At 47.2% G+C, this 576716-nt stretch overlaps 2 protein-coding genes across 2 annotated transcripts; both read left to right on the plus strand.

The window, feature by feature from the left end:
- Positions 1-58456: 58456 nt before the first annotated feature.
- On the plus strand, positions 58457-345109 carry LOC147737259 (uncharacterized). Its single transcript, XM_086922902.1, has 6 exons — positions 58457-59002; positions 175121-175316; positions 203000-203069; positions 314037-317870; positions 324665-326812; positions 332427-345109. The coding sequence occupies exon 4, from the start codon at positions 315434-315436 to the stop codon at positions 317387-317389; it is 1956 nt and encodes a 651-aa protein (XP_086779028.1). The 5' UTR covers positions 58457-59002; positions 175121-175316; positions 203000-203069; positions 314037-315433; the 3' UTR covers positions 317390-317870; positions 324665-326812; positions 332427-345109.
- Positions 345110-465067: 119958 nt separating this feature from the next.
- Positions 465068-491998, plus strand: LOC147737260 (uncharacterized). The gene is made up of 4 exons (XM_086923133.1): positions 465068-465197; positions 471193-471263; positions 472006-472059; positions 486163-491998. Exon 4 carries the CDS (start codon positions 487250-487252, stop codon positions 488393-488395), a length of 1146 nt encoding a protein of 381 aa, XP_086779259.1. The 5' UTR covers positions 465068-465197; positions 471193-471263; positions 472006-472059; positions 486163-487249; the 3' UTR covers positions 488396-491998.
- The last annotated feature ends 84718 nt before the right edge of the window (positions 491999-576716 follow it).

The raw sequence follows: 576716 nt of genomic DNA on the forward strand, positions 1-576716 counted from the left end.
TTTAATGAAATAGAAGAGGATTTGAAAAGTCACTCAAAATGTGCCCTAATTTTTCTTTCTGCAGCACTAATAATACCTTTTATTGCATAATATACCCCCTCATTTTGTTCCTTTTTAAATTAAATGTCTTAAGAGTTACCACTTTATTCCCATCACGATGGCTCCAGGTGTGCTATACCTTTGTAATAAGTAGGACTGTTAGCGCTCTAGTTGTTCTTTAGAACACTCTGGGACATTCTGTCATTGGGCTATACTTGGGCTACATCTGGGTGATATTTGGGCTACATTTGGGCTCTTTTGTCTCTGGTGGCCATTTTGGGAGACTGCATGTCAGAATGTTTTAATGAAATAGAAAAGGATTTGAGAAGTCACTCAAAATGTGCCCTAATTTTTCATTCTGCAGCACTAATCATACTTTCTATGGCAAAATATACCCCCTCATGTTGTTTCTTTTTAAATTAAATGTTTTAAGAGTTACCACTTTATTCCAATCAAGATGGCTTCAGGTGTGCCATACCTTTGTAATAAGTAGGACTGTTAGCGCTCTAGTTGTTCTTTAGAACACTCTGGGACATTCTGTCATTGGGCTATACTTGGGCTACATCTGGGTGATATTTGGGCTACATTTGGGCTCTTTTGTCTCTGGTGGCCATTTTGGGAGACTGCATGTCAGAATGTTTTAATGAAATAGAAAAGGATTTGAGAAGTCACTCAAAATGTGCCCTAATTTTTCTTTCTGCAGCACTAATCATACTTTCTATGGCAAAATATACCCCCTCATGTTGTTTCTTTTTAAATTAAATGTTTTAAGAGTTACCACTTTATTCCAATCAAGATGGCTTCAGGTGTGCCATACCTTTGTAATAAGTAGGACTGTTAGCGCTCTAGTTGTTCTTTAGAACACTCTAGGAGGCTGCAGTAGAACACAAAGGAATCAACTGACAGTCTCTGTCCTTGTTGGATGTACATGTTTTACTGAGAATGTCAGACTTCATTTTCACATGACTGAGAAAGATAATGTGAATTTACAGAAAATATGCTTTCAGTTTAGCTTATAGATCCCCTTCCAAACCACTGTGGGAAAATCATGAGATATTAGTTTTCTTTCAAACAATATTCATGATATCACAGCAGAAGGTTTTTTCACATGGTAAAATCACCTTAGAACCCACCACAATTCCTAAAGCGAGTATGGTACCATCAACAAATGATTTATAATGTAACTAAAGTCCTAAAACCCTCTATTAACTACAATGCTTTTTAATGAGGTGCTATCATGTATATTGGTCCCAAGATGGCTGCCAACACTTCTTGGATGAAGTGCTGACAGCCAATCAGATCAGATGTGTGGTTAGGCTCCGCCCAGATATATATATTTTTTTGAACCTAAATTACTCAAAATCCACTGGAGCACATATATTGAGACCTAGCAAAGGCACATCAGGCTAACAGTCCCTACAATTTTGCCAAGTTTCGTGCAAATCCATTCAGCCGTTCGAGCTAAAAGTGAGGCCAACCGCCCTATGGAAATTAACATGGGAAAAATGCGTTTTGGGACCCCCCTTTTTTCTCGGCCCCCCCTTGATGAAACCCCCCCAAATTCTCAGGGGCTGCTCAGAAACAAAATGTTCCATTTTCCTGAAAATTTCAGCCAATTGCGTCCACAAACGCCAAAGTTATTAGACATAGAATTTTCAAAAATCCCATAGAGAAAAAATCCTAACTATATATACCTACTGGCGACCGCCAGTAGGTAATATATATATATATATATATATATATATATATATATATATATATATATATATATATATATATATATATATATATATATATATATATATATATATATGAATGAAGAAAACGCCATTCATTTCGGTAAGTTGACCAGAAATAACGAGAGTGAGCCCAGATTTTGTGCTAAATTATCGGTGATTTATTTAGTAATCACACCAGCCATCCGCCATAACGCGTTTCACCTTCCAAACGAGGCTTGATCACATGACGATCACGGTGGCGGTCGCCAGTAGGTATATATAGTTAGGATTTTTTTGAATAGGGATTTCTGAAAATTCTATGTTGAATAACTTTGGCGTTGATGGATGGAATTGGCTGAAATTTTCAGGAAAATGGCACATTTTGTTTCCGAGCGTCCCCTGAAAGTTTGGGGGGGTTTCGTCAAGCGGGGGCCGAGAAAAAAGGGGGGTCCCAAAACGTGTTTTTAACATTGAGTTTTCCATAGGGCGGTTGGACTCACTTTTAGCTCAAACGGCTGAATGGATTTCCACAAAACTTTGCAAAATTGTAGGGACTGGTAGCCCGATGTGCCTTTGCTATGTCTCAAGATATATGCTCCAGTGGTTTTTACGAAAATTAACTTTGAAAAATATATATTGGGCTACATTGGGCTATATATATGTTAGAGCCCAAATGTAGCCCAATGTAGCCCAATGTAGCCCAAAGATGGCCACCAGAGACAAAAAAAACAAATGTAGCCCAAATATCAGCCAGATGTAGCCCAACTATAGCCCAGTGACAGAATGTCCCAGAGTGTTCTAAAGAACAACTAGAGCGCTAACAGTCTTACTTATGACAAAAGTATGGCACACCTGAAGTCATCTTGATTGGAATAAAGTGTTAACACTTAAAACATTTAATTTGCAAAGGAACAAAATGAGGGGGTTCATTTTGCCATAGAAATTATGATTAGTGCTGAAGAAAGAAAAATTAGGGCACATTTTGAGTGACTTCTCAAATCCTCCTATATTTCATTAAAAAAATTCTGATATGCAGTCTCCCAAGATGGCCACCAGAGACAAAAGAGCCCAAATGTAGCCCAAATATCAGCCAGATGTAGCCCAACTATAGCCCAATGACAGAATGTCCCTGAGTGTTCTAAAGAACAACTAGAACGCTAACAGTCTTACTTATGACAAAAGTATGGCACACCTGAAGTCATCTTGATTGGAATAAAGTGGTAACACTTAATACATTTAATTTGAAAAGGAACAAAATGAGGGGTTTCATTTTGCCATAGAAATGTTATATATTACCTACTGGCGGTCGCCAGTAGGTATATATAGTTAGGATTTCTTTTAATAGGGATTTCTGAAAATTCTATGTTGAATAACTTTGGCGTTGATGGACGGAATTGGCTACGATTGTCAGGAAAATGGCATATTTTGTTTCTGAGCGTCCCCTGAAAGTTTGGGGGGGTTTCGTTAAGCGGGGGCCGAGAAAAAAGGGGGGTCCCAAAACGTGTTTTTAACATTGAGTTTTCCATAGGGCGGTTGGACTCACTTTTAGCTCGAACGGCTGAAATGGATTTCCACAAAACTTGGCAAAATTGTAGGGACTGGTAGCCCGATGTGCCTTTGCTAGGTCTCAAGATATGTGCTCCAGTGGATTTTGAGAAATTAACGCTAAAAAAAATATACAACTAGAGCGCTAACAGTCTTACTTATGACAAAAGTATGGCACACCTGAAGTCATCTTGATTGGAATAAAGTGTTAACACTTAAAACATTTAATTTGCAAAGGAACAAAATGAGGGGTTTCATTTTGCCATAGAAATGTTATATATATATATATATATATATATATATATATATATATATATATATATATATATATATATTTATATATATATATATATATATATATATATATATTACCTACTGGCGTATATATATATTACCTACTGGCGGTCGCCAGTAGGTATATATAGTTAAGATTTTTTTGAATAGGGATTTCTGAAAATTCTATGTTGAATAACTTTGGCGTTGATGGACGGAATTGGCTGAAATGTTCAGGAAAATGGCACATTTTGTTTCTGAGCGTCCCCTGAAAGTTTGGGGGGTTTCGTCAAGCGGGGGCCGAGAAAAAAGGGGGTCCCAAAACGTGTTTTTAACATTGAGTTTTCCATAGGGCGGTTGGACTCACTTTTAGCTCGAACGGCTGGAATGGATTTCTACAAAACTTGGCAAAATTGTAGGGACTGGTAGCCCGATGTGCCTTTGCTAGGTCTCAAGATATGTGCTCCAGTGGATTTTGAGAAATTAACGCTAAAAAAAATATATATATCTGTGACAGCGTCCCGGTTAGCGCCCCGGTTCGCGTACCAGACGCGTAACGGAACTTCGCGAGGAGAAGCGGATTGGCTCTCCGGTGACTCTCAACATTCTAAACAGTCCGGAGCGGCCGCCATCTTGTCTCTCGGTAGGATCGAGAGACAAGAGGTGGAAATAAACGAAGGGGGAAATGAATGAAAGGGGCAAGGTAGACCCCTCCTGACCCCCTAGGATTGATGTGGGGGCTATTAAAGGGCCCCGCGGGGCAAAAAAAATAAATTCGATTTTTCGCGGTGGAAGCGCTACCCGGTACGCGAACCAGGTAGCTCACCGGTAGCGTAACGGGAGTCCGCCATCTTGTGTTTCGGATGAATTTAGTCACAAGATGGAGGATAAACAATGTTGGGAATGGGTATAAGGGGGCACGGGAGACATATCCTGACCCCCTAGGTTTTCTGAGGGTGGCTGAGGAGGCCCATATATGTAAAAAAAACAACCCTTTTTTTCAAATTTTCGCACGGTTAGCGCCCGGTCCGCGCACCGGGTAGCGTTCCGGAAAGCGTAACAAGGGGAAAACCAAGGGAAATAGCAAAATAATATTTTGGAGTGCTTTGAGGTAGGGTAGCTCTGTATAGAGCTGTTGTGTTGTGTGGGTGATGTAAGTACCAACATGTAGGTACCAATGAAGAGTCTAAAATTCAATGTACACCGTCTCCTCTGTAGATATTTTGTATGTTCTAATATGGGTTATTTAAATGTAAATGTGTGGAAAAGCACTTCATGCTTTAAAGCAATTGTATTTTTGAACTGATTGTTCTTTCCTCTTAGTCCTCCTCTTTGTTTTTTTTCCCCCACACTCTTCTTCAGCATGATAGTTGATACATTTGTTCCCTCAAAAAATGTATATACATAAAAAAATATATTAAATACATATAAAATATATTTTTCCTTTAAAAGAAGAATACATTTTACAGCTTTTGATATTTGCTATTAAAAAACCATTGAAATTCACTGAAAAAACCATAGGAGGTAGACCTTATATAGTTAGGAATTAGCATTTACAAAACCTTGAAAATTCACTGAAAAAACCATAGGTTATACACCATATATAGTTAGGAATTAGCATTTACAAAACCTTATTTTACTCACAAAAAACCATTGAAATTTGCATATATAGTTAGTTGCACTAACTATATATGGCGCACCCGCAATCCACTGCTGATCATGTCACATATTACATCATTCATGACATGGTCAGTGACATCACTGATGACATCTCAAATGACATCACTGATGACATCACTGATGACAACATCCAGTGACTGTATGTTTCTGTAAAGTTAAAATATGTCTTACATATTGAAGAATGAGTGGATGTAGAAGTGTCTGGATGAAGGATTTAGTAGGTGCGTGACTGACTGTATGAGTGAGTGATTAAATGTGTCTCACTGAGTGCATGGGTTAGTGACTAAACTGTCTTAATTTCTGCATCATTATGTCTGTTCTGTAAACTGCTGCATGTGTTGATCAGTAGCTATATGAGTAACTATATGGGTTATTGATTGATTGTCGAAGTATTTGTATGGGAGACTGAGTGTGTGTGTGGGTGGCTGGGAGGTGTATGACTCTGTGCATAGATGTGTGAGCAGTTGATTCACTTGGTGTATGGGTTCAAGAGTGCATGTGGAAACAGCTGTATGGGCGGTTGACTGTGTGCATGAGTGTATTGGTGAGTGAATGGATATCTCAGTGCTACATGTCAAAGTAAGTACATATGTAAAACACAGTCCATGTGAGAGTTCACATATATAAATAACTGAACATAAGAGCCAGTGAATGTGTGAGTGGCTGTATGGATCATTGTGAACTTAGATCAGAAATGGTATAAGAGAGTAAATATGTGTTAGTACATGTTTGAATAAGTAAAGTTTGTATAACTGTATAGTTGAGGAAATGGAGGTGTGATTGATTCTTTGCATGACTGACTAGGTGTGTGAGTAACTCCATGGATGTGTGACAGTCTGTGAGTGTCTGTTTACACTGATTGTATCTAAGGTTATATTAGAGTCTAAAGAGGTTCATCGTATTATCACATGAATGATATCATCAGTGATGTGTTCAGTAATGTCAAATGAGATGTCATCAGTGATGTCATCAGTGATGTCATTTGAGATGTCATCAGTGATGTCATCAGTGATGTCACTGACCATGTCATGAATGATGTAATGTGTGACATCATCAGCAGTGGATTGCGGGTGCGCGATATATAGTTAGTGCAACTAACTATATATGGAATTTCAATGGTTTTATGCGAGTAAAATAAGGTTTTGTAAATGCTAATTCCTAACTATATATGGTCTATAACCTATGGTTTTTTCAGTGAATATATATATAGATAGATAGATATAGATATAGATATAGGTATACTATATCTAAGTAAGGGGTGATTACACCACCTTACCCAGGCTGTGTGAACAGACCTGTGATGTCAGTTTGGAAGGCTGTCCAGTGGTGGCATAATACATGCTGCAGTCCCTGGTAGGCCTAGGGTGCACCTATGCCCTGGGTACCTATGGTACACTGTACAGGGGCTCACAAGGGTGACCCAGTAACCAATCTGGTATGTACCTAAAGTGCATGGTATCAATTTTGAGAGAGGATAACTTGGCTGTGGACCTAATTAGCAGGGCCACAGCCAGTCTAAAGTCGAAAAACCAGTGAAGCACAGCAAAAAGTGGGGGTAACCATTGGAAGCAGACCCTTCTCTCCTACAGTCAACGAATGGGCAGATAAGTAGTCCTTTTATAAATTTGAAATCAGGAACCGTTGACCACACAATCTAATTTTGGCAGGTGCTTGACCACAGAATATAACAAAAGTTTGAACTATTTTATCAAAAACACTTTGTGTCACCTCTCGTAAGCTTTAAGGCGGGAGCTCCTTGGCTATTGTTTATTTTAAGCCCTGTCGCTATTTTAATTTCCAAAGCTGCGGAAAGTACCAGTTGGCCGCACCCCTACTCTTAGCCCATCTTGTTCTTCATGATGACAGATGCATCCTGTTATTGCTACAACTTCTTGATGCACACACGGAGGAAAGGGGCTCGAAGGCACTGAGCTGAGGTTATTGACCATCATAGGAGAAATACATCTGAGGTCACAGGAGGGCATGCGGCCCACTGCCTCTGTAGACGCTCAAGGCAGTGTGGACAGTTCTAGCACAGCCATGTCTATGAGCTGGCAGGGACAATTGACACTCTCATGCTTCAGATGTGAACCACTATATGGTAAAACTGACTCCGTGGGTGGGGTGTGGGGTGGGTCGTGAGCCAGCCCTCGGGGAGTGGCTGGTACAGTTGAAAGACTAAAACAGTGACCAGCAGGTCACTATAATTGCATAACTGGGTATGGACACATTTCTAAAGCATAGAAATGTGCTAATTTCTAGAGGAGCTTTGAAAGAGTTGGGATGCTAGAGATAGGGCAGACGTTATTTAGATCAGTGTGTTCTGCTGTGGGTTTTTTAAGAATGGAGGTTATCTGTCCAGACTTGAGGCAGTCTGGTATGCTGCCTTGAATTAATGAATCATTTACTATTTAAGGTCCAGAGTGGGAGAAGAGGGGTTTAATCTCAATGAAGAGATTTGAAGGAAGCGGATCGCTGAAGGGGTTTGAAGGTTTAAGTGTTGACAGGATTTGTGGTATGGTCATTTCATCAAAGGATTTGAATGAACACGACGGGGCAATATTTTTGGGAGGGTGCAGGATGCTCAGGCCACACGGGCGGGTGAGTGCTGTTGTGTGAAGGCGTCAGGACGAGATCCAATGCAGTCTTTAAGTCACTTTCAATGTTTTCGTCTTTCCCAGGAAGAAGGCGGCAAGTTCTTTGCGGTTAGGCTGCAGATTAGACCCAGAAAGTAGGTTGTCTTTCCTGTTAGATTGCAATTTAACGAGTTCAAACTGTTTTTTAGGTCGAGTCCTGGCATTGTTTAGCTGTTTCCTAAAGACGTTTCCTTTTGAGCTGTGTATGTGTTTGTTGTAAATGATTCTTAGAGATCTCAGGTGTTGGAGGTGTTCGAAAGAGGGGGAGAATCTCCATGACCATTCACTCAATCTTAGATTGTAGAGTGTATGAAGTTTAGAGTCTAGTGATCTTCGAGAAAGGGATTCCATGGCTAAGAGCACCAAATTTCCAGAGTGGAAAGAGGGGAGGGACGAGTGGAAAGAGGGGAGGGACCAGGGTACTGAATGCTCACGTGGAGGGAAGCTGATGGGAGTTGGGGAGAAGGGGGTATGGTCAGATGAAGGAAGGAAGGGATGGGGTAAATCACGGGGTGGCTGGAGGAAAATTTCATGACTCCTTTCTACAAAGGCAGCCCATTAAACAGCAGAATCATGACAGCAGATGTCCAGAGAGAAGACGGTACTCTTTCTGCTTTTGTGGCTTATATGCATGCGATTACTATGTGGAAATCAGCAAATCTTGAAGGGAGGGCCCAGCTTCGAATATAAAAAATGAAAGTTGAAATATATTAGGTCAAACTAGATTATGCAATTAGAAAGGTAGAATCCAGATTAGAGGGATAGGGGCGATGGGGTGAACAGTAGCCTAGGATGAGGGGTTGAGAGGTGAGTAGAGATTTATTTATTTATTTATTTATTTACAAGCTTATATAGCGCTGGAATCGACTCCATCAGGAGTATCTCTGGGCTTTTGGGCCAGTCAACAAATACAGAAAAGAACACCAATCGGGATTAGATCTCATTTTTAAATAAGACAGTTTTGAGGAGTTTTCTAAACTGTATGTGAGAGGTGCAGAGCCTGAGATTTAAGGGGAGTCGATTCCATAGAATGGGTCCTGCTACGGACAGTGCTCTGCCTCCGTGTCTGGTCTTTTTGACATGAGGGACTACCAGTTGGTGGCTTGTGCTGGATCTAAGTGACCCAGACGGGATGTAGGGAATACATTTCTGTTGCAGGTAGGTAGGGCCCTGTCCATTTATGTTTTTATGTATTATACAACAGATTTTAAATTTTACTCGCTGTCGTATGGAGAGCCAATGGAGTTTTTGTAAAAGAGGTTTGGATGCTGTTCTAAACTCTCTCCATCAGGACCTGCATACGGCTGGCGAGTGAAAACTGAGCACTCTCTCACAAACCCAACCTATTCTAGACTCTCTCCAGCAGGACCTGCAGACGGCTGGCGAGTGAACACTAAGCACTCTCTCACAAACCCAACCTGTTCTAAACTCTCTCCAGCAGGACCTGCAGACGGCTGGTGAGTGAACACCAAGCACTCTCTCACAAACCCAACCTATTCTAGTCTCTACAGCAGAAACCTGCAGACTGCTGGCGAGTGAACACTAAGCACTCTCTCACAAACCCAAACTATTCTAGACTCTCCCCAGCAGGACCTGCAGACGGCTGGTGAGTGAACACTAGGCACTCTCTCACAAACCCAAACCTATTGTAGACTCTCTCCAGCAGGCCCTGCAGACGGCTAGCGAGTGAACACTAAGTACTCTCCCACAAACCCAACCTATTCTTAACTCTCTCCAGCAGGACCTGCAGACGGCTGGCGAGTGAATACTAAGCACTCCCTTCACAAACCCAACCTATTCTAGACTCTCTCCAGCAGGACCTGCAGACGGCTGACGAGTAAACACTAAGCACTCCCTTCACAAACCCAACCTATTCTAGACTCTCTCCAGCAGGACCTGCAGACGGCTGGCGAGTGAACACTAAGCACTCTCCCACAAACCCAACCTATTCTTAACTCTCTCCCGCAGGACCTGCAGATGGCTGGTGAGTGAACACTAAGCACTCTCTCACAATCCCCAACCTATTCTAGACTCTCTCCAGCAGGACTTGCACACGGCTAGCGAGTGAACACTAAGCACTCTCTCACAAACCCAAACCTATTGTAGACTCTCTCCAGCAGGAGTTGCACACGGCTAGCGAGTGAACACTAAGCACTCCCTTCACAAACCCAACCTATTCTAGACTCTACAGCAGTACCTGTAGAAGACGTGTAAGCGAACAACAGACACTCCCTCTGTCATCTCCACCCTATTCCAACCCTTTTCAACAACACCTGGAGAAGACGGGTGGGTGAACACTTCATGCAAATGCAACAAAACTAGGGCTGCTGATTGACCCCGATTGCAGGCCCAGAGCGGCTGATCCACAAAGGCTAGTTCGATCCCATGTGTGGGCAGAAACTTCACAGTTTTTTGTCCAGAAATGATTAGTGTTCATAGGAGACAGGCAGCCCTTGTTCTGGAAGAGCATGTGTGTTGAGTGCTTATGACCCTTGGCCCTCTTACAGTTATTTATTGATAGTACACGTATCACTAGTACAGCGGCTGGTGTCAAACTCTTGAAGGGGGAAGAGTCACGTTCCCTAAACCACTGCAGTTAGAGCTGACGCTAGGAAACCAACCAACCTTCCGCTGGTTCTTTTGGTATGGCACCGCCATATTTTGTACATTGTGTTTTTATATAAAATATTTTATCAATGTAAAAAAATATTTATAAAATATTTTATACAATTTACATCAAAATATTAGCACCCAAAAATAGACCTTCCAAAGTTTAAAACATGTTAGAATTCAAATTTTATTTTTGAAAAAAATATTTGTTTCTATAATTGTTTTATTAAACTGTATTTTTAACGAACATTCTGCTCCTAATTTTTTACATAAAATTCAAAAATGTAAAAAAAATGGAATAAATATTTTTAAATTACCCCCACCCTTATCCCCCATTAACCAAACATCCTGCTCTTAAGATTTTACATACATTTGTAATTGCCAATGTTATATGGCCATGAATTAACCATTCTGTGGACGGTGACTCTGCCACAGTGAAAGGTAATTGGTCTAATTTCTCAATGTGCAGCATTGTATATTTTGCATCTCTTTGTGCCATTCTCATTTGTCTCTGTGATAGATTATATGCGGAGATTAAAGACGTACTGTTAATATATTGCCAGGGCACATGACCAGAACGCAAAGATTGCAGCGTCCAGTTTAATAATAGAATGGATCATAACTGTCCTTGTTGTAAGATGGACAGATCCTGTTCCATTATATCTATAGCAGAAGATACAATGCTGCCCAGGGAATAAATCCTGGATGTCGGTGTGGTCAAACCATTGACAACCACAGACTAAGCCTTTCCTAAGTTAACTCTGTCAATTTCACGCAATCGCTCTGCAGCTTCTTGTTGAGAGATTTTCCAAATTTCATTATAGATAGCGTATAATAAGCGTTTCTGACGTGGCCTTCGGGGACGCGGATGTATTGCTGGACCCGTTAAAGGCCTACGTAGTGCAGTGTCCTCAGCCTATTCCCATGTTGATGTCGGCACGGGATGCTTTAGCTCCAGTTGGATTGGATACCGGCTCTACTACAGGCACACAGGCTTTGGATGTTTCGAATACTTCTCTTGCATTGGTTGTCGGAACTGAAGAAAATCATCTTTGCTGAATCGACCTGATCTGTGAGGTGTTACAGGGACCATCGTCTGCGAACGCAAGCAGCAGTGATATTAGTTAAACAGTCGGTGGTTGGCAATAGGCAAAGATGGTGCTCTAATGTCTATCACGAGTACAAATCAGTTAAAGCAGGTAATCTGGCACGGTGCATAACGTAGGGAAAAAAAACACCAGATCCCTTCGTTTGTGCCGAGCAGACCACTATTTAAGGCTATATATACAAATCATCTGCACATGTTCAAAAGTAAGTCCATAAAGGTACATTAAATATCACAATGATCCTTGTCTTTATATTTTTAGATGTCTTTAATTCAAGATCTTTAAGCCTTCTTAGCCATTACCTATATTTGATCTGTCAGTTGCTCCTTCTGATCCTGAGAAGGCAGCTACCATCTATACGAAGTGGATTTTGGATGCTTTCAATACGGCGGAAGGTCCACCAATAGGGCTATGCTGTCTGCCCCTTGGTTCAATACAACCCTCAGGCTTGAAAAACAAATTTGTAGACGCCAAGAGCGTAGATGGCGATTAGATTACGATCCCGCTCAAAAATCATATTACAAACAGGCTCTGTCCAAATATAAACAACTTCTGATTATAGAAAAAAGTAAATTCTCTTGTAATCAAATAGAATCAGCACAAGACTCAGTGAAACATGTTTATCAGGTGGTTACTCGGTTATCTGGACAAGGTCCTTCCATCTCTATAGCTGCCACTCAAAATCTTTACAACTCATTGACAACTTAAAAAAATTGTTGTGGAGTGTTTCACCAGGTGGGTGCAGATTAGTGCTGGCCATCTCTGGACACGTGTTTCTAGATTATTATCTGTCATCAGCAGAGATTAGGCATTATTTGGACCACTCTAAAGAGTTTGCAAGTGTACTCGCTAGTCGGACTGCATCTACCATGATGCTTAGGGGTGACCCTGCTGGGAGGTGAAGCAGTGTGCTCCCACACCAATTTTCTACTTGAAGACTCCCTCGAGCTGCTGTGGGCTGACGAGCTCGCGCAGAGGCACCTGCGCGCCTGGAAAAATACTACGTTCCAAGGATACGGCAGCCTGCTCAGCAACCCCAAATAATGCCTAATCTCTGCTGATGACAGATAGTACATATTCCGAATCACCTCTCGGACCACTCCGCAGTCCAGATCACTTTTCAACTAAAAGATAGTATCGAAGGTTCAAGATGGACTATAGATCGCACAATCCTCTCTGACCCTCAGATTGACGATCAGCTCAAAGAAGAGACAGGGTTCTACTTCGAGGATAATAAGGAAGGCGCCTCAGTGCAGACCACCTGGGACACGTATAAAGCAGTAATTAGGGGGAAAATCCTTAGTCTGACAGCATATAAAACAAAAGGAATTAAACAAATGATTTACGATCTGGAAAATAATATCAAGTCTCTCCATCTACAGATAGCTGCGGAAACATCCTCCTCCAGCAGAGAAAGTTTGGAGGTCGATAGACTGAAGTACAAAGAAAAATAACAGAAATATTGGAAGAAAGAGTTAGGGAGAAATGGGAAGCTAGTAAGCTTGCCCATTACGAGTATGGGGAAGGTTGTGGAAAGATGCTGGCATGGAAAACCAAGACCGATCAGTCCAGGAATAAAATTGCTAGCATTGACCCTCGTGATGCCACATACATAGGTACATATACATCAAGTTTAGAATTAAGTAAGTTGTACTGAACTTAGAGTTGTGTGTCAAGGGTCTAGCACACCCTTTCTACAACTCAAGAGAGAGTTTAGTAGTCCCACTAGAGTAGGTAGGTGCAGACACCACACCACACTAGTATGTCTTCAAGGGCTGAGGCCAGTGGCCCCAGAGTAACTAATTATGACCATGTCCCATTTACAGAATTGAGGACCATGTGTACATCTAGCAAATTGAAGACAGGGAGACATGCAGGCACCCAATGCCTCATAGAGGTATTGCTATTCGATGATCTCAGAAAGACTCCTAGGTCTGATGAGACAGGCAGGTTGGGTGGGGCAGCAGAAGAGGAAAGCCTAGGAGGTGAAAACCTCCAGGAGCTGGACCTTGATGCTGACCAGGGGGATCAAGATGATTCTAACCTGGACAACCAAGTTCTACCTGTGGATGAAGAAGGGGTCCCCAGGGGTCCCCTATCCCCCATTCCAGCGGGACTCACAGTGTAGCTAGAAGGTCTAGAACTCCCTCAGTGGTATCCCACCATTCTGGTTGAACTGTAGGGACCTCTGTATCTCATAGGACCTCAACCTCCAACGGTGAGAGTCCTCCTCTGAGAGAGAGAGGGCAGACTGCTTGCTTTGGAGAATAAGAAACGCAGGAGCAGAAGAGCACAGTTGGCTCTAGACAGGGAATCCCTGGAGCTCCAGAGAGCTTCTAGAAAGTTGGGACTAGAGCCCCATGGTGGCAGCATCAGTGTCCCTAGAGTTAGAGAACATACTCATGACCATAGGAACATGAACAGGATTGTCCCTCCCTACCAGAGTGGGGATGACATCCACAAATGGAGAACTGCACTGGAGAGGGCCTGTAAAGTACAGAGGGTCCCTCAGGAGCAGTGGGCAGCAATCTTGTGGCTCTCCTTTGCAGACAAAGGAAGAGACTAGCTCCTCACTGTAAGAGAAGAGGATGCTGATAATTACAAAGTCCTGGAGAGTGCTCAGATTGAAGGGCTTGTTCTAACAACTGAACAATACAGGTTAAAGTTCAGAGACACCCAAAAGGCACAGACTCAGGACGGGGTTGACTTTGTTGATTGTGCTACTAAGGCTCTGGAGGGCTAGTGACTTGGCAGTAAGGTGTGTTATTTAAAAGGATTGTACAACTTAATTATGAGGGACAGATCCTTAATAATTGTAAAAACCAGCTTTTACACCAGTACCTGGCAGACTCTGATCTGACCTCTCCCAAGAATTGGGAAAGAAGGCAGACAAATGGGTCAGAAGCAGGGTAAGGCCTAAGAATCAAGGTGGTGACCAGAAGAAAGATTCTACCAAGTCCCAACAGAAAGGTGGGGATAAACCAAAAGAAAAGTCCCCTACAGGGCCCCAAAAATCCCCTTCTGGGGGTGGGTCCCAAACTCCTTCCTCTCCTGAAAAGAAACCATATTGCCATGCTCAATGCTCTCTGTTGTGCCCGGTGACGGATTACGCTGCCTGCCTGCCCTGCCTGCGTTGAGCCGATCGTCCCGTAGTACCGCCCTCCCCCCGCCTGACGTCAGACGCAGGAAACAGAGCGGAGGGTGAGGGAGAGGGAACAAGTCACTGCCGTGGCCGCCGTGAGTGCCGCGAAATACCGGGAATTACCCGGAATTACCGGGAAGTGCCGCGAGCAGACTCCCGAGTCAATCAGGAAGGAAGCAGGAGAAGCAGAAGCACGCCCTGTGCTCACCGAAAGGAGGAAAGAAGCCTACTGACAGCCTGTAGGGGGCCTCCTGGTTCCCAACATAATCACCGGACGCGGGGCACGGCATGGCTTAAAGTTTAAATCCCACAGGCACACAGAGTTAAGTGTGGAAACGGCGAGGCAGTGAAAGCGTGGAACTTAACACCACATTGTACCCTGTTTACCCTGACTTTGGCTTACCCTGACCTGGAGAGCAGTTTGAATAAATGAATAATATAGGGTGATTGGACTGTTGCAAACCCTCCAGTAAAGACATTCTACAGGGCAGATCTTCTGGCCCAGCAGGCACTTGTAAATATCCTGCAGACTTCACCCCAATCAGAGACCTAGCCTCAGCAAACCACAATAGTGTTGGGATAAAGCTAAAAATAGCTACGAAAAAAATGAAAAAACAGATGGAACACAATTTGAGATCAAGACTTAATGCTGCAAATACCACAAATGCAACTAGTGCAGGCTATTTGGAAGAGAGCAGTGAGTGCGTTGAAATAACTCAAAAAGCCTAGCGGTCACAAGAACATCTATGGCCATCTTAGGTTTCGCTAAAAGGCTGGGCCATAGACCTATGAAGGCCATCATCCAGGTTTATAATAGCAAGTCCCTTCCCGTGGCTTTGTATGGTGCCTCCCTATGGGGTTATGTACGCCTAGACAAAATCCAGGTAGCCGAGAACAGTTTTTTACGTTCAGTCCTGTCCCTCCCCCAATCCGCCTCGGTTTTTTCCATTCATACAGAACTTGGCATGGATCATATACAGGACAAACTTAGACTGGCTCCATTAACATATTGGCTTAAGACCTGGTGTTATGGCTGGATTTTCTGAGTAGGTGGGATCAGCCCCTAAGGGCCCCTCCAACCCAGCCAGAACGTAATCACATCCCTCCTCAGGACCAACTATCCAGGCACCTGGGTACCTACCTGAGGATGGGGAACTCGCAATATACAAGCTCATATTATTAGAAACACCACTAAATCTATAGGGATACTAAGAATACTCACTGATTACTAAGGACATCTATGCCCTACACCACACTCATACATCAGTTAGTCTCGCGGCCACTCAGACCCAGACTGATCTACCCTAGGGCAGATATTGCGCACAATCCGGTGCGACTACACATGGGCCTGCAGAACCCAATGCTCCCCTTTCCAAACGATCAACAATCCTGTCGACCTCCACGCCAGTCTCCTCCCTGACGCTCTCACTTATTCAAGCCACAATCCTGTGGGTATACACGCTGGTCTCCTACCCAACGTTCTCACTAACGCCGCATATCAACGACGACCACATTCCTATGAACACCTATATATATATATATATATTGGGAAGTCTCTCTATCTATTCACTAAGGGCTTGCTACTACAATAATATTATGGGAGGGTGTACTAACTTAGTCCCTTAACTGCAAGTCTCCTCTCTCCCTCACTATTACTTACCTGATCAGGGGTAGCATCTGTTCAAACAGCAATACCTACCAGGAAAGATTACCCTCACTGTATGGGGACAAAGATATACACACTATGTGATTGAGTTATTTCTTGATTTAAGCGCTCCTACTCCCCTTTGATCCATCAGTGGCTCAACAGCAACTGGCTAGAAACCAGGATAACTTTATCATAAAAGAACTCATGCACACTAATTCACTAATTAATGGGGTCATTTATTATTAGTACAATATAACTGACAAAGACTATAGGTAGAACACACCGCTGAAAGAAAAGATTAAACATAACAGGAACACTCCGCTGAAAGGGAAAAGATTAACAATGCAAAAGCCTAGGGAATAAAGATAAGATTAAGATGTAAGTGTGATTGGTTCAGACTACCTCACCTATTAGAAGGAAGATTTCTCTCTCTCTGCCTCTGGTGGGATCAGGGCTCTCTCTCTGCCTCTGGTGGGATTAGGGCTCTCTCTGTCTCTCCCTCCTTCACCACATCACCACGCCTCTGGTTCAGTTGCTCCAGCTGACAGCCTTCTTTGATGCTCTCTGCACTGCTTTCTCTCTCCTCATCTTCAGCAATCGTCTGCCTTCTTTCTCCATTTAAGAACTGCACTCTATTCTGCAGCTCCAGCAGACATCCTCTCTCTCTCTGCAAGCTGTTCTGAGCTCCAAGCTGAACTGAGCTCCCAGCTGTTCTGAGCACCACGCTGAACTGCACTCCAAACTGAACTGAACTGCACACAAGCTGGAATGAACACTCCTCCTCTCCTGTAGCTCGCTAATATGGAAGCTTGTCCTTTCATGGAAAGTTACGGCCAGTAACCTGCCGCCCACCAAATTCTTGTACCTCCCCATACCAAGGACACGTTCCCAGCTGGCCAGCCTGAAGTTGTGTCTTCGGAGTGGAGAAAAATACATTCCTTCGATAAGGGCCAGCCTGAACCGGTTCTCTCCAAGCGAACAACAGCCTTAACTATAAACTTTGCCTTTGCCCTGAAAAGCCTCTCAGCTTCATCAAGATGGAGTCCCTCTAGCTCTAGGCCTGTAGGCCTGAAAGGGGTGAAATGCTCCTTAGCTCTGTCAGAATACCTACATAAACCATACCAATGTGTCTAATATGTCAAAGCCAATAGGCAATAGACAGGTTAAAGTCAAGAATAAAGGCATATTAAGCAGCTATCCTCTTCTAGGTCTGGAAAAAGGGCTTAAAAGGGCCAACACAGGCTAAGAATACCTATACTAGATGCGAGCAAGATTAATGATCTATATCACTGCTAAATAAAGCCAAAAACTCTGCCATAACACCTGGTTAAACCCTGAATTATCGTTAAACCACATGATCATGAGGGATGTGATGAGTTTGGAGTACAGTCACACGATACCATGGCTGGCGTATTTGCACAAATATTTTAATGAACTAGGACGCCCAGATTTATTCACCTCTCCCTCGTGTATCACAAAGCAGGATGTGAGTTTCATAAAAAAACAGTTTATGTCTAGGGCATACATGTTGCGAGAAGAAGTTGAATTATCAAAACCATCTGTCCGAATGCATTACTTGTCACTCCAGTCACTTGCAATTGAGCCTTATTTATGTTTTGTCACAAATCCCTTCCACAGATTTTTGTTAACAAGGTTCAGATTTAACATTATTCATTTTTATTTGGGCAATTTTAATACCTGGACGAAACCTGAGTTAGCACCCCCTTGCACCTGTGACAATTTTTCTGTTCAAGACAGTTTACATTTTGTTATGTTTTGTGATTTCTTCTCCGCCCAAAGGAAAAAATACCTGCTACCTGTCCTAAGAGAAGCGGGCTTCTCCCAGGTGAGACCAGCCATGCTATATTTAAAATCATTGGGCAACATTTGTATCACTTTCACAATGGCCAATTTCCTTGTGGCAGCAACTAGAGCCAGAAGGAGCATGAATTTGGAAAACTGATGTACATAACGCGTTTTTTAAATATTTTAATGCATCCATTTTGCCAAATTAACTTGTTTACAAATGAAATTGTTTAATTCTTTTTTAATTGTAAATAATACTGTTTTTATGTACTTTGTATGATTTTACCTAATCGAATAAAGTTAATTTGACTGACTGACTGAACTCCGAAAGCTAAAAAGAAAGGAGCCAAAAAACCAAAGGCGACGGCCAAAACCCCGGGCAGTGCAGCGTCAAACTCAATAAAGGAGTTTATGGGGAAGCACTTTAAAAAGGTGTTTACACCGGTAAAAGACAAAGACACTACAACAAGTAAAGTGGCATCCCTGAATGCTAGCCTAGAGGGGAAGAAGAGTGCAGGTGCCTCCCTTCCCTTGGAGAGACATGTGTCCAACTCTTTCAATTTGGCTAATCAATCGCTACAGCTTCTACTAGATCAGGGGGGCCTAACCTCGCCTCTACTGTCATCATCACCACGTCTATCCTTCTCCTATGAAGTAGAGGGAGGATCTTTGGACAGCCCGGTCCCATTAAAGAGTCCAAACCCTGGGGTCGGAACGAAGAAAGGAACAGAAACACCCCAGAGTAAAAAGTCAAGTCAGAATAGGAGTCAAAATTAACGCCCAGTGGAAACTGGAAACATCAGTTCAAGACACTGTGCCGAATTGGATAAAACATCTGAACTAAACCATGAACCTAACCGTGATCTGTCATCTTTGACAGCTACTTCAATGCTGGACTTAATGTTAATGCTGCAAAGAACCTTGCAAGGCCTCTTAGAGGTCACTTTGTCAAATAACTCTATACTAAAAACTCAGAAAACATATCTAGCTAGTATAGAAGGGGAGCTGCGGGGGATTAAATCACATATGCCAAACATAATAAGACAAACCCCTGATCCGGAACCCCTAGAACAGGCACAGAGTGAAACCATAAAAAATCCCAAGGGAATTGGGCACACACCTTCTATGGCAGGTAAAATCCCTAACCATGATCCTGCGCCAAGGAGTGAGGTCCCGCCCCAAACTGATATGCAACCCCAAACTGATATGCAACCCAATGAGGGCACCAGATATATATCTCAAAGTGGCCAATGAGGATAATAAGAAGGGCTCACAAGACAAGACGTGGGCCAAGAAATAGAGTAAGAGGCGCAGGAACTAAACCAGCAAGGATGGTGTGTCCCGCCTTTGAGGAAGTAGTGATGACGGAAGAGGCAGAAAGGATTACAGGAAAGGAAATAAAGGGTCCTCACCGTCAGATGAGTATCCCAAAATGGAATAAAACAAAGTTCCAGGGGAAAAGTGTAGGCCCACACAACACTCCCAAACCCCAGAAGAACACAGTTGATAACAAACCCATAGGCCAGCCTAAGGGGGGGGGGAGAAGAAACTGGGAGGAAATCTAGAAGCATGGGTAACACGGGAGGTGAGAGTAAACAGACCCAAAATCCAGCCAGAAAAGGCAGAATCGAATGAACCCTCTGTTCCCAGCAGGGCAAGGAAAGTTGAAAAAGAAAATATGAATCTTTACCTTGAACAGATCCCGCTAAGGCTAGGGGGAAAAAAGGTAGGAAAAAGGCGGCCCCTAAATAGGTCTCAACTCCTGCAAGGCTTCTCCAAATGCCAGAAGCTGAAAGTGATAGGAACGAGCGACATTAGGGGAGTGGGCTTTATACAAAATAGAGAAGGAAAAGAGATTACTAGAATCACACTATACTCAAACCTGGTAAAAGACACGATTGAAAAGGCAGTAAACGAGCTACAGAAAGAAGGAATCCGCCTACTAAATGAGAATGAAGTCTTAGTAGAAGTAGAAGGAAAGGGACGACGGGGAAACAACTATCTAAAATGCCACGCAAGGCTAGGAAAGAGACAGGTTAGGATTTGCGATCAGGAGGATGAAGAGGAAATGCCGCTAGGAAACATAAAAATAGTTGTAAACAACTCGGAGATGGCACATGAATGGGGAAACTGGAGTAAGGTGTCCGACCAGGCAGGACCCTCATCGAAACATACTAACGATTACAGGGAGGAAGGCTGGTTAGATGATACCGAATAGGGAAAAGGTAGGCCACATAGCATAAGGGTAATCTCCTGGAATATAAATGGCCTAGGAAATAACCTGAAACAAAATAATATAAGGGAACTGGGGGAAAATACAGAAATTATGTGTATCCAGGAGACTTGGCTATGTGGCAAGACCCCGATTTTTTATGGCTTCTACTAGCTAAACCGACCTGCAAAGAAATGTAGATTCGGGCACCCTGCTGGTGGAATCATGACTCTGGTATCGACTAAGATCATGAAGAAAGTAACTGAAATAAATGTGAAATGCAAATGGTTGTTGGCATGTAGAATAATACTTTCAGGATGTATAAAAACGGATACAATTTTAATGATAAATGTGTACATGCAATGGAATACCTTAGCGCAATATGAAAAGGAAATGGCTCGGGGGGCGTGGCTTAGCACGCGAAGCAAATGGTCGCCTGCGGGTAGAGCTCCGTGCCGAGTTCCCCTTCCCGGCGCTGTTCTCCGGGACAGTTCTGCCCTGAGACTGCCGAAAACCACCGGCGAGTGCCCCACTAGACCCGATGCGGCGCCTGTCCAACTTTGGCGCGGATCGGTTTCACGGACCCGCACCGGGAGGCACCGGCCGCCCGCGGCCGCGAAAGCTGCCACCAGCCCGGGCACGGACCCAGGACACCCCGGGGATCCAGCAGTCACGGTAGGCCCGAAAACGAGGCCGACACCAAACGCCAGCGGACCACGCACTACAGCACCGGAGGCCGCCTACCCCCCACGACGGTGAGGAACTGGGGTGAGATGACCGCATACACCTAGCTGGGCATCCCGCGCACGCACTAGGCCACCGGGCCTGGACGCGTCTCCCCCGCATCGGGAGCCACGCGGGCCCAACAGCATAGCGGTGCGGAGAGGTGAGCGGCTGGGCCTCGGACGCCCGGGGAGCTGGAGGGCAGGGGAGGCTGGAGCACGCAACTCGGCACCCGCCAGCAACCACGCGCACTACGACCCACGGGACCCCGGTCACAGGCAGCACCCACTGGCTCCACAACGCAGCGCGGCCTGCGACCCACTGGCGCTACCCCAGACACACACTGAGGGAGCAGTGACGGCCTGTGGGGACGAAGGCTTACACCACTCACGACCCGAGTGGCTGCCACACGGGTGGAACCAGTCACCACGCCTGCACAGCACACAGCCCGTATGGATCCACACAGACCCTGAGCCCCTTTCCACAAGCAGGCTCGCGACTCACAGGGGATACATCGCGGAACCGCGCCATACATCCGGCGACGCCCAGATACCCCACGCAGCGCCGAGGTGCGAGGCGCCCAGCAGTTGCCCACCCTCCTAGGAGCGAACAGGTGCCACGCAAACACCGCGCAGCCAGAGCCTGCCGATACCAGCAGTCGAGCCCCAACCGGCAGCCGACAGCCTTCATCCGCCTACCCGCCATTAGCCAGGCCAGACTGAACCGAACCGGGACAAAGAAAGCGGACCCCCCATCGGACGCCGATGTCTGGCGGGACCAGGGCGCGGACCGGCACTGGGGACGCGAGGCCTAAAGGCGAAATGAACAAAACTGGCAAAACCACGGACCAGGACCAGACGGCAGCGAAGCTCGACGTCATGCTAGCAGCCATGGAGCGGCTAGAAGAATCAATCCAGCTCACACGCACATCCCTAGCCACTAAGATCGACAGTGTGGCCATAGACCTCACGCATCTCCGTGAAGACCACAAAAAGCTTGCCGACCGCACCTCGATGCTGGAGGGAACCGTGAAAGAACTCCAACCCCAAGCCAGCCAGACGCATACCCAAATGCAGGACTTGCTGAACCGAGTGGAGTTCCTTGAAGACCGGGCCGAGGATGCAGAAGGCAGGGCGCGGAGGAACAACGTACGCTTGGTCGGCGTTCCGGAGAAATGGGAAGGGAGAAAACCGGAGGAACACATGGAAAAATGGCTGACATCCATCCTGCCTGAGGGCTCCCTCTCGCCTCAATTTGTGGTGGAGCGCGCTCATAGAGTCCCGACTGCGCCCCTGGCTACGGGCTCCAACCCAAGACCCATGCTCCTCCGCATCTTGAATTATAGGGACCGGGACTCCATACTGAGAGAAACGCGCAAACTTGAGGAGGTGAGAATCGAAAACACCAAAGTAATGTTCTTCCCGGACTACACCATACATGTACAGAGGCAGAGACAATCCTTCCTAGCGGCGAAGAAACGCCTGCGCCAGCAGGGCCTACAGTACTCCTTACTATTCCCCGCGAAACTCAGAGTGATAGCCGGGGAGAAAACCCATTTCTTCACAGACCCAGATGAAGTGGAAGCATGGCTGGACAGCGGCACGGACACAGCCCCCAGGACCCCGGCAGCCCACGCGAATGGACACCAACCCGGCGGGAACAGGAGACGACGGCGCCCGAGGCAGCGGGCGCAGGGACGCACGAACGGGCCAAGGAAGATATCTCCCCCTGCCGACGCTACACAGCAGGAAAAACAAGAAGCCCTCCGCCTTGTGCGGGAACTCAGCAACTCCCCAACGCCTAGCGGCCCAACTGGCAGCGGCACACAGGACCCCCCAAGCGACGACGAAGCAATCTACGGAATGTCGGACTCCCCTGTGACAGATCCTGGACCAGATGTTACCCCCCAAACCTCGGAATATATCGGCTAACTGTCTCTCAGAGCATATCCACCAAGTCCCCCACGAGAACACTCGAAGGGCCATCCACGTGGAGATCGCGGACATGGACAGAGTATGCCTGGCCCGGCGAGACCTCCGGAAAGCTGAGAACCACGTTTTTGCCCTGGTGATGACCCAGCGGACGCTGAGCGGCCGGCCCCCCCACTCCTGTGGCCAGCCATCCTGCTGCACACTAATCAAGACACGTAATGTATGGCATTAAATGTTGGTTTGCACCTATGACTTTCACAGTTGAGGCTGACTCGGGCCCTCACATACCCCCCGGGAAGGGGAACAACCCCTATATGATGACTCTACCAACACTTGGCCAGCTGCAACTGCTAGCACAGCACGGCCCCCCCCCAGAACTGAACTAGACTTTGTTACTCTCCTTGAGAGCATGGACGGGAGCACGTTTGCCCACCGACCTTTTGGTATTTCGCATGTTTGCGATGTTCATTGGCTATCTGTTCTATTGGCCACGTTAACTGCCTGTTTTCCCCCTTCACAATACTGCAATGGCGTGCGGGCCGAACAACATACCTTACGAACTGCGGGCGGGCGGGGGGTGGGACGGGGAGGCCACTCTGGGGAGACCGTTAATACAAAGCAATGTCTGTGATCAATGTATGCACATGGAATGTGAGAGGGATGCACACACCGTCTAGACGGTATCAAATATTCTCATACCTCAAACGCCATAATGTACATATTGCTCTCTTACAGGAGACGCACCTCTGTGCAAGGGAAGTCACCACCTTACGCCGTAGATGGCGCGGCCACCTATATGCCACGCATCACTCTTCCTACGCTAAGGGGGCGCTGGTATGGATACGTCCGGGCACCCCATGGATAATGCAGGACGCCTTGGTGGACCCCGGGGGGAGGCATGTAGCGGTCAGGGGCAGGATAGACGGGAACCCGATGGTACTAGCCTCAATATATGCACCCAACACAGGGACACAGGATTTCTTAACGCAACTGTCCAACACCCTGGCGCCATGGCATGGCATACAGTGGATACTGGGCGGGGACTATAACTGCACACTGGACCCTTCCCTAGACCGCTCCCGTCCCCCACTCCCTAATTCCCCAGCTCTTCACGCAGCGCGAGCCCTCATAGATTGGTCCGTGCAATGGGACCTGCTAGACGCATGGCGCAGCCATAACCCAGACACTAGGGCCTACTCTTTCCACTCAGGGGCACACAATCTGCATGTACGCCTAGATAGGTACATGGTATCTAGAGACCTGCTACCGATGATACGAGACACGCAATACATGGGCCGCACGCACTCGGACCATAATCCACACTTCCTGACGCTCACCTGGGAACAGCCGCAACCACCAATCCCCACCTGGCGACTACAGCCAGACCTTTTGCTTGACGGCACGTTCAGAACCTCGATAGGGGCACAAACGGCACAACACTTCGAAGATAACAATAACACTGCCTCCACACCCCAGATAGAGTGGGACACGTTCAAAGTGGTCCTGAGGGGGCTATGCCTCGGAACCCAGGCACACACCCGCCGACAGCTGGAAGCAGACCTGAAACGGCTAGAAAGGGTACTGCTGCACAAAGAACAAGAGGCGACGGGAGGGGATGACACAGAACTACTTGAGGCTAGGTCGGAACACGACAGACTGATAGGCAGGCTAAAACAAGTCAATTTCACTGCACACTCAGCACGCACACACCGCTACGGCGACAAACCGGGCAAATTACTGGCCTGGCTGATAAGGCGAGAAGACCGCTCCACCCCAGTAACGGCCATAAGCCCTACTTTGGACACCGTGGTATACACCCAGGCGGGCATACATGCAGCCTTCGTGGCGCATTACAAGATGCTATACCAGTCGCAAATGGCTAATCCGCAGCCGGACATCCAGGCATACCTGGAGGAACTCACACTTCCCGCCCCGACTGATGACCAACGAGATGAGCTCGGAGCCCCGTTGGTAGCAGAGGAATTACGTGAGGCCATATTCGCCCTCTCTAATGGGAAGACCCCCGGTCCGGACGGACTGCCTGCAGAATACTACAAAGCATATTATGACATCCTGATTCCCGAGCTGCTCAGAACATACTCGGCAGCTCTAGACGACTCATCCCTACCAACATCCATGAATGAAGCCACACTGGTATCGCTTCTCAAACCAAACAGGGACGGGATGCTCCTCGGGTCATATAGGCCGTTAGCCCTGCTCAATACGGACTACAAAATCCTGGCATCAGCACTGGCTCGTAGACTAGCCGCCTTGGTACCGGCCCTGGTACACAAGGACCAGAACGGGTTTGTCCCAACGAGATGCACCTCCCAGAACATCCGGAGACTGTTCCGAGTGCAGGAATACGCAGCCCGGACGTGGCCAAGATCGGGTTGCCTGGTGTTAGACCTGGAGAAGGCGTTCGACTCTGTCGAGTGGCCCTATTTATCGGCAGTGCTACGTAAGTTTGACCTGGGTGATGACTTTCTGGAACTGGTCGGCCTGCTATATGGGAAACCTGAGGTGAGGGTACGCACTGGCAAGCTGGTCTCAGAGTCCATAAAGGTTAGAAGAGGCACCAGACAAGGTTGCCCACTTTCCCCATTACTATTCGCCCTGGCGATTGAACCACTGGCCGAACGGCTGCACACCTGCGGAGTACGATGGGGTATCCCGCTAGCAGATGGCACGCATACAGTGTCACTATACGCAGACGACTTACTCTTATATATCAAAGACCTTGAGAACGTGCCGTCGGAACTGTCGGACATTTTCCGCACGTTCGAATTGATGTCCGGCCTCAAAGTTCACTGGGCCAAGTCGGGGGCATATTCGTTCACCCCCGACGTTCCGGACCCGGCACTCCACGTTAATAATGAACGACTGCCGTGGTACCAAACCACGTTTAAGTACCTGGGCATTCATATATACAGGACGCCCCCAGACATTTTAGACGGCAACCTGACACGGGCCATAACGTCTGTACGAACACAGGTCGCCTTCTGGAAAACTCTCCCCATCAATGTACCAAGCAGGGTAACCTTAACGAAAATGATAATACTCCCCAGGCTCCTGTACTACTTTGCCAACCTCCCACTCTATATCCCGGTCCGCATATTCAGGGAACTGGAATCCATGCTCAGAGATCTGATCTGGAACACAGGCAGGCCAAGAGTTGCACTGACAAAACTCTACAACCCAGTCACTGAGGGCGGCGCAGCGGTCCCGAACCTAGAGCTCTATTACCTTGCAGCACAAGTGCAATGGGTGGTAGCCTGGATTTCGGGCAGGAATCTCGAGGACACGGCTACAGCCACAGACGTCCTCTCCCAACTGCAGGCACTCACCCTATTTCACCCGCTGACGAGCCCTAGGAAGCACCCGCAACTACATGTGGCTGTGGCCACGAAATGTTACGACAGATGCTTACGCCTCACTAGAACCACCATACCGTATGCGCCAGCGTTACCGCTCCTGGGCACTCCCAAGGCCACGTCGGTCGTGACAGAGGCGGCACTGGCACAGTGGACCCACGCAGGCATAGAAACCATGGCAGATCTGTACGCAGATGGCGCTTTACTTTCCTTCGAGGCACTGACTGCTGACACGGGACTGCCCGCGGGGCAATTCCTGCAACATGCCACAATACTGCGGACACTCACGCGGAAATGGGGGAACATCGCTGACGAACCGCCCACACACCAGCTAGTACAGTGCATTCACGTGATGGGCAACGGGACGCATGTGGTGCACTGGCTGACACAGGCGCTACTCTCGCACACCCAACACACATTGCAACCTCTCCGGGACAAATGGGCGGTGGACAGAGGGAAGGCATGGACGGACAAGGAGTGGGCGGCGATACTCTCAGGCCCCCGCAACGTTCCCCGTAATGCACGTTTCAAACAGATCCAATTCTATGTTCTACACCGCGCATATCTATCCCCGGACAAGATAAACTTGTACTTCCCGGGCACGGGAGCCAAATGCCCGAGGTGCGGCACGGAGGGAGCGGATCTCCTCCACATGCTGTGGCACTGTCCCCAGCTTCAGGCATACTGGCAATCGTTACACACGCTACTGAAACGATGCACGGCAATGCCGATCCCGTTCTCGTGGGAGGCATGCCTCCTGGGCCTCTTCCATAGGACCAAACTGAACAGGGTGCCTTCCCGATTCTGGGACCTTGGCCTCATCACAGCCAAAAGACTCATTACGAAGCATTGGAAACGGGCGGCACCACCAGCGGCGGAACACTGGCGCGCTTCACTAGATAACTGGGCGAAAGCGGAAGGCATATCACTACATAATGAGGAGACGGCGGGATTGCGTAAGTACCCCATAGCGGCGCTCTGGGACGATATGATCCGCTCCTTCCACAATGGACCCCAGGCACCAGACACCCCTGAGAGACAGACCCCCCCGGATGAGGAACATAGCGATGACCAACACACTCCAGGTGCCGCAGACGACAGACACAACGCCCATACACCGGACCCCTAGGTACCCCCCCCCTCTTCTCTCCCCCCCCCCCCGGCTCAGCTGACACGCCAGGACGGCCGACGCCCTCCTGCGTCGCCAACATACTTCCCACACATACGAGATCAGACACGAACCTGCTGAAACACTACTACCGGACCCTCCCCCCCCTCTCTCCTCGCCCCCCCCAACCGTAGGCCCCACTAGCTGTTACACCGCACGCCCCACGACCCCAAGTTTGACACCCCTAACCCGTTACGCTTTTCTTGAAGTTGCTTGAATGGCAGGATACAATGACTAAGACAGCATGATCGCACACTGTTAGAACGCTGACATTCTCGGCGAAATGTTGTAGTATACTCTGCGGACTACTCCATGATCTATGTATGCATTACCTTGACTATTGAATCTCCATACATTGAGACTCTGTATGGAATATGCTTGTATTCTTTTTTTTTTTCTCCTTTGCACTGAATAAAAGATATATTTAAAAAAAAAAATGAAAAGGAAATGGCTCTCTTCAAGGAGGACATAGACTACCTTGGTGAAAAATACGGTGGGGATATGCTTATTCTCATGGGCGACTTTAATCACAAACTTCACCCCGAGAAGGTAGATTATTGGTTTCTAGATATACTGGAGGCCTATGAAATACCTCAAGCGAGCTTCCCCGAATGTATATTTGGTGCTAAAGATATACAGTTGGGAAATCTCCTGGGAACTCAAAACCTGTTTTGTTTGAAAGGAAGATGCGAGTTAGACTGCCCCACCAAAAAAACATTTAAACCAGGCTCCCAATTCTGTCCCATAGACTATGCCTTTACCACACCTTGGAACTTTAGACTAATCTCGGAATTCAGAATTGTGAATAGAGAGGGAAGTGACCATAACATGGTAACCATGGAGATCCCGGATACGCACTTTGAATCTAGCCAAAAGGTAATGGAACAAGAGGTGGATTACCCTAGACGCCGGACAACTAGGCTTACGGAAGAATATGTTGCCAGATTAATAAAATTACAACAGAACCTAGACCTAAAGACAGCAAAGGGTCGAAACCTCGATTGGTATGTACAAAAAATAGAAGAGGTGGTCCAAACCCTTAGTATAGGTCTAAAAAATATAAATAGAGGCAAATATAAAAATAAGGTAAAAAAACAGAAAATAGAGAAATCCACCGGCTGGTTCACAAGGGAATGCCAGGAGAAAAAAAGGAAAGTTAGGAGAATGACCCGCCACATTCAGAAAAAGAGAGACCAAGATAGTGTAAACACCCTAGAGGGCATAAAAAGAGAATATAGCATGCTTATCAGAAGGGCAAAAAGGGAATTTAAAGAGGGATGCTGTCAAAAATTACTCGAGGCAATCGAAACTAAGAATATACGCAATTTTTGGAAGTTAGTACACGCAGCAGCAGACCACCAGACAGGGAAAATGAACTGCATAGTAGAAGAGTCTGAATGGGAGGAGTATTTACAGGACCTGTATTGTCCTCGGAAAGACCGGGAAGAAATTCTGTACACAGACTGGAGTGGTCTGGTAGCAGATATAAAACCTGCTTTTTCCGCTCAAGAGGTTAAAAAAACGATAAAGAGTTTGAACCTCACAAGAGCGGCATGCCCAGATAACCTCCCGGCTCAAATAATTGAAACCCATGTAGATTGGTGGACGGAATTCTTTGCAAATATGTTTGAAGTCATTTTAGATACTGGGAAATTCCCCGATAACTGGAATGGGGCTATAATTAGGCCAATTCACAAGAAAGGGGAAATGAGCAACCCGAAAAACTATAGATTAATCAATCTATTGGACATCGGGGAGAAAATATTTGCAAAGATAGTGCTTGGCAAACTAAAGGACTGGGTGGAAGAGAAATTAATTATCCCAGTGGAACAGGGGGGCTTTAAAGAAGGGCACTCCACCATGGATCACTGCTATGCCTTGTGGGCTCTTGCCCGGAAGTCGATAGAACAAAAGGGGAACCTGTTTTGTTGTTTCGTCGACTTCCGGGCAGCCTTTGATTTGGTGGACAGGGCAAAACTATGGGAGTGCCTGATCAAATATGAAATCCCGGTGTGCTTACTAGAAATCTTGAAAGAATTACATAAAGGGAACTGGGCCCAAGTCATTAAAGACACACAAGGGGCGCTGACAAAAAGAATTGGAATAGGAAACGGGCTGAGACAGGGCTGCGTCCTAGCTCCGCTCCTTTTTTCAATATTTCTAGCGGATCTGCCAGCAGCGCTGGAGGTGGAAAGAAGCTCGAGCCCAAGAATAAATAGTAGAAAGGTCTCATGTTTGCTATACGCAGACGACCTTGTGATTACTGACTTGACAGAACTCGGGCTACAAAGAAAACTAAATGCATTCCATGATTACTGTAAGGATAAATTGCTTCCAATGAACATGGAAAAAACAAAAATCATGTGCTTCGGCAAAAGGACCAAGAATTTTAGTTGGTACCTAGATAGAACAAAACTAGAAACGGTAAAAGAATATAAATATCTAGGCCTTTGGTTTGAATCCTCCTTAAAATGGGACGTACATCTGGGACACCAAAACGCAAAAGCATCTTCCTCTATCTGTGGCCTGAAAAAGTTCAATAAAAACTATGGGGACATGTCACACAAACCGCTATTAAAAGCATATGAGGCCATGATACTGTAGTGTAGTTCCTATTTTCCCAATAGGCCCTGCGCATTGGAATAACATAAACAGTTGTATCGACGTAGAAGTGCGGGTCTTCCAGGCCTCTACTGACTATGCTAAACTTAATTGGGTTTGTTACCAACTAGCTCAGAGGTCACTGGAAACTTTCTTAACTGAATAGGAAGTGATCAGCTTCCCTGGCACAGACAAGAAGGGATTCAGTTTTCCAACAACCGTGCAACATGACAACTTTGCTCCTCAGATCAAGAGTCGATCTCCAGGGTCGTGTGAAACAATAGACAGTTATTTTACTCAGTCAGGTTGGTGCAGATTACTTTCACAATATGTAGAGAATAGAGAGACGGGCGTTTGTCAATAAAGGGTAACATTTATTGAACAGTCTTTCTTCTCGTACAAGAGAAATGAATTGCCACAATTGCAAGACTTGTTATTATAAAAAGTACGTACAGTAAGATAAGTATTGCGAAATAATACTGTAAAAGCATTGATATGGTTTCTTAGCCAAACAATGGTTTAAAATGAATAAAACATATATACAGTCATATATACATTAGGCTAAAATACTCAACTGGTATTTCTAACTACACCTACCCCAGTGTGCCTGACCTAAGCCTAACACGTGGAAGGGAGGTAAGTAAGTAGTTTAAGTTAAGTTGGTTTTGCAAAGGTTTGCTTCAAGAATTCTCTCTAAGGGTTTATTCAACACCATACCTCTCTGGAATAGAATGATGGAGGTCTGGTATCTCCTTCAGGGAAACTCGATATCCCAGTCACTCGCAAGAGTGGCTTGGAAACGCCGGAGCTGGATTTCTCTGCAGGAGAAAGCCAGCGTCTCTTCTCAGCGCGTCGAGGAGGAGGAGGAGGGGCAGCGTCCACGGGCAGCTTGCATCTGCTGGGCTTCTTTGCAGGGGACGGCTGTGCAGCTCCTAGGTTCACCACACCATTGTTCGCTAGTAAGCAGCAATAGCAGTAGCGATAGCAGCTATGGTATCATCAGCATGATAGCTTCTTCAGCAGCAGCGAGATAGCTGGCAGCTTGCAGCTAACAACGGCATACGACAGCATACAACAGCAGACAGCGTTTGCTTAACGCAATGTTGGTAGTATTTATACCTGAAAGGTGCCTTGTTTGACGTAAGTTGCTGGACATAAGACGTCAATAAAGATGTCACTAGGAAGTGATCGTCTATCAGTGCTCATTAGAGTTCTATTACTAATCAAAACATAGCAAGCGGGGATTTCCCTGGTTGCTGAGTTTTTATCTTGTTGAAGAACTCAGAGTGTTAATCTAGGAATCTCAGATAGTAACTTCTGCTATGTCATTGCACTAATTGGCTGCAAAGGAAGTGGCAGAGAAAACTATTCTGAAATGTGGCTCTGTTCGTGTGAGGCCAGAGACGAGTTTCTGAATATTACATTTGAACGGTTATGCCAATATAGGGAATAAATGGATTTATAGCCGAATAGGGGCATAAGGTCACAGTATCAATCAGGATCCTAGATTAGAACGCTACACCCACTCCACGAATTCATGTCCATCAAATTACTAAAACTAGAGCAATAAGATGCATGTGTAATATTGCCCACCCCAAAATACATATATGCATTTGAAATAGGCGTATTTAAAATACGTGAAAATTTAGGTACTGTACGTTTTTAAAGCATAGAAATCATTCAAAAATTATAGCATATGAAATCAATGAACGATTATGCAAAAGAATTACACATGAAATATCTCTGAAACAGAAGAAGGGCGAGATAATTTCATCACATATAAATGTATTGCAAAAAATGTGCTAGAGGCTGGTGTAAAGTTATTATGTCTCTAGATGTATATAGAAATAGAAGTTGAAGCTTCTGTTCTCCATGAATAGTTTTACTTTAAGCAAAGAATTTTTCGTGCCAAAAAGGGGTGAATATTAAAAAGTGTTCAATTCAAAAGAATTATTGCTTGAACGGGGAAAATAGAGTTTCCAACGCTTTTAGCAGTTTTTGTTGTTCAAAACTGAAGGCCGAATTCAGAGTTCATGGGAACGCTGTGTGTCGGAATGCTTCTCTAAAGTTATTGTTTCTGTTTGGGTGAGAACATCATATCAGACAGGCTCTCAAAGAATTGGTCTACAAAATCAGGTGACAGTTCGACCAAGTCCGATAGTGCTGTAACTTGGCAGGTGTGAGAGTGATTGCTGTCATCAAGTTCTGGGTCAGCAATGCTCACAGATGGTCGTACCTGGATGATGTTGCTTTTGCCACTCGCTCCACTGTTACCACCTAGTCGTAGTGCAGGATTCTCAACGAATGCCGTCATCAGGATTGGTAGCCGCTGGGAACAACACAATGCGTGAGCCGTTATTGGACTGAGCAAAGTATCGACATCCATTGGTACTGCTGATGGGAGTGCAAGACAGATGTCCAACACGCATTCATCATCGCATAGCATACATCGTAGCACAGGTAAGATGCAGGATTGCCATATAGGTCTGAATGAAAGGAACCAGGTCATGTTTAGATCTCTCAGCCTGGCCAATCCAAGGACTCTAGTTATTCTGTCCCGGTAGCGAAGTGCTAGGATTGTTTCTTCCATCCCCATAGGAGTCATGTCTGAGCTGTGGCTTGCCATAACGAAGCAGGAGGGTCAAAAACAAAATCCCTGCTACGAGTCCCAAAAATAGGGGTATGCCGCCAAAAACAGAGTGGACAAAATTTGGAACGATTCCCAGAATTGCTTGAAATGGTGTTAGCCGTCCCGTAAAAATCGTCTTAAATATGCCTGGGATGCCTGTGGCACTAGACATGTTAAGGAGTTGGCTCAACATTTCTACGAAATGCACGGGGCAATTTGTTGATAAAAGGTCATGTACCTCCGTAGTTGTCCTTGCAACTAGGAGATCATACTTCTCTTTTGATGACGTGATGGGCACTGTTGTCTGTAAAAGCACAGATTTCATTTTGCTTAAAGTATCAATTCGTATAGAAGAGAAATTCAAACGAGGCCATATGGGAGTCAGTGTCTCCAGGGCCGCTCGGGAACAATGCTTGCATACAGCATTTGACCATGGAAGTGACTCTTAGGAGATAACTTTTCCCTGGCAAAAGGCCACAACATCTGTGATCCGTTCTTAGAATGTAACTCCCATTTGCGAGTTGCATAAAGAAAGGCTCTATCTGTGTTGCAGGTGTGACAAGCTGGTGGCATGAAAGGTTGTTAGTATTACCTTCACAGGCTCCATGTAAATTAATACCCTGGCACAAAAGTATACCGCTTAGTGAACGTTTACAGTTTTCACCACTAAGAAATACATTTTTGTCGCTGTCACTATAGCATGAATGTGTGTATGGTAATTTCCATGCTAACTTAACATAACCTTTACCCAATTGTTCATACTGGCCAGTAGGTATGTATTCAAGGCAATTTTTAAATCGGAAAGTTGTTATCGGAATTGTGATAATCCCGTGTATTATCCATTCAATGACAGGACTCTCTGACATTGTCAATGGTAATCTCTCAAGTTTTTCGATGCTCAGGATTGTATAGTCTGCTCCTTTCTGTGCCAAGCTGATTTGTTTATCAGTAAGGTTAAAAATGAAAATAATGACGTTGTGTTGATTAAACGCCAAGGCACATAGCCTGAACGAAGATTTTGCAGCGTCCAGCCTAATTGTACAATAGAACGTAATTGCGACTGGCCATGCTGTAACATTAGCAAGTCTTTGTCTATTATGTCAAACGCAGAAGATACAATATTGTCCAACGAATATATTCTGGAGGACAGAGTCATTAACCCATTGTCCACTACAGAAAGTGATTTTTACAAATTAATACGATCAATTTCTCGTATTTTTTCAGCTGTTTCAATTTGTGTGACTTTCCAAGCCTCACTGTATGCAGCATATATACTGGTCGCTATGAAACGCTTTTGACGCTGTTTACGTGGTCCAAGAATGAAATCGCGCAAATCAGCACCATCTTTTAGTAAAGACAAGTGTTGCTTAATTTCAGCCAGTGTGGATGATGTTAGCCATTCAAGGCAGAGTTTCCCTACACTGTATGTTGTTACTATCCCTGGATGTTGTCTCTGGGAGTATCTAGGGTCTTGTCTGGTCATTGTTAACCCCTGTGTTTTATTCAGGAATCTATCTTGACAGTTGTTTGTGTCAGTAGGCCAGATTAACCACTTTTTCCAATCAGGATGTGTTCTGTTAAAATGTAAAATTTTAGTTACGTCTATCTCAATATCTGTTGTTGCATTTTCAGGTATTGGCTTCGGAATAGACGGTTTGTTAAGGTCTTTGATCTTAGCTAGGCCAAGACAGGATGTTTGGTGAATTGTGTCATTTAAAAACATCATTTGTTCTGGGATTATGCAGGCTCGAAACAGTGCTTCTAGGCCTTGTACCTGCCAATCTTTTGTACCCCAAATCGTTTTTGTTTCAATGTTATTTTTCCAATAACCAATACTAAATGTCATCATTTTTTCATAAAATGCTTCTGAATATATCAATTCAGTGTTTGTCAGCATTGTTTTCATTCCTGTTTTATCTAACAGTTTGTAATAAAACGTTTCTGCATCACTGGTGTTAAACCCTGAGAAGTACTTGAATTTCTCAAAGAATGTTTTAGAACTGCTTTTAGGTGGTGTAGCACAATGTTCCCATTGATTATACTTAAAAACATTTCTAGGCTGTGCAGACTTATGCAAATAATGATCGCCATAATGTGTAAAACAGAACATTTGTTCATAACTAGACGAACCTTGTAAATAATCATGATCTGTGAATCTAGCTGACATTACTAAATCAGACATCATATTATTAATACTTTCAAAGTCCCAATCATCAGAGAATGTACTAGGTTTTACAAAGTCACTTAAGGAAACCTTCAGTTGATGAGGATACTTCAGGATCTCAACCGGACCATAGATCTCATAGTCAGTTTTCTCCCATACTACCCCACCGGGTATCGGAATGGCTGTGACATTTACTGTTGACAGTTCTCTTTTCTTCACGTGGGATGATCTGTGTGGTTTGAGGACTAAGTTGATGTTCTGACTTGCTGTGTCCATTGTACTATATTTTCCCTCAATGAATTTTCCCAAACAAAGTACCATGATGAGCCAAAGCAGGAGGAAAAATACACCTAGACCGAACCAGAACTCTAACCATGGGGAAACAAGGTAGATTTCCTTCAGTTGATGAAAGAGTTCCGTTGCTTTTTCTTTAAAAGTCTTTTTTGTTTCTGGCATCACTTCGGGGTCGCTTTGATCTTCAGAGAAGTTGTCGAAGTTGATGAAATAACCAGAGGCAGTTCTGTCAATTGTTGGAATTGTTTTCTCCATTGGTCTTTCGGTAGCAGATTCTGATGCCACATCATTGTAGACAGGTGTTTCTTGACGAACTGTTTCAATCTGTGTTTCAAGAGGCACGAGTTCCATGGCATTATTGCATAGTCCTTCTTTGTGCACTGCAGGTTGATCGAATGTGATTAGTCTTTCAGTTTGAACCTCTTGGATTGTTGCAAATTTGGGTATTCTGTTGTTTCTTGGGAGTCCACTGGGCCTACTGTTGATGATAGGCCACATGCTTGTGGTTTTACCAGGTCGATTGATACAACTCTGTTCTCCTTTTTACCAGCAAGGGGCGGTAGTACTACTGATCTTGTTCCGGTGGCTGCCAAGACAGGTACTGCTTTTCTGTAAGAAGGCCCAAATTCCTTCTTCACCGCGATTTTTTCTCTGACTAGATCCCCAATCTTTGGAATCCAGACAGGCCTTGCTGGGGCTGTTGCTTGTGGTCCCTCGTCAGTGGTAGTTGGCTGTTGCTTTAACTTTATGTTGCTTAAGGATTTTCTTGTTTCATTCAGTTCCTGTAAAACAGCCAAACGATCTTTGATATCAAAGTCTGTTTTATTATCTTGTACCACTGATACCTGACTATCGAGGTCCTGAATTTTTATTCTAATTCCGAACAATAGTTCGTATGGGCTGAAACCTTTTAGAGAATTTCTTGGCAAGTTATTAAGACTGATCTGGACACTTATTAAATGTTTGACCCACCCAGCACCTGAACCTAATACCTTCGCTGTTATAGATCGCTTTATGTCCCGGTTTTTTCTTTCTACCACACTATTCCCTTCGGGGTGTGACGGACAAGAATACCGCAACCCAACTCCCAAGCTGGCCATGGCCTCCTTATAAGCTCGAGAGCTAAAAGCAGGACCTTGGTCAGAATGGAACATGGCAATTGCGTATGTGCCGATAAAGACTCGCAGATCTTTTATAACCGTTCTGGCATCAGCCGAGCGCTGGGGCCACATCTTTTAAGTGAATGTAGTCTTAAAATCAATTAATAGGACGCTGGATGGCATTTAGACAGCATTATGCCTACCATGGCATTAATGCGCTTGACTCATTGCTGCGATCTCTGTCGCAGTCCGGGCAGTTCTTTATATATTTATAGTGGTGCAGGCTCATTCCTGGCCACCAGTACTCTGATTGCAATTCATTCAGAGATTCTTTCATCTGTATGTGCCTTGGACCTTCACCCATGTGTGCGTCTGCTATTAATAACTTTCTCCGATTCGTGTTTGGAATTACCCTATCCGCCACTCCAGGGATTCGAGCAAAAGGAACGGAGTTTGCATCGATTACGTATGCATAATTGATTGGATAGTTCACGGGTAATGCTGCACAGTCGCCTTTTACGGACGTTTTTACTGCCAGCATGGTTTCCCCGTCAATGTATTTTACTGAACGCTTTTTTGTGGCTACGAAAGCCGGTTTAGTTGCTTCCGCTATGGCTGTATTAGCCAATGAATTCCCTGCAACGTGAACGCCATCACGTTGAAGACTCTGTGCGTGTATCACGTGAGTCTTTTGTAGTTCTTTCTGTAAAAGAGCTACCTGGTTCCAGAGCAATTTATGCTTTATTGTGGCACCTGTGTCATCTTTGTAATCGTTTTCCATCCAGCTCTGCAATTTATTATTGTAAGAGTTGACGCAAAAATGAGAATCGCACACGATTAGTGTCGGGAATTCACGTTCTGCATTTTCAAGCGCCATCTTTAAAGATCTGATTTCAGTTCTCTGAACCAAACAGTTTCTTACTGATTCAGTTTTTGTTACTTTCGGTCTGAATTTACCGCACAGCCAACGACCTTTAATGATCGCACATGCTGCATTGTAGGATTTGCTCTCTACGTTAAAATGCTGTTCAAAACTATCTGTATAGATTATACAAGCGTACTGTGGGAGAGGCAGAAGTTCGATTGGCAGAGGATATTCTTCTTCATATTCTAAATCATTCAGTTCTTCGAATTGCGGGGCGAAATAGTATTTCACATCTTCCGCTCCAAGAGAATCTACATACTGTATCCATTTCGGATCCAGTGACACTGTAGGCAGGTTTACTGGGCTGAATAGCGCCTCGAAGGCGGATTCCGCTGTGAGGATATTAATCCTTTTACCATGTGCTAATTCTCGTTCATTTGCTAATGCAATTTGCACTGCTTTCACAGTTCTTTCTGTGTGACCGAATGATTTTTCTGGTTGTGTGTACAAGTGAGATTTAATTGAAATTGGTACCTTTTCTCCCTCATTACAGGTCAGGTACGTGAATCCGCATCTTCCTGGGATGACTCGGATTACAAGATCGCGTGTGTTGTCACGTGTATCTAATTTTGTTTTTGCTAACATGTCTGTTTGCAGTGATCTCAAAATTTCTGTGTGTTTTTGAGTCCAGGTGATTTGTTTAAAATCAGGTTTAATTAGTTCGTAGAGAGGTTTAACCCTCTCTGCGTAATTTATAATGTAAGTTCTTCCGAAATTCAGAAAACCTAGTATGGATTGTAGATTTTTCAGCGTTTTTGGAGCTTGGAGTACAGCGCACTTCTCTAAGAAGTTGTCCGCTAGGCTTTTTCCTTCACTTGATAATTCGTACCCTAAGAATAGTACTGTCAGATGGGCAATTCGAGACTTTTTAAAGTTGAATTTGGAACCCTCTGCTGCGAACCCAAGTATTATGGTGTTCACTCTTTTCAAGTGAGTATCCAAGTCGTCGTCTATGAGATAGATATCATCTACGTAAGATAATGCCTCATCATCATATATTTGTAGTAACTCTGTTACTCTAGCTGAGAATAATCCTGGGCTGTTCTTGAACCCCTGTGGAAGCCTACAGAAATTTTTCTGTGACCCCATTACTGAGAAAGCGGTCAAATACCTGCTTTCTGGTGCAATGTTTTGACAAAAGAAACCATTAGAAATGTCTAATGTCGTTTTATATTTTTTCCTAACTATATTATTCATTAGGGCTGCACTATGCGAATTTTGTACTTCAAATGTTTTGCAACATGAGTTTAGATGTCTGTAGTCCAAAACTAGACGATATGAATTGTCTGGTTTGGAGACAGGAAACAAAGGATTGTTCATTTGAGAGGTGCATGTTTCATTCACCCCCTGGTATTCAAGTTGATCTAAGATCTCCCTGACTTGTTTTTTAGCTTCTTGCTTAATGGGATACTGCCGTTGGGCAGTTGGTTCACTTTTTAACTGGATTTTGTGAGGAGGTGAGTCCTCATCCCATCCTACATGATTTTTATATAATGCCGGTGCCTGGGCTACTGCCCATTTCCTTGCATAAGTATATTTTTTGTGAATCGGAATGTGATTCGAGAAGGCAGGCATAATCATTTCTTCACCACGAGGGCACTCCCTGACAAACTCTGGGGGCCAATATTTTTCAGCTAACAGAATATCATAGCCTTTTGAGAGTTTATCCCAAAATAGACCCTTTATTTTCCTAGTCTTATCACCCTCTATACGCAATGTTATTTCGTATATTTTATGGGGTTCGCTAAGTCTGGTGTCGGCAGTTTCAACCTGAATGTATTCATTTGTGTCCACTGTCTCCAGATGACTCATCAGGATCTTGCAGGCTATACTGATTTCTGCTGCACTGTCTAACATTGTCTGTGCCCACTCCCCGTTTTTCAACTGTGTCCTCAGTATTCTCGGCATGTTCGATTACTCTAATACTGGCTACCTTCTTTTTTGGAAATTTTAACTTTTTACTTTGAGCAGGTTCCTTGTCTTTGGACTTGGTGTGCTCTCCTGGGTCTGACCGTCCTCTTCTTTCCGATTTCTGCGAAAAAGATCGAGAGTGACGTGTATCAATACTTTGATATCTATCAGGTTTTTTCAAATTATCCCTATTTCTAAGGTTATATCTTTTCTCAGAGGGCTCCCTCTGGGGAAACTGGTGTTCTCGAGTCGGAGTTCTTTCTCTCTGTCGAGGAGACCTTCCTCTGGACTGGAAAACTTTTTCCTTGGGAGTGGATTGTTTATTTCCATCCCAGCTCTTTTTAGGAGTATTTAAATTATTTTTAATAAATAATTTTTCAGGATTTTCGAGCAGTTGGGGCTTAACTGGTTTTCCACCCAAGCTGTCTCTACCTAGTTCTTCATAGCATTTCTCTATGATTCTGGCAAGCTCAATTGGCTGATCTGTTATATCTGTTTCCTTCAACTTCTGGCGGATCGCCACAGATGCTGCTTCTCCTTTTATATTGGCTAATAATATAGCCGAGACCTGCTTGAAGTCTTTCAGTAATTTCATACCAAGAGTTAAAGCAGGTTCTGGACCGTATTCATTCTGAATCTGTTTTAGCACTTCTGGTATTACCGCCATAGACGGAACACCATGTGTTTTTGTGTAAATGGAAGCAAAGACTGTACCCCAAGTGTCACAGTCCTCCACGTGTGGTGCGATTCCCATAGGAAGGCAGATTGTCAAAATTCTGTGTTTCTCAATAGGGGTAGTATCCGGAAATACTGCCTCTATTTGAGTGATTTTCAGTGCTAACCAGAAAGGAATTTGTTCCTGTTTTACGGGTGTTTTACCAAGACATGATTGTATGTTCTGTGGTGTGATTTTATTAGTGTTCCCCTGATGAGGGGTCAGCTGTGGTACATTAAAAGCTGGTTGGACTGTTGCAGTCCGCATTACATATTGGACTAATTGCCTATGTATTTTAATAAGTGTTTTTAGCTGTACTAACAGCTCTTCTCTAGACATTTTTACAATGTCCGGATGTGGTGTGTAGCTGGCTAGGACCGGCCACGTTGCTCCTGGTCTACCTAGTGGACCGAGCCTGGTAATATGATCATTGTGTTTTAAGGCGCCTTTAAACCAAAGTAAATGTTTGTGGTATTTTAATGGGATTTCGATCTCCTCGAAAGGAACGTACTCTTCCGGTGGTTTCTCTATTTTGTAATAGTGAAACTCTTTTGTTCTAGCGTTTGCCGCTGGAAAGTTTATCCATGAATAGAATACCTCTGTCTGCCGATATTCGTGTGCATCTATCACGAAGATGACTGTACCACCTTGTGGTGTCAGTCCGTTTTCTATAAGTTTTAACGTTATAGATTTTCTCAAATGTGCCGGGATGATTATTGCACCCGGTTCAATATTAGTGTCGGGACCCTGCTGAGTCGCATTTACTGAGGCATCAGCGGTACCGTTTTCTCCTGGCATTGTATAAAATGCAAGGTTTTGCAGAGCAGGTCTCCAAGGAGACAAAGATTAGGTGCACAATATTTTGGAACACTGTATCCTCGTTGAATACACCAGAGCTTAACATAGGAATCTCTTCCTACTGAGTTTGGGCGGATTTTAACCTTTCACCCACTCCAGACGTCTATTGGAGTATTTACGGGAGAAAGGAGTCTGTGTGAAATATGCACGACTGAGTTACTCTAACGTCTTGCGTTAGTTTATCGCCTTACCAAACGTTTGGGCGCCATGTAGTGTAGTTCCTATTTTCCCAATAGGCCCTGCGCATTTTAATAACATAAACAGTAGTATCGACGTAGAAGTGCGGGTCTTCCAGGCCTCTACTGACTATGCTAAACTTAATTGGGTTTGTTACCAACTAGCTCAGAGGTCACTGGAAACTTTCTTGACTGAATAGGAAGTGATCAGCTTCCCTGGCACAGACAAGAAGGGATTCAGTTTTCCAACAACCGTGCAACATGACAACTTTGCTCCTCAGATCAAGAGTCGATCTCTAGGGTCGTGTGAAACAATAGACAGTTATTTTACTTAGTCAGGTTGGTGCAGATTACTTTCACAATATGTAGAGAATAGAGAGACGGGCGTTTGTCAATAAAGGGTAACATTTATTGAACAGTCTTTCTTCTCGTACAAGAGAAATGAATTGCCACAATTGCAAGACTTGTTATTATAAAAAGTACGTACAGTAAGATAAGTATTGCGAAATAATACTGTAAAAGCATTGATATGGTTTCTTAGCCATACAATGGTTTAAAATGAATAAAACATATATACAGTCATATATACATTAGGCTAAAATACTCAACTGGTGTTTCTAACTACGCCTACCCCAGTGTGCCTGACCTAAGCCTAACACGTGGAAGGGAGGTAAGTAAGTATTTTAAGTTAAGTTGGTTTTGCCAAGGTTTGCTCAAGAATTCTCTCTAAGGGTTTAGTCAACACCATACCTCTGGAATAGAATGATGGAGGTCTGGTATCTCCTTCAGGGAAACTCGATATCCCAGTCACTCGCAAGAGTGGCTTGGAAACGCCGGAGCTGAATTTCTCTGCAGGAGAAAGACAGCGTCTCTTCTCAGCGCGTCAAGGAGGAGGAGGAGGGGCAGCGTCCACGGGCAGCTTGCATCTGCTGGGCTTCTTTGCAGGGGACGGCTGTGCAGCTCCTAGGTTCACCACACCATTGTTCGCTAGTTAGCAGCGATAGCAGTAGCGATAGCAGCTATGGTCATAGAACAACGGTTAGGGAACTTGGAACAGGCTATTTTAAATAGACCGACCAATCAGAAGGTCCCCATAACACCTAGCATAGTTCAGACTGTAGGCAGTTCACTTAACAGTTCAAAACCTTGCACTTCCAAGATGCTCTATTCAACATCTAACAACCTAGCCAAGGAGGCCAATACGATTGTTACTGCCACCACAACAGCCTCATTCCCCTTGCCTAACCCTCCTATTAAAACATTGTCCCACATTCCTCAAGGCATTGTAACCTCCGCCACTCCTTCTATAGTTGCCATTAATAAGAATGGTACCAACCCACAGGGTGGAAGCAGTATTGCCGCAAGATCAAGCCAACTGGTGGGAGAGAGGGCACCATCTACCAACGCACCTAAACGCAGGATTCCCCAGGTTGAACTTCCTCCAGAATCACTACCCTATGTAGTGGTCCTTACGGGCGTGCCCATTCTAGACCCAGACAAGCGAGAAGGCCCAGAGCAACTTAAAAACAAAACTATGTACTGGTTGTCCAAAAATAGACCTCTCCCGGTGAATGTTAATGGAGACATAGTGCATGTGCGCCGACTCTCCTGGTTAGGGGGACGGGAGAAAGATATTGAGGGCGATTTGATTGTGATTAACTTCAGGGACCCTGAAGCTGTTAGGCACATTCTGAGTTGGATGCCGGGGAACCTAGGCAAATCAATTATGCCGTGTGACCTCACTTATTTCTATCCCAGAGCCCTAGTAGCTCCTCTCTCATGCCCATGGCCCCCCATGCCCCCGATAGGGATTAATGGCCCAAAACAAACTAACCATTACCTCCCCTCACACCCAGGTTCCATGATCCCAAAGAATGTTCTTGGGTGGGAACATGTTCCACCAAGGGGCTATGGAACTCATTACAGGAGTATGGAACATTTTTCTCATTCGGGGGGGATGGACCATTTGCTTCCATTTACACCTTTGGAAGTTAACAACAGATTTGAAGCTCTTTCAGGCTTGAACTCTTGTGATTGACGCCTGGGGTGCCCTCTTGGATGCTCAGCCGATGAAAGAGTGTCAAATGGACTGAATGAAAATTCCCACGCCCCCGGTGCCAATTCCCTCTGCCAATTGTCAGTAGACCCTCATGGTACGATCCCTAGCCTTCCAGTCACATCTAACTATAGTCTACCCTCCTTACAAGGGGTTCCCATCCCAAAAGTCTGCAGTGGTAGAAACACTTCAGGGGGGCTTGGACCAATCCTGCACACTCCCTCTAGTGTCCTGCGGGTACTATCTTGGAATGTTGCAGGTATTTCCAATAAAATTCACACGGATGAATGGGATTCCCTCATAACAAATAGTGATATCTGCCTCTTTCAAGAGACATGGGCGAGGGTGCCGGTTCTCAAAACTGGCTATGCCATATTTGAGATCCATGCCACCTGGAACGGCAAGGGGAGGCCCTCGGGTGGTTTGGCGGTGTGGATAGCTTCGCATATTGGCTGCAAAGCGGAATCCTTACCTACGTCTTCCCAAGACATCCAGTGTGTCCTTCTAAAATGGAAGGGGGCTCCAACGTTAGCAATTATAAATGTTTATTCCCGCCCAGTAGGACCAACGGCAGAGTCCACCACACTTGAAGATCTTGTGTCCTTTATGGGCCAGCTGCCGGCAGACTTCAAGGTGGTAATGGGCGGTGACTTTAATTGCCACTTCGAGCCCCTAGAGGGCTTGAGGGAAGGGGCCCTTACTGCAGAAGACGATTTCTGGGGCATACCAGTGTGCCACTCGCCGCATCCTAAATCCTGGTCCCCACTTGCGGTCCAAATTATGTCTTTAACTCTTAATTTCGCCTTAAGAGCTTGTAATGGACGGACTCCCTCAGATACCCCTTCAAAGTGCACTTTCAATAGACTTAATCATGAGTCACGACTGGACTATGTTTTTGTTGACATCAGCCTCTGGCCCAAGGTGGAGGACTTCTATGTAATTCATCGCACTGATAGTGACCATAATGCCCTCCTCCTCTCCCTGGCCTACCTCCCCGAACCTATAGGACCCTCTCGCCCAGAGGAAAGAGATGAAAGGGGAAATTTGGTATTAACTTCAAATAGGCGTAGGGTGAGGTGGCAGAATTTCTCCAAATCGGAAGAAAATATGGGGAAAATTTATAATTTGGTCCTGCCCAAATTTGAGGCCTTGGAAGAACTAATTAGTCTATCCAGCACCCAGGCCCTGCAGGAATCCTTACCTTCTATTCACGAAGAGTTAGTGGCTGCATTGGGAGAGGTCCTCTACCCAGAGGTGCCGAAGTCCAAGCCCAAGACCAGAACATCTACTTGGTATAACTCTGAGTGTAGAAAGGTTAAAGCTGACCTTATCACTGCAGTCAAAGAGGGGGAATCCCGGACCAGGGTGTCCGCTTTGCGGCGACAGTACAAAGATATAATGGCTCGTGTGAGGTCAGACTGGGACTGGGATAGATGGCAGGATCTGTCTGCAGCTCTAATAGCCAAGGACTCAAGAAGATTTTGGTCCTTGGTTACTACTGGCTCAGGGGAACCAAAAGCCGCAGTAGAACCCAATATAGCAGCACACATATGGGAAGATCACTTCGGGAAACTCTATGCAGACGTCCATGAAAATACTGATGCCACTGTTGCAACACTCCTCTCCCTTCCTGGTGACACTCTGGAGTTTACGTTAGGGGAAGTGGCCAGTGGAATTGATGGCTTAGCACTGGGTAAGGCACCTGGCCTTGATAAATTGCCGGGTGACCTTTTTAGGTCCCATTCAGAGATCTGGGCGCCTTACCTTCACATCCTCTTTAACTCGCTTGCACGTGGTATGGCGATCCCCTGTACTTGGCTGGGGGCAGAGATAGTCCCTATCTTCAAGAAGGGCTGTCCTCTGCTCCCATCCAACTACAGGCCGATCAGCCTGATAGATGTCCCCCAGAAGATCTACTCGCGAATCCTACTAGACCATCTGTTGGTCTGGATGGAGGATAATGAAATCCTAAGTCCTCTCCAGGCTGGCTTCAGGAAAAATACGTCCACCATGGACCAAATCTTCCGCCTAGTTCTCCTCTTTTGGAAAACGGTGACCATCGAGGGCGGGAGATTGTACATGGTGTTCGTGGACCTGAAGTCAGCGTTCGATCTGGTACCGCGAGGAAAACTCTGGGAGGTCCTGAAGGAGTTAGGAGTGCCCACTAACTTACTCCAGGCTATAATTAGATTGCACCAGGGCAACTTTGCTCAGGTACGCTGCGGACGGGGCGGAGCACTGACAAATAGGTTTCCTGTCTCCAGGGGGGTTAGGCAGGGCTGTGTCCTTGCCCCTACTCTTTTCTGTTTATATGTGAACAGCGTCATCTCACATTTAGCTAATGTTGAGGATAATGACGCCCCAGTCTTGGCAGGCAGGAGGGTACCAGCGATTATGTTTGCTGATGATACCCTCCTGCTTTCCAAATCGCCCATGGGAATTCAGAGAATCCTTGATGGCTTTGATCTTTTCTGTAGGCAGCATGGCCTTGAAATAAATGCAGGGAAGACCAAATACATGATTTTTAACCCCTCCTCTACAACTAGACCCAACCCAACCTTAAATTCTACGGTCTTAGAGAGGGTCAAAACCTTTCAGTATTTGGGTGTAACCCTGCAGGAGAACCTCTCATGGCACCCACAGATTGCAAGCTCGCGATTGAGGCTATCCCAACTGTCTGGGGCTATCTTAAAGGTTACCAACACCTCAACCTATAAACCTATAGCTCCTGCAGTTGAGATGTATAAAGTGCAAGCGAAACCAGCCGCACTCTATGGAAGCGAGCTATGGGGGCACCAAGCGGCAATAGAGCTGGTTGGGGTAGAAAATAACTTTATGAGGCGTCTCCTGGCCCTCCCAACTGCAACTCCCCTACTTCCCATACGTCTGGATCTGGGTCTACCTTCCATCAGAGAGGATCTCAATTCCAAACCCATTAGATTTTGGCATAGACTGTGGTCAACGAAGGAGCTTAGCCATTACAGGCAAGATCTGGTAAATGTCATGAACCTGAACCACAATGGCAAGATACCCTGGCTAGCCTTCGTAAAAAAAGAATTGTATAGGCTTGGTTTTAGCGAGCTTTGGGTGACTCCAGAATTAGGATGTAGCAAGGTACCCCGGAAAAGACTTGTGGAAGTGTACAAGGAACAAAAACTCACATCTCACATGACTGCACTTAGTACCGGCACCCTTACTCACTGTTTTACTCAATCCAAAAATTCATATAAGTTTGAAACCTTCTTGGATTTTATATACCCAACCTTGGCAAGGAAGTTGTTTTTACAGTGGCGGTATGGCTCCCTGCCAATCAAATCCTTTACTAGTAAATGGACCAATGGGGGGGATAAGTTATGCCCTGGTTGTCAACTGTGCGATGAGGACGAAATCCATGTTCTGTTTTTCTGCCCCACATATAAATCCTCAAGGAAATATTGGTTGGTGCCCTTATGCAGAAACATGGCTATAAGGAACTGTCTGTCATCTTACAGAATACTGAAATCTGACTCTTCCCCCCATATTGTATTTGCAGTTTCCAAATTTCTCCTTGCCATGTGGCGTAAGAGGTCCAAGCTGATTAAGGATAATCTAACATAGATTGAATTTCCTGCCACTGTCTTATTGTTTTTACGGCTTCCGTTGCTAACGTCCTTACCATTATGTCAATTTTACTCCCATGTAATGAATTGAGCTGTTCCCCTTTTTTTATGTATTTTATCTATTCGATTTTAAAGACGGATAAGAATGTCTCGTTATTTGTATTTTTGTACATTCCAATGATGTTTTTATACTGTTGTATGTATCTGTATGCTTCTTTTATGGCCTAAAAGGCCGAAATAAAGATTTTTGGATTGGATTGGAGTATTTACGGGAGAAAGGAGTCTGTGTGAAATATGCACGACTGAGTTACTCTAACGTCTTGCGTTAGTTTATCGCCTTACCAAACGTTTGGGCGCCATGTAGTGTAGTTCCTATTTTCCCAATAGGCCCTGCGCATTTTAATAACATAAACAGTAGTATCGACGTAGAAGTGCGGGTCTTCCAGGCCTCTACTGACTATGCTAAACTTAATTGGGTTTGTTACCAACTAGCTCAGAGGTCACTGGAAACTTTCTTGACTGAATAGGAAGTGATCAGCTTCCCTGGCACAGACAAGAAGGGATTCAGTTTTCCAACAACCGTGCAACATGACAACTTTGCTCCTCAGATCAAGAGTCGATCTCTAGGGTCGTGTGAAACAATAGACAGTTATTTTACTTAGTCAGGTTGGTGCAGATTACTTTCACAATATGTAGAGAATAGAGAGACGGGCGTTTGTCAATAAAGGGTAACATTTATTGAACAGTCTTTCTTCTCGTACAAGAGAAATGAATTGCCACAATTGCAAGACTTGTTATTATAAAAAGTACGTACAGTAAGATAAGTATTGCGAAATAATACTGTAAAAGCATTGATATGGTTTCTTAGCCATACAATGGTTTAAAATGAATAAAACATATATACAGTCATATATACATTAGGCTAAAATACTCAACTGGTGTTTCTAACTACGCCTACCCCAGTGTGCCTGACCTAAGCCTAACACGTGGAAGGGAGGTAAGTAAGTATTTTAAGTTAAGTTGGTTTTGCCAAGGTTTGCTCAAGAATTCTCTCTAAGGGTTTAGTCAACACCATACCTCTGGAATAGAATGATGGAGGTCTGGTATCTCCTTCAGGGAAACTCGATATCCCAGTCACTCGCAAGAGTGGCTTGGAAACGCCGGAGCTGAATTTCTCTGCAGGAGAAAGACAGCGTCTCTTCTCAGCGCGTCAAGGAGGAGGAGGAGGGGCAGCGTCCACGGGCAGCTTGCATCTGCTGGGCTTCTTTGCAGGGGACGGCTGTGCAGCTCCTAGGTTCACCACACCATTGTTCGCTAGTTAGCAGCGATAGCAGTAGCGATAGCAGCTATGGTATCATCAGCATGATAGCTTATTCAGCAGCAGCGAGATAGCTGGCAGCTTGCAGCTAACAACGGCATACGACAGCATACAACAGAAGACAGCGTTTGCTTAAGGCAACGTTGGTAGTATTTATACCTGAAAGGTGCCTTGTTTGACGTAAGTTGCTGGACATAAGACGTCAATAAAGATGTCACTAGGAAGTGATCGTCTATCAGTGCTCATTAGAGTTCTATTACTAATCAAAACATAGCAAGCGGGGATTTCCCTGGTTGCTGAGTTTTTAGCTTGTTGAAGAACTCAGAGTATTAATCTAGGAATCTCAGATAGTAACTTCTGCTATGTCATTGCACTAATTGGCTGCAAAGGAAGTGGCAGAAAAACTATTCTTAAATGTGTCTCTGTTCGTGTGAGGCCAGAGACGAGTTTCTGAATATTACATTTGAACGGTTATGCCAATATAGGGAATAAATGGATTTATAGCCGAATAGGGGCATAAGGTCACAGTATCGATCAGGATCCTAGATTAGAACGCTACAATACCACCCCAAGTACTGTATGGTGCAGAAGTGCTCCTTCTAAGCGGAAAGAGAGGCTGGGATCGGGAGGAATGTAGGGCCCTGAAAAAATTATTGTCACTGCCAAAGTCATCAATGATACAGGCTGTTAGACTGGAAACAGATATGATTGGATGGAATACCTTGGCCAAAATGGCAATGATAAGATTCTGGAAACGCCAATCACAGGGGCTAGGGGAAAAGGTCTCACTTTGATGTAGTGTGGAAATCCGCCACAGTAACCTAAGATAGGCATTAGATGCTAAAAGAAAAATAAAGGAAATAATTGGGAACCTAAAAGTGGGAGTAAACCAAAATTCCCTAGATGTGGAGTTCACGAAGAGTGCATTTAGAGCACAAGGAAGGGAGTACTCCAGAAGCCAGGATATAGGATTTCTAAGAAACAAAAAATCTGTGGTAAATATGATAGAAGCATGGGAATACGAGACGGGGTACCCATATCTCGAAACCTTGCCAAATTACGCTTTTAGGTGGGAGATACTAAAAATTCGAATTGGCATCATCCCTTGGCAAATGGAGGGGAAAGCTAAGGCAGAAATGTTATACCCAGATGGTATATGTAAATGTGGCTTGGGTGCCAAGTGTGAAATGTTACATATACTTCTTGATTGCTTGACATGTCTAAAAGTGAGACAACGGTTCCTACGTCCTTTATTTATAAAACGTGGCATAAGACAACGTGTACAAGCAACGAACTTGTTGATAGGAATGGAAAATCTGGAAATAGCAATTGCTCTTGGTAACTACCTGAAAGAGATAAATCGCTTAGCGCAGGAAGCTAAAAATTAAAGTATGAGCGATTGCAAGCCCATAAGACATCAGATAGTACTGTAATGAGCAACATATCAAAATCGTCTATTTTAAATGTAATAATCTCCAATTTTATTATGTATAGCATGTGTTTTAATTCTTTTTTAACGATTTTATAAACTTTAAAATTGTGTACAGTTTTGTTTGTTTATTGATGTGACGCAACTCTACTTTCGATCTCATTGTTTAAAGACTACGGTCTAAATAAACAGAGTTTCTCTCTCTCTCTCATATTGCCATGTTTGTAAAAAGCCTGGCCCCTGGAAAACTGATCCCAGCTGCCCCAGGATTGGCAATAAAGAAAATGTTCTTCCAACTAACACTAACACTCCTCCTGGTACTACTAGTAGTAATCCCCCAGGCGGTAGTGTTGCACCCAAAAAGTTAGGTGCATTGTCATAGGGAACAGAGGTGAGCCCTGTTTAGACAGGTCCGCCTCACAAGCCTCCTTAGTCTATGATGGTGGCATGAGATTTGCCACTTATACCATGGGTCCCAATGCTTTGGGCAGGTACAGACTGGAGCCCCTAATCAATGGTCAGAAAGCTGTGGCATTCATGGCCACAGGGGCTGTTGTCACCGTGGTAACAGGGAAACTAGTCCACCCTCAACAGCTTTTAACCTGAGTTTTAATTATAGGTGACCAATATTGATGGTGTCAGAACAGATCACCCCATGGCCATAGTCAATCTCAGCTGGGGAGGGGTCACAGGCCCAAAAAGAGTGACATTGTTCCCAAACTTGCCTGTAGACTACCTACTGGGCAATGATCTGGAGATTTCAGCCTGGACTGAAGTTGAACACCAAGCTCATCTGAGAATGCTGGGCGTCCCTGAGAGAGTTAGTGGGGCTGTGAGGGCAACAGCCCAACCCCAGGGACATTTTGGAGTGATGGAGCCTGAAAGAATGGCCCACTCTCCTCCACAAGAGAGCACAAGGGATGAAGAACAGTCTTTTTTCCCCCGACTATAGGTAAAGGTCAGCCTCCTCAGGGAACTGACCCTACCCCTAGAGAAGGAATTACCCCAAAGGTAGACAGGCCTGTCCTGGCAACCCCTCTGATGTCAGTGGACCCTTCCAAGGTGGTACCCAGTCTGGAGCAGGTAACCTGCCCCTCTCTACCCTGCCTCATTCAGCCCAGGGCTGCAGAGGTGAGGGTGGTCAGTGGACCCCACAGGGCTCCCTGTCCAGAGGACCCCCTCATCAGCAGATTAGGGGCATCCAGTCTAGTAGCCCTAGCCAGGTAAAAAATCCTCAACCCCCTGAGGGAACCCTTTTGACATTGAATAGGGACCACCCCCAGATGGATTCTGTTGGGCAAAGGCAAACCTGGGACCCAGTGGTCCCAAACCTACCATGCCCCTCCAGTGTCCCAACCAAAGGGATCCAAACCCAAGCTGTAGGCAGCCAAAGGTTGACCCTTAGAGCGAAGTATAACTCAGCCATGGAAAGAAAGGCATCCATGGTGACCAGAGATCTGAGGAAGCTGAGACCAACCCTTTTAGGACTTCACTTCCCCACTCAGACACCTCACCAGCCTTTTACTTTACCAAAACACATCTCGGGTAGTAATGCCCCATGGTGAAGACCCTCTCATACCCTTTCGTGAGGAATTGCTTAGTGGACCATAAGACAGGGGGTAACCATGCTAGTGCAGGTACTTCCTTATATTGCCACTTAGTCAATAAAGGCTCAACTGGGCAAGGTTAGCCTCATCTCCTTTCGTTTGGGGAGGTTATGTAGGAAGGCGGAATCTGACTGCATGGTTGACGCCACTTTTTTTCTGGTGTTTTGATGGTTTTTTACTTAGTTTGGCTGGGATCCTGCTATTCAGGGCCCCAGCCTATAGGCTTTCCTCTCTAAAATTATTGCATGTACTTTAGGTACACTCCAGATTGGTAACTGGGTTACCCTTGTGAGTCCCTAGTATATGGTACCTTATGTACTATGGGCATAGGTACTCCAGAGGCCTATCAGGGGCTGAAGCATGTATTATGCCACCCCTAGGAAGCCTTCCAAAATGGCACTACAGGACTGCTGCTGCAGCTTGGGTAAGGTGATGCATGCACCCCTAACTAAGATATAGGTTACCTATATCTACCTTTAATCACTGACCCATATAAACCTATCAGTCACTCCTATGGCAGTCCTCATCAATCCTGAGGGCAGAGTGCTTGGTTTTGTGTGAAAGGGTGCCCTTGCAGGAGCAGGACCCCTCTGCAGCTTTCAGAATCTATTCTCTGAGGCTGTTCTGTGATGCAGCCAGACCATATACTCTTAAGTGAATTATAACCTTGCAGTAAATTCTAACTTTGGAATGGCTGCATGGAAACATGTTGTGTTTGGTGTGAAACACTTTGGAATCCTACTCCCCTACCCCACCAGTCCTGGCCGGGGGGGTAGATTCCACCCTTCTAGAGGGAAAGACATCTATGCACCCGGCTTCCCTGGGTGAGGTAACTCGAGTACTGTGGTGCTACCGTGGGTGTTAGCTCTAGAACCCCCTAGTTCTAAAGGGGTTTGCTCCAAGTCCTCTTCCAAGTGTCCTTAATCTGTAATTTTCCAACCGCGACTTTCCCCATAGAAGTTAATGGTGATTTGCGGCTGTGTTTAGACACTGCATGCGTCCCCCGTGGGTCGCCTGTGTCACTGCCTTGGGTGGTTCCTGGTGGCCCCAGCGGCTCTAAAGGCTCTAGGCCTTGTATCTATGCAAGTCATGGTTTCTATACCACTTTCCTAGTATATGGTTTGGTACGCCCCTGGGCTCAACGTATATTGTGCTAATTTACTGTGTGTTAAGTGTAACTTATGTGCTTTGACCTCTAGCCTCATAAAGAGACTAGAGGGATGTGTTTAGAATAAATAAATATATTTTATATATATTCCTGGTGTGGTTCTCTCATTGGGTCATTCACGAGATTATAGACTGGTAAACCAAGCTGCTTTACATTCCTCCAAGACTTAGCCTGAAGGCTGCTCTCCACAGCTACCACAAGGATAGCTTTCTATAAAGGTTGTCTTTAAACCTACCATCAATAAGGGTTGTTTGGACTGGTGCAAGGTGCCCACTAGAATAGTGGACAGCATATACCAGGCTTACTTCTCACAGCACTGTCTGAAATACGACCTCTGGACCGCACGTGCACACACTGTCATAAGAATGACCTCTGATCGCACGTGCACACACTGTCATAAGTACGACCTCTGGTCTGCACGTGCACACACTGTCATAAGTACGACCTCTGGTCCGCACGTGCCAACACTGTCATAAGTACGACCTCTGGTCTGCACGTGCACACAATGTCATAAGTACGACCTCTGGTCTGCACGTGCACACACTGTCATAAGTACGAGCTCTAGTCCGCACGTGCAAACACTGCCATAAGTACGACCTCTGGTCCCATTGTGCACACACTATCATAAGTACGACCTCTGGTTCACGTGACCACACTGTCATAAGTACGACCTCTGGCCCGCACGTGCACACACTGTCATAAGTACGACCTCTGGTCTGCACGTGCACACACTGTCATAAGTACGACCTCTGGTCCGCACGTGCAAACACTGTCATAAGTACGACCTCTGGTCTGCAGGTGCACACAATGTCATAAGTACGACCTCTGGTCTGCACGTGCACACACTGTCATAAGTACGACCTCTGGTCCGCACGTGCAAACACTGCCATAAGTACGACCTCTGGTCCCATTGTGCACACACTATCATAAGTACGACCTCTGGTTCACGTGACCACACTGTCATAAGTACGACCTCTGGTCCGCACGTGCACACACTATCATAAGTACGACCTCTGGTCCGCACATGCGGACACTGTCATAAGTACGACCTCTGGTCCACACATGCACACACTGTCATAAGTATGACCTCTGGTCGGCATGTGCACACACTGTCATAAGTAAGACCTCTGGTCCGCACGTGCACACACTGTCATAAGTACGACCTCTGGTTCACACATGCACACACTGTCATAGGTATGACCTCTGGTCCGCACGTGCACACACTGTCATAAGTACGACCTCTGGTCCACACATGCACACACTGTTATAAGTATGACCTCTGGTTCACGTGCACACACTGTCAAAAGTACGACCTCTGGTCTGCACGTGCACACACTGCCTTATGTACGTCCTCTGATACACACGTGCACACACTGTCATAAGTGTGACCTCTGGTCGCACGTGCACACACTGTCATAAGTACGACCTCTGGTCTGCACCTGCACACACTGTCATAAGTACGACCTCTGGTCCGCACGTGCACACACTGTCATAAGTACGACCTCTGGTCCACACGTGCAAACACTGCCATAAGTACGACCTCTGGTCCCATTGTGCACACACTATCATAAGTAAGACCTCTGGTTCACGTGACCACACTGTCATAAGTACGACCTCTGGTCCGCACGTGCACACACTATCATAAGTACGACCTCTGGTCCGCACATGCGGACACTGTCATAAGTACGACCTCTGGTCCACACATGCACACACTGTCATAAGTATGACCTCTGGTCGGCACGTGCAAACACTGTCATAAGTACGACCTTTGGTCTGCACGTGCACACACTGTCATAAGTAAGACCTCTGGTCTGCATGTGCACACACTGTCATAAGTACGACCTCTGGTTCACACATGCACACACTGTCATAGGTATGACCTCTGGTCCGCACGTGCACACACTGTTATAAGTATGACCTCTGGTTCACATGCACACACTGTCAAAAGTACGACCTCTGGTCTGCACGTGCAAACACTGCCATAAGTACGACCTCTGGTCCCATTGTGCACACACTATCATAAGTAAGACCTCTGGTTCACGTGACCACACTGTCATAAGTACGACCTCTGGTCCGCACGTGCACACACTATCATAAGTACGACCTCTGGTCCGCACATGCGGACACTGTCATAAGTACGACCTCTGGTCCACACATGCACACACTGTCATAAGTATGACCTCTGGTCGGCACGTGCAAACACTGTCATAAGTACGACCTTTGGTCTGCACGTGCACACACTGTCATAAGTAAGACCTCTGGTCTGCATGTGCACACACTGTCATAAGTACGACCTCTGGTTCACACATGCACACACTGTCATAGGTATGACCTCTGGTCCGCACGTGCACACACTGTCATAAGTACGACCTCTGGTCCACACATGCACACACTGTTATAAGTATGACCTCTGGTTCACATGCACACACTGTCAAAAGTACGACCTCTGGTCTGCACGTGCACACACTGTCTTATGTACGACCTCTGGTACACACGCGCACACACTGTCATAAGTACGACCTCTGGTTCGCACACGCGCACACACTGTCATAAGTATGACCTCTGGTCCGCACGTGCACACACTGTCATAAGTACGACCTCTGGTTCACGTGCACACACTGTCATAAGTACGACCTCTGGTTCACGTACACACACTGTCATAAGTACGACCTCTGGTCCGCACGCGCACACACTGTCATTAGTAAGCCCTCTGGTGCATACATGCACACACTGTCATAAGTACGACCTCTGGTCCGCACGTGAACACACTGTTATAAGTACGACCTCTGGTCTGCACGTGCCCACACTGTCATAAGTATGAACTCTGGTCCGCACGCGCACACACTGTCATAAGTACGACCTCTGTTCCGCACATGCAAACACTGTCATAAGTACGACCTCTGGTCTGCACATGCACACACTGTCATAAGTGTGAACTCTGGTCGGCACGCGCACACACTGTCATAAGTACGACCTCTGGTTCGCACATGCGCACACACTGTCATAAGTACGACCTCTGGTTCACGTGCACACACTGTCATAAGTACGACCTCTGGTTCACGTACACACACTGTCATAAGTACGACCTCTGGTCCGCACATGCAAACACTGTCATAAGTACGACCTCTGGTCTGCACGTGCACACACTGTCATAAGTGTGAACTCTGGTCGGCACGCGCACACACTGTCATAAGTACGACCTCTGGTTCGCACATGCGCACACACTGTCATAAGTACGACCTCTGGTCCGCACGTGCACACACTGTCATAAGTACGACCTCTGGTTCACGTGCACACACTGTCATAAGTACGACCTCTGGTTCACGTACACACACTGTCATAAGTACGACCTCTGGTCCGCACGCGCACACACTGTCATTAGTAAGCCCTCTGGTGCATACATGCACACACTGTCATAAGTACGACCTCTGGTCCGCACGTGAACACACTGTTATAAGTACGACCTCTGGTCTGCACGTGCCCACACTGTCATAAGTATGAACTCTGGTCCGCACGCGCACACACTGTCATAAGTACGACCTCTGGTCCGCACATGCAAACACTGTCATAAGTACGACCTCTGGTCTGCACGTGCACACACTGTCATAAGTGTGAACTCTGGTCGGCACGCGCACACACTGTCATAAGTACGACCTCTGGTTCGCACATGCGCACACACTGTCATAAGTACGACCTCTGGTCCGCACGTGCACACACTGTCATAAGTACGACCTCTGGTTCACGTGCACACACTGTCATAAGTACGACCTCTGGTTCACGTACACACACTGTCATAAGTACGACCTCTGGTCCGCATGCGCACACACTGCCATTAGTAAGCCCTCTGGTTCATACATGCACACACTGTCATAAGTACGACCTCTGGTCCGCACGTGCACACACTGTCATAAGTGCGACCTCTGGTCTGCACGTGCCCACACTGTCATAAGTACGACCTCTGGTCCGCACGTGCAAACACTGTCATAAGTACGACCTCTGGTCTGCACGTACACACACTCTCATAAGTACGACCTCTGGTCTGCACGTGCACACACTGTCATAAGTACGTCCTCTGGTCCACACGTTCAAACACTGTCATAAGTACGACCTCTGGTTCACGTGAACACACTGTCATAAGTACGACCTCTGGTCCACACGTGCACACACTATCATAAGTACGATCTCTGGTCCGCACATGCGGACACTGTCATAAGTACGACCTCTGGTCCACATGTGCACACACTGTCATAAGTACGACCTCTGGCCCGCACGTGCACACACTGCCATAAGTACGACCTCTGGTCCGCACGTGCACACACTGTCATAAGTACGACCTCTGGTCCAACATGCACACACTGTTATAAGTATGACCTCTGGTCGGCACGTGCAAACACTGTCAAAAGTACGACCTCTGGTCTGCACGTGCACACACTGTCTTATGTACGACCTCTGGTACACACGTGCACACACTGTCATAAGTGTGACCTCTGGTCCGCACGTGCCCACTAGAATAGTGAACAGCATATTCCAGGCCAACTTCTCACAGCACTGTCTGAAATACGACCTCTGGTCCGCACGTGCACACACTGTCATAAGTACGACCTCTGGTTCACACGTGCACACACTGTCATAAGTATGACCTCTGGTCCGCACGTGCACACACTGTCATAAGTACGACCTCTGGTTGGCACGTGCAGACACTGTCTGAAATACGACCTCTGGTCTGCACGTGCACACACTGTCATAAGTACGACCTCTGGTCCGCACGTGCACACACTGTCATAAGTACGACCTCTGGTCCGCACGTGCACACACTGTCATAAGTACGACCTCTGGTCCAACATGCACACACTGTTATAAGTATGACCTCTGGTCGGCACGTGCAAACACTGTCAAAAGTACGACCTCTGGTCTGCACGTGCACACACTGTCTTATGTACGACCTCTGGTACACACGTGCACACACTGTCATAAGTGTGACCTCTGGTCCGCACGTGCCCACTAGAATAGTGAACAGCATATTCCAGGCCAACTTCTCACAGCACTGTCTGAAATACGACCTCTGGTCCGCACGTGCACACACTGTCATAAGTACGACCTCTGGTTCACACGTGCACACACTGTCATAAGTATGACCTCTGGTCCGCACGTGCACACACTGTCATAAGTACGACCTCTGGTTGGCACGTGCAGACACTGTCTGAAATACGACCTCTGGTCTGCACGTGCACACACTGTCATAAGTACAAACTCGGTTGCCGATGCACTCAAGACGGTGTATACACTGTTAAGTAACAATATACAAACAAAGATAGTAACAAAATGACAGCAGTATCAAAACAAAAACTCTCATGAAGAGTAAATCTTGGAGTCTTTAATGTAGCAAACAGCCAGCCGACACGTGTTTCATCGCACTCGCGATTCCTCAGGGCTAGATGGCTGTGTTCAGGTCAGGAAGGTCGCTCAGCTGGTGATAATTCCAACCCAGCCGGGCCCTTGACCGCAGATACTTCGTATGAGTCTACGATGAGAAGTCAATTATTTACTGGTTTGTTTTCATAGTTTCAGGCTTGAAGATCATAATGTGTTATATTTTCCAATTGTTGCCCACGGGAACAAACAGGAACACTGCCTTTGGGTCCGGACGCGCTACAGGCCGCTTCTATGCTTTACCAAGATAGAAGCGCCATACACATCTGAGCCATACCCGGCATCAGAAAGATATCGTCTACAAATAGAATAATACCCTGTTCGCCGTGGGCAACAATTGGAAAATATACTACCAAAGAGATAAGTATTTTTAAATCTTGCTGTCAGGGCCGCAACAAACCCGCGCTTTCTGCTCCTCCAGCCTGCACTAAAGCGCCTAGTGCGGGTTCTTTAGCGCCAGGAGCTGAGAGCTATAATGACTCTTCTTTCTCAGCGCTACACATGGTCCTTTATAGGAGACAAGTGCCCGGGGGTGAGGCCTCGATACAGGGGGGTCTCATCCTGCTGGAGGTAGCCCCTGGTTGTGTTTCCTCTGCTTTGCTGTGTGAAGCGCTGGTTCGCTTTTACACACTGAAAACAAAACTAGAATAAATGAGCATAGAAACAAGCATTGGCATAGCCAATAGGTCTTGCCTTTGGGACCTTATAAGTGTTTACTCATGCAACAGTTGATGTTGTTGCGCCATGGATATTGTGCTGCATAACTAAACACGTATAAGGTCCCAGAGGCGAGACCTATTGGCTATGCCAATGCTTGTTGAGCTTGCTGCTCTCCCACACAACACTCTGCCTGTATCAGTCCTGGGAGCAGTTGTTGCTTCCGGTCTGCACTCTGCACTTTGGTCAGGCCAGCAGTTGTTTGCTCCACACCCCTCCCTCTTCGAGGCCTCTCTGCGGTTCGGACGTGAGGCTGGCGCAGCATGCACTGATGGAGGGTGTTGTCTTTCCAGTGCTTGTTGTTTCTTCAAAGCTCTGAGCAGGTGTTGCTTCCGGTCTGCACTCTGCACTTTGGTCAGGCTTGCAGTTGTTTGCTCCACACCCCTCCCTCTTCGAGGCCTCTCTGCGGTTCGGACGTGAGGCTGGCGCAGCATGCACTGATGGAGGGTGTTGTCTTTCCAGTGCTTGTTGTTTCTTCAAAGCTCTGAGCAGGTGTTGCTTCCGGTCTGCACTCTGCACTTTGGTCAGGCCAGCAGGTGTTTGCTCCACACCCCTCCCTCTTCGAGGCCTCTCTGCGGTTCGGACGTGAGGCCTGGCGCTGATGGAAGGGGGGTCTTTTCAGTGCTCTGAGCAGTTCTCGGCACCGGGAGGTTCCACAGTTGCTGCTCGAGACCGACAGACATCGGACCTGCTCGTAAGTAGAGCACCCCCCCCCCCCCCCCCCCCCCCGTGTGCGGTGGCGCAGGGCGGGACCGGTTGAAGTGAGTGCTGGATCGATACACGTAATATTGTCATGATTACCTGCCAGGGTTCCCTTTCCCGAGACTCAATCTCTCTTCGGGTTCCATTATTAATTCGGGATAATAAAGCAAATATATCGATTGGCGAAATCTCTGCCTCCATTTCTGGGTGATTGGGGAAGAACAGACCAAACCCCATGAAACACACATGACAGAGCCTCTGTGATATGACCACCCATGTGTCCGCGCGAGGCCAGGCCACACCTGATTCTGAAGGACAATGTGTCGGGTCCGAAGCTTTCTGCAATCAAATGTGGCGCAGACTGGGACCTTTGACCTCCGAAGGGTCTATCTTTTCGGATCTGTTCCTTCCCATCCATCTCTGCCGCAGGCTCCTCTCCGAGAGCGGCGCGGGGCTATCATCGGTGGCCCCGGGGGCATGAACCCCACGACCATGCCCCTCGGAGGGCACCCCCTCCCTTCTTACCCCCCTCCCCCCTTGACTGTTCTCCTGCTCGTGGCAGACTCGAGACTTCTCTGGTGCAATCGTTACAACAGACACCCAAACACCCCCTTCTCAGTTTACATTTCCATGGCTTCTTTCCTGCGTGAGCTGTGGCAACCGGTGCTGTGGCTTGGGGTCCCTGTCTTGTCTTATTTTGGCTTCTGTTTCATTCTGGTCTCACCTTCAATAATCCGCATCTTTAGTCTGAAGGAGAGGCCAGTCTGGGGCTCAGGATGGTTCCAGAGGAGGCTCAGGGAGTGCCCGAAGGAGGAGGCGTTTGGAGCGGGGGGGGGGGGGGGGGGGGGGGGAAATGGGGGGACCGCCTGCGTCCGTCAGTCCTGAGCATGGACGGCCCTGAGGATGAGGCGTTTGGAGCTGGGGGGACCTGGGAGGGCCGCCTGCGTCCGTCAGTCCTGAGCATGGACGGCCCTGAGGATGAGGCGTTTGGAGCTGGGGGGACCTGGGAGGGCCGCCTGCGTCCTTCAGTCCTGAGCATGGACGGCCCTGAGGATGAGGCGTTTGGAGCTGGGGGGACCTGGGTGGACCGCCTGCGTCCGTCAGTCCTGAGCATGGACGGTCCTGAGGATGAGGCGTTTGAAGCTGGGGGGACCTGGGGGGACCGCCTGCGTCCGTCAGTCCTGAGCATGGACGGTCCTGAGGATGAGGCGTTTGAAGCTGGGGGGACCTGGGGGGACCGCCTGCGTCCGTCAGTCCTGAGCATGGACGGCCCTGAGGATGAGGCGTTTGGAGCTGGGGGGACCTGGGGGGACCGCCTGCGTCCGTCAGTCCTGAGCATGGACGGCCCTGAGGATGAGGCGTTTGGAGCTGGGGGGACCTGGGTGGACCGCCTGCGTCCGTCAGTCCTGAGCATGGACGGTCCTGAGGATGAGGCGTTTGAAGCTGGGGGGACCTGGGGGGACCGCCTGCGTCCGTCAGTCCTGAGCATGGACGGTCCTGAGGATGAGGCGTTTGAAGCTGGGGGGACCTGGGGGGACCGCCTGCGTCCGTCAGTCCTGAGCATGGACGGTCCTGAGGATGAGGCGTTTGGAGCTGGGGGGACCTGGGTGGACCGCCTGCGTCCTTCAGTCCTGAGCATGGACGGCCCTGAGGATGAGGCGTTTGGAGCTGGGGGGACCTGGGTGGACCGCCTGCGTCCGTCAGTCCTGAGCATGGACGGCCCTGAGGATGAGGCGTTTGGAGCTGGGGGGACCTGGGGGGACCGCCTGCGTCCGTCAGTCCTGAGCATGGACGGCCCTGAGGATGAGGCGTTTGGAGCTGGGGGGACCTGGGTGGACCGCCTGCGTCCGTCAGTCCTGAGCATGGACGGTCCTGAGGATGAGGCGTTTGAAGCTGGGGGGACCGCCTGCGTCCGTCAGTCCTGAGCATGGACGGTCCTGAGGATGAGGCGTTTGAAGCTGGGGGGACCTGGGGGGACCGCCTGTGTCCGTCAGTCCTGAGCATGGACGGCCCTGAGGATGAGGCGTTTGGAGCTGGGGGGACCTGGGTGGACCGCCTGCGTCCGTCAGTCCTGAGCATGGACGGTCCTGAGGATGAGGCGTTTGAAGCTGGGGGGACCTGGGGGGACCGCCTGCGTCCGTCAGTCCTGAGCATGGACGGTCCTGAGGATGAGGCGTTTGAAGCTGGGGGGACCTGGGGGGACCGCCTGCGTCCGTCAGTCCTGAGCATGGACGGCCCGAAGGATGAGGCGTTTGGAGCTGGGGGGGGGCCTGGGTGGACCCCCTGCGTCCGTCAGTCCTGAGCATGGACGGCCCGAAGGATGAGGCGTTTGGAGCTGGGGGGACCTGGGGGGACCTGGGGGGGCCGCCTGCGTCCGTCAGTCCTGAGCATGGACGGCCCCGAGGATGAGGCGTTTGGAGCGGGGGGGGGATAAGACCTGGGGGGACCTGGGGGGGCCGCCTGCGTCCGTCAGTCCTGAGCATGGACGGCCCACAGGATGAGGTGTTTGGAGCGGGGGGGGGACCTGGGGGGACCGCCTGCGTCCTGAGCATGGTCGGCCCTGAGGAGGGGGTGACAGATACGGCTCTGCTGCATCCTTTCTGAAGCTGCAGGGCTGGAGGGGGTAGGGGGGACTTCAAGGGGGCGCTCCTGCCCCAGCCTGCCCCCCCTGCTTCAAATGTTGGTGACTGACACTTTACCTGTAGTGAAGGATCGCACGTTTACATTAAGCAAGCCCTCACCCAAAGGAAAACAAGCATTTGCAATGCAATACGTCTCGGGTTAATTAAGTTTGAGCTATTGGCATTGCTAAATATTGCAACACCAGTTGCAACAAAAGTCTATAAATTGTAGGCCAAAAAAATGTGTATTTATTTTTGTAGCAACGGTGGCATGCTGCGCTTTAGATGAATATGTTTAAAAGTAAAGTGCGCCATACTGCGATTGCTACAATAGTTAATTGTGGATGTGTTAACAAATGATGTGTGCACGGATGGCTGGCGGTGTGTGTGCCTGTTGGAAGTGTGCACTGCCGGCTGGTGGTGTGTGTGCCTGGTGAAAGCGTGCACTGACGGCTGGTGGAGTGTGTGCTTCGTGGAAGCGTGTACTGACGGCTGGTGGTGTGTGTGCCTGGTGAAAGCGTGCACTGCCGGCTGGTGGTGTGTGTGCTTGGTGGAAACGTGCACTGCCGGCTGGTGGTGTGTGTGCCTGGTGGAAGCGTGCACTGACGGCTGGTGGTGTGTGTGCCTGGTGAAAGCGTGCACTGACGGCTGGTGATGTGTATGCCCGGTGGAAGCGTGCACCTACGGCTGGTGGTGTGTGTGCCTGGTGAAAGCGTGCACTGACGGCTGGTGGTGTGTGTGCTTGGTGGAAGCGTGCACTGATGGCTGGTGGTGTGTGTGCCTGGTGAAAGCGTGCACTGACGGCTGGTGGTGTGTGTGCTTGGTGGAAGCGTGCACTGATGGCTGGTGGTGTGTGTGCCTGGTGAAAGCGTGCACTGCCGGCTGGTGGTGTGTGTGCCTGGTGAAAGCGTGCACTGACGGCTGGTGGTGTGTGTGCCTGGTGAAAGCGTACACTGACGGCTGGTGGAGTGTGTGCTTGGTGGAAGTGTGCACTGCCGGCTGGAGGTGTGTGAGCCTGGTGGAAGCATGCACTGACGGCTGGTGGTGTGTGTGCTTGGTGAAAGCGTGCACTGACGGCTGGTGGTGTGTGTGCCTGTTGGAAGTGTGCACTGCCAGCTGGTGGTGTGTGTGCCTGGTGAAAGCGTGCACTGACGGCTGGTGGAGTGTGTGCTTCGTGGAAGCGTACACTGACGGCTGGTGGTGTGTGTGCCTGGTGAAAGCGTGCACTGATGGCTGGTGGAGTGTGTGCTTCGTGGAAGCGTGCACTGACGGCTGGTGGTGTGTGTGCCTGGTGAAAGCGTGCACTGCCGGCTGGTGGTGTGTGTGCTTGGTGGAAGCGTGCACTGATGGCTGGTGGTGTGTGTGCCTGTTGGAAGTGTGCACTGCCGGCTGGTGGTGTGTGTGCCTGGTGGAAGCGTGCACTGATGGCTGGTGGTGTGTGTGCCTGGTGAAAGCGTGCACTGACGGCTGGTGGTGTGTATGCCCGGTCGAAGCGTGCACTGACGGCTGGTGGTGTGTGTGCCTGGTGAAAGCGTGCACTGACGGCTGGTGGTGTGTGTGCTTGGTGGAAGCGTGCACTGATGGCTGGTGGTGTGTGTGCCTGGTGAAAGCGTGCACTGACGGCTGGTGGTGTGTGTGCTTGGTAGAAGCGTGCACTGATGGCTGGTGGTGTGTGTGCCTGGTGAAAGCGTGCACTGCCGGCTGGTGGTGTGTGTGCTTGGTGGAAGCGTGCACTGATGGCTGGTGGTTTGTGTGCCTGGTGAAAGCGTGCACTGCCGGCTGGTGGTGTGTGTGCCTGGTGAAAGCGTGCACTGACGGCTGGTGGTGTGTGTGCCTGGTGAAAGCGTGCACTGACGGCTGGTGGAGTGTGTGCTTGGTGGAAGTGTGCACTGCCGGCTGGAGGTGTGTGTGCCTGGTGGAAGCATGCACTGACGGCTGGTGGTGTGTGTGCTTGGTGAAAGCGTGCACTGACGGCTGGTGGTGTGTGTGCCTGTTGGAAGTGTGCACTGCCAGCTGGTGGTGTGTGTGCCTGGTGAAAGCGTGCACTGACAGCTGGTGGAGTGTGTCCTTCGTGGAAGCGTGCACTGGCGGCTGGTGGTGTGTGTGCCTGGTGAAAGCGTGCACTGACGGCTGGTGGAGTGTGTGCTTCGTGGAAGCGTGCACTGACGGCTGGTGGTGTGTGTGCCTGGTGAAAGCGTGCACTGCCGGCTGGTGGTGTGTGTGCTTGGTGGAAGCGTGCACTGATGGCTGGTGGTGTGTGTGCCTGTTGGAAGTGTGCACTGCCTGCTGGTGGTGTGTGTGCCTGGTGGAAGCGTGCACTGACGGCTGGTGGTGTGTGTGCCTGGTGAAAGCGTGCACTGACGGCTGGTGGTGTGTATGCCCGGTGGAAGTGTGCACTGACGGCTGGTGGTGTGTGTGCCTGGTGAAAGCGTGCCCTGCCGGCTGGTGGTGTGTGTGCTTGGTGGAAGCTTGCACTGATGGCTGGTGGTGTGTGTGCCTGGTGAAAGCCTGCACTGACGGCTGGTGGTGTGTGTGCTTGGTGGAAGCGTGCACTGATGGCTGGTGGTGTGTGTGCCTGGTGAAAGCGTGCACTGCCGGCTGGTGGTGTGTGTGCTTGGTGGAAGCGTGCACTGATGGCTGGTGGTGTGTGTGCCTGGTGAAAGTGTGCACTGCCGGCTGGTGGTGTGTGTGCCTGGTGAAAGCGTGCACTGACGGCTGGTGGTGTGTGTGCCTGGTGAAAGCGTGCACTGATGGCTGGTGGAGTGTGTGCTTGGTGGAAGTGTGCACTGCCGCCTGGAGGTGTGTGTGCCTGGTGGAAGCATGCACTGACGGCTGGTGGTGGGTGTGCTTGGTGAAAGCGTGCACTGACGGCTGGTGGTGTGTGTGCCTGTTGGAAGTGTGCACTGCCAGCTGGTGATGTGTGTGCCTGGTGAAAGCGTGCACTGCCGGCTGGTGGTGTGTGTGCCTGGTGAAAGCGCGCACTGACGGCTGCTAGTGTGTGTGCCTGGTGAAAGCGTGCACTGACGGCTGGTGGTGTGTGTGCCTGGTGAAAGCGTGCACTGATAGCTGGTGGTGTGTGTGGATGGGGTAGCAAAGGTCCAGGGATTTTAAGGCTTTGAACAACACTTGAATAAGTAGTATTGATAGGTGGGTGGAGACACACTCGAAGCTCTGGACCTCTTGGGCTTCAAAATAAGGAGACAGTTTTGAGAAGTGGTAAGTGTGATCTCCACATAGAATTACATCAGTTTTCCAAGATTAATATCCATTCTTTCCAGATCGTGATATGGAGGACAGAGACATTTTTGTTTACAGTGTCCCAAATACGGAAATATAATTCTTCAAAGGTAAAACATTTTCATCATAGTAGTAGCAGACCTTCATCTTGGTGCCCCCTTGACTGTACGCCATGAAGCCCCGTGCTGCTGGTGCGGCTGCTGTGAGCTGGTACCGGCGGCCGAAGGAGGAGGGGTCGGTACCAGCTCACAGCAGCCGCACCAGCAGCACGGGGCTTCATGGCGTACAGTCAAGGGGGCACCAAGAAGAAGGTCTGCTACTACTATGATGAAATTGTTTTACCTTTGAAGAATTATATAAATATTTGGAAACGACAACTGTCTACGTGATTTAACCTACTTAGCCTTGAGAAAGCCCCGGCGCAAATCGCCAAGAGAGGGCGAAACACGTGTCGGCTGTCCTTGTTCTATGAATAAAAATAAAGAAACTTCACTGCAAACAAAAATGTCTCTGTCCTCCATATCACGATCTGGAAAGAATGGATATTAATCTTGGAAAACTGATGTAATTCTATGTGGAGATCACACTTACCACTTCTCAAAGCTGGTGGTGTGTGTGCCTGTTGCAAGTGTGCACTGCCGGCTGGTGCTGTGTGTGCCTGGTGAAAGCGTGCACAGCCAGCTGGTGGTGTGTCTGCCTGGTGAAAGCGTGCACTGACGGCTGGTGGTGTGTGTGCCTGGTGAAAGCGTGCACTGACGGCTGGTGGAGTGTGTGCTTGGTGGAAGCGTGCACTGCCGGCTGGAGGTGTGTGTGCCTGGTGGAAGCGTGCACTGACGGCTGGTGGTGTGTGTGCTTGGTGGAAGCGTGCACTGACGGCTGGTGGTGTGTGTGCCTGGTGAAAGTGTGCACTGACGGCTAGTGGTGTGTGTGTGCCTGGTGAAAACATGCACTGATGACTGGTGGTGTGTGTCTGCCTGGTGAAGGCGTGCACTGACGGCTGGTGGAGTGTGTCTGCCTGGTAAAAGCGTGCACTGACGACTGATGGTGTCTGTGCCTGTTAAAAGTGTGCACTGATGGTGTGGCTGTGTGTGTGGTTGTGTGTGTGGTTGTGTGTGTGTGTGGTTGTGTGTGTGGTTGTATGTGTGTTTGTGGTTGTGTGTTTTTGTGGTTGTGTGTGTGGTTGTGCTTGTGTGTGTGGTTGTGTGTGTGTGGTTGTGTGTGTGTGGTTGTGTGTGTGTGGTTGTGTGTGTGTGTGTGGTTGTGTGTGTGTGGGTGTGTGTGTGGTTGTGTGTGTGGTTGTGTGTGTGGTTGTGTGTGTGGCTGTGTTTGTGTGGTATGTGTGTGTGCGGTTGTGTGTGTGGTTGTGGTTATGTGTGGTGTGGTTGTGTGTGTGTGTGGGGGGGTTGTATGTGGGTGTGGGGTTGTATGTGGGCGTGGTTGTGGTTATGTGTGTGGTTGTGTGGGGTTGTGTGTTTGGGTGTGTGGTTGTGAGTGTGGTTGTTTGTGTGGTTGTGTGTGTGTGGTTGTGTGTGTGTGGTTGTGTGTGTGGCTGTGTGTGTGTCGTGTGTGTGGTTGTGTGTGTGACAGTAATACTAAAAACATCTCAAAATAAAGGAACACAAACGTCGAGTTTGTGGAAAGAGAAAGCACATTGTAAATCAAACGGGCGCAGCAAAGCATTAACACAACAACATGTTCTTTGATGTTTGATGTTCTTTGAACGGATGGATGGATGGATGGGTGGGTGGATGGATGGATGTTTATTTTCTGCTTTCTCTAAGAATTTGACAAGGTGGCTTGCTAAATGAATGATTTTTCCATCGAAGCAAGCCTTGACCGCTTGCCGGCATGTTCTTATACCCAGCTTATTAAGGGGCAATTTTAAGTGAGATCTGCGCTCTTTGTCCAGACCTTTACAGGTGCATATTAGGTGCAGGATATCTTTGTAGGAGAGTAGGGTCTGCAATCCTATGATCACCCAGATTTTTTTGCTTTTGTTTCACTGGTTTACGACTTTCTCTGGCTGTGGGCCTGCCAATCAGACCCACAGCCTGGCTGTTCTCTTTCTAAATTACTTCATGTACCCTAGGTGCATCTACCAATTGGTACTGGGCCACCTTATCAGACCCTGTAACTCAGGGCATAGGTGTACCCAGGGCTACCAGGGGCTGCAGCATGTATTATGCCACCCCTGGCTGGCCTCCTAAATTTGACACAACTGGCTGCATGACAGCTGGGGCAAAGTCGTGTAATCACCCTTTGCTGTAGGTGTAGTATACCTATACCTAACCCTAAAATGGACACACAGATTCCTATCAGTCACTCCTATGGCAGGCCTTGACAATCCTGAAGGCAGAGTGCTTGGAATCGTGTGAGATGGTGCTCTGGCATGAGCTGAGCCTGTCTGCAGCTTGCGGAATCAAGTCCTAATAGCTGTTCCATGATATCGCATACCATATACTCTTAAGTGCATTATAATCCTCGCGGTTAAATGCTATCTTTGGTATTGCTTTATCAAAACATGTCGAGTAAGGTGTCATACGAATTGGAATACTAACCCCTCGCCAATTCTGGCGACGGGGTTAGCATTCCACCCTTCTAGAGGGACACGACATGTATGTAACTGTGAACCCCGGTTAAAGTTAACTGAAGCCTCAGCTCCACAAAATGGATGCTGCCACCACAGACACGAGTCTGACCCCCTGCAGCTGGGAGCCCTTCCAGCGAGGGGAGCCTGGACAAAGGGTTTCCTGTCAGGGGCGGTGCTAGCACCGTCCCAGACATGGTTTTGTGTATCCTGGGTAGGCAGGGCTTTACAGGAAGGTGACTGCTGAGTGGCACCCCGGTGCTCACTACGCATAGGCCGGTCTGAACCAGTTCCAGGGGCACACCAGCCCCTGGCCTGGGGAAGTCCAGCATGGCTGAGGGGTGTAACCACCCCCCACCTAGTCCCACCCATAGGCAGGACCTAGTCACCGGGTCAGCCCCCTTTTTTAGTATAAAGATGGGAGCGGGCCCCCTGTTAAAATTAGATCATCTTTGGAATCAAGATACCACTTTCTTCGAAAGGACTTCACGATTTCTTCTTCAAGATTCTCCCTTGTGGCTAAGGAGTAGTCACCCTGCATCCGCAGGCACCATCCTAACGAACACTGCGGCCCGCTGCAAGTCCTTCATCACGAATCCGACGACCCAGCACGACGAGACCCGGCTTCCCTGGCACCTCTGACCTCTACTCACCTCTACAGCAAAGCTGAGAACCGTGAGTGCGACGAGACCTCAAGGGACCGACGATCGCCAAGACTGCACGACATCTTTATTGCAAGCCCACCGAGTCTTCCACTGGTGAGTGCTTTGGGGTCCGAGAAGCCCCAACCCTGCGCAGCTCCAGCACCCAAGATCAGCCTCCCTGCATCTCCACGATCGGCGTGGGGCCCTTCTGCTGTTTGCTGTGCACCGCGTTGTTTGGCTACTAGCCGGCTGGCTTGTGGCCTTCTGAACGACGCCCGACGACAACTCTTCTGCTGGTCTGGTTGCTCCAGGCTGGCCCTTGCTTCCTTCTTCAAGAGAGGCACCCCGGACCCTCCTGGTCCACTCCAGACGCCATTTTAGGTCCACCGCGTGGGCTTGAATTTGCCAAGGCTTTGTTGCCCAATCCTGGGTCCAGCGACGCCGACAGCTTCTATCTTCGTGGGACAGCTCGATCCTCCATCCTGGTCGCCGACAACGCCTCCTGGTCCGTGAGATCTTCGAGTCAAGCGTCACCCACTCACCTAGTCGAGGTGGCTACCATCCGGTGCCCTCCTGGTGCCCACTGACTACTGGCTAGTAGTCTCGAACTTGGTCCCCTCTGCTTTCAGGTGTCATCTATCTTCAAGATCCAGGCTTGGATCCGACTGAACTTTCTTCACTGGTCACCGGCCAGCATCTTTTCTTCCGGCTCCTGGTCCGTCTACGAGGATTCCCGACGTCTTTTCAGACCTATGCAGCTGCAGCCCCTGGGCTAGGTAACTTCGGCATTTCGGTGCCCCAGCATAGCCTCACTATCCAAGGGTCAGAATCTACTTTCGTTTTCTCCCTACCAGGTCGGGTTCGCCCGAGAACACTAACTTTCTAATTCCTAGCTACCATAGACTTTTGTCCCGCATCTCGCGTGAGAGTGCACACACTGCACCCGAGTCCCCTAGGCCTCCTAGAAGTAATCTAACGATTCCCTAGTCAAGTCCTAGCGATTCCAAAAGCTATTAGTACTGTACTCACCTGCTAGGAATTTCGCATTCCACTTTCAGAGTATATGGTTTTCCGTGCCCCTCGGGCATTTGTATATACTGTGCTAACTTAAGTATTTTTGTAAGAGTTTCGGTTTGTGCTTAGTACCCTGTCCTCATAAAGAGTACAGGGCTGTTGTGATCTTTAAATAAATACCTGTTTATTTTCATAACACTTGTGTGGTGTCCTTTCACTTGGTATTCAAGGGGTATATGTGTGGTAAACAGCTGGCTTAACGCGCCCTCTCGAGTCTTTAGCCTTAGACTGCTCGTATCCACGCTACTAGGATAGCTGGTCTATAAGGTTGACTTACAACCAATCATCAATAAGGGTTGCTGGACTGATACATAGTGTTCACTAGAATAGTGAGCACTGCATATCAGGCCACCTTCTCACATTGGTGAGCAGCGGTTGGGATTTGAGCTTGCTGTTGTTTTACCACACGTATCCTAAGAATATCTTGTTGAAAGATCACATAAGTACTGTTAGGTACACATAACTAAAGCTTAGAATACTCTGAGTTCTACTGAACCAGCTGTTGTAGCTCCTCAAGGCTTAGCACACCTTGGCTGCAACTCTTAGCAAGGGATCAGTAGGTAAACACATAGTGTAGGTAGGTGCATCACTTACACCACACTAGAAACAGTATGTCGGACAAAGGAGGAAACACTGAGGTTCCCCTTGTGTCAGTTGACCCTCCACAGGTCATCTCTTCAAGATATACTGCGCTTAGCTTCCATGAGTTACGACAAGTGTGTACCTCTAGGAAGATTAAGCAGGGGTCTAACCCCACAACTGCCTTTCTGATTGGTCTCTTAGAGACTCATGATGCAAGGAGGGCTGGTAACCCAGACCCTTCTAATTCAGATGGCAACATGCCCTCCTTACAGGGTCCCTTTGATGCCCAGGACCATCCTCTTCAGGAAGCAGATGATGCTGATGATGAGGATGATGATTTGGTATCAGGGGATGAGGCAGAAAAGGAACAGGTAGAAGTCAACAGACTAACCAGGTCCAACTTAAGCAGACATGAGATGGGCACTAGGGGACCCTTGGGGCCACTCTCAGGTCAGCTTAACATTGGGAATGGACGAGATAGATCTCTATCAAGAGGCTCTATCAGATCCCTTCATACCAATGGCTCTCAACGTTCCTCTCAAAGGGGAATGACATCTCCCCAGAGGAGAATGTATGAAGCTAAGGAAAAGGCAGCCAACCTGAGGATTGAAAGGGAAGAACTTGCCCTGGCCAAAGAGAGGCTTGCCTTTGCTAGAGAGCAACAATTGAGTGGGACAGTCCCCACTGGTGGCAGCATTGTACCTAGCAATAGGGAAAGGAGTTTTGATACAAAACACCTTGGTAAGATAGTGCCCCCCTTTAAACAAGGGGATGACATCCACAAATGGATTACTGCTTTGGAGAGGGCCTGCACTGTGCAAGGTGTTCCCCCAAGTCAGTGGGCAGCTATCTTGTGGCTCTCCTTTGAGGGTAAAGGAAGAGACAAGCTCCTCACCACAAGGGTGGAGGATGCTAATGATTACCAAGTCTTGAAAAATGCACTGGTTGATGGGTTTGGCCTAACCACTGAGCAGTACAGGGTGCTGTTCAGGGATACCCAGAAAACTCAGTCTCAAGATTGGGCTGACTTTGTAGATTGTGCCACTAAGGCTTTTGAGGGCTGGTTGCTGGGCAGTAAGGTTACTGATTATAAAGGATTGTACAATTTGATGATGAGAGAGCAAATTTTAAACAATTGTCAGAACCAGTTGTTGCATCAGCATCTTGTTGACTCAGATCTGACCTCTCCCCAAGAATTGGGAAAGAAGGCAGACAGATGGGTTAGAACAAGAGTTAAACAGAACCAGGGCCAGAATCAAGGTGGTCAGAAGAAAGCAGACCAGAAGGGTAAAGATTCTAAGGGGGAACAAAATGACCAGAAGTCTTCGACAGGTCCCCAACAACCCAAAGAGGGTGGGGGTCAGGCTCCCCAAAAGAAGAAAGAAGGCCAATCTAAAAGGTGGTGCCAATACTGCAAAAGTAAAACTCACTGGTTTAGTGAGTGCACCAAGAAAGGAGGAGGGCAGACTCCTGCCACTGCAGCCCCTAAGGCACCTGTGCCCCCTAGTACAGCCAGCAGTGGTAGTGCACCTCCCAAGGGTTTAGTAGGGTTAACCCTGGGTTCTGAGGGGTGTGACAACTTAGTTGGTACACTCACTCAGGCTGTCCTTGTTTGTACAGGGGATGTGGATATGTCCCCTGACATAAGTCCCAATACTTTGGGCAAATACAGACAGACACCTTTTATTAATGGAAAAATGGCTCAGGCCTATAGGGACACTTGTGCCAGTGTCACAATGGTGACACCTAGCTTTGTGGACCCTGGACAGATCATGCCAGGTACAGAATTCCTGGTGACCAATGCAAGCAATGTCACTACCAATCATAGTATGGCAATTGTAGCTTTCTCCTGGGGAGGGGTAACTGGCCAAAAGAAGGTTGTAGTTAGTTCAGACCTCCCAGTGGATTGTTTGTTGGGCAATGATTTGGAGTCATCACAATGGTCAGAAGTGGAGCAGAGGACTCATCTGGAAATGTTAGGTTTGCCAGCACATGTGTTTGCTGTGACTAGGTCACAGGCCAGAAGATGCCCCACTGAACAGGTGCTGGATCCTGGAACAATGGACCAGACACCTTCCAAGAAAAAGAGCAGTAGGGTTAAGGCTGTGCCTTCCCCCTTGCCCCAGGTTGTGGATCAAGTCTCAGAGGAGGCTGACCTGCAGGAATTGAGGGAAACTGAGCCTAGAGAGTTTGAACTTGATCAAGTTGAATTCTTGGGTTCAGGGGGACCCTCAAGGGAAGACCTGGGGAAGGACCAGTTAGGCTGCCCTTCTCTTGAACCCCTCAGACAGCAGGCTGCTGCTGAGGCTGCTGGGAACGCCACAGGTACCCACAAGGTATACTGGGAAGATGGACTCCTGTACACTGAGTCAAGAGACCCCAAGCCTGGCATGACCAGGAGGCTGGTTGTACCCTTGTCTCAGAGAGGTTTCCTACTTACCTTGGCCCATGAGATTCCCTTAGCAGGACACTTAGGCCAGACAAAGACTTGGGACAGGCTTGTCTCACACTTTCACTGGCCTCACATGAATGAGGATACCAAGGAGTTTTGTCGCTCCTGTGTCACTTGCCAAGCCAGTGGTAAGTCAGGTGGCACAACAAAGGCCCCCCTTATACCAATGCCTGTGGTGGGGGTGCCCTTTGAAAGAGTGGGGATTGACATTGTTGGTCCAATGGAACCCCAGACAGCATCAGGGCACAAGTTTATACTGGTGGTAGTGGATCATGCCACCAGGTATCCTGAAGCTATTCCACTTAGGACCACCACAGCCCCTGTGGTGGCAAGGGCCCTAGTTGGAGTGTTCTCCAGAGTGGGCTTCCCTAAGGAGGTTGTCTCTGACAGAGGTGCAAACTTCATGTCAAGCTATTTAACTGCTATGTGGAAGGAGTGTGGTGTCAATTACAAATTCACTACACCCTATCACCCACAATGCAATGGGCTTGTTGAAAGGTTCAACAGGACCCTAAAAGGGATGATTCATGGACTACCTGAAACACTCAGGCGTAGATGGGATGTCCTGATGCCCTGCCTTCTGTTTGCTTACAGAGAGGTCCCACAAAAGGGGGTTGGCTACAGCCCTTTTGAACTTTTGTATGGGCATCCTGTGAGAGGCCCCTTGTGTTTGGTGAAGGAAGGATGGGAGAGACCTCTCAAAAAGCCTGCAACCAACATAATGGACTATGTACTTGGTCTCCGCTCCAGGATGGCTGAGTATATGGAGAAGGCATCAGAAAACCTTAAGGCCAGTCAAGAACTTCAAAAAGCTTGGCATGACCAAAAGGCTGTCCTGACTGTTTATCAGCCTGGACAGAAGGTGTGGGTGTTGGAGCCAGTGGCCCCAGCAGCACTCAAAGACAAATGGTCTGGGCCCCACACAATTCTTGAGCAAAAGGGAGAGGTCACCTACCTGGTGGACCTTGGAACTCCCAGGAGTCCCCACAGGGTACTCCATGTCAACAGGCTCAAAGCATATGTCGACAGGAAGGACATGAGCTTGCTCATGGCCATAGATGAGGGACAGGAGGAAGAGAGTGACCCTCTCCCAGACCTGCTCACTCAGAATCCTGATGATGGGTCAGTAGATGGTGTTGTCTTTTGTGGCAGCCTCTCTGAACATCAGCAGAAAGACTGTAAACAGGTTCTTCAGTCTTTCAGACATATGTTCTCTCTGACACCCAGTCAGACCAATTGGTGTACCCATGAGGTTGACACTGGTGACAGCCTGCCAGTCAAGAGTAAAATCTACAGGCAGCCTGATCATGTTAGAGACTGCATAAAAACTGAAGTGCAGAAAATGTTGGAATTGGGAGTCATTGAACCCTCAGATAGCCCTTGGGCTAGTCCAGTAGTTCTAGTGCCAAAGCCTCACACCCAAGATGGTAAGAGAGAGATGAGGTTTTGCGTAGACTACAGGGGTCTCAATGCAGTCACTAAGACTGATGCCCATCCAATACCAAGGGCAGATGAACTTATAGATAGATTGGCTTCTGCCAACTACTTAAGTACATTTGACTTAACAGCTGGGTATTGGCAGATCAGGCTAGCTGAGGATGCCAAACCCAAAACAGCATTTTCAACCCCTGGTGGGCATTATCAATTTGTGGTAATGCCCTTTGGTCTGAAAAATGCACCTGCCACCTTCCAAAGGTTGGTGAATCAAGTCCTTACTGGGCTGGATGACTACTGTGCAGCATATCTAGATGATATTGCTGTCTTTAGCTCCACCTGGGAGGATCACCTGGTCCACCTGAGGAAAGTGTTAGAGGCTCTGCAAGCAGCAGGCCTCACTATCAAGGCCACCAAGTGCCAGATAGGGCAGACACAGGTTGTATACCTGGGCCACCTTGTAGGTGGAGGCCAGGTTCAGCCACTGGAGAGCAAAATACAGTCAATCAGGGACTGGGCTCCTCCAACCACCCAGACTCAGGTTCGAGCTTTCTTGGGCCTGACTGGATACTACAGAAAATTTGTCAGGAACTATGGTTCCATTGTGACACCATTAAATGAACTGACAAGTAAAAAAATGCCAAAAAAGGTTCAGTGGACAGCAGGCTGTCAAAAAGCATTCGATGACCTAAAGCAGGCCATGTGCACAGCACCTATCCTTAAGAGTCCAGACTACTCCAAACCATTCATTGTCCAAACAGATGCTTCTGAGTTGGGTGTGGGAGCTGTTCTTTCTCAACTGAATTTTGATGGTCAGGATCAGCCCATTGCTTTTATAAGCAGAAGGCTGACCCCCAGAGAGAAGAATTGGTCAGCTATTGAGAGGGAGGCCTTTGCTGTGGTTTGGGCCCTGAAGAAGCTGAGGCCATACTTGTTTGGCACTCACTTCAAGATTCAGACCGACCATAAGCCCCTCTTGTGGCTAAATCAGATGAAGGGTGAAAACCCCAAACTGCTTAGGTGGTCCATTTCCCTACAGGGGATGGACTTTACAGTGGAACATAGACCTGGTACTGATCATGGCAATGCCGATGGGCTCTCCAGATATTTCCACTTAGAACAAGAAGACTCACCTGGTCAAGGTTAGCTTATTGTCCCAAAGTTTGGGGGGGGGTCATGTAGGAGAGTAGGGTCTGCAATCCTATGATCACCCAGATTTTTTTGCTTTTGTTTCACTGGTTTACGACTTTCTCTGGCTGTGGGCCTGCCAATCAGACCCACAGCCTGGCTGTTCTCTTTCTAAATTACTTCATGTACCCTAGGTGCATCTACCAATTGGTACTGGGCCACCTTATCAGACCCTGTAACTCAGGGCATAGGTGTACCCAGGGCTACCAGGGGCTGCAGCATGTATTATGCCACCCCTGGCTGGCCTCCTAAATTTGACACAACTGGCTGCATGACAGCTGGGGCAAAGTCGTGTAATCACCCTTTGCTGTAGGTGTAGTATACCTATACCTAACCCTAAAATGGACACACAGATTCCTATCAGTCACTCCTATGGCAGGCCTTGACAATCCTGAAGGCAGAGTGCTTGGAATCGTGTGAGATGGTGCTCTGGCATGAGCTGAGCCTGTCTGCAGCTTGCGGAATCAAGTCCTAATAGCTGTTCCATGATATCGCATACCATATACTCTTAAGTGCATTATAATCCTCGCGGTTAAATGCTATCTTTGGTATTGCTTTATCAAAACATGTCGAGTAAGGTGTCATACGAATTGGAATACTAACCCCTCGCCAATTCTGGCGACGGGGTTAGCATTCCACCCTTCTAGAGGGACACGACATGTATGTAACTGTGAACCCCGGTTAAAGTTAACTGAAGCCTCAGCTCCACAAAATGGATGCTGCCACCACAGACACGAGTCTGACCCCCTGCAGCTGGGAGCCCTTCCAGCGAGGGGAGCCTGGACAAAGGGTTTCCTGTCAGGGGCGGTGCTAGCACCGTCCCAGACATGGTTTTGTGTATCCTGGGTAGGCAGGGCTTTACAGGAAGGTGACTGCTGAGTGGCACCCCGGTGCTCACTACGCATAGGCCGGTCTGAACCAGTTCCAGGGGCACACCAGCCCCTGGCCTGGGGAAGTCCAGCATGGCTGAGGGGTGTAACCACCCCCCACCTAGTCCCACCCATAGGCAGGACCTAGTCACCGGGTCAGCCCCCTTTTTTAGTATAAAGATGGGAGCGGGCCCCCTGTTAAAATTAGATCATCTTTGGAATCAAGATACCACTTTCTTCGAAAGGACTTCACGATTTCTTCTTCAAGATTCTCCCTTGTGGCTAAGGAGTAGTCACCCTGCATCCGCAGGCACCATCCTAACGAACACTGCGGCCCGCTGCAAGTCCTTCATCACGAATCCGACGACCCAGCACGACGAGACCCGGCTTCCCTGGCACCTCTGACCTCTACTCACCTCTACAGCAAAGCTGAGAACCGTGAGTGCGACGAGACCTCAAGGGACCGACGATCGCCAAGACTGCACGACATCTTTATTGCAAGCCCACCGAGTCTTCCACTGGTGAGTGCTTTGGGGTCCGAGAAGCCCCAACCCTGCGCAGCTCCAGCACCCAAGATCAGCCTCCCTGCATCTCCACGATCGGCGTGGGGCCCTTCTGCTGTTTGCTGTGCACCGCGTTGTTTGGCTACTAGCCGGCTGGCTTGTGGCCTTCTGAACGACGCCCGACGACAACTCTTCTGCTGGTCTGGTTGCTCCAGGCTGGCCCTTGCTTCCTTCTTCAAGAGAGGCACCCCGGACCCTCCTGGTCCACTCCAGACGCCATTTTAGGTCCACCGCGTGGGCTTGAATTTGCCAAGGCTTTGTTGCCCAATCCTGGGTCCAGCGACGCCGACAGCTTCTATCTTCGTGGGACAGCTCGATCCTCCATCCTGGTCGCCGACAACGCCTCCTGGTCCGTGAGATCTTCGAGTCAAGCGTCACCCACTCACCTAGTCGAGGTGGCTACCATCCGGTGCCCTCCTGGTGCCCACTGACTACTGGCTAGTAGTCTCGAACTTGGTCCCCTCTGCTTTCAGGTGTCATCTATCTTCAAGATCCAGGCTTGGATCCGACTGAACTTTCTTCACTGGTCACCGGCCAGCATCTTTTCTTCCGGCTCCTGGTCCGTCTACGAGGATTCCCGACGTCTTTTCAGACCTATGCAGCTGCAGCCCCTGGGCTAGGTAACTTCGGCATTTCGGTGCCCCAGCATAGCCTCACTATCCAAGGGTCAGAATCTACTTTCGTTTTCTCCCTACCAGGTCGGGTTCGCCCGAGAACACTAACTTTCTAATTCCTAGCTACCATAGACTTTTGTCCCGCATCTCGCGTGAGAGTGCACACACTGCACCCGAGTCCCCTAGGCCTCCTAGAAGTAATCTAACGATTCCCTAGTCAAGTCCTAGCGATTCCAAAAGCTATTAGTACTGTACTCACCTGCTAGGAATTTCGCATTCCACTTTCAGAGTATATGGTTTTCCGTGCCCCTCGGGCATTTGTATATACTGTGCTAACTTAAGTATTTTTGTAAGAGTTTCGGTTTGTGCTTAGTACCCTGTCCTCATAAAGAGTACAGGGCTGTTGTGATCTTTAAATAAATACCTGTTTATTTTCATAACACTTGTGTGGTGTCCTTTCACTTGGTATTCAAGGGGTATATGTGTGGTAAACAGCTGGCTTAACGCGCCCTCTCGAGTCTTTAGCCTTAGACTGCTCGTATCCACGCTACTAGGATAGCTGGTCTATAAGGTTGACTTACAACCAATCATCAATAAGGGTTGCTGGACTGATACATAGTGTTCACTAGAATAGTGAGCACTGCATATCAGGCCACCTTCTCACAATCTTCTTTTGCGTTCCCACATATTCGCCAGTTCATTGTTGCTTGGGGCCTTTTCCATGGGGGAGATGATTTTGTGATGAAAGTAGGCCCAGCCGTAAGCTCCTCCGAGCCCTCCAGCAGCGTTGCTTCCTGTTCCCGGGCCTCTTCCTGCTTCTCGGCCTTTAGGGCCAATCAGGGACCGCTTTCCGGGGGGGTGGTGGGCAGGCCAATCGTTGCGAGGCATGGGCGGGGCGCGGCCAATGACGCGGCCGGGCACCCCCGTCACGTGAGCTGGATGGGAGGGCTTCTTGGGCCTAGCGCGGCCCTCCCTTGGCTCCGGGGGCCGCCGCAACGAGGGCACGAACAGCGGATTCCTCGGTATGCAGGCGACAGTCCGCGGCGGGCGCCCAGAAGGCTTCCGGGCGGCGCGAGGCCGCAGCGGTGATGAAGGCAGTGCCCACAGGAATCCCGGGCTGTTGGGGGCCCCAGAGATGTTTCTGTTTGCCTAGGATGACTACCTCCGTCTTGTCCCCGTTCAATTACAGGAGATTAGATCTCATCCATTCCGCAACTCTGCTGAGCCTGTAGGAAGGTGGATATCTGACTATGGTTGCCCCCAATGTTTTGCCTGGTGTTTTGCTGGTTTTTTGACTTAGTTGACCTGGGGCCCTGCTATTCAGGACCCCAGGCCCACTGCTCTCTCTGTAAAATGGATTCCATGTACCTTAGGTGCATTTACCAATTGATACTGGGCCACCTTATCAGTCCCTGTACAGCATACCTTAGGTATCCAGGGCATAGGTGTACCCAGGGCCTACCAGGGGCTGCAGCATGTATTATGCCACCCCTGGCTGGCCACCCAAATCTGACACAACTGGCTGCACGACAGCTGGGGCAAGGTGGTGTAATCACCCTTTGCTTTAGATATAGTATTCCTATATCTAACCCTAAAATGGACATGTATATTCCTATCAGTCACTCCTATGGCAGGCCTTTTCAATCCTGAAGGCAGAGTGCTTGGAATTATGTGAGATGGTGCTCTGGCATGAGCTGAGCCCGTTTGCAGCTTGCGGAACCAAGTCCTAATAGCTGTTCCATGATAACGCTATACCATATACTCTTAAGTGCATTATGAACCTTGCGGTCAAATGCTAACTTTGGCATAGCATTATCAAAACATGTTGAGTAAGGTGTCATACAAATTGGAATACTAACCCCTCGCCAATTCTGGCGACGGGGTTAGCATTCCACCCTTCTAGAGGGACACGACATGGTAGTGACTGTGAACCCCAGTTAAAGTTAACTCAAGCCTCAGCATCACAAAATGGATGCTGCCACCACAGACACAAGCCTGACCTCCTGGTGCTGGGAGTCCTTCCAGCGAGGGAGGTTTAGACAAAGGGTTTCCTGCTTTGGGAGCTGCGAGCACCACCCCAGACAAGATTTTGTGTATTAGGTAGGACAGGGCTCAAAGGAATGAGACATGCCTGGGGCACACAAGGTGCCCTGTGCATACACCGGTCAGAACCAGTTCCTGGGTTCCTGGGGCACTCCAGCCCCAGAGCTGGCGCAAGACCGGACAAAGGAAAGCGGGTGTAACCACCCCCCTTCCTGGTCCCACCCAGAGGAGGGACCTAGTCGTAGTGCAGCCCCCTTTAGCCGGATAAAGGTAGGAGCTGGTCCCATTCCAAATCAGATTACTCTTGACAACTTCCACGAAGAACTCTTGACCTTCGACGTTCTGCTCCCCAGAAGACTGAAGAAATCTCCCTTGCAGGCAAGGAGTGTCCACCCTGCACAAGCAGGCACCATCAGCGTCCAGCGGCTTCCCTCTGTCGTCTTCCTGCAAGGATCCAGACTTCAGAGCCCGACGAGACCAGGACTCCCAGACCTCTCCGACCTCTACCCACATCTCCAGCAGAGCTGAGACCCGTGGGTGCGACGAGACACATGGGACTGGCCATCTTGAAAGAAGCAGCACTTCGCTCCAGCACGACTTCAGAGGTATCCTCGTCCAAGTGCTTTGGGGACTGAGAAGCCCCGACCCTGAGCAGCTCCTGCATCGAAGATCAGCCCTCCAGCATCCACGAGATCTGCGTGGGGCCCTTCTGCCTGTTTGCTGCTCGACACGTTGTCTGGTCACTTGCCGGCTGGCTTGTGACCTCCTAGACGACGAACACCGACAACTTTGCTGCTGGTCTGGTTGCTCCAGACTGGCCCTTGCTCCCTTCCAAAAGAGGAGCACCCCGGACCCTCCTGGTCCACTCCAGACGCCGTTTCCACTCACCGCGTGGGTTGCCTTTGCCAAGGCCTGTTGAACCCGAATCCGGAGACGACACCGCCGACAGCGAGAGCCTGCGTGGGACAGCTCGTGCCTCCATCCTGGTCGTCGAAGACACTACCTGGTCCACGTGGTTGCAGAGACAAGCGTACACCTTCACCTGATCGCGACGACGACATCTAGTTCCACTCCTGGTTCCACTCCAGCCATGGGCTAGTGACTTTGAACATTGTCCCCTCTGCTTTCAGGTTCCTCTCTTCACCAATCCACCCTTGGATTGCACCGGACATCTTCCTCCTGACCGCCTGCAGCATCTTTTCCTCCAGGCTCCATAGACTCCAACGCCGGAACCCGACACGACTTGGCACCTATGCACCCGCAGCCTGTGGGTGAGGTAACACGAGCATTTCGGTGCTCAGGGGTAGCTTCACTATCCTAGTGTCCAGTTCAATTGTCGTTTCAGTTCTACCTAGTCAGGGACGTCCCTACTCACCTTTTCTTTAAACTGTACTGTCCATAGACGATTGTACGCATCTCGCGTGTGAGTTCTCACTCTGCACACGCGTTCCGTGGGCCTCCTATTACTTACCTCCAGTTAGTATAGGGTGGTCCCTGCGATCCTACAACCTCTGGACAGCTCCATTCCTTTAATTGACTTTCGCATTCCATTTATCTAGTATATGGTTTGTTACGCCCCTCAGGCGTTCTTGTAAATACTGTGCGAACTCGTATTTCCTTCCAAGTTTTGTCATGTGCTTAGCCCTCTGACCTCATAAAGAGTTCAGAGGTGTATGTTAGTTAATAAATATCTGTTTATTTTCATAACAACATGTGTGGTGTCCTTTCACTTGGTATTCAAGGGGTTATATGTGGTAAAACAGCTGGCTTCACATGCCATTCAGAGTTTAGCCTTAAAGACTGCTTTTGTCTACGCTACTAGGATAGCTGGTCTATAAAGTTGACTTACAACCAATCACCATAAGGGTTGTTTGGACTGATACAAGGTGATCACTAGAACTAGTGAGCATCATATATCAGTCCAACTTCTCACAAGCCCTTGTTTGAGAGCAGATGGGGCGCAAGTTTTGGCAGAGGAAAGAGAAAAAATGATTCGAGTATCGTCTGCGTATGAGTAAAGGGAAAGGCCAGAGTCTTCCACGATGGTGGCCAGGGGTCTCACGTAGATGTTAAATAGCATTGGGCTAAGTGAGGACCCCTGGGGCACCCCATGCTCAGACGAGCGCACAGAAGAAGCAGAATTGGAGGAAAAGACTTGGAAAGAACGATCACTGAGGTAGGAGGAGAGCCAGGCCAGTGCAGGTCCGGTGACTCCAGCCGCCTCCAATGCCTTCAGAAGGACAGGGTGCGAGACTGTGTCAAATGCGGCGCTTAAATCTAAAAGAATAAGAGCCGAGGTTTCGCCCTGATCGAGGCGGAGACGTAAGTTCTCAGTGACTCCTAGAAGAGTGGTCTCTGTAGAAAAGTGGGTACGAAACCCCGATTGGGATGGATGTAGGAAGCCTGTTGCCTCAATATGGGAGGTAAGGTGAGTATTGACATGTCTTTCTAAATTTTTTGAAAATATAGGCAGCAGGGAAATGGGGCGGTAGTTAGAGTAAGTCTCAGGGTCAGCGCCAGGTTTTTTTAAGAGAGGAATCACCATTGCTCTTTTCCATTCCTCCGGGACTATGGATTCTCGTAAGGAAGAGTTAAGGAGATCTTGAACAACTAGAAGTAGGTCTGGGGAAAGCTGACGGAGAGTATGGATGGGGATTGGGTCAAGAGGAGAGCCAGAATTGACCTTGGCCATACAATCACGAAGCGAGTTTTGCTGGAACTGGGGCCATTCTAAAATGTGTGACGACAGAGGGGGGGAATCTGAAAGGTTTACCACTAGGCGGGTGGTTTGCTGGTTGTCGGCTGATCGACTTGGCCCATGCTCCTGGTATTGCTCCTGGATGCTTCTAGTGGTTGCGCACACTGGACTTGTTGTACTCTTCTTATTTTTCCCCTCTGTGGTCCTCTGCCTCTCCCTAAAAAAGGTTGGGTTTGTTGTTCCTATGCTTGTGCTGGATCCCAGAAACTATTGGGTTGTTGTTGGTATGCTTGTTGAAAACCAGGGGTCCATAGAAAAAATGAGGGGGTGTGGGTGGGACCCCGTAAGTTGTTGGTCCGTAATAACCTGGCCAGTTGGGGTTGTGTCCACCTCTGTTCCTAAAGCGTCCTCCTCTAGGGCGTCTGGTTCTGTTACGGGTGTAATTTTCACCGCTGTTTGAATTGCCTGAACCTGTGTCAGAGTTGTCTGAGTCTGTATTGTATCCCGGATTCCTGTTAGAGGGGATATAGTCTGCTTTAGTGTACAGGTAAACTTTTTCGTGTGAAAAGTTTTTCAGATCTTTTTTGAATTTTGTGAACTTAGTTTCCTTGAGACTTATTTCGTAGTCTGTCATCTGTTTGTTAAGCTCATCCAAGCATTTTTTAAGGTCCGTTGTATTCTGGAAGCTTTTTAGCTGTACTTCAATTTTGAGTCATAAAATTGAAGGAGGACCCCGCACAGACTTATAGGGGACTGGGGGGAAGAAAGTATTTTGAAAGACGTGAAAATGTCTCCACTAAAAAAAGGACAAATCTAAGATGTCCAATTGCGAGGAGTCATTTACTCAGTTAGGATTACTTATCCAAAAAACAGCAAGCCCTAAATTAGGCGGGAAAGGCAAAGGTACAAAATATACCCTACATTTCTAATACGAGGCTAGGAGTTAAATTAGACACCCCTTGCACATTGTGTTCATAGTTCTTACTGTGGTATGACATTACATTAAAACATAACATTTTGAAATTAAAAACCTTTCACAGAAAACCATACATGAGTTCAAAGAAGAGAGATGTATTCACGCTTTGCGTTTTGTAAAAAACTCTGTTACACTTTATTATATTACACTAGTTTCTCGTTATCACAATAGTTTTAAAAGCACATGCTATACATTTTATTATAAAAAAAGATTAAAAAACAAAGAATCAAACAGTCGACGCGGCGTTTCGGTATTTTTTGATAGTAGACCTTCTTCAGGACTGATTCTAAATGAATTTAAAAAACACAGAGTTACCATTCTTTTTTTAGTACAAATGCAATATACATCTCTCTTCTGTTTGCAGGCTAGCTTCTTGTCTCACATCACATTTCATACTATGTTTCTGCCTTTTATAGTTGTGTCATGTGTTCTGTCTTAATAAAACATGCTACTGTACATTATGTGTCTACTTCTTCTAGTCTCTATTCCACATGGTGTTAGTTAAATCTATATATCTCTCTGTTCCCACATTCCTACACTCGTCACAAAACTAATAAGGTTTACCTTTCCCTTGGACTTTTTGTCCATTGCTGTAACCAACTTATCTGGCTATTATGCAAGCCTGTCTGTTCACAAGTTGCAACTTGTAATGTGTCAGGATCTTATGTACCTTATTTATAGTAGTTGTTGTTTCTCCAGTTAAAAATAAAGTTCTCTTCCCATGTTTGCACTATGGGCTTCGGAATGATGGACCGGTCAAGAATTATTCAAATTGCGATGTCACTGTATAGGATAAATATTTATTAATAAAGTTGCTTATTTGCAATTCTATGCCTTATTTTATTTAATATATTCGGTATTTATAACCTGATCGATATACCTTATTGGTTGAAGTGATATTTTCAATAGTTCATTGGGTTGTCGGGATTTATTTGTTCATTCTTCTGCATATCACCTTTCTTTCTGTTGTGTGGGGCAAAATATATAGAGAGTAGTTTGTACTGCTTTCAATTCACTTAATGTTTGATGTTTTATATAGTAATCTATAAAAATACCTGTTTATGTTGCATAGGTTTGCAGTATATTTGACCACCAGGAGGAGCCACCGTTTTTTAGATTTTTCTGGCTGCCGTCTCTTTCCCTGTTTAATTGGGGTGTCGGATATGGTTGCCAAAAACTGGTCCTTTTTTTAAATTCGGTCCGTTCTGTATTGTTGGTGGTGAAAGAAAAAAACGAGTATTTTGTTTTTTTCTGATTATTGGTTTTCTACATAGTGATAGTAATTATCCCCTTATTTATTCAAAAAGCACCGTTTTAGAGAGTTAGAGTATTACATTCCCCACCCTCTCTTTTGCCTCACTATTGAGGGAAAACGGTCCTGGGCCAGTCATTACATCGACACGCTGCCTATAGTAACGAGCCGATTTCAAAATGTCATTTCGCTTACCCTTAATCTTTCTGTCGGCCTCCCTGCTCCTATTTCTCCTGGTGGTTAGTCAGTGTCTCCAGTCATCGGGTTATCTCGAACTGGAAGGAAACACTGACTATCCGATTGTTTGCGTTTTTAAGCCAACCCCTCTCTGATTGGCTCCTCGTGTTCTGGTCATTCATTGGTTAAGATATGGCCAATCGCTTGCGTGTTCCTATGGTGATAGAACGCGTTTTTCTTTACTTCCGCGATGTTTTACCATTCGTTCTTTCGCTACTGACCCTTGTTTATTATTGGTGCTTGCTAACACGCGTTGCCATGGAGATCTAATTTAGTCATTGTTACCATACTGTGCGGGAACGAGTGCATAAACGGGGCCACCGTAGCTATTTGTTGTTTATAATGTTCCGAATTGCGCATTTTATTGTACTTTGTGGTGAGTTGTAAAGGAGATTTAATTACTGTTCTAACATTAGTGTGCGGAAACTAGTACATAAACGGGGAAACCGTGGTTATTTATTATTTATGGTGTTCCAAGTTCCGCATATTTTTGCGCATTTTTAGTTATTTTGAATCCTTATTCCTTGGGACCACTACCATAACGGGACATGGACATAGAATAGTATCATCGCCACCTATTCAGTAATGGTGTCTCACTCTCCCGTGTTGTCATGGATATTCAGATATTATTTAAATCTTATTTCAATCTTATTTAAATCTGTTATTGCTGGGACCCACCAATAAAACGGTAGCGGCTTACATCAATCCACTGGTCCTACTCCTCATACTACACACTATGTGTTGGGTATGCCAATTAATTTGTTGGGCTACAATTTACTTTTTCCAACTGAGTGAATGTCTATCTACACTGTAAAATTTAAATATTAAATGGGTCCCCAGCTTGTTATTTGTGGAATGAATCAGTTTATTCATCACCAATTAATGTTAAATTACCCCCACCTGTGACACTCTGTTCTTGTTTCATCTTTGAGTGTCTATAGTTGTGGGTGTTTTTGGACTCTAGGTTGGGTGTGCTTCATCTAATAATTTTTTCCCAATCCTCTCTAGAGTTTAGGCCACACCTCACACTATTCAGAGTAGACATATAATATTGCTCCCTACGTTTCCTTTTGTTGCCTGATTACCACCTCTTATGCTACCTGTTATTTTCTCCAGACCACACCATTTTAGATCATTAATCGTATGGTTGGCTGCCCTCCAATGTTCGGTAAGTCAAGTCAAGTCAAGTCAAAGCATTTATATAGCGCACTACATACCCAGAGGGTTTCAAGGCGCTTAGGAAGGGGAGGTGGATTATTTGTCAAATATCCACGTTTTAAGCTGCTTTCTGAACGCTAGGTGATTCTGGGTGAGGCGAAGGTAAGCGGGGAGTGAGTTCCATGTTTTGGCAGCCAGGTATGAGAAGGATCTGCCTCCCATGGTGGTCTTGTTGATGCGAGGTACAGTGGCGAAGGCTTGGCTGGAAGAGCGAAGTTGGCGGGAGGGGATGTAGAAGGACAGTCGAGAGTTGAGGCAATCTGGTCCGATGTCGTAGAGTGATTTGTGTGCGTGGGTAAGCAGTCGGAAAGTGATCCTCTTATTGACGGGTAGCCAGTGGAGGTCTTTGAGGTGACCAGAGATGTGTTCGTTGCGTGGGATGTCTAATATGAGCCTGGCTGAGGCGTTTTGGATTCGTTGTAGTTTCTTCTGGAGTTTAGCGGTGGTACCTGCGTAGAGGGTGTTTCCGTAGTCCAGTCGGCTCGTGACTAGAGCGTGGGTGACTGTTTTCCTTGTTTCGGAGGGGATCCAGCGAAATGTTTTTCTGAGCATGCGAAGGATGTTAAAGCAGGAAGAGGATACAGCGCTGACTTGTCTGTTCATTGAGAGTGAAGAATCCAGGATGACGCCAAGGTTCCGTGCGTGGTCTGTCGGGGTGGGTGCATTTCCGAGGGCTTCCGGCCACCAGGAGTCGTCCCATGCAGAGGGGGATTTACCTAAGATGAGGACTTCTGTTTTGTCTGAGTTCAGTTTCAGACGGCTTTGTTTCATCCAATCGGCGACTTCTTTCATTCCTTCGTGCAGGTTAGTTTTAGCGGTGCTGGGGTCCTTGGTGAGAGATAGGATCAGTTGAGTGTCATCTGCGTAGGAGATGATGTTGAGGTTGTGTTGGCGGGCGATGGCCGCGAGGGGGCTCATGTATACGTTGAAGAGGGTGGGACTGAGTGAGGATCCTTGTGGTACGCCGCAGATGATTTCAGAGGCCTCGGACTTGAATGGTGGGAGACGGACTCTCTGGGTTCTTCCGGTGAGGAACGAGGTGATCCATTCCAGTGTCTTTCCTTGGATTCCGATGTTTTTGAGGCGTTGTAAAAGGGTGCTGTGGCAGACTGTGTCGAAGGCTGCAGAGAGGTCGAGGAGGATGAGGGCGACAGTGTCTCCATTGTCCAGTAGAGTTCGAATGTCGTCTGTTGCTGCGATGAGGGCGGTCTCAGTGCTGTGTTTGGCTCGGAAGCCAGATTGTGAGGGGTCGAGTGATTTGTTGGCTTCGAGGAAGGCGGCGAGCTGGTTGTTGACAGCTTTCTCGATGACTTTGGCCGGGAATGGAAGAAGCGAGATAGGGCGGTAGTTTTTGAGTTCGGTGGGGTCTGCTGTTGGTTTTTTCAGAAGGGCGGTGAGTTCAGCGTGTTTCCAATCTTCTGGGAAGGTAGCGGAGTTGAGGGAGCAGTTGATGACGTCTCGGAGGTGTGGAGCTATGACGGAGTCAGCTTTGTTGAAGATGTGGTGGGGGCATGGGTCTGTGGGGGATCCAGAGTGGATGGAATTCATCAGGCGGATGGTGTCCTCCGTGGATATTGGGTTCCAGGCGTTAAGGGTGTTAACGGGGGGAAGATGGTCAGTTGATGGTAGGGTGAGTTGGTCTCCGGGTTGGTTGTCAAAGCTGTTGTGGATGTCAGCAATCTTATTGTGGAAAAAAGAGGCTAGAGAATCGCAGAGGGTTTGAGAGGGGGTGATGTCGTTGGAGTTGGCCGGGGGGTTGGAAAATTCCTTGACGATGATGAAAAGTTCTTTGCTGTTGTGGGCGTTGTTGTCAAGTCGATCTTTGAATGCTGTTTTCTTGGCTTTTCGGATCAGTTGGTGGTGAGTACGGATGGCGCTTTTGAAGGCGTCCTTGTTGCTGGTGGATGGGTCTTTTTTCCAGGTCTTTTCAAGGGAGCGGCACAGTTTCTTGGATTTCTTGAGGTCGTCGTTGAACCATGAGGCCTTCTTGATGCCAAGTTTGTGTTGACGTTTTTTCAGTGGTGCTAAGGTGTCGGCGGTGTTGGATAACCAAAGGGTGAGGCTGGAGGCGGCTTCGTTGGCGTTAGAAGAAAGGGTTGGGGAGGTTTGAAGGAGTGATGTGGAGATCTGCTCCGTGGTGATTTTGTTCCAGTTTCTTTGTAGAGTTGGTTGGAGGTGGATGATGGGTTTCGGCTTGTTGTAGGTGAAGTGAACGCAGCTGTGGTCAGTCCAGAGGAGACCTGTAGTGTGGCTGTAGGAGACATGGTTGCTGGAGGTGAAGATGGGGTCGAGAGTGTGACCTGCGATGTGGGTGGGGGAAGTGACCAGTTGTTTAAGTCCGAGGTTGGCGAGGTTGTCTAAGAGGGTGGCGGTGTTGCGGTCGTTGATCTTTTCAAGGTGGAAGTTGAGGTCTCCCAGAAGGATGTAGTCTTTGGAGGGGAGCGCGTGTGGAGTGATGAAGTCCGTGATGTCTTCACTGAATTTTGCGCGGGGTCCTGGTGGTCTGTAGAGGAGGGTGCCTCTGAGTGTGGTCTTGGGGTCGATGTGGATCTGGAAGTGAAGGTGTTCGGAGTTGGCGAGGTTGGCATCAGAGCTGGTTGAGATGCGGATTGTTTTCTTATGGACGATAGCGATTCCGCCTCCTGTATGGTCGGTGCGGTCCTTGCGTGTGATCTTATAGTCATCGGGGATAGCGATGGCGATGTCAGGAGCAGAGGAAGCGTTCATCCATGTTTCCGTTAGGAAGGCAACGTCAGGAGAGATGGTGTCTAGTAGGTTCCAAAGGTCAATGGCGTGTTTGTGGACCGAGCGGGTGTTGAGAAGGATGCATTCTAGGTGGTTGGGGTCGGGAATCTGTGGTGTGGTCGTAGCGGGGATGTTGACAGTGCCGATGAATTTGCAGGAGTGGCATGAGAAAGGTCCGTGGGTGTGTCCAGGAGCGGCTTGGACGCAGTTGGGGGCGCGACCGGGGTTAAGGGCTAGGAGGGTGGCGGCATCGTAGGTAACGCGGGGGGGCTGGGTAGCGCGAGGGGCAGGGGGTCTGGCGCTGGGCGCGGTCCAGGCGCGGACGGGCGTAGACGGGCTTACCTTTGGCGCACCTTCGGCGCGGGTTGGGCGTGGTCGCTGCGCGTGGACGCTGCGCGCGGGAACTCCTGTCATATATGGATGGAGGAGGGGGAGGGGCGAGGGCGTCTCAGCTGGGAGGCGGGGCGGGCTCGGGATGACCAAAAAACAACAACAATCCGACAAAATAGAGGCGGAGGGGGGAGCCCAGTGTAAATGCGCGTAGACAGGAAAAGCGGCGCGTTCAATAAATGACCAAAATGCAGATACAATACAGCGTCTAGCAGGCAGACAGGAGAAGGGGCGCTTTCAGTAAATAAATAAAATGCAGATACAATACAGCGTCTAGCAGGCAGACAGGAGAAGCGGCGCTTTCAGTAAATAAATAAAATGCAGTTACTATACAGCGCCTAGCAGGCAGACAGGAGAAGCGGCGCTTTCAGTAAATAAATAAAATGCAGTTACTATACAGCGCCTAGCAGGCAGACAGGAGAAGCGGCGCTTTCAGTAAATAAATAAAATGCAGATACAATACAGCGTCTAGCAGGCAGACAGGAGAAGCGGCGCTTTCAGTAAATAAATAAAATGCAGTTACTATACCGTTCTTTGTTCTGCAATTCATGAAATTCTTAATATGTATGGTTCTCTCGTTGACTGTAATTTTATCGCCTTTGATTATACTGGCGCAGTTGGCACATCCCATGCATGGGTGGGTCCCTGTTGGTAAGGGATTGCCGTCAATAGTTGTCTGGAGGTTTTTTGGGGGCTCTCGGTAAGTATGTACCAAGGAATTTCGTATTGTCCTATTCCTCCTAAATGAGAACATAGGTTTTGGGATTGGGACTAAGGTTTTGTCAGAAATAAGGTTCCAATTTCTATTAATGATATTCTTTACTTTATAGCTTACTTGAGAAAAATTAGTTACGAACATGATAGGCTGGGGACTATTCTGATTATGGCGTTCAGGGTTGAAAATACACTCTCTGTTAAAATATTTGGCCCGTTTATAGGCATGTTTTATCATCCTTTTCGGGTATCCCCTTTCTGCAAATTTAGTTTTTAGATTAGAGGCATGTATTTCACAGTCCTGCATTGACGTGCAATTTCTTCTGAGTCGAAGAAATTGCCGAAAGGGATATTATTTTTCTGTGAGGCCGGATGGTTGCTCTCATAGTGTAACATACTGTTCCTTTCGGATGGTTTAGTGTACAGTTCTACTGATAGATAACCATCTGTGTGCTTAATGGTGATATCTAAAAATTCTACTGAGTGTTTGCTCGTGTGCGATGTGAATTTCAAATTCACATCACCCAGGTTAAGCCAGAGTAGAAAGTCATTGAGAGTCTCAACTCCGCCTGTCCATATGAAGAAAATATCGTCTATATAGCGACCCCATTCCGAGATGTTTTCGTGAAATGGGGCCGCTATATTGTAAATATGTCTGTCCTCGAATCTGGACACATACAAACATGCCAGGCTGGGGGCACATGTGGCCCCCATACTGGTCCCCTTGATCTGTCTATAGAAGTTGTTGTTGTACAGAAAAATATTATTTTTGAGGATCACAGTAATACAGTCTATGAGGAAGGTCTGATGGTCAGTAAGTTCTAATTCATTACCTCTCAGGATCTCCTCATGATCTCGATGGTGTTGTCCTGGGGAATGTTGGTATATAGTGCTTCAATATCCAGAGTCACTAATACCTGTGTCTCTGGATCAAAGCTTAAACCCTCTATTTTGTTAATCATAAATGCAGTGTCCTTTACGTATGCTTTTTGTTGTTGTACTAATGGCTGTAAAAAAACTTCCACGTACTTACTTAATGGTTCAGTCAGGGAACCAATGCACGACACTATGGGCCTCATAGGGGGGTCAGAGATATCTTTATGCACTTTTGGCAAACCATATGGTGCTGGAATTAGGGGATCTGTGTTCTGCATGAAATCGAGTTCCTCATCGCATATGATATCCTCATCCTTTGCTAATGTTAACATTCTTTCTATATTGTTCTTCAGGGTGTGCCACTCTTCCCTGTTGGATTATTTATAATGTTCAGTGTTGTTCAAGAGTTTTAGCATTCTGTTGTTATAGTCTTGGCTATCCATTAACACTACACTACCGCCCTTGTCTGCTGGCTTTACTATTAGAGTATTATCATGTTCCAGGAGTTCTAATGCTTTTTTCTCTTCTCTTGTCAGGTTAAAGGGAGTCCAGTTTTTTTGTTTTAAAAGGTTATCCACACTTTTGTCCACAGATCTTTCAAAGGCTTCTACATCCTTGTGTATCATATTTAAAGAGGGAGTCCATGTTGATTTGTTCTTTAACCCTGATTTATTTTGTCTCTGGTGTTTTTCTTTCCCATCAAAGAAAATTTGAAGCCTAACTTTTCTAAAGAAATTTTGCAAGTCTCTCTCTAGAGCATATCAATCTACTGGAGAGCTAATCGCGTACCCTAACCCCCTTTCAAAGAGTTTGATTTCTATTGGGTTTAATTGGTGGCTTGAAAGGCTGATAACTGCTGCTTTTTTAGTTCTAGTTAATCCCACTGTTTCTGGCTCCTGGTACGAGGACGTTGAGGGTTTTGGGCTTGTGCATACTGTGTCTGATGGTTGTAGTTGTTTCGACCTCTCCCTCTCCCTCGGGGTGGGCTGAACATCTGATTGCGTTTGTCTAAAAAAGCAAAGCCCTCTTTTGATGTTGTTTGATGTTGTTTATTGGTCTCCCCATTTTTATGTTGTTGTTTATCATTTGCTAGTTCTCCCTCTGAGTGTGTGCTACTATACGAGGAGTCAAAAAACCTCACTCTTCTCTTCGATTGATTTCTGGGTTGGTTTTGCCACTGTCTACGGGGTTGGAAGTGTTCCTTTGGGCGTTCGTAAAAGTCTTTCTGTAGGTAGGGATAAACAATTTCAGGGTTATAATTATCTATATCTTTTTTTAAAATGTATTGCTTTTCTTTTTTATAAGGTATTCATTATATCCTTCCACATCATTTTGAATTTCTTTTAGCTTTGCTATAGCATCATCCAGTGCTGTGCTATCCCTAAGTTGACTTTCTAGTTCCTCTATCTCTTTTTTCTCAATGACTCAATAATGAGCAAGATCCAATCTCTACTACACCTGTTTGCCACAAGTGTCCATTTGTCTAAGAATCTTTTGTCTGTTATAAAAATGCCCAGCTCATTAGTCACCTGTAGGCCTTTAGGAATAACACAGTTTTTACAGTATTCCACCAGGAACTCTGCATGCAGTTCCGCTCTTACAACCTTTTTCTTTAGGTTCCAGAGCTTCTCCCATTGTTCCTCATCAGTTTTGTCTAGTCTTACTGTACTGGTATTACGTGATCTACCATTAATTAATTTGTTGAATTGATCTTCAGAGAAGGGATATGTTTTTATACCTTCCATTGTTGTATGTTATTTGTTATATTCTCAATTGTTATTTGGGTATTTTGAAATGTTACCCTACTGCTCATATGCAGGTATATATTCAGAAAAGGCCTCCTCAGCTAAAAAGCCGAGTTTAACGTCATAAAATTGAAGGAGGACCCCGCACAGACTTATAGGGGACTGGGGGGAAGAAAGTATTTTGAAAGACGTGAAAATGTCCCCACTAGAAATGGACAAATCTAAGATGTCCAATTGCGAGGAGTCATTTACTCAGTTAGGATTACTTATCCAAAAAACAGCAAGCCCTAAAGTAGGCGGGAAAGGCAAAGGTACAAAATATACCCTAAATTTCTAATACGAGGCTAGGAGTTAAACTAGACACCCCCTGCACATTGCCTCTACTTTCATTTCTTTACATAGTCTCCCTGCTGTTTTGATGATCAGCACGAGCCAGTCTCTGGTAAAATGCCAAGATATTAGCGACCAATCAGTTTTGAATTGTTTATCATGTTGGAAAATGAAGGGTTCAGTTTTTTACTATTAGCCCTCGTGGGGCTGCATTTGCTTCTAGATATTGTGCCATCATGACACCATGTATCAGGGTCTTCACTTGATTCTTTTTCAGTTCAGATAGTTCATCCCAACACTGGTTAAAACCATCTGAGTCCTTGTGTGTGGTGTCCGTTAACGGGATCATGGATGCTATAATTCTCTCTACTTCTTCTTCTGAAAAAGTGATGCCTGTGATCTCTGCCATGATGTTTATGACACTTGGCAATAAAAACGGGGTCTGTGTAGGAAAAAATGGAAAAAAATAGAAAAAAATACTCCATCAGCTTCACGCTGTAAATCACGAAATTCAAATATAAGGGTGTAGGTAGAGGAATGACAGCTACGTTCGCTCTCCACAGCTAAAGTATAAGTCAACAAAATCCGAAATATCGGATAAAGAACCTAGCCCTAATGATGAGTTTAGTTTTAGTTTAGTTTAAAGGAGTTTGTAGAGCGCCTGGTAAACGCCTCCCGGCGTGTCCCCGCTCTGTGGAGAAAGAGTGCAACAGTAGAGAAATAACCCATCACACAGTAAAGAGGCAGGTTTTCAATTTCTTCCTAAACATGATTTCATTACTCTCCATCCTGATATCCAAAGGCAGGAGGTTCCATTGCTTGGCAGCTAAGGTGCGGAATGATCTGCCACCCATTCTAGCTTTTTTGGGGCAGGTAGTTCTAAGCAAACCCATTCCTTTGGATCTAAGAGATCTGTTAGGTTCATACACAGATGCCAAATCCGACATATAAGCCGGTGCTCTGTGATGAATTATCTTATGGCACCAGAGCATAGCTTTAAAGACAATCCTCTTGCTGATCGGTAGCCAGTGGAGGGCTGCTAGAGAGGGGCGTGAAGGGGCTCGGCGGGTAAGCCTTAACACCAGGCGAGCTGCCGAATTTTGTAGAACCTGTAGCTTTTTAATGTTTTTCTCTGATGTCCCCATGAGCAGCACATTTCCGTAATCAATACGGGACGTTATCAGTGCTTGCGTCATGGTACGCCTGGAGTTGATGGGTAGCAGGTCAAGGGTGCGATTGAGAGTTTTCACTGTCTACACTGGATGTGGCTCATAAAAAAGGGAAGGAAAAAAGACAAAGGGGAGAATAACCTTTTTCTTAAGTCCCCTCACTCACTGGAGTTTCCTCACGGTGACATGCTTCATCATAGGGGCATCCCAACCCGCTGTGGGTTGAGGCGTGCTGCGACTTGCGAACTACGTAGGAGCACTTTTATAGAGAACTATTTGTGGTGCAGTGTGAAAAGGGAAGTGAGTAGAGTGGTGTGACTTAAAAATATCTTACTAGTGGGCGGAAATAACTTTATTCGTGCTCCAAGTAGATATATTAAAAGTGGGGTGGTTCTCTAGTTGAACTGGTTCTGCGACTTTAGGACTTCACAGGGTCCAGCCCTGTGATTACCAGTCCAAAAAATGGATAGTATGCCTAACAATAAGCATATACATATAAATATACGTATACATACGACTCTTCTGTAATTCAGTGGTGTATCTGTTGGGAAAAAGAACAGTGTTAAAGTGCAGACCCTTGCCATCTGCCAGGTCTCCTCTCATTTATACAAAGTAGTAGTGGAAATGACAGATAAATGAGCGGTAAATGAGCCTACTCGCTCCTTCATATGGCGTTCTTAAGCATGAGCGTGATGTCCCTGAAAAGAATGTAGTTAAAAACACTGTATTTACATGGATATCCTCTTGCACAGCATAACCATCGTGCTTCGTAGAATGAGGAACTCGAGTGCGGAAACTTAAAATCCTAAGAAATCCTAAGAAATATATACACACAGACCCGGAATCAGTGCAGTGCCAAGTGGTAATACACACACGTAAGACAGACATACAACAGGGGTTCAACATACATTTTTAAGGCTCTAGTAAGCCTCTGGGTTCTACAAGGGATAAAGGAAGTCCGCTGGAACCATCTGTAATGTTAAATGGTGAATTGTTAGTCGTCGCGGTTATTATCGGTCCAGCACGGGCGCACCGGGTGTATCAAACGCAGTCACCACTTGGATCCATGGTGCCTGCAGAAAAACGGAAGGGTCTTACTTGTTACGGAGCTCTTCCTAGCTTGTAAACCTACTCGGAGTCCCTCGAGACCGGCGGGTGCCATCTCAGTCTCGAGCGCCGGATAAGAAGGTTTCGGAGTTGCTGCCCTGCTTACTTGGGAAGCCTAGACCGCGGCTATGTTCAAAGATGGCCGCCCTGTTCGGGACAACGTGGTGGTCATCTTGGAAAACTCAATGTGTACTACATCGCTGATATGTTCTACACTTGGTGAACACAAACTAATAACAAGACCCCATAAAACAACACACCATGAACACAGTGGGACAAATATAGATTTATTGGCAATATGCTAGATGATTAGTACATCCTATTAATTAATTACAAGAAAGGGGGGGGCGAAGGTTTTTACACTGTTATGGTATTAGTTTTCAATGTTGATCTAATGTAAAAGGGAAGTAGTATTGGCAATAACTTCCCGGGGAGATCTTCCAGGGAATAATTATTAATTGAGATGTGAGAGGTTTTTGCTGATGGTAATTCATGATTAGGTTATTACTGCTACTGGTAAATCATGATTGTTTAGCCAATAGTGCCCATAGAATTGTATCATTTAATCCATTGGTATCAGTCTTGAGTTTATACACCCAGCGTTGTTCTTTTTCCAGTAGGCGTTGTTCTAGGTTGTCCTGTCCACTGAGGTGTTCCAGGATCACCCACTTCATATCATTTGGTGTGTGGTGTTTTTCAATGAAATGTGATGTCATCTTGGTAGTGTTCTTTTTGCACCTTATATTGCTTCAGTGCTCTACTATCCTCGTGCTGGCCTTTCTTGTGGTCATGCCAATATAATGTAGATTACAGATGCACGTTATCATGTATACTACGCCTGTAGTATTACAATTAGTGAAATTTCTGATTTCCCACGTCATTTTGTTGTTAAATTCAATTTTCTTTGTCGCACTTGTCAGGTGACAGACACTGCAATTACTGCATGGGTAGTGTCCTGAGGGTACCGTAGTGATTGTTCTTTGTTTGTTGTTCCTTTTCTCCATTTTTGGACGTGTATGGACTAGGTAGTCTCTTAGATTTTTGCCTTTCTTGTGACTGAACATGGGTGTTGGAATAACAAGATTCCCACAGTTCAGAGTGCGCCAATGTTTTTTAATGATTTTGGTCACTCTGTCGGATGCAATGTTATATGTGGTAATGCAGATGGGTCTTTTCTCTCCTGATGTGTCTTTGATCACTTTCGGTTCAAGTAGTGCCTCTCTGTTGTTATTAGCCGCTCTCTTGTTTTGCTTTTTTTGACCAGGTTCTCTGGGTACTGTCTATCAATGAGTTTTTTTGTGAGATCATTCGTTGGTTGGTAGAATGCTTCCTTTGTGCTGCAGTTGCGCCTTAATCTTAAAAACTGTCTAAACTGTAAGTTCTCTTTTAGTTGTCTGGGGTGAAAACTATCAAAGATTAAGAGGCAGTTCCTTGCAGTGGGTTTAAAATGGGTAGTGGTACTTAAGGAATCGCCTGTTGCCATGATGTTCAAATCTAAGAACACTAAGTGTGACCTGCTCATAGTATGTGTAAATTTGAGGAAAGGATCCTGTTGGTTGAGCCATACTAGAAAATCTAGTGCCTCTGTCTCTGAACCTTTCCAAATGAGTAGGACATCGTCGATGTACCTTTTCCACATACTCAAATGCTGTCTGTGTGATACATTTTATCTTGAGGTTGCTGGTTTGATAGGCTCTCATGGGTTTTCAGGCTCATACAACATGAACACTGACAATATGATTTAGGTAGTAAACACAGTAGCAAGTTGCACACAGAGGATTCGCTGTTTTTAACGCATAAAGGTAGCACCTGATTCCTTATTTTTGTTATTTTCTGATACAATGTTTTTTTTCTGGATAGGAGAGATTTTTCCGTCCTACACATTAACAGGGGCGTATTTGGATGGGGTTCGTTAACATGGGATTTCGTTGTTTATTGCCGGCTGAGGTAGAGTAACATTTAGCTGAGAGGTTCGAGCACAATGTACATCGGCTTCGTTACAATAAAGCTTAAGTTGGCGGCCATATTGAAGTGAGTGGGTCAGATCAGCAACACAGTCCTTCTTCAGTGTTTAGCGTAGGAGATCAAGAGGAATCGAGAACGTGCGGGCGTATTATACGCTTCCGGTGGATGAGAGGAGGCAGCGTTTGAGGAATTGGACGACTTTGTGTTTACGAGCACAGGTATTAGAGTGTAGTCGCTGGAGTTTTCTCAAAACGCTAGTTGTTTTTAAAGAGAGTCACGTACGGCGTAGACAGTAGAGATTAAAGTTGCACACTTTTTTGACAGATTCTGGTTTTGGAGTAAGAAAGGACAGAGAAGTTGGATTAGTATTTTGAAGTAAGGGGCTCACACAGTCAGTATACAGATAAGGTCAGCTCTGAGGTAAATTGATGGCATTGATTTAATATGTGTGAAGATTGGTAGCAACTTGTTTGCTTTTGGTTTTAGCACGCGTAATAATTTATCTGGCGACATTGGATGACGAGAGGTGAGGTATTTGTGTAGTATGGGTGTCTGTTACATCACGGGTCTTTCAGTTGTCCTTTAGCATAGGTGTTTCTTACACAGTAGGGGACCTTTGATGGTTCTTTTGAAACACAAAATCAAGAAATATGGCTTTTTGATTCGCTTAGTCAAGCACAACACGTTATATAAATACACAGGGTAAATCAGGTTCATGTTTTATGAGCATGTCAATTGCATGACAGCACTATAAGGTGGACTGGTGTGGTCTATTCCTTGATTTATGTTAATTCAGTTTCAGTTTACATACTGTAGAATTGTAATTACTAGCAATTGTTTTTGTAAATTTATAGCATTTCCCCTGATGAAGGTTTATGCCGAAATGCATTGGGTGTTGGGTGAATTCCACTTTATGGCAATTGAATGGATTTTTGTTGCCTGAAATTATTGACCAGTACAACAAAATTATATGGATTGAGAAGAAGTAAAATCAAGAAAATGAAGACTTATTAATGCGTTGTCATTTTGTGTATTACATGAATTGATATATATTTTTTCAAAAAGATTTGTGTTTTCACTATGTATAAACTGTGTTACAACATATGAATACGTGATTACAATTTTGAATAAGCTTTATGGGCACTTTGTGAACAGTGCGTCCCGACCAACAGGTTCTGTTGTTTCTCCATTATCATTTACCCCACGTTCCTAATGTTCCTTGTTGTAAAACTTGCATTCCAGCCCACTGATTACACTTCATTCGGCCCGAGCCAGAGAGTACAGCTTTAGCCGGAGAGTAGAGCCTTGGGTGCAGATAGTATGGCCAAAGTCAGAGATTCCGGCCCAACTGCAGATGAAAAGATACTACTTGTAAATTACCTCTGTGAATACCAAAAGTCGTAAAGTTAGACTTTTGTCTCAGATTACCTTTGTGAATCTGGCCCCTTGGTCGAAACACTACATTAACTATAACTCATGCCTTCTCCATAAACTACTTCTACTGTTTTATATTATCTCCCTTATACTGTCTAAAATAATAATATTTACAAGAACAGTAATAACATCGCAGATCAAATCAAAATTTTGTGAGAACAGAGTGCATGGTAGAGTTCCAAGTTATAGTTAGTGTAGTTTGGCTACTGAATACACTCTGTGTGGAGGTGCATGAGTTATAATAATTTGTTAATTGTGTTTATAATAAAGTTCTTTAATTAAGGTTAGTTTTACCCAGATATAAGTCCCCTGCTCAACTAACCATGACGGTGTCTTATGCTTTTTAGGTCTAGCTGGATGGCTCTGGTTTGTGCACACCTGTTCAGCCGCGGGCTGTGCCGGTAACAGCGGTGGGGAGGTGGGGCTTGGTTGAGGGGGGTTTGGAGGGACAATGCTGAGGGAAAATTAGTTATTTATTTAAGTTTCCCTCAGCATCATTCCTCGAAATCCCCCCCCAACCTGGCCTCACCGCCCCACCGTTGTTACCTGCACGGTCCGCGTCTGCACCTGTTGTTATCAAGTTGTGCATTGAGTGAGCTTTGTCTCCAACCAAAGGAGAATATCCTACTCACCTCATGCTATTGACTCTTTAGTTTTATTATTCCTCCTCTTATGTAATATTTCCTTTGCAATGGATGGCGGATTATTTCACGATCTGAAAAGTATATTTAATTATTAAACTATTTTTTTAAAATCTCATAAATACATTGTGTACTGAAAGCAATCATTTTTATTTAGTTTTTTTTCACTCCAGCAGGCTTTTCTTTAATTTGTGAGCCAGGACACAAAATGCAAGCATGACCGGTCAGCGTTGCCAAAGCCTGTTGTGATTTGGTGTAAATTTGTTGGGTAATTTTGATATCGGGACATTTGATTTTGGTGGGAATCCTGATCTACTGGGAATTTTACAAAAGTATTCTAATTGGCTGAGATAACTTTTTTTTCTTGTTGGTCAACTTGAGACTGGTCCCGTGGAAGTGAGTGATGTGACTGGCTGGCTGCAACATCAAGACAAATGTTGCGGCTGCCCTTACAGGACATAGAGACTCGGTTCATGTGGCCTGCATGTCACCAAATAAATAGTAAAGAAGGGGGCAGGGTAGGAATACCCTAATCTAATTCCCCCGCCTGACGCAAAGTTCATAAAAAAGAAATGTGGGTCCGTTATTGTAGATGTCATCAATGATGTAATTTAACGTGTCATAAGTGATATAATATGGGCGGTCTTCAGCAGTGAATGGTGGGAGCAACAGTTAGAGATAGCTCAGTAAACTATACCTGGTGATTTTCGGTGATTTCTAAGTTTCAAATGTAACATTATAACTGACATTATCATCTATTAATTTTATCTATGGTTTTTGCACAGTGAATTTCCTAGAAACAACTACAAGGTGTACCAATGCGTTCACTAGTCAGGTAATAGAAACATAAGTTAAAAAAAGACCCGAAATGTGCCACAACAAACAGGTTCTTTCTCATCAAGAACAAAAAGACACTCCAAAAGTGTACAACACCTAACACGCTCCACCCCGCTACAAGAGAGGGGACAGGCGTTGTGTATGCATCCCAACCCCCAATAATAACCATGTGCTATGGAACAAGAAACAGAACAGTTAACTGCAACATTATCATCAATATGCATTACCGGTTGCCCCAGTTCCCGACCCCATCGGCCCGGAGGCCCCCCCCCACCCCCGCTCATTTAACTCGTGCGGCTCCACATCAGGCAGTGCCCCACCGCTGTGTCACTCAGTGCACCGAGGCATGCATTTGGTATGGCAGTTTCTGCGCCCTCGTCCCTGCCATCAGTGTCGTCAGCCTAGTGTCCCGCCGCCCCCGCTACTGTGGTGTCCCCCATCTCCAGTAGAGTGTTTAGCATGAGTTTCCACCTTTCTGCCATAGGCTCCTTGCGAATCCCCATAGTTTCCTCCCGTTGGATGGCTGTTCACTCTGTGCGCGCCCAGGACGAGAACGAGAGGACCCACGCCCCAGTGCTGGGCGAGTCCCTTGCCTTCCATTTCCTATTCAGAAGTCGTACTGCCGTCACCATCCCCAGGTCGAGGAATCGGGACGACACTTTGTCCTTGGGTGGCCGCTTGTAGTGGTGTAGAATATACTCGGGCCAGTTACAGGGGATGACTCGACCGGTGCTTCGTGTGAGTAACGCATGAATATCACTCCAATAGGTGCCAAGGCCTGGGCATCGCCACAGGGTATGAAGGAGGTCCGCGTTTCCTTCCCCACATCGGAGGCAAGATGCGTCCGTTCTGTGAAAATATTTATTTATGAGGTCTGGGGTTAGATAGGCTCTGTGTACTATGTATACTTGGATTTGCCAGAACCTCATGTTTCTAGGGATGCGTACCGGGCTTTTTAGGACCTTTTCCCACTCTTTGTCTGCCAACTCTCGCCCCATGTCCCTCTCCCATTTCGCCCGCAGCGGGGTTAAGTCCAGCTCCGTATGTGTCCGTAGGGATGTGGCGAACCACTTGATTAAGTGTCTGCCCCTGCGCATAATGTGTAGGTATTGCACCGTCAGATGCTGTGTTGGTTCTTCCGCCATTTCGCCCCATTTAGCCACCATGTGTGCCGTTAGGGACCTGTGCATTAGGAAGGCCCCTGGGGAAAGACCAGCATCCGCAACCAGCGTCTCATAGGGTATCAATGCTCCATCTTGATACAGGTCGCCCAACGTGTGGACATCCATCTCGTGCCACTGCTCTAGCATGGAACGTGTGAGTGTCCCCCCAACCCCTGGCGAGCCCTCCAAGGGTACCGCAGGTGCATAAGGGTGCACTCTTCTCGTGAGGTACAATGCTCTGCGGAAGCATTTAAAAGCCACCGCCAGCAGTAATGGAGTGGGGCGCGCCGGCACTGCTAGTGGGCGGAATAATGTGGTGATCCGCTCCAGCGTGTACTCAGGTGCCGCCGTGGCAGTGTCCTCTCGCCCTCTGTCTGCCAGCCAGCGGGCGACCCATTGGAGTTGCGCCGCCAAGTAGTAGTGCTCGAAGCAGAGGGCGGCTAGCCTGCCCCTGTCTGTGGGCAGAAACAGCTTCCCACGTGCCAGGCGGTGTCTAGACGCGCCCCAGATAAAATCGCGCAGGATCTTGTTGAGACTGGTGAAGAAGGACGCGGGCAGGAAGAGCGGTAGGTTCGCAAAATAATAAAGGAGTCGTGGGAGCATCACCATCTTAGCAAGGGCCACTCTGCCTGTGGGCGAGAGCAGAAGCGTGTCACGAAGGCCAGGAACCACAGAAGTCGACGTTGGTCCCAACGCCCCACCACCTCAAGGGCCACCCGAAAGATATTCAAGGTAACCCCTGAAGCAGGGGGGAAAGGGGAAGTGGATAAGAGAGAGAGCCCGCCCTAGACAGCGGGTGACAACCTTCTGTGCTTCGTCGTCGTCACCTTGGTTCTTGCGGGCATGGTAGTTAACACCTTCAGACAAACAGAACATGTAACCACAGTTCCACCATATACTCTGTTACTTTAACCTTAATTTTAGAAATCTCTTACCCTTTGAACCTGGGCTATAGCTTCTCCCTCGTTGTATTGTTTGTAAATTAATTTGTCTGAACCTGTGTAATACTATATCATTAAGACACCATCCAACAGCTTATAATGGACTCTTAAGCACAATATGTATCTCTTGTTACCTTTTGACTGACAGGCGATAGCTGGAATGAAATTCAACTGTTGGGAAATATTTCTCTTGGACTCCAGATTTCTGTACACCTAACTATGTGTAAACTAAAGAGGCTTGACTGAACACGGAAAGTTACTCCACCACAGAGTTCTCCAAGAACAATTATTTAGTCTCTGAACAAGAGTGCGAGACGCACCAAAAGTCACACAAATTTCACAACCGGTGCGTTTAGCAGCCGCTAAACTGAACACCGGAATACCTCACTTGCTTCTCCCTCGTTGCGCATGCGTTTATTCTTCACGGCAAGAGTCTAGAACAAGAATTTTCAGCTTGACTGAAGTCGTCAGGAAAAACGTGGCGCTCGCTGGAACTTGACAGTTGAAGTACGCAGTTCGTTAATTGAACGTACGCTTTGTTTCTGCCACTGTGAGCTTGGGCAAAAAGACTAGACCGGCTTTTCGTTTCTGGACCATCTTTGACAGCCATTATTCAATGTCAGACCACTCATCTCAGTCATACATCTTTTGACAAACAACAAAGTGACTCGATGGTTTCTCCGCCACTGCGGATATTTGGACTTGATTCTGAAATGTCGATCTCTCTTGTTTGATTTCCTGACTGAGCTCACAATGGAGACAGAGGTCTTAACAAAGCGTGGACCAGAAACTTATTTGGGCCCTGAGTGCCGACACCGTTCTTCCCAGGTTCCCCTTCCAATAAGTCCGTTTGTTGGCGATATATCTAGATCCCCAGATATTTGAAGGTGTCCGCCTGCCAGGTGACCCTCGTGCCATGAAGACTGTACTCTGGATCCGTAACTCCACCTCCAAACGCATAGAGGTACGACTTGCCTGCGTTGACACAGAGCCCCGAGAGACCAGCAAAGCGGCTCAGCAGTGGGGCCAGACGCTCCGACATATGACTCACGTCTCGGACGAAGACCAGTAAGTCATCAGCGTACAGTGACACCTGATGAACCCCGTCGCCCAGCAGTATACCGTCTGCCAGGTGTTGTCTCAGAGCCGCTGCCAAGGGCTCCATGGCCAACGTAAAAAACAACGGTGACAAGGAGCAACCTTGCCGAGTGCCTCTACCGATCGCCACTGCCTCCGAAACATATGGTCCCAGCCGGACTCGGACCACTGGATTATTGTATAGGAGTCCCACCATCTGTATGAAGTCGTCGTCTATCCCATACTCCTCCAGCACTGCCAACAGGTATCCCCACTCCAGGCAATCAAAAGCCTTTTCTAGATCAAGCACCAGGCATCCCGCCCTGGGCCAGACCGACGTTGCCTCCGGTGCTACTCGGAAGAACCTCCTGAGAATCAGGGATGTGGACCTCGCCGGCACGAAGCCATTTTGATCTGAATGCACTAGGTGTGGAACCACTGGCGCCAGCCGCTCCGCTAGGAACTTGGCAAAGATCTTATAGTCGGTGTTCAGCATTGCCAACGGGCGGTAGGAGCCCAAGGATATGGGGTCTCTGTCGGGTTTGGGTAGGGACACTAGAAAAGCTTACCTCAGAGAGGGCGGGAGCCGGCCAGCGTCCACCGATGCCTCGTACATCCGGAGGAGCTCATGCGGCAGGATGTAGCTGTTCGCCTTATAATATTCAGCCAGCAGACCATCTTGTCCCGGCGCCTTCCCAGATGCTAGTGCTCGAATTGCGTCCCCCACTTCCTCCAGTGTCAGAGGAGCACTGAGCTCCCCGTTCTGATTTTCCGTGACTGTAGGTAGCATAACCCATTCAAGAAACACTGTCAGCAGGTGCGGGTGGCCAGCGCCTCGCGACCTGTAAAGTTCCCGGAAGTGGTCTGTCAGTGTCCTGTGGATTTCACGCTGCGTGTACACCACCGTCCCATCTTGGGAACGGATGGCGCCGATCGGGGTCATGCGCTCTGTCCTGCGGATTAACCAGGCTAGTAAGCGGCCAGCCCTATCTGCCTTTGAGTGTGTCCTGGACATGTTTGCCACATAGTTATGGCACCGTAGGCGTTCAAGTAGGACTCCATGTTCGTCACTGAGTTCCCCCAGTTTACATGCGTGTACTCCCATGCCTTCCCCTTCTCTCTCATATTGCAGTAGCGCAGACTCTATGCGAGCCAGAGAGCCGGACACCTGTGCGCGGATATTCCACGTGGCACCTATGCAGTGCCCACGGATTGTCACCTTGTGGGCGTCCCATTTCGCTCTTGAGTCGCTCACCGTGCCCTCGTTTTCTTCAAAGTATGAGAGGATGGCTGTGCCCAAAGAAGACCGAAAAGTAGTGATTGGGAGCCTAGTATACGGTCTAAGCGGACGTGGAGGTCGTGCACAGCTGAGTAGTACGAGTATATCTTATCCGCAGGAAGTTGCATGCGCCAGAGATCGTGTATGTCCCAGTGTTGTAACCAATTACTAAAGGCCTGCGCTGCTGATGTCGCTGCCACTACGCGCAGAGGTGGGAAGGAGCGGTCCAGGCGCTTGTCCAGGTCCATATTAAAGTCGCCGCCTAGCAGCCAGGGGAGGCCCGCGTGCCGCTGGAGTGTGGGGTTTAAGGACGCCAGGAAAGCAGGCTGGTCGGTGTTGGGGGCATAGATGGAACCCAATAGTATCTCCTGCCCATTAAGCCTTCCCCTAACAAAGGAGTACCTCCCTTCAGTGTATATTTGAACGTCTGTGCAGGTAAAGGGGACGCCAGCTCTCACCCATTTCAGGGCGCCGCGCACGTGCGTAGAGTAAGTTGTGCCATGTATCTGCCCTCTCCAGCGCCTACGAAGCCGTTCCAGCTCTACCTGGGACATGTGCGTTTCCTGGAGAAACGCGATCCCCACCTTGTGTATCTGAGTATAGGTGAAGACCGAGTATCTACGCGACGGGGTGTGCATGCAGTGGATGTTCCATGTCATGATAGTGGTGGTCGCCATATTGTGTGTTGTAGTATAGTACCTGGGGCCTAGGGGGGGTGCCCCTCTAGGCCGGTGGCCGGGCTGTCACAGAATGCTTGCTGGATGTCGCTTTTGTAAGGCGTAAATTAACAGTAACATTGCAACTTGGTGGGTGATTTCCCAACGGGGGAAGCGTCCAAACTTAGTGAGGCAGTTATTCCTCAAGTTAACGTGTTCACAATTTGAGTGTGCGTGGGGAAGCGCGCAGTCAGTAGCGTATCGTGGTTTACCCTCTGTCAGGGCCCTTAAGGTTGTGGAGGTGTTTATGGAGCATCCAATCATTGATGCTCGCCAGATTAACATGTGTGAGTCACCAAGGTGACGCGCTTATTGATCACCCCACCACACCGGGCACGGTTATGTGTCTGCAATGTGTTATGCGCGAGGCGCCAGAGCCCGCCACCCGCAACAGTAATACAGTGGTAACCAAGGAAAGGATACAGTATGCAGCATATTCAGTTCAGATAGTCTATCAGAATGTTCCAAGTCTGCCTCTTGTTACATTATGAAGTCCGCTGTTTGGGGTGTAACCACCGGCATGACAATGTCATCTGACAGCTCCGTGAATGGAGATGATGGTCCGCTGGCTTGTGCTTCGCCCCGCTGGCTGTGTCCCAGGTCTTCACTAATATTTGCCGCGCCTATCGTTGCAACCGCCTCCAGGGCCTCCTGTCTTTCCTGCCGCATTCTCTCCAGGCCCGGAGCGGCTTGTCCTGGACCTGTGTTCTGCCGGGTCCCCCTCTTCCTCCTTCGCCTCCTGGAGCGTTGCTCCTGCCATCCGCCGTCTTCCGGGCTCGTTGGTCTCGGCCCGACCATCTCCCTGTTTCCTTCAGCCAGCCCCAGACTTCCGTCGGGGCCTCGAAGAAGTGTGCGCCTTCTTTGGTGGCAACTCTCAAACGTGAGGGGAAGAGTAGGGAATAGGGCAGCTCCAGTTCTCTCAGTTGTTTCTTCACTGTCTGCCAGGTACGAGCCACGTCGCTGTATAGTCCGGGAAGAACATGACCTGGTTATTGCCCACTCGGAGTTTCGCGGAGTACCGCATCCCGGTCCCTATAGTTGAGAAGTTTGAAGAGGAATGGGCGGGGTCGAGTTCCAGCCCTCTCTACCACGAAGTGTGGCAACAATGTTCCAACTGGTAGGAGCGTCCGCAGCCAGTCCTCCATGTATTGCTCGGGGTTCCTCCCTTCTTCTCCTTCGGGCAGGCCCACTAACCGGACGTTGCTGCTCCGGGAGCTCCCTTCCGCATCCTCCGCGTGATCCTCTAGTGCGTGTACCCTGTCAATTAGGTCCTGCAAAGCAGAGGCGTGACTATGTACCACCGGCTGCAGTTCCTGCACTGTCTGGCGCTGCGCAGCGACCGATTCTGATAATTTGCGATGATCCGCATGTAACAGCGTAAAGTCGGAGGTGACTTTGTCAAGTCTTGGTTTGTGCTAAGGCAGTCCCAATACGCTCCACAGCCGCCAAGACAGTGTCCATTTTGGCCACTAGGGTTGATGCAGAGTCCATATGAGTCCTCCTCTGATCTTGCGACGTGCATGGGCCACCCGGTCCCGGCTGCTTCAGCTGTGATTTTTCTCTCAGCCTGCCCATTGCGAGTTGCTGCGCCAAGGGCATCAACTCTCCCTGCGCCGGATTAGCAGTTGCGGCAGCGGGGTCCCCGAGTCACCAGGCCCATCACTTTTGTTAGGAGGGTCAATGGTGTGTGTCTATCAGTGACCCACAGGCTCAGGTGCGCCGTCCTCAGCGGATCCGGTCCCGCAGTGTGCATCCCTTTCCCGGGAGTTTTGTAGATGTGGGCCGCAGAGTCCCCTTCACCCGGGTCTTCACCACCTATTCGGCTACTGTGTCTGGGGTACCAGTAAGCGGCTCACACAGCTGATGAGTGAGTCTGATGGACAGGCGGCTGAGGGCGTGTACCGAGGGAGTGCAGGCTGGGACTCAGGAGCCCGCCCTATGCAGCTCAACTCTTGCTGCTGCTGAGCCTGAGTGAGTGAGCAATTGATGGCCGGCGGCTGGGGGCGTGTACTGAGTGAGTGCAGGCCGGGACTCAGGAGCCTGCACTGTGCAGTTCAGCTCTTCCTTTTGCTGAGCCTGAGTGAGTGAGTCTGATGGCCAGGAGGATGAGGGCATGTACTGAGGGAGTGCAGGCCGGGACTCAGGAGCCCGCCTTGTGCAGCTCTGCTCTTCCTCCTGCTGAGTGAGTGAGTGAGTGATGGCCGGCGGCTGAGGGCGTATACCGAGGGAGTGCAGGCTGAGACTCAGGAGCTCACCTTGTGCAGCTCTGCTTTTCCTCCAGCTGAGGTTGAATGAGTCAGTGCTGGCCAGCGGCGGGTGGACGTTCACAGAGGGAGTGCAGGCTGGTACTCAGGAGCCCGCCCTGTGCAACTCTTCTCTTTCTCCTGCTGAGCCTGAGTGAGTGGGTGATGGCTGGTGGCTGAGGGCATGTACCGAGGGAGTGTAGGCCGGGACTCAGGGACTTGCCTTGTGCAGCTCAGCTCTTCCTGCTACTGAGCCTGAGCGAGTGAGTGAGTGAGTGATGGCTGGCGGCTGAGGGCGTATGCCGAGGGAGTGCAGGCCGGGACTCAGGATCCTGCCCTGTGCAGCTCAGCTCTCCCTCCTGCTGAGCCTGAGTGAGTGAGTGATGGCCGGGGGCTGAGGGCGTGTACTGAGGGAGTGCTGGCCGGGACTCAGGAGCCCGCCCTGTGCAGCTCTGCTCCTCCTCCTGCTGGGTGAGTGAGTGACGGCTGGCGGCTGAAGGCGTGTGCCGAGGGAGTGTAGGCCGGGACTCGGGGGCCTGCCCTGTGCAGCTCAGCTCTTCCTACTACTGAGCCTGAGTGAGTGAGTGAGTGATGGCTGGCGGCTGAGGGCGTGTGCCGAGGGAGTGCAGGCCAGGAGTCAGGAGCCTGCCCTGTGCAGCTCAGCTCTTCCTGCTGCTGAGCCTGAGTGAGTGAGTGATGGCCGGCGGCTGAGGGCATGTACTGAGGGAGTGCAGGCCGGGACTCAGGAGCCTGCCCTGTGCAGCTCTGCTCCTCCTCCTGCTGGGTGAGTGAGTGATGGCCGGCGGCTGAGGGCGTGTACTGAGGGAGTGCTGGCCGGGACTCAGGAGCCCGCCCTGTGCAGCTCTGCTCCTCCTCCTGCTGGGTGAGTGAGTGATGGCTGGTGGCTGAAGGCGTGTACTGAGGGAGTGCTGGCCGGGACTCAGGAGCCCGCCCTGTGCAGCTCTGCTCCTCCTCCTGCTGGGTGAGTGAGTGATGGCTGGCGGCTGAAGGCGTGTGCCGAGGGAGTGCAGGCCGGGACTCAGGAGCCTGCCCTGTGCAGCTCAGCTCTTCCTGTTGCTGAGCCTGAGTGCGTGAGTGATGGGCGGGCGGCAGTGGGACGTTTACCGAGGGAGTGCAGGCCGGGACTCAGGAGCCTGCCCTGTGCAGCTCTGCTCCTCCTCCTGCTGGGTGAGTGAGTGATGGCTGGCGGCTGAAGGCGTGTGCCGAGGGAGTGCAGGCCGGGACTCAGGAGCCTGCCCTGTGCAGCTCAGCTCTTCCTGTTGCTGAGCCTGAGTGCGTGAGTGATGGGCGGGCGGCAGTGGGACGTTTACCGAGGGAGTGCAGGCCGGGACTCAGGAGCCTGCCCTGTGCAGCTCTGCTCCTCCTCCTGCTGGGTGAGTGAGTGATGGCTGGCGGCTGAAGGCGTGTGCCGAGGGAGTGCAGGCCGGGACTCAGGAGCCTGCCCTGTGCAGCTCAGCTCTTCCTGTTGCTGAGCCTGAGTGCGTGAGTGATGGGCGGGCGGCAGTGGGACGTTTACCGAGGGAGTGCAGGGCCGGGACTCAGGAGCCTGCCCTGTGCAGCTCTGCTCCTCCTCCTGCTGGGTGAGTGAGTGATGGCTGGCGGCTGAAGGCGTGTGCCGAGGGAGTGCAGGCCGGGACTCAGGAGCCTGCCCTGTGCAGCTCTGCTCCTCCTCCTGCTGGGTGAGTGAGTGATGGCTGGCGGCTGAAGGCATGTGCCGAGGGAGTGCAGGCCGGGACTCAGGAGCCTGCCCTGTGCAGCTCAGCTCTTCCTGTTGCTGAGCCTGAGTGCGTGAGTGATGGGCGGGTGGCAGTGGGACGTTTACCGAGGGAGTGCAGGCCGGGACTCAGGAGCCTGCCCTGTGCAGCTCTGCTCCTCCTCCTGCTGGGTGAGTGAGTGATGGCTGGCGGCTGAAGGCGTGTGCCGAGGGAGTGCAGGCCGGGACTCAGGAGCCTGCCCTGTGCAGCTCAGCTCTTCCTGTTGCTGAGCCTGAGTGCGTGAGTGATGGGCGGGCGGCAGTGGGACGTTTACCGAGGGAGTGCAGGGCCGGGACTCAGGAGCCTGCCCTGTGCAGCTCTGCTCTTCCTGCTGCTGAGCCTGAGTGAGTGAGTGATGGCCGGCGGCTGAGGGCATGTACCGAGGGAGTGCAGGCCGGGACTCAGGAAGCGGGCAGCCAGTAAACCAGAAGTGTCAGTGAGACAGTGACAGACTCTGCACTGAAATGTTCATCTCATTTGCTTTTCAATACGTGCTCAGCGCGGTCACTATTGCTGCTTAGTGCAGTTTTGCTCTTGTCCTTGAGCACACAGGCCTGGCTTCGGCGCTGCAGTTCTTCTCTTATATCCTGCCAACAGATCTCTAGTGCAGTTAAATGGCACTGCTTTGCTAAAACCGCCCTCCCCATGCTTGATGGCACTTCTCGGGGCATAGGTGTGCATTTCCTCAGGGCGGACAAACCAATCAAGATGTGCGAAAAAGGGGATCCTCCTTGACGGAACTAGAGTCCTTACACAGCAAGCTAGGTGTCATGCTTCATCATATGGACCTGCTCCTCGTCGAGTTGGTGCTGCAATACCAGACGGGCACCCGTAAAGGGGCTCTTTAGCGGAGATCTTTTGTTCCTTGCTGTATTGTACTATGGTTGTTAGGGGGTCTAGGTGGTGTAGTTGCGGTGAAAATGAATGGTATTAAAAAAGGTTGGATAGTCCAAATAAGACTTTTACAATGATGTTGTGGTCTTATTCCTTAACCGTGTGACACCACACTTTCTCCCTCTTACTATCACTTCCATAGGTCACTACTTGAAACAGCTGGACACTTTGCTCGCATTCATGATACTTGGTAAGTAGGAATTTTTACCAACCACTTCGTGTAGATAGTACACCCACTAGGTCCTGAAGAAATGCCATGGATCACCTCCGATCATTGTGCATGAAACATGTCGACCACGAGAGTAGAGCCTAGCTCAACTGGACCATAAAGTCAGAGAGCGGCCACTCTAACTGTTTTTAAAAAGGTGGATAGCCAAACTGAATAAAAATCTTATTTGGACTATCCAACCTTTTTAAATACCATTCATTTTCACCGCATCTACACCACCTAGACCCCTCACACCCTCAGCACCATACGGCAAGGAACAAAATACCTCAGCTAAAGAGCCCCTTTACGGGTGCCCGTCTGGTATTGCAGCACCAACTCGACGAGGAGCAGGTCCATATGATGAAGCATGACACCCAGCTTGCTGTGTAAGGACTCTAGTTTCTAAAACTGAGCATCTAAAATTCTGATTTTAGTTTCTGACAAGTTATGCTTTGTCGTTTTTTCTTAGATTTTTTTTATCTTTGGTCTCCATTCTTCGTTCTTTTGAGTTTATTTGAATAATGAGCTTAATTTCAAAGCTCACGTCTCAAAGCTTACCTCCTCTCGTCACTAGGAGCTATGCCTGCTCTACTGGATCAAACCTCCTCTTTACTGTCATTATCCCCTCAAACGCTGATTATTTAGACACAGAACTGGTGCGCATGTCCATGTAGACAACATGCATAATTAGTCAAAGTTAAGCTGATCAGAGGTGCAGAATGAAAGACGTCAGTGCTCTGTTCTGAAAGCATTATGTCCAAGCCCTGCCCACTGATGTAGTACATTTTGGAAGTCCTAATCTGTTATCATCTGAGGTGCTGCATATTTTGTTTCCTCTTTTAGTAAATTAGTCCAATAGTCTGACACATGATGCGTGGTACTTGGCAAGGCAGCTGTGACTTTTAAGCGTGTGCCTCAGCTGCCTGTCAGGCTGTCCTGCCCAAATTCAATGCCTGGTTGTGCGCTGTGCCACATCTAACTTGCATCATGGACGGTCAGGTGTTAGCGCTGACTCAGCGTCTCCCTTTCACCCCAAGGTGAGCTGCTCCCGCTCATGCCCCCCCTATAATGTTTAGCATATTATTTCTGCTAGCGGGATGTAGTGTTTAAGAATGGAAATATTGGTATTTTGCAACCTAAAATGCCTTTTTAATGGAGTAAAAAATATCAAGTTGTAAAGGATCTAAGACAGATCTAATCTGTCAGTGGAAAGGGCCACAAAACCTCCGTAATTTGCCAGCTAGATCTCCACGCCATGCTAACAGGGGTTCCAAGAACCCAGGCTTTCCCCCCACAGCCACACTCTTTACTTCCCTCTCAGTCCATGGATGTTCTGCAGTGATCATAGCGCTGTCATAATTCCTCAAACTCTGCTCTCCCCCCCAGACTCTGGTCTTTCTTTTGTGTCTGATGGTAGTGCTTAGAAGCAGGCACTCCAGGTCATGTGCATTGTCCATGCTGCTCAGTCTTTCCACCAGGGAGGTCGAATGCTTCTTTTCCACTGTGCATGCCCCTTGCCACCACTTTACTGCTTAAGTGCCCTGCTGTTTCTGCTGCTTTACAGCACTTTTAGGATCTTCTTATAGTTTCTCGTTGCTCAAATGGCTGTAATTTCTGATATTTATATGTTTCCCCTTATTCATTGCTTCATTTTTCTCGCTCTGTCTATGATCATGTGTGTAGCATAGGTGGTTGTGATGAGTGCTGTTTCCATGCTGTGCTTGGGCATGGATCCGGACTTGGTGGGCTTGAGGAGCTGGTGGTTGATGAGGTAGTTAGTCAGACGCCTGTTGATGGTTTTCTCTAAGACTTTGGCCGTGTATGGTAGGAAAGAGATCTGTCAGTAGTTGTAAAGTTTGGTGAGTTCCATGGAGGGTTTATTCGGCAGGGCTGTACCAGCTGCCTCTTTCAAGGCTCCTGGGAAGAGGGCTGCATTGATGGAATCGATCAGGAGGGGTGGGAGGACTTCACTAATAGTGTTTAGGCCTTTTTTAAAGTGTGGTGGGTGGGTCTGATGGGGCACCGGCATGGATGGTCTTCATGGTTGTGGTTTGTGGTAATGACGTTTAACATAGCCAAGGTCGATTCTTTGGCTGAAATTGGAAGACTGGCTGTGAGGTTGATGAGGTCAGGTGGAGGGTTGAAGTTGTCGTATATGGATGTGATCTTGTACCAAAAGAAGTTACATAGATTGTTGCAGGGGTCTTGTAATGGGGGGATGTTGCTGGTAGTGGCTGCGGGCACCATGAATTCTCTAATTGTGAAGATTTTGTTGCTGTTGTTGTTGGCTTAGATGCAGTCGGCATGGGGTGTTCATTTGGCATTTCAGACTTGCTGTTGGAAGCATCTGCAAAAAGAACAATTGATGGACAGAATGCAGAACAATGTCATACATTGACCCCAGTACAGAGATCTGGGCCTAAATCCATCTTTTTATTGCTCACCATGCCATTCCAGTTTGGACCCATCCATATGCAAATCAGTCTTGACCCTGCGCCCAATGGGATCAGTCCAGCCTGAACTGCCAGGCCAGGTCCTCCCTGGACTGGAAACAAGCATCCTAGGACCGGTTTCGGGGTTTCAGCCCTTATCATTTAGGATAGCTTGACTCCAGTGGCATGGAGAGCATGGAACTCACGTCTGAACATACCCGTCCAACTCGGGGTGACAAATGCAAAAAGAACAATTGATGGACAGAATGCAGAACAATGTCATATATTCACCCCAGTACAGAGATCTGGGCCTAAATCCATCTTTTTTTGCACTCCACACCACCCCAGTTCAGACATGGCCATATGCAAATCAGCCTTGACCCAGTGCCTCATGAGAACAGTCCAGCCCGAACTGCCGAGCCATGACTTTCCTGGACCGGAATCAAGCATCCTAGGACCGGTTTCTGGCATTTCAGCCGTCTTCAGCCAGGATAGCTTGACTCCAGTGGTGTGGAGAGCATGGGACTCACGTCTGAGCATACCCATCCCACTCAGGGTGACAAATTCAAAAACAACAGTTGATGGACAGAATGCAGAACAATGTCATACATTCACTCCAGTACAGAGATCTGGGCCTAAATCCATCGTTTTTTTGCACTCCACACCACCCCAGTTCAGACATGGCCACTGGAATCAAGCTATCCGGGCTGAAGAGGGGTAAAACCCTGAAACCAGTCCTAGGATGCTTGTTTCCGGTCCAGGGAGGACCTGGCTTGGCAGTTCGGGCTGGACTGTTCCCATGAGGCACAGGGTCAAGACTGATTTGCATATGGCCAGGTCTAAACTGGGGTGGCATTGTGAGAAAAATAATGATGGATTTAACCCAGATCTCTTGACTGGGGGTGAATGCTCTGCATTCCGTCCATCAATTGTGTGTCGGAAGCATCTCAATGCAGATTTGAAGGCTTGCTTGTTTGCGATGTCTTGGTTCATTCACCACTTGCTTTCCAGTTGCTTACCGTGCTGAATCGCCATCATGACTTCTTCTGTGTGCCTTATAAATCGTAAATCATACGTTCTTATATAGCGCCTTTCACCGTAAGGTCTCAAGGCGCTTGCTTTGGGAACCCGTCCTGGCTTTTCCCTGCGGGATAACCCCTACTGGGCATCCCCAAGCTGAAAGCCAGGCATCCCATCGCGGTGGGGCCGTAGTGGAGATTAAGCAAGCTATTGCCCAGAGTTGCAGAGTGTGAACCCATGATTCGAGTAGGCACCGAGGCGAGAATTGTCGAGTCCGTGGACATTTTGAGCTCAAGACCCTGCCGCATTGGGGATTGAACCCTGGTCCCAGGTCTGACCTCTGCGTCCGGGTCTGCCTCCTCTAACCGGTGAGCCACACTTCTCCTTATGACTTGTGTTTGTGATTTTGAATAGTTTTTCTATGCTTGAGAGGGTCCAGGGTGTCGGTGCAGGCGGTGATCCATTCATTGTAGTTCTTGATGTCTTCCGTTAGGTTGCTGCTGTGCTTCAGGGGGGCTATGGTGTCGGTGCAGGTGGTGATCCATTCATTGAAGTTCTTGATGTCTTCCGTTAGGTTGCTGCTGCTGTGCTTGAGGGGGTCCAGGGTGTTGGTACATGTGGTGGTCCAGTCATTGTAGTTCTTGATGTCTTCCGTTAGGTTGCTGCTGTGCTTCAGGGGGGCTATGGTGTCGGTGCAGGTGGTGATCCATTCATTTCAGTTCTTGATGTCTTCCGATCGGTTGCTGCTGTGGTTGAGGGGGTCCAGGGTGTCGGTGCAGGTGGTGATCCAATCATTGCAGTTCTTGATGTCTTCCATTAGGTTGCTGCTGTGCTTGATGGGGTCCAAGGTGTCGGTGCAGGTGGTGATCCAATCATTGCAGTTCTTGATGTCTTCCGTTAGGTTGCTGCTGTGCTTGGGGGGGTCCAGAGAGATGCTGCAGGTGGTGATACATTCATTGCAGTTCTTGATGTCTTCTGTTAGGTTGCTGCTGTGGTTGAGGGGGTCGAGGGTGTTGGTGCAGGTGGTGATCCAATCATTTCAGTTCTTGATGGTTTCCGATAGGTTGCTGCTGTACTTGATTGGGTCCAGGGTGTCGGTGCAGGTGGTGATCCATTAATTTCAGTTCTTGATGTCTTCCGTTAGGTTGCTGCTGTGCTTGGGGGGGTCCAGAGAGATGCTGCAGGTCGTGATACATTCATTGCAGTTCTTGATGTCTTCCGTTAGGTTGCTGCTGTGGTTGAGGGGGTCGAGGGTGTTGGTGCAGGTGGTGATCCAATCATTTCAGTTCTTGATGGTTTCCGATAGGTTGCTGCTGTACTTGATTGGCTCCAGGGTGTCGGTGCAGGTGGTGATCCATTAATTTCAGTTCTTGATGTCTTCCGTTAGGTTGCTGCTGTGCTTGGGGGGGTCCAGAGAGATGCTGCAGGTCGTGATACATTCATTGCAGTTCTTGATGTCTTACGTTAGGTTTCTGCTGTGCGTGAGGGGGTCCAGGGTGTCGGTGCAGGTGGTGATCCATTCATTACAGTTCTTGATGTCTTCCATTAGGTTGCTGCTGTGATTGAGGGGGTCCAGGGTGTCGGTGCAGGTGGTGATCTATTCATTGCAGTTCTTGATGTCTTCCATTAGGTTGCTGCTGTGATTGAGGGGGTCCAGGGAGTTGGTGCAAGTGCTGATCCATTCATTGCAGTACTCGGTGTCTTCCGTTAGGTTTATGCTATGAAGGGGCATTTGTACAGCGCGTGGCAAAACTAGCCGGAAACCTCCCAGCGCTAGGCAAAACTACTAAGTTAGTGAACAGAGCAGGATGATATATTACGGGAATCAAAGGGTTTTCAGCTGTTTCCTGAAGGCGCAGTGACTAAGTTAGTTTTGGAGATGGAGAGGAAGGGCGTTCCACAGTCTGCCTGCGTTCAGGGAAAACAGTCTGCCGCCGCTTCCAGATCGTTTGATTTTAGGAGAAGCGATGAGGTGAAGTTCATCCGAGCGCAGTTTTCTCCTGGCTTTGTATGGTTGTATTATGGCTGAGAGCAGGGGCGGACCTTTACCCTGAAGAGCTTTATGGAAGATGCAGAGTGACTTGGAACTGATTCTCTCTTTCACAGGCAGCCAGTGAAGGAGGCGCAGGGCGGGGTTTGCAGAAAACAGTTTGGGGGTTCCTGTCAGCAGTCTGGCTGCGTAGTTCTGGATGACCTGTAATCGGTTGAAGACCGAAGTGGGGGCTCCCAGAGAGAGCGCGTTTCCATAGTCCAGTCTGGAGAGCAGGATGGACTGGACCATGGTTTTCTTGGCTTGGGGGGAGCCAGGGGAGGACTTTCCTTGCTGTTCTGATCAGGCCGAAGCAGGTTGCCACTGTCTTGTTGGCTTGCACTTGGAACGCCAGTTTATTGTCTAGCCACGCGCCCAGGCTCTTTATTGCTGGCTTAGGAATTCGGACTGGACCCATACATACTGGTCAGATGGTTCTAAGTGCCGTATTATCAAAATTGCCCAGGGTCATGACCTCAGTCTTTCCTCCATTTAATTTACAACTTCCGTGAGACAGGCTTTCAAGGTTGTGGAGTGAGGGGAGGATTGGTTTAGGGCTACGACCATTTGGGTGTCATCGGCGAAGGTAACCATGTGGATCCCAAAAGGGGCCACAATGGATGCCAGTGGGACCATATACCTGTTGAAGAGCGTCGGGCTGAGCGATGAACCCTGTGCAACACCGCACTGGAGAGGCTGGGGTTTAGAGCTCATGCCACCTTCAAAGACCTGAAACGTACAACCTTCCAAGAAGGAGCGCAGCCAACTCAGGGCGGTACCGGCAACTCCCAGCTCACTCAGGCGGTGAATCAGAACTTGATGATTCACCGTATCGAAGGCTGCACTCAGGTCTAAAAGAATGATGGCTGCCACTCCCCCTGCATGTTATGTTATGTTATATAGATTTGTAGAGCACTACTGTTACCCTAAGATATCCTGGCGCTATCGATGTGTGGAGCCTGAGTTGAGCAGTTAGGATGTTGGTTGGTGGATTATTGACTGAAACGCAAGGTTTTCAGAGCCTTCCTGAATTTGAGGTGGTCCGGAGTAGATCTGAGCCCAATGGGGAGATCATTCCAGAGACTGGTGGCCGAGACAGTAAAACGTTTGTCACCCCATGTAGCCTTCCTGGTAAAGGGAAAGAAAGCCAGTTTGGCGTCCGAGGATCGTAGCAATCGGGATGGAATATACCAGCTAATGTTGTTTTGAAGAGAGGACCCGATTTGTGTAATCATTTATGCAGCATGCATAACGCTTTGAAGTGGACCTTTTTTCTGATGGGAAGCCAATGTAGCTCTCTGATTTTCTCCGAAATGGGAGAGAATTTTGGTGTGCCCGTGAGAAGTCTAGCCGCTGCATTCTGAAGCAGCTGTAGCTTCCTGAGGGGTCCTTCCTGCATATTAAGGTACAGCCCATTACAATCGTCCAGCTTGGCCATGACAAGGGAGGTAATCACAGTTAGATAGCAAGGTTTGGGAAGATATGCAAGCAGTTTTTTACAGGATCTTAAGGTGTAGGAGGCCGAAGAAACAACCGCGTTCACCTGGTCTTTGAACGTCAGTTTGCTGTCTATAAGTACTCCTAGGTTTTTAACCTTGGTGGTAGGAATGGGGAGAGAACCCATGTTATCTGGCCACCACGCGGGATTCCAAAACACAGGGTTATTGCCAAACAGGATGACTTTAGTCTTGTTTGTGTTACGTTTTAGACTGTTTTGCCCCATCCAGGAGCTAACAGCCGTGATACAGTCCCTGAAACGGGTAGGTGCAGTTTTGGAGTCCTGAGGGGCCAACGAGACGACGACTTGCGTGTCGTCCACATAAGATGTTAGGTTAAACCCAAAGGATTCAATGAGGGGGGCCAGGCTAGAAACATAAATGTTGAATAGGGTTGGACTAATAGAGGAACCCAGAGGAACTCCACAGGGAAGTCGAAAAGGTTTTGAATCAAAGTTCCCTAGGGCGACAGAGTTGACTCTCTCAGAGAGGAAAGACGCTAACAGCTTAAGGGCTGTGCCTTCGACGCCTATTTTATGCAACCTTGTGATAAGAAGGGAGTGGTGGACGGTGTCGAAGGCAGCGGAGAGATCAAGCATGCCCTCCTTGATCCAGGGTAATTTTTATTTCTTCCCTGGACTTAATGAGGGCTGTTTCCGTGTGTGAGAGCTCCGGAAGCCATATTGAGTGGGATCTAGCAGATTGTTATTGACCAGGAATAAGCTCAGCTGAGTGTTTAAAACCTTCTCTTGGATCTTGGCTGGAAGCGGAAGTCTCGATATTGGATGGAAGTTGTTAGTGTCATTTGGATCAAGTGAGGGTTTCTTAAGAAGAGGGACGATAGACGCCTTCTTCCAGGATATGGGAAAGACACCTGTCTGCAGGATGTTGTTAAAGATGATGGTAAGAACGTGGGCAATGAAGGAAATGGGACAGGGGTCTAGGGTAGAGCCAGATCTCAAAGCAGAGATTCATTTAAAAGTTGTAAGGGAAGTGAAGTGCGAAAGCTGCTGAGATTTGGCAACTGGGGGGGTTAAAGTCGGAAGGAAGGTGTCTGGGGGAGTAGATATGCTGTTGGGGTGTGTAAAGGATGCACAGATATTATCAACCTTTTTAAAAAAGAAATCTGTGATCTTATCACATAGGTCCTGACTATGAGCAATGGGAGCAGGGGGCGGGCGGAAAGTGATGTGACTATTTTGAAGAGTTCCTTGGATGAATTACTGGCAAGCATGATTTTGTTAGCAAAATATTGTTGTTTAGTAGATATCAGAAGCAGTTTGTATTGAGCGATGATAAGTTTGTAACTAGTCTTATCCTCTGCTCTGTAACGTTTCCTCCATGTACGTTCAAAGTTTTTACATTCAAGTTTTTTGTTTTTTGAGTTCATTATTGTACCAGGGGGCCAAAGGGGTTCTTCTGTTGCTTTGAACCCTAGTTGGAGGGGCAAGTTTTTCACCAGTCTTCATGATCCATGAGTTGTAGGTGTCAGTAGCAATATTAGGATCCATGGGTATAGGAGGAGAGGAGCGAAGAAGCTTCTACTTTATTGATTTTATTCCATCTTCTGATGGTGGAGTGTTTCGGGACATTCTTAGGTGAAGAGGAAGTGGGGATTAGAAGTTTAAAGCAGACCGCCTGGTGATCTGACCATATCACTGGCAGGAGTTGTGAGAAAGTAAGATTGGTATTGTTGGAAAAGATGCCATCCAATGTGTGGTCAGCGGTATGCGTTGGTCCACTGACTAATTGGGCGATTTCTGCGCAACCCATGAGGTTTACGAGATGGACAGTGTCAGGGTCCGTAGTAGATTCTATATGGAAGTTAAAGTCTCCCAGGTAGGAACTTGGTCCTCGGCCCGGGGGGTCTGTAAAGTAATGTACCTTTGAACGAGAATTTGTGTGTAATGAGAACTAAGAAATCGAGTGCATCATGTTCTATCGTAGAGGCATCAGTGAAAGTAATTTTCAAAGAGTCTCAGTAGATCACCGCTAGGCCTCTTACCCTTTTGAGAGGGCGGTTCAGGGTGTAAGAAATGTAACCCATTGGCATCGCTCTAGCAAGGTCTGGGCCAGATGCCGCATCCGTCCAAGATTCTGTTATGAAGGCTATGTCGATGTTGTATTGCTCTATGAGTACTGAGCATTCGACACAGTGTTTGACTAGAGATCTTGCATTCAGCAGAAGGCAGTTCAGGTTGTCTTGGTTGGATGGGAGTTTACAGCCATGTGCGGGTCTAAAAGTCTCCTGCTTTCCTCCACAACTGCCAGCAGAGCAGTCTCCGTGCTGTATCCATGGCGAAAGCCTGTTTGTGAAGGATGTAACAGGTTGGAGGTTTCCAGGAACTCGGACAGGATGTGGTTTACATATTTCCCAGCGATATGGACGCATGTGAAGAAGTAAAACCCAAAAGGATAATCCATAAGCTGCGCTCAAGGTAGCCAGAGGCAGAGCTCCATAATAACTAAGCATCCGGTTGCGAAGCAACAACAATCGGGACGGGTTGTCGTGTGGCGCAGGATGTGCATCCATTTTTAAACAATCAAATAATGAGAAGCACACTGCCGACTAATGCGAGCAATAATGGAAAGCCACCAAAGAGGCTACAAAAAATCGAGTGAAAAAAGGCTGGGAACACACCAAATATAGTGTGGAAAGAAGTCACAAGGCCACCACTGGCAACTTTAGGTGTTAGGTGATCAGGTGTAGTAGTGCAGTCTTCTCTTTACCCTCCCTCAAACATCTATATGTAAACGGTAGGGACCGAGCTTCATGAAGATAAACACTGTCCAAAGGTTCATACCTGCCTTTAGCATAATACTTCATGCAATTTTCAAATTTGAAAAGCGGGAAGGGGAGCGTTATCAATCCATGGATAAGCCACACAGCTGAATTAAGTTCGGCCACTGAAAAAGGTAAAGGTTCTAACTTTTCAATATGTAACATAGAAAATGTTGCATCCTTCATTGACATAAATTGCTGTTTTTCAGTCAAATTAAATGGTGCAAACAAGGAGGACGTATTCATGTAATCCCAAAGCACGCGACCAGCCTTAAGCGTTTGCAAAGTCCACTCAAACTGCATGATGGAACGCAGCTGATTTTGACCATGAAACAGTACAGAAACATTTTTTTTTTAAAAAATTTTTTTATTTAATCAGCATACAGAAAGAAAAACACAGCACAGAGAAAATATAAGCAATCAAAAATACATCATAATTAGTTACGCTTTACAAATAGCCAGAATGAGAAAAAAAAATTAGCACAGAATACAATTAAAAAAAGAAAAAAAGAAAGCCATTTAGCATTTGGGCCTACCAGAGCCTAATGAGTTATAACCAATTAGCAATTGGAGACCATAATTTCAACCCCAAAGCTTTTCTTCTCCTACCCTTAGATTTATAAACTGCAATCTCCAGATGATAGATGGATAATACTCTGGATTGCCAATTCAGAAAAGTTGGGGATTCAGCGTCGAGCCATTGAGAGGTAATACATAAGCGAAAAATGACCATACAAATAAAAATAAATCCTTCCTCCGCTGATGTTAAAACGTTAGTTTTGTTTGCTTGAAGGACAAAAATAACCAACTCGGCCGATAATTGTTGTTGAATGCCCAAAGAATTTAAATAAAAAAACTCTATTTCCTTAAACTTACCTGTGAGCAGCTTCGGGACGCCGCCACCGCCGAGAGTCACTGGGGGCCATAGAGAGCAGAACCCACGCCGCCACCACCGAGAGTCAGCTGTTCCAATCTCCGCGCCGCCGCTCCGGGACCACAACTCCCGGCAGGCTTTGCGGCGGCGCGCACTGCTGACGACGCACCAGGAGGTGCACAAAACCGGCGCAGAGGCCGGCGGAGAGGGTGCAAACTTACCTGTGAGCAGCTTCGGGACGCCGCCACCGCCGAGAGTCACTGGGGGCCATAGAGAGCAGAACCCATGCCGCCACCGCCGAGAGTCAGCTGTTCCAATCTCCGCGCCGCCGCTCCGGGACCACAACTCCCGGCAGGCTTCGCGGCGGCGCGCACCGCTGACGACGCACCAGGAGGTGCATAAAACTGGCGCAGAGGCCCGCTTCGCGGGACGCCGGGCGAAGCCTGGGCAAAGGGTGGGCCCTCCATGGCCCTCAAAGGCCAGAAGAGGCTGGGCTGGGCCACCCCCCTGACGTTTACTTACTTACAACCGAGCAGGTACTCTTTTTTCATTTGCTCCTCACTTCCCTTTCTCCACGTGAGTGGGCTACTTTTGGATTCTACTGCGCTTTTCTTACTTAGTGCTGTATATCTTCCAAGATGCGTCATACAATGAAGAAGGTTCCTAAAACTGTCAGAATGCCTACTTTACGTTCGAACTCCAAACAAAAGGAGCCCGAGTCCCAACCTGTTCCCACCCTTACAGCAATTGACATCATGCTGCAACAGGCCATAGGGGTGGTATCCACTGCCATAGCCAATACAGAAAGGAGGCTTTCTCTACCTCCGACAACATTTGCGCATGTTTCTCAGGATGCTGCAGTTGATCCCTTGGTTACTACTTTAGATGCCACTGATGAGCTAGATCTAAGTCTTGGAGTCACTGCCTCCTTTGCTGAGCTCCCGTGTGCCCAGCGTTCTATTGAGGCTACAGTGCATTCAGTAAATTCTGAGTCTGACTTAAATCCTGCAAGGGATGGCGGGACGGAGAACCAAATTAATTTAGGGACACCTTGAACTGCCTAACTGCTGCCGAGGGAGGGGCTGCCAGCGGGTCCCTACAAACGCCGCCACTGACCTGACCTGTGAGTTGGAGGAGCCTGCCCTTGCCCGGATCGGGATCCACCGTGCTGTTGCTGCTGAAATTACGACTTGCAGCACCCGCTCCGCGGGTGCCGCTGCACAGCTCACGGTGAGGGGCGGCTGCCAGCTGACTTCCAGTCGGACGCCCGGAGGAGGAGGAGGAGGTACTTCGAGTCGTCAGAGGGAGCGTGCCAGCAGGGACTCTTAAGACCAGGAGTCCCTGCTCTGCACAGGTGTGCACGGCCGTGCCCCCTGACAGACACGCCCACCCGCCTGGCCATTCTCAAATGCTGGCCTCCTGTTACAGAGTGTGGGACACCTTGAACTGCCTAACTGCTGCCGAGGGAGGTGCTGCCAGCGGGTCCCTACAAACGCCGCCACTGACCTGACCTGTGAGTTGGAGGAGCCTGCCCTTGCCCGGATCGGGATCCACCGTGCTGTTGCTGCTGAAAGTACGACTTGCAGCACCCGCTCTGCGGGTGCCGCTGCGCAGCTCACGGTGAGGGGCGGCTGCCAGCTGACTTCCAGTCGGACGCCCGGAGGAGGAGGAGGAGATACTTCGAGTCGTCAGAGGGAGCGCGCCAGCAGGGACTCGTAAGACCAGGAGTCCCTGCTCTGCACAGGTGTGCACGGCCGTGCCCCCTGACAGACACGCCCACCCGCCTGGCCATTCTCAAAAGCCGGCCTCCTGTTACAGAGTGTGGGACACCTTGAACTGCCTAACTGCTGCCGAGGGAGGTGCTGCCAGCGGGTCCCTACAAACGCCGCCACTGACCTGACCTGTGAGTTGGAGGAGCCTGCCCTTGCCCGGATCGGGATCCACCGTGCTGTTGCTGCTGAAATTACGACTTGCAGCACCCGCTCCGCGGGTGCCGCTGCGCAGCTCACGGTGAGGGGCGGCTGCCAGCTGACTTCCAGTCGGAGGCCCGGAGGAGGAGGAGGAGGTACTTCGAGTCGTCAGAGGGAGCGCGCCAGCAGGGACTCGTAAGACCAGGAGTCCCTGCTCTGCACAGGTGTGCACGGCCGTGCCCCCTGACAGACACGCCCACCCGCCTGGCCATTCTCAAAAGCCGGCCTCCTGTTACAGAGTGTGGGACACCTTGAACTACCTAACTGCTGCCGAGGGAGGTGCTGCCAGCGGGTCCCTACAAACGCCGCCACTGACCTGACCTGTGAGTTGGAGGAGCCTGCCCTTGCCCGGATCGGGATCCACCGTGCTGTTGCTGCTGAAATTACGACTTGCAGCACCCGCTCTGCGGGTGCCGCTGCGCAGCTCACGGTGAGGGGCGGCTGCCAGCTGACTTCCAGTCGGAGGCCCGGAGGAGGAGGAGGAGGTACTTCGAGTCGTCAGAGGGAGCGCGCCAGCAGGAACTCGTAAGACCAGGAGTCCCTGCTCTGCACAGGTGTGCACGGCCGTGCCCCCTGACTGACACGCCCACCCGCCTGCAACGCCCCTTATTAACAACGCGCAGGACGCCAAGCAGGACGCTAGCGGGACGCCGAGCGAAGCCCGAGCAAAGGGCGGGCAGTCGGGGGCTGTCAAGGCTGGGCCGGGCCGCGTCCCTTTCCGCCAGCGTGCTGATAGTGTGACTATTGAGACCATACTTGAGGTAAACAACCCTGTGATGTCTACCAGGTCAGGGAAGTCTCTGAGGAGTGAGGGAGGTGGTGCTGGTCCTACCGCGCCTACCATGATCGGCACCATGGACCGTTTCATTACCAGAGTAGCGGCGGTAATTGAAAAAGAAATAGTGATGAAAGAAAAACGCCTTTCTGATGTATATCTCCCCATTAGGCGCTCTTCCCTAGGGGCCGTGGCCCTAGCAATGTCTCGGTCTCCTAATAACGTTCCATCTCCCCCAACAGCGGGTAATCTTCAGAAGTCTCGGATCTCAACAATAGGGGACAGTGTTGATAGGCTTGAGAAACTGGCAGTGTTACTGCTGGGGCCGGAGGTCTATGAGGCTGAGGAGGTTTTCGAGGAGTCCGGGGCCTAGCCCCCAAATGAAACGCAGCCTCCGACGACCAGCTTTGTACCCTCTCCAATTAACCAGGATATCGTGGAAGAAGTAGTTGAGCCCGCTAGACCTTTGGTCCTGCCCGCACACGATAAGGGGAAGAGGGGTGGCTGCTGTCGGAAGGGGAAGTACGTCACTCTTTCTAAACGCTCCAAGAAGCAAGAACGCAGAGGGCTGGGGCCAAGATCACATTCCCTTCCAACCACCGCCATAGAGGAAGTACCAACAGAGGGGAATCCCCCAAGGCCAACATCAGAAGAGGGGTGCTGCTTCCCAAACCTTAATAGTAATACACCGAGCATGGCAGTCCCTGACTACTCCAACATTATTATTAATAAGCTCACTAGCCTTTTAGCCCCCCTGTTAAATATAGTCGAAGGATTGGGCACAAGATTGGATAAGCTAGAGCAAACAACACTTGATAATTTTTGCTTGCTCAAAAAACTGATTAAATTGCAGACTAGAGTGAGCGAGAATAATATGGTGGGGGAGGTAGGGAAATCACTCCCTGTAGCCCAGGTCCAGACGTTGGCTCCATCCATTGCACTCTCAGAGGGGGGGAAAACAGCTGCATCCTTAACTGCAGTTCCTTCTGTGCCCTCAGTAGGATGCCATCCAAAATCTAAACAAAAATCCCCTGACCTTTCTAAAACCCAACCCCAAAAGCCATCCCAGCCCAAGGCAGTAGACAAAGTGGATCCGTCTAAGGCCAACCAAGCCGTGGAGGGGGCAGAGAAAGTAAAGGGCATTAGCCCTAGCCCTGCACCTATCCCCGACAAGAACAAGACAACTCTTGCGCCACTTGTAGTCGGTCCCCAGAGGCCGCCACAAAGGAGGCAGTCGGCAAACCTTCCCCCGGACTGTCACCCTTATGTGGCTGTTTTGGTAAAAGTTCCCCCATTGAAGGAAAATCAAACAGAAACACACCAGATGTTAAAAAACAAGTGTATTCACTGGCTAATGTCAAAAAACCCTTACCCCCCGGTGTGGACGGGCTGATATTAGCCGTCCGTAGAGTGGATTGGGTGGGTCAAGGTAAGAAGCATCTGGAGGGGGACTGCATTATTGTCAACTTTCAGGACCCTAGGGTGGCAGGATTAATTTGTGCCTCGGTCCAAGAGGGAGCTAGCGAGGGTATACAAGCAGTAGATTTGTCCTATTTTTACCCCAGGGCCGTGTCTAAATCACAAAAATTGGGTGTGAGTGTTAATCCTCTTTGTCAAAGCATGGGCGTATGTTGGCCAGCGGAACCTCTGTCTTACCCCCAGGTCGGCTGGATTGTTCCCCATTGGAATCTTGGGGGGTGTTGACCTGAGGGAGCTGATGGATTGTTAGGGGAGGAACTGAACAGTGTAACTATCGACCCGAAACTGACGCCCAATTCCTCTTCCTTGGAGGAATTACCGCTAATATCAAATGACATAGCGGGAGCTAGTAGGCCCCAAACCTCCAGCCTTTATCTGGGATCTGATGGCCCTCTGGCGGGCTTGCCCCCCTGTCCTGTTCCTGCGAGCAGCTGTGCTGCGGTTGTAGTGGACCCCGATTTCAGGGTCTCCAGCTGGAATGTGGCTGGAATTACTAGGAAGCTACAATTGCCAGATTGGAATGCTTTGGTAGAGGATTATGCCATATGCATCTTCCAGGAGACCTGGAGCATGGATCCTGTGAACAGAGCAGGTTACGCAACCAGCTCTGTCCCGGCTATATGCTCGTCTTCTAAGAAAGGACGCCCTTCGGGTGGTCTGTTAATCTGGGTGTCAGCGTCTTTCAACTGTAGGATAGTGGAGTGTCAAACGGGTTGCCCTGACATTCAAAACATCATCTTGAAAGACTCCCGGAATCGAGCCGTGCTGAATATTTTCAATATTTATGCACGTAGCACCAAAGGGGGTAGCCAGTCACCAACTATTAAAATACTGGAGGGTCTTCTAAAAGCAACTCCCCACAAATCTTGCACTATGGTCGCAGGTGACATTAACTGTACATTCGAGCCCTTGGGCTCGGATGTTTCCTTGCACCAGGAAGAGCTGGATAGTGTTAGAGGGATTCCGGCCTTAGAGATACAACCAATCAGAGGGTGGTCGCAGGTGGCCCTCCAAGTATACTCCCTTTCTATTGAGTTCGAGCTACGGGCGGTGAATGGCAGGACCAAATCAGACAAGGGGGGGGCTCACACATATAATAGACCAAACCACACATCGCGGATTGATTATATCATGCTCGATGTGGGCTTATGGAGTGAGTTAAAAGATATGGTCGTGGTCCCCACCATAGAGAGTGACCATAATCTACTCTCTCTCACATTGGGGTGCTGGTGGGCATCAGGAAGGGAGGGTGCATCCACCTCTCGTCTGGTAGGTCTCGGCGAATCGCAAGTTGCCCCCTGCGGGAGGCGACTAAAGTGGGAAAAAATTTCACTTTCCAAGGAGAGAGTTGAACAGGTAATGCTTGTCCTATCTAAAGCCCAACAAAGTTTAGATTCATCCCTGGGGGGAGTGGGAGCAGCTTGTGGGGAGTTTCGAATCTTGACAGAGACTCTAACAAATTTATTTACTGTCCCATCAAGTAGCTGGGAGGGAAAATCAAAGCAAACCCAAGCAAAGGGATTGTATACCCACACATGTAGAGTGTTAAAAACAAGGCTGGTAGAAGCGCTAAAATCCAATTCCCCATCCAGAGTGAAAGAGGCAAGGAGAATGTACTCTAGGTCAATCTCTCTTGCAAAGAGGGAATGGGAGAAAAAATTTTGGGAGGACCTGCTAGTAGCTAGTAGAAACAAAGACTCAAGAGGGTTCTGGCTACTTGTGGGGAAGCGTAGCAAGCCCGATGACACCCTAAGGACTTGTAATATCACCTCCCAGAGTTGGGCCAATCATTTTGGGGCACTTTATGCCCTTGGAGAAGGGGCTCCCTTTGAAATTGTTCCTCTAGCACCCTCCCCTGAGCCAGCTATCCTAGACCTGTTTACCCCTCAGGAGGTTGAGAATGTCATTCAGTGGGTGGCACCCCGGAAGGCGGCAGGACCGGACGGCCTGCCTGGAGACTTGTTGAAGGCTTACCCAACGGAGTGGGGGAAAAGAATATCGGCAGTACTTAACGATATTATGAAGGGTGGGCCGGTCCCCGATTCCTGGAAAGGGGCAGTGGTAGCCCCCATCTTTAAAAAAGGTTGCAGGAATTGCCCTGGGAACTACAGGCCCATTAGTCTTATTGACTCTTCGCAGAAAGTAGCGGGAAAGGTGCTCCTGGGGCGTATTCTGCATTGGGTCTATGAAAATAGAATACTCTCCGATTATCAAGCTGGGTTTCGTACAGGAACAGGAACCGTGGAGCAGGCGTTTAGGTTGGCCCTTATTAACTGGAAGGTGGTGGAACTGGGCAAGGGCAGTCTTTACCTAGCCTTTATTGACTTGAAGACTGCCTTTGACCTAGTACCACGGAGGCGGTTGTGGGAGGTTTTACACAACTTGGGGATGCCTCCCTATATGTTATCCCTGCTTATCAAGCTGCATGAAGGTAACTTTGCCCAGGTACGGTGGGGGAGCAACGGCGAGACCACGGAGAAGATCCCAGTGTTAAGGGGTGTGAGACAAGGGTGTGTGTTGGCCCCCACCCTGTTTTCGTTGTATGTTAATGGGGTGGTTGATCATCTCCAGAAGGAACCGGCTGACGCCCCTTGTTTGGGGGGTGTACGAGTGCCGACTCTGCTTTTTGCGGACGTCACTCTTCTAATTTCGAAAAAACCCCAAGGATTGCAGAAACTACTCAACCGCTTCCAGAACTTTTGTGACGCTCGAGGTCTTGTCATTAATGTAGACAAAACATAGTACCTAATTCTACATCCCCCGAGGAAGCTCGGAAGCCCTCCTGTTCTCAACTCTATACACCTGGAGAGAGTTTCCCAATTTGATTATCTGGGCCTTCGTTTAACAGATAGCATGAGCTGGTCCACGCACATAGATAAAATGCTTCTAAGTCACAAGAGAGTGGGTGGCGCCCTGTTGAGAGAATTTCGGGAGTCACCCAGACATAGAATAGCGCCAGTTCTCGAAATATACAAGGCAAAAGGTGTTTCGTCGGCCCTATACAGGGCGGAGATATGGGGACATGAAAACCTGGACTCTTTGGAAAAAGCTGAGAATAGGTTTCTGAAGGACCTCCTTTGTCTCCCCTTAAGTACACCAACAGTTCCTGTACTATTAGATACGGGCTGTAAGAGCATTAAAAACCAAGCACGTTTACGCCCGCTCTTATTGTGGTCCCGGATCTGAAGGGTGGAGGAACTGAAATCCTATGCAAACGGTTTAACTGAGATAATGAATATGGCCGGCTGGGCCAAAATCAAATGGCTGAGGGACACCAAGAAACTGTTATATGACCTTAGCCTTGGTGAACATTGGAGCGCAAAAACGTCACCCCCAAAAGATGTCTTGAAGAAACTCTACTGGGATTGGGCTGCGGGTCAGCTAATCATGAACTCTTCCCATTGTAATTCCACGAGATCTTTTTTGCTCCTAAAGGACATGACAAGATACGAATCCTATTTTGATTTTATCACCTTCCCAGCCGACAGGGCACTGTATTTTAAATTTAGAGTGGGCATTCTCCCAATCGGAGCTTTTATATCGAAATGGAAATCTGGTGCTCCCCTGTCTCCGTTTTGTGCCCATTGTCCCACTAGACCTGAAACGGTGGCTCACATTATGTTTGAGTGCCCGGACAACCTAAGACCAAGGAAGTACTGGCTCAAGTCCCTTTTTTCCAACATGGGAACACGTAGTCACCTGGTTGCCCTTCGCATTTTAATGTCAGATACCTCCCCCGTTATTGTTTGTGGTGTCTCCACATTTTTTAAACAATTCTGGCTGATTCGTTCCAAGAGGCTGTCAATTTCTGTTTAATTGTACTCTTAATTAATTTATTCGGGAGCATACCCGGTTCTTAACTTTTTAATGATGTATGTCCTGACTAGCTGCATGTCTTGAAAGGTTTTTATTGTATGTAATTTGCTTTCAAGATATTTGTATATCGAATAAAAAAGCTTACAACAACAATTTAGGGCTAGATAATGGCAGTCCAAGTAGTGAACCTAAGAAGAAAAAGGCCAAACGTAATAAACTAAATCATAACTTAGTGGCCCCAACCACCAATTCGTCATCAGGTATACCTTGCTGGGTAGTAAATACGGTGGCTGACCTCAAGGCAGACCTTGAGGATACGATCATTGCCCACATAAAGCCACTCATGTCTAAAATTGACAGATTGACATCCCTCATAAATACCAAAGGGATAGGTCCCAACAAGCATGGGGGTAATGAGGGCATATTATCTCAAGGGGGTTCCAAAGGGGGGCCAAAGGGGGGAATCACCAGTAACCCACCAAAAGTCAACCCCACTCACTCTAACCCGCCCCTAGCTAATAAATCTAATAAATCTATGCAACATCCGCCCGAAATAGGGAAGAAAGCTGCCGAAGTCCCGACCCCTAATACTGCCAGTACCATTCTGCAGGCCCAACAGGTTTCAGGAAATGGAAATCCCCCTAACCCAGCAGATAAGGACGGCCAAAGCACTAGAAAAAGCACAAGTACAGCCGCTTCCCAAATAAAAATACAAGGGGCAATGGTAAGACCGACACGATTTAAGTCAATTAATTTACCGCCTGAAGCCTCGCCCTTTGTGGTTATATTGACAGGAGTGCCTCCCTTGAAGGAGGGTAAAAGGGAAACCCAAGTTGAATTAAGAAATAAATGTGCTCAATGGCTTCAGTTAAATAGACCTCTACCCCCTAACATCTCTGGGGAAATCTTTGCGGTTAGAAGAGGGGAGTGGATAGGTAGAAACATAAAAACAATAGCAGGGGATATTATAACCATCAACTTTAGAGATCCAGCGGTAGTGAATTATATATGCAATGCACCGCCCAGTGGAGTCAATACACAAATCCACCCTTTTCATCTTTCATATTTCTACCCGCCTATACCTCAACGACAAACCCTGAGAAACAGAATACCCATTAGCAGGGCTTACCAACAAGTACCCCAGCAGAGTTTCCACCAATGACAATCACCCTGGCAAGGCACCCTTGAGATTGATCCCTTTGTATCGCAGTTTGCACACTGGAATAGGTTTTGTGCTCTGGAGGAGGTTGATTGACTCTTACCTGAGAGTCCATCATCCCGCCTTTGGATCCGAGACGGGGGGAGGAGGAACGCATGCTGAAGGAAACCCCATTTTTGCGCCCTCACTCTGCCTCCGTTGTAGAGCCCACATTAACCCTGTCAACATTCTCAACCATTAATATGCCACTAGCTGAGTGTTTGGGCCCCCTAAATATCATTAATAATAATAATAATAATGGACAGGACACTAAGGGTTCACTCAAGATCCTTAGCTGGAACCTTGCAGGTATCCTTAGGAAATTGGGCTCACCTGAGTGGAATGATCTAGTGGAGGCGCACAAAATCTGTCTGTTCCAGGAAACCTGGAGCCTTGAACCTCTCCACCGGGTGGGATATGTTACATACATTGTGCCTGCTGTAAAAGCTAAAAATGGGAAGGGATGCCCCTCGGGGGGCCTGCTTATCTAGGTAAGCATCTCCCTTAACTGCTGTATAACACCGAAGCAGGTTGATAGCCTAGATATTCTAGGAATATCCTTGAGAGGTCCCAGCAGGGGGCTAACCCTTGTCTTGTATAACATCTACGTCAGAGGTACCAAGTGTCCCAGGTAGTAACCACCTTAGAAGCAGAACTTAGAGAAAATGCTGAAGGAGTTCAAATTTTGGTAGCGGGTGATTTTAATTGCACTTACGAGCCGCTCCCTATGGATGACATCTCAGACCTAGGTGAGGATGATGCTAGATGGGGTATTCCAGCTTTAATCATTCCACCGATAAAAAGATGGACTCGTAGTGCAATTCAAGTAAACGCCTTGACACTGGAGTTTGGCTTAAGAGCCACAAATGGCCGTACACCCTCAGATCGCCTGGGTGCTGCCACTTTCAACATAGTTAATCATACTTCAAGGATTGATTATATTCTGTTGGATTTTAATCTATGGGGACTAGTGCAGGATATGGTAGTAGCACCCCTCAAACAAGCTCACAAAATTTCTGTTTCCTCCTGTGGAAGGCGCCTGAAGTGGAATAAAATTTCCACAGATGTCGCAAAACTTAATATTATTAATTAACTACTTACGGCCTCACAAACGGAACTGGATAGTTCCAATTTGGCTTCATTAATTGAAAAGGCAACACCCATTTTTGAGGCAACACTTAGGACTATAGGGGATGTATTTTTGAAAAAGGGGTGTGCAGGGAGGAATACGGCACCACAGAACCCCAAGGGTAAGCACGATTGGTATACACCTACTTGCAGACAGGCAAAGTCGCTCTTGATAAAGGCTGTCAAAGGTAAATCCCAAACTCAGATCCAGACAGCCAGGAAAGAGCATAAGCGAATATTAGCATGTGCAAAAAAAGAATGGGAATAAGAGTACCGGCGTACTTTAAAAGAGGCTAGCTTAAAAAAAAGACCCAAAGTGCTTCTGGGACACAATTAGAGCCAGACATAGACCAGAGAAGTGACCTTATCACATGTAACATCTCCAGTCAGGCGTGGGTTAATCATTTCTCAAAGTTATATACTCGCCAACTAGGCCCCAATACCACCGATGCATCTAATGCTGATCAGGGTTAGGAGTCGGCCCTAACTTCGATCCAAATGGATTGGGAGGTCCTTTCTGAAGAGTCTGATTTTACAATAAAAGAAGTGGAGTATGCCATAAGTACCATCATGCCCCAAAAAGCGACTGGCCCGGACGGCATTCCCGGGGATCTACTGCGGTCAGACATTCCAAAATGGGGGAAATTCATTCACTGCCTGCTTATTGCCATCTGCAGGGGTGCTTCGATTCCGGCATCTTGGAAAGGGGCGGAGGTCGTCCCTATTTTTAAAAAAGGTGTTAGGGATGACCCGTCCAATTACAGGGCTGTTTCCGTGTGTGAGAGCTCCGGAAGCCATATTGAGTGGGATCTAGCAGATTGTTATTGACCAGGAATAAGCTCAGCTGAGTGTTTAAAACCTTCTCTTGGATCTTGGCTGGAAGCGGAAGTCTCGATATTGGATGGAAGTTGTTAGTGTCATTTGGATCAAGTGAGGGTTTCTTAAGAAGAGGGACGATAGACGCCTTCTTCCAGGATATGGGAAAGACACCTGTCTGCAGGATGTTGTTAAAGATGATGGTAAGAACGTGGGCAATGAAGGAAATGGGACAGGGGTCTAGGGTAGAGCCAGATCTCAAAGCAGAGATTCATTTAAAAGTTGTAAGGGAAGTGAAGTGCGAAAGCTGCTGAGATTTGGCAACTGGGGGGGTTAAAGTCGGAAGGAAGGTGTCTGGGGGAGTAGATATGCTGTTGGGGTGTGTAAAGGATGCACAGATATTATCAACCTTTTTAAAAAAGAAATCTGTGATCTTATCACATAGGTCCTGACTATGAGCAATGGGAGCAGGGGGCGGGCGGAAAGTGATGTGACTATTTTGAAGAGTTCCTTGGATGAATTACTGGCAAGCATGATTTTGTTAGCAAAATATTGTTGTTTAGTAGATATCAGAAGCAGTTTGTATTGAGCGATGATAAGTTTGTAACTAGTCTTATCCTCTGCTCTGTAACGTTTCCTCCATGTACGTTCAAAGTTTTTACATTCAAGTTTTTTGTTTTTTGAGTTCATTATTGTACCAGGGGGCCAAAGGGGTTCTTCTGTTGCTTTGAACCCTAGTTGGAGGGGCAAGTTTTTCACCAGTCTTCATGATCCATGAGTTGTAGGTGTCAGTAGCAAGATTAGGATCCATGGGTATAGGAGGAGAGGAGCGAAGAAGCTTCTACTTTATTGATTTTATTCCATCTTCTGATGGTGGAGTGTTTCGGGACATTCTTAGGTGAAGAGGAAGTGGGGATTAGAAGTTTAAAGCAGACCGCCTGGTGATCTGACCATATCACTGGCAGGAGTTGTGAGAAAGTAAGATTGGTATTGTTGAAAAAGATGCCATCCAATGTGTGGTCAGCGGTATGCGTTGGTCCACTAACTAATTGGGCGAGTTCTGCGCAACCCATGAGGTTTACGAGATGGACAGTGTCAGGGTCCGTAGTAGATTCTATATGGAAGTTAAAGTCTCCCAGGTAGGAACTTGGTCCTCGGCCCGGGGGGTCTGTAAAGTAATGTACCTTTGAACGAGAATTTGTGTGTAATGAGAACTAAGAAATCGAGTGCATCATGTTCTATCGTAGAGGCATCAGTGAAAGTAATTTTCAAAGAGTCTCAGTAGATCACCGCTAGGCCTCTTACCCTTTTGAGAGGGCGGTTCAGGGTGTAAGAAATGTAACCCATTGGCATCGCTCTAGCAAGGTCTGGGCCAGATGCCGCATCCGTCCAAGATTCTGTTATGAAGGCTATGTCGATGTTGTATTGCTCTATGAGTACTGAGCATTCGACACAGTGTTTGACTAGAGATCTTGCATTCAGCAGAAGGCAGTTCAGGTTGTCTTGGTTGGATGGGAGTTTACAGCCATGTGCGGGTCTAAAAGTCTCCTGCTTTCCTCCACAACTGCCAGCAGAGCAGTCTCCGTGCTGTATCCATGGCGAAAGCCTGTTTGTGAAGGATGTAACAGGTTGGAGGTTTCCAGGAACTCGGACAGGATGTGGTTTACATATTTCCCAGCGATATGGACGCATGTGAAGAAGTAAAACCCAAAAGGATAATCCATAAGCTGCGCTCAAGGTAGCCAGAGGCAGAGCTCCATAATAACTAAGCATCCGGTTGCGAAGCAACAACAATCGGGACGGGTTGTCGTGTGGCGCAGGATGTGCATCCATTTTTAAACAATCAAATAATGAGAAGCACACTGCCGACTAATGCGAGCAATAATGGAAAGCCACCAAAGAGGCTACAAAAAATCGAGTGAAAAAAGGCTGGGAACACACCAAATATAGTGTGGAAAGAAGTCACAAGGCCACCACTGGCAACTTTAGGTGTTAGGTGATCAGGTGTAGTAGTGCAGTCTTCTCTTTACCCTCCCTCAAACATCTATATGTAAACGGTAGGGACCGAGCTTCATGAAGATAAACACTGTCCAAAGGTTCATACCTGCCTTTAGCATAATACTTCATGCAATTTTCAAATTTGAAAAGCGGGAAGGGGAGCGTTATCAATCCATGGATAAGCCACACAGCTGAATTAAGTTCGGCCACTGAAAAAGGTAAAGGTTCTAACTTTTCAATATGTAACATAGAAAATGTTGCATCCTTCATTGACATAAATTGCTGTTTTTCAGTCAAATTAAATGGTGCAAACAAGGAGGACGTATTCATGTAATCCCAAAGCACGCGACCAGCCTTAAGCGTTTGCAAAGTCCACTCAAACTGCATGATGGAACGCAGCTGATTTTGACCATGAAACAGTACAGAAACATTTTTTTTTTAAAAATTTTTTTTATTTAATCAGCATACAGAAAGAAAAACACAGCACAGAGAAAATATAAGCAATCAAAAATACATCATAATTAGTTACGCTTTACAAATAGCCAGAATGAGAAAAAAAAATTAGCACAGAATACAATTAAAAAAAGAAAAAAAGAAAGCCATTTAGCATTTGGGCCTACCAGAGCCTAATGAGTTATAACCAATTAGCAATTGGAGACCATAATTTCAACCCCAAAGCTTTTCTTCTCCTACCCTTAGATTTATAAACTGCAATCTCCAGATGATAGATGGATAATACTCTGGATTGCCAATTCAGAAAAGTTGGGGATTCAGCGTCGAGCCATTGAGAGGTAATACATAAGCGAAAAATGACCATACAAATAAAAATAAATCCTTCCTCCGCTGATGTTAAAACGTTAGTTTTGTTTGCTTGAAGGACAAAAATAACCAACTCGGCCGATAATTGTTGTTGAATGCCCAAAGAATTTAAATAAAAAAACTCTATTTCCTTAAACTTACCTGTGAGCAGCTTCGGGACGCCGCCACCGCCGAGAGTCACTGGGGGCCATAGAGAGCAGAACCCACGCCGCCACCACCGAGAGTCAGCTGTTCCAATCTCCGCGCCGCCGCTCCGGGACCACAACTCCCGGCAGGCTTTGCGGCGGCGCGCACTGCTGACGACGCACCAGGAGGTGCACAAAACCGGCGCAGAGGCCGGCGGAGAGGGTGCAAACTTACCTGTGAGCAGCTTCGGGACGCCGCCACCGCCGAGAGTCACTGGGGGCCATAGAGAGCAGAACCCATGCCGCCACCGCCGAGAGTCAGCTGTTCCAATCTCCGCGCCGCCGCTCCGGGACCACAACTCCCGGCAGGCTTCGCGGCGGCGCGCACCGCTGACGACGCACCAGGAGGTGCATAAAACTGGCGCAGAGGCCCGCTTCGCGGGACGCCGGGCGAAGCCTGGGCAAAGGGTGGGCCCTCCATGGCCCTCAAAGGCCAGAAGAGGCTGGGCTGGGCCACCCCCCTGACGTTTACTTACTTACAACCGAGCAGGTACTCTTTTTTCATTTGCTCCTCACTTCCCTTTCTCCACGTGAGTGGGCTACTTTTGGATTCTACTGCGCTTTTCTTACTTAGTGCTGTATATCTTCCAAGATGCGTCATACAATGAAGAAGGTTCCTAAAACTGTCAGAATGCCTACTTTACGTTCGAACTCCAAACAAAAGGAGCCCGAGTCCCAACCTGTTCCCACCCTTACAGCAATTGACATCATGCTGCAACAGGCCATAGGGGTGGTATCCACTGCCATAGCCAATACAGAAAGGAGGCTTTCTCTACCTCCGACAACATTTGCGCATGTTTCTCAGGATGCTGCAGTTGATCCCTTGGTTACTACTTTAGATGCCACTGATGAGCTAGATCTAAGTCTTGGAGTCACTGCCTCCTTTGCTGAGCTCCCGTGTGCCCAGCGTTCTATTGAGGCTACAGTGCATTCAGTAAATTCTGAGTCTGACTTAAATCCTGCAAGGGATGGCGGGACGGAGAACCAAATTAATTTAGGGACACCTTGAACTGCCTAACTGCTGCCGAGGGAGGGGCTGCCAGCGGGTCCCTACAAACGCCGCCACTGACCTGACCTGTGAGTTGGAGGAGCCTGCCCTTGCCCGGATCGGGATCCACCGTGCTGTTGCTGCTGAAATTACGACTTGCAGCACCCGCTCCGCGGGTGCCGCTGCACAGCTCACGGTGAGGGGCGGCTGCCAGCTGACTTCCAGTCGGACGCCCGGAGGAGGAGGAGGAGGTACTTCGAGTCGTCAGAGGGAGCGTGCCAGCAGGGACTCTTAAGACCAGGAGTCCCTGCTCTGCACAGGTGTGCACGGCCGTGCCCCCTGACAGACACGCCCACCCGCCTGGCCATTCTCAAATGCTGGCCTCCTGTTACAGAGTGTGGGACACCTTGAACTGCCTAACTGCTGCCGAGGGAGGTGCTGCCAGCGGGTCCCTACAAACGCCGCCACTGACCTGACCTGTGAGTTGGAGGAGCCTGCCCTTGCCCGGATCGGGATCCACCGTGCTGTTGCTGCTGAAAGTACGACTTGCAGCACCCGCTCTGCGGGTGCCGCTGCGCAGCTCACGGTGAGGGGCGGCTGCCAGCTGACTTCCAGTCGGACGCCCGGAGGAGGAGGAGGAGATACTTCGAGTCGTCAGAGGGAGCGCGCCAGCAGGGACTCGTAAGACCAGGAGTCCCTGCTCTGCACAGGTGTGCACGGCCGTGCCCCCTGACAGACACGCCCACCCGCCTGGCCATTCTCAAAAGCCGGCCTCCTGTTACAGAGTGTGGGACACCTTGAACTGCCTAACTGCTGCCGAGGGAGGTGCTGCCAGCGGGTCCCTACAAACGCCGCCACTGACCTGACCTGTGAGTTGGAGGAGCCTGCCCTTGCCCGGATCGGGATCCACCGTGCTGTTGCTGCTGAAATTACGACTTGCAGCACCCGCTCCGCGGGTGCCGCTGCGCAGCTCACGGTGAGGGGCGGCTGCCAGCTGACTTCCAGTCGGAGGCCCGGAGGAGGAGGAGGAGGTACTTCGAGTCGTCAGAGGGAGCGCGCCAGCAGGGACTCGTAAGACCAGGAGTCCCTGCTCTGCACAGGTGTGCACGGCCGTGCCCCCTGACAGACACGCCCACCCGCCTGGCCATTCTCAAAAGCCGGCCTCCTGTTACAGAGTGTGGGACACCTTGAACTACCTAACTGCTGCCGAGGGAGGTGCTGCCAGCGGGTCCCTACAAACGCCGCCACTGACCTGACCTGTGAGTTGGAGGAGCCTGCCCTTGCCCGGATCGGGATCCACCGTGCTGTTGCTGCTGAAATTACGACTTGCAGCACCCGCTCTGCGGGTGCCGCTGCGCAGCTCACGGTGAGGGGCGGCTGCCAGCTGACTTCCAGTCGGAGGCCCGGAGGAGGAGGAGGAGGTACTTCGAGTCGTCAGAGGGAGCGCGCCAGCAGGAACTCGTAAGACCAGGAGTCCCTGCTCTGCACAGGTGTGCACGGCCGTGCCCCCTGACTGACACGCCCACCCGCCTGCAACGCCCCTTATTAACAACGCGCAGGACGCCAAGCAGGACGCTAGCGGGACGCCGAGCGAAGCCCGAGCAAAGGGCGGGCAGTCGGGGGCTGTCAAGGCTGGGCCGGGCCGCGTCCCTTTCCGCCAGCGTGCTGATAGTGTGACTATTGAGACCATACTTGAGGTAAACAACCCTGTGATGTCTACCAGGTCAGGGAAGTCTCTGAGGAGTGAGGGAGGTGGTGCTGGTCCTACCGCGCCTACCATGATCGGCACCATGGACCGTTTCATTACCAGAGTAGCGGCGGTAATTGAAAAAGAAATAGTGATGAAAGAAAAACGCCTTTCTGATGTATATCTCCCCATTAGGCGCTCTTCCCTAGGGGCCGTGGCCCTAGCAATGTCTCGGTCTCCTAATAACGTTCCATCTCCCCCAACAGCGGGTAATCTTCAGAAGTCTCGGATCTCAACAATAGGGGACAGTGTTGATAGGCTTGAGAAACTGGCAGTGTTACTGCTGGGGCCGGAGGTCTATGAGGCTGAGGAGGTTTTCGAGGAGTCCGGGGCCTAGCCCCCAAATGAAACGCAGCCTCCGACGACCAGCTTTGTACCCTCTCCAATTAACCAGGATATCGTGGAAGAAGTAGTTGAGCCCGCTAGACCTTTGGTCCTGCCCGCACACGATAAGGGGAAGAGGGGTGGCTGCTGTCGGAAGGGGAAGTACGTCACTCTTTCTAAACGCTCCAAGAAGCAAGAACGCAGAGGGCTGGGGCCAAGATCACATTCCCTTCCAACCACCGCCATAGAGGAAGTACCAACAGAGGGGAATCCCCCAAGGCCAACATCAGAAGAGGGGTGCTGCTTCCCAAACCTTAATAGTAATACACCGAGCATGGCAGTCCCTGACTACTCCAACATTATTATTAATAAGCTCACTAGCCTTTTAGCCCCCCTGTTAAATATAGTCGAAGGATTGGGCACAAGATTGGATAAGCTAGAGCAAACAACACTTGATAATTTTTGCTTGCTCAAAAAACTGATTAAATTGCAGACTAGAGTGAGCGAGAATAATATGGTGGGGGAGGTAGGGAAATCACTCCCTGTAGCCCGGGTCCAGACGTTGGCTCCATCCATTGCACTCTCAGAGGGGGGGAAAACAGCTGCATCCTTAACTGCAGTTCCTTCTGTGCCCTCAGTAGGATGCCATCCAAAATCTAAACAAAAATCCCCTGACCTTTCTAAAACCCAACCCCAAAAGCCATCCCAGCCCAAGGCAGTAGACAAAGTGGATCCGTCTAAGGCCAACCAAGCCGTGGAGGGGGCAGAGAAAGTAAAGGGCATTAGCCCTAGCCCTGCACCTATCCCCGACAAGAACAAGACAACTCTTGCGCCACTTGTAGTCGGTCCCCAGAGGCCGCCACAAAGGAGGCAGTCGGCAAACCTTCCCCCGGACTGTCACCCTTATGTGGCTGTTTTGGTAAAAGTTCCCCCATTGAAGGAAAATCAAACAGAAACACACCAGATGTTAAAAAACAAGTGTATTCACTGGCTAATGTCAAAAAACCCTTACCCCCCGGTGTGGACGGGCTGATATTAGCCGTCCGTAGAGTGGATTGGGTGGGTCAAGGTAAGAAGCATCTGGAGGGGGACTGCATTATTGTCAACTTTCAGGACCCTAGGGTGGCAGGATTAATTTGTGCCTCGGTCCAAGAGGGAGCTAGCGAGGGTATACAAGCAGTAGATTTGTCCTATTTTTACCCCAGGCCCGTGTCTAAATCACAAAAATTGGGTGTGAGTGTTAATCCTCTTTGTCAAAGCATGGGCGTATGTTGGCCAGCGGAACCTCTGTCTTACCCCCAGGTCGGCTGGATTGTTCCCCATTGGAATCTTGGGGGGTGTTGACCTGAGGGAGCTGATGGATTGTTAGGGGAGGAACTGAACAGTGTAACTATCGACCCGAAACTGACGCCCAATTCCTCTTCCTTGGAGGAATTACCGCTAATATCAAATGACATAGCGGGAGCTAGTAGGCCCCAAACCTCCAGCCTTTATCTGGGATCTGATGGCCCTCTGGCGGGCTTGCCCCCCTGTCCTGTTCCTGCGAGCAGCTGTGCTGCGGTTGTAGTGGACCCCGATTTCAGGGTCTCCAGCTGGAATGTGGCTGGAATTACTAGGAAGCTACAATTGCCAGATTGGAATGCTTTGGTAGAGGATTATGCCATATGCATCTTCCAGGAGACCTGGAGCATGGATCCTGTGAACAGAGCAGGTTACGCAACCAGCTCTGTCCCGGCTATATGCTCGTCTTCTAAGAAAGGACGCCCTTCGGGTGGTCTGTTAATCTGGGTGTCAGCGTCTTTCAACTGTAGGATAGTGGAGTGTCAAACGGGTTGCCCTGACATTCAAAACATCATCTTGAAAGACTCCCGGAATCGAGCCGTGCTGAATATTTTCAATATTTATGCACGTAGCACCAAAGGGGGTAGCCAGTCACCAACTATTAAAATACTGGAGGGTCTTCTAAAAGCAACTCCCCACAAATCTTGCACTATGGTCGCAGGTGACATTAACTGTACATTCGAGCCCTTGGGCTCGGATGTTTCCTTGCACCAGGAAGAGCTGGATAGTGTTAGAGGGATTCCGGCCTTAGAGATACAACCAATCAGAGGGTGGTCGCAGGTGGCCCTCCAAGTATACTCCCTTTCTATTGAGTTCGAGCTACGGGCGGTGAATGGCAGGACCAAATCAGACAAGGGGGGGGCTCACACATATAATAGACCAAACCACACATCGCGGATTGATTATATCATGCTCGATGTGGGCTTATGGAGTGAGTTAAAAGATATGGTCGTGGTCCCCACCATAGAGAGTGACCATAATCTACTCTCTCTCACATTGGGGTGCTGGTGGGCATCAGGAAGGGAGGGTGCATCCACCTCTCGTCTGGTAGGTCTCGGCGAATCGCAAGTTGCCCCCTGCGGGAGGCGACTAAAGTGGGAAAAAATTTCACTTTCCAAGGAGAGAGTTGAACAGGTAATGCTTGTCCTATCTAAAGCCCAACAAAGTTTAGATTCATCCCTGGGGGGAGTGGGAGCAGCTTGTGGGGAGTTTCGAATCTTGACAGAGACTCTAACAAATTTATTTACTGTCCCATCAAGTAGCTGGGAGGGAAAATCAAAGCAAACCCAAGCAAAGGGATTGTATACCCACACATGTAGAGTGTTAAAAACAAGGCTGGTAGAAGCGCTAAAATCCAATTCCCCATCCAGAGTGAAAGAGGCAAGGAGAATGTACTCTAGGTCAATCTCTCTTGCAAAGAGGGAATGGGAGAAAAAATTTTGGGAGGACCTGCTAGTAGCTAGTAGAAACAAAGACTCAAGAGGGTTCTGGCTACTTGTGGGGAAGCGTAGCAAGCCCGATGACACCCTAAGGACTTGTAATATCACCTCCCAGAGTTGGGCCAATCATTTTGGGGCACTTTATGCCCTTGGAGAAGGGGCTCCCTTTGAAATTGTTCCTCTAGCACCCTCCCCTGAGCCAGCTATCCTAGACCTGTTTACCCCTCAGGAGGTTGAGAATGTCATTCAGTGGGTGGCACCCCGGAAGGCGGCAGGACCGGACGGCCTGCCTGGAGACTTGTTGAAGGCTTACCCAACGGAGTGGGGGAAAAGAATATCGGCAGTACTTAACGATATTATGAAGGGTGGGCCGGTCCCCGATTCCTGGAAAGGGGCAGTGGTAGCCCCCATCTTTAAAAAAGGTTGCAGGAATTGCCCTGGGAACTACAGGCCCATTAGTCTTATTGACTCTTCGCAGAAAGTAGCGGGAAAGGTGCTCCTGGGGCGTATTCTGCATTGGGTCTATGAAAATAGAATACTCTCCGATTATCAAGCTGGGTTTCGTACAGGAACAGGAACCGTGGAGCAGGCGTTTAGGTTGGCCCTTATTAACTGGAAGGTGGTGGAACTGGGCAAGGGCAGTCTTTACCTAGCCTTTATTGACTTGAAGACTGCCTTTGACCTAGTACCACGGAGGCGGTTGTGGGAGGTTTTACACAACTTGGGGATGCCTCCCTATATGTTATCCCTGCTTATCAAGCTGCATGAAGGTAACTTTGCCCAGGTACGGTGGGGGAGCAACGGCGAGACCACGGAGAAGATCCCAGTGTTAAGGGGTGTGAGACAAGGGTGTGTGTTGGCCCCCACCCTGTTTTCGTTGTATGTTAATGGGGTGGTTGATCATCTCCAGAAGGAACCGGCTGACGCCCCTTGTTTGGGGGGTGTACGAGTGCCGACTCTGCTTTTTGCGGACGTCACTCTTCTAATTTCGAAAAAACCCCAAGGATTGCAGAAACTACTCAACCGCTTCCAGAACTTTTGTGACGCTCGAGGTCTTGTCATTAATGTAGACAAAACATAGTACCTAATTCTACATCCCCCGAGGAAGCTCGGAAGCCCTCCTGTTCTCAACTCTATACACCTGGAGAGAGTTTCCCAATTTGATTATCTGGGCCTTCGTTTAACAGATAGCATGAGCTGGTCCACGCACATAGATAAAATGCTTCTAAGTCACAAGAGAGTGGGTGGCGCCCTGTTGAGAGAATTTCGGGAGTCACCCAGACATAGAATAGCGCCAGTTCTCGAAATATACAAGGCAAAAGGTGTTTCGTCGGCCCTATACAGGGCGGAGATATGGGGACATGAAAACCTGGACTCTTTGGAAAAAGCTGAGAATAGGTTTCTGAAGGACCTCCTTTGTCTCCCCTTAAGTACACCAACAGTTCCTGTACTATTAGATACGGGCTGTAAGAGCATTAAAAACCAAGCACGTTTACGCCCGCTCTTATTGTGGTCCCGGATCTGAAGGGTGGAGGAACTGAAATCCTATGCAAACGGTTTAACTGAGATAATGAATATGGCCGGCTGGGCCAAAATCAAATGGCTGAGGGACACCAAGAAACTGTTATATGACCTTAGCCTTGGTGAACATTGGAGCGCAAAAACGTCACCCCCAAAAGATGTCTTGAAGAAACTCTACTGGGATTGGGCTGCGGGTCAGCTAATCATGAACTCTTCCCATTGTAATTCCACGAGATCTTTTTTGCTCCTAAAGGACATGACAAGATACGAATCCTATTTTGATTTTATCACCTTCCCAGCCGACAGGGCACTGTATTTTAAATTTAGAGTGGGCATTCTCCCAATCGGAGCTTTTATATCGAAATGGAAATCTGGTGCTCCCCTGTCTCCGTTTTGTGCCCATTGTCCCACTAGACCTGAAACGGTGGCTCACATTATGTTTGAGTGCCCGGACAACCTAAGACCAAGGAAGTACTGGCTCAAGTCCCTTTTTTCCAACATGGGAACACGTAGTCACCTGGTTGCCCTTCGCATTTTAATGTCAGATACCTCCCCCGTTATTGTTTGTGGTGTCTCCACATTTTTTAAACAATTCTGGCTGATTCGTTCCAAGAGGCTGTCAATTTCTGTTTAATTGTACTCTTAATTAATTTATTCGGGAGCATACCCGGTTCTTAACTTTTTAATGATGTATGTCCTGACTAGCTGCATGTCTTGAAAGGTTTTTATTGTATGTAATTTGCTTTCAAGATATTTGTATATCGAATAAAAAAGCTTACAACAACAATTTAGGGCTAGATAATGGCAGTCCAAGTAGTGAACCTAAGAAGAAAAAGGCCAAACGTAATAAACTAAATCATAACTTAGTGGCCCCAACCACCAATTCGTCATCAGGTATACCTTGCTGGGTAGTAAATACGGTGGCTGACCTCAAGGCAGACCTTGAGGATACGATCATTGCCCACATAAAGCCACTCATGTCTAAAATTGACAGATTGACATCCCTCATAAATACCAAAGGGATAGGTCCCAACAAGCATGGGGGTAATGAGGGCATATTATCTCAAGGGGGTTCCAAAGGGGGGCCAAAGGGGGGAATCACCAGTAACCCACCAAAAGTCAACCCCACTCACTCTAACCCGCCCCTAGCTAATAAATCTAATAAATCTATGCAACATCCGCCCGAAATAGGGAAGAAAGCTGCCGAAGTCCCGACCCCTAATACTGCCAGTACCATTCTGCAGGCCCAACAGGTTTCAGGAAATGGAAATCCCCCTAACCCAGCAGATAAGGACGGCCAAAGCACTAGAAAAAGCACAAGTACAGCCGCTTCCCAAATAAAAATACAAGGGGCAATGGTAAGACCGACACGATTTAAGTCAATTAATTTACCGCCTGAAGCCTCGCCCTTTGTGGTTATATTGACAGGAGTGCCTCCCTTGAAGGAGGGTAAAAGGGAAACCCAAGTTGAATTAAGAAATAAATGTGCTCAATGGCTTCAGTTAAATAGACCTCTACCCCCTAACATCTCTGGGGAAATCTTTGCGGTTAGAAGAGGGGAGTGGATAGGTAGAAACATAAAAACAATAGCAGGGGATATTATAACCATCAACTTTAGAGACCCAGCGGTAGTGAATTATATATGCAATGCACCGCCCAGTGGAGTCAATACACAAATCCACCCTTTTCATCTTTCATATTTCTACCCGCCTATACCTCAACGACAAACCCTGAGAAACAGAATACCCATTAGCAGGGCTTACCAACAAGTACCCCAGCAGAGTTTCCACCAATGACAATCACCCTGGCAAGGCACCCTTGAGATTGATCCCTTTGTATCGCAGTTTGCACACTGGAATAGGTTTTGTGCTCTGGAGGAGGTTGATTGACTCTTACCTGAGAGTCCATCATCCCGCCTTTGGATCCGAGACGGGGGGAGGAGGAACGCATGCTGAAGGAAACCCCATTTTTGCGCCCTCACTCTGCCTCCGTTGTAGAGCCCACATTAACCCTGTCAACATTCTCAACCATTAATATGCCACTAGCTGAGTGTTTGGGCCCCCTAAATATCATTAATAATAATAATAATAATGGACAGGACACTAAGGGTTCACTCAAGATCCTTAGCTGGAACCTTGCAGGTATCCTTAGGAAATTGGGCTCACCTGAGTGGAATGATCTAGTGGAGGCGCACAAAATCTGTCTGTTCCAGGAAACCTGGAGCCTTGAACCTCTCCACCGGGTGGGATATGTTACATACATTGTGCCTGCTGTAAAAGCTAAAAATGGGAAGGGATGCCCCTCGGGGGGCCTGCTTATCTAGGTAAGCATCTCCCTTAACTGCTGTATAACACCGAAGCAGGTTGATAGCCTAGATATTCTAGGAATATCCTTGAGAGGTCCCAGCAGGGGGCTAACCCTTGTCTTGTATAACATCTACGTCAGAGGTACCAAGTGTCCCAGGTAGTAACCACCTTAGAAGCAGAACTTAGAGAAAATGCTGAAGGAGTTCAAATTTTGGTAGCGGGTGATTTTAATTGCACTTACGAGCCGCTCCCTATGGATGACATCTCAGACCTAGGTGAGGATGATGCTAGATGGGGTATTCCAGCTTTAATCATTCCACCGATAAAAAGATGGACTCGTAGTGCAATTCAAGTAAACGCCTTGACACTGGAGTTTGGCTTAAGAGCCACAAATGGCCGTACACCCTCAGATCGCCTGGGTGCTGCCACTTTCAACATAGTTAATCATACTTCAAGGATTGATTATATTCTGTTGGATTTTAATCTATGGGGACTAGTGCAGGATATGGTAGTAGCACCCCTCAAACAAGCTCACAAAATTTCTGTTTCCTCCTGTGGAAGGCGCCTGAAGTGGAATAAAATTTCCACAGATGTCGCAAAACTTAATATTATTAATTAACTACTTACGGCCTCACAAACGGAACTGGATAGTTCCAATTTGGCTTCATTAATTGAAAAGGCAACACCCATTTTTGAGGCAACACTTAGGACTATAGGGGATGTATTTTTGAAAAAGGGGTGTGCAGGGAGGAATACGGCACCACAGAACCCCAAGGGTAAGCACGATTGGTATACACCTACTTGCAGACAGGCAAAGTCGCTCTTGATAAAGGCTGTCAAAGGTAAATCCCAAACTCAGATCCAGACAGCCAGGAAAGAGCATAAGCGAATATTAGCATGTGCAAAAAAAGAATGGGAATAAGAGTACCGGCGTACTTTAAAAGAGGCTAGCTTAAAAAAAAGACCCAAAGTGCTTCTGGGACACAATTAGAGCCAGACATAGACCAGAGAAGTGACCTTATCACATGTAACATCTCCAGTCAGGCGTGGGTTAATCATTTCTCAAAGTTATATACTCGCCAACTAGGCCCCAATACCACCGATGCATCTAATGCTGATCAGGGTTAGGAGTCGGCCCTAACTTCGATCCAAATGGATTGGGAGGTCCTTTCTGAAGAGTCTGATTTTACAATAAAAGAAGTGGAGTATGCCATAAGTACCATCATGCCCCAAAAAGCGACTGGCCCGGACGGCATTCCCGGGGATCTACTGCGGTCAGACATTCCAAAATGGGGGAAATTCATTCACTGCCTGCTTATTGCCATCTGCAGGGGTGCTTCGATTCCGGCATCTTGGAAAGGGGCGGAGGTCGTCCCTATTTTTAAAAAAGGTGTTAGGGATGACCCGTCCAATTACAGACCCATAAGTTTGCTGGACATCAGCCAAAACGTAGTCGGCAAGGTCTTACTGGTAAGAATATTGGACTGGATTAGCGATAATAATATCCTCTCTGATTATCAGGCAGGGTTTAGAGCAGGCACTGGCACAATCGAACAAGCCTTCAGATTGATGCTGGTGTACTGGAAGGTAGTGGTCATAGGCAAGGGCAGTCTTTATCTCGCTTTTATCGATTTAAAGACTGCCTTTGACCTTGTACCTAGGGAGAGCCTTTGGAGGGTCCTTGCTGACATGGAGATGCCAAACTACATCCTTTCGCTACTCATAAGGCTCCATGAAAACAGCTTTGCACAGATAAGATGGGGCACAGAAGGCGAAAAAAACAGCAGTATCCCGGTCGAGAGAGGGGTCCGCCAGGATTGTGTTTTAGCTCCCACCCTTTTCTCTCTATATATATCAACGGAGTGGTTGAGCACCTTCGGAAAGACCCTTCAGATGAACCATCCCTGGCGGGAGAGCGTATACCCACCCTTCTCTTTGCCGATGATACGCTTTTGATATCCAAAACCCCAATGGGCCTCCAAAAACTTCTTAATAACTTTCAGTCCTTTTGTGCAGATCGGGGCCTGGTAATTAATACCGACAAGATGAAATACCTTGTGATGAATCCCCCCAAAAAAGCTGTATGCCCCCCATACCTTTGGGGAGGGTAGAAGTATTCGACTATTTAGGGTTTCGTCTGTCACATAACATGCAATGGGCCCCTCATTTAGACAAAATGCTGCTAACCCACAAGAGGGTAACAGGAGCTCTTCTGAAAGAACAGCGCTCCTGTGTAATTAGACCTATAGCCCCTGTCATTGAGATCTACACAGCAAAGGGGGTTAGCTCGGCTCTTTATGGGGCAGAATTGTGGGGCCCATGTATCACCAATGAACTGCCAAGATCTGAGAGGAAGTTCTGCAGGGCTATTATGTCACTTTCTCAAGGCACTCCCATTGTCCTATTAATGCTCGATTTAGGATGCCGCCCCATTGAAGATCTAGCCAAATTTCGGCCCCTTCTGTTATGGGCGCGCTTGTGGCGAGTTCCTGAGCTCGCCAAATACGCACAAGGGCTTTCTGAAATTATGGCATTACCAGGGTGGCATAGAATCAACTGGCTAAGAGACATGAAAGCTCTTTTGTTTAACTTGGGCCTAAGTGAAGCCTGGACAAATAGATCTTCTCCCCCAAAGGCTACGCTTAAGAACCTTTACTGGAACTGGATACTGACCCAACGGAGTACCAACTGCTCATTGGGCAGACTCACGGAGGATTTCCTGAAATTCAAGGACCTACCAATTCGGGAACTCTATTTAGACATCATTGAGAAACCATTTGATAGGGTCCTGTACTTTAAATTTAGAACATGAACTCTTCCTCTGAGTGCCTTTACATCCCGGTGGAAACCACCAGCTCAAACCACAGAGTTCTGCCCAGTGTGCATATCCAGACCAGAGTCAGTGGCACACTTTTTGTTTGAATGCCGGGAGTATGCCCTACCAAGAAGGAAATGGCTCAAGCACTTGTGCCGCCAGCTGGGGACCAGGCGCCACGAGGAGGCTTTACGCATTCTAATGTCAGACTGTCGCACCTTGTATGTTTGCACTCTTGCTAAGTTCCGTTCATGAGCTTGGATTATTAGAACTAAAAGGCTTAAAGCAATTGTTTAATTCCTTTTTAACTAACTATTAATGAAATGCTTCTTTTATATGAAAACTGAAACTTTTTAAACTAATTGTATTTAAATGGATGTACTCCCCTTCCCCCTTTTCTCCCTTTTTATTCAAATGAACCTATGTATTTTAGTGTGTAGCTTTTATGATAACTTTTTTATCGAAATAAAGCCTTTTTGACTTTTTTTTTTACTTGACTATTTCCTTAATAAACTGGGAAAGCTTTAGGCAAAAAAAAAACATGAGATGCATCCGCAGCTATTAACCCACACCGGTTACATTTATTCCCCCTTGTAGAATTCCATTTAGCTCATTTTCCCGGTGTAAAATATAAGTCAAATATTAATTAAAATAAAAGTGCTGAATCTGTAAAGGAAACAGTTAGGGGTGTGTGTGAGGAGCACTCCAATTTAAACAAATATTTTCACTCTAATCTAATTGTGCAGCAACTATTCAGGTTTGTCACGCCTGTGGTAAAATCACTGGTTATGATGGGATCAACTCTCATCTAGTTGCGCACTGTGCACATGGTGTTGTCCTACACCTTCATTAATTAAACTCTTTCAACTTTGTTTGCAATTGTCAATCAGTTATTTAATATCATAATCTGATTATCATCAATCAATCGGCATTTTATAACCAATCATGATTTTTGACAGGTGTAATCACACCAGTAGAACTGAACGCGAGCACCCAATTTAGAACAGCGACGGCAGTAACTACAGGAAGAGAATATTCACTCAACAGGTCGTTATAATCAATCAAGATAAGAACATCAAGTCCCAGAAATCATTGGCTGACTGATTACGCAAATTACATAGAGAGATTTGCCCCTGATGAAGGCACTATTTAGTGCTGAAATGCATTGGGCAGGAATTGATAAAATGTGAAATGTCAAAAATCATGATTGGTTATAAAATGTTATTACAGTGAACATTGTATAATGTATTGAACAATACTGTGGAAATTTAATGATTACAATTGTATAAAAATTATGGAATGTAACATTAGTTGATTGATTGATGATAATCAGATTATGATATTAAATAACTGAATGACAATTGCAAACAAAGTTGAAAGAGTTTATTTAATGAAGGTGTAGGACAACACCATGTGCACAGTGCGCAACTAGATGAGAGTTGATCCCATCATAACCAGTGAATCTGTAAAGGGCCATTAAAGAAAACCTTCATGGCTGACTCAATAATTCTCTCAAATGTAATACCCTCAATCCCTAATTTGTTTTGCCATTTTACCTCCAAACCCTCAAGGTCGTCCTCCTCCATTTCAATAAGAATCTGATATAAAGGCCCCATTTTGGATCTTCCAAAGTACAAAGTAATTTATTGTGATGATTATTTAAAATCTTACAACATTACACATCTAAAAGAAACAAAATTTGAACATTTTGGATCTTCCTTTAATTGCTTCCATAATTTCTATTCTTTTTAGTAAAATCTGGTTTTGAACAATTTTTTGTTAAAAAAAACTACGCATCTGGAGATATTTGAAAAAATCTATCCGGGCTAGCTTATAATTCATCTGCAAATATTCAAAAGAAACAAACTGTTCTCTCTGAAACAAATCTTCAATTTTACAAATACCAGCAACATACCACCTACCCATAACCTGATCTCTAAATATATCCGGAAGTAAGAAACAATTTTTAAGTGGGGTTTCCAAATTCAGGTTAGGGACTATACGAAGTTTCTTTTTAGCTTTTCTCCAAATTTCAAATGCAGTCACGACCACTTTGAATTTGTTTTTTTTATAATAGCTCGGTTCAATTATACGATTTAAGCATTGCCTCGCCTCAGCTCCCAATAACATCTCATAAATGGACGGTGCAGCGAAATCTTCCGTAGGATCGTCCTGCAAAATTAGCACCCCCATGTGTTGTAATATAGTGATCCAGTGATATAAACGGAAGTTGGGAACACCCCAGCCTCGTCTCGCTCTGGGTAGCATGCACCATTTAATAACTCTCCTGGAGCAGCAATAGCTCCACAAAAACCTCCCACACATTCTTTCAATACCGGAAAAAAGCCTAGCTGATATAAGTAAAGGCATAGTCCGAAATATATACAACCATTTGGGAAAAATAAGCATCTTTAGGACATTTCTACGTCCATAAAGAGACAGATGTAGCTTATTAATCCTCTCAAGTGTTTTATTTGAAGAAGTAACTACTGGATCCAAGTTCAAGGGGATAATATCCTCAACTTTTGGAGAGATCTTAATGCCTAAGTAAGTTGCCTCAGACTCGAAATTAATATCAGGTTGCCGACCCGCAGTTGAGTGAATCAATTGCGTCTTAGAGACATTTAGTTTGAAACCCGAAGACTCTTCAAATACTTCAGCTGCTTCAATAATCATCGGTGAGGCATTACTTACATCAGACGTAGCCACGGCAATATCATCCGCGTAAGCGAAAACTTTATAAGACACATTATTCATAAAAACAGGTTTTATCGCGACATTAGTCTCCAGGGTAGATATAAATGGATCTATATACAAAGCGAATACCAGGGGGGAACAAGGACACCCTTCCCTTGTCCCCCTTGCTATTGCTATATCCCCAGACTTATAGCCGCTGTTGGATGGCCCGACCTACTCCCTTTTCGCAGGAAACTGAAAACCATACTATTTAGGAAGCCCTCTTAGTTCCTCCTGTGCTCCGTCTCAGCTCTGTCTAATCTTAGCGCTTGGACGCCCCTGGGCAGCAACCGCGCTTAACAAATCGAAAAATAATAATAATAATAAAAATGCCCGGATGGCTACAATGATTTCTTTCAGAAACCCCTTCCATGCTAGGACTGACCACAGGAACCTCCATGAGACCCTGTGGGATGCTTTTTCAGCATCCAACAGAGCCACCCCAACAGGGAAGTTAGTACCATGTGCCCAGTCCAGCATGGAAATGATCCTTTTGACGTGATCTGTAGTGTCTCTCCTTTGAATAAATCCATGTTGTCTTTGAGACACCAACCCTGGCATCAGATCACTCAGCCTGTTAGCTATCAAATTTGAGTACACTATGCTATTTAAGTTTAGTAACGAGATGGGCCTTTAAGACCCCATTTCTGTGTCTTTTTTTCCTTTCTTTTTAAAAACCACAATTATTGCTTTGGACCAGGAATCAGGCACATTGCCTAGAAAGGCCTGTTGACAGGCTTCTATCAGCTCCTTTTTCAAGATATTCTGAAAAGTTCGATAAAACTCAAGCGGTAAATTATCAGGGCCCATAGCCTTACCCTGTGCTAAACCTAGTAAAGCCTCCTCTACTTCCTCCCATGACAAGGGAGCAGATAGTATTGTTTTTTGCATATCTGACAGTACCTCAGATACCAACTCTTGCAAATATGCTTCTTCATGGCCTTCCTGTGATTCTGCCTCCAATGCACTATACAAAGATTGATAAAACCCTTGAAATGCTCCGAGGGTGCCATCCTTTGTTTCTTGCGGAGCACCATTTATATCAATGACTTTAGTGATCTCATTATAAGCAGCTTTCTCCCTTAACCTCTTAGCCAAGAATCTACCGGTTTTCTCACTAAATTCATAGGCTTCCTCCCTATATTGTGTACATTTTCCCACTATTTGATCGGCTAGGTTAGCATATGCATTGGCTCTTTTAATACTAAGATATTTTTGAGCATCAGAGGAATCTAAACCCAACCTAATCATATCAGCTAACTTCCGTTCTGCCATTATAACTAAATCAGCATTCTTTTTATGTTTAGCCAGGGTTTTTCTATGTTTGTAATTTGCAAAACTACGAGTCTCTCCTCTGACTATAGATTTGAAAGTATCCCATACTACTTTCTGTTAAGCCATTCCTTTATTAATTTCGAAAAATTCCAGAGTTACTTTATTCATATAGTTGCAGTACTCCTCGTCCAACATTAATTTTCTCTCGAACGACCAGGCCGATTTCACTTCTCTTAACTCAGGACCTACAACAAGCTCTAATATTACCGGGTTATGATCCGATAAAAATTTGGGCTGTAACTCAATACTAATTTTTCCTAACAGTATAAAAGAAACAACAAAATAATCTAATTGAACACATTTGGAATGAGGGGAAGAAAAGAAAGTGAAGCCAGGATCATCAGGGTATAGCCTGTTCCAAACGTCGTGAAGCCCATGCTCTAAAACCAAGCGCCTCAATGATGTAAATACCTGCTTTATTCTACCTGTTTATACATTTCCCCCTCTTATATTCATCTGAGCTTCCAAATGTATATTAAAATCAACGCACATAACAACAGGTTGCGTCCACTGAGCAAGTTCCATATTCAAATAATTCAGAAGTTCATCATCATCCAAGTTGGACCCATAAACAGTGCAAAAAGTAAATCTGCTTTGGTTAATCAAAATTTCAGCAATTGCCCAACGTCCCCATTTATCTGCTGCAGATTTTATACAAACACCAAGCCCTCGTTTCATGAGTATTGCCACCCCTCTCTTAACCCCAGTTTGTTTAGAGCATACTATTACTTCCAACCCTAGATTTTTCAGATGTCCCCTATCAGCCCAAGGTATATGCATTTCCTGCAAGCAAAGTAGGTCAATGCGTAGCACCTGCAAAATTTTAGCCAAAACCTGCCTCTTCTTAGGATTGTTAAGTCCACATATATTTAAAGAGCAAATCTTAATTTTCCAATCCATTATCCCAAACAGAAGTTACATACACCATTACATAAAGAAAATTGCAGATAAATTGATACCAGAAGGCATTAACATATTGCGTTTCATATTTCAGATCATTAAAAAACATCTTTCGAACATAAACAGTCAATTTGAGCTGTGTCTTAACTGCAGCTGATTTTTCACCCCCCACACACCTACACCCTACTCCCGCCACCTTACCCTTTGTTCCCCACCCTTCACCCTTAACCCTTCCCTCCCTACCCACCCAACCCTCCCGTCCCAACATATGAGGCCCAGGGTCTTTCAGTCCCTGTGATATATGGAGTGCTGTGCCCCCCTCCAAGGGTAGGAGAATAGAACAGAATACTATTATTTAACATAGGCAGACCCCAAATTAAAAAGGTAATAACTGTAATATACGGGGAAGGTGACCCTTTTCCTTATTACTTTTAGCAACACTGTAACGACTCCTTTCTATGGTGTTCTATAATGTCCCCAAAAATTCTTTAGCCTCTATCTCTGAGAAAAAAAATCTGCTCTGACCCTTAATGGTGACTTTAAGCTTTGCAGGATTCTGCAAAAAGACAGTGGCCCCTTTATTCTGGAAGCCAGGTATGAGTTGATGAAGATGCCAGTGCTTCGATACTGTTGCCTGGCAAAAATCTGGCCTAACAAAAAAATTACAACCTTTGGCCACCCCCTTTTGATCAGGCAGAGCAAGTAAAAATATAGCTTCTCTTGCTAAGAAATTATTAAAGGAGACTAGAATTGCTCTTGGGTAACTTTCCTCCCCTTGTCTCTGCTTCCTCACTGTAAACGGGAACCTATGTGCTCTTTGCACTTCCCTAGACCAATCCCACAAAGTTAATTCTGGAAAAGCATCCGTAAGAAGTTAGATCACAAAATTACGGACATCAGACCCCTCTTTCTTCTCCGGGATACCCAGGAGGCGCAAGTTGCTCCTCCGTGCCTGATTCTTGAGCTCAGATAATTTATAGCTAATATCATCCCGATGCGCTTTTATAGCGTCCAGCTCCACTTTCTGAGTCGCTAATTCATCCTCAAGAGTCGCAATTCTAGTCTCTGCTTCCGTGACTCTTACAGTAGTGTCAGAACAGATTTTGATCACACGCCGGACAGCGTTCTTAACTTTGCTGCATGTTGCCTGTGTACGCTTATTCTCAGCCTTACTTTCAGATCTATGATCCATCATAGTGTTATAGATGGTGGATAATGTAATCTCTAGGGGCAGATTCACCTCGATTGAGTTTTTCTCTTGACTTTGCCTTGTTTCTTCCAATGGTGTAGTCTCCACCATAATTACCCCCTCAGTATTCCCCAGAGTTAGCTCTACTCTTTTAGATTTCTTACGTTGAGCCCCTTTCTTCTTCACCCTTTTAACAGTAGAAGCACTAACATTAGGGGAAGCCAGGTCAGATGTCATTTTGTTCTCTGAACTGCTACCTTCAGCATAATCAATCCAATCTTTGCTTAAATTCGTACTCTCATCCGAGGAGGGATCAGAAAGTGAGTAAAAGTTATCAACGGCTTCCTGCGACCCAGTCAAATCCTGCAAGGAAACACCATCAGTTAATACTAAAGAGTCTATCTCCAATGCAAGGTTGCTCAAACTGCCAGTCATTACTTCCTTGGAGGTACAGGGCTGAACTCCATCTCCCACAATGCCTCTCTCCACTCCTGAAACCTTTGAAGCTGTACTCTCCTGTATTGACAATCGCTGATTACTAACAACAGCAATTCCACCCGTAGAGTCCACCTCTATTTCTACTTCTTCATTTATTTGGGCAGGCGAATTCAGGCCATTTTGAGCACCACCTGAGACAGCATTATGTAAGGCAGGTTCACACCCCAATTCATGTAGGCCTGTGAGCTGTACAACCGCACCTTTTAAAATTTGCCTTTCAAATAATGCTGGTAAAGTGTTCACTCCCTGTTTTGACATACGACCTGCCACCTTATCCACAGGGTCACCTCCTTTTTTCGACTTCGGGGTCACAGTTAAATTTTTTGTTTGCTCACCTCCTAGCTTCGGTTCCTCCGTGCCTCCGGCAGACTTTACTGACTTCTCAGCCGGTGGTTGCTCCTTTGATTTGCCACTACGCGTTCCAATCTTCGGCGGCATTTTCCTCTGTACAGCCACCTGTGAGCCTCCACGCCCTCGAACCACGCCGAGCTGGAACGCACGAAAAAAGTGCGGGAAGCTGCCAAAATCGAGCTCCACGCCGAAATAGGAGAAAGCCGGCCGTCATCCGGACAGGACAGTCAGAGCCGTAATCACCAGGTGTGTGCAAGCGGAGCGACGAGTGATTCACACGGGTTTTAAGCGCAAGTGAATTAAGCGACATGCAAAAAGTTTTGTATGCGCAATGTTCACAGTTATTGACAAACGGTATCAGGCTTATACTCTTTTTTCTCGCCTTTGCTCGCTCCTCGTTGGATTCGCTCCCGTATCGCTGCCATATTCAGGATCTGCCGGTATAATCTCGCCCCCTACTACCCGGAGTTAGGACTGAGCTGCTCACACAGCCCACGCCACGGCCGCCATCTTGCCTCGCCTGACAGAAACATCTTCTTGTACAATATCAGCAAAAGATTAAACAATATTGTCTAAGGTATAAATGCGGGAACAAAGCGTGTTAATGCTATTGTCTACTACTGCAATCACCTTTTCTAAATTAGCTTGATCTATAGCCCTCAGCCGTGAAGCAGCCTCAATCTGGGACAGTTTCCAAACCTCATTGTAGACAGCATATATCCAACCTTTAGATCTGCCAGTGGGCCCTTTAACAAAATCATTCAGGTCAACATCATCAGTCAATTTAGATAAATGAAGCTTAACTGACGCAAAGGTGGAGTGTTTGAGCCAACTCTGACATAACTTGCCTACTGAATAGGTAGTGACAGAATGATCACTCTCAAAACGGGGATCCACCCTAACCTGTTTATAGCCACGGGCCAAACCCAGAACACGATGTTGGCAAGAATCTGCACTTTTGTGCCACAATAACCAATCCTCAGGATCCGAACTGGAAATGTTGAAAGAAGAATTTAGCATCAAGGCCTATGGTATATACATGTGATGGCAGGCTGAACACTGTGAGTAAACGAACAAGAAAACATAAACAGTGCACCCAAATATCCTAGGGATGTCTACACCCACCAGTCAGTGTATGGGTGTGGGCCTCACAAGGGAGGAAGGATAAGCTTACTGGCAGCTACCGCTCTATGTCCTCTGCTAGAAGGCAAGAACAAACACACACACACTTATTTCACATGGAACTTCTTTGCCATTAAAAATAAAAGCCTTTAAACAGTGTTGACACGTAGTACATACTGCAACCACCCCAAGGACTGCACCATGTAGTTGATATAAAGGAATATACTACCTGGTATAAAATACCAGACAAAATGTTCAGGTTTGTCCAAGGATTGTTAGACCTCAAAAACGGGTGAACTCCAATTGTCACTGCGTGAGTTTAAATAAAGTTTTTTCAGAACATGCAGGTTCATGAAAATGCTAGCACTCGCTAGCGCGAACAAAGTTAGAACCAAAATTGACTCTTGGCGGTGTCACTGACACCCTTACCCCACCGGGATAGGAAAGTAGCCTCAAACTTCTTCAGTATGCGCCTCGCAGCAAAGCCGGAAAAATCGGCGAGTTTCCTTCCTCCGGCTCCGGCTTACGTAGCCGGCCGGAAGCTCCTTGACGCGTCACTTCCTGTGTGTGCTTGTCTTCACCCGCACAGGGTACTGGGTATTGTGGATCGGGAGCTCCAGACACCCAGAGCTCCTGCATTTCGCGGAGAAGGACGGCGGTCCTCTCCCATAGATACGGGTCCTCCGTCGGGTCCGGAAGATGTGCAGCGGTCAAGGCTGTGCACGCAACTGCCAGATCCATATTTATAGGAAAACTCGAACTGACAATACATGCTAATTCAAAAGAACTTTCTGTAGAGTTTGTGATAATTAACAAGAGACTGGCTACTAAAAGACTGTAATTTCAACTTCAGAAGAGTGATTTCAGGCACAGTCATTTTCTTTCGCTCAGCTATCAGAATTTATTGCGCCAACAGTTCTTCCAGTGAATTAGATATACTTAACTCTGAAATAGGCAAAACTGTATGGAGAGTAGCTAGCTTCGACCTTAACACTGGTAAGACCCATTCTGGAGTCTGAGTGTAGTAGAGTGTAGAAGGTATTCTTAAGACTAGGGAGAATAATTCTTATGCTTTATCTTCCAGAGTTTCCAAAAGAATTCCTGAAGTAGGAGCCAGTGTCCAGAAGCGTGTCTCTCTTGTTTTGTCTTCCACTTCCCCTTCCCCCAAACTAAGTGCAGAGACAGTGAATTCTGGGTAGTCTCTGACCTTGGTTGGTGGAAGCTGGGGTAAGATCATATGTATCTGAGGGGGCCGCATTAGTGTGTATCCTTTTTCTGACAGCCTTTTGGAATTGTGTTTATCTATATTATTGACTTCTATAACCTTAAGGATATCCAAACACCCAAAAAAAATGCAAAATTGACCAAACAACCAATCCCCAGAAGCATGCTGGAAAGGTTGGGGATCGACAGCGAAACATATAGAGTTCGGCTACGACAAATGAAAGGAGGGCTCCACGAACCTCCTCGGGCCCTATACTATAGGGCTAAAGGCATGACCAACAGATGGCTCTGTCTGGAGTTGTCCACAAAAAAAGAAATCATGAAAAAGATATACTTAGAGCAGTTCTTGTTATCTTTCCATCCTCCCATACAGTAGTGGGTAAGACAACATAGCAGCGTTACCCTTTCAACAGCAGTAGTAATCGTTAGTGCCTATAGTCGTGCTCAAGACCTCCCCAAAGGGAAAGAAGCGAGTGGCAGGAGGGGCAAGACACCATGTGAGAAGGTGGCCTGATATGCAGTGCTCACTATTCTAGTGATCACTATGTATCAGTCCAACAACCCTTATTGATGATTGGTTGTAAGTCAACCTTATAGACCAGCTATCCTAGTAGCATGGATACGAGCAGTCTAAGGCTAAGACTCTAGAGGGCGTGTTAAGCCAGCTGTTTACCACACATATACCCCTTGAACACCAAGTGAAAGGACACCACACAAGTGTTATGAAAATAAACAGTGTATTTATTAGAATCACAACAGCCCTGTACTCTTTATGAGGACCGGGTACTAAGTACAAAACAAAACTCTTACGAAAATACTTAAGTTAGCACAATATACACAAATGCCCGAGGGGCACGGAAAACCATATACTATGGAAGTGGAATGCGAAATTACTAGCAGGTAAGTACTGGACTAATAGGCTTTGGAATCGCTAGGACTTGACTATAGAATCATTAGATTACGAATAGGAGGCCTAGGGGACTCGGGTGCAGAGGGTGCACTCTCACGCGTGATGCGGGACAAAGTCTATGGTAGCTAGTAAAAGCAAAGTTAGTGTTCTCGGGCGAACCCGGCCTGGTAGGGAGAAAAATGACAGTGGATCCTGACCCTTGGATAGTGAGGCTATGCTGGGGCACCGAAATGCCGAAGTTACCTAGCCCAGGGGCTGCAGCTGCATAGGTCTCAAAAGACGTCGGGAATCCTCGTTGCCGGACCAGGAGCCTGAAGAAAGAAGTTGCTGGCAGGCGACCAGTGAAGATAGTTCGAGTTGATCCAAGCCTGGATCGAAGATGGATGACACCTGAAAGCAGAGGGGACCAAGTTTGTGACTACTAGCCAGTAGTCAGGTGGCACCAGGAGGGCACCGGATGGTAGTCACCTCGACTAGGTGAGTGGGCGACGCTGTGCTCTGCAGATCTCACGGACCAGGAGGCGTTGTCGGCGACCAGGATGGAGGTGCGAGCTGTCCCACGATGGATGAAGCTGTCGGCGTCGCTGGACCCAGGATTGGGCAACAAAGCCTTGGCAAATTCAAGCCCACGCGGTGGACTCAAAATGGCGTCTGGAGTGGACCAGGAGGGTCCGGGGTGCTCCTCTTTTGGAAGGGAGCAAGGGCCAGTCTGGAGCAACCAGACCAGCAGCAGTGATGTCGTCGGGCATCGTTAAGAAGGCCACAAGCCAGCGGGCTAGTAGCCAAACAACGCGGTGAGCAGCAAAAAGCAGAAGGGCCCCACGCAGATCGTGGAGATGCTGGGAGGCTGTACTTCGGTGCTGGAGCTGCTCAGGGTCGGGGCTTCTCGGACCCCAAAGCACTCACCAGAGGATCCCTCGGCGGTCGTGCTGGAAAGAAGTTGTGCAGTCTTGAAGATGGCCGGTCCCTCGAGGTCTTGTCGCACCCACGGGTCTCAGCTTAGCTGTAGAGGTGGGTAGAGGTCAGAGGTGCCAGGGAAGCCGGTTCTCGTCGAGCTGGGCAGTCGGATTCCGGAGGAAGGACTTGCAGCAGACCGCAGTGTTCTTAAGATGGTGCCTGCGGATGCAGGGGGACTACTCCTTAGTCACAAGGGAGAATCTTGAAGAAGAAATCTTGAAGTCCTTTCGTAGAAAGTCGTGTCTTGATTCCAAAGATGATCTAATTTGGAAGGGGGCCCGCTCCTAACTTTATACTAGGAAAAGGGGCTGACCCGGTGACTAGGTCCTGCCTATGGGTGGGACTAGGAGGGGGGTGGTCACACCCCTCTCCCATGCCGGACTTTCCCCAGGCCAGGGGCTGGTGTGCCCCTGAAACTGGTTCTGGCCGGCCTATGCGTAGTGAGCACCGGGGTGCCACTCAGCAGTCACCTTCCTGTAAAGCCCTGCCTACCCAGGATACACAAAACCCTGTCTGGGATGGTGCTAGCACCGCCCCTGACAGGAAACCCTTTGTCCAGGCTCTCCTCGCTGGAAGGACTCCCAGCAGCAGGAGGTCAGACTCGTGTCTGTGGTGGCAGCATCCATTTTGTGGAGCTGAGGCTTCAGTTAACTTTAACCGGGGTTCACAGTTACATACATGTCGTGTTCCTCTAGAAGGGTGGAATGCTAACCCCGTCGCCAGAATTGGCGAGGGGTTAGTATTCCAATTCGTATGACACCTTACTCGACATGTTTTGATAAAGCAATACCAGAGATAGCGAGGATTATAATGCACTTAAGAGTATATGGTATGCGTTATCATGGAACAGCTATTAGGACTTGGTTCCGCAAGCTGCAAACGGGCTCAGCTCATGCCAGAGCACCATCTCACACGATTCCATGCACTCTGCCTTCAGGATTGTCAAGGCCTGCCATAGGAGTGACTGATAGGAATCTGTGTGTCCATTTTTAGGGTTAGATATAGGTATCTATATCTACAGCAAAGGGTGATTACACGACTTTGCCCCAGCTGTCATGCAGCCAGTTGTGTCAAATTTAGGAGGCCAGCCAGGGGTGGCATAATACATGCTTCAGCCCCTGGTAGGCCCTGGGTACACCTATGCCCTGAGTTACAGGGTCTGATAAGGTGGCCCAGTACCAATTGGTAAATGCACCTAAGGTACATGTCGTAATTTAGTGAGAGAACAGCTAGGCTGTGGGTCTGATTGGCAGGCCCACAGCCAGAGAAAGTCGTAAACCAGTGAAACAAAAGCAAAAAATCTGGGTGATCATAGGATTGCAGACCCTACTCTCCTACATGACCCCCCCCCCCCAAACTTTGGACAATAAGCTAACCTTGACCAGGTGAGTCTTCTTGTTCTAAGTGGAAATGTCTGGAGAGCCCATCGGCATTGCCATGATCAGTACCAGGTCTATGTTCCACTGTAAAGTCCATCCCCTGTAAGGAAATGGACCACCTAAGCAGTTTGGGGTTTTCACCCTTCATCTGATTTAGCCACAAGAGGGGCTTATGGTCGGTCTGAATCTTGAAGTGAGTGCCAAACAAGTATGGCCTCAGCTTCTTCAGGGCCCAAACTACAGCAAAGGCCTCCCTCTCAATAGCTGACCATTTTTTCTCTCTGGGGGTCAGCCTTCTGCTTATAAAAGCAATGGGCTGGTCTTGACCATCAAAATTCAGTTGAGATAGAACAGCTCCCACACCCAACTCAGAAGCATCTGTTTGGACAATGAATGGTTTGGAGTAGTCTGGACTCTTGAGGATAGGTGCTGTGCACATGGCCTGCTTTAGGTCATCGAATGCTTTTTGACAGCCTGCTGTCCACTGAACCTTTTTTGGCATTTTCTTACTCGTCAGTTCATTTAATGGAGTCACAATTGATCCATAGTTCCTGACAAACTTTCTGTAGTAACCAGTCAGGCCCAAGAAAGCTCGAACCTGAGTCTGGGTGGTTGGAGGAGCCCAGTCCCTGATTGACTGTATTTTGCTCTCCAGTGGTTGAACTTGGCCTCCACCTACAAGGTGGCCCAAGTACACAACCTGTGTCTGCCCTATCTTGCACTTTGTGGCCTTGATAGTGAGACCTGCTGCTTGCAGTGCCTCTAACACTTTCCTCAGGTGGACCAGGTGATCCTCCCAGTTGGAGCTAAAGACAGCTATATCATCTAGATATGCTGCACAGAAGTCATCCAGCCCAGTGAGAACATGATTCACCAACCTTTGGAAGGTGGCAGGTGCATTTTTCAGACCAAAGGGCATTACCACAAATTGATAATGCCCACCAGGGGTTGAAAATGCTGTCTTGGGCTTGGCATCCTCAGCTAACCTGATTTGCCAATACCCAGCTGTCAGGTCAAATGTGCTTAAGTAGTTGGCAGAAGCCAATCTATCTATAAGCTCATCTGCCCTTGGTATTGGGTGGGCATCAGTCTTAGTGACTGCATTGAGACCCCTGTAGTCTACGCAGAACCTCATCTCTTTCTTACCACCCTGGGTGTGAGGTTTTGGCACTAGAACTACTGGGCTAGCCCAAGGGCTATCTGAGGGTTCAATGACTCCCAACTCCAACATTTTCTGCACTTCAGTTTTGATGCAGTCTCTAACATGATCAGGCTGCCTGTAGATTTTACTCTTAACTGGCAAGCTGTCCCCAGTGTCAACCTCATGGGTACACCAATTGGTTTGGCTGGGTGTTAGAGAAAACATATGTCTGAAAGACTGAAGAACCTGTTTACAGTCTTTCTGTTGATGCCCAGAGAGGCTGCCACAAAAGACAACACCATCTACTGACCCATCATCAGGATTCTGAGTGAGCAGGTCTGGGAGAGGGCCACTCTCTTCCTCCTGTCCCTCATCTATGGCCATGAGCAAGCTCATGTCCTTCCTGTCGACATATGCTTTGAGCCTGTTGACGTGGAGCACCCTGTGGGGGCTCCTGGGAGTTCCAGGGTCCACCAGGTAGGTGACCTCTCCCTTCTGCTCAAGAATTGTGTGGGGCCCAGACCATTTGTCTTTGAGTGCTGCTGGGGCCACTGGCTCCAACACCCACACCTTCTGTCCAGGCTGATAAACAGTCAGGACAGCCTTTTGGTCATGCCAAGCTTTTTGGAGTTCTTGACTGGCCTTAAGGTTTTCAGATGCCTTCTCCATATACTCAGCCATCCTGGAGCGGAGACCAAGTACATAGTCCACTATGCTGGTTGCAGGCTTTTTGAGAGGTCTCTCCCATCCTTCCTTCACCAAGCACAGGGGTCCTCTTACAGGATGCCCATACAAAAGTTCAAAAGGGCTGAAGCCAACCCCCTTCTGTGGGACCTCTCTGTAAGCAAACAGAAGGCAGGGAATCAGGACATCCCATCTACGCCTGAGCTTTTCAGGTAGTCCATGAATCATCCCTTTTAGGGTCCTGTTGAACCTTTCAACAAGCCCATTGCGCTGTGGGTGATAGGGTGTGGTGAACTTGTAGTTGACACCACATTCCTTCCACATAGCAGTTAAGTAGCTTGACATGAAGTTTGCACCTCTGTCAGAGACAACCTCCTTAGGGAAGCCCACTCTGGAGAACACTCCAACTAGGGCCCTTGCCACTACAGGTGCTGTAGTGGTCCTAAGTGGAATAGCTTCAGGATACCTGGTGGCATAATCCACTACCACCAGTATAAACTTGTGCCCTAATGCTGTCTGGGGTTCCATTGGACCAACAATGTCAATCCCCACTCTTTCAAAGGGCACCCCCACCATAGGCATTGGTATAAGGGGGGCCTTTGTTGTGCCACCTGACTTACCACTGGCTTGGCAAGTGACACAGGAGCGACAAAACTCCTTGGTATCCTCATTCATGTGAGGCCAGTGAAAGTGTGAGACAAGCCTGTCCTAAGTCTTTGTCTGGCCTAAGTGACCTGCTAAGGGAATCTCATGGGCCAAGGTAAGGAGGAAACCTCTCTGAGACAAGGGGATAACCAGCCTCCTGGCCATGCCAGGCTTGGGGTCTCTTGCCTCAGTGTACAGGAGTCCATCTTCCCAGTATACCTTGTGGGTACCTGTGGCGTCCCAGCAGCCTCAGCAGCAGCCTGCTGTCTGAGGGGTTCAAGGGAAGGGCAGTCTAACTGGTCCTTCCCCAGGTCTTCCCTTGAGGGGCCACCTGAACCCAGAAATTCAACTTGATCAAGTTCGAACTCTTTAGGCTCAGTTTCCCTCAATTCCTGTAGGTCAGCCTCCTCTGAGACTTGATCCACAACCTGGGGCAAGGGGGAAGGCAATGCCTTAACCCTACTGCTCTTCTTCTTGGAAGGTGGCTGGTCCATTGTTCCAGGATCCAGCACCTGTTCAGTGGGGCATCTTCTGGCCTGTGACCTAGTCACAGCAAGCACATGTGCTGGCAAGCCTAACATCTCCATGTGAGTCCTATGCTCCACTTCTGACCATTGTGATGACTCCAAATCATTGCCCAACAAACAATCCACTGGGAGGTCTGAACTAACAACAACCTTCTTTTGGCCATTTACCCCTCCCCAGGAGAAAGCAACAATTGCCATACTATGACTGGTAGTGACATTGCTTGCATTGGTCACCAGGAAATCTGTACCTGGCATGATCTGTCCAGGGTCCACAAAGTTAGGTGTCACCGTGGTGACACTGGCACAAGTGTCCCTATAGGCCTGAGCCATTTTTCCATTTATCAAAGGTGTCTGCCTGTATTTGCCCAAAGTATTGGGACTTATATCAGGGGATATATCCACATCCCCTGTACAGACAAGGACAGCCTGAGTGAGTGTGCCAACTAAGTTGTCATACCCCTCAGAACCCAAGGTTAACCCAACTAAACCCTTGGGAGGTGCACTACCACTGCTGACTGTACGAGGGGGCACAGGTGGCTTAGGGGCTGCAGTGGCAGGAGTCTGCCCTCCTCCTTTCTTGGTGCACTCACTAAACCAGTGAGTTTTACTCTTACAGTACTGGCACCACCTTTTTGACGGGCCTTCTTGAGTCTTCTTCTTCTGGGAAGCCTGACCCCCACCCTCTTTGGATTGTTGGGGACCTGTCGAAGACTTCTGGTCATTTTCACCTTTAGTATCTTTACCCTTCTGGTCTGCTTTCTTCTGACCACCCTGGTTCTGGCCCTGGTTCTGCTTAACTCTTGTTCTGACCCATCTGTCTGCCTTCTTTCCCAATTCTTGGGGAGAGGTCAGATCTGAGTCAACAAGATGCTGATGCAACAACTGGTTCTGACAATTGTTTAAAATCTGTTCTCTCATGATCAAATTGTACAATCCTGTATAATCAGTAACCTTACTGCCCAGCAACCAGCCCTCCAAAGCCTTAGTGGCACAATCTACAAAATCAGACCAATCCTGAGACTGAATTTTCTGGGTATCCCTGAACAGCAACCTGTACTGCTCAGTGGTTAGGCCAAACCCATCTATCAGTGTATTTTTCAGGACTTGGTAATTGTTTGCATCCTCAGCTCTTGTAGTGAGGAGCTTGTCTCTACCTTTACCTTCAAAGGAGAGCCACAAGATAGCTGACCACTGACTTTGGGGAACACCCTGCACAATGCAGGCCCTCTCCAAAGCAGTTATCCATTTGTGGATGTCATCCCCTTCTTTAAAGGGGGGCACTATCTTACTCAGGTGTCTTGTATCAAAACTCCTGTCCCTATTACTAGGTATAATGCTGCCACCAGTGGGTTTTGACCCACTCAATTCTTGCTCTCTTGCAAAGGCAAGTCTCTCTTTGGCCAGGGCAAGTTCTTCCCTTTCAATCCTCAGATTGACCTCCCTCACTTTAGCTTCATACACTCTCCTCTGAGGGGATGTCATCCCTCTGTGAGCAGAAGTTTGAGAGCCATTGGTTCGAATGGATCTGTTAGAGCCTCTGGATAGAGACCTAACTCGTCCACTCCCAATGTTAAGCTGGCCTGAGAGTGGGCCTAGGGGTCCCCCAAATCCATTCTCATGCCTACTTAAGTTGGACCTGCTCAGTCTAACGACCTCTACCTGTCCCTTGTCTGCCTCATCCCCAGATACATCCTCATCCTCATCCCCCTCTTCAGTCTCAGCTGAGAGGTGGATTAGGTCAGGATCACCTTGTGTTCCCTCTAGGGGGGGCATGCTCCCATCTGGATTAGAAGGGTCTGGGTTACCAGCCCTCCTGGCATCATAAGTCTCTAAGAGACCAATCAGAAAGGGAGTTGTAGGGTTAGACCCTTGTCTTAGCTTCCTGGAGGTACACAGTTGTCTCATCTCCTGGAAGCTAAGAGCAGCATATCTGGAAGTGACCAGTGGAAGGTCAACTGACACAAGGGGAGACTCAGTGTTTCCTCCTTTGTCTGACATGCTGATTCTAGTGTGGTGTAAGTGATGCACCTACCTACACTATATGTTTGCCTACTGATCCCTTGCTAAGAGTTGTAGCCAAGGTGTGCTAAGCCTTGCGGAGCTACAACAGCTGGTTCAGTAGAACTCAGAGTATTCTAAGCTAAGTTATATGTACCTGAAGTACTTATGTGATCTTTCAACCAGATATTCTTAGGATACGTGTGGTAAAACAACAGCAAGCTCAAATCCCACCGCTGCCACCAATGTGAGAAGGTGGCCTGATATGCAGTGCTCAATATTCTAGTGATCACTATGTATCAGTCCAACAACCCTTATTGATGATTGGTTGTAAGTCAACCTTATAGACCAGCTATCCTAGTAGCATGGATATGAGCAGTCTAAGGCTAAGACTCTAGAGGGCGTGTTAAGCCAGCTGTTTACCACACATATACCCATTGAACACCAAGTGAAAGGACACCACACAAGTGTTATGACAATAAACAGTGTATTTATTAGAATCACAACAGCCCTGTACTCTTTATGAGGACAGGGTACTAAGCACAAAACAAAACTCTTACGAAAATACTTAAGTTAGCACAATATACACAAATGCCCGAGGGGCACGGAAAACCATATACTATGGAAGTGGAATGCGAAATTACTAGCAGGTAAGTACTGGACTAATAGGCTTTGGAATCGCTAGGACTTGACTATAGAATCGTTAGATTACGAATAGGAGGCCTAGGGGACTCGGGTGCAGAGGGTGCACTCTCACGCGTGATGCGGGACAAAGTCTATGGTAGCTAGTAAAAGCAAAGTTAGTGTTCTCGGGCGAACCCGACCTGGTAGGGAGAAAACGACAGTGGATCCTGACCCTTGGATAGTGAGGCTATGCTGGGGCACCAAAATGCCGAAGTTACCTAGCCCAGGGGCTGCAGCTGCATAGGTCTCAAAAGACGTCGGGAATCCTCGTTGCCGGACCAGGAGCCTGAAGAAAGAAGTTGCTGGCAGGCGACCAGTGAAGATAGTTCGAGTTGATCCAAGCCTGGATCGAAGATGGATGACACCTGAAAGCAGAGGGGACCAAGTTCGTGACTACTAGCCAGTAGTCAGGTGGCACCAGGAGGGCACCGGATGGTAGTCACCTCGACTAGGTGAGTGGGCGACGCTGTGCTCTACAGATCTCACGGACCAGGAGGCGTTGTCGGCGACCAGGATGGAGGTGCGAGCTGTCCCACGATGGATGAAGCTGTCGGCGTCACTGGACCCAGGATTGGGCAACAAAGCCTTGGCAAATTCAAGCCCACGCGGTGGACTCAAAATGGCGTCTGGAGTGGACCAGGAGGGTCCGGGGTGCTCCTCTTTTGGAAGGGAGCAAGGGCCAGTCTGGAGCAACCAGACCAGCAGCAGTGATGTCGTCGGGCGTCGTTAAGAAGGCCACAAGCCAGCGGGCTAGTAGCCAAACAACGCGGTGAGCAGCAAAAAGCAGAAGGGCCCCACGCAGATCGTGGAGATGCTGGTAGGCTGTACTTCGGTGCTGGAGCTGCTCAGGGTCGGGGCTTCTCGGACCCCAAAGCACTCACCAGAGGATCCCTCGGCGGTCGTGCTGGAAAGAAGTCGTGCAGTCTTGAAGATGGCCGGTCCCTCGAGGTCTCGTCGCACCCACGGGTCTCAGCTTAGCTGTAGAGGTGGGTAGAGGTCAGAGGTGCCAGGGAAGCCGGTTCTCGTCGAGCTGGGCAGTCGGATTCCGGAGGAAGGACTTGCAGCAGACCGCAGTGTTCTTAAGATGGTGCCTGCAGATGCAGGGTGACTACTCCTTAGTCACAAGGGAGAATCTTGAAGAAGAAATCTTGAAGTCCTTTCGTAGAAAGTCGTGTCTTGATTCCAAAGATGATCTAATTTGGAAGGGGACCCGCGCCTAACTTTATACTAGGAAAAGGGGCTGACCCGGTGATTAGGTCCTGCCTATGGGTGGGACTAGGAGGGGGGTGGTCACACCCCTCTCCCATGCTGGACTTTCCCCAGGCCAGGGGCTGGTGTGCCCCTGAAACTGGTTCTGGCCGGCCTATGCGTAGTGAGCACCGGGGTGCCACTCAGCTGTCACCTTCCTGTAAAGCCCTGCCTACCCAGGATACACAAAACCCTGTCTGGGATGGTGCTAGCACCGCCCCTGACAGGAAACCCTTTGTCCAGGCTCTCCTCGCTGGAAGGACTCCCAGCAGCAGGAGGTCAGACTCGTGTCTGTGGTGGCAGCATCCATTTTGTGGAGCTGAGGCTTCAGTTAACTTTAACCGGGGTTCACAGTTACATACATGTCGTGTTCCTCTAGAAGGGTGGAATGCTAACTCCGTCGCCAGAATTGGCGAGGGGTTAGTATTCCAATTCGTATGACACCTTACTCGACATGTTTTGATAAAGCAATACCAGAGATAGCATATAACCGCGAGGATTATAATGCACTTAAGAATATATGGTATGCGTTATCATGGAACAGCTATTAGGACTTGGTTCCGCAAGCTGCAAACGGGCTCAGCTCATGCCAGAGCACCATCTCACACGATTCCATGCACTCTGCCTTCAGGATTGTCAAGGCCTGCCATAGGAGTGACTGATAGGAATCTGTGTGTCCATTTTTAGGGTTAGATATAGGTATCTATATCTACAGCAAAGGGGGATTACACGACTTTACCCCAGCTGTCATGCAGCCAGTTGTGTTAAATTTAGGAGGCCAGCCAGGGGTGGCATAATACATGCTTCAGCCCCTGGTAGGCCCTGGGTACACCTATGCCCTGAGTTACAGGGTCTGATAAGGTGGCCCAGTACCAATTGGTAAATGCACCTAAGGTACATGTCGTAATTTAGTGAGAGAACAGCTAGGCTGTGGGTCTGATTGGCAGGCCCACAGCCAGAGAAAGTCGTAAACCAGTGAAACAAAAGCAAAAAAATCTGTGTGATCATAGGATTGCAGACCCTACTCTCCTACAACCAGGACCTGTGAAGCTTAGTGTGACCGGTCAGAGAAACTCACGGGAACCCGGATTGGATTTAAAGACGGTTTTATTGATTTCAACACTCGTCTTTGTCTTAGGGTGCTCCTATAGTAAGGGAGAGGGCTTTCGTGGTCCTTCTTCTCCGGGGTACTACTTTTGCGTCTCTCGGGGCTCTTTCTTCTCCACTCCAGCTTGACCGGTTTCCTCGATTATTTTCGGTATCGTCAGCGAAGGAAAAGAAGACAGGGCAGTATCAGTTGAGGTGTTCTATATTTACAGTGTTCAAGGATCCAAATTCCGCCCAGTTAAAGAAACAGTGCTCGTTTTCCTCCTCCGGCACGAACACGCTTGTCTTTGTCTTGTCCCAATACTCGGGGCTGTATTGGAAGATAGGAAAGGGTTGAACTCCTGTCTTCCTCCTCTGTCGTGACCTGCCTCACCCCGTCACACTTAGCAAACCCCAAGGTCCCTGAAAACCAGAAACCACAGCATGGACCTCAGGGTTTCTATTGCAGTGGGATGGAACATCAGCCTGGTGCCATGTTCATATTACACCAGCACCTCAATGTAATTCCCAGCCCCACAGCCAGGCCAGCAGACTTAGGACTGGTGATTGGTTCCTAAGCTCCAAGCAAACCATGTCTATTAAGGCTTTGCAGGGTACACCCCACATCATTCTTCTCCATCTTGTGAGTTTCAGCCTACCTGTGCCCCATATTGCAGTGAGAAGAGTCCAGGAAGTGGTAAGGAGGCAGACGTGTGATGTTTCTTTCCTAAAAAAGTTAAACAACGATTTTCCCTACCTATTATTGCATCATCTCATCTATTTCTTTTAAAATGTCTTTAACTGTCTTTGCCTGAGGTAGTTACAGTTTAAAATTGTAGTTTTAAAATCAGACAGAATAGTTCAGTCTCGATACATTGAGAGAAAAGAGAAGGGGAGACATGAATAGAGGAAGGTGAGAGAGGGAGGATAAGGGAAGAGACAACAAGGAGAGACGAGAGGAAGTCTGTCTAAGGCCCGACTGGGTAGGTGACGACCAAAGGAGGGAATCCACGGCCCATCTCCACTATAGCTAAACCAGGTAGCTCCATCGGGCATCAGACAGAATAGTTCAGTCTCGATACATTGAGAGAGAAGAGAAGGAGAGACATAAATAGAGGGAGGATGCGGGAGGAGATGACAGGAGAGACAAAAGGAAGTGCAACAATGTGGTTCAGCAATATAACAGAAAAAGATCGAAAATTACACATTATATCAAACAATCAGCAAAACAATAGGAGAGGAGAGAAAGGAGAGAGAGAAGTAGTGGGGGGGGGGTGTAGGGGAGGTGAGAAAGTGAGGATAAGGGAAGAGACTATAGTAGAGACGAAAGGAAGTCTGTCTAAGGACCAACTGGGTAGGTGACGACCAAAGGAGGTAATCCACGGCCCATATCCCCTATAGCTAAACCAGGTAGCTCCACTGGGCATCAGACAGAATAGGTCAGTCTCAATACATTGAGAGAGGAGGGAAGGAGATCAATAAAAAGAGGGAGGAAGCGGGAGGAGACGACAAGAGAGATGAAGGGAAGTCTGTCAAAAGACCGACTGGGTAGGTAACGTCCACGGAGAGAATCCCAGGCATGTCTCCCCTATAGCTAAACCAGGTAGCTCTATGGGGCATCGGACAAAATAGCTAGATCTCAAATGACGAGGGAAATATTCACAGATAGAACTGGAGGGGACTAAAGGGCCAGGTCAGGTGAGGGCAAAAGGTAAAACGCAGGAAAGTGGAGAAGAGTAGAGCGGGGAGGGGTAGGGGGTAGAGGGAGATAAGGTCAGAAGAGACTCAGGAGGGATTGTTGCGGCCGTCGTTTTAGGCAGGTAGAAGCAGTATTTACATGAGGATCAAAGTTACAGGTTATAAGTTACATTTGTTCCAAGAGCGAAATAAATATAGGAATTAGGAGTGTGACAGGGGGAGGGAGGAAAAAGAAGGCGGAAGAGACAAAGGGAAGAAATATACAGTTCCCGAATGAGCTATTCTCACAAATGAACGGGGTGTTATGGAGATTAAATAACACCTTGAGGCCAGGTTATATGCACAAAGTGTTTGCAAATAAGTGGTTGCATTGCTGGGGCACAGGGTGACACATTGCATCCACCTCCTTTAGTCTAGGACTAAGGCGAGTGGAGTCCCCTTTCTAAAAATAGTGTGGGGAAGCCTGGTGCAGCTATGTCCACCCCGACTTGTGCCTAGTCTTCCCCCTACTGAGTGCGTGCATGACATTTTTTTTTCACTGCAGCAGGCTTTTTTTTATATTTTACCCAAGACTCAAAATGCAAGCCAGGCCTATCGGCTTTGCCAATGCTAGGGTTCTGCTGCAAATGCAAAGCAACGTTGTGACTTCCACTCAACACAAATCGTATTATACAGCTGAACCAGATTACCCTCTTTAACTAAAGTTACCATAAATCTGGTTGATTGTCAAGAATCTATTGGCGAAATTAAACTACCTGTAAAACAGAAATAAAAGGAGCTGGAATACCAGATAACCACCAAATAAACAAAGAAATGTGGGTAGAATGCATGCATAAAGTGCAAATTCCAAATGTGAAGTCTTTGGCCACCTCCTGTCCTGAATCCAGAGCTCTCAGCTGGATTCTTTGCTGCTTGGGCTGGCTTTTGTCCCCTGCCTGGATGAAGCGCCACCACCCCTCGCTCTCTCACTATTGCGCGCGGCCTCTTTGAAATAGTTCGTCAGCGCGGTCTTTACGCGCATGAACCCAGCATCTTTCACTGGGGAGGCCCACACTATTTTAAGAGAAAAAGGTTTTGTACAGGTTCAACCTGGTTTAATTTATCTCCAAATGTTGATTGATCCATGGGAGATTTTTAATATTGCAAGCTTCTTAGTACGAGCCGTTCGTCTCAGACAAAAAAGGTACCCTATGATAAACGCTACATAAGCATCGACTGTATACATATGATCATTGTTTTCCTTTTTTGCTGCCTGTCTTGAAAATACCCCTAATGTGGTAGTCCTTTGTCTATATATGTGCTATTGGCTATCGGGGTTTTTATGTGCCTATGAAATTGATTTTGTAACATCGATTCTTTTTTTTTTTTTGCTCACAAATTGTATTTTACATGATTTTATTGTGTACTGGGTTATTAGAACTTTATTAGAACTTTACTTGTGTGGTTTTAATGAACTGAAGAATAAAGTGGTTTGACTGACTGACAGTCACATTACCCTTCTCTGCTACTTCATGATGAGGGAAAACTGCCACTAGACAAAACGCTGATCTCGCTCCAGCAGAAATCTTATTCACAGGAGGCGTCTTTACATTTTTATTGTTGCCTGAGAACTCTTGGACACACAAGGAATTTGGCAGCAGGTGGTTTTAACACCTTCAGCGCGGCGCGAATTTTCGCGCTGTGCTGAAGGTTCGAAAAACGGGCGTGGTCGTGACGGAACGGTTCGGTCATAAGCATCGAAGGGGTTAAACCCATGTTATTTCTGAACACACAGCACCTGAGCCTCCACTCCCTCGATTAGTGCTAGGTGTTGTAGTGCACCAGACGTTGCACAAGTACCAAAAGGATATATATGACAAAACCAGTAACTCATTGCTATAATCCTAAAATACAGTCATATTTGTGATAAAAGCCTGATACGCATTCTTTGGAGCAGGATAATTAACCCTCAGAGCTACTAGCCATGCTGGTCAGTCAAAAGTGCCACTAGACAACAAAACTCCAACCTCTCCGCAGGAACATTAGACTCCCGACCACTCTGCTGCCGGGGTCGTGCATTTATGCGCAACGTGTTCCCACTGCATGGTCGGCGCCCGGGTGAAGCTTAGGTCAAAGCAGACCTGACCACGCCTGGAAGAGGCTGGGTGGAGGGACTGTAGCCACGCTTGATGCATTCTTAACTAGGGCAACGAGTGCACTCGTGCACGAAACTGAATTAACTGAGCAGTGTTTATCACTGGAGCCTCTTGTCTCCCAGATGCAGTCCTCCTCAGGGGACACAAGTGTCGATAATATTACCACTCAGCCCTTGCAAGTACTTCCAACTGAGAACCTGGTACCAAGCCTCTTGAAATTCTTCCCGTTAAACTTGCCCTCAACGAAACACCTATTAGGGAGCTCGACCTTTGTACCCACCCTGATCTTAATAATGAACCGCAGTTAAGAGGTGAAGGGGTGGAGGGGTTCAGAAGTCAAAGTCAAAGGAATTAGTACACCTCATTCAACACTTGACTTTCCCCACTTTGACCACAACTCCTGTGCCAGGGTTAACTGATGACTTCTTGGGGAAAAGTGTAGAAAAAATTATGGCTACCTTACTGGACCCTATTCTACAAAAATGAACACAGATTGAAGAGAGGCTCTCTCGTCTAGAGGCTCAGGGTGAAATAACTGAGTGACTGTAGTGATCCCCCACCTGAGAACAATGAAACAGGCTATATAAGCCAGCTCCCGGGCTTAGATTAAGAAAAGGCGACAGGGACTACAGTTCCCAGCAGGCAGTAGGCGAGGTCGAGGGAGGCCGAGGGCAGGCCGTTTATAGTTTCCTCCTCCGCCTGAGGCGGGTGCTTGACTCGTTTGGATTTTGAGTCTAGATGGCGGATGGTGGTCCCCGCCGGACTCCGGCGTGAAGCCTTTTCAGCGTCGGTCCTGAATCAGCTGAGGACCGCTTTTCATCCCGTTTGCAGTGCCCGCTCTCCGGATTTCCCCGCAGAGGGTTATTGGCGGTACAGGTAACTCCGGGAAGAAGCCAGTGCGCTTCCTTTCTGTGTTGTCCATTCCTTGTTTTCTGTGCACCAGAGCCGCTTTTCAAGCAAAGGAAACGCCGGAGCATTCCTTGCTGCCGCGGCTCACGGTTCATTCCTTGCTGCCGCGGCTCACGGTTCATTCCTTGCTGCCGCGGCTCCCGGTTCATTCCTTGCTGCCGCGGCTCACGGTTCATTCCTTGCTGCGGCGGCTCATGGCTCATTCCTTGCTGCCACGGCTCACGGTTCATTCCTTGCTGCTGCGGCTCACGGTTCATTCATGGCTGCCGCGGCTCATGGTTCATTACTTGCTGCCGCGGCTCACGGTTCATTCCTTGCTGCCGCGGCTCACGGTTCATTCCTTGCTGCCGCGGCTCACGGTTCATTCCTTGCTGCCGCGGCTCACGGTTCATTCCTTGCTGCCGCGGCTCACGGTTCATTCCTTGCTGCTGCGGCTCACGGTTCATTCATGGCTGCCGCGGCTCATGGTTCATTCATGGCTGCCGCAGCTCCCGGTTCATTCCTTGCTGCCGCGGCTCACGGTTCATTCCTTGCTGCCGCGGCTCACGGTTCATTCATGGCTGCCGCAGCTCCCGGTTCATTCCTTGCTGCTGTGGCTCACGGTTCATTCCTTGCTGCCGCGGCTCCCGGTTCATTCCTTGCTGCCGCGGCTCACGGTTCATTCCTTGCTGCCGCGGCTCCCGGTTCATTCCTTGCTGCCGCGGCTCACGGTTCATTCCTTGCTGCCGCGGCTCACGGTTCATTCATGGCTGCCGCAGCTCCCGGTTCATTCCTTGCTGCCGTGGCTCACGGTTCATTCCTTGCTGCCGCGGCTCACGGTTCATTCCTTGCTGCCGCGGCTCACGGTTCATTCATGGCTGGCGCAGCTCCTGGTTCATTCATTGCTGCTGCGGCTCATGGTTCATTCTTGGCTGCCGCGGCTCCCGGTTCATTCCTTGCTGCCGCGGCTCACGGTTCATTCCTTGCTGCCGCGGCTCACGGTTCATTCATGGCTGCCGCAGCTCCCGGTTCATTCCTTGCTGCCGTGGCTCACGGTTCATTCCTTGCTGCCGCGGCTCCCGGTTCATTCCTTGCTGCCGTGGCTCACGGTTCATTCCTTGCTGCCGCGGCTCCCGGTTCATTCCTTGCTGCCGCGGCTCACGGTTCATTCCTTGCTGCCGCGGCTCACGGTTCATTCATGGCTGCCGCAGCTCCCGGTTCATTCCTTGCTGCCGTGGCTCACGGTTCATTCCTTGCTGCCGCGGCTCACGGTTCATTCCTTGCTGCCGCGGCTCACAGTTCATTCATGGCTGGCGCAGCTCCTGGTTCATTCATTGCTGCTGCGGCTCATGGTTCATTCTTGGCTGCCACGGCTCCCGGTTCATTCCTTGCTGCCGTGGCTCACGGTTCATTCCTTGCTGCCGCGGCTCACGGTTCATTCCTTGCTGCCGCGGCTCACGGTTCATTCTTGGCTGCCACGGCTTCCGGTTCATTCATGGCTGCCACGGCTCACGGTTCATTCATGGCTGCCTTACCCTGCTCGTACAGAGGACACACCGGAGCGTGCTTTTCGCAGCTCCGCAACATTTGGCTGTACTTGTTCGTTTGTGCTTTTGCCTGCCCCTGACTTCCTAATTATTAAAGAGCAGAGGGCAGAACAATATTTCATGCACGCATTACCGGCTGGTGGTGCAAATTATTGTACACTTTGATTAGCCCTTATTTTTGATAACGAACATTCTATTTCATCACAGAAGAGCAGTGTGTAGCTGTGTAGTTGTGGTTAAAACGTATAGTGTTACTTGACACTCTCATGCCATGAATGAAGAAATACACTTGTGAAGGGACAATATGCACATTTAATACATTCAATGCTGTTCGTATTTTTATTTTTCACCGCGAACATGTGATCGCAATCTAAGCCAATCAGAGCGCGTATTTAAGTTCCAGGGCTCTAGGGCCAGTAAGCTGAGCATCTATTGGTTAACGAACCCGACACGTTGGAATTTTGCATTTTCGTAAGTAAAATGTACTCGCGTTAACTTGATTGTTAGTGTTATGTGCCAAAAACCCAGCGCGCTGCAATCATGCTTCTTTACATGAGCAAAATGTTAGCTTTTTTTGAATTAAGCAACAGAGTGTAGACACTAGAGTTGGTATTCACAAGTGTCAGAGTGATTCGTACTGGACAGTCATTTGTAACCTCAGCAACTTAACATAGCGTCATGCAAAAACGAATGATCTTTTACATTTAAGTTTTTCGCTCAACCATGAGTTTTATAGCACTGGTCATGTTTGATTCATGTTTTAATCATTGGGTAGAGATCTCAGTTGGCCATGAATGTGAGATATCACGTTTATAGTTACATCAGTTTTGTATCAGCAGTAGTATTGGGTTGAGTATGTTAATAATTTAAATGCAACGCACCTTGTGGTATATTACCAGACCGGACGGCTCATAATATTTCCTTGTTTGTTTTCATTTAGACCCCTGAGGAAGGGTCCATTATGACCCGAAATGCATTGGGTGGATATAAAATGTTAATCATGATGTGAGAATCAGAAAACAAATGTTTCGAAGAATGAAAAGAGATAAAATCAATAAATAAATACTATGGTTTGAAACTACTTCAATTTGGAGAAATCTTTATTGAAAAAGAACAAAATGGAGTAAGACCTCCAGGGTCTATGTATTATAGTGCACACCACCTTTGAAAGCGGTAACACCGCTTTCCCCTAACTAAAGTATTGGTAGTTTCACCACATTGATTGGAGAAGGACATCCTTCTTGTTCCTGGTTCCTTTACAGTGGTGGTTTGTTTTATATCCTAGCTGCCTGAGTTTCTTGTGAGTGGGTATAGAGGTTATTAATTACAATTGTCGAACATTAGCGAGAGCTCCCATATATCTGTTGTGTTTTTCTTTCTCCTGTCCTGCAGGGTCAAATCCATACGGGTACTATACAATCTCCTAGACCAGACCCCGAAGAGACCAGAACGGTTGCAGCAAGTTTGTTATATTTTTCCCCTGGAAACGATCACACGCAGCAGGATTCTTTTCCTCTGCTGGGGGTTGCGTTCAAGGGAATTAGGGGAATCATCGACTATCATCGTCTCTGCTGGTCACAAGAGAAAGGTTAGTGGCGTTCTTTATATTCTTGTGCTGCTGACAGCCTGACAGTGTCCCACAGAGCGTCCATGCCCTGGGCCTGCCAGACCAGCCGTGGAACTCAACCAACTCTTCCCACACCCTACTTCTGGCGTGGCCCCACCTTCTAATCTTTGTACTGCACCTGGAACTCCTACACGATCACGTATGGTGCTTCCGCAAGTTAATGTACACTCTCTAAGACGATAGCGGAAGAAACAACCTCACCATTATCTGTGACAAGTATTTCGAATCGTTTGGCGGTTCCGTTGACTGGGGGAGAGGGCTGATCCTCGGTTGTTAGCAAGATCAGATAGACCTAAGGTGTGACTACATCATTATCCACATCATGTCCTCCACCTTCCACCACAGAAATAAAAGGAGCTGGAATACCAGATAACCAAAAAATAAACAAAAAAATGTGGGTAGAATACATGCATAAAGTGCAAATTCCAAATGTGAAGTCTTTGGCCACCTCCTGTCCTGAATCCAGAGCTCTCAGCTGGATTCTTTGCTGCTTGGGCTGGCTTTTGTCCCCTGCCTGGATAAAGCGCCACCACCCCTCGCTCTCTCACTATTGCGCGCGGCCTCTTTGAAATAGTTCGTCAGCGCGGTCTTTACGCGCAGGAACCCAGCATCTTTCACCGAGGAGGCCCACACTATTTTAAGAGAAAAAGGTTTTGTACAGGTTCAACCTGGTTTAATTTATCTCCAAATGTTGATTGACCCATGGGAGATTTCTAATATTGCAAGCTTCTTAGTAGCAGCCGTTCGTCTCAGACAAAAAAGGTACCCTATGATAAATGCTGCATAAGCATCGACTGTATACATATGATCATTGTTTTCCTTTTTTGCTGCCTGTCTTGAAAATACCCCTAATGTAGTAGTCCCTTTGTCTATATATGTGCTATTGGCTATCGGGGTTTTTATGTGCCTATGAAATTGATTTTGTAACATTGATTCTTTTTTCTTTTGCTCACAAATTGTATTTTAAATGATTTTATTGTGCACTGGGTTATTAGAACTTTATTAGAACTTTACTTGTGTGGTTTTAATGAACTGAAGAATAAAGTGGTTTGACTGACTGACAGTCACATTACCCTTCTCTGCTACTTCATGATGAGGGAAAACTGCCTCTAGACAAAACGCTGATCTCGCTCCAGCAGAAATCTTATTCACAGGAGGCGTCTTTACATTTTTATTGTTGCCTGAGAACTCTTGGACACACAAGGAATTTGGCAGCAGGTGGTTTTAACACCTTCAGCGCGGCGGGAATTTTCACGCTGTGCTGAAGGTTCGAAAAACGGGCGTGGTCATGACGGAACGGTTCCGTCATAAGCATCGAAGGGGTTAAACCCATGTTATTTCTGAACACACAGCACCTGAGCCTCCACTCCCCCGATTAGTGCTAGGTGTTGTAGTGCACCAGACGTTGCACAAGTACCAAAAGGATATATATGACAAAACCAGTAACTCATTGCTATAATCCTAAAATACAGTCATATTTGTGATAAAAGCCTGGTACGCATTCTTTGGAGCAGGATAATTAACCCTCAGAGCTACTAGCCATGCTGGTCAGTCAAAAGTGCCACTAGACAACAAAACTCCAACCTCTCCGCAGGAACATTAGACTCCCGACCACTCTGCTGCCGGGGTCGTGCATTTATGCGCAACGTGTTTCCACTGCATGGTCGGCGCCCGGGTGAAGCTTAGGTCAAAGCAGACCTGACCACGCCTGGAAGAGGCTGGGTGGAGGGACTGTAGCCATGCTTGATGCATTCTTAACTAGGACAGCAAGTGTACTCGTGCACGAAACTGAATTAACTGAGCAGTGTTTATCACTGGAGCCTCTTGTCTCCCAGATGCAGTCCTCCTCAGGGGACACAAGTGTCGATAATATTACCACTCAGCCCTTGCAAGTACTTCCAACTCAATTTTTAGGTGATTGTTGGGGGAGGGATGCACGCACAAGATGGTCCTTTATATTTTTAGCTCTTTTAAAAGCAAATAAAGGGCGTTCGAGGTTCAGTAGGACAGCGTTGAGTACAGGCCAATGTCTTAGCACACTTTTCCTAATGGCGTTGGAAGCTGGAAAGAACGTCGTGACACAGATTAGTTTATCCTGGTCTATTTTGGGTTTTGGTTCCAAGAGAGTTTCTCTGGGGCAATACCACGCCCGTTTTAAGGAGCGTCACACCGGTTTGCGCGGGTATCCCCTACTTCTGAGTTTATGGCTTAGGATTTTGGCCTCGGTAAAATAGTCTTCTTTAAAGTAGCAGTTTCTCCTAATGCGTAAAAACTGCGAGAAGGGAAGGGAGTCTCTTAATGCCCGTGGGTGGTGGCTACTGTAGGTAAGCAAAGTTTTTCTCTCGGTGGGTTTGCGGTGTAAGCAAGTTGTGAGACGGCCTTCAGTGTGTTTTATGTCAAGATCTAAGAAAGGAAAAGAATGGACTCCAAAATTGCATCTCCCGCATATCCTGGCGCCCGCTCTCCCGAGCGTTTGTAATACTTCTACAGGTAACAATCCTTCCCACCACCAGCTTTTTTAACCGTTCTCGCACTTCGGACAGTAAGTCCCACTGGCCGTTTTTATCGCCTATCGCTCCTCAGTGCCTTCAGCTAATATGAACGTATGTGAGGCCCTGTAGTATATGTGTCTCCATTCTGTAGATCACAGCTTTCCAAACTTTTCATGTTGGTGACACGCCAGTCTGGAAAATAAAATTTTGGGACACGGTAACGCGAGCGAGCGAGCCCGAACCACCAAAGGCGCTTGCCAAGGCCGAGCCTACTGAGTTTGTCAATGCTTTCAATCAAGATAGATTGCTGTTGTTTGGCACAAAACCATTTATTTTTCAGCACATGAGTAGGAAGAAACTGAAAATACCCCCACGTCGCACCAAAAACTCTTATGGCACCAAGCAAATGAAGCAAATCATCATGACCCTCCTTAGAAGATATCTCTTGTCTCTTCTACAGATCTATCCATTCATCCTACCATTTACCTGCTGATGTCCACCCTTTAATCTTTACATTTTGTTGTCTATTCTGTCTTTCATCCATCATTCCGTTTTTCACCATTCCGTCTGTCCACCTTTCATATACAGACCTATCCATCCAACTCAAAACCTATTCATTTATCCTTTCACTCATCCATCTCTTTATCCACCCTTTGGCTCATTCATCAATCCTTTCGCTCATCTGTTCATCAACCCTTTCACTCCTTTATTCCATCCGCCCTTTCATTACATCACCCTTTCACTCAATCCCTCATTTCACTCATTCATCCTCCATCCCTTTCATTCATCCTCCCTCTTATTCATCCATCCAATCTTTCATGTATCCACCCATCATCCGCCCTTTTATCCAATCATCCACCCTCTTTCACCCAGCAATCCATACTTTCACCCATCCATCCATCTATACATCCACCCTTGCTCACTCATCCATCCACACACTCACCCACTGAAAATACCCCCACTTCGACCCAAAGCTCTTATTGCACAATGTAAATTAAGCAAATCATCAGGACCCTACCCAGAAGATAGCTTGTCTCTTCCATAGTTCTACCCATTCATTCTTTCATCCTACCATTTACCTGCTGATGGCCACCATTTAACCTTTACATTGTGTCGTCTGCTCAGTCTTTCATCCATCTTTCAGTTTTCACCATTCTGTCTGTCTATCCTTCATATCCAAACCATCCATCCATCTCCAAACCTATCCATTCATCCTTTCACTCATCCATCTCTTTATCCACTCTTTTGCTCATCTATCCATCAACCCTTTCACTCCTTTATTCCATCCACCCTTTCATTCCATCCACCCTTTCACTCATCCATCATCCACCCTTTCATCCACCCACCCTCCCTTTCATTCATCCATTCAATGTTTCACTTATCCACCCACCATCCGCCCTTTTATCCAATCATCCACCCCCTTTCGCCCAGCCATCCATGCTTTCACTCATCCATCCATCTATTCATTCATCCACCCATCCATACACCCTTGTTCACTCATCCATCCATAACATTTACACTATCAATACAACTTTCACTGCCTCATCAGGTTCTACATGAAAGTTGTGACTTGTATCATGCCCTTTTTTTGACTACTCCCTCGGAAACCTCTATCATCTGACACTTGTTGGCACAAATGCGCAGGATAGTGTGAATGTGATGATACCACAGGGCCTGGCCGGACCCTGCTCTGTCAAGCACAGCGTGGTGTGAGCACCCGGCAATTATTCCAATGAGCCCGGCTGAATGGCTCAGCTGGGGCTCAGATCAGGGCTGCGAAGCGGCGCCTTGTCTGGCAGACACACATTCCACTCCGGCTCACCAGCAGAGCCAATGGGCTTGAGTTGCGATTAGGTCTGTGCAATCTCTTCTCGGGAGGTGAGCAATGCTTCCCTTATCTGTCTAATGAATCTCTTTACGAATGCAGCGGGGAGGGGCAGAGAGGTGTCTGTTGGTGACTAGGAATGTGGGAGGCTGTCTGCAGTGCAAATATCGCTCATTCTCCTCATAAATCTGCCCTCATAAATCTGATAGCGCGACACACCTACGCATGGGGCGCGACACAGTAATGTGTCGCGCCACACAGTTTGGAAAGCTGTGCTGTAGATGTTAGTGTTCTACCGAGTTCAGCCTCCCAACGTTTCTGACCCGCTGTTTTACCTGTGGAGGGTGGGGGCGTAAGCATTTTGTATGTATCTGAGATGAGACGCCCATCCGTCTCTTTTGTCAGCAGCCATTTCTCGAAGGTTGTCAATGGGCGGCCCACTAGGGCGTTGATGGCTGGGTCGGTGAGCCAGTGTCGGAGTTGGAAATATTGGAAAAGGTGTGGGTCAGTGATCTCGTAGCCCTGTCTAATGTCCGAGATGGGAAGAAAGCCCTGTGTGTCAAAGAGGTCACCGGCACATCGGCAGTCGGAGCCTCGCAACTGCAAGAAGGCATGAGGGTCATTTCCCGGCGGGAAGTCCGGGTTGTCCAAGATTGGGGTGAATGGGGAAGGGAAGGTGGTCAGGCCTTTTTTGACGGCGACCATGTCCCATACCTTCGTAACGGTGCGGGTGATAGGTGAGTTGGACATGTATCGTGGCCGGTGCTTTCGGGAGAGGAAAGGATTTCTCCAGAGGGATGTCTGAGCCATAGCCCTATCTTGGAAGAGCGATCTTTTTTCGGATTCTGGCCGATACCATTCCACCAGATAGCGGAGTTGAGCAGCCTGAAAGTATTGCAGTAGATTGGGGACTCCGAGGCCCCCCTCATCCATGCTCCTGTGCGACAGCTGTTTATGTAAGCGTGCTCGTTTCCCTTCCCAGATGAAATGATGGAGGGCAACCTGTAAGTCCGATATGGTGCCTGCAGGAGGTGTAACTGGGAGGGTCTGAAAAAGATATAACATTTCTGGTAGGATCAACATTTTTATTGCAGCAACTCTTCCTAAAAGGGAGAGGGGTTGCTTAGACCAGCGCGCCAGGTCCGCCCGGATTTGGGCTGTAAGGGTCTTGTAGTTAAGAGCTATCGTCGACTCCGTCGACGAGGTAAGGGGGATCCCCAAGTACTGGAGTTGTGCAGCCAACTGGAGATCACTCCCAAAGGTAGAGGCAGGTCTGCTGGGGTGGGCGTTTTCGCCCAGGGGTAATATCAAGGATTCCCCCCGTTAATTCGGAAGCCCAAAACAGCCAGCTCCTCCAAAAAGGCGGGCACCGATAGGTCCGGGCGGTCGAGAGCGACTATGATGTCGTCAGCATAGAGGCTGATTGTGTGTGGTTCTCGGCCGAAGGTGATACCTTGGATGTCAGGGTTATCCCGGATCTTTTGCGCCAAGGGCTCTATGTAAAGAGCAAATAGAAGGGGGGACAGGGGACACCCTTGTCGCGTGCCCCGTTGGATTTCAAACGGGTCAGACCGAAGACCACCCAAACGAACGCGAGCTTGGGGGGGATGGTAACAGCCGGCAATCCAGGACTGGAAGCGGCTTCCTATTCCAAACCGTGACAGGACTTGCTGGAGGTAGGACCAATCGACACGGTTGAGCGCCTTCTCGGCGTCAATGGCCACCAGTGCGGCATCTGAGTCCTGGAAATGGGCCTTATCTATCAGGTGGAGCACTCTCTTGGTGTTATCACTGCATTGCTGATTAGGCACAAAGCCCGACTGATCAGGCTCCAGAATCCCAGGTAGGCATGGGCCCAGGCGCGCGGCTAAGATTCCGGTGAAGAGTTTCAGGTCTAAATTCAGCAGAGAGATTGGACGGAATTCCGAGCAATGTGTGGGCTTCTTGCCCGGATAAGGTAGCACCACCACTTCGGCCGCCAGTATATCGGGGGGGATGGAGCCCGGGCCCTCCAAGGAATTGAAGAGCTGGGTGAGGACAGGAGCCAGCAGTTGACTGAAGGTTTTGTAAAAGCCGGCCGAGAAGCCGTCCGGTCCCGGCGATTGAAGCGGGCGTAGGCGGGAAATAGCCGCCATCACCTCCTCCAGGCGGATGGGGGCATCTAGAGCCTCTGCACTAGCCCGAGACAGCTTGGTGATCGCCGCCGAATTCAAATAGGTATCGACCCCTCTGAGAGGTACCTCCTCGGCCCTATATAGTGAAGCATAGTACGATCTGAAGGCTTCCGCATTCTGAGTTTCCTCAGCGAGGACGGTGCCAGATTCGTCGGCGAGGCCTGAGATTTTTGAGCGTTGGGTTTTTGACTTCAAAGCGCTGGCAATCAAGCGGCCTGTCCTGTTACCCCCAACATAGTACGTGTGTTGGAGACGGAGCGCAGCGAATTCCGCCCTGTCCGTGTCCAGGCTTACCAGTTGGGCCCTGGCCGCTTTCAACTGTTTCCAGACCCGTGGAGCAGAAGAGCGGCTATGTACCCTCTCCAATTCAGCAACTTGAGCAGTGAGATCGTCTTTTTGTTCTTCGGTCTTTGGCCTCTGCAGCGGCGATTGCTATGAGTTTGCCGCGGGCCACTGATTTCAGGGCCCCCCATATAGCTGACAGTGATATCTTTGGCGTGTCATTGATAGTCAAGTAGTCGACAATACATTTGTGGAGCTAGGTGACCTCCGGTCTCTGCAAGAGGGTTTCACGGAGGCGCCAGGAACCGCGGGGACAGGAAGACGCAGGAATGCCGAGCGATAGCTCGACTGCATCATGGTCTGAAAGCGCTGCAGGCACTATACTGACTTCTTTAAGGGTAGTCAGTAATTCGGAGGAACCTAAGTAGTGATCTAGCCTGGCATAGGTATGGTGTACATGAGAGTAGAAGGTAAAGTGCGTTGCAGTAGGGTGTGTGACTCTCCATAGGTCCACCAAGCCCCTCTCCCGCAGCCATTCTATTCCAGCCGCCGTAATAGTGCCTGTATCCCCATAACGATGCCCTGACCTATCTATGTTCGTATCCATGACCAAGTTGAGGTCCCCTCTGATGAGCAAGAGTGTGTTAGATGCCTGAAGGGTCTCCGAAACTGCGCTTTTCAGAAAAGCCTCCTGTCCTGTGTTCGGGGCGTAAATGGAGCCTATTGTCAGATTTCTGTCGCCTGTCTGAAAAGTGTGTGCCAAAAGGCGACCCTTGACTTCTCCTGCCAGAACCCCTGCCCCTTTTATCTCCAATGATAGAAATAATAAAACACATATTAGGTATACGACCAGTGACCTACTTGCCCTCCGCCCCGATGTTGATGATAGCTGTCGACAAACCATGTTAATGGACTCCCCAAGGCCACATTGTGAGACCTGCCGCTATTCCACTGGTGGGGGAAGGAAGGATGAGTTCATGCTGATAAATATGAAGCTGACATTATTAAATTGTAGATCCCTCAAAAAGCACAAATTAGAGATATATGATTTGGTGGTAGAGGGTGATCTCGATGTGCTCTTCCTCACAGAGACATGGTTAGATGAAGCCTCAACTCCCGAAACTCTGGAAGCTGTCCCCGCAGGATACAGCCTGCTCAGAATTGACAGAGAAAGGTAGAAAGGTGGGGGATTGGCAATGATCTATAAAAGCGACCTACATTGTACCTTAGAGAAGACTAGGTTGCCCAATTGTGAAGGTGGTTTTTTTATGATAAAAGCCAACCCCAAAAATATTATTAATGGACTCCTCTTATACCGGCCTCCAGGCAAGACTTCACAGTTCTGCAATCAACTGACAGAGCTGATAACTGAGCATGCACTGCTGTATAAGAAATTTCTCGTTTTAGGAGACCTCAATCTCCACTTTGAGAATCTTAATTGTATGGAGGCACAGGCTGTGGTAGATGCTCTGAAATCCCGGTCACTCAAACTACAATCCACTTCCCCGTCGCATCAACTGGGCCACCTCTTAGACCCCGTTTTTGCCAACTGGGAAGGTATTAAAATTGCCACACCATTACAAATTATATGGTCAGATCATTTCGTTATTCCATTCGAAGTTGAAATTGGCCCCCATGATTGCAGTGTGACCAAAGCTAGGCCTCTGAAACGTAGAGACAGGAAGAGGTTCACGCAGGAAAACTTCAGATCCGCCCTATTTAAAGAATCCCCTCCTCCCAACGAACCCTGCTTAAGGCATGGGATGGCTACGAAAAATGGGTGTCTAGGGCCTTGGACACAGTTGCACCATGGACACTCAAGCCCCCTGCCAGGAAAACTAAAACTGCTCCCTGGTTCTACAAAGAACTTAAAGAAGCTAAAGCTAAATGTAAAAAGACTGAACGGGGCTGGAGGAAAAATTATAATCCAGAGGATAAGCTGAACTATATAAGAGAATTAAAAATGTATCACAAACTTGTAAGAGCAGCCAAAGGCGCTCATTTTAAAGAATGTATAGAATTTGCTAAAACCCTACCAAGGAACTCTTTTCGATTTATAAAGAGCTCACGGTTCCAACCAGGCTTGAGGCCCAAGATACCTACTCTGATGAACTATGCGATGACATCGCAGACTTTTTCGTAAAAAAAGTGGATTTAATACATGCCACCTTTACAGGTAGCATGCTGACTAAACACTCGGTAGTGAGAAGTGACACTGCTACCAAGTCCCATCTGACTCGCTTTACAGTTCCTGAGAGATCAGACCTCCTTACCATCGTGAACGGTATCCAGTCCGGCTCTCCCCTTGATGTGATCTCCCCCTATCGTTGTAAAGGAGTCTTTGACTGTATGATTGAGCAGATTGAACACCTGATCACCTTATCTTTTCAGGAATGCCACGTGCCTGACGTATGGAAAATGGCACAAGTTATACCCCTGAAAAGCCAATATACATATTTCCCAGATACAAAATCTCCACCCTATCTCTCTCCTCCCCTTCTGTGGGAAAGTAGTGGAGAAGATAGTAAACAGCCAATCATGAAATTTGTTGAGGAGAACTCTCTTCTCCATTCCACACAATCCGGTTTTAGAGCAGGTCACTCTACAGAGTCGGCGGTCCTCTTCTTCACAGAATGTCTGAGACAACTTGCAGATGAGGGGCAGACGGCAGCGTTGGTTTTATTAGATCTCAGTGCAGCTTTTGACACCGTGCTGCACTCAACGCTGCTGTCTCGCCTCTCAGACCTGGGAGTAGAAGGACCAGCCCTGGAATGGATAGAATCCTTTCTAGAAAACAGGAGTTTTCAGGTACACTGCCCTCCTCACAAATCGTCTCTTCGCAAACTGAGACATGGGGTTCCACATGGCTCAAGTTTGAGCCCCACGCTGTTTAATCTTTACATGGAGCCCCTAGCCCATATTGTGGAAGCTTTTGGTGTGGATATTGTCACATATGCTGACGATACCCAACTTGAGGAAATATAATTTTATGGTCAAGAAATGTTCCCTAGCGTGTACCCCACCGTCTCCATGTATCAGCCTAAAAGTGCATGTAACTTCCCTCCTGTGCCAGTTCCGAAGACGCAAATACATTTGCGTCCAACGTTAACATGTCCTCTTTCAGATCCGCCATGAATGGATCAATAATTCAGTTCCTAAGTATGTCTTGCCAACGTCTTTTATGGTGCATGTATGATCAAATTGCACCCATCTCGAAGGCTCCACAAGGCCTAGATGCAAGTCCAGGCCTCAAGCCTCCTGAAACGCTCCGAAGCTATAGCCCCCACCTGTATCTCTGAACTCTGCCTTACTCCCTGCGCGGCTAACAACGCGTAGGCCAGCCTGCTGCCTGCCAAGACTGTATTCAACCTTCGAATTATCTGGTCCGCTCCTCGAAAATGCATTCCTGCCTACTAGTTTAAGTAAACATTCTCCCAGCTGCAGAGCAAAGGGCCCGGCCGCACTGTCATGTTCAAGTAATTCATAGACTCTGTTACCATGGAAGGCCCATGCCCCTCGCATCTCATGCAGACACAAAGACGCCTACACACACACTCATAGTCAGTATAGAATAGCCTCTGTCCCAGAGACCCTTTCCTCTCTAGATAGTATGGTTCCCAAACATCAGATATCAGATATGATCTAGGTACGAGTTGATCCGACATGCCAGACTAATGTCTCTTTCCGTTTGTGTAAATGTCAAAGTTCCCTGTCACTCTCAGTTACACGTCATGCAGCTGCGCGCGCATCCAAGTCTCCGATTTCTGCTGACATTGCACAATTCTGCCAAGTACCCACCTACTTGTTACACCTATCTGTGACGTTTTCAAATACTCACGCCTATGTTCACGCCTAGTTTACGCCTTCTGCTTACGTATTCCTACCACGTGTATACTGTTATCTTGTTTCTCTCAGCTGTTACGCCTACTGTATTGGTTTACTGTATAAGTTTTAAGTATATAAGCTATGTATTGTCAATAAAATATTGCTCTATCCCCTTCCTGAACCCCTGTGGTTGCAGGAACATGATATCCAGGTCTTGACCATTCCTTTTATAGGAATAAAACCCCTTAGAACTCTAACACCACGGACTCTGTTTCCTTCTTTCCGATTGAGTTATTATTGATTAAGTACTTACTTGCATAGAAATTCCGACAGTAAATTATATATTTACATCATTTTGGCGCCCGAATAGGGACCCTCCCCCACCTTACGCGCCGGTTGGTGCGTTGCATACTCTGTCCCCTGCCATCAGTTAGAAGGAACCTACGCGTACTGGCAGGATTTCCAGTATCTCCCTCTGGCCCACGGAGGTGACGAAGACTGCGATCAGCACCCAGACGAGGCGGTAAGGAGTGCGGAGGATCCCGACCAGAGCCTAGCCGAAGGAAGCAAGGTCCGAGGTGTCAAGAGGCCCACCAGTTTTCCGAAGTATCGCGTGCCGAGTCCAGTCCGAATCCGAGTCCAGTCCGGTCCGAGTTTTCCGAGGCCTTCCGTTTTCCGTGCTTCCCGGTGAGTACCATTGCTGGGTCGTATCTAGACGGGTGCATTATTATGTATCCGGTAAAGACGTGTTTGGGTACACAAATGCGGTCTGCATTGTTTTAGACAGTGTATCTGTGCTGTTTAGCAGCATATCAGTTAGCAAGGGTAGAGATATGTTCTAAATGTTGTTATGGGATTAATGTTGTGGTATGAATGATTGTTTAAAGTACGTTATTGTGTTCTATTGTGCTTTGTTGTAGCAAATTGTGTTCCGTATCAAGTATTCAGTATTAAGCAACAAGATGCCGTTCTTCGATAAGCTAAAGCAGATAGGAACTAGGAAAGGGATACTAGAGGAAGAAATTCCTATCCCCCCTAGGGACACGCCTGGAAATTTTATGTACCACAAGCATGGCATAGACGCCATATTGTATCTAGATTTATGGGCCGACTATACGAAACATTTAGATGAAAAATACAGATGGCCAGCTACTGGAACATGGGATGCCGAGTGCATCATGAAGGTAGAAGAAGTATTATGGAAAAAGAAAGCCAGACAATCCCAGAAAGACGCCATAGAATTCTGGCGTAAAGAATCACATAAGCGTGCTGAGAAAGCACTCCGTAAAGAAGACAGACTTAAAGAGTCAGATAGAGCCCGAGAAAATGAATTAGTTAACGAAGGAATTCGAGTAAAAGCAGAACAAGTAGACCGTGCGCGAAACAATCTTGTAAATGGTATGTATTTTGTGGCCGAGGGTTCGTCTAAAGCCACATCCGAAATACCGAAGAATCTGCCGTCACCATTAGTTCCGACTAAAATAAATCACAGGACTACTAAAGACATATTCCTGAATTCCTATCTAGAAGGTGAAGCTCCTGCTTACACAAATCCACGTGTCCGTGTCCTGCCCACTGACGGTGCTGGAGGTGGCAACCTGCCTCCAGACCCTACCCCGCTATTGCCGCAATTAGATCTCCTCACTCAAAAGTCCGCCGTTCCTCCACCTCCACCACTTCCTGTACCGAAAAGAGACATGCCGAAACCGCTTTTACCTGACCCTGCTAAAAGACAAATTCAAGTACACATGCAGACTCCACAAAGAAGTAATGCTCAAGCATCCGTTTCTGAAGGGGCGGTAGGGGGTTTCCGGACCCCGCCACCAACACATAGATTACAGTTTAGGGATAGGCAGAACTCTATTACGCTCCAATCCCCCCATTTCGATGTACTCAAAGAACCACTTACAGTTTGCAGATATGATCCAGTGCCCGGCAAAGATGATAGGATGTTGATAGCATCATTACGTTTGCGCAATGCTACAGATTACTTGCTGACATTCCCAGGAATGAAAGACCATTTAGACAGAATATATCGTTTTATCCAGACAGGTAAAGATCCCGAAAGTATTAAGGAGGCATATCAGAAGGTTGACACTCAAGCACACATATTACGTTTTTTCATAAATTGTTTAATAAGAGAACGAGACAGGCCCGGAACAGATAAGGAAGAAATGGAAGCACTAAGCAAGTGGGGTCAAAATATATCCGATGGAAAGCATGATAAAGGGGGTTGTATAACCAGTATGTACAAGAAAATCAGGAGAGCCGTGATAGACATGCACGAAAAAGACAAAGAACAAGCATCCTCTGAGGAGGAAGAAGAACGCGAAGAACCAGAAACAGCTACAGAAACAATAGCGTATGTAGGTAAGGGAGCCTACCTTAGGAAAGGCATCCGTCCAGAAAGCAAGAGAGTTTTTCTCTCTGGCATAACTAAACCGAACTCTCCGGAACACCAGTTCCAGGAGACTGATAGAAGACTTCGAGAACGAATGGGGTACCATGTACTCAATTCCATGGATGAACAAGAACTAGCCCGGTCAGCAGTCTTATGGGCTGACAATCCCAATGTATATAAAGATGATATCGTAGCACAGACTTTTCTGAATCTGTCCCCAGAGGAACAGAAATTAGCAGGTGTATACATGATCCAGCACCTCCTCACGTTATTCAGATACCAACATTCTGATCCAGGTCCCTTACACGATACATTAGAAGCATTACTTATGGACAGATGGAGAGGTCTAAATACCAAGTTAATACAAATAATTCTAGAACAGCGACACAGATATAACACTTTCTTGAATACCGAATATGTTCCCCATTCTGTTTCTGCTCCGCTCCCAGAAAGGAAAATGTATCATATGGAGTATCAACATGGCATCGAAAGTCAGAACCCCTTACGGGAAGTACACCCAGTCATGGGTACCAATAATACCTTGGAACGTGTGTATGTTTACACACCTTTAACGAAGTTGGAATTACTAGAAATGAAGAAACTGTTACCTTGTCATGATAAAGACCCTACAGGTTTTCACCGTGAACTAAAAGACATGTTACTGATGGGAGATTATACGTACACTGATATTATGAAACTGTTAAAGGTACTGCTGCCTACTGGCATCTATGAGAAATTAAAGGAAAAAGAGTGGGAGGTGGGAGATAAAAAGATTATATGGACTGAAATAGAAGATGAGGAGAAAGGTCGTACACCAGGGCTAGGCCTTGGGGTCAAAGAAAAAGCATTACCAGGTTTAATAGTACAAGTTTTACCAAGATTACTAACAACGAAAAAGGAAGACTGGGACGCGATCTCAGCCTGTAAACAGAAACATGATGAAGATACTAGTGACTTCTATTCGAGATTTGAGAAATGTTTTATTATTAATAGTGGCCTGAAACCGGGTAGCGAGTCATACCCGCACCTTTTTGTATCTAAGTTAGTTGAAAATTCCCTGACTGCAGTCAAGAACCGGGTATATAAAGTTGAAAGTACATGGCAAGCAAATACGCCATCCCAGATGCTACAAATGTTACAGTATCATCAGAACAGAATTAGAGAAGAACAGGATCACGAACAGAAACGCATGAAAGACACGAAACTGAAAATGTTAGTGGCCCAGTCGGTTCCAACCGAGGGCCAGAGAAAAGGTACGACACAGACAGGAAATTCAGCAGCTCCCGTTAAAGGGACATGCAATTATTGCAAGAAACCAGGTCACTACGTACATGAATGCCCAGTCCTACAGTATAATATAGCAACTGGTAAAACTAAGGAAAGACCGCATCCACCTAGACAAGATCAGGTTCAACAACAGACTTCACAGCATCCCCGAACTATGTCACAGAATTCCCAGCCTGCGCATGCGCTACATACAGCCCAGACCGTAGCGGCATCACAGCCACAGCCCATAGCCGCAACACAGCAGGTTTCACGACAGATGAGCCAGTATGCTCAACCCGATTATCCCGATTATCAGCGATACGCATGAAACAGCCTAGAGAGGGAAGTTGGTTTGCCTCTTATTGAGATTCCTGTAGATCAAGAAGGTCCTTATGTACACAGTCAAGTATTGGGAAAAGACAGAAAATTTTTAATTGACACAGGGGCAAGCCGCACAACAATTAGCCATGACGAAGTCCCAGGGGCACCCCTCTCCGGCTCACAGAATGTTTCCCTTGGTTTTTCAGGACAGCCTATTGTAAATGAAGTATCAGCACCAGTCCCGCTAGCAGTAGGTCCATTGTCACGTGTTACAGACTTGTTGCTTACGAAATCATGTCCAGAAAATTTGTTGGGAATAAAGACATTAAAGGCACTAGGTGCAGTGATATGCTGTTCTCCAGAAGGAGTTAGACTCTTTTTGCGAGATTTTAAAGGTCACTATGTTTTACGTGAATTAGATGTCAGATTGAAAAATGTACCGAACCACCTGTGGGCACAAGGCCCAACCGATGTAGGCTGCATGCATATTACACCATACCGTGTTACGCTCAGACAAGGAGTTGTTTTACCACGAATCAGACAATACAAGTTACCACCTGATGCTGTAGTGGCTTTACTGGAAATCATTGAAGAGCTCATTGCCCAAGGAGTGGTCGTAGAGACCGACTCCAACATCTGTAATTCCCCTATCATTCCGATTCTTAAACGTACTGATCCCAATGCACCGCCAGTATATCGGCTGGTGATTGATTTGCGAGAACTGAATAAATGCATAGTTCCGCAGTTTCCTGTGGTTCCCGATATCTCATCCTTATTGACTGCTATTGATTCAGAAGCTACGTTCTTTACTGTAATTGATCTCAAGAACGCCTTTTTCAGTGTCCCCATTGACCCAGAGAGCCAATACCTCTTCGGATTCAGTTTAAATGGCCGAAGTTTCAAATTTTCACGCGCACCTCAAGGATTCACAGAAAGCCCCAGCATCTATAGTCAAGCGCTGAAAAGACAGCTCGATTGTATTCAAATGCCAGTTGATACTGCCCTGTTACAGTACGTCGATGATCTACTGATCACCGCACGAAGTGAGCCCGAATGTGAACAAGCATCACTGACAGTTCTGCATTTTCTGGCCGACAAGGGGCACAAGGTGTCCCCTTCGAAGCTACAATTCTGTGTTCAGCAAGTTGTGTACTTGGGTCACTTGCTGTCCAAAGTGGGGAGACAGCTCACTCCTGATCGCATCCAGTTAATTGTAAATATGTCACAACCTCAGACACAAAAGGAAGTGCGGGCCTTTATAGGCCTCACCTCGTACTGCAGACAATGGATTCCTCAGTATGCATTTCTAGCTAAACCACTCATTCAGTTAACAACACAGGAAGCAGCGACTTCAACCGTCCTTCCTTGGACTCAGGAACATACACAAGCCTTTGAAGAATTAAAGAAAGCTTTATGTCAAGCACCAGTTCTAGCGACACCATGTTACAGCAAACCTTTTACACTTTTTGTTACAGAACGTGACGGTACAGCACTGTCTGTCCTCACTCAAGATCAAGCAGGTTCACATAAGCCTTGCGCTTATTTTTCAAGTACATTGGATTCAGTAGCTCAGGCACTCCCTGCGTGCTTGAAGTCAGTAGCTGCGACAGCCCTAGCAATCAGACAGAGTGATTCAATTGTTTTAGGACATCAATTAACAGTACAAGTTCCACATTCTGTAGAGGTTCTTTTAAATCGAACCCAAACTCAACATTTGACTATAGCACGATTGACAGGTTATGAATTAACACTATTCCAGCCACACATAAAAATCAGACGCTGTAGTACCCTGAATCCCGCAACATTGTTACCTTCAATTTTGACAGATCCAGCCCCGCATGATTGTATAGAAATAGTTAATGCAGTAACAAAACCCAGACAAGATTTAACTGATGTTCCATTGACAAACCCAGACCTGACACTTTATGTGGATGGTTCATGTATGAGAACAGATACAGGAGAGTTAGTGGCCGCCTATGCAGTGACCACTGAAACCGAAGTAAAGGAAACATACCGTATTGATATACTGTCCGCTCAAGCAGCAGAGCTCGTCGCTTTGACCCGAGCCTGCGTACTAGCCAAGAACAGAAATGTTAACATATACACAGATTCACGTTATGCCTTCGGAGTCGTACACGACTTCGGAATGTTATGGCAGGAACGAGGTTTCCTGACCTCTCACGGGGCCAAGATTCAGCATGGTCCCCTCATTCAAGCACTGTTAGACGCAATACATTTGCCTTCCGGCATATCCATCATGAAATGTAAAGCTCATACCAAGGTTACCGATTCCGTTTCCCAGGGTAACGACCTGGCAGACCAAACAGCAAAACATACGGCATTAACCCATACTCAAACAACAGACATGACAAAGACAACAGTACTGACACATTGTATGACAGTTAGGGATCCCACACTGGACGTGATTGATATTCAGACACATGCTACTCCAGAGGAAATCAAGAAATGGAACGAACTAGGAGGGATCCAGACAGATCAAGGTTGGATGACGAAGGGAAAATCTATATGGTTTCTCCCCGACTCTATGGTTCAAGTCATAATAAATACAGCACATAGTCCAGCACATCTAGGAGAAAAAGCGATGTTAGACAGTTTACAGAATCTCTGGTACAACAAACACTTACGAGCAGCCGCAAAACAGAAAGTGCGTACTTGCATGATCTGTTGTCAGTTCAATCCAGGAAAAAGCGTCCCCGTAGAGCAAGGTGGATTCCACCCCCCTGATCACCCTTTTGAAGTCCTCCAGATGGATTATATCCAGATGGACCGTTGTCGAGGATTCAAGTATGTCCTCGTAGTTGTTTGTGCACTTTCCCGTTGGACCGAAGCATACCCAGTCTCAGATTACACTGCTCCGACCACTGCCAAGCAGCTGGTTCGTGAATTCTTCCCACGGTACGGCTTGCCTCGTATCGTGTACTCAGATAACGGACAGCCATTCTCGTCCGAGCTAATGAAGCAGGTTTCACTTCTGCTAGGATATCAGTGGAAATTCCACTGTGTCAGACACCCTGAAGCCGCTGGCCTTGTAGAGAGGCATAACCAGACACTGAAAACACGCCTTGCTAAAGTTTGTAAAGAGAAAGGGGTCGACTGGATAGTCGCTCTGCCAGTTGCATTATTCTATATGCGGATGGTCCCCCATTCGAGATCAGGACTGTCCCCGTATGAAGTGGTCTTTGGCAGGCCACCAAATATGTGGGGAACCCCTATGCCGAGAAAAATAACTGATGTTGATAGTAATATGCTGACCGATTACCTTGCCTCCTTGATGTCTGCACTCCAATCATGTCGTTCACAGGTTGCTGCCGCTTTCCCTGACAACACTGATGTAAAGCCGCATGATGTCCGTCCTGGAGACATAGTCCTGGTGAGGAACTTCGACAGGAAAAGTCGGCTGGAGCCCCGCTGGAAAGAACCCAAGATCGTCCTACTCACGACGAGGACAGCAGTCAAGTTAGAAGGCCGCAAAGGATGGGTTCACTCGAGCCACATTAAAAAATGTTCCGAACTGTTATTAAAGACTGACTCGCTTACCCCCTCCAAAGACTGCCTTGATACAAGTGACTCTAACATTCCAAAACAAGAAATAACTCCCCAAGAAGAGTATCGCATGAAACTTCGATCTAGCAAGTCAGACAGTTTAATTGTTTAAGTCCTTCCCTAGGTGAATCGGTTAAATAGTTTCTGATATGTATCCCCTAGATCGAGATAGAGAGAGAGAGAGACAACTGAGGAAAAGTACATATTGTAAATCACTGCGTAGTCACTGTATTGTGACACTACTGATTATGTTTTTTCTAAGTCTTTTGATTATTGTTGCAAGTGTACTGCTTTCCATATACTACCCTATCTTCAAACGTGAACAATCTGTTTACAATGTTACTGCTGAACATACTTTTAGTGAGTTACCCCCTCATGAGTTATCTTACAGACTGGCGCTGCGCAACAATACATTCATTAACATGTTACATCATTCCCATCAGACCAGCAATGCTACAAACTGTTGGATATGTGGCCGACTCCCTCCCTATCAGAAGTCCAAGGGAGTTCTGCCTCTCTTTCCGTACCCGTTCACTCACAATGGCTCCTGTGGAGCATGGTTTAGAATAATTAACTCCCTATATTCTGATATTGCTGTTTTCCGAGGAAATTGGGTTTGGGGAAACCTGAACTTAGTTTTACTTAACGTCTGTTATCCTGACAAGAAGGGACTTCCCATAAGAATAGGAACTGATCTAGAAAATGAAGTTTATGGATTAGGTAATTACACAGTTAACCTTATGATTCTTACTGTTGAATCTGAAGCTACACCAGTCCTTTCTGCTATGTCAGTATTACCAGTCACAGGTGATTTATGTATCAGAAAGAAAGGTTCAGTACACTTAGGTCATAGCAAGTGCACTACTGTGATCGAATTCAGTGATCAAGGTAAATCTTCCTTCAGAGCAACTCGTCATTCTTATTTTGTTTGTGGTTCTACCGCATACATAAGTCTGCCCCCGGATTGGGATGGTACCTGTTACATTGCATTCCTTCTGCCACCTGTTTTCCTAGCTCCCCCTGATTATCACAGAAATACAAACCTAGTAAAGAATAGACTCCGAAGAGATCTCCCGATTGTCGACTATACTGAAACGACATGGGAGCAATACACAGATTTCAATAAAGGTTTCTTCCCCTTCTTAGGTACCGTCTCCAATAGTAAGCTGATACGTAAATTAACTAGAACTCTCGAAGCAGTCGTTAATGAAGCTACTGCCGCTTTAGGTAACTTAACAGAGGAGCAGGCCTCCATGCGGGTTGTTGTTCTACAGAATCGTCTTGTTATTGACGTCATCTTGGCAGATAGAGGTGGAGCCTGTAAGGTCATCGGGTCAAGTTGCTGTGTTTTCATTCCAGAAAACGCGCCTTCAGTATATAAAGCTATTACTCGTCTTCACAAGATTGCAAGTCTGATACACCAGAATCCAGGCACCTGGACTTGGTCCGGTTGGTTCTGGAGCGTGTTATCGGCCTGGGGATGGAAGATCCTATCCTTCCTAGGTATTGCCCTTGTCATAGTATTCAGTTGCTGCCTGTGCCTACAGTGTGGGCCAGCGATTTGTGGACTGTGTGCCACATCGTGCATTGAACATTCCAGTATTCTCTCAAAACATAAAAAGAAGAAAGAAGAGCAAATGATGTTACAAGAACAGACCGATCGGTTTATGAGAATCGATATATCATGAAGGGTCCGCAGGGAACAAGGAGGGAATGAGGAAATATAATTTTATGGTCAAGAAATGTTCCCTAGCGTGTACCCCACCGTCTCCATGTATCAGCCTAAAAGTGCATGTAACTTCCCTCCTGTGCCAGTTCCGAAGACGCAAATACATTTGCGTCCAACGTTAACATGTCCTCTTTCAGATCCGCCATGAATGGATCAATAATTCAGTTCCTAAGTATGTCTTGCCAACGTCTTTTATGGTGCATGTATGATCAAATTGCACCCATCTCGAAGGCTCCACAAGGCCCAGATGCAAGTCCAGGCCTCAAGCCTCCTGAAACGCTCCGAAGCTATAGCCCCCACCTGTATCTCTGAACTCTGCCTTACTCCCTGCGCGGCTAACAACGCGTAGGCCAGCCTGCTGCCTGCCAAGACTGTATTCAACCTTCGAATTATCTGGTCCGCTCCTCGAAAATGCATTCCTGCCTACTAGTTTAAGTAAACATTCTCCCAGCTGCAGAGCAAAGGGCCCGGCCGCACTGTCATGTTCAAGTAATTCATAGACTCTGTTACCATGGAAGGCCCATGCCCCTCGCATCTCATGCAGACACAAAGACGCCTACACACACACTCATAGTCAGTATAGAATAGCCTCTGTCCCAGAGACCCTTTCCTCTCTAGATAGTATGGTTCCCAAACATCAGATATCAGATATGATCTAGGTACGAGTTGATTCGACATGCCAGACTTCTGTCTCTTTCCGTTTGTGTAAATGTCAAAGTTCCCTGTCACTCTCAGTTACACGTCATGCAGCTGCGCGCGCATCCAAGTCTCCGATTTCTGCTGACATTGCACAATTCTGCCAAGTACCCACCTACTTGTTACACCTATCTGTGACGTTTTCAAATACTCACGCCTATGTTCACGCCTAGTTTACGCCTTCTGCTTACGTATTCCTACCACGTGTATACTGTTATCTTGTTTCTCTCAGCTGTTACGCCTACTGTATTGGTTTACTGTATAAGTTTTAAGTATATAAGCTATGTATTGTCAATAAAATATTGCTCTATCCCCTTCCTGAACCCCTGTGGTTGCAGGAACATGATATCCAGGTCTTGACCATTCCTTTTATAGGAATAAAACCCCTTAGAACTCTAACACCACGGACTCTGTTTCCTTCTTTCCGATTGAGTTATTATTGATTAAGTACTTACTTGCATAGAAATTCCGACAGTAAATTATATATTTACATCAAACTAATAATTAAACTTACCCCCAATCAGGCAGAGGATGCCACTAACTTTTCCAACTGCATGCGGTCTGTGGCAGGGTGGATGAACAACAATTGCCTTCGCCTTAATGGCGATAAAACAGAACTGTTGGTGGTTGGAAAGCCCCCCTCTGCCTGGTTGCAGGCCTGGTGGCCAACAGAATTAGGTGCAATCCCCCTTCCGGCGGACTCCGTCAAAAATCAGGAATTTGGCTGGATGCGGAGCTTTCTTTCAAACAACAGATTAGCAAAATTACGGGAAAATGTTTCGGAATATTAAAAACACTCCGTAAAGTCCTAGATCTGCTCCCCATCAGTGCCAGGAAAACTCTTATTCATGCCCTAGTCACTCCTCATTTGGACTACGGCAACGCCCTTCTCCTAGGCCTAAGCAGAAAAGGCTTACACCAATTGCTCCTGTCCCTCAGGCTGAGTGGTCGCTCCCCAGTGTCCCCTCGTGACACTCGGTATCGTTGTGCTGCTGTTACCGTGATCTCTACCTAATTGCATTTGCCAGCTGTGTGCCTGCCTGCCGAGCTGCTGTACTAGTTAATTAATTAATTAATCGTGCCGCTTTCACCGCACCCGGTAGCGCTGTACCGCTTTTGCCATTGTTTTCTGCCTAATTGCATTAGCCTGCTGTGTGCCTGCCTGCCGAGTTGCTCTCTTAGCTATTTAAATAATTAATAGTGCCGCTTTTCACTATATTTGCGCGCTCTGACTAGCGCGACGCTGTGCTCCCCCCTCCGCCTCCATTTTGTTGTTGTTGTTGTTGATCCCTGGAGCCCGCCCCGCCTCCCAGCTGAGCAACCCTCCCACAGACCTGATTAGCGCTGCAGAACCTTAGAGCGCCGTGACTCGCTCCTGTCCCTCAGGCTGAGTGGTCGCTCCCCAGTGTCCCCTCGTGACACTCGGTATCGTTGTGCTGCTGTTACCGTGATCTCTACCTAATTGCATTTGCCTGCTGTGTGCCTGCCTGCCGAGCTGCTGTACTAGTTAATTAATTAATTAATCGTGCCGCTTTCACCGCACCCGGTAGCGCTGTACCGCTTTTGCCATTGTTTTCTGCCTAATTGCATTAGCCTGCTGTGTGCCTGCCTGCCGAGTTGCTCTCTTAGCTATTTAAATAATTAATAGTGCCGCTTTTCACTATATTTGCGCGCTCTGACTAGCGCGACGCTGTGCTCCCCCCTCCGCCTCCATTTTGTTGTTGTTGTTGTTGATCCCTGGAGCCCGCCCCGCCTCCCAGCTGAGCAACCCTCGCCCCTCCCCCTCCACTATCCATATATGACAGTAGTTCGCGCGAGCAGCGTTCACGCGCAGCGACCGCGCCCAATCCGCGCCGAAGGTGCGCCAAAGGTAAGCCCGTCTACGCCCGTCCGCGCCTGGACCGCGCCCAGCGCCAGACCCCCTGCCCCTCGCGCTGCCCAGCCCCCCCGCATTACCTACGATGCCGCCACCCTCCTGGCCCTTAACACCGGTCGCGCCCCCAACTGCGTCCTAGCCGCCCCTGGACACACCCATGGACCTTTCTCCTGCTACTCCTGCAAATTCAGCGGCACCGACAACATCTCCGCCACGACCACACCACAGATTCCCGACCCCAACCACCTACAATGCATCCTTCTCAACACCCGATCGGTGCACAGGCACGCCATTGACCTATGGAACCTACTAGACACCTTCTCTCCAGACGTCGCCTTCCTCACGGAAACATGGATGAATGCTTCCTCCGCTCCAGACATCACCATTGCCATCCCTGAAGACTACAAGATCACTCGCAAAGACCGCACCGACCACACAGGAGGAGGAATCGCTATCGTCCATAAGAAATCAATCCGCATCTCAACCAGCTCTGACACCAACCTCGCCAACTCCGAACACCTTCACTTCCAGATCCACATCGACCCCAAGACCACACTCAGAGGCACCCTCCTCTACAGACCACCAGGATCCCGCGCTAAATTCAGTGAAGACATCACGGACTTCATCACTCCACTTGCGCTCCCCTCCAAAGACTACATCCTTCTGGGAGACCTCAACTTTCACCTTGAGAAGATCAACGACCGCAACACCGCCACCCTCGTGGACAACCTCGCCAACCTCGGACTTAAACAACTAGTCACTTCCCCCACCCACAACGCAGGTCACACACTCGACCCCATCTTCACTTCCAGCAATCATGTCTCCTTCAGCCACACTACGGATCTCCTATGGACCGACCACAGCTGCGTCCACTTCACCTACAACAAGCCGAAACCCATCAACCACTCCCAACCTACCCTGCAAAGAAACTGGAACAAAATCACCACGGACCAAATCTCCGCTTCACTCCTTCGAAACCCCCAGCCCTCTCCTCTAACGCCAACGAAGCCGCCGCCAACCTCACCCTATGGTTATCCAACACCGCCGACACCTTAGCACCACTGAAAAAACGTCAAAGCAAACCTGGCAGCAAGAAGGCCTCATGGTTCAACGATGATCTTAAGAAATCCAAGAAACTCTGCCGCTCCCTTGAAAAAGCCTGGAAAAAAGACCCAACCACCAGCACCAAGGACGCCTTCAAAAGCGCCACCCGCACTCACCACCAACTGATCCGTAAAGCCAAGAAAACAGCATTCAAAGATCGACTTGACAACAACGCCCACAACAGCAAGGAACTTTTCAACATCGTCAAGGTATTTTCCAACCCCTCGGCCAACTCCAACGACATCACCCCCTCTCAAACCCTCTGCGACTCCCTAGCCTCTTTTTTCCACAACAAGATTGCAGACATCCACAACAGCTTTGACAACCAACCCGGAAACCAACCCACCCTACCAGCTGCTGACCATCTTCCCCCCGTAAACACCCTTAACGCCTGGAACCCAATCTCCACTGAAGACACCATCCGCCTGATGAATTCCATCCACTCTGGATCCCCCACAGACCCATGCCCTCACCACATCTTCAACAAAGCAGACTCCGTCATAGCACCTCACCTCCGAAACGTCATCAACTGCTCCTTCAACTCCGCTACCTTCCCAGAAGACTGGAAACACGCTGAACTCACCGCCCTTCTGAAAAAACCAACAGCGGACCCCACCGAACTCAAAAATTACCGCCCCATCTCGCTTCTCCCATTCCCGGCAAAAGTCATCGAGAAAGCCGTCAACAACCAGCTCGCCGCCTTCCTCGAAGCCAACAAATCCCTCGACCCCTCACAATCTGGCTTCCGAGCAAAACACAGCACTGAGACCGCCCTCATCGCAGCAACAGACGACATTCGAACTCTGCTGGACAATGGAGACACAGTCGCCCTCATCCTCCTCGACCTCTCCGCAGCATTCGACACAGTCTGCCACAGCACCCTTCTACAACGCCTCAATAACATCGGAATCCAAGGAAAAGCACTTGAATGGATCACCTCGTTCCTCACCGGAAGAACCCAAAGAGTCCGCCTTCCTCCGTTCAAGTCCGAGGCCTCTGAAGTCATCTGCGGCGTACCTCAAGGATCCTCACTCAGTCCCACCCTCTTCAACGTATACATGAGCCCCCTCGCGGCCATCGCCCGCCAACACAACCTCAACATCATCTCTTACGCGGATGACACTCAACTGATCCTTTCTCTCACCAAGGACCCCTGCACCGCCAAAACTAACCTACACGAAGGAATGAAAAAAGTCGCCGAATGGATGAAACAAAGCCGTCTGAAACTGAACTCAGACAAAACAGAAGTCCTCATCTTAGGTACATCCCCCTCTGCCTGGGACGACTCCTGGTGGCCGGAAGCCCTCGGAAAAGCACCCATCCCGACAGACCACGCACGGAACCTTGGCGTCATCCTGGATTCTTCACTCTCAATGAACAGACAAGTCAGCGCCGTATCCTCTTCCTGCTTCAACATTCTTCGCATGCTCAGAAAAACATTCCGCTGGATCCCCTCCGAAACAAGGAAAACAGTCACCCACGCTCTGGTCACGAGCCGACTGGACTACGGAAACACCCTATACGCAGGCGCCACCGCTAAACTCCAGAAGAAACTCCAACGAATCCAAAACGCCTCAGCCAGGCTCATATTAGACATCCCACGTAACGAACACATCTCTGGTCACCTTAAAGACCTCCACTGGCTACCCGTCAATAAGAGGATCACTTTCCGACTGCTTACCCACGCACACAAATCACTCTACGACATCGGACCAGATTGCCTCAACTCTCGACTGTCCTTCTACACCCCCTCCCGCCAACTACGTTCTTCCAGCCAAGCCTTCGCCACTGTACCTCGCATCAACAAGACCACCATGGGAGGCAGATCCTTTTCATACCTGGCTGCTAAAACATGGAACTCACTCCCCGCTTACCTTCGCCTCACCCAGAACCACCTAGCGTTCAGAAAGCAGCTTAAAACGTGGATATTTGACAAATAATCCTCCTCCCCTTCCTAAGCGCCTTGAAACCCTCTGGGTATGTAGTGCGCTATACAAATTATTTGACTTGACTTGACTTGAATTGCAGTGCGTCCAAAATGCTGCTGCCCGCTTGGTACTCAACCTTCCACGCAGGGCATCGGGAAAGACGGCATTACGAAAACTTCACTGGCTCCCTATTGAGGAGCGCATCAAGTTCAAAGCTCTTTGTTTTGCCCATCGCATTGCCCAGGGAAAAGGTCCAGGTTACCTGAGAAACCTTCTCACTATCCATCGCCCCACCCGGAACCTTAGATCTGCTGGAGCGATGCTGTTTCAGCTTCCTCGCGTACGCAAGACTAGGATGGGAGGTAGCTCCTTCCGCTTTCTTGTGAGTAAGCACTGGAACAATCTCCCTCTTGACTTGCGCATGGAGCCCTCAGAAATGAGATTCAGACTAAAATTAAAAACTTACCTTTTCCCAAGCCAATAAGTGTCTCTTTGTAGCCTAGGACGCAGACCGGTTCCGGACCTCGGCCTCTTCAGGGAGCAGTAGCATTTCTATGCGCGGGGACACACTGTCTTGAGTGTAACCAGGCGCTCTAAAAGTGGTTTTATTATTATTATTATTATTATTATTATTATAATGCAAAGTACTCTATATAGAGGAGCCTCTCTCTCGTCCTCACTTTAGTGATGAGCCTCAGCAAGGCCTCCCACTGCAAGGGGTTTGCCCTTCTCTGCACAAAGTCCTCAGACCATAAAAAGAAGTTGGCACAGAAACTGGAAATAGAAAAACAATATTTATTACACCTCATGAGGCGGTACTACGGTCCAAACAACACCCTCCAGTATTGTATGAAGTAGCACCCCGAACAAAGAAAGCATGGTCCTTTTATACCCACGCAGGGGTTTCAAAAGGAGGCGGTACAAAACACAAGAGCAAGTTTTATGTACATATAAGGGCATATTGGAAGGCACAATCGATGAGTGGGCGGAGTTAACAGTTTTCAGAAACTAGGAAACACATTCCTATCTGGAAGTAATTACTAACAGCTGCAGACCCTACTGGGCATGCCTGGGCATGCGTGAAAGTGGGGGATGCTAAATATAGCCTGTTGCTGGGCAGATTTCAGGCGCAGTTAACAAGAAGGTAGGACAAAGCACATGGTAAGCACATGGCAACATGTGGCAGACAAAATGGCTGCCACAAATACAAAATGGAGTCTGCACGATGTTACAATAGTTGGTGAATACAGCATATCTTCTGCTAATGCCGCTGCCAAATTACAACATCACCCTCAAAGGTGCTGTAGAGGAGACTTCTGGATCACATTCAAAACAGTGCATATATTCTTTCAGCATAACACATGAAACCCCTTACATGGAAAAGTACCACTTCTCGTGAAGCCAAAAAGGAAAGCCCATATAAGGCACAGTTGATTAGTTAAAAACTCAGCTAAGCTATTATGGGGGCAGGTCAGAGAAGGTGACTCCCTTTCGTTCTGGCGCACGGCGCCTATAGGAATGTGCCTATCTGACTTAAAAGGCAGATGCGACCTTGAGTTCCCAGGAACAGAAGTAATGGTTCATTCTTAGCCTAGGCTAACTGCTCAGTTTCTATCCTAAAGGGTGTCACATGCTTTCGGAACTAAACTAAGTGAGGACGGGGAACGAAACCAAGATGGCGCCTATTCGGCCAATGCCCGATTTTCCCATGTCTCTAGTATGAGCGTATTTACAAGGGGTTTCGTTGCAAAGTAATATTGCGTATATTGGATATATTACGCCAATATCATATATAAGTCGGATTTTATCTCTTCAGAACTGCAATGGTAATAGAAGCAGATAAAAGTAGTTAGCAAAATAGGCACATTGAACAGAATAAATAGTTCCACCATCTTTCTAAAACAATGTACATGTGCAAGCATATAAAAACTGTATATAGCATTTTCCTACTATGCTTTCCCGTGTGTGTGTGTGTGCGTGTCTGTTGGTCTCTGTGTGTCTGTCTCCCATTCCCTGTAGGGAAAGTATGTAGCTCCTCATGTAGAAGAGTCGGTTAAGAAGGAGCACACTGCATTGAATAATTTCTTGGTATGCACTTTTTATTAGTATTGCAGGAAATCACAATGATTGATTGTCTCTGTTATATTCTTCTTTCCCACAGGGTCTTTCTCTTCAGTCCCTTTGGTGTGCCTCGGTCGCCGTCGTCCCTCAGACAGAAGGAAAAGACTCAAGTAAGTGTTTTTGCTTTATGGTTTAGTCAAGGGAGGATGTGAGGGATAAATAATAGCTATGCATAAATGTGGAGGGAGGGTGTAGAGGTTGGAGCAACCTAAAGAAAGAGTAGCCGATGATTTCTGCTCTTGTCTTTGTTTCCGTCTCACTTATTTCCTTTTCCCTGGGTCCCTTTTACCCCTCAGCCTCCCCTCCCGTCCCTCTCTGACTCATCCCCTTTCCAAAAGTCCCGTAGACGCCCACGCACCTGTAAGAGCCACATCACTCCGGGGCCGTGGCGTGGTGACTCCGCGTCCTTCAGTGAGGACTGGTCTTCTGCTTCGGTTTTCCCTCCTCCGCTAGGTTAGGGTGTTCTGCTCGGCAACAAGCTGTGACCTCCCCTGGGCTCCGGTTCTCTCTCTCGTAAGGCTGTTAGTCCTTCTCTGTCTTTCCGGTCTTTCCCCGCTGGTTTCTCCGCCTCGCGTTCCCATGCCACGTGTAGCTGGACCAAATACTGACCAACCTGACATGCTCGCCGCCCCCGCCTTCTTCAAGTGTGTATCCTCTGATGTCCATCCTTAGCTCCGGCTTAAAGGGGCCGCCTGCCGATTCCCCTCTCTCCGCTTCTTGATAACAGCAAAGTGGACAACTGGTAAAAGGGTACTGTAAATATATGAGGGGAGAAATATATGAAGCGATGGCATGGCACTCCTTATCCTCTATCCCATCGTCTACCACAGGGGCTACCTGACACACCCCTCCCCCAGACACACCCAAAAAAAGCTTATCCTAAAAACCCCCCTCCCAAAAACAAGATACCAAACAAAAGGAAAATCTTAGGAGCTTCAGGTGATGTCCCTAGGGTCTGATTACTGGTGTTTGTTTAGGTTTACAGGAGTCCAGATGTTACATAGCAGACCTTGTCTATGCATGCCGTGTATTTTTCATTCATTATTGTCGTATTTATGAAATCCACTCATTGCGTGCCAGAAAGTAGAAGTATTTGGCTACATTTGTTTATATAGCCCAGATTAGATCTGGTCTGTGTCTCCTGCTCCACAGCTTGTACCCGTAAAAGTGCATCAATGTCTCCTTCCCTTGGAAGCAAATCCACTTGTATTCCAGTTTAAGCATATTTATTCTCATAGAATCACTTTCAAAATCCACTGTTCCTCAAGTGAATTCAAATTCATTTTGGGGGTACTCCCTTCATCAGGGGATGCATGTGAGGAATCTATGTTGTATGTTGTGTGTGGAAAATAGTGACATAAGAATCGAAATTTGCCTAGCATTGTGATGGTAAGTTTCAATTCTATTAAGGACACGGAGGCGAGGATTATGTTTTTCTTTCTCCGCTTTAATCCAACATCATAAACACAGCAGCCAGAAAAGCAATAAAATGATTTTTCTTGTAACATACAGAGAAAAAACGTCATTTGCTCTTATAGGAAAAAGTAAAACTCAGCCTGCCACGTAGTCCTTCCTCACTGTCTCCAACTCCTAGAAAGCTCCACCATCTTACGCAGACCTCCTCTTTCTTTGCGCGAGTCACGTCTGCATTGATCTCGCTTGGCTCCATCATGTCATGAAACATAACGACAGCCCGTGAGCGTACTTGAAACCATCCTCACAGAGTCAACACCACAACTGTGAAGAACATCAAAATGCACGCAACAAGCCTTTCCTCGCAAAGATAAAAATAGTTTACTTACATAAGTACGGGAGGGTTCGCACCTAGTGTGCAACGGGGGGATAGTCCTCGCCTCCATGTCCTTAATAGAATTGAACATTACTGTCACAATGCTAGGCAAATTTGGATTCTATGTCCGGACCGGAGGCCCTGATTATGCTAGTTCAAAGCTTACTTACCACTAACTGAGCAACCTCCACCACTGGCTTAAACCTCTTAAAGGTGGAGTCAGAAGACCAATCTGCCACCCGCATAAGGTCTTCTAACCGAGCTCCTAAGGAAAAAGCCTGCTGTAGTAGGGGATCTCTGTGTATAGTCATAATCTAGTGAATAGTCCCGCTCATGTGCGTGGACCCCGGAGCAATCAAAAATAATCTCTTAGGGTGTCGAAAAAATGCAGAACTGCAGAGACACTTAAGAGAGAATTTAAAGACAGATAATGCAGCCCTTATAACAGGCTACACTGTCCAGTACTTCAACTAGAATTTCCACCAAAAATCCACAAACAGCAAAGTCTGTCCAGATCTCCCTTGCTTCAGCAGCAAAAACCCTCTGGAATGATAGAGACGAAGACATGGACAGACAAGCCCCATAGGCTGCGATTATGTGGCTCAAAACAGGATACTGTGCCTTTAAGAGAACTTTCCAGAACTTCACAGTATCCCAAAATGCACTGCAGGTCCCTTTTACTTTCAGTTCTTTTTTCCGGCTCCTGCAAGCAGGACCCTGGAGCATTGAGCTCTCCCTTTTCAAGGGTTTATTGGTGATTTTTCAATTTTGTTTCAAGTGAGTGCTTTCTAAAGTACTTTTGTGCTTTTCTTCTTGGTTTTTGCAACCTTTTGATGTCAAATATGCCTGCATTATTTGACAAACGTCCGGAGTGCTCCAGGAAGAAGGTCAAATCGGATCCCCATGAGGTGTGTATCCTCTGCTTTCCCTCTTCCCATGTCCCAGAGGAGTGTGTGATTTGTCAGGGCTTCTCTGGCAGGACCCTGAAGGACAGAAAGAAGATCAGGCTTCAGGGCCTTGAGGAAAGAAGGCTGAAGGCGCAAGGTGGGTCTGGAGGGGCTTCCTCTGCCCGTTTCCGGGGGCCTCTGGGGGGCTCCCCAGGGGCAGGAAGACCAGCAAGTGTTCCCATGCTCCGTCTGGGTCTTTTGCACAGACTACGGCGTCGAGAGGGATGACTACAGTCTGTTCCTCGTCGTCTGGAGCAAAGCGACGTCGACGCTCGGCGTCGAAGGAACTGAACAGACCGCCGTCAAAGTCTCCTGTGAAGATTTCGTCGTCGTCCTCGTCGAAGTCATCGTCGAGTGATCGACGTCGAAAGGCCCGGCGTCGGCGGTCGCCGTCGAGGCGACACCGCTGTTCGCCGTCGGTGAAAAGGAGAAGATCGTCATCTAGGAGATCCTCGTCGTCGAGGCGCAGATCGCCGTCGAGGCGCAGAAGGTCGCCGTCGAGGCGCAGACGGTCGCCGTCGAGGCGCAGACGGTCACCGTCAAGGCGCAGACGGTCACTGTCGAGGCGCAGATGGTCGCCGTCGAGGCGCAAGAGGTCGTCGTCGAGGCGAAGGCACTCGCCGTCGAGGGAGAGACGGTCGACGCCGAGGAAAAGACGCTCGACGTCGAGGGACCGACGGTCGCCGTTCTTCGACGCCGAAGAGACGTGGAAGAAGGTCTGCCGTCATGGGAGGTTCGCCAACGTCCCAGGCTGGAAAAGAAGGCGGATCACCGGGCTCTGTGTACTCCGAGGTGTATACCCCGTCACAGAGACCGGTTACACCCCCGCCTCCATTGCCGAGGGGTCTCCCTTCGAGGGCCCCTACTCCTCCTCCTTTACCACCACTTCTGCAACCTGTACCTCAAACTCAGTTGCCAGAAAAGCCACCTCCGATCCCTCCGAGGTCGATCTCGCTGCCCAGGCTTCCGACCCCTCCCAGGGGGACTCCTAAGCCGAAGGCCCGGGCCAAACCAAAGGCGCCCGCTCTGGTGGAACCGGCCGATCAACCGAAGCCAAGTAAGTCGCGATCACGCTCCGAGAGGGAAATCGAGGAGTCGACGTAGATCCTCCACCAGGTCAAGACGTCGTCATAGGAGGCGGAGATCTAGGTCCCGCACGGACTCCTCCAGGTCCAGGACCAGGACCTATTCACCGACCTTGTCGGAATCCCCAGGGACAAGGGTGTCTCCGGTGGACGAAATCAGCACGTTCCAGGATGTTCCAACAGGATCAAGGCCGCCGTTTGACCTGCATCCACAAATTGCCTGATGGGTTCAGTGGCAAGAAGCAGCGCGGATTCTGTCGAGTACCCAGCTCGAAAGCCAGACACGGTCCCAGCTCTACTGGCCTGTCTGCATCCCTGGATGATCCTGAACCAAAAGTCAACTCGGCTTGCAGCCCAGCGACCTCCAGAACCTTGGGAGGACTGCCTGCCTTCGATCAAGACCAAGGTCTCCAGAGAAAAGCAGACCTATTCACAAAGCAACCCTCTTCAAAGTAAAGACTCTGTGACCTGAAGAACTGCGCAGCCTGCCCCCCGGTTTTACCTCTGCTCCCGATGTCACCAGCCCAAGGCCAAGTTTCCCTGCTCTCAAGAGCCCACTTCCACCATGAGCTGACCTCTCCTGGACTCCTAGAAGTTGCCTGCAGCTTCTGCAAGAAGACCCCTCAACCGCGACGTGCACTGGTTAGCCATTTCTGACACCAAAAGGCACCCCTTCACCCGTCCATCCTGGGCCTTGGTGAAGAGGACAAAAGGTGTTCCTACGTCCCTGAGCATCATAACTTACCTCAATGGCTGTTGGTTTCCTTCGATCGGCCTCCTGGCTGGAGCCTGCAGCCCTTTTTAGATTTGGCCTGCCTCCATTGCTTTTCATTGGGCACCCGATGCTGCGTTGGCACCCTGCATCCAGCCGCCCCTGTGCCGCTGGCGTAGAAGTGAAATCTGTAATATAAGGAACAATAAATGATAGAAAGATAACACGACCACAGCTCTTTGTCAGCTCAGAAGATGGTAGATTTATTACAACAATAAAACACCAAAACACGTGTGACACGGAGACAATCAGCATAGAAGCCTGAATGTCCAAAGAGTTGATGTGTCCGGCATCCTTTATAGACATAAACCACAAAACCACCCATATGACACGTAGCATGAAGTATTACACGTAGCACAGTCCACCATGATTCTTATGGCCAATGGACAAAGATCTCTAACAAGAAATGTCCTTGTAAGGTCTGATACATACATACTGTTGCTAACCATGTGATCTAAATGGGCAGTATTGGGGTCAATCAATCAAATGTAGGCTGCCATGGCTTGGTAATCTCCATCCTAAAGTGACAGCCTCGTGACGTGTGTGCAGTTACTTTTGCCCACAAATATTTGGTTCACTTTCCTTGGTCCCATTATTCTCCTTATTTTGTTTATCCTGTCCTCACATGCCAACAGTCCTTGTTTTCCCTGTAGTAATTCCTGTAACACACAAGTGTGCGGTATGCATGACTGCTGTGTGGAGCAGTTTTGTACTGTAGCTATGTCTGAAGGTAAATCAGGTTCTCTGTCCCGCTGTATCCTCTCATCATATAGGATACAGGTTAAAGCTAAGGACAGCTATTGCACTCTAAACCTTGGTATATCACCTTCCTTGTTTCTGCTCTGCTTATCGTCATCCTCCTCAGCCCTGTTTCTGGATCTCCCGTCAAATGTGCTAAGCATCTCAGTGTCTGACCCAGTAGGGTGCATATTTCTGCATGGTGCCCATTTTTTCTTAGGCTCCCTGGCACCCTGTCTGATACCTGCTATATTGAAAACATGCAGTGTTGGTGCTGCTGTGATGCCAGTGCTTGGTGGTGCCACTAATACTGACATATTGTGTTCAGTGGAGAGTAACTCGTGCATCAGAATACAACCCGTGTATTTAGAAACTGGTAGTACAATGTAGCTCATGCTGTGCTGTGTATCTGTTGGTAGGTGTGTGCAAACATAGCATCCTGAAATGTTCATGATCTGTACATATAATTTCAGCATTTCAACATATTTATTGTTATATTCTTCCCACAATTCTCTTTCTCCTCCTTCTTCTCCAACAGAATTTGGTCTGGCACAACTATGTTGGTCTCCCCATTTTGTATATCTGTACTATTCTCGTACCCCATTCTGCCATGAAGAAATGGGATGTCAAAATGGTCTGCAAACACTAAAAATATAATGGTCACAATTATCCCAGGTACTGGTGATCGTGCGGCCGCCAGTACATATGGCCATCTTCGCTCACTTGTCCTTGGCCTAGGCATTATTATGTGTTTATGGGACTAGTAGTAAGCCGTTGTTCTCGCCCCAATTGACATCTGTGACAATATGCAACCCACTGTTTTCTATGGCAGCTATAATACTCTGTAAAACCTCAGTACGTGCTGCTGTTATCTCCTGGGCTGATGGCAGGAAGCCAACTACTGGGAATGAAAGGTCATTCAGTATAAGTGTCTGCAGCCCGCTCAATATTGGGGGATATGGCACTGCTACTATCTGGACAGTTGTTACCTCTACTCCTGTTGACCTTATCGTTATGTACAACACCCTTTCACCCACCACCCGTATTGTTATACACCTGTGTACTGCATGTGGTGCAACCTGCATTTCTTATCTTTATTAACAATTAATAAAGTGTCCATACAATATCCATTATTGCCCCCCAGCCAATATGTTGTAGGCCAGATATCACGCTGTCCAAGATGGCAAGGCGTGTGTTTGCCAGTTCATGGGCCGGTGCTAGGCTTCCAAATGTGGGGAAGGAGAGCTGTTGCAATATCAAGTCCACTACCTTGCTCAGCAGTGGTGGTTTTGGTACAATCAGTTGTAAATTTCCCTTCCTCTCCACTCCTGGCCACAATAATTTTATAATTATCACCAATTCTGACTCTTGCACTTCTATTGTCATTCGCCTCAGTCTTCCACTCCTCGGTGTGATCCAGATGCTGTGGCAGTCATGTAGCTGAAGAAGTTTTCACAGTTCAATGTACTTTTGGTGCTTCACTATTCCGTGTTATGCTTTCAGCTTTAGATGTCTAACTAGCAGGGTCTTGTATCTCTATATTTGATACGGACACCAGCACCATTTGCAATAAAAACACGTTGGCGCCTTTGCTGGGTCTGTCAGAGGTTACTAGCACATGACAGACGTTTACGCACTTAAAGGAGACAGGTGTCTCTATGATGACATCAGGAGGCCGTGTCTGCTGGGCCCAGCTGAGGGTTGCCTGTGGGGCGTCTATCTGTCTGTTGGAGGGATGGTCTGCAGCCAGCAGGAGATCTCTTCTTCCTTATCCCCTGTCGTGCTGGTTGGGCTAGTCCTTCTTGGTGGATCGGAGGCTGTACCTATGGTCCGCCTCAGGTGCTGCTGGTGATGCTGCTGGAGCTTGCCGCCCATCGTCCTGGTCCACTGTCAGCTTGACTGAGAACTGTGGATCCACGAAGTCAATCCCTTGCACTTCACGGCGGTCGCTGTCGTCAGGAGGACGGTGTAGGGGCCGTTCCACCTAGGCTGGAGGCAGTACCGTCAGGTGTGGGCCTTGATCCAGATCCGGTCCCCAGGCTGCAGGTCATGTGGTGGCGGAGTTGCTGCTTCTGGAAGAGCCTGCAGGACCTGGCGGTGAAGATAACGTAATTTATCCAGTATTAGGGTATCTTTCATAGATTCACATGCCTGAATCATTCCCCGTCGTCGAGGCGGGAGTCCCACGGTAAATTATATACAATAGCAGTGCCTAAAAATTTCTTGTAGTAGGCTGGAAAAGCCCAAAGGCCTAACTAGGCCTCAAAACTTAGCAGCCTATCTACATCATTATGTAAAAAGACCTGAAATAGTAGCCTTAGCCAATCAGCTGTCCTCACCTTCTAGAACCTTCCCAGCTTAGGCAGTTCTCCTCAGATTTTCACCGCACTTCGTGTGTAAGGGAGTCTCCCTGAGTGCCTACTCAGTTTTTTGATCTTTATTCCTTAAAATGTCTGAAAAGAAGGCTCTTTTCAAAGCTTGTGGGACCTGCTACAAGAAGAGAGTCCATGTGGATGACCAGCACTCTGAATGTATTTATTGCCTGCACCCTTCACATATTGTGAAGGACTGTAGAATTTGTCGTACCTTCCCTCAGAAAACTATCAGGGATAGGGAGGCAAGGGTTCTTTTGTGGTTGAAGTCTTCTTCCACTGATGATGAGGACAAAGCCTCTACCTCCAGCAAGAGAGCTAGATCCAAAGAAAGTGCTTCTCCTGAGAGAAAGAAAAAACTTAAAACCTCTCAGAAAGCTTCAGAACCCTCTAAGAGTGCATCGGCTTCTTCAACTGTGAGTACAACCCAGGCTAAGACTGTTTCTCTGGTGTCTGTACCTACTACTACTTTGACTTCTGCCTCCTCATCTACTTCTACGGTTACCACTTCAGCTATTACCTCACCGTTGATGTCTGTTAAACCATTGCTGACTAAAACCAAGTTGCCATCGTCGACGTCTCCGTCGACAAAGTCTCCGTCGACTAAATCTTCTGCTCCGTCGACGACAACGAAGCCGACTTCATCGTCGACAAAGACATCGTCGACTAAAGACTTGTCGACGAAGATCGACGGTCTCGTCGACTAAAGACTCGTCGACGAAGACATCATCGACGGTCTCGTCGACGAAGAACTCGTCGACGAAGACACAACGACGGACCCGTCGACGAAGGGCTCGTCGACGAAGACACCATCGACGGTCCCGACGACGAGGGACTCGTCGACGAAGATGCTATCGACAGTCCCGACGACGAAAGGTTCGTCGACGAAGACACCATTGACGACCTCGTCGACGGCAAGATCTTTGTCATTGACAGGACCGTCGACGGAGATCCCTGTAACAGTGGCTTCCGCACTGACATCTGCTCATCTGTTGCACGGTTCACCTCCAGCAAAGATACAATACACTCATTTTCAGATGAAAACGTATCAAAGGCAGGATTATTCACATATTTCTCCACTCTTGCCATCGCACATTTTGGAGACATACATGGAAGAGGAGTCAGATGAAGGGGAAGAGGATGACGGTCCTTTTGGGATTGCCCGTCACCCTTCTCAATTAAATATTAAATATCAGGAGGATGATGAGGAGGAAGTCCATGATCATTATACACATGACGTTTATTCCACGCCATATCAGTCACCTCATACTAGACCTTCTCGGTCTGAGGACACTGAACATTTACCAACTTCCTTAATACAGGATTTGCAGGCTATGTTGGCGGATTATCGCCAGAGATTTCCATCAAATCAGGTTGCACCCGTTGGGTCACCTGTTCCAGTTGACGTGCCAAGACCTCCGTCACCAAGGGCTTCATTGTCGCCACAGCAAAATACTGCTCCAGTTCCTCAAAATGATACGGACACTTCTTCCAATGATGATGAAGAAAGCAGGGAAGAGGGAGAGTTGCCGGATAAAACACCTGTGGATCCTTGGGAGGATTATGTCATTCCTATGCCTTCTCCACCTGCGCCCCGTCCTTCAGATTCTCCACCTGAAGATATTGGCGGTTTCCACAATATTATGCAGAGAGCTGCTAATAGATTTGAATTGGCTGTCACAGTTGAGCAGTCGGACTGCTTTTTACATGACTTTAAAGAGGGATATCGCAGAGTGACCAGGGCTATTCCTATTATTGATTATATATGGAAGGAAGGCCTCAACATAATGAAAACTCCCGCTTCCATTCCTGCAGTCCTTCCAAGGATAGAGAAAAAGTATCGAGCACCATCTGATACTCCAGCTTGTTTAATAGGTCACCCTCGACCCGATTCTGTCATATCCCAGGCTGCGCAGCAAAAATCCAAAAATCCTTCTGCTCCCATTTCAGCACCACCTGACAAGGAGGGCAGAAGACTTGATGCAATTGGAAAGAAGTTTTCAGCAAATGCAGCAGCCTTCATTAAAGCTGCTAATTCATTAGCTATCCTGGCTCGTTATGATAGACAAATGTGGTCCGAGCTCACGGAATATCTTGAGTTGATCCCTGAGGATCATCAGATGGAGGTGCGCAGAATTGTACAAGAGGGTGAAAGGGCGGCCTCAGAAATTATTGATTGCGCCCTAGACATTTCAAACACCAATTTTAGACAATTGGCTGGAGCAGCTGTGCTTCGGCGTCAAGGTTGGCTCAGGGCTACCACCTTCAGGCCTGAGGTCCAAACCAAAATCTTGGACATGGCATTCGATGGCGAATCATTGTTTAGAAAGCACATTGATGACGCTTTACTGGCTATTAAAACTGATACTGATACAGCTAAATATCTTGGTACCCTGCAATACAAGAGGGGATCCTTTAGAGGAGCAAGAGGCCGTGGTTACTCCTCCAGAGGCAATTATTCCAACCAACAAGCCTTACTATCAATCTTCTTACAGGCAGCCTGCCTCTGGTTCTTTCTCTCGGCAAGGAGGGAAACGACGCTCAGGCAATCAAGAGCGAGATTCCAACAAGCGCCAGTGAGCTTTGCCGGATGTCAGCCACTCACCTTTCCCTTCCCGTGGGCGCCAAAATCTCCACCTTTTACCACCAATGGCGGAAGATAACTTCAGGTCAGTGGGTCCTGGATTTGGTCAGCAAGGGACACACTCTGGAGTTTTTGCAGAAGCCACCAACAACGCCGCCCAGGGGTCCCCCTCCCCCTCGTCTTCACTTACTCTTCAAAGAAGCCTTAAAGATGCAACACAAGAATGCGATAGAACGAGTCCCTCCTTCTCAGAAAGGGAGGGGGTTTTATTCTCACTTCTTCCTCGTGGAGAAAAATTCAACAAATATCTAAAGAAACAGAGTTTCCGCATGGTAACGTTGAAGGACATTCTGAATTGTCTCAACGAAAGGGACTTTATGGCTTCTCTGGATCTACAAGACGCCTACTTCCACATCCCTATTCACCCGAACCACCGCAAATTCCTAAGGTTTCAAGTGGCTGGCGTCCATTTCCAGTTCAAAGTGCTTCCATTCGGCCTAAAATCGGCCCCCAGAATCTTTACCAAATGCCTGGCTCCAGTGGCAGCAATGTTGAGGTCCCAGGGAATGCAAGTTTTCCCATACCTCGACGACTGGCTGTTAAAAGGTCCAACCAGAAACTCAACAATGGAAGCGGTCAGGAGTACGCTTTCTCTCTTCTCGAATCTAGGACTGACCCTCAATTCGAGGAAATCTCAACTCCAACCTCGTCAAGAATTGACATTTCTGGGTGCAATCTTGAACACATGCCAGTGCAAAGCATACCTGACACAAGAGCGACAAAACAAACTCGTAAAACTAGCAAGACAGATATTCGCAAGAAGGTCACTTTCAGTTCGGATATACGCTTCCCTACTAGGGATGTGTTCATCTGCGATCAGCCTCATTCCTATGGCGAGACTCAGAATGAGACCGTTGCAAGAAGAGTTACTTCGTCAGTGGAAGCAAGTCGAGGGATCATTCGACGACCGCATCAAAGTAACTGCCAAAATGAAACACGCTCTTCTTTGGTGGTCAAAGGCACACAACTTGTCGCCGGGCCTCACCTTTCTCCAAGAAATTCCGGAGTTCACCCTGACTACGGACGCATCCATGGAAGGTTGGGGAGGTCACCTTCAGGACCTTCAGATCCAGGGAAGATGGTCTCGTCAGTACCAACAGAAGCACATCAACAGTTTGGAACTAAGGGCCATTTTTCTCTCCCTACAAGCCTTCCTGCCAAGGATTGTGAATTCGTCCGTGCTGGTGCGTATGGACAATGCCACCAGCATGTTCTACATAAACAAACAGGGAGAAACGAAATCTCTCACCCTGTCACTGGAAGCTCAGGAGATGTGGGAATGGGCCCTGCGTCACGGCATATCCCTCAGAGCAGAGCATGTACAAGGAGTTCGGAACTCTCTAGCAGACAGTCTCAGCAGAACGTTCACAGGCTGTCACGAATGGGAGCTCGAACAACATCAAGTAGAGATGATCTTTCGGCTTTGGGCGACGCAGACGCTGGAGTTGTTTGCCACGCAACAAAACAGCAAATGCCTGTTTTATGCCAGCAGGTTCCCAGAACGGGGGTCAAGAGGAAATGCCCTCCTGATGAGATGGACCGGAATGTTTGCGTACGCCTATCCTCCGATTCCGCTCATTCCGAAGGTGCTGCAAAAGATGAAGAGGGAATACTGCACTCTCATCCTCATTGCTCCCCGTTGGCCAAGGCAATTTTGGTTTCAGGAGCTCCTTCTGCTCTCTCAACAACCTCCGTTTCGTCTCAAACCGACAGTGTTATGTTAATGTTAATTTGTGACTTTTATAGCGCTCGGCTACTCAGATGAGTGTCCCGGCGCTTTATTTGACAGTCTGACAGCACTAACACAACAAACAGCTAAAAACAGGTCCGGAGGGCAGAGATCTAAGAGGCAAAGAGCCAGGTTTTCAGGCCCTTCCTAAAAGTGAGCAGATTAGAGGTACTTCGAAGAGTTAGGGGCAGAGAGTTCCAGAGTTGAGGAGCCCGAAGCTTAAAAGAGCGCCCTCCCATGCGTGTCTTCCTCACACGGGGAACAGTGGCCAAGAACAAAGATTCCGACCTCAGTGATCGGAGAGGGCAGTAAGCAAAAAACCTCTTCTGCAGATATTTCGCCCCTGTTGCATAGAAGGCCTTGTGGGCGAGCGTTAAGGCTTTAAAAACTATCCTCTGGCGAATAGGCAGCCAGTGGAGTGATTGTAATAGGCCAGAGACTCTAGTTCGCCTAGGCAGGCCAAAAATGGCACTTGCTGCCGCATTCTGTACCGCCTGCATACGTTGCAGGAGATATTCTGGCAGGCCAAGATATAAGACGTTTGAATAATCCAGACGTGACCCAATCAAGGCCTGTACCGTCACCTTCCTGTGATCCTCGGATAGCAGAGGGAAAAACTTCCGAAGCATGCGGCGCAGACCACAACAGGTGCCAGTGAGGGCCATGACCTGTGATCTGAGGGTCAAACCGTTGTCTATCTTAATCCCCAGGTTCTTGGCAAGTTGAGACGATCGCCCGGGAGGCGACATATCAGCTGGCCACCATACCCGCCAGTCAGGATCGGATTGACAGCCGAAGAAAAGCACCTCTGATTTCTCAGAGTTGCACCTGAGGCTGTTCCGTTGGAGCCAGTTAAAAACAGCACTCAGGCACTCACGAATGCTCTCTCCGTCAAACACCTCTCCTTTCCGGCAGGTAAAAAGCAGCTGAGTGTCATCTGCGTAGGATGCGATCTGGGCCCCGAAAGACTCGGCCAGAGCCGCCAGAGGGGTCATAAAGATGTTAAAAAGAGTCGGACTCAGTACCGAGCCCTGAGGGACTCCGACTCCCAATGGCGGCATCTCAGCAGAGCTGGAGGAGGCCCAGACCGTTTGTCGATGGCCAGCCAGGAAGGATGTAAACCAGCTAAGCACCGTCCCCCTCAGACCGATCTCATAAAGTCTGACCAATAGATCTTCATGGGGGACGGTGTCGAAAGCCGCCGACAAGTCCAGCATGATGAGCATAGCTCTGCCACCCGCGTCCAGTGTCTCCTTGATAACCTCGGAGACCTCCAGGAGCGCCGTCTCCGTGCTAAGATTGGGGCGAAACCCCGACTGGCTAGGATGTAACAGGTCATGTGATTCCAGAAAATTGGAGAGAACACTGTGCACATGCTTCTCCAGGGTCTTAGCCAACGCAGGAAGCAAAGAAATAGGTCTGTAGTTGGCCAAGACCTCGGGGGCCAGACCAGGCTTCTTAATAAGAGGAATCACCATGGCCTGTTTCCATACCGATGGGACCTCACCCTGACTCAGGGAGAGATTAAGGAGGGGATTAACCAACGGATTTACCACTTCCGCCATTTTTGCCAAGAATTTAGCCGGAAATGGATCTGGTGGCGAACCAGATTTCAGACTGGCCAGAAGCGACAGTGACGAGGCAGTTGAAAGAGGCGGAAAGTCAGAAAGGACTGGACCTGAAAGCACCGATGAGGCAGGACTATCCTCAGAACCCAGAGAGGCGCGGGTCAGCCGAGGAGGAAAAGAGTCCTGAATTAACTTGATCTTTGTAGTAAAGAAAAGTGCCAGATCCGATGCCCAGGTCTTAGTAGGGGGAGCTTGGCTTACATTGGACCGAGGGACAGTAAATTCCCTGACAATTGTGAAGATCTCTTTGCTGGAGTTGAAAGCATCGTCGATCCTCCTCGCAAAGTAGTTTTTCTTCTCAAGGAGAATATCTCGATGATAGGTTTTAACCAAGGCTTTGTATTCAAGTCTAGCAGCAGGGTCATACTTAGCGCGCCAGGCCCTTTCCGCCACCTTGCACTGCCTGCGAGAAGCAAGCAGCGCTCCAGTAAACCAAGGAGCAGACACCCGCCTTGGAGCAGCCCGAAGAGCCCTCGCAGGGGCCAGATCGTTCAGCCTGTCTACAAACCAGGACTGTAGAGACTCCAAGTCTCTCTCCAAAACCCCCGTCAAAAGGCAAGGATGATCACACAGTGCCTGAGATAACATTTCTGGAGTCACCTTATGAAATGCCCGAGACATAGATCCCAGCTGTCTTGGAGACAGTAATGTTCGGTAAAAGTGTGTACACTTTTCCAAGTAGCAGCTCGGCAAATGTTGACAAGGGAGGGAGGTCAAATCCATCATCCGGATCCTCAATCGCTGCACTTGCACGCTTGGCTCCTGACTTCCTGGAGTTCAAGGACCTAAACATCTCCTCGGACTGCAGGGCGATATTGTCGCAAGCACGTGCGCAGAGTACCATCAAAACATATTGTTTCAAATGGAAGAGATTCTGCTCATGGTGTGGAGACAATGAGGTTCATCCACTTCAGGCTCCTCCTGAAGCCATCCTTCCATACCTACTGTCGTTGGCTAAGGCTGGTCTAGCTTTTTCTTCTATTAAAGTGCATCTGGCAGCAATATCCAGATTCAGGAAGAGTTCCAACAAACCATCCTTATGTTCATCCTCTTTGATCAAACAATTCCTTAAGGGGCTATTCCGAGCTTTTCCGCGAGTTCGCCCTCCTCCTCCTGAGTGGGATCTTAATATTGTTCTTTCTCAGCTTCTAAAAAGGCCTTTTGAACCGATTCATAAAACAGAACTAAAGTTTCTGACTTGGAAAGTGGCAATCTTGTTGGCTCTTACTTCCGCTCGCAGAGTTAGTGAAATACAGGCCTTCACTATTACTCACCCTTTTCTGCAATTCTCTAAAGACTTTGTTACGCTTAGAACCAATCCAAAATTCATTCCTAAAGTACCAACTCAGTTCCACATTAATCAACCGGTCAAACTCAGAACCTTTTTCCCGGATCCGAAAACTCCTGCGGAGAAGGTCTTACATTCTCTGGATGTGAAAAGGTGTCTGAAGTTTTATCTTCAGAAGACAAAGGACATCCGCAAATCTAAACAACTTTTTGTTGCTTATGGCAAAGCCACCTTGGGTCAAGCTGTCACAAAAGCAACTATTGCCAGGTGGTTGACTTCTACAATTACTTTCTGTCATGACAAGGCCAACAGACCTTTACCAAGGAAGGTCAAAGCGCATTCCACAAGAACAATGTCGGCGTCTACGGCCCTTTTCGCTGGTGTGACGCTGGAGAACATTTGCCGAGCTGCTACTTGGAAAAGTGTACACACTTTTACCGAACATTACTGTCTGCAGTCGGCGGTTCATGATGACACAGCTGTTGGTGATGCGGTGCTGCAGCATCTTCTTCACTAAGGTTGGATAGCTTATGCTCTTTTTTATTCTTCTTTTAAAGTTTAAGTATTTATAATGCTGTCCTATCAGTGATGTTTTATGAAGGTTTTGATGCATGTGTTATGTTAACAAGTTTGTACTCTATTACCTTCCTGGTTGAGTGGGGATAGATATATGTTTTCTTTGTCTCCCAACTTCCTCTATCGACAGACATGATGTTACTGCTTGCTATTCTGATTCAGGCATGTGAATCTATGAAAGATACCCTAATACTGGATAAGAAAACAAGTTACTTACCTGTAACTACGGTTATCCAGTATTGGTATCTTTCATAGATTCACATGCACCCACCCTCCTCCCCGGTAGGGCAGTTCTTTCTATGGATACTCATTCTCACTTGTGCTGGGAAAATCTGAGGAGAACTGCCTGAGCTGGGAAGGTTCTAGAGGGTGAGGACAGCTGATTGGCTAAGGCTACTATTTCAGGTCTTTTTACATAATGATGTAGATAGGCTGCTAAGCTTTGAGGCCTAGTTAGGCCTTTGGGCTTTTCCAGCCTACTACAAGAAATTTTTAGGCACTGCTATTGTATATAATTTACCGTGGGACTCCCGCCTCGACGATGGGGAATGATTCAGGCATGTGAATCTATGAAAGATACCAATACTGGATAACCGTAGTTACAGGTAAGTAACTCGTTTTCGTCTCTGTTAGTTTTTTACAGTAACACAAAAGTAGATCATCTACTATTGGCAGAGGCGCAGTGGACATGTGACCCGCAATGTTCAAGGGTGGCCCAAACAAAATTTCATGCGCACTCAATTTTGTTACCCTGTCAGGCGTACTTCTCATTGCCAGCAGGGCTATTGGCAGTGCATCCACCCATGACAGCTCTGTAGAAGCGCAGATTTTCCCTATCTTATTCTTCAAGACCCCATTTTCCTCTCGACTGCACCTGCTGCTGGTGGGTGGTAAGCACAATGTAGTTTCTGTGTGACCCCCAGACCTTTGCATAGGCTCCTTATTACCTGGGAAATGAACGCAGGCCCATTGTCTGAGGCCAGAAGGGTTGGGATCCCAAATCTTGGTATCAGTTCTTGCAGGAGACACTTAGCAACTGTTGATGCATCACAGTTCTTTGTGGGGTATGTCTCTGTCCATTTACTGAACATACACACTAGCACCAAGACATGCCTGAACTTGTGGGTAGGGGGCATGTCATTGAAATCCATTTGTAGGCTTTGAAACGGTCCATGGTGTGGAGGGAAGTGACCGGGTGCAGTGTGGGTACCCTTTCCAGTGTTATACTATGCACAGATAGTGCACTGCCTGCAAAGTCTCTCAGCTGTTTGATTAAACTTGCCATGATACCAGCACTGTGAAAATAAACGAATCATGCCGTCTCTCCCCACATGTGAGGGGCCATGGAAGAGACGTGCCATTGAAGGAAGCATTGATGAAGGCAGGCAGATTTTCCCATTGGGCCCAGTCCATAATCCCTCCTCTGTTTTCACACACCCTCCTTTTGCCCACTCGGCTATCTCCTCAATGTCAACTTGTTTCTGGATGTGGATTGGGTCAAAGTGCAATGAGTCTTGTTTAGCGTCCACCATTTTGCTGCTGCTCTCTATCTGTACCATCGCTAGCTGGCAGCCTGTCAGTGCTATCCTCTTTGCTTCTCCATCAATGAATGCATTGCCCTTTGACACATAGTCTCTAGATGATGTGTGTGCAGCACATTTTATGATGGCTACCTTGGATGGGAGCAGCATCGCCTGGAGGAGGTCGCAGATCAACTGCGCATGCTGTATCTGTTGCCCCGCTGATGTGAGGAACCCCCTCATCGACCACAACTGACCGAAGTCGTGCACTACACCAAATGCATACTGGCTGTCGGTATATATGTTCACCTTTTTGCCCTCAGCCAGAATGCATGCTCTTGTCAATTCCACAAGTTCAGCCGCCTGTGCACTCCTGGCAGCTGTCAGTCTCCCTCCCTCCAGTAGTCTTTTCGCGGTGCCCACCGCATAAGATGTCTGTAAATCCCCTCTTACATCTCTCAGGCATGACCCATCTACAAACAGGTCCCCTTGAGCATCTAATAATGGGGTGTCCATTAGGTCTGGGTGTATCTTAGTATGCATGTCTATAGCTAGGGTGCAGTCATGAAAGGCATCATCTGAGCAAAAATCCTCCAAAGCATGCTCCGTTGGTAAGAGGCATGGAGGATTCAAGGTGGTGCACCTTTTGATAGCAATGTGTGGGGCACAACAATACTAGCTTAACTTTGTTAAGTGCTGTGTCCTGGTGGAGGTAAGCAGAATGTCTACAGCATGGGGGACGTGTAAAACAAGGGTATGGGCCAATACAATGTTCTCTGACTGTTCCACCGCTAGTGCTGCAGCGGCCACCGCTCGGAGGCACAGTGGTAACCCAGAAGCTACTGGGTCAAGCGTGGCAGAGTAGTAAGCCACAGGACGGTAGTAGGAACCATGTTTCTGGCTTAACACCCCTAATGAGCATCCTCCCTTTTCATGGCAGAACAAATGGAATTCCTTACTGTAATCTGGCAAGCCAAGTGCTGGGGCACCACTTAATTCACTTTTCAGTGTTGTGAATGCTAATTCACAGTCTGGGGACCATGACACCTTTTCAGGAACCTCTTTGTGTGTCAATGCTTGCAGTGGATTGGCAATCAGGGAAAAGTTTGGTATCCAGTGCCTACAGTATCCCGCCACCCCCAGGAATGCCCTGACCTCTTTCTGTGTACGTGGACGGGGAAAACCAGTGATGGTGGAAATTCTATCAGGCAACAGTTTTCTCGCCCCCTCTGACAATTCATGCCCAATATACTTCACTGCAGTGAGGCAGAACTGTAATTTCTTTGGGGACTCCATGTATCCTTTCAGTGCCAGATGACAGAGGACTGCAATAGTGTCCTCCTCGCAGGCCTCCTGTGATGGAGAGGCCAAAAGCAAATCATCAATGTATTGGATGAGAGTGGAGCCTCCCTTAAGTACCAGGGAGTCTAAGTCTGTTTTCAATACATTTGTGAAAATGGAGGGGGACTCGGTATACCCTTGCACTAACCTGCACCATGTAAACCTCCTGGAATGGAACACAAAACTGAATAGGTACTGGCTGTCTTGGTGCAGTGGTATTGTAAAGAAAGCGGAGCTAAGATCCATCACTGCAAAGTGTGTAGCCGTTACAGGTATATTAGATAGTATGGTTGCAGGATTTGGAACCACTGGGAAGGAGGGCTCCACTATCTTGTTTCATTCGCTCAGGTCCTGAGTAAAGCGGTACACAGGGGCCCCATCTGGGCCCTTGGATGCCTTCTTCACCGGAGGTATGGGTATGTTACATGGACTGGAACGTATTTCCCTGATTATAGCCTGCTTCAGGAGATCTTGAATGACAGGTGCTACACCCTCCTCCCCTTCTTTGAAAATCTTGTACTGTGGTACTCTTGGGAGACGGGCTCCGGGCTTCTATTTTATTTGTACCGGTGGGTAGTCTAACACTTGTCCTACATCTTTAGCACTTGTGGCCCATACCTTAAGTGGCACAGTGCCACGCAGCTTAGAGGGTATAGCAGAGTTTGGGCATGTCATGTAAGCTTGTAACATCAGACCATTTGGTGAACAGTGTGTGCTGCATTGGAGTTTGCAGAGCAAATCCCTACCTAGTAAATTAACCGGACAGAATCTGCTGAAGATGAACTGATTGGTAACAGTTATGTTGCCCACTACTAATTTTAGTGGCTGAGTCAGATACTCCTCTATTGGTTGTCCCGACATCTCGACTGCAGTGGTTACTGTCCCAGAAAGTGGTGCCATAGACATCCCAGATGCCTTTAGCATTGATCTTTGAGCTCCTGTATCAATCAAAAATGGTATAGTTTGGCCCAGAATCGATCCCTCTACATATGGGCCGGATTGATCCACTGCAATTGCTGGAGCTATCAGGCAGTCTTCCACTTTCAGGCACCCCTAGTATGAACTCCTTGGCCGTGGCGGTGGTGGGAAATCAGTCTCTCTCTGTACCCACCCATCTGCCCCTGTCCAGTCCTGGTGACCTTGGTGATCTGATTGCACCTGTCTGTGCTGGTCACTGTCCCTATGCTCTTGGCACTGGAAGTTTTGCTGATAACTTTTCTGACCCTGTCCCCTGTTCTGTGAGGCTGTGTCATCCCCGTATCTCTTTTTAAGCAGTGGGCAATCAGACCTCCAATGACTAGGGTCCTTGCAATTAAAACAAGCTGTGCCTGGTGGGGGTAGAGAAGCTGAACCTTTGTGGCGTCCACCCCCCCCTACCTCTTAGCCGATCTCTTCCTCTCCCTTGCTGCCCAGTGTAAAATCTTTCCTGCGCCACCATCAACCTAACCTTCTCTTTTTTTCAGTTTCTCAGCTTCCATTGTCTGTGCATTTGCCTAGTAATCATAACAGTACTTAGCCGCAGACAGAACTTTCTCAATCGATTCCTGCTGCCAGCAAACAAATGAGCGCTGTAGATGCTCTTTTATTGGTGGGCTTCACCCCTGAACAAATGTTTTTACAAATGCTGGCATTGCATCTCCCATATGGTTCTTTAACCCACTATTCTGCTGATATACCTGTAACAGACGGTCAAATAATGTGTTTCCACTCATCTTTTTCTTGCCTTGTATGGGTAATTTTATTCCAATCTACCTTGTCTTCCGGTACATTTTCCCTTAAATATTTAATTACTGCGTCATATCTCTCCTGTACTTCATCCCCTGGAGCTCCGCCCTTTTCTCTCTGTGGCTCTGCTTTTGGCCAGTTCACTTTCCCCTTGCATTCCTCCCACAGGTCCTTCGGTACTATGATGTTAAACAGGGTATCAAAGTCACGCCATAAAAGTCCCCCTAACACAGCCATCTTATCCACTTCTGTGTACCATTTCTGTGGTTCTTCCCTGAGCTTCGGGAAGTCCTTAGTGAAACTCATGATATCTTGCCTGGACCATGGTACAAATACATATGCATTATCCCTGCTTCCTGGTGGAGGGGGTATTTCCCGCAAGGGCATAATCAGTGCTTGCGGTGCCTGGGGGTGAAGGATCTCCACCACATCAAATACTGCAAATGTGTGCACCAGCTGCTTCCATTGCCGACGCTTGTCAATTGCATATTGTAATCTATCCTTCAACTCTGCCTCGGGCCATGATTGCAGGTCTGCGTCTACAAAGCTAAACTTTATGTCCTATTCATATTGCAGAGGCAGAGGTGGTGGCGGTTCTGTTGCACCTGACCCACCTGCCTTTGCCTGTTGTATGTATGCATTATGTGCCTCGGCACCTTCTTCTAAGAGCTTTGCTCGTGCTATGGATAATGTTTTTTCTAGGTATGCTCTCCCCTTCCCTGCCGTGAACTTGTCTATTGTTAGCTTCTCATCCATCATTTAGCGCAGACCTTCCTGACACTTCTCTGTATCAGTTCTAAGCAGCATTGTTTTCGGCGCTGCTGGGGAGCCCTGTCGAGACACAGTAGTCAGGGCGGGACAGAGTAGAGTCCATAGGCAAGCTGGTCCGCCTCTGAAAATGTACCTGCTTGTCAGTCTCACTAATTGCCCTTGCCAGAATAGAAATATCGTGGTTCGTTTTTAATACATATGTACATACAGTCCATATCAGGTTGTGTCATTTAGATGTGGTGTCTGCAAAATTGTCATCTAGTGATTTGTCAGTGAAACACTGCATCCACAGGCTGTTAAGCAGGTTGGGAGGTAGTATATTATTCTGTGTGCAGCAAGCTAATAATAGGTCCTTCCTCTTACACTGCTTATCTGCAACTGCAACTGCTTCCTTTCTTATTAGCTGAAGCACTGCGATGTCTTGGATTCCTTCCAAATCTACACGCTTTGATGTCTCATCCAAAAGGCCACGCGTTAAACATACGGCTTCCTTCTTCTGTTCTTCGCTAGGCAGCTCAGCGGGCTGGTCTGCTACAGCTGAGATACCCAATCTACCCATTAAAATGTCCTCCAAAAGTGGATCTTCCAGTCCCGCATCCTGTTCTAACTCCACAGCAAGGCTTGGATACACTCCCACTGTCTCTAATTGTGTCCGCCTCCAATCCTCATTAATTTTATTCGTAGCTATGTCATGCAGTACTTTATTCCTAACATGGATCAGTTCTCTATGTACTTTGGATTTGATGTCATTAGTAGCACGTAAATCCTTTACAAATCCATGCCAACTATAGTATACCTCCCATTCAGCAGGTCGAATCTTCTTACCCTTTAACCTCAGCATCTGCTTCAAATACGCCAGTTTATTCAAGTCATATGTCCCCTGACATGGGAACTGTAAGTCCGGTCTTTTTTCTGTCAAGTCATGCCATTTGTTAATAAACAAAATGGAACTCAGTCCTAGGCGTACAGCCACCACGTGTGCTGGTGATCCTTTCGGTGGTGCTGGCTGGCAACTATCCAAGCTATATTTAGTTAAAGGATTTCCCATTATTAAAATGAGCAGGGAGTGTGTATGGTGTGTGTGATATGTACTGTGGACGCAGCGCAATGCCTGGCCCGTGAACAATTTATTACCACAAAAGTAAACAATGCATTCGTACCAGACAAAGGAAGGGGTAGGGTGCGCGTTACACAGTGGACACACACAAGATGGTCACAGACAATTGCACGTGCTTATTCAGCCAGCCTGTCAGCTATACTAATTCACAGAGGAAGCCAAAGGAAGCCGTTCGCCATGCACACAGACAAATCAGCCGAGTCCACCACAACCTTCACTGAGTTCTGAAAAGAGTATATCAAGTCTTGGGTGCTATGATATCTGGCGTCCCATTGCCTGAAAAGAAGGAGACAGAAAAGGGTGGTGAAGGAAGAACAGTTACTCTCTGTTCCCTTGCGTTTCTCCTTGACCCCAAAAACTGGGAGAAGAGGACGGCTGAACAGAGAGATTTTGAAAACACTCAGAACATATGCGAATTTTCATGCACATGTCAATCATACAAAGAAGATAGAGATGGTGAACTCTCTTTCGCCGTCCAGATATTCACAAAGAACAGATAAACAGATAACAATTTAGGGTCCTCCACAGCAGCGCCGCAAAATGTGCATGTGTGGTGAGTGTGTGTAGCACCTGTAGGGCCCTAAAAGTGGGGTGGGGACGGCACCAAATACGTGTACCGGGTAAGTAATCTCTCCGCCACCTGACGATAACAGAGCAGGCAAGCGGTTAATACATTGTCATGCTATTTGTACTAAGGCAGCCAGCCAGCACATGTGGTTAAGTCGGAGTGCCAGGAACAGCCACAGTTAAGTCAATCACTAAGCGTATTGCACCAGAATCCTAAGTAAGGCACGTATCAATTCATACACAGAAATGTAATGAACTCAAAAAGCACAGACAATCAAGGATACCCCCCAGTATGTGCCGAGGGCCACCCCCAAGGCACAGACACAGAACAGCTGCGGCTGAGGGAAAAGAGACCCAGATCACAACTAGAGCACCGGAAAAGAAGGGAAGGAAATATGATCAAAACAACAGAACTATATCAACGCACCCGTGCAGCAATGCCAGGCGCCATCATAATCCGGGGAGCAATCGGCTACAACCCACTATGGGAGCAATTACAGGAAACCCCACCAAAGAAGAAGGGCCCCCGCCCCCGCTCAACCAAGATCAGAGGACAAAAATCCTCAAACAAACACTCACCTCCTGCACACGAAGTCCGCCAAACCCACTGACCTCTGCTCCAGACAATCCGCGGCAGTAGTGGAGGCTGTCCACCCCCAACCTGGACCCTCACCGGCAAGACAGGGGACTGCAGTAGTTCTCCTTCCCTCGGACCGCGACCAGCCAACTCGCATGGGCGTCAGGGAGTCACTGCGTGGATGGGACGTGCGTGAAGTATGCCGTCACTGGTGGGGGTGGAGAGCCAACACTAGGAGGTAACGCAAAAACAGCATATCAGAAAGGAGCACAGAGGCATGAAAACAACGCCAGAGGCCACGAACCGGGGAGGAGGGAAAACGGAAAGAGCCAAGACTAAACAGAAGGAACAGAGATACAATCCTCAACTGAATGGTGAAAAAGGAGAAAATTAATAACAAGAGCCACGAGAAAGGCGCAGAGGATGGTAATAAAGAACACCGTCAACCAAGACATTCCACCAGGTAGTCAGAGAGGCAGAAGAAGAGAAAGTCCAAGCAGAGGAGGACAAAAACAATCAAGGACGCAATAACCACAGAACTGAGCTGAGAAAGAGATCAGACAAACAGAGCAGGAACCAGAAATATGGAGACAAGGCAGCTCACGGCCAAGCAGACCACTGGCATCCAATGGAGCAAAGCAGAGACAAGGACAGAACAAACCTCAGATCCGCACTCCAAAGGAAACTCGGCGCCAGCAGCCGAGGCTAGCGATGTCACCACGAAGTCCGGGGCTGCATTCTCCACCAAAATGTAGAAGTGAAATCTGTAATATAAGGAACAATAAATTATAGAAAGATAACACGACCCCAGCTCTTTGTCAGCTCAGAAGATGGTAGATTTATTACAACAATAAAAAACCCAAATACGTGTGAGAAGGAGACAATCAGCATAGAAGCCTGAATGTCCAAAGAGTTGATGAGTTTGGCATCCTTTATAGGCATAAACCACAAAACCACCCATATGACACGTAGCAAGAAGTATTACACTTAGCACAGTCCACCATGATTCTTATGGCCAATAGACAAAGATCTCTATCAAGAAATCTCCTTGTAAGGTCTGATACATGCATACTGTAGCTAACCATGTGATCTAAATGGGCAGTATTGGGGTCAGTCAATCAAATGTAGGCTGCCATGGCTTGGTAAATCTCCATCCTAAAATGCAATTTAAGCAAGGTGACGAATGTTATTGCGAAATCTGTTATTGCTAAAAGACTATTGTGCAAGCGGTGTGTCATGTATCTCGTCTGGGCCTAGAGAAATGCAAGAGCAGCATTTCTCTGATGATCTGTGAAAGGGCAGAGCTACCTAAGATAGAAAATATTAGATATAGGCTAAGCTAACAGGGCCTGAAGCTAATACATTTGGTATCAAGAAAAAGATGGCTTCTACACTAGTGTTGTAGTATTGGTGCTGCCTTGGCCCCTGCTCAGTGTTAGCCTCAGCCATGGAGACTGTTCCTCCAAGCTACTGCTTCTTAGCTGTAAGCAGCCTCTGTCCGATTGCCCCAGTCCCCTTTAATTTGTATTCAGTGACTGACCTTGAACTTTCACCATGTACCCGCCCACCCCTTTGTCGCTTGTGGTGCACTGTTGGTGCTGAACTGAACCTTGCCCTGTACTGACCTTTACTTCCGAAGACTGGACTTTTAAGTGAATGTTCCGTATACGTATGTTTAATGTTTTTTTCCTCCCATTGCTTAACATTGTAAAGTCTGAAAATTGCAGTGTGTCCACTTTTTATATTGAAAATGTATTTCTATTGCGAAAAGTATTTACCTAAGAAAAGTTCTGCAAAATAAATCCAACCAAGTGTCATTTTTATGAATTGGTCCCAGATTTAATCATTGAGTGTCAAGTCAAGTCAAGTCAAGTCAAGTCAAGTCAAGTCAGAATTTATATAGCGCACTACATACCCAGAGGGTCTCAAGGCGCTTGAGGAAGGGGGGGGGGGGTTTACTTATCGAATATCCAGGTTTTAAGCTGTTTTCTGAAGGCTAGGTGGTTTTGAGTAATGCGGAGGTGGATGGGGGAAGGGAATTCCAGGTTTTGGCCGCTAAGTAGGAGAAGGATCTTCCTCCCATGGTGGCTTTGTGGATACGCGGAACAGCGGCGAGGGCTTGGTTGGACGAGCGCAGCTGGCGGGTGGGGGTGTAAAAGGAAAGGCGCGTGTTGAGGCAGTCAGGTCCAAGTTTGTATAGGGCTTTGTGTGCGTGGGTGAGGAGACGGAACGTTATCCTCTTGTTGACGGGGAGCCAGTGAAGGTCTTTCAAGTGAACGGAAATGTGGTCTGTGCGGGGGATGTCAAGTATGAGTCTGGCTGAAGCATTTTGGATGCGTTGGAGTTTTTTCTGCAGTTTTGCGGAGGTACCGGCGTAAAGGGTGTTTCCGTAGCCCAGACGGCTTGTAACCAGTGCGTGGGTGACCGTTTTTCTTGTTTCGGTGGGGATCCAGCGAAATGTTTTTTTGAGCATGCGTAGGATGTTGAAGCATGATGATGAGACGGCGTTGACTTGTCTGGTCATCGAGAGTGAGGAGTCCAGGATGATGCCCAGGTTCCGTGCATGGTCCGTAGGTATGGGGGCTTTTCCTAGGGCCGTTGGCCACCAAGATTCGTCCCAGGCGGAAGGGGATGCACCTAAGATGAGGACTTCCGTTTTGTCCGAGTTCAGTTTCAGACGGCTGTGCTTCATCCACTCGGCTACTTCTTTCATCCCTTCATGTAGGTTGGTTTTGGCGGTGATTGGGTCTTTGGTGAGTGAGAGGATCAGCTGAGTGTCATCAGCGTAGGAGATGATGTTGAGGCTGTGTTGGCGTGCGATGGTTGCGAGGGGGCTCATGTAGACGTTGAAGAGGGTGGGGATGAGTGATGATCCTTGCGGGACGCCGCAGATGACTTCGGTGGCATCTGACTTAAGAGGGGGGAGGCGGACTCTCTGAGTTCTTCCAGCGAGGAACGAGATGATCCAGTCCAATGCTTTTCCTTGAATTCCGATGTTTCTGAGGCGTTGTATCAGGGTGCTATGGCAGACTGTGTCGAAGGCTGCAGAGAGGTCAAGGAGGATGAGGGCGACTGTGTCTCCGTTGTCCAGTAGTGTTCGAATGTCGTCTGTTGCTGCGATGAGGGCGGTTTCGGTGCTGTGTTTGGCTCGGAAGCCAGACTGTGAGAAGTCGAGTGATTTGTTTGTTTCGAGGAAGGCGGCGAGCTGATTGTTGATGGTTTTCTCAATGACTTTGGCCGGGAATGGGAGGAGCGAGATGGGGCGGTAGTTTTTGAGTTCGGTGGGGTCAGTTGTGGGTTTCTTCAGAAGGGCGCTGAGTTCGGCGTGTTTCCAGCTTTCTGGGAAAGTGGCGGAGTTGAGGGAGCAGTTGATGACGTCTCGGAGATGGGGTGCGATGATGGAGTCTGCTTTGTTGAAGATGTGATGGGGGCAAGGGTCTGTAGGGGATCCTGAGTGGATGGAGTTCATCAGGAGAATGGTGTCTTCTGTAGTGATTGGGTTCCAGTGGAAAAGGTTATTCGGAGGAGGTACAGGTTCGGAGATGAGTGGGGTGGACTGGTTTGCGGGTTGGTTGTCAAAGCTGTTATGAATGTTGGCAATTTTGTCATGGAAAAATGAGGCGAGGGAGTCGCAGAGGGCTTGAGAGGGGGTGATGTCGTTTGAGCTGGCGGTGGGGTTGGTGAATTCTTTGATGATGTTGAAAAGTTCCTTGCTGTTGTGGGCATTGTTGTCTAGTCAGTCTTTGAGTGCTGATTTCTTGGCTGTCTGGATTAGTTGATGGTGTTTGCGGGTGGCGTTTTTGAAGGCGGCGTGGGTGATAGTGTTTGCGTCTTTTTTCCAAGTTTTCTCAAGGGAACGACAGAACTTCTTGGATTTCTTAAGGTCATCGTTGAACCAGGGGGCGTTCTTGCTTCCTTACTTGATTTGATGATTTTTCAAGGGTGCTAGTTTGTCGGCGGTTTGGGTTAACCATTGTGTGAGGTTGATGGCGGCTTGGTTAGGGTTCGTTGAGTAGGCAGGGGGTTTATGAAGAAGCGATGTGGAGATCTGGTCGATGGTGATTTTGTTCCAATTTCTTCGCAGAGTTGGTTGAGGGTGGTTGTGGATCGTGGTCTTATTGTAAATGAAGTGGATGCAACTGTGGTCCGTCCAGTGGAGGGCTGTGGTGTGAGTGAAGGAGATATGCTTGCTGGAAGTGAAGATAGGGTCGAGTGTGTGTCCTGCATAGTGTGTGGGGGTGTTAACAAGTTGTTTGAGTCCGAGATTGGCGAGATTATCCAGAAGGGTGGTAGTGTTACTGTTGTTGCTCTTTTCCAGATGGAAATTGAGGTCTCCCAGTAGAATGTATTCTTCCGAGGGGAGGGCGTATGGGGTGATGAAGTCCGTGATGTCTTTGCTGAATTTTGTACTGGGTCCTGGTGGCCTGTAGAGGAGGGTGACTCTGAGTGTGGTCTTGGGGTCGGTGTGGATCTGGAAGTGAAGGTGTTCGGCGATAGCGAGGTTGACTTCTGAGCTGGTTGAGACGCGGATGGTGTTCTTGTGGACGATGGCGATGCCTCCTCCTGTTTGGATGGTGCGGTCCTTATGGATGATCTTGTAGCCGTCCGGGATGGCTATGGTGATGTCTGGAGCTGAAGAGGCATTCATCCAGGTTTCTGTTAGGAAGGCGATGTCCGGAGAAATGGTGTAGAGTAGATTCCAAAGGTCGATGGCATGTTTGTGGATCGAGCGGGTGTTGAGAAGGATGCATTTAAGGTGGTTGGTGTTGGAACTCTGTTTGGTGTTTGTGGGTTTGGTGTGGGTCTTGATGCAGGTGAATTTGCAGGAGTGGCAGGTGAAGGGTCCATGGGTGTGTCCTGGTGCTGCTTGGGCGCAGTTAGGGAGTCGGCCAGGGTTAAGTGCTAAGAGGGTGGAGGCGTCGTATGTAATGCGGGGGGGTGGGTGATGCGGGGACCAGGGGGTCTGGCGCTAGGCACGGTCCAGGCGCCTGACGGGCGTAGACGGGCTTACCTTTGGCGCACCTTCGGCGCGGCCGCAGCGCGTGGACGCTGCGCGTTGGTTCATCTGCCTTAAATGGAGAGTGGAGGGGGGCGGAGCGTGGGAGGGGCAGCTGGGAGGCGGGAGCTGGGAGGAGACACGGGCTCACACAAGTAAACACACAACAAAATGTGTGTGTACAACAAATGCTTACGACTACCCTCGGATAAGCCTAACTGCTCTTTCACACTACTACAAAAGGGAGCATTAGTATTATCTACTTGAGTCTCTGTAAAGCCTTTGGGGATCCACTGGACTCTCTACACACTCTACCTCTTTTTGGTATAGTATATAGAGAGCCAGCTTCCTACACTGGTGGCGCAGCGGTGGGGTACACGACACACTCTACCTCTTTTTGGTATAGTATATAGAGAGCCAGCTTCCTACACTGGTGGTGCAGCGGTGGGGTACACGACACACTCTACCTCTTTTTGGTATAGTTTATAGAGAGCCAGCTTCCTACACTGGTGGCACAGCGGTGGGGTACACGACACACTCTACCTCTTTTTGGTATAGTATACAGAGAGCCAGCTTCCTACACTGGTGGTGCAGCGGTAGGGTACACGACACACTCTACCTCTTTTTGGTATAGTATTTAGAGAGCCAGCTTCCTACACTGGTGGCGCAGCGGTGGGGTACACGACACACTCTACCTCTTTTTGGTATAGTATATAGAGAGCCAGCTTCCTACACTGGTGGCGCAGCGGTAGGGTACACGACTTTGCGTTTGCTGGACCACTCTGACAATAAGTGACAACAAGATTCAATCCAGAAATTGCCTTTCATTAAGTTGTAGTTTTACAAATTGACTATATATCCAAATTTTTAAATATGTCAGGGCCCTGGTTCGGTCCCCTTGAGTACAGCTGTTTCAAAAGTCAAACTCTTGCTGTAGTTAGGAAACCAGTATTAGGGATTTTTCCTTTCCAAAAAGGTTCGCATCTTTGTAAAGACAATGAGTGATAGAAGTAGTCACTCAGAAGAGCTGATACAGGTGGAGGAAATCAACCTCACACCTTATGTCTTTAAATATAAAATAGCTCAGAGGCTTGGGTAAAACCTATAGGCTCAGGACTGGGTCAAACCCTACCAAAGCAAAGCTCCAGGATCTTTTGGCAGAATATGACAAAGAGCATCCAGAGGATGACTCTGATCTTACAGATCAAAATACTGACACTAGGAGTTACAGTGTGACACCCCAAGACAAAGCGGTTAGCGCTCTAGCTCTACACCAGGAGGGGCTATTTAGCCCTCTCGTCGCTCTGAGCGCGCAGCGGTCGCGTGCAGGGGAGCGCCTAAGGACGCGCCTAAGACAAGCCAAAGAGGCCCGTCTGTGCCCGTCCGCGACCAGACGGGGCCAGGGGCTATGGCTTATACATCTGCTGACCCAGGCTGTCCTTTTATCCCGTGGGTGAGTTACTCTTCACATGCACTTTTAGGTTTGAGGACACCCTCTCCGTTGGGCTGCATTAGGGAGGTGGAATCTCTCACGGAGGGGCCTTTTTCTTGTTGATATTGTCATTTCCAGGCTTTATCTGACAAGCAAGCCTGTTATCAGCAGGCACCAATAAGGGAGGTGAGCCCTAATATACAATCAAGAACTTGCTGTGCAATATTAGATCATTGCCCAAGCATCACATAGAGGTTTGGGACTTAATTGGATCGCGGAAACCAGAATTATGTTTCTTAACAGAAACCTAGTTGAAACCTCACTCGGTCCAATCTATCACCCTAGGGATCCTGATTGGTTATAAAATAGCCAGATTAGACCGTCCCGTTAAAACAGGGGGTGGTATAGCTATTGTCTATAGGAGGGATATAGCTATCTCCATACTGGATGAATGCTGTACCCCGGATCTGGAATTGCTGATCTTTAAGATCAATATTTCCCCTAAGGTCTGCCGAAAAGGGGCACTGGTTTATCGTCCCACTGGCCCTTGTGCAAATTTTTCTATCTCGCTTGTGGGAGCATTGGCCCCGTATGTTAATTCAGACAGTGATTTCATACTTCTTGGGGATTTTAATGTGCATACTGAACTAAAAGAGTGCGGGGAGGCGCAGTCTTTATTGTCTGTTCTTTCATTATTGGGCTTAACGCAGGCTAACATTGGCCCCACACATCAGGCAGGGCATACCCTGGACTTGATTTTTTCTACCTCCCCCACCATTAACTGTTTACCTCCTACACAGGTCAACTGGGCAGACCATTATATTCTGGAATTCTATACACCTGATATGTATAAAGTACCCTCCCAACCATTGGTTCTGCCTAGTAGTCGGAGACAATGGCATAAAGTGACCCAAGAAGCCTTCAATGAGAGGTTTGTAGAGCCCCTCATTGCCCCTTTGGCCTCCTACGTAAAGTGTTTCCCCTGCTTCCCGATTCCACGAGAAAGACCTTGGTGCAGGCTCTTGTACTTAGTCGTTTAGACTATTGTAATGGGCTACTGTTATCAGCCAATGGTGGAGTATTAGCTAAACTCCAAGTTGTGCAAAATACTGCTGCCAGGTTGGTTCTGAACCCCCCACCCCCCTAAGATCCCCGTCTAAACCCCTTTTGGACAATTTACACTGGCTCTCAGTCCGCCTAAGGGTAAAGTTCAAGACCTGTTGTCTGATTCATAAGAGCCTAAATGGATTCGGACCCTTATATCTGACTGACAAATTCACACCATATAATCCTGTTCGCTCCCTTAGGTCTAGCAATCAGCTTCTTTTGGGAGTTCCATCTATAAAGAAGGTCAGGCAGGGAGGTAAAGCTCTGTCAGTGGTCGGCCCCACTTTATGGAACATGCTCCCGTTGACACTCAGACAATGTCCAGAACATTTAACATTCAGGAAAAGGTTGAAAACCTTTTTGTTTCAAAATCAAACGTTCTTTCAAATGATGACTTTCTCCTTATTGTGCTTCTGGTGTTTTTGGGCGCAGAGATACTCCTCCGGGAGTCGATTCAAGCGCGATATAAACCCGCAAATAAATAAATAAATAAATAAAGAAGCCTCTTCAGACGAAGAGCTTGCTCTGCTAAGACTAGCCAGGAGGGAGCTGCTTTAGAAGCCCAACTCCTAGCTACAGAAGAGAGAGAAAGGAGATTGGCCTAAGACCCATCTTTGGTGGCCTCACAATCATAATTAAGGAGAAAGTAGATTCCTTTGACCCTAAAAAACCCAAAAGGATTATTTATGTGATGATATCACCAAGTGGTTCATTGCTTTTGAGCGGGCCTGTCTTAGCAGGCAGGTCCACAGGAAGCCGTGGAGTGCTATCCTGTGGGAAATGTTCTCAGAAAAGTGCAGGGATAGACTCCTGACACTCGGTGAGAAAGAGGCTGAATCCTATGACCTCATGAAGGGTACCCTAAGTGAGGGCTTTGGATTCAGTACGGAGTATAGCGCCAGTTTCAGGGAGGCTTGAAAAACCCAAAGCCAGGCCTGGGTAGGTTTTGTAGACTACTCACTGAAATCAGTAGGAGGTTGGTTTGTAGGTAAGAATGTGCATGCCTTTGAAGGGCTTTATCATTTGGTAATGAAGGAGCATCTGTTAAGTAATTGTTACCAAGGGAAGCTACATCAATTCCTGGTGGACCTTGGTCCACTTTCTCCTCAAGAGTTGGGGAAGAAGGCAGACCACTGGGTCAAAACAAGGGTGAGCAAGACTCCTGCTGGTGGGGGAGACCAAAAGAAAGAGGTCAGAAAGCGACCCTAGGGAAATGGGGTAACCCGAAAAACCTGTTCAAGAGAGTGGGCCCAGAGACTCTTGACAGCCAAAGGGTGGGTACCTGGGTAAGAACTGGGATCCTAAGATGGGCTTGGTGCCATGGCTGTAGGTCACTTGGGCCCTTTCCTTGAGACTCTAGCTGTAAAAACAAGAAATATACCCCTGGTCCACCTGCAGTACCTGCAGCTGCCAATCTCCAGATGGGATCTCAGGAGAGCAATGGCCAGGCCAATGAGCTCTCTTAGGCGACTCGAGTAGGGGAAGTGGCCTTAGCCACCTTAGCTGCCTGGCCCACTAACATGCACATGGGGTTAGGGTGGAGGCTTTGAGAGACACTGGCGCCAGCATCGCCATGGTGACTGAGCAGATAGTTTCCTTAGAACAGCATCTGCCTGGAAGGAACTTTCCAGTCGTCAATGTTGAAAATGTGACAAAAACCCATCCCGCAGGCGAGGGTGTCTTTTGATTTGGGAGGAGTTGCTGGCAACCAAGAGGTAGCAGTGTCTTCATACATACTAGTTGATTGTTTTCTTGGCAATGATTTGGAACCCTTAGCCTGGGTTGAGGCAGAACTGAGGATCCATGCAGAAATGCTTGGAATCTCACACTGGGTGTGTGTGTGAAAACCATAGCACAGAGCAGAGCTCGGGTGTAAAAGAGGTGCTGAAGTCTGGAATAATGCCCAGTCCTCCAAGAGAAAAGGCAGGAAAACTGGAGAACCAGCTGCTTCTAGTCAGACACCAGACCGTTCTCCTCAGGAGGAAGAAGGGTCAGCCCCAGAGACAACTGAGCCTCAGGAGCTGAAGTTTTACCAGGATGAGCTTTTTGCCCTGGGGCGACCCTCTAGGGAAGATCTGTGCCAGGGACAGAAAACCTGTCACACTCTTGAAAACCTGTGACTGCAAGCTGCAACACAGGAAGGAGGTGATGACAGTGGTGCCCACAGGACATATTGGGAGGAGGAAATCCTTTACACTGAGGCCAAAGACCCCAAACCTTGTGCCACTAGGAGAGTGGTAGAGCCTCTGGCATTTGGGGGAGTTCCTGCGCCTCCATTTGTGCATTATAAGCAGCCACATATACGACTTATTCTGTCCAGACTCTTTGAGATTATCAAAGAACGGACTGTTCTTCTCTGCTTTCCATGATAGAACTTCGGGTCAGAGTTGTAAATGACGTATTGTTTGGCGTCTGTGCATCCACATCTTCTTTAAGATCAGTGAAAGCAGCCACGAAGCATATCTGGATGAGAGTCTTGAAGGTAAGTAACTCTCAGAAGCTCCTGTTAAGCAATCTTCCCTTCAGTGGGGCAAACTTGTTTGTATCTTTCCTAGAGGACCTGGTTGCGGCATCCCCGTAGCTGGACACCATGACCAGACCAGAACTAAAGGCCAGGGATGCACCAGAAGGTGAAGGATATTTGTAACTCCTGGCCCATCTGTCAAGCCAGTGGCACAACAGGTGGGCACCCAAAGGCCCTCTTAATCCCGCTCCCAGTTGTTGGCGTTCCATTTGAAAAGGCAATGATTGACATTGTTGGTACCCTTGAACCTCCTACAGCATCAGGGAACAGTTCTGCTGGTAGTAGATCATGCCTCCAGGTATTCTGAAGCTATTCCCCTCTGGACTACCACTGCCCCTGCAGTGGCTAGGGCCCTCATTAGCATCTTTACCAGGGCGGGCTTCCCTAAGGAAGTGGTGTCATACAGAGGTACCAACTTCATGTCTGGCTACTTGAAACACATGTCGAAGGAGTGTGGCGTGAATTACCGGTTCACTACCCTCTACCACCCACCATGTAATGGCTTTGTTTTTTTTTTTTAGACCTTTATTTTAATTTTGTCAACATACATCCTGGCAGTCAGAGTATACATAGGCATATCATACCAATATGTTCTACGTAAGTAGGTTAATCAAGAAGCAATCAATAATTGCACATGCACTAATCTGCTTTCCGATTCTCCAGGTGATCAATAAGTGTCCCATTCCCCTAATTGGGAATGTACCTTATAATTATCATGTGGAGACACCTCCTTGCTCATCCCCAGTGTCGTAGTGTTTTGCCTCGTCAGTTTCAGAGCCAGAGTCTGTGTCTGTTGTCACTCAGGAAGCAGGAGCTAGGAGTTATCTGTATGAGCACGGCAAGTGTTTAGTGTATCCTCAAATATGTCATCCTTTCTGCTAAGGCGCATATGTGTCTCCTCAGCTAGGGCCCAGTCGAGCGCATCTCTACGCCAGAGTGCAATCAATTGGGCATGCTGGGAGAGCCATGTGATTGCATTAGTACGTCATGCCAGTACCATAGGCGACTGACCAAATTGAAAGGTTATCTTGCGGCCTTCTGGCATCTAATGAGGCTTAATAATCAGCATTTCGGTGTCGGATCAACACTTAGTTGTGTGGCATGTACTATTTCTTCGACAGCTTGTTGCCAGAAGGAGTGTATTGCATCGCAGGGCCATCGTTGATGTAAGATATCAGCCCCCACAGTGTTGCAGCGCAGGCATATTTCTGGGCAAGACATGACTATTTGATAAAGGTCTTGTGGCGTTAAGTAGGTTCATCACAGAAAATTATAATGTATCATTCGAAAATGGGCATTACTAGAAACCATGTATGTTAGTTCACAGGACCGCTGCCAGTCTTTGGAATGTCAAAGTCTAAATTCCAGGCCTCTTTGGTCCGTGTGTAGTGTGAAGTGTCTACTGTACAGTTAAAAATGCGGCCATTTGGGGGTGTGAGGGGTCATGCCTCCTCCTCTTCCTTTTGAGGATGTTACAACCAATATCAGCAGTACCATCCCTATCCAGGCCAACCGCGTTACTCCTCCTCCCTGCAACAGCAGTCGTTTCGACAGCCGCATGCTCCCTCTTACAAGCAGTACAGAGGGAAATCCTCCTGCTGAGGTAGAGATTCCTCAAAAAAGCACTGACAACTGCCAACTGTCAACCGCTCTTCCCATCAATCCGACCAAAGTTGGAGGGCGGATCTCCCATTTCTTCTCCAATTGGTCCGTAATAACTACAGATCAATGGGTTTTGGACATAGTGTCCAGAGACTACACTCTGGAATTTGTGAAATTTCCTCAAAAATCTCCCCCCAGGGGTCCTCCTCCTGCCCGTCTGCTGGAACTTTTATGCCAAATTAATCTCATGTTAAGGAAAGGAGCGATCAAAGTGTACCGAATCGTCAAAGGGATGCAGGCTTCTAGTCAAGATTCTTCCAAATCAAGGAAAAATCAGGGAAGTGGCACCTCATTCTGGACCTTCGTTCTCTCAAAAAGATTCTCAAGAAGCAAACTTTCCAGGTGTCTCTCCTAGAAGTGCTTCAATTACTGCCTCAAGGGGATTACAAGCCAACGCTGGACCTTCAAGATGCCTATTTTCATGTCCCTATCCTACCCAGAAAGAGAAACCTCCTGCGCTTTAGAGTGGCTGGCAGAGATTTCCCATTCCAAGTCCTTCCATCTGGCTTTCGCTCTGCACCCGAATGCTCACCAAAGTCTTGGCACCGGTGGCAGCATATCTTGGTCAAGCTGATGTCCAAATATTTTGCTACCTCGACGACTGCCTTATAAAATCACAGTCGTTCGCAGTCGCAAGCAGGCACACTCAATCATGCCTGTCTCTGTGTCTTTCCATCACTCTGGAGAGGTCTCAGTTCACCCCCTCTCAAGTGAGGACCTTCTTGGGGGCCATCATAGACACACAGCAAACAAGGGCTTTTGTCTCCAATGAAAGACAACAGCAGAATTCCAAACTGGCAACTCCTGTGCACATAAAAGTATGTTTCTGTTCGACAGTTCAAATCGCTTCTCGGGATGCTGTTTTCCAGTATTCCCCTAATTCCCAACTGTCGCCTGAAAATAGGACTCGACTGGAGAACTCGACAATCAATTGCAACAAGTCTCAGGGTCCTTCGACGATGTCATCAACATCACGTCTCAGATATGAAGAGCATTGCTATGGTGGACTCGCATACCAAACATCTCTGCAGTTCGTTTGGAGTGGACACTCCAAGTTTCATCCTCACGACAGATGCCTCCCTCGAATGGTGGGAAGGTCATCTTCAAGCCCTCACAGTCAAGGGGAAATGGGACACCCACCTATGAACTTGGCACATAAACCTTTTGGAGTTACTGGCGATATTCCCGGCTCTGAAGTCCTTTTGCACCCTCATTCAAGGAGCTTCAGTGTTGATCCGAATGGACAACACAACAACCTGACCCCAGGCCACCCCTCACGCCGCACGGCTCCTCCGCTGTGACCGCGTCTCTAGCCCCGGCGCCGCAGGTTCGCCCCTGACCTCGGTGTCCCCCTGCTGCTACCTTTCCTTCTTTCTGCTCCTGCCCTCACTTGTGACTTGTGAATTGCACTTTTTTTTCTGGACTTCTGCATTTTTCTGTATTTTTCGTAGTTGCTGTTATTCCTGCCCTCTGTGTGTGCTCCCCGCTTCCCGCCGCTGCTCCCTCGCGGCCTTGCCCCTTTTCTTTTGTACCCCCTGCCCATTGGCCGCCCCGCTCCCGCCTCCCAGCTGCTCCTCCTTCCCACTTGGCCTCATATGGAGGCTGCACGGCGCAGGTGAGTGTGACCTGTGAAGAACCGGGCCTTATGGGCCTGGCGGCGCAGGGCACGCCTTATTCTCCGAGTTCACCTGTCTTGTTGCACAGAGACACGGAACACTCTGTTGTCGTAGGAAACCAAATTTATTAGCTGCAGCTATGCACAGTTGTCCTAGAAGTACACCAAGTATGTTCTCAGGAGACTGCCACTTTACTCCGTGGCTCACAAGCTTTTATAGTAAAAATGCAGTTGTACAAACATCTACGCAATGCACGAAGTTACAGCCAGTCAGAAGAGTTTAAAAACAAAGTGTTGTGCAACCGGAATGTTCTCTGCTTACGTGTTTGTGTGTTATTCGGCCCCTCAAGTTAATCAGTCTGGAATGAAAAGACATGTCTTGTATGCTTCAAAGGAAAGGTTGTAAAATAGGAAAACAAGAGGCGAGAATAGCGAAAGGCCGATAGATAAGATACGGCAAGAGGAGAATGCTAAAGGCTTAACAGATAGTTGGTACAAGGATTAGTTAGGCCGAGCGTTGTCTGGGCTTGGTTTCGGACAAGGACAGAGGGGGTCTTGCGACACGTTGCAGTGAAAAGGGCAGAGACAATTCGTTTGTCGAGCGGCCTGTGTAGAGGCAACACAAAATGGCAGATGAATGTAAGATGGAGTTGAATTTAGAGAACCTCAGACCCTCCTTTTGCCATTACACAGGCAATACACAATGATTCACGTTAGTCTGGGTCGATGTTGATGATCATGAGGTCGTCAAGCTGTTGTTGCAACATCATCTTCATGTTCTCTGTCCTTTGTGACATACGTTTGGGAACACACATAGTGGCACAAAGACCACAAATTGCGGGACCACATTGCAAACAAAGGCAGCATGAAAAGATGATAGCCAAAACTATTCCAATGAAAGTTAATACCTTCCATCCCCATGTGGACAGCAGTCCCCATAACCATCCCGTTAATGACCAGACCCTTTCATCCTGGTGAATAGATTTAGAGATTAGGTGTAATCTGGAGATCGCCTGGTATACTGTAGGGGCGTTGTCTGGTATGTAAATACAACAGCTAGACCCAATCAATTTGCATACTCCGCCTCTATCTGCAAGAATAACATCCAACACCATTCTGTTCAGTAAAGTTGCGAGATGTTCCGCCTGAAGCTCAGCGGTGAGGTTACTCAATGCCCCCACCGTATTGTTTACTGTAGCCTCGACAACGCGAATAAGGTGTCTGATGTCTCTGCTATTGGCCATAGGGTCCCAAAATTGGAGGAGTCCTTTGATAAAGTCCCGTCCCTCTTGTCCTGCCGTATCACCTGAAGCGATAACCCCTCTCCCGTACCTAGTCTTATGATGTCCCGAAGGGGCAGTATATGTTGGAGGAAGGAGGAAAGCCACATAACACGATCCCGAAAAATTTGGTCAGCAACCAAGTGTAGGCTCTATCATGACAGACAAAATATGTACCTTGAGCTGGTATTAACAGAGGATACGTCTGAGATGAAAAAGTATAAGTATGGGTACAAGTGCGCTTTCCTAATTGGACTTTGGCATTCAGACCATTCCCTTGCAAACAGTAATGGCCTCAACGGGGTAGAGTCCAAACGGGCGGAGATCTTTTTCGTCCAGCCCTATCTGTAAGGCTATTTTTGTATCTGGTCAAGTTCCAACCATCATATGCTTGTTTCTCGTCAGGTGGGATCTTCCCACCTTCACCAGTATTCCTTGTCATGGCTACTATTCCCTTCATCAAGGGATCGTGACCAACATCAGTATTAACAGGGTATCAAGGTTGGTGCTCATTTGCATTGGAAAACATGGCTTGAAACGCCCAGGAGGATCCATCATAAGAAAACGGCAAGACTATATATGGCATCCCCTTATCCGTGCTGTGAGGCATGAGCCCACAGACCCAACAATCGGTGGTGTTCGTGACCAGTTGATGCTGATGCAACAACTGTATGAATGAATTGTTAAAGTATTCCGTTTTCCTGGTCTGTTTATGTTCAGAGAGGGTATGTAGCTGGTGCGGGGAGACAGTAGTGTGAACAGATATAGGGTGAGAGGTGGGTGTAGGTACAGATATTGGCTTCAAAGTGTGAGTAACCCAACCCACACAACTAATAAAACACATAGAAAAATCAAAACACATAATACTATGCCACATCTACTAAACAATAATTTACAATATTTCTTTTTCATTTCTGCTCTTTTATCATTTTCTGATTCACCAGGATTCATCCTCTAAAGTGTTGCTCGTGGCAATCTTCCTATTTCACTCAGTTGTGGTTATTAGCCGTCCTATGACACTGCAGGTCCTGCAGGCCTATTGCCACTACTCAGATCACAAACCAAGTCTCCTACCACGACCCTGCAACTTAAATTGGATGACTCCAGTATCACACAGGAAAGGAGAGAAAAAAATATATATGCAATTCAAAATTTGAAATGTATGTTCAGAAAAAGGAAAAGTTTTCAAATGTCTCTTGTCTTTCTAGGCATTAGATTGTATTTGTTTTTGTTCAGCACAGTCTGGTCCTGAAAAAGTGTCTCTGAATCAGTTGTATCTATTCTGAGATACAATGGTACAGCTTCTTGCAAAACATCATCGTCTTCCTTCTCAGTCCGAGTCCATTCTAGGTGTGCATCGCCAAAAGGTACAAACCTGGGGACCCTTTCTCCTTCAAAATCACCTATACCTTTGCGGACCCACTGGTCAAACGGCAAATGCAAGGGTACCTTTTTGTAGTGCACACCATGAATCCAGTTCTTTTTCCCAACAACCTTCACAGCTGTACGTGTCGTCAGCAGGACCTGTCTTGGCGGTCCCCAGCGGGGCTCCAGATTCTTTTTTCTTTGGAAATTCTTCAGATTGGATTGTGTGCCCGGGATCCGAAGAGGCCTGAGGCAAAAGCGTCTTGTAGCTGCTGATGGAGAACACGCAATTTAGTGGTGAGGTCATGCAAATAATCAACCAACATTGGATACTCTATATCCGAGTACTTTTTGGGCCTAGGGACACCCCAGACATTAGCCAGGCGTCCGAACACAATTTCATATGGGCTAAGTCCCACACGAGAATGAAAAGTAAAGCATCGGCCCAGGCAAGACCCGTGCTGGCCTGTATCTTTGCAAGTTTAAGCTTGAGAGTGCCATTATAGCACTCTGCCAAACCCGCTGACTGAGGGTGATTTGCCTCATGGAATTTCTGCTTAATACCAAGACCTGTACATACTTTCTGCATGATTTGGCCCACAAATTCACTTCCATTGTCACTCCAGACTATTCGAGGTAAACCAAACCTCGGGAAGTATTCCTTCAGAAGGACCTTGGCTGTAGACAAAGCAGTATTATCCTTTAGGGGGTAGGTCTCTATCCATCTAGAAAAGGCACACACCACCACAAGGACATACTTTAGGTTATTGCATCTCTCCATATGAATGTAGTCTATCTGCAACACCTCAAAAGGATACGTTGGGGGAGCAAAATGGCCTGCTGGAGTTGGTGTCCCTCTTCCTGGGTTATGCATTAAACAAACAATGCAATGCTTAACTAGATAATCTGCACATTTAGGGATTCCCGCATTCTGCCATACAGCCAAAAGCTTGCATATTCCTTTCGCACTGATGTGGGCTGGACCATGCGCCATAGTCACTAGTGGAAGTACATAGGTGTCTGGTAGCAGCCAACGCTGATGATCTGACAATTCTATCCAACACCCCGTAACATCTAACATTCCTGTACCATCTTTCCACTTACTCAATTCTTTCTCTGTAGCCTCTTCCTGAATCATTTTCACACTTTCTATTGTGTCCTCACACATTCCTCCTTGACTGACCCATCTGGCAGGTCCAGCAACATACATACAACTTGTCACATCTCTAGATGTCTCTTTTGCTATCTGATCCGCGAAAGCATTTCCTTCACCTATGTCATCAGTGATCCTCTTATGTGCACTACACTTCACAATCGCTATCTGAGTGGGCAAGGCAAGTGATTCTAAGAGGTCATTTACTAGCTGGCCATGCTGTATTTTAGTACTGTGTGACGTAAAGAATCCTCTTTCCTTCCAGAGGTGGCCAAAACTATGGGCCACCCCAAATGCGTATTGGCTTTCGGTGAACACATTCACTCTTTTTCCTTTAGCCAATACACAAGCTCTAGTCAGAACTATCAATTCAGCTGCTTGGGCTGAATTCTGCCTAATGCGTGCTGTTTCTACAATTGTATGCAAGGTGGTAACAGCATAGTCTGCAGTCGTTTCACCATTGGGAAGCTTAAAACAAGAACCATTCACCCATAGGATCCCATCCGGGTCCAGGAGTGGCGGATCCTTCAAATTCGATTCTACCTTTCGTCTCTTCACCGTACGCAGAATACAATCATGTTGTTCTGGAATGCCTTTCTCTACTGGAATCGGCAACAGTGTAGCCGGATTCAGGGTATTACATCGTTTGATGTGTACATGACTAGCCAGGAGCGTCCGCTCATACCTAGATAGGCTCGCGCTCGTAAGGTGCTGAGTTTTTGTCCTACTTAGGAGAGTATCCACTGCATGTGGTACCATGCCAATAAGTGTATTGTCTAGCACCAATCCAGCAGATTGGCGAATGGAAACTGCTGCTGCTGCTGTAGCTCTCAGACAACTAGGTAATGCTTTAGCCACGGGATCTAACGTAGCTGAAAAATAAGCACATGGACGTTGCTTGTCCCCAAATTGCTGTGTCAAGACTGACAACGCGCAACCTTCTCTCTCATGTACATAAAGTGTGAAAGGTTTACTGTAATCCCGAGTACCCAACACAGGAGCAGAACATAAGGAAGTGCGCAAATCAGAAAAACATTCCTGGCATTCCTCAGTCCAAGGGAGAGGTTGGTATGTATCTTTAAGGGTAAGTGCTAACAAAGGTTTCACTAATAAAGAAAAATTAGGAATCCACTGTCTGCAATAAGAGGTAATGCCCAAAAAGGCACGCACCTCTCTCTGTGTACATGGTACAGACATTTGCGCAATTGCTTGGATTCGTTCTGGGGTCAATCGCCGTCCCTCCTTCGACAAGAGATGACCTAAATAGGTAACCTCTTGGCGACAATATTGTAATTTAGAGGGCGAAACCTTGTGATGAAAGTCAGACAAGTGACATAACAGAGAAATAGTAACTTGTTTACAAATTTCTTCAGAATCAGCAGCAACTAATAGATCATGTAAGTATTGAATAAGGGTGGCACCTGGAGGCAAAGTAAAAGCGTCAAGCTGAGTTTTCAAAGGCTGACTATAAATGGATGGACTTTCACAATAGCCTTGAGGTGCTGGCTTGAATCGAAAGCTTCGACCTCCTAAAGAGAAACCAAAAATATCCATACTTTCCTTAGCAATGGGAATGCTAAAGAAAGCTTTCTTAAGGTCAATGACCGAAAACCAGGCAGACGAAGCAGGTATCATCATCAATAAAGCAGTGATATCTGGGACGACAGGAAACTGTGGTACAACAATCTTATTGACCATAAAACGATAAACAGGTGGCTGGGAAGAGTCAGTATGTTTAAGAACAGGCAAGACCAGGACTATTGCATACATTTCCCCTAGTCTTTTCAACCACACCTTTCTCAACTAGATCATAAATAATAGCCAACAATGCTCTCTCACCATCACTCGAAATCTTATACTTGGGAATGCGAGGCAGCTTAACATTAGACTTGAGGGTGACAATGTAGGGTGGGATCTGCAAGAGACCAACATCATTGGGACCTGTAGCCCAAAGATCAGCGGGCAAGGAACATAATTCAGAAGGGAGTTGGTCTCTAGACAAATATGTCGGGGAGATCAATCTCTTACCTAAAGTAAGATGCACGCCAGAAGGGGAACAATGTAGTGTCGCATACAGTCTTTTCAACAAGTCCAAACCCAAAAGATTCTCACCACAACCAGTCGTCAAAATAAGTGGAGCCTCTAAGTCATAAGGACCTATCAAAATGGGCAAAGGACAAGAAACTGGGTTGCGAACTGGGGCGCCAGAAAATCCTACAGAAACATTTGTTAAGCCAGACAAAGGTGCGCCAGGGATTTGTTACCACCCCCTGAGCACAAAGATACAATAGCCAGTATTTATCTCAACTGTATCTATAGTTGCACAAAAGATTAACTGGCAAGCCACAGTGTATCAAAATGATTCAAGTCCATTCATCAAGTGATTGTGGTCACTTTAAATCTTCAAAAGTTTATTCCGGTCAGATTTATCTGTATATTCGGTACATCAGTCTCTGTGTATAGATGGTACATCAGCCAACACGTGTTTCGTCGTGCATTAATACAACACATAGACTTCCTCCGGGCTGCAACCAAATAAACAATGCCCATAATTAAAATAAATTCTCTATATGGCAAGAAAGGAAGAGAAATTATAGTACCCTTCACCTATAAAAGATATCGTGCAGAACATATTATCGTGGAGGCACTTCCTGTGAGAAAGAAAGTAAATTTATAACCCAATTAGGGTTTAAAGGTTGCACTCAAAGTATATGTGGATACCTTATAACCCAGTATAAATCAACGTAGAATTAGTAAGGTATATTCACCTCGGAATATATAATTTATCCTGGATATTAACTTCCACGTCTTGTTACCAGGTAATTCGTCTAAATAACAAAATGAGTGCAAACAATTGTCACCAAACACGGCTTCTGTGTATCAATCACCACAATATCACAATAGCCTCCAAGATTCTTATCAGAAGTCTAGTACAACTATAGTAAAACCCTTTTATAAAATTGCGTGATTCTATCTTCTTTGAAAAGATTATCCTGTACCTGTCATTAACTCATGACAACAATATCTCTGTCAATATTATGTAAATAAATACCCTCGTTTTTGCCAAACCAAGTTGGTGCGCACGCTTGCAACTGTTATCCATAGTATAGTGTATGGAATAGCACTCACCCAAATTATCAAAAACAGACAAATTCAATATTCTTCACAAATAATCCAATCCCTTCTTGGTCCTTCCTAAAAAGACCAGAGCAACGTATATATCCTATACCTTATTTATAGCTGTAGTCCATTTAGCCAATAATACATTCAAATACTTGCTCATCTTATTATAATAGTCACATAAAGTATAGTTTCCTTTGGTCAAGTAAGATCCCAATTCCTGTAATTTCTAAAAACGCATTATATACATTAACATCTTATCTCTTATACACAGCAATATTACGAAAATCGATGCGTGCCATAACTCACCCACACTAACTAACATCAAATACGATTTGAGGACGTGCGCGGTAAAATAAAGAAGTAAAGTCACCATCTAAACAGTAAATCACGTGTTCGCCTATCTAATCTACTATCCTGTATCTTACCCTGTCTGTATAGCACTCTCCTTTCGTCCTCAATCAACTCGTCTGCTCACAATAAGGCGTTGTGTGTCCCTGTTTAATCGTAATAGATCAAAACAAAGTCGGAGGACTATAATCGCCAAGAGTCACTGTAACAACCAAAACATATAATCACTGTCATGCTTCTTCATCCTAAATCTTATAAACTTGTTACCTTCCCCTGGCTTACCCTATATATGTGTTCGCAAGGATTTCTGCCAGTTCGCGAGGGTTTCGTACCAGTTCGCAATTGCGGAGTTACATTTCGGCGCGCAACGGTCGCGAATTATGTTGTTTCTACGTCTGGTTCATCATCACAGGTTCCCAGCACCCTCTGTTTCACCACTGCAACCCTCTGTTACATCAATGCCACCCTCTGGTTCATCATTACTGTAGATTATGGGGGGGAAAAGCAAGCACACCAGCCCTGCTTCAACTGAGATGAATTAATTTGGGGTTAGTTTATTAATGTGTCACTGTTTTAAAATTCCAGTCTGGCACCTGCTTCCTTATCTGTAATTTTGCTTTCTGTTGCAGTGCATTTTTTTTCCCCAGGACCTTTGTGGCCTACTTGTAGCTATTCTATGAGCCTGCTGTGAGGGTCAGAGCAGGGTCATACAATTGTTGCAACTAGCAACTGAATTCTGGAGGGGCCCCAGTCAGGAAGCACTACCGGGAATTGTTACTAATGATGAGTTTGAACTCTTGCCCCTGCCGAGTGCTTTCAGTTTTGAAAAACTCGTTTTTCTGCAATTTCGCGGGGTTCGCGGGGCGCGAACACGCGCGAGATCGGATTCGGAAGCCGCAAATTCGTGCGAATATGCAATTTGTTTTTTTGTGGCGTGTTAGTTGGCAAGGTTTTTTGCGTTTTTGCGAGCCGCTCGTAGCGCAAGGCGCGAAGTTACCCTCGCGGTCGTTCAAGGGCGCAGCCATCTTGTTTGCCTGACGTATTTCCGTTTCCGGGCGCGAAGTGTAATCTCGCAAAGTCCGCGGCTTGCCAGTACAGTTTCGCGCGTGTTCGCAAGGAAAATCTCGCGCGAACTTACCCGCGCGGTCGTGAACGGGCGCGGCCATCTTGTTTCTCATTCATTGCTATGGTTCTGGGCATGGTCTTTGTATCCTCTGTCAATCTCTGCCATCCTTTGCTTGTTTGAAGTTTTTTTTTATCTATTTTATTTATTATCTATCCCTCTATTTTTCTAGCCCTATATTTTTGTGTTTACTGCTACTTTTGGTTAATTTTAAACTACTTTTGTAAACTCTTTTCTTTTCTTCACTTCCCTATTCTATTTTCTTTATTCCTTTCCGCCCAGACCATGATGAAGGGAGCCGGGAAGCATCCCGAGAAGGGGAAGGGTCCCGCACCTCGTGTCCGGCTCCCGTGCGGACGTTTGAGGGGAGAGCTAGTGATGCCACGGGAGATCTTTACCCCGGAGGAGGTGGCCCAACTCGTTTTTTATGTTCAGCGCCGCCTCCCCAGGACCATCATGGGAGGCGGCAAGATCAGTGCTGGGTACGGGGCCCGGGAGCGCCGGAAGCGGTGGGAGAAGGTGTGCCAGGCCATTTACCACCACTCTCGGGTCTGACGCACCTACAACCAGGCCACCCACCGCTGGACGGATGTCCTGACCCGTGAGCGAGATCTGCTCGACCTCCTTGGCCTTGAGATCCCCGGGCTTGGTGAGTAGTAGTAGCTATGTCTTTACTACTATGTTTTCTCCTGCTGTGTTATTATATTGCAAATTTTTGTTTTTTACCAAGAGCAATAATGCTGCTCATTACATTGTAGGTAAATTTTATTTCAAAATCTTCTGTGCATTTCAGGTACACTGCTCTCCTTCTTCTCAGTAGTGTTGCTACTATGCTTATTTGTTTTAGATTTTGTGTTCATTTCATTGGCCTGTGAAATTATGTATGAGTGTAGTTGAAAGAACTGCGTAATGCTACACACTAAGGTTCAGATTTTTAATTACCGGCGCATCCCTGCAAAGTTGCAGGGATGCGCCAGTAATTGTGCGTCACCCCACCATCACCCATGGTGCGCCGTATTTACAATGCGGCGCGCCATGGGCCCAAAACGTCACCAAAGCGTTACGCATCTGTGCCGTAAAGGCGGCGCATTGCTGGAGTTGCGTCGCAACGATGGTGCAGCTCCATCAATGCTCTGGGGTGCCCTATCTCCCCAATGCTGCGTCAAGCCATATGTCTGCTTCAAGCAGGCGCAGGGTTTGAGTCACGCATCATTGTCCTCAAAGTGACTGATTGAAATCTTGTAGATTTACCTCAGCCACTTTTAGGATGCGTTCCTGCGCAGGAACGCCCTCCCTTGCGCCGGAACGCCCCCTATTGGCGCAGGGCTTTACAACGTGATGCATCTCCCATATGCGTCACGTTGTTAATATACGCCGCACCATTGCGCCTCTTTTGTGCTGTCGCTGCGTCACAAAAGTCACACAACAATGGAGCAAAAGAGCCGCAAGGGCCTTCTAAATCAGCCCCTACAGACTCAAGTCCAGTCCTTCCTTTGTACACATGACGATAAGAAGAAATAGTGGTGGTGGATTAATAGTTTGAGTATTTTAATGACTGGTTAATGTAGTAGGAAACTTTAGTGTTGTCGCTGATCTTCAATCACGATGGACTTTGGCTGTCACTTTGCGTGCTGCGGACTGCTGCCTGCCAATCCTAGGCAAACCTTTTTAGTACTTTGTTTAGTGAGTTACATAGGGTAGTTTCCAATTCGACGGTCCGCAAATCAAGCAATACTAAAGTAATGACGTAGTCGACCACATGAGATTGGTCAATAATATATCCTGTGGAGTCATTCCCTATTTGCTATTTCGCAAAAATATTTTGTTACTTTGTTAGTTCTTTTGAAATGTTTGATTTGGTTGAGAAATATCATCCATGTTTTCTGTTTTTCTTTCTTTCATGTTGTACATCAGCTTCCCCCAGGGGCAAGAGGAGGACACAGGAGGAGGAGGAGGAGGAGGGTGCTGTTCAGGATGCAGGCCAGGACCGGGCAGGCGAGGGCTCCTTTGCTGGCCCCAGTAAGTTTTAATTTTAATATAGAGTACTTATTTTTTCCTAGCGTTCCTCATTCGATTTTTTCTAAATCGTCTTTGATCTTCTTGTAGACTGGATCTAAATTCTTATCCTGCCTCGACTATGACTCCGTGTGGTATTACTAGATTATTCTTATTAGTCTGTCTGTGTAGCTAACTAAGATTGCACATTTGGCATTTCCATTGGACTGCCTTTCTAGTCAGCAATAGCTCTATGCACTGAGTGCAGTCCTCTGGGATTGTCCATAATGTCTTTTCAAGTATTCAAAATGTTTATGCTTTGACCATTGCCAACAATAAAAAGGTGAATGACCACCACCAAGAAAGAATAAGATACTACTTTACTTTTGGTTTGGATAGGAGGACAATCCATTCTACTACTGTTGCAGGGACAAATCTGCACAAACAGAACTATGGACACTAAATAATGCATCGCTTAGCTTATCAATTATAATAGGTGCTGTAACTGTTAGACTTTCCACATACCTCAGTGATAACAGACTTTGTAGTTGAACCCCCAATCTCCTTACTGACTAGATAGTGTGGCAGAGTCATTTAGCTCCCAAAGTCACCGATGGCAGAGGCACGGACTCATGCTTGCAAAAATTCGAAAACCTTTAGCTCATCCACTCTAGTCTGGAGGACCAAAAACCACAGAGTCTATTTAAGTTTAAAAGCTTTATTAAAAGTAAACACATTTATTAAATTCAAGTTTGTCATAAAAGTGAACGTGTAACTGAAAATGGAAAAGTGCTTAGTGCTGACGATTAATTGGACACATTTCTTGTGGTCGAGCCGAGCTCTCACCTGGTTTGAACTTGATCCTCCTTGTGTTCTTAGAAGTCAAGGTTCTGTCTGTTAGGAGAAAAAGTGGTGCGTGTTAAAAAGTAAAAAGCAAACATTCATCAGTTGTGCCAAAAAGTGCAGCAAGACAACAGCCTTCCCTGGAAAAAGGGACATTTTTACTCTAGAGTACACAGTCATAAATTATTAAATTGTACACTGTTTTTTTCACATTTCTTTCTTCCTCCTAGACCAAATATTATATAGTAGTGAGTGGTGTATTCTAACATTATTAAATGTACTTTGTAGGTGGAACATCTGGAGACGGGGCCAGCGCGGAGGTGGTGGTGGCATTGGACGAGGAGGACAACTCTGGGGAGGAGGTGGTGCAAGTGCCGGACAAGGACATGCCTGTGAGGGTTCACACGGTGGTGGCGGGCAGAGGTAAGCTATACATTCCTTAGTCATTGAGATTGAAGACTGCAGAGAGTGCTTTCTGCACGGGTGTATTATAAAAAAAGCAGGTAGTAGCCTCCTCTAAATGTACTTTGACTTAGCTGTGAAGTTTTTGGCGAGAAGAATCCCAATCAGATCTGAGGTGAACTTGATGGATGGGATGAACGAAAAGCGAAAGAAGGGTGTAAGTAAGTGTGAAAGCACGAGAAATGTGATGACTGGCAAAGAAGAATGATATGTGTTTGCTTGGTCCCCGAGGTGGCTGGGAAGGTAAGAAAATGGTATGGTGCATGGCTGGGTGAATGATGAAGCAAGGATGGGTGGAAGGAGAACAGCCTGGGTGGGTGAGACAGAAACTGTATGTGTGCAATATACTTTGAATGGATGGATGCCTGGATCATTCATGGTACTATCTGACTCTTAGATAGCATATGTGTATCTAGAGAGAGTAGACGGTCACTGGATGAACTAAGTGTTACTTTGAAGAGCATGTAACACCGCACCCGCACGTCCGTTCCAGTGTAGGAAAGGCAAGGAAAAGAAGTTGTAACGTTGTCCAAATACTACCATGAATAGTAGCAGTAGTTTGTATTGCAACTGCAAGCACAGCATATATCCGGTTATTACGGTGGACACTCCCTACCTCCCTTAATAACTTTAGTTTAGTAGTAGTACGTCATTCATGTGTGGGGGTATCACTGTTCACTCAATATTAAGCAAAGCACCTAAAGTCATCCCATATGTCATCAAATACATCCCATGTGAAGTGATAGATAATCAGATAATTTAGCTTCTTCATTTTCCTTTTCTAATACTCATTTGCACTGTAGGGTGAAAGCTAAATTAATTAAGCAGTAGCCCTTTTAACAGAGTATTCTCAGTGCCACCCGTAATAGAAAAGTAAGAGCTTCACCACCTGCATGTACTGGACCGGTACAGTAACGCAAGTCTGTCTCACTCCCCATGGTGTGCGTCTGTTTTTCTCGGGTGCAAGTTCACTGCGCTGGCATTATGCCGGCTTGCATAAGATAACGTACCAATTTTCCTAAACAAGAGAGAAGAAGAAGAATAAGAGTGGTGTACTGTCATAGTCGACTGTAATGGAAGTCCATAGTGCTCGTAGAATTTGTTCCTGAAACTCCCACTAATGTTAGAGCAAGGATGAAGAAGTCGGAGGTTACATAGATACTGTCCTCAATAGTTATGTACTGTGCTTTCAATTTGCTACTTGTACTGTGACAACTTTCTGCTCAATCATTTTGTGTTAATCTTAAGGAGCATTGGTTACAGACTATGTCTTTCTTTTTTCATGTAGTTGCTCCTTCCAAATCCAAGACACCATCAAGGAGGAAGGAGCTGGCTCGAATGGCCCGGCAACGGAGGCTGGATGCCACTGTCGCTGAATATCGGCAGCTGGTGGCCCTGGAGGAGGAGGAGACGCAGTCTGGTACAACAACAAGGTCCACTGGGACAGCTGCATCCTCCTCCGTGCGGGCTGCCAGCCAGTGCAGTGCTCCAGCGGTACGGAGCCGGGCTACCAAAGTCAAACGCCACCGCCCAGCAGCAAAGAAAGCAGCTGCCCCTCACAGGATTTGCAAGGCACACCGGCGCCGCTTATCCCTCAGACTGTCCTACCTGGAGCAGGAGGTCCATAACTATAAGAACGTGGTGGAGGGCCTCCGCTTCGAACTTGCCACCCTCCGCAAGGAGCATGATGCCCTGGCTGCTAATTCCAACAGCACCCTGCCATAGTGTCCCTTGCCCCTTTTTTAGAGACTTTTGGGGGGTGGGAATTGGGAGTTGGGATTTTTGGGGACTTTTGAAGGACAATCGTTGGGGTTAGGGAGGGTCTTGCGGGAGATTCTTTTGTTAGGGCTATAAAAATATACTTTTTGAAACTTTATCTGACCTTACCTGTTTTTTACTGCTTTTGAGTCTGGTGGGTGGGGGTTTAACAGTAAGTTTGTTTTCCGGAATAGTCCTAGGACTTTAGTAGTACTAAAGTCAATCCAATCTCTCGTCTCTCCTAATACTCCATTACCTCCTCGTTAGTCTTCCTCGCCACATGACTTACAAAGTGAGCATCAGCTCCACGACAGAACCCTCCAAAGTAAAAAAAGCCTCCCACCCCCTCCCAACATGGCCGACCAGTCACACCTGACCTCTATAAGAGGCGGGCCGGCCCAACCAACAGCCTGTTTTTTTTGTTCTGCGCGATTCTCTCCAGAGGCGCTGTGCAGATAAGATGGGCCGGCGTTAGCTGGCCCTTGGGTTTTTGGGTTGAGGATCCTGCTTTAGCGGTCCCTGGTGCCTTTAAACTACGAACCCCCCCCCCCTCTTCCTTCCCCCGGTCCTGTGGGGCCGGTTAGGTGCTGCTATAGCGTGCCAGAGGTTTACAGGGGGGGGGGGGCGGCAGGGGATATAGGGTGTTTGGACATCCCCGTGTATCCCCAGGTCGTTACTGAAGGGCCCTGGCCGCTGTGTGGGCTTTTGGGGTCCAGCGCTCCGTTTTGCTTTTATGCGCCTATGCGTGTGCTTGCATGACTCTGAGGTGAAGCAGTTTGAATGTTACGCCCATCGTGTGGCTGGGCTGCCCGATGGGAATCGTGTTTTCCCGGGTTGACCGCCTGGGAATGCCAGGGCTGTAGGCTTTAGCACTGCGTGGGGCTCACACTTCAGGTTCTGTTGCTGGAGTGTTTGGGCCGCTGGATCAGCTTTCAGGTTGTTTCTGCCTGACATTCCGCTTTGAATTCATGCACCTCGGATTGTAATCAGGTGCTCTGGCTTCACATTGTGCCCTTACGTGGGGCAGCGTTTTACTTTTTTCAGGTCCGCGGCGCTTCTGCACGACGTTGATCTGATTTGCAGTAACGTCTTTGTTGCTGCGTGTGTCTATGTTGTTTCTGCTCTCAAGCAGTTTAAAGTGACACAGAAGGTCTGTGGTGACCACTGCGTAGACAAGCGGCATTATATGAAGCGCTGGCGCGGTGCCTGGCCGTGTGTTTGTAGTCGGCACTTACTCGGCGAGGGCAGGCTCGGTCCTCCCTCGATTGTCCGCGGGTCCTCGGGGGCTCTGCTGACCGGGTCCGGGTGCTCCCCTCAGACCGGCCTGGGTCTCGGTAGCACGGCGCCGGCGTTGGTGAGGTTTTTTTTTTTTTCCTCCCCCAACGGCCCGCGGCTGCTTGCCGCGCTGGGGTTGGCTCCGGCTGGCTCCCGCCTCTTGTGGGCGGGGTTGGGTTTTCCGACAGGTGCGGCCGGTGATTGCCTTGGTCAGCCGTGCACACCAGGGTTCCCCTGCGGGCACAGCGGCTTGTACTGCCTTCTTAGGGCAGCGGACAATGCGTCAGGCTCGTAGTCTGAGGGTCCTGTGTTCGATCCTCAGTGTGGGCATTTCTTTACATGGAAACTCTCCGTACGGCTTGATTTGTGTGGTCATCCTGGGGTTTAGTCGCACTTCGCGTGATGACTGATGACATATATTTTAAAAATGTCTTGGTTGTCTGTTGGTGCGCGGAAAGTCTGTTCCCGCTTCTGACTTTCCTTTCCGGGTTCCATGTGGCCCAATGGTTTGAGCGGCGGACCTTATGCTGCGATCTAGCCCGAGTCCAGGGTGCACTTCCCCGCCTCGGCGGGTGTTGGGATCAGTTCCCTCGGCTCTGATGCTTCTGTGCTGTGTTGTCGGTACTGGGCTCGCCCTGACCCGTCAGGTTGGCGAGGTTCTTGGGCGCCGGACTCGAGTGCAGTGTGCTCTTCTGTGCTGCGGAGCCTTCTGGTCTCCTCAGGGTGGCGGGGGTTCAGTCCCCTCTTCTGTCACCGTCTGCGGGGTCTCCTGGTTTTACTGCCCTGCCCACTCCTCGCCTCGTCACCCTCTCGGTGGCCCCAGGGGGGGTGTGTGGCCCGATGCATAATAGTCCACGGTCCTGGTGATTCCCGCCTCGGTGCCTATTCCGTTCATGGAGTCCCATTCGGCTGCTCTGGGCGTTAGCCTGCTTTTTCTCCATAGGATGCTTGGCCTCCACCTTGGGGGTGTCCAGGAGTGGTCGCCTCGGGGGGAATGCCGGGATGGGTTCCACGGCGGCATTCGTACGAGCGCCTTGAGACCCTTGCGGGTGTGTGGTGCGCTATTCTGGTATCAATTTACGCTAGGGAGTGGTTTAGCACTGGGTGGTCACGCAAATGCGTGTTCCGTTCCATGTTATTTTTCACGGGGGCGTACTCTACGCATGTCTCCGGACTCCCTCCCTGCGTCGGTTGTGATGGACGTTGTGGAGGTGGGTTGGTCACCATTTCCCGCTCTGGTGGCCGCGAGGCTGGCTCGGCCGTCAGGTCTGGCTGCGTCCTTGTCGGCCTGTTCTTTTTCATTTGGGGCCCGCTCCCCTGGGAGCGGTCTACCTTCGGTCTCCTCATCCGCCTGTGAGTGTGGGCGTCCCGCCCTTGCATGGGTGGGGTCCTGCGGCCATTCCTCCCTGATACAGGGTGTCGGTCTTCACAAGGTGCGTTCAGGTTTGGCTTCCGGGCCCCTGTTTCGGCTATTCCCAGTCTGGTACTGGTGCTGCCGCTCCCTTTTCGACCCGTGCTCCTGGCTTCGGCCATCTCGCTCCAGGGGGTTCCCTGGGGGGGGGGGGGCTGTCGCCTCCATTACGTCCCGTCTTGGGCCGTGGCTGTCACGGTTCTTGGGCTCTTCGGGCTTGCTGGCCGGTGTCTGGTCTTGCTGGTCTTGCGGACTTTCCGCGAAGTCCCTCCTTCTCGACGGGTTTGGGTACCTACTCCTTCCCTTGTCTACACTGAAGGGTTTTCTGGGACCAGGGGTTGGCCTGTGAGGCCGGCCTGCGAGTGGGGGTTCCCACTCTCGGTTGCGGGTACTTCCGTTGGGTTTGCCTTCTGGCCCGTGGGGCCTAGGGCAATACCACCCTGCCAGCACCTGATCTCGTCTGATTTCAGTTAATATGCAGGGTCGGGCCTGGTTAGTACCTGGATGGGAGACTGCCTGGGGATACCAGGTGCTGCAGGCTATGGGTACTGTGCACCTGGCCCGCCTGGTGGATCTTCTTCGCCGGGCGGGGTTCTTGGTGTTCCCCGTCGGGACGTGTGATACATCTTGGCCTCGTCTTGTTCATGGGTGAGGCTTCACGTCAGGCGGTGTCTCCCCCCCGTCGGCTCCCTGCTCTATGTGCGGTGGTCCCTTCGGTTCCCGTCTCGGGCTTGTCCTCCTTCGGGGGTCGTGTGCCTGGACCCGGTCCTCCCCTCTGGTTCGTTCAGGGGGGGGCGTCCTTTGGCGCCGGGTTGTTTGGGGGTCGTTGGGATCTCCTGCAGTCGCGCAGCTCCTCGTGCGTCGGGAGTTGCTGGCGGTCCTCCTGGCCTGCCGTCTTTTGCACCTGTCCTTCAAGGTCTTGGTCGGGTCAGTCGACCTGGTGGGGAGTCGCCGGTCCTGGCCCTTCGGGCTGTCTTTTCCACAGGGTCCGACTAGGTGGAGGCGGATCGACTGAGTCGGATCTTTCCTTCGTTGCCTTGTCTCGCCCTGACCCCGGTGGTGTTTCGGCGCCTGGTGCCTCGACTCGGTCTGCCTCCGGTGGATCTGTTCGCGGACGGGGACTCGGCCCTCCTGCCCAGGTTCTATTCTCTCCTCCCGGGTCCGGGTGGATGCCCTGTCATTCGCTTGACCTTTTCGGTCTGCTGTACGCGTTTCCCCTGTTCCCACTGATACCACGGGTCCTCTGCTGACTTCGCTTGGGCTGGGCCGGGGTGCTTCTGGTGGCTGGGTCCGCCGCCCCTGGTACCCTCTCCTTTGCGGGCTGGCGGTCCAGGACTACTGGCCGATCCCGGATCGGCCCTTTCCGTTGAGGGGCCCCCCGCTCCCGGAGTCGGTGTTGCGCCGGCTCCATCTGCAGGCCTGGCTCTTGAGCGGGTGTCCCTGCTTGCTCTGGATTGTTCTTCTGGGGTTGTGGATTGGCTGCAAGGCTTCCGCAGGTCTTCCGCCTTATCTTCCTATGCCCGGCACTGGGCTTCTTTCTCGCATTGGTGCGGTCGGCTGGGTGCTGACCCCACCTCCGTGGATCCCTTGCGGGTCTTGGATTTCCTGGCTGAGGGGTTTTCCTTGGGCTTAGCCCCTTCTTCCCTGAGGGCCCTGTGGGCAGCCTTGCGGGCCTTCCACAGTCCGGATTTCGACGGGCTGGATTCCCTGGTGGCTCGTTTGCTCCGGGGTTGTTTTCTCCCTCGCCCTCGGTCCCTCTTGGGTTCTCCCTCTCGCTCTACGAGCTCTTCAGGTTCCTCCCTTTGAACCCCTGGCCTCGGTGGCTTTGCGGTTCCTCGCCTTTATGGTGGTTTTCCTGGTGGCAGTGGTGTCTGCTGGGCGATTGGGCGTGCGGGGGTCGTTCCTCCGCTCCCCTCCCTTCTTGCGGGTTTTGCCGGACCAGTGGTTTCTCCGGCATGTACCCCGTTTGCTTCCCGGGGTTCCTTCCCTGATGTTCGGGTCTCGGGAGGTGTCATTACCGTCTTTTCCTCCCGTCACGGATCCTTCCGTGTCCTTGCTGGTTGTCCGGCGTGCTGTTTTGGCTTCTCTTGAGCGCACGTCTTCCCTTTCCCGGTGGGATTGCCTGTTTGTGTTTTTTCGGTCCAGTTCAATCGGGCCACATGCCCTCTCTTTCCGCCTTGAGTCGCTGGCTTACACAGGCTTTCATCCTTTCCTATGCTTCGCTGGGTTCTGTGGTTCCGGCGGGGGTCCAGGGTCGGTCCACGGGGAGTGGCTCTGTGTCCTGGGCCCCCTTCATGGGTGTCTCCTCTGTGGAAATTTGTCGGGCGCCGACGTGGTCGTCCCCCACCTTGTTCATGGAACACTATCGCAAGGGGTGCTGTCCCTGGGGACTTCGCTAGGGCCGTTCGCAGTGCAGGAGCTGCGGCTCCTGGTTGGCCTACTTTTCCTTTATGTCTTGATTTCAGGTTTCCTGTGATCCCTGTTTTCTTTTCATTTATTCTAATTCAACCTTGTGTTGGTTTCTCTGCATCACCGTGTGGTGTTGTTCTTCTGGTGGTCAATGAAGCCTTGTTGGCTTGGGTATTTGCTCACTTTGTAAGTCATGTGGCGAGGAAGACTAACGAGGAGGTAATGCCCCGGTTACTTACCGGTAATCTTCATTACTCCGAGTATAGTCTTCATCGCCACATGAGTTCCCTCCCCCCCTCCCTGTCTGGCTATCGGCTTCATTGTTTGCTTGGTAGTTCAGGCTGTTGGTTGGGCCGGCCCGCCTCTTATAGAGGTCAGGTGTGACTGGTCGGCCATGTTGGGAGGGGGTGGGAGGCTTTTTTTGCTTTGGAGGGTTCTGTCGTGGAGCTGATGCTCACTTTGTAAGTCATGTGGCGAGGAAGACTATTCTCGGAGTAATGAAGATTACCGGTAAGTAACCGGGGCATTATACTACCTCCAACCAAACGCCTATCTTACCTGTAATTTCTGTTTGCAAGTAGGGCTAGGCCCAGGGCTGGCTCCACGGGAAACAGCAAATAAGGTTGGCAATCCTGGGCGGATAAAATTTCCTCATAGCGGTGGTACTAGTGGTGTGACACAGTGGCAGTTGCATGCCTATGAAAAAAAAGAAAATGAAATCTGGTTTGTCCTCCTGAGCAATACAACGGTACAATAGAGAATATAGCAGGTGACAGAAGTACACTAGAACAGTGCCACATTGTAGCCTGACAAATGTTAAAGTATAACTAATTCGGTTGAAGTTCTTTGACATTAGCCATGGGTCTTCGTCAAGCAGAGTAAGAATATGTTCGAGGCATATGGGCTGCAGATGGTACATTATGAATAGATCGCCATCTGGTGTTGGGCTCGGATGATTGCACTTTGTTTTTCTCTTGGAGAGTCTTTTGTATCTTGGTGACTCCTCCCTTGGTTGGTAGTGCGCATGGGCATCGGCTCCATCCTTAGATTGTTTTTTTTCCGCCATCGGGTTCGGATGAGGATCGAGACGCTCCAGATAAACTTCAGAAGAAAGTGATTTATCGGCGCGTATTCCCTTTCCAATTCGACGGTATTGTTATCGAACGCGTTCATTTCCATTCCGACGCGTTGCAAATTCAAAATCGAAGAGAAAAACTTGGATCTACGTCGAAGAACAGGAGGCCTTTCTCGACGCAGTCAATCCCGGAGTCCATGGAAAGGACTCCATTCAAAAAATGTCCAACGTGTGGTGCTAAGTTCCCACACAAGGACCTACACGAGGTGTGCAACCTCTGTCTATCGCCTGAACACGAATCCAGGGACTGCGAAGCCTGTGCAGCATTCTCCTCCAAGCTAACGATTAGAAATCGTCGAGCTCGAAGACACGAGGTTTCCAGAATGCAGGCGGAAGCGATCCCGGAGCTGTTCGGAGACGAACAAATCGAGGAGGAAGAGGACCAGTCGGGGTTGGAAGGGGACCAGTCGGAGGTTGAAGAACTCATCGAGCAACAAACCGTGAGTGACGATGTCCCCTTACCGAAAAACCGACCCCGTGCGGTAACGACCCCGCCCTCGGGCCCGGTCAAACCGCTGAAAAAAGTTTCCGACGCCCCGCCCTCGGGCCCGGCAACGAAACCGAAACTGAAACCGAAACACTCGGACTCCCACCATGTCGGATCCGAGAAAAGGGCGACATCGACTTCGGCACCGAGGCTACATACAAAGGAGAGCTCGGTATCGAAACATTCCATGCCGAAACATAAATATGACTTATCGCCCAAGATACACTCGATACCCAGAAAGTCGGAATCGAGCAGACATTCGGTGTCGAAAACAACAAGATCTGACGATCGAAAACAAAAGCACCTCTCGGAACCAGGACCTTCGGTACCGATTCAGGAGCAACAGACAGATCCCAAACAAAAGATCTTGTTTATTGATCCACAAACTGGGAAAGTGGTCACGAAGAAGAGAAAGAGTGAACAGTCAGAAGATAAACCTCTTCCTTCAAAAAAGAGAACAATGGGGACGAATATAACTCCTCCTGCTTCTCCTCGTCCTAGAGTCACACCCTCTTCTCCTATTCCTCACAATAGGCCAAATATTCCTACACCTTCCACACCAAGACCAGCTACACCTCAGTCAGATGTAGACAGTGATCTAGGGGAGGGAGAACCTCAAGAGGATGACGAAACTATCCCAGATGAGGAGGACCCATGGGAAAATTATGATGTAGGGTCAGATGAGGACAACGACCCAGAGCTATATCCCTCAAAGCCTTCACCACCTGATGATAACACAGGTTTTGTGCAGCTCATTAATAGGGCAGCAAAATATCACAAACTAGATATGCATACAGAACCTCAAATAGAGGATTTCTTGTTAGAGACTCTACCTAATGCACAGAGAACATCAGGTACTCTTCCTATGTTGAAGGGTCTTCTTAGTCACACAGAGGAAATATTCGAAAACCCAGTGAGAGCCAGGGTGTTAAACCCAAGAATTGATAAAAAATACAAAGCGGCTCCAAAGGACCCAATATTTATTAGAGGGCATGTACCTCTAGACTCGCTGGTGGTCTCAAACGCTCGTAAAAGAGCAAACTCATTATCTACAGGAGAGGCTCCTCCACCAGATAAAGAGTCGAAGTTAATAGATGCATCAGGCAAAAGAGTAGCATCACAGGCAGCGAATAGCTGGCGTATAGCCAATACACAAGCACTACTCGCACGTTACGACAGGGCACATTATGATGAGTTAGAAAAACTTCTCACACATCTCCCAAAAGAACATCAGAAAAAGGCAGATCAATTAATACAGGAAGGTAAAATAATAACCAATACTTCCATTAAGTGTGCATTAGACGCAGCAGACACTGCAGCAAGGTCTATTAACACCAGTGTCATGCTAAGAAGGCATGCATGGCTTAGAATCTCAGGATTCAAACAAGAAGTACAAACAGCCCTACTGAACAAACCATTTGATCAGAAGACATTGTTTGGTTCAAGCACAGACGAGACATTAGAAAAAATGAAGAAAGATACGGAAACGGCTAAGTCAATGGGAGCATTGCAACAGCCAACACACAGAGGTTCCTTTCGTAGATCCACCTATAGAGGGGGCTCAAAGAACACAGGAACGAATCAGCAATCCACATCTTTCACACCAACATCACCCAGAGGTAATTCAAGAGGCAGTTACAGAGGTAACAACAATAAGGGTAGAGGCCGCGGAAATAATAACAACCGCAACGCCTCAACACCAAAACAGTGACTTCATAGAGCTCCCCCCAGACCACATAACACCGGTCGGGGGACGTCTATCACAGTTCCTACCTGTCTGGGAAAACATCACGTCAGACAGGTGGGTGAGACAAATTATCCAACATGGTTATTGCCTAGAACTCACAGCTACCCCACCAAACATCCCCCCCAAACAGCGTCCAATGAGTCAAGATCATCTGACATTGTTAAGAGAAGAAGTTCTAGCACTTCTACAAAAGCATGCAATAGAGAAGGTTCCAAAAGATCAACAAGGAACAGGAGTATACTCTCTATACTTCCTGATCCCCAAAAAGGACGGGTCCCTAAGACCAATATTAGACCTCAGACCTCTCAATGCTTACATAAATTCGGAGCATTTCCACATAGTCACGCTCCAACAAGTACTCCCTTTACTGAAGAAAGGGGACTTTCTTTCTACACTGGATCTAAAAGACGCTTACTTTCATATCCCAATTCACAAAGCCCACAGGAAATACCTAAGGTTTGTGTTAGAAGGACAACACTATCAGTTCAAAGTCCTTCCGTTCGGTGTCACAACAGCACCAAGAGTTTTCACAAAATGTCTAGCTGTGGTGGCAGCACACCTAAGAAGACAACAAATACATGTCTTCCCATACTTGGACGATTGGCTAATAAAGGCCAAGTCAAAGGAAGAATGTCTTCACAACACACAGAAGACAATTCAATTGCTGCACCACCTAGGGTTCACGGTGAACTACAAAAAATCACACCTGCAACCAAACCAGATTCAGCAATACCTGGGGGCTACAGTAGACACAGAAAAGGCAATAGCATACCCCAACCCAATCAGAGTACAGACAATGGTCGGATTAATACAAAGATTTCAACCACAACACTCACTACCAGCACGAGTGTTTATGCAACTATTAGGCATGATGTCCTCCTGCATACTGCTAATACCACATGCCAGACTACAAATGCGCCCACTACAAGAGTGTCTACCGACACAGTGGAATCAGGCTCAAGGTCAGATTACAGATCTGGTGTTGGTAAACGACCGGACGTATCGCTCTCTGAAGTGGTGGAACACAGAAAACATTTCCAAGGGACGGTCGTTCCTAGAGCCAATTCCACAAGTGATAATAACAGCGGACGCATCGCTCTCCGGATGGGGAGCGCATATGGACAGATACACAGTGCAGGGGAAGTGGAGTGTGCAGCAAAAGAAACTGCACATCAACTACCTAGAGCTATTAGCAATATTTCTAGCACTAAAAGCTTTCCAAATGCAAATAACAGGCAAAGCAGTCCTGATCAGAACAGACAACATGACTGCAATGTATTATATTCAAAAACAGGGGGGGACACACTCTCTCCAACTGTCCAGACTAGCACAGGACATATGGAGATGGGCCATTCCTCAAAAGATCTACCTGTTAGCGGAACACCTACCAGGAGTTCAAAATCAAATAGCAGACATCCTAAGCAGACAGTCAGAACAAATACACGAATGGGAGCTGCACGACCAAATACTACAGCCATTCTTCAAAAAATGAGGGCAACCAGAGATAGATCTGTTTGCCAATCATCAGAACGCAAAATGCAAAGAATTCGCATCCAGGTACCCACACCAACGGTCCCAGGGCAATGCACTGTGGATAAATTGGTCCAACAAATTTGCTTACGCGTTCCCTCCTCTACCACTAATTCCATTACTGGTTCGGAAACTGCAGCAACACTCAATGACAATGATACTAGTGGCACCCACGTGGGCAAGACAGCCGTGGTTCACCACGCTGCTACAACTCTCACAAGTACCACATCAAAGGCTAAGGTTATTACCCATGCATCTTACACAGAACCATGGAGAAATAATGCACCCAGATCCCAAACAACTGAACCTAGCGATCTGGCTCCTGGGGTCATAGAGTTTGGGTATTTAGATTTACCACCAGAATGCATGGAAATCATTAAACAAGCAAGACGTCCTACCACCAGAGCATGCTATGCAGCAAAATGGAAGAGGTTTGCTATACACTGTAACAGTAAGCACATCAACCCTCTGGACGCATCCACTAAACAAATCATTTGCTATTTATTACACTTACAGCAATGTAACCTAGCATATACCTCTATCAGAGTTCATCTCGCAGCCATAGCGGCGTAGCTACAAAACAGGCAACATCTGTCACTGTTTAAAGTACCAGCAATTAAAGCTTTCATGGAAGGACTCAAAAGAGTCATTCCACCAAGAAGACCACCTTCCCCAGTCTGGAATCTCAACATAGTGCTTACCAGACTAATGGGGCCACCCTTTGAACCTATGCATAGGTGTGAAATACAATTCCTCACATGGAAGGTGGCCTTCCTCATAGCTATCATGTCACTTAGAAGAGTAAGTGAACTGCAGGCTTTTACGATTCAAGAACCATTTATGCAGCTACACCAAAATAAAGTGGTTCTTAGAACAAACCCAAAATTCTTACCGAAGGTTATTTCAGCATTCCACATCAATCAGTCAGTGGAATTACCGGTTTTCTTTCCAAAACCACAAACAGTAGCTGAAAGAGCCCTACATACAGTGGATGTTAAAAGGGCCATATTGTACTATATAGAAAGAACACAAACTTTCAGAAAGACAAAACAGCTATTTGTTGCGTTTTCTCCTACACATAAAGGCAATCCCATCTCCAAAGCGGGCATTGCCAGATGGATTGTAAAATGCATTCAAATATGCTACTTAAAGGCAAAGAGAACATTAACTGTTCCTCCTAGAGCTCACTCTACACGTAAACTAGGAGCATCTATGGCATTTCTGGGAAACATTCCACTAGATGACATATGCAAAGCGGCTACCTGGGTTACACCGCACACCTTCACAAAACACTATTGTGTAGATGTGCACACAACACAACAAGCTAGAGTGGGACAAGCAGTATTAAAAACATTGTTTCAGACAGTTGCAACAGACACGGGCGACCACCGCTAGGGAGAGAACTGCTGTATAGTCTATTCATAATGTACCATCTGCAGCCCATATGCCTCGAACGGAATATGCTACTTACCAGTATGCATCTGTTCTTGGCATAGAGGGCTGCAGAGTGGTACATGCCCTCCCAGCCTCCCCGGAAACCTGTGTCTGTTCCAACATTATCTTATTTAGATACACTTACATGGGCACTCTTATCTGTATTCTACTATACTACTCCATCTAACCCTACTATGGCAAAACAATCTAAGGATGGAGCCGATGCCCATGTGCACTACCAACCAAGGGAGGAGTCACCAAGATACAAAAGACTCTCCAAGAGAAAAACAAAGTGCAATCATCCGAGCCCAACACCAGATGGCGATCTATTCATAATGTACCACTCTGCAGCCCTCTATGCCAAGAACAGATGCATACTGGTAAGTAGCATATTCCATCCTCGGATTTCTTCACCAGCCTGTTGCTATCACCTTATCCTTCCCAGCAAGTGTGTGGATTTATTGCTGTAATTTAGTCACACATCAATCAAAACCACACAGCCCGGGGGAAGAGGGTTAGAGTTTGAAAAATGGATGGGTACGGGGGTTTTTGGGAAAGGTTTTGGGAGACAAGAAAAAATAGCACAGCATGGACAAATAATTGTGAACATAAACAAATCTTTGGGTACAAACCTATCCATCAATCTTTGAAAGTGCATGCACTACTGCATGCATGTCAGTGGAAAGTAAGTAGTACTTTCGACAACTGTGGAAGAAAGAATGCGACAGTACAGGGCGTGGGTGCAAATATTGATAACTATATGCAACATAAGGTCTCTGTAGCCAGATACCTGAGAGCCTTGCTGGTCACTCTAAATCCATTCACAACACTCAATGGGGTTGGTCTGGAAGGTATAGTAGATAGAAAAGGAGAAATTGCTTTTTTTCTAGGTGTCCCCTCACTCACCAGGGTTGCCCCTTGGTGACATACTTCATCATTGGGGCCATCCCAGTCCTCTACGGGCTGGGGCGTGCTGCGACTTGCGAATTACGTAGGAGCACTTACAAATGACTATGTGTGGTGCAGATGTGATAGTGGAGTGGACTAAGTGATGTGTTAAGGGATCAATTTAGAAGCAGAGAGAGATCCAAGAAATGCAGTCACAGTCAGAGAAAAAGGCAAGGGATACTGTATCTATGTTGTTGTAGTTGTCCTGTTGGAAGTGGTAAGTAAGTTGCCTGCAGAAAAAAAATCCTCTTATTAGCGGCACTCCTCCATTGCAGCCGACGCTTCGTCCATCGATGTTGGTCACCAGAAGACACCCTGTCCACTGCCTGCCTGATGCTGAATTGTGGCTCGCTAATGTGAAGCCTGACTCCATCCTTTTTTCCCGATTGCAGAGACTGAAACCCGGCCTGTAATTATTCAACGAAAAACAGGAAGTGATATAATATTACAACACCACTGATAAATAAATATAAGGTATGTAGGCTGTGGAGTGCAAAAAGTCACAATTTGATTTTCCTAGTAGACAGTACAATATTTTTGAAAGTGCGTACTCTGTCTGAGTCACCTTTTGAAGGATAAATAAGTAGGTCCAAACGCGCTGCGTAGCTTGGCCATAAGTCGGGGTTGCCACCACGGATTTCCTGAAAAGCAAATGCAATCAAGATTAGAGTGTCCCAGCAGTGCTCCCAGACCCCGAAACTCACCCACAAACAGACGGAACCCCCCTTAAAAGCACCTCAAAGGCAAGCAAGTCATCAAAAACACAAACAAATTTCTGCCTGGGATTTGGTCCAAACCACTTTTATCCGGTATTAGAGCTTCCCAGCAATGGCCCCAGAGCCGTCAACCCAGGAGAAAACGAGTAGAAGACCCCCAAACAGCCAAAGAGCAAAAGTACAAAAATGGGGACTTTGTCAGTTTTTCCCAAATTTCCCAAATCACTCCGCGCGCGCTCTGCAGCTAGGCCCTAACTCCCCTCTGCCACCATGGATTTGCTTCAAACCTCTTGCAAAGTAAAGTATATATAGCCAGCAGTGCGCCCAGACCCCGAAACCCACCCACAAACACCAGGAAGCCCCCCAAACAGGCCCCCGAAAACGCTACATTGAGCAAAATGTCAGAAATAGCCAAACAAAAATCGGCCTGGATTTTGTCCCAACCACTTCTACCCGGTATTAGACCTTCCCAGGAATGCCCCAAGACCCGCCAACCCACCCGCCAAGAAGCATAACACCCCCAAACAGGCCAAAAGCAAAATCTCATACTTGCAATATTTCTCGGCCTTCGGTCCAAACGCGCTGCGTAGCTAGGCCATAAGTCGGGGTTGCCACCACGGATTTCCTGAAAAGCAAATGCAATCAAGATTAGAGTGTCCCAGCAGTGCTCCCAGACCCCGAAACTCACCCACAAACAGACGGAACCCCCCTAAAAGCACCTCAAAGGCAAGCAAGTCATCAAAAACACAAAAAAAATTCCGCCTGGGATTTGGTCCAAACCACTTTTATCCGGTATTAGAGCTTCCCAGCAATGGCCCCAGAGCCGTCAACCCAGGAGAAAACGAGTAGAAGACCCCCAAACAGCCAAAGAGCAAAAGTACAAAAATGGGGACTTAGTCAGTTTTTCCCAAATTTCCCAAATCACTCCGCGCGCGCTCTGCAGCTAGGCCCTAACTCCCCTCTGCCACCATGGATTTGTTTCAAACCTCTTGCAAAGTAAAGTATATATAGCCAGCAGTGCGCCCAGACCCCGAAACCCACCCACAAACACCAGGAAGCCCCCCAAACAGGCCCCCGAAAACGCTATATTGAGCAAAATGTCAGAAATAGCCAAAAAATAATCGGCCTGGATTTTGTCCCAACCACTTCTACCCGGTATTAGACCTTCCCAGGAATGCCCCAAGACCCGCCAACCCACCCGCCAAGAAGCATAACACCCCCAAACAGGCCAAAAGCATAATCTCATACTTGCAATATTTCTCGGCCTTCGGTCCAAACGCGCTGCGTAGCTAGGCCATAAGTCGGGGTTGCCACCACGGATTTCCTGAAAAGCAAATGCAATCAAGATTAGAGTGTCCCAGCAGTGCTCCCAGACCCCGAAACTCACCCACAAACAGACGGAACCCCCCCTAAAAGCACCTCAAAGGCAAGCAAGTCATCAAAAACACAAAAAAAATTCCGCCTGGGATTTGGTCCAAACCACTTTTATCCGGTATTAGAGCTTCCCAGCAATGGCCCCTGAGCCGTAAACCCAGGAGAAAACGAGTAGAAGACCCCCAAACAGCCAAAGAGCAAAAGTACAAAAATGGGGACTTTGTCAGTTTTTCCCAAATTTCCCAAATCACTCCGCGCACGCTCTGCAGCTAGGCCCTAACTCCCCTCTGCCACCATGGATTTGCTTCAAACCTCTTGCAAAGTAAAGTATATATAGCCAGCAGGTGCGCCCAGACCCCGAAACCCACCCACAAACACCAGGAAGCCTCCCAAACGGCCCCCGAAAACGCTACATTGAGCAAAATGTCAGAAATAGCCCCAAAAAAAATCGGCCTGGATTTTGTCCCAACCACTTCTACCGGGTATTAGACCTTCCCAGGAATGCCCCAAGACCCGCCAACCCACCCGCCAAGAAGCATAACACCCCCAAACAGGCCAAAAGCATAATCTCATACTTGCAATATTTCTCGGCCTTCGGTCCAAACGCGCTGCATAGCTAGGCCATAAGTCGGGGTTGCCACCACGGATTTCCTGAAAAGCAAATGCAATCAAGATTAGAGTGTCCCAGCAGTGCTCCCAGATCCTGAAACTCACCCACAAACAGACGGAATACCCCCTAAGAGCACCTCAAAGGCAAGCAAGTCAGCAAAAACACTAAAAAATTTGCGCCTGGGATTTGGTCCAAACCACTTTTATCCGGTATTAGAGCTTCCCAACATTGGTCCCAGAGCCGTCAACTCACCTGCAAAGAGGTAGAACAACACCCCCACAAGTGCTGAGTCTTTCTTCATTGGGCGTAAACCAGCCCTCTGGTTTGATGGAAATAGGAGTCTTGAAGAGGAGGATAGAGGAGCATGTTCTTCTGAACTTGTGAACCTGAGGAATGCAGACTGCGGCAACTTCAAACCAATTAGCAAACCAGTGAAGACAGTTCTGCTGATGGGCTTGTTTTTGTGATTAAAGTTTGAAATATATTAACTGTGCACAACAAAGAAAGACAGACACACAGGAATAAAAGTGAATAAGGACGAAAAAGAAAGTTATTGATTCGTTGTCTCATTTTCAGGGCTCGGTATCACGGTCCAGGAATGAGAATAAGGCTTCGTCATCATACTCTGCGAATTCAGGCAGGGTGAGCTCAGTGTCACCTGACAGAGTAGAAATTCCCTCATCTATGTTGCTGGCCACCTCGTCTTCATCCGGCGCGCTTTCTCGTACTCTGAAATCTGGTGGTATGAGGTGCTGATTCATCTTGATCATTGTTAACCTCTCCACATTTTTGGGCGAGAGGCGGCTTCGTTTGGGAGTTACAATGCCACCAGCAGCACTGAAAACCCGTTCAGAAGACACGCTTGCGAGTGGGCAAGGCAAGTAGTTTAAAGCCAGGTTGGTGAGCTGTGGCCACAATTCTTTTTTCCCATGCCAATACGCCAATGGGTCAGAATTAACATAGACCTCTGTTGAGTCATTCAGATAGTCCTTTACCATCGACTCAAGGTCCTCATCCAAGGTTCCTCCACTTTGCTTAGCTCTTGCTGTGCCTCTGACCTTTTGAGAACCAAACCCACGCAGAGCTAGCCAATCCTCTTCAGCCTCCAATGTTTCTGTTGTGTCTGGTGCAGATGATCCGGTTGCCGGTGTCTTTAACGGCTGAGAGGTCACTTGTGCCACAGCCACAGGTGCAGAAGTGGATTGTTTTGACTGGGGATGGCCTGCTGATGTACTGCCATTTCCTTCAATTTCCAGCCGTTCTCTTTCAAACCTCTTGGCTGACAAGGCTAGCCAATGTTTGTACTTTGGAACATGTTCATCATCAAAAGGAAAGAATGCTTGGCCTGCCAGCGCCTTTTTGTAGCGTGGATCCAGAATAGTAGCACAAATGTAATGCTGTTCTGAGTGGATCATTTTAAGACGTTCATCACCTTGCAGGAGCTCTAATAAATTCTCAGCCAGAAGAAAAGAGTCTTGGTTTTTTACATCTTTTTCAAACACAGAACACACCTCCTTCAGTTGGTCCTCCAGCATGTACAACAATGGGATAGCTTTTCCCAAATTACAGTCCTCCTTGCTGACTGCACGCGTGAAGAACTCAAAAGGACGAAGCATGCGTGTCAGGCTTTGAACTATGTTCCATTGCGCCGCACCCATCCTCAGCTCCTCTGTACCCTCTGTAAGGAAATATTGATCGAGTTCATACTCATACAGACGCTCAAGCATGTAGAAGGTTGAGTTCCAACGTGTTACCACCTCCTGGATGAGTGCTTTCACTGGCATTTTACGTTGATATAGCAGGCTCCTCAGCTGCTTCCGGGCCTTAAAAGAATGGCTGAAATGCTTGCACATTTTTCGGCAGGTGTCCAATATGCTGTACGCTGCACTGCCTTTATTACCCAAGAATTTTTGGACAACCAGGTTTATACAGTGCGCCAAACACGGCACTCTGAAATAGTTACCGTCCCTCATGGCCTTAACTATATTGGCGCCATTGTCCGTGGAAACATAACCAACCTGGCGTTTTAGTGGGGACAGCCAGTTAAGGACCTTTGTGTTAAAGACATCCAAAATGTTTTCTGCTGTGTGACGTTTCTCCAAACCAAACATGGCTAGTGTTGCATGTTTCCGAGCAGCTTTAAAAACAATGTCCGTGTCAACACCTGTGTTTAGCTTTGCTTTAGCCCCTGAAAAAGAGACCCAGTGTGCAGTGATGCACATGTAATCAGCGCCTGCGCCACTGGTCCACATGTCTGTTGTCATATGTATAGTGTGAACAGCACTCTTCTGCAAAGCTGCCCCAATCACCTTCAGAACATCTTCATGTAGTGCTGGAACCGCAACTCGGGCAAAATAGAACCGGCTAGGAACCTTCCATTTAGGGCAGAGCGCTGCCACTAATTCTAGAAAACCAACCCCTTCTACAAAAGAAAAAGGGAGAAGGTCCAGAGCTAGCATTTTAGCCAGCTTAGTGTTATACAGACGCGTCAGTGGGTGGTTGCGTTCATATTGCGCTTCTGTAAACAACATCTTTTTAATGTTGCCCTGGACCAAGGATTTACGGGATGATGATGATATCTTCGACCCAGTTACGCTCGCTGATGAACTTTTCCGCATTGATGTCTCACTCTCTCCCACACTCTTAGTGTGCCTCACATGGGGTGTGCTGCTGACAGGGGTACTGGGTGTAAGTGAAGTGTTTGAATCGTCTTCTTCCTCCTCGTCATCATCAGATGAAAAATCAACGTTTTCATTACGTGCAATTCCGGCTTCCTTGAACGCCTCTAGGTGCGGAAACCATTGGACAGGGTGCACTCTCTTAAGATGACCTCTCTGGCCTCTGGTACCATAGTTAGAACCAAGCTTACCACGACTAACTCGAAGCTTACAAATGCTACAAATGGCTACGTTTTCCATTTTTGGGCAAACACTAAAGAAGTCCCAAACTGGAGACTTGAAATGTCTTTGGGGGCCGGAGGAGGCGGCGATACTGGTGGTGGTGGTCCTGCTGCTAATGCCAGATGAAGTGGAGGATGTGGATTGCCGAACTTCAGTACGTTTTGCACTTTCACCACCACAAATATTGGTGGTCATATCCTAGACCCTTTTTTTACTTCTCTTACATCGGTCAAAGTCCTGCTTCCCAGACCTATGGCTTGGACTGACCACCACCTAATTGAATGTCATCTCTCACTTGAAGATCCTCCTGCAGCTGCCCCTACTCCTATTATTTCCAGGCGCCCGTGGAAAAAGTTGAAACTCAATGATTTCCATCTTTTAGCCGAAGCCCCTCTGGCCCCTTTCACCGATGTGGAGTCCAGCTATAATCTATACTGTCGCTGGCTCATTAATGCGTTGGACAAGCTTATTCCACATGCCCTGACTAAACAACAGCGCAGCCATTCCAGTCCCTGGTATGATGATGCTCTTCGACTTTTAAAAAAATCTTGCAAACAAGCCGAAAGAGCCTGGCGCAAGTCTTATGACCCAGCCAGGAAAGCTTTGTGCCTCGCCACCATCAAGACATATCATAGAGCCATCTGCAGGGCCAGGGCATCTTACTTCTCACGTGAATTCAGTGCTAGTTCCAACCCTAGTAAACTTATCTTTAAAGCACTGAAAGATCTTACTGCCTGTAGAGCCTCTACTGCTGAGATCTGCTCTGCCTCCCACTGTGAGGACTTGGCCGCTTTTTTTATCAATAAAGTGGAAGGAATTTATCGAGCCTTTCCCAGCTCTACAGGTTCCCGGCAGCTTATCACAGCCACTTCTAAAACTACTTTTTCGCTATCCTATCTTCCGGAGCTTTCTACGGAGGAGTTTGACAAACTCGCGATTAGGGTGAAATCAGGTTCCCCGAAAGATCCCCTGCGGCCCTCACAATTTAGAGAATCCTCCGTTTGCCTTCCCCCGCTCTGTAAACTTATCAATCTATCACTGTCCTCGGGCTCTGTACCAGCTGCCTGGAAACAGGCGCAGGTAATTCCTATCTTGAAAAAACCTGCTTTGGACCCTAAAAAAGCTGAAAACTATCGCCCCATTTCTCTCCTCCCGTGGGCTGCTAAGCTGACTGAGGCCCATGTTAATACTATTCTAGCAAAACATCTCCATTCTGCGAATATTTTAGATCCCTCGCAGAATGGGTTCAGGCCCGGCCATAGCACCGAGACGGCGCTCCTGTATATGGCTGAACATCTCCGCTTGTTGAAGGATTCAGGTCACACGGCGGCACTTGTGCTCCTCGATCTAAGTGCCGCCTTCGACACTGTCTCCCATGACATTCTACTCCAACGTCTGGTTGAGGCAGGGGTGGATAAGCTGGCCCTTGAATGGTTCAGATCTTTTCTATCTGATCGCTCCTTCAGGGTCATCACTCCCCCCTTTGAATCCAACCCTCATGCGATTGCCCAGGGCGTCCCCCAGGGATCGGCCTTAAGCCCCACTCTTTTTAACCTTTATGTCCAGCCGCTGGCTGATGTCGCCATGCGTGGGAACCTCTCCATCGTGTCCTACGCAGACGACACGCAGCTTGCGGTTGCGATTAGTGGGGCTTCTGATCTCGAGGCAGCCAAGTTCCGTGAGGGACTCATATCTGTGGCCCACTGGATGAATGATAATTTCCTACATTGAATGCTAAAAAAACCGAGGTGCTCATTGTGGGGAAACAAATTCATCTGTGGGGCGACAGCTGGTGGCCACGTGAGCTCGGTCCTACCCCTACCCCTGTTACTGAAGTCAAAAACCTCGGGGTGTGGTTTGACTCCCAACTGAGCTTTTCCACTCACACTAAAAAGACCGCTGCATCTTGCTTTGGAATTTTGCGTCAGCTTCGGTCCACCTTTAAATACTTTGACGCTCCTACACGTCAACTCATTGTGCAAGCTTTGATTCTGTCTAAATTAGACTATGCCAGCTCTCTTTTTCTTGGAGTCAATCAGGCTGAGCTCTCTCGTTTCCAACGCGTCCAGAACGCTGCCGCCAGGGCTCTGGTTGGTTTGCCTAAATTCTGTTCAGCTAGGAGAACTATCTTTAATCTCCATTGGCTCCCGGTGGCACAGAGAATAAAGTTTAAATCTTTGATTTTGACATTTAAAATCCTTAAGCTTTCTTCTCCTCAGATTCTGCAGCAACTCATTTCTCCTTATGTTCCAGCTCGCTCTCTGCGGTCTTCTGTTCTCCACCTTGCCACTGTTCCCCGTTTCAAGAGATCCAGGATTGGCGGCCGCTCCTTTCGAGTCCTTGCCGCCAAACTGTGGAATTCCTTGCCCGTCCACATCCATGCCATTGATGAGCTCCTTGCTTTTAGGAAGGCGGTTAAAACTTTTCTTTTCCCCGTAGCCCCTTAGTTCTGTTGCCGTTGTGTTGTGTTTTCCACCTCCTGTCCGGTTTTTTGTTCTGCACTAGCGCCAGGACGCCCCTTTGCTGGGGCATCTGTGCGCTCAATAAATCAGGATAACATAACATAACATAACGAATTGAGGTGGAGGTGGGTACCTTCTTGCGAGGAAGAAATATGGAAGTGGTAGGTGTTGGTGTACTAGTTAACTCCAAATCTAATGATTGTGTGTTTCCATTTCCATTGCCTCCTCGTCGACATCATCATCACGCTCAGCAGCTTCTCGGGATAGGGTCAAAATGTCTCTTTGCTGCATGCCCGCTGGGGCTGCAGTGACCTTTGTGATGACTGGCTCGTCGTCATCGTGAGAGGCTTCATCACCAGCATTATCTGTCACTTCTTGTTGAGCCTCATCACACTCCATAGCTATGAGTTTTTCGACGACCTTCCTTTTACGCTTAGGTACCTTTGTCAGATCATGGTGTGCCTCACTCTTAGACCGCAGTGGTGGTTCCCAAGCTTGATCCGTATCATCAGAAGGAGGTGGGCTTGAAGAAGATGTAGACACCCCCCTTGATCTTTTCCTTGCTAGGGATGTGGAAGACAATGAATGATCATCAGGAGGAGTGGCTTCCAATGATACCTCGGCTTCATTGTCGATTTCCTGATGTGCCCCTACTTCGGGAGGAACAACTATTGTGAGCACTTGTGACCCTCCATGCACCTCTGCTTGCGCATCTCCTTTTGCTGCCTCTCCTTCCACATGTACTTGGGCGTGTACTTGCACATGGTGTTGTTGTTGCGGCTGTGGTTGTTCAACAGTTATCAGATTAGTTACAACAACCTGTGTTGATTCAGGGACATTGCTGCTACTTTCTTGCGATGAGCCAACATCACTGGTCGATGGTGATTGGAGAAGTACACTGACTGCCTCTGAAGCACTCAAGGGCTTTGACTTAAGTTGGCGTGGTGGTGGAGGCACTGAACCCAATGGAGCAGGGGTGCTGCTCCCAGCTTGGTCCTCAGCAGATCCTGCTGCTGCTGCAGGCGTACTTTTTTTTTTGCTCCCAAAAAACGTGGCGGTTGGCACACCAGCCTCCTTGGTAACTTGCTTCTTCTGCTCCTTACTAGCAACTTTCTTGCTAGAGGAGCTACGGAGAACTTTTTTTGGGGCCATCTTCTTCAGAGCAGGTCAGACAGCAGGCTGCAGTTGCATGAATTGTAGAGTTGTCTGAGGCCAGACGTGACGTCGCGTGACGTTATGCTGCACACACACACCGCTGCAGGACTTCTTCCTGGCACTGGTGGTTCTCTTGAGTCTTGTGCACCAAAAAACAATGGAAGACAGAGGAACATCAGTTCAGTTATACACCCCAAAAAAATCTGAAAAAAAAACAGAAAAATCAGCACAATCCCATTCCATCCATGCCCTCCATGATGTTTAAGTTCAAGACACCCCACAGAAAGACTAGGCCCATGCTAGACTCAAATACCCCTGGTAAAAAGGCCACAAGTACAGCCCCAAAAAATGAAAATCACTGAAAAATCAGCACAATCCCAATCCATCCATGCCCTCCATGATGTTTAAATTCAAGACAACCCACAGAAAGACTAGGCCCATGCTAGACTCAAATACCCCTGGTGAAAAGGCCACAAGTACAGCCCCAAAAAACGAAAATCACTGAAAAATCAGCACAATCCCAATCCATCCATGCCCTCCATGATGTTTAAATTCAAGACAACCCACAGAAAGACTAGGCCCATGCAAGACTCACTACCCCTGGGCATAAAGGTTGAAAAGTAGGCAAAATGGTTGCAGGCCTAACAACAATGCCTGCATTCAAAATGGCCACTTGCCTTCCAGCACATGGCCAGTGCCTGTAGCAGCACTCAAAATGGCCCCCAGCCACATGGCCTGTCCCTCCCCATGAACACCCCCAAAAATCGAAAAACACTGCAAAATCAGCACAATCCCATTCCATCCATGCCCTCCATGATGTTTAAGTTCAAGACAGCCCACAGAAAGACTAGGCCCATGCTAGACTCAAATAGCCCTGGTGAAAAGGCCACAAGTACAGCCCCAAAAAACGAAAATCACTGAAAAATCAGCACAATCCCAATCCATACATGCCCTCCATGATGTTTAAATTCAAGACAACCCACAGAAAGACTAGGCCCATGCTAGACTCAAATACCCCTGGTGAAAAGGCCACAAGTACAGCCCCAAAAAACGAAAATCACTGAACAATCAGCACAATCCCAATCCATCCATGCCCTCCATGATGTTTAAATTCAAGACAACCCACAGAAAGACTAGGCCCATGCAAGACTCACTACCCCTGAGCATAAAGGTTGAAAAGTAGGCAAAATGGTTGCAGGCCTAACAACAAAGCCTGCATTCAAAATGGCCACTTGCCTCCCAGCACATGGCCAGTGCCTGTAGCAGCACTCAAAATGGCCACCAGCCACATGGCCTGTCCCTCCCCATGAACACCCCCAAAAATCGAAAAACACTGCAAAATCAGCACAATCCCATTCCATCCATGCCCTCCATGATGTTTAAGTTCAAGACAGCCCACAGAAAGACTAGGCCCATGCTAGACTCAAATACCCCTGGTGAAAAGGCCACAAGTACAGCCCCAAAAAACGAAAATCACTGAAAAATCAGCACAATCCCATTCCATCCATGCCCTCCATGATGTTTAAGTTCAAGACAGCCCACAGAAAGACTAGGCCCATGCTAGACTCAAATACCCCTGGTGAAAAGGCCACAAGTACAGCCCCAAAAAACGAAAATCACTGAAAAATCAGCACAATCCCAATCCATCCATGCCCTCCATGATGTTTAAATTCAAGACAACCCACAGAAGGACTAGGCCCATGCAAGACTCACTACCCCTGGGCATAAAGGTTGAAAAGTAGGCAAAATGGTTGCAGGCCTAACAACAAAGCCTGCATTCAAAATGGCCACTTGCCTCCCAGCACATGGCCAGTGCCTGTAGCAGCCCTCAAAATGGCCACCAGCCACATGGCCTGTCCCTCCCCATGAACACCCCCAAAAATCGAAAAACACTGCAAAATCAGCACAATCCCATTCCATCCATGCCCTCCATGATGTTTAAGTTCAAGACAGCCCACGGAAAGACTAGGCCCATGCAAGACTCACTACCCCTGGGCATAAAGGTTGAAAAGTAGGCAAAATGGTTGCAGGCCTAACAACAAAGCCTGCATTCAAAATGGCCACTTGCCTCCCAGCACATGGCCAGTGCCTATAGCAGCACTCAAAATGGCCACCAGCCACATGGCCTGTCCCTCCCCATGAACACCCCCAAAAATCGAAAAACACTGCAAAATCAGCACAATCCCATTCCATCCATGCCCTCCATGATGTTTAAGTTCAAGACAGCCCACAGAAAGACTAGGCCCATGCTAGACTCAAATACCCCTGGTGAAAAGGCCACGAGTAAAGCCCCAAAAAACGAAAATCACTGAAAAATCAGCACAATCCCATTCCATCCATGCCCTCCATGATGTTTAAGTTCAAGACAGCCCACAGAAAGACTAGGCCCATGCTAGACTCAAATACCCCTGGTGAAAAGGCCACAAGTACAGCCCCAAAAAACGAAAATCACTGAAAAATCAGCACAATCCCATTCCATCCATGCCCTCCATGATGTTTAAGTTCAAGACAGCCCACAGAAAGACTAGGCCCATGCTAGACTCAAATACCCCTGGTGAAAAGGCCACAAGTACAGCCCCAAAAAACGAAAATCACTGAAAAATCAGCACAATCCCAATCCATCCATGCCCTCCATGATGTTTAAATTCAAGACAACCCACAGAAAGACTAGGCCCATGCAAGACTCACTTCCCCTGGGCATAAAGGTTGAAAAGTAGGCAAAATGGTTGCAGGCCTAACAACAAAGCCTGCATTCAAAATGGCCACTTGCCTCCCAGCACATGGCCAGTCCCTGTAGCAGCACTCAAAATGGCCACCAGCCACATGGCCTGTCCCTCCCCATGAACACCCCCAAAAATCGAAAAACACTGCAAAATCAGCACAATCCCATTCCATCCATGCCCTCCATGATGTTTAAGTTCAAGACAGCCCACGGAAAGACTAGGCCCATGCAAGACTCACTACCCCTGGGCATAAAGGTTGAAAAGTAGGCAAAATGGTTGCAGGCCTAACAACAAAGCCTGCATTCAAAATGGCCACTTGCCTCCCAGCACATGACCAGTGCCTGTAGCAGCACTCAAAATGGCCACCAGCCACATGGCCTGTCCCTCCCCATGAACACCCCCAAAAATCGAAAAACACTGCAAAATCAGCACAATCCCATTCCATACATGCCCTCCATGATGTTTAAGTTCAAGACAGCCCACAGAAAGACTAGGCCCATGCTAGACTCAAATAGCCCTGGTGAAAAGGCCACAAGTACAGCCCCAAAAAACGAAAATCACTGAAAAATCAGCACAATCCCAATCCATACATGCCCTCCATGATGTTTAAATTCAAGACAACCCACAGAAAGACTAGGCCCATGCTAGACTCAAATACCCCTGGTGAAAAGGCCACAAGTACAGCCCCAAAAAACGAAAATCACTGAACAATCAGCACAATCCCAATCCATCCATGCCCTCCATGATGTTTAAATTCAAGACAACCCACAGAAAGACTAGGCCCATGCAAGACTCACTACCCCTGAGCATAAAGGTTGAAAAGTAGGCAAAATGGTTGCAGGCCTAACAACAAAGCCTGCATTCAAAATGGCCACTTGCCTCCCAGCACATGGCCAGTGCCTGTAGCAGCACTCAAAATGGCCACCAGCCACATGGCCTGTCCCTCCCCATGAACACCCCCAAAAATCGAAAAACACTGCAAAATCAGCACAATCCCATTCCATCCATGCCCTCCATGATGTTTAAGTTCAAGACAGCCCACAGAAAGACTAGGCCCATGCTAGACTCAAATACCCCTGGTGAAAAGGCCACAAGTACAGCCCCAAAAAACGAAAATCACTGAAAAATCAGCACAATCCCATTCCATCCATGCCCTCCATGATGTTTAAGTTCAAGACAGCCCACAGAAAGACTAGGCCCATGCTAGACTCAAATACCCCTGGTGAAAAGGCCACAAGTACAGCCCCAAAAAACGAAAATCACTGAAAAATCAGCACAATCCCAATCCATCCATGCCCTCCATGATGTTTAAATTCAAGACAACCCACAGAAAGACTAGGCCCATGCAAGACTCACTACCCCTGGGCATAAAGGTTGAAAAGTAGGCAAAATGGTTGCAGGCCTAACAACAAAGCCTGCATTCAAAATGGCCACTTGCCTCCCAGCACATGGCCAGTGCCTGTAGCAGCACTCAAAATGGCCACCAGCCACATGGCCTGTCCCTCCCCATGAACACCCCCAAAAATCGAAAAACACTGCAAAATCAGCACAATCCCATTCCATCCATGCCCTCCATGATGTTTAAGTTCAAGACAGCCCACGGAAAGACTAGGCCCATGCAAGACTCACTACCCCTGGGCATAAAGGTTGAAAAGTAGGCAAAATGGTTGCAGGCCTAACAACAAAGCCTGCATTCAAAATGGCCACTTGCCTCCCAGCACATGGCCAGTGCCTATAGCAGCACTCAAAATGGCCACCAGCCACATGGCCTGTCCCTCCCCATGAAAACCCCCAAAAATCGAAAAACACTGCAAAATCAGCACAATCCCATTCCATCCATGCCCTCCATGATGTTTAAGTTCAAGACAGCCCACAGAAAGACTAGGCCCATGCTAGACTCAAATACCCCTGGTGAAAAGGCCACGAGTAAAGCCCCAAAAAACGAAAATCACTGAAAAATCAGCACAATCCCATTCCATCCATGCCCTCCATGATGTTTAAGTTCAAGACAGCCCACAGAAAGACTAGGCCCATGCTAGACTCAAATACCCCTGGTGAAAAGGCCACAAGTACAGCCCCAAAAAACGAAAATCACTGAAAAATCAGCACAATCCCATTCCATCCATGCCCTCCATGATGTTTAAGTTCAAGACAGCCCACAGAAAGACTAGGCCCATGCTAGACTCAAATACCCCTGGTGAAAAGGCCACAAGTACAGCCCCAAAAAACGAAAATCACTGAAAAATCAGCACAATCCCAATCCATCCATGCCCTCCATGATGTTTAAATTCAAGACAACCCACAGAAAGACTAGGCCCATGCAAGACTCACTACCCCTGGGCATAAAGGTTGAAAAGTAGGCAAAATGGTTGCAGGCCTAACAACAAAGCCTGCATTCAAAATGGCCACTTGCCTCCCAGCACATGGCCAGTCCCTGTAGCAGCACTCAAAATGGCCACCAGCCACATGGCCTGTCCCTCCCCATGAACACCCCCAAAAATCGAAAAACACTGCAAAATCAGCACAATCCCATTCCATCCATGCCCTCCATGATGTTTAAGTTCAAGACAGCCCACGGAAAGACTAGGCCCATGCAAGACTCACTACCCCTGGGCATAAAGGTTGAAAAGTAGGCAAAATGGTTGCAGGCCTAACAACAAAGCCTGCATTCAAAATGGCCACTTGCCTCCCAGCACATGGCCAGTCCCTGTAGCAGCACTCAAAATGGCCACCAGCCACATGGCCTGTCCCTCCCCATGAACACCCCCAAAAATCGAAAAACACTGCAAAATCAGCACAATCCCATTCCATCCATGCCCTCCATGATGTTTAAGTTCAAGACAGCCCACGGAAAGACTAGGCCCATGCAAGAGTCACTACCCCTGGGCATAAAGGTTGAAAAGTAGGCAAAATGGTTGCAGGCCTAACAACAAAGCCTGCATTCAAAATGGCCACTTGCCTCCCAGCACATGGCCAGTGCCTGTAGCAGCACTCAAAATGGCCACCAGCCACATGGCCTGTCCCTCCCCATGAACACCCCCAAAAATCGAAAAACACTGCAAAATCAGCACAATCCCATTCCATACATGCCCTCCATGATGTTTAAGTTCAAGACAGCCCACAGAAAGACTAGGCCCATGCTAGACTCAAATACCCCTGGTGAAAAGGCCACAAGTACAGCCCCAAAAAACGAAAATCACTGAAAAATCAGCACAATCCCATTCCATCTATGCCCTCCATGATGTTTAAGTTCAAGACAGCCCACAGAAAGACTAGGCCCATGCTAGACTCAAATACCCCTGGTGAAAAGGCCACAAGTACAGCCCCAAAAAACGAAAATCACTGAAAAATCAGCACAATCCCAATCCATCCATGCCCTCCATGATGTTTAAGTTCAAGACAACCCACAGAAAGACTCAGTCCCCCCACCACTGAGTACCCCTGGGCAAAAGGCCCCAAAACAGCCCAAAAATCGAAAATTCCAAAATTTTTGTTGCAGCAACTGTAATGCCCTAAACAAACTTACTTGTAAAATTTCTAATCCAACAGTGATCCAAGGAAAGTCAAAAAGGCCTCAAATCCAAATATCCAGCAGCATCCACAAAAAGTAATCCTTCCAGCTCCAGATCCAAATGAAAAGTGACCAGGAGATGGACAAAGCACTGGGAGGAGCCTGCTGGACAGGAACAGGAAGTTGAAGACTGTGGGGCACTTCCTTCCTCCCCTCCCCAAAATGGACTCCTCGCTAAAAAAGTGCAGGCAAATGTCAACCTAAGGAGTTATTCAGATAAAAATCATCATTTCAAGAAGGTTTATGCTGCTTGCTGGTGGATTTCTTGTGCAGAATTCCAAATTTTATATTTTTGCTTGTGCGAGATTGTTGCTGCTCGCCGCATCTCGAATCTCGCAATTGCGAAGTACCGCGAGATGTGATCTCGCCGTACTCGCGTTGACAAACTCTCGCTGTGCAAGTTGGCAAGCCGCGATGACGTAATCGCGCTCGCCAAATTCCCGCTGGATCACACAGCAAGATCCAAAATGGCGCAGCTCTCGCAAAATATCGAGAAAAACAACTCGGCAAACGATGATAAACGCCGCGCGCCGCAAAAATTGTATCACCAACGACGCGAGCCGCCAAAAAAATCCGCTGCGTGCGAATTTGCGGATTTTGCGGGAAATTCGCAAATCTCGCGGATTGCGAATTTCCCCAAAATCCGCAAAATCCGCGAGCGTAACGGATTTTCCGCCCATACTTACGCGCTACATACCCATAGGGTCTCAAGGCGCTAGAGGAAGGGTGGGGAATTACTTGTCGAATATCCAGGTTTTAAGTTGTTTTCTGAATGCTAGGTGGCGAAGGTGAGTGGGAAGTGAGTTCCAGGTTTTAGCTGCCAGGTAGGAGAAGGATCTACCTCCCATGGTGGTTTTGTTGATGCGAGGTACAGTGGCAAGGGCTTGGTTGGAGGATCGTAGCTGACGGGAGGGGGTGTAGAAGGACAGTCGTGTGTTGAGGCATTCGGGTCCAAGTTCGTAAAGTGCTTTGTGTGCGTGGGTTAGGAGGCGGAAAGTAATCCTCTTATTTACGGGGAGCCAGTGGAGGTTTTTCAGGTGACCAGAGATGTGTTCTTTACGCGGGATGTCTAGTATGAGCCTGGCTGAAGCGTTCTGGATGCGTTGGAGTTTTTTCTGGAGTTTTGCGGTGGTACCGGCGTTTAGAGTGTTTCCGTATTCCAGGCGGCTCGTAACCAGTGCGTGGGTGACCGTTTTTCTAGTTTCGGTGGGGATCCAGTGAAATGTTTTTTTGAGCATGCAAAGAATGTTGAAGCAAGATGATGAAACGGCGTTGACTTGTCTGGTCATCGAGAGTGAGGAGTCCAGGATGACGCCCAGTTTCCGTGCGTGGTCCGTCGGGATGGGTGCTTTTCCAAGGGCTTCTGGCCACCAAGAGTCATCCCAGGCGGAGGGGGAGGTGCCTAAGATGAGGACTTCTGTTTTGACTGAGTTCAGTTTCAGACGGCTGTGCTTCATCCACTCGGCTACTTCTTTCATTCCTTCGTGTAAGTTGGTTTTGGCGGTGTTAGGGTCTTTGGTGAGTGATAGGATCAGTTGAGTGTCATCCGCGTAGGAGATGATGTTGAAATTGTGTTGGCGAGCGATGGCCGCAAGGGGGCTCATGTATACGTTGAAGAGGGTGGGGCTGAGTGACGATCCTTGTGGCACGCCGCAGATGACTTCAGAGGCCTCTGACTTGAATGGTGTGAGGCGGACTCTCTGGGTTCTTCCGGTGAGGAACGAGGGGATCCATTCCAGTGCTTTTCCTTGGATTCCTACATTTCTGAGGTGCTGTAGAAGGGTCCTATGACAGACTGTGTCGAAGGCAGCGGAGAGGTCGAGGAGGATGAGGGCGACTGAGTCTCCATTGTCCAGTAGAGTTCGAATGTCGTCTGTTGCTGCGATAAGTGCGGTCTCAGTGCTGTGTTTGGCTCGGAAGCCGGACTGTGAGGGGTCGAGGGATTTGTTGGTTTCGAGGAAGGAGGCGAGCTGGTTGTTGACAGCTTTCTCAATGACTTTGGCCGGGAATGGAAGAAGCGAGATGGGGCGGTAGTTTTTGATTTCGGTGGGGTCAGCTGTGGGTTTTATCAGAAGGGCGCTGAGTTCTGCGTGTTTCCAGCTTTCCGGGAAGGTGGCGGAGTTGAGGGAGCAGTTGATGACATCTCGGAGGTATGGTGCTATGATGGAGTCTGCTTTGTTGAAGATGTGGTGAGGGCATGGGTCAGTTGGGGATCCTGAGTGGATGGAGTTCATCAGGCGGATGGTGTCCTCAGTGGAGATTGGGTTCCAGTCATTAAGGATGTTCAAGGGGGGTGAAGGTCCTGCAGAAGGTTGGGTGGGTTGGTCTTCGGGTCGGTTGTCGAAGCTGTTGTGGATGTCTGCAATTTTGTTGTGGAAGAAGGAAGCTAGGGAGTCGCAGAGGGCTTGGGAGGGGGTGATGTCGTTGGAGTTGGCTGATGGGTTGGTAAATTCTTTGACGATGTTGAATAATTCCTTGCTGTTGTGGGCGTTGTTATCTAGACGGTCTTTGAATGCGGCTTTCTTGGCAGACCGGATTAGTTGGTGGTGTATGCGGGTGGCGTTTTTGAAGGCGTCCCTGGTGCTGGTGTTTGGGTCTTTTTTCCAGGCCTTCTCGAGGGAGCGACAGTGTTTCTTCGATTTCTTAAGATCATCGTTGAACCAGGAGGCGTTTTTGCTGCCTGGTTTGCTTTGACGTTTTTTCAACGGTGCTAGGATGTCGGCGCTGTTGGATATCCATTGGGTGAGGTTAATGGCTGCTTGGTCGGGGTTTGAGGAGTGGGCGGGGGGGTTTAGAAGAAGCGATGAGGAGATCTGGTCGATGGTGATTTTGTTCCAGTTTCTTCGCATGGTGGGTTGAGGATGGTTGTGGATTGTGGTCTTATTGTAGGTGAAGTGAACGCAGCTGTGGTCCGTCCAGTGAAGAGCTGTGGTGTGATTGAAGGAGACATGTTTGCTGGAAGTGAAGATAGGGTCGAGTGTGTGACCTGCAATGTGGGTGGGGGTAGTGACCAGTTGTTTGAGTCCGAGGTTGGCAAGATTGTCCAGAAGGGTGGTGGCGTTGCTGTCGTTGCTCTTTTCCAGGTGAAAATTGAGGTCTCCCAATAGAATGTAGTCCTCGGAGGGGAGGGCGTGTGGGGTGATAAAGTCAGTGATGTCGTCACTGAATTGTGCACGGGGTCCTGGAGGCCGGTAGAGGAGGGTGCCTCTGAGTGTGGTCTTGGGGTCGGTGTGGATCTGGAAGTGGAGGTGTTCGGCGCTGGCAAGGTTGACGTCTGAGCTGGTTGAGATGCCGATGGAGTTCTTATGGACGATAGCCATGCCTCCTCCTGTTTGCTCGATGCGGTCCTTACAGATGATCTTGTAGCCTTCCGGGATGGCAATGGCGATGTCTGGGGCTGAGGAGGCATTCATCCATGTTTCTGTTAGGAAGGCGACGTCCGGTGAGATGGTGTCGAGTAGATTCCGGAGGTCGATGGCGTGTCTGTGGACCGAGCGGGTGTTGAGCAGGATGCATTTTAGGTGGTTGGTGTCAGGTCTCTGATTGGTGTTGGTGGATGAGGAGCTGGTTTACTATTGTAATAAGGTGAGCAAGTATTTGAATGTATTATTGGCTAAATTGACTATAGCTATAAATAAGGAATAGGATATATACGTTGCTCTGTCTTTTTAGGAAGGACCAAGAAGGGATTGGATTATTTGTGAAGAATATTGAATTTGTGTGTTTTTGATAATTTGGGTGGATGCTATTTCACACACTATACTATGGATAACAGTTGCAAGCGTGCGCACCAACTTGGTTTGGCAAAAACGAGGGAATTTATTTACATAATGTTGACTGAGATATTGTTGTCATGAGTTAATGACAGGTACAGGTACTAATTCTACGTTGATTTCTACTGGGTTATAAGGTATCCACATATACTTTGAGTGCAACCTTTAAACCCTAATTGGGTTATAAATTTACTTTCTTTCTCACAGGAAGTGCCTACACGATAATATGTTCTGCACAATATCTTTTATAGGTGAAGGGTACTATAATTTCTCTTCCTTTCTTGCCATATAGAGAATTTATTTTAATTATGGGCATTGTTTATTTGGTTGCAGCCCTGAGGAAGTCTATGTGTTGTATTAATGCACGACGAAACACGTGTTGGCTGATGTACCATCTATACACAGAGACTGATGTACCGAATATACAGACAAATCTGACCGGAATAAACTTTTGAAGATTTAAAGTGACCACAATCACTTGATGAATGGACTTGAATCATTTTGATACACTGTGGCTTGCCAGTTAATCTTTTGTGCAACTATAGATACAGTTGAGATAAATACAGGCTATTGTATCTGTGTGCTCAGGGGGTGGTAACAAATCTTGGTTTCTGTAACTACAGACGTTTTGGGTGTTGGATACACACCCTCCCTATAGAGGCACCAATTTTTGATTTATATTGAAGTACACTATTCCTTGATATGTAGTGTGGAGCGCCCGATAGGCTGTAAGTATTCATATTCAGTTTTTTTGGTTTTTTTTTAAAGGTGCGCCAGGGAGTTTGGAGTGGATGATAGAATTCTTTGTTGCACCAGTGTCCAATAGAAATGGCTCTGACACACCAAGCGCAACAACAACTTCAACATAAGGCCCATTTAGGTCCACTGGAACTGAAATGACTCCCTCACTTTGTCTATGGCTGTCCTAGCTAAAATTAAAATACTGAGTCAATTCAAAAAGTGCTTTATTCGAGTATTACTCATAAAAGCAGACAAACAAACACATAATAAAATACAATTAAATTACAAAGTCAGACATGACTTAAGCACGATACACGTTAAAAAGACAGTTTAAAATTACATTTCATCCTGTTATATACAATCAAAGGTGCAAAGTTCATATGGTAAAAAGTCGTATTTAGAAACGATCCTGTATCACAATTAAAAATCAATGTAAAAATTGTTCGGCAGGTAGACACCTCGCATGGGAACAGAGAATAGATATTCTAGCAGTCACCCTACTAGCAATCTCTGCCTTATTACCCACGCCCACCCCAAGTACTTGGCAGTCGCTATAATAATCCAGACACGACGTCGCTGCGGGTGTTGGTCAGGAAGAGGGTTGTGGATGGGCGCCGGCCGTTTTTGACCATAACGGCCAGCTGGGATACAGTGCCCACGACCCTACTCCATAGGACCTCCAGTCCAACACCATTGATACATGCAATTCAGCACATGGATTGAAATAGTTGTCACAGCAAGGTGGTATCCCTCCACCATACCTCTGAAGAATTACTAAGAAACCTGCATTGCTGCCATTCGCTAGCACTCATAAAACAAAATATTAACGTCTGGAAAAACCAAAATATTAAGGTATACTGTAGCTGGCAAGGAGATCCCAAGTCCACGCTTCGGCACTTTTTCCACGCATGCGACGTCCGACTCACTTAAAGCCCTGAAGAAGTCCCAGGTTGGGACGAAACGCGTCGGCTGTTTATGTTTGACTAAATGTCTTTGAAAATAAAGGATTTGAAGAAGAACTACAACATCTCCAAGATATATCATTATTATTACATTTCTGTAACAATATATGTGGTGCACCTTTGCGGTTGTTTGTAATAATAATCCAGTTTAAGGAGGTAGATTTAACAATGCGTAGAGCTACCATGCTGCTTTTAGTACCCAGATTTCTACACATGGGAGCCAACCAAACACGTCTGGGAGCAGAATATGCATGACAGGCAAACAAGAAGTGACCCAACGTTTCCTTGCCTTCCCCACAAACTGGGCAAATAGCTGGTCCTCCATTTCTCCATTTTGATGTTAAATTACTCAGCGGTAGAGAGCCAGCCCTCATTTGAAAAAACAGTTTCCTGTCCATGGGTTTAGTTATAAGGTCCCAATACATTTCAAACATCGGAAACAGTTTAGCTTCAAGGAAAGCAGTCGTCATAGACCCGTTATTATTACTAAGGAGACTCTTGTTTTCAGCCTGTTCCCAGAAAAGGTTTTTTATGAACAACTTGGATGGGAAGGATGACCCGGTTGGATCGGACCACAGTTCACTTAACCCTAGTTCACTTAGTGCTATTTTTAATGATCTAAACCATCTGATTTTATGGAATCGGTCTGCTTTGATGACATAAGCAAATCCTTCTGCATATTGTGACAACTCAGGGGTGGTCCAGATTCTACGCCAATATAATATCGGTCGAAGTTTGCACATTGCAGAGATTTCCTTCCTACCAAGGTCATATCTGAGAGGCAAAAGGGGGCTGCTCTGTGGGGTGCCTGTTAGTTTTCGGAGGAAGTTATTCTCTGACATCTGTAACTCCTGAAGGTTTTCTTGCCCCCACATCTCTGCCCCATACAATGCTGACCCTATTGCCTTAGCCTCATATATGATTAATGGAGGTTTAATTGGTTTGGTTAAGGATTTGCTGTGCTCCTTAATGATGGTACCAGCCAGTTGTTTATGTCTTAATACTGCAAGATTTAAATGGTGGTTCCATCTATTATCGTTTGAAATGTGGATCCCCAAGTAAGTAAAAGAATTCACTACTTCGAGGCAACGCCCACTCATGGATATTTTGGATTTAAAATTCCTACAAGGATTAAAAACCATGAGTTTTGTTTTAGCTGCGTTTACCTCCAGGCCATGGTCACTACAAAATTTGTCAAAAATTACCAATGCCCTTTGCAGACCGCTAGGGGATTTTGATAAAATTAAGGTGTCGTCTGCGAACATTAAAATAGGAACTTTTGCACCTGCGAGTGAGGGAGCATCTACGGGCTCAGCTTGCATGCGGGGAACAATTCCATTTATGAAAAGAGTAAACAATGTCGGTGCCATTGAACAGCCCTGTCGAACCCCACGCTCGACAGGGAAGTCAATAGTGTCGTTGCCGTAACCACCCCATTGGATCTTAGCATAAGTGCCCTCATGGAGTCTCATGATCAAAGTTAAAATGGTCATCGGGACCCCCAGAGCTGCCAGCACCTCCCACAATTTTGCCCTCGGCACCAGGTCGAATGCAGCCCGTAGGTCAACAAAAGCTGCGTAGAGACTGCATCCGCCCAGGACCACGGTCCGCCATTGTATCAATTGGAAACGGAAGACCTGGTCCACAGTACTGGTTGCTTTGCGAAACCCCGCCTGAAAAGGAGATAAGACGTTCTGCTCCTCAGCCCAATCAAGCAAGTTGTTAATGATTACACGTCCTACCACTTTTTGTACCGTGTCAATTAGGCTGATTGGGCGGTAATTGCAAGGTTGGGCACGATCCCCCTTTTTATATACTGGGATAATGACAGCACCCCGCCAGGATACCGGGATTTCAGCGCACCTAGCAATATGGTTTAGTAGAAGGCAGATGTACTTGCTCCACCTGTCAGTGTCATTTAAAAAGACATCCGCCGGGACTCCATCTATACCCGGTGCTCGGCCCCTATGCACAGATTTCAGGGCAGTCAGGACTTCGCTCTGCACAAAGATGTCTTCGTCTGCGAACAGATATGTTGGGCTAGAGCTATTAACGTACTGATCCCTGGAGGAGTACTGCTCGCTGAAAAATTTAACCCAAGCATCATGAGAGACATTATTATTGGGAGTCTCTGGAGATTTATCGTGGCCCCATTTGACAATATGCCAAAATAGTCTAGAGTGTTTACATTCACTTGCACATCTCAGTTTCTGCCAGTGGTCTTCGTCCCATTCTCTTTTTGCCCTGGCAATGCAGTTTTTATAGTGCTTCCTGGCAGACCGAATCTCACTCAAATTGTTGCTTTTGATTGCGGCTCCTAATTTAAATCTTGCTGCCCTGCAATCTTGATTGTACCACTTTGCTAATTTATGCGGACGGGCCCTAGTATTATGTGCGGGTTTTAAGAAGAAATTTTTGACTTCATTAAAAAGAGTCGTATGAACTATAGTGATTTCTTCATGTCCCTGTGAAGACCCAGCAATATTCTCCAGTGCCAAAATGGCCTGGTCTGCCGCTGCTCCTATCTTTTCCAGGGCCTGCTGATCTGTCTTGACACCAGACCACCTTAACCTACGCATGTTATTAGATGGAGTGATCGTCGGGAGCACAAGTTGGTCACAAGGGTTTGGAGCATTTACGTTAGATGTCCACCAATTATGTGAGACACATAGCGGGTCATGGTCGCTTTCTGGCCTAGCTGTTACTACCATGTCACTGAGAGATGACCATATCGATATACTACAAATGACATAGTCAATGCGACTTTTACTTCGCCCGTTGTTAAACGTCATGGCGGGAACACGATCTGATTGGGTTCGGCCATTCAGGGCTCGTAGCCCGTGCTCCAGACACATAGCGTTTAGGCCTAGGATGTCAGCCGTCCACCGAGTTATCGGTGGGGAATCTAGTGTGGGGATGTCCCAAAGCTTGTCTTCCTCTGCTCCCAGAGGAGAATCGCCAGTGATGAGAGGTTCGAAGGTACGGTTTAAATCACCTGCAATTAGAATGTTTTTCCCTGCAGATTGTGTCTCAAGAAGATTAAAAAGACTCAAAAGAACCTCAGATTTGCCTTTGCTACCACCTCTAACATAGATATTATAAATATCTATGGAGATGGATAGATCACTAGTCAATCTGATGAGCTGAATATCTTTTTGGTCAAGCTCCACACATTTTACAGCAATTTTTAAAGACTGCCTAATCCATATGATAAGGCCCCCCATCGGCCGCCCTTTTGGTCCCTTAATAGCAGGAACATGAAAATTTACATACCCCAGTGCAAAAATAGGTTCGCACGCCCAAGTCTCTTGAAAAATGCAAAGGTCGTACTTATTAATAAATTCAAACCAATCAGCGCAATCCATTTCGGAAGATATTCCAGCCACATTCCAGGACAAAAGGTTCCCTGAATTAGGTGTCGTAAGAGAACAGGGGTTTGTAATAGGCTTGTGTGACATCCTACCCCCAGTGACCTGATTAATGGATATGATGTTGGATAGCCCTGGTAAATCATCGGTCGGAAACCCCTGAATACTATTTGTTATTAAATTACTGTCTAAATCAGGAGTTCTTTTGCCACAGAGGGGCAAGGGGATAGAGTTACAAATGGATGGTTGTCAATCGCAATCATTTAAGTTAGACAATGCAGACAAACGATTTTCCAACCCCAAACCCCAGTCCACTGAAGCGACGTCCTTCCTCCCCCTCTTAGTCACAATGTTCCATTTGGTTCTCAAAATACTTGAGTTTGGGCCGCTTCCCTTTCTAGGATAGAAGAAGTCCAAAGTCAATGGAACTATTGAGGTTGATCGCCTTTGTGGTGGTAGAATGTTGGGTAAGATGTTAGGCAAGACCCCAGGGTCAGAGAAGTGTAGGACGACGCACTCCCCTTTGAACTTTTTCACCCTGTCCCCAATCCACTGGACCCTTCTTGCATTAACGAGCTCTTCAGAGAGTTGCTGCTTTCCCCAGGGAGTGATTACCATGTTGTTGGTTAGCCATGATAAGGATTTGTTTATTAGAGAAGATGTTGTTTCACGCTCACCTTGAGCCAAGGGAGGAACATTAGCGAGAACAAGTACCAGTGGGGAGGCTTCAACCTCAAGCTCGAAAGTCCCTTTTTCAGTAAATGGGTCTTCAACCACAGGAACAGGGATCGGGTCAATATGAGAATCACCAGGGAGAGTACTATTAGTTGCCATTAGGGGGTTTAATGCAGGGGTAGGGATGAGTCCACTGATAGCTGTAGTTACTGATTTGTTTAGAGATTCCTCTATCTTGGCAGAGACATTTTCCGGAAGTTTCCCTATCTCACCCATGGTTTTTTGCAGTAGACCTTCCAGTCGGTTAACCTCAGAGGTTAATTTATCTATTTTGCTGACCAAGGGTTTAACCACACCTTTGATTTTAGTGTCCATCAGAGCCAGTAGTTTATTAAATTGGACATTTGAAAGTGTGACATAAGCCTCATTAGTCAGATCAGGCTCCTCTTCCTCTGAATGTTTCCTCGGGAGGTTTGCAACTTTGTTCTTAGCTGACCTGAGACACTCCCGTTTCCCTGGAACGGGTGCTGGAGGGGAGGTGGAGGGATCGTGACTAGTAGTTATATCAGTCAGTACTTCGCTGACGCTAAGGTCTTCAGGACCAGCAACAGTACCACTAGGCTGTATGATGATAGTATCCGGAAATGAGGCCAAAGGGATCATCTGCCTCGATATCAATAAAGGGTGATTGGGTAGATGAGTCTATTCCCAAAGACGCTCTTCTGTCACTGTTAATTTTTTTCAACAACTTGTACCAGATAGTTCTCAATAGAGTTGCTAGGAGTAGTTAACTTTTTAGGAGGCATAATACTCCTTACACACAACCAAAGTTGATAAAACTTACGTAGCAATCAGCAGGGATGAGGAGATACGCAGAAGCGTCGGTTTCAGGACAGCAAACCAAGAGACCAGGCCCAACCCAACCTTGGACGGCCTCAGACGGCCCGCCCTTTGCCCGGGCTTCGCTCCGGGCGTCCCGCGAGACGGGGATGTCGCCGTATTTCTACGCCTCCTGGCGCGAAACTGACGCGGCAAATGCCGCTAGGGCAGCTGGGGTTTGTAGTTCTATTAGCCCTGCTCCGCGCTCCGCTCGGTGTTGAAGGCTTCACAGAGCAGGTCCGGTGAGCAGGAGGCGGGCGGGCGGGCAGAAACGCTGGTAAGAGAGCCCCTGTTGCAGCGTGTAATGGCAGTAGCGTTTCAGGCTTGATTTCCACAAGAGACACTGAGTCTCATTCTCCATACAATAATCGTCATTATAATAGTGTGCAGACTGAGTATTTTGCTGATCAAAACAATTCATGGAATTTTGGGGCGGAAAGGAACGTTGCTCCTGGGACATTGTACCTTGCCCCCTCCCCCTTGGGGTCGACTGAAAACCACCTCGGCCTCGTGGCCCAGGCGTACCACCAGCACGCTGCAATAAAACTGGGCAATTATTCTTAAAGTGACCTTCTTCTTTACAATAGTCACATTGATTAGTGCCTAGTGAAGGTTGTGGAACAAAGGGCTCAGGTTTCTGAAACACCTTCAGAAACTGGGGAGTCGGCTGAAACTGATGCTGAGCAGGGCGAGGGGGATAAGCCTGTTGCAAGAGTACTTTCGTTTTCAATTCTTTAGTCTTTTTATCCAGTTTATTCTTTTCCTCCTTATCCCTATTCTCGTAATATTGAGCAGTAGCCAATATCTGGGCTGAAGAAGAAACGGCCCACAAACTTTCAGAATCCTTTAATTTATTAGAGAGTTCGGGAAGGAAATGAAATACAAATTTATCCACAAATAGTCGCTGCCCACCTTCTGTGTTCATATTTTGACCACTGTGATCAAGAAACGTTTCCTCAAACCGAGTAAAGAAGTCGGAGACACTCTCTCTTCTGTTTACAAGCAGCTAACTTATCCCAATTAACGTGCAGAGCGGGCATCATAGTTTTCATTAAGGTGATTATCCTACCAGGAAGTTCTGTAATTAGATTATCAGGTTTGGAACCACCCACTTGGAGTCTATCGGCGGCAACTATAGCAGGCCAATCTCCTCCTAATTCCTGGACATGGTCCTCTTTCCGAATTCTAGCCCACAATGGTTGCGGAACAACATTTCCCATCAGCATATCTATGTCGGCCAAATTCATAACACACGCATCAACAGTCTGAGACAGTTCTTTGTAATAACCAGCAGGGTACTTACGGGGGTCAGGTAAGGACTGTTTAAGGGCCAGCACCTCAGATCTCTTCCAAGGTGCATGTACCCATACACGTTGAAAATGAGTGGGAATAGCAGGATTTCCTCCCGCAGGTGCAACCTCGTCCCTCCAAACTGGGGGAACCTCTCTCATAGGATAGTGTTTCAGTTTCCGTCTAACGGAAAGATCGGGTTCAGGTAAAGACCGAGAAGTGAGCATGGACCTAAGGGCGACAAGTGTCTTTACAGCATTCTCAACACCAGGACCCACAATTATTCCTTTATCGAAGTCAGCCTGAATATCTAGCAGATTCTGAGGAGCTAATCCCAATCTCGTATCCTCCCACTTTTGGCTAAGAATGACGCACTTGGCATCAAAAACTTGTCTTTGTGTTGGCGCATTCCACTGTGAAAAAGTGTCCATGATATCTTGCACACTATACTCGGGATCATTCATGATTAGGGCTCCCGGTTTTCCGTTTAAACGGATATTTACACATAAATACAGACGGAAAACTATTTTTCCTTTGTCTGTATTTATATGTAGATGCAGTTAAATACTAGTATATTGTGCCTGCTGCCGTGCTCCAGCCGAGGTGCCTTGCAAAGTCCCTCAGCTGCAGACAGGCCCCCCTCGTGTGTGGTTGCCTGGGCACAGCCGCAAACGAGTACTTCACAGGTCTTTAAAATACCTCTAACTTGTTAATGAGGCTTTGTTGTTTTGTCACCACTTCTAGAGCCTCTGAATCGCCAATCTAACTGTTGCTTGGAGAGTCGGCTCCCCTCCCCCCCCGAAATGTTTTCCTAGACCCCCCACCCCCCACTAAATTTGGCTCTATTTGCGCCGCTGGCTACAGGGCTTGTGATTTGCTGGAGATTCCTTCTAATAAGGGTATTTTTTGACCTGCTGCTGTGCCCCTGAGCCAATCGTGGTTGGGGCTGGAATCTTTATGTGTTTGTGGCCGGGTTGCTCTTGCAGTGCAGTGCACTGTGTACTGTCACGTAATCTCCCCGTGACTGGCAAAAATGAATGTGCCCTAATATGAAATGTGTGCGGAGCCGTGTTGACCCCATGGTCATGGGTTGAAATTGCAACAGATTCACATGACGTGTCTTCCTTCCAAGGTTGATCATTATTGTTGAGTTGGGTAACAAAAAGCATCAGTTGTTTGTCAATAGCTCAATATCCCTCTGGATGAATTAGGCAGGTACACGAAGGTGTGTGTGTGGGGAGAGGAAGCACTCTGCTCCTAACTCAGCAAACGTTCCAATCTGCCAGGTGCAGTTCATGATTAATTCTGGAGCTGGGTGTCATTAAGTGTTCACAACACCGCATTACTTTTGAGTTACTGAGTTTATCATGAACTGCAGCCACCAAAATGCAATGAGGATCCTTACCCGAGTGGCCAGCAGTGTGTCTGCATCCTTGCCCTGCTGCTCCTGTGTTCGCTTTGGTCCCTTCATACACAACGCTGCAGTCTATTGTCAATGACACAAGTTCCACAGGATTAGATGGGCTTTCTCATATCCAGCCAACAGAACCTCTTAACTCAATATGAAATGATCCAGAAGTGCGCCTTTCGAAGATTCCCCTGGCCTGGTGAAAGCCAAGCTTATAAATATCGGATATTCATCCTGATTCTGCACCGTCTGGAAAGGGAGAGGGCGAACGAAGGAAAAATGCACGTTACATGGTCTGACAGTCTGTTGGTGAAGACCTGTAGTTTCTGGCATTCTATAGGAAGTGCTGATTTCTGCTAGGTGACATGATATATATGGGGTGCCCTGACTGGGGTGTGCTAGCGTTTCATGGATGGCAATTACTAGACTGATGACCAAGTGAACATCACTAAGGAAGTGTGTATTTACGTATTCCTTTATAGCTTTTGCCAAGATGTTAGGACCTGTTGGCCTAGAGGGGATGCTAACCTGCATTAGTAGTTGGTATGCGGATGGTACAGGCTGATGGCCTATTGTGCATCACAAAACTGAGAGCACCTAGAAGCATTTCTTTCTTCAGGATGCACTGAGAGAATGAATTAATTGACTCAGCAATGCTGGTCTGCAGTTTGCATGTTCAGTACCTAATATAGTAACACATAAAAAATGAACCCTGGCTTCAAGTAACTGTGGTTCAATGATAACTCAAGTTTATCATTATTCCAGAGGGCAGGAGCTCCCAGTAGAAGACAAAAGCACACACCTGAAGCAGGACGGTGTACATTGTCCACTTAAATGTGGAAAAATACTAGCTGCAGCGCTGCCTTTTGATTGCTGCAAAAATAAATGTGGATAAATACAGATAAAATGCCCCAAAAATAAATATGGATAAATACAGACGGAAATGGCAAAAAAATAAATACCATAAAACCGGGAGCCCTATTCATGATCCACCTACGAGCAAGAACATCTAACACATTTTGTTCGTCAGGACCCGGGAGTTGACTACGGGCCTGCCTCCGAGGAGGAACAGGAGTTGTGCTCAATGACCCAAAGAAAGGTGACAAGAAATCAGAATCGGTATCAACCATCCGTTTACGAACTGAGTGGGAGCAGGACATAAGGACAGGGGACAAGGTATTAGGCGGAGCACAAGAGGGGGCAGAAGAAGGGGTAACAGGTATAAAGGGGGTCGAAGGCAAAGGAGCCAGTGGCAAAGGAGGCGGCAGGATAGGCATAACCTGAAGGGGCTGTGGTGGAGGTGCAGGGACTGGCTGAGGAACAACAGGTGGCTGAGCAACAGGTGGCGGAGCGGGTGGTATTAACAAGGGTGCATTAGCACCTTGTGCATAGGGCGGGGGTAATCTCAACAAATGGGACATTACAGGATCCTTTTCGCAGTCAATATCTTTGTCCGGAGGGGAAGTTGGCAACACCGGATAACTCTTATCCACAGCCATACGATGTTGTCTTTCTAAAGCCTAAATCACATGATCAGTCTCATTGTCAGTAAAATGCTGGGCAGCCTGTAAGACAGTCATGCCCTTTTCCTTTCTATCTCTCTTTGCCTGTTTAATTTCTTTTTGTTTGGATTCCTTGCGCCAGAGGCGAAAAGAGTCAAACATAGCCGGCCGGGCTTTTCTTTTAAACAATGTAGCTTCAAATTATCTAGGATGTCAGGTTCAAAACTACCATTTTGGGGCTACTGCAGAACACCATCTTTCCTAGTATAGCGGACCCACACTTCATTAAAGGTGATGGAGCCCACACCATGTTTAGAATAGAGCTCATAGGTGGGAGTTCCAGCCGGAGGAATGGGAAAAGAGTCCTCCAGTTGGGAATTCCTATCACAATCACAACAGCACCAATGTCTCAACTTACTGAAACCAGGCATCGTTATTTCACTGGCCTCTTTTCAAAACATCAAGGGGTTAATCAAGCAACACAGCACGAACGTACTCACCCATTGGCTTCGGCTATTGCAATAGTCGAATCAAAACCCAAAAACAAAAGAAGTGGGAGCTACCCACTAGTACTTAACCAAATGTCTCCTTACGCCAACAGAGGTCCGTTCTAACGTCTCGAGATACCAGTTGTCACCAAGGGACCAGTCAGGGCAGCAGTTGCCAGCAGCCGTTGGAACAGAGAAGCTGCGCTTCAAAAGACCATCGGTCCACGTTCGACATACAGGGGTCGCTGATGTGGGGCGCCTCCTCCGGAACTTTCCTGCAGGGCTCCTCTCGATCCTCGGGCTCAACCACTACCTCTGAAGCCGCCTGACGTTGGGCGCCAATTGAAGAACTGGGCCTTATGGACCTGGCGGCGCAAAGCACGCCTTAATCTACGAGTTCACCTGTCTTGTTGCACAGAGACACAGAACAATCTGTTGTCTTAGGAAACCGAATTTATTACCTGCAGCTAGGCACAGTTGTCCTAGAAGTATACCAAGTATGTTCTCAGGAGACTGCCACTTTACTCCGTAGCTCACAAGCTTTTATAGTAAAAATGCAGTTGTACAAACATATACCCAATCCACGAAGTTACAGCCAGTCAGAAGAGTTAGAAAGCAAAGTGTTGTGCAACCTCAATGTTCTCTGCTTACGTGCTTGTGTGTTATTCGGCCCCTCAAGTTAATCAGTCTGGAATGAAAAGACATGTCTTGTATGCTTCAAAGGAAAGGTTGTAAAATAGGAAAACAAGAGGAGAGAATAGTAAAAGGCCGATAGATAAGATAGGCAAGAGAAGAATGCTAAAGGCTTAACATATAGTTGGTACAAGGATTAGTTAGGCCGGGCGTTGTGTGGGCTTGGTTTCGGACAATGACGGAGGGGGTCTTGCGACACGTTGCAGTCAAAATGGCAGAGACAATTTGTTCGTCGAGCGGCCTGTGTAAAGGCAACACAAAATGGCGGATGAATGTAAGATGAAGTCGAATTTAGAGAACCTCACCTGACCCCAGGCCACCCCCCACGCCGCACGGCTCCTCTGCTGGGACCGCATCTCTGCCCCCGGCGCCGCAGGTTCGCCCCTGACCTCGGTGTCCCCCTGCTGCTACCTTCTCCTTCTTTCTGCTGCTGCCCACACTTGTGACTTGTGCTTTTTTTTCTGGACTTCTGCATTTTTCTGTATTTTTTGTAGTTGCTGTTGTATCCTGTCCTCTGTGTGTGCCCCCCCCCGCTTCCCGCCGCTGCTCCCTCGCGGCCCGCCCCTTTTTCTTTTGTACCCCCTGCCCACTGGCCGCCCGCTCCCGCCTCCCAGCTGCTCCTCCCTCCCACTTCGTCTCATATGGAGGCCGCACGGCGACCGTGCAGCGGGTGCGCCAAAGGTAAGCCCGTCTGCGCCCGTCCGCGCCTGGACCGCGCCCAGCGCCAGGACCCCTGGCTCTCGACGATGACTGCCCACCTACGGACTTACGGCGCTGCAACCATCCATGCACTCAACGCCGGCCGGAACCTCGCCTGCTACCGAGCCATCCCGAAATGCACCCACGGACCCTTCACCTGCCAAGCTTGCAAATTCACCTGCCTCCAAACCTGCACCGCACCCGCCAAGTCAGCTACCAGCAACAATCACCTTGAGTGCATCCTGCTCAACACCCGCTCCGTCCACAGGCACGCCGGCGAACGATGGAACCTCCTGGACACAATATCACCAGACGTCACCTTCCTCACAGAAAACTGGATGAACGCCTCCTCTGCCCCCGACATCGCCATAGCCATCCCGGATGGCTACACGATCACCCGGAGGGACCGCGTCAACCAAACCGGAGGAGGCATCACCATTGTCCACAGAAACACCATCCAAATCACGACCAACTCTGACGACACCCTCACCGCCGCCGAGCACCTTCACTTCCAGATACATACCGACCCCAAGACCACCTTCAGGGGCATTCTCATCTACAGACCCCGGGGACCACGCACACAATTCAGCGAAGCCATCGCAGACTTCGTTAGCCCGCACGCCATAACCTCCTCAGACTACATCCTCCTAGGGGACCTCAACTTCCACCTGGAGAACAACAATGACAGCAACACCGCCGCCCTGCTGGACAACCTCGCCAACCTCGGACTCAAGCAACTGGTGAACACCCCTACCCACTACGCTGGCCACACACTTGACCCCATCTTCTCCAGCAAGCACATCTCCTTCAGCCACTCCACCGGACTACACTGGACAGATTACAGCTGCGTCCACTTCAACTTCAGGAGAACCACAACCCACCACCACCCGCAACAGGTTCCCCGCAGAAGCTGGCGCAAGATCACCACTGACCAGCTCACCACCTCCCTCCGCCAGAACCCTCCCACCAACACGACGGACCCTAACGAAGCAGCCCGCAACCTCACACAGTGGCTCACCAACTGCGCCGATGACCTCGCACCACTGAAGAACACTCCCAGCAGACCCGGCAGCAAGAAAGCCTCGTGGTTTACCAACGACCTCAAAAACTCCACGAAAACCTGCCGCACCCTCGAGAAAGCCTGGCGCCACGACCAGACAACAGAAAACATGACAGCCCTCAAGAACGCCACCCGCAATCACCACCAGCTGATCCGCACCACCAAAAGGACAACATTCAAAGAACGACTGGACAACAACACCCACAACAGCAAGGAACTCTTCAGCTTCGTTAAAGAGCTCTCCAACCCCAGCACCTGCAACAACGACATCAAACCATCGCAAGACCTCTGCGACTCACTCGCCTCGTTCTTTCACCGCAAGATCGCCGACATACACAACAGCTTCAGCGCACAGACCACGCACCCTACCACCAAACCATTGCCCCCCACCACCACCCTATGCACCTGGACCTCTGTCAGCACCGAAGACACACCCCGAACGATGAACACCATCCACTCCGGCTCCCCAACCGGCCCCTGGCCACACAACATCTTCAACAAAGCCGACTCCATCATCTTACCCCAACTCCGGGACATCATCAACAGCTCCTTCGCATCCGCCACCTTACCGGAGAACCGGAAACATACCGAGCTCAGCGCCCTCCTGAAGAAACCCACCGTGGAGCTCACGGACCTCAAGAACTTCCGCCCCATCTCGCTCCTCCCGTTTCCGGCCAAAGTCATCGAGAAGACAGTCAACAAACAACTCTCCGCCTTTCTCGAGACAAACGGATCCCTCGACCCCTCACAGTCCGGTTTCCGTGCAAACCACAGCACCGAGACCGCCCTCATCGCAGCTACCGATGACATCAGGTCCTTGCTCGACAACGGGGAAACAGCTGCCCTCATCCTCCTGGACCTCTCAGCAGCCTTCGACACCGTGTGCCACCGCACCCTAATACAGCGCCTCAGCAACACCGGAATCCAAGGAAAGGCCTTGGAGTGGATCATCTTGTTATTCGCCGGAAGAACCCAGAGAGTCCGGCTCCCCCCGTTCCGATCCGCAGCCACCAAAGTCATCTGCGGCGTACCGCAAGGATCCTCGCTCAGCCCCACCCTCTTCAACGTCTAAATGAGCCCCCTCGCAGCCATTGCACGCCAACACAACCTAAACATCATCTCCAATGCTGACGACACCCTGCTGATCCTCTCCCTCACCAACAACCCCGCCACCGCCAGAGCCAGCCTCCAGGAAGGAATGAAAGATGTTGCGGAATGGATGAAGCTCAGCCATCTGAAACTGAACACAGACAAGACGGAAGTCCTCATCCTGGGACCATCCCCCTCTGCCTGGGACGATTCCTGGTTGCCCCTTGCCCATAGCACTGCCCCCAAGCCAACGGACCATGCTCGCAACCTAGGCTTCTTCTTGGACTCCTCCCTCAGAATGACCAAGCAAGTCAACGCTGTCTAGTCATCCTGTTTCAACACCCTGCGCATGCTTCGAAAAATCTTCCGGTGGATCCCCATCGAAACCAGGAAGACCGTCACCCAGGCCCTCGTCACCAGCCGACCCGACTACGGGAACACCCTCTACGCTGGAACCACAGCCAAACTCCAGAAAAGACTCCAGCGCATACAGAACGCCTCTGCACGACTCATTCTGGACATCCCCCGTCACAGCCACATCTCTCCCCATCTGAAAGACCTGCACTGGCTCCCTGTCAGCAAGAGGATCACGTTTAGACTCCTCACCCACGCACACAAGGCTCTCCACGACATGGGCCCCAAATACCTCAACAGCCGCCTCACATTCTACACACCCACCCGCCAACTCCGATCCGCCAACCTCGCCCTCGCCACCATCCCACGCATTCGCAAAGCCACCGCTGGAGGAAGATCATTCTCTTACCTGGGGGCCAAGACCTGGAACACCCTCCCCACCCACCTACGGCTGACCCAGGACCATCTCTCCTTCAGGAAACAACTCAAGACCTGGCTCGTCGACCAGTAGCGACCCCCCCCTCCTCCCAGCATCTTGAGACCCTTACGGGTGAGTAGCGCGCTTTACAAATCTGTTGATTGATTGATTGAACAAGCATGCATTATGTGACCAAACAAGGGGGCACGAGATACTCTTTGCTATCCCTACAAGCTCAGCAAATTTGGGATTGGGCGATTGAACATCAGATCACAGCAGTCCATGTTCCGGGGGGGTCCAACCTTCTAGCGGACTCCCTGAGCAGGTCGGTCTCGTCAAACCACTAGTGGGAACTTCATCAGCCGACGCTGGACCGCATCTTTCAGCTTTGCGGACACCCCAATCTGGATTTATTGGTGACCAACCTGAACCGCAAATGCCCATTCTATGCAAGTTGGCTTCCCCACTCAGAATCGTGCAGAAATGCGTTTTTGATGAACTGGTTAAAAATATATGCTTATGCTTTTCCACTGATTCCTCTAGTTGCAAGGGTACTTTGGAAAATGCAGAAAGAACCCTGCGGCATTCTTCTCATAGCCCCCAGATGGCCTCGCCAGTTCTTGTTTACGGAGCTCCTCCTTCTGTCGGAGTGCAATCCAATTTGGCTGCGCCCAATTTCGAATCTTCTTACTATGAACCATGGCCTGATCTTCCATCCAAATCCAACTGGTGCCTGAGCACTATGAGTTTGCTAATTTGATTATTCCTCCGGACTGCAGGGAGGTTCTCCCTAACGCTGGAGCACCCTCCACTATCAAAACCTACAAACTCAAGTGGAAACGGTTCTATCTTTGGTGTGAAGCTTCAAATTCAAATTCTTCAGTTTAACTCTGAGAAGACAGAGATTCCACACTGTGCAGTAGATAGAATCCCTCCTAAACTTCCGCTTGAGTTTTGGCCAACATCCCCTGCTACTCCATTGGCTCCCAGTAGCGTGGTACATAATCTGGGAGTCATGGTTGACAACAAATTGACATTAGAAACCTGTCAACAAAACAGCTGGAATTGGTTTTACTCTGATCGGAGCGTTTCGGAAAATCCTTCCGATGTTCTCTTAACAGAACGGAGCGCTGATAGTCCGGAGCACCATCCTCAGTATTTTTTTTTTAAATCTGTTTATTAGAATAGTTTTGAAAGCAGTGATAGCATACAACTTCATACATATAATCATAGTGTAAATTCCGCTGGTACATGTATGCGGCTGCTCCAAGCATATATAGAAACAAAGTGATTTTGATTTTTCATTTTGTCGATGAACTAGAACAACTAACAATCCCCGTTCATTTCTGGTCCCACCCTCCACCCCTATGGAGTCCCACCCGTCACTCTCTAATTAGGCACATAAATGAAGTATCTACATGTGGGTCACACTCAACGTATTGATACAAAGTGCAAGGCTTACACACAGGTAAGGTGGGGTAGTGTGAGCGATGGGTCGGGGATACCCGTACCCTATCGCAGTGCACCGTAGGCAGTGGTGGTCGCGCATGGGAGGGGTGGAGGGGGTGGGGGGTTGAGTCGGGGCACAGTAATACCCTAAGCGGCTATTCGCTAGCCTCCTCTTCACCTTCGTCATTGCCAGCCTCAAAGACCCCCAAGGTGTCAAACCATTCCAGTGAGATCGGTGTTTTCCGGAGGCCCCTGTTCTCCTCTCTTTGTAGTGCTTCGCCCTCCGCTTTCCCCCATCGCACTACTTCCGCCCGCCACATGTCTGGGTTGGGTGGTCTAGACGATTTCCATCGCATCGTGATGGCACGCTTCGCCAGCAACAAGGCCAGATCGGAGAAGCGCGTCGCCACGGTTCTGGTGCGGGTCGAAGGCCCCAGTCCTAGTAGTGTATGTCCAGTGTGGGTATTCTGGGCAGTGTATCAGCTTTCGCGAGTAAGTCATGGACAGTGTTCCAGAAATACCCTAACTTGGGGCATTGCCATAGCATATGTATTAGTGATGCGTCATCCTCATCGCATCGGGGGCAGTTGTTCCTGGTCGCAGGGAACATCACATGTAGTCGGTGTGGTGTCAGGTAGGCTCTATGTAGTAACATCAGCTGGATGAACTTGTACTTGGGGTTCCTAGCTACCTTCCTGGGGAACTGAAGTATGCGCTCCCACTCCTTGTCTCACAGCGGCCTTCCAATATCTACCTCCCATGTCGCTCGTAGTGGTGACAGTGTAAGTGCCTTCCCCGATTTAATGCTAGATGTGAGCCACTTGGTCAGGTGGCCGCCCGTTCCCATGAGGTAGAGCATTGTGACAAGAGGGTTCACAGTAGGCTCCCGCCCGTCAGGCGACCATTTGCGTGAGATATAGTGTCGGAGTCCGGCGTATAGGAGAAAGGAGCCGCCGGGGACGCCCTGTGACGTTCTGAAGTCTTCGAAAGATAGTAGGTGTCCCTCCGCAAACAGGTCACCCACGTGTGCCACCCCTACGTCATGCCAGGGTTCCAGCAGTGTCTCCGTGAGTGTGCCCAAACCTAGTGGTATGCCCAGTAGTGGAATCGTGGGGGCATATGGCGTCCCGGGGGACGTGTACTTCAGCGCCTTCCGCCAGTATGTGATCGCCAGCTTGAGAAGTGGCGGGGCGTTTCTAGGTAGATCCGAGCCAGGAAGGAGCAAGATGTGCACTCTCCCCTTAGTATGGTCGTCTCTTGATATATTAATCTCATGAAGATTACGGCCCGCTACCCAATAAGCTAGCCATTGCAGCTGACATGCATAATTATAAGCCCTGAGGTCCGGTAAGCCCATGCCTCCAGAATCGGAGGGGAGTTGCAACTTGGCCAGACCTATGCGCCTGCGGCCATGTCCCCACACAAGCTCGGTCAGTAGCGAGTCGAGGGTCTTAAATGTCGCCGCTGGGATCTGGAATGGCAGGTTGGTGAAGTAGTAGATAAGCCGGGGGAGCATCACCATCTTGGAGATTGCCACCCTTCCGGGTATTGAGAGTGGTAGTGTAAGCCAAAACTGAATTTGTGTCTTCAGCGCCCTAATGCCTTCCCTAGGTTGCCGTCTATCATCATGCTCGCCTCTCTGTATATCTGGATCCCCAGGTATCGGAAGGTGGTGTCAGCCATTTGGAATTCGTGAGGGGCAAAAGGTAGGGGGGCTGATCCATCTGTGATTGCAAAGGTGAACCCGTAGGACTTAGACTCGCTGATGGTGAGGCCAGAGATCTCTCTGAAATCCTCGAAAACCCGAGAAACCGGACTCAGATCACCTCTCAGGTCGCGGAAATATAAAATGATATCATCCGCATAAGCAGATACAATGTGGTCCATACCATGTCAACGTATGCCATAGAGGGGGGCCATCAGTCTGAGTCTACAGAGTAACGGTTCGAGGGCAAGGACAAAGAGGAGAGGGGAGAGCGGGCAGCCCTGTCTGGTGCCTCTGGCAATAGCCATAGGACCTGAGATTTGATTGGAGGTGCGCACTCTGGCAGTGGGGATGGTGTATAGCAATCTGACCCAAGCGAGGAATTCGGGCGGTATCCTGAATTTTAACAGGGTGGCGAACATATAGTCCCATCTCAAGGAATCGAAAGCTTGTTTTAAGTCTAGAGAAATGCACCCTTCGGAGCCTGTGTCCATATTGTCTCCGAGCATGAGCTGAGCCAAGCGCCTAACAAAACCGCATTGATCCGGGTGGACCAGATGAGGCACATATTGCATGAGCCTCGACGTCAGTACCTTGCTCAGTATTTTAGAATCAGTATTGAGAAGGGACAGGGGCCTGTAATCGGCCAAATGCAGACCATCTTTGGCCGGTTTCAAGAGGGACGTGATCAGGGCTTGCATTGGTGATTGCGGTAGGGAGGTTGTACGTAGGGCTTCCAGATAAACAGTATGTAACTGTGGGGCTAGAAGGTCTATGTATGTGGCGTAGAACTCAGTTGGCAGGCCATCTGTTCCAGGTGCCTTGCCCTTCGGAAGGGCTCTGATTTCCTGTCTGATTTCCGCCACCGAGATAGGACGTTTCAAGTCTTTGTTCTGGCTGGCAGTAAGTCGTGGGAGAACCAGACCCTCCATGAAGGCCACAAGTGCGGGTTCTGATAGGGGCTGCGGGGGACTATACAACGTGGTGTAGTAGTCTTTAAACGCCGGGTTGATCCCTATTTGGGTGGTAGCTGAGCGGCCAGATTGGTCAAAAACCCTCAGAATGGGTTGGCTGACCGGGGAGTCCCGTAGGAGGCGGCCGAGTAGTGGTCCGGCCCGGTCAGCTTGCGTATGCTGCCTGTTCGTGTACTCCCTATAGTCTATAATCCGCAGTTCTTCCAGGAGCTCCGCGTGTCTAATATGTGCCTCTTGCAGTGGTGTGAAGGGAACATTGGTGCCCGCTGCCTCATTCTCCAGGGATGCAAGTGAGCCCTCCACCTCCTTCAGCCCGCTGATCACCTCCCGTTTCCTTCCCACCCTGATAGCCATAGCAGCCCCCCTAATACAGACCTTGAAAGTGTCCCATTCTATCTGCCGGGAGCTGGCCGTGTGTGCATTTGTGGAGAAGTAGGTATCTATAGTGTCGGACAGGAAGGACCGGAAGACCGAGTCCTCGAGGAGATCAGGAGACAGCCGCCAAGTCGGGATGGGAGCCAGCTTTCTACCCCACTGCCATGTAATCTCCACGGGGTTGTGGTCCGATAGTGTTTTCCCCATGTGTTGGGGTTGGACAATCTGTGCTGTAAGGGAACGGGAGCAGAAAACATGATCAATTCTGGTGTGAAGCCGGTGGTGAGGGGAGAAAAAGGTGTATTCCCTATCCAGAGGGTGTATGCTGCGCCACATATCCGTCATATCCCAGCCCTCAGCCCAACTTGCAAGCGCAGCAGCCTGTTTTCTGCTCTCGGTAGCCTGTAAGGGGGGATGTGATCTATCTAGCATAACATCAAGTACAGCATTGAAATCACCCCCGATGATCCAGCGATGGTCAGCCCAATCTGCAAGTACCCCGTTGACCCTGAACAAAAATTCCGATTGATTTGTGTTAGGTGAGTACACACAGCCAATGACTACCGCCTCCCCATCCAACAGTCCCCGTATAAATACATAGCGACCCTCCTGGTCAATTCGTTGCTCTAGCAGCTGGAAGGGAAGAGAGCCACGGAGCCAAATTGCCGCCCCCCTAGAGAACGCAGAATATGAGGTCGCAAAGAGCTGCCCTCTCCATTTTTTGCGCAATTTCACCGCTTCAGCAGCGTTCAAATGTGTCTCTTGCAGGCAAGCAATCTGTGTCCCCCTTCTGTTGAGTTGTGCAAAGATTCTATGTCGTTTATGCACAGATCCCATGCCACGCACATTCCAGGTGCACAATTGATAGTTATTAAGAGGTCCCATCTCCAACTGTGTGGCTCAACAATGTGATACAACTGGGTGACCCCACATGTCCCGTTGTGCTAAGAAGTGAGAGTGTCTCGCAAACAAATAACCCCTGAACAAAAAGGTCCCTGAGCCAACGTACCCAGGAGCCAAACCATGGTGCCCAACCTGGGCACAAGTCAGTCAAGTTCTTGTGCATACCGGGGGTGGTAGGCCTCCGTCGATTGGCACTGAACTGTCTGCGTGGACATGATAGCCCACAATACAATGGGCCCCTGCACATACAACCCACCATATGTGAAGGAGGGGATTAGTCATACGTTACCACCTGGAGAGGATCAATCGTGTCGTGGCTCAGAACTCCTCTGCCATCTGGGCTGTGATCTTTGGGAAGAGCTGCAAGCTGGTAACCGAACCAGACACCTCAGTGTGGGTGTCGGTGGTGACGGAGAGTCTGTCTCCGGTTGCTTCCGCGTCGTGGGCGGCCAGTGCCTCTTCAGTTAGACGATGATGCGGGGATGATGACGTTCTGCTTGTCACCTGGTGTCCGGATGGCTGCGTTGTCGTCGGTGCTCCGTGTGATGAATGATGTCCGGGGCTGTGAGTGTCGCTCCCTCGGTCTTGCGAGCCCCTGCGGGTGTCACTTCGGTGGTCCGCGAACGGGTCCTGCGATGCCGGTGGGGTCAGAGTGACCTCCATCCACTCCGCCGCTTCCTCGGGCAAATAGAAAAAATGGGACCTGTTGCCATGTAGGATTTTGAGCCAGGCAGGGAATAAAAGTGCATATTTCATGTTTCTGTCCCGTAATTTGCGTTTCACCCCCATGAAGTTGGACCTGGCCCTCTGCACAGTGGTGTGAAATCTGGGTATACCGATATATTCTTGTCCTCGAAGCGTATTGGCGCTTCCTCTCTGGCCGCCCGTAGGACAGTGTCACGGTCCCTGAAGTGGAGAAGACGAGCGATCAGGGGGCGAGGGGGCGCCCCAGGTTGTGGGGGCCGTGATGGCATCCTGTGAGCTCTTTCCACACTGTAGAGGGCGGTGAGGTCTCTCTGGCCCACCAATTTCCTTAGCCAATCCTCCACAAACTGCGTGGGATCCCTCCCCTCGCTTCTCTCCGGAATACCCAGGATGCGGACGTTGTTGCGGCGGGCACGTCCTTCCGCGTCGTCCACTCTACCCCACAGAAGTTTCAGTTGCTTCTCCACGTTTTCTAATTTCGTTGAGTGTTCCGTCTGCTGCGGTATTAGGTCGTCCAGCGCTATTTTCTGTTCTGCCACTCGATCCGCTAACTTGTTGTGGTCAGCCTTAAGTAGGGACAGGCCAGTCGCCATATTGTCTATGCGCAATACTAGCGCTTCGCGCGTCGCGCGTATTTCATTCAGGATGAGATCTAGTTTGGCGTCTTGCGATCCCTTACCGGTCGGCGGGACGATGTCCATGCTGGAGGAGGCCAGCGGGTCTTCAGAGCCCGTGGGCTGCACGTCTGATCGGGCGCCTTGATCCTGTGGTTTGCCCCTGTTCCTGCCCATGGTTCGTGTTAGCAGGGTGGCGCTGCAGCGGACGCAGCAGCCCGCCGCTGTCCCTCCGAGTGGTCTGTAGTGGATGTGGACGGGCCAATGTTCACTGAGCAGGGGTAGTGGTAGTGAAGACCCCAGGGCCGGTAGGGGTAGCTTGGATTATCCTGGCGAGGTATCAATGCGGGGGTGGGTCGGTGCGCCACCAGTGTCCCCACCCGTAGGTATACCCCCAGGTCCGCAGAGGTGGCGAGGGGGGAGAGGTGACGGGTCCAGGCCACCACAGAGCTAGTGCGTAGTGGCTGGCGAAAGAGTGGAAAAGGTCCGGGTCGCAGCGGTGTAAATAGGCGCCACAGCGCGCGGCGTACTACCCTACTCCACTGTGGTCCGCGTGTCTGTAATGCGTGCCGCTTTATGTTGTGTGTCTGACCCTGGCCTCCAAGCAGGCAGCTCCGTGGTTAGCAAGGTGAGATTGCTAGGGTCCGAGGTCTCCACTAGGCCCCGAAGTGGTGATTAGATGGCGCCTCGACAGTGACAGGGTCTGGCCGCTCTGTGTTATGGCGCTGGTAACCTGAGCAGAGTGGAGCTGGACCCTCGGCGCTTGTAGCAGATTGCACGCATCGCCTGCTCTACTGTTCCACTGGTCTTCTCCCCACCGGCGGAACGCCGGAGTCCCATGGACCTCGTGGGCTAGCGTGGGGATGGCACTGAAGTGGCCTCGCGTTCCGTAGGGGCCGCGTTGCGGTGTGGCTGGCCCGTGACGATGTGCCCAAATGGGGGAGGCTACGGGGCCACAGTTAGGGTAGGGGCTCTGTACCTCGATCCGTGGGTCCGGCGTGCAGATTGTCGGAAGTCCGATCCCGGGTCCCGGCTGGACCGCGAAGGAGGTGGGTGGTAGGCCGGCCAGGCCGATCACTTTAGGCCGGGGCTCCGTTTAGGTCCGCAGGCCGCAACATGCTCCGTCGACAGAATTTGCCCAAGGAGCGGTCCCAGCGGGGCCACGTTGCACCGCTTCACGCCGCTTGTCCCCGGGGGCAATCTGTGTAGGGATCAGGTGGGCTGCAGGCAGGGGAGTGCAGGATAATCAGCTTATATTCAGGGCATAGGACGGAGCTAGCAAACTACACGTCCACCATCGACGGCTCCAGGCCACGCCCCCCGAGCACCATCCTCAGTAAGCTGGACTATTGTAATGCCCTGTTACTAGAATCCCCGCAATATCTGATTGAGAGATTGCAGAGAGTACAGACCATGGTGGCCAAAATGGTACTAGTGCAACTACGCCACTCCTCCGCCTCCTGGGCACTCTCAGATTTACACTGGCTGCCAGTCTCGCAGATGGTACGATTTAAGGCACTATGCATAGTATTTAAGGCTCCACATGGTCACTGGCCCAAATCCCTGCAGGAGAAACTGACATCATATGTCCCTTCACGAGCACTGCGCTCCTCAATGGCTAATCTGGTGAGGTTGCCTAAAGTTAGGAAAGTCAAATCAAGAGGTAGGGCCTTCAGTGCGGCAGCGTCCCGCCTTTGGAATACTCTTCCATTTGATAGGAGACAAATGGATAACATCCTGCAGTTTAGAAAAAGGTTAAAAACCTGGCTCTACCCTCGAGTATGCTCCTTGGCATCCTGCTAACTCCTTCCTGGCAGGGGACACAGTCTCTCGGCCCTAAGCTAGTCGCCTGTATCACAGCGCCAGGTTACCCGTACGGTGTCAGTTGCTAACTTAAATAAATAAATGTTCACCCTGTTCACTCTACGCCAATTAGCAAAATCCAGCCTCTCTCACTCTACCCTGAAGGTTTTTCTGGATGCAGTTTCCAGATTCCAGCACAATGGCTCCAATTCTCTTTATTCTTCAAGAATTATTCAACAATTGTTCAATGGCTTACTTTAGATGTTCCCTCCAATTCGACACCCACCTCCTCCTTGGCATCTGAACATTGTGTTGGCACAACTCATGAAGTCCCCATTTGAGCCCATTCGTAGGGCTGATCTTAAATTCATCTCCTGGCAGACATCATTGCTTTTAGCTCTTACTTCAAATCAGAGAGATACAAGCTTTTACTATCAAACCACCTTTTCTTCAATTCACCAAAGACGCTGTGGTGCTCCGCACTAATCCGGCCTTAATTCCTAAAGTTCCATCTGATTTCCACCTGAATGAGCATGTCATCTTAAAGACTTTTTCCCCTAATACACAGTTGCCAGCAGAAAAGACTTTACATTCTCTAGATGTTAAGAGTTGTTTGACATTTTATTTGCAAAGAACAACCAGTATCCGTTAAACTGATCAGCTCTTCATAGCCCACGGCAGGATGCGTAAAGAACCTCCAGTTGCTAAACAGACTATTGCACGTTGGATATCTAGAGCAATTTCCTTTTGCAATCAGCAAGCAGGCAAGACACTTCAAGAAACGATTAAAGCGCACTCTACTAGAGCAGTCTCCTCTTCTACTTCTCTCTTTGCTGGTGTGCCTCTTCATCAGATTTGCAGAGCTGCGACCAAGCACTACTGTCTGGAAGCTGCCAACAATACTGACACAGCTGTTGGGCAAGCGGTGCTACGTAATCTTTTTAAGTAAGGTGAGCCTCTGTTTCTTACCTCCTCCTGCACACATTGTATATATGTATATATTTCTGCTTTTGCAGATGTGCCCATGTTTACTGCTATACTGTAATATACGTATATGTATTCTCTCGTACTCTGTTTAGAATGTACTTATGGCATACTATGCACAGTTCTCGAATTACTGCTATCTACTCTGATTCAAGCATGTGAATCTATGAAAGATACCCCAATACTGGAGAAGAACATACGTTACTTATCTGAAAACTGTGCTTCTCCAGTATTGATATCTTTCATAGATTCACATGTGACTCACCCACCTCCCCTCAGAGGCTCCCCTCTTCTCCTTGGCTCTTATGCCACACTTGTTCTAAAGAATTGGAGAGCCTGAGCCTCTGAGGAGAAGGTTCCAGAGGGTGCTGTTGCCTGATTGGCTGGAGTTTGGACCATATATAATGACTTGGACATGACTGTCGCCCTCACTCTGTCTGTCGCCCTCACTCTGTCTGTCGCCCTCACTCTGTCTGTCGCCCTCACTCTGTCTGTTGCCCTCACTCTGTCTGTCGCCCTCACTCTGTCTGTCGCCCTCACTCTGTCTGTCGCCCTCACTCTGTCTGTTGCCCTCACTCTGTCTGTCGCCCTCACTCTGTCTGTCTGTCTGTCTGTCACCATCACTCTGTCTGTCGCCATACCACAGCATTACTCAGGGGCACCACAACATCACTATGCGCTACCACAGCTTCACTGAACGCTACAGCATCACTCAGCGCCACCAAAACATCACTGAGCGCCACCACAGCAGCAATCTGTGCAACAATTCAACAACAACTAGTTCAAATATGTTCTCTCAATGTTTCAAGCTTCATTACAAATGTCACAAAAAGATGTTAATATTTCACTTCTGTTCTTGGATTTTCGTCACAAAAGTTTAAGCAATTGCCATTATAAATTAACATAACTTTTACTTAAGTATTAATTATTTAAAAAAATTAAAAGCCCTTGTTATTTGTAGTATCAATAATCTATGTCACGTAAATACAACACATATTGCATTACAAATGCTATAGCGAAAGTTAAAACTATTGGCATTGTAAATGACAAAGCTATTAATTTCGCTATTTTCAAAACCAACACATAAATAAAAAATGTGTAATTTACAATACCAATAGCTCAAACTTTCCTAATTCAAGACCTATTGCATTGCAAATGCTTGTTATAATTACAAGGGTGTGATAACACCACATAACACTGCATAAGCAACAAGTGCAGATTAAACCACAGGGTTCAAATAAACCCCCACACACACCGTAAGATTAAACCTGTACTAAACACACAAGCCTCAATAACAGGTACATCATAGAAAGACTGATGGACATAATGAAGCCGACCTAGAGTTACATGCATAGCACAGACAAGATAAAGGTCTTGATTTAGAGTTTGGTGAGCAGGGTACTCCTTCACAAGCGTGGTGGAGTACTCTGTCCAACAAACGGATGGTCTGCCTGTAAATACATCGAACGACCATTCCTTTTTAGATCAAGCAGTCTGATGTATTTTTCTCTTATTCAAAAACACCAGGGAATACCTGGCAGTCGTGATGAGAATTTGTTTTTAAATGACTCCCACTTCCTGGGAGTAGATTAATCAGGGAGAAAGTTTCAAGGGTGTGAGGGTGATTAGTTATTGGTTTTTAAAAACAAACTCCAGCTTTGGAAGCTTGTTTTTGAAAAATACAAAAGTTGGTGATTGGCCGCCTGAAACATCCCCGAGGGATCCCGAGAATTGTGGATCAACTTCCTATAGATGGTTGAGATTGATTTTTCGGTCAGGGGATTAGTTAGCAGCTGGTCCTCCAGTGGGGATGCATCAGGCAACTTCCCCCCCTTCCCAGATGTTACCTTGCAGAGCGTGACCCACCTGCAAATGTCAGAACCGTTTTTAGTCGCCTTATTCATACCAACCGGACCATCGAGTTGCACCTCCATTGGCGAATGATCTGCGATTCCCCCTGCTATGTGCGTAGCGGCCCTAAAATCATCTTTATGGACAGTCCGGGTGAAAAGATAGTGCAGGCATGCCAGACTACCATTTGCTGCAGACAGGTGCGTCCAGTTCTTATACCCTCTTCCCCTCTAGGGGCATTTAGGAGTATCATGAATATAGTATAGGGTCAGTTCTGTCACTCTAGTCACCCCAATGCGTGTATGCTCTGTCGTAAGTGTCTTACCCTTTCACAGGATGAGTCAGTCTTGTCTGGGTCTCTTTCCTGTTTCCCGACATTTGATTGGCACGCCCGAAGACTCGAGATAGCAGTGACCCACCAGCAGGCTTTTGTGTACCGCTTTTGTCCTGGATATAGTGCTGCATTCAGTAGGGAACCCACTCTCTTTTCTTTGCAGTTGCCTGAAGATCAGCACTCCCAAGGTAGCAGTCACACCTAGCCTGTCTGTAAGTGCAGCCCCCTCTGGACCTGACCATCAGCAATTGAGCCCACACTGTGGCGGGCTGGACCACAGGCGTAAGCTCAGACACTGGAGTAGTTGTAGTCCCTCATGGACCTCTGACACAGAGTAGTCGGAAATTCAGCATCTAAAAGCCCAACACAGGCTCTCCAGGAAGTCAGTAGATTCAGACTGTTATGTTAGGAATTTGGCAAATGCAACCTTGAATGGGCCTGTTGGCAGCACACAATCGTCCTACTGGGCTTCAACAATCATGTTGTCGTACAGTTTTATTTTCTGCCTTGAACTGTTGGGAGAGTCTTGGCATCCCTCAGACTAGCTGGTCCTGCTGGATGGCTTTCCGGCTCGCCCTACAGATAACGAGGATGTGTCGGACCTTGCTTTTTCCAGGACAGCCTTGTCCTCCTGCTGGATAGTGAAACTCCCTTCCCTTTCTTACCAGACAGGCAGGCTTCTAGGCAGACTTCTAGGCTCTTCAGTACAGGTACACAGCTGCTCCATTAAGTAATTCAGCCTGCAGGTGATGTCCCTTCAACTTAGATAAACTGTCAGGCTGACACCATCCCTGGCGCCAGAGCACATTATTCCTTGGTAACAGAGGACTTTGAACTCTGGTATAAATGAGGGATAGATGGTCCCACTTGTATACAGAACTGGCAGGCATGAGATGCAGTTTACTCTGTCGCACTCTCACATTGCATATATGCTACGCACACCAACTCCCTAAACATGCACTTGATGTTATCGCAAAGTCTGGGCACAAGTATAGAAATGGAGCATTACATGGGTGTGTCAGTAGAAAGCCACTCCACTGACCATGATGCAAAGATCTAATCAGGCTATTGATCCTTACAACAGGGTGCATTGCCATCACCGCTCTAGCTGTTAAACCCATGACAGTCCTCTGCCTTAAATGAGGGCACACTTGGTGTGACCCTCCAGGTCACAGGACCGGTCCAAGATCTCTCATAGTTCCTTGTTAGAAGTTGCACAGTACTGCGGTGGCAGAAAAATCTCATGTAATTGTTTTGTGGTAGATTTATCCCAGTAACGTGCAGTTACAGGTTTGACGCCATGTACTGGGGAGTTGCCACGAGGAACAGATTCTTCTGCCTGTCAAACCACATGCCATTCACTATTTCATAGTGTTTTTCTGCTTTTATTTACCACTTGTTTTAAGCAGGTGGTAGATATATGCATGTGGTTGGTTGGGGGGAGGGTGATGGGCGAAGCAGGAGAGGGAAGGGGAAAGATATTTCTAACAGAGGGAAGAATTGTGTGTTTCCCCCAGTTAGTTTTTCTGCACCTGGTAAATCCAAGCTCAGAAAAGCCGAACGACTGATAATCAGGTGGAATAAAATGAACACATGAAAGTACTCCTTAATTTCATTGCCCTTGATTCATACTCTGGACCATAGTTGAGGGATAGGTCTAGGCATAGTCCTCGCAACACACAATAGATTTGCGTGTGGCAGAGGCCAGAGCTCAAAAGTCAGGTTACCAGATACAAGTAGGTGGTAACTCAGGGCAGGGGGAAACGCCTGTTGTCCGTGGAGGGGAAATTCCCATCCTAGAAATCTACATTAAAAATGAATTAATAGTATTCTATTTTAAATATCTGTTTGGTGCCAGTCCATATGACTTTAATTTCTGCTTTTGGGATTCTATGTTACAAGTCCATAGGGTACATGTATCCTTTCTGAGCTTAATAAAATGTTGGAAATTCTACAAATCCTCACTCCTAGATCCAGGTACTCCCAGGCTACCACTCTACACTCTGCTCTGTCTGAAGAACAGCTCAACACTTTCAAAATTCTGCAATTCTGCTTTGATATGGCTTGTAAATTATTTTTGGGGATATTTACATGTATTAACTATTTAATTTTAATACTATAGGTGATTGAAATTATGGACGAAGAAAACAAGATTTAGCACCAGCCAACTGAATGTTAGTGCCATAAGAGGATTATTTTGGATACCTGAAGGACATCCAGCATTCTAAGTTTAAACAATTTCCAAAATCTATGTGTGGCAAGGAAGTGGGAGCTGAGGAAAGTACTATACCTGTAAGTGAAGTCTCTAATGTTGCATTTCATTAACCAAGAGCAAAGTCATATCTGTCCACACAGCATCCAAATAGTGCCAGAAAGACCAATCACAACATCCTCATCTGAAATATTATCAGAAAGACAAATTGCCTCAGCATTACAGAATAACGTTCATCTAAAGCATGCATGATCTATGTGATTCCAGAGAGGAAGCACACACTGCATAAAAGAAAGATTTGTAACAAAAGGTTTCTTCTGCAAACCATCAAAGAAAAGACACTGAAAGAAGACTCCGAAGCTGACACGCTAACAACCAAAAGATTGGAAAATCACCTTTGTTTAACAACCGTTTTTAACCAGTTACGCAAGTTTGAGACTATCTGCCTCGGGATATAACACCTCGACCCACTCTGCTCACTCTGGCGAAAACCTTAAAAATTCACCACTTTATTGTATTGTTCATGACCATCTCCGATTGTTTCCTTTTTATTGTGTACTGTTCTGTAATTCTATGTAAATTGCCTCAACCTTATCTGTTGTGCAGGAGTGATATTTAAAACTGTTAAATATCAAAATGGATTAAATGAGCACATTGCGCTAGCTAATGTAAATAAATCCTCGTCTTCAGAACTACAATCCTTAACCTTACACCAAACATAGAAAGGGTAAAAGGAACTGATGTTCTGCGACTGGTGAGCCACAATATTACTGTGCATGTTCTAATGTTCTCAGTTACTGCCATTACGCCAGTGCAAAAATGTACTTCTCAGTTTAGTCATTAAATATCAGACTAACACCTTATCACTGCATTGCTAAGAACCTATACAAATAGATTTGAGAAAAACTTCAGTCACAAAATAAGTTGCTGCCGGAGAGGCTATAACCAAAAGAGTATTATCTGCTACAAACATTTCGACCGGTGTTACAGGGCTGCATCCAGACATATTTTGCTCAATTCAAGTGTTAAGAAGATTACACACAATATCTTTTAGAGATAAATGCTGAACATTATCTAAACAAGCCCGACTCTAAAATCGGGTTCACTCTTACCGTGGCATATAAGCAAGAGAAAACTAAATGTAGATATATTAACTCTAGGAATATACCTTTGAAAAACACAGGCGGTGAGAACAATTTCAGTGTTCAAACCCGCCTCAATCAAAGCAAAATAACCCAAGTTGGGGAAAAAGTTACCTGTGCCAAAAATGATTCAGCCATAAATCTCATCTCACTTAATTTGAGAGAATGCACACTGGGAAAATCCTCTCTCAGTGCTCTGAATGCAAAAAAAGTTTCAGCCGTAAATCTTGTCTCACTGCCCATATGAGAATCCACACTGGGGAAAAACCTTATCAGTGCTCTGAATGCCAAAAAAGTTTCAGCCGTAAATCTTATCTCACTTCGCATATGAGAATCCACACTGAGGAAAAACCTTATCAATGCTCTGAATGCCAGAAAAGGTTTAGTTTCATAACGCAACTTTATCGACATGCATTAACCCACTCTGTGGAAAACCCTTATCAGTGCTCTGAATGCCAAAAAAGTTTCAGCCGTAAATCTAATCTCACTGAACATATAAGAATCCACACTGGGGACAAACCTTACCAGTGCTCTGAATGCCAAAAAAGTTTCAGCAGTAAATCTTATCTCACTGAACATATAAGAATCCACACTGAGGAAAACCCTTATCAGTGTTCTGAATGCCAAAAAAGTTTCAGCAGTAAAACCTATCTCACTGAACATATAAGACTACACACTGGGGACAAACCTTATCAGTGCTCTGAATGCCAGAAATGTTTCAGTTTAAAAAGAAGCCTCACACGGCACATAAGAATCCACACTGGGGAAAACTCTTATCAGTGCTCTGAATGCCAGAAATGTTTCAGTTTAAAATGTAGACTCACACGGCACATAAGAATCCACACTGGGGAAAACCCTTATCAGTGCTCTGAATGCCAAAAAAGTTTCAGCAGTAAATCTTATCTCACTGAACATATAAGAATCCACACTGGGGAAAAACCTTACCAATGCTCTGAATGCCAGAAATATTTCATTGAAAAAAGAGACCTTACTGTACATACAAGGACCCACACTGGGGAAAAACCTTATCAGTGCTCTGAATGCCAAAAAAGGTTTTGTAAAAAACAAAGTCTTTCTCTACATGTATTAACCCACACTGGGGAAAAACCTTACCAGTGCTCTGAATGTCAGAAATATTTCAGTCAAAAAATAGGACTTATTATACATACAAGGACCCACACTGGGGAAAAACCTTATCAGTGCACGGATTGCCAGAAATGTTTCATTTCCCAAACCGAGCTGACTCGGCATAGAAGAACCCACACCGGAGAGAAACCTTTTCAGTGCCCGGAATGCCAGAAATGTTTCATCGACAAAAACAGTCTCACTCATCATATAAGAACCCACACTGGGGAGAAACCTTTTCAGTGCTCTGAATGCCAACAATGTTTCAGTTTAAAAATCAGACTCACTCAACATACAAGAATCCACACTGGGGAAAAACCATATCAGTGCTCTGAATGCCAGAAAAGGTTTTGTAACAAACAAAGTCTTTCTAATCATGCAGTGACCCATTCTGTGGAACAACCTTATCAGTGCTCTGAATGCCAGAAATGTTTCAATGAAAAACGCAATCTCACGGCGCATATAAGAACCCACACTGGGGAAAAACCTTATCAGTGCTCTGAATGCCAGAAATGTTTCAGTTTAAAAAGTAGACTCACACAGCACATAAGAATCCACACTGGGGAAAACCTTTATCAGTGCTCTGAATGCCCAAAACATTTCAACAGAAAATCACTTTTAACTGCACATGTGAGATTCCACACTGGGGAAAAACCTTATCAGTGCTCTGAATGCCAGAAAAGATTTTGTAACCAACAAAGTCTTTCTCAACATTCAATAACCCATTCTGTGGAACATCCTTATCAGTGCTCTGAATGCCAGAAATGTTTCAGTATAAAAAGTAGACTCACACGGCACATAAGAATACACACTGGGGAAAAATCTTATCAGTGCATTGAATGCCACAAATGTTTCAGCCAAAAAGTCAATCTCACTCACCATATAAGAACCCACACTGGAGAAAAACCTTATCAGTGCTCTGAATGCCAGAAATGTTTCAGTGAAAAAAGACATCTCACACTGCATATAAAAACCCACACTGGGGAAAAACCTTAGGAGTGCTCTGAATGCCCAAAACATTTCAACCGTAAATCACTTCTAACTGCACATGTGAGATTCCACTTTGGGGAAAAACCTTATCAGTGCTCTCAATGCCAGAAATGTTTCAGTGACAAAAGAAGTCTTTCTCGACATACAATAACCCACACTGGGGAAAAACCTTATCCATGCTCTGAATCTCAGAAATGTTTCAAATTTCAAAAGAAATAAAGTCCCTAAACAGAAGAGGATGCTTTCTAAGTCGTAATACCGCCTGCCACAGTAATACTATAGGAGGCAGTAGTCGACCTACAAGTAACCTCGAAACCAATTCGGACTACCCTTACTGTAAATATATAAGGGGTATAAGTAACATCAGTTTGAAGCTCTGTGTAAGTCACAATAAACTAAAAAAACAGTTAAAAACAATATACTATATGGAACAGTTAAAACCATCAGTTTATTTATTTTTTTAAAGTTTTTAACAAACCAAGACTTTGTTAGGCTTTGCACTCCGCAGGATTCACGTGCAGCAACAATGCTCCACCTCCGGACCGACCGAACACCCTGAAGTATAAACACAGGGTGCTCAGACCATATGGCGAGGGAAAAAACCCCATAAAGGGGAAAAAACCCAGAAAGAATAAAGAGGAGAAGGAAAGGGGCAGCAGGGATAAAGAAACTGAAAGACAAAAATATACAGGTTAATACATGGCTACATCCTACTCTCATTAGTTCTTTCTAACACCATACCAACATGTATTCACCTGAAATCAATTGACTCTAACCACCCTGTGCTGTATCTCCCGTCTTCCTTCCTGATTAATACAAAAAGAAAAGGGTTACTATCAAGCCTGGTTGGGGAAGCGTAAAGTCTAGAAATGACTGACTTAAACCTACCCCACTGTGAAAACGTTTGAGTGGTAAAAGGATCCCAAAAGTATAATGAAATGGCACTTCCCGTGCTTAAACCATATTTGAAACTTTAGCACTGTTATCTGATTCGAACAGAAACAGATTAAATCTTTCTTTCCTTGCTGATGCCAAAAAATACCCAAACACGGCAGTGTGTAGTTCACTCACTACCACACTCCGCTTTGGTAATTGCCTTGCCACAAAATCACAATTGTTCATGAACCCTTAGCCTTAGGTTCGTGACGGCAGTGTGGAGGTCCAACAATCCCCCCCTGCACTCCGCCACTCGAAGGTTGAACTCACACCAGTATGCTCATTCCTCATGAGAATATACTCAAAGAGCGAACGCTCGTAATGCCCAAATGTTTTCTCACAGCAGCGAGCTCAATGCCAAATAAGAAACCAACAGTTCCTCGCAGCCGCGAGGCAAATCTCCAGCCAACAATAGTCTTTGTGATTTCGATATCAGAAATCATGTAAAGGTTCACCTTGTTCCACACGCTAACCAGCGCGCTAACAGAGACCCACAAAAGCGCTCTCACCAGTACCGGTCAGACTGGAACACACGGAGCCTTTGGAAAGGCGCCGTTCCGAGGAGCAGCCGCTGCCTAGGATCCGGAAAGAATTACTGACACCGGACTTCCTGGTCTACCGGCAGATATCCCTGGATCCCCGCCGGGAATTCTGGGAAATGTAGTTCCGCGCCCCAGGACCGCCGGTGATTGCAGTTCCTTGAGCAGGCGCGTTGGGCTAGATCCCGACAGTACGCCCTCCTCCCAAGCGCCTCCTAGGCCCAGGCTTTGTGGGATATCTGTCGTGGAATGTTCGCACAGCACGAGGAGCATGGACATTACGAACAGGTTCCCAGGAGTCCTCCTCCGCCCCATAGCCTTTCCACGAAACCAAGTACCATAGAACGCCCCTGCGTAACTTGGAGTCTTTTATGGATCTCACCTCATACTCCAGATTCCCATCCTTCGCCAACACCGGAGGTGCAGTTCTGCGTGAGGTAAGAGCTTTTTTCAGCAACTGAACATGAAAAACGGGGTGGATTCGCAATGTGTTGGGCAACTTCAATTTGTATGCCACAGGATTGATGCGGCGCACCACAGGATATGGCCCAATGAAGCGCGGATGAAACACGCTCCGGAGCTTGAAACGGATATATTTGGTCGAGAGCCAAACCTTATCTCCTACCTCGAACTGAGGACCAGGTATCCTATGTCTGTCCTCCCACCGTTTGTATGTTTCTTTTGCCCTTAGCAAATGTTTTTGCACTGTGCTGTGTATTTTTTTTATCAATAGCACCCGCTCTTTTACCGAGGGTTGATCGTTTACCTCTTCCGGTATATGTATCGGTAGAGTCCGTACATCATACCCATAATTCGCTTTGAATGGGGACATTCCTATGGAGCTATGCCAGGCGTTGTTGTAGGCCATCTCCGCCATCCACAACAACTCCACCCAAGACCCATGAGCCTCCTTTGAGTAACATCGCAAGTACTTCTTTAGAGTCTGATTCAGACGTTCTGTCTGTCCATCAGTTTGAGGATGGAAGCTAGTAGATAATGCTGTTTCTATGCCCAGTGCACGACACCATACTCTCCAAAATCGAGCAATGAATTGTGGCCCCCTATCAGACACAATGACTCTTGGAATGCCATGCAAACGAAAAACTTGTGATGCCATTAGCTGTGCTGTTTGACTAGCTGTGGGGAGGTTCACACAAGGTACGAAATGACCCATTTTCGTTAAATTGTCCACTACCACCAGAGCTGCGGTGTTCCCTTGATCTTTTGGGAGGCCTGTGATGAAATCCAAACTAATGTTTGACCATGGGCGATCAGGCGTGGGCATTGGCATTAACAACCCTTTCTTTTTTGATGTTTCCCCCTTGCTTCTCGCACAGACTTCACAGCTGCCCACCCATTGAGTGGTGTCCTTCACAAGAGTCTTCCACCAGAAATGCCTTCTAAGCAAATTCACAGTCTTTGTGATCCCTGGATGTCCCGCCGCAGGAGCTTCATGACACCAACTGAATGCCTTCTTTCTAATCTCCATATTAGGCAGAAACAAACACTCTCCATAGAAGGGTAAGCCCTGCCTAATCTTCCTGTCTGGTTTGGCAGAAGCCCAACGAACCCAATAGTCCGTGGACCTAGAGTCTTTTATGTCCTCCAGAAACTTCTCAGCTCTCACAACACAAACCACCTTCGTGGAAGGTATTATTGACTGTTCTTCGGCATTTTTTCCAGCGGGGATTCCCTGTCTAGAAAGGGCATCCGCTTTTCTGTTCTCTGAGCCGGGACGAAAGGTTACAACAAAGTTGTACTCTGAAAAGAATAACATCCACCGCATCTGCCTTTGCGTGAGGTGTCTAGCAGCGGACATATACTGGAGATTCCGGTGATCTGTGTACACCGTGACTGCATGACTTGCTCCCCACAGATACGGTCTCCACTCCTGGAAAGCCTTTTTAATTGCCAAGAGTTCTTTTTTGGCGATTGAATAGTTGACCTCAGCCGAACTCAGTTTTTTCGACAAGTAGGCAACAGGATGAAGCTGACCAGTATGTACGTCTCTCTGAGACAGGATCGCACCTATGGCTTCATCTGAAGCGTCAGCTTCCACGATAAATGGATGTTCCAGAACAGGATGCGCCAACACTGGAGCTGTAGTAAAGGCCTTTTTTAGCGCCTGAAAAGCCTGCTCAGCCTCCCCTGTCCACTCAAATAACCTCCCTTTCCTTAACAGCCTAGTGATAGGGACAGCGGTTTGGGAGAAGTGTACAATGAACCTGCGATAATAGTTGGCGAACCCCAAAAAGCTCTGTACCTCTTTCACATTCTTGGGGGCTGGCCAATCCCTTACTGCCTGTACCTTCCTTTCTGACATTTGTAATCCTTCAGGACTAAGATTCACACCCCAAAATTCCACCTCATGCACCCCAAACTCACATTTACTCAGCTTTACATAGAGATGGTGTTCTCTCAATTTATCCAGGACCTTGCAGACATGGTTCGTGTGGCATGAAACATCTTGAGAATATATCAAGATGTCGTCTATGTACATCACCACAAATTGATCTACGTATTCTTTTAGCACATCGTTTATGAAAAACTGAAATGCTGCTGGGGCGTTACAAAGCCCAAAAGGCATCACTAGGTATTCATATAAACCAAACCGTGTTTTGAACGCCGTCTTCCACTCATCCCCTTCCCTTACTCTAACCAGGTGATATGCCCCACGTAAATCTAAACGGGTGTAAATCCTGGCCTCTCTCACCTGGTCGAGCAAGACTGAAATGAGTGGAAGAGGGTATCGATTACGAATGGTGTTCTTGTTCAATGCCCTGTAGTCCACACATGCTCTCAAGTCCCCATTGGCTTTTGATATAAAGAAAAGAGGGGAAGCTGCGGGAGAACGAGAGGGGCGTATAAAACCCAATCGAGTATAATGGTCAATGTACTGCTTCAGATGGGAGGTTTCGGGCACAGACAAAGCATACACTCTACAAGATGGTAACGATGCCCCCTCCACTAAATCAATTCGACAGTCGTATTCCCTATGAGGGGGCAGAGTTTCTGCCTTCACCTCACTAAACACATCACTGTAAGAAGCGTATACTACTGGTAGCTTGACATCCTTTTCCGCAGCAGTGGCTGCAAAAAATGGTGTAGCTAACACGGAGACATTAGCAGACATACAAGGAGTGAAATGGTCCTTACAGGTCTCTGGGTCGAATCGTATAGATTTTGACTGCCAATTCACCACAGGGTTATGTTTATGCAGCCAAGGCATGCCCAAAATAATCTCGTACTGCGGAGCATCTATGATGTTCAATGTTAACACCTCAGAATGCACACACCCTTGCGTCACCATTGATAGCCCCAAATCACCAGTCCTCTCCGTTATCTGACCTGAGGTTAAAGGCTGCCCATCCACTGCCAAAACATCTTCCGGTGTCTCCCTAAGAACTCGAGGCAATTCTAGACGTCTTACCAGTCCCTCGTCTACAAAATTACCAGTCGCCCCTGAGTCCACCATCACCATTACTGGACATCTTTCTAACTCATATTCTAACGTCATCACCACCACCAGGTGAGGCTCTGTTTCCTCATCACCCGATGAGGACAGGGAGGTAAGCTTCCATGCTTGTTCACCGTCTACTCCCGCTGTGTGGTCTTCCTTCTGTTCGTTCTCTGTTACAGTTTTAGACACAGCGACTTTCTTAAATCTACTAAAAGTCCCTGATGCTTTTGGTTTAGAAGGACATTCCCGGACGTAATGTCCCTTCTTACCACAGTACATGCACAGGCCCTGTACCCTTCTGGCTTCTCTCTCTTCTCTAGACAATGGTGCTCTAAGAGCCCCTATCTCCATTGGTTCAGACGTAGCTTCCGTACCCCCAGATACTTTCCTAGGGTTTCTGTCAACAAAGTACGCTCCTCTTTCCCACCGTCTCCTATTGCTACCTCTATCCGTTAGTCTACTGTCTAACCTTAACACCAGGTTTACCATGTCCTCAAAAGTAGTGGGCTGAGGATCTACCTGTGCTACTACATCTTTTAAATCATCATGTAACCCCTGATAAAACAAAGATAATTTTTTTTCCTCTGGCCATGATGCTTCTACCACCAGCCTATTGAAGGCCGTTAGGTATGTTATCAACTCTCCTCTACCTTGTCTTAATGTCAATAGCTCACGATCAACACAGAAAGTGGTGGCTCTTCGGTCAAAAACCCTCTCAAATTCCTTTTTGAACTCTGCCCAATTAGACAAAAGAGCATCATCACGTTTCACCAAGGGTACCACCCAATCAGCTGCATCCCCAATTAAATAAGAAATCAAAAATGCCACCCTTGAATGATTTGTGGGGAACGAGGATGGTTTACAGGAAAAATGCATGAGCACCTGTGTCATAAACACATGCACCTTACGTGGATCCCCTGAAAACCGTTCAGGAGTAGCCAATGGAATAGGTGGGGGTACAGTAACCTGAACATTAGAAGACGATGCGGAAGCGTTGAACGGGTTACCACTCAAACGCTCCACCTTCTCCCGCAAAGCTGCTGTCTCAGCCTTGGAAGAGGCCAGCTCCTGCTGTACCAAAAGCAAAGCTTGTAACACATCCTCCATGGTCCCCATTGCTGCTGCATATGAATCAGGCAGAGTGTATTTCTTGGGTCAGTAATTCTGTTAGGCTTTGCACTCCGCAGGATTCACGTGCAGCAACAATGCTCCACCTCCGGACCGACCGAACACCCTGAAGTATAAACACAGGGTGCTCAGACGATACGGCGAGGGAAAAAACCCCATAAAGGGGAAAAAACCCAGAAAGAATAAAGAGGAGAAGGAAAGGGGCAGCAGGGATAAAGAAACTGAAAGACAAAAATATACAGGTTAATACATGGCTACATCCTACTCTCATTAGTTCTTTCTAACACCATACCAACATGTATTCACCTGAAATCAATTGACTCTAACCACCCTGTGCTGTATCTCCCGTCTTCCTTCCTGATTAATACAAAAAGAAAAGGGTTACTATCAAGCCTGGTTGGGGAAGCGTAAAGTCTAGAAATGACTGACTTAAACCTACCCCACTGTGAAAACGTTTGAGTGGTAAAAGGATCCCGAAAGTATAATGAAATGGCACTTCCCGTGCTTAAACCATATTTGAAACTTTAGCACTGTTATCTGATTCGAACAGAAACAGATTAAATCTTTCTTTCCTTGCTGATGCCAAAAAATACCCAAACACGGCAGTGTGTAGTTCACTCACTACCACACTCCGCTTTGGTAATTGCCTTGCCACAAAATCACAATTGTTCATGAACCCTTAGCCTTAGGTTCGTGACGGCAGTGTGGAGGTCCAACAATCCCCCCCTGCACTCCGCCACTCGAAGGTTGAACTCACACCAGTATGCTCATTCCTCATGAGAATATACTCAAAGAGCGAACGCTCGTAATGCCCAAATGTTTTCTCGCAGCAGCGAGCTCAATGCCAAATAAGAAACCAACAGTTCCTCGCAGCCGCGAGGCAAATCTCCAGCCAACAATAGTCTTTGTGATTTCGATATCAGAAATCATGTAAAGGTTCACCTTGTTCCACACGCTAACCAGCGCGCTAACAGAGACCCACAAAAGCGCTCTCACCAGTACCGGTCAGACTGGAACACACGGAGCCTTTGGAAAGGCGCCGTTCCGAGGAGCAGCCGCTGCCTAGGATCCGGAAAGAATTACTGACACCGGACCTCCTGGTCTACCGGCAGATATCCCTGGATCCCCGCCGGGAATTCTGGGAAATGTAGTTCCGCGCCCCAGGACCGCCGGTGATTGCAGTTCCTTGAGCAGGCGCGTTGGGCTAGATCCCGACAGACTTAGCCTTGGAGTCAATACATGATCCAATCATTTCATACAAATATTTATACAAAATACACATTAAAAAACCAAAAGTCGACGCGGCGTTTCGGTGCTTAGTGAGGATGAGAACACCTTCTTCAAGACGGTTTTTATCTCTAAAAAGAAATACAACAATTAAAATCCACATTACACAGAGTCCTAATATTTCCTGACGTTATTGATTACCTTCTTACTTTTAATACATAGTCCTATGTGGACGCATACAACAGAATCCCTTAGTTTGTGTTATTAAAACTAAAAAGACATTGTCTTTGATCAATTATTAGAAAAAGGGGGGTAACAATTCTAAACATATTTGTACACATGGAACTCCTATGTGTTTTTCAATACCCCATAGCATCCCTTGCACAGCAATTTTACCGTATATTGGATATGTAATCCTTACAATTCCCACATAAAGAGCATACCTTTAGATTTGAGAGAAAAAGGGGTAGCTATTATAAGCATACTTGCACATATGTCACACTTATGTGTTTTTCGGTACCACACAATATACCTTAAACAACAAATTTACCGTACATTGTGTATGCAATCGTTACAATTCCCCCATAGAGAAACATACCTCAAATTTTGAGAGATTAGTATGAAAATGTACACATGGTGACGAAACGATACGGCTACTTGATCATTTAGCGTCGTATCTTGCAGTTGGTGAGAGTTTTTTTAACATCCACCTAGGGCATAAAATATGTCGAGGCACTTATTTGGACACATGTTCATACCTGTCATTGTCACATTATTAACTCCTATATTGAGGGGCCAAGTATAATCATACCTGTGGATAAGAGTTTCATTGGTGTAGATAAATGCTGTACCAAGGGTGACCGCGATATGAATAAATGGAAGTCGGATCAACACGATCGTACTAAATAGACAGAAATACACATATATTTTTAGTAAAAAAGTTTTTAGGCATGTCCTGGAGTCTTTAGATAAAGTTAAAGGGCAAATGATAAATCAATACCTCTTATCGGATTAATAAATACGATCCCATCATGGAGTCACGCAGTTGGGAAATCATCAAACTGCTGGACAGTTTAGTAGAGGGAACACCTTGATGCTTGTTACCTCTGCAGCTATATGTATCTTCGCGTTAAGGCATTAGTCTTAGAGGAAAAGGTTACCTCATGTTAATATTAATACTGATGTCTCGTATACGTACTTAAAGACCCTCTAAAATCGGATCCTACGATTATTATCTCTAGACATTATGTCTCTTTAATTTAGATAAAACAATATCACAGGGCTAAGTTATTACCCCGCGCTTATATCCAATTTTTTTATGCGCGACTATCTCTGTTGCGCCGGACAATATAATGAGCTTAATGCACACACGGTCGCGAAACCCGTTGTGGCATACCTCGCGGTTCAATAGCGCACGATTCTTATCAACAAAAACCATCTAATAGGGCCGGTTTAGCAAACTCGATAAAGTTTGAATTTGACCATAGTGGCTTACGAGCAAGAAAAACATTCGAAAAACATGTGGATGTCATGTGCCAGCAATTCTTGACATCTCGGGCATTTTGGTGGCGGTGAGGGGGCAAATTTCCCGATTTTATAAGGAGTGTAGTAAAGCCTATTGACCACGAAAAAATGGTTCTTTTTCAGACAGGCAGGCTTTATATGTTTGTAGAGTGTCTTCAAAGATGGTTCAAGCATGCCCTCTGCCTGTGGTGCCATGGAGGAATTGTTCCAAACCCCCTCTGCCGAAGCTATCCCAGTGTCTTCACCCTTCAGTAGATGTTGATACCATACCGAGATTTCTTTTATAATGGGTGTGAAGGATTGACTTAACCTTTCTATTTCCTCATTACTTTTTATCTCCTCACGTTCCGCTGTATGCCAAGACACCAATTGAAGACATTGAAATCTTGATAAATCTGTCCCTACCTTTGCCCTCCAGTACTCCCATGGGTATATCCCTTCCTCATCCATTAACTCTTTCCATTTCGTAATCCCAGCCCATTTTATAGGTACTGCCAAGGCATCGTTCAAGCAGTCCGGGGTACCAGGTGAATCCCAAACTGGAGCTGAGTCTGAATAGTACCCAATCCCACTGCTTACCCTTACCCTGTACTATGTCTCTAGGGCGGTTTTTAGGTTTAAAGCATTTTATTAAAGCACAAAAAGACATGGGGAAGGGAAACAGGAGGGTAAGTTTACATACAGTACAAAAGGCTGAATGTTGCACCGATTCTGGAGGAAAGTAGGGAGGTCGGCAGTCCCGGAGGGGAACAAGGCATATGTCATAAAGCAATAAGTCAGTGCGAATAACCCTCCAGTAGTCCCCAACCTCCCAATCAAAGCTAAGCCTGAGTAGCGTCCCGCAACACAGTGAAAATAACACAGTCCCTCCCAGCCCCCCGCCCCCAGAGAAGTTAGGAGGAAAAAATACAAAGAGAAAAAAAGGAAGAAAACAACACCCCAACATCCCCGTCCAAAAGTCCGTGTTAGAAGCATGTACCCCCGTCCCCTACACCCAACCCCCAATCCCCCGATCCCACCTCTCTCATTCTGCTGGAGCCGCCGGCGGCGTCAGCCGAAGAAGGCGTAGGTACCGCGGACATGTGAGCTCGCGGAATTCCGTGGACAGCAGTGCCAAAAAGGGGTGCCAGAGCTCTTCAAACTGGTCTACATTTCCAGCCACTGTAAGCGACATTTTCTCCATACCCAGTACCTGCCAAAGCCTGTGTAACCAGCCAGTGATAGAGGGGGCAGCGGGGGTGCGCCAGTGTACAAGGATATTTTGAACCGCCGAGCCTAGCGCAATCGCAATCTGCCTGCCCCTGCGGGACTTCAGCGGGTACATCAAGTCATTGGGGAGGCCTAGCAGGACATATGCCGGGAAGCGCGGGAGTTCGATCTCGAAGTGCCTGTCCACCTCATCTAAGACCTCTTTCCAATAGGCAGACAGTACCGGGCACGCCCAGAGAATGTGCGAGAGAGTACCCTCCTGTCCGCAGCCGCGCCAGCAACCCTTATCTGTGAGTTTGTGCATTTCGTAGAGCCTCTCCGGGGTGTAATACCAGTAGGTAGACACCTTGGTAAAGGTCTCCGTCAGCCCAGTGTGGTACGCAGAGTGCCTCGCCCGATATGCGATCTTGTCCCACTCTTTGTGGCTCAGGGTTCTGCCCAACTCCCTGTGCCAGCGCTCTCTCCCCGGGTTATGGTAATGAAACGGCGGGGGTTGGAGAAATTTATATAAATCGGTGATAAGCTTGGCATCCGAGGTCCGGGTTACCAGCCACCGCTCGTAGGGCGTGATTGGACGGGCAGCAACGTCGCGCACTGGGGTTTGGACCCATCTTCACCCCAATAGCGTCCGGATTGTCGCGAATCCTCTGGGCAAACGGCTCCATGTAGAGGGTGAACAAGAGCGGTGAGAGGGGGCATCCCTGTCTCGTGCCACGCTCAATGGCAAAGCTACTAGAGCTGTGTCCGTTGACGCGCACCGATGCCGACGGTCTCTTATAACAATTAAAGACCATGGTGCGGAACTTCTCGCCGATCCCCAGTTTCCCGAGAACCAGCTCAAGGTACGGCCAATGAACCCTATCAAAGGCCTTCTCCGCATCGACCGACAGTAGCATCCGCTCCCCCGGGACGCGTGAGGCCTTTTCTAGCACGTGCGTCACCCTCTTGGTGTTGTCGACCGTCTGTCTACCAGGTACAAAACCAGCCTGGTCCGCCTCCACCAGGCCCGGCAGGTGCAGTCCCAGTCTGGCCGCCAAGATCCCCGTGTAGAGCTTGAGGTCCACATTCAGAAGCGAAATGGGCCGATACGAGCCGCACAGGGTCCGATCCTTCCCAGGTTTCGGAATAACCGACACCGTCGCCGAGAGAAGGTCCGGTGGGATGGCCCCCGGCTCAGAGAAGGAGTTGAACAAGCGAGCCAGGATAGGCGCCATAGTGGAGCAGAAGGTCTTGTAGAACAAGGCCGTATAGCCATCCGGGCCCGGGGCCTTACCGTGCTTCAACCGTGCAATAGCGGAGATGACTTCCTCCACATGGAGGTCCCTCTCCAGGTGGTCCGCCTGGGCGGGTTCCAGGGCTGGGAGGGTCACTGACTCCAGATAGGCCTCAGCCTCTCCCGGTGGGGAGGGTTCTGCGGCGTACAGCGCCTCGTAAAAGCCACGGAAAGAATCCGCCACCTCCGCGTCACCGGAAACCGGGACCCCATCTGCGCCCACTAGCTCTTTTACTACGTTGCGTTGCTGCGCAGCCCTGAGCCGGTGGGCCAAGAGCTTACCGCATCTGTCTCCGCCGGTATAAAAGGCATGCCTCAGGCGCAACGCCGCATATTCTGCCCGGTCCAGGTCCAGCGCAGAGAGGAGTTTCCTCGCTGCCTTCAGCTGCCTCCAAACTCGAGGAGCCCCCGTCCGGCGGTGAACCTGTTCAAGTTCCCTGACTTGCGCCATCAGTTCATCCCTCTTACATTGCCGTTCTCTGTTCTCCGCCGATGAAATGGAAATAAATTCCCCTCTGAGGACCGCTTTCAGGGCTGCCCACTGCGTCGCTAAAGACGTGTCGGAGTTGCTATTGTGGACCAGGTACTCCTGAATGACCTCCCCCACTCGCTTCACCACCGACTTCTTATGGAGAAGCGTGTCCCGAAGCCGCCACATCCCTCTGGAGGGGGGGGCTGCCGGCCAAGCAAAAACTCCGGAAACCGGTGCATGGTCGGACAGGGACAAGACCCCGATGTCTGCCGCCGTGGCGGCCGAGCGAAGCGGCCCGCTCACCAAAAGATAGTCCAACCGCGAATAAGTGCAGTGCGCGTGAGAAAAATATGAATAGTCCCTATCGGTGGGGTGCATAGTGCGCCAGAGGTCATGCAGATCCATCTCTGCAATCTGGTCCTGTACTGCTCGAGAAAGCTCCCCCGTCTGCGGGAAGCGCTGGGCAGACCTATCCAAGGTTGAGTCAAAGACCATATTTTGGTCTCCCCCCAAGACAACATGGCGATCGGGCGAGGCAGTGACGTCTACCAACACAGATTCCAGGAAACGATCCTGGTGGTCATTCGGGCTGTACACGGAGCCAACTGTGAAGGCGATGCCCCCAAGCCGCATGCGATACACTAGAAGCCTCCCCTTCTGCTCGGCATATTTATACAATACCTCGCCCCTAAAGGAGCTGGCCAGAAGAATGGCTACACCCGCAGTCTTGGTCGCTGCCGAGGAGAAGAATTGCGTGGGGAACTTGGCAGAGCGCAGCCTATGGCAATCTTTGGGGAGTAAATGAGTTTCCTGCAGGAGGCAAATGTCCGCCTGCGACCCCTCTAGCAGGGAAAGGATCGCCCTACGCTTCACAGGGTTATTCAGACCCTTAACATTAAGGGTCACCACTTTCAAAGACGGCATCGCTCCCAGGGAGTCAAAGCGCTATGTAGTAAGTGAGGGATCAGTGGAGGGGGCGCGCGGGGCAGGGGCGCAGGGAAGGCCAGAGCCGGCCTCGCGTGTGCATGGACAACATCGGACGGGACCCCACCCACATCGAACCAACTCCTAAACCCCCCCAAAACCAACCCATGGCAACTAGCCAAAACCATAAACAAGAAAAAACACCCCATTGTCTCAGTCCAGCCCAAACGGGCGAGTCTGTAGAAAACAATCAAGTGGACGTCCAGCCACTCACCTCCAACCATTCCCCCCCAACCCCCAGCCCCAACCCAGCATCGTAGAGGCTAAGAATCTCTCCCCCCGGAGTGAAGTTAGGCCGTCATGGCCACGCGGTTAGAGTCAGGCAAGTTCCTGGCCGCAGTTCTCAGGGCCTCCGCCATATCCGCCCTGATGGTAGGGGAGTCAGGGCGACTCGCAGTCGCCGACGATTGGCGCCTCCTCGATCTCCGTCGGCCTCGTCGCTCGGGGCGCCTCCACGCGGGCGTCGCCCCTTCTTCTTCTGTAGCCGTGAGTCCCAGCACCCCACAGACATCCTGGAGGGAGCGCAGCTGGTGCAGCACCCCATTCCATTGAAAGATGAGACGGAAGGGGTGACCCCAAGAGTAGGCCGTCTCATGCTCCCGCAGAAAGTCCGTAGCGATACGGAAGGACCTGCGCTTCTGCAGCGTGATGGCGGACAGGTCCTGGTAGAGCGCCACGGGCCGGTCTCTGAAGGTTACTGGCTGCTTCCTGCGGGCCTCCGTCATAATGCGCTCCTTCAGGGGGAAATCCGGCAGGAACGCCAGGATATCAGGTGGGGGTGCCGATGACTGGCGCTGGCGGCCCACTCTGTGCGCTCTGTCGATGCGGATCGGGAAGTCCGCTCCTTCTCCCAAAATGTTCCGGAACAGGTCCTGCAGATAGGCCACCAGGTCCGTTCCCTCATCCGCGGACGGGACGCCCCGCACCCGGATATTGTTCCGCCTGGACCTGTTCTCGAGGTCCTCAGAATGGGCCTGGAGCTCGACACACTGCTCCCGTAGGCGGAGAACGTCCTGCTGGAGATGGACTATCTCCTCATCGCGACGCTGGGCCGCCGTTTCCACCGTGTCGACACGCTCGCCTAGGCCCTCGACCTCTCTGCGCACTTCACGGACCTCGCTGGCCACCTCGGTTTTAAGCATCTGGAATTCCTCTTTGAGGGAGCTGAATAAGTCCTCCATGAAGGACCTCGTGACCGGTGGTTCGCCTCCGGTGGCGTCTGCCGAGGCCCGGGAGGACCCCGGGGACGGCTGTGTCCTGTCCCGCAGTTGCTGGGCCCTGCTGAGCATGTCTGGTAGAGTGCGGTCCCCCCTTTTCGCGCCTCCTCTCCCAGTCATCTTGGCCTCCGCAGTGGGTAAAGCTCAGAGCTGGCCGCTGTAGATGCGCCCAGTCGCTCGTGGGCACCAGATGCGAAGGCCCCGCCGAAGACAAGGGTGATGCGTCACAGGCGACAAAATGGCGGTACAGGCCGGGGCGAGACGATCATCGAGCCAACCAGGGCGGTGAACAGGGCCAAAGCCAGAGTCCTTCAGCAGTGTACTCCCAGGGAGGATGGTGCAGGAGCCAGGATGAAAGGAGGCACCCGTTTGACAAGGGCGCGGGCGAGGGTCGCCAGCTCCAGCTCCTCGGCGACAAGATGGCGGAAGGGCGGAACGCGGGAGGGCGGTCTAGGCCAGCAAGTCCGCGGGCGACCCTCGGGCAGCAATGGGTCGGGAAAGTGCACAACCAGTGTCCCACAGTTGTACCGGCTGGTACACCCAGATCGGCCACCGCTCAAACCCCTCCGTCTCCTGCCTCCAGGCTCGAGGTCCGCATGGCATCATACACCGACATCCATGGCAAGGGGGCAGATCGCCAGCGCGGGTCCGGGGTCCGTTGTCCAGCGATGATTCTGGTCACGAAGGCTCCGGCCAGGAAGCCTCCGTACTCCGCGGAGCCCGCCGGGTCCGTTCCCTCGGGATTGCTAGCTTTCAGCACTCGGCCCAGCCGAGGCGCGCGGACAGCGCCGCAAGACGCTCCGCCTCCAGGCTCTTCTCCTCGGGCCGTTCAGGCTCTTCTCCATGGGCCGATCGTTGAACAAACTTTTCGGGCACTTCCTCCGGGGCAACAGGAGTCAGAGTGATATTAAAATGTGCCCCAGGAACTCCGGCACAGTTCTCTCGCCCGCAGTGCAGCCGCGGGGGGAGAGAAGCGCAGGAATCGGGGCTCGAGCTGAGCTGGGCCGGAGGAGCTACGGGAGGAAGCGTCCGCTCACCCCGCCATCTTGGCCACGCCCCTAGGGCGGTTTTTAGTATCTTCAAACGAACCCGCTTGAATAATCTAGGAGATCCAAATTTATACATAAAGGCATCGCTTCCCCCTTCTGCTCTCACCATCTCTCCCAGCAATCTTTCCCAGGATGAGTCGTCTGGCTTAGTAAGTAGCATGCGTAGGCTCTTAAACTGGAATGCCACTACATATAGACTAATATCGGGGAGAGCTAACCCACCTTTTAATAACCTTCTTCTGAGTTTCTTCCAGGTCAGGCACACCCCTTTGTCCCCCCACACAAAACTACCTATTTTGCTCTGTATCTTATTTATGTCTTTCTTAGGGAATGTTAGCGGTATTGTGGAAAACAGGTAGGAGAGCTTGGGGAGAATGACCATTTTCACTAGATTCACTTTCCCATATATTGACAATGGGAGGTTCTTCCATCTGCTAAACAAACGGTCCATTTCCCTAGTTGTTCTGTCCAGTTTTAACTTAGGAATTCGATCCAATTCCCTCACAATATATATTCCCAGATATCTAAACTCCCGACTCTCAGTGCCACACCATTGATCTACTTTCCAACACATGACCTCAGTCTTAGATCTGTTCACCTTGTATCCTGATAATGCCCCAAACTCTGCTGTCAGTTCCTCGATCCGAGGAATAGATGTACCTGGATCACCCGTATATAAAATCAAGTTGTCCGCGTACAGGGCCAGCTTAGAGCTATACTGACCTGACTGAAATGTGAGATTCCACACTGGGGAAAAAACCTTATCAGTGCTCTGAATGCCAGAAATGTTTCAGTGAAAAAAGAATACTTACTACACATATAAGGTCCCACACTGGGGAAAAACCTTATCCATGCTCTGAATGTCAGAAATGTTTCAGTGAAAAAAGAATACACACTCGGCATACAAGAACCCACATTGGGGAAAAACCTTATTGCATTGAATGCCACAAATGTTTCAGTGAAAAAATCAATCTCACTCACCATAAAAGAACCCACACTGGGGAAAAACCTTATCAGTGCTCTGAATGCCAAAAATGTTTCAGCCGTAAATCTGATCTCACTGTACATTTGAAAATCCACACTGGGGGAAAAACATCAGTGCTCTAAATGTCAGAAAAGATTCAGAGGTAGTGATGGTTACATGCACCATAAGAAAACACACCATCAAAAATACTTCAGTGCTCCAAGTGCCAGAAAAGCATCCATTTTAAATGCAATCTCACCTACATGAGCAGACGCACACAGGGAAAAAACATTACCTATGCTGTGAATGCTAGAAATTCCTATTTGATAGGCACAGCCTCACTAACCATAATCCACTCCATACTGATGAAAACCTTATGAGTGCTCTGAATGTTATGTTATGTTATGCGTTTTTATTAGGCGCACAGCTGCTCCAGCGAAGGAGCGTCCTGGCGCCCGACAAGGCAGCAGCACAACACAACTGAACACAAAACCAGAGGATCAGAGTACTAAATAAATAAAAAAGTTTTCCCCGCACGACGAAAGGAAAACAAATCCCTAAGGGCACGAATTGCAGGGTGAAGGGAATTCCAAAGCACCGCAGCACGGACTTGGAAGGAGCGTCCACCAGCCCTGCTAAGCTTAAAGCGGGGGACAACAGCCAATTCTAAATCGGAGGATCTTAATGTTCGGGCCGGGGTGTAACGGACCAAGAGGTTGGAGAGAATTGCAGCCGGGGATCCCTTAAGAATTTTATAGGCAACACAGAGGACCTTAAACCGGATCCGCTGTGCCACGGGAAGCCAGTGCAGCGATCGCAATGTAGTGGTGGTGGAACATGATCTAGGTAATCCTACCACCGCTCTTGCTGCGGCATTCTGAATGCGCTGAAGGCGACCGACTTCTGCTTGATTGAGACCCACTAGGAGGGAACTCGCGTAATCCAGCCTAGAGATGACTGTGGCTTGGATCACGAGTTGCCGGGTGGGGGCATCAAAGAACTTAAGCACGGGGCGAAGTCCCCGCAAGATGCCAAAACAGGCTGCCGTACGTTTGGTGTGACAGACAAACGCAAGGGAAGGATCCAGCCAGACCCCGAGGTTTTTAAGCTCAGAGACTGGAGTAGGTGTAGGGCCCAGATCCGCAGGCCACCATCTCTCTCCCCAGAGTTCCGGTTGTTTGCCAAAAATCATGACCTCGGTCTTACTAGCGTTCAGCTGGAGACAGTTGGACGTCATCCAGTCTGCGACCGCCCGCAGTCCTTGTTGGAATCTGGGGGCATCCACCTCGGCATCCCCGCTGATCGTGACCGCTAGCTGGGTGTCATCGGCGTACGACACCATGGTCATACCCCATTGCCTGACTACCTCAGCCAGCGGCCTTACGTATAGATTAAACAACGTAGGACTCAGCGAGGAGCCTTGGGGGACTCCCAGGTCCAAAGGGTGGAATTTGGACTGATACGGCGAGACGTTCACGCTAAAGGCACGATTGGCTAAAAAGGACCGGAACCACTGGAGAGCAGGGCCAGTGACGCCAACTTCCTCCAGACGCCGCAGAAGGATAGGGTGCGATACGGTGTCAAACGCGGCGCTCAGATCTAATAGCACCAGCGCCGCCGTTTGACCCGCATCCAGCACGGAACGTAAGTGCCCCACCATATACAGTAGTGCCGTTTCCGTGCTGTGCCCAGCCCGAAACCCATTCTGCGTCATATCAAGAACGTCAGCTTGAAGTAGATGTTCCGAGAGGACAGAGTTGACGTACGCCTCGGTCACCTTGGCAGGCCACGGCAAGAGTGAAATAGGCCGATAATTCTCGGGCTTGCTGCCATCCAAGTTAGGCTTCTTAAGAATAGGCCTAACCACAGCCTGTTTCCACCTCCGTGGAACTACGCCAGAAGTAAGTGACGTATTAATCAATAAGCAAAGCGGCGAGGTGTCATGTGCGGCTAGATCTTTAAATAGAGCCGGGCACAGCGGATCAGCCGGGGACCCCGACTTCACTTGTTGAGCCAGCTTACTGAGGCTTTCAGGTGTTAGGCTCGGAAAGGAGTGTAGCTCCTCCGAAACCAGAGGCTCAACAGGTATGTCAGCGGCCGGCGTAGCCAATGGAAAGGCACGATAGATGGCATTGACCTTTTCCAAAAAGAAAGCCGCTAAAGTTTCACAGTGCTCCAAGGAGCTCTGGTAAGTCGCCGTCACCCTTTTGGCGGTAAGATCTTTCAACACCTTAAAAATAGTTTTGGAGGGGTTCGTGCTAGTCCGAAATTGTAGGGCGTAAAAGGCAGCGCGGGTTCTACAAACTGCCCGACGGTACTGTTTCACAGTGGCCAAATACAAAACTTTTTCCTCGTTGTTATACGTTTTGCGCCAAACCCGCTCTGCACGCCTACAGATGGTCTTGAGTGCACGCAACGAATCATCATACCAAGGGCTGGTATTCCTAGCCCCAGATTTACACAAAACTAACGGAATAAGGGAGTCTAGTGCCCTAGTTACCCAGTCGCAGTAGCTATCATAGCCTTGATCTGCTGACTCAATTTCACCTAGAGGGTCGGACGACAAGAGATGAAAAAAATCGTCAAGTTTCAACTTGTTCCAACGCCGCCTAGGGATAGAGCGCACCATTGGTTTGGGTTGCGAAACAGGCATAGGGCACCGGGTCCGTACCAAATAATGGTCGGTCCAGGCCAACGGTGTAGGACTAGAAATGCTGGCTTCGGCAATGTTGGAAAAAAAGGGTCAAGAATATGTCCCCCTATATGGGTAGGCTGCGACACCAGCTGAGCCAGCTGTAGTGCTTCAAGATCTGCCACTAAACTGGACACAGTAGAATTAGCTAGATTGTCAAAGTGCAGGTTCAGATCACCAATAATGGAGAAGTTGGAACAACCTGCAGCCAACTCACTAATAGCATCTGGAAGCGCCGATCTAAAGGCCGCGTCACTTCCTGGGGCGCGAATGCCAGAAAAGCTGCAGAGAAAAACGCTATCTCACCATGAGAAACTCCACACTGAAGAAAATCCTTATGCCATAAAAGCTTGAATCTGAAAGACAGAGTTATACTTCATGAGAGATCCCACTCTGGGGAAAAACCTTATGAGTGCTCGAAATGCAAGCAAAGTTTTGGTCACAAATTACGTCTCACTTGTCATGAGCAAACTCACATGGGAGAAAAAAGCCTTATGTGTGTTCTGAATGTCAGATAAGGTTTAATCACAAATATAATGTCACTTCACATGAGAGAATTCACACTGGACTAAAGCCTTATACAGGAGGGGAAAGCTAGAAACGTTATACTCAGAAAGGAGATCTCACTAAACATGAGAAATGCATCCGCACCAGGTAAAAAGTAAGGCGTAGCTTGAGTTGCAGAAAAGCTTCTAACAACCTGACTTTACATGAGAGAACACATATTGTAGTTGCAATAGGATTATCAAGAAATTCTCGCAGGATAACTTAGGCTGCCCGCATGCAACCTCCAAAGAAATTTCAGGCCTTGAAAATGTTTTAATTGCAACAAAATCCACAATTTGAGTATCTGAAAGTTACAAAACTCTCAAGGTCTTTACTTGACACAGAGAAGTGTTAGTACTTGCAAACATCAAAAAATTCACAATATTAATGTCTTAAATTTTCTCCACCCAAAAGGTTTCTACTCACACTTGTTTCTTAACATATGACTGAAATTTAGATTTTCCTGCTAAGATTAGTCCTAGGCGGTGTTCCTCAATGAAGAACTCGGCAAAGTGTCAAAAAAACTCAACTGCTCAACGCAGAGTTCTGCGAGCAGCGGAGTGCGTTAGGGTCAATTTGAAGCACTTTATCGGCGAGTAGCTCGCTACTCTAGGATCCCAAAATGATTAGTGGTGAATTAGTGTAGGGAAATATAAAATGTATTTGAGAGCTGGACATGTTGGTCTGTTAGTTGGGTTGAAAAAGAGACTGGTAGGATAGAAAAGGGATGGTTTTGCATTTATATAGGCCTTGCTACCCCTGATGAAGTGTTGAAGTGCTTTTCAGCGAGTAGCATGCTACTCCAGAACCCAAAAAGATGAATAGATAGATCAATTATTGTGGGTAGGTTGTTTTATTATATAAATACAACTGTATGAAAATTTATAAAATTTTCTTGTAAAGTTGTTTCCAAGTGGCAAGTATAGTCTCTGATAATAATGTGTACAAAGTTGGCTTGCCATCAAGACTGATGCCCTGTAATATTGATGCAAAGTCAGTTGTGCTGAAGTATTTTAGACTCTTGTTGAATTGTAACATCCACCTAGTAGTGTTGTAGGCGAATCTAGGACCCTAGTGTAATTTTCCCGATTCATGCCCTTATATAGGTATAACTTATTATATCCTTATATAGGCATAAGAGTCATAACCATATTTAGACATAGCCAATGCAGTCCAAATACGGCATGGCTACTTCCACAAGTTCCTAGAATCCACAACGAATTCTTGGAGAAACTAAACTTCAGCAGTCCGGGACTTCCCCCTGCTTAAGTATTGATTTGTCCAAGAACTCATGGAGTTTTCAAAGAACTGCGAGCTCTTAGTGAGGTTATTATGTCCAGTCTTACGTCAAACTCTGCACCTTCCAGGTATAAATATACCCACATCTGCCCTAGCAAACACACGGTGGTTTGGAGCAGATCGATTAACTACTTGCCCGATGCCCTGCTGTAGGAGTGCCGAAGGAAGCTGACTCTCCAGCTGACGCACTGAGAAAGACGCTGTCTTTTCTTCAGCCGAGAAATCCAGCTCCAGTGTTTCCCTGCTACCCTTCCGGGTTACTGGGAGATCGAGTCCTGAGAGAGAGATACAAGACCTCCTTCATTCTAAAAGCAAGGTATGGAGCTCATTAGACCCTTAGAGAAATCTTGGATAGATTCTTGGCAAAAAATACTGAACTTAAGCTATACCTCACTTACTTCTTCCCTCATACTAGACTTAGGTTAGGTACACCGGAGTAGGCGTATTTTAGAAGCACCAGTTGAGTACTTTTAGTCGTTGAATGAATGAAATAAATTTATAATGCGCAACTAAAACCCGGAGGCATCAAGGCGCCTAACAAAAACCGATCAGGACACAGAAGGCAGAACACAACTACGAGTATGACTTCGCAAAGAGCCGAGTTTTCAGAGCCTTTTTAAATGACTGCATGGTGGGAAGGGATTTAAGATCCAGCGGAAGGATATTCCACCACTTAGGTACCAGAGTGGAGAAGGCTTTGCCACCCCATTTAGCTCTACGGGTGCGGGGGACCAGTAATAGAGATTTGTTAGTAGAGCGTAAATTCCTCGAGGGGCTATACGGAGACAAGATGGATCCAATCCCAGTAGCACTTCGTCTGGCCAAGGCCCCGTAGGTCATGCATATTGTTTTAAAAAGGATCCGATCTTCGATGGGGAGCCAGTATAGCGATTTTCTGGCGGAAGTGGCGGAGGCACGTCTGGGCAGGTCTAAAACAAATTTGGCCGCCGCATTCTGGACCATTTGCAGGCGCTGCAGCAGACCCTTGTTTAGTCCCGCATACAGTGCATTACAATAGTCCAGACGGGAGCCAATGAGTGCAACCACTACCTGTTTTCTGGCCGGCTGAGAAAGATAGTGTCTGATCTTCCTCAGTACATGGATAATTCCCCAACAGGTTGAGACTGTCCTATTGACCTGTTGACGCATGCTGAGGGTAGGGTCAATCAAGACTCCTAGGTTTTTAGCTGATAAAGCAGGGACAGGACAAGCTCCCAGTGAGTCCGGCCACCAATCCGACGACCATATTTCTTCCTTTGCTCCGAACACCATGACCTCCGTCTTCTCCCCATTTAATTTCAATGAATTGTGAATCATCCATTGAGCGACTGCCTCCATGCAAGATCTAAAGTTGGAGGCAGCCGAGCTGACCGATTGGGAGAGAGAGACGAGGATCTGGGTGTCATCGGCGTAGGAGACTACCTCCATCCCGAAAGATCTAATCAGTCTGGCAAGTGGGGTCACATAGATGTTAAATAGGGTCGGACTTAATGCCGACCCCTGGGGAACCCCACACTGCACAGACAGGAATGGAGATAGAAAGTCTCCCAACTTCACCCTCTGCTCTCTCTGGTCGAGGAAGGAGGTCAGCAAGGACAGGGCAGCCCCCTCAACCCCAATCTCCCTCAGGCAAGATGTTAAAACTGAGGGAGAAAGGGTGTCGAAGGCGGCTGTGAGGTCTAGCAGGATCAGAAGGGTGGTCTGGGACCCATCAACTCGGGTGCGGATATTATCCAGCACTAGGGTGAGGGCAGACTTGGTGCTGTGTTCCCTCCTGAAACCATGCTGCGAGTAATCCAGCTGACCTGAGCTTTCCACGAAGCCCCGAAGATGCTTGTTCAGATGGATTTCCAGCATCTTCGCAGGAGCAGGGAGCAGTGAAATAGGGCGAAAGTTTTTTAATACCCCAGGATCGAGAGATGGTTTCTTGAGCAGCAGCTTTACCACTGCCCTTTTCCATTGCTGAGGAAAGATGCCGTCCCTCATGGCCCTGTTCAACAAGAGGGGGCAGGAGAGATTCCCTGCACTGCTTGAGGATCTTTAGCGGACAGGATTCTAAAGGGGAGCCAGACCTAGTTTTGTCCAGGAGGTTCTCTACTTCCTGGAGAGAAAGAGGAGGAAAAGAGGCCAGGCGCCCCAGAGAAGAGTTTTCAGTGAAAACTGATGGGAAACAGAGGGGGCCGAGGGCTCTGAGGTTATGGACCTCTGTAGCTCTAAGGCTGAGTAAATATCCGCGATCTTGGTCTGAAAGAAGAGCGCTATGTTGTTACAGAGTTGCTGAGAGGCAATAACAGGATCCGGGGTCTGCAGGGATGTCAGAGAGTCAACAATCTTGAAGAGCTCTTTCGGGGAGGAGAGTGAGATGGTAAGATCAGTGAAATATTCCTGTTTCACCCTTATGACCTCCACCTTGTAGCTTCTCAATAAGATCTTATGAGCATCTTTGTCCCTTAGATCCCAGCTGGTATGCCAAAGACGCTCCTGTCTCCTGACTCCCTGCCTAAGGAGTCTTAGGTGTTCAGAGAACCACGGAGCCGACGGTTTTTTCCTCGCGGAATAACGTAACCGGGCAGGGGCCAGTTCGTCAAATGCCTTGGTAACGGCATTTTCAAACTTCGAGACCGCCCGATGGATGTCTGCCTCCTGGGAGGTAGACATACTAGAGATACAGGGGGCAAGGGAAGTATTAGAAATATTTTTAAAATTCCTCCGTAATTCCATTTTGCTCGGGACCTTTTCATTCCTGTCATCAATCAGAAAACCATTTCAATCGGTACAGCAAGGTGATCCGACCAAGAGAGGGGAAGAGGGTCCTTTACAGTCAACCTGTCGTCATTGGAGAAGACCCCATCAAGCGTATGGCCGGCTTGATGGGTGGCACCTCTCAAAAGCTGAGATAGCCCACAAGCGGACGTTATTTATCATTGTATCTATTTTATCCATTTTATGTATCTTATGGCTTAGAAACGATATCATGCTTTTACAGTATTATTTCATAATACTTTTTTTACTGTACGCACTTTACTTTATAACAAGTATTGCCATTGTAGCAATTCACTTCTCTTGCATGAGAAAGAAGACTGCTCAATAAATAACCTTTTTTATTGAAAACACTGTCTCTCTATTTCTCTGCAAATCCTGGTGAAACGAAGCATGCACAATTGACTGAGTGAAACAGCAATCTATTGTTTCCGCGACTCTAGAGATATATTTCTTATTCTTGGGGAACAAAGTTGTCATGTTTATGCGGTTGTCGGAAACTAATCCCTTCTTGTGAATTCGAGAACGTTTCTAGTGACCTCTGAGCTAGCTGGCATTCACAATTAAGTTTTAACATATTCAATAGAGACCTAGTCGACTTCAGTCCTACGTCTAAACTATTGTTTATGTTATTCCAATGCGCAGAGCCTATTGGGAATATAGGAACTACACTACTGTAGGTACTGTTGTTTGTATCATGTCCACATTGTAGGCAGACACAAACGCCGAAATAGTGCACTATTTATATTAAGCATAATGTAGGTGAACAGATTACAGTAACCAATGTACAAGCTGTAGTAGGTGCTTAGAAGTAGAGTGACATAGAGGGCAATAAACACTCCACTTACTCTGTCACTAGCTTAGTACAGACGAACGCCAAAGTCTTCGTACATGATGAAGCATCAGAGTGCACCCTCTTTCTGCATCCCATGGGCATTTTGGCTTTTGTTATACAGAAGAGGCTGCAGACACTTACATAGCCCTTTATGTAGCTTGGATCACATAGGAGAGATTCTCAGCGGGCATGCTTTCCTTTGTATTGGGCATGGCCACATTCAAGTGTGGGAATACCTTTTGTCTTGCGACTGCACTGTATTATTGACATGGGCGAAAGGGCAAACAAGCAGTTAGGAGGCGCACTGATTCTATACCACCACCTGACAGGATGGTGACAGACCCCAACCACCTGCAGGGGAAACGTGCCACCTTGTTTAATAGCTGCTAGACGCTTTACTTTGTAAGCAGACTGGTGGTTTACAACTGTACCTACGTTGGGGCACCACATGCTTTTTCCAGCATAATCTGGTGTACTTCCCCTGTGTGACATGACAGCACCCACTGAAGACTGCACCGTTGTGTAGTCTGGGACAGTGCACCTTCCCTGGAATTCTGAACTGGGCCTTTAAATACGGTACTATTTTGTGTGCCTATTTAATTCAGGTATACAATGAATGTGGTACTACTTGTATACTAAGGTACATAATGAGATTACGTAGATTACACCTCTGCGTGCCTAATGCTGCCATTTGCATTTCAAGACCAGTGATTAATGTGGCTTTATCAAGTTCAAAGCCATTGGGTGTTCCCGACCTGTTTGATACTTGCATATGGAAAAGATGGGCCATTTGGAACCTAAAGATAGATAAACATATTCATAGGTCACAATTTAAGTCTGCATCTAAAATAAAACTGAAAATTAGGAGAGGTGATAAGTGAGATGTTAAAAGGCAGCCACTTATCGAGTTGCATTTGTAAGTAGGCCTCCCGATATTATGAGATCTATTCCTGCTTCAGTCCTTATTTGCAATGAATACTTTAATACCCAGGCATGAAGTCATTGTCGAGCTGTTTTAATATCCACCTGTCTCCCCACCTCTTCCCCAATGCATCCTTAACCAGTGGCCTAGCCAGTGTGCCCTGGGCCCTAAGGCAAGAAAGGAAATGTGACACCTGCCCTCTGTTTGGACTGTGGAAAACAGCAATAACTGTTCTGTGGGCCCCTCATGCCTTTGTTTGAACTGTGACAAACTGCAGTTATCAGGGTTCAGTGGACCTTTAAGGCGTCTGGGACCTGGTGCCACAGCACCTGCTGCACCAATAGGAAGCTAAACCCATGCCCTAAACAGCTTCTATTCTAGCTCCACTGGTGAACTGAACCAGCCAAGTACTGATCTGTCCATATCTGCAGGCATGCAGCCGCCTCTTCGACTGAAGGGATTTAAGTCGCATGAAAGCAGCATGCGGGAAACAACTATTTTCTGAGGCAGTCAACCAACACCTTGTCTGTTCCAACCTGCATCCATTTAAAACCAGGGACGAAAAAATGGTTCATTGTCATCTCTTGCTTATCAAAAGGGTAAAACAGATTCATCTAACATTACAGTGTACCACATAAAAAAATTGTGATTCTGTGTACAAATTAAAACTAGCATGCATAAAGAAAGAGGAGCCTTTGGCCAAAATAGCCATTTTCCCTACCCATACTTCTAACGCATCTTTTACCAAAAAATGCTAACTACATTGTCATCCGGAAATAGTCATTAGCGCCTACTCATAAGCAAATGACATTTAGAATGCTCTTTCACTTCAAGCTTTCAAAGGTATATTAATATAAAAGCAGTATTGAATTTTTTGACATTGTGTACTCTTACCATAATTTAGAGCATCAATTGTATATGACACGCCACAGAAAAAAGGATTTCTTTATATATACTAAACCTCCAGAAACATTTGATTAACCAGTAATAAAGTCACGTCTAGCTTAGTTAGTTTATAGTCTTCTTTTTTAAGAGAAATTATTTCACATTGTTACTGGACCTGCATGGCTAAACACTTATAAGGTCCCAAAGGCGAGACCTATTGGCTATGCCAATGCTAGTTATTGATTGAGTACAATGAGCAGCAACACTTTTGATTAGGTCCTGAAGAAAGCCGCAAACACCTCTTTGGAGGGTTCATAGGCTGAAACATATTGACCTCTTATTAACTTTCACTCTGCTGCCCCCTCTACCCTGAGCTCATTTTTGTGGTATTTCGTATACCATTCTCTATAACAAAGCATGCCTGAACTCCTCCCTCTCAGTGAGGGGGCTGTACCCTGTACTGTAACTAGGTATAATGGTGGGAGGAGATTCCGAATGAGGAAACATGCCAACTATGGTGGGTGAGGGAAATCTTCCCTTTAAAGGGATATTTCATCTTAGCTAGGTCTTCATTTGCAGCAGTAATCCTCATAGACACAAGGGTTTCTTGATTGTGGTAGAAATACATTTTTACCCATTCATTGTACGTTTAAGCACAGACCATTGCTTGAAATATTGTGATCAATGTAGGAAAAATACTCTGTGCACTGAGAAAATATGTTAAAATAACGGAAAGTTGATAATTGAATTTAATACCTTCTCATACCTGGATTTATCTAGAAGAGACGTCTGTTAATTCTAGCAGATTTTTGATACCACTAGGTATAAGAAATTAGGGGATCTTTATCTGATATCTTTATCAGTAAATTATCTGAAATTATTGGACATACACTTTTGCAAGTATTATTTCTAAAGATAAAGGAAGTTCTATATTTGTCTTTTCTAAACTAACCCCAGTGCGTATGACTACAACAACCGCCTCTCTCAATCCTTAATGAATGCTATACCTAAAGATGCCCTTCTGTTCCTACATTTTATTGTGCACCATGATTCAGAAATGGCATGTTTTTGCTTTCCAAGGTAAAATTCTAAACATGTTTATTGTTGTTGCCATCTGACACATTATCACTAATTGGGAAGATAACAACAAGTGGTCTTGTGATGCTTGCTGGAATGGGAAGTGCTTAATCAAAAGCTGGATTGAATTCAAGTTTAGGTGACAATTTTACATGGATTTTGTATATATTTAAAATTGTTGATCTCCAAAAAGACCTAAATCAATAAATTGAATTGAAATTCAAGTTTATCATTTTAATCCTATTGTTGGAAAAGATGTGATTTTGAACCCCATGAGGCGGTTCCTTTCCAGATAGCATTCAGGTTGCAATCATGAGTCAAATAATGCTGAGAAGGTTAAAATATTCAAATTGAATTCTAATTACACATGAAATGTTCATTGTTCAATATATTTCTCTTAGTATTTTAATGTGAGGGCTTTATTGCTTAAGGAAAATAATTAGTATTTGTTTTTCTATATGTAGGAAGCATTACATTAATGAAACCACTATATCCCACCTTCCTTCTTTCCTTTCCTGTTCTTTATGATCGTTTTGATTGTTGAACTTTAAAGACTGCCCGAAATTAAGAATTGTGCTCTACATAACTTTGCTGTGTTACAGTATGTTGATTTTTATGTACAGCTTTCGTCGCTTATGTGTATGGTAACTGATGTTCTGTTTTGCTTTAATAACCAGCTTATGTTTATTAGGTTTTATTATTCAATAAAATGTTTCAAACACAACAAATGGTAGTTGATATGTATTTACAACTGCAGCATTTGTATTGCATGGGCACTTTCAAAGGGGCCAAAAATATGGTCTGCGGGTTGACGGAGTACCACATTGGCATAAGGAGGGAGAGGTTTGGGCAGGTGATTGGAGATACATGTAAAGTTGGAAGTAGGGGGAACAACACAAGTACATTGTGTGGACTGTGACTCCTGGAGTTATTGTGAGGGATACCGTGCTACCCTGTAAATGAATCTCCTAGTGATTATTATCAACAAACTTTATTCGGTTTTATAAAAGAAAACCATAAAAGTCATACATAAAATGATAAAACATTTTCCAAGGTACAGATTGACAAATATAATATGTACAAGTTAATCAAAACACAAGATAAAAATTCATGAATTACAGTACAGAGGTTAATCGCAGCTTGACCTGAGTCTAACAGCGAACCGTAAATCGTAAAGCGTATGAAGTTGAGCTGAAACCGGGTCATTGAAAATGATCATGGATGCTTTTAAGCACTAGAAGATAAGGTTTGCTGGTTGGTACGGTTTTTAACACGATGTACATACGCACACAAGGCTTACACAGCTCATTTCCCTCTCTATCACAGTGGCTCATTCCTAAAAAACATTCTTTGACCAGTGAAAATTCACTCTTACATCTGCGCTCAGGGTTAGCGAATAGTTCCTACCAACCCTGGAGAGGCCAACTCTTATATACTGGAGCCATTGGATGCGTAAGACACTGTCAAATGAAAGGCATTCCCGTAGGATGTCTTTGCTAAGTGTATTTTCTTGCTTAGCCCAAATATTAAGCCACAAAGCCAGGGGACGGAAAGCCAGTACATTTGAGAGGAAAGGCATTCCCAACTCTTTGTGCACGACATGAAACGAAGTGCTTTGTGGGACAGAAAGGGCCCTTCACCGGAAAGAGTTTTCAGTACTTTGTACTGCTCCTACCCCAATGTGGCCCAAAATCTCACTCCCATAACTAACCTTCGAGATATATTTGTCTTCATATGTCTTCAAAAGAGCCCCTATTGGCTTCCCTCCCCCTCTGCCGGCAAAGTTAAAAACAGCTGCAAAAGCTTTCACTAGATCCCCTTTCTTCCAAGTAAGCAACTCAAGGAATCGTCAAACAAAACTCCCAAATAGGAGAAAACATTGGTCTTTGGTATTGATGAAAGTCAGAATTTAAAAGTGAACTGCTTAGCTTTATGAGGTTCCACCTGCATAATGAACGACTTGGAATGATGAAACAACAGGTCCAAGTCCTCCATTAAAAGGGCAAAAGAATTCAGAAGAAGTTGTAGGCCCATAGCTGTCCTCACCAAGAGGACTGCGTCGTCAGCGTATAGGAGGACTGGCAGGCTATGCTTGCCTCCCTGGGGAGAATCCGCATTTGTGGCCAAAAGGGCCTTCTCTAAGGTTTTTATATATAAATGTTAAAAAGAAAGGGTGCTAAAATGCACCCCTCTCTTGATGTCAAGCTGACAGGACACTTTCAGGTCCTTTAAATAGCGGACTACCGCAGTTTAATCACGGTGAATAAAATGATGTTACTGTCAATGCCAATGGAGGACATCAACTGCCACAGCTTGGCCTATTAACACAGTTGAATGCTGAGGACAGGTCCATGAAGGTTAGGTATATGGGGCTGGAACGAGCCACAGTGTATTTGTACACGTTTAAATACTTCCACAGTGGAACGACCTGGGCGAATGCCGTTTTGGATATCGGATAAAAAGTTGTTTTGCAGCGTGAATTGTTCTGGATTCACTATGCTGTGCATTATTCCGCGGTCTTGTGGTTGGGTCCCGAATCGTAGTCCTTTCTTTGTTTTTTTTTTTTTGTAGCCTAGGTGGGCGTTGACGTTCCACCTTTTGGTGTATTTACGGTGACGTCGGCACGCTTCCTGCGGAAGCACCCACTCTTGGGCGCCATCTTTAGATTCTCTTTTCCGCGGTTGGGTCTGGATCGTTCCCGAAAGGGCTCCAGACTTTTTTGGAGAAAGAAGAAGAAAAACACGCAAGTTTTGGACGAGAAGAAATTGACAAGACTAAATCATCGAGGAGGACGACGAAGGAAGAAAAAACTTTGAGAACTTAGATATCCATCGGGGAATGCACACTCAGGGGGACCCCTAAACGCATGAGATAGACAACACTCCTTTCAAATTCTGCCGTAACTGCCACCACAAATACGCGCAGAAGGACCAGCACCCGGTTTGCAACTTTGCCTACCGGTCGACCACGAGAGCGAGCACTGCAACGCCTGCTCCGCCTTCACACCGAAGACTGTTCGAGTCAGAGCGAGGCAGAGGGTAGCCAACGCCACCATGCAGGGCAAGGGCCAGCCTCCGTCCCTTAGAGACCTGGGGCTATCTTCAGATGAAGAAGATAACGCCGCCGCAGAAAACGACAGCTACACGGTTGTAGAGACCGATAAAACGAAGACTCCAAAGAATGTAGGAGACTCTACGGCACCTAGACCCCCGAGAGACCCTGAGTCTCGGAAAAATGAGGGCAAAGCCTCGAAAGACTTCGGCACCCGCTGCTAAACCGAGGCCCAGCGGATCCTCTGAGCAGGAGTCCCCGGCGCCGAGAGCTGAAGAACAGCAAAAGATGTTGAAAAACGTCCCCGAAAAGGAGCGTTTGACGCCGAGGGAAAAAGACCTGAAGAGATCTTCTGCCCCCACGAAGGAACCGAAAGCCAGCTCGGCACCGAAACCTTCGACGTCGAAAGTCGGCTCGGTGCCGACCTGTCCGCCGAAAAGACCGGCCGAACCATTTGACGCAGATCACGCTGCCGAAATGGAGAAAAAGAAGAGACGGCTCGAGGCCGAGATGGAAAATATCCTGCAGCGGAAGAAGGAGTTCGACGCCAGGATGAAAGACTTCCTAATCCATGTGAAGCCCAAGCAACAGGTGTTCGAGATAACGGAGGAGGAGGAGTACGACGTCGAAGGACAGTCGGAAAACGTCGAGATTTTCGACGATGCAGAAGATGAAGAGGCCTCCTACTACGACTATGAAGGGGACAACGACCACAGGACGCTCCTCTGGTCTGCATCCTCGGTGACTCAGGAGATAGAATGGCAAGACGTCGACACCGAGAGCCCTGAGGAAAGCGTCGACACGTATCCCTCGAGGCCTTCACCGCCCGATGACATTGGGGCTTACAACACAGTCATCAGGAATGCAGCTGCAGTTTTCAAGGGTAAAACTCGATGAAGACAAGCAGAAGACAGACTTCCTTCTAGAGACAATGCTCCCCACGCAAACCAGGAGCCAGTACTGCCCATGCTCGAAAGCATCATGGCACCAGGGACGGAGGCTTTCAAGGAGCCTGCAACCTGCAAAGCAGTCACTCCCAGGATGGAGAAAAAGTATAAACATTCATCAAAGGACCCACCCTACATCCAGTGCTCGGTCTCAGCAGACTCCATCATTGCAGCCACAGCAAGAAAGAGGGCCAATGTGCCTACTACTTCAGGGCCACCTCCAGACTAGGAGAGCAAGAGAATGGACCTCGTGGGGAGGAGAATTGAACGGAATGCCGCAATGCACTGGTGCATGGCAAATTCCAACACGCTGCTCAACAGACACCAGTATCAGATCCTGGAAGAACTGGGCCAGTTAATTAAGAACATGCCTCAGGCATTCAAGGAGAGAGCTGAAAACCTGGTCGAGGAAAGGAACAGGGGCATGTACTCAACATACTTCCTGGTACCAAAGGTAAACGAAACGATGAGACCCATCCTGGACCTAAGGTTGTTAAACAAATTCATAAGAACGCAAAAGTTCAAAATGACCTCCCTACAAGAGGTACTTCCTCAGTTACAAAGCGGGGACTTCATGGTCACCATAGACCTAAAAGACGCCTACCTGCACATCCCAATGAACAGAAGGCACAAGCATCTGCTCAGATTCACCATCGGAGAAAACCATTACCAGTTCACGACCCTGGCGTTCGGACTCAAATCAGCACCAAGGGTCTTCACAAAGTGCCTGGCAACAGTTGCAGCACACCTGCGAAGGGAGGGAATACACGTATACCCTTAACTGGACGACTGGCTAATAAAAGCAAGCTCATACAAAACGTGCAAGGAACACGCACGGAGAGTGACAAGCACACTGATGGACCTCGGATTCTCCATCCACTGGGGGAAATCCTCTATGGAGCCAGAACAGATAAAAATCTTCCTGGGAGCGGCTAGGACCTTGGGGAAACACGGCGGCCATTAGCTAGAGCGGTCCGCGCGCTCCGAGCAGCCTCCCGAGACCCGGCACCGCTGCGCTGCAGATTACAGAGCTATGCTGAAGGATTTGACCCGCGGAGAGATCTTATGACAGAGCTTGCTTGTTTCCGAAGGAAATTGATACCGTTGAACGGCAGGATTCGGTGAATGTGTGTGCCGGCGGTACCTCCCTCACCTGCCTCCACCGTTCTCCCGTGTTGGAGACGGGCAGCCTTGGAGTTTAGGCGCAGCCGGGCGGCCGCTGCTCGGGGTTCCACACTGCGGTTTCGATCTGCAGAGGAGGAGGGGGAACAACGCCGAGGGACACAGCCTTGCAAAGCTCTCCCCTTACTGGAGAAACATCGGCGCCAGAAACAGTCGGTGCAGCACTGACTTGGAGGAGCCAGAAGGTCGGGGAGATTTCTCTTCACCCAAAAGTAAGGTGTTTGATTTGACCTGGGACGGGCTCAAGACAGGTAGTAATAAAAGTAAAGACCTGCAAGTAAGGATCACAAGGAGTAAGACCAGGAATCGAGGTAAGGGGCTCAGGTTGGAAGAGAGCAAACTACAGTTCCCAGAGTGCACCTTGGGGTTGGCTCCAAAGATAGGTCAGGAGCCTAAAATAAGGTTAGCTGAGACCAAGGGAGAGACTGCGAAGGAGGGAAATAAAAACACTAGGCAAAAAAAGACTAAAAGTCTCCTCCTCTACCCCGTCCTCTGAAGTGGTAGCGCCCGAGGCTCCCTTAGTCCTTATCCCACCTGACTCGTTAATGGACATAGAGACTGCCACTGTCAGTAAAGCATCTATTCAACAAGACAAAATGCTAGGTGATGGGACACAACTAATGCAACAACAGCAGGAAAGGAGACGAAGCAGGATGTAGTAGACCGGGGTCAGGAAGATCCGGGAGTAGGTAATGCACTTGAGGCCCTAGTCAGCTCTATTGCTGCAATGAGGGAGGAGATAAGACGTGATTTTGCAGTCTCTAAAACTAATCAGAATGAAATAAGACCAACATGTGAGGTATTAGGTCAAAAGGTGGATGGCCTATGTGAAAGAACTGAAATACTGGAAAGCTCAGTAGGTCTTTTGACTACAAATTTAGGGACTGCTAGATCTAAAATACACATCCTCCAAGGAGATGGAGAGAGCATGCGAGAGAGGGTCGAAGTGTTGGACAATTACTCAAGATGTAACAACATTCGCCTTCTGAATATTCCAGAAGGCAAGGAAGGTGCTGACCTTAAAGGCTTTATAATTAAGCTATTAAAGGACTCCCTTAACCTTGACGAAACAGTCGAAGAATTAGACAAGGATATTCAGCGAATACATAGAGACCCGTTTCGCATGAACCCGGCAAGAACTAAACCTAGAAAGGTGTAAATCAACTTCTTGACTTACGCACTTAAAGAAAAGATCCTAAATCTTGCTCTGAAAGCTAGAACAATGAAGGGCCCAGACTTCTCCTTTGAGATACGGTCAGACCTTTCCAAAACCACTCTGGATAGACAGTGGGAGTTGGGGCAGCAACTGGACAAATTTAGGTCATTAAGAGCCACAGAACAGATGAGGTTCCCAGCATTCCTACGGATCATGTGCAACAACAAGATGCACAACATCCGTTCTATACAGGATGCTGATGACTTATTAGAAGCCATCCGAGAACATGCCCAGGCCCAGAGTACAAAATAACGTAGGCGTGACTAGTAGTACAGAGGTCCCTATGGGTTCCTATAGGTCCCTATATGTCTCTATATGTAAGTCATCCCAACCTCCTGCACTAATCCGAATGGAATGATACAATATAAGGAAAAAAAACAAAAAAATATAACAAATAAATAACACAATTAAATCTAAACCAACAAAAAATAATGCTATCTTAAAAAAAATATATATATCTATAAACAGATCTGAATGCAGAAACAGAACTGTCTAAATGAACTTGTGTGTTGTAAGCAGTAGCCCTGAAATTGGAATCCAATGGGCTCATTGGAGAGAACAGAATGGATATGACAAAAACTCACTAAAGAGTTAGAAAACAATGTCTGTAAAAATATATAGATGCACTTTTCCCTCCCCTTCTTCCTTGTTGGTATAGACTGTAACAAGATACAGATAAATGCACACTGGTGACGAAAGTGTAATGGAACTACATTAACCAGCATGCATGTAACAACAACACAGGAAGTCACATGACCTGGTGTTTAAAAGGAGGACTTAGAAACTGGCTCAACATCCCGTGAGCAAGCTTTGTAAGAAGCGAAACGCCTTGGGTACTGGTTACTAAATAAACCGCTTTCACTGAATAGAGACAAGAGAATGCGTTTTCATTTTCCCTAGTGGGAGTCTTCAGCCATCTATATATATATATATTCACTGAAAAAACCATAGGTTTTAGCCCATATATAGTTAGGGATTAGCATTTACAAAACATTAATTTACTCGCACAAAACCATAGAAATTCGCATATATAGTTAGATGCAATAACTATATATTGCGCACCCGCAACCCACTGCTGATGATGTCACATATTACATCATTCATGACATGGTCAGGGACATCACTGATGACATCACTGATGACATCTCAAATGACATCACTGATGACATCTCAAATGACAACATCCAGTGACTGTATGTTTCTGTAAAGTTAAAATATGTCTTACATATTGAAGAATGAGTGGATGTATAAGTGTTTGGATGAAGGATTTAGTAGGTGCATGACTGACTGTATGAGAGAATGATTAAATGTGTCTCACTGAGTGCATGGGTTAGTGACTAAACTGTCTTAATTTGTGCATCATTATTACTGTAGTTCTGTAAACTGCTGCATATGTTGATCAGTAGCTATATGAGTAACTATATGGGTTATTGATTGGTTGCCCAAATATTTGTATGGAAGACTGAGTTTGTGTGTGGGAGTGGCTGAGAGGTGTGTGACTCTGTGCATAGATGTGTCAGCAGTTGATTCAGTAGATGCATGGGTTCAAAAATGCATGTGAAAACAGCTGTATGGGTGGTTGACTGTGTGCATGAGTGTATTGGTGAGTGAATGGATATCTCAGTGCTAAATGTCAAAGTAACTACATATGTAAAACACAGTACATGTAAGAGTTGACATATATAAATAACTGTGCATAAGAGCCAGTGAATGTGTGAGTGGCTGTATGGATCATTGTGAACTTGTATCAGGGATTGTATAAGAGAGTAAATATGTGTTAGTATATGTTTGATTAAGTAAGGTGTGTATAACTGTATAGTTGAGGAAATGAAGGTGTGATTGATTCTTTGCATGACTGACTAGGTGTGTGAGTAACTCCATGGATGAGTGACAGTCTGTGAGAGTCTGTTTACACTGATTGTATCTAAGGTTATATTAGAGTCTGAAGAGGTTGATCGTATTATCACATGAATGATATCATCAGTGATGTGATCAGTAATGACAAATGAGATGTTATCAGTGATTTTACAAGTGATGTCATTTGAAATATCATCAGTGATGTCATCAGTGATGTCACTGACCATGTCATGAATGATGTCATTTGAGATGTCATCAGTGATGTCATCAGTGATGTCACTGACCATGTCATGAATGATGTAATATGTGACATCATCAGCAGTGGGTTGCGAGTACGCGATATATAGTTATTGCATCTAACTATATATGCGAATTTCTATGGTTTTGTGCGAGTAAATTAAGGTTTTGTAAATGCTAATCCCTAACTATATATGGGCTAAAACCTATGGTTTTTTCAGTGAATTTCAATGGTTTTTTAATAGCAAATATCAAAAGCTGTCAAATGTCAAGTACGTGATAGGTAAAAACTTTTTCGTGTTTATGCACGCTGATGTGCTTTGAACGCTGCCCCCCCCCCTCTTTTCTCTTAGTAGTACTCTCTCTTTGCAGATAGTGAAGGGTAGTTAACGCAGGCCTTTGCCCCCGTTGTAATCTGTTGTGCCTGCTTGTCTCTCCATTTGATTGATTGTTATCCAAGCATTTACTATTTTACAATTGATTCTCTTTGTTTCATTCTCTATTTACAAACAAGCACAAAGTCGCAATACTCTGTTTAGTCTTTGCAGATAGTGAAAAATCGTGTAAAAAAAACAAAAGTCATCGAGCAAAATCAGTAGGCCACTAATGGGATCTCTTTTTGACCTCGCTAAAATAGAAACATTAGGAACAACACTTCATGAGAAATACGAAAATAGTGAGATTAACTGAGCTCCACACCATGAGGGCTGCAAGACAGCTCAGCTCCGCCACCCACCCCGCCCAAAATAACGATAAACTCTATGCAAATATTATAAATATATACAACACACCAGCAAAGTAACAGGGTTAAACATTTTATTAAATAACTATTTACATAACTAATTTATACTTTTTGTTGCCTGATCCGGCTAGCTCAATCGATCGAGCATGAAACTCATAAACTCTGATAGCAAGCGTTGCTGCTGATGCTATGCAGACAAAAACTGGTTTTCAGTTTGTACATTCATCAAGATTTTTCCATCCAAGGCTGGTTGAGAGTTTATAGAACGATGGCTTCAGATTTTCAACATACGGTGTGGTGGCGCGGACTGGGAGGGGGCGCTTGGCTCCTGCCCCCTCCCCAAGTCGTGTTGCCCTGGTGTGGCCTAAGATCGCCCCCGACATAGGCGGCCGGCTCCCGGGGTCCGGCGGAACTTTTTGCCTTTTGATGACTCTTCCATTCTGGACCTTGTCCCACAATCCGTTTGACCTGAAGACACGCTGTAGTGGGGCGCCCTTTTACCGTTTCAGTTGCCATTCCGCCCGCTTTTGCTACACTGTGCCTCTTCCGCCATTCAGATGTTTACCGCCCGCTCTTGCGACTACAGCGTCTCGCTCACCATGTAGTTGAGTTGCTCCCGCTCTTGCGATGCAGCGATAGGCGGCTGCCACAAGACTCTCAAAATGGCGGCCGGCTCTTCAGATTTGGGCGTGATCCACTAAAATGGCCCTGGGACACCTTGGAACTCGGACGCTTGTCTGCTAGGACTTGGGCCCCATTCTCGAAAGCGTCCCCTGAGCCTTGAAAATTCTACAAAAGTCTTGGGGGCCCCGACTCCCGCAGGCTTCTGGTGGGGAGCGGCTGCCATGATTGCTCGTGGAATGGCCACGACTGAGCTACGAGATGGTGGTGCTCTCATGCTGACGCCAGCTTCAGTCTGAAACATCCAGAAACACTGTAGACTACCAATTCGATCAGTTCCGGTAGCGCCCCAACGTGACCCGGTAGGGAAGAACTTGCCCTCCCCTCTTTGACTGATGGTTCTTGTTGCCTGTCCCTTCTGTTTTCATTTAGCAGAACTTTTTAGACTACTGAAAGGGGTTGTGTTCCGACCGCTGGTTGGTGGAGACAGTTTGACTATATTCTGGACCTACGTTGTCGCGTAATGCGTTATATGACACGCCGCGTTAGCGCACCCGGAAGTGCTCCGGTGCGCGAAGCGCAGCTTCCCGGAAGCGATCCGGGGCGCGGCGCGTAACGTAAGCATAACAGGTCATGTGACTTGTTTATAAAACGTTTCATTGGTTCATTTTACTTTTGTTATTCTAATGATGAAAGGCTTGGTCATATGACCTAAAAATTACGCTTTTTATTGCTTTCGAACATTATTTTTTCTTAAACATATATGTTATAATGTTCCAGGCTAATGTACTTTCCCGGAAAATTTACAACTGTCCTGCAAGTAAAATATATTCCTTTTTCTAGCAAAAGGGCGTTTCTTCGTCCCATGACGGAGCCGTTGAGCAAAAGATGCTCGGCCGGCTGTCTTAGTCGCCGATACGCCTGAATATCAGATTCTTATCGATCACTTTTTGTTGCAGGAGTAAAAAACACAACAGCCCTTGACCATTTATCTTAACTGCGTTCCTGCGTATTATACCCTATCCGTCATGTAATTGGACTGCTTTATTTCACTTGCCTTTTACTGATTCGAAAACAGTGACTAAAATTAAAAACTACTACCATGTTTTGTTTTAAAAACCTTTATTGTGAAAATGTCAGTATACAAATACGGGCCTATAACCACGTGGGCCGGCCACGGAGCAAACTGGAATCGTATATGATGAGGAAACATTTACACTGTAGAGGAACGTAACGAGCGGGCCATTAGGTTGCAAGAACTAAGGTGTCTAACAGTTGCGGAATCGGTGGACGTACATTTTGTAATTAAAATACAACAGGGCCACTTACAATAAAATTTTCTAGATATACATTTGCGGGCAAGTACCATGGGTGACGTTAATTCGACCTTACAATAGTACAGTAATCAGTAACACATCAGAACTTAATATCAATAAGGATGTCGAAATATTCAATCAATTCTCGTCCCCCCCCCGCCATGTGCTTCAAAACTGCATACATATCTCGTGATATCAAGGTTGTTCAACCAGTACACAACAAGGAGTTACGAGTCCCATTTATACCGGCGCCATTTTGGGCGAGGCCGGGCAGGTCCAGGATATAGTCAAAATGTCTCCACCAACCAGCGGTCGGACCAGAACCCCTTTCGGCAGTCAAAAAAGGTTCAGTTAAATGACAACAGAAGAGATAGGTAACAAGAACCAACAGTCAAAAGAGGGGAGGGCAAGATCTAAAGCCATTGTTCCACAAACTCTCAACCAGCCTTGGATGGAAAAATCCTGAAGAAAGTACAAACTGAAAACCATTTTTTGTCTGTATAGCATCACCAGCAACGCTTGAGTCAGCTTTGTGTGAAGCCGCCATTTTGATTCAATCAATAGCGTCCCCCTGCACACATTCAGGCACCTGGTCGTGTCTTCAGGTCAAACGGATTGTGGGACAAGATGCAGAAAGGAAAAGGAAAAAAGTTCCGCCGGACCTCGTGAGCCGGCCGCCTATGTCATGGGCGATCTTTGGCCACACCAGGGCAATAGTGAAGCTGCAGCAGGTGCAAATAAGCTCCAGACAGTGTTACAAGCACTGCTCAGAACTCTCAACTATGGCACCCAACATCCAGGACTTGCCATCCGGATCTTGGCGCCTTGTGCTGGTTCCGACCTATTCACACATCGGTCCGCTACTGACACCACCTCATAAGCCAATGGGGCACCCCACGCCGACTTTCGGCACAGCATTGTAGGATGGCCACACCAGTGCGGCAACTTGCTGGACACCACCTCGGTGCCATCCGGATCTCGGCGCGTTGTGCTGCCTTCGGCCTACTGTAGCCGCAAGTGCGGACGCAACTCAGCTGGATAGCGAGTGAAACACCAAGGGGCGTCCCACTGCAGCCAAGGAGCCTCCATCTTGGGGGCGACGCACAGCATCACATTGCTTTCCCACTGACTGACGCGACCTCACAGGCCAACGGGGCGCCCCACGCCGACTTTCGGCGCAGCATTGTAGGATGGCCACACCAGTGCGGCAACTTGCTGAACACCACCTCGGTGCCATCCGGATCTTGGCGCGTTGTGCTGCCTTCGGCCTATTCGCACATCGGTCCGCTACTGACGCCGCCTCACGTGCCAACGGATTTTCTACGCTTTTTATACCAGCGTGTAACGTAAGCATAACAGGTCATGTGACTTGATTATAAAACTTTTCATTGGTTCATTTTACTTTTGGTTTCCTAATGATAGAAGGCTAAAAATAACACTTCATTGGATTAAAACATTTTTTTTCCCCAAACAATGAAAGCCCCACCTTGTTTCTGGATGTTTCAGACTGAAGCTGGCGTCAGCATGAGAGCACCACCATCTCGTGGCTCCGTCGTGGTCATTCCGCAAGCAATCATGGCAGCCGCTCCCCACCGGAAGCCTGCAGGAGTTGGGGGCCCTCAAGACTTTTGTAAAATCTTCAAGGCTCAGGGGACATCAGAGTTCCAAGGTGTCCCAGGGCCATTTTAGTGGACCAGGGCCCAAATCCGAAGAGCCGTCCGCCATTTTAAGAGTCCTGTAGCAGCCGCCTAACGCTGCACCGCAAGAGTGGGCGCAACTCAACTACATGGTGAGCGAGACGCTGTAGCCACAAGAGCGGGCGATAACCAGCTGAATGGAGGATGAGGCACAGTGTAGCAAAAGCGGGCGGAATGGTAACTGAAACGGTAAAGGGGCGCCCCAGTACAGCAGACGAGCCTCCACCTGGGGAGGCCCGTTCACGCCGCCTCCCCCCAGCCCCGGGGCACCCCACGCCGTTTTTCGGAGCAGCATTGTAGGATGCCAAAACCAGTGCGGCAACTTACTGGACATCACCTGGTTGCCATCCACATCTCAGCACGTTCTGCTGCCTTGGGACTATTCGCACAACAGACCGCTACTGACGAGGCCTCCCCCCGCACCACCCGGGACGCCCCACGCCGTTTTTCGGAGCTGCATTGTACGATACCAAAAACCAGTGCGGCACCCAGGTAACATCACCTGGGTGCCGGCCAGAACTCAGCACGTTGTGCTGCCTTGGGACTATTCGCACAAAACACAGCTACTGACCATTGTTGCTTCTTTTTTAAAAAAATGTTTAAATGTATTTACTGTTTTTGTTGCGTTGTATATATTTATAAGTTATTAAAATGTTATAATCCTACTACATTGTTGGAGTGCTATATATTTTTAATGTGACACATAATTGTAAAAACTTTGATGTACAAAGAGGCATCCCTGGAATCTTCCGCTTCAGGCTCGGACCCACACACCCTCACAGTGAGAATCCCCTCCCCAAGCACAATACAGGATGGTTATCAGATAGTAGTAACGCGTGTGGTGTGACGGATCTCATCGGGTGGGGGCCTCTATCTACTGTAACTCCTTTAAAGAGGGGTGATTCTCTACAGCTGGGGCCATAAACTACACCTGCAGGACTAGGTGATAGCCTGGGACCGGCCTGGACAATCGGACACAGAGGAAGAGGAGTGTCAGAGGGTGTGGTAGTGAATAGGGTGAAAGGGAGGTGTCGGGCGGGCACAGGGTGTGATTCTCAGAGAAGAACAGCGCAGATGGGAGGAGGTTTCTGGCCCATGCATGAGAGAGAGAGCGGGGGTGACCAGTGCGTGGGGGAGATGCTTGCGAGGGTGGGGAGCCATGCTGAGGATCGGCGGCGTGCAGAGAGTAGGTCTGGTCAAGGCATCTAAAATGGCTGCCGTGCACGACAAAAGTGTGGCATTGGAAAAAAGGCAAGATGGCGCAGACAATGTTTATCAATAAGGATTAATTTATAGCAAAAAAAAAAAAAGCTCACGCACAGCCGCTGGAAGACATGTATCAACATATATGAGCCTCCTCAGCCACCCTCAGAAAACATAAGGGGTCAGGATACGTCTCCCGTACCCCCTTATACCTAGTAATTTAATTAAATCGAAACACAGTATGGCAAATTCACGTTTCGCTACCAGTTTGCGACCTGGTTCGCGAACCGAGAAGCGCTTCTACCGCGAAAAATCAAATTTTTATTATTTGGCCCACGGGACCCTTTATTAACCCCAACATCATTCCTAGGGGGTCAAGAAGGATCTACCTTGCCCCCTTTCATTAAATTCCCCCTTCGTTTTTCTCCCCCTCTTGTCTCTCGATCCTACCGAGAGACAAGATGGCGGCCGCACCGGACTGTTTAGAATGTTGACAGACACCGGAGAGCCATCAGCTTCGCTACGCAAAGCTCCGTTACGCGAAAAGTACGCGATCTGGTGCGCTATCTGGGACGCTGTCACAGATATATCTGTTTTTTTAAACGTTAATTTCTCAAAATCCACTGGAGCACATATATTGAGACCCAGCAAAGGCACATCGGGCTAACAGTCCCTATAATTTTGCCAAGTTTCGTGTAAATCCATTCAGCCGTTCGAGCTAAAAGTGAGGCCAAAGGCCCTATGGAAAAATGAATGGGAAAAACGCGTTTTGGGACCCCCCTTTTTTCTCGGCCCCCCCTTGACAAAACCCCCCCAAATATTCAGGGGCTGCTCAGAAACAAAATGTGCCATTTTCCTGAAAATTTCAGCCGATTCCGTTCACAAACGCCAAAGTTATTAGACATAGAATTTTCAAAAGTTCCATAGAGAAAAAATCCTAACTATATATACCTACTGGCGACCGCCAATAGGTAATATATATATATATATATATATATATATTCACTGAAAAAACCATATGGCTGAGATACCTGCCACCCCCTCTCAACACAATCCCCAAAAGGAGGGAAACCGGAAACAGTTCTTGAAGTTTTTGGAAGTGGGAGGGAGTGACCCTCCCGCGGCCGTATTTATTAAAACAAAGTTAAAACATTAAACGTTTCATGTTATGTACAATTTCATTACCACATTGCGATGTTTGGCTAACCTTAACATATTCTCTAATACAGAGGTTCTCCTAGCCGAACTAGCATCCTACAAGACATTCTCTAGAAATACTGAAATTGTACATCCTAACGTTTAAGGGCCAACGGCAAGGTCATAACCGGTGTCAAGATCCCTAACCAGACTTACCCCTCCCACTTGGGAGGGGCGACAGCACAGAGGCTTACCTCAAGTGCAACTACTAACAATTTCCCTTGACTTGACGGGGGCACTTAAGACTCGACGCCATTTAAAGGTCGTTCGAAGACTCGTGTGAGGTATCTAGAAGGTATCGTGGACCTCCCCCCACCCCACACAACTTACAGCATCTGCCGTCGCAGATGACACTGGCCCCGGGAAATTCACCAGGAGGGGGCTGTAACCCCTCCTACAAAGGAAGGGGCCTTGACCGCCTTTCCCTTACTTCCGGCGACCCATCCTTAGACGGGACCGCCTCCCCATTGAGGGGCCAATGGCCACCTCTCCCGAGCGCTCCCATCCGTGTTGGGTGACGCCCACTCATAGGGATCTTCCAATTAGTGCTCACCGATCATGACCTTACCGCCTACCAAAATAAATACGACAATTCTACTCAAACCTATGAAAACATTGGTCGCTACGACCGAAAGAGCATGTTTAAAAAATGCAACACTGTATCACATCATTTTAATCGTAAAACCTAGACAACAGACACCATTCTTTATTGTGATCAACATAAAACTGATACCATCTCAACCTGTAAACGAACGGAAAAACATACTTATAAATCTACTTTATTATAAAACAACTGGCTGTCCTCAGGGGCATGGTGGGTGGGTCAAAATTGGCTCTTCGTTCTGTCCCGAGCTCACGTGTAGCGAGGAGGTGCAGCTTCGGAGCACAAGAACAAGAGGACGTCTTCTGGTCTTTAGTCCCTTTTTATCCGTCTTCCGGGCGGGCGTAAACCCGCCCCTGCCTGCCCCGAGGGCGTGGCTGGCTACGTCGGTGTCTAGGCCAGCCCACTCTAGGGCGGGAAAAAGCGCGCCCCGGCTACGCCGCTTCGGGCATACCAGCCGAGACGCGCCTCCCGCCCAAAAATGGCTTCCCGGGGGGATCGAGGCACTCCGCCATACGTGCGGGGGGACCAAGTGGTCGCCCCTTTCCATATGGCTGAGATACCTGCCACCCCCTCTCAACACAATCCCCAAAAGGAGGGAAACCGGAAACAGTTCTTGAAGTTTTTGGAAGTGGGAGGGAGTGACCCTCCCGCGGCCGTATTTATTAAAACAAAGTTAAAACATTAAACGTTTCATGTTATGTACAATTTCATTACCACATTGCGATGTTTGGCTAACCTTAACATATTCTCTAATACAGAGGTTCTCCTAGCCGAACTAGCATCCTACAAGACATTCTCTAGAAATACTGAAATTGTACATCCTAACGTTTAAGGGCCAACGGCAAGGTCATAACCGGTGTCAAGATCCCTAACCAGACTTACCCCTCCCACTTGGGAGGGGCGACAGCACAGAGGCTTACCTCAAGTGCAACTACTAACAATTTCCCTTGACTTGACGGGGGCACTTAAGACTCGACGCCATTTAAAGGTCGTTCGAAGACTCGTGTGAGGTATCTAGAAGGTATCGTGGACCTCCCCCCACCCCACACAACTTACAGCATCTGCCGTCGCAGATGACACTGGCCCCGGGAAATTCACCAGGAGGGGGCTGTAACCCCTCCTACAAAGGAAGGGGCCTTGACCGCCTTTCCCTTACTTCCGGCGACCCATCCTTAGACGGGACCGCCTCCCCATTGAGGGGCCAATGGCCACCTCTCCCGAGCGCTCCCATCCGTGTTGGGTGACGCCCACTCATAGGGATCTTCCAATTAGTGCTCACCGATCATGACCTTACCGCCACAGGTCCGGATAGTTGACCGGCTATCCGGACCCCCCACAAAACTCCTACCTAAAGGTCATGCTTTAACGTTTTTAACCAAGCCAAGAAGTCTCCTATGAGTAACTCATTTCCCACCTTCGACAAATGCACACCATCCCCCAAATACATACTGTCATCGTTACTACACTTATGCGAGATAGAATGCAATGTTTTGGAACGGAACAACCTACTCACTTTGTTATTCAGTTTTCTAACAGAATGATTCAAAGCAGGGATCGAGTTAGCCCCCCGCCACACTTTTCGTGGGATCATATGAGACCACGCAATTATGCACCCCGGAACTCTCCTCGCTAACCAACTTACCGTGGAAAGCATAGCCTCCAGGAGAAGTCGTCTACCGGTGGTGACCAAATCATTGCCCCCTAAATGCACTATGACTATGGACGGCGGTGACCTCATCCGCCCTAACAAACCCTCAAAGAATGTTTGAAACTGGTCAATACAGAGACCGCCCTTTCCGTAGAAGGACACTCTGTACCCGTATTCCCCAGGTACGTGAATCATGTCACCTGCTTTGAATACGTCTGCAGCCCGTCTCACGTATGAGTGGCCCACGACCCACACCTCCTTTCTCACAGCCGGTGATGTCTGACCGCTGGCCTGGTGTTGGGTCGACTGCATAGTCCGCCCTGCCGCGTAGGCTTGCGTAACTGAAAACAAACAAAGGACAAGAAGCGTGAGTACATGATTACAGCTTCACAACATGTGCAATCGCACATATCTCTTATAACAATTGGAGGACCAACGCCCCACTCGTTTCACTTGCTCTACAGTAAGACCCCTGGCTGTAGCTTCAGTGGCAGCCCCTATTCGAAAGGAATGGGTCCCGAATTCGCCCGGGTCCAAGCCCGCTGCGGCAATGGCCATTGCAAGCACCCGCTGAAACTGAAACCTCGTCAGCGGGGTGGCGTCTGCATGCCTCAACAATGTCCCCCCCCATGATGCCACCCTTCGTGCTAGGTAATCTTCTAAACACTGTACCGGACACATGGAGGACCCGGGGGTCCTGCGAATGATCGTGCAGTCCCCCCTCCCATCTTGGTCGGCCTTGGACCTGAGAAAGGAGACAATCATCGCATCGCCCCTGATCTGAACGTGTTCCCGGCACAACCCCCCCACCACATCCTGTTTGTTTCTTGCAACCAGCTCACTTATCCTCATAGCCCCGTGAAATGCCAGCGTAAATGCAGTCCGGAACAAACACGTCTCGAAAGGAGACGAGCATGTGGTAGGGAGTGTGGCCAGCAACTGGGACAACCTATCCAGACCTATCGGTCGTCTCACGTCTACTCTGCGACCCTCAAGGCGTTGCCACCCACGCAGCGCCTTTTGTACTGCAAAAGACGCTGTCGGGTCCTGGATATTATGGGCCCTGGCAACAAAGGAAATGGCGGCACGATGCCTTTGGGCCGTAGCCACCGATTTCCCAGCCCTACGTAAGGACATCAGAAAATGTACAACCCATTCTTCCTGACCCCAAAGTCCCCCTCTCTCAGTCCCCAAAAAGGCTAAATAGGCCTGAAACGCCCCTTCATATGCCTTCCTTGTCCTGGGTGCTAGACTCTCTCCCACGAGGTGACGAAGTTCGGGGCACCGAGAGACCAGAGAGCTTCGGGGAAGGGTGCCGGCTCTGGGTCCGCTGAAGGAAGGAAACCCGAGAAAGCCTGCATGTGAAAACGAGACAGTGCATCAGCCGCCTGATTCATCACCCCCGGGACATGTTTTGCTCTGAATATCACGTTCAGTTGCATACACAGTAGGACAATTTCTTTCAGCAGCCTCAAAATCAGTCTACAACGGGCTGCCTGACTATTGATGCATTCTACAACGGTCATATTGTCAGACCAGAACACGACCGAATGATCTCTGAACCCTTCAGGCCAGGTTCTCAGGGCCACCAGAATGGGAAACAGTTCAAGGAAAGCAATATTACTCGTCAGCCCCTTCTCATGCCACCATAGGGGCCACCTTTGTGCAGACCATTTTGTGCCGAAGATGGCGCCAAAGCCTATGCTTCCCGCTGAATCTGTCCATAGCCCAAGCTCTTCGGAGGATACGGCTGGTTTGTTCCAGACGACTCGACCATTGAAGTCCGCCAAAAATGCTAACCAAATACGCATGTCCTGGCGGACCTCGGCCGATAACCTCGTGCGATGATGACCCTCCTTTAGGCCAACCATCGCTTGGGCGATTGAGCGGGAAAAGGGGCGGGCCATTGGGATCACTCTCAAGGCAAAGTTCAACTTCCCCACCAATTGTTGCAACTGATGCAGTGTAACCTTAGATGCAGTTAAACATATTTGGAGGGCTGCCCTGAATTTCAACATTTTGCTAGCTGGTAAACGGAAACACCCTTCCCTAGAGTCCAACTCGATCCCCAAAAACTCGAGGCAAGTCGTGGGACCCATAGTTTTACCTGGTGCCAATGGCACGCCAAAATGACCCATCAACACACAGAATTCAGCTAAGGCCTGGGCACATTCGGGATTTCCGGCGGGGCCAAGGAACAGAAAGTCGTCAAGGTAGTGCATTACATTTCGGAAACCCGTTTTCATAGTGAACACCCATTGCAGGAAAGTACCGAATTTCTCAAAATAAGCACATGATATAGAGCATCCCATTGGCATACACCTATCCATGTAAAATGACCCCTGGAACCCGAATCCCAGAAGACGCTGGTCGTCTGGGTGTACCGGGAGCAACCGGAACGCTGACTCGATATCTGATTTCGCCATCAACGTCCCGGGCCCCAGGCGATTCAAGATGGCTACTGCCTCATCAAACGATGCGTATCGCACCGAACAAAGCTCTGGATCAATTGCATCGTTCACCGAAAGACCATGTGGAGCAGACAGATTATGGATCAAACGAAACTCACCTGGGTCCTTCTTGGGGACCACCCCTAACGGAGAACAGACAAAATGCGGTACCGGAGGTACACTAAACGGGCCGGCGACCCGTCCCCGGCTAACCTCTTTCTTAATTTTGTCTTGCACTACAGAGGTATGTTGAAAAACGGAAAGTTGATTTTTGCACGTCCCTACACCCTGAAAGTCCCCCACCGGGATGCGGAAACCATGTGTAAAACCGTTCCGCAGCACCCCAGCAGAAGTACGATCCGGGTATTCGCTGAGCCAGGGAATCATTGCCAAGGTATCAATCGGGGTTGGTAAAGGCGCCCCTCGGACTATCTTAGACCTGTTTGGCGCCTCCCTTACCCCCATTCTCACCCGTTCTGGCTCTGCACGATGACTCAGGATGGGACGACCCACAAGTACTACATTCATGTTTGAATTTACACGATCCCGGAGGCCTGGTACATTTCCCTTTGTTGAAATTAAAGCAGAAACCCTTTTTTCCTGTATTGCCTGCGGGTCTCGAATAGTCGTCGGTGCTCGTATTTGGTCGAAAGGGCGTCCCCACATTTTGGCGGGAGTAATCAACAACATTACTCCCAACCAATGGCATTTTTAACATTCCTGATTCTTTCATCCTATCCCATGTCACAGAATCGTAACAATCCCAAGTCAAACTCTTGTTATGTTCCTTTTCTTTCCTGAACAGATTGTCATAACAAAACCAATGGTTACCTTGATACGCTGTCGAGTAACCCATAATTCGTGATTGATAAATGGGAAACTCAGGAAGCAACTCGGGCCTACGTTCCCCCAAAATCGATGTAAAAATACCCCACGCATTGCCCCAGTTGCCAATATTCTCATTTACCTTAAAGGCGGCCATTTTTGCGCGCCAAACACTCGGATGCATTAGGTCCTTCTGACTCTTAACATGGTCCACCTCATAATGATCAACAAGCAAGGAGAAAATATTCACATACTCCCCCGCCCAGATCTTTTCCTTTATAGCTAAAGGCACATGTTGTCCCAATCTCTCTCTACGAGAGGGTGCTGACTCGTCCCTTGCAATCGGCAATGGCCGCTTACCTGAACCGGACGCTGCTTCTGCCGCTTGCGGCTTGTCTATTCCCGCCAACGGCGTAGTCACTTTAGCTGCATCTCTCTTCTCACGCAGCCCTTTTATCAGCGCCTGTGCCTCGGCAGCCGTGGCGCCATCACTACTATCCCCCAACCATGCTGCTAGCTGTGCTGCCAGCTCGGGGGGCATGTCTTCATTGGATGTCGGTGTGACGACAACGGGGATTGGATTCCCCTCCATCGGTACTGGGGTCGGCGCCTCGAGCGGGGCAGAGGGAACCGGGACGTCTCCACCGGCTGGAACCCTTTTCGGCCTCTTAGGTCTCCCTCCAGCCGGCGCAGGGCCCGAACCCTCCTCCCCGTCTCGCTCCGCCAACCGTTTCTTTATGTCGGACATCTCTTTGAAAAGGGCCCGCACCATCTGGTCGGTCGTCATTCTCTTTGCGCCTTTCTTGGGCATCTCTCCGACGAAGTATCTAGAAGACAAAGAAAAAGATCAAAACGCTCAAAATTGGCTCTTCGTTCTGTCCCGAGCTCACGTGTAGCGAGGAGGTGCAGCTTCGGAGCACAAGAACAAGAGGACGTCTTCTGGTCTTGCGTCCCTTTTTATCCGTCTTCCGGGCGGGCGTAAACCCGCCCCTGCCTGCCCCGAGGGCGTGGCTGGCTACGTCGGTGTCTAGGCCAGCCCACTCTAGGGCGGGAAAAAGCGCGCCCCGGCTACGCCGCTTCGGGCATACCAGCCGAGACGCGCCTCCCGCCCAAAAATGGCTTCCCGGGGGGATCGAGGCACTCCGCCATACGTGCGGGGGGACCGAGTGGTCGCCCCTTTCCATAGGTTGACACCAGTTATAGTTAGCTGGAAATTTTACTGACATAAAAGCATTGAAATTCCCACGTTATAGTTAGTTGGAATCACTATTACTTGCGCGCCTGCAATGCACTGCTGATGACGTCACATATTACATCACTCATGACATGGTCAGTGACATCACTCATGACATCACTGATGACACCATCCAGTGAATGTGTGCCTTTCTGAAAATTAAACATGTTTTATATATGTATATGCAAAGGTCGATGGAAGAATAAATGTTTAAATAAGTGTCTTAATGGATGTTAAAGAAATTGATTGGTTAATTGGCTTATGAAGTGTATTTTAGTGAATACATATATTAGCGAGTATTGTTTAAATATTTAAATGTTTGTATCAGTGTTTCACTTTGTGTATAAGTGGCTGCATGGGTTGGTGAGTAGCTACATGTGTGTGTATATGGGTTATTAGATGATTTTTTTAGTATCAGTATGAGTGTCTGTAAGATTTGGTGGGGGTGTTACTTAGCACATAGATGCATCAATGACTGACTCACTGTTTGTATATGTTTGGAAGATGGCATATGTGGAGGACTGTATGGATGGATGAGTTTGTATATGTGTGTGTTAGTAAGTGAATGACTGTCTCACTAGTGTCTTTATCAGTAACAAGATATATTTTAATCTAGTATATGTGAGTATTGATGTATATAAGTCAGTATATGTGAGAGTGAGAGATTGTAAGAGTTCCTGTTTAAATAAGTATGTGTTTCTATTAGTGATTGTTTAAGAGAGTAAATACGTGTAAGTTTCCTTAGAAGTAAGGTGGTAGTGTGTGTATATCTGTATATGCAAATAAATGGATGTTTATTAGTTTATTTGCATGTGTGAGTGTGTGTGTGAGTAACTTTTTGATGACTGTCGGTGTGTAACAGGATGTATAGGGGTATCACTACATATGATGAGTGAGTATATGTATGAGTGACTATATAAAACTGTTGGTGAATATGTGAATGTGTACATAGATGGTGGAATTACTGAATTGGTTGTTGTAACTGGTATGGGTATATCCACTTTTTTGAAAATGTTAGTTTCTATTTTTGAATATGTGTTTCAAGGGTTACTTTACAGTGAAAGAAGGTCTGTCACTCTGTCACAAGGATGGTGTCATCAGTGATGTCATGAGTGATGTCACTGACCATGTCATGAGTGATGTAATATGAGAGGTCATCAGCAGTGCATTACACGCGCAAGTTATAGTGAGTCCAACTAACTATAACGTGGAATTTCATTGGTTTTATGTCAGTAAAATTTCCAGCTAACTATGACTGGTGTGAAACCTATGGTTTTTTCAGTGAATTTCTTAGGTTTTTTAAATGCTAATTCCTAACTATAACTGGTGTGAAACCTATGGTTTTTTCAGTGAATTTCAAAGGTTTTTTTAAAGCTAATTCCTAACTATAACTGGTGTGAAACCTTTGGTTTTTTCTGTGAATTTCATAGGCTTTTTAACTGCTAATTTTTAACTTTTTATAGGGCTTCATACCTATGTACTTTTTAGTGAATTTCTAAGATTATTTTTTAGCTTTAGCTGAGAAAGATATGTTTTTCTAAAAATGAACCCTATATTGTATATTATGATAATATTTTTGTTTAAATATAGTTTTTTTTTTTTTCATTTTTGACTCTGGTGCGCTCCCGGTGCGCGTACCCGTGAACGCCCCGGTGCACGTACCGTCAGCGCACCTACCAAAAAAAAGAAAAGAAAAAAAATGAAGGAGTGAGCATGAGGAAAGGGGACAGAGAGAGTGGTGTTAAGAGAAAGAGAGCTAGAGGGAGGAACACAGAGGGACTGTGTAATAGATAGTAAGACAGAGAAAAGGTGTAAGAGGAAATAACTGAGAAAAAGAAAATGAATAAGGGAGCAAAAGAAGAGAAGAAAGAGGAAGAAGACTAAAGCAGAGGTTCTGGGAAAATGTGAATGGGTGATGAAAGTAAAAGGAAGGAGACTTAAGTATGGGGAATGACAGATAGTGACGGAACAAGAGAAAAAAAACAGTAGTGACGGAGGGAAAGAAAATAGCAGTGAGTGTAAGTAAAGAGAAGTGAAAGAGGGTGTATATAAGTGAATAAGGGTAAGACATAGGGAGTGACAGAGAGAAAGAAGAGAGAGAGTAAAGGAAGGAGTGTCAGAAAGGGACTAAGTGAACCAGTAAAAAAGGTAAGTGAAGGAGAGGTACTGAAAGAAGTTGAATGTGGTAGGAAGTAAACATGGAGCATAAGAATTAGTGAGGGAAGCAAAGTAAGGAAACAAGGGTGAGGTAGGGTGAGAGAAAAGTAGTGAGGTTAAAGCAAAGGGTGATAACAAACTACATTTTGTAAACACACTTACCATATAATTGATGAAAACGTACTTGTATCTGTGAAAGACAAAAGAAAAAACACGTTATAATTAGTAAAAAATATATATTAAAATAGAAGAAACATGTCAAGAGGTAAAAAATCAAAAAAAGTGTACTAAGAAATAAAGCAATAGTGAAGGATACAAAAACAGAAATAAACTAATGTAGAAAGAAAAAAAGAAGTAAAAAGAAATAGAAAGAGAACAAATTACTGAAGGTAAGTAAGATACTAAAAGAATGTGAGATACCAAAACGAAATCAGGAAAGATAAGAAAGTAAAAGGAAAATGAGTGAAAAGGAGAGAAGTCTGAATGAGGAACTATTAATAAAAAAGAGGAATAGAAGATGACTGAGAGTGAGTGAAGGGGAGTCACAGAGTGAAGGGATGAAGGTTAATATAGAACGATGGATGAAAAAGGAGTGAGAGTGTAAGTATACAGAAAAACAAAGAGAAAGACTGAGTGAACTACAGTACAATGAGTGCGAAAAAAAAGGAGAAAAAGAAAGAAAGAGAGGGGAAGAAAACTAAAGCAGTGGTACTGAGAGAATGTGTAAAAGATAAAAAGTGGTGGAAGGAAGAGAGGAAATGCAGACAGTTCAAATTGGATTGAGAAGTTGTGAATGAAGTGCAGTAAAGGAACAGCGATGAAACAAAGTTAAAAAAAGGCAGTGTAAATGAGTAAAGAGAGGTAAATAAGGGTGAAAAAGGAAAATGAGTGTGAGACAATGTGAATACAATATAAATTACACAATGCAAACTATAGAATGACTTATACAATATGTTACATTGTTTATTTTTGCTGTTCTCAGAATATATTGAATTTCACTTAAATTAGTGAGTTCAAACTCTTCATCATATAACAGCGGGAAAAAAAACACAATCTAAAAGATTGTGTTTAAAAAAAAACATTCAAACATACATCTCATATATGTACACTAATCTTTGATTCACGTACTTTTCCGTGAGGCCAAATAGAAGATAGTGAAGGTCCTTTTGGTGGAAAAAAAGTCTGCTGTGCTCTATAACTTCCATTTCATCGACTTCCTATGAAAAAAGATCTAAGAACATCATACCTTACCCTTTCCTCACGGCCAATTTGTGTCAGATATATCAGTATTTTTTACTTTGAGATCCACTTAAAGTATCTATATGAGACTTTTTCTTAACCAATCAAATTGTTTCTTACACACAACACAGCCATGCACCCTAACTTTCTGTTTTCAACTAACTGAATCCACCAATCATTGCTTGTGATTCAACAGCAGGGAAACTCCACAATTATTTTTTTGTAAACTCCTACTGTTCCAACTGCCATTTCATTCCCACACTTCATCTGACTACACCAGAACCTTCTCTCACCATGTATTCTGTATGGATTATTGGACATAGCTACATCCACTGGGCTCAAAGGTATGCAGTAAGCAGAAATTATCACAACCTTGATTTATCAAATATGGAAATCAAGTGGATTGGCCAGAGAGGATTGAGATGTCACCAATTGATACCATTGGTGAAAACCTTTTTGCATCTGCCAAACCCTGACCTCTTAATAGTGCACTGTGGTGGAAATGATTTGGGCACTATGACTGGGGTTGGTCTGGAAATGCTTTTAAAGGACACCTTTGATCAATTGATGACACTTTTTCCACAAACTGCCTTGGTATATTCCAATATATGCCAAAGACAGAAATGGAACTGGTCCAACCAATTTTGTCCACAATTTGAGAAAGCACGGAAACATGTGAATAAATCTGTTTCTGCTTACATGAGAGACTGTGGAATGGGTTCAATATACAATAATAACTTGTGTTACAACATGCAAGACATCTACAGAGGAGATGGTGTGCACTTCTCAGATGAGGGAAATAGAATATTCCTCCTGAATTTAAGACTGTGCATTGGAACCTACTTGTAGGTACCTAAATCAGCCACAGAACCCAAAAGCTCTTTTCAGAGCTACCCTACCTCTGATCATTCAAAACGTTTATCTTTTTCTAACTTTTTTCACTATTTTTCACCAAAGTCCGCTCCCCGGTACGCTTACCGGTGCGCGTACCGAGTGCTCCCCCGCGAATTTTTTTTTTTTTTTTTTGCCTGTATGAGCGTCCTAAGCCCCCCTCAGAAAACCTAGAGGGTCAGGAAGTGACTACAGTGCCCCCTTCTACCCATTCCCAATGTTGTTTGTCCTCCATCTTGTGTCTCGATTGTACCGAAACACAAAATGGAGGACTCCCGTAGCGCTCCCGGTGCGCGTACCGGAGCGCGCACCGGTAAGCGCTCCCTAAAAAAAGGTGGGAAAGTAATTTACAGAAAAACCACTGGAGACACTTTCATCAAATATAGAATAGGCCCTACTACATAGTAGTCCCTACCATTTGCCCAAATTTGGTGGAATTCCATTGAAACATTTAGGCTATAGGCCTGTCTAAATATCCTGAGGTAAATTACATGACCAAAACACATATGAAGTGTTAGAATTTACAACCAATTAAAAAGTTACTTTCATTTTCTACGATTATTTCCTGACATTTGATTGGTTATGTACATGAATAAATAAAAAAAAAAAAAGGAAACACAGCCATTTTGACTACTACTTCCTGAAGTACATTTGAAAAGAAATAACACTGACAACTTCAACTGCTTTCTCAAAGTTAAGTTGTTATTTTGGAAAGTGAAGTATGTTGTGTACTTTAAGTTAATTTGAGAAAAAATATTCTGTTAGTTCTATACTATCCCTCTGTAATAGTTATAGATTGAGATAGGCTTCTCTGTTATAGTTATGGATTGAGTTAGGCTTCCCTTGTATTATTATAAATTTACTTAGGCTTCAGCACATACTCTTTTTTATATTTCAAATTCCAGCCTGATACCATACACTGCCCAAAGATAACTTCACTGTTAAAAAATCCAAACTACATGTCTACATGCCACTCGTGGAATAGACTTTGCTGCCTCTGATCGTCTGGAGCCCTGTAATCACCGCCCCTGCTACAGGAGTAGCTAACAACACCTTTGTCAGCGCTGCTGGGAGTCTGCCATCACTGCGAGGCCACAGAGGAGGACGAGGCGCCGGCCCCGGGACTGCGAGGACCAGCATACAACAGCTCCAGCTGGTCCTCTTCCCGTGAGAGCCGCGCCCCCTCACAGTGCCACGCCCCCAGTCAAGCCCTACAACTTCTCGCGGCACCCGCGTCGCGGGTGCCACTCGTGGAATAGACTTTGCTGCCTCTGATCGTCTGGAGCCCTGTAATCACCGCCCCTGCTACAGGAGTAGCTAACAACACCTTTGTCAGCGCTGCTGGGAGTCTGCCATCACCGCGAGGCCGCAGAGGAGGACGAGGCACCGGCCCCGGGACTGCGAGGACCAGCATACAACAGCTCCAGCTGGTCCTCTTCCCGTGAGAGCCGCGCCCCCTCACAGTGCCACGCCCCCAGCCAAGCCCTACAACTTCTCGCAGGCACCCGCTTCGCGGGTGCCACTCGTGGTATAGACTTTGCTGCCTCTGATCATCTTGAGCCCTGTAATCACCGCCCCTGCTACAGGAGTAGCTAACAACACCTTTGTCAGCGCTGCTGGGAGTCTGCCATCACCGCGAGGCCGCAGAGGAGGACGAGGCGCCGGCCCCGGGACTGCGAGGACCAGCATACAACAGCTCCAGCTGGTCCTCTTCCCGTGAGAGCCGCGCCCCCTCACAGTGCCACGCCCTCAAACCCGCCACTCCCTAAAAGCGCTATCTGGAACGCGCATCGCGGGACGCGCGCGGGTCGCAGCCCGGGGCGAAGACCGGGCAAGGAGCGGGCCGTTTGAGGCCGTTCGAGAACATGAGAGTCCGGTCCGGCCCACCACCCTAAGCACTACATCCTGGTCGTCTCAATACAGGTATCTATAATTTCCCTGACTTCTCCTATGACCCAACAGACAACACAGAAAGATCTCTTAACAATCAATCATTGGAAAATGAATACGAGATCTAGCAAGCAGAAAAAACTTAAAAAGAACGGGATAGGAGAAAAACTGTTAGGTCCAATGGATGACTTTCTGGCCAAAGCAAACACATTCATTGACCAAAGCATAAGTCTAATTGAGGGGAGAGTTTCAACCGAACTTGCAATCGCACGTCGATCCTCAATGGGATTACTAGCAATCGCAAGAACCCCAGAAGTACAGTCAGCGCCAACCCAAACCTCGGTGACCGCAAATAGACTTAGTCTTCCAAATAACGTTGACCTTTCAGCCTCCCAACTCTCTGTAATTTTTACAGAAAGCGACCTAGAAAAAACCCCTGATATCTTCCCTGACCCAACTCCTGAAGAAATAAGGCAAATGAGAGGGAGGCGGGAGGGTGCCATAAAGAAAAGGAATGCTAGGAAAAACCCAGAGCACACCGAAAACACCAAAGCGACCGAGCACATAGTTTTGGTCGGTGATACAAACCCGGCAGTGCTACCTCATCACTCTGCCCCCCCAACCAATAATGTCATAATAATACATCACTTACCCCATGACCTTCAAGATTCCTCAATCCCAGATCCTCCAAGCCCACAACAATCAGGTAGAGAAAGAGAATCAGCGAGGCTAATCAAGGAGTCAGCCTCCCTCCTAAATTCCTACATTCGCCCTCTAGAATCCAGACTTAGCAATATTGAGAGTCAATTAACAAAAATTTCCGGCTCTCTTAAACCTATACCCCCAAAACCCCATCCAAAACCAGCCCCAAATCCCACGACCACACTTCCTGTACTTAAGAAACCTGTAACCCTACCTCCTCCACAGACCAAAAAACAAACTACAGTAAAACTCCCTACAGTAGCAAACCCTCCCACTGCACAAAAACCAATTCCCAAGCCCCTGACCATTCCCCCACAAACTAACTCCCAATCGACATCAACAGTAAATACCCCAACCATAACCACACCTGCTCCTAAAACCCCCGCCACAACAAACACAAATCCACCAAAAACAAAAGGAGCCCGAGAGGGACTACTGATCAAAGACCTACCTTAAATATGCCTCCTGAGGCATCTCCATACGTGGTAGTCATGACGGGGGTCCCCGAACTTACAGGTGAGGGGACGGAACCCAACTGGTCATTAAAGAACAAAGTCCAGTACTGGCTGAATACAAACCGCCCCGTCCCGCCACCCTGGAAAAGCAGAATAGCATCAGTATGCCGGACCTCGTGGGTAGGCCATAGGAAAAAAACTATCCGGGGAGATTGCATAGTAATCACGTTTGAGGACCCCAGCATAGCTGAATACATCTGCTCCTGGGAGTATAATAACACCTCAGGGGGGATCGCAACAAGATCTTTGTCTTACTTCTACCCAAAAAGGTATAATAACAATAATTACATACGTGACACTGATAACATCTGGCGGAAACCAATCCCGCAGCCGTGGGAGTTAGATGTCGCTGGTCTAAAACTACCACCGCGACTTAACGACCCCGATAACTCCTGGTGGCCAGTAAACCAGAATCACCAGCAGAGAGAAGTCCCATGGCAGATTATCGGTCCTCAAAATAGATTTAGAAACTGGGAGCAGTGGGAGAGACCACCCCACCAACCATACGGACCCAGCTATAGAGATACCATCAACGGGCAAAACTGGCTAGGCATACCGACCACTAACCGGTTTAGCGGCCTGGAAATGGTCGATTGACCAACAATCAAATCCCCGGAGCCCTCACAAATAACCTTGGCACCTTCCATTTCTATCCCAGCCCCTCCACAAATGAAAAACACAGCCTTAGATAACACATCTACCCAGCTTTCTGTGATCTTTTGGAATGTGGCTGGCCTCCGAAACAAAATTGAGGACGGTTCGGCCGCCGGTTTCTTGAAGGACACTCAAATCATCTGCTTACAAGAAACCTGGGCAACGACGCCCCTTCACCTTGCGGGGTACAGGACATTTACATCTCCCGCCCTTCCCAGCATTTCAGGTAGACCTAAAGGGGGACTGGTAATCTACCTGGCAAATACAATCTCTGACATGAAGATCTTCAAGGTAGACCTACTATCGAACTTCCAGATCCTCACTTTCATAATTGGGAAAAAACTCTTCATCACAATAATCAACATATATAACAACCTAGAGGATGAAAACTTCTTGAGCGTTCTTTCCCTAATTCAAGAAAAAATAATCGAACATTGCCACTCCAAACAGAAAATGGAAAATGCCCATATAATCTGGGGAGGAGACTTTAACCTACATCCCTGCCCCAACAACGACACCTGTGGTATGGTGGACGAACATGACAACTCCCTAGTCCACTTTATCCATTCAGGAGTGGGGCCAGCCATGAACAAAATACTTTCTGATCTGGATTTGCAAATCATAAACCCCATCCAATAGTCAAACAATACATTAGAACCCACTTACAGAGGAAGGGGCCACGAGACTACCGTGGACTATGTAATAGTAGCAGAAGCCTTGAAAGATCAAATCAATAACATTAAAATCTTGGAAAACAATCTCAGTGATCACTCCGCCCTAAGCCTAAACCTTCAAACAAACCAACCAAGAACATTGATGGCAACCATAGCAACCGCGCTAACTCAGAATAGGCTTGAACTGGGTAAAAGCAACGGACTTACAATAAAATGGGAAAAAGTGGACCCCAATATACTCACAAAACGGTTAGTAACATCTGCCTATAATAACATTTTGATCTGTCTCGACCCTCACGCGGAGCCGAATCAAATCTTGGAAAACTTCAATGTAATAATAGAACAAGTTAAAAAACTGCTAACTAAAACACCTAATCAAAACAAGAAAAGCTCCATAGGTTGGTTCAACCGAGACTGTACCAAAGCGCAGACCAATCTGAGGAAAGCTCTCGGAAATCCAAACAGAGACAAAACAAACATCCAAGCTCTTCGACGGGAGTATAACACTGCCAGAAAAACAAGGAAAAAAGAATTAAAAGAATCCTTGTGGAATGCTCTGCACCAGAGTGCACTTCTGAAAGACAGCCAGGCATTCTGGAAAATAGTTAAATCCCCCTCGCTAACCGACTCCAACGGCCCAAAAATCGACGTGGCTATTGACGAGGATACGTGGGTGAACCACTTTTCAAAAATTTTCAAACTGACACCTACTAGCGAAGAACCCCAGTCTAACATCAATCTAGTAGCCTATTCTATATCAATGGAGGTTGATCTGCAGGACTTCGAAATGGCGCTATCCTTAAGCAAGAGTGGGAAAGCCCCCGGCCCTGACGGGGTCCCAGTCGACTTATTTAAACATCTTCCTGACCTTTTGGTACCAATAATCACAAGAGTTTGTATAGCAACAACAAAACTCGGCCTGTTAGACTCATGGTCATCTTCCACCATGGTCTGAATCTTCAAGAAGGGGGATCGACAGGACCCTAAGTGTTACCGACCAATCTCGCTCCTCGACTCCTTGGGCAAAGTAGTTGGCAGAGTCCTTCTTGAAAAGCTACAACAATGGGTAGAAGATAAAAACATCCTCTCTGACCTACAGTTCGGGTTCAGGGAGGGCTTTGGAACCGTCGAACAGGCCCTAAATCTAAGCCTGTTAACATCAAAATACACCCACGCTAAACCTGGTGCCATTTACATGGTATATGTGGATCTGTCCTCCGCATTCAATTGCATTTCGCATGCTAAGCTTTGGTCACTGCTGAGCGCAATGGGGGTAGATCCTCCTCTCTTGGACTTTTTAAGGGAGCTTTACAGTGAAGCCACGGCGAGAGTGAGGTATGGGACAAGAGGGGAACTGACGGCACCATTTAGAGTAGAGCGGGGAGTGAGGCAAGGCTGCGTCCTGGCCCCCTTCCTCTTCTCTCTGTACACCAACGGCCTAAAAGAGACAATGTTGAGAGGAGGGAGGGACCTCCCCAGAGCAAAAGATCGCTTGATCCCCGCGCTACTTTATGCGGACGACACAGTCATTCTAGCTCGAACCCCCATTGAACTGCAGAAATCTTTATCTAAATACGCAGATTTTATGGGTGCCTTGGACTTGCACATGAACGTCAAAAAAACTTTTGTCATGGTAGTCGGCGGACCAAGAAAAGCAACTAAGTCCATCTTTTTGAAAGATCAAAAAATTGAAAAGACCTCACAATATCCCTACTTAGGCATTATGATAGATGACGCCCTAAACTGGAAAGCGAATGAGAAAGAATTGCCTATGCCTCACAACTTAGTTGAAGTACACACTAGTTTAAGTACAAGTAAACCACAATTTATTAGTTTACTCAAAACATTTGATCAAATCAAAAACATCAAATGTTTTGAGTAAACTAATAAATTGTGGTTTACTTGTACTTAAACTAGTGTGTACTTCAACTAAGTTGTGAGGCATAGGCAATTCTTTCTCATTCATAATATTGTGGCCCTGCCTACCCTCCTTCCCATTGGGCCCAGCCACCCCTGTTTTTTCTGTCTAAACTGGAAAGCGGCGGTTGAGGCCAGGAGACATCTATTTAAACGAGCGATCATGGCGTTGATGAAATTCTCAAACAAACTCGGAAAAAGACCTCCAGTAGAACTGCTACAGATTTACGCTGCGAAATGCCAAGCCATCGCACTATACGGTGCAGGGATCTGGGGTCATACACCCACTGGCTCTATACAAAAAGAGGAAAATATCTTCATGAGATTCCTTTTATCAACTCCTCGAGGCACCTCCACTTATGCCTCACACATAGAACTGGGAATCTCATATATCGAAGATTTAATTAAAATTCAACCTCTTTTGCTTTGGAGGCGAGTCTGGTTGTCGGAAAAAAATAGCCTGACCAAAAGCATCCTACAGGATACCATGGAGTTGGACCACGCCCACAAAATAGCTTGGCTCTCCTATGTAAGACATTTCTTTTCCGACCTGGGCCTACAACAATATTACTATAAACCAGAAAATCTAAAAGATATATCCAAAAAAGAACTGAAACAAACTGCACTGAGCCACCTGGAATCCCTGAGACTGTCTTCGCTGATTGCAAAAAAATCTGTCATGCACGCAATTATGATACAGCAGTCTCCGAAAATTAAGTTATATTTGACCTTAGAGATCACCGCATATGAAAAGATGCTCCTAACAAGGTTCAGAATGAACCTTTTCTCCAGACTAGTGACATTTCCGGAAAAAAATAACTGGAAAACTCAGATGGACCCGTGCCCATGTGATGATCTTTCCCAACAGACCACCATGCACACAATACTGTTTTGCAAGTTTTTGCACACCCATCGAAAAATATGGCTTATCCCTTTACTAAAGAAATGGGGCTACAGACAATGTCGCCCAGCTATGTTGGCACTTCAATCTTTGGACTCTGAATCCACTGTGTACCATGTACTAAATTTTCTAAAGTGCATCATGAGGCACAGAAACAATCTGTAAAACAAAGGACCAATTTATATTCCACGTAAACTGTTGGCATTTTCACCTTTTAATTGTATATTCAATTGTACTTTTTTACTGTGAATGTTTGTATACTATGACATCTTTTATGGTTTTGCAAATGCTAAAAAACCGAATAAAGATTATTATTATTATTATTAATATGTCTGAACTTAAACCCAACAGTGCCCTATCTCTACTGATATAATTATTTTTTATGCAATTTACAGCAACAAAATGGAAGGAGAAAAGAATATTTCTTTTGAAATTGTTTTGGACAACAACCATGATGGAAAAAATGCTGAAAATTATAACATTGACTTTATGGATGAGTCTCTGGACCTTGAATTACTTGAGTGTGTGGAATCAATAGAAACACAGAATGTAAATGAAGAGATTCCAGACAATATTTTATTAGAAGTTTTATTAAATTATGAAAAAGAATCAGAAGAATAAATGTATATTTAATAATCAAAAATTGTTCGAGCCATTATTCATTTTTATATGTAATTCATCAAGTAGATCAAAAATGTTTAAAATATAAAGTGAGCCTTTAGTATACTGTGCAACTTTTTTTTGTTACATAGAAAGTTTGCTCATAGTTACTTCCTTTCTCCCACTATATTATCTCCAATGTGTATTTAACATCTCTTTATCATCTCCTGCCTCCATGTTGTTATATACCACAAATAACTTCTGTAACAACATGCAAGATATCTACAAAGGAAACGGTGTATATTAAATCATAGACTCTGCATTGGTACCTACATGTTGGTACTTAAATAAAAAAAATAACAACAAAAAGAACAATTATTAAACATACAATTTTTAAAAGTGATTCTTTCTTCCCCATAGTACGCTCCCCGGTGCGCTCCCCGGTGCGCGTGCCGGGTGCTCCCCCCTCGAAAATCGAAAAAAATAAAATAAATTTGAGACCCCGCGGGGCCCTTTAATGGCCCCCATATCAAACCTAGGGGTTCAGGGGGGGTCTACCCTGCCCCCTTATGGTCAATTCCACCTTTTGTTTTTGCCACCTCTTGTGACTCGATTTTACCGAAAAACAAGATGGCGGCTGCTACTGACTGTTTCGAATGTTTACAGACAACTGAGAGCCAATCAGCTTTCCGTGCGCAAGTCGCGTGGCGCGCCCGTTGCGCTCCCCGGTGCGCGCACCGGGGCGCGCCAATAGATATATATATTTTTTTTAACCTAAATTACTCAAAATCCACTGGAGCACATATCTTGAGACATAGCAAAGGCACATTGGGCTACCAGTCCCTACAATTTTGCCAAGTTTTGTGGAAATCCATTCAGCCGTTCGGGCTAAAAGTGAAATTGACCGCCCTATGGAAATTAACATGGGAAAAACGCGTTTTGGGACCCCCCTTTTATCTCAGCCCCCTCTTGATGAATCCCCCCCAAACTTTCAGGGAAGGACCAGAACACCGCGAGGCTATTTTGAGGAAATTTTCAGGCAGATTCGTCAACCGGCGCCAAAGTTATTCCAAATAGAATTTTGAGATTTAACATTGAAAAAAATCCTAATATATATATATATATATATATATATATATATATATATATATATGTATATATATATATATATATATATATATATATATACATATATATATATATATATATATATATATATATATATACATATATATACATATATAAATAAACAAAAGTGGGAAAAGTAGGAGTGTCCAAAACATCCTTTTCGGATACTAGTAACGATTTTGTTTTTTTTTTGTGTCCATACTGGTCGGCAATAGCAGCTTTTTACCTCAAAACATAGTAGCAGCGGGGGGTCGAAGGGTAAGGCTGTAGGTGGGCGTAAATCTGGACAGACACCAGGCCAGAGTAAGTAGGGGTGGGTTTCCCAGGGGGTGGGAGGGGGAGGCGGGGGGGAAGAAAGGTTAATATAGCAAAATATCCTCATCTGTCTGCCCTTTTTATTTTTTCAGCCTGTCCTTTTTTCCAAAATCAGACTTTTAACATGCTAATATCAAGATGTCACCAAACGGGGTATAAAAGAATGAAGGAGTTAGGGATAGTATCTATAGAATGACATTCATTCACTATATGTCCTGGAACGTCAATGATCTGCGTTTGAGAGGTAGACAAGATCGTATTCTACAATATTTGAGAGACTCTTAAGCGCAGATCATAGCCCTCCAGGAAACACATCTCCTTTAAACAGAGGCCACTTCTCTACTTAAAAAACAGAGGTGGATCAATAAATTCTGTTCCACAGACCACAACGCTAACATCAAGGGGGGTAATATTCATTTTTTTTAAATCCGCAAAAGCGCAAATCCTGGACTGCAAAGAAGACCACACAGGGAGATGGCTATTAGTGAGAGTCTCGCTGTATGGTCAGATCCGTACCTTAGTGGGCTATTATGGTCTCAATTCAGACGATCCTTCGCACTTGGATGCTGTCAGGAACTAACTAGTATGAGTCCTGGATCCGGTGATCTGGATGGGGGACTTTAACATCGTCCTTAACCCCAGGCTGGATAAATCGACAAAATCTAGAGCTTGTAGCTCCGCCAAGTCTAGGCAAACCCTTATTACGATTATGACACAACTTGGCTTGGCGGATTTGTGGAGAGAAAGAGTTGGTAACAAGTTAGGGGTGTCCTTCCGGAATAGTCGCTTCAAACATAAATCCAGAATTGATTACGCCCTTTTCAGCTATTGCTTGAAGGACACTCTGACAATGATAGATTATCTACCATCACACTTGTCAGACCACTCCGCATTAACATTCACTTTGAGATCTGAAAACATCATTAAACACCCATCCTGGTCGTTTGACCGGACACTCTTGCTCGAAGATGAAGAGGTTAAATTTCTGGTAGCTGAGTCCTCAGCATTTTTTGACATAAATAGGGACTCTGCAGGCTTGGCTGTTGTTTGGGAGACATTCAAGGCCTTTTTAAGAGGTCATATTACCAACAGAGCCTCTTACAGGCGGAAAATATGTAGAGAAAGGGTAGCTAGCCTAGAGCAAGACATGAAGCTTCTAGAGTTAAAGATCGACCCGACCTCAGGAACATCAGAGGAACAGATAAAACTGGCCGAGTTAAAATCACAACTGGAAAATATCCTACAAGAGAGAGTAAATAAAAGGTGGGAAGCGAGTAAGATTTCTCAATTTGAATTCGGAGAAGCCGCAGAGAAAGTGTTGGCATGGAAAATAAAATCTGACCAATCCCTCAAATATATTAGGCAAATTAGGATACAGGGGGAGGCCACGGCAAGATCCACTAACCTAGACATAGGTAGAGCCTTTTTTTAATTTTTTGAGGCGATCTATAGGGAAGATCTTCCCAATGACCAGCCGGCAAGGGATAGATGGCTAGAAGCTATTACGCTTCCAACCCTCTCAACAACACAGAGTAAGTCCCTAGAGACTGAGATAACAGAGGTTGAGGTGAGGAAAGCTATTTGTCAATCTAAAAAAGGGAAAGCGGCAGGTCCAGATGGTCTGCCGGGGGAGATTTATAGATCGTTCGAAAAAGTCATCGCCCCCGTGCTGATGGCTCTATTTAATGGTATCCTAATAGAAGGAGATTTACCGCCATAATCTTGGAGGGAGGCTACAATCGTACTTATCCCGAAACCAGGGAAATCTCCCCTTAATTTCGGGTCATATCGTCCAATATCATTACTCAATAATGAATATAAAATGTTTACAACAATTATTTCACCAAGATTGGCCACTGTTATTGGCACTATAGTTCATCTAGATCAAAAAGGATTTATTAAAGGTTGACAACTATCAGACTTAACACATGAATTGATAGGGACCATAGACATCGCCACAGCCTTTTCCCTACCTTTAGCCACCCTAACCTTAGATGCAACTAAGGCTTTTGATAGGGTCAACTTGCTCTATCTAAATGATGTACTTAAAAAATTCAACTGTGGGGAGGGTTTTTGCAGAACTATAAACCAGCTTTACGGTGCCCCTTCGGCCAGGTTGTTGGTCAATGGGGTTTTGACGGATGCCTCTAATATAACCAGAGGTACAAGGCAGGGCTGCCCGCTTTCCCCCCTCCTCTTCAACCTATATATCGAACCGTTTGCCTAGCTTTTGCGGGAGGAGGCTACCATTCCATCTTTTGGCTTCGGAGAATGGGAAAGGCGGGTAGCACTCTATGCAGATGATATCCTGGTTTTTACATCTGACCCAGTAAAGGCATTTCCAGTCGTCATTCAGCGGGCAGAAGAGTTTGGTCATATTTCAGGCTATGACATTAACTCGAGTAAAAGTGAAATAATGGCATGGAACCTATCAGATATACAGCTTGGGGTAAACATTTCAACCTCCATGCGTTACCTTGGGATAAGAGTTACCCAAGAAGTGGGCAGCATTGGACAAACCAACTTGGACAGAATATACAGTGAGAGTAAAAGACTTTTAAAATCTTGGACTCATTTGCCACTTTCTATAATGGGCAGGGTAAATCTGGTCAAAATGTGTATTCTTCCAAAGTTCACGTTCATTTTTAATGCTATCCTCATGGCATTTGACCTTAAAACGATTGAAAAATGCCAGCGAGAAATTAACTCCTTCATTTGGAATTACAAATCCATCAGAATAGCATGGAAAAAGTTGAGAAGAAGAGAGAAGGGTGGTCTTGCTCTGCCAGATTTATTGTACTATGCATGGGCATTCCAGATGTCTTACTCTACGATGCTTTTAAAAATGCCATCTAATCTTCCTATTGGGTCAATGTATAGAGTTATGCTAAAGGGGGCGAATATAGCAGTAGATGGATTCATGTTCAAGTTTGGGAGTCAGAAATTTAAAAAAAAATCAAACTTAAAATTTTACAGTCATGGACTAATGCCTGGTTTATCATTAGAAAAAGATTGGGGTTGTCTTACTATTCTAATTTCTCCCCAATCTGGGACGCGCCTGGTCTACCACCATGTTTGAGAGATAGTCTGTCTTCCATAATAGAACAGGCCGGGATCACAAAATGGGGTCAGCTATTGAAGGAAGGATCACTAATAGCCTGGGATGAGTTATACGACCACGTTGGCCTTGGGCTTTCTAGATTTAAGTACATTCAACTGGAAAGCTGGGCGAGATCCCAGCGCCGCATAGACGCCCATCTTGGGAAGGCTAGCATACTGGAGCAACGGTTAGTGGAACGACCAATGGGAGGAACAGAAGTAGCCATATGGTAGTGGCAGTTGTTGGAGGAAATTGATGGGGAGTTTGTCCTTCCAGATGAGTTATGGGGGAGGTGACTGGCCTTCATTGCGAGGAGATGTGGCTAAAATCCTTCAGTCTTCTTCATAGAATTGTGAAACCATCATGACTAAGACGAAATCATCTCTTTTCAGCTCATCGCGCATATATAACACCGTTGAAACTTTCTAAATTTCTCCCCGACAAAAAGTGCAATAAATGTAACTTTATCAGAGCATGTGATATTCACATGTTCTTGGACTGCCCTGACATTGAAATGGGAAAAACGCGTTTTGGGACCCCCTTTTATCTCAGCCCCCTCTTGATGAATCCCCCCCCAAACTTTCAGGGAAGGACCGGAGCGCCGCGAGGCTATTTTGAGGAAATTTTCAGGCAGATTCGTCAACCGGCGCTAAAGTTATTCCAAATAGAATTTTGAGATTTAACATTGAAAAACAATCCTAATATATATATATGTATATATATATATATATATATATATGTGTATATATATATATATATATATATATATATATATATATATATATATATATATATATATATATATATATATATGAAAATAAACAAAAGTGGGAAAAGGAGGAGTGTCCAAAACATCCTTTTCGGATACTAGTAACGATTTTGTTTATTTTTTGTGTCCATACTGGTCGGCAATAGCAGCTTTTTACCTCAAAACATAGTAGCAGCGGGGGGTCGAAGGGTAAGGCTGTAGGTGGGCGTAAATCTGGACAGACACCAGGCCAGAGTAAGTAGGGGTGGGTTTCCCAGGGGGTGGGAGGGGGAGGCGGGGGGGAAGAAAGGTTAATATAGCAAAATATCCTCATCTGTCTGCCCTTTTTATTTTTTCAGCCTGTCCTTTTTTCCAAAATCAGACTTTTAACATGCTAATATCAAGATGTCACCAAACGGGGTATAAAAGAATGAAGGAGTTAGGGATAGTATCTATAGAATGACATTCATTCACTATATGTCCTGGAACGTCAATGATCTGCGTTTGAGAGGTAGACAAGATCGTATTCTACAATATTTGAGAGACTCTTAAGCGCAGATCATAGCCCTCCAGGAAACACATCTCCTTTAAACAGAGGCCACTTCTCTACTTAAAAAACAGAAATGGATCGATAAATTCTGTTCCACAGACCACAACGCTAACATCAAGGGGGGTAATATTCATTTTTTTTAAATCCGCAAAAGCGCAAATCCTGGACTGCAAAGAAGACCACACAGGGAGATGGCTATTAGTGAGAGTCTCGCTGGATGGTCAGATCCGTACCTTAGTGGGCTATTATGGTCTCAATTCAGACGATCCTTCGCACTTGGATGCTGTCAGGAACCAACTAGTATGAGTCCAGGATCTGGTGATCTGGATGGGGGACTTTAACATCGTCCTTAACCCCAGGCTGGATAAATCGACAAAATCTAGAGCTTGTAGCTCCGCCAAGTCTAGGCAAACCCTTATTACAATTATGACACAACTTGGCTTGGCGGATTTGTGGAGAGAAAGAGTTGGTAACAAGTTAGGGGTGTCCTTCCGGAATAGTCGCTTCAAACACAAATCCAGAATTGATTACGCCCTTTTCAGCTATTGCTTGAAGGACACTCTGACAATGATAGATTATCTACCATCACACTTGTCAGACCACTCCGCATTAACATTCACTTTGAGATCTGAAAACATCATTAAACACCCATCCTGGTCGTTTGACCGGACACTCTTGCTCGAAGATGAAGAGGTTAAATTTCTGGTAGCTGAATCCTCAGCATTTTTTGACATAAATAGGGACTCTGCAGGCTTGGCTGTTGTTTGGGAGACATTCAAGGCCTTTTTAAGAGGTCATATTACCAACAGAACCTCTTATAGGCGGAAAATATGTAGAGAAAGGGTAGCTAGCCTAGAGCAAGACATGAAGCTTCTAGAGTTAAAGCTCGACCCGACCTCAGGAACATCAGAGGAACAGATAAAACTGGCCGAGTTAAAATCACAACTGGAAAATATCCTACAAGAGAGAGTAAATAAAAGGTGGGAAGCGAGTAAGATTTCTCAATTTGAATTCGGAGAAGCCGCAGAGAAAGTGTTGGCATGGAAAATAAAATCTGACCAAGCCCTCAAATATATTAGGCAAATTAGGATAGAGGGGGAGGCCACGGCAAGATCCACTAACCTAGACATAGGTAGAGCCTCTTTTTAATTTTTTGAGGCGATCTATAGGGAAGATCTTCCCAATGACCAGCCGGCAAGGGATAGATGGCTAGAAGCTATTACGCTTCCAACCCTCTCAACAACACAGAGTAAGTCCCTAGAGACTGAGATAACAGAGGTTGAGGTGAGGAAAGCTATTTGTCAATCTAAAAAAGGGAAAGCGGCAGGTCCAGATGGTCTGCCGGGGGAGATTTATAGATCGTTCGAAAAAGTCATCGCCCCCGTGCTAATGGCTCTATTTAATGGTATCCTAATAGAAGGAGATTTACCGCCATAATCTTGGGGGGAGGCTACAATCGTACTTATCCCGAAACCAGGGAAATCTCCCCTTAATTTCGGGTCATATCGTCCAATATCATTACTCAATAATGAATATAAAATGTTTACAACAATTATTTCACCAAGATTGGCCACTGTTATTGGCACTATAGTTCATCTAGATCAAAAAGGATTTATTAAAGGTTGACAACTATCAGACTTAACACATGAATTGATAGGGACCATAGACATCGCCACAGCCTTTTCCCTACCTTTAGCCACCCTAACCTTAGATGCAACTAAGGCTTTTGATAGGGTCAACTTGCTCTATCTAAATGATGTACTTAAAAAATTCAACTGTGGGGAGGGTTTTTGCAGAACTATAAACCAGCTTTACGGTGCCCCTTCGGCCAGGTTGTTGGTCAATGGGGTTTTGACTGATGCCTCTAATATAACCAGAGGTACAAGGCAGGGCTGCCCACTTTCCCCCCTCCTCTTCAACCTATATATCAAACCGTTTGCCTAGCTTTTGCGGGAGGAGGCTACCATTCCATCTTTTGGCTTCGGAGAATGGGAAAGGCGGGTAGCACTCTATGCAGATGATATCCTGGTTTTTACATCTGACCCAGTAAAGGCATTTCCAGTCGTCATTCAGCGGGCAGAAGAGTTTGGTCATATTTCGGGCTATGACATTAACTCGAGTAAAAGTGAAATAATGGCATGGAACCTATCAGATATACAGCTTGGGGTAAACATTTCAACCTCCATGCGTTACCTTGGGATAAGAGTTACCCAAGAAGTGGGCAGCATTGGACAAACCAACTTGGACAGAATATACAGTGAGAGTAAAAGACTTTTAAAATCTTGGACTCACTTGCCACGTTCTATAATGGGCAGGGTAAATCTGGTCAAAATGTGTATTCTTCCAAAGTTCACGTTCATTTTTAATGCTATCCTCATGGCATTTGACCTTAAAACGATTGAAAAATGCCAGCGAGAAATTAACTCCTTCATTTGGAATTACAAATCCATCAGAATAGCATGGAAAAAGTTGAGAAGAAGAGAGAAGGGTGGTCTTGCTCTGCCAGATTTATTGTACTATGCATGGGCCTTCCAGATGTCTTACTTTAGGATGCTTTTAAAAATGCCATCTAATCTTCCTATTGGGTCAATGTATAGAGTTATGCTAAAGGGGGCGAATCTAGCAGTAGATGGATTCATGTTCAAGTTTGGGAGTCAGAAATTTAAAAAAAAATCAAACTTAAAATTTTACAGTCATGGACTAATGTCTGGTTTATCATTAGAAAAAGATTGTTGTCTTACTATTCTAATTTCTCCCCAATCTGGGACACGCCTGGTCTACCACCATGTTTGAGAGATAGTCTGTCTTCCATAATAGAACAGGCCGGGATCACAAAATGGGGTCAGCTATTGAAGGAAGGATCACTAATAGCCTGGGATGAGTTATACGACCACATTGGCCTTGGGCTTTCTAGATTTAAGTACATTCAACTGGAAAGCTGGGCGAGATCCCAGCGTCGCATAGACGCCCATCTTGGGAAGGCTAGCATACTGGAGCAACGGTTAGTGGAACGACCAATGGGAGGAACAGAAGTAGCCATATGGTACTGGCAGTTGTTGGAGGAAATTGATGGGGAGTTTGTCCTTCCAGATGAGTTATGGGGGGAGGTGACTGGCCTTCATTGCGAGGAGATGTGGCTAAACTCCTTCAGTCTCCTTCATAGAATTGTGAAACCATCATGGCTAAGACGAAATCATCTCTTTTCAGCTCATCGCCCATATATAACACCGTTGAAACTTTCTAAATTTCTCCCCGACCAAAAAGTGCAATAAATGTAACTTTATCAGAGCATGTGATATTCACATGTTCTTGGACTGCCCTGACATTGCCAGGTTTTGGGAGGAAGTGAAGAATACCTTAAACTCTATTCTAAATGCATCCTTGTCAATAACTCTACCACTTATCATCTTTGGGTTGGAAGATAACATTATTGGCAAAGCAAGGTCCTTCCTCTTCTATGCAATTTTACTGGCCAGAAGGCTAATCTGTATACATTGGGTAGAGAAAACAGCCCCATCACACTCTGGGTGGCTCTCGTCTCTATATGAAACATCTAAAGCTGACCTCAATAGATCATGTAGTAAAGGTAACTTGGCTTTTTGGGATCTGATGATCCAATGGAGATAGTATTCCAGGGTTTTTTTTTTTTCCCCCGGGTCCTATGATTATGCCACAAATACTCCTTGGACCGGGTCTAGCCTAGTTACGATATTGGTCCTGCAGGTTGGAATATACCTAGATGGAGTCAGCGCAAGCCCCTCTTGTTTTGGGACCTCTCTGCCACCAATATAACAACTTGTGTCCTGGCATAATAGAAATGCCCCGCTCCAAAGTCAAGAACTCGCAAGGTGGCTGGTATCTCCCATACTGAGGGTAAGGCAAATGAGGACAAAAACAAAAACAAACAAAAAATCTTCCTGGGAGCACAGATCGACATCTTACAAGGCAGGGGGATCTAGTGGTTGTAACCCACTCAGTGCAGAAAGAAATGGCATGGTGGAACATGAGGAACATAACAATGGGAAAGCCCCTGACGCCACCCGTAACCATAACCACAGATGCATCCCAGAAGGGATGGGGAGCTCACATGGAGAAACTCAGAGTGAGGGGTTTGTGGACACCAGAAGATGCGGTCAGACACATCAATTATCTGGAGTTGAAAACTGTTTTCCTCGCTATAAAAGCCTTCCAGACAAGGCTGTACAACCAGAGAGTGCTGATCCAGCAGACAACACAACAGCGATGTTCTACATCAACAAGCAAGGAGGAACACAGTCAGCCCCACTTTCGAATCTAGCGCAGGAGATATAGACATGGGCCATCCCGCTCAACATAGACCTTCTAGCCATACATCTGCCAGGGAAGGACAATTTAGAAGCAGATTGGCTCAGCAGACAGACATCGGCATCCCACAAGTGGGAGCTCAATGCACAAGAGACGAGGAGGCTGTTCCAAAGGTGGGGGACACCGTCGGTGGACCTTTTTGCAACACGCCAAAATGCAAAATGCCAAAGCTTCGCATCCAGACTGCCAGGGGAGGGGTCCCTGGGGAATGCCCTATGGATAGACTGGTCGAGGAGCTTTTCCCCTGATACCTCTGACGCAAAGAGTGCTCAGCAAGTGCAGAGCGAGCAACATGACACTGATACTGGTCGCACTGCAGTGGGCCAGACAGACATGGTACTCACAAATCATGGAGATGGCACAGTGTGCACTCCACAGATTCGGGAGAAGGAAGGACCTACACTCCATGCAAAACAGAGAGGTGCTGCACCCAGAGCCAGAGAGCCTGAGCCTGGTAGCGTGGCTCCTGAAGACATAGAGTTTGCGCACCTGAAACTGCCGGAGAGCACCCTCGGGAGGCGCGAAGGCCCAGCACACGAAAATGCTATGTATCAAAGTGGAAGAGATTTACACTGTGGTGCAGGAGAGAAAATCTACACCATAAGATGCACAAGGACTCGACGGTGCTAAGATACCTCACGCACCTGCTCGAAAAGAAACTAAGCTCATCCTTATTGAGAGTTCACTTGGCAGCGATAGTCGCTTACACAAGAGGAGAAACATGTAAGAGTTTCTTCACATCACAGGTAGTGAAGAGATTCCTTGAACGAGCAAAGAGGGTTGCACCACCCAGGAGGGTGCCACCACCTGCATGGAACCTTAACCTAGTCCTAACGGAGCTCATGAAAGGGCCTTTCGGGCCGATGCATAAAGCATCCCTAGAGAAGCTGACCATGAAAACAGCCTTCCTGGTAGCAATCAACTCGCTGCGCAGAGTGAGCGAGCTAAGGGCGCTAACGCTACAAGAACCCTACATACAAATTCACAACGATAGGGTGGTCAGACTGATTTGCATATGGTCATGTCTGAACTGGGGTGGCGGAGTGAGCTAACGAATGGTGATGGATTAAACCCAGATCAGTTGACTAGGGGTGAGTGTTTGATTTGCTCAAACGCTCTGTCCATCATCTCCATCATCCCCTTTTGTATCATTTTGGATACCTAGAATCAGCACTGGGACATTCCATTGAAACAGGTAAGTAAACACGTTTTGGTTATTTGTGCAATTTAAAAAAATATTTTTAGATTTCAAAACCCCACACTTCGAAACATTTTGGACAAAAAGTGTCCATGTTATCCTATGGAGGGAAAACAGGTTAACGGTTCTCAGGTAAGTAATTGACTGTGGGAGTTAAGGTTCTGGGGTTAGACTCAGGGGGTCTCCCAGGGTCAGTGATGCACTGTTGTTGCACCCTCAGCGTCTCTAGGACGGCCGGGTGCAGAGTGTTGAGGCCCAATGTTATCCTATTGAGGATAGGGGGGCTTCGTTTGGCGGCTGGCAAGCAGGCCACAGGATTGTGGGAGCAAAGCTCCTAGGGTTTAGCTCGGGCAAGTTGGGGACCAAAGGTGCACCCTCAGCGGCACTAGGGCGGCCGGGAGCAGGGGCTGTTTTGAGGTCGGGTGCCCTGTTGATTTCAATGGAGATTCTCCGGGACAAAGAAACACTGCAGGCTTGTGGACGAGGATCTTCCAGGAGCGACCACCACTTCGCGTGGTAAGTTGGGATCTTGAAGGTTGGTTAGGCACCACTGGGTTGGGCACACAAGGCCATGGGACGTCGGATGTAGGGATGCCTTTGGACGTCGGATTTTCTTACTCGCTCCGTTCACGGTAGGGGGGTCTTCTGGATTGAGGCTACAGATGTCTTCTGGGGGCTGGAGGCAAGTCATGGGTCACCGGATCTCGGGTCAGGATCGCCGGGGGGACGTCCTTGTGGTGTTTTTCGATTAGAGCTCGGGCTGGGTTCGGTGAGTGTGGAGTGGGCTGGATTCTCTGTTTCTGGCTGGCACCAAAAGCGGCAGTTTAAACACGTCTGGTATTCACAGGAGAAACAGTCTTGAAAGTGAAGGCAGGCCGGTCCTCTGGGGTTTGTGAGGGTGGGGGAACATCCTTTACAACGCAACTTTAACAACGCACTACCATTACAACGAAACTTTTACAACGCAAGTGCTTTTACAACGCATGCTATTACAACGCATGCTATTATAACGCAGATGTTATTACAACGCAAGTCTTAACAACGTAAGTATAATTATTTTTTATGAATTTTGTAGTTGTTTAAAATATAGTCATTTTTGTAAAATTGCATTAGTTTATTGCAATTATTTTAAATTTTAATTTGTACTCAAGTAATAAATAAGTATATTAAGTAATATATTTAATATTGTAGTTTTTAAAATTGTATTTAATACTTTAGTATAAAGTTTAATTTAAATAATACTAAGATAATACTAAATTAATACGCAAGTAATAAATAAGTCATGAAAGTTATATATTTAAAATTTTACATGAACAAATAAGTTCGTAAATTATAAATACCAAATACGCCAATTTAAACGTTTAATTTAAAAATAGAGGAATAATACTAAATTAATACTTAAGTAATAAATACGTTATGAAAGTTATATATTTAATATTTTACATAACTTTATTGAATTAATATTTTTATTAAAATTAATACTAACATAATATATAAGTATTTAAAGAAATATATTTAATAAATTAGTATTAGAAATGCATTTAAAAATTTAGTATAATAAAATTATTTTTAATAAAATAGAGCATTAATACTAAATAAATACTCAAGTAATAAATTAGTAATACAATTAATTTAATTAATATTTTAAAAGATCAAAACAGTTTAAAAAAGAAAAAAAAGGGGAAAATGAAGTTCAATTGCATAAAAATATAAAATAAAACAAAATAACTAATTGGAAAATATTAAGAAATGTATTAAAAAAATAAAAGTATAGTTAAAAAGAATATAAATGTTTTCCCACGCTTTTGAACTGATTTCAATGGAGAGTGATGTCCTTCATTTACTTCTATAGTTGCTGAATGGTATGCCGAGGAACAGTTTTGCAAGCTTATTTACAGGTAGAAGCACAATAGATTGGAAGGAAATGAAAGAAGATTACAGGTAAGTACAATAAAATAGTAATATAGATTTAATAAAATACATAATTTCAGTAGTTAATTAAAAAATGAATGTAAAAAACATTGTTGAGACAAGTATTATTTTAGATATTTATTTGAAAAAATATATTTAGAGCAGGAATATTTTTAATATTTTTTGAAAACTTTTATTATTTAAAAAAATGCATGTAACATATTTGAAATGCAGTTTAAGGAGATATATATATACATAATAATAAATAGTCCTTTTTTCATCTTTTTAGCTCCAGATGACCTTGACGCGTAAACGTGCATGCAAGCGGCCATTTTGAACAGCGTCGATGAGGAAGCAGCAGGAAGCAGAACTGCGCTCAGGTAGGATAAAATCTAAACTTTTTTTAAACATTTAAAGTTTACGAGTATATATATTGTAAAGAAAGGATAAGGAGAGGTTGCATATGTAAATAGTAATGTTTATGTTATAATTTTAGTATGTCGCCGATCATGTAACTAGAGTATGCCTTTGTCGGGTCACTACAATTTAAATAATTAATGTGTAATAATAAAGTTGTATTGAAAATTAAGTAGATTGATAAAATAATTTAAAGTGCTAAGAAAGTCTAATATAAAAATGCAATGTTAAAAAAAATCAACATCAAGATCGAATACGTGAAGTTTGGATTTTTACCAGAACATCGTTGGAAGAACATGGTTTTTGGGAATATATATTTTTTTTAAAAAGGATAAGGAACAATGGTTTTTTTTGTTTGCTGGGAATTGATTTTTGGATTCGACTTTTTGGGAAAAAGAAGATGTCAGATTTGGAAAATTCGTTTTTTTGGAGAAGGATTTTTAAATGGCTTTGGATTATGTTTTTTGAAAAAGAAGATTACATCAAAGAAAAAAAAGGAAGAAGATTATTTTTGGGACATTTGGTATTAGATCTTAGAAGACTGTTTTTAACAGAAATGACTGCATTTTTAAATAATGAAGAATGGATTTTTATAAAAAAGGGTTTTATAAATGGTGAACAGATAAGAAGAAAGAAGACTGGAAAAATATTTTAACATTCTTGGATTGATTTTGGTTTTGGATTTTACTACAAAATGGATTTTTCAATGTGATAAAGTTGAACAAAAAGAAAGAAGACAACTAAAGGTAAGGTGACCCGACTTTAATTTGACAAAATAATTTATTAAAAAGTAAAAGCCAATTGAAATGAATGTAAATATAATTTAGGGCAAAGCAGGAAAGTAATGTGTTAATTATATTTAAAAATGTGGTATGTTAGCAACATTTCCCAGGTAGTCTAAAGCCACACACAATGAAAACTGTTGTAAAATAGCCAATAGTCTCTCGGACATTTGTTTAGATTTTTGGGAAATGCGTGGGTTTAGGCTACCTGTTAATGTTTGAGAGATTCTAATTTCGTGGAAACTTTGCTCCTTCTTCAAAGTTTCCAAAAAATGATAGAAGTTTGGGTGTGGTTTGCCAATTGTATGGTAGAAGGAGTTATGCCATCCCTCTATGGCATTGTTTGTTTTTGCTTTTCCTTTTAAGCAGCTTGTGTAGCAGTTCCACCACTCCACATGGAAACATGGCTTCCTCCTGCGACCCGACCTGCTTAGATGCCCAATCCATGTGTCCTCAAAATAATTTAATAAGGGTGCCAATTTTCCTTCGTTTTCATTAAAAAAATCAGTCTCTGTAATTGCAGTACAGTACTCGTCTACACTTTCAGGAGGAACAAAGCAAAGAGCTGTTAGTTTTTTTTAATTCAAACTGTAATTTGCTATTTGTTGAATAATCTGCAACCAGGGATATTTTTTTTAAGTTTACGCCAAAAAGCCTGGGAAAAATTTAAAAAAACATCCCTGAATTTGGGTATCCGTGTAGGTTTTGGTGATTACATTAATCATTGCAAATTCAAAATCAACAATTATCTTCCTAGGACCTTTATTTGATGTTTTGCTTTTAATCACTGATAAAAATTCAGTGTAGGTTGCAGATTGTTTATCAGGCAGCAAACTATATACTAAGGGAATTACATTGTGGTTAATCTTTGCATGAATAGTGTAAATTTGGGTGAAAGGATGGGGTGTACTTTTAAACGTCCCATCCATCATCCAAATTTCACTGTTCTCTAATTTAACAAGGTTGCGGGGTGTACTAAAGATAAGAATTTGTTTAAGAGGGTTTTGGTTGTCATGCAGGAGGAAAGGTTCATTAGAAAAAGAAATAGTGAGTTCATCAGGAATTTGAATGTCAGAAAAGGTATGAGGAGTTGTAGTATGTGTATTACTTGCCTGCTTTTGTCTTTGAATAATTCTTCGCAAATTGGGAATAATAGGCATACTGCTAGCAACATGACTGGGGACATGCTGTGCAACCTCTCTTAAAATTGAACCTGTAGTGTCATTGGAGGTGCATGCAATTTCATTAATTTCAATGATCGTTTCACAAACCTCAATCTCCATTGCAGAGGCAGAGTGGTTATGTTCAGTTGTATTAATGATAGTTTCACCAAGAGTAACCGCTCTGCCACTGCAATGGTTTGAGTAATATTGCACACACCTCCAATGTCTACGTGGTTCACTTATCCTTTCTTTACAATATATATATATATCCTGCATGTTTTAGCAAGCAGTTTCCTTTCTTGGATTTGATGTACGAGGCAGTCTGTTCTGAAGACATTTTCTGTTAACATAAAAAAATGCAATTACTTTAATTTGTTTTCTGAAGTTAAAAATGTAAACGTTACCCCTACACTAGCCCACAATTTTTTTAATGCAACAACCTTTAAGGGGTTAGAATAGTAATTGAATACTCTACACTATCAGATGTTCCCCATCCCTCACTTTCCCTACTACTACACCTTCTTTAAGTTAGAATAGTAATTGAATACCCTACACTATCCATCACTTTTCCTACAGAAACACCTACCTGGAGTGAGAAAAGTAATTGACACCCCTACACTATCCCATACTTTCCCTACTGCAACACATTCCTGGAGTTAGAATAGTAATTGATACCCATACACTATCCCACACTTTCCCTACTGCTACACCTTCCAGGTGTTAGAATATTAATTGATACCCCTACACTATCCCACACTTTCCCTACTGCTACACCTTTCTGGCGTGAGAATAGTAATTGATACCCCCACACTATCCAACACTTTCCCTACTGCTACACCTTCCTGGTGTTAGAATATTAATTGATACACACCTTCCTGGTGTTAGAATATTAATTGATACCCCTACACTATCCGACACTTTCTCTACTGATACACCTTCCTGGAGTGAGAATAGTAATTGATACCCCTACACTATCCAACACTTTCCCTACTGCTACAACTTCCTGGAGTGAGAATAGTAATTGATACCCCTACACTATCCCACACTTACCCTACTGATACACCTTCCTGGAGTGAGAATAGTCATTGCATCTCCTACACTATCCAAAACTTTCCCTACTGATACACCTTCCTGGAGTTAGAATAGTAATTGATACCCCTACACTATCCCACACTTTCCCTACTGCTACAACTTCCTGGAGTGAGAATAGTAATTGAGACCCCTACACTATCCCACACTTACCCTACTGATACACCTTCCTGGAGTGAGAATAGTAATTGAATCTCCTACACTATTCAACACTTTCCCTACTGATACACCTTCATGGATTGAGAATAGTAAGTGATACCAATACACTAACCATCACTTTCCCTACTGCTACACCTTTCTGGAGTGTGAATAGTAAATAAAACTTTTAATACTTTGCTTATTTTTTATACTGATGCACTTTTGACAGATTTACCTTTTAACCACATGGCTGCTGGGCGTTTCCCCCCCCTCTGTGCTGGAAAATGCCATTTTAGTGGCACCATGACGAGCTGAGCTCGTCATCAGCATAGAAAGGGTTAAGATTGGAGTTGTTCAGTTTTTGAGGAAGATGTATTTTCGTTTTGCTCTTCTTTCTTGTGATTTGATATTGAGATGGTTGTCTGTGCTGATAGAAAAGAATAATATTTCAAAGTTTGCTATTTTGAAAAAATAATTCATTGATTGTTTGAAAACCATTATTAAAAACGTTATATTTATTGTTCGCAAATTTCATTGTATTTTGATTTATAAATATGCACGTTTTTGGGAAGTTAAAAAAAGAAAACAGTTATTATTATGAAATTATTTGGAATTTGCTAGCATTTTAAATTCAGTTTTATGTACATGTTTAATGTTTTAAAATGTGTTTTACCTTTGGTTATTTCGTATTGCGTTCTTTGCTTTTTTACGTGGTTTGATTTTCAGCTTTACATTGAAGAGTTGATTGGTTTTATTCTGGTTGAAAGAGAGAGGAAAAGCATTATTTAGAGTACATTTTAGAATTATGGGAGTGTTGCTTGTTCTTCTAAAAAAAAGGTTACGAGAAATCAATGCAATACTGTGGAAAAGGACATTAATAGTAATGTTTACCTTGCTTAATTTCTTCTTTTGTTTTTGAGTTGAATGAAGTTTTCTAGTTTTTGAAAGTTTTTTTTCTGTAAATGGGTTAAAAAAAAGGTTGTATGTTATTTTTAAATAATATAATCCTTGAATTTAATGGGAAAAATACTCATTATTTTTGCTTTAAATTATAAATAAGTTTTGAATTAAAAAATTACATTACCTTTTAAAAAAGAGAATAAACTGCATCCTTTATTTTAAAAAACATATGTTTGAAATTATTTAATAAAGTTACTTTTTGTATTTGGATATATGGACTTTAGCTACTTTTTTAAAAAAAATACTGTGTAGATGTAGGTAAAACGATGACAGTGTAATGTGAGCAATTAAAAAAATGTTTAAAGCTATTGAATTATTAAACACTGCTGCATGTGACAATTAATTTGTATGTCACGACTTGGGAAAAAGTTGTTTTATTTAAACAATCAAATATATTGCAGAGTCATTTTTAAATTTAAAATGCACTTACATTCGTAATTAATTAGTTCTAATGTTGAAACGATGTAATTTGTAGAGATGTAACTTTCAGGAAATCTGAAATAGAATTATTTTTAACATTTAAAATTAATACTAACTATTACGAGAAAAATGTTTTGGTTACTTTTCATATGATGGAAACTTACTTGTCTGTTTGAAAGGATTTGTATTTGTTTGGCTCGTAGTCATCTCTGTAAAAAGAGGTCAGAGGGTCAGTTGATAGCGACTGCTCTCTCTGGTAGTTGAAAAACAACTGATTTGAAAATGGTGTCTTACTCGTATTTATAGGTTTTTCTGAGTAACTTCTTAATTTTTGAAAAAAACTGCGTTTTATTTTGTTGTTTTCTTAATATCATTTTATGTGTGAACATGTAATTTAAATTATCTATTGAAAAGTGTGTGTTTTGTCTTTGAAATAGCATTTTGTCCTCCATTTTGTTTCTTAGTTTCTCGGTGGTATTTTAATGAAAAGAGTTGTAGGACTCATATTTGTGTTTAGTATCTAAAATGGCGGGTATGTGTTTGGTGTTTCGTTTATATTATTGCGAGTTAGGTTTTTTTAGAAGATTAATATCAATTTGTTTAAATACATTTTTATGATTTTTTTACGCTCATTATTTCTTTTTATAAAATCAGTCTTTTTTTAATACTCAAGTATTAATTGTAATACTCGAGTATAATTTTTTTTAAAATTCGGGTTAAAATTGACATTTACGTTTCGTTTTTTACTACATTTTAATACACTTCCCCACCCAAAACCCCTATTTTCCTTGCATCCCGTGCCAGGATATATTTTACATTAAAAAAAAGAAAAATTGTTTATTATGCGTTGTAAAGGTATGCGTTATATGTGTTTTCGTTGTAATGGTACTTTTCCATTACATTTACTATTTCGCGTTGTAAAGGTATGCGTTTTAAAGACATGCATTGTAAAGGTACTTGCGTTGTAAAAAATGTGTTGGAAAAGCATGCGTTGTAATGGTATGCGTTGTAACGTCATACATCCGTGAGGGTGCTGGCTGCTGGAAAGGCCGGGGTTTCGCAGGAGCAGTTTCAAGGGGAGACAGGCCTGTAGGGCTGGGGCCAAGCCAGTGGGTGTCGTCCACTTGTTAGCTCTGCACGGCTTCTCGTCCTTCTTCTCTTCTTTTCTTGTTGTTGCTGGATCTGAGGAAGGAAGGTTCAGGCTGCCACTAAATTCTAAACTTAGGGTCCCTTTCCTGGGGTGGGTACACCCCCTATTCTGTCACTCTCCAGTGGGAGGGAGGCAGGAGCCTATCCCTGGCTGGCTGGGTCCCCCATCCTCAAGATGGTGGGGACCAATTTTGTGCTTCACCTCGCCTCCCCCACCTTAGGGGTGGAGTTGGCAGAGGTGGGCACACCTCCCTTCCGCACTTTTTTCTCCCACCCAAAGTGGGGGGGGGTAGAACCAGTGGGGACCCATTGCTAAAAGCGGCAAATGGTCTGGAGAGTCTCACAAAGGCGGCATGCCTTTGAAGCTTCCCCTTTGTGAACCCTGCCTATCCTGGGGGAGGAGGCTTGGCACCTCTTCCCAGGATGTGCATTGTTTCAGGCCCCCGAGAGCAGCAAGCTCTCGACCCAGGCTTCCAGAAATATGTCTGGTGGTGGCAGCCTAAGCAGCCACTCAGTCAGGTCACTAGGAGTTGGTCGAGTTTCAGGGGGCATCTCTAAGATGCCCTCTGTTGTACATTTTACATTAAATACCACACTGGCATCAGTGTGGGTTTAATGTGCTGAGAAGTTTGATACCAAACTTCCCAGTCTTCAGTGTAGCCATTATGGTGCTGTGGAGTTCGTAATGACAAGCTCCCAGCACCATATAGTCTTAATGGCAGCACTGCACTTACAATGCCCAGGAATAGACTTGGGCACTGTAGGAATATAGGGCTCATGCACCTGTACACTCACCACTGGCATAGGGAACCCAGCTAGAGGAGTGACTGATGAATGTCAGGGCAGTGGTTTGTGGGCATGGCACACAAGGATGTGTGCCATGTCGACTCTTCACTTTGTACTGCACCAAGTTACTGTAACAGAAACACACTGTTCGAGGCATATGAGCTGCAGAATTCACACTCTGCATAGATCGCCATCTGGTGTTGGGTTTGGATGCTTGCACCTTGTTGTTGTCTTTGAAGAAGTCTTTTGTAGTCACGAGATAGGTGACTCCTCCCTTGGACTATAGTGTGCATGGGTATTAACTCCATCCTCAGATACTTTTTTTCCGCCATCGGGTTCGGATGTAACTTCTGCGGTCCAGTTCGGCACCATATCTCCAAACCTTTTCGACGCGCAAACCATCATAAAATTCAACGGTATTGTTTCTCGATCGCTTGACCTTCAACACGCTCCTCAAATATCCCATTCCGGTCGTTGACACGGGCCGCTGGACCTATCGACGCCATTCAGGCCTACGGCTCATGGAAAGGACTCCACACAGTGACCACCACAAGGTCTGTAATCTGGGTCTCTCAACATAGCACAACGAGAATAATTGCCAGGCCTGCGCCTCCTTTCGATCCAAAAAGACCATCCGTGATCGCCGCGCCCGACGACACATCATGGCGCAGCAACCAGCTCTGGTACCGGTGGACATCTTTGATGAAGGCCCGATGTCCAAGAGGAAGATTCTGAGGAACTGGAAATCGTGTCCGAAGCAGACGACTCCGACTCAGGCCACCCCATCCCTCCAGAACGAGTGAGTACCACTGCCGCAACCCCAACCCCACCTGCAAAAAAGAAGGCCATGGTCAAGACTTCAAACCGAAGGGGGACCCCACATCAATTAAAGGCAGGTAGACGGGGACAATAAAGATCAAACAAGGGAGGGAAACCTGCCCTATATGGTCTAAAAAGAGGCCTCAAAGAGGTCCACTATATTAAGCAACGTGCCATGAACCCACAAAGAACATTTCAAAGATACATTTACTCAAGTTTATCAAAATTAGTTTTTATTTTAAAGTTCATTTTTCTCATAAATATGTTGAAACAATCCAATGAATAAATATGTACAGAAATAGAAAAGAACAACAAGGCAAAATTAACAGTGGTTCTTACTCCACACTAGCATACCACCTACACACATACATAAACATTCATACATCACACAACACAATGCAAGAATGGTCTTTGATGGAATGGGGACCGATGGTGGGGTGTCCTGGTTGGTTCTGTAAGTTCCAGGGTAGGAACAGACGCCAACGCGCGTTTCGGTGTGTGGCCCCGTCCGGGGCTACACCTTCATCAGGGCAAGGTGAAGTGGAGGAGATGGAACCACAAAGGAGACGATTAATCTGTATAAACGATATATTAAAAACATTGTTTCAGAAAATGTGAGGTCTTTTGGATCTTCTTTCTCAACAGTATGGAGAAGGGCTTGAATGAGGAATGCCCATGGGCCAATGCCCTATTGTAATTCCTTACTCTGCGTCTGTCCATTTTTCCCATGGTCTTATTGTTTCTGAACTGGCTGATATTCTAGGATGCTACTTGAGAACCTGCATCCATGACACGACTAAGCGTACCCGTTACAGAGGTTAGGGTCTGCATCTCCCCATCTCTTGCGGTGAGGCTCGAACATGTCCTTTTTCATCCGCTTTCATTCTTGTTTATTCTTTCATTTTTCATTCTTTCTTTGTTTATCTGTAATCTTTATTTGCACTTTGTTGTTGTATATATATTCATATATACTAAAGAACTCCCCAGTCTGTGAAATCTCTGTAGCCCCCCACGTAAGTTCTAAACTTGAATTGCGGGCCATTCATTCCCCTAATAATATGGCCGCTCCATTATTCACTAGTAGGTTTCGTCAATTCGGTCCGTTTTTGATGTCTTTCACGCGCCAGTAATCCCGCGCTGCAACAGCTGTTTCTTGCATTGTGTTGTGTGGTGTAAGAATGTTTATGTATGTGTGTAGGTTATGCTAGTGTGGAGTAAGAACCACTGTTAATTTTGCCTTGTTGTTCTTTTCTATTTCTGTACATATTTATTCATTGGATTGTTTCAACCTATTTATGAGAAAAATGAACTTTAAAATAAAAATAAATTTTGATAAACTTGAGTAAATGTATCTTTGAAATGTTCTTTGTGGGTTCAGGGCACGTTGCTTAATATAGTGGACCTCTTACTAGACCATATAGGGCAGGTTTCCCTCCCTTGCCTGGTCAAGACTTCGCCTGTTGGCCCCAGTCGTGACCAAAAACAATGTTCAGAAGCCCCGCCCCCAGGCTCGGCTCCAAAGACCAAGGACCGAGCAAGCCGCATGTAAGTGTCCCACAGGCTCCATCGGCACCGAAGTCTGGAGCACAGCCTACTCCCAGAAAGAAATCAGCATCGACCACCCCGGCATCGAAAGAAAAGGCATCTGATCCGAAACCAACACATTCGGAACTGAAACAGATTTCCGCCTCCACATCGAAGCCGAAGGATCAAAAAACACCTTCCAAGGCTCCGGAGCAGAAATCCAAACCTTGCTTGGACCCGAAAAGATCGGCATCGAAAGCGTCTATCGAAGAGAAATAACTTTTTCGACCAGATCCTATCAATCCGAATAAAAAAACACTCCAAATAGACCCTAAAACCGGACATGTGTCTACTGTTCCACACGAAGAGGAAACTGGATACAACAGGCATTCCTGCAGTGCATGTTAAGAATAAAACTGTGCTACTAAACCTATACAACACTCTTCTCCTGTTCTTCCTACCAATCCTATCTCTCCTCCACACTCTCCTATACTGCCACCAAACTCATCATTACCACAGGTCGATGATGATTAGGGGATGGGGGAGGCAACAATGACCCTTTTACAGACCCTGATACCAACACAGACGTACCACAGGATGACTGGAACGATTATGACGACCCGGTCGGCCCTCCACACCTCCCTGATCCTCAGGCATACTGTAGCAATTAAAGTTCTTAAATCCAGTAAGTATAAATAGGTATGATCTATTGTAGGTTAATCCAAGTTAAGTAACAATAAATTGATCCATAGATATTATAATAAAAACCCCACCAGGAGCAGATCTTCTCTCGCTCAGCCTGCCTGCCATCAACTGCCTCTACTCAGAGCAGTCAGGTACCAAACATTCCAAGGTGTCATCATACATTCTACCAGATGCAGTGGCTAAGCAAGGTGAAAATCTATGCAAGTGAAATGCAAGAAATAAGCAAGATGTAACACTTGTGTCCCCTTTCTTATAAAACAACAAACTGAAGGTAAGAAAATATATACAAAACAGAGAAAAGAACACAATGCAAAATGAAGAGATCACATTACATTGCATTCTAAAAGATAAGTGAAGGTAAGAAAATATATACAAAACAGAGAAAAGAACACAATGCAAAATGAAGAGATCACATTACATTGCATTCTAAAAGATAAGACAATTGCATTCTGAACAATAATAACAATTGCGTTTTTGCATATACATACAATTGCATTCTCAAATATAATTGCATTCACAAATATAGTGACCCCATCCCCCTTCCTAGGGAAAATTAAACAGATGTTCATATAATCTTCGACAACTTCCATAGCCAAAATAAATAAAATATGAACTACTCTAAACATTAGAGCACTTGCGTGGTTCATATCAGCCAATAGAGTAACTTGCAGCTCTTAACAAACTTAAACAATTAAACTCCTCAGAGTTCATCTCAAGAAAATTGAGCAACTAGCCAATAGAGTAACATGCGGCTAAACAACATTGAACAATGGAACTCCTCAGAGTCCATAACAAGAAAATTGAGCAACTACGGCTCTTCTAAACATCAAGCAATTGAACCCTTCAGAGTCCATAACAAGAAAATTGAGCAACTACGGCTCTTCACAGCATTAAACAATTGAACCCCTCAGAGTCCAAAACCAGAAAATTGAGCGACCTACGGCTCTTCACAACATTAAACAATTGAAAAGGATGGAGCGCCTCAAAAAATGAGCACCGAAGTGGCTCCCCCAAAAGTACATATCCAAAATGGAGCGCCTCAAACACGAGCACCGAAGTGGCTCCAGCAAAAATACACTCTAATAAGTCAAAACACCTGAACAAATAATCTTCATAAAATTCAAAATAGAAATGAACACCTCAAAAACAATTGAGCACACTTGCAAAATAGAAATGAACACCTCAAAAACAATTGAGCACACTTGTGGTTCAAATCAGCATATCAGAATCAAAAATATCTCCAAATAATCACGAGAAATAAACAAATTGAGCACCCCAACAAAAGTTGAGCACAGGCGTGGCTCAATCCAATAAAAATAAACCAACACAACACCATTCATAAATAAGAAATAGAGAAACGTAAAAGTAACATAAACATCACCAACACTGTGAATTATGTTATCAACAATAGAATAAACAAGATGGTAAATATGAATAGTAAGGCATATTCAACAGTTTCCAAAATAAGAAATTAAAACAACAAAAGTAGTCACCGTAGTCTGAAAGTTGAAGTGACATCAAAGTATCCCTGTGAATTAAGACTGTAGATAATGACACCGAGTTCCCAAGATGTGGAATGCTTTCTACTCCGATCAATTAGTCCAGGAATGTCACACACATCGGTAGAAGGCTTGTGCTCTCAGACGTTATCAATGAAGATGTTAATGTCATCTGTTCAGACATCAGTGAGTTTTTTCCACATTTAACTCAATTTACATTCCGAAGTGTGAGCAGCAGTCTTACTTAAATAGCTGTAAATAATTACCAAACATCTCTCTTAAATAGCGAGGCCTCTGTTATAGAAATACCTAGCTTAACATGTTTCCAGTCTCAGCCACCAAGCGAATGATTTTCAGACAGAGGATAACACCAGCACTAAATGCCAGGGCGCTCGAGTCCGTCTGAACACTGCCCTCTAGTGTTTTGAACGTGCTATCGCACAAGCTACAGCTGAGTGAAGAAAGCTAACAGGAGTGAAAACTCTTCTGCCTATACGGAACACATTAATATACTTGAAGTAAAAAAAACAAACACAATGACAAACTTTCTTATCTTCAAGTTCATCTTCTTTTCCATGTGGTGCTGCCACGAAGAAACTCCTCCGTTGAACTTCCTCACAGCCTTTAAATACCTCAGTCTCTAAAATAGCGAAGCAAGAAGGAAGTGACACAACTGTGACCCTGACGTGATAACGCTGACACGCAAACCCCTCTCTCCTTCAGTTGGAACGTAAATGACGCGAAGCAGACTTCTTGAAGAATGTTTGTGACGAGTTGCAGTGCTTCCCCAGAACCAAGCACACATTCTAATACGTCACCATTTGCAACTTGATTCCAGCTCGAACACAGCTCCCAGAACAACGTTTTTCTAACAGACTAATGCTGATTCAAACAGTGACACGATGATTCAGCACCTTTTATCTTTCGTCAACTTCCTTTCCTTGAAAACCACTTGACTTCCCTGACCTTCTCATGAAAAACTTCTTCCGCCGCTGGGGAAAATAAACATTTCTTTTCCCATCAAGCTCACAGCCGCTGGAGAAGGTAGATTTTCTTTCATTTATTTACCATTCATGTACCATGCTGACATTTCATAAGATGTTTTGCTATTTTAAACACTCATTTCTCTGGCTCTAATTTCACACTTCCTCTGATTAAATTCTGCCGGAGAAGTACGTAAACCTCCAGTTTTAGATTAAATTAAAGCTTTATACTTCCAGACATCCTTAAATTCTCTCTTATATTTTCAGTCACAGTTTCATTATTTTTTCCTCATTTACTTTTATCCGCTTGATGTATGCTCAGTTCCATTCACAAAATAGTCAGACAGGGAGCAGTCAGCTTCACAGTATTTAAAGAAAAGCAGCCACATATAACTTCAGTGCAACAGCTTATAGTTGTCCCATTTGAACAATGTATCTCTTCTTAAGTTTGTTGAACAGTTTGTCTTTTAAATCTTTAACCTCTTCCTTTAAATTAATGAAAGTAAGGAGTGAGGAACGCTTAGGCAGGCTGTCCTGATGGTAGTGGACACTGGTGGGGCAAGATGGGCGTTCTTCTCCTATTTTAAATTTAATTTTCTGTAAGAGGTTTGCTTATGTAGTTTCTTAGTAGATCCTTATACAGAATATAAATAGTCTCATACCTTAGGTAGCCAGCAAGCAGGGTTTTTTCGCCAACTCGTCGCCAAATTGTAGCAATTAAAGTTCTTAAATCCAGTAAGTATAAATAGGTATGATTTATTGTAGGTTAATCCAAGTTAAGTAACAATAAAATGATCCATAGATATTATAATAAAAACCCCACCAGGAGCAGATCTTCTCTCGCTCAGCCTGCCTGCCATCAACTGCCTCTACTCAGAGCAGTCAGGTACCAAACATTCCAAGGTGTCATCATACATTCTACCAGATGCAATGGCTAAGCAAGGGGAAAATCTATGCAAGTGAAATGCAAGAAATAAGCAAGATGTAACACATACCCAACAAAGCTATTTCCCCCAGATGACAATATTGGCTTTAGTCAGTTGGTAAACAGGGCAGCTACATACCATGGTGTTTCAATGCATTCAGACACTTTTGAGCAGTCACTAAAGACTGTACATACCCTGCCAATGTTAAAAGGTGTCATTAAACATGCCCCTGTTAGGGCTAGAATTCTCAATCTGAGAATTGACAAAAAATATAAACCTCCTCTCAATGATCCCGCCTCCATCAAAAGTCAACTCCCTTAAGATTCCCTGGTGGTAGCTAACGCTAGAAAATGGGCTAATTCTCAGACCTCTGGTGAGGCACCACCTCCGGCAAGAAGTATAAATTGTTAGATGCTTCCGGCAAACGAGTTGCTGCTCAAGCAGCTAATCCCTGGCGGATACCCAGCACACAAGCATTACTTGCTAGGTATGATAGGGCTCACTATGACCAACTAGAAACCCTATTGCAACATTTACCAGATTAATTCAAGACCAAGGCCAATGATCTCATCCAAGAGGGTAAATTAATAACCAATGCATCAATCAAGTGTGCCCTTGATGCAGCAGAGACCGCCTCTAGGGCATTTAACACTAGCATGTTACTCAGACAACATGCTTGGTTGAGGATAGTTGTTTGTACCTCCTGTTTGAAGCCAGAAATGTGCAACCAGGTGTTCAATCAGCAACAACTTTTTGGACCGGCTGTAGACCCCACTCTGGAAAAAATTAAAAAGGACACGGAGACTGCGAAATCCATGGGAGCATTACAGTCTCCATCTACATGTGGTTCCTTTTGCCGCTCTTTCTACCGAGGATAATCCAAGAACATTGGTAAACACACTACTTCCTCTTCACAAAAAAACACCACACAAACATTTCCCAGTAGGGGATATTTTAGAGGTGGATACAGGGAAAGTAACAACAAATGGAGAGGTCGAGGTAACAACAACAGTCGCACCTCCCCCGCTAGTAAGCAGTGACTTCCCTCCAGCCCATTCCACTCCGGTCAGAGGGAGACTATCACAGTTCCTACCTGTCGGGAATTCCATCACTATGGACAAGTGGGTAAGACATATTATCCAGTATGGTTACTGCCTGGAACTTTCTGCTACTCCCCTCAACTTACCACCCAAACAGCGTCCAATGTCCGGGGAACATCTAATACTCCTCAAACAAGAAGTTCTTTCACTGCTTCAAAAGCACGCAATAGAACCAGTTCCCATAGAACATCAAGGAACAGGGGTTTACTCCCTGTATTTCCCAATCCCCAAAAAAGACGGGACTCTAAGACCAATACTGGACCTCAGACCCCTCAATTTCTATGTTCAATCCGATCTTTTTCACATGATCACTCTTCAGCAGATCCTTCCACTGCTTCAAAGAGGTGACTTCCTTGCCACACTAGATCTCAAGGACTCCTACTTCCAAATTCCCATTCACCCTGCTCACAGGAAATACCTACGATTCACAGTGGACGGCCAGCATTATCAGTTCAAGATCCTTCCATTTGGGGTGGCAACTGCTCTCAGGGTGTTCACAAAGTGCCTTGCAGTAGTAGCTGCGCACTCAAGAAGGCAGCAAATCCACGCATTTCCATTCCTGGATGACTGGCTCTTTAAAGCCAAGTCATACGTCAGTGTGTTCATCACACTTATCAAATGATCCAGCTATTACACGACTTAGTGATCACACTAAACTACACCAAGTCACACTTTCAACCCTCCTACGTACATCAGTATCTAGGAGCTACAATAGAAAATTGCAAAGCTCTGGCATACCCCAATCCAGCCAGGATACCCAGCATGCAAACCCTCATCACCAAGTTTCACCGTCAACACTCTCTCTAAGCACAAGTGTTTATGCAGCTAATAGGGATGATGGCCTCTTGTATTTTTATCGTACCTCACGCAAGACTTCCATTGCGCCCTTTACAAGAATGTTTGGCATGTCAGTGGAATCAGGCTCAGGGATAACTTACAGATCTGGTGTTGGTAGACAGCCAAACACATCGCTCTCTGCAGTGGTGGAACACACAAAACCTTTCCAAAGGACGGCCGTTCCTAGAGCCAGTTTCACAAATAGTGCTAACAACAGACGCATCACTCACCGGCTGGGGAGCCCATCTCCTAAATCACACAATTCAGGGCAAGTGGACCACTCAACAAAAAGCACTCCACATCAATCACCTAGAACCACTGGCAATATTTCTAGTTCCAAGTTCATCTTCTCAACATGGCTGTCTTAGTCCGGATGGACAATATGACAGCAATGTGCTATATACAAAAGCAAGGAGGAACACATTCTTTGCAGCTGTCTCACCTAGCGCAAAGTATATGGAGGTGGGCCATTACACAAAACATATATCTCCTTGCAGAACATCTTCCATGAGTAAATAATCAGATAGCTGATCTGTTAAGTCGTCAGACTCAACAAATACACAAATGGGAACTTCATCCACAAGTACTTCAACCTTTCTTCCAAATGAAGGTCCAACCAGACATAGATCTGTTCACCACACACTCAAACGCAAAATGCCACACCTTCGCTGCCAGGTTCCCAAACCCATTGTCCAAGGGCAAAGCAATATGGATGAACTGGTCAAGGAGATTTGCGTACGCTTTTCCGCCACTCCCACTCATCCCACTAGTAGTACGCAAGCTCAAACAGCCGTCTCTCAAAATGATCCTGGTTGCTCCCACATGGGCATGGCAACCATGGTTCACAACACTCCTCGAACTCTCAATAGTTCCACACCAAAAACTACATCTGTCCCCAAAACTGCTGACGCAGAACCATGGAGCGATAAGGCACCCAGATCCAGCACAACTGAATCTAGCAATCTGGCTCCTGAAATCTTAGAGTTCGGTTACCTGAACCTCCCACGGACTGTATGAATATTATTAAAGAAGCCAAACGCCTGACTACTAGAGCTTGCTATGCAGCTAAATGGAAAAGATTTGTCATTTACTACAATAACAACAACATTGACCCATTAGATGCTTCAATTCAGAACATTATCTGCTATTTACTGCATCTACAAAGATGACATTTTGCATACTCATCAATCAGATTACATCTAGCTGCTCTTGCAGCCTACATACAAAACAGGTTACATTTGTCATTGTTTACGGTACCTGCTATCAAAGCCTTCATGGAAGGCCTTAAAACAATAATTCCAACCAGACTGCCACCATCTCCAGTGTGGAACCTAAACATTGTTCTTACTAGGCTCATGGGTCCCCCGTTTGAGCCTTTACACAAATGTGAATTACAATTCCTTACATGGAAAGTAGCTTTCCTTGTCGCAATCACCTCTCTCAGGAGAGTAAGTGAGATTCCGGCTTTAACCGTACAAGAACCATTTTTACAAATACATCGCAACAAAGTGGTTCTTAGAACATTTCTTCCAAAGGTGATTTCTCCATTCCATCTTAATCAATCAGTAGAGTTACCAGTATTTTTCCAAAACCCTGATTCTGTAGCGGAAAGAGGTCTTCACACCCTTGATGTCAAAAGAGCTTTACTTTATTACATAGACAGAATTAAACACTTTAGGAAAACAAAACAACTGTTTGTGGCTTTCTCACCACCTCATAAAGGCAACTCAATTTTCAATGCTGGAATTGCCAGGTGGATAGTAAAATGCATTCAAATATGCTATCAGAAAGCAAAATGCATGTTAACAATTCCCCCTAGAGCGCACTCAACACGCCAGCTAGGGACTTCCATGGCATTCTTAGGGAACATTCCCCTAGAAGACATTTGTAAGGCAGCAACATGTTCTACTACATACACCTTCACCAAACACTATTGTGTAGATGTACAGGCAAACACTTTTTCAAACCACTGCAACAGATACAGGCAACCATCGCTAGGGGAGACACAGCTGTACAATCTATGCACAGAGTGTGAATTCTGCGACTCATATGTCTCGAACGGAAAATGCTACTTACCAGTATGCATCTGTTCTTGGCATGTATAGCTGCAGAGATTCACACGCCCCCCACCTCCTCGGGACCTGTATCTGTTCCAGTGTTATCTTAGATACTTTCTCATGGACATCTCTATTTCTTACAAACTCCATCATTTGCCTTCATGGCGAAAAACAATCTGAGGATGGAGTTGATGCCCATGCGCACTATCGTCCAAAGGAGAAGTCCCATATCTTGTGACTACAAAAGACTTCTTCCGAGACAACAACAAGGTGCAAGCATCCGAGCCCCACACCAGATGGCCATCTATGCACAGAGTGTGAATCTCTGCAGCTCTACATGCCAAGAACAGATGCACACTGGTAAGTAGCATTTTCCTTCCTACAGGGAGCAGAGATTTGTATTTGTATTTGTAGTTGAATTTATAGGGCGCGCAGCTACCCACAAGGGGTCTCCCGGCGCCAATAGAGAAATGATTACGCATCGTGATGCCAAGGACAGCTAGAGAAACAAAGGTGATAAGCCCCCTCTTGGCTCTCCCTGACCTGGATGGGGTAGCTGGAACAAAGAGGGTTTTATAGCCATCCAGGTGCTAATTATTGTCTCCAGCTCAAGTTTCCTGGAGGCATATCACATCAAAACTCTTAACAAGGGCCAACCATTCGGTGTTCCCAATCTTACTCTTCAGCCCACGATATTCCAAGAAAGAAATGTACACCCTCCATTCACACTCGATACCTGTTCCGGGGGCGACACATTTCCCTGGGATGCGGGTGCCACAGGGTCCGAGGGACCCACTCATCATCAATCGCAATCTTCCTATGAGCTCATAGGAGTAAACCTATTTGCTGTGCTTACCACTATAATCCCCTCTTCACAACCCCTATGGCCCACCTCTTGGAGCCGCTCGCGCTGGGACTGTAGGTGGTAATAATTGGGTCTGTAGAAGTATCCCAGCGGGAGTGTCAAGATTGCTGAGTTCCAACACCTGTGGTTAGACTGGGCAACCGTGCTTAAGATTCGGTTTACCATGACTGGATTGTTAAAATTGATGATAATGCAGTCCCCCAGCCAGGATTTCTTGACGCTATCAACCCACTGTGTCTGGCGCACCATGAGAATTTGGTTTTCCACCCTAAGCCCAGGGGCAATGTTGGAATTGAGCCAGTGCACCGCCTTATTCTTCAGCTGGTAAAAGTTTTCCTTAGTCCCGGGGTTGAGGCATGGTACTCTAGCTAACACCACAACAAGCGTCGTGGACTCTGGTAGGAGATGAATAGAGCCCAAACTAGGATAATAGTTATTCTAGTCCCGGGGGCATCGCTTCCAGCCCTTCCCACCTATCATCGGAACTGTACAATCCACCCACTTTGAAACCCTGAGATTGCAGAGACTGAAAAGATACTGGGTTCTGAGTGCCCCCCGCCCCCCTCCGGTTGGCTGGACGGTGCTGGGGGTCAGTCCTGGGCAATAGGTGCCGTTGTATCTCCTACCATGTGACTAGGCTGCTTCGTGATAGACACTGCTCTGTCTCCTGCTTCTGTGCCACTACTACTGGGACTGGAAATGGTGGTCGAGATCGTAGGCCTTGTAAGAGGGATACTTGTGGAGAGAAGGACACGGTCCCTTTGCAAGTAGCTATCAGTGCCGACAGGTTGCTTTCCAGTGCAGAAAGTCGGAGTAGGATGGGGTCCAATTTAATTCCAAATGCTGACAGCAAGGCTGCTTTGAGCATGTCTAACGAAATTGCATCCAGGTTAGGCACTTCTGGTTGCATGTCAGGACAAATTATCCAGTATTAGGAAGCACATAGAGCAGAAGATTGTAGAGCTGGAATTGTTTAACGTAGCCCATGAAAAAAACTCAGGTCTTCCCCCTTACTACATTTTATAGTAACACAATAGAGAGGCAGGGCTCGTTTGTTATTATCAAGGAGCCTAGAACGCTGAAACTGAACCTTGTCAAATCGAGTAACCTCTGGTATACGGCCACATGCAGAGGAAAGAGGAAGGCTTTAACTGTAGCCCTGCGCAAGAAAGACTTGACATTAGTAAGAGGAGGCAGAAAGGAGTACTCAAGAGCCACAGTTTTAGCGAAGCGTGACTGGGAGGAACAGCACTGGCATGAGCTTAAATCTGCCTCCCAGATGAAAGACCCAACCTTATTTTGGGAGTTAATTAATAAAGCCAATAGAAGGGGAGCTGATCCTAACCCAAACCACATTACAGAGCAACAATGGTACAACCTGTACTGTGGCGTAGGAGAATCTCAGTCCCCACAAAGCGCTCCTGTAAGATCTGGATCAGAGGACTCTGTACCAGCAGAACCCTTTTCAATCAAAGAGGTACATGTGGTCATTAAAGGTATAGCCCCGGGAAAGGCTGCCGGCCCGATGGTCTTCCTGGAGATCTACTCTTATATGATCCTGTGCTTTGGGCCACATTTATTTCCCTCCTAATGAATCTTATTGCAAGGGGCCACGCCATCCCCGATCCTTGGAAGGGAGCTGAGGTGGTAACCATATATAAAAAAGGTACTAGAGAGGACCCTGCCAACTACAGGCCGATTAGCTTAATTGATGTAATCCAGAAGGTAGTTGGCAGGGTCATTGTCTCCAGGATAGGGTCTTGGATGGAAGAAGGGATCATTCTCTCACACTTCCAGGCAGGTTTCAGACAGAAGGTGGGCACGATGGACCAGGTATTCAGATTTTTTATGGTTTACTGGAAAATCGTGACCATCGGTAAAGGCAGTCTATACCTGGCCTTTATAGACCTAAAGACCGCCTTCGACTTGGTGCCCCGCGATAAACTTTGGCAGGTGCTGCAAGACCTGGGCCTCCCCATTTCTCTTCTTGATTTTATTAAGAAACTTCACGAGGGGAACTGTGCCAAAATCAGATGGGGGATCCGGGGCAGTTGACAGAGAGGGTGGCAGTGAACAGGGGGGGTACGCCAGGGCTGTGTGTTGGCCCCGACTTTGTTCTCTCTCTTCGTTAATGGCGTGATAGACAATTTGAGCGAGGACCCAGCCGATGCCCCAGTCCTGGCGGGGGAGAAAACACCTACCCTGCTCTTTGCCGATGACACCCTCCTGATCTCTAAAAGCCCAGGAGGCCTTCAAAAACTGCTGGATAGGTTTAGCTCGTTTTGTGTGGAGAGGGGCCTAACCATCAACACCACCAAGACCAAGCTAATGACCCTGTCACCTTCAAAAAGATTTAGGAATAAAATCTCCCTTAATGGTATTCCACTAGAGGTGGTTGAGTCGTTTGACTATTTGGGAGTTCGGGTTAATAACAGGATGAATTGGAACTCCCACATGGCCAAAATGCTTCTCAACCACACACGAGTGTCAGGAGCAATTCTAAGAGAGCAGTGAGCATCTTCTAGTAAACCAATAGCTCCGGCCCTTATGGTGTACGAATGGAAAGCATTGTCTTCGGCAGTATACAGGTCTGAATTATGGGGGTTTGAGAACACCATTGACCTGGTTAGATCTGAGAATAAGTTCCTTAGAGTTCTGGTTTCTCATCCAGCCTCCACCCCTTTAAAGCCCCTCTGTCAGGAAAAGGGTAAACGCTTTATTAAAGACATAGTACGTCTTCGCCCTCTATTATTTCGGGTATGTTTAAGAAGGACGCCTGAACTGGCAAATTATGCAGCAGCCTTCGACGAACTCATTAAATTGAACACCTGTAATAAGATCAAGTGGACAAGCAAACTTAGGCAGCTTGTCTCAAATATAGGGTTGAGCGAAACGTGGGCCAGCCAGTGCCCGCCACCCAAACAAACAATTAAGAAAGTATATTGGGAATGGGTGCAGGCGGAGGAGTTACATAGTTCCAAATGGGGGGCCCCTTACTGAGCAGTTTCTGGAGCACAAACCTGTTAGGAAGCTCGAACCATTTCTCAACTTCATTCAAAATCCCAGAGACAGGACACTCTATTTAAAGCTGAGGTTTGGAACCCTCCCGATTAATGAAATCACAGCAGGCTGGAACAAGTGTAATTCTACATCTGTTCCCTGCCCAGGGTGTACAGCTCCCACGGAGTCACTAGCCCATTTTCTTTTTGCATGTAAAGCATATACGGTGGCAAGAAGAATATGGCTGAAACCAATCTGCAAAGAGCTGGGTTTTAGGCACCACAGGATGGCTCAACGTATCTTAGCATCTGATACTACGTCCTTGGTCATTGTCTGCGGGGTAGCAAAGTACCTGGGTAGTGCTTGGCATACCCGTACAAAGTTGTTAAAGAAAAACATGAGTTTGGAGATAGCGGGTCCACTCCGATTGCTTTTCCTCGATTGTACTGTAGCGGCACTTTAGGTTTTTATTGTACATATTCTTTTTATTGTATTTTATTGTCCTGTATATTGGTTATATCTATAAATGGATTGTTTTTATGATTGGAGGATGTACATACTTTTATGATAAAATTTTTATCGAATAAAGTACATACAACAACAACAACTCTTCTAGGTGGACTGCTGAAGATGACTGTGATACAATGTTCTTTTTGCGTTTACAAGGGCCCACAACTGAGGGGCGCTTCCTCTTAGCGCCTCCTGGGCCCCACCCCTTGCCAGGGGTCATGTCAGGGGCTGACCTAAAAATTGGAGACTGGGCACCGACCCGTGTGACAACTGGTGTGAGGGGGACGATACCCCCAGCCTGGTCTTGAGGCATATCTTGAGGTATGTCCACCAAGCCTACTTGAGGAGACTGAGTATGGGAACCAGCATATGGAGCAACAGAAGAAACCCCTAGGGAAGGGTGGGAACGTGAGCGAGATAGTTGTCTAATAGCCAGTTCAATCTCCTTGTACAGAACCCCAGCAGCATGCTGCAAAAAAAGCATCCTATCTATGACTTTTATGTTTTTTTCCATTTATAACACCGAATAAAGTTTGTTGAATCCCCTAGTGTTTAGAAGAAACATAGATTAGACAGTACTGGACCTTAAAGTAAGCCTTTTCTGCCTGCTATTGCTACATTTGGTGAGCCAAGTCTACACAGGAAGTAACTTGATTGGTATGGAATAAAATCTTAGGCATCGCTATCACCTTATTATACCTTAAGGGCCCGATGTAGGTAATCTCAATTTTCCGATTCTTAAATACTGAATTTTACCGATTCGGTATTTAAGAATCGGTAAATATGATGTAGGTAAAAAATAGGTAAAATTTACCGATTCGGTAATATTCCTTATTACCGAATCGGTAGTACCGATTCGGTAATGAGGAATACCTTCCCATTCATTCCTATGGGCCTGGAATGAATAGGAAGCCATTCACTATTACCGATTCAATAAATACCGAATCGGTAATAGCGGGAGCATATTCAAGGATGACAGGGTGTCACATTGACACCATGTTACACCCCTGAATCGTGCATGTGTGCACATGTGGCGCACATACATGCCCTTTAGGGCATGTATGTCTGCCACATGGCACTTTGAAAAAAGCAAATAATTGCTTTTGTAAAGGTATTTGATACAACAAGTTGGTGGAAAATAGAGAATGCTTAACGCAAAAAGGAACTCACTTTCTTGTAAATGAATCTCGGACCCTAGTATAAATTTCCTGATTCATGCCCTTATATAGGTATACTTTATCATTCCCTTATATAGGCATAGAAATCATTACCATATTTGGCCCAAACCATACAGTACAAACAACAGAATAACTATGGGTCAAAGAGTGGAATGTGTCTTTTCATGAGTGTGTCTGAGTGAATGTGTGTTGAAACAGAGGTATGAACAGCACACAACAGAGTATCGCACCTGATGAGAAGATGTCCATCAGTTTATCGTAGTGTACCGCCCTGTCATCATTTGGAACCTTTCCCAGGATGTGGAAGCAAAGTTGTAGCTATTTTGACACGGGAAAATATATAGGCATAGAAATCATTACCATATTTGGCCTAAACCATACAGCCCAAATACAGCATGGATACTTCCATTAAGCTCCAAGAATTAACAACGTTTTCTTGGAAAAACCCGCCTTCAGCAGCCCGGGACTTCCCCCTGCTTGAATATTAAGTTCTCCTAGAACTCCCGGCGTTTTCCAAAAAATGAGCCTTTGAGTGACGTTATTAAGTCCAAACATGCGTCAAACTCGGCACCTTCAAAGTATAAATATGCCTTGATTTGCCTAAACAAACACACGGTGGTTTGGAGCAGATCGACTATCTACTTGCCCGACGCCCTGCAGCAAGTGCCAAAGGAAGCCGACCCTCCAGCAGACACACTGCGAGACTCTGTCATTTCTCTTGCCGAGAAATCCAGCTCCAGTGTTTCCAGGCAACCCTTGCGGGTATCTGGGAAATCGAGTCCTGAGAAGGAGATACAAGACCTCCTTCATTCTAGAACAAAGGTACGGAGCTGATTAGACCTCCTAGAGAATTATTGGAATCATATTCCTGGCAGAGAACTCCTAGACTTGAACTCCTCCTCTAATACTCTCTCCCTCTTACCAGACTTAGGTTAGGTACACCGGGTAGGCGTATTCTAGAAGCACCAGTTGAGTATTTTAGTCATCCTTTTATCACTGTATGTATTTTATACATTTTATACATTTTATTCACTTTATGGCTTGGAAACCATATCATGCTTTTACAGTATTACTTTATAATACTGTTCGTATTATATGCATTGTACTTCATAGTAAGCTTTGCTATTGTAGCAGTTCATTTTCAATGCTTGAGAAAGAAGACTGTTCAATAAATACCTTTTTATTGAAAATGTCTGTCTCTCTATTTCTCTTGCACCTCTGGTCAAACTAAGCATGCACGATTGACTGAGTGAAACAGTTATCTATTGTTTCCGCGACTCTAGAGATTTGATTTCTTATTCTTGGGAAACAAAGTTGTCATGTTTTATGCGGTTGTCAGAAACTAATCCCTTCTTGTTTATTCAAGAACGTTTCTAGTGACCTCTGAGCTAAATGGCACTCACAATTAAGTCTAATATAGCCGGTAGAGACCTAGTAGACCTCAGTCCTACATCTAAACTACAGGATATATTATTCCAATGCGCAGAGCCTATTGGGAATATAGGAACTACACTACATGGCGCCCAACGTTTGGTAAGGCGATAATTTAACGCTAGATACTAGAGTAACTCAGTTGTGCTTTTCACACAGACCCCTCTTTCCCGTAAAAACTCCAATAGACGTCTGGAGTGGGTAAAAGGGCATAATATCCGCCAAAACTTAGAAGGACGAGAATCCTATGTCTTAGTTTTTGGTTTATTCAACGTTGAAGGATACAGTGTTACAAAAATATTGTGCACCTAATCTTTGTCTCCTTGAACTCAAAATAAATAAAAATGAGTGACGACGAAAGGAAGAGAGCTAGAATAGACGCTCAAGGAGTGTTAGACAACACAACCTTCCCAGAAACAGACCCGGATGCTAGGGGCATCCCGGCAAATGTAAAGAAAAACCATAACTATAACACTTATAGAACATGGGGTATCATCGAGGGGTGGTTAAGTCATATTTGTGATAGAGGCACACAAATATCGGCAGACAGAGGTATTCTACTCTTGGATTACTTTTCCACAAGCAAATCCAGTAACAAAAGAGTTCCACTACTACAAAGCAGAGGAACCTCCAGAGGAAAATGTTCCTTTTGAGGACATTGAAATTCCACTAACTTACCAGGAGCATCAGCTCTGGTTTAAAGGCGCCCTAAAACATCAAAATCACATTACCAGGCTCGGTTCACTAGGTAGACCAGGAGCTATATGGCCGGTTCCAGCCAGCTATACACCACATCCTGACATAGAAGAAATGTCAGACAGAGAACTTTTTAGCTCAGCTAAAACAATAAATAAAAGCATATAGACAATTAGTTCAATTAACAACTGACAATTGACAGTCCAACCTGCTACCAGAAGTTAAAAGAAACAGATATAGCAGACCAACCTTATGAGCTTGCCAAAATTATTGAAAAATCATATGAAGAATTAGGCAGAGATAGTTTGGGTGGAAAACCATTGACGCCCCAACTAACTGAAAATCCTGAAAAAACATTTATTAAGAATAATCTCATTACTCCAAAAAAGAAGTGGGAGAGTAATAAACAAACTCTTCCTAGAGAAAAATATTCTCAACCCAGAGGAAGATCTCCCCAACAGAGACAAGTCTCCCCGAAGGGAGCCCTCTGAAAAAAGATATAATCTTAGGAATAGGGATAATTTGAAAAAACCTGATAGATATCAAGATAATGATAAACGTCCCTCTCGATCTTTTTAGACTTCCTCGCAGAAATCGGAAAGAAGAGGACGATCAGAACACAAGAAAGAACGCGTCAAGTCCAAAGACAAGGAACCCGTTCACCAAAGTAAAAAAGCTCAGTTTTCCAAAAAGAAGGTAGCAAGCATAAATGTCAGACATGCCGAGGATCTTGAGGACACAACTCAAGAACGGGGAATGGGCTCAGACAATGCTAGACAGCGCAGCAGAAGTAACCATAGTTCGCAAGATCCTGAAGGATCATCTGGAGGCAGCGGACTTGAATGAATGCATTGAGGTTGAAACTGCAGACACCAGGGTTAGTATACCCCATAAGTTATATGAAGTAACACTCCGGATGGAGGGGGACATAACTAGAAAAATAAGAGCACTCTTTTGGGAGAAGCTCTCTAAGGGCTATGACATCCTTCTAGACTGGCCACCTGAATTTGTCAGGGAGTGCCCACATGGCGAAGAGATAATTATGCCAGCCTTCTCCAATCATATTCCAATTCATAAAAAATATACATATGCCGGAAAATGGGCAGTAGCCCAAGCTTCAGAATTTTATAAAAATCACGCAGGATGAGATGAGGTTTCTCCTCACCATAAAATCCAGTTAAAAAAACCAGCCCACTGCACAAAGGCAGTACCCAGTTAAGCAAGAAGCTGAAAAACAGGTCAGGGAGATTTTAAATCAACTTGAATACCAAGGGGTGATTGAAACATGCACCTCGTCTATGAACAATCCTTTGTCTCCTGTATCCAAACCAGACAATTCATATTGTCTAGTATTGGATTACAGACACTTAAACTCTTGTTGCAAAACATTTGCAGCACAAAACTCACACAGTACAGCACTGATGAATAACACCGTGCGCAAAAAATATAAAACGACATTTGATATTTCAAATGGATTTTTCTGTCAAAATATTGCACCAGAAAGCAGGCATTTGACCGCTTTCTCAATATTGGGGACAGAGCGACAATTTTGTCGTCTCCCCCAAGGATTCAAGAATAGCCCAGGGTTATTTTCAGCAAACGTACAATGATGAGGCATTATCTTATGTCGATGACATCTATCTTACGGATGACGACTTGAACAAGCACTTGCGAAGAGTGAACACCATAATACTTTGGTTCGCTTCTGAGGAGTATAAATTCAATTTTTCAAGAATCAAAGAATCAAGAATTGCCCACCTCAATGTCATATTCTTGGGATATGAATTGTCAAGTGAAGGCAAAAGCCTAGCAGCAAACTTTCTAGAGAAATGTGCGCTGCTCCAACCCCCAAAAACGCAGAATAATTTACAATCAATTCTAGGTTTCCTGAATTTCGGAAGAACTTACGTTCTGAATTACGCAGAAAGGGTTAAACCTCTCTACAAATTAATCAAACCCGATTTTAAACCAACACATTGGACTCAAACACACACAGAAATGTTGCTTTCAGTCCAAATAGACATGTTAGTAAAAACTAAACTAGACACACGCGAAAGCGTGCGTAACCTTGTAATCCGAATCATCCCAGGAAGATGTGGATTTACGTACCTAACCTTTGATGAAGGAGAAACGGTACCAATAGTTTACAAATCACACTTGTACACACAAGCAGAAATGAAGTTCAGTTCTACAGAGAAAATTCTGACAGCGGTTCAAACTGCTGTAGCAAAAGAGAGAGCTCTCGCGCAGGGTAAACGCATAATGATCGTTACACCTGTACCTGCCTTAGAGCAGGTGACAAGAGCAAGCATTCCTAATTCAAAAGCTGTACATCCGAGATGGATACAATCGGTTAACTCTCTTGCTGCAACAGACGTTCAATACTTTTTTGACCCTAGTCTAAAGACACAAGAATTTCTCCAATATGAACACGAATGTCCTCTGCCAACCGAAATTCTTCCTCTTGAACATTATGGCTGTATGATATATACAGATGGATCAGCACAGCCCGCAATTGGGGGTAAACAAGCCTATAGTGCTGTGTGCGCGATTGTTAAAGGTCGCTGGTACAAAGGCAAATTTAGACCTATGGTCACAAAAACTCAATCACTCGGAGACTGTACAGCTCAGCGAGCTGAACTACAGGCTTTCAAGATGGCGCTTGAAAATACCGATCGCGAATTCCCCACACTTATAGTGTGCGATTCGTATTACTGTGTCCAATCTGACAATGAGTATCTGCATAACTGGGTTCAAAACGGATTCAAAGACGCCAAAGGTGGCACAATCAAGCATAAGTTGCTTTGGGAAAAAGTAGTTCTTTTGCAGAAAGAACTACAAAAGACTCACGTGATACATACTGAGTCATCAGCGTGATGGCGTTCACGTTGCAGGGAATTCATTGGCTGATGAAGCCTCGAAGTCAGCTGTGCAAGTGGCTTCTGTAGCTACAATTAAACGCTCAAAAAGATCGATAGATGGTGAAACGCTATTAGCTGTAAAAGCCTCAATGGACGGCAATCAAGCAGCGTTACCTCTAAACTATCCACTCGGAAATACATACATAATTGATGCAAACTCCGTTCCTTTTGCTGAAATCACTGGAGTGGCGCACAGAGTAATTCCAAACAGGAAGCAGATAGTTTTCTTGATTCAAGAAGCACATATGGGAGAGGGTCTAAGACATCAAGGGATCTTGAAATCTTTAATAGAATTACAAGAGCTGTACTGGTGGCCAGGAATGAGCATGCAAGTTTAAGAATGTGCAATCAATTGCCCAGGCTGCAACAGAGATCGCAGTAATGAACCGCCCCAGACACCTGACTACAGAGTAGCCAGCCAGATACAGATACCTCTGTTAGACAGCATTAGGCTATCTACCCGCTGGCGTCCCTACAGACAAATGAGGTCCCACAACTACTAGCACAAGATTTATTTGGTTATGGCCCCAGCGCTCGGCTGACGCCAGAACTGTTATAAAGGATTTGCGAGTCTTTATCGGCACATACGCAATAGGCACACTACATTCTGATCAGGATCCTGCGTTTAGCTCTCGAGCTTACAAAGAGGCCATGGTTAGTTTGGGCGTTGCATTGCGGTATTCTAGTCTCTTCCATCCTGAGGGTAATGCGGTAGTGGAAAGAAAAAACCGTGACATAAAGCAATCCATAACAGCAAAGGTATTAGGTTCGGGTGACGGGTGGGTCAAACATCTAATAAGTGTCCAACGTAGTCTTAACAATCTGCCAAGAAATTCTCTGGGGGGAATCTCTCCTTATGAGCTACTATTTGGTACTAGAATGATAATCAAGGATCTCAATTGTCAGACTTCAGTGGTAAAACAGAAACCCTTTGATGTCAAAGATCGTTTGGCTGTCTTACAGGACTTAAATGAAACAAGAAGAAGTCTGAGTAACACAACACAAAAGCCAACAGCCACTGAAGATAAACCACCTGTCCCAGCAAGACCTGTCTGGATTCCAAAGATTGGGGATCTAGTCAGGGAAAAGATAGCGTGAAGAAGGAATTTGGGCCTTCTTACAGAAAAGCAGTACCTGTCTTAGCAATCCAAGGAACGAGATCAGTAGTACTACCGCCACTTGCTGGTAAAAAGGAGAACAGAGTCGTGTTCATCGACCTGGTAAAACCACAACATGTGGCCAATAATAAGTAGTAGGCCAACTGGACTCCCAAGATGTAGCAGACGACCAAATCTTGCTACAATCCAAGAGGTTCAAACTGAAAGACTTATCACCTTTGATAAACCTGCAGTAAGAAAAGAAGGACTATGCAACAAAGCAATGGAACTCGTGCCTCTTGAGACCCAAATATCTGTTCGACCAGTAACACCAGTCTCTGGAACTCATTACCAGTCCATATCCGTGCTCTTAATGACCTTCTTTTGTTTAGGAGGGTGCTCAAGACACACCTTTTTCCATCCAGGATCTAACTTCTGCTACTGGCCCTGCTACTGTTTTTGCTGCCCTTTACCTTCGCTGGTAGCTGGCCTCTCTGCTGGTCAAAGCGCCGGGACGCCCCTTTGATGGGGCAGCTGCAAGCTATAGAAGTTTAATTAACATAACATAACATAACAATGATGTAGCACCTGAATACACTAACATGACAAAGGAGAAATCAGTTCCAGCAATTTCAACAAACCCCAATGCCATTCATACAATTGACAGAACTGCATCTGGATATTTAATCAATTTTGATAACTTTTCTGAGGATCCAAGTGAACCTGAAGATACAACAACAAAGAAATCTCTCAAACAAAAAACGACAGAACTTTTCATGAACTTGAAAAAATATATCTGATTTCACCATGGACTGAATTTTGGATTGGTTTAGGTGCATGTTTCCTCCTGCTCTGGCTAAAATTGGTTTTAGGCCTGGGGCAAATGATAGATGGAAAATACAGTACAATGGACACAGCAAGTCAGAAAATCAACTTGGTCCTAAAACTGCACAACTCATCACATGTTGAAAAAAGAGAACTGTCATCAGTAAACATCACAGCCATCCCTATACCAGGAGGTATAGTATGGGATAGAACTGATTATGATATCTATGGCCCGGTAGAGATGCTGAGGATTCCACATCAGTTCAAGGTTTCTATGAATGACTTTGTTACACCCAGCAGATCCTCTGATGATTGGGACTTTGAGACAATTAATAATATGATGTCAGATTTAGAAATGTCTGCGAAATATACTGAACATGTCTATTTAGAAGGGTCATCAGACTATGAACAAATGTATTGTTTTAACCATTTTGGTCATCACTATTTGCACAAATCAGCAAGCCCGAGAAATGTTTTTAGGTATAATCAATGGGAACATCGTGCAACACTACCAAAAGGCAGTTCTAAAACATTTAATGAAATGTTTCCTTACTTCTCAGGGTTTAATGTTACAGATCCAGAAACGTTTTATTTCAAAAATGTAAATAAGACAGGATTGAAAACAATGTTGACTAATACCAAACAAATTTATTCTGCAAACTTTTATGCTAAGTTGTCCACATTGGGTTACGACTTCTGGAAAGACAACATCGAGACAAAAACTGTCTGGGGCACAAAAGAATGGCAGGTGCAAGGTCTGGAAGCTTTATTCAGAGCCTGCATTATACCTGAACAAATAAGGTTTTTAAATGACACTGTGAAACAAACCTCTTGTCTTGGTATAGCAAAAATAAAAGATTTAAATAAACCGTCTATACCAAAGCCCATACCTGAAAATAACAAAACAACAGAAGTGGAGATAGACGTGCAATATGTTTTCAAATTAAACAGAACAAGTCCTAATTGGAAAAAATGGTTAATCTGGCCTACAGACACCAATAACTGTCAAGATAGATTCCTGAACAAAACACAGGGTTTAATTCTTAACAGGCCAGATCCAAGATACTCCCAGAGACAACATCCAGGGATAGTAACAACATATAGTGTAGGGAAACTATGACTTGAATGGCTGAAAATGTCTACACTTCCCGAAATTAAACAACACTTGACTTAACTTAAAGAAAGCAATGATTTGCGAGATTTCATATTGGGACCTCGCAAACCACTGCAAAAATGTTTCATATACACCGATATATATGCTGCGTACAACGAAGCTTGGAAAGTGACACAATTAGAAACTGCAGAAAGAATACGAGAAATTGATCGTATTAACTTGGATAAAGCTCTCTCTGTAGTGGACAATGGGTTAACTACTCTGTCCTCCAGAATATATTCATTGGACAGCATTGTATCCTCTACAATTGACATAACCTGAGCTTTCTCGCTCCTGCCGCTGCCTCCCCTGCGGCCCCGCCCCCGCGCCTGATTCGCCACCCGCTCCCCCTCTCAGCTGCTCCTCCCTCCCTCGCACCCTTCTTAATGGAGGCCGCTGCGCCGGTCCGCGCTTGGACCCTACCCAGCGCCAGTACCCCTGGACCCCACGCTCACCACAAGCCAGATTCAGATACGACGCCGACTCCTTCCACGCACTCACCGCCAGCCGACACAACACCTGCTTCCAGGTCACCCCAAAATGGACCCACGGACCCTTCTCCTGCCGCACCTGCAGCTTCACCTGCGGCAGACCCACCAAACCTCCTAGAACTAGACCCAACCACCTCCGCTGCATTCTGCTCAACACCCGCTCCGCACGCAAACACGCCATCGAGCTCTGGGACCTGCTCGACACCTTCACCCCAGACGTGGCCTTCCTCACCGAGACCTGGTGGAACGACTCCTCGGCACCCGACATCGCCAAAGCCAACCCCGGACGGCTACAAGATCACCCGCAGGGACTGCGCCAATGGAGTCGGAGGAGGAATAGCCATCGTCTACAAGTCCACCCTCAAGGTCACCACCCACGCAGACGACACCCTCAACACCGCCGAACACCTGCACTTCCGGATCCACACCGACCCCAACTCCACCCTCAGAGGAACACTCGTCTACAGACCCCCCGGACCCCGGTCTCAGTTCAGCGACTCCATCGCCGACCTCGCCAGCACCCACGCACTCACCTCCACAGACTACATCCGCCTCGGGACCTGAATTGCCACCTCGAGAACAACAATGACATTAACTCCTCCACTGTGATCGAAAACCTAGCCAACTTCGGCCTCAGACAACTCGTCACCGCACCCACCCACGCCGCAGGCCACACGCTAGATGCAGTCTTCTCCACAAGCACCCATGTCACCTTCGACCACACCTCCAACCCCACTGGACCGACCACTACTGCATCCACTTCACCTTTAAAAAACCAACCACGCACCATAGCACCCAAGAGCCGCTGCGCCGCTGCTGGAACAAAGTCACTGCAGACCAGCTGACCATCACCCTCGCCCAGAACCCACCCATCAACCCCACCTGCCCTGACGCCGCAGCCCGCATCCTCAGACAGTGGATCGACGACTGCGCCAACACCCTCGCCCCACTCAAGAGACCATCCAACAGCCACGCCAGCAGGAGAGCCACCTGGTTCACCGACGAGCTCCTGACCTCCAAACGCGCCTGCCGTAAGCTGAAGAAGAAATGGCTCCACAAACGAACACCAGAAAACCACGCAGCCCACAGAGACACCACCAGCAGACATCCCCACCTCATCAGACTAGCCAAGAGATCCTCCTTCAAAGACCGCCTGGACAACAACGCACACGACAGCAAAGAGTTCTTCCGCATCGTGAGAGAACTCTCCAATCCCGACGCCAGCGCCATTGACATCCCGCCCTCACAAGAACTGTGCGACTCACTGGCCATCTTCTTCCACCGCAACTCCACGACCGCACCAACGATGCACGACTCCACCACTCCCACGATCATCAACAGGGCCAACCACCTGACCTCCTGGACCTACATCAACGACGACGAGACACGCAAGATCATGAAATCCATCCACTCAGGATCTCTGTCAGACCCATGCCCACACCATGTATTCAACAAAGCAGATGCAGCCATCGCACTCCAACTACGGAAGGTCATCAACATCTCCTTCGAAAAAGCGACATTCCCGGAAAGCTGGAAGCACGCTGAAATCAACCCCTTCCTCAAAAAGCCCAAAGCAGACCCCAAGGACCTCAAGAACTTCGGACCCATCTCCCTGCTCCCGTTCTTGGCAAAGGTCATCGAGAAAATCGTCAACATTCAACTGACCTGCCACCTCGAAGACAACAACATCCTGGACCCTTCCCAATCCGGATTCAGACGAAACCACAGCACCGAGACAGCCCTAATCGCCGCCACAGACGACATTAGACGCCAAATGGACAACGGCGAAACATCAGCCCTCATCCTCCTGGACCTGTCAGCCGCATTCGACACAGTCTGCCACCTCATCCTAAAGACACGCCTCCAAGAAGCCGGAATCCAAGAGAAGGCCCTTGACTGGACCACGTCCTTCCTCTCCGGCAGAACCCAGAGCGTCCACCTCCCACCTTTCTGGTCAGAAGCCACCGACATCATCTGCGGCGTCCCCCAGGGCTCATCCCTCAGCCTGATACTGTTCAACATCTACATGGCCCCCCTTGCACAAGTGGCCCGCCACCACAACCTCAACATCATCTCCTATGCCGATGACACCCAGCTCATCCTCTCCCTCACCAAGGACCCGCACACCACCAAAATCAACATTCACGAGGGCATGAAGGCCATTGCCGACTGGATGAGGAGCAGCCGTCTGAAACTGAACTCGGACAAAATGGAGGTCCTCATCCTCGGACCCACCCCCTCAGCCTGGGACGACTCCTGGTGGCCGACCGCTCTAGGGACAGCACCGACACCAACCGACCACGCACGCAACCTAGGATTCATCCTCAACTCCTTCCTCTCCATATCCAAACAAGTCAACGCTGTCTCCTCCTCCTGCTACAACACCCTACGCTTGCTCTGCCGGATCTACAAATGGATCCCGACCGAAACAAGAAGAACAGTGACACAGGCCCTCGTCAGCAGCAGACTGGACTACGGCAACGCACTCTACACAGGAATCCCAGCCAAACACCAACGGCGACTACAACGCCTCCAAAACGCCACCGCCCGACTGATCGTCAACGCCCCCCGCCGCAGCCACATCACCCCCCTCCTGAGAGACCTGCACTGGATCCCCATCGACAAGAGGATCACCTTCAAGCTCCTCACCCACGCACACAAAGCACTCCACAATGCCGGACCAGCCTACCTGAACAGCAGACTCAACTTCTACACCCCCACCCGCCAGCTCCGCTCCGCCAGCCTCGCTCTAGCAGATGTCCCCCGCATCCAAGGTACGACCACCGGCGGCAGATCGTTCTCTTACCTCGCCGCCAAAACCTGGAACACCCTCCCAACCCACCTACGTCAGACCCAGGACCTACTCGCCTTCAGAAGACTCCTCAAGACCTGGCTTTTCGAGCAGTAGCGGCACCTCCCCCCCCTCCCTCCCCCAGCGCCTTGAGACCCTCACGGGTATGTAGCGCGCTTTACAAGTACCCTGATTGATTGATTGGATTAATGGAACAAGACTTGCTAATGTTACAACATGGCCAGTCTCAATTATGTTCTATAATGCAGCTAGGCTGGACATTGCAAAATCTGCGTTCAGGCTACGTGCCATGGAGGCTTATCAACACAACGTAATTGTTTACTGGGTTTAACCTTACAGATAAACAAATCTCTTTGGCACAAAGAGGAGCAGACTATACGGTGCTGAGCTTTGAAAAACTGGAAAGATTACCATTGACAGTTTCTGAGAAACCTGTAATAGAATGGATAATTCATGGCACCATCATGATTCCAGTGACGATTTTCCAGTTTCAGTATTGTCTACAGCATATACCAGAAGACCTGTATGAAAGCTTGGGTAAAGAATACATTAAGTCGAAATGGACTTTTCCATATACACACAGCTGTTGGAATAAGGGAAAAGAAGTATTACTTAGTGGGAAAAATTGTAAAAATTCACTAAGTGGTACACTTCTGTGCCAGGGTATTAATTTACACGGAGCCTGCGATGGTTCTGCGAATAACCTTTCATGCCACCTGCACAGTACTCCCTCCACACTGATAGAACCTGTTTTCAGGCAGCTATCCAATGGCAGTTAGGTTATGTTAAATGATCACAGCTGCTGTGGAATGGTGCCAGGAAAAGCTTATCTGGTTAGTGTGTCGTCCATGGTCACTTGTTGTATGCAAGTATTGTATCTAACATTCGCTGAGACTTCCTCGCGCAGCTCTCGACCACGCTGCCGCGGGTGGGGTTCAGTCACAGTCGACCTCAGCCTCGCTAATTAGACCACGCCCACTACCGGGAGGCCACGCCCCTCTTCCCCTCTACAAAGATGTGCATTTGTAGAACGCGCAGCGGACGAGTGCAGCGGGCGCGCCGTCAGCGCGCCGAAGTCACGCCTAAGTCCAGCCCGTCTGCGCCCGTCCGCGGCCGGACGGGCCCAGGGACCAGGGATGCTGTTTCTGCAATCTCTTATACCTCCTCTGCCCTTATGAGCCTACAACCTCTCCCATGTTCCCTACCGCCTGCTATCAGGGCTCGCATTTCCACACTTGGAATTGCGGGGAATATCCCTCTCCATCTGGGGTCGGATTCGCCATATACTCCTCCAGCCCCTATCGAGTCACACATCCGAATACTATATCTAAACACCCGTTCTCTTGTTAGACACCAAACCGACATCTTCCTCTTACTTATGGCCGAGAGTCCAGATGTTCTTTTACTATCAGAAACATGGCTCCCTCCCTGACATCCTGGCGGCTTTACCCCAGATTATTATCTGCTGAATACCAATCGCCCCGGGTGCCTCTCCGGGGGGAAGGGGGGGGCAGCGGTAATACGCAAGAACTTAAAAATCATAGCCACCGCTTCCATGATTCTCCCTGAAGTGGACAACCTGGTTCTCAGCCTGGGAACTGAGGTGGGTGCAGTCACTTTTATAATACTCTACCGCCCCCCTCACCCTATGCCCTCCTTCCCCTCATCCTTTACTGAACAGCTTGTCAATCTTATCACCTCTTCCCCTCGCCTCGGCATTTTTGGCGATTTTAACTACTGGTTCCAACACAAGGATGCCGGGCCTCATGCCACTGAGCTATTCGAAGCCCTTTCGAGCTTAAACTTCACACAACTTGTTAAATCTCCCACCCACAGTGGTGGTCACATCCTCGACCATATCTGGGTTCATGGGGTTAAGTCTTCTTGCCCGCTGATCACACCTTGTGTGTGGTCTGACCATTCCCTGATTGAGACTACAATCTCTGTCGATGGTCATATTAGGGTCCCCCCACGGGAGGGCGGTACCGCCCGCAAATGGAGGGCCGCTGACTCTTCTAAATTGCTCTCCCACCTGTCACAGACCCGTCCCTCCCTCGCTAATGATACCTGCATCAATGAGCTAGACGGCAACATCTCTCACTGGCTCACGTCAGCTAGCGATATCTTTGCCCCATTAATCAAGTTCCCCCGCTCTCGCAACAGTAACTCCCATAAATGGTTCGACTCCCAACTAAAAACCCAACATTTGGAGCTACGCCAGTGGAGGAGAGATTACTGTCCTTCAAGCAGAGACACTTATGTGGCCGCTCGTAATAAATACAAACAAGCCATCATTGCGGCCAAAACAGCTTATGCCTCCAAAAGAATTCTATCAGCCCCCTGCAAATCGAAGGAGATTTTTAAAGTCCTCGACGAATTTACTTCTGACTTCAGGACACTCCCGACCCAGGCTCCTACGCAGGAATCATGTAATGCGCTCAGCACGTTTTTCTTAGAGAAAATTGTTATGATTAAGGACACTATCCCAGTCACCCTCCCTGGCGCTGATTCTGTTTGTCCCCCTCATAATGCACTCTCCCTCACACACTTCCCCTCTCTTGATCCTGAATCCTTGGCCACACTGGCCATTCGTGTCAAGTCTGGCTCACCGGACGATTGCTGTCCACCATCCATACTACGGGACATCTGCCTTACTTTACCTGATTGTATTCTCCCTCTGCTGAATTCTTCCCTCTCTTCTGGCACTGTGCCCAGCTCTTTTAAGGAGGCCGTCCTGGTGCCTCTATTGAAGAAGCCCGGAGCCGACCCCGCAGTCCTGGCGAACTACCGGCCTATCTCCCTCCTGACCTATTTCTCTAAAATCTTAGAAGCCCATGTCACCGCCTGTCTCTCACAGTTCATCGAGAGCTCCAACTTTCTTGAGGCCAACCAGGCCGGTTTCAGACCCGGCCACTCCACGGAGGCAGTGATCTTGGCCGTGTTGGACGCTCTGAGAGACGGCGCTGACAGGGGTACCCCGCAGGCCCTGGTACTTTTAGATCTGTCGGCCGTCTTCGACACGGTGGACCATAACATCCTTCTCCACCGTGTCGAGCAGGCCGGCATCCAGGGCCTGGCGCTGGCATGGGTCGAATCCTTTCTGACCGGGAGGTCTCAGACAGTTAGTTTGGGCACCTTCAGGGCACCTAGGGAGCGTTCACTCTGCGGGGTCCCCCAGGGCTCCTCCTTATCCCCTCTTCTCTTCAATCTGTATCTCCGACCTCTTCTCTTCTCTCTAAGGCAGTGAGACGTCACCGTCTTTAACTACGCTGACAACCTGCAACTCATCTTTCCTCTTAATTCTTCTTCTGCTATGTCTAATTTCCAGGCGGTTATGTCCCACATTCTCCAGTGGATGAGCCAGAATCAACTTAAATTGAACCCCGGGAAGACGGAGCTCCTCCTCCCTGGTAAGAGCTCCACCCACTGGGGTCCGCACTTCTGGCCGGCAGAACTTGGCCCTCCCCCCACCCCTGTAGCCTCGGTGAAGAGCCTCGGGATCACCATTGACTCAGAGCTATCCCTCAAGCCCCAGATAGGGATGGTGGTCTCTTCCTGCATGTATCAGCTGCGCAGGATCAGGAAGGTGGCCTATCTTCTGACTCCCGAAGCCCTGATTCAAGTCATCATGGCTCTCATCCTCTCCCGCTTGGATTTCTCGAACTCTATCTACCACGGTCTGCCTAAGACCTTTCTCTTTAGATTACAGATCGTCCAGAACCAAGCGGGGAGATTGGCCTTCGGGATCCCGAAATGGCAATCCGCTAAACCTCTTCTTACCAAATTGCATTGGCTTCCTGTCATTTCGAGAGTAGCCTTCAAGATCGGCTGCCTCACCTTCAAATCTTTAACTGGTCCCTGCCCTGCCTTCCTGAAATCCCTTATCAGTCCCTACTGCCCTTCACGCAACCTCAGATCTTCCCACCTTCACCTCCTGGTTGTCCCCTCTATCAAACTCTGCAGATCTGGAGGCCGGAGATTCGCACATTTGGCCCCTAAATTCTGGAACTCTCTCCCTCCCCTGCTTAAATCCTCCAATTCACTCATTCTATTTCGCAAATCTTTAAAAACATGGCTCTTCCCACAATCTAGCTAATCTCCCTTGCCCCCCTCAGCACCAGATCAGTGCCAGGAAACCCACGGTGACAGAGCGCTTTATAAGCCTACCTTAACATAACATAACATAACATAACTCGCAAGTCAGACAGTCAGACGACAATATGGCCTTCATTGAATATCTCTTCTATACGAATTGATACTTTAAGCAAACTAAAGTCTATTCTTTTGCAAAAATCTTTGCCACTGACATCATCAAAAGAAACGTATGATCTGCAAGTTGCAAGGACATCTGCAGGGATACATGCATTATTATCAACAAACTGCCCTGTACATTTCGCAGAAATTTTAAGTTAAATCTTAAACATGTCTGATACCAGTGGCATCGCACATGTATTTAAAACGATTTTTTCCGGACTGTTAGCACCATTTGAAGCAGTCCTCGGCATTTTCCCAAATTTCGTGCACTCTGTGTTTGGCGGCCTGCCTCTCATCTTAGGACTCGTAGCAGGAATACTATTTTTATTTCTTCTGCCCTGATATGGCAAGTCCAGTAACCGGCGATACCCAGAACCTCATGGAACAGACTGTCCGTGCTCAGAGGTATCGTGAGAGGATAATACAGATTCTCGGCTTGGCTCGTTTAAGAGATCTGAATACGACATGGCTTCTATCATTCAGACCAATCTGGCAAGATTGCATCTTACCTGTTCTACGATCCTTGCTTTGCGGAGAGGAATGCGTGTTAGACATTTGTCTTACACTTCCATCAGTCCTGCCATCGGATGTCGACGCCTTGCTAGGTCCTGTAACGGCTCATTCATTGTGTTGCCCCCAACGGCTGCAAATCCTGATGACGACATTCATTGAGATCTCACCAGTAAGTCTAACTGAGGGTGAGGTACGAGAACCACCAGGCACACAGGTACCATCTGATATGACCATTACTAACGGGGCAACAAGCACTGACGGCAATGCTTCTCATCTATGCACATTTGATCTGCTGGATCAAATGGTTCCACTTTCACGTACTGTGGTAGACGATTTCTTTGCCAGCCAAGACGACTTGATGTTTTCTCCTGACACCAAGAATAACTTTTGAGTCATGCTCACAGTGTTCTCTGAACTCTGAAATTCGGCCTTCGTTGTTTTTTTTTTTTTTAAACAATGACTTCTAACATTTGGAACTCTATTTTTACAACAAAGTTGTAATTTTTTTCTCTTTCCAAAACATTGAACTTTTTGGCACAGACTAATCTGCTTAAAGTAGAACTATTCCTAGAGAACAAGTCATTTTCTGAAGACTGACTAAAAGAATTATTTAGGCCTCATATTAATAAATAATAATAAACCATTTCTAAAGCGCATGGTTACACTTCAACAGTGTGTCCCCGCGCTGAGAGATGCTACTGTTCCCCGAGAGGATGAAGTCCGGGGCTCACCTGGATCCCCGATAGCGAGAGACTATTATTTACGTGGGAAAAGATGGGTTTTCAGTTTTTGTCTGAATCTTGTTTCAGAGGGCTCCATACGTAAATCAAGAGGAAGCTTGTTCCAGTGTTTACTGGCTAGAAATCTAAAGGAGCCACCTCCCATCCTGGTTTTGCGAACGCGAGGAAGTTGGAACAACATTGCTCCGACAGATCTTAGTTTTCGGGTGGGACGATGAATAGTGAGAAGGTTTCGTAGGTACCTTGGGCCTTTTCCCTGGGCAATGCGATGGGCAAAGCAGAGAGCCTTAAACCTAATTTGCTCCTCAGTAGGGAGCCAGTGAAGTTCAGATAGTGCCATTTTCCCCGATGCTCTGCGTGGAAGGTTGAGTACCAGACGCGCAGCAGCATTTTGGACACATTGCAGCTGGTGGATACCTTTTTTGCTTAGGCCAAGGAAAAGAGCATTGCCATAGTCTAAATGAGACGTGACTAGGGCATGAATGAGTTTGTTCCTGGCACTAATGGGGAGTAGGTCAAGGACTTTTCGGAGTATTTTAAGTATTCCGAAGCATTTTCCTGTGATTTTATTAATCTGATGCTTAAAGGAAAGCTCCGCATCCACCATGATTCCTAGATTTTTGACGGCCTCCACTGGGCGGGGAAAAGCCCCTAGTTCTGTTGGCCACCAGGCCTGCGACCAGGCAGAGGGAGTTTTACCAACCAGTAGCAATTCTCTTTTGTCGCCATTAAGGCGCAGGCAGTTGTTGTTCATCCACCCTGCCACAGAAAGCATGCATTTGGAGAAATTAGTAGCATCCTCTGTCTGGTTGTCAGTGAGTCTAATGATTAGTTGGGTATCGTCAGCGTATGTGACGATATCCACTCCAAAAGCTTCCACGATATGGGCTAAGGGCTCCATATAGAGATTAAACAACATGGGGCTCAGACTGGAGCCTTGAGGAACCCCATGTGTGAGCTTTCGAGGGGGGGATTTATAAGGGGGGCAATGCACCTGGAAGCTCCTATTTTCTAAAAATGATTTTATCCATTTCAGTGCGGATCCCTCAACTCCCATGTCTGAGAGGCGAGACAGCAGCGTTGAGTGCAGCACGGTGTCAAAGGCTGCACTTAGATCTATTAGGACCAACGCTGCTGTCTGCCCCTCATCTTAGCTGTCTCAGGCATTCTGTGGAGAAAAGAACCGCCGACTCTGTTGAGTGGCCCGTTCTAAACCCTGACTGAGTTGAGTGGAGAAGATAGTTCTCCTCAACAAATTTCATAAGTTGTGAGTTTACTACCTTCTCTACCACTTTCCCACAGACAGGGAGAAGGGAGATAGGGCGTAGATTCTGTAGCTGGGAGATATGCATGGTGGCTTTTTTCTTCAAGGGAATTACTTGTGCCGTTTTCCAGGCATCTGGCACATAGCACTCTTGAAAAGATAGGGTGATCAGGTGTTGAATCTGAACAATCATATCTTCTAAAACTCCCTTACAGCGATTAGGTGAGATCACATCATTGGGAGAGCCGGACTGGATGCTGTTTATTATGGTAAGCAGATCTTGTCTCTCGGGAACTTTAAAACCGGTCAAATGGGGTTTTGTGGCAGGATCATTCCTCACTATCGGATGCTTAGTAATAGTATTGTCTACAAAAGTGGCATGAATTATGTCTACTTTCTTCACAAAAAAGTCGGCAATATCCTCACATAGCTCATTGGAGCAGGTGTCTTCGACCTCTAGTCGAGTAGGAACGGTGAGTTCTTTGTAAATAGAGAAAAGTTCTTCGGTCGGGTTTTTTGCAATTTCAATGCGTTCCTTAAAATGAGCGCTTTTTGCTGTTCTTATGAGTTTGTGATATAATTTTAGTTCTTCTTTGTAATTCAGCTTGTCTTCCGGAGTATAGTTTTTCCTCCAGCCACGTTCTAGATTTTTACATTTGGCTTTGGCCACTTTAAGTTCTTTGGAGAACCAGGGAGCAGTTTTAATTTTTCTGGTAGGTGACTTGAATGTCCATGGTGCTACTATATCTAGAGCACTAGATATCCATGATTCATAATTATCCCATGCCTTCAGCAGAGTATCACTAGACGGAGGAGGGTCTATAAGTAGGGCGGATTTAAAATCATCCTGCGTAAACCTTCTCCATTCTCTGCATTTTTGGGGCTTGGGCTTGGTTATTCTGCCTTTCTGTTGGGCAATTACTACCTCAATAGGGATGATGAGATGGTCTGACCATGTTATTTGAATCGGAGTAGCTACTGTGATACCCTCCCAGTTAGCAAAAACAGGGTCAAGGAGATGCCCTTGAGAATGCGACGGAGAGGTTGATTGAAGTTTAAGCGTCAGGGATTTAAGTACATCTACTACTCCCTGTGCCTCCTTACAGTTAGAATCCTCAAAATGGAGGTTGAGATCTCCCAAAATGAGAAATTTCTTATAGCGTAATGCATGCTGAGTTATCAGCTCTGCAAGTTGATTGCTGAACTGAGAGGACTTGCCTGGAGGTCGGTATAGGAGGAATCCATTGATAATGAATTTAGGGTTAGCTTTAATAGTGAAAAAAACAATTTCACAATTAGGCAGTGTGGCCTTTTCCAAGCTGCACTGTAGGTTGCTTTTATAGATCATTGCCAATCCCCCCCCCTTTCTGTTTTTCTCTGTCAATTCTAAGCAAGCAGTAGTTTGCAGGGACAGCTTCCAAGGTTTCTGGTGTTGAGGCATCATCCAACCATGTCTCAGTTAAAAAGAGCACATCGAGATCCCTATCTAATACCAGGTCATGTATCTCCAATTTGTGCTTTTTCATTGATCTACAGTTTAACAGTATAAGTCCCTCATCCCTATTAATAGAAAGATTGCTATGAGATGTTATGTTATGGAATGATCTCGTCTTTTTCTTCTGTATTTAAGAGACGTTTTTATGAATGTAATCTCATGATTCTTTTCAAATTGCATAAATTTGACTAAAAGACTGTATGCTTAGAAATGTTTCCCTTAAGTATTTTGTGTACTGTAGAAATGCTAAAAATATTTTTCTACTTACCCAGTTCAAATGCATTCTTTGTTTTGGGGTGGGATTGTGAACACTAGCTTTAGATATGTTCAGTGCTTGCTATACTAGCTTTATTGAACTTAATATCCGTGGAGTGGGTGTTGTAAACGAATCTCGGACCCTAGTATAATTTTCCCGATTCATGCCCTTATATAGGTATACTTTATCATTCCCTTATATAGGCATAGAAATCATTACCAAAGTTGGCCCAAACCATACAACCCAAATACGGCATGGATACTTCAACTAAGCTCCAAGAATTAACAACGTTTTCTTGGAAAAACCTGCCTTCAGCAGCCCGGGACTTCCCCCTGCTTGAATACTAAGTTCTCCTAGAACTCCCAGCGTTTTCCAAGAAATGAGCCTTTGAGTGATGTTATTAAGTCCAAACATGCGTCAAACTCGGCACCTTCAAAGTATATATTTGCCTAAACAAACACACGGTGGTTTGGAGCAGATCGACTATCTACTTGCCTGACGCCCTGCAGCAGCAAGTGCCGAAGGAAGCCGACCCTCCAGCAGACGCACTGCGAGATTCTGTCATTTCCTTGCCGAGAAATCCAGCTCCAGTGATTCCGGGCTACTCTTGCGGGTATCTGGGAAATCGCGTCCCGAGAACGAGATACAAGACCTCCTTCATTCTAGAACAAAGGTACGGAGCTTATTAGACCTCCTAGAGAATTATTTGAATCAGATTCCTGGCAGAGAACTCCTAGACTTAAACTCCTCCTCTAATACTCCCTCCCTCTTACCAGACTTAAGTTAGGTACACCGGGGTAGGCGTATTCTAGAAGCACCAGTTGAGTTTTTAGTCATCCTTTTATCACTGTATGTATTTTATGTATTTTATACATTTTATTCACTTTATGGCTTAGAAACCATATCATGCTTTTACAGTACTACTTTATAATACTGTTCGTATCATATGCATTGTACTTCATAGTAAGCTTTGCTGTTGTAGCAGTTCATTTTCATTGCTTGAGAAAGAAGACTGTTCTATGAATACCTTTTTATTGAAAACGCCCGTCTCTCTATTTCTCTTGCACCTCTGGTGAAACTAAGCATGCACGATTGACTGAGTGAAATAGTTATCTATTGTTTCCGCGACTTTAGAGATTTGATTTCTTATTCTTGGGAAACAAAGTTGTCATGTTTTATGCGGTTGTCAGAAACTAATCCCTTCTTGTTTATTCAAGAAAGTTTCTAGTGACCTCTGAGCTAGCTGGCACTCACAATTAAGTCTAATATAGCCGGTAGAGACCTAGTAGACCTCAGTCCTACGTCTAAACTACAGGATATATTAATCCAATGCGCAGAGCCTATTGGGAATATAGGAACTACACTACAACTTAAGTGCTACCTACATAGGTTTTAAGGATTCAGTAATTTACTGATTCCTTAAAATAAGGAATCAGTATTTTACTAATTCCTTAAAATAACAAATCCGTAAATTACCGAATCCTTATTTACAGCCTCCTACATTGGAAAGGGCTAAATACCAGGCTGTAACGGAAAATTCACCGATTTTTGGCTGTTACCGACCGGTATTTAGCTACCTGCATCTGGCCCTTAGTCTCTTATCGGTAAAGACTTTGAGTGCTTGGAAACTGGCTCTGTTAAAGTAGTGAGTGCTTAAAAAAAATCCTTGTGAATCCCCTCCCCCCCCCCAAGAAGGTGTTCACTGATTTGGGCAGCCACAAACCTCACTCATTGATTTGTGGCTTCAACTCTTTTCCAAAATATTGTGGTTGAGAACTCTCTATTCAAGGTCTGGGCAGCTTGCACTTAGTGGCATTTCCATGATAAGAAAAGTCCCGAGCTCACCATCACAGACAGTGACATCCACTAAAAAACTTTCATGCCTGCCTAGCCTCTGTGGACGATACAGACGAACTTCCGATACTGAGACCATTCCAAAATGGCCACGCGGCATTGCGCATGTGCGAGGGGTCGAGCCGGAACTTAAGCTCGCTTCCCCAAGCGCTCAGCGCTTCGTGCTCTAGTTCTTCTCCTACGAGTTGACGCTTCCACTGGCCCTTTCCGTTTACTCGCCCTCGTCTCATCTTGGGTGCTCGTCCTTTTATTCTAAGCTCGGCCTCCTATTGCTGTGCACCTTGTTTGTTTTTGTCCTGATTCGGGGTTTACGGTATTTCAAGTCATACCTCTCCCGATCTAACAAGCGACTATTTTCTGTGTGTCGATTCCGTTTTCTTGATTCTTTCGTGTTGCTCATTCCCTTCCTGATCCACCCGCCGAGAGTCGTCAGGCAGCTCACTCTCCTCAAGTGTCACGGAAGGAGTTCTAGGCAATTTCAGCAGTACCAAGTGCCTTTTGCTTAACTTGGGCATTACTTCTTATTTGTCCCCTCGCTCTGCGCCGGCTGTATATACCCCGGTGTCACTGCGGTATTCTTCACCCTGTTTCTTGCGGACTCGTCATTGGGCCGGACTATGGTCCCGCCGAACGGCCGGTTTTGTGGATGCAGTGGTGAGGAGTGTTGCGTGGCATTGTGGGCTTAGTGGTCCGCCAAGCGATATCCCTTACTCCCCTTTATTATCCGTATTATCTGTTCGTTTTCTGGACTTCCCGGATTCTGGCATTCATCACAGTACTGAGACAAGAAGAACCGGTAAAGCGCTTGTAGCGCACTCTATTTACATTGTGTTCTTACTATAAAGTCTGTAGGTGTTGATGTATGTAATTTTGACCCTCCAGGCTACTACTTATGTGATCCTGACCTTTTTTACACTACAAAACCTTTCGCCCAGAGATGTTTCTAGTTAGGTAAGAAGTATACTCTGGCCACTATATTGGTATGTACCAAGGTCTTTACCAGAGATAATATCTTACATCCCTTAAATCTAGGCCATAGTGGATGTCCATAGTTCCATGGTCTCATATGAGTTTCCAGGCGGGTTCCTATTTGCGTTGATTGACACACTTTTGTGCTCTCAGGTAAAGAGTGGTTTATGTATTGATATTGGGGAATTGTGGGGTGACTGTTGTTGTTTTAATCCATTATTCCTTGTAGCTTCACCTTCAGACAGAAGCAGAAGAGATCAGTGTCCGAAGAGTCCAGTGTTTTGTCCCCCCCTACTTTCCTTGTTTTGTTCCCTCCTTTCCCTCCATATCACCCTTGTGTCCTAGAGTTTGATAGGCAGAGGTGGTGTAGGGGGGAAGGGTTGGGGCTATCGTCGAATCCTGGCACTCCTGAGGAAACCACATTCGGAGTCTTTACAAAAACAAGATGGCATCTATAAAACCAGGAGATTTGTTGTTTTTCTTAATTCTCAGCCTACCCTTGTGACAAATTGGGTTCTCAAGATCAATCTTTTCATTTTGAACAGTTACAGGTATAGCTTATCTCAAACAAAACATTTGAAGTAAGTTTGTAATAGAAAAACAGGACTGAAACCTTGAGTAGTCTTAGATGCATACTTCGTATAATCCCACTTGTACCATACAGCAAGCGGCAGCTAAACCGCCACTCAACTGATCGGCCATCTTACATGAGGCCTTTGAACCCTGCATGTACACTCTGCGGCTGCCAACTGCGTCCCGCTTATGTTGTAGGTCTTCTCTGCCGTGTTTCGTTAACCAGAAGCGCAGAGAGAAGCCACAATGATTTATTCGTTCTTCAGAAATCGAACGTGGAGCATTTAAATTTCAAATGAATATATAAATCTTTTACTTATACTTTAAGTTCTTTGACTCTAAGTTCCCTGACTGATTGTATCAAAATGTAAATTTGAGCTAGGACAAGTGCCACACTCAACGTGACTTCCTGCAAATTCGTTTTTCTATTGCCCTGCACTGAAAAATTAGGAAAGATTACATCAAAGATGGCATTATGAACTTTGGCACTGTATCTTATATAGCAATCCTAATTTAGCTAATTTCCAAATTATGTTACTTTGCCCCGTGGACAAAACATTGATCCACAGTTTTCATCTCATCCCGGCTGGTAAGTGAGTCTTAACATGCTTTCTAGTGTTGCGAGTGTTGAGATGAATGCATCTAAGGTAGTTGGGTTCTTTCCTGGTTGGAGGGTTGGCGGGCCGGATGCTGGTGAAGCTGCAGTTCCGGCAGGAGAAGGGTCCTTGGGTGCGTTTAGGGGCAGCGAGGCAGCAGGTGCATGATCGTCCAGGGTTGAGTGTGTGGAGGGAGCTAAAGTAGTTGCGGAGACGGGCGTCGTGGCGTTAACGGGGGCCAGGTGTTCTGGCTCTGGGCGCGGTCCCGGCGCGGACGCCATAAGAAGGGGAGGTGGAAGGGAGGAGCAGCTGGGTGGTGGGGGCAGACGAATGGGCGAGCGGGGAGGCGGTGGCGCAGCGGTGGGAAAACGGGGGGGAACGGCGCGGGTACAGAAGGCAGAAAGGGCACAGAAATGGCACAAGAGGAAAAGGAGGAATGGGAAGGAAAACAACTAACAATCCAACAAAATGCAATACAAAATACACTAAGGCGAAGTGTAGCAAGTGGAGGCGCGGGCCGAAGGGGACGCAGCGACGGAGAAACCACAGGAGGAACGGCGAGAAGGCAGAAGGGCACTGGGCACAGAAGTAGCGCAAGAGGCAACCGGGGGAATGAAGCAAACAAAATAAACAATACAACAAGCAATACAATTACACAAAGCAACCTACCACTGGCCACCAGGGATGGGGCACAGGTGGTAGTCTGCAGGTGGAGGAGGGCCTTGAACTCGTGTCCAAGGCAACAGCAGCGAGCTGGGAGACACGGTCAAACAGGTGGTGCTGTTGCAGTGTGGGGAGCGCCCTCCCTGTGACAGGAAACCTATTGTACTACTTCCCCTGCTCGGCCATGGCCCAGCAGCAGGAGGGCAGACCTAGGTTGCTGTTAGGCTCTGTAACGTCGGTCCCGGGAGCAGGGAGGGTTCCCCGGAAGAGCTCTCCTGAGACCAATTTCACGGACCAACTGATAGATCTAATTGCTATACATGTGCTCTCCTCAAATACATTTCTTTTGTTGGGGGATTTTAATTTTCATGGTGAAAATCATTCGAACCCTGAGCTTAATAAACACCTCTCTACTCTTGACATGATTAAACTCACCTAAAGAGTTACAGGCCCAACTCATCCAGCTCACCTTTCATACACCGAACAGAAATCTCAGATCCAGTACTCTAGGCCTTCTACAGGTTCCTTGTATACGTTTGACTCAGACTGGTGGAAAAGCTTTTTTGTATTTGGCCCCAAGATACTGGAATAAACTACTGCTGTCCCTAAACAAAATTTCCATAAACAGCACCTTTAGGAAACAACTAAAAGCATTCCTGTTCTAACTCTGTTCTGACTTTCAGTCCTCGGGCCAAATTTCTAGGCGAGAGCTGAGATGCCCCCGGGTGAGTCATGCGCTATAGAAATTAACTTAACATAACAACATACATAACATGTCTGAATGTAGCTAAACCAGAACTCCTAAATGTGCGCTGCCAGCTTTGCTCAGTTTGACTTCTAATTATTATAGCATTGCTCCAGCACTTGACAGCTCATGAAGCCATAAAAATGTGTGACTCTGCATTTCAGTACGGTGATGCGGACCAACACATTGAAATGTGTTAGTCTAACCCCTGATGCATGGTACTTGGCAGGCCTGCTCCCCTCAACGCAGGCACCCTTGCAGTATGGTGCAAGGCTGCCTGCATTGGCGCTAGGCAGCTAACTTCAGCACCAGCACAGGGAGAAATGCAAAGCTGCACCATATTCTTGTAAATACGGTGTAGTCCTGCGTTTCAGATGTGGAGAGTGTGGCGTTAAACCAAGGAGGCCAACGCCGTGCTCCACCACTTCCTTGTAAATATGCCCCTTAATGTCAACAGCCTGACCTATTTTATCAAGAGACAGAAAATCCTCTCATTTCAGAGGATGCACCTCCTTGATGAAGCATTGCTCCAGGAAACACACCTGTCACCTATTGAACATGATAAACTCAGAAGGGATTGGATGAGTACGGTACTACATGCCAGCAGGATCCTGACTACCCTTACACACCCATCTACTCCTTTGGAACATGGGGAGAGTGGGTTGGATATCTGTTTTCACAAATCCCTGGGGGTTTGCACACTGCAGGCATGGTGGGACCACCCTGGGCAGATATATTTTTGCCAAGGTTCAGATTCTCAATGAGTCTTTGTGTGTGGGCTCTATCTATGCCCCAGGGGCTGACCAAACTCCTGCTATCCTTTGGACAGCCAGTGTATTCATGGGAGGGGGGGTGCTGGAATATGGCACCTTGACAAGTCCAGAAACCAAACGACCAGGCAGCCCCGAGACCGGTTCATCCTCTCTGACATTGTTGATGATCATGCCTTGATGGATCCATGGTGATTGACGCACCTGAGGGACGTGGACTATACTTTCACCTCCTGCGTCCATTGTAAACGTTTACACCTTGATCCTCGCAAACAGTACCTCTGATCATGATCTTCTGCAACTCGACCATAATCTTCGGCTGTTGTAAACCCTTTAGGCCCATTGGAGAATGTATACAGCATGGTATAAAGCCCCTGAAGACAAACACAGATGGTTCCAATATATGAGTCAGTACTTGGAAGAGAACGCTGGGTACATCTCCTCTGCACAGGTGCTCTGAGAGTGCAGGAAGGCCGATGAACGATTTGGCTGCCTATAAGTGCCACTGTGAGGCATAATAGTGTTGGTTGACTGACCTTGAGTTTCACCTGGCTCAGACGTATAACGCAATGCTGATCCCTGCTCTTCTCAAGGAGCCGCTTGGGGCCAAGTATGATCTGAACTCCCATTACACAGTGGAGGGCCAGAGGGATACGATCTGTTGACGATATAGTAGGGGACGTTGAGTTGGCCCCCTTTGCTACTCTCATGCGTGATTATGGGCTGCCACAATCGCATCACTGACAGTACCGACAGCTCATGCAGAGCCTGCGACACATGCTGGGTGCTCCCCCTTATGATCTGAAGACTGCCCCAATGTTGAGTTATACTCTGATGTGGAAAAGGTTCAAGGAGACTATGGTGGGATTGTATGTTACCACTATGGACAGCCTTTTTTCAAGCACCACTGCCCACACTTTATGCTGTTTGTGGGAGCAGAGGCTGTGCCTCTCACTCTCTGAGCAGGACGGGCACAACCTTTGGAAAGACCATGCCAGTTTCCTCCAGGAGGTCAGGTTGAAATTCAGTTATTTCAACTTCCTACACCACTGGCACTGGACGCCTGAGTGGAACTATAAAGCACATATAGTGGTGGATTCCAAGTGCCGGAGGTGCTGAAGGTGTGACGCACTCGCCTGTGACATTTTGCATTTCCTGCAGACTGTACAGTACTTTGTGCTACTTGGGCTCAGTTTGGGATACTTTGAGGACCAACTTAGGGGTGGCACCGTTATTGATGGCCCGTCTGACCTTGCTTCACAAAATGTCAGTATTCCAGGATTTACCCACCACTGTAAGAGTCAGCTGGCTATGGCCTTCATAGTGGGAGTTGTCTTTTTTGGTGGCGACCTTTGGGCCTGGCACCCTAACATATTTTTTTCCCTGTTCCCATGTCCCGTCCCCTCGTGTTCTCCCTCATCGTTCTTCCCTGGTCATCTGCGGGATCTTCTGAGCCACATCACCTCTATCTAGAGGGGTTATTTCATTTATTGTTTTCCAGTTATCAATGTCTTCTCACAAGTTCTAGTTTACACAGTATCTTGCTTAATCGATAAACTTCCATCCCTGTAATATGCTCATTGTATATTAAAAATCAATGGAGAATTGATGTATATAAAAAAAGACACAGGAAATGGTGTCACTTAACATTTGACTTTGACAATTCCAAAGGAAGAGACCTTACTGAATTTATAGACATGATCAGAACACATGTAAAGTGATAAAATTACAACCAAGTCTCACTAAAATAGACATTCAATGTAACATTCCACTGAACTGTGTGCAGTACTCATGGTCACATATGAGAAAGGTTTTGCCACCAAAATGTGGGTCAGAGGGCCTGCTCTGTGCCGAGTAGTCACTTGTGAAGTTCTAGTTAATCCCCATAGTTTTGAAGAATGGGCCAGGTTTGAGTGAGACTTCAGACCGACCTCCAAATGTGTTAGTGTCACTCGTGATGAGTGAGACTTGAGGGCTCTGATGTATGCACCTCCAAACTAATGTCACTGTTGAGGCACTCAAGGCTGCTTGTATGACAATGCTCCAAAGAGTTGACGCACTCAGTCCTGCCAAGTATCATGCATCATGTGTGACACTAACGCATTTAAGTGCGGTGTTCCGCATCACCGCACTGAAATGTTTTGTCCCGCATTTTAATGCCACTGTCTTAGGTGCTACTACTAGCACACCACAGCTCTGTTGCTTCCAGCACAGTCACTTGCCGCCAGGCCGCTGAGCACTCTCTGGCTCATAAACAGTTAAGGATTGCAGCTCTGGCTGTAAGTGCGCTAGCTACATTTGTTACAATTTGCGGCCTCAGCCGCGCCTGCCAGGCAGCCTTAATTAATGTTCCCGTCCCGCCCGCGGCGCCACGCGGCAGGCTGTGAAACTGACACACAGCCCACACTCAACACGGCGCCGAGGCCTGCCCCTTATCGGATGTGATCTCATGCGGTCCTCCTGCACACTGAGGTGAGCAAAAACTTCAAAAAATGTTAGGAAATAATGTTTTATTAATTTGTGGTTGAAATTATTTTATATACTTGACATAATTATTTTCGTGATTTGCACATGTGAGACGATATTCTGTTTGAATTTGCTGTGGTGACGTTGCAGCAGCCAGGTCTGGGCCCATTGCTGTGGCTTGCAGCCTCGCAACTTAGTGAGTGCAGCTGGCGATTGTGTAAATTAAATTAGCTTTTTAGTGGCAGCACGCTATCTGCTGCCTGCATTGCGGGTCGGATAATTAGGTGACGTTTTTCTGCCAAGTGTGGGAACCCTTCTCGTAAAGGAAACTCGGAGCCAGGCATGTATTCGAGATGTACTTTATTTCCCGGAGCGCCGGGTTTGTGTGACTCTCATTGAGCCGCCTTCCTGTTCCTGTTCAGGTGTTCCAGTTCCGGCGCTAGTTGGGAACAACTAGACCGTTACCACATATCTCCCCCCTTCATGCAACTGACAACATAAAACAGGAATAAACATCTTACTTAATGTCCATATTAAAGTCCTTGAACCTCTTGGGAGTTCTTACAGTTCTTCCTGCTCTCGTTTTCAGCACACGTTCATCCTTCTTGCTTCTTTGTGCTTCTGGTACTGCTACCATACCCTTTGTCTCAGTTCCTTCCTTTATCCCTTCTGGTCTCTCTTTCTCACTTCCTTTCCTACTTGTGTTATATCCATTCTCTCCTTCACTGTTACTCCCATCCTGTGCCTTCTCTCTCTCTTCTACTTGCTGCGTTCCTTCTTCTACCTGCTCTTGTCTCCTTCCTCAACATTCCTCACTCGCCATCTCTATGTACTCTCCTGCTTCTTCATCTGTTTCCGCTCCCCACTTCAGGATTTTGCTACATCTCGCCATTCTGTCCTGCGACCACACCTTGCCATCGCTGAGTAATGCCGATCTGGCATATGGCTCTAGAACTTGCAGGGGCGGCATGAATTTGCTCTCACCTTTCCTTCTCATGGTCGCTACCTTCACTCTCACCCAATCACCCTTATCTAGTGACACTCCTTGCGCATTGCGTCTCCTGTTGAACTGTTCAATTTACGTCTCTTGCGCTTTCTCTAGATTACTTCTTATTGTCGCTGGTGACCATTTGCTCTGCACCACCATTTGCCTCCACGCGACATTGTTTTTAGTGAATGGCTCTCTTCCCCTCAGTACCTTAAAGGGGCTGTAGCCTGTGCTGCCTGGCGTAATGCGGTAGGCCCATAACACCTTGGGCAACTCCTTCTCCCAATCTTGCCCGTCGTTTATAGCTGCTTGGACTGTCCCCAATATTACCTTGTTAAAACATTCCACCTGTCAATTTCCCGCTGGGTGGTATACGGGGGTGTGCTTAACCTCTATCCCATTTCTGGACATGAAAGCCTCCCATTTGGCCGAGGTGAATTGTGGCCCATTGTCACATGTTATAACCTTGGGGATTCCTTCCTTTATAAATATGGTGTTCAGGAACGTTATGACCGCTTCAGTGTCCACTGTGTCTTTCACTTCCACCTCCGGCCACTTGGAGTATCTGTCAATCAATACTATAGCATACTTCTGTATACCTTCCGTGTTCAGGATGGGTCCAATTATGTCGATGGACACCATCTCCGAAGGTCCTTCAGGCACAGGGAACTTCCTTAACTGTGGCCTCAGCACAGACTGGGATTTATCCGCCTTGGAGCAGGAGTCGCATAGTCTCACATACCTTTCCACTTGTGCATCAATAGCTGGCCACCAGTACGCTTGTCTAGCTAGGGCTTTAGTCTTTGTGATCCCCTGGTGTCCTTCATGTAACAATGCCATCAAGTGGTCTATGAATCCCTGGGGGGGATGACCTTGTCGCCCCTTAGCAGGAATAGGGGGTCTTCCCCGAGCGACAGTTCCTCTCTCACTTCCCAGTACCTCCTCAAGGTCTCTTTCAGGTGCCTCTTCTCCGGCCACCCGTGGATAACATATCCCTTTACTGCCTCCAGGTCCTCATCTAGTCTGTAGGCCTCTGCCCACTCTTGCACACTGATCACTTGCTCCATGTCTTGTACGGTCGCCACCATGTAGCCTTCCCACCCCGGTGTCTCTTGTTTGTCCGCTTCTTCCTTGGCCGCCGCTCTACTTAGAAAGTCTGCTACTTTGTTCTGGGGCCCCGGTATGTACTCCACTTCGTACACGAAGTCTAGCAGCCTTAATGTCATTTTTGCAATTCTCGGAGTGGCATGTGCATGACCATTTGATGTTAAAACTTTTATCAGGGGCTTATGGTCTGTGCGGACAAGGAACTTGACTCCCCACAAGTATTGTCTGAAGCGTTCCATTGCCCACACCACAGCTAACATTTCCTTTTCGATGACGCTGAATTTCTCCTCGTTGAGCGCCAGGGATCGGGATGCGAAGCTGACTGTAGATGTTTCACCATTGTCTGACTTCTGCATTAACACTGCCCCCAGCCCCCTGTCACTGGCATCGGTTGTGAGTACGGATTGTGCGTCTGGGTCAAATCCTTTCAGCGGTATGGCTTCGCCCATTTTCTGCTTTAGGGTCTCAAATTCCTCTTGCTCTTCCTTGTTCCATTTGAACCCATTACTCTCTTTAATAGTTGGCGTAGGTAGTGCGTCTTGGTGGCAAAGTTGGGAATGAATTTACTATAGAATTCGGCCATGCCCAAGAATGACCTAACGTCTTCTTTCTTTCCTGGGGCTGGTGCGTCCATTATCGCTTTCATGTTGGCTCTCTTTGGTTCTATTCCCTTCTCGCTAACCTCATGACCGAGGTAGGTCACTGACGGTACACCAAATTTGCATTTTGTCCACTCTGTGGTGAGTTTGTTTTCTTGTAATATGTGTAGCACGGTATGCAGTTTCTCATTGTGCTCCTGTTTGGATTTGCCCATGACAAGGATGTCGTCTTGGTAGAACTGAACTCCTTCCACCTTCTGAAAGAGTCTGTGCATCAGTTTTTGAAAGATGGCAGCGGCCGATGCCAATCCAAACGGCATTCTCAGGAACTTGTAACACTCGAAAGGTGTTATGAAGGATGTAAGATGACTGCTGGATTGATGGAGTTTTACCTGATGGTAGGCTGATGACAAGTCCACCGTAGAGAACCATTTAATTCCTTTTGTCCTGGTCAGCATCTCATTTATGCGCGGGAGAGGAAACTTATCTATCAAGATGTTTTTGTTAAGTTCCCTGAGGTCGACGCACAGCCTCACCTTTCCGTTCGGCTTTTGAGCTGCCACCAAGGGTGAGAGCCACTCCGCGCTCTCTATGGCCTGTATCAACCCGCTTTTCTTCAATCTGTCGAGTTCCGCTTGCACTGCCTCTCTGCATCGGAAAGAGATGTTTCGCACCTTGTGGATGACCGGTTTAGCTCCTTCCTTCAACCGTATCAGGTGCTTGTACTTAGCCAATTCTCTTATCTGTCCATTGAACACCTTCGGGTATTCTCTGTGCCAGGCCTCATCTTCGCGTCCTTCCTCTGTTTTCATCAGTAGCACCTTTTCTATTCCTCCTGGGTTAAGTTGGATTCCCAGCGCACCTTGATCCTTCCAGCTGAGCACAGATGGCCCCTTCTCTGCGATGTACAGTTTGCAGTTGGCTTGACGCCCTTTGAATTCGAAAAGCAATGGGGAATAGCCCAGCATGGGTATTCTCTGGCCAGTGTAAGTAACTGGTCTAACGTCCATGGGACGCAGTTCATCCTTTATTTTAGTCACCAACTTTTCTTCCCATACCTGCCTTTGAACAATGGTGATGGGGGCTCCAGAGTCTGCTAATATTTAAATCGGTACTCCTCCGATGTGCATGTTGAGTCTTGGTTTGTCTGACTCTTTACATCCCACGTCCAGGACTTGGGCATTAATGTAGAGGACTTCCTCGAGGTCCTCTTCCTTCACCTGTGTATCGTCTTCTTCCGTGTTTCCCTAGTCTATGTATCTGACGGCGGCGCTCTTGGGTTCCCGGCGGTACACCTTTTCATAATGGCCAAATACTCCGCAGAATGCACACTTTGCCCTAAACGCCGGACACATCTTGTCGTTGCCCATGTGCGATGTACTTCCACATCTGTAACAGCTTGGTCGTCCTCCCCTTCCTGTCTTCGGGGTTGCCCCCCTGTGTCTGTGGGCCCCTCTTGGTGTCTTGGCCCCTGGGTGGTTCCCTTTGTCTGGTCTTATCACTCTTGTTGTGCGTCATGACTCTACAGACCGTTTGTGTTCCTCCTGTGTCTTTCCTGGCTGCCTGGGCACATCGTTTGGACATCTCTGCCTTTTTCACTAAGGCCCACACCACCTTCAGGGGAGCATCGCCGTTTACCCATAGTTTTTCCTTCATGTGTGTGCTCGACGTGTGTATTATGATCTGGTCTCTCACCAGCTCGTCGTGGAGGGTCCCGAATTTGCACGTCAGTGCCAACTTCTGTAGAGCCGCCACGTACTCATCGGCCGTCTCTCCACTCTCTTGTTTCCTCTGGAAAAAATTGTGTCTGTCTATGGCTACGCACACTACCGGTCTGTAGTGCGCATACAAGTCCTCTATGGCATGTCTAAACACATCCGTGTCCGTCGCTTCCCTCGGACCTTTGACGATGGTGTCAAATACTCTCAGACCCTCTGGGCCCAGGTTGTGTAACAGTATCTTCCTTCACCTCGGGCTCGAGTAAGCCGCTTCACCTTCGTCTTCTAATGCCTCTAAATAATTTAGGAAGTACTGTTTCCAATCTTCCCAGGGCATCGTGGGTTCTCCTCTTTTTGGGAGGAATGGCACCATGTGGGTGAGGGAAGGAGACGGTGTAGCCATCCTTCTGTTGCCCCTCGGGCCTGCCTGTGCGGGAACTGTGTGGTTGGGCGGGCTGCCTGGCGCTTGTCTTTCGTCTCCGTCTCCATCACCGTTCCCCCTGCTGTCTGCACGTCCTTTTGCCCCCTCAGTTGTTGGGTTCGCTCGCGGTCTGCCCCTGTTCGCTTCGCTTGACCCCTCACCTCGTCTCTGCTGTTCCACCAGCTTGCCGTGGCCAGAGGGTGAGTGCGTGTCGAGCTGTGCTTCCCTCTCCTACTATGCGTGGTACTGGGCTCGCCACGTTGATGTCGCGTAGCGCATTGCGCACTCTCTTCCTGCGCTTTCCCTTATGGGCCGCCCACTGGTCGCTCTGTGCCCTTATGCCGTGGCGCGGCGCCTCCTTTTACCTCCCCTGCATCGCTGAGCGTAGCGGGTACTTTCAATTCAGTTGGGCGTTGCGCCGTCATTCGCCCTCTGCCAGCGCTCCGGGATTGGAGCCTGATGCTCCGTGCATGTGCGTTTCGTTGGTTCCGTTTCTTTCCTTTTTTTTTTTGTTATGCCCAGCACTGGCTCGTGTCCCGCCTCGTCGCCATTGTGGGAACCCTTCTAGTAAAGGAAACTCGGAGCCAGGCGTGTATTCGAGATGTACTTTATTTCCCGGAGCGCCGGGTTTGCGTGACTCTCATTGAGCCGGTCGGCGCCTCACAAGATGGCCGCCTTCCGGTTCCTGTTCAGGTGTTCCGGTTCCGGCGCTAGTTGGGAACAACTAGACCGTTACCACACTTAGGGCTGTTTTTACTCTCTTTTGAACTGAAGCAAAACACTAACAACACCCTCTGGGCGAGCTTCAGAAAGCTCTCTTAGAGCAGCTGGTAACCTCTGTCTCTCCTACCGGAACTCTTTCTCCGTATTCCACCTCTTATGCAGCGTCCTCCTGAAGCCGTCTCCAACATCCTTCATTTTTTGTGGTCGTCCTCTTCCTCCTACTCTCTCATTTTTGCACGTCCGGTTTTAAAGTGTGGAGGTGAAGAAGCAGGAGCCTTTCTATAGTGTTTGCGGGTGTTTGTTTGCTTGGGTTTTTGTTGTTTTCACTGCTAATTCTGTTCCTACAGGAAGCATTGTGTCTTGAGAAGTCGTCTGGATCATGGATTTGTTAGCGTTTGTTTGAGGCTACCTCAGTCCTCATATCGTGACATTCTGCTGTGTACAGCTCCGCATTTCATCCTGCTAAGATCTCTAAAATGAATACCCTTTCATTCTTCCGAGACAGATTAAACAAATACCGCAGTGTGTGCATGGATGCCATTTACGGGTCGCAAAATGTTTGCATCTGTGACCCCTGATGTGTCTTTTGCGACCCCTGGCACTGTCCTTGCGACCCTTAGCATCTGCGGGTCATGTGGCCAAAATGAGAAAGAATGCCTGGATATTCCTTTAGAAATATGGCCTTGCTGTGCAATTCAGTCACACCCTTCAATAATACATTGTATTTGCTGCAATCGTGTTAGAACAATAAAGAATGTAAAGCAAATGGGTTTGGTATTTTAAAACAAACAAAATCGGAAGTGTTTCTACTACTCCTTAAATCAAGGAAATACAGCTGTGCCACGCACACTCAAAAACACAAACAAATATTCAAGCTGCAGGGTAACAAAGCACCAGTAAAAATTCAAAGGACTACAGTGCAGTGGAGCATTTGCATATTGTCAGAGTAAGGATCCACATTAAAATACCACACTGAAGAATAAAGAATATCAAAGTTGCCAACATTGTATGCATTTATGCTCAGTAAAAATGTATGTAGAAACCCCAGTACAAACCAGCAATGGTCTTCCAAAACAGGTGCGCAATAGAGGGTTTTTTAGTTACAAGTTGTTGGTAACAGAGCGGAGTACATGAAGATCGGCTGATTTGACAAGGATTACACAATACTCATAAGTGAAGAGACGACCACGCGGGGGCGTGGCTAAGCGCCCAAGACGGATGGACGCATCGGGGTGAGGCTCCGATCTCACCGGGGACTCTTGGCGGTTCTAGCCTTCCCCTAACAACATGCTGCACCGCAAACGATAGCGGAACACTCCAGGCATTCAGCCCATACCTCGCTGCTCTCCGGCTCCTCGTCCTCGCCCGGCAACTCCAATTCTGTTTCGGCCGCGGCTCTGCCACCGCCGCGGCCGCCATCTTGATGCCTCTGCCGGCGCCTCACTGAAGAACGCGCTCATTGCGCATTTCGCCTGTTGCAGCGGGCGTACTTCAACCAAATAGCCCAAAAATTGCAGGAGATGACGGCGCTTCGCTAAGACTTTGAAAGGTGACTTTATTTTTCTTATGGAACTGTTTTTTCCGTATTTATCTGACTTTTAGCTCTTTCCTCAGCTTTGGCGGCCATTTTGCGCTATCTAATAACTTTATTGATCAGTCATCTCTGACATTCACTTGGTTTTGCCCAGACTGCGCATATTTCTTTTTCATTTTTTCTTTTGGCATATCCTGGATTTCACTCCACCTCCTCCTATAATTGACTTTGTTGATCTTTCCTCACTCCTGTGGTGTATATCTGCTCTATTCGCTCCTGAGGATCCCTCTTCACTGTCGTTACTATGGCGGAGGGTCCTGGCAAAACCCCTAAACGCAACTTTGTTAAAAACTCAAAGTTATTTACTGCATTGGCTCAATTAGAAGCCTCTGCGGGCTCCTCCAGTTGCGAATCTTCTCTCAATATAGACGCCCCCCTCCAGCCAGGAACGAGAACCACTACTACTAAGAGGTTGAAACAAAATCCTCCGTCTCCCCCAAAGTCACCGTCTGCTGTTTCCATGGAGCTTCTCCTTGAGGAAATACGAGCATTACGCCCCTTTATGGAGGAGACCAATTCAAAACTTCAAATTATGACTGATAACTGGTCGTTAATGGACACCGGAGTCTCTGCTGTGGAAAAAACGGTGTCAACCCTCCAGGAAGCCGCTACCAAGTCGATGCATACGGATGTGAGACTCACTACCCTCCAGAAGCAGGTGGAAGACCTTGAAAACAGGAATAGGCGCAATAATCTGCGTCTCTACGGCCTGAAGGAAGGTTGCGAGGGGACTGACGCCATCGCCTTCTTCAAGTCCTTCTTACCCAAGCTGCTGCATCTTCCTGAAGGCACCTCTCTTAACATACAGCGCGCACACAGGCTGGGTAGAGCTCCTTCCATTATTTCTCCTGAGACAAAGCCAAGAGGCGTCAGGTCATAATGTACTTTCTTGAGTATACAGATCTGCTGAAAGTTCTTTTCGCAGCTAAAGCAATACCTCATTTGAAATGGTCGGATTCCACCTTGTTTATAGCCCAGGATTATGCCAAAGCTACTGCCTCTCGCCGCAAAGCATTTCTTGACATGAGAGCGGAACTGCGATCCATTGGAGCCAAATATGGACTTTTCCACCCTTGTTTATTCAAAGTCACCTACAACAACAAGACTATGACTTTTGAAGATCCTCTCCAACTTCGCAGTTTCCTCAATTCCTGTGGTCCGGCTGATATGGAATTCTCTGGGCCTTCTTCTTCATTTCCACCGTGACTCTGTTGCTAGTATATCCTGACTTTCCTGGAATTGATGATATTCTGTTGCTCTTATAATGCTATGTTCTTTTTTCCACAGGTTCCTCAGTAACTGTGGGTCCTTATTGGTCCCAGCTCGTTCTGGTTTATCTTTACTCTCCAACTGTTCAATCCCACGCTTTTTCCTGTTATTTAATCGTTTGCTTGTTCTAATCTCCCTGATTTTCTGTTTCCCACAGATCGTCTCAGTGTGTTCCGTCATGTTCCTCCGGTGGGTCGTCCCGTGACCCCGTCAGCTTGTCCTCCGTTGGTTGGCCTTTCCCCCCTCCTCACGTCTCCATTACTTCCCTTTTGTCTCCTGTCCTTTGAAAACCATCCCTCATCATTTCTTGTAAGTATTGCCCCATGTTTTCTTTCTCCATTGTTGACATGATCCCTGCATCTCCGTTAGTTTTTGTTTTCATCATCTCCCTGTTCTTCCTAGTTCTTCAGAGCTTTATTTTCTCTCGACCGTTCTTGCTTTGCTTTCCTCTTCTTTTTGTATCCTATCTTCTCATTTCTCTTCAGGCATCATTTTTATCACTTTCTTGCTCCTTCTTCGGTCACTTCTACATGTTTTCTTTAACTTCTATTTTACCTCCTCCTTTCCTTACTATTTTCTCTCTTCAACAATTTCCTATTACTTTCCCAATACGATTCTCTGCTCTTCTTACCGCATTTTTCTATTTCATGCTCTCTCCTTTCAGCACCTCTTTGCCTGTTTTCTTCTTTACATTTTCCTCCTTTCATTCCTTCTTTCATTTTTTCCTTTTCGGATTTTTTGAGGCTTACCTTCCTTTTTGCTCTGCACTATCCCCTTTCATATCTCCTTAATGTCAGTTCGTATTGTCTCTTGGAACGTTAAAGGTTTACATTCGCCCATTAAGAGGCAAAAGATACTTTCTCATTTAGCTAAATTCAATGTTGACATTGCCTTTTTACAGGAAACCCATTTAACTGATAGTGAGGCTGCTAAACTCCAAAGAGGTTGGGTGGGTACGGTTTTTTCTGCCCCTGGTGATGGCAAAAGAAATGGTGTTGTTTTGTTAATTCGCAAATCTTTTACTCATTCAGTGCTACATTCTGATTCTGACCCTGAGGGCAGGTGGTTATATGTCAAACTTTCCTCTAAAGGTGTCCCTTTTTCTCTGCTTAATGTATATGCCCCTACAGGGGGAGATCCAATTTTTTGGAAAGCGTTTGCTTCCCGTATCACTGATTGCATAGATGATAATTTCATTTTAGCAGGTGATTGTAACCTACCATTGGACCCCTGTTTGGATAGACGCTCCAAATCTTCATTTGTTCCTAATAAATCTCATAAACTTTTTTCCCACGCCATTTCCCAGCACAAATTAATTGATGCATGGCGACTTTGTCACCCAACCGACAAAGAATTTACATTCTACTCCCCGGTTCATCACTCCCAGTCCCGTAATGATTATATATTTCTCTCCCACCATATCTCTCAATCCCTTACCCAAGCGGAGATTGGTCCCATTGTTTTTTCTGATCATGCTCCTGTCCTGGTCAACATTGATTTTTTACCCAAATCCAGCGGTCCTAAAAGATGGCGCTTCAACAACACCCTCCTCACTGATCCCAAATTTACCACCTCCTTTATTGAATTCACCAATGAATTTTTTGCTATTAATGAGACCCCATCCCTGCCTGCCCACACTATATGGGAAGCTTTCAAAGCAGCTGCTAGAGATTTTATCCTCAGACATGTTGCGGCAAAACGTAAAATTGTTCGTCAACGCACTAATGATCTTCTATCTCAGATTAAACTCCTAGAGCACTCCTACTATACCTCTCATACTCAGGAGAATCTAACAGCTCTCATCACTGCAAAAATGAATTATAATAAACAATCCACTGATGATGCTTCCCTGTACCTCCTGAAATCCAGTTCGAAATTCTATGGTGGGAAAAATAAGGCGGGGAAAATTCTCGCCAATTATTTGAAAGTCAAACAAAATAAGTTGAATGTGGAGTCTGTTTTTGATACCAATTCAGTACTGCAACATAAAGATGCTGACATCCTAGAGGTATTTTCCAACTTTTACTCTACACTTTATTCTTCTGGCACTCAACCCTCTGCTCACTCTATTTCCACTTTCTTAACCAGCATACACCCTCCTTCCACCTTTCCTGTTGATTTGACCTCCCTTGAGACCCCCCTTACCATTCCTGAACTCCGCATTGCACTTCATTCACTCAAAAAGGATAAGGCTCCCGGTCCAGATGGCTTCACCGTCGAATTTTACCAACACTTTGCAAACCTTCTTCTACCCAAATTATTTCACCTTCTTGATTCCTTCAAAACCAGCGATGCCTCCTCAGGCACCTTTTCAGATGCTTACATCTGCATCATACCGAAGGAGGGCAAGGATCATCAACATTGCAAGAACTATAGACCGATTTCCCTTGTCAACATTGACTATAAAATATATGCTAAATCTTTAGCCATTAGACTTGATCCTTTTCTCCCAGATCTCCTTGGTCCTGAACAATCGGGTTTTGTTAAAGGTCGTTTTATTTCCGACAATACCAGACTCCTTTTTAATGTCTTATCTAAATCCCCACGCTTTAATGGTTCCTTAGCCGCAATTGCCCTGGACGCCGAGAAGGCATTTGATAGGGTTGAATGGTCATTTCTTTTTTCCGTGTTAAAATGGTTTGGATTTGGCCCTAACTTCATTTCCCTAATATCCCTCCTTTATGCAAACCCTAGAGCAGCGGTGTGCGCTAATGGTCTCATTTCTTCATTTTTCCATCTCAATAGAGGCGTCCGACAAGGCTGTCCTCTCTCCCCATTTCTTTTTAATCTCGCCCTGGAACCTTTCTTATCCAGAATACGTCAAAATCCGAACATTCATGGCTTCCCTCTTGCTCAATCGCAAGTTAAACTAGCTGCCTATGCGGATGACATTTTACTTTTCCTTTCGGATCCATCTGTCTCTATCCCCGCTTTCCTCGCTGAAGTCCACACTTACTCCCACCTCTCTGGTTACAAGCTCAATAGTGATAAGTGCGAAATCTTGCCTCTCACCAAATTCACTTTTAAACCCGATTTTGCTGCATCTACTTTCACTTGGAGTCCAGCTCATATCAAATATCTCGGTTTATACATCACTCCCTCCGTCCCAGATACTATTTCATTGTGCCTTACTAAATGCTCTCAAAAATTGTCTGACCTTACTTCTAGGTGGCACCCCCTATACTTATCTTGGTGGGGTCATCTTGACACTATTAAGATGATGTTGTCCCCAATTGTCCTTTACACCATTTCTAACTTACCGATTTCCATTCCTGCCAAGTTTTTCACTAAAATAAACTCCATACTCTCTGTATTTTTATGGTCTGGTAAAAAACCGCGTATGTCCTTATCGCGTCTCCGCCTCCCCAAATCGGAGGGTGGGGTTAACTTTCCAAATTTTCCTGCTTACCATAAAGCTTTCCTTCTGAAACAGGCAGCCGTATGGCTTACAGATCCTACGGACCCCCTTCCTTTATGGGCTGAACTTGAACGCCTTTCTCTTTCTCCTTTTACTTTTGCTGAATACTTATCCTTCTCACGTAAGCCCCAATTCCTATCCAGTCCAATTCATAAACATACCGCGAAACTACTCTTAGCCCTTACTCCAGCACCTCCGTCTTCAACTACAGAACTTCTCGCCACCACGATTTGGTATAATAATAGCATTCTTATTAAATTGAAACCCTTTTACTGGAAAACTTGGCGGCAGCGTGGTTTAATCTGGGTCTCCCAACTTTTCACTGGATCTGCCTTCACCCCTTTTCCAACTCTTCGTCAACTCTTCTCTCTCCCTGCCTCTTTTGTTCATAAATACACCCTACTCAAAAATGCAGTTATGTCTGCCTATGACTCTCTTTCTACCTCTAATTCGACTACGCCCTCTATCACTCCCGTCTCTTCTCTACACACTCAACTACGCTCTAACCCATCAGCTTCCTCCATTTACCATTCCTTTTACGATCCTCTGTCACCTCGGCCTAAATCCAAAGTTGAGGAGCAATGGGAATCTGATCTCGGTGTCTCGTGGCCCACATCCCTGTGGGACAAAATATGGACCAAACTTCGCAAATCTTCCAGGGCAGCCTCCCTCACGCAAACCCTTTTTTTCATCTACAACCGCCTTCTTTACACGCCATCTCTCCTCCACAAACGCTTTCCCCTGACCTCAGACCTTTGCTGGTCTTGCTCTAACCCCAAGGCCACACTCTTTCACATGCTTTTCACATGTCCTTCTACGCATGCTTTGTTAGACGGACCGGGAGGGTCGGCCGAGTACAAGGGGAGAGGTCTCCAGGGAGAGCCGTCTCCAGCGATCGTACAGACAAGTAACTTCCCCCCCACAGACGGACACCACACAGGGATAAGGTAAACGATACTTTATCAGCAATGCTTCAAGTACGGTAAAATGATACAAGGAGGTCTGGACTCAGGGGTCCCCTCGGTTCTGGTCTCTGGTTGGGAAAAGGGGTAGCGGGACAGTCTTGTTACCACTCGGGTGGATGAATAGCTCTCAATCCTCGAGCTCGGCGTTCTAGATGATCGGGCCGCGGCGGAGCCAGCAGGTCCCGAGATGATCGAAGATGGCGACGGGCCGCGGCGGAGCCAGCAGGTCCCGATGAAGATGGTAGTACAAACGGTCCGCGGCCACGCCAGCAGGTCCCGACGAAGATGGTAGTACAAACGGTCCGCGGCCACGCCAGCAGGTCCCGATGAGGATGAAGGTTGATGAAAGTTGCGGCAGCGCCAGCAGGCAGGACGATAGTTCACGAGGCAGGGCTACGGCAGCGCCAGTAGTCCGTCACGGATGAGTTCTTCTCGGCGTCTCTCGACTCCAGGATACAACTGCCTTCCTGCTCTGGAGCTGCCCCAGTTATAGGTCTGGCCTCCTTTGATGTCCGGACCCTCGCTCTTGGAGGTCGGGAGGTCCGGGATGAGGGAGTCCAGACACCCAGGGGGGTGGAGCCAGCGCCCGGGGAGGCTGGGGGCGATCGGCACCTGGCGGGGGAGAGCCATCGACACTTCTTTCTCCCATTGACCTGCCAAGTGGTCCGCTCACCTCCTGGGTGGATGGTGGTGCCGGAATGTCGGAGGCCTGGCCAGGCCCAGGGTTAGGGTCGATCGGAGGCCACGCGGCCTCGTGGGGCAGTGTCCAAGATGGCGCCCAGGTCGGGCGTGAGGGCCGGTAGGGGATCGGGCCCACGAGGTCGAGATGTTCCGCGGCAGGGGTCCCGGAGGGGACGGAAAGCGTGGAGTGGTGGCTGGTAACACTTGAGGAGCCGGGCTCGGGCCCGGTCGTGCAGAGGGGGAGCGGGCCCTTCATGTGGCCTGTCCAACATGCGTCCCCCCCAGCTGAAGGCGGGGAGAGTCACCCATCCTCTTGGGGACTCTCCTCGTCGAGGCGGAAAAAGCGTGACAGGCCATCTGCGTTGGCGTGGTCTTGGCCAGGTCGATGCTCCACAGTGAAGTCCATCCCCTGTAGGGAGATAGACCAACGTAGCAGTTTTGGGTTTTCCCCCCGCATCTGCATCAGCCACTGCAGGGGTCGATGGTCGGTCTGTACCCGGAAGTGTGTGCCGAAGAGGTAGGGCCGGAGCTTTTTGAGGGCCCATACTACAGCGAAGGCCTCCCTCTCGATGGTGCTCCAGCGTTGTTCTCGGGGCAGGAGTCGCCGGCTGATGAAAGCCACTGGCTGATCACGGCCTTCGGGGTTCAACTGAGACAGGACCGCCCCAATACCATGGTCGGAGGCATCCGTCTGGACGATGAATTCCCGGCTGTAGTCGGGGGCCTGGAGTACAGGAGCGGAACACATGGCGGCCTTCAGTTGCTCGAAGGCCGCTTGACAATCTGGGGTCCAGTTAACCTTCTTTGGGTGATTTTTGGACGTGAGTTCCGTGAGGGGCCCCACTATGCTACCATAGTCCTTTACGAACCGTCGGTAGTAGCCCGTGAGTCCCAAAAAGGCGCGTACCTCTGTCTGGGTGATGGGGGGCTGCCAGGACTGGATGGCTGCGATCTTGAGCTGCAGAGGGGCCACCAGGCCGCTTCCCACCTGGTGTCCGAGGTAGGTCACGGACCCCTGACCAATTTGGCATTTGCTGGCCTTGATCGTGAGGCCAGCTCGCTGAAGGGCCTGTAGCACCTCTCGGAGGTGGTGGAGGTGGTCGGACCAGTGGTGGCTGTATACAGCGATGTCGTCTAGGTAGGCGGCACTGAATCCTTCGAGTCCGGCCAACACGTGGTTAACTAGTCGCTGAAACGTTGCTGGGGCATTCTTCATGCCGAAGGGCATGACCTTGAAATGATAATGGCCGTCAGGAGTGGAAAACGCAGATCGTTCCTGGGCCCGGGATGTGAGGCTGATCTGCCAGTAGCCCGCCGTCAAATCGAAAATGCTGAGGTAGCGGGCAGCTCCCATGCGGTCGATCAGTTCATCTGCCCGGGGGATGGGATGTGCGTCTGTTCTGGTGACCGCATTCAGGCCCCGGTAGTCGACGCAGAACCGAAGTTCCGGTGTGGTGCCGGGGGCGGCCGCTTTGGGGACCAGTACCACTGGGCTGGCCCAGGGGCTGTCTGAGGGCTCAATGACCCCGAGCGTGAGCATCTTGGTCACTTCTTCTTGGATGCAGGCCCGTACCCGATCTGGTACGCGGTAGGCCCGGTGGCGGATAGGGGGGCTGTCCCCCGTGTCCACGTTGTGTACACACCAGGAGGTGACTCCGGGGGTGAGGGAGAACAGGCTGGCGAACTGCAGCAGGAGGTCTCGACAGTCTTGGCGTTGTTCCAGGGTGAGGGCCTCCGAGAGTCGGACCCCGTCCACGGAGCCGTCTTTCTCCCGAGTCCGTAGGAGGTCAGGGAGGGGTTCGGAGTCTTCCTCGGCTCCGTTGTCTGTGGCCATCAGGAGGCTGAGTTCTGAACGCACGAAATGGGGCTTCAGTCTATTAGCGTGGAGAACCCGGAGGGGGTTCCGGGAGGATTCCATATCGATGAGATAGGTGACAGGGCCCTTGCGCTCGATCACTTTGAAGGGCCCCGTCCATTTATCTTGCATAGCGCATGGTTCGGTGGGGGACATGACCCATACTTGCTGGCCGGGTTCAAATTCGATGGAGGAGGCATTTTGGTCATACCACTTTTTCATGTCCTCTTGACTGGCCTCCAGGTTTGCTTTCGCCATCTCCCGGAATCGTCGGGTCTGGTTGCGGAGGGTTAGGAGGTATTTGAAGACATCCGGAGGGTTCTTTAGAGGGGGCATTTCCCAGCCTTCCTTGACTAGGCTGAGCGGCCCCCGTACGGGGTGTCCATACAACAGTTCAAACGGGCTGAAGCCGAGGGACTTCTGGGGGACTTCTCGATATGCGAAGAGGAGGCACGGCAGTAGCACATCCCACTGGCGACGGAGGGGCTCTTCCAACCCCCCAATCATCCCTTTGAGCGTGCGGTTGAACCGCTCAACAAGTCCGTTTCCTTGAGGGTGATAGGGGGTCGTGAATCGGTAGGTGACCCCACACTGTTGCCAGAGGGACTTCATATATTTTGAGATAAAGTTCGTGCCTCTGTCGCTGACGACTTCTCGGGGGAAGCCCACACGGGAGAAGATCCCCATCAGGGCCCGGCCGACTACGGGGGCTGTCACAGTTCGCAGGGGAACAGCCTCAGGGTAGCGGGTGGCGTGGTCCACCAGTACCAGGATGAACCGATGTCCTTGGGCGGTACGGGGGTCGAGGGGCCCCACAATGTCGATCCCCACCCTCTCGAACGGGGTGGTGACCACTGGGAATGGTTGCAAGGGGGCTTTCAGTTTGCGGCCGCTCTTCCCACTGGCTTGGCACGTGGGGCACGATCGGCAATGCTGGAGTACATCATTCCTCATCTTAGGCCAGAAGAAGTGGGTCACCAGGCGGCTGTAGGTTTTATCCTGACCCAGGTGGCCAGCCAGGGGGACATCATGGGCCAGGTTTAGCAAGAAGTCTCTAAAACGGAGGGGCACCACTAGCACTCGACTGGCTCCCAACTCCGCGATTCTCTGTTCACTGTATAGCAGATCATTGTCCCAATAGACCCAATGTGTCCCGGATGTATCCCCTGCGCTCTGAGCGAGGGTTTGTTGGCGGAGTCCCTCGAGGGAGGGACAGGTCTTCTGCTCTTGGCGAAACTGCTCCTGGGTGGGCCCCCCCTCTTGATGCCACTGATCCAGGCTGGAGAGGTCCGGAGGTTGAGCGAGTCCCTCGGGAGCTTGTTCTAGGGGGACGGCATGGTCGGTGTCTTCTACTGGAGCGACCGGGGGAGGAGGTGCCGGCCATTCAGGTTCCTCGGGTCGGAGATTGGTACGGGCGGCCATGGACCGGGTGGTGACGCACGCCCAGTCCGGGATGCCTAACATCCCCAGGTGTTCTCTTCGTTCTATGGCTGCCCACGGGGAGCTTTCAAGGTCATTCCCCAGGAGGCAGTCTACGGGAGCATCATCTCGGACCGTCACTTTCAACATGCCGGAGACTCCTCCCCATTCGAAGGGGACGCAGGCCATCCGACACAGACTCTCCGAATTATCGGCTGAACGGACAGGGCAGAGAATATTTGGTAGGATCTGTTCCGGGGTCACCAGGTGACAGCGGACGGCTGTTACGCTGGCCCCGGTGTCACGGAGGGCTTCGGCCCGGCGTCCATTGATGCTCACCCATTGACTGTACTTCCGGGTGTTAGCGGGTAGGGGGACCCGCGGGACCATGTCTTTCCCCCCTAAGCATGCTAGGGCCATAGCGGCTGGCTCCCATTCTTGATGTTCTTGCTCATATTCTTCCTGTTCCTCGGAGATCTGTTCTTCCCCCAGGGCAGCCGCAGCCACCTGGCGGGGTCTCGGGCTCTGGTTCTGTGGGCAATTTGGGTCGTTTGCGTAGTGGCCGACTCGCTGGCATCGGTGACACGTGACATTGGCTCTATATCCCGGTCGTGCCGGGGGGCTGCCCCGGTTGGCCGGGGGGGTGGTGCTGGCAGCGGGGGCGGCCGGAGCGTTGTCTCTTCCTCGTCCTTGGCCCCCTCCTCCTCCTCCTCGGGGACGGTGCTGACCGTGGTGGTTCCGTCTCTGTTCATAGGACCCCGGTCGGCCCACTCTGGTGATCTCCCACCGGTCAGCCTCGGCTGCGAGCTGCCGTGGATCAGTCAATTTGCTGTCGAGGAGGTGCTGCCGGAGCTCGATGAAGCAATTGTTCGACAGATGCTTCCACACCATGAGATTGAAGAGCTGTTCGTAAGTTGTGACATTGCTTCCTTTAATCCACCCCTCGAAGGCTCGGCTAAAATAGTTCACGTACTCTACCCAAGTTGTACCCGGGATGCGGGTGCAGTCTCTGAACTTCTGGCGGTACATCTCGGGTGTGAGCCCATAGCGGGTGAGGAGGGCTGCTTTCATGTGGTCGTAGGAGGTCATCAGATGGTCTGGGAGCTGTAGCAGGGCATCGCGGCCCTCATTGAGGAATCTCCCCCATAGACCAGCTCCCCAGTCGCTTCGATCGATCCGGTGGGAGGTCATCGCTATTTCGTAGGCCTTGAACCATTGTTGGATGTCGTCCTCTCGGAAGTATTCTCGAACGACATCCTTGGGGATGTGTACTTTCTTATCTGTTGCCCCTGGGGTGCGAGGTTGCTCGATCACCCCTGATTCCTTGTTCTGCTTGCGTAAGTCTATTTCAGCTAATTTGCGCTTGTGTTCATATGCCAGTCTTTTTTCCTCGAGCTCTATTTGTCTCTGTTTCTCCTCTCTTTCTTCTCGGAGCCTCAGGTGTTCCAAGTTCAGTTTCTGTTCGGCCAACTTGAGTTCACCATCCATTTTGAGCCGGGCCATTTCTAGTTCATGTAGTCTTGTTCTTTCTCGTTCCTGGATCTCGTCTTGCGAGAGACCCGTTCTTCGCTCCTCGGGAGCCGTGGTGTCTTTCTCTGCTGCTGCGACATTTTGGCCCGGGGGTCCGACGGTCCCGGTTTCTGCCCAGGACTCCAAGGCATGCTTGAAATCGTCCTTGGTACTTAGACCGGTGGTAGCGATACCTAGTTCGATGCAGAATTGTTTTGATTCACGATGGCTGTATTCTTCCAATTTCTCCATCTGAAATTTCTCGGTGGATCCGCTTTCTTTAGTTGACATTGTGGTTTTGTCGTGGGGTGAGCTACTCTCTGTACGATTATGCGTCGATTCGGATCGCGCCGCTGGCCACCAATGTTAGACGGACCGGGAGGGTCGGCCGAGTACAAGGGGAGAGGTCTCCAGGGAGAGCCGTCTCCAGCGATCGTACAGACAAGTAACTTCCCCCCCACAGACGGACACCACACAGGGATAAGGTTAAACGATACTTTATCAGCAATGCTTCAAGTACGGTAAAATGATACAAGGAGGTCTGGACTCAGGGGTCCCCTCGGTTCTGGTCTCTGGTTGGGAAAAGGGGTAGCGGGACAGTCTTGTTACCACACGGGTGGATGAATAGCTCTCAATCCTCGAGCTCGGCGTTCTAGATGATCGGGCCGCGGCGGAGCCAGCAGGTCCCGAGATGATCGAAGATGGCGACGGGCCGCGGCGGAGCCAGCAGGTCCCGATGAAGATGGTAGTACAAACGGTCCGCGGCCACGCCAGCAGGTCCCGACGAAGATGGTAGTACAAACGGTCCGCGGCCACGCCAGCAGGTCCCGATGAGGATGAAGGTTGATGAAAGTTGCGGCAGCGCCAGCAGGCAGGACGATAGTTCACGAGGCAGGGCTACGGCAGCGCCAGTAGTCCGTCACGGATGAGTTCTTCTCGGCGTCTCTCGACTCCAGGATACAACTGCCTTCCTGCTCTGGAGCTGCCCCAGTTATAGGTCTGGCCTCCTTTGATGTCCGGACCCTCGCTCTTGGAGGTCGGGAGGTCCGGGATGAGGGAGTCCAGACACCCAGCAGGGGGGTGGAGCCAGCGCCCGGGGAGGCTGGGGGCGATCGGCACCTGGCGGGGGAGAGCCATCGACACTTCTTTCTCCCATTGACCTGCCAAGTGGTCCGCTCACCTCCTGGGTGGATGGTGGTGCCGGAATGTCGGAGGCCTGGCCAGGCCCAGGGTTAGGGTCGATCGGAGGCCACGCGGCCTCGTGGGGCAGTGTCCAAGATGGCGCCCAGGTCGGGCGCGAGGGCCGGTAGGGGATCGGGCACACGAGGTCGAGATGTTCCGCGGCAGGGGTCCCGGAGGGGACGGAAAGCGTGGAGTGGTGGCTGGTAACACTTGAGGAGCCGGGCTCGGGCCCGGTCGTGCAGAGGGGGAGCGGGCCCTTCATGTGGCCTGTCCAACATGCTTTCTGGACTAAAGTCTGGAATCAAATCAATTCTATCTTCCATACCTCCATCCCCTTTTCTATCACTGACATTTTCCTTGGTTCACTTTCCTCTTCTTGGATTGACGCTGATGTAAATGTTCATATTGTTGATTTATTATTGGCTGTTGCGTTCCAGCAAATTACTGTTAATTGGAAAGACTCCAAGGGCATTACTTTTAAGGCTTGGTGGTTTAATGTATGTTACAACCACAGACTAGATACTGCATTTGTTTATCCCACTTCCCTGGCTCCGAAAAGGCATGCATTATGGCTCCCCGTTACCCTCTACCTAGATGCATGTGCCAAGCGCTCCTTTCACTTATCCCCAGTTCAACAAGAAGTTTCGAAACCCCCTTGAATAACCTTTTGTTCCTTCTTATTCATTAATGATTCTTTATCTGCATATTTGTGCACTGCCTCTAATGTTATGTAGTTTTAATGATTGTACTTTTTAAAGTTTTAGCCTCATTGTTATCTCCCTTTCTTTTTTCTCTTCCCTACCCTCCCTTTCTTTTTTATCCCTCCCCTCATTTTACTTCACCACGTTTTTTTTTATAATGCTCTCAGTTAATATTTATGCTATTCCTGTTGTTTTCTCTCTGTATACTATGCTGCCATTCTTCAGTTATCTTAATAAATTTTTCTTTGAACTAAAAAAAAGAGACGACCACGCTTATAACACTGAGGTTTCCATATTCTATGTAGGGCAATGTATTCTTAGGGCAAGATCTTAGCGCTACCTTGCTCAAAAGGATGTAATTTCATATATTTATGTGTTTCCCTAGTCTTCCTTACTTGATTTTCCGCACGGGAAAGTGTCACTCATAGTTCTTGAAATGTCACTCATAATTACACTGAAGTTATGAAAATGTCACACAAGGCAATCTGAAACCTTGGCAGCTATGCGCACTCAGTAATCAATGGTGTATTGATGACAAGCGTACTGTGATATAAAAGCCTATGTGAAAGAGTAGAATATATTCGAGTAATGAAATGCCCCTCCCCTGTTCTTCAGACCAGTAACACCCACTCATTTGTATGATACAATGCAAACTGTGTGAGAAATTTCTTGTTCATACTCGGTTGCCCTATCTTAGGAATTAATTGTTTCAAAGATATATTGCTTTATTTTTGTCAGTGAATCTTTGTTGAGAGAGGATGGTGGTTACTGGATAGAAAAAAACAAAGCCTGCAAAAGACCACTATCTTAATATTTTAGGAGACAGTTGTGCTCTGAAACCAGAAACTCACAACCTAATTAGAACCTACAATTCAGTCTTGTTCAAGGATATAAAACCATATTAAATATAAGGAATAAGCCACAGGCACAGGAAATAAGCTGTTCCTTCAATTGTCGCTTAGACACATGACCTATGCCTCATGGTCACTGATCTGGTGTCTTAAACTCCATGGTATTTACCTCTGTTTACTTTGCTATCTAGTACGTTGTGGATTTGAAAAACTGCAAATAAATTATTTAAAAGAATAAATAAGCTGCCCAGCTTAATTGCAAAACTGACCCATATACCTATATATTAATTGAAATACAGATATATTATTGAAATACAGATATATTATGATTTGAAATACAGACTGTCACTTCCAGTTGTCACCTGTCTGTAAATACTCTTAAGTCCTTTACATCAGTGTTTAGAAGATGCTCATCTGAAGTGAAGCTATAAATGCTTTTTTACAGCAGCCAAGTGTGAGGCCATGTACTTGAACTGCCTGACCCTTAAAAACATTCCCGTCTGTGACATGTGAAATCCCAGGTCTTTACAGACACCAATGCTTGTTTGTGTGAAATGTATTCACTCCTGGAGCCTGGAGGTGGCGGTTCTGTCAGCGGCCACCAGAAGGTGCACCTCGTCTGATGTTGAAACCAACTGAGCTGTACATTGGATGAAAGTGAGAAGGGTTTCCTCTTCAGGGTCAGTGGTGGCAGAGACAGCACCAGCAGCAAGTGCTGACATCACTTCCTCCTTGTCCAGCCTGTTGCAGAGGAGGGAGGAGCCCTGTCTGTCTGTGTTTGCAGTTACCTCCATCTTCAGACCCTCAAAGACCCCCTCCCCCCAGACCTCCCCCCAGACCCAGGAGGAGGAGAGAGCACAGGAGGTGAGGCCTGTCCAGGGGTGCAGAGGAGGAGAGGCCTGTCCAGGGGTGCAGAGGAGGAGAGGCCTGTCCAGGGGTGCGGAGGAGGTGAGGCCTGTCCAGGGGTACAGAGGATGAGAGGCCTGTCCAGGGGTGCAGAGGCCTGTCCAGGAGGTGAAGAGGAGGTGAGGCCTGTCCAGGGGTGCAGAGGAGGCGAGGCCTGTTCAAGGGTGCAGAGGAGGAGAGGCCTGTCCAGGGTGCAGAGGAGGTGAGGCCTGTCCAGGGGTGCAGAGGAGGTGAAGCCTGTCCGGAGGGTGCAGAGGAGGAGAGGCCTGTCCAAGGGTGCAGAGGAGGAGAGGCCTGTCCAGGGGTGCAGAGGAGGCGAGGCCTGTCCAGGGGTGCAGAGGAGTAGAGGCCTGTCCAGGGGTGCAGAGGCCTGTCCAGGGGGTAAAGAGGAGGTGAGGCCTGTCCAGAGGCCCAGAGGAGACGAGGCCTGTCCAGGGGTGAAGAGGAGGTGAGACCTGTCCAAGAATGCAGAGGAGGAGTGGCCTGTCCAGGGTGCATTGGAGGCGAGGCCCGTCCAGGGGTGCAGAGTAGGAGAGGACCGTCCAGGGGTGCATAGGAGGTGAGGCCTGTCCAGGGGGGCAGAGGAGGAGAGGCCTGTCCAGGGGTGCAGAGGAGGTGATGCCTGTCCAGGGGTGCAGAGGAGGTGATGCCTGTTCAGGGGTGCAGAGGAGCGGAGGCCTGTCCATGGGTGCGGAGGAGGAGAGGCCTGTCCAGGGGAGCAGAGGAGGTGAAGCCTTTCTAGCCGTGCAGAGGAGGAGAGGCATGTCCAGGGGTGCAGAGGAGGAGAGGCCTGTCCAGGGGAGCGGAGTAGGTGAGGCCTGTCAAGGGGTGCAGCGGAGGTGAGGCCTGTCCAGAGTGCGGAGGAGGTGAGGCCTGTCCAGGGGTCAGAGGAGGTGAGGCTTGTCCAGGGGTGCACAGGAGGTGAGGCCTGTGTCCAGGGGTACAGAGGGGGAGAGGCCTGTCCAGGGGTGCAGATGAGGTGAGGCCTGTCCAGGAATGCAAAGGAGGTGAGGCCTGTCCATGGGTGCAGAGAAGGTGAGGCCTGTCCAGGTGGGCATAGGAGGTGAGGTATGTCCAGGGATGCAGAGGATGTGTGGCCTGTATAGCGGTGCAGAGGAGGAGAGGCTTGTCCAGGGGTGCAGAGGAGGTGAGGCCTGTCAAGGGGTGTCGAGGAGGTGAGGCCTGTCCAGAGGTGTAGAGGAGGTGAGGCCTGTTCATGGGTGCAGAAGAGGTGAGGCCAGTCCAGGGGGTGCAGAGGAGGGGCGGCCTGTGCAGGGGTGCAGAGGCGGTGAGGCCTGTCCAGAGGGTGCAGAGAAGCAGAGGCCTGTCCAGGGGTTCAGAGGAGGTGAGGCCTATCCAGTGGTGCAGAGGAGGTGAGGCCTGTCCAGGGATGCAGAGGAGGAGAGGCCTGTCCAGAGGTGCAGAGGAGGTGAGGCCTGTCCAGGGGTGCAAGGAGGTGAGTCCTGTCCAGGGGTGCAGAAGAGATGAGGCCTGTCCAGAGGTGGAGAGGAGGTGAGGCCTGTCCAGAGGTGGAGAGGATGTGTGGCCTGTATAGCGGTGCAGAGGAGGAGAGGCCTGTCCAGGGGTGCAGAGGAGGTGAGGCCTGTCAAGGGGTGTCGAGGAGGTGAGGCCTGTCCAGAGGTGTAGAGGAGGTGAGGCCTGTCCATGGGTGCAGAAGAGGTGAGGCCAGTCCAGGGGGTGCAGAGGAGGGGCGGCCTGTGCAGGGGTGCAGAGGTGGTGAGGCCTGTCCAGAGGGTGCAGAGGAGCAGAGGCCTGTCCAGGGGTGCAGAGGAGGTGAGGCCTATCCAGTGGTGCAGAGGAGGTGAGGCCTGTCCAGGGATGCAGAGGAGGAGAGGCCTGTCCAGAGGTGCAGAGGAGGTGAGGCCTGTCCAGGGGTGCAAGGAGGTGAGTCCTGTCCAGGGGTGCAGAAGAGATGAGGCCTGTCCAGAGGTGGAGAGGAGGTGAGGCCTGTCCAGAGGTGGAGAGGAGGTGAGGCCTGTCCAGGGGTGCAGAGGAGGAGAGGCCTGTCCAGAGGTGCAGAGGAGGTGAGGCCTGTCCAGAGGGGCAGAAGAGGTGAGGCCTGTCCAGAGGTGGAGAGGAGGTGAGGCCTGTCTAGGGGTGCAGAGGAGGCGAGGCCTGTCCAGGGGTGCAGAGGAGGAGAGGCCTGTCCAGGGGTGAAGAGGAGGTGAGCCTGTCCAGGAATGCAGAGGAGGAGTGCCCTGTCCAGGGGTGCAGATGAGGAGAGGCCTTTCCAGGGGTGCAGATGAGGTGAGGCCTGTCAAGGGGTGCAGAGGAGGTGAGGCCTGTCCAGGGGTGCAGAGGAGGTGAGGCCTGTCCAGGGGTGCAGATGAGGAGAGGCCTGTCCAGGGGTGCAGATGAGGTGAGGCCTGTCCAGGGGTGCAGAGGAGGTGAGGCCTGTCAAGGGGTGCATTGGAGGTGAGGCCTGTCCAGGGGTGCAGAGGAGGTGAGGCCTGTCCAGGGGTGCAGAGGAGGAGAGGCCTGTCCAGGGTGCGGAGGAGGTGAGGCCTGTCCAGGGGAGCAGATGAGGAGAGGCCTGTCCAGGGGTGCAAAAGAGGTGAGGCCTGTCCAAGGGTGCAGAGGAGGTGAGGCCTGTCCAGGGGTACAGAGGAGGCGAGGCCTGTCCACGGGTGCAGAGGAGGTGGGGCCTGTCAAGGGGTGCAGAGGAGGTGAGGCCTGTCAAGGGGTGCAGAGGAGGTGAGGCCTGTCAAGGGGTGCAGAGGAGATGAGGCCTGTCCACGGGTCAGAGGAGGTGAGGCCTGTCCAGGGGTGCAGAGGAGGAGAGGCCTGTCCAGGGGTGCAGATGAGGTGAGGCCTGTCCTGTGTTTGGGTGGTTCATAGAAGGTGGGGCCTGTCCAGGAGGGATGCAGTGGAGATGAGGCCTGTTCGTCCAGGCGGGGTGGTCGAGAGCTGAGTTTAAGTTTGTTCATTGTTGTCCCAAGAGATTTGTGGAATGAGTGTAAGTTGCTTGTAAACTGGTCAGTTAAAGAGCCACAGAGTGAAGCGCCTCAAAATATTTTATTATGTATTACAAGAGAATAATGCAGATTTACAGACAATATTGCAAAGTTGAAGACCGGGTGAAAGAGGACGCATCATTTAGTGTTGCGTCCAGAGGTTAGTGCACATGTCCAGCAAAATGTGAGGCGCTGCAGACCAACATTCTGGATGAGACTTTGTTGTAACCAAAGTACTCTAGTGACAATTGTATTACTAAGCAGAAGAAGATCAAAATAAAAATAATGAGCGCTCAGACAAAATTTTTCCAGACGGGTGACGAAAGTGGTTCTCACGGATTGTATTCTTGTTTTGATTCTGGGTTTGTTGCTGGCATGAATTTGGATATGCACGGCGTTGGTGTACAGAATAATGATGTTCAGTATGTGGAAGGAGGAAATGTTGTTCCTCTGGGTCAGGGCCGGGCTGGGAACCCAAACCAGGCCTGACAATTTTGACAGACTAGCTCCCTGCCTCTTTTGTTGCTGGGGGGGCGATATAGCAGCACCACAGCAAAACCAGCCCCGAGTGACCAATATGTTTCCCGGCACTAAACAATCGGTCCCCACTCTTATAGCTTCCTGGGGAAAAACCGGAAGCCCGTTACGGCCAATCCGGCCCTGCTTAGGGTATAGGGTTTACTAACAGTGGCAATTTAAGTTCTTCAAACACTAATAATGTGCCGAATAAGACATGATCTGTGCGATGTTTGCAGGAACCTGGGAAACTGGAACATGAATCAGATGGCACCGAAAGGGATGTCTCAGTCAATGGTCCCAGCCCAACTGGCCTTTGTTACGAGCATGCAGAAACAAAGGCAGATGTATTGGAACATACCTTCAGTCCAGATAGTCCCACGCCCAATGCAGAATAGAACGCCAAATTCTCAACAAATTCAGGATTTCAACAAAATCTTTTAGTGATTAATAAGGATTTTCCACGACTTGCATCTACACTAGGAGTTTCTACTGGACTGAATCAGACACAATGACGGTGCCTGAGACGGCAGAAGGATTGCATGCTTGGGGCAGTCCTAGAGGTCAACCAGAGTAGCCCTTTTGTGGAAGAAGAAAATGGGAATCCAGCATCTCTTTTAATCCATAAATGTGCCTCCCGTTCCACAGTCAGACTGACGGGAGCTCCCAACCCACCCCTCTTGGGAAAGGAGTCCAAGTTGTAGGCATTTCTAATAAACAAGAAATAATCTGTCAGCAAATGTTCCCGTACAAATTGGGTCATACATGATTGGCCAGAAACTTAAACTGTGATTAAGATACAGTTATTATGTTAGGGAATCACCTTGTAAAATGACTTGTGGCTTTTTAGGGAAGAGTCACAATTAATTATTCATTTTGTAGGTGTGGTTTATTAAATTACATTTTGTTGTGCCATGCTTTCATGAACATTCATTGATTGCTGTCATTTTTACCACATCATGAACCATGTCCATAATGTGTTCTCTCTGCCTAAAAACTTAAGAACTTTTCCTTGATTTCCAAATAAGTAGGTTATATGTCAGTTTGCTATTTGATATTATAAAAAAAATGTTTTCTTATTTCGTAGCACACATTTGTTGAGGTGGTCTGTCTATTGACTTTACAGATAGAGTTAGTTCTGATTCTGGCTTTTGATATACTTTGGAGGTTACCAAAATGTGATCCTCCTGCAAATATTATGATAATTATTTCTCTGACTGAGTAACCATGTTTATGCCTTCAGTAATTATTTGAAACCTTTAATATAGCTTTGATGTTTGTTGTAGCTCCAAAGCAAGGGCCTTTACCATGGGAGCGATCCTTTAATGGGCAGTATTGCCTGCAATGGCTGATTATAAGGTCATTACACTGTATGCCCCATGAGGGTAGAATATGTTAATTAATAATGCAACAGTGTCCTTGGGACCGAGGGGTTGAAACACCTCCGGTAGTCCTGAACCTTTGTTTCACAGATTTTGCTGTGAATGTTCAACAGTCAACAGCCGCATGCGGGACCAGCAATAGCTGTGAAAGGAGGCTGAAGTCAGCCCCTGGCTCTCCCTGGACTCGTCTAAACTGATTTTCATCATTCAGGTGAGCCAAAACAGATGCAGGAGATGAGCAGGACCCCCCCGCTTCCCTTTGAGACGCCATTGACACTGCGAGCTACGGGAGGAGGAAGGGGGAGGCTCCTGTGTGCCCTGCTGCAGGCTCTTTCCTTTGCTTTCTCCTGCCCTCTCCATGTATTTCAGAGAGGCAGAGGCTGTATATAAGGACATTGTAATGTTGAGATTAGCGGGCCTAGATCAGGTTGTATAGGCTGCTGGTGCTCCGTTGTCTCCAATGGAGGTCTCAACATTTCAGTGTTCCAAGCTTTGTCTCGTGAAGGATTTATTCCAATGTTCTAGTCCTTTGGTCGCGGTCCTATAGTGCTCACAAGACACTGACCCTCCACATCATCCCTTCACATAATTTATCAATAAAAAGCGCCAACACATTGATGCCTTGTTGCTTACATTGCTCAGCATTCGAACTCTGCATCAGTTTGAACTTGAACTGAGAGAGCATGGTTTCTATAAATCTAAGAGTGTGGTAGATTTATGAAGTGTGGGGAGAATTATGTACAAGGACATTAACATACCTTTGCTAACCAGATTTTTTTTTATTTGCAAGTTTTATGATCTGTAAATGGAAAGATGTGCTTATGAAGACTGGGACTGGGTTGTTAGGGTCTGTTCTCTGAGGCTGTGGGTGCACTCCATATTCACAGAGACCTTTTCCAGCAAGGGATCATGGTTCTTGGTGAACCAAAAAATTACTTATTCATTAACCATAGTTGCTTCACAATGGCCTCCAGAGAACAAGAAATTCTTTTGTTTTGTAAGTTCAGGACGGTTATTTGGAAGATGGGATGAAGTGTGATTGCCGTCTGACACAAAACTATTTCTTTCCTTCATTTCAAGGTATTCTGGAATGACCAGGCAGTGCTTGTGGCTGCCACCCTTGGAGGAACACAAAATAAAATAACTGCCAGGTAAGGATTCCGATAAGTATAAGTTTCCTTTTCCCCTGTTTCTTCTTTCTCTATTCCCTTTCTTGCTCTCTGTTTTGTTTTTGTCTCTTCACTTCAATATTTGACTCCCTGTGTGCACTATTCTTGTTGTTATCAAACTTATGGTAATTACCATGTTGGGTTGTAGTGCAAGGTCAGTTCCGTTTAGGTCAGTTTTGCCCAGCAGTTCCTTAACTATTGGCACATTTGTCTCCTCCTCAACACCACGTTATACTATCCTCTCTTTGTCCGTTCTTTCGGCATATTTTCTCTCTGGATCTGCCTTCCATCTCTTTACGCACTCCCATGCTGCCCTTTTCTGTCTTGTCTATTTGTATTTGTATCTGGGTTTTATATCGCGCCAAATCACCGACAGGTCTCAAGGCGCTTCTGACCAAGTACAGCAACAAGAAGAGGGTAAATAAGATGCAGATTGCCGGCCTATCTTACAGGGAAAAGACACAGTACAAATGTGTGGACACATGCACACAGTGCTTGCTTTAGGGTGGTGCAACCGGTGGAGCCGCCCCTGGTGCGGACCTTGGGGGCACAGTGTTTAGATGTAACTTATGGGTTCACAAGCATCTGCTGCACAGTTTCCTGTGCTGGAACATGTGGTCAAAGTGGAATATACTTTTTTTTCTCTTTCCTCTATTTTGTGTTTCTCTTTTCTTGACCCTTTTTAGTTTCCTTTACTGTTGTGCTGTTTTTTTCTCTTTTTCAGGTGTTGCATTGCCCGGGTCCTGTCGGAGGAGTGTGATGAGTTCTGAGCCACCAAGTAAGTCCATATCATCCGCACAATTTGAAATAGTGAATTCCACTGAGCTAACTGGACACAGCGTCAGTCTACAGTGCCATTTAAAGCACTGAGTGCAACAAGGCCAATTTCTTTGGTCAATAAAATGTCCCTTCCTAGATCATTGGAAAAGGAATAGATGAATAATTTAAGGGAGTAGGGGAGTAAGTAACATCTAATAATTCATTAAAAGAATTACAAATATCTCACTATCATACTGTGGGCGTGGGAGTAGGGACGACCGTGACACCAAGTGTAGGATTTAAAGAAGGTTTTATTTTCAGGGTTCTTATGGGCTTTGATATAAACATCTTTCTGGTCCTAAAGGTCAGTCTTTCCCGGGCAAAGGTACTGGGATCCGTGGCGCTGGTCTTCTATAGTTTTCCTCACTCACGAAGAGGGGGCCTTCGCTCCGGATACCGATGGATTCGCCACATGCAAAGAAAGACCAACAAGAAGGTAGGCCGTTAGGTCACAGTCCTCTAATAGGGTTGCACCAAGGGACCCAGGGAGTGTGAGGATAAACCCGGTGATTCAAGCGATCTACAAACAGTGCTCCGTGTCAGACATAGAGAGGGTGGGTTTGAGCAGGGAAACAAGGAAGGAGAAGGGTATTGGAAAGGTAGGAATTGCTTTAAGGGAAGTGACAAACAGGGATATATACACGCTATTCGCTAGCACTCCGTCTTCCCACCCAGGCTGCCCAACGCCGCCGTACCTATGACAGCCACACTCCTCCCTCTGGAGTGTGGCACAGCGGTTCGCAGGGTCGTTGGCCTCCTGGCTCGCCTCTTGACTCGGACCCTCCGTCTGCTCCTCCGCGATGTTCTGTACGGTCTTCTCGGTCTCCTTCCTCGACTCTGCTTCCGCTCTCCGTCTCTTCCGCTCCCGCCTTCTCCTCTGCTGTGTCTCCACACCCCGTATACAGTACTTCCGGGGTTTTCACCAATCTGGTTCGTGTGACGTCCTGTAGTGCCGGGCCTTCCTCCTTAGATGTCGACGCCCACTTAAAGGAGCCACTCTCTTCGTCCACGCTATCTGTCTCGTTTCCTCCGTCCTCCCACTCGTTGGTGTGTGGAGAAGTCAGAAATGTACTGTCAAAAGGGTGCGGGCTCCACCATTCCCGAGGGGTATGTTCTCCTACACCATCACATTCCTCCCCCCCTGGATTCTCCCGATCGGGGAGAATGGGCATCCTGGAGAGAAAATCGGCATTCCCGTTGTCCACCCCCTTCCGATGTACTACCGTGAAGGCAAAAGGTTGGAGGAATAAAAACCAGCGCAGTATTCTGGCGTTTTGGGAACGGTTTCTCTGCATCCACTGAAGGGGTGCGTGATCTGAGTGAAGAACGAAGGCCTTACCTTCCAGGTAGTACCTCAACTTGTCTATTGCCCATCAGATGGCCAGGCACTCTTTTTCTACCGTGGGATATTTCCGTTCCCTTGGGTGGAGCTTTCTGCTTATATAGAGTACGGGATGTTCGGCTCCGTCCTCCCCTTCCTGTGATAACACGGCCCCAATGCCCGTGTCTGAGGATTCCGTGGCTAGGGAAAAGGGTTTACCAAAGTTCGTTGGAATGAGAACCGGGCTTGTGGTAAGGGCTGTCTTTAGGGCCTGGAACGCTTTCTGGGCCTCCTCTGAGGAAGGGCTCAGAAGGGTGTTCTTTATGTGTTTCTGCAGGAGGTCGGTTAGGGGACTAGAAAGGTCTGCAAAGTTCCTGATGAACCGTCTATAATATCCTATGAGACCTAGGAAGGCTCTCAGTTCCCTTTTCGTGGATGGAAAAGGAGTGTTGGTTATAGCTTTGATTTTTTCCTCCTGGGGGGCTATGACTCCTTCCCCTAGCATGAATCCCAGGTATTTTACTTTAGGGTATGCTGCTCTTGACTTTCTTACATTCACATGGAGTCCGGCTGCTTGTAATGCGGTTAGGACGTTGGTTATATGTTTCAAATGGTCCTCCCAAGATGTGCTAAAGATGACTATATCATCAAGATACACCAAACTGTATTTGGTGTGTGGTGCCAGCACCCTGTTCATTAACCGCTGGAAAGTAGCTGGGGCTCCATGCAGCCCAAAAGGGAGAACAGTGAATTCAAAGAGCCCAACCTCAGTCGCAAAGGCTGTTTTGTGTCGGTCCTCCTCCCTGAGAGGTACCTGCCAATACCCCTTGGTCAGGTCAAGGGTGGTTATATATCGGGCGTCCCCTATCCGTTCTATTAGCTCATCCACCCGGGGTATTGGAAATGCATCAAAAGACGACACAGCATTCAGGGCTCGGAAGTCAATACAAAAACGGGTAGACCCATCGGGTTTAGGAACCATAACTATGGGAGATGCCCAGTTACTTTTAGAAGGCCTTATCACCCCTAGCCTGAGCATTTCCTGCACTTGCTTCCTCACGTCTGCCCTTTTTGCGGCTGGAATGCGATAGGCCCTCTGTTTCACTACCTGTCCTTCTTTTGTGTGTATCTGGTGTTCAGCCATATGAGTACAACCCGGTGTGTCTGAGAAGATTGGAGAGAAGGGGAGTAAAGTCGTTGTTAACTCCTTTCTTTCTGACTCGGTCAATTCTTCGTTCACTGGAAGATGTTCCAGGGTCGACCCGGTACCACCGGCTGGTAATATTAGATTCGCTGGGTGGGGGTGTTGACCGATCCATTTCTTAAGGAGATTGATGTGGAAGGTCTGTCTCCTATTAGGTGACATTTGTAGGCTGTAGGTGGTACGCCCAAAGGACTCTACCACTTCATAGGGGCCCTTCCACTCGCTCCAAAATGTTTGTGTGGAGGAGGGCAGGAGCACCAAGGCCCAATCCCCTTTTTCTAGGGTCCTCCATTTTTTTCCCTTATCATAATACCATCTTTGAGTAGTTTGGGCTTTTTCTAAGTTAGGGTATGCCAAATCCCTTAGTTTTCCCAGTCAAGATCTTAACTGCTGGGTATATTCCAACAGGTTTCTCTGTTCGGCGGCCTCCTCATTTTCCCATGCTTCCCTGGTTATCTCTAAAAGAGAACGCGGTTGGCGGCCGTACAGTAGCTCAAACGGTGAAAATCCCAAACTGCTCTGTACCTTTGCTCTCACCACATATAGTGCTAAGGGTAGCATTCTGTCCCAGTCCTTGTTTTCGGCGGTTAACAACTTTTTAAGGGTTGTTTTTAATGTCCTGTTATACCTCTCAACGAGGCCATCTGTCTGGGGATGGTAGGCGGACGTTCGGATGTGATGGAGGTCAAGCATCTTACATGCCTCTCTCATCATCGGGGAAACAAAGGGTGTCCCCTGGTCCGTTAGGATTTCTCGTGGAAACCCCACCCTTGAGAATAGCTCTACCAGTTTGTCTGCTACGTTCTTGGTAGTCGGGGCACTGAGGGCAAAGGCCTCTGGGAACCTTGTATTGTAGTCAACCACAACGAGGGCATATGTATGTCCCCGTGATGTGCGGGGTAAGGGACCAATTAAGTCCATCCCCACCCTGTCCCACGGGTTTCCTTTGATTGGTAGCGGCTGTAGGGGTACCGCTGGCGGTCGGGTTAGGTTCTTTTTTTGGCACACCTCGCATTGTCTACAGTAATTTTCTGCCTCTCTATATATACCTGGCCAATAAAAGAGCCACAATATATTCTGTGTCGTTTTCTCACTTCCACTATGCCCAGCGGTTAGGTGGGTGTGGGCGTAGAAAAGAATCTGCTCCCTGAAATCCTTTGGTACCACTAGTTGGGTTGGCTCTCCTTCCTTCCCTTCTCTATAGAGTAGGTCATTGTCTATCCTGAACCTGGGGTATCCCTGGGTTGGAGAGGCTTGAGAGAGATGAGCTGCCTCCCATGCATTTAATAGGGAGGGGTCATTGGCCTGTGCAAATTTAAACCCCCTGTCTATCACCCAGGGTTCTATGGACAGGTAAGCTCCTGCAGGGCGGTCCTTTAACTCCCTTTTAAACAAAGACAGGAAATCTGGGTTATCCACGCCTATAATCAACTCCTCTGGTAAGGACAGGACCACCCCCACTTTCACTGAGCAGGGTTCTCTACCCATCGGGTGCAGGGTTATCTGGGTCATAGGGTAAGGTTTGACGTCGCCATGGACACACCTAATGTGGACGGTACCTTCGTGGCCTATCTGGGTGGGGTGTAACAGCTGTTCCTGGACGACTGACTGTCGACATCCTGAATCAAGTAAGGCTTTCACTAGTTTCTTATTTACTCGTACCCTTACGTAAAAGGATGGACCCATTTCGGCGGTGTACATAATGGCCCGGGGAATATATCCGACCTCCATGGGTTCTTCCGGGGGTCTTGTTGGGGGCACATTCTGGCTATGTGACCCCACTCTCCGCATTCAAAGCACTGTGGCCCCTTCATTTTTTTTTATTTTTTTTTATTTTTTGAAGACGTTTATTATTGTTCAAAAAGTGCAGTACATATAGCAAAGCCTACAACCCTGTGGGCCGGCTGCAAGAAGTCGGTGTATCGTTGGGGCATAGGGTTACAGGGGAAGGCATTGTGCAGTGTTTTGTTCGTTGTCTGGCGTGCCATGTCACGGGTAATTTACGCATAACCTTCGCGTTCAGCACACAATCATCTCTATAATTGACGTCTCATTTTACATTTTTTCTATAATTCAACCATTAACTCTTCAACAAAGAACAGGGCTATTCACATCGGCATGTCCCAGTGTGTCTGTGGTAACAGTGCTGCGCCATGTCCCATCGGTACGTACAGCACCGATGTCCCTTCAATCTGTTAGGTATGCACTGGGAGCGCGTCAGTGGAGTGGGGGATCTATGGCGCGCTTGTGCAGTTAGCTGTGAAGCTGGTGGGGAACAGACTCAGTGAGCGGTGGTGTCCCACCAACTGTCGGCTCAGTGTGCGGCGTGTGTGGCAATCATATGGGTCGCCCCTGTTGCATTTTCGGTGGGTGTCGCCCGCTCCCGGGTTCGTTGCCGAGCGTTCAGTCAGTGGCACCTGTCTGTCGCTGTGTGATGGTGGGTATACTTGCAGCTGGGAAGAACAGGAGTGCGAAACCGTAAACATGGGAGTGTGGAGGGGGCGACGGAAATAGGGGGGGGGGGAGTGTACTCGTGGGGGCTGTGTCGAGGCTGTGGTGCTGAGAGCAAGGGTTGGGTCAGTGTGTGGTAGAGAGCCCTCGTGTGTGTGGCTGGTTGTGTCCGCAGCTTGTGTGTCGGGGGTCAGTGTTGCTCTCAGAGGAGGGAGGGGGGGTGAGCGCGGCGCGCAGCCCTGCCTATGGTGTCGTCGCTCCTGGGGCGCCTGCCCGTCTCAGCTGTCTCTGCGTGAGCCCCCTGGCCTCGCCCTCCTCCTGTAGGGACCCCAGGATGTCATCCCAGATGTGTGCGATCGGGAACTGTCTCAAACCCGCTATCTCCTCTCCGCGCAGCGCCGTGCCCTCTGCTCTGGCCCAATTAGTGAAGGATGTATACCAGTGTGCGGGAGTTGGCGGTTCTCTTCTTTTCCAGTGCCTAGTGAGCAGGCGCTTGGCCGTGATAAGGCCTAGGTCCCAGAACCGGGCTTGCGTTTTATTTTGTTTAGTCCTTTTGTATAACCCAAGAACGCATGCCTCCCATGTGTTAGGTAGTCCCGGGCCTGTGCTGTGTATCAGGAGTGATGTCACCTCCCCCCAGTATGTGGACAGAGTTGGGCAGCTCCAAAGCATATGCAGGATGTCCGCACCCAGCAAGTCGCATCTGGGACAGGCGGCGGTGTCAGTCGTAAAGTATTTATTTATTCTGTCTGGCGATAGATACGCCTGGTGCAGGATATACAGCTGAATGGTGCGGAAATGGGAGTTACGTGGGACGTTCACAGGGCTGGCCAGGACCAGTTTCCATTCTTTATCTGTCCAATCCCTCCCTCGGTGGGCTGCCCATTTGTCCCTAATCGGTTGTGTGGGCCTCTGGGTGTGTATGAGGAGTGCCTGCGCCAGCCAGTGTGTAATATGTGAGCCTCTGCCCATAACATGCAGGTATTGGATTAAGTGATGGAGCGGTGGCTCCTCTTGGATATCCCCCCAGGACTCCGTATATGTCCTCACCACTGACGCGTGGAGCAGGAATTGCCCTGCCGGCAGGCCTGTGCCCTCCGATAGCTCCGCAAAAGGAAGCAGGGCCCCGTCCGCGTATAGGTCGTCCATTGTCTCCACTCCGGCGGCAATCCAGGGTTTCATGTTGCGTGGTGTCACCATCCCATTCCTCCGGGGGGTACCCAGCAGGGGAAGGGCAGGGGCATACGGCCTAACATTCTTTGTCAGCTTCAAGCAGCGAATGAAGCATTTTCGGGCTACGGCCATGTGCAGGGGCAGAGGGCGAGGTCCCTTGGTCAGTGGATGAAACAGGGCGCACACCTGTGGGTGTGTCCATTGGTAGTCCGCGTTGGCGGTGTCGTCGAGGTTGAGTCGCTGAGCCAGTACGTCACCCATTGCAGCTGCGCTGCCAGGTAGTACAACTCCATATTGGGGACCGCCAGCCCTCCCTCCGCTGTCGGGGAGTACAACTTCGCCAGGGCCACTCGTGGGCGCCCCGTGTTCCAGATTAAGCCGCGGAGCATCGACTCCAGTTCGCGGAAGATCCTCGTGGGGACATACAGTGGGATATTCGCAAAGTGGTAGAGTAGCATGGGTAGCGCTATCATTTTAGACAGCGCGATCCGGCTGGGCACATTCAATGGCAAGGTCTTCCAGAAGTTCATCTGGGCCCTCAGCGAGGACACGGCGCGCACCAGGTTGCCCTCCAGTATGTTCTGCGGGTCTCTGTAAATGTGTAGCCCGAGGTACTTGAACGTAGTCGGGTACCAGGTAAGCCGGGCACCACCAAGGTGCACCTCACATTCCTCCAGGTCCGGGCTGAAGGCGTATACTCCGGGCTTGGTCCAATTGACCCTGAGGCCCGACACCTCCTCGAAGGTCCGGAATATGTCCGACAGTGTTGCGGGCACCGCGGTGAGGTCTCGCACATAGAGTAATAGGTCATCCGCGTACAGCGAGACCGTGTGCACCCCGTCAGCCAGCGGGATCCCCCATTCCACTCCCTTGTCCCGCAGTAGAGCTGCCAGGGGTTCGATGGCCAGGGAGAAGAGAAGGGGTGACAGGGGGCAGCCTTGTCTGGTGCCCCTGCGTACCCGCACCGTCTCTGACAGCAGCCTGCCCGTCCGCACGCGGACGCTAGGTCTCTGGTAAAGCAGCCCGACCATGTCCACGAAGGCATCCCTTACTCCAAGTTTGTCCAACACCGCTCCTAAGAACGGCCACTCCACCGAGTCGAAGGCCTTCTCTAGGTCTAAGACGAGGCACCCCGATCTCGGCCAGTGTATTGTGGCCGCTTCCTGGACTCGGAAGAGGCGTCGCAAGTTACGGGAAGTGCTCCTCGCCGGCATGAACCCGTTTTGGTCTGTATGTACCAGGGCCGGGACCTCCAGGGTCAGGCGGCGGGCCAGCAGGGAGGTGAAGATTTTGTAGTCCGTGTTCAACATGGCTAAAGGCCTGTAGGACCCCATGCACGTGCCATCCCTACCTGGCTTCAACAGCGAAACCAGGTTCGCCTCGTTTAGTGAGTCTGGGAGCGCCGAGTCCTCGATCGCATGTGCATATAGCTTGAGCATCTCCGGGATCAGTGTGTCCGAGCAGGCCTTGAAGAACTCGGCAGGTAGGCCATCAGGGCCGGGAGACTTGCCATTGGACAATGCGAAGATTGCCTCTCGCATTTCCTCTTGGGTGAATGGTCCCCCTAGATCCCCCTGTTGCGCGTTCGTCAGGGAAGGCAGTTGAATGTCTGCAAGGAAATCCGCAATGGTGGCCGCGGAGACCCTCAGTTGTGACTTGTACAGGGCCTGGTAGTGCCCCACAAACGCCTGATGTATCTTGCTTTGTGTGTACACTATCTCCCCTCCAGCTGTCCGGATAGCGGATACCGGTTCCGTGCGGGACTCTTGTTTGACCAGCCAAGCCAGTAGTCTCCCGGCTTGTCGCTGTGTTGGTGCACCCTCGCGGAGTGGGCCGCGAAATTAACGTGCCTCAGTCTTTCTAGTAGCGCCGCATGTTCCTCACGGGCCTCCCGCAGCCGGTCACCCGCGCCGGCCACCGCCTCCCGCTCCCAACGGAGTAAGTCCGCCTCCACCCTGCATAGGTTCGCCTCTAATTTCTTCTGTATGCTCCCTTGTGTGCCCAGGCAGTGACCCCGTATCACCACTTTGAAGGCGTCCCATTCCACGCTCGGAGAGGACGCTGTGCCCGAGTTGACGGTGAAGTATTGTGCTACTCGGGCCTGCAGGGCGTCTCTAAAGGGGGCGTCGAGTAGCAGAGCGGGTTGTAACCGCCATGTGGGGATGGGTGGGTGCGGGCGTTCCCAAGCTACTGCCAACGTGTGTGGGTTGTGGTCTGAATGTGTCCGGCCGAGGTATTGTGACTCAGTAATGTGCGGTAGCATTTCCGTTGTCACCATGTATCTGTCTAGGCGGACATGTAGCGCGTGTGCCCCCGAGTAGTATGAGTATACCCTGGTGTCTGGGTTGTGCGCGCGCCATGCATCTTTGAGGTCCCACTGCGTCGCCCATCTCGTGAGTGCCTTTGCAGCCCCTAAGGATGTGGCATCTGGCCTGGGCGGGGTCGAACGGTCCAGTACAGGGTCTAGCACTGTGTTGTAGTCACCTCCCAGTACCCAGGGGACACCGTGCCAGGGCGCCAGTTTTTCCGAAAGGTTTGTCAGGAAGCTTCCCTGGTCTGTGTTTGGAGAGTAAACGGACGCCAGGACTACTGGCTGCCCGTCCATCCGACCCTTCACTAGTACATATCTCCCCCTCTGGTCCGTGAGCACTTCCGACATTGTGAAGGGGGTGCCCGGCCTGACCCACAGTAGCGTCCCACGGGCAAACGAGGAGTATTCAGTGGCGTATAACTGACCCCTCCACCTGCGCCGTAGTGCAGCCACGTCCGCCCCACATAGGTGTGTCTCCTGCAGGAGTGCGATCTGTACTTGCTGCCTTTTCAGGTAGGAATATATTTGGTATCTGCGCGCGGGTGTGTGCATGCCCCTGATATTCCAAGTGCATATCTTAATCGAAGTCATAGTAGCGGTGTGTACTCCTCCCCATCTTTCTTACAAACAGCAGCTCCACTAGGGGCTCTCCCATCGCTATTCTCAGCATGCCCGTCTCCACTCCCCGAAGTACACTTAGCATTGTTCAGGTAGACATTAGGTAGGGGAAAAACAATGAACAACAGTAACCAACTGTGGGTGAGTCCCACTAAAATACCAAAGGGGCAGTGGCGAAACGGGCCACCATCCATAATCTCAATTGAGAGGGACAACCGTTCCAGTCTAAGGGGCAGTGCACATAAGCCCAGTTGAGGCCAAGAGGATGTTAAGTCGATTAAAGGGATTCCAGTTCCATCCCCGAGCCTCAAGTTGCAAGCCGTTGCTGGCCACCGGCTGTGGTCCGGCACACGACGCCGTTCTGTTCATGCGGGGCCCCGCTTGTGCGAGTCCCGGCCATTGGGGGGGGAAGGGTTGTGGTACTGTGCGGGCTCTCGGCCCCAGTCAGGAAGGGCACCCCTTCCCCCCCGGGCCGTATCTGCAGACGGCCAAGGACGAGTACGGGTCAAGAGGCAACCCCACCAACACCAACCCCGCTGGCCACCAGCGCCATTTAGGCAGTACTCACTGTTCATGTGGTCCACTGTCCATTCGGTAGGCAGGGGGGAGAGGAGTGCGCCCCCGGCTGCGCCTGGCGTCGGCTGCACCTCAGCGTCCTGTGGGCCATTGCCGCTTCCCCCCCGCCTTGACGGTTATTTTCCAGACTTCTCCTGTGGGGTTAGTGGAACAGGTCTGAGGTTTGCGGCGTGACCACCGGCAGTTCCACAGAGAGCTGTGAGTTTGGGATCCCGTAGATGGCTTCGTCGTCATCACTGGGCGCTGTCTGCTGACCGTCCTCGAGGTTCGTTTCCTGGGAGGGCGGGTTGCTGAGCTGGGAAACTTTTCGGAGCGCATCGCGTTGTTCCTGGAGCATCTGATCCAACGGGGGAGAGTGTCGCGACCCTTCCTCCGCCCGCTGGGACTGTTGAGTTCTGTGTCTCCGGCGGTGCCGTGGGCCGCGCTGCCTGGGCCTCACCTCGCCCCCACGATGGTGCTTGGGTGCCGTGTCTGTGCCTCAGTCCAGCCACTCGCTGACCTCCCCGGGGGTCCCGAAGAAGTAAGTGTTGTCCCCTCCACCACTCTCAGCTTTGCGGGGAAGAGCAGGGAGTATTTGAGGCCTGCAGTGCGTAACCTCCTCTTAACTTCCAGGAAGTCGTGTCTTTGGCGTTGCACCTGGATGGTGTAGTCGGGGAAAAACATGATCGACGCATTGTCTATGCGTATTTCACCCATTCGCCTCGTTTCCCGCAGCACCGTGTCCCGGTCCCTGTAGTTCAGTATCCTGAAGAGCAGTGGTCTTGGGTTGGCGCCAGTTGTGTAGGGCCTGGTCGGCACTCGGTGCGCGCGTTCCACGACAAAGTGGGGCGATAGTGTGCCCTCAGGCAACAGGGCCCGTAGCCAGTCTTCCACATGCTGCGTGGGGTGGTTCCCTTCCCATTTTTCCGGGACACCTACGAGCCTGATGTTGTTGCGTCTCGCCCTACCTTCCGCATCTTCAGCCCTGTCTTCCAGGAACTCTACTCTGTTCAGGAGATCCTGCACTTGCCTGTCCGTTTGAGTGACTTTGGACTCGATCTCCTTCACTGCGCCCTCCAGGACCTTGGTCCGGTCGGACAACTTCCTGTGGTCGTCCCGCAGGAGGGTCAGGTCCACAGCCACGCCATCTATCTTGGACTCTAGGGAGGTTCTGGTCTGCTGGAGCGACTGTTCCATTCGCTCTACGGCCGCCAGCACACTGTCTAGTCTCGTGGCCAATTGCTCGGCAGCCATTTTGTCGAGCAGCTTGTTCGTTTTCCCCTTTGGCGGGGCCCCACCAGTCCCGGTGCGGGTACGCACCCCTCCTGACATGTGCGGGGGTGCACGTCCAGCAGAGTCTTTGTCTCCACCACTCTGGTGGCACCTCTGAGATTACACCCCGCCTGGGTTGGGGGTCTGTTGGTCCGAGGTTCCCCCCTCAACCGTGGCCAGCGTCTTTGCAGGGGGGGGGGGTCCGGCGGGTCTCCTCCCTTCCGCGGCCCAGCTCCGCCACGCAGCCCCAAGCGCAGCGGGTGTCCCGAGAGTCCGGGTGTCTCGTGTGTGGTCGGCCACTTCTTCCTGGCTTATTCCCCCCTGCACGTGTGCCTCTGCGGGGGGGGGGAGGGGTCCGCAAGTGTCTCCCCAGGTGCCCTCACTGCAGGGGGGGGGCTGTCCGCTGTGTCACCAGCTGTGGAGCGCAGGTCTGACCGGGGGCTCTGGTCCGCGGTGGCAAGCTGTGGGCGGCCTCTCCGCCCCGGTTCTCCCGCTCCTGCTTGCGTGCCTGTAACTCACTGGGTGGCGCCTGGTGCTGTGCGGTGCCCCGGGGGCCTCCCGTCTCTCCCACTCCTCACCGGGCAGTCTGCGCTCCTTGGTTGCCTCAGGTGTGCCGGCAGCAGTCCTGCTGGAGCCGCGATGTGGGTGCTGGGCTTTCGTTGTCCGCTGGTCAGGGCAGTAGCGGCAGGGCAGGGCAGGGCATCTGTCGAACCCTCGGTGGTCGCTCCCAGTGCGGCAGCAGTCCGCTGGCGGCCCTCGGGAAGTGCGGGCCGGGGCCTATGTGGGGCCCAAGCCTCGGTCTCTCGTGGCCCCACCGCCGGCCGGGAGGCCTCCGGGCCCGCAGGAGGGTCGTGGGACAGGTCGGGGTCCGGCCCGACGGAGCCTCGGATCGAAAGTCGGCCAGACTGCCGAGATGACCTCCGTGGTTGTCCGCCTGCAATTTCCGGCGGCCTCGGTGAATTTTGGCGGATAATCGGCTCGGGGAAGGGGAGCTTAACACGGAGCTCTACCCAAGCACGTCCTCCGCCATTGCGTGCTTAGCCACGCCCCCACTGTGGCCCCTTCATACTGGGTCCTTCCGGTTTAAACGGGCGCGGTTTGATTGGTTCGGGGACCGTCTTCTTTTTATCCATCATGGACTGAGTGGGAGTGGATTTATTGCTTCTTTCTGTATCCCATGGAAAAGTCCGTGCTCTGTTGTAGTTGGCTGCCAATTCGATGGCTTGAGCCGCCGTTAGACCGAGGTGTTGCCTTAACCATCTCTGTGTGCCATAAGGCAGAACCTCCATAAACTGTTCCAGTATGATGCTGGACATGACCTCGTCCTTGCTCCTGATGTCCGGTCTGAGCCATATTTCTGCGGCCATCTTGACTCGTAGATACATGGTTTTGGGGTTCTCTCCCGGGATTCCCTTCTCCTTTCTGAAACGGAGTCTGTATGCTTCTGCATCCATCCCTAGGTGGTCGAGAATTACCGCTTTTATGTCGGCATAGGAGGATGTTCCTGAATGGTTTGCCACCTGACAGGCAGTTTGGGCTTCTCCGGTCAATAGAGGGGCCAAAAAGAAGGGCCATTTTTCCTCAGGCCACCCACAGGCTCTTGCTGCGCGCTCGAAGTTTAATAGGAACGCGTCGGGATTTTCCCCGGTCACATACTTTTGCAAAGCTACCCCTGACGGATGAGGTCCAACAGGCCATCTGTCCAAGGGTGAGGAGGTGGTGGGGGTTTGTACAACCTTTTGCAGGGTGTCCAGTTGCTGGGACATAGAGGTTCGGAACAAGTCCCGGTCGGCATCAGCGGTGTTAATCTGTTGGCTTATTGCCCATTCCAGCTTTTGTTGCCCTTCTATAAGAGTCTGATTCACCTGTTCCATTGCCATGGTCGCTTTTGGAGGGGATGGTCCCACTTCTGACACCAGTGTGGGCGTGGGAGTAGGGACGACCGTGACACCAGGTGTAGGATTTAAAGAAGGTTTTATTTTCAGGGTTCTTATGGGCTTTGATATAAACGTCTTTCTGGTCCTAAAGGTCAGTCTTTCCCGGGCAAAGGTACTGGGGTCCGTGGCGCTGGTTTTCTATAGTTTTCCTCACTCAGGAAGAGGGGGTCTTCGCTCCAGATACCGATGGATTCGCCACATGCAAAGAAAGACCAACAAGAAGGGAGGCCGTTAGGTCACAGTCCTCTAATAGGGTTGCACCAAGGGACCCAGGGAGTGTGAGGATAAACCCGGTGATTCAAGCGATCTACAAACAGTGCTCCGTGTTAGACATAGAGAGGGGTGGGTTTGAGCAGGGAAACAAGGAAAGAGAAGGGTATTGGAAGGGTAGGAATTGCTTAAAGGGAAGTGAAAAACAGGGATATATACACGCTATTCGCTAGCACTCCGTCTTCCCACCCAGGCTGCCCAACGCCGCCGTACCTGTGACAGCCACACTCCTCCCTCGGGAGTGTGGCACGGCAGTTCGCAGGGTCGTTGGCCTCCTGGCTCGCCTCTTGACTCGGACCCTCCGTCTGCTCCTCCGCGATGTTCTGTACGGTCCTCTCGGTCTCCTTCCTCGACTCTGCTTCCGCTCTCTGTCTCTTCTGCTCCCGCCTTCTCCTCCGCGGTGTCTCCACACCCCGTATACAGTACTTCCGGGGTTTTCACCAATCTGGTTCTCATGACGTCCTGTAGTGCCGGGCCTTCCTCCTTAGAAGTCGACGCCCACTTAAAGGAGCCGCTCTCTTCGTCCACGCTATCCGTCTCGTTTCCTCCGTCCTCCCACTCGTTGGTCTGTGGAGAAGTCGAAAATGTACTGTCCGAAGGGTGCGGGCTCCACCATTCCCGAGGGGTATGTTCTCCTACTCCATTACACATACCAGCCTGTTTCACAGAGAGTGTAAATTGATAGTGTTGGCTGCTTCTGAGAATCTGTGAATCTGTGGCGCAATATATGTGCAACTTGAGTTTTTTTCTTAAATATGCACTATGTTTGCTCCCCCATCCTTGATTTCCAGTGATCCCAAGCTCCCGATCTACACTGTTTCACCACTATCAGAAATGCAGCTCAAACTGATTTCCTATCTTGTTTTTGTCAATACTTTCTTTGTGCAAAGTATAAGGTCATAAATATTTCTCTTTGTGTTCATTTACAATCTCTGACTCCGTTTCTACAGGTGACTGAAGCATGAACAGAAAAAAGTTTTAAATTTAGTGAAACACAACGAAAAGGATTATTTCAAGGAAAGTTAAAACATTCTGGAGCTCTAGAGAAGAAACACTTTCCATGTGCTCGGAATGGTGAGGAACTTGGAGCAGAAGAAACTGGTGAATGTGAAAGTTGTCAAATCCCTAAAGTAGACTGACCATAAATGTTTACTGAGTGTCAGTAACTGAGATTGAGGAGAACATTGGGCACAATTGATGCCCACGCAGTGCGCATGGGAATACTCAGTGTTGTAAATTCTGTTTGATGGTTTATGAGAAAAGCTTTATAGACCCAAACCCTCCCCAACAGATCAGTATCCGTAGATGTGATGTGACAGAACTGTCAAGAAGACTAATATCCTTGGTTTACAAGCGCAAGCTTTTGTTTCCATCTCCTGTGATTCAGAGGAGAGAAAACATTGTTTAAAAGAAAGTCATTGTAAATGCCCTTTCTCAGATGTCGTTACAGCAAAGACGCTGGATTATCATTTCCAATATAGGAAGATTTTTCCCCACCAAATCTGTCTCTTGGGTTGATCCGAGTGGTTTCCAAGTTTCCCAGACCTTCAAAGTCAATCATGTACATGCCTTAGCCTTAGCCGGTAGGTGTTAAAAGCATGTACTGGCACGGAAAGCTTAAAAGGGGCCAATGTTGCATGATTGATAATACATAAAACTGCCCTGGCATGCCCTAATCATCTGTCATTACTTGTGTGAACAAATACACTTAACAGGCAAACACTACGCCTCAAAGACCTCGTCAGTGCTTTTAAAATTCCTAAATCAAATGTAATAAACTGGAGTCACAAAATCACCAGGCATAACTTGGAGAAAATGAATCCACGAGGAGCATCTTAATAAACACAAGGGGCTCCTCAGTGAAAGTTTATAAGAGAAGTTAGATAGGTGTCTTTAAAAGTAGGAACATGATCTCCAGGTAAAAACTATAATTAGTTAAATACAATTGTTATGAAGATCATCTGCAGTGCATTTTATAAGTTAATGTTGAGTGTAACATAAACAAGTACAGACTTTGGAATCAGATTTATTCTTAAGATGGCATGTATCCAGGAACAAACCCAAATCGGAGAAACAAACAACTTGAATACGAGCAAAGAATGTGAAAGCAGCTTTAGTTTTCAATCTCACCTCACTAAACACAAGAGAAATCACACTGGACAAAAACCCTACCAGTGCCCTGAATGCCAGAAAAGCTTCAGTCATAAATCCTCTCTCATGCAACATGTGAAAACCCACACTGGTCAAAAAACATTTCAGTGCTCCACGTGCCAAAAAAGCTTCAGTTATTGGCGTAGTCTGATTCGACATCAAGTAACTCATAGTGGACAAAAAACTTATCAGTGCTCTGAATGCTGGAAAAGCTTCAGTCGGAAATCCAACCTTACTGTGCATGAAAGAATCCACACTGGGCATAAACCCTATCAGTGTTCTGAATGCCCAAAAAGGTTCCATCAGAAATTCAGTTTAACTGTACATGAGAGAGTCCATACTGGGCTCAAACTGTATCAGTGCTCTGAATGCCAGAAAAGCTTCAGTCGGAAAATAACTCTCATGAACCATGAGAGCACTCACACTGGGAAAAAACCTTATCGATGCATAGAATGCCATAAACAATTCGGTCTGAAATCCAGTTTAATGTATCATGAGAAAACCCACACTAGGCAAAAACCTTATCAGTGCTCTGAATGTTGGAAAAGTTTTATTCAGAAATCTGAGCTCTCTCGACATGAGAATACTCACACTGGACTAAAACCTTATCAGTGCTCTGAATGCTGGAAAAACTTTATTCAGAAATCTGAGCTCTCTCGACATGAGAGAACTCACACTGGGCAGAAACCGTATCCGTGCTCTGAATGCCAGAAAAGCTTCAGTCAGAAATCCAACCTCACTGTACATGAAAGAACCCACACTGGGCAAAAACCTTATCAGTGCTCTGAATGTTGGAAAAGTTTTATTCAGAAATCTGAGCTCTCTCGACATGAGAATACTCACACTGGACTAAAACCTTATCAGTGCTCTAAATGCTGGAAAAGCTTTATTCAGAAATCTGAGCTCTCTCAACATGAGAACACTCACACTGGGTATAAACTGTATCAGTGTTCAGAATGCCAGAAAAGCTTCAGTCAGAAAATAAATCTCACTAGACATGAGAGAACTCACACTGGGCACTCACCTTCTTAGCTCTCTGAATACTGGAAAAGTTTCAGCCAGAAATCTGGCCTTACTCAACCTGCAAGAACTTACTGGGAAAAACCTTGTAATTGTTCTAAATGCCAGGGAAGTGTCTGCTGGAGATTCAATTTGATTCAACATGAAAATGAACAGCGAGAAAGAAAATTGTCCGTGCCCTCAATGTGACAAAAACTTCAGTTGTAAATGTAACCTTTCTACATAAGAGATACAATGCGGGAGAATAAAATTTGCTCACTGTAAACCCTGGGGGGAAGTTTCAGAACCGCAAAACCTTCAGATGAAGCAGCCAAAAAGAAATCAATCCATTGATTATCCTACAAACTCTACTGAGAAAAGCACACATCGAGGCATGGAAATGCTTGTAATAACTTAATTCCTTAGTAACTATTTGTGGCCTCATTCCATTCAGTGTGTTTTGCTCCCTGTGTGTTTATAAGCCGTGGCTCGGACCCACAAAGTCCATTCGATCCTAAACTTTGAGGCCACGCTCCTAGGATCAAGAATCTAAGTAACCTCAAACTGTTTCCAGCCCTAATGAGCCTCAGCAGGAAGCTGCAGCAGGAGTCCCTTTGTCGTAGGTCTCTATGGGACCAACATCTGCTCATGTCTGTGCCACTTAGGGCCAATCATTGAGAAAAACTAAAGGTGATGGATGGACTGGTAGTTGATCTCAGTAACATCCCACCAGATCATTCTCTAGTCTTTGTACCACTACAGACAGGGCCAACTCCATACAAACCATTCTTGGCCCCACCATAAATAGTCCTAATGACTTCTGTTCTGAGGGGACACGGCCTCGTATTACAAAGATCCACTTTATTGACCTCTTTCCATGCCCTTTTGCTAGAAATGGAACCTGCTTCCTATCTGCTGAGGACAGTTTCACCAGCTTTACAATCACATCAGATACACCCAAGAGAGTCTCACAGATAATCAGGCCTAATCATAAACTAATATATGACTAAAATACAACAAAATGCTATTCACAAACTACGTGCGGTCATTCTACCTCTCCTATCTTTTTCTTTGTAGAGTTGTCTGCCTCGACTGCTTAGTTTCTGCACATGTATACTTTTGTGGGGTAAATGTGAGAGGTACAGAGGGGAGTGGGTGTAAAATGTGTAATATTTATGAATAAAGGGGAGGGCTAAGGAAGGAGTAAGGAGGGATTTAGGGAATCACAAGCACTCACCCACAAACGAGTAAACCCATTGCTATTTATAAACCACAGCTCTAAAGTCACTACAGGCCTAATGTACCTAAAACAGTTCTAAATGTACTCTAGCTCGGAGCCGGAGTAAAGGCAACAACACATACGGCCATCCACTGGAATTGCAACACACTCCCATAAATAATAATGGATCTACGGACATGAATTAAAACCCCATAGGAAATCATGGTAAATTAAATATTTTAAATTAGTTAAAAATCTAAATAAATTAAATTAAATGGCAAAAAATATCTAAAAAGAAAACATAACTCATTATTTTATAATGTTTTAATAACATCTGTTTGATTGAAACACTAATATAACATTCATTTTTAGAAAAGTATAATTACATTTGTTATAATTAATGCTCTTCATCACATTTTTCACAAAATTATTAATACATAATATAAATGTTAATTTAGGTGGGACACCTTTAATTGAACTTTAAAAACAATATAATCTTCTATAGTTTCAACTTGGGTGGAATTTCCCTGTGTAAAAAATATAAAGAATGTTTCAATTGTTCATTACACTTGAAAAAAATGTAATATTTTTATGTTAAATACAAATGCAACTTATATACTTTAAATATAGAACAAAGTAAGAAATGCTACAGTAATAATTTGTATTTTAATTAGATATTTAATTCATTTTAAATGTAAAAAAAAATATTTAAAGATCTGTTTAAAAATCCAAACTAGGTAAAATCATCTTATTTTCTATTATGTACTCAGAATTACTGAATTACCTTACTCACCTCTGTTCAGAGGGGACACATCCTTAAAAATGTATGTATAGAATTAATTCTTTTTTTATAGTTGCAATATTTTTAAAATTAAAAGATTAAAATATGTTATCACAAACTAATGAATTTTAAAGTATATGTTGTTATACAGCATTCTTTTGAATGTATATGTAGTTTTATAAGGCAAAACACATTATTTTATCTTTATTTTCTAATGGGTTTGATTTTTAGGTCTCTCCCTCCATTATTTTCTAAGGGACGGTTTTGCATTACCAGTGGTTGGCCATGTGTGGTGCTGCACCTTCTATTGCTCCACTTTGTATGTAGTAAGTTTCATTTGTAAATTTTACTCCACCTCTATTTAAGTGTGTGCAGACGTAGAAGTCCACACTTTTCAGTAACTTTATACTTGTAATGGTGAATAGCTACAAGTAGCAAAGTTACTCTAAGAGCATCCTTGCATGTATAGATTACACACAGGTGTAAGATACATTTGTGAATAGCCTCGAGGCGTCCAACTCAACCTGAGAGTTTCATTTTTGTGGTAATGCTAAAGTGGACGCCGCACTTGGGCAGTTATTAAAGTGAATGGGATGATCCTGCGAAAACAACAGAGCACTCGTCTGATGTGTTTGTTTGGCTGAGGAGCAGCAACAAATATCTTGAAGTAATTTTCCTGGACTTGCTACTTCACTCGGCCTCCTGATGGACTCTTGTAGCAGCTATTTGATACTGTAGTAGTAGGATAAGGTACTTTCTCCATTTTGTTAACCATGTTATCATGATTTGATGTACCCTTCTCCTCTTCCTATTACCTGATGTTGTTGTATTTACCGGCACATTGGTGCTGAAATCTCATCTGCTGTTATCTGGTTCTGAGGGGCTTTTATTCTTATACGATGAACAGTTATTACTCTCGCTGTACGGCTACAATGTAAGCAGCGAGAGTTCAAAATCTGAGATCCCTGCACCTTGAGCTGCCTTCATTGGTATTCTACCTTTACACGTGGATAACTGAAATATGAGTTTGAAGCGTTGATTGACCTTTGAACCTGTTGTGATGTAACTTGACGGTTACAAGCTTCATGTTTGAACCATCAGCGTGAGCTCCAGTACGCTGCTTGTTCTCACACCACAATCCGTACTTTCACTGGGATCATCAATCTTGAACCATCTCCATAACACGGAGCTCTGAAGGCTTTCCAGCTATTGTAACTGCCTGAAGTTTCACGCATTTTGATGGCCGTAAATTGTGGTTCAACTTGATGACCCAACTCTACTTTGTGTTCATTTTTAACTTCAAGCCACTTCTGTGCATCTCGTCAGCTTCTGGGACCGATTCAGTCCAAAACCTTGAATCAAATTCCAGTGATAATCATCACCAGAAACTGGACTTACTGGTGCCACCTTGAGCATGGCTAATGAGAACAAATACTATTTTGTATGTGGCTTCATCATTGAGTTAGTGGATCTGCTTTTTGTTCTTAATTGTCTTTTTTTGTGGTTTCGAAGACAGAACTAACTGTGTCCTTTATTTTCTTTGGGACAGCTGTTTTGCTAATCAATAATCCTTAAAACACTGACCTGGTTTTGATTTTACTCCAGAGTAATTATTAAATATTACTGTTTATCTAAACTTGGTTTGAATGTTGAATTTCTTTGTCTCTTTAGTTTTTACTACATTGTATTGAAATTTGTGACTTCCACTGTTTTGCTTTACTTTCGAGCATGGCCTTATTGCTCAACCCACGTTACCAAAGCGAGCTAAGGACACTTTAGTGAAAGACACATTTACCTTTTCTGACCAAAGTATGGGAACAGGAAAGCAAGCTGATTCCAGGAAGCAGACCATTGAGCGGGAAAGGTTACTGTCTTAGGTGAAATCTGCACTTACTAGATGAAAAATGTAAAAACCATGAGGGAGCTGTTTGCAGCTGTGTCCCGAGATTGTGAGAATGTCACCCTCTCTCAAACAGCTGATAGAAATAAAGATGCACCCTGCAGACATTCAGGTCTCAACAACTGAGACTGCCCACTCCTATCAATCAACAGTCACACTGTTACCTGAGTCACTTTACAGTGTACTGTGTACAAGCATTTTACAGAAACAAGTTGTGTTGTGCGTTGTGAACAGGGTGTCATCCCCCTCTGTATGTAAATGAGCTTCTGTGCCCAGACACCCGAGGCTCCCATCTCTTCTAGTGCAGATGATAATGTGAACACTGTAACGTAATCAAAAACGAGGACTGTATCAAGAAATAATAGGCTTCCAAGTCACACAGCTGTGGTTATCTAGTTCGTTTTTGGTTTTCAATTTACGTTAAATTGCATCAATTTTCCAGTTACTTTTTTCTCAGTCCATCATTTTATATCACTCTTTCCGCTCCATCAATTAAACATACTACTAACATCATTCTCACACTCCTAATACTACTAACAGCATGCTACTCTTCTGATACTACTATCAGCACTCTCCCACTACGGTAATACTACTGAAAGCACACCACTGTACTATTAAGAGTGTGAGAGTGGTGTTAGTAGTATTAGAAGAGTGCTGCCTGTAGTATCAGAAGAGTGGTTTGCTGTCAGTAGTATTACAGTAGTGTGAGAGGGCTGATAGTAGTATCAGAAGAGTAGCATTTAGTTAGTATTAAGAGTGTGAGAATGATTTTAGTAGTATTAGAAGAGTGCTGTCTATAGTATCAGAAGAGTGGTGTGCTGTCTGTAGTATTAAGAGTGTGAGAATGATGTTAGTAGTATTAGAAGAGTGCTGTCAGTAACGTTAGAAGAGTGGTGTGCTTTCAGTAGTATTACAGTAGTGTGAGAGTGCTGATAGTAGTATCAGAAAAGTAGCATGCTGTTAGTAGTATTAGGAGTGTGAGAATGATGTCAGTAGTATCAGAAGAGTGATTTGCTGTCAGTAGTATTAAGAGTGTGAGGGTGATGTTAGTAGTATCAGAAGAGTGCTTTGCTGTCAGTAGTATTAAGAGTGTGAGGGTGATGTTAGTAGTATCAGAAGAGTGCTTTGCTGTTAGCAGTATTAAAAGTGTGAGAGTGATGTTAGTAGTATTAGAAGAGGGCTGTCTGAAGTGTTAGAAGAGTGGTGTGCTTTCAGTAGTATTAAGAGGTGTGAGAGTCTTGTTAGTAGTATTGGAAGAGTGCTGTCTGTAGTATCAGAAGAATGGTTTGCTGTTGCGTGTATTAAAAGTGTGAGAGTGATGTTAGTAGTATTAGAATAGTGCTGTCAGTAGTGTTAGAAGAATGGTGTGCTTTCAGTAGTATTACAGGAGTGTGAGAGTGCTGGTAGTAGTTTCAGAAGAGTGGCATGCTGTTAGTAGTATTAAGAGTGTGAGAGTGATGTTAGAAGTATTAGTAGAGTGCTGTCTGCAGTATCAGAAGAGTGCTTTGCTGTCAGTAGTATTAAGAGTGTGAGGGTGATGTTAGTAGTATTAGAAGAGTGCTGTGCTTTCAGTAGTATTACAGGACTGTGAGAGTGCTAGTAGTAGTTTCAGAAGAGTGGCATGCTGTCAGTAGTATTAAGAGTGTAATAGTGATGTTAGTAGTATTAGAAGAGTGTTGTCTGTAGTATCAGAAGAGTGCTTTGCTGTCAGTAGTATTAAGAGTGTGAGGGTGATGTTAGTGGTATTAGAAGAGTGTTGTTAGTAGTGTTAGAAGAGTGCTGTGCTTTCAGTAGTATTACAGGAGTGTGAGAGTGCTGGTGGTAGTATCAGAAGAGTGGCATGCTGTCAGTATTAGGAGTGTGAGAGTGATGTTAGTAGTATTAGAAGAGTGCTGTCTGTAGTATCAGAAGAGTGGTTTGCTGTCAGTAGTATTAAGAGTGTGAGGGTGATGTTAGTAGTATTAGAAGAGTGCTGTCGGTAGTGTTAGAAGAGTGCTATGCTTTCAGTTGTATTACAGGAGTGTGAGAGTGCTGGTAGTAGTTTCAGAAGAGTGGCATGCTGTTAGTAGTATTAAGAGTGTGAGAGTGATGTTAGTAGTATTAGAAAAGTGCTGTCTGTAGTATCAGAAGAGTGGTTTGCTGTCAGTAGTATTAAGAATGTGAGAGTGATGTTAGTAGTGTTAGAAGAGTTCTGTCAGTAGTATTAAAAGAGTGGTTTGTTGTCAGTAGTATTACGAGTGTGAGGTGATGTTAGTAGTATAAGAAGAGTGCTGTCAGTAGTGTTAGAACAGTGCTGTGCTTTCAGTAGTATTACAGTAGTGTGAGAGTGCTGTCTGTAGTATCAGAAGAGTGGTATGCTGTTAGTAGTACTAAGAGTGTGAGAGTGATGTTAGTAGTATTAGAAGAGTGCTGCCTGTAGTATCAGAAGAGTGGTTTGCCTTCAGTAGTATTAAGAGTGTGAGAGTGATCTTAGTAGTGTAGAAGAGTGTTGTCAGTAGTGTTAGAAGAGTGGTGTGCTTTCAGTAGTATTACAGGATTGTGAGAATGCTGGTAGTAGTATTAGAAGAGTGCTGTTTGTAGTATCAGAAGAGTGGTTTGCTGTCAGCAGTATTAAGAGTGTAAGAGTGATGTTATTAGTATTAGAATGAGGAGTGCTGTCAGTAGTATTAGAAGAGTAGTGTGCTTTCAGTAGTATTACACGAGTGTGAGAGTGCTGGTAGTAGTATCAGAAGAGTCGCATGCTGTTAGTAGTATTACAGGAGTAGAAGAAGTAAATGGGGGGCGTGGCTTGGACGCCGATCGGGATGGCGGCGTGAGCTCGCAGCTCCGCGCGGAATCCCGCTAATTCTCCTGTTTTCGGGACCCTAGGCGACCCGAAGACGACGCTCCTGCCCTCTGAAGTGTAAGGGGACAGCTGGGCACGATCGGAGAGTAGCTGGGGGACTGCTGGCCCCGAGGAGACCGAGTTGAAGAGGCGGCCGAGGTGTTGCCGAGGGTGCGAAGAAAATGGCGGCGAGGAGGTCGGACGGCCCCGAACTTCAGCCCTGAGCCACGTTGTCGCCGACTGGCAAGAGATCCTGCAATCGGCCGATCGAGGCACTAGGATCGGCGGTGCTGTGTCCTGCGACCAGGGGACGCTGACCGGATTCGCCCAGGAGCTTGGGGACCTTCGTTGGCCACCGCCCTGGGACTCATCCTTCCCCCCTCGGGCTCTGAGGGGGGCGACGGAACGGAGCTCGCCTAACTGGTCATTGCTCCTGAGAGCGTCGGTGGGGACATTACACTGCCCGGTGCCCAGAGACTGGCACGGAACTAAGGGCGCCAACGCAAAACGGGCTCCTGGACCTGTGACGCAGCACCCTGGAATGGCGGCGATCGGAGGGCCGATGGCCGAGAGTCGCGCTGAGGGGGACTCGGCGACACCAACTCGGCTGAGTGAGAGTCCCTCCCCGGAGCTTGACCAAGAACAGCGGCTGAACCGGCGTTTGGATGCCATACTTGATGCGATCACCTCAACTAAGGAAGCATTGCACCACGACATTGCCCAAGTGGCCACGGGCCTGGGGCTGCTACGCGCGGATCACGCGAAGCTGGCGGACAGGGTCAAGGACCATGACCAACTGTTGCTGGACCTGAAGCCATCGGTGGTGACCGCGGAGCACAGGATCACAGACATATTGGCCCGACTGGACTCGCTGGAGCGGAGGGCGGAGGATGCCGAAGGCCGCAATAGACGGAATAACGTGCGGGTCGTAGGCCTCCCGGAACGGATTGAGGGGGAGGATGCGGTGGCCTATATGGAGAACTGGTTCCGCACTGTGGTAGCGCCGGAGGGGCTTACTCCTTTTTTCACTCTGGAGAGAGCCCACCGGGTACCTGCTCGCCCGCCGGGGCTTGGCCGCCCCCCCCCGACCGATGGTGGTGCGGCTCCTCCACTACAAGGACCGGGATCTCCTCATCCAGCGGGCCAGGATGTCGGGCCCGTATGAGGTGGAGAACAGTAAGGTTACGATCTTCCCGGACTACACTCAGGCGGTCCAGAAGAACAGGGCATCGTTCCTCGCGGTGAAGAAGGAGCTCAGGGAGGAAGGCATTCAGTACTCCTTGCTCTACCCGGCTAAGCTGCGGATCATAATGGATGGCTCTACGCACTTTTTTCAGACTCCGGATGAAGTTTGGCAATGGCTGGAGTCGTATAGAGCGGGGACGGACAGATCGCATAAAAGCAGGCGAGACCAACCCAAGCAGCCCCTGGTGAGGCAATCACAACGCATCAGATCCCGCAACAGGCGCCAGCGGGAGAAACGGGAGGCTCAAATGGCGGCGGAGAAGAGGGATGCGCTCGCAGCGACGGCGGCCATTACAGGGTCGCAACAGAACAGTGAACAGGCAGAAACAGACTCGGGAGGGGAAGGCAGCAAGACGGGAGAGGAACTCTCAGAGGCGGAAAGCTCGAAGGGGCCGATAGTGACCCTACAGACATCGGATGGTATCTTCTGCGGCTGAGATTGAATTGGGACTAGATCGAGACTTCATGGTAGGGTGGTATCCTGTTGATGGAGGACGGGATGCCGGGAGGGGGAGCAATGTGCTTCGGTGGGGATGAAGGCGCGGGGCGCGGGCTCCGCTTGCTGGGGTCGGCGGTGACTCACCCCCCTTGGGCCCTTAAGGCCGACTGTGGTGGAGACCACAGGGTAAGTGTGCGAGAAGTTGGTTCAAGGTTTGGATGGGGGCGGCCATAGGGTTCGTGTGCTCTGTCCTGGGGAGTGGGGTTTGGGAAGTTTTTCTGTTTCGGGTATGTTCGGGGGGGGGCAACTGCATTGGGGGGGCTATGAACCTTCGTTACTTGAATCGGACTGTACGAAGTTGGAATGGGGACATTACCTAATTTGAAATGCCTGACGTGGAATGTCCGGGGGCTACGAACTATGGTGAAACGTCACAAAGTCCATGCATATTTAGTGCGCAGGGGGGTTCAGATTGCTATGCTCCAGGAGACTCATCTCACTAAAAAAGAGTGCGCTGCCTTGCAGAAAAGATGGCAGGGCCAGGTGTTTGGCACCACCTACTCAGCGTATACCAGGGGGGTGTTGATCTGGGTGAGGGCGGGGATACCCTTTCAAGTGCTGAATCAAGTAGTGGATCCGGATGGCCGGTTTGTGGCGGTGGAGGGGAGGTTGTATGGACGGGATGTGATTTTCTGCTGTGTATATGCACCGAACACTGATCAAGCTCGATACTTTGATAGCCTCTCGGGGTCCTTGGCCTCTTTCCTGGCGGGCCCGATAGTGGTAGGGGGGGACTTCAATTCGATCACGGATGTGGCTCTGGATAGGTCCCATCCCCCTCTGGTGGACTCCCCGGTGCGCAGGCTGGCCGCGCACAGGAAGGACTGGCAGGATAGATGGGGGTTGCTGGATGTCTGGAGGGAGCGGCACAGGGGAGCCAGGGATTATTCCTTTTATTCTGCTCTCCATGATCTGCATGTCAGGATTGATTCGGTGCTCTGCGGTGGATCTCTGGCCCCATTATTTTCCCACACGGAGTACCTGGCTAGGACTATCTCCGATCATAACCCCCTATTGGTACACATTCAGTGGCAGAGAGAGCGCTCAGTGATACCGACATGGCGACTTCGGCCGGAGATGCTTGAGGATTCTGTGTTCAGTGACGCGGTTCGGCAAGGCATTGATGGCTATTTCGGAGTGAATGAGGGCACGGCCACGAGTAGGTCCACTGAATGGGATGCAATGAAAGTGGTGGTGAGAGGGGTGTGTTTGCGTAGGTTCTCGAATGCTCGCACGACTGTGTTGAACGACCTCATGAAAGCGGAAGAAACTTTGAGGGACCTGGAGCGCCGCAGGCCGGCTAGGCCAGATTTACAGGCCCAGTTATTGGAAGCGAAGGAAGTGGTTGCCACCGAGACGGAACGTTTAAGGTGTTATGACTACAGGCAGTATATCATCAGGGCACATGCAGAAAGGGACAAGGTGGGTACCCTCTTGGCCAGACTAGCTAACCCGGAACTTAGGGGCTGCCCGATCCTCAGCATTAATAATGCGCAGGGTGACATGGTGTACTCCCAGGCAGCGGTATTGGAACGTTTTAGGGGGTATTATGAGGAATTATACCAGAGTCAGCTAGGAGTGGGGGTTCAGGACATTACGGAATACCTGCGGGAGAGGCAGCTTCCGGTCCTGGACGAGGAGGACGCGAAGGGGCTGGGTAGCCCGATCACGCTCACAGAAATACGGGTGGCCATCAAACATATGGCCCGCAACAAGACGCCCGGGGTGGACGGACTGCCGATTGAATTTTATCAACAGTATGTAGACAGCTTGGCTCCTAGGCTGCTGGTGGTGTATACGGAAGCTTTCGAGGCTGGGGCATTGCCTGGGTCCATGCGGGAGGCCTTGATTGTACCGCTCCTAAAACCTGGCCGGGATGCCGCGGATGTGAGGTCTTATCGCCCGCTATCCATGCTGACGGTAGATTATAAGATTCTGAGCCGAATCCTAGCCACCAGGCTGGCCCCACATATGACGGGCCTGGTACACAGGGACCAGGCCGGGTTTATACCCACGAGGAGCACGGCGCTGAATATCCGCCGCCTGGTGGGAATAATGGACGCCATCTTGGACGGGGAAGGTGCTCCGGCGGTCCTGTCCGTGGACATCTAGAAGGCCTTTGATAGTTTGGAATGGTCTTTCCTGGATGGAGTGTTAGAGAGGTTTGGCATGGGCGAGGGGTTCCGCAGGTGGACGAGGGTCTTATATACCTCGGCAACGGCGAGAGTGCGTTTGGGCGGCCTGGTGTCTGCGGCGTACCCGGTGGGCAGGGGCACACGACAGGGATGTTCTCTCTCCCCCCTGTTGTTTGCTCTGGCGATGGAACCCTTGGCGGTCCGTGCGAGGTCAGGTGACAGGTACGCGGGGATAGCCAGCGGCGGGCAGTGGCATTATATATCGCTATATGCGGATGACTTGCTCCTGTACCTAGCTGACACCTCGGGGGCATTGGTCGGAGCGATGGATCTGTTGTCTGAGTTCGGCCGGCTGTCGGGCCTTAAGGTCAATTGGGCGAAGACTTGTGTGTTCCCGCTGCGAGCGGGATCGCCAGTCCCTGGCAGCGATTTGGGCGTGGTGTGGGAGCCCTCTTGCTTCACCTATCTGGGTGTTCGCATCTACCACGCGACTGCGGACTTATTGGAGGGCAACATTGGTCGCTGTGTCCGGGCACTGAGGGGCAGCTTGTCTTTCTGGTCGACCCTCCCGCTGACGGTTCTGGGTAGGATTGCACTTTTGAAAATGGTGGCGCTCCCCCGCTTCCTCTATTACTTCCGAACGCTGCCTGTCTGGATTCCCCAGGGGGTCTTTAGAGACCTACGGTCAATGATTATTGGCTTTCTATGGGGTCATGGCCGCCGTAGAGTGGCCCTGAGCACGCTGCTTCGCCCCAAGCTAGAAGGGGGCATGGCTGTGCCCGACTTCGAGCTGTATTATCTTGCGGCGCAGTTGCAGGTCCTTACACAGAACGTAGACAAGCAAATTCATTGACCTGGGCCTGATATTGGCGCAGAGGGAAATATCGTGGCATTGGAAGTCCAGGGGGGGACCCTCACTGCGTAGATGGAAGAATGAATTGCTGCGGTGGTCTGACTGCGAAAGTGTGCTCCAGATGAAGCAGGCTGTCAAGATGGGGAATGAGAAGGCATTGGATGCGGCGCGTGCATGGGAGTTAGTGGTACAAGCTTTGCGTGATTCTTTGGTAGAGGATGAGGATGGTGAGGACTGAGCCGGTGGACACCGCGGGGCGAACACAAAAGTATGGTACCGCGCACTGTGGTGGATCCATCCAATTCGACAGGACGAGGCATACACCTTAGCAGTTGCCAGGGGAGGGGGGGCTTTGCGGGGGCTTGTTAATGGGAGTTTGGGGTGGGCCGTAAGCCATTAGATGGTAGCCCGTTGGGGCACCTTGGATCTACTAGGATGGTGGGCACTGTGTGGAGTGTGGAATGGCTGGGGAGAGCGGCCAGGAGTGTCAAACCCATAGCGCCTAGGGCGGGTCCCGACAAGGGCGGCACCACTGATTATCACTGGGATGGCTGACGGGATGATGTTGTGGGTGGGGGGGTAAAAGCAGATACGCAAAACGACATTTCAACCATGGTCCCAATGGGACGTGCACCGTGATGTTTTCCTATTATATGAAGTAATGTGCCGCCCGGCCTCCGGGATGCGGGCTGAATGGCTGTGTAAGATTTGGATTTCTTATTGGACGGGGGGATATCACGAGTGAACTGGTTGATTAATTGTATCCTGTGGTTTATAATTCTGCAATAAAAATATATTTAAAAAAAAAAAAATAGAAGAAGTAAATGGGAATCCGGCATCTTTTTTGATCAATAAATGTGCTACCCGTTCCACAGTCAGACTGATGGGAGCGCCCAACCCACCCCTCCTGGGAAAGGATTCCAAGTTGTAGGCATTTCTAATAAACAACTAATAAGCTGCCAGCAAATGTTCCCGTACAAATTAGGTCAATGATGAATGGCCAGAAACTTAAACTTAAGATCCAGTTATTATGTTAGGGAATAACCTTGCAAAATTACTTGTGGCTTTTAGGGGAAGAGTCACAATTCATCATTCATTTTGTAGGTGTGGTTTATGAAATTACATTTTGTTGCGCCATGTTTTCATAAACATTCATTGTTTGCTGTCATTTTCACCTCATCATGAAACATGTAAATAATGTGTTCTCTCTGTCTAAAAAAAAGTATAAAATTACTGTTTTGGGATACTTGCTGCAATTGTTTTATTTTACCCTTTTCCTAAAGGCAGACTACATGTCAGTCCTCTTACTGATTTTGTACTTAAGAACTTTTCCTTGATTTTTAACTAAGCAGATTCATGTCAGTTTGCTATTTGATATTATAGAAATTTTTTTTCTTATTTCTAAGCACACATTTGTTGAGGTGGTCTGTCAATTGATTTACAGCTAGAGTTATTGCTGATTCTGGCTTTTGATATACTTTAGAGGTTACCATTATGTGATTCTCCTGCAAATATTATGAAAATTATTTCCTTGACTGAGTAACCATGTTTATGTCTTCAGTACTTATTTGAAACCTTTATTATAGCTTTGAAGCTTGTTGAAGCTCCAAAGGCAAGGGCCTTTACCGAGGGAGCGGTCCTTTAAGGGGCTGTATTACCTGCTACGGCTGACTATAAGGTCTTTACACTGTTTGCCCCATGAGGGCAGAATGTGTTAATTAATAAAACAACGATGTCCCAGAGACGAGGGGGTTGAAACACCTCCGGTACTCCGAAGCCTTTGTTTCAAAGCTGGTGCTGTAAATGTTGAACAGTTAACAGCCACATGCAGGACCATGGTGGTTAATTGTGGAACATTCACAGCAGTAGCTGTGAAAGGAGGCTGAAGTCAGCCCCTGGTTCTCCCTGTGCTTGGTTGTTTTGTAAATCCAGGACGGTTATTTGTAAAATGTGATGAAGTGTGATTGTCATCTGATGCAAAATTATTTCTTTACTTCCTTTTAAGGTATTCTGGGATGGCAGGCAGTGCAGCGTGGCTGCCACCCTTGGGAAACAAAGAAAATAATTGTCAGGTAAGGATTCCTATAACTCTATTACTCCCTCTGTGCACTATTCTTGTTGTTATCAAACTTCTGATAATCACCTGGTGGAGCCACATTCCGCCTGGAACATGTTGGGGGGGTGTAGTGCAGGTCCAGTTCCTTTTTAGGTCAGTTTTACCTAGCAGTTCCTTAACTATTATCACATTTGTCTCCTCCTCTACACCAAGTGATGATGGTTCACCCTGATTAGAGGTGCCATGCTGTTGCGCAGCTACTGAGTTTAGCAAGTGACTGTGATTTAAAAATGTTATTGAATCATTGTGTGCGTTCTAATGGGGCAATATTTTAAAAACTGTTATATGCACTCCTGCTTTTTTTCTTCATCTCAGGGGGTGGGGGGCTTGTGAGGGTCTTTTGCTCCTTCGCCGGTCCACCACGGCTCGCCAATTGTGTGGAAGGAAGTGAGTGTTTTTTTTATTGTTGCTTCTCTACTCCACTTCCTGTCCCAGATCGATGGGCAGTGCTCTAGTTGTTTCTGACTGGCCCAGCTATTTAATCTGAATGCCAGGCCGGACGCGCTGCAAACGCACGCAGCAGGCGTGCCAAAGACACGCCTGTCTGTGCCCGTCCGTGCCAAGTTTACGCCTTGTATCAGGGACGCTGGCCTTTTTATTGTAGATCCTGATAAACCCCTTGTTTACGCAAGAGGACAGCTCTTGGAGCTTCAATGACAGAAGGATGTGCACTGCAGGTCGATGAACTGTGAGCATTGGGCTATATGAAGGTAAGACAGTCATTCCATTTGCGGTAGCTAAAAAACCCAAGGTGACGTGTCAGCCCTACCCTTACCCATGAAACAGTCCTTTTCAGGGTTTCTCCTGAGCGCCTGATCTCTGATTAAACATAGGGCAGAATTTAATAATTTTGTCTCCTTCCGTAGGCCTGATTGGGTATTTATTACTGAAACCTGGGCTAGAGATTGCTCAGGGCCTGACCTGGTGGAGGCCATCCCCTCAGGGTATGCTCTGTCCAGGAAGGATGGGGGGGTTTGGGAGTACTTTATAAAGACACCTTCTCGTGCTTCACAGAGGCCCTCACCACTCCCTCAGATCCCTATCAGGCCCTATATTTCTCCTTTAAGATCCTACCCACTGATAGTTTTGTGGGAGTGGTCACCTTCCGGCCTCCCGGACCCAGAGGAATGTTTAATCAGGACTTCAGCAATCGGATTGTGCCTTATTTGGCTAGATCCAATGTCACTCTTTTGGGTGATTTTAACTTCCATTTGGAGAAAACTCTGCTCTGAAATGCAGGTTTTCCTGGAAGCTATGGACTCCTGCGACCTTCCTCAGCTGGGGAGGAGCCCCTCTCATACGGCGGGACACATTCTGGACGGGATCTTCTCTTACGATCCGAGGATAGAGATGAATGATCCTATGCCACTCCCTTGGTCTCATCATTATGCCATTCCATTTTTTCTGCGAATTGCAGAATCCCACCCAGATCCTAATTTTAAAAACAGGGTGGAGATGAAGAGAAACCGTAGCTGCATAAATAAGGAGGGTCTTCTAATTAAGTTTAGCAATTATTGCTGCCTGGATGTTAACTCAATCTTTGATGATTTTTCCAACTGGCTCTTGGCGGCTCTGGACTCTCTTGCCTCTCTTAAGGAGCTTTATGTGGCCAGAAAACGCCCTTCAGCACGCTGGTTCACCGAAAGATTGAGAAACCTTAGGCAGGTATGCCAACAGCAGGAAAAAATATCGCGCTGTGAGCTTATCCAAGCCAAAAGGGACCTGCATAAACTCAGATTGAAGGAATACAGGCTAGCTATTAATGAGGAAAAAGTTATCTACTATTCCAAGATGCCGGAATCCATCAAATCCCAGAGGGAACTCTTCACTGTGATTAATTCCCTCCTAGCCCCCTCGGCTTTTGCGAACACCGAGGTCTCCCAGGAACTATGTGATAAAAAGGCATGCTTTTGTATGACAAAATCAAGGACATATATTCCTCCCTGGAGATATCGAATGTCGGAGGGTCAAAGGCCGATAGTCCTTCGGATTCTCTGGTAGCTCCTCCAAAGGATTGATGATTGAGCACCTTTCACCCCATACTTCAAGAAGACATGGAGCGGATGTTAAGGGGAATTAGATCTGGCTCCCCCACGGAGGCCTGTCCCCTGAAGATCCTGAAACTACGAATGGAGGCTATTGTTCCTACTTTGACTGTAGTTCTTAATGCCGTTATTACTTCTGGTACAAAAGGGGGTGATGATGGACGGAGCATCTGAACCAATCAAACACTCACACTCAGTCAACAGATCTGGGTTTGATCCATCACCGTTCTTTATCCCACTCTGCCACCCCAGTTCAGACATGGTCATATGCAAATCAGTCTGACCCTGTGCCTCATGGGAACAGTCCAGCCCAAAGTTATTACTTCTGGCCAGTATCCCACTGCCTGCAAAACAGCCATGGTTAAACCTCTCTTAATGAAGCCCTCTCTAGAGCCGGCAGAACTAAAGAACTACCGGCCTATTTCCCTGTTGCCCGTGTGTCAGAACCCGTCATGTGGATGCTCTGGTGTGTGGTTCAACCTCGAACCGAAGTGAAGCCCGAAGATACACTGAGTTATCATGGTCCGAGAGAGTCCGAGTCTGGAGAGAGAAAATGGCGGCCGCGGAGCCGTGGTGCTGTGAGGTTGACGCTCTAGTCGTTTAAGCCTCGTTTTGGTGTGGAGAGTATGAGCGGGGCGCAAGTTCTAGAAACTACGCACTTCACCTGAACCGTCAACGAAGAACATCCTGTGTGCGTACCATAGTGAATTCCTTGAACCCTAGTCTAATATCCTGATGTAGTACTCCATTTGCGCCTTGCGCGAGTGTAGAGGAAACGTTATTACGGCGTATTAATTCCATCGCGTAATAACAGTCCCCTTTCCTTGGTCCAAGTTTCCTACGTTTAGTGAATCTCCGAAGAACCGTCGAAGTGTACCCTGGCCAAGTGAACTCCTGTGGAGAAGGAGAATTCCGGAACGAGAGAATCAATCGACTACTAAAGCTAAGTGTTGTATAACTAGTGTTTGGCCAAACTGAAGATATTCGAGTGTCGTAATTAACATTGTCAAGTGCATGACCTAAAACTCCTAAGACCCAAGAGACCAAAAGAATCCGAACAGACTTTCTTGAACACTGAATAAAAGAGAATCGAGAGAAATTCCTTTTGAACTGTGAGCGAAAAGAGAATTCATTTTCCTGAACTTTGTGCAAAAGTCGGAATTAAGGATTGTCGGAACTTTTCCCTTGAGTCCTTGAGAAAACTGAGACTATCATAAAACAAGATTCGTTTCATCCTCTCAATTTAGTACAACTGTACAGAACCCCAAGAAGCAGCGTTCTCAAGTAATTAGTCGAGTAAGTATGACCCTGAGGGAGGCAGGATTAGGGGTGACCATAGTATAGCAAGTGTATGGAACTAACTCATACCCCATTGTGTTTTTCTGCAGCAACGATTACTAGACGAGAATAACTACACATTTTAGAAGAGAAGCGAGGTCCGGAAAATTATTAAGTGAGTTTAGACGGAACCCGAGAACACTAGAGTCAGAAGGGCGCAGGGAGGGAAGTCTAATGTTGTGCTCCTCTTACAGGTTTCCCGTACGCAGACACCCAGAAGGAAGTAGTCTGAGGGAACTTTCCGGACCGGTCTCTTCTCTGTTTGTTATTTTATCCACACCCCCTTCCCGGAGGATGATGTCGGGAGGTTCTATATGACCTAACGGCATCGTCTCTTGGGATTCGGGTACTAGCATCTAGTTCCTGGGCCTAATCATCTCTGCTCCCGCGCAAGTACAAGTCAAGACGATCAACATATCAGGTATGCTTGGAGCTCTGACAGAGTGAAGTGCCCAAGTATTTTTTGCACCTGAGCAGAGATGGCCGAGGGAATAGATGTACAATCGTTAGGGACAATCCTAGACGCAATCCACAAAGAACTAGGGGCAGTAAGGGAAGAAAATCAGAATTTAAAACAAGAGGTAGTGAATGCCCGCAAGGAAACAGCTGAGTTAGCCTTGAGGTTACACAGAACTAGTAGTTTAGAACGGGAGGCCATGAATCCAGTGTTAGAAGCGACAAACAGGTCAACTACACAAGTCATACACTCCCTGTCCCCAGTTATTCCCCTAGCCGCCCCAGAAAGGTTTAGTGGGGATCCACAGAAGGCACAGATATTTCTCTCGCAATGCTCCTTACATTTCCTGTGCCGCCCGTCGATTTTCCCTGATGCGCAGTCCAAGGTAGCCTTCATTCTCTCGTATTTGAGCGGAGACGCAGCGGCCTGGTCCATGCCTCTAGTTACCCGAGAAGACCCGCTGTTGAGGAACTTCGAAAATTTCAAACAAGAGTTTCTTCGAATATTTGATCGCAGGAGAATCTCCCAAGTTGTGGATAACGAATTGCTAGATTTGCGACAGGGCAATCGAGACCTAATAGCGTATCTGGCGCAGTTTAACAAGTTGGTGGTGGAGACGGACTGGCCAGAAAACAAACGAGCAGCAGTGTTTTATCGTGGCTTGAGAGACGAGTTGAAGGACGTGTTGGCTCAAATTCCCAATCGCCCAACGGAGATATCGGCCCTCATCGATTTAGTTCTAGAAATAGATTTTCGTCAAGGAGAGCGGCGAGGGGAAAAGAAAAAAGATTTCAGGGGGGTCGTTCCTAGATACGACAGAGCGCGTCCAGAAGGAGCACGAACCGCAGAAGGAAGCTCTGGAATAGAACCAATGCAGATCGGAACCATCAGAGGGCCTCTAACGAAAGAAGAGAAGGAGAGAAGGAGAACGAATAACCTGTGCATATATTGTGGTTCGAGTGGACATTTTGTCCGAAACTGTCCGAGGAAACCCAAAGGAACCTTCAAGCCGAAGGAAAACTAGCGGCACCACCTGTGGCTGGAGTTGAACGGGTGGGTGCGATTACTGAAGAGACTCCAAAAGAACACCATGTGGCCAATACCCTACAAGCGGCGGCCCCACATCTGATTCTGTCTATGAGAGTGACGTTCCGATCGACAGTCCTGACCGAAGTCTCTGTCATGGTGGACTCTGGAGCGACGGGGAATTTTTGTGACTTGCATTTTGCGGACAAGATGGGAATCAGAGCCATAAGAAAGGAGAAAAGCGAGCCAGTCCGTGCCGTGGATGGAACGAACCTATCGTCGGGACCCATCGTGAGCCACACAGAAGTGATGGAGCTGATCACCGCAGACGGCCACCGTGAATTGATCCAGTTCAACCTGATCGATGCGCCACAGTTTCAGTTAATTCTTGGACTACCATGGCTCACAGAGCACAACCCCACGATTGACTGGAACTCCAGAGCTGTTCACATGGACTCAAATTACTGTTGTGAGAACTGTTTTGTTCCAAGAAATAGTGGAGAAGAGGTAAACCCAGCTCATGCCTTGAGTCTTGTGGAGCATTCTGTGTGCGCCATAAACACCTGCCAAGTCCCGGAGGTGTACAAGGAGTTCGAAGGTGTGTTTAACGAAGTGGAAGCCGAGATGTTACCTCCACACAGAGCCTACGACTGCAAGATTGACCTAGAGCCTGGAGCCAATTTGCCATGTAGTCGAGTGTACGCGTTAACCGAGAAAGAACACCAACATCTGAAAGAGTACCTGGATAAATACCTGGCAAATGGTTTCATCCGACCCTCACAGTCACCTGTCTCGTCGCCCCTATTTTTCGTGCCAAAAAAGGAAGGAGACTTGAGAACATGCATCGATTACCGAGCAATCAATAGAATAACAAAGAAGAACAGATACCCCCTGCCCTTGATATCGGAGTTGTTGGATCAAGTCAAAGGAGCTCAAGTCTACACGAAATTAGATCTGCGAGGGGCCTACCACCTAGTCAGAATGCGAGAAGGAGACGAGTGGAAGACGGCTTTTCGGACTAGATTCGGCCTGTTCGAGTACCAAGTAATGCCCTACGGGCTATGTAATGCCCCCGCTGCCTTCCAGTACTTTATTAATGATGTCTTGAAGGAGTTCATCGACCAGTGTGCCATTGTATACATAGACGATATCTTGATTTATTCCTCCGATGTGACGAAACACCACGAGCAGGTGAAGGGAGTTTTGAGGAAATTGCAAGAGAACAAGCTGTTTGTAAAACTGGAGAAGTGTGCCTTCGACGTTTCCCAGGTTGAATTTTTGGGATTTGTCCTTTCCCCATCTGGCATCTTAATGGATCCACGGAAGATAGAGGCAGTGACCACCTGGAAATCTCCAACGAGTGTGAAAGAGGTCCAAAGTTTCATTGGGTTTGCCAACTTCTACAGACGATTCATCAGGGAGTTTTCTGGAAGAATTCTACCCCTCACCAAGCTGCTAAAGAAAGGAACGAAATTCGAGTGGTCGGACGAGGCCGAAAAGGCTTTTCAAGCTTTAAAAGAAGCCTTTACTACAGCACCAGTCCTGCTTCATGCTGATCCCTCAGAACCGTTTTATGTCGAGACTGATGCCTCAGACCAGGCGTTGGGGGGGGTCCTGTCGCAGCGTCACAAGAGCACAGGTCAACTGCATCCAGTAGCTTACCGATCTAGGAAGCTGACCCCGGCGGAAATAAACTACACGATCACTGAGAAAGAATTACTGGCTATCAAGGATGCCTTCAAGGAATGGCGGCATTATCTAATGGGAACACAGCATCAAGTCACAGTATTCACAGATCACCGGAACCTGAAGTTCTTGAAGTCCGCCAGAACGCTCACGCCAAGACAGCTCAGATGGTCCCTGTACTTTGCGGATTATGACTTTGTAATTACTTTTCGTCCAGGAGCACAAAACGGGAAGGCCGACGCACTTTCCAGACTGGATATCGACCCTCAGAGAGCGACCATAGAGGTTCAACCAATCATCCCTGAAAACAAGTTTATTGGGGCCACAGTTTCGATCAATGTCCAAGAGGCCATAGCGGAAAGCATGAGCTCGGAGGACAAGCTAAATTGGGTTAAGGAAGGGCCTGGCAGGAAGATCGTTCGTCAGTTACCATATCAAGGGGAGGCCTTGTATGTGCCAACTACAGAATTACAAGAACAAGTGATGCGTGAGTGTCATGATGATAAGCTGGCGGGACACAAGGGAGAGAACACAACCGAAGAGCTGATTAAAAGACACTATTGGTGGCCTGGGATGTCAGCAGATATTGAGAGATATGTGAAGGCTTGCGAGATCTGCGCTCAGGGAAAATCGGAACGACCATTACCGATTTACCCTTGAGCAGAGGTTATGACACCATTTTAGTAGTAGTAGATGCTTTCTCAAAAATGGCCCACTTCATAGCATTAAAAGGTACCCCATCAGCTAAACAAGTAGCAGACCACTTTAACTCCCAAATAGTCAGAATCCATGGCATTCCCAAGGTGGTCATTTCGGATAGGGGTACTCAGTTCGTGTCCCATTTTTGGAAGGCATTCATGAAAGGTCTAGGTACAGAGGTTAGGTTTTCCACGAGCTATCACCCAGAGACAGATGGGCAAACAGAGAGAGTGAATCAAGAGCTGGAACAGTATCTTCGACTATTCCTCCTGAAGGAAGAAATTCAGTGGGCCGATTACTTGTGGTCGGCGGAATTCGCCCATAATAATGCGAGAAACAGTTCCACAGGATTTTCACCCTTCTTTTTGAATTATGGAAGGCATCCAAACGCATCAATCAGACAAATGGAGACGGCAGTCCCAGCCGTCGAGGACCTGGTGTCTCAGATGGGTCACATCCAGCAACAGGCAACAGACAATTTGCAAAAGGCGAAGGAGAAGTATAAGATTTATGCGGATAAGAAGCGGCGTGCAGGTCCTTCACTGTCCGTGGGGGATAAGGTGTGGTTGAACACAAAGCATCTGAGACTAAAAGGAAATCGAAAATTTCAACCCCGCTTTATTGGCCCTTACCCAGTGGAGAAACAAATCAATCCTGTCACCTATCAATTGACACTTCCTCCTAGGTTAAAGATCCATCCTGTCTTCCATGTTTCATTGCTAAAAAGAACTTCTGCGGACTTGAGAATGCAAGAACCCCCTAAGCCAATTCAGCTGGAAACAGGAACGGAGTTTGAGGTAAAAGACATTCTGGACTCCAAGTTCTCCAAAGGGAAGCTGTACTACCTCATTGACTGGAAAGGATATGGGCCTGAAGAGCGATCGTGGGAACTGGAAGAAGATGTACATGCTCCCAGATTGATTCGTTCTTTCCACCAACGCAACCCTTCCAAGCCCAGATGGAAAGAGCCTGCCTTGTTGGGGGGTACTGTCAGAACCCGTCATGTGGATGCTCTGGTGTGTGGTTCAACCTCGAACCGAAGTGAAGCCCGAAGATACACTGAGTTATCATGGTCCGAGAGAGTCCGAGTCTGGAGAGAGAAAATGGCGGCCGCGGAGCCGTGGTGCTGTGAGGTTGACGCTCTAGTCGTTTAAGCCTCGTTTTGGTGTGGAGAGTATGAGCGGGGCGCAAGTTCTAGAAACTACGCACTTCACCTGAACCGTCAACGAAGAACATCCTGTGTGCGTACCATAGTGAATTCCTTGAACCCTAGTCTAATATCCTGATGTAGTACTCCATTTGCGCCTTGCGCGAGTGTAGAGGAAACGTTATTACGGCGTATTAATTCCATCGCGTAATAACAGTCCCCTTTCCTTGGTCCAAGTTTCCTACGTTTAGTGAATCTCTGAAGAACCGTCGAAGTGTACCCTGACCAAGTGAACTCCTGTGGAGAAGGAGAATTCCGGAACGAGAGAATCAATCGACTACTAAAGCTAAGTGTTGTATAACTAGTGTTTGGCCAAACTGAAGATATTCGAGTGTCGTAATTAACATTGTCAAGTGCATGACCTAAAACTCCTAAGACCCAAGAGACCAAAAGAATCCGAACAGACTTTCTTGAACACTGAATAAAAGAGAATCGAGAGAAATTCCTTTTGAACTGTGAGCGAAAAGAGAATTCATTTTCCTGAACTTTGTGCAAAAGTCGGAATTAAGGATTGTCGGAACTTTTCCCTTGAGTCCTTGAGAAAACTGAGACTATCATAAAACAAGATTCGTTTCATCCTCTCAATTTAGTACAACTGTACAGAACCCCAAGAAGCAGCGTTCTCAAGTAATTAGTCGAGTAAGTATGACCCTGAGGGAGGCAGGATTAGGGGTGACCATAGTATAGCAAGTGTATGGAACTAACTCATACCCCATTGTGTTTTTCTGCAGCAACGATTACTAGACGAGAATAACTACACATTTTAGAAGAGAAGCGAGGTCCGGAAAATTATTAAGTGAGTTTAGACGGAACCCGAGAACACTAGAGTCAGAAGGGCGCAGGGAGGGAAGTCTAATGTTGTGCTCCTCTTACAGGTTTCCCGTACGCAGACACCCAGAAGGAAGTAGTCTGAGGGAACTTTCCGGACCGGTCTCTTCTCTGTTTGTTATTTTATCCACACCCCCTTCCCGGAGGATGATGTCGGGAGGTTCTATATGACCTAACGGCATCGTCTCTTGGGATTCGGGTACTAGCATCTAGTTCCTGGGCCTAATCATCTCTGCTCCCGCGCAAGTACAAGTCAAGACGATCAACATATCAGGTATGCTTGGAGCTCTGACACCGTGCCAGCTAAAATCTTGGCGAACTACCTGAACCTCCATCTTAGCACCTATCTGGAGGATCATCAGTTGCTCGATGGCTCGCAACATGGGTTCAGAAGTGAGCACAGTAGGGATACGGCGTTAACCGTTGTTTTTAACAACATTCGACAACAGGTCGACACAAGTCACACCACCTTACTGACCCTTCTGGACCTAACGGCAGCCTTCTATACTATCTCTCCCCTTAGATTGGCTGGGAGGCTCCGGGAAATAGGGATTGAGTGTTCCGCCCTTATTTTGCTTACAACTTTCCTCACGGAACAGGCTCAAAGAGTTACAATGGGTGAATTCCTTTCTGCTCCTAAACGGCTATTCTGCGGAGTTCCCCAGGGATCCTCATTGAGTCCAACCCTTTTAACCTTTATGTAGCCCCGCTTGCCAGGGTTGTAAGATCTTTTGGCCTAGAAGTATTATCCTATGCTGATGACACTCAAATCGTGATTAGCATCACTGAGAGTGTTGAAGCTTCAGCAGCAAATTTTAAAAGCTGTATGCAGGCGGTAGCTTCATGGATCGTAGAGAACTATCTAAGACTCAATGGGGATAAAACTGAGATTTTACTTTTCGGAGACAATCAGGAGATTTGGTCCAGGGCCTGGTGGCCAGATGCGCTTGGATCTTGCCCTGGCCCTGGCCTCAGTGCCAAAAATCAAGGCATCAGAGTTGATACCTCCCTCTCCTTGGGCCCCCAAATAAATAGAACAGTCTCCTACACCGTCTCCAACTTCTGTAGAATGCTGCTGGCAGGCTGGTGATGGGCCTTCCTAAATTCTACTCTGTTGCAGCTACCATCAAGAACCTTCATTGGCTTCCTTTGGGTCGGAGAATTGAGTTTAAAGTCTTACTCTGTTGCAGCTACCATCAAGAACCTTCATTGGCTTCCTTTGGGTCGGAGAATTGAGTTTAAAGTCTTTTACAATATGTGATCAGAAGGCATTAAAAAACTGTTTTGGTGATATGTCCCTGGTAAGCAGTTAAGATCTTCCAGCAAGAATTTGGTGACTGTGCCTAGATTCAGGAAATCTTGATGGGGGGAGGTCCTTTTCGCTGGCTGTTGAACTCCCTTCCTCTTTCAATTTCGATTCTGCAAACTTATTCCTCATTCCGTAACGCCTTGAAGACCTGGCTCTTTACCAATAGGAATCTGTAATCCCTGTATCTATGGACACCCCTGATCATGATCCCTATCCGGAGCACCTTGATGCCCCTGGGCTAAGTTCGCTCCCTCTGTTTGTTCTTTCGGCATCTTTCATCTCTGGATCTGACTTTCATCTCTTTGCGTCCTCCCATCCTACCCTTTTCTGACTTGTCTACTACAAGCAAAAGACACAGTACATGTGGGCTTGCTTTAGGGTGGTGTGACCGGTGAAGCTGCTCCTGGTGCTGACCTTGGGGGCACTGTGTTAGAAGTAACGTATGTGTTTACAAGCATCTGCCGCAGAGTTTCCTGGGCCGGACCCCTGAGGTGAAAGTGGAAGATAGCCTTTTTTCTCTTTCCTCTTTCCTCTGTTTTGTGTTTTTCTTTTCTTTACCCTTTTTTGTTTCCTTTACTGTTGTGCTGTTCAATAAAATGTCCCTTCCTAGAGCACTGGAAAAAGGATTTGATTATCAGTCTAGGTTGGCAGGGGAGTAAATAACATCTAATAATTCATTCAAAGTATTACAAATATCTCACTATGACGCCAGCGGTTGCCACAGAAGTTGCAATTTGATAGTGTTGTCTGCTTCTGAGAATCTGTGTTTCTTTCTTAAATATTCACTTCTTTTGCTCTCACATCCTTGATTTCCAGTGATCCCAAGGTCTCTGTTTCGCCACTATCAGAAATGCAACTCAAACTGATTTCCTATCTTGTTTTTGTTAATACTTTCTTTGTGCAAAGTATAAGGTCACAAATATTTTTTCCTTGTGTTCATTTACAATTTCTGACCACATTTCTACAGGTGACAGAAGCATGAAGACAAAAAAGAAGGTTTAAATTTATTGAAATACAACGAAAAGGAATACTTCAAGGAAAGTAAAGACATTCTCGAGCTCTAGAGAAGTAACACATTCTATGTGGCAGGAATAGTGAGAATGTTGGAGTGGAAGAAACTGGTGAATGTGAAAGTTGTGAAATCCCTAAAGTAAAATGATCATAAATGTTTACCAAGTGTCAGTAACTGAGATTGAGGAGAACATTGGCCACAATTGATCCCCACCCAGTGCACTTGAGAAAACTCAGTGCTGTGAAATCTGTTTGATGGCTTATGAGAAATGCTTTGGAGACCTAAACCCTCCCCAACAGATCAGTATCCGTAGATGTGATGTGATGTGACAGAACCGTCAAAAAGACTAATATCCTCGGTTTACAAGCGCAAGTTTTTGTCTCTGTCTCCTGGAGACGAGAGGAGAAAAAAGATTGTTTAAAAGGAAGTCAATGTAAATACGCTTTCTCAGATGTCGTTACAGCAAAGATGCTGGATTATCATTTCCAATATACAAAGCTTTCCCCCACCAACTCTTGGGTTGATCCGAGTGGTTTCAGAGTGTCCTGTAACTCCAAAGTGGATCATGTACCTGTCTTAGCCACTTAGCAAAAAAGCATATACTGACAGAAAGTATAAAAGGGGCCAGTGTTACGCTGTTGATAATTCATAACCCACCCTGGCATGCCCTAATCATCTATCATTACTTGTATGAACAAACATACCTAACAGGCAAAAACTAAAACCCAAGGACCTTATCAGTGCTTTTAAAACTCCTAAATCAAATGTGATAAACTAGAATCACTAAATGAGACTAATTAAACTTGAGAGAATTCACCCGGGCATAACTTGGAGAAAATGAATCCATGAGAGACCTCTTAATCAATACAAGGGGCTCCTCAGTGAAAGTTAGATCGGTGCCTTTAGAGGTAGGAAGGTAATGTTGAGTTGTAATATAAACAAGTACACGATCCGAAATCAGATTCAGTCTTAAGACGGCATGTATCCAGGAACAAACCCAACTTGGAGAAACAAACAACCCGAATAAGAGCAATGAATGTGAGAACAGCTTTAGTTATCAATCCCACCTCACTAAACATGAGAAAACTAGCTCTGGACGAAAACCCTATCAGTGTCCTGAATGCCAGAAAGGCTTCACTTGCAAATATATATTTGGAAAAATGGGACCCCTATATAGTACTGTTGCACTTGCTATACATAGGGAAGAAGTAGGGTTAGGAAAGGTCTATAGCCAAGTGACAAAAATAATTAAACTAATTGTTTTACAGTTTTCTAAAGTGAAAACAAAAGATATTGTTGACTAAATATAAATGATATATAAAGTCCAACTGTGTACAAAACCAATGAACATTAGATATTTCTTATATGATTTGATTCTTCTTTTTGTGTATATATATATATATATATATATATATATATATAGACTTTTGTTTTCTTTTTTTCTTCTATTTTGATTTGTTTTTTGGTGATTATTTTTTGTTATACAATATTCAGTTAAAATTACATTAGAAAAGATACAAAATCAATAGACATGAAACTGTGTAGAATGGTGAAGGCAAAGCGGTAGACACCACTTCACTCGCAAATATAACCTTACGGTACATGAAAGAACCCACACTGAGCATAACCCCTATCAGTGTCCAGAATGCCAGAAAAGCTTCAGTCATAAATCTAGTGTCGTTATATACGCAAGAACCCACACTGGACAAAAACCATATCAGTGCTCCTCATGCCAAAAAAGCTTCAGTTTTAGTGGTATTCTGATTAAACATCAGAGAACTCACACTGGACAAAAACCTTATCAGTGCTCTGAATGCTGTAAAAGCTTCAGTAGCAAACACAATCTCACTTTACATGAAAGAACCCACACTGGACAAAAACCTTATCAGTGTTCTGAATGCTGTTATGTTATGTTATGTTATGTTATTTATTCTTTTGTATAGCGCACGGCTACTCAAAAAGAGTGTCCCGGCGCTTTATTGGAAAAGGAAACTGCGACAGAATAACATAACACCGATAAAAGAAAGAACAGAGTGCCAACAAAAACTCACACACAAAACAGGCTACTGAGTAAACAACCAAGTTTTAAGGCCTTTTCTAAAAGCCAACAGGCTAGTAGCTCCCCGCAGAGCAAGTGGCAAAGAGTTCCACAACTGTGGTGCCAGCAATCCAAAAGAGCGGCCTCCGAGGCGCGCTCTCTTTACACGCGGAACAACTGCCAAGTACAGGGATTCCGACCTCAGAGACCTGGTCGGTTGATAAAAGACCAGTCTCTTTTGAAGGTACTTTGCTCCCCCCTTGTGGAGAGCTTTATAGGCCAGAGTCAGAGCCTTAAAGGCGATCCGTTTCCGGATGGGAAGCCAGTGCAAGGTTTTCAACAGGCCCGAAGCACTGGAGCGTCTATTTAGACCATAGATTGCCCTTGCAGCGGCGTTCTGCACCACTTGAAGCCGCTGCAGCAAGTACTCTGGGAGGCCCAGGTAGAGAATGTTGGAATAATCCAACCTGGACCCAATCAGAGCCTGCACTGTCAGTTTCCTGTGCTCCTCGGACAGCAGGGGAAGAAACCTCCGCAGCATCCTGAGGATGCCGAAGCAGGTGCCCGACACCCCCAGGATCTGGTATTTCAAAGTTAGCCTATTATCCATCTTGACCCCCAGATTCTTGGCAACCTGGGAAGAGCAAGACGGAGGGAACATATTCATCGGCCACCAGGCCTGCCAGTCTGGCTCTGTGTCACACCCAAAGAAAAGTACCTCGGACTTATCGGAATTGCACTTGAGGCTGTTCCGATGGAACCATTGAAAAACAGCCCCAAGGCAATCCCGGATACTCTCCCCATCAAAGTCACCTCCTCTCTTACATGAGAAGAGGAGCTGGGTGTCGTCAGCGTAGGATACGATCTGGGCGCCATGCGACTCCACCAACGCCGCCAACGGGGTCATAATGATGTTAAACAGGGTCGGGCTCAAGATAGAGCCCTGTGGGACCCCGACTCCCAGAGGCGGCATCACGGCGGAATCAGGCGGAGCCCAGATCGTTTGCCGGCGGCTGGCTAGAAAGGAGGAAAACCAGTCGCCGCCGACAAGTCTAACATCACCAGCATGGCTTTGCCCCCAGAGTCCAGAACCCCTTTAATGGTTTCTGCGACCTCAAGGAGCGCAGTCTCTGTGCTTAGATGGGGACGAAAACCCGATTGGGTGGCATGTAGGATCTCGTTGGTTTCAAGAAAATTGGAAAGCACACCCTGAACGTGTTTTTCCACAATCTTCGTGAGAGCCGGCAGCAGAGAGATGGGCCTATAATTAACCGGAGCCTTCGGATCTAGGCCTGGTTTTTTGAGCAAAGGAATCACCATCGCCTGTTTCCAGGCTTGTGGGACCACTCCCTGACTCAGCGAGAGATTTAACAGCGGGTTAGCCAGTGGATTGATCACCTCCGCAACTTTCGCTAGAAATTTAGCAGGGCATGGGTCGAGGGGTGAACCCGATTTTAGGTTGCCCATTAGAGCTAAGGAGTCAGGAGCAGAGATCGGTGGAAACACGCTCAGTGTCACACCTGGCCAGGTCTGCGGCGATATGGTGGTCTCAGGTTCAGTCTGGACCATGGGCCCTGGTGAAGGGAATGAATCCTGAATGCGTTGGATCTTGCTCGTAAAGAAATCAGCAAGGTCCGTAGCCCAGGTACCTGATGGTTTTTCGTCCGAGGTGTTAGACCATGGGGAAGTGAATTCTCTCACAATGGAGAAAATCTCCTTGCAGGAGTTAGAAGCAGCTTCTATTCTCCTGGCTAGATATGCTTTTTTTCCAGGCGAAGGTCCCGGTGATAGGCCTTAACCACCGTCTTGTAGGTCAGCTTGGCAACAGTATCATATTGTGCCCGCCAGGCTCTTTCGGCTACCTTGCACTGCTGCCGCGTAGCCGACAGTGCAGCGGTGAACGAGGGCGCAGAGACCCGTTTCGGTGTCAGGCGAGATGTCAATTCCGGGGCAAGATCATTTAGCCTGTCAAAAAGCCAGTCCTGCAGGGTCTGCAGATCCCTGTCCAGATCGCCAGAGAGGGGGCAAGGGTGGGCCACTGCTACCTGGGCCAGAATCTCTGGGGTTACTCGATGATATGCCCTATGGACACGACCCTGTTGCTGTGCCAGGATAGGCACCGGTTTAGCTATGCCTTTGATCACAAATTTGGCAAGAAAGTGGTCTGACCATAGGACAGGAGTAATCTCTATCTCCTCAAGAGGGGAGGACGAGAATACCTGGTCAAGAGTGTGCCCCTTCTCGTGCGTAGGCTCCTGTAAATAAGGGATCAGTCCCAGCTGGGTCAAAGCCTCGGAAAGTTTGATGGCAGCAGGGTCGGACGGATCATCCATCCGAAAGTTGAAATCCCCTGCCACGATACAATGTTCAGCTTTCAGGGCCAGCCCCAACAGCACAGAATCCAGATCTTCAAAGAAAGTGCCGGGTGCGCCAGGTGGCCTATACACGAGTAGTCCCTTAAAGGATTGATGTGGCGACAGAGTAATAGAAAAGGCTAGGGTCTCCGAGCCTCGGATGTCCATTGCTGGCAGGATCGCACACGGGGTATCTTTCTTGACCACCAATGCCACTCCACCGCCCCTTCCCTTAGCTCTATCCTTCCTGAAGATGTTGTAGTCCGGCGGAATTGCCGTAACAACATCAGGGTTGGAGAAATCACCCCAACACGTCTCAGTGAGCATAAGACATAGTGGCTTCACTGTATCTAGGAGCTCAAAAATGTCTTGCGCATGTTTACATGCTGACCTGGTGTTTAATAGCATGCAACAGAAGCCCACACTAAGGGTGTTATTGCTCGGCCGTGGAAAGAGCGAGCGGTTAGGGCGCCAGCCACAACCCGGGCAGCAGGATTTCCCATGATGACGTCCGGGAAAGACAGTGCAACAGCCTGAGACCCGAGGGTTGAGAGAACGAAGTTCCAAAGGGGAATAATGCTGGACAGGAGTCCCAGGGGGACACATCCCTGGTGGTAGAGCCCCACCCGCCGCTCCGCACGCCTCCGGGACGCTGACGGGCGCAGACGAGCAGGACTCTGGCTTGACTCCGGCGCGAGTCCGGCGCTACCGCTGCGCGTCACCGCTGCGCGCAGGAGGCGAGCATTAAGTAGGGCTCACCTGTGGTCCAAGTGAGCGCTAGAGCGCTCAAACAAGTGGCACACTCGCTACACACCACCCCCAAGATGGCGCCCGGCGCCAAACACGAAGGCAGAAGAAAAAGTGACACAGATCCGCGAAAAGCGCGGTGGGGGGCCCAATTTAAGGTGCAAGTAAGAGGGCACACAAAGATTGAATTAAAAACGGGGGAAATGCAAATTATAGCAACCAAGATACAAAAGCGGTATTTTTAAAATATCAGCAGCGCTGAGGATTGCAATTCAGCAGCATAGCGCGCGTGCGTGCTACTACCTTCTCCAAGGCCGAGCAACTGCCAAGCTCACCTTAAGTAGGGCTCACCTGTGGTCCAAGTGAGCGCTAGAGCGCACAAACAAGTGGCACACTCGCTACACACCACCCCCAAGATGGCGCCCGGCGCCAAACACGAAGGCAGAAGAAAAAGTGACACAGATCCGCGAAAAGCGCGGTGGGGGGCCCAATTTAAGGTGCAAGTAAGAGGGCACACAAAGATTGAATTAAAAACGGGGGAAATGCAAATTATAGCAACCAAGATACAAAAGCGGTATTTTTAAAATATCAGCAGCGCTGAGGATTGCAATTCAGCAGCATAGCGCGCGTGCGCGCTGTAAAAGCTTCAGTAGCAAATCCATTCTAACTGTACATGAAAGAACCCACACTGGGCATAAACCACATCAGTGCTCTGAATGCTGTAAAAGCTTCAGTCAGAAAAGCAGCCTTACAGTACATGAAAGAACCTCCTGGGCATAACCCGTATCAGTGCTCTGAATGCTGTAAAAGCTTCAATCAAAAAGGCCACCTTACTAAACATGAAAGGACCCACACTGGGCATAAACCGTATCAGTGTTCTGAATGCCATAAAGGTTTCTATTACAAATTCGGTTTAACTCAACATCAGAGAATCCATACTGGGCTCAAACCGTATCAGTGCTCTGAATGCCGAAACGTTTCTATCAGAAATCGGGTTTAAATGTACATCAGAGAATCCATACTAGGCTCAAACCGTATCAGGGTTCTGAATTTCAGTAAAGCTTCAGTCATAAAATAACTCTCACTCACCCTGAGAGAACTCATACTTGGCAAAAACCTTATCAGTGCTCTCCATGCCGGAAAGGATTCAGTCAGAAATCCAACCTTACTAAGCATGAAAGAACCCACACTGGGCTCAAACCGTGTCAGTGCTCTGAATGCCAAAAAAGCTTCAGATTGAAAGAAAGTCTCACTAGACATGAGAGAACCCACGCTGGACAAAAACTATATCGGTGCTCTGAATGCCGGAAAGGATTCAGTTGGAAATCCAACCTTACTGTGCATGAAGGAACCCACACGGGGCTCAAACCGTATCAGTGCTCTGAATGCCAAAAAAGCTTCAGATTGAAAGAAAGTCTCATTAGACATGAGAGAACCCACACTAGACAAAAACCGTATCGGTGCTCTGAATGCTGGAAAGGATTCAGTTGCAAATCCAACCTTACTGTGCATGAAAGAACTCACACTGGACAAAAACCTTATCAGTGCTCTAAATGCTCGAAAAGCTTCAGGCGGAATTCCAGCCTTACTGTACATGAAATAACCCACACTGGGCATAAACCGTATCAGTGTTCTGAATGCCAGAAAAGCTTCAGTCATAAAGCAACTCTTACTACACATGAGAGAACTCACACTGGGGAAAAACCTTCTTAGCTCTCTGAATGCTGGAAAAGTTTCAGCCGGAAATCTGGTCTCACTCAACCTGCGAGAACTTACCTGGAAAACCTTGTCATTGTTCTAAATGCCTGGGAAGTGTCTGCTGGAGATTCAGGTTGATTCAACAAAAGAGAACCCACAACGTGAAAGAAAATGATCTGTGCTCTCAATGTGACAAAAACTTCAGTTGTAAATGTAACCTTACCACATAGGAGAGACAATGTGGTAGAATAAAAGGTGCTTACTGTCAGCCTCGCAAAACATTTACATGAAGCAGCCACAAAGACTTCACTCCATTGATTGTCCAACAAACTGTCTACTCAGAAAAGAACACAGCGAGGGATGGAAATGCTTGAATTAACCTCATTCCTTTGTTACTATTTGTGGCCTCATTCCATTCAGAGTGTTCTGTTCCCTGAGTGTTTATAAGCAATGACTGACCCACAAAGTCCATTGGATCCTGAACTTTGAGGCCACGCCCCCAAGGGTCTGGAATGCATGTAACCTCAAACAGTTTCCAGCCTTAATGAGCCTCACCAGGGGGCTGCAGCAGGATTCCCTTTGTCGTAGGTCTCTAAGGGACCAACGTCTGATCATGCATGTGCCACGTAGGGGTGATCATTGAGAAAAACTAAAGGTGATGGATGGACTGGTAGTTAATCTCGGCACCATCCCGCCACATCATTCTCTAGTCTTTGTGTAACTACAGACAAGGTCAGCCATATGCAAACCATTCTTGGCCCCATCCTAAATAGACTTCTGTTCCAAAAGGACACAGCCTCGTATTACAAAGATCCACACGAGTGGCCTCTTTCCATCTTCTTTTTGTTTCAAATGGAACCTGCTATCCCCTTAACCATGCCTCAGGCCTGCCACGTTCCATGCTTTGGCTCTTATCATCAACCTTGAACCATCTCCATAACTTGGAAGCGCCGAAGAATTTGCAGCTGTTGTAACTGCTTGAAGTTTCCCGCATTTTGATGGCCATGGATTCAGGTTCAACTTGCTAGCCCAACTCTACTCTGTGGGAATTTTGCACTTCAAGCCACTTCTGTGCAGCTCGTCACCGTCTGAGACTGATTCAGCCAAAAACCTTGCTTCAAATTCCAGTGTTAATCATCACCAGAAACTAAACGTATCTTTGTCCTCTCGAGCATAGCTACCAAAGTCAGCTACAATTTTGTAGGTGACTTCCTGATTAATTCAGTGGATCTGCTTTTTTTTTATTCATTTACCTTATTATTTGGTTTTGACAGTGGTTTTGCTAATTAGTAATCCTTAAATCACAGCCCACCTTTAGATTTTGCTTCTGAATAATTATTAAATATTCTTTTTGATCTAAACTTGGTTTGAATCTTAAAATTCCTTGTCTTTTTTTAATAAACTATTGAAATTTGTGACTTCCACTGTTTTTCTTTACCTTTGAGCGTGCCTTAGGCCATACTGCTCAAGCCACGTTACCAAAAGCGTGCTAAGAACACTTGGTAGAAGACACATTTACCTTTGCTGACCAAAGTTTGGGAAAATCAAAGCAAGCTGACTCCAGAAAGCACACTAAGGTTACTCTCTTGGGTGGCATCTGCACCAACTGTAGATGCAAAAAGTAAAGATTATGAGTTAAGCTGTTGGGATCTGTGCTGCAAGAATTTGAGACTGCCACCCTCTCAGTCTCAAACAGTTGAAAGAGCTAAAGATGCACCCGTCACAGATTCATATCTCAGCAACTAAGACTGCTCGCTGCTGCCATACAACACTCACACTGATACCTGTATCACAATCCGTGTGCAATGTACAAACCTTTACATAAACAATTTGTGCTGTGCGTTGTGAACAAGCTTTCACCCCCCTTTGTATGTAAATGAGTTTCTGTGATCAGACACTCCAGGCTCCCATTTCTTCTAGTGCGGGTGAAAATGTGAGAACTGTAACGAGATCACAAACAAGGGCTGTATTGAGAAATAATCATCTTCCAAGTCACACAGTAGTTTGTAGTTCTTCAGTCTTTTAAATGTACATCCACCCAGCATGTTCCAAGGTAGAGTAAAGTTTGCGAAGCACGACTCTCTTGTTGTCCGCTCCCCAGATTAACTCCATAAAAACAGAAACAGAGTCCAATTTCCTGAAAAAGCGTCGGGGCAGGTAAACTAGAGGGGCCGAGAAGCAGTATAAATGTATTAACAGCATTTTTGCAACTTCCACTCTACCCATGGGTTGATAGTGGCAGGGAGCCCCAAAACGACAGGGAGATGCAAACATTGAACATCATCTAAGTTGCCCTGTATAAGTTCTTCGTCAGTGTGGTAAGTTCACCGCTTAATACCTGAAGATGTCAAGGTGCCAACCCAGTGCTAATTGGGGCAGCACTTCCTGTTCTAAGTTGTGAGTTTGCGCATGGGATATAAGCTAGATTTGGTCCAAATTAGCCTCAGTCCAGAATCCCTACCAAAATCATATAGAACCTCCATCACCTGCAGTAGATACGCATACACGTACCTGAGGTACACAAATGCATCATCAGCATACAGTGAAATGACCTCCCAATTTGGCCCACTTGGTATACCGACTGCTGGGTGCTGTGAACGAAACAAGCCAGCGAACAGGTCCATGACTAGGGCGAAAGTAATCGACAGCGGGGATCTTTGCCACATGCTTCAAAAGAAACTGAGATCTCTGCCTGTCCGGATGCAGGCCAGCGATTTATCCAGTGCAGTATTTCTGCACCTAGTTTCATGCACATCAGCACTTTCGTTAAATAAAACTACTCCGGGTGTCGAAGGCCTTCTCTATATCTTTTGAGAGTGCTGTTTATGGAGGCAAATTCTTGAAGATTCTTTTCCATCAGCTGCAGAGGGGTCATAGGTTTAGACACATTTTTCTCCCAGGTACGAAACCATTCTGGTCTTGGTGCCAATGTAGAGAGGCAGGGAAGCAACCTGTTTGCAAGGACATTCCTGCGAATCTAGTGGTCGGTGTACAGTGGCCAGTAGGAGCGTAGCTCCAGGGGGTCCTTGTTGGGCTTAGGCAGGACCAATATCATAGCCTCCCATAGGGATCCCGGCAATGTGCCTTCCTGCCGGACCTGTTGGTACATTTGGAGTAGGTTTGGAGTGAGGGTTGCTCTGTAGGTGAAGTAAAAGTCTACCGGGAACCTGTGCATCCCAGAAGTTTTGTTGCACGTGATCTAGTCAATCATGAAGCCAATTTCCTCAGTGGTCAGGGTTTCATCTGGTGTATGTCCCTGAAGGGGGTTAAGTCTGGGGATCGACAGTCTATTCAAATATTCATCTAATTGGGGTGCTTGCACTCCCAACACAGCCTGGTATATAGACGTCTGGTACTACAGGAAAGCCTGGTTTATATCTGCTTGTACATTTCAAAAACTCCGTTATACATAAGGATAAACAGACAAAACAGACCAAAAAATATATGTTCACAAAAGTAATTTAATGTACTAGTTTTTCTGGTGAACACTCAAGTAATATTCAAGAGACAGGTAATATTCAAGAATTACCGGTTAAGTAAAGGCTGCAACCAAAAGGGGGAAGGTGCTAATAGGATGAGGAGTGCTCAGTGTTAAGAAGGAAAGAAATCAATGTCATAGGAGAAAATAAGAGATGCGTATTATTTTAAAAACACTATGATCGGTTGTCATTCATCGTCATAAGCAGCCTAGCTCCACATGTATTTGTACACAATTTAAGTCATATGTAAAATTGCAGAATAAAATTCAAAATTTGCATGATAGAGGACACAAAAGGGTAAGTCTAGGTCTATCCAAGAGCGTCGACGTTTCGATCCGACTTAGGGCACAAGGGAATTTCACAACCTCGGCCGTGCAGATCTTCTTCAGGACTGGAGTTGTGTGGGGCAACCTGGAGGAAGGTGGATAAGTCGCCTAATGGGAATAAAAGCTTGGGTCAGGTCCGTTGCTGTATGTAAAGGTGCGCATCAAGCAGCAGTGCGCATGGTTGAAAAAGGTAAGGCTTACCCCTCTGCGTGTGGTGAGAAGCCAAGGGAGGAGTTCATCAAGTCATGTCGTGTTCACTAGTAAATTCCATTTGGGGTAACCATCAAGGAGATTAATTAACTAAGGAGGAAAAATGGGGAGAAAATGCCTTAAGTACTTGACCGGCATCGAGGATAGTGTATACGTCGGTTACAGTGCTGATCAGACGTATCTCAGTGTTATTCAGGAATGAAGCCTGGGCATAGTTGTAATGGAGGGGGCGCTGTCATGGTCCGTGTATTAATCACAGTTCAAGGCGATCAGCGGTCTGTGAAGTAAATGTGCGAAAGCTTAGTCATGCTGGCAAGGAAAGGCAGTAAAAGCATTACAATTACGCCACAAGTTGCGTGGTTAATTATCTGAAGACAGGGGTCCTCACAGTTCGGTGTCTTAGCAACAAATGAATTGCAAGCGCGGCCCCTCCCGGAGGATAATTAAATACCGGAGGCAGCGGGAAAAGGTTACTGAGGACGTGCGCTATGGGCCAGAGTTGAAAGACTCACAAGGCCATGCGGCGATTACCGAAGAATGAAAGGAAAGCTCCTGTCACGTGTGACAGATGCCTGAGTTATGATAGTGCATATGGCCGGGATGCCCGCCACCCCCTCCCAACACAATCCCCAAGGATGGGAGAAGTCGGACACAGGTTGAACTTTTGGAAGGCGGGAGGGAGTCACCCTCCCGGCCGTATTTATTAAAATATGAAACAAAATTTAAAACATTAAATAAAAGTGTCATAATCATGTACAATTTTACATTTATTACATTTCGATGAAGATATGTTCTTTGGCTAACCTTAACAGATCTCTAATACAAAGGTTTCCTAGCCAAGTCTAACATCCTGCAAATGCATACATTCTAAATTAAAATTGTACATCCTAGCATTAAGGGCCAACGGCAAGGTCTTAACCGGTGTCAGATCCCTACTACCAAAACTCTCGCCCTCACGGTGTGAGTGGCGCATGCGCAGAGGACTCTACCCTCGTTGCCAACTGTAACTTCCCTTGTCGTGGTGGGGGCCCCCTTTCCACTCAATGCCATCTTAGAGGTCGTCCGAGTTCCCGTGTGAGGTATCTGTAGGAAGGACAGCGTGGACTCCCCCCCCATCCCCACACTCTCTATCCGCCGTCGTGGATATCCGGCCCCCGGGAAATTAGTAGGAGGGGCATCTAGCTGCCTCCCCCCTGGGAGGGGCCTATGGCCGTCTCCCCCTAGGCGACCCATCCTTAGTGGGTGCCGCCTCCGTGTCGGAGGGGCCAATGGCCGCCTCCCCCCGGGCGCTCCCATCCATTCTGGGTGGCGCCCCCCTCTAGGGACCTTGAAATTACTGCTCACCGATCATGACCTTACCGCCCGACCAAAAATAAATACGACAGTTGTTTACCTACTAAGGAAGAAAAAATTCTGACATTGCCTTGACGTGTCATCGACTGCTCACTCCTACAAAGGAAAAAAACATTATCCTACAGGCAGAAGTCACATCCTTAACTTAAACATTCCTTTACTTTCTACAAAGGAAAAAATGCCTATCTTCAGCAAAACTTTATTAAAAACAAACATTGCCATAAGGGGCTGGTGGGTGGGTCCAAATTGCTGCTTGTTCCGTCGAGGGCTCACGAGCAACGAGTGGGTGCAGCCTTCAGAGCACAGGAACAAGAGGACGCTTCTTCGGATTCCTGCTCTATTTATCCTTCTGCGGGAGGGCGTGTACCCTCCTCCGGTACGCCTACTGGGCGTGGTCTTCGGTGTAGGTGTCTAGGACAACCCCTCTTGGGCGGGAAAAGGCACGCCCCGGCTACGCCGCTTCGGGCATACCAGCCGAGCCACGCCCCCCGCCCAAAATGGTTTCCCGGGGGGATCGGGGCACCCAGCCATACGTTCGGGGGGACCGAGTGGTCACCCCTTTCCATATGGCCGGGATGCCCGCCACCCCCTCCCAACACAATCCCCAAGGATGGGAGAAGTCGGACACAGGTTGAACTTTTGGAAGGCGGGAGGGAGTCACCCTCCCGGCCGTATTTATTAAAATATGAAACAAAATTTAAAACATTAAATAAAAGTGTCATAATCATGTACAATTTTACATTTAACACATTTCGATGAAAACATGTTCTTTGGCTAACCTTAACAGATCTCTAATACAAAGGTTTCCTAGCCGAGTCTAACATCCTGCAAATGCATACATTCTAAATTAAAATTGTACATCCTAGCATTAAGGGCCAACGGCAAGGTCTTAACCGGTGTCAGATCCCTACTACCAAAACTCTCGCCCTCACGGTGTGAGTGGCGCATGCGCAGAGGACTCTACCCTCGTTGCCAACTGTAACTTCCCTTGTCGTGGTGGGGGCCCCCTTTCCACTCGACGCCATCTTAGAGGTCGTCCGAGTTCCCGTGTGAGGTATCTGTAGGAAGGACAGCGTGGACTCCCCCCCATCCCCACACTCTCTATCCGCCGTCGCGGATATCGGCCCCCGGGAAATTAGTAGGAGCGGCATCTAACCGCCTCCCCCCCCTGGGAGGGGCCTATGGCCGTCTCCCCTTAGGCGACCCATCCTTAGTGGGGGCCGCCTCCCCGTGGGAGGGGCCAAAGGCCGCCTCCCCCAGGCGCTCCCATCCATTCTGGGTGGAGCCCCCCTCTAGGGACTTTGAAATTACTGCTCACCGATCATGACCTTACCGCCACAGGCCGGATAGTTGACCGACTATCCGGCCCCCCCTACTCCTCCTAAAGGTCATGCTTCCTCAAACCCCTTAGCCATGCTATGAAGTCTCCTATGAGTAAACCATTCCCCTCCCTGGACAGGTGAACCCCATCATTCAGATACATGAGATCACCCCGAATACACCCGTGAGGAATGCTATGCAGCTGCGAAGAGCGAAACAATTTACCAATTTTATTGTTAACCCTTTTTACCGAATGGTTCAGTGCTGACACCGAAAGGCCCCCCCGCCATACCCTCCTGGGAATCATGTGGGACCAGGCAATTGTGCACCCCGGTATTCTTTTAGCCAGCCAGCTAACAGCAGACAAAATTTGTTCAAACAACACTCGTCTACCCAGTGTCACCAAGTCATTGCCCCCCAGGTGTACTATGACTACAGATGGCGGTGACCTTTGCCGCCCTAAGAGACCCTCAAAAAATGATTCGAATTGGTCAAAACAGAGCCCGCCCTTCCCATGGAAGGCCACTCTGTACCCGTATTCCCCAGCTGCGTGAGTCGCGTCACCTGCTTTGAATACGTCCCCGGCGCGCCTCACATATGAGTGGCCCACGACCCATACCACTCTCACTCCAGACGGTGGTCCTTGACCGCTGGTCTCCTGGTGCTGGGTCAACTGCAAATTCCGCCCCGCGTGACAGGCCCGCGAAATTGTAATTCAAACAAAAGACAAGAAGCTTGAGTGCATGTCAATTGACTTTACAACATGTGCAATCGCACATACCTTTTGAAGCAATTCGAGGACCATCGTCCCAACTGCTTCACTTCCTCCGCACTCTGACCCCTGGCTGTAGCTTCGGTAGCAGCCCCTATCCTAAAGGAGTGGGTCCCAAAATCACACGGGTCCATGCCCGCAGCAGTGATTGTCAGTGCTAGCACCCTCTGGAACTGAAACCTCGTCAGTGGGATGCCATCCTTGTGCCTCAGCAAACTCCCCCCCATGTAGCCGCCCTTAGTGCCAAGTATTCCTCTATACACTTTATCGGGCAGGTGGGGGACCCTCGCGCGCGCTGCACGTGAACACTATTTCCCATAGCCCCCTGGTCGGTCTTGGACCTGGCTATCGAGACAACCATCGAATCACCCCTAATTTGGACGTGATCCCTGCACAAACCTCCCTCAACGTCTTTCTTATTCCTTGCGACCAGTTCGCTCACCCGCATAGCCCCATGGAATGCTAATGCGAAAGCTGCCCGGAACAGAACTGCTTCGAAGTGGGAGGAGCATGTCTCGTCTAGTTTCGCTACAAGTAGAGACAACCTGTCTAAGCCAATCGGGCGCCTCGCATCTTGCTTGCGACCCTCGAGGCGCTGCCAGCCGCGAAGGGCCTTCTTAACCAAAAAGGAACCCGTTGGGTCTTTTATGCCATGCACCTGCGCCATGAATGAAATGGCCGCCCTATGCCTACTGGCCGTTGCCGCTGATCGGCCTTCTCTGTGCAGCGCTACCAGGAACCCCAGGAAGGATTCCTCCTGACCCCAGCTCTGACTCCCTGTCGGACCCAAAAATGTGCAATAGGAACGAAACGCTCCTTCGTATGCCTTCCTTGTCCTGGGGGCTAAGCTTGCTGCCACGAGGTCTTATAATCCGGGGCACCGATTAGCCATAGTACTTCGGGGAATGGTGCCGCCACTAGGTCCGCTGTAGGTAGATAACCCCTGAACGCCTGCATATGTGAACGAGAGAGTGCATCAGCTGCATGATTCAGTACGCCCGGCACATGTTTCGCCCTGAACTGTACATTCAGTCTCATGCAAAGCAGCACAACTTCTTTCAACAATCTCAAGATCAATTTGCAGTGTGCTGCCTGTTGGTTAATGCATTCGACAACAGTCATATTATCAGACCAAAACACCATTGAGCGGTCCCTGAAGTCGTCTGGCCATGCCATCAGAGCAACCCAAATGGGGAATAACTCCAAGAACCCAATGTTACCTGTGAGACCGCTGGAGTGCCACCACGTCGGCCATGTTTGCGCCGACCATCGATTACCAAAGATGGCGCCAAATCCCACGCTCCCCGCTGAGTCAGTCCACAGACCTAGTTCATCTGAAGACGCTGGCGGCTTGTTCCACACGACTCGACCGTTGAAGTCCGCCAGAAATGCCAACCAAATGCGCATATCCTGGCGAAGCTCTGCCGACAGTCTCGTACGGTGGTGTCCCTCTTTGAGACCAACCATAGCTTGTGCAATAGAGCGTGAGAAGGGTCGGGCCATTGGTATCACCCTCAAGGCAAAGTTAAGCTGACCCACTGTTTGTTGTAACTGGTGCAGGGTCACTTTCTCCTTGCCCAGGCATTGCGTCAAGGAAGCCCTAAACTTGGCCACTTTTTCCATCGGTAAACGGAAACATCCCTCCACCGAATCGAGCTCAATTCCCAGAGTAGATGGTCCAACCGTCTTACCTGGTGCCAATGGGACTCCAAACTCCCTCATGAGGATGCAGAAGTCCTGCAGCGCCTGCGCACATTTCGTATCGCCGGCTGCTCCCAAGAACAGGAAGTCATCAAGATAGTGCATAACATGCCTATGCCCTCTGGCTTCGGTGAATGCCCACTCTAAAAAACAGCTGAACATTTCAAAATAGGCACAAGAAATGGAGCAACCCATAGGCATGCATTTATCCATGTAATAACTCCCTTAAAATGCAAAACCTAGCAAGCGCTGATCCTGTGGGTGTACCGGGAGCAACCGGAACGCCGATTCGATATCTGATTTCGCCATCAGCGCCCCGGGGCCCAGGCGATTTAACATGGCCACGGCATCATCGAACGATGCGTACCGCACTGAACAAACTTCCGGGTCAATGGCCTCGTTCACCGAGGAACCCCTTGGAGCAGACAGGTTATGAATAAGTCTAAACTCCCCTGGGTCTTTCTTCGGGACAACCCCTAACGGGGAACAGATGAACTCCGCCACCGGCGGGCGATGAAAAGGCCCTGCCACTCGCCCTAAGCTGACTTCTTTTGCAATTTTCCTCTCTGCCACGCTTGGGTTGTGCTGTACCGATAACTGGTTTTTACAAAAGGAGTCCCCCCGAAAATCCCCCGCCGGGATGCGGAAGCCGTGTAAGAATCCCTTCCTCAACACCCCAGCGGATACATGATCAGGGTATTTGTTCAACCAAGGAGTCATAGCCATGAGATCTACGGGTGTAGGCAATCGGTCACAACGTTTTACCTCACTCCTGCTTGGACGCTCCTTTTTCTCCCGTCCCGCTATTTTTAGATCTACATGAACTCTCCGGGTGTGAGGAATTCCCACAGCCCGCACACACATGCTTGAACCTACATGTTCCCTGCGGTCTGTTACAGTTGCCTCGATTGAAGCCCCAACAGACCCCACGCTTGCCGCCATTCTCGCCGGTCTTAGGCTGGTAATCCCCACTGGCGCCCGCTCGAAAGGGCACCGCGGGCTTTTGGCGGACGACCCCTGACCCACTCCCGCCTGGCGAGGATGTACCTGCCGCCCCTGGCAGGAGCTGCTTGTGCCATGACACCGAGTCCAGGCAATCCCACGTCAGAGTAGCATCATATTCTTTCGCTTTCGGGAATTTCATGTCATAACCTTTCCATTCCTCCCCCTCATACATTGCATAAAAATCCATAATACGATTTTGATAGCAAGACAATTCAGTCAACACCTCGGGTTTACATTCCCCCATAACTGCAGTAAATATAGAAAAGGCCTTAACCCAGTTCGTTACTGTCTGATCCACCCTGAATTCCGCCATCTTGGCGCGCCAGACGCTCGGGTGCCACAAATCCTTCTGGGTTTTAGCATATTCCATCTCGCGATGGTCAGTTAATAATGAAAACATGTTAACATATTTGTCTCCCCATATTAACTCTTTTGTGGCCATAGGGATGTGCTGTGCCACCTTCTCCCGCCTCGAGGGTAATGAACCCTCCCCCGCCATTGGCAAAGCGAGCTTACCCGGTTCGGCCGTTGTTCCCGCCGTCTTCTCGTGACCAACTGCAGGTCCTACCGGTGCCACCTGTGGGGAAACAAGAGGAACATTCGTCTTTGCGGCATCTCTCGACTGCCGCAATTGCTCGATTAGTAGTCTGGCCTCTTCGGCCGGGTCTCCAGGGGCCACTGCGCCCCCTGCCTTTTTCTTGAGCCATGCTGCCAACTGGATGGCCAATTTGGGAGGCATTTCCTCATCATTAGCGGGAGTAATCACAACCGGGATCGGCTGATCCGCATCTGGGTTTGGTACCGGGTTGTCTGCCGGCGTGGGGGGGGAACTGGGGGTACCTCTGGAACCAGGACCTCCCCCGAAACCGCCCTCTTCTTGACCCATTTCCCTCTACCCTCGGGGACGACTCCCGGCAAGGCCGGGCCTATTACCTTCTTAGGATGACCCGGATTCCTCAGTGCAGGCAGCTGTTTTTTGACCTCCGCCAAACCTCTACCGATCGATTGGACTTGTCCGAGTTTTCGGTCCATGCAAACCATCCGGTTCGACAATAGGCGTAACACCTTATCCATCTCGGAACCCTTTCCTGCTTTCTTGCCAGCCATGGTTTCGAGTATTCTGCTCCCAGTCGATCAACGAGGTCCTGGACTCTTCGAACTCCAATTAACTGAAAGAAAAACAACAAGATTACAAGTTCTCAAAATTGCTGCTTGTTCCGTCGAGGGCTCACGAGCAACGAGAGGGTGCAGCCTTCAGAGCACAGTAACAAGAGGACGCTTCTTCGGATTCCCGCTCTATTTATCCTTCTGCGGGAGGCCGTGTACCCTCCTCCGGTACGCCTACTGGGCGTGGTCTTTGGTGTAGGTGTCTAGGACAACCCCTCTTGGGCGGGAAAAGGCGCGCCCCGGCTACGCCGCTTCGGGCATACCAGCCGAGCCACGCCCCCCGCCCAAAATGGTTTCTTGGGGGGGATCGGGGCACCCAGCCATACGTTCGGGGGACCGAGTGGTCGCCCCTTTCCATTAACGCTGGCATAATAAACCTGAGACATCATTATTTCTGAGAAGTATATACATTGTGATGAAACACATAAAAAACATTGTAAGCTAATTAGTCACAAAATACATGTGCTATATACAATGTGAAAGCGGGAAGAATTCAACATGTTTGAACATTCAGTATATAAGGGAAAAGGGAGAGTACAAGAAAATACTTATAAAATGCGAGCATGAATACTCAAATGGATGCACTATTACAAGCACGATGTAAAGTTAACAGTTTCACATTGTATATATCACATGTATTTCGTGACAAATAATGGATATGATTTTTCAGGAGAAAAGTAATTGACACACAGATCCAAGTACATAGAAGGTACATAGATGCACAATGGAAGAAAGTACATGTAGACCAAAGATGATTTTTTATTTTTTTTCAATTTTTTATTAATAACAGAATTATTCTACATGTTTATACAAATAAAAGGTGCCGCTCACTTGTTCTTACCACTCGCCAGTTTGCCAGAAGGAGGATTCCTGTTGTTAAAGGAGGGATAATTATTGGCAAAAACTCACCTTGGGGGTCGCGCCGCTGGTGGGAGCATTTCCGCATTTGGCGGACTGCCTGCACGCTCCCAGCATGCGCTTGACCACGAACTACCTGCCGCTTCACCGGGGGACTGCGAGGCCCAGCAGCCTTCACTGCTGTCAGCTGGTGCCTCTTCCCCCGGCGGTCATGCCCTCCTGTTCGAATCACCATAAATCAACTGGTCCTTCCCGCGTCGCGGGACGCGCGCGGGACAAAGCGCGGGGCGAAGCGCGGGGCGAAGCCCGGGCCAAGGGCGGGCCCGTTTAAGCCCGTTCAAGACCGGGCAAGACTGGACTGGGCCACCTTATTTACTTTTGCTTCCCCCCTTTCTATTACTGCTGTTACTGCACGTATTTAAAACAACTTGTTCCTAGTCTGTAGTCATCTCCCCTAATCTGTTATCCCTGTAACAAATCATATTGTATTATGTCCCCCAGAACCACCAGGAACACTGTCAAAAAACAGGCCTAGGCTGCTGCTCAAGTTATCGGCCCAATAGACCAATTTATTACCAAAGCTAATGAGGCCATTGAGCAGGGTTTCACCCTGTTGGAACGGAGAGTTTCACAGGACTTGGCCATCGCCAGACGCTCCTCCATGGGCTTACTGGCTACAGCAAAAACCCCTCAGCGTCCTGCAGAGTTACCCCCACCACTGATAGAGCATGCGGAGATACATACAGTTCCTTGTACAGTGGATCTGTCCGCATCCCTAGACCTCTCCGATTCACATCTGCTGCAGTCACTGGAAAAATCTCCAACCATTTTCGCAAGCCAAACTAGTGTGGCTGCCACTCCATCTGCAGATAGGGGTTTACGTGAGGGAGCAATCCCCCAAAAAAAGAAGAAGAGGAAAACTAACAAACCTCATCATTCTGTTAACTCTCCCCCCAAAACTATCCACACCACCCCTTCCACCTCCCCCCTCCCTATACAGCCCATTGATCTTGTCCTAACTCCCCACCAATTACCTACCTCTTCACTTGCACAAGCAATAAACCTCACTACTGATAACATAAACCTCAGCACTAGCAGCTATGACAGCGAAGGTGGTATGGTTAACAATGGTAATCTAACTAGTAACACCTGTAGCAATGACAACTTACTCCTTAGCAAAATCGGTGATCTAATTAGATTCTACCTAAAACCTATAGAAAAGTCACTACATCAGGTTGAAGCCCAACTAACCCAACTGTCTTTAGTTCTGAACTCAAGCAAAGTTACCAACAAAGACACCAACCCAGCTCAAGGGAGGCCCCTCATTCAAAATGCAAAAACATCTAAGACAGGTTCGACTGTATCAAATCCTTCCAATACGAACCAAAAGACACCACAGAAACAGCTACTAAAACAGCCACCATTAGTTGCAACTAAGGTCCAAGTACCTCCAAATCCATCCAATCCCTTATCGATCCCACCCCCGCCCACTCCAAGACACAGACCTCTACTCAATCAAAACCTCCTTCCGCCCTACCTACCCCGGCCCCCACCCTCCCAAAACACCCTGTTGGATTTACTACCATCCCGAGAAATAGAAAGAGGAGGGGCCATCCTATCCATCTTCCCCCTGAAGCTTCCCCCTACGTAGTAATTATGACAGGTGTTCCGTAACTTTCTCCCAATCAGGATGAACCGGTCTGGTCACTAAAAAACAAAGTAATTTACTGGCTGTCCAACAATAGACCATTACCAACTTTTCTGGACAACAGAGTCACCACTGTGCGTAGAGTCCCCTGGCTAGGCACTGAGCCCAAAAACATCCAGGGTGATTGCGTTATAGTGAACTTAGCCGACCCAAATACAGTAGAGCACATCTGCTCCTGGGGAGACCACACATCCACTGAAGGGATAGTCACCCATAGATTGTCATATTTTTACCCTCCGGCTCCACGACACAATGCTGGTCCCCCTTGGAGCTGGACAAGAGTGGGGAATTGGGACGGGAACAGAGACCGGGGCCATTGGGCAGGTTATGGATTCAGCAATCCAGCTCCTGGTCCCTTCACAAATTGGAGAGGCCCACCCCTAACCAACAGATATGAATGTCTTGATATGGTTGACTGACCATCAGCTCCCTCCATAAATGCTAAAGGTAGAATCAATACCCAAATTCAAACTACTTATATCTCCAGAGGAACACTGATGGCAGGAGCAACTCCCACATCTCCTCCAGGCTCTCTTGTAGAGCCTTTTACCCCCCCGATGGAATTATCCCCTATCCGGCAACCTTTCCGGATCAAGAACTCAAACACGATTATCCATCCCTTCCTGAAGAGCCACCTAAGAGGCACCCACTCAACAATTCAGCCTTAAGTGAAATACATCTCTCTTCTCCCACCCTTCTCCCAAACACCCCGCCCCGAGACCCATCACCCTTTGCTAACTCACAGAATTTAAATTCAACCCTACCCCTAACTTGGGATCACCCAGTTATTTACTGAAATGTAGCGGGCCTCAGATCCAAGATTTACCTCCAGTCATGGATCGACGTAATCAACAAGCACAAAATAGCTTGCCTCCAGGAAACCTGGGCTATTGACCCCATTCACATCCAGGGTTATAAAACTTTTCACATCCCCGCCAGTCCATCCACACACGGAAGACCCAAGGGTGGCTTAGTAATTTATCTCTCTAATAAAATGTCGCCCACGACTATAGAGGTATCTCTAGCGTCTCCACTACCTCATCAATATGTACAACAATTCCCCCCCCCCCCGCTGAGTGTGTAAAGTCATTGTCAGAAATCACCCTATATCTTCACGAACAGAAAGCTAAATACCCGCAGTTACAATGTTATGTTGTGTGGGGTGGAGATTTTAATATCTATTTGTGTAGCAACTATAAAAAAGGTATCTGCGGGCTCCAAGATGAATATGATTCCCCTATTACACATTTTAACCACTCTAACATTGGTACCACTTTGAATGAATGTCTTTTTTCTTTAGAACTTGAGTTTGCTAATGAAATAGTGTATCCCCCTGTCGAGTTTAAGCCGACATTTCACGGCAGAGGCCTTTCCACCACCATCGACTACATCCTATGTTCGCAAACCCTAAAGAATCGCTTAAATCACTTCATAACTGGTACTGATCCTTCAAGCGATCATTACTCTAACAGTATTACCATTATTCTTAATTCAGCTTCACCAGCCCACAGCAAGACTAGTCTCTTAACCCAGCAATCTCTGGCTATAGACAAAATTAACAGCTACACAGTAAAATGGTCAAAGATAAATCCTAATGAGGTTACTAAAAAGATTATTAAAAAAACTCTTCCCCTAATAAACATCTACCTAGCGGAGTCCTCATCTCCTCATATGATCCTCTCTAGATTTGTTAACATCCTAAAAGCTATCCAGCAGGAGCTCACTCGCCAACATAAGGCCCATGACAAGGACTCCCGGGGGTGGTTCGACACCCATTGCCGTAAAGCCCTCTGTGCGCTAAAAAGAGCACTTCATAGTCAAGTTAGGGACGTGGCTTTAATAGCCACATTAAGAAGGAAGTACAAACTGGCCCAAAAAACCAGAAAACAGGAAATAAAAAACAATCTTTGGGCCCAACTGCACGAGAGTACAAGAAGTAAGGATAGCTCGCTATTCTGGCGAACAGTTAAGTCCCCCTTCTTAGTGGATGCTACAGCTGTCCGTCACCTAGACGTGGCAGTATCTGCTGAAAAATGGGTGGCTCATTACTCACAGATTTTTGGGGATCCATCCTCTGCAACCTTAACTTTCCAAACCGAAGAGGAAGTCCTTACCATGGACAATATTTAACCTATCGACCTCCACTTCGACCTCGCGGAGGTCACAGCTGCACTGACTTCCTCGAAGACTGGGAAAGCTCCTGGCCCTGATGGAGTTCCCCTCGATATCTTTGTGAGTAACTGTAACGACCGGATTTTCGGACCAGATGGAATCAGCTCCTAGGAGCCCCTCTAACCCAGTCGGAACGTAATCACCTCCCTCCTTAGAACCTATTTACAATGGGTATAGATATATGTATGTACATCTCGTACCTAAGGATGGGGAAAATAGCAATAAACATGCATAGGTTTTCTACAATATCCTATTCATACCAACTAGTCTCACGGCCACTTAGGCCCAGACTAATCTACCCTGGGGCAGGTCTTATTATGTACCCTTACACACTGATCTCCCTCAGTGCTCACTCGACACGCAATCCGGCGTGTCTACACACGGGGCTGCAGTCCCAGTGCTCTTTCTTTTATCCGGTCCACAATCCGGCGGACCTACACACCGTGTCCCCCCGGTGCTCACTCACTTACAACATGGTCCACAATCCGGCGGACCTATACACCGTATCCCCCCGGTGCTCACTCACTTACAACACGATCCACAATCCGGCGGATCTACACACCGTCTATCTCCGGTGCTCTCATTAACGCCGCGTACCAACGACGATCACTTTCCTACGAACACCTGTGGAAGAAATCTCTCATTGTCTACTTGGGATGATACTACAATAATAGAAGTTAGCACGGCTTTCCAAATTGAAATATGTACCTTCTGCTCTTGGCATCAAACGTTCCCTCTCTCCCTCATTGTTCAGTCACCTCTTACCTGACCGGGATTCACATCCGTTCATGCAAACAATGTCTGACTAGAAGACCAGGTTACCCTGATTGAACAAGAATACAAGGCACATGTTGGTTCACTAAGAACTGGGGTATTTTATTACAATGATTATAAACACAATACTATACGATAATATATATATTCTGCAAAGAAAAGTGAAAGGTTAGCATGTGCACACAATAGGGGAAAGGGCGGATGTCACCTTATTAACGTGAAGTCGGGGTTCGGTAGTCATCTATGTTCCCTTCTCGTCTGTGTCTTGGTTCGTCTCGGAATCACACCTTAGCAGTCACGAGTACACGTCTGCACCGCTATGCTCAGTCTCCTCTGCTTCCCTCCAAGTCACTGGAACCTTTCTCGTTATTAGCTGCTGTCTCTCTCTGTCTCTGATCGCTCTGCGCTACTTCTCCTAGTCCTTCAATCTTTCTCAGAGAGTCTCAGTTTCATGATCTTTCTCAGACTTCAAAATGGCGACTGTCTGCCTGGAAATAATTAATGGCATAGATGCTAACGGCTAGCTGCCGCCTACGGACTGACTGACTCACTGCCTAACACTTTCGCTAATATGGAAGCCTGTCCCTTCATGGAAAGTTACGGCCAGTAACCTGCCGCCCACCAAATTCTTGGACCTCCCCGTACCAAGGACACGTTCCCAGCCGGCCGGCCTGAAGTTGTGTCTTCGGAGTGGAGAAAAATACAGTCTTTCGATAAGGGCTAGCCTGAGCCGGTTCTCTCCAAGCGAACAACACTTCGAAACTAAAACATTACACTTGGCCTAGAAAGCCTCTCAAGCTGCCGGGCAGAAAGCAAGATGGAGTCTCTCCCGTTTGAGGCCTACAAGGCCCGAAATAAGCATAACTCCATAGAAGGTATACTAACACTCTTGAAAAAGGAAGGATTATCACTAATACTAATGAATCTATTCCCTAGCTTAAGTTTATAAGCCCTGATCTAAGGAAAAGGGTACGAAAATGCACTCCTGTGCCTTATGGATAAGTCCTGTTTATAGTTCTAATCCCTGTACTAGAAGGGTAATAGGCTGGAGTCATCTTCCATCACTCTCCCTCCAAAGAGGGCCGAAAAAGTCGGTCAGAACAGTAACTTAGACTTATGGTCCCCAATTGTCACGCAAGTTATGACCGCAGCTTCCCAGGCCGGCCTAATTGACTCCTGGTCTTCGTCTGTGCTTTTACCCATTTTTAAAAAGGGTGACCGCGATAACCCAGCCTGCTACAGACCCATCTCCCTCTTGGACTCACTGGGTAAGGTCGCCGGGAGACTAATCCTGGAGCGTCTCCAGGACTGGGCCAAAGAGAAGAAGATCATAACCGACCTCCAGTTTGGGTTTCAAGAGGGATTGGGTACTGTAGAACAGGCCCTTAATTTGACACTGTTAATGGGTAAATCTGCTAGGGCCAAAGGCGGAAACCTCTATTTGGTCTATGTGGACCTAAGTTCCGCATTTGATTGCGTAATACACTCCAAGATGTGGGAGATTCTGAGCAACCTGGGAGTAGACCCTCCACTCCTTAAATTCCTCCGAGAACTCTATACGGATGCTAAAGCATGTGTGAGGTACGGCATTAATGGGGAGCTATCGGATTCATTCAGCATAACAAAAGGTGTCAGACAGGGGTGCGTCCTCGCTCCGTTTTTATTCAATATCTATACAAACGGCCTGGAGCAAGCGATGCTAGAAGGCAACAAGGATCTCCCCTGCATAAACACCCGGCCTATCCCAGCACTATTATATGCTGACGATTTCGTCATACTGGCGAGAACCCTAAATCAGCTCCAACTCCAACTGGACAAGTACTGTCAATTCATGCTTTCTCTTGGTTTAAAAGTAAACAAGTCCAAGACTTTTGTGATGTACATAGGTAAGAAAGCCCAGAAACGCAAACCTCTTTTTATAGATAATGTCAGACTAGAAAACGCTAGGGAATACCCTTACTTGGGGATCCTTATTGATGATCATATCACATGGAAACCTGCCATCACCAGCAAAAAAATGCAGTTCCAGCGCACAACTGCGGCGCTGACTTCTTTTTCCAGGAAGTTGGGCAAGCCCGCTCCCGATGAGTTGCTCAAAATCTATCAAGCTAAATGTCTGAGTGTGGCAATTTATGGAGCGGGCGTATGGGGCTATGCTCCTGCCGGAGAGCTCCAAGTAACCGAAAATGACTTCCTGAAATATGTATTAGCCCTCCCTCGAAGTGCTCCAAATTACGGAAGTCATATCGAGCTCGGTCTGGACTATCTAACTGACACCATTAGATACCAACCGATCCTCCTCTGGCACCGTATATAGACCAAAGAGCAATGCCATCTCACTCGGTCATTAATAACCGATTGTCTATCCCTAACCCACTGGAAAAAGATCCCTTGGCTACTTTATGTGTTTAATTTTCTGAATGATCTGAATTGTTTAGCTTTTTTTACTAACCCTCCCTCACTTATGGACATACCCAGAAAGACTCTGAAGAATTTATGTGTCACCCACCTAAGAGATCTTCGCATGTGTTCAGAAATTGGTAAACATTCAAACAGCCAACTAATGGCGTTTCAATCCACCCCTGGCATTCAACCATATCTGTCATTTTATTTGTCAAACTATGATGGATATGTTTTAACTAGATTTCGCTTTGATTCCTTTTATCGTCTTGTCTCGTTCCCCGAGGTTTCAGACTGGTCACGTGAATTATCTAGATGCCCTTGTGACGGTAAAACTCTTCAGTCTACCTTGCATGTAATTTTATTTTGTAGTTTCTACGAGACCCCGCGTAAATGCTGGTTGGTCCCACTTCTCCGCCAAACGGGACTGAGAAGATGCAGACCTGCTCTCTTGGCACCACAGTTTCTAGACACACAATTTGTTGCTAAGTGTATAGCTAGCTTTTTAAAGGCATGTCTGAAAACCCGATCCCAATTGGCTGTTTCTGCATTGTAAACTTTTATATGCACAATTTACATTTAATTGTCAACCCGTGTCACATTGCATAGGCGATACTCTTTTTAAAGACTGAATTCACTGTTTTGTTCATGTATTAGTTAACATTGTACATATAATAACTTTTTTACAAATTTGATGCAAATGTTTTTCTACTATGCACTTTTATGATTGTAAAATCAATCGAAATAAAGTTTCTTTGACTTTGACGACAAATAAAACGCAATACACAAAGATAGGTACAAATCTATAGTGAAATAAATGCTTATATACAGAGGGATATGCTGTAAATTTCTCTTTGCGTATAGTGCTTATGTGGGGAAGAGCAAATTCTTGAGTAGTTTTCTCAAGATAAGGTGGTTGTCAGTGGATCTTATGTTGGGGGTAAAGAGTACCATAGTTTGGCTGCTTGAACAGAGAAGGATGTGCCAACCATGTTTTTTTTCTGGTATCTTGGGATTTTGAGGCACAATGCCCCTTTAGAGCAGAGGTTCCTTTGTTGAATGTGTTTGATGATTTTATTCCTGATGAAGAGCGGTCCCATTCCATATAGTGCTTTGTGGGTGATACAAAGTAGCTTGAGCGTGGATCTTCTGGCAACCGGTAACCAATGCAGGGCTTTCAAGACAGGTGAGATGTGGTCTCCCGGTTTGATATGCAAGAGTAGTCTGGCAGCCGAGTTCTGTATCTATTGTAGTCTTTTGATGGTTGTTAAAGGTGATCCGTGGTAGAGGCTATTGGCGTAATCCAGTTTGGACAAAACAAGGGAGATGGTAGATTGGACCTTGTGTGGAAATCCCAAATGAGGGAAAATTTGTTGCAGTGTTTTTATAGTGACAAAGCTTCATTTTGCTAGTTTGTCCACTTGGGTATTCATTGATAGCTTGAAGTCCATGGTCATTCCGAGGTTTCTACCTTCCTTCGATACTTTAGGCTGCGATGCCAGTTCATCTGGCCAGGAGGAAAGAGTGTCATAATGTTTCAAATCGTCACATGTGAGTATTTTCATTTTTGGAAGCATTTATTTTGAGATGCTCCAACCCATCCACTGATCCACAGCTTGTCCTTCCAAGTATTATCAAAGTCCATTTAATAGCAAAGGCTGTCCTTCCAATTAGTATCGAAGTGCATTTAATAGCTAAGGCTTCTTTCTCCACTGTAGCATCGTTCTTTTCTTGGGGAAATAGCATGCAGCCATATATAGGACGGGGTTTTTCCTCTCCTCTTTCATCTTTTTGGGACAGTGCCGTACCTAAGGAATCTAGCCCCTCTGTTTCTCCCACTCTGTCTGTTTTTACTGTGGCACTCATTCGCTCTCTGTCGGTTCTCTACAAGTTTAGCCGGACACCTCACTGCTTTGCACCCGTCTCTGTTCTTTTTCACATGAGCCTCTTTCCTAATTCACCTGCTCATTTTTCTTATGTGCAACTCTTCCGAGCAGTGCTTTAAATGAGCCAGTGCTCACAGATACTGAGTACCTGCACTTCTTTAGTTTGAGCGGGAAAGAGTACTTGCTCTTCTCAGTGGGGGCTTTTAATGGGAGAGTACAGGCTTCCCAAGATCACACATGTACTCCTGGGCAAAGAATACCGCTACAGCTACAATACCATTTCAAACACTGCTTCGAGTGCTTTTTTGATGGCATTACAGAACCTTCTTTTATTTCCATTGCAAAGAAGCTGCAAGGCTGCAGCAGAACCACTACAAGCAAAGTACATCCCTCACGCCTCTTTTCTCCCACATCCCTTCCTCTGTCACTTTCAATGGCAAACTGTTTCCCTAGTTTTCCACACCAACTCTTGAAATCTCTGATTTTTTCCATCTCTTTATGTCCCTCTTTTCTTCTTCTATATTTCTCTTCTTCTGTGCCCTGTGCTGCCACTTTTGTATGGTGAAACGAAACTATAATACTGGCCCCTCGACTAAATCCTAACGTCATTCTGCGTAAATCACTTTATGCTCCTGGGCCTCTGTTAGCAATGAAATGCTAAAATGTATGTAAAATAAAATACAACGCCCTCTCTAGGGAAGAAGAGCATAAAAGTAACTCATTTGACAATATGACGCTATCCATGTCGTCTCTGTCACTCTTTCATGTTGGCTGTTGTTTCAATTCCGCTCCTTATGTCCAGCTTGTTTCTATCTCCGAGCACACCTACCTGTCCTCTAGCAGTCTCATAACTATCGAAGAGATAAAGCAAATAGCAGTCATGCTGTGTGCTCTTGTGCAGTCTTTGCATGCGTTCACGGTGGCAGCCAGAAGTCAGTATTTAGCAGCAGCACTGAGGGACCACTCTCTGGCTTTGGCCCGCAGCACCTTTCTAGAGGTAAATGCCGTTTTATGATCTCGCCGAGGCAGCACTTGCGCTGTATCTGCAGGACATGCTGTATTCAGGATATGGGCTTTAAAAACGCGGCCCATTTTCAAAGACTGCCCCCTGTTACATGTATTGTCACTAAGAGCTTGTGAGCACTATTTCTTTCTTTAAGTTGGAGCATGAGAGACCAGTGCTCCTGGTTTATAGAGCTCTGATGTAAACAGGGCTGTACATCTTGCTCTTATCTTGCCACATTTGCTGTGCATTCAAAGTCCGAGGTCTGTTTTGGCTGCAGCTGCCTCCTCCCCCTTCCTGCTTTTGAAATGCACGGCCTGACGTCACGGTCCCTGCCTTCCTATGGCTGCTGCCGCCTCTGTCTCAGAGCTCAACAAGCATTTGCAATGGAATAAATCTCACATGTGCATGAGTTTGAGCTATTGGCCTTGTAAATGACAATGCCTTTTATTTATGTTTTGAAAACCTGTCAGTGGTGCGTACTTATAGTTGTTGCTTACAAGAAACAAGGCTGGCACTAACTGCCTCTTTTACTGCCAACTGTGCTTCTCCTAAGCAATGACTATAAGTATAAAGTGCAAGTTTACACACCACTTACAGAATTTCAAAACACACAAATAAAAGGCATTGTCATTTACAATGCCAATAGCTCAAACTCTCACGAATGCGAGACCTATTGCATTGCAAATAGTTGTTTAGGAAAGTAAGCAATCTAGTTTGGCGGAGAAGACCATGGCATAACATGAAACAGGGGACCCCTCTAAAAATACTTAAGGCCAGGGAAAAGAGGGGAAAAAATGAGCAAAACACTAGAAAGTTCCCTCATAGCCTATATTTCATTTTCCAATCTTTATTTCGGCCATTGGCCATAAAAGATAAACAATACACATATACAATCACAATAGATCAGCAAATGTAAACAATATAAAACATTGGAATTGCATATTGCTAAAAATACCTTAAAAACTATGAATCTTAAAATTAGGAGGAAACCAGCGTCTTTAAAATGCGATTACGGGTGTGCCAGACATTGGTAAAAAATTTTGTCAGTGCAAACACAGTTGGGCCTGAGACATCAGATTTTAAAATCCTGTACATTGGGGCATATTCCCCACAGCCCATGTTTCTAATCAATGGAAGAAGCCAATATTTCCTCGCAACCCTATAAGCTGGGCAAAAGAGGGCCACGTGTAAATCAGTTTCCTCCGTGGCGTCACAGGCCGGACACTGGTGGGAGGTGATGACCAGGAGCTGGTAAAAGATCGAAAGGGCAATGCGCCGTATCTCCATTGGAGAAACAGCTTTCTGGCAAGCACAGGGGAAATAGCATCCAAAACCCCCTCAAACCTGTATAAGTCCTTACTTTGTGCAAATACAGAGGATAATGACCCTTCAGCCTGGCCATCTAGGACCCTAGCTAGTTTTTGTTCATGGTATGCATTGGCCAGGGACCTTTTGAAAATGTTTAGTGCGGCACTGGCAGGATCAGCCCATAAATCAGGGAGCCCCATTTCCATACAAATACATTGGATGTGTTTAATCCAGGGGATCCGGAGCGCTTTCGGGTAGGTCAATAGTTCCACCAATTCCACCCTATAGGCTGCAAGATCGTTACTACTCCACAGCCTACGCCAGAAGGCTATGGGTCTCAAACCTATTTCATCGGCTATTGGTCGTAGACCCAGATCAAGCCTCAAGGGGAGGAGCGGGGTGCTGGGCGGAAGCGCGGCTATCTGTCTGATGAAATTATTCTCCGTTAGTGACAAACTACGGCAAGGTGTGTGTCCCCACAGTTCCGCCCCGTACATGGTCGCTCCCCTGGCCTGGACCTTGTATATCTGGATGAGCGACCCCAGCGGACGGTATAAGGAGCCAATCATCATCCGGGCGATGCCCCCGGTAGTTTGTGTCAATTTGAGGTTCGCCCTGCTCTGATGGGATCCCCAAGACATGGTTTCATTAAGGGTCACACCGAGGTATTCGAAGGTGGAGACTCTCTCGAGCAGCGCTGCTCCCAATAGCGGGTTCGGCCGCAGTTTTTGGCTCGGATTCAAAACTATAAACTTGGTTTTGGCCGCATTAATTTCTAACCCCCTGTCAGTGCAGAAGGCCACAAATGAATCAAGGATCCTCTGTATCCCCATAGGGGTTTTAGATAGCAGCAGGGTGTCATCTGCAAACATAATTGCAGGCACCCTGCTGCCATTCAGTTTGGGGGCGTCGGTATAGTCAATGGCATTCAGGTGGGCGATTACCCCGTTAACGAAGAGGCAAAACAGGGTCGGTGCCAACACACAACCCTGTCTTACCCCTCGGTCAACGGGGAATCTTTCAGTAAGTTCCCCGGACCTCCCACACCTCACTCGAGCATAATTATTGTGGTGTAGCCTCTGCAAGATTAATAGGATGTCCGGAGGAACACCCATCTCTGCCAGGACGCTCCAAAGTTTCCCCCTGGGCACCAGATCGAAGGCGGCCCGTAAGTCCACAAAAATTGTGTAGAGACTACCGCCCTCGAATATTGCTGCCCTCCAATAGATGATGTTCAATCTAAAAACCTGGTCTACTGTGGAAACTCCCTTCCTAAATCCCGCCTGATAGGGACTAAGGACACCCACCTCTTCCACCCAGTCCTGGAGCCGATTCAGCAAGACCCTGCCAAACAGTTTCTGTGCTACATCAATTAAACTGATGGGTCTGTAGTTGGCTGGGAGGAGAGGCGAGCCCCTTTTGAAAATGGGCACCACCTCCGCCCCCAGCCAAGTACTAGGGATTTCCATGCCGCTAAGAACTCCGTTGAAAAGAGCGGTAAGGTAGGGGGCCCAGACAATGGGCTCCTGTTTAAACAGGTCCCGGGGTAGGCCATCCAGTCCCGGTGCCTTTCCCGAGGCGAGTCCTGCTATTGCAGCAGTAACCTCGCCCAGTGTTATTGGATCCCCTTCATAATCTGGCCAACCAACCCCGGTGTCAGCGATAAATTCTCCCGGCTCAGAGCTGTATAGGGACTGGAAATGTGCCTGCCACACCCCTGGAGCGATGTTTGGCTCAATTGCCGATTGGAGATTTCCCGACCCCCCACTCACTATCCTCCAAAACAGGTGGTGGTCTTTGGTCGCTAGGGCCTTAGTAAGTTCTTCCCACTGGTTTTCCTCCCATTCGGCTTTAGCGTGGGCAACGAGTTTCTTATAGGCCCGTCTGCTTTCTCTTAGGTTGTCCCCCCCTAGACCCTCCTTGATAAATCTAAGGAGTTCCCCTTTTGCCCTTCTGCATGCTGAGTTGTACCATGATGATTTGCATTGCCGCCCCCTACTTGGTTTCCGTGTGCTACTGAAGAGGTTAGGGGCCGCAGCTTTTATGAGGTCCTCATGAGCCTTATATAATTTAGCCTGGGAGTCTTTATTGTTCACCTCGGTATCCAAGTTCCCCACAATTTCCAAGATGGGATTTATCCCGTCATAGAGCATGGGAAGTTTCTTCTTACTTGTAACCAATATATACTTTATACATTTGAACATTGTTCATATCCTTTTCTTAAACCTTCAAAACACAACAATGACACATATATTTTCCTGATTATACTTTTTCTTATTTATTTATTTTATCATCACTGTTTATCTCTTTCTTTCAACTTATTATATTCTTTTTTTCATTTTTTATAAATATAACATGTAAAAATTTAGTACATGGTTTATCTCAATTCCACATGATACATCAATTTGTCAATATTTCATTGCTACTATTTTAATACATTTGTTTTTCATTACAAAAACAGAATTGATTTCAAAAAGAGAAACATATATACCCCTGGTTATAGAATACCATAAATACTATCACACTACAATCACTCAGATTCATACACTTTCACTTTCACACCAGTCATATACTGCCATAACGAGAACCACAGAATGTTCAACAGGGTTCCACGCAGGGTCGACGCGCGTTTCGGTGGATTTGGTATATTACAACCACCTTCCTCAGGACCTGTGCAGATACTCACTCTTCACTTTCAAACACCAGGGGATCTGAAAACACATAGAAGAAAACACTGTTGTGTTTGTACAAAAAACAGCACAAATATAGGGCATTTTATATCTATCAAACTGATGTGGTTGGAACCAGTATGGACACACATCTATCACAATAGGGGGGATACACCAATCTCATACTAATTTATCATTATATGCACCAAGACGTCAAAAAACAAAAAAAACAAAATACTTTTTTTTCAAAAGACTATCCCCGTGTCTAGAAACATAGTAACAATCATGCAAGTAAGAATAACCATCACCAAGAATTTTAAAGAGAAAACCCATGTGAAAGAAAAACTCTTTATAAAGAATCAAAGAATGAAAAAGATAAGAAAAGAGAAATAAATGTTTTTATACTGTATGTATACCAGTTTACTTACAAAGCACTATAGTTTATATAAAATCCATATTAAAACTCCAATTTTAGATCAAATACTGTCGTCCGACCATATCATCCAAAAGTAGTCACTCTGTTATCCTATAAATAGAGGAGCATTCTATATAAGGACCATACTGAGAAGACCACAAAGGAAACTATTACCTAATATCTAGTTCCTTTAATTATATTGGTAGGTATCTTCTTGGGCCATTCAGGGCAGATAGGTGAACAAACACGAAATTCTGTGAGAAAGACAGCGTCCAATAATTAGATATGATCCATTGGACCGGCAGTTATAATGTAATCCGAGTAGTAATGACACATACTAACTTTCACATAATCTCTCATATGTTTTCAAAAACGATTTTTCTTCCGCCATTAAGTGCAGTCTTCAGAGTATCTGGCACCGATATATAGGTTGCCTGTTATGCCTAAAAAAACACATAGACTCACATTGTGATGCGTGTGAATTACACTGTCTTCAGTGTTCTTGATAAGCGTCCCAGCCTATGCCAAACTTCTTACTCGCAAAAGTATATTAACCCTGTCAGTTCGTATAAATTAGGCCAACATACATCATAAGTGGCCACTGAGCATACTAAAGATTCTTCACTATTGCCAAACGAGTTACGAGTTATGACAATGACTATTGTTTTTTACCTAGGTACACAAGAGAATCCGATATTCCGCGCTGGGACAGTTACCCTCCGATGTTTTTTTTAAAAACACCCATGCAGGTCCTGTATTAAAGTAGCGACCAATATGCCACTAGGCATCACTCGGTTCTCACCTTGGTTCCCGGAAAGCATAGTTCCTGCATCCACACTGCCCGATGAGTCCCACGAAACGAAAAAATTGTGGGCTCCAAACTTTTTAAATCCTGCCGTGGCGCGAAAAAGTCTTGTATCCTGACAAATCAGGTGATCCCCAGTAACAGTGGTAGATAGTAAACATTAACGAAAGGTTACCTTAACCATTGTTATAGCAGGCGCCATCTTGAAACTCCCAAGAGACCGTATATCAGGAGAGGAAGTGTATATACCTCACAACAATAAATGAAGTTTTAATTACAAAAAAGAAAAGAATATCAATTGGTTTTAACTTAGACAATGTTGAGTACCTGTATAGATCAAAACCATAATATCCAGTCATTGGATTCATACATGTACATCAATCTCGCGATACCACATGGCGATAATTCTAATTCAATCATGGACCTAAATGAAGGATTGCATACTTGTTTGGTCACAAGGACGCCATCTCAAAACACCTCATTGATAGTATTTCAAATCCAATTGTGCCCTTTACCATCAGGGAAAGGGGATTGCAATAATACAAAAATGATTTGATTTAACACTAAAACCAATTAACATATATTCAAGTCAACGCCACCAAACGATGTAAGTACGGTGGCCCATATATGTAAGATCACATGATCAAGAAATGATGATGGTTCTTAATGTCTAATAGCCATAGACAAAGGCTACCAAGTCTCCTCATTATAAGGAACGCAGTCTTAGAACTCAACAATAATCATATGCTGAATCAAAATACTGCACCCAATTGAGAACAAAGAAAGATAATTTCACAAAGAGGGTTGATACATATTGAGGTAATAAAAATACAATCAAAAAAGGTTGCATGTATACAAAAAGGTAATTGTGTTTCTAGAGTGTGTGATCCTAACATCACACTAGAACATACAGATATCTAATATAAGAACCGCATTTCAATGTGGATTAGAGGCGCTCTAATTTACTTGACCAATAATCGTCAAAGACGCTAAAAAAATGGCTAACATCCAATAATGAAGAGGTTAGAAAAGTGCTTTACACAATTAAAATACTGCGTGTGTGCGAAGGATCAAAATTTGGTACATCATCATGGTGTTATCAGGTTTTGGTCACATACCAGGCTATATCCTCATTCAGCCCTTTGCGTATGCAATCCAAATGGAATATCTAAAAGGTCTCACGTTTCTTGCGAGTTGTTTCAGCAAGTTGACTCATTCTGGTTTAGATTTTCTCTAATATACACCACTTAAGATCAGATTCATGATGGTGGGTATCTAAAAAGTGTTGTACCAATGGAGCGGGGATTTTTTTCGTACTTATAGCAGACTTGTGTTCGCTAAAACGAAGTTGAAACTCACGGCCTGTCTCCCCTATATATGCCAGCCCACAAAGGCAAAGGAGTACATATACAATGTTGCTACTCTTAAAATTAGTGAGAAACCTCAACTTCACATTGATGTTATTGTAGCAGAAGGAATCTGTCACCAGGGCCGCATCACAAGCATGGCATGAGCCACATCTATGGTTTCCAAGTATCACCGGAAGACCGGTAATAGTCATTGGATTTTCAGATAGCTTGGGTTTATTTCTCGTGTGAACCAACAGATCCCTGAGGTTCTGGTTTCTCCGATAGGCTATCAGTGGTTGAGGAAGCTGAGTATCTTTGTCATCTGTGTTTAAAATTCTTCAATTTCTGTTAATCACATTTTTCATTTTGAATTTCAGAGCAAAGTGATTAATCACACAGGTGACTTTACAATGTGGTTTCCGTTTTGTTCCTTTCAGTAGTGCCTCTCTATCAATTGAACAAACTGTGGTTGTGAAATTCTGCACTAATAGCCTGAATTTCATTGTAAGTTCAGTACATGTTGTACTGCCTCAGCGCGATAAATGCTTCTCACATTCCAAGAGACAGCTGTCGTGCATTTCTCTAAACGTTCCCCTCCTGAACCTTTGAGAGGAAGTCTGCAAAATCCCTTAACTATGACTGGCAAATGAATTACTTACTCCGCAAGAAAACAGGCACATAAACACGGCACGCGTAGGCATAGTTGAAAAAAACGGGTACAGCTGTGGGGGATCATGGGTAATGCTTAACAGGTGGTGGTGGGAGTTTGAAATCCAATACAAAAGGGCGGTAACGGGTAATCACCATTGTGATCAACACCATCACCATTGTGGCTCACCTCCTCGTTGTCGTTGATGTCCGGTTACGTTACGGTAGTAGTCATGCTCCACAAGGCCGGATTCCAGGAAGAGTTACCATCAGCCAGGACAGGAGCACGCACACCACGTCCTCTATACCCTCTCTAGCTCGATTCTCCGATGTTGCCTCTCTTCGTTTGTTCGTCTTGCCCTCTCCTCTATACCCTCTCTAGCTCGATTCTCCGATGTTGCCTCTCTTCGTTTGTTCTTCTTGCCCTCTCCTCTATACCCTCTCTAGCTCGATTCTCCGATGTTGCCTCTCTTTGTTTGTTCTTCTTGCCCTCTCCTCTATATCCTCTCTAGCTCGATTCTCCGATGTTGCCTCTCTTCGTTTGTTCTTCTTGCCCTCTCCTCTATACCCTCTCTAGCTCGATCCTCCGATGTTGCCTCTCTTCGTTTGTTCTTCTTGCCCTCTCCTCTATACCCTCTCTAGCTCGATTCTCCGATGTTGCCTCTCTTCGTTTGTTCTTCTTGCTCCCAAACTATGCCACAAGATTCTATTCATATTCTACTCGTGCACTCAGGTTATATTGAGCTGTTATGTTTGTACTAGTTGATTCAGTGCCCATTAGATTCCTCATGTTAGACTAATGTTCTGATTTGTTACCTTTGCCTCAAATTGTAAAGCGCTCTGATATCCTTCGGGATCAAGTTTGCGCTATATAAAACTTTATAAATAAATAAAATAAATAGTATTTGGCTCTTTTGTAAGCCTGACGTACAAATCGATGAGGATACCCTCGATTTACAAGCCTTTTCTTAAGTGCATCACCATGCACATGGAAGTCAACCATATTCGTACAATTCTGTCGAATACGGAGAAATTCCAGAAAGGGGATAGAATCTTTTTGACAATTGGGGCGAAAACTCCCAAATTGCAATATGGTGTTCTTTGCTGTCTGTTTTCTATAAAGACTGACCTGTAGGCTGCAACTCCCACCATCAATCATGATGTCCAGAAATTCTACCTTACTGGAACTATAGTTTGCAGTGAATTTAATATTCTTGTCGCTTGCATTTAACCACAGCATGTATTCTTGCAATTGCATCTCATCACCCTTCCATACAAAAAAAATATCATCAATGAAACGGCTCCATATAAAAATATTCTCAAAAAATGGAGCCGCCTCATTAAAAACATTCCTAAGTTCCCACTCTCCCATGTATGTGTTCGCCACACTGGGGGCACAGGAAACCCCCATGCTCGTGCCCTTAATTTGTTTATAGAGGGACCCATTGAAATCAAAAAAGTTGTTCAAGAGGACAACTTCCAGGCATTGCAATATAAAACCGCCCAGACTATTGCTAGGATACCTGTGTAGGAGTGATGCCGCTGCCCGTAACGCTTGACATTGAGGAATGTTGGTGTACAACGCCTCAATGTCAAGCGTTACTAAGATGTCTGTTTCCGGATTAAATGGCATTCCCTCTATTTTGATAATTATGTCTCCAGTATCTCGGATAAATGAGGCATACTTCTGAGTCAGTGGGCATAAAAATGAATCGACATATTTTGATAGTGGCTCTGTACTAGAACCTATTGTTGAAATAATCGGTCGCATGGGGGAATGTCTTTCATCTTTATGCGATTTAGGGAGACCATACAGTGCCGGTGTTATGGGACATGTTTTGTTCAGGAAGGTATACTCATCATCGCAGATATAACCTTCCCTCAGGGATTTTTGTGTCATGTCACGGATCAATACATTCAATCTTGTAAGCTCTCTAGGCTGTGCTGGTCTGTAATGTTCTGTTATTGATAAAATCTATAGCATCTTCTTGTCATATTCCATATTATAAATAATTATACCCCCACCCTTATCACAGGGTTTAATCACTATGTCTGAATCGGTTTCAATTTTTTTCAAGGCTATGTTCTCAGTTTTCGAAAATTAAACCGCGGTTTATTAGAGCCTTTCAAAAGACGAGCAATATCCTTTAATACATTTTGCTCAAAAATATGAACTTCGGGTCCTACCATGTCCAGTGTAGGGGCAAAGGTGGAAGGAGGTTTACAATTTGATAAGTTGTCACTTTCTTGTTCCACTGGTCTATCCATGAAAAATTTCCTCAATCTGACCTTTCTAAAGAAGGCAAATAAGTCTTCATGGAGCTTGAATTTATTGAGTGGGGTGCATGGAACAAATGATAAACCACAACTCAATAAGGAAGACTCTTCTACACTAAAAGTTGTAGACGATAAATTGTAGATTGGTAGTGTATCCTCACATCTTTCAGTGTCTGTAGTAGTTACATTATCTACCACCAGTATTGCTTGTTTCGAGTTTTGACATACAACTGTTGAGGTTGTGGGCTCATCTGATGATGTCCCCCTCTGTCTTGTTGCCAGCGAACATTCCTTCCTCTGTACTGGCCCCTTGGTAAAAAACCCCGGCCATGAGAGAACATTTTTTGTATTAAAATAGTCCCAAAGAAATATTGACAAATTGATGTACCATGTGGAATTGAGATAAACCATGTACTGCATTTTTACATGTTATATTTATAACAAAAATGTAAAAAAGAATATAATAAGTTGAAAGTAAGACATAAAAAGAAAATGATAAAATAAGTAAATAAGAAAAAGTATAATCAGGAAAGTATATGTGTCATTGTTGTGTTTTGAAGGTTTAAGAAAAGGATATGAACAATGTTCTAATGTATAAAGTATATAGGTTATGAGGGAACTTTCTAGTGTTGAAGACCATGGCATAGACATGTAAGGGCTTTCTGATAAAGGATGGAATATAATTGTGGGTTCTGGACAGCTCACGTGGCATCCTGAGTCTGTCGGAGCCAGCGTCAATGCAGTTATTACTTCTGTCCAACCTTATGCTGAGAGCTCTGATTTCAAATGATTATCTACTACTCAAATCCTGAAATGTTACTAGAGAGAATGAGGACTGTAAGCAAGGCGTAAGAATGTTAAACTTCGTATCTCATGTTCTTCCTATGTCTAGATTTCCACATTTCTTCATTTTCCCGTAAGGCAAACAGAAACTCAAAAATGTATACGTTTATAATTAGGAAGCGAAAAGCTGGTGAAGATGGTGTTTGCCAAGAACAAAATGTAGCAGCTATTGAGCAAAGTACCCAAGAATCAATTGAGCGGTCTGTCTCAGTACGTAAGAAATGTGCAGGGAAAATCTCAAATCCTCATTTATATAATAAAGCTTATATGTAACTGGGGTTCACATTTTCTGGTAATGAAAATCCTCCTTGTCCCCGGTGTTTAGTTTGTGAGGAAATACTTGCAAATGAAAGTATGGTACCAAATAAATTAAAATGGCATTTTACCACAAAACACAGCCATTTGTCAGAAAAACCATTAGAATAATTTGAGCTTTCTAAATCTATAAAGAAGCAGTCTGCATCATTCACAAAGAGAATGAAGACATCAGAGAAAGCTCTAGAGGCAAGTTACTTGGTTGCTCAAATAATTGCCAGAAACAAGGAACCACACACTGTTGCGGAAACCACCAAAAAGCAATCTTGCTGTGCTATTGTTCGAACAATGTTTGGGCCAGAATTTGTGATAGAAGTTAATAAAATCCCTTTGGCAGATAACACAATTGGAAGACGTATTCAAGATATGTCTGCTAACGTAAAGCTGCAAATGAAGGATATTTTCCAAGACGATAATATGGTCTTTACATTGCAATTGGACGAATCAACAGATGTCAGTAGGTTAGCTCAATTACTTGGTTTTATACAATTCAATTCAATTCAAAGTGCTTTATTCGAGTGTATACTTATAAAAGCAAACATACACAAAATATTGACAGTATTAAAATAGAATTAAATCTACAATCAGACACATTTACAAAGCACTACTAAATACATACAATACATTTGGTTAGAACAAAGTCTCGCAGTATTTACAATTTTTTTTTAAAAGAATTCATCAGAGGTTTGATTTGTACATTAAAAAGAGTATATACAATTTAAAAAGCGAGCGGTGACAATTTCAGTAGAACATTTCACATACAGAGAATAGTTAATTAACTAGCAATCTCTGGGTATCTATCAAGTTCATTATTTATCTAAAAGCTAAAGAAGATTTTATAAAAACAAGTTTTTCAGGCAGAGAATAGTTAAATAACTAGCAGTCTCTGCCTGATCACACAGACAATAGTTAATTTACTAGCAATCTCTGACTGATCGCCCAAGCCCAGCTAATATATTTAGCTGTCGCTATTGATATCCATGATAGTGGGCTTGAGCATATAATGCGCAGAGCAACGGAACTGCAAGTACTACCAAGGTTCCTACACATAGGTGCTAACCAAACACGTCGAGGGACACAATATGCTTTACAAGCGAACAGAAAATGTCCAAGAGTTTCCTTCCCCGTTCCACAGGCTGGGCAGGTGTCACTCCCCCCTGAGCCCCATTTGGCTGTCAATTATCTTATAGGGAGGGCACCAGCAATCAGTTGGAATAGGAGCTTCCTGTCTCCCGGTTTAGAAACAATGTCCCAATACGACTCCAAGACCGGGTACAGTTTTACCTCAAGGAAACCAACGGACATAGACCCGTTACTCAAATTACTCAAGCTCTTATTAGCAACATATTCCCAGAATATAATTTTTAGGGCTGACTTGGTAGGAAATGATGCACCTGTTGGATAAAGCCATATAGAACTTAACCCAAGCTCGTACAATATTGCCTTCAGTGAATTGAGCCAACTAATTCTATGAAAACAGTCCGCCTTTATGACATCAATAAAACCTTCGGCATAATGTGCAAGCTCGGGGGTAGTCCATAATCTTCGCCAGTATAAAATTGGACCTAGTCGGGCTAGATCCTTGATTTGCTTCCTACCAAGCTCATATCTTAAAGGCAGGAGAGGGGTGCTTTTCGGGGTACCCGTGAGTAATCTTAAGAATTTATTCTCAGATCCTTGTAGTAAGTTCAAGTTTTCCAAGCCCCATATCTCCGCACCATAAAGTGCCGACCCTATAGCCTTCGCTTCGTAAACCAATAAAGCTGGCTTAATAGGTTTGATCAGAGATTTCCTATGTTCCATGTTAATGGCACCCGACAACTGCTTATGTCGCAGAGTGGCGATGTTAATATGCTGGCTCCATCGACTGTTATCTGCAATGAGAATTCCTAGATATGTAAATGAGTTTACCACTTCAAGAGGCCGCCCACTCATGATGATGTTGGACTTACAGCTACGATGTGGTTTAAAAGCCATGAGTTTGGTTTTAGTGGCGTTCACCTCTAACCCTTGCTCCCCACAGAAATTCTCAAAAATACACAGAGCACGCTGCAAACCACTAGGCGTTTTCGACATAATAAGCGTGTCGTCCGCAAACATTAATATAGGGATTTTTAACCCTGAGAGAGATGGAGCGTCTACAGGAGCTGTTACCATACGGGGGACAACGCCATTTATGTACAGAGTGAACAAGGTTGGGGCCATTGAACACCCCTGTCGAACCCCCCTTTCGACTGGAAATTCATCTGTGACCATGTCATGCCCTCCCCACTGAATTGTGGCAAAAGTGAGCTCGTGTAATCGCATTACCAAGGTCAATAATTCCTCAGGGACCCCCAAACTCTGTAGAACTTGCCACAATTGTGCCCGTGAGACCAGGTCGAAGGCAGCCCTCAAATCAACAAATGCTGCATAAAGGCTGCCTCCTCCCAGTACCACAGTCTTCCACTGAAGCAGTTGAAAGCGGAACACTTGGTCAACCGTGCTAGTTGCCCTTCTGAATCCTGCTTGGTACGGTAATAGAATATTGTTGTCCTCTGCCCAATCTAGGAGCCTATTTACCACCACACGGCCGACTACTTTTTGTACAGTGTCAATAAGGCTTATTGGCCTATAGTTACCCGGCTGTGCATGGTCTCCCTTTTTAAACACAGGGATAATCACCGCACCTCTCCAAGAGGCAGGGACATCAGCACCCCTGGCAATGAAATTGATAAGCATATAGATGTATTTACATCACCGCTCTTTATCATTTAAAAAGATATCTGCAGGAACGCCATCTGATCCTGGTGCGCGTCCTCTGTGCACAGCGTTTATAGCAGTCAAAACCTCTTTATCATTAAAAAGATTACCATGGGAAAAAGACATATTAATACTGTCCTCCCCTCTAATCTGTGTACTAAGGGCATACTGCGAGCTAAAAAATTCTACCCAAGCTTCCTGAGGTACGTTATTATTAGGGGATTCATCTACTCTCTCGCTGCCCCATTTAACGATATTCCAGAACGCTCTGAAATCCTTTCTATCACTTGCTTTTTTCAGTTTGCACCAGTGCTGCTCATCCCAGTCTCTTTTAGCCTTCACTATGCAAGTTTTATAGTTCTTTCTGGCTAGACGAGTGTTTTCAGCCACCCTCATTTTAATTGCCTGCCCTAGAGCCAGACGTGCAGCCCTACATTCGGCATTGTACCATTTAGCATCTTTACTAGCTCTAACCCCATTTCGCCTAACAGGTTTCAAGAAATGTTTTTTAATCTTGGCAAACAGGGTATCATGTATGTTAACCACTTCCTTCAGGCCAGTGGGGGAAACACTAATTGATTCCAAAGCAGCTATGGCTTGGTCAGTTTCATAATTAATATTATCGATAGCCTGTTGATTGGTCACAATACTGGCCCATTTAAGCCTACGCATGTTATTTTCTGGGATAAGCGAGGGCGGAGCAAGAGTATTTAAAGAAGTAGGATTTGTCCCAACCGCCCACCATTTGTGCTCCACACATAAAGGATTGTGGTCGCTCTCAGGTCTCATAGCGACCTCCATATCACGGACAGATGACCACAGCGATAAGCTGCAAATAACATAATCTATCCTACTTTTATGTCCTCCATTGTCAAAAGTCATGGAGCCCTTTCTATCCAAAGCTGTACGTCCATTCAAAGCTCTCAGACCTTTTTCTAAACACAGTGCATTCAGAGCTATAATTTCCTCAGTCCAACGGGTAACTGGCTTCAAATCTAGTGCAGGAATGCCCCATTGGGAGTCCTCTTCTGCTCCAATAGAGACCTCACCTAAGACCAAGGGCTCAAACGTCCTATTAAAATCGCCTGCTATCACCACCTTATTATCTGGGGAAAATTTATCAAGGAGGTTTCCCAATGCGATGAAAACATCAGATCTGACACCCTTAACATTCCTAGCATATATATTATATATATCTAGTGACCCTGTTTCATCACTAGTTATCCTAACTAACTGTATGTCGTTATGACTAGTCTCAATATTTGTTATTTTTAGTTTGAGGGTTTGTCGGACCCAGATTGTTAGACCCCCCATTGGCCTTCCTTTCGGGCCCTTTACAGCTGGCACAGAAAAATTTCAATATCCTAGCGCAAATACAGGTTCACATGCCCACGTCTCTTGAAACATACACACATCATACAAATTAACAAAGCCAAGCCAGTCCCCACAATCTAATTTGGAGCATAGCCCAGCCAAGTTCCAAGAGATAAGATTCCCCACCCCAGAAGGACAATCAAGTTGAGCATCAGGAATTGGAGTCAAGGACACTCCCCTGACTGATACCATTGAACTTGCCTGTGCTAGAGTACTTGTAGAATTCAAATGGACAACCTCATTACCTTTGCGGACATTCAGGGAGCATATACTCTGGGCTTTTACACCTGATATTACCGTACATTTACCCCTTTGAAGTCAATCACAGTCATTCAAATCGGAGAGGGCTGAAAACCTGTTCTCAAGATTTATCCCCCACTCAGAGGATTTAGCAACATTCTTCCCCTTAGTAGAGACCACATTCCATTTTGTTCTTAGTGTGCACCGATTAGAAACCCCCCCTTTCCGATAGTAAAAAAAGTCTAGAGTAAGCGGGACAATATCAGTGGACTTTCTCTGTGGAGGTAGGAGATTGGGCAAGATGTTGATTAACACCTCAGGGTCTGAAAAATTCAAAACAACACAGTCACCCCTGAATCTTTTTGGGCTGCTACCTATCCACTCTACCCTCCTAGCCATAACTAGTTCCTCTGCCAGTTGTTGCTTACCCCAAGGGGTTATTACCATGTTGTTAGTTAGCCAATATAAGGCTTTAGACAGCAATGAAGATGTAGTTTCATCCTGTCCTGGTTCCAATTTAGGAACATTAGCTAGAACAAGGACTAAGGGGGAAGCCTCAACTATAAGCTCAACTGAGCCTTTCGCATGTGCCTGCTCTGGAAAAACAACAGGAGGGACAACTACCTTTTGTAAACCCTCCCCTGACATTACTTGTGAAGCCACAGGGTGATTAGACAGGGGGAGTGCTCATCCCTCACCCCCTCCCTCAGGGCTTGATGTGCCAGTCTTTGTCTCAATCTTATTTATCATTTCTGCAGGCAGTTTTTCTACTTCCTCCAAAGTTTTGTTCAAAAGACCCCCTAATCGTTTAACTTCGTTAGTGAGCTTATCTATCTTTCCCACCAGTGGCTTTACAATTCCCTGGATCTTAGTGTCTATCATAGCCAGCAACTTCCCAAACTGCTCATTGGTTAAAGACACACCAACTGCGTCAAGTAACCCTTCATCCTCCACCACAATATTACTTGGTGGGGAAGCAGGCTTCTTACGACTTGAGCGAAGCCCTCCCCGCTTTTGCTGGCCCTTTTTTGCTCCTCTGGTAGTGCGTGGCGCAGGTACTGGTGTAGGGGCTTTTGCCTCCTGAGGGTGTGGTTCAGCCTCATTTTCACTATCACTAACCTCAAGTACACAATTAGTCTGGTCCAAGAGAGCATTGTCATCAAATTCAGGTAATACAACCAGAAGACTACTATTAGCTAGGTTCGGGGATTGAACAAATTCAGGTACTGACAAGGTTGATGTAGGAGACTTAGGAGAAGCACCCAGCCCAAGTGAGGATCTCCTCTCACTATTAATTTTGGCAACTACCTGCACTAAGTAATTGTCCATGGTGTTTTTTATCGGGGAAAGTTTTTTGCTAGGCACAATACACCAATAAGACAAACAACAGAACCCTCCCCGAAACACAATACAAATACGCTGAAAGTGTATACCCAAGTCTCTCTAATCGGATTAGGCACAGAGCATTGAAAAGCAATGCCTAATAATGTCCAGAATCCTCCTCGAGCAATGAAACAGTCTCACCTGAGAATAAAACGAGCAGAGTAACTTGCCCAGTCCAGTCTCTGCCTGTCTCAGACTGTCTTAGACTGTCCGCCCTTAGTCCGGGCTTCGTCCGGCGCGTCCTCGCGGGACGAGGGACCTGCCGTAGCTTTAAGCGCCTCCTGGCGCGCTGGCTCTTCACGTCGTCGTCGCTGGCCCCCTAGGGATGCTGGGGGATGGAGTCCGGCCGGCGGAGCCAAGCCCGGCCGGTCGGTTTCAGCAGGGGGTTGGCGGAGCAAAGCCCGGCGTCAATGCAAGCAGGTAATGAGCCTCAGCAGGACCTCCTTTAGTCAGCAGGGGTAAAACAAACAAGGTTTTATACGTTTCATTCATAGTGACAGAATTATTGAGCAATACCTGTGTTGCAGGGGTAAAACAAACAAGGTTTTATACGTTTCATTCATAGTGACAGAATTATTGAGCAATACCTGTGTTGCAGGGGTAAAACAAACAAGGTTTTATACGTTTCATTCATAGTGACAGAATTATTGAGCAATACCTGTGTTGCCTAGAACTTCCATTGAGAACTAGAGGTGAGGATATATTAAAAACTTTGGATTGCTTCATGAAGGACAATAATTTACTCTGGTTAAATTGTGTCGGGATATGCACAGATGGTGCACCCTCAAAGGTTGGCTCAACAAAAGGTTTTATAGCTTTAGCAAAGAAAGAAAATGAAAATATCATATTTACTCATTGCTTTTTACATCGCGAGGCACTAGTCGCAGAAAAGTTATGGACAAAGTGATTCAAATGGTCAATTACATTAAAATCAGACCTCTTGAATCACGAATATTTATTCATATTTGTGAACAAATGGGGGCAAGATTTAAAAAGCTCCTACTGCACACAGACGTTTGTTGGCTCTCAAGAGGTTGCGTGCTTTGTCGTGTATACGAATTGCGGGAAATAATACTTAAAATTTTTGAGGAAAATCAGCAAGACGAATTCTGCGATCTAATTCTAAACAAACTTTGGTGAACAAAATTGGCATATCTTGCTGACATATTTGAAAATTTGAATACAATTAACACCAGTATGCAAGGAATAGGAGAAAATATTTTAACCGGAGTAGATACATTTTGTGCTTTGAGAGACAAAATACATATTTGGGAAAGGAAAGTGAAAGAAGGCAGTTTTTAAATGTTTTCCAAAACTGATGGGTGCCTTCTGAAAAATGAGATCAGCCCGCTGATTGTTGACCATTTAACATGGCTCGAAGAGAAAGTTTATCATTACTTCCCAAATGTTGAAATCCAAGACTATGATTGGATCAGAAATCCATTTCTTTGAACTGCATCTGGGATCTTTTCACTAACTGAAGAAGAATTAGCTGAAATAAAAAATTATCGAAGTATTTTCATGATGCATGCAGAGAGTGATTTAGACAGCTTTTGGATTCGTGTTACAAAAATGCCTCCAAACATAGGTAAAAAAGCGTTAAATATTCTCTTGCAGTTTTCTACTACATACATTTGTGAAGTATCCTTTTCAACGATGACAAACTTAAAGACACTGAAACGTGGACGCTTCAAAATGCTTGATGTTGAAATGCGAGTGTCTTTATCAAATATTCAACTAAATATTGACCAGCTGTGTGCATCCAATCAGCCTCATATATCTCCATAAAATAGTAAGACAAGTGCTGTTGTTTTTATTAAATTTTTGTGCTATGAGAGACAAAAGAGCAATTTGGAAAAGCAAAGTGAAAGAAGGACAATTTGAAATGTTTTCCAAAACTGCTGAGCGACCGCTGAAATGTGATATCAGCCCCCTGATTGCTGACCACTTAACATTGCTCAGAGAGAACCTTCATCATTACTTCCCAAATTTTGAAATCAAAGACTATGATTGCATCAGAAATCCATTTCTTTCAACTGCAACTGGGAACTTTTTCACTTTCTGAAGAAGAATTAGCTGAAATAAAACATGACACTGAAATGTGGTAACTTGAAAATGCTTAATGACGAAATGTATTGCGATTTATATAGCGCACGTATCACCCGAAGGCATCAAGGCGCTTGCCTTGGGAACCCGTCCTGGTATTCCCCTGTGAGATAACCCCAGGAGGGTATCCACAAGGTGAAAGCCAGGCATCCCGCCGCGAGGGGCCGTAGTGGAGATTAAGCAAGCTATTGCCCAGAGTCGCAGAGTGTGAACCCATGAGTCGAGTAGGAAATGCGAGTGTCTTTATCTAATATTCCACCAAATATTGACCAGCCGTATTCATACTATTCACCTCATTCATCTCAATAAAATAATAAGTGCTGTTGTTTTTATTCAAAGTTTTTCATTCTTGCACATATTTAGATATTGTTACTCATAAAGGACAACATGTTTTGAAAAAAGTATGTGTGTTATATTACAAATCATATATATATATTTTAAATCAATGAAAGGTTTTCGTGAGATATGTTGGGTCCCCATACATTTTGATATTTACAATTTATATGCCATATATGGTACATAAGTAGTATTACTTTTATTTGATTTCGTTAAAAATCATAAAAGCATGGAAAAAACACATATTACACAATAGTTATCTAAGATAAAAGTCTATAAAATGCAAACAAGTAAAAACATTATCCTATCATAAGCTTTGGTCGCAACGACAAGTAAAACAAACATATTGTAATCTATACAAATCGTAAGAAGTTCATTGCAGTTCAATATGAAAAGAGCGATATTTGATGTCAGTGCAGAAAGGGAGTGACCAAACAGACATATACCTTTGCCATGTGGACTATTATGCTTTTTGTCCAATTCTTTGGCTGCTATTTTCCAAAAGGTGATGGCTCAACATGACAGCTGAATTGACAGCCCACCAAGGCATTGTATCACTCCATCTCTGCACGACCTCAATTGATGTTTCCTAAAAATCTCACGGAGGTCTATTTTTTTAGGTTCTAATAGCAGGGGGCAGATGCATAAAAGGTGTAATAACGACTCTTCTCCTTGTTCACACAGGCGACATTCTTTAGTGGGCCATGTAGACTTCCATTTCGGGGTTAGATCCTTTGTGGGGAATGAACCCAGCCGCAACAGCGTCAAATAGTGCTTTTTGTAATGCGAGAAGTGTTCAGACAAGTACGGTTGGAGTTTCAGAAAATGATATGATTGAATCACTGCCCATGCATGATTTTTCTTAGCAAAGGCAGATTTGTCAATAAATAGCGAAGTTCGTTTAATTGCGCCGTTTACCATATTTTTGAATTCGGAATATGATGTTGTTGTATGCCATGCCTCTTCAAGATGTAGATCAACGAATGATTCTTTTAGGACTGCAACAAGAGTTTTTTTGCCTCCCTTGCTTTTCGATTTCTTCCCAACAGAAGTGGGCTGTGTTGTCTTCCGCTTACCTCATCCGCCAGTAATATTTTACCATCACCCCTTGTCTGGTAGGTTTCTGGATTTTCAGCCCGTATTCCAGTCGAACTTGTGCCTGAGAGATGTCCAGAGGAATTAAAAACAGACGCTTAAAAAAACTTGATTGGGCTAGGTTTAAGGCGGCTGCATCTTTTGTATTCATTATTTCGGACCCATATGATATTGAGGGTAAAAGTTTTGCTGCAATTATCTTAAGCAACTGACATGTTGGACAACCTTTTAGCTTCTTCTGTAACATTTTGAAAGCATGAAGGAGTTGTTTTGCTTTAATATTCCCTTGGTCCAAGTGGGTTTTTTTTTGTCCTCATATATGCCACCAGATTTTATATGCTCTAGATGGGTCTCACTGTCGCCTTTTATACTAACAATTCTGTATCCGCCCCGGGGTCAGTATCTAGCGGACAGGGATGTCCCAGAGGTAGGTTGTTTCCTTATCCATCTCCCCTGACTTATGGTGGTATATTTCAGGCTAGGGGAGGACAGGACCGACACAACCTCTGGCATAATCATCGGACCGTTTACTTGTTCGACCAGACCTCCAGTTTTGACCATACATTCTCGGTGTTTCCATCGCGACCCACCATATCCATCTTACAGACTTCCATTATATTTTTTAGACACTCTGCAAATCTGGGAGGGGCAGCTGACTTCCATTCTTTACATATTTCTCTTCTAGCGATAACCACCACATAGAAGATAAACTGTGAATGTAAATTATTGATATTGTATTATCTTAAGCAACTGACATGTTGGATAATCTTTTAGCTTCTTCTGTAACATTTTGAAAGCATGAAGGAGTTGTTTTGCTTTAATATTCCCTTGGTCCAAGTGTTGCTTATATTTAAGTGTATGGTCAAGTTGGAACCCTAGGTATTTGTATGAGTCCACCTGGGATATGGGTTTTTCCTCCATTTTCCAGGTGAATTTCCCCTTTGACCCTATTTTGTGATGACTACTAAAGCATAATACCTTAGTTTCCTTAAGGTTTATTATTAATTGAGCAGAAGTGATATAAGATCCTAGTTGGGTCATCGATCGCTGTAGGCCTATTGGTGTTTGTGCTAGGAGCACAATAGCATCTGCGTATTAAAGGCTCCTGATTGACGTTTTGCCCAATTTTGGGGGGTCAATTTGCACTTGTTGGAGGTACTTGTCAAGATCGGCTGTGTAGATGTTAAATAAACAGGGGGCCAACACACACCCCTGTTTTAGCCCGTTTAATGTTGGGATCTTGTTTGTTATGATGCGGCCCTCTCCTTTCCTTATCTGCACCCACGTGTTTGAGTAAAGATTGATTATTGCCTCCAAAAGTTTGGGTGGTGCCCCCCAGCTTTTCATTTTGGCCCACAACTTCTTTCTCAGGAACTTGTCGAAGGCTGCTTTAAGGTCAATGAAGCAAGCGTACAAGGTTCGATATTTCGCGTAAGCTTGTTTGGCTAGAAGAGTCACAGCAGAAATATTAGTAAGGGTGCCCATTCCGGCCCCGAATCCAGTTTGAGTGTTTGGTATCAGGTTTATGCGATTGACCCAATCCTCTAGATCTGCCAAGAGATTTGAAGCATATATCTTGGCCTCCACATCAATCAGTGCAATCATTCTATAGTTCGCAGGGTTTTAACGTGAACTCGTTTTGTATATGGGATTTAAAATGCTTCCTCGCCAGGAATCAGGGATCGAGCCAGTTGCTAACGCGTGCATAAACAATGGAGTTAGAATACCAGTCCAAAATGAGGGGTCATATATGTATTTGTCCTTATCTCTTATATCCAGTTAATTTTACCTCTAAGTGCTGAATGGAAAAAAATATGACTCGTCTTATTTTCTGTTGCCTTTTGGCGCACTGCGCTGAGGAAAGCAGTCCCACCTGAGTTCAATGCGCAGAGACCAGCTGATAAGTTGCCTGATTGTTTTACCAATTGCAATTTCAGGTCTCCTTTTGTTTTTGGGAAGGGTATCTTGAGAATGGATGCAATTGTTTCTCTCTGGGGTGAAATTGAGATTTCCCAATTAAAATGCCCTGGGGATTGTACCTTTGTAGTGAGGGCTGGGCTTTGTTGCATGCATTGCTATGTTAGCATAGGCTTATTAGAAGTTTAAGTGTCATTTTACCTTTTCGCTGCTTTTACACACAACACTACACATAAATGTTGTTGTAAGTTAGGCTGCGTGAAATGCTGCACATGAGAATGGCTTGTTTTTAGCATCCCGAGACTTACATCGAGACTCTAGTCTGCACACAGAGTTCTAAAGCCGCCAACGTTATCATAACAAGGTAGCTGTTGTTCGGGCTGATCGGCTCACGTTTTAGCCATAACATACATGCAGCTGCAGCCAACGTGATTCTGGTGCCTTTAATCATGCATGGAAGCATGATTTCAGGCCCTTGGAAGACTCCCGTTTTTCCAGAGAGAAAGAGTGCTTTTGCAGATCCTGATGTGATACATTCCTGCTAATCCTAGAGGTATGGGGTCCCCCGCACAAGCCTAAGAGACCTTCTATATTTTATAAAACATAGTTTCTATCTAGGGAGGGTGTTATACTAGGAACTATAAGACCAATTTTCACAATCATTGTAATATGATTTCTCCTTTTGTGTTTTATGGAATTGTAACAATGCTGACCATATTATTTCCGATTGTATGTCTGCTTATGTTAGCAAAAATACTGCATCTTAGAGCACGTCGTTAAAAGAAATAAATATTTTAACTTTGCCCCTGTCTCTTTTTACTCCTGTTGTGGACTGGTATGAGAGTATAACGAAAGAGTGGTCTTGCTTCCCACCATTCCTGAGTATAACCTAAGTCGCATGTTCTGGGTTGTCTAATCATTGGTTCCTTTGCTATAGGATGAAGAGCTAATGTGACACTGATGCTAGTCGGTTAGGGGTTCTAGGCACTGAGGTGAGTTTTTGGTACACCACAATTCACTGAGGTCCTGGGTCTCTGTGCACAGTTCTGTGTAGGAGCAGAATCCCTGCAACACCTTTACTAGTGACTAAGTGGATTTTTACCAGATTGACCTTGAGACCCACGGAGCCTAATGAGTCCAAAACATTACATACGGTTGTATAACAGAGGCAGTCATGGCTGAACCACGCATGCCTCTACAACGCGATCCCAACCTCAAAGGCGACGTAACCATGCATTTGTTTACTATGTATGCCTTTACAACGATTTTTGTTGCAAAGGTATGACTGCTAAAGGAATATGTGTGGTAAATTCAAAACTAGACTATCCCAGCTACCAGCCCATCCAACTAGCTCCACTCAGAACCACAAGATGTGCAATCCCATAGGCCCCAATGCAGGCGATTTGCTATTTCCAAACTAGGTCCAAAACCACCCTTACTGTGGATTGATTTTCCCCAAAATGTTCATACACACAGCAGGCATCCCCAACCATCAGAAGCCACATTCACCTGGAGCAACTGAAACCACCCCAAAAATATTTCTCAAGAACTTCCAAAATGGGCCATTAGATAAAATTGGACACCAGCATCTCAGAAACAATTGCTTTTCTACTAGTTCCACTTGTCCGATCCTTTGCAAACTTGGAGGAACACAAGACCCACTTGTCCCCAAATACCTACCAAGCTGTATCCCGATCGATTCACGGGAATGGGTATGACTTTTGACCTAAAAACCCCACCTGCAGCCATTCAAAAACAAGGAAATTCAGCCAAAACAAGTCAAAAACCAAATTTCAGCCAAACCTTGCTAACTCCTATATGTTCTAAACTGAAATGGCCCCTGAGTCCTAACTCGAGGATCCCTAGCCCAATCCAACCCTAAGCCCTAAGAACTACCCTGACAACCCTGCTCTGTGCCTTAAACCCACCCACCAAAAACAAACAACTACTCCACCCCAAACCCGACCTCAGCCCCTCTACCTGTCCGCGTTGACCTTTCTTTCTTAACGCTTCCTGTTCATCTCCCTGCCTATCCGACATTCAGACCGCGCACCGCCTGAACCTTGCATATGCGTGGTTAAGGCAAGCATGGTTCCGCTTGCAGGTAAACAACATGCCTACCTCAGACCGCGTTGTTAAGACAGTTACCATTGCATACGTGTGGTAGATGTGTTTACCATGAGGGACTGTATATAACAATGTCATCAATATAGGCGGCAGTTTCCACTTAAGGGGCGCCTACAGCGATGACACTCTGATGACAGTCGGTGTCCAAGAGAGCCGCAATGGGATCCCTGTTCACTTTCATTGTATTGTATTGTAATTGCATTTATATAGCGCTTACTACCCCGACGAGGCGTCAAATCGCTTTTTCGGCAAGTAGCACGCTACTCCAGGACCTATAGAGGATTAATGTTGAATTAGTATAGTGAAACATGCAAGTAATAATCCAGATTTTAATCCACATTTTGTAAAGCGCACAATCAGCCGTAAGGGTCTCTAGGCGCTGGGGGCCGTCGGGAAGATTAAGCAAGCTATCGCCCAGAGTCACATGGTGCTGGGCTAACCTGCTGCCGGTGCCAGGGATCGAACCGTGATCCCCAGATTCCGGAGTCAGTCACCCTAGCTGCGGCGCCACACCTCTTCCCAAGTACATTTTAAGTAGTGGATAGGGTAGTCAGTTATTTGGATTCGGAAGGATAGCAGAAGGATAGAGGAGGGAAATAAAGGTTTATATTTATATAGAGCTTGTCACACCTGATGGGGTGTTGAAGCACGCTACTCCGGAAACCCATAAAAGATTAGTGGTGAATTAGTATGTTGAAATATGAAAGTAATTTGAGTGGTGGATATTAGTCAGTTATTTGGAGTGAGAAGGATAGTGGAGGGATAGAAGGGGAAGAAAGGTTTGCATTCATATAGCGCCTGTTACCCCTGATGGGTGTTGAAGTGCTTTTCTGGCGAGTAGCACGCTACTCCGGAACCCATAAAGCATCAGTGTTCAAAATTAGTATAGTGAAATATGAAGTCATTTGAGTGGTGCATATGGGTATACACCCGTTACAACGCATCTTTTACTCCGCACTACCATTACAACGCGACTTTTACTCCGCATACCATTACAATGCATTGCGCTGGGGGGCGCTCTAGGATAGGGAATAAGTATAATTTACTATCCAACACCTTCCCTAGGGTCCACGGGGACTGGAGTTAGAATAGTAAATTATACTTACCACTATCCAGCACCCCAAAGCGCTATGCGTTGTAATGGGATGCGTTGTAAATACCGCGTTGTAACGGTATGCAGAGTAAAAGTATGCGGAGTAACATGGTACATCCGTGCATATGTTATTCAGTTATTTGGATAGAGGAGGGTAGGGGGCGGGATAGCAGAGGGAAAGAGGTTTGTTATTTATATAGTGCTTGCTACCCGTAATGGGTTTTAAAAGCGCTTTTTTGGCGAGTAGCACGCTACTCTGGAACCCATAAGGATTAGCATTGAATTAGTATGGTGAAACATGAAATTACTTTGAGTGGTGGATATGAAATTCATTTATTTGGATAGAGAAGGGTAGGCAGCGGGATAGAAGAGGGAAAGAGGTTTGTATTTATATAGCGCTTCTAACCCTGATGTGGTGTTGAAACGCTTCATTGGCAAGTAGCACGCTACTCTGGAACCCATAAAGGATTAGTGTTGAATTAGTATAGTGGAATATGGAATTTGAGAAGTGAACATGTTAGTCTGTTATTTTGATAGTGGTGGGATAGTCAAGGTTTTTTTGTGAGGTAATAGCAGTAGGAGGAGGCTTTTGGATGAGTAAAGGGTGTTTTGGAGGGGAAGAGTCAGAGAGAAGAGTTTAGAAAGGTTTGCTTTGGGGATCGGTATAGTAAAAGATGTCAGATGATGCAAGGAGGGGTAGAGTAGGAGAGAGTTTAGAAAGGGTTATTTTGGTGATCATAGTAGTGGTATGGGGTTTGGGATAAATGAGAGAGTGGATATAGAGCATATATTGATAGCTGCATAAGGTGAGAGATAGGGTAGTGCATTGGAAAGAGTAGTAGAGATGAGACAGATAGTTGGGCTAGAAGATATATTGAGAGAGGTATATGCTGAGAAATATGGTAGTACATTGGAAATGCTAAATTAGAAGAAAGTGATAAATGTATCGATCCATAAGTACATTGAAAGTATATAGATGCATAAAGGAGGTAAGTATATGTAGATTAAAGATATTGATAGAGGTACAGGATGAGAAAAAGGGTAGTGCATTGGATATGCTTTTTCAGGAGAAAACTAACTGACACACAGATCCAAGTACATGGAAGGTACATAGATGCACAATGGAAGCAAGTACATGTAGACCAAAGATGATTTTTAAAACTTTTTATTAACAAGATAATTATTGTACATGTTTATACAAAGCAATACACAAAGATAGGTACATATCTATGGTGAAATAAATGCTTACATACAGTATGCTGCTTTTGTGGGGAAGAGCCAATCCTTGAGTAGTTTTCTGAAGAAAAGGTGGTTGTCAGTGGATCTTATGTTGGGGGGTAAAGAGTTCCATAGTTTGGCTGCTTGAACAGAGAAGGATGTGCCACCCATGTTTTTAGGTCTCGCCTAAGCCATTGCGGTAGCAATGCTTTGGCGAGATATAAAGTAGGGACTTTAAAAAATGCTCCCAGAGGCTTTTTCAGGCGGATTGCCTACAGTGCATGTGTTTGGGCGCATGCACATCGCACACCATTTGGCAGGCTGTGAGCTTCAGACTTCATAGACTTTAAAGGAATCCGCCCCACCCCCCACCCTCCGCGCAATGCCAGAGCTTGTTTAGGACTTGGGCTGTTTTCCGGCCCTATTGCAATTACATTTTCCTTAGCCAACTCGCGCTAGTGCTGCTTTCTCTGCTTTCCAAATAATGTCTCGAGATTACTTGCCCTGCTGGGTTTAACATTTCTCATTCTCCTTACTCTTCCACCTCTCTCCGATATCCCCTCTACCGCTCCACGTATGAGTAGACGGGTGTCCTGTTGCATTTCCTCATTTAGACATTGACACGTTTTCAGTGAAACTGGCATTTTGTCACTTAGCTTCTTTTTGAACTTGAATAAAACTGAAACCTACCTTTCTGCCTACAAGCCGTACTTTTAAAAGTGCATCTCATTTGTTTCACGACGGGGATATCTATACAGTGCATGTGTTTGGGCGCATGCACATCGCACACCATTTGGCAGCCTGTGAGCTTCAGCCTTCAAAGACTTCACAGGAATCCACTCCCCCGCCCCCCTCCGCGCAATGCCAGAGCTTGCATAGGACTTGGGCTGTTTTCCAGCCTTATTGCAATTATATTTTCCTTAGCCGACTCGCGCTAGTGCTGCTTTCTCTGCTTTCTAAATAATGTCTCGAGATTACTTGCCCTGCTGGGTTTTACGTTTCTCATTCTCCTTACTCTTCCACCTCTCTCCGATTTCCCCTCTACCGCTCTACGTACGAGTAGACGAGTGTCCTGTTGCATTTCCTCATTCAGACATTTACACGTTTTCAATGAAACTGGCATTTTGTCACTTAGCTTCTTTTTGAACTTGAATAAAACAGAAACCTCCTTTCTACCTACAAGCCGTACTTTTAAAAGTGCATCTCATTTGTTTCACGACAGGGATATCTAAAATCATCTGGGTTTTTTGAGAGGACGTGTCTTTGTCAGGACTTCTGCTGAAAACGTCTTCTGTGCATCTGCAAACTGCCTGCGCTGCGGTGGGTGAGCCCGAGGGGACCGGATTGTGGGTCTGTTGCTGCAGCAGATGCTCACAAGCTGAGCACTCCTGAGGCATTTAAATCCTGGCACTCTGCCCACTTTCCACGCAACCCCATTATTTTACAGCCAAGACTAGAGCTGCAGGGAGGATTTTTGGGTGAGTGCCCTTACTGCTCGTGTTTACTTTGACAGTGCTTGTTACCTCTTCCATCCCCTCAGTATGCTACTCTGCAGCCACATGGAGGCCTGCCCCCTGTCCGCCAATCTTGCAGCCGTCCTTCCTTTTGCCCCTCTCTTCTCTGTAGTGGGATTAGGTGTTCCAGTGATATTTTTATGAGGTGGACACACACGGGTGTAGGGAGTTACCAAACCTCTTTAGTAACCACAGCGTAATTTACAATAAGTGGTTATTGTAAAGCCATTGCGGCCGTTGATTGACATGTTGGATTCACACAGTTCGCTTCCAGCACACCCCAAGACTTTATGGAAAGTGTAGGAGAGTGGGGTCTGCAATCCTATGGTCACCCCCGATTTTTGCTTTTTGCTTCACTGGTTTACGACTTTCCCTGGCTGTGGGCCTGCTAATCAGACCCACAGCCTAGCTGTTCTCTCTCTAAATTGACAAGCATGTACCTTAGGTGCATTTACCAATTGGTACTGGGCCACCTTATCAGTCCCTGTACAGTATACCTTAGGTATCCAGGGCATAGGTGTTCCCAGGGCCTACCAGGGGCTGCAGCATGTATTATGCCACCCCTGGCCATCCAAATCTGACACAACTAGCTGCATGACAGCTGGGGCAAGGTGGTGTAATCACCCTTTGCTTTAGATATAGTATTCCTATATCTAACCCTAAAAATGGACACATATATTCCTATCAGTCACTCCTATGGCAGGCCTTATCAATCCTGAAGGCAGAGTGCTTGGAATTATGTGAGATGGTGCTCTGGCATGAGCTGAGCCCATTTGCAGCTTGCGGAACCAAGTCCTAATAGCTGTTCCATGATAACGCTATACCATATACTCTTAAGTGCATTATGAACCTCGCGGTCAAATGCTAACTTTGGCATAGCATTATCAAAACATGTCGAGTAAGGTGTCATACGAATTGGAATACTAACCCCTCGCCAATTCTGGCGACGGGGTTAGCATTCCACCCTTCTAGAGGGACACGACATGTATGTAACTGTGAACCCCGGTTAAAGTTAACTCGAGCCTCAGCATCACAAAATGGATGCTGCCACCACAGACACAAGTCTGACCTCCTGCTGCTGGGAGTCCTTCCAGCGAGGGCGGCTTGGACAAAGGGTTTCCTGCCTTGGGAGGTGCTAGCACCACCCCAGACAGGATTTTGTGTATTAGGTAGGACAGGGCTCAATGGAATGAGACATGCCTGGGGCACACAAGGTGCCCTGTGCACTCCAGCCCCAGAGCCGGCGCAAGACCGGACAAAGGAAAGGGGGTGTAACCACCCCCCTTCCTGGTCCCACCCAGAGGAGGGACCTAGTCGTAGTGCAGCCCCCTTTAGCCGGATAAAGGTAGGAGCTGGTCCCATTCCAAATCAGATTACTCTTGACAACTTCCACGAAGAACTCTTGACCTTCGACGTTCTGCTCCCCAGAAGACTGAAGAAATCTCCCTTGTGGGCAAGGAGTGTCCACCCTGCACAAGCAGGCACCATCAGCGTCCAGCGGCTTCCCTTTGTCGTCTTCCTGCAAGGATCCAGACTTCAGAGCCCGACGAGACCCGGACTCCCAGACCTCTCCGACCTCTACCCACATCTCCAGCAGAGCTGAGACCCGTGGGTGCGACGAGACACGTGGGACCGGCCATCTTAGAAGAAGCAGCACCTCGCTCCAGCACGACTTCAGAGGCATCCTCGTCCAAGTGCTTTGGGGACTGAAAAGCCCCGACCCCGAGCAGCTCCTGCATCGAAGATCAGCCCTCCAGCATCCACGAGATCTGCGTGGGGCCCTTCTGCCTGTTTGCTGCTCGACGCGTTGTCTGGTCACTTGCCGGCTGGCTTGTGACCTCCTAGACGACGAACTCCGACAACTTTGCTGCTGGTCTGGTTGCTCCAGACTGGCCCTTGCTCCCTTCCAAAAGAGGAACACCCCGGACCCTCCTGGTCCACTCGAGACGCAGTTTCCACTCACCGCGTGGGTTGCCTTTGCCAAGGCCTGTTGAACCCGAATCCGGAGACGACACTGCCGACAGCGAGAGCCTGCGTGGGATAGCTCGTGCCTCTATCCTGGTCGTCGAAGACACCACCTGGTCCACGTGGCTGCAGAGACAAGCGTCCACCTTCACCTGATCGCGACGACGACATCTGGTTCCACTCCTGGTTCCACTCCAGTCACTGGCTAGTGACTTTGAACATTGTCCCCTCTGCTTTCAGGTTCCTCTCTTCACCAATCCACCCTTGGATTGCACCGGACATCTTCCTCCTGACCGCCTGCAGCATCTTTTCCTCCAGGCGCCATAGACTTCAACGCCGGAACCCGACACAACTTGGCACCTATGCACCCGCAGCCTGTGGGTGAGGTAACACGAGCATTTCGGTGCTCAGGGGTAGCTTCACTATCCTAGTGTCCAGTTCCATTTTCGTTTCAGTCCTACCTAGTCAGGGACGTCCATACTCACCTTTTCTTTAAACTGTACTGTCCATTGACGATTGTACGCATCTCGCATGTGAGTTCACACTCTGCACACGCGTTCTGTGGGCCTCCTATTACTTATCTCCAGTTAGTATAGTGTGGTCCCAACGATCCTACAGCCTCTGGACAGCTCCATTCCTTTGATTGACTTTCGCATTCCATTTAATTAGTATATGGTTTGTTGCGCCTCTCAGGCGTTCTTGTAAATACTGTGCGAACTCGTATTTCCTTTCAAGTATTGTCATGTGCTTAGCCCTCTGACCTCATAAAGAGTTCAGAGGTGTATGTTAGTTAATAAATATCTGTTTATTTTCATAACAACCTGTGTGGTGTCCTTTCACTTGGTATTCAAGGGGTTATATGTGGTAAAACAGCTGGCTTCACATGCCATTCAGAGTTTAGCCTAAAGACTGCTTTTGTCCACGCTACTAGGATAGCTGGTCTATAAGGTTGACTTACAACCAATCACCATAAGGGATGTTTGGACTGATACAAGGTGATCACTAGAACTAGTGAGCATCATATATCAGGCCAACTTCTCACAGAAGGGACACAGGAGATCGCACTCAGTGATGCATGAAATAGTTTAAGCTTATCTTACATTATAGTTCAGTTCCCCAAAGGGGTGTCTGCAAGGCTTCTGGTGCCAAAGAGACGGCTCTATTCTAAAAGAAGAGTAATTTACAAGATGAAGTTTGGCCACCTACAACCACATTAATCATATGTTTTTTGAAGGAGTACCACATGCTTTGCAATTAGTATTTGCCACGCTGAAAGGCTCTTCAATGTTTTTACATGCTTACGTTATATTTGGATCCCAGTAAAACGCCACAGCAGGGCACTCACCTTCTAGTAAGGGGTAATCTTAGTTGAATTAACTGCATTTTAATTTAAGTGCTACAGCCAGAAATATGACATTCAAGCTCCTGTTTGGTCACCAGAAGTCTTGCTTTTTCACTATCTGATCTCTCCTCACTCTATCTATCTATCTATCTATCTATCTATCTATCTATCTATCTATCTATCTATCTATCTATCTATCTGTTATGTTATGTTATGTGATCTTGTATAGCGCATGGCTACACCAGCAACGGGGCGTCACAGCGCTTGCGGACATACCGGAAGCTAGTATGGCAGAGGAAGTGCTAGATGGATGCAAACAGCCAAGTTTTTATACGTTTTTGGAATTGCAGGTGATTTGAAGTGGCCCGAGCTTTAGAGGGGATAGAATTCCAGAGCTTAGGGGCCAAATACCTGAAGGAGCGGCCGCCGGCTCTGCTCCTCCAAATCCTGACAGTACAAGCTAGAGAGAGGTCCGCTGAACGGAGTGCGCGCGTGGGAGTATAAAAAGAGCACAGTCCCTGCAGAGTTTGGGGGCCAGCATTATACAGGATTTTGTGGGTGAGGCAAAGAGTCTTGAATTGAATGCGTTGTTGTATTGGAAGCCAATGTAGTCGTCGGAGAAAGGGGGACGTGTGGCAAGTTTTAGGTAGGGCAAATAGAACGCGGGCGGCGGCGTTCTGTGCTCTTTGCAACCTGTTTTTTGCAGTCATATTGGAGCCTAGCATGAGGGCATTGCAATAGTCCAGGTGAGATAGAACTAATGCCTGGACTATAATCTGGCGGGCAGAGGGCTAAAAAAAAAACAAGATGGGTTTAAGAGAGCGAAGACGCCCGTAACAAGTACCTGCCACTTTTTTGGCATGGGAATCCAGGTTGAGTGAATTGTCAAGCAACACCCCTAGATTTTTTACTGACTCCTTGGGTATAGGAGCTGGTCCCAGCGCAGGAGGCCACCAATGCTCGTCCCAAGTCTGCGTGCCATTGCCTATCAGGAGTACCTCTGTTTTAGAGGCGTTTAACTGAAGACAGTTGTTAGATAGCCACCTTGAAATCGCCAGAATGTCTTCTTGGAATTTAATTTGGTCCTCCACATTGTTATTGGAGAAGTTGAAAATGAGTTGTGTGTCGTCCGCATATGATGTTAACTGGATCTTATGTTCCAGGGCCATCAAGGCCAGGGGGCGGACGTACACATTGAACAATGTGGGACTGAGCGCAGACCCCTGAGGCACCACACATTCAAGAGGGAGCTTGCTGGATGAGTGCGGCGGGGCGTGCACCTGGAAGGAGCGGTCAGATAGAAATGACGCAAACCAGTCCAGGGCTGTTTCCCTGACTCCGATCTCCCACAGTCTCTCAAGTAGTATCTTGTGGGAGACCGCGTCAAAGGCCGCACTCAAATCCAACAGAACCAGGATAGAGGTTGTGCCCATGTCCAGGGAGGCCCTTAGGTGTTCTGTGACTGTTAACAGGGCAGACTCCGTACTGTGGTTAGCACGGAAGCCATTCTGGGACTCATCAAGAATCCCATTGGACTCCAAGTAGGCAGTCAAGATGGAATTGACATGTGCTTCCGCCACTTTCGCAAGATAAGGGAGCAGCGAAATAGGTCGGAAGCTGTCTGGCCTTGAAGGATCCAGTGTTGGTTTTTTCAAGAGGGGTAATACTTTGGCCTGTTTCCAGGATTTGGGAACGGTGGCTTGTTGTAAAGAACAATTAATCAGCTCTCGCCCTTCGTGCAGGACAGAGTCATGAAGTGATCTGAAAAGTTCCGGTTTGATGGGATCATCCGGGGATCCTGACTTTACTCTTAGGGCTAGGTGTTCCATCCCTGGCTGTTCTATAGGTGGGAGGGTCAGGAGGGAGTAGGGAGGATCAAGATTGTCTCTAGCAGGATTAGGGGGCCCGATGGACTATCCAGTTGTAGTAGGTCGTATATCTCTTTGACTTTATTAATAAAGAAACGAGACAGTTCTTCACACTGTGCATCTGACACTACCAGGTTGCCTGTGCCTACCGGGGCATTGGTCATATCTTTCACCAGGGAAAAGATTGTTTTAGAGCGACTTGTGCTTGAGGTAATCAGGTCTGTATAGTAGATGGCTTTAGTTTTCTTTATAAGCTATATAGTTTTGGCCAGGGGGTCATAAGATCGTCTCCAGATACGCTCTAGCAACTTGCAATGTTTTTTAGTTTCAGCGAGAGTCTCCGAGTACCAGGGGTGGGACTGATCTCGCCTAGCTCTCGAGCGTTTCATAGGGATAAAATGGTCTAAATAATTCTATCTATCTATCTATCTATCTATCTATCTATCTATCTATCTATCTATCTATCTATCTATCTATCTATCTATCGCCCTCATTCTATCTATCGCCCTCACTGTATCTATCTGTCTATCTATCTATCTATCTATCTATCGCCCTCACTCTATCTATTTATCACCCTCACTCTATTTATCCCCCTCACTCAATCTATCTATCTATCTATCTATCTATCTATCTATCTATCTATCTATCTATCTATCTATCTATCTATCTATCTATCTATCTATCTATCTATCTATCTATCTATCTCACTCTATCTATCCATCTATCGCCCTCACTCTATCTATCTATCTATCTATCTATCTATCTATCTATAGCCCTCACTGTATCTATCTGTCTGTCTATCTATCTATCTATCTATCTATCTATCTATCTATCTATCTATCTATCTATCTATCTATCTATCTATCTATCTATCTATCTATCTATCTATCTATCTATCGCCCTCACAAAACAAAACATCAGTTGCCATACACATAAGAGACAAAAGTAGTACATAAAAATCAACATACTGTAACACAGCAAAGTTATGTAGAGCACAATTCCTAATTTCGGGCAATCTTTAAAGTTCAACCATAGAAACGTTCATAAAGAACAGGAAAGGAAACAAAGAAGGTGGGGATACAGTGATTTCATTAATGTAATGCTTCCTACATGTAGAAAAACAAATACTAATTATTTTGCTTAAGCAAATAGTCCTCACTTTAAAATACTAAGAGAAATATATTGAACAATGAAAATTTCATATGTAATTAGAATTCAATTTGAATATTTTAACCTCCTCAGCATTATTTGA

Source organism: Lissotriton vulgaris, chromosome 1_1, assembly GCF_964263255.1.
Source record: "Lissotriton vulgaris chromosome 1_1, aLisVul1.2, whole genome shotgun sequence".
Taxonomy (NCBI): Eukaryota; Metazoa; Chordata; class Amphibia; order Caudata; family Salamandridae; genus Lissotriton; species Lissotriton vulgaris.

Bases quoted from the DNA above. Each gene is read 5' to 3' on its own strand.
- LOC147737259 (XM_086922902.1), top strand. From the start codon at position 315,434: ATGCACACTGGGAAAATCCTCTCTCAGTGCTCTGAATGCAAAAAAAGT.
- LOC147737260 (XM_086923133.1), top strand. From the start codon at position 487,250: ATGGCATGTATCCAGGAACAAACCCAAATCGGAGAAACAAACAACTTG.